This window comes from Rhinolophus sinicus, chromosome 18 (assembly GCF_057876585.1).
Source record: "Rhinolophus sinicus isolate RSI-liver-muscle chromosome 18, RSI-T2T, whole genome shotgun sequence".
In the NCBI taxonomy this organism is placed as follows: domain Eukaryota; kingdom Metazoa; phylum Chordata; class Mammalia; order Chiroptera; family Rhinolophidae; genus Rhinolophus; species Rhinolophus sinicus.
The window spans coordinates 26,149,934-26,726,649 of record NC_142518.1 but is presented as its reverse complement, the minus strand read 5'-3'; the positions used below and the strand labels follow the sequence as shown (position 1 = coordinate 26,726,649).

The following is a 576,716-nucleotide window of genomic DNA, read 5'->3' as shown; positions in this document are numbered from 1 at the left end:
TTTTTAAGCTGTACTTACTGAGTTGGTAATTATTTTAGATGAGTACTTCTAAGGTTTCTTTTCCTGCTAAAATTAGATTATAAATGTTTTTATACTGTGGATTCAATTTTGATTTTGACTTGGCAAATATACCATAAAAGGGAAAACTTTAGTGTCTATGGTTTCAATAACTTTGGATCTAGTTAAACACATTCTAGAACATTATATAAAGAAAAAACATGTTAAAATCTATGAGACAATTCTTCTATTGCCTCCCAAATTGTGAAAGTAGACTCAATTTTGCTGTTCATTAAACTGAGTCAACTTTTTGTTACTTATACTCACAGATACCTGCAGCGTTGCTTTGAGGTTGATTCTAGTTTAATAAGTGATACTATAAATTTATTCAAAATAAAAAGGAAAGAAAATCTTTTGAGACAACTCGTGTAAAATCTACATCACAAAGCCACCATTTATTCAAGAAGATACAAAGGGACTGGAAAGTTAGATTTCTAGAAGAACTGTTTACTAAAGAATTTGTTAGTAATATTTGATATCTACAAATAAGTTAACATAAGATATCCAAAAATCTCCTATTATGGTGTGATATGGTATGGTGTGGTACAATATGGTACAGTATGGTATTAAAGCTCAACTCATCAATTCATGTTTAATTGTTTACTAAAGCTAAATGAGAAAGCAAGGTTTTCAATGCCCTCGTTAAATATAACATATGCATTCAATCAAACAAATATAGTGAGACCAAATGGTATCTTCTTTAACAACTTTTCTCACAGAACAACCAATAGAGAAATCAAACAGCTTATATACAATCTTTGTAATTCCTTTAAAATGTTGGCTTGAGTACAGTTCCCTTTTGGAAATTAAAATGCACTTACTTTTATCTTAGCAACATTGGTCCAAGCATTGTAATGATTTCGGATGACTTCAATATTGGAAAATCCCGTGTTATCAAAATTGCCCCAATTTTTACCTGTTGAGCCTTTTTCACATCTAAAAGTATCACATAGACAGGGACAAACAAAGGTGTAAAATAAACTAACAGTATTAGCAGTAAAGGTCAATATATAAATCCATTTTATTAATAGAAATCTGTATTATTTTCTTTTACCCTAATATTCCTTAATTGTCATATCACTACCTTTTATGTCATATCACTATCTTTTATTCTGTTTCACCATCAACAGTTTTCTGTAGTTTAAAAGATATTAGAATCATAAAGCAATCTAAGTTTTAAAAACTCTGCTTCCATATTCAGAATTCAAAGATTCTTCCTAAACTATGAACACTGACTTCACAAATTAGATGGAGGATGTTTAAATATTAATGCTGTCAGGTGCATATTTATTCAATTACCATGCACATGAACCCAGTAACACATAAACAGATATTTGAGTAAAAGTGTGAATAATACAAATTAATCATTTTGAATAAATTAAAATCAACATGTAAATTTATAATAAATTTATTCGGTGTAAATCATACTGCATGCCCTCTGATAATTAAGAGTTTATAGAATACAAATATTTACCAGTGGTTCATGTGGTTAACTAATTGGCCTAGTTCAGTTAATTGTTATGGTGAAGACACAAATGTTGAGGATTGCACCAAAATGACACTGAAATAAAAGGAACAGGAGTTATTTGGAATTCTACGGCACTGAAATCTACATGACCACAAATAATTCTTCCCTCTTTTTTCTACCATCCCTGAAAAATAATTACAATCAGAACAAATTACAATTTAAGAAGTGTACATTCTCATTCTGCCCATCAAAATATATATGTTAGAAAAAGACAAAGCACAGATTCCCAGGTCCTCTTCTGGAGAGTCTGATTTAATTGGTGTGGAATGGGGCCCAGAAATTTATGTTTTAAAATAAATATCCCAAAATAGCCTTATCAGAGAAAGTGGAGAAAAAGTGAGCTAACCTAAGGAGGAGGTTTTGGGAAAGCTCATAATCTACCTGACACAGGGTTCCAGACAAGCTGCCTTTCTGTTTTGCCCTTCTGCCAAAGGCCGTTGTGCTCTGCCAATCATGCCTCACATTGTCTTGGCCACTCCTGCCAGAGGAACCACCTGAGGTATGTGGTCAAGGTTGCTTCCTGCAGCCAAGTTGTCAGGTCAGTGTCTGAGTGGATGGTATCCCGGGGGTAAGGTGTCTGAGTCTCAGGGAGCCAGAAGAAGATGCGTGGAGCCAAAGGCAAAGTAGACATATTTTATTCACAGGCCTCCTGGGATACAGCCAGGAGTTTTTATTGTTGTATACAGCTGGATGTTCTCGGGAGACAACCTGTAACTAACAGCAGCCTCATAACTCACAGCAGCCTGTTTCTCAGCAGCCCACAGAAGCCGCCTTTGGGCATGGGCCCCATAGGCCATTGTTGGCCACAGTCAGCAACACAGTACATACAGCACAGCCTAGGGTCTCTGCTGTGTCTCTGCTTCAGACTCTTTGTCTCTGCATCAGCCCTCTCTGTCTCTGCTTTAGCACTCTCTGTCTCTGCGCCAACCCTAAAATGGCTGGGCCCTTTATACCCCATAGAGACAAAGGTGGCTTACAGCCAAAGTGTTTCCATAACGATATATACAAACAACATCTTCAGGATGGACAGCGCTGGCGCGACCTTCTATCTTCTCAGACTGGTGGGCCCCGCCAGTCAAGGTCACCAGCTGGCCGGGGGGGAAGCCTAATGAACTCTATTCTCTCCACACAAGTTTTCCGTAATCATGTCATTATTCCTCAAACCAATTCTCAAAGAAAAAGAAACAAAAAGGAGGTGGAGGGAGAAGCAATAACATGTACAGGGGGTGCCAAAAAAATGTATACACATTTGAAGGAAGGAAAAAACTGTATTAGAATTGTAATACTCAATAAATATTGGTAGCAAAAGATGAATACAAGTCATGTGTATACATTTTTTGGCACCCCCTGTCGTATGGGGCGGCCTGCGGGGTCTCTGGTCCTGCTCCCCTCATAAGAACGCAGGATATGGTGAGGCCAAAAAAGAACACCCACGGAGTCATAGATGGGGGAGTCATACCACTATATTCTCGCTGGCCGCTGGGTTGGAGAAACAGGAAACAGGAGCCACACTGTTCACAATCCTCACTGCACCGTTTGCAGGCTCAGCCACCATCTTCTTGCTAGCCCCCATTTTCTGCTAGCGTAGCCACAGCAGTTATATTAGTGGCCAATGGCTCACTGGTTACAGCTGACGGCCAACTAGCCACAGCTGATGGCCATCCAATCACAGTTCATGGCCACTTACTAGTTGAGCCAACACCTTTCTATGTGAGGCCGAGAGCCTGGAAACTGCTTTCTGGGGCTCTGTCCCCACACCCCCATATACACATTCTGAAGTTACCCTATATTGCTTATTCTAAATGTTTGATGGTACAGCTATTAAAGAATAATACTCAATATAAACTGTTGATATGAATAATACAATATTTAAATATTTTGTCACAAAGGTGATAAAACAGGCCAAAGCCTTTAAATAAAAGTATAATCAAAGATTTTTTAACACTTGTTAGCACACAATGTGCCCCCATGCCCACACATACACAACTGCAATAGTTTTGTAAATCCTGACACTTGAAAACTAACATGTTCTCGCCTTTTCTTATAACCTGATGTTTCTAATGCTTTTCTGTTTGAGTTGTAAGATGTACCAAGATTGTATACTAAAAAAATGTTGAATATATAAATTAATCATAGTAAAAGGCACTGTATGAATTATACAAGACATGTGACAGACTTTCAGATGTACCTATATCACTGTAAAGTTACATTTAGGCACATATATAAGGAACTGTTCCTCTCCAGAGAGTAATTCAAATTTAAAACCAGGCAGTGAATTCTCATTTAAATTTTATAAAATTATGAGAGGGTTAAAAAAAGGCTCCAATGCTTCTTTATGTTCTGTGAATCTAAAGAGAATCATTGGGGCAATTAATTTTGGTGATAATGTATTGTGGCTGTATAATAGCCACAATTAGACATTTCAACACAAAGATCAAAATACTGAGCCAATATAATAAATATTTGATCTTTTTTACACTGAGCATATACTATCAAGAGATAGAATTGCTGCATTGCTGTTACTTCTGTTTGATAAGCCCCTGCTTAATTACAATAAACACATTTCCCTTAAAATAGATGAAAAATTCATTGTAAAAGTGAGATACAAACTGCCTGATTGAAAAAACGAAAATCCCTACTTGATGAGTACAATTTCTGAAGCAGTGGTTCTCACATTTCAGTGTACATAATAATTACCTGGGTTGCTTGTTTAAAATTCAGATTCCCAAGGTTTTACCCGCAGGATTTCTGATTAGGTAGATCTGACGTGAGTCCCAGTACCCAGCATTTAGAAAAAACTCTCCATGTGCTTTTGATGTAGGTTGTCCATGGATTCATCCCTGATAAATCCTGTCCTAGACTTGCCCTTAACTTTATTCTGCATAGGAATCCCCTAGGGATGTTGTTAAAATGCAAGTTCTGATTGATAGTTCTTGGGGGAGGGGGATCTGAGGATTCTAACTTCTTCCTTGGTGAGATCAATGCTTATGCTCCATGGATCTCTCTTTGAGAAGCAGGACTCTAAAACCTAAACATTTGTTAAACATAAGCCAAGACCCTCGGAGATAAAATAAAATAACCTATGACAAAGTTGTATTACTTACCAGTAAGTAAGTTAACTAAGAAGTTATGGGGGAAGGGGTGATTCAGGGTTTTTTAGTTAGAAAGGGGGTTACTTAGTGATTATGCTAATTAAGGATGGAAAATTACCCCTTTAGAGAGGACTCCAACAGTTCATAGGTCTGTACATATTGGGTAAAAAATAAGTCCCACTATTCGTTGGACAGAAAAGAGCCTTCAGTTAGGTCCAGTGACAATCATTCAAAGATAATGGTACTTTTTCAACTTCAGGTGGTTAGAATAGTTGTGATGAAGCCCAACATTCAATTTCATACCACACAGACAAATGCTGCTGCAGGTGGAATTTTTCCTGTTAACACTGAGCGGAGAATGTGCCCAGCAGAACAGAATGGGTGATTAGGAAGTCATATAATTTTGGTTAGCAGCTTTCTTTCCTAACTTTTCTCAAGTGCCTTCTACCGTTATTTCTGTTTTCATCTTATATTAAGAAATGGATTCAACAGTTGATAGAACTCAACGTCAATCCCTTGATTTAAAGAACAAACTTAATGCTGACTGTATTAGGTGTAAGGTGGAGAAGGAACTGTCAGCTTACTGTCTATTTCCTTGACTTGCACCAGGAGAAGTTAAGGCTCTCAAAAATGTTCATTTGGTTGAGAATATAAGATCCATGATTTCGTTCAGAAATCCATGAAATACAGATGCTATGTTTTGCTAAGTACCTAATCTTATGCAATACCAAAGACTTTAGCAAATGTTAGTATATGTAAGGTGTGGGGACAGAACCAGAAATGCGGTTTCCAGGCTCTCAGCTTCACGTGGCAAGGCGCTGGCTCAGGTAGTAAATGGCCATCAACTGTGATTCCATGGCCATCAGCTGTGGCTAGTTGGCCATCAGCTGTAACCAGTGAGCCATTGGCCACTAATATAACTGCCGTGGCTACGCTAGCAGGAAATGGGGGCTAGCAAGAAGATGGCGGCTGGCAAGTGTGGAGTGTAGCGGAGTGTGGATTGCGGATTGCGGATCGCGGATCGTGTGGCTCCTGCTTCCTGTGTCTCCAACCCAGCCGCCAGGGAGACTATAGTGGTATGACTCCCCTATCTATGGCTCCGTGGGTGTTCCTTTTTGGCCTCACCATATCCTGCATTCTTATGTGGGGAGTGGGACCAGAGGCCCTGCAGGCCGCCCCGCATGACATAAGGTTTGTCAGTAGTAATAGTTTGTAAGAAAAGTGTTCCTGCTAACTTCCTTAGACAATATCAGCCCTGAAAAAAACTATTAGGTTTGTGCAAAAGTAATTGCTGTTTAAAAAGTTAAAAATATTGCAAAAACCGCAATTACTTTTGCACCAGCCTAATATAAAGTGAGAGGAAACATGTATTTCAGGAACTTACACAACAACCGCAATGAACCTAGATGGAGGGAAGGTTGTTTAGGACTGCTTGGGGATAGAGGGTCAGGGAAGGGGCTGCAGGTGGCAAGGAGGAGGCCATGAGAGGAGAGGCTGGAAAATCATGAGAATACCTCTCCTGTGAGTTGTCTAGGCACAACCACCACCCTCCCTACATTACAGAAAAAAGCATCAACAGGCTAGAGCTCCAGATGCCTGAATCTACAAATTGTGTTAAGGAAGTGATGCAAAAAGGGACTGATAGACTCTTCAGACAATCACTCTCACCCACTCCTTCCAGGTCCCCAGAGCTGGTGAATTATAACTTTAGGGCCTTGAACTACCACTCATTTCTTTTTAAAATTTTTTATTAAAATGTAGCTAACATACAATATTATTTTAATTTCAGGTATATACCATAGTTATTCAACATTCTTATACCTAAAAAGTTATCACCATAAGTCTAGTAACCATCTGACCCTGTATAACATTATCACAATATTATTGACTATGTTCTGTATGCTGTACATTATATCCTATGACTTATTTATTTTACTGTATTTCCCCGAAAATAAGACGGGGTCTTACAGTAACTTTTACTCCAAAAGATGCATTAGGGCTTATTTTCAGGGGATGTCTTATTTTTTTTTTTATGTACAACAATCTACATTTATTCATGTACAAAAGTCTACGTTTATTCAAATACAGTCAGGTCATCTTCTTCTGGAACATCGTCATAACTCTCCAAACCCCGAATTCTGACTTGAATTTCTTGCGACTCCATTTCCTGTAGAACCATTGGCCCCAATCTCTCATGTCCAGCAATAGAGCTCTCCTTAAATGAGCACGTCTTGTCCATGTAGCCTGTTTGTAGTGCATTGCCAACACAGCTGTCAGTGATTTTATCCCATTCTTCACCCAAGTCATGACCTCTTGCAGGCTAGGCTTCACAAAGTTTCCACGCTGATTTCTTTCCATTCTATTTTCAGCGTAGTCATTGATTTCCATGCGCAAATGGTCCTTGAATGGCTTGTTTATTGCAATATCAAGAGTCTGGAGATAGGCAGTCATTCCTGCGGGAATCATTATTTCATCTATTCTTCTCTCTGCAAGGAAGTTCTTCATGTCTTTAGCGCAGTGAGTGCTAACTGCATCCCAGACTAGCAGACCTCTTTGGCCACCTCGCAAAACAAGTGGCAGCATTAAATCAACCCACTTATAACTGCTTGTGTGCACCAGGCTTTTTCAGTTTCAAGAACATAAATGCCTGAAACACATTCAACCTTATCTTTCTTGCCCTTGGTGATGATTAGAGGTGGGGCTTTCTTTCCATCCAGACGAATTGCGAAAATACAGGTAACATATGTACTTTCATAACTAGTGGAGGGAATGTAGATTGACGAGGTGCCCCTCTGATCAATTGTCGTTTGAGATCCTTGGCCCATAAACACTGCAGTTTCATCCATAGCAATCATGTAGGAGAGCTGGTATTTAGAAAAGTCCATGCCATCAACAAAAGACTTGAATGCACGTGCATGTTTAATAACTTCAGTATCTTCCAGCTTGAACAGTGTTGTTGGTCTTAGAGACAGTTCTTATCACTGAAGGAAGCCATCCAGCCAGCGTTGTGATGCTTTGAATTCTTCTGGGGATATTTCTAACTGTGGTGCCATTGCAAGGGCAAATGCTTGAATATCGGCCCTGCGCACAGGGCTTGTAGAGTTTCTGCTGAAAAATCTGATGGTAATCTAATGGGCTTTCCCTTATAGGTTATTGCTTTTTTTCCCCCTGGCTGCCTTAAGAATTCTTTTTTTGTCATTAATTTTTGACGGGTTCAATATAATGTGGTTGGAGAAGGCCTGTTGGTATTGAGGTAATTAGGTGTTCTGTTTGCTTCTTGGATTTGAGGTTCCAGTTTTGGGATGTTCTTGTTGACTATTTGTTTGAATAGGCACTCTGTTCCCTACTTCCTCTGTTCTCCTTCTGGTATAACCATTACTCTTATGTTGCTCTTTCTGATGGAGTGAGAAAGTTCTAGTAGAGTTCTTTCATTTCTTTTAACTCTCAAGTCTCCCTTCCATCTGTGTCATTTCCAGATTTCTATCTTCAATGTCACTAATTCTTTCCTCCTTCTGGCCAGCTCTATTACCTAAGCTGGCTATTTCATTCTTCGTGTCTTTTACTGAGTTCTTCATCTCCAGAATTGCAATTTGGTTCTTTTTTAAAATTTCAGCCTCTGGTTAAATACTCAATTTGTTCATTGATTTTGTTTCTGAATTCATTAAACTGCCTATCTGAGTTTTCTTGCATCTCATTGAATTTTTTTAGAACTGCCATCTTGAATTCTCTGTCAGTTAAGTCATATATTTCCATGTTTTTAAGTTCATTTTCTGGAGATTTTTCATTTTCTTTCTAAGCTGCCTTGTTACCTTGGTTATTCATGGCAATTAATGAATTATTATTTCTCTTCCTGGGCATCTACAGGAAGATTAGTGCATCTGCTGTGGAACTGTCTCTCCAGTGCTCAGGGCTGTAGATATTCTGCTCTGTATTCTGACACTGCTACCTTTTATTCTTTCCAATCCACTGGTAGCACTGGGAAGGTGCAAGGGAGGTAGCTCTGGGACTGTGGAAGGTGGGGAAAGGCGACCAGACTCTGTGGCCTTGTTTTTTGCTGGTGGTGAGGGCTGTTACACCGCAGTTTTCAGAGCCCTTCCATATTTGGGTTTTGCCCCTAGGTCTCTGCCCTGATCACTAGGTTCACCTGGGTTATGTGCTGATTGCCTCGGGCAGGATTGCTGGAGCCACAGAAACTACTGCTGCAATCTCAATCCTCCCCTTTCCTGGGACCATAGCGAGCTCCGGGCTGTGCCCTGCAGCTCACATCTGTGAACTTCTCCTTTCCCTCCTCCCTCGTTTGCCCTGTTTTGTCCACCTTCAGATGTTTTGATGTGCAAATCTCTCAGACGTGTTTGTGTGTTGCATCTGGAATCCTTTGTTGAATTATAGCTGTTCAATTTGTTGTAACTTCCAGGGGAGATTTCAAGGAGCACTCCTCACACCGCCATGTTTCTGACGTCACTCTCAACCGTTTTTCTATATATTCTTTTAGAAAAAAAAAATTGCTTTCGTCCTTAAATGTTCTTGCTCTCTGATTGTTTTCCTAAGCCTCAGTGACACTTCTCTACATTAGGCTATATTAAAGAAATTTGATTACACAAATTAAGGCCACTAGAATGCCATTTATCTTCCTAGAACATTACTTTCCTTAATAAATGATTCCTTAGAGTTCTGAAGAAAGATTGACACACTGAACACCTGGCTTGTAAGGGAGTGGTATTTACTCATTGGGATTTACTTAGAAAATACTACAAAGACTGACATCCCCAAGATGGAACAGAATTATTTAATGGTACAATGACACTCGTTTTATTGATTTGACTTGCTTTCATTTTCTAACCCTGTATTTTGTGATTGCCTTTTCTTACTGGAATTATAAAATCATAATGTTAGAAGCTGTGACAAAAATAATGAAGCCCAACTTCCTCATTTTACATCTAATGAAGCACAATCCCAGAGAGTTTAAATACTTGTTTTTACTACTTTCCAATCCAGTGCTCTGTCCAATAACCATCTTCTCTCATTGACCATGATATGTTGTTTCCCTTGGAACATAAGTACTTTGGTGAAAGGAAATGTGTGTTTAAAAAATATATGCATAAGTGAAATATTCATAAATGTTAATCATGATGCTTATAGAATAAATAGGAGTTATGTTTTATATTTATATAAGAAAACATGGCTGATGATTTTAGTTTAAATTCTGGATCTTCAGAAAATTTTTCGGAAGTGTCTGTTTTATTATTTGATATTGATTTTGTAAATACAATTATCTTTTGGGCAGCATTTATACTTTTATTATACTTCCCACTATAGAATTTATTTGAGTATATGTGTATTCAGAGCACAAGTGGAGGAGTTTTATATGCAACCACATATTCTGAGAGGTAGCCTAAAGTCAACATATAATAAAGCAAATTAGAGATAGAAAAAGTTCAAAAATAATAATAACAAATGTGTTCCTGGTGAAAACCAATGTAACAATAGATGCTCACATGCATAGAGAAAAACTGAGTCATTCAAAAGGCAGAGAACTGTGACAAGAGTCATATGATCATAGTGTACGTGTTGTTAAAAAAAAAATTCAACCAACTAAATTTGAAGATCTAATTGGCTTTGTTAAGCGATTTATGAATCAGAGGGCATCATCCCATCTAGCAACTAGTGCAGTTCTCTGAGGGGTTGTATAAAATAGAAGGTTTTTATAGGGAGAAGGGTGGGGCAAGAGAGCAATTAACAAAAGAAAAGAAAGAATTATTTTTAGAGCTGGACATCTTCTTTTGGGGAAAAGGAATGAATGGCAAGGGTTTTTAATCAAGCAGATTGCCTCTTCATTCTTAGGGTGGGGAGAGGGACCACCTGACAGATTAACTCATTGGTATTGACTAGAAAATTCCAGACTGGTTGATTAAGATTATATTTCTGGGAGGGGTTGAACCAGCAGTTAGGTTAGGTACTAAATCTAGGTTTGGTATCATGGGCTTTTAGCACTACTGATGTCATTTTGGGCCTGTGGTTTGCTCTTTAACAGTGTCCATTAAAACATGGGGAGATGGTTCCCCCTCCCCCAGCTAGTGGATACAGAATCCCAACTGACCTGGCTAAAGATGAGTATATTAATCTGTCAGAGCCTGATGTCATTAAATGTCTCTTATCAAGCCACCAGCTTTCCTTGTGGTTAATCCTATGTTGATCAAACAACGTTAATACAATTTGCTTTCCATCTAAAGAGAATGTGCTGATCAAATCATTCAGTGCAAATCTCCACTTCATTGGACAATCTTTTTTTCCTCCTAATATTATCAGTCTCTTATGACTTGACTTAGCAAATTTAGTCTTCATGATTCTGAATATTTCTGTGGTGATGGAAGGAGAACTGACTCTGGGTGGTGAAGATACAATGTGATATATAGATGATGTATTACAGAATTGTACACTTGAAAATTATGTAATTTTACTAACCATTGTCACCTAAATAAATTTAATTTAAAAAAGAAGAAATAGGAAAAAAATTTCTATAGTAATTCTAAACATTTATATGCTGTAAAACCAAGAGGCATAGATCATATTGTGGTTAATTTACCAAGTTAAAGACTTGCATGAGGCATTTTGTATACTGGTCATTTAGTTTTCTGCATGGGCAATAAAATCTTTCCAACTATTTTACTTTCAGGTTTCTAGGATAGATACTTGTTCTATTTTTTTTTAGTATGCATTTGTTTTTCATTTCCATATGAGTAATTCATAAGTAGACCAACAGTATATTTATCACTATTGTTTTATGCCTACAGTACTGTAAAATCATCCAAACTCAATGTATGACACCACGTTACTTTTATCTGAGAGCTGTGGACTGTTGTTAATCTTTTGTAAAACTTTTCCAACTTCCAGATTTGAGATTACTATTGTGTTTCCCCGAAAATAAGACCTAGCCGGACGATCAGGTCTAATGTGTCTTTTGGAGCAAAAATTAATATAAGACCTGGTCTTATATTATATTATGTTAGATAAGGCCTGGTCTTATAGTAAAATAAGACTGGGTCTTATATTAATTTTTGCTCCAAAAGACGCATTAGAGCTGATGGTCTAGCTAGGTCTCATTTTCGGGAACACACGGTAGTATTTTGAGGTTCCGGTTTATTTTTTCTTTTTTTTAAATTAAAGTTTATTGGGGTGACAATTGTTAGTAAAATTACATAAATTTCAGGTGTACAATTCTGTGATACATTATCTATATCTCACATTGTATGTTCACCACCCAGAGTCAGTTCTCTTTCCATCATCATATATTAGACCCCGTTTACCCTCTTCTAGAGCCCCTCTCCTGCCTTACCCTCTGGTAAACACTAAACTATTGTCTGTTTCTATGAGTTTTTGTTTTTTCATTTGTTTGTGTTGTTCTTTTGTCGTTTTCAGTTTTATACACCACATATCGGTGAAATCATATGGCTCGCTACTTCTTCTGAATGTCTTATCTCGCTTAGCATTATAATCTCAAGATCCATCCATGTTGTTACAAATGTTACTATTTCATCTTACCGCAGAGTAGTATTCATGGTGTATATATACCATAACTTCTTTATCCATTTATCTATTGAAGGACATTTTGGTTGTTTCCATGTCTTGGCCACCGTAAATAAAGCTGCAATGAACATAGGAGCACACGTGTCTTTATGGATAAACGTTTTCAGATATTTTGGGTAGATACCCAGGAGTGGGATTGCTGGGTCATATGGTAATTCTATTCGTAATTTTTTGAGGAATCTCCACACTTCCTTCCACAGCCGCTGCACCAGTCTGCATTCCCACCAACAGTGTATGAGGGTTCCTTTTTCTCCACGGCCTCTCCAACACTTGTTACTATTTGTCTTGTTGATGATAGCCATTCTGACTGGGGTGAGGTGATATCTCATTGTGGTTTTTATTTGCATTTCTCTGATGATTAGTGATGTTGAGCATTTTTTCATATGTCTATTTGCCATTTGTATGTCCTCCTTGGAGAAATGTCTCTTCAGATCCTCTGCCCAATTTTAAATTGAGTTGTTTGTTTCTTTGTTTGTTTTTTGTTGAGTTGTATGTGTTCCTTGTATATTTTAGATATTAGCCCCTTAGCGCTTTTTGCAAAAATCTTCTCCCATTCAGTTGGTTCCCTCTTTATTTTGTCGATGGTTTCTTTTGCTGTGCAGAAGCTTTTAAGTTTCATATAGTCCCATTCATTTATTTCAGCTTTTACTTCCCTTGCCTTTGGAGTCAAATTGATAAAATGCTCTTTGAACCCAAGGTCCGTAAGTTTAGTACCTATGTTTTCTTCTAAGCAATTTATTGTTTCAGGTCTTATGCTTAGATCTTTGATCCATTTTGAATTAATTTTGCTACATGGTGACAGATAGCAGTCCAGTTTCATTATTTTGCATGTGGCTTTCAATTCTCCCAGCACCATTTATTGAAGAGGCTGTCTTTTCTCCATTGTATGTTTTTTGCTTCTTTGTCAAAAATCATCTATCTATATTTATGTGGCTTTATTTCTGGGTTCTCAATTCTATTCCATTGGTCTGTGTGTCTGTTTTTCTCCCAATACCAGGCTGTTTTGATTATTGCTGCCCTGTAGCACAAGCTAAAGTCAGGGAGTGTGATACCTCCAGTATTGTTCTTTTTTTCTTAAGAGTGCTTTGGCTATTCGTGGTCGTTTTTGGTTCCATACAAATCTGATGATCTTTTGTTCTATTTCTTTAAAAATGCCATTGGGATTTTGATGGGGAGTGCATTAAATCTGTATATTGCTTTGGATAATATGGCCATTTTTACTATGTTGATTCTTCCAATCCAAGAGCATGGAATGTCTTTCATTTCTTTGTGTCTTCTTCAATTTCTTTTTAAAATGTCTTATAGTTTTCAGCATATAGGTCTTTCACATGCTTGGTTAAGTTTATTTCTAGGTATTTTATTATTTTTTTGTGGCAATTGCAAAAGGAATTGTATTTTTTTTATTTCTTTTTCTGAGATTTCATTGTTAGTATATAGGAATGCAGTGGACTTTTGTACGTTGATTTTGTAGACAGCAACTTTATTATATTCGTTGATTGTTTCTAATAGCTTTTTGGTGGAGTCTTTAAGGTTTTCTGTATATAGCATCATGTCATCTGCAAAGAGTGACAATTTAAATTCTTCATTCCCACTTCGGATGCCTTTTATTTCTTTCTCCTGCCTGAGCTCTCTGGCGAGGACTTCCAACACTATGTTGAAAAGCAGAGGTGATAGGGGACAGCCCTGTTGTGGTCCTGAACGTTGAGCAAAGGACTTCAGTTTTTCACCGTTATTTATGAGATTAGCTGAGGGTTTGTCATATATGGCCTTTATTATGTTAAGATATTTTCCATCTATACCTATTTTACTAAGTGTTTTAATCATAAATGGATGTTGTATCTTTTCAAACACGATTTCTGCATCAATTGATACAATCATATGATTTTTGGCCTTTATTTTGTTTATGTGATGTATCACATTGATGGATTTGCATATGTTGAACCATTCTTGAGCCCCTGGGATGAACCCCACTTATCGTGATGAATAATCTTTGTAATGCATTGTTGCATTCGATTTACTAGAATTTTGTTTAGGATTTTTGCATCTGTATTCATCAGAAATATTGGTATGTATTCTATTGTGTTATCCTTACCAGTTTTTAGTATCAGGGTAATGTTGGACTCATAAAATGAGTTAGGGAATATTGTTTCTTCTTCAATTTTTTGGAAAAGTTTGAGGAGGACAAGTATTAGATCCTCTTTGAAGGTTTGGTAGAATTCACTAGTGAAGCCGTCTGGTCCCGGACTTTTGCTTTTGGGAAGGTTTTGGATGACTGATTCAATTTTCTTACTGGTGATCTGTCTATTTAGATTTTCCAGTTCTTCATGATTCAGCCTAGGAAGGCTATATGTTTCTAAGAACTTGTCCATTTCTTCTAGGTTATTGAATTTGGTGACATAGTATTCTTGGATGATCCTTTGTATTTCTGTGGCATCTGTGATAACTTCCCCTTTTATTTCTGATTTTGTTTATTAGTGTCTTTTCTCTTTTTATCTCAGTGAGTCTAGCCAAGGGTTTGTCAATTTTATTAATCTTTTCAAAGAACCAGCTCTTTGTCACATTAATTTTTTCTATTGTCTTTTTGTTCTCTATTTCATTTAGTTCTGCTCTGATTTTTATTATTTCCTTTCTTCTGCTGACCTTGGGTTTCATTTGTTCTTCTTTTTCTACTTCTTTATGGTGTAACGTTAGGTTGTTTATCTGGGATTTTTCTTGTTTCTTGATATAGGCCTGTAATGATACAAATTTCCCTCCTAAAACTGCTTTTGCTGCATTCCAAAAATTTTGGTAGGATGTATTTTCATTCTCATTTGTTTCTATGTAACTTTTGATCCCTCCTCTTATTTCTTCTTTGATGCATCCATCCTTTAAAATTATGTTGTTTAGTTTCCACATATTTGTGGTTTTTCCTGCTTTCTTTTTGCAGTTGATATCCAATTTCAAACCCTTGTGATCAGAGAATATACTTGGTATGATTTCAATCTTCTTAAATTTTCTGAGGCTAGTTTATGTCCCAATATGTTGTTTATCCTTGAGAATGTTCCATGTACACTAGAAAAAAATGTATAGTCTGATATTCTAGGATGAAGTGCTCTATAAATGTCAATTATGTCCATTTCATCTAATGTGTCATTTAGCGCTGCTATTCGTTATTTATTTTCTGTTTGGATGAGCTATCCATAGCTGCCAATGATTAATTTAAGTCCCCTAGTATAATTGTGTTTTGGTCAATTTCTCCCTTTAGTCCTGTTAATCATTGCTTGGTATATTTTGGTGCTTCCTGATTGGGGGCATAAATATTGATGAGTGTTATGTCTTCTTGTTGTATAGTCCCCTTTACCATTATGAAATGTCCATCTTTGTCTCTTGTTATCTTTTTCACCCTGAAGTCTGTTTCATCTGATATCAGTATGGCTATACCTGTTTTTCTCTGGGTACCATTTGCTTGGAGTGTCAATTTCCACCCTTTCACTTTGAGTCTATGCTTGCCCTTGTAGCTGAGATGTGTCTCTTGGAGGCATCGTATGGTTGGGTTTAGTTTTTTGATCCAATCTGCTACTCTGTGCCTTTTTACTAGTGAGTTCAGTCCATTTACATTTAGGGTGATTATTGATATGTGAGGATTTCCTGTCATTCTATCTGTGGTTTTCTGGTAAGACTGTGTCTCCATTGTTTCTTTGCCTTTTTGTTGTTGTCTATTATGTCTGTGTGGTGGTATGCTGTGATTTTTTCCTCTGTTTCTTCTTTTATCATGTTATGTATTTCAGTTCTGGATGTTTTTTGAGTGGTTACCATTAAGTTTATGTAAAAGAAAGTTTGATATTTAGAGTATTCCATTTTCTTCAGCATGCTTACTTTCTCCATTCCCATATTCCAGTTCAGGCCTTTACTCTCCCCTCTTTTATGGTTTGGTTGTCACAAATTATCCTTATTTATGCTGGTCGAATAGCCTCCTTCAGTAGTCCTTGTAGTATAGGTAGTGTGTTAGAAAATTCCCTCAGCTTCTGTTTGTCTGGAAAGGTTTTTATTCCTCCTTCATATCTAAAGGATATCTTTGCTGGATATATTATTCTTGGCTCATAATTTCTCTCTTTCAATACTTTGAATATTTGGTTCCACTCCCTCCTGGCTTGTAGAGTTTCCGCTGAAAAATCTGATGATAATCTAATGGGGTTTCTTTTGTAGGTTACCATCGTCTTTTCCCTGGCTGCCTTGAGGATTCTTTCATTGTCGTTGATTTTTGACAGCTTCAATACAATGTGCCTTGGAGAAGGTCTGTTGGGGTGAGGTAAGTAAGTGTTGTTTGCTTCTTGAATTCGAGGATCCAGTTCTTTCCACATGTTTAGGAAGTTCTCGTCGACTATTTGTTTGAATATACTCTCTGTTCCCTTCTCTCTTTCTTCTCCTTCTGGTATGCCCATTATTCTTATATTGCTCTTTCTGATGGAGTCAGAAAGTTCTTGTAGAGTTCTTTCATTGCTTTTAAGTCTCAAGTCTCTTTCTTCTTCCATCTGTGTCATTTCCAGATTTCTATCTTTGATGTCACTGATTCTTTCCTCTGCCTGGTCAACTGTACTACCTAAGCTGGCTATTTCTTTCTTCATTTCTTTTATTGAGTTCTTAATCTCCAGAAATTCTATTTGGTTCTTTTTAAAAATTTCAATCTCTTTCGTAAAATGTTCATGTTGTTCTTTGATTGTGTTTCTGAGTTCATTAAACTGCCTGTCTGTGTTTTCTTGCATCTCGTTGAGTTTTTTAAGAACTGCAATCTTGAATTCTCTGTCATTTAAGTCACATGTTTCCATGTCTTTAAGTTCATTTTCTGGAGACTTTTCATTTTCTTCCTGTGCTGTCTTGTTACCTTGGTTATTCATAGCAATTAGTGATTTATTATTTCTCTTTCTAGACATCTACAGGAGTGGGTTCTGCAACAGGTTGATAGAATGAGGTCTTTCTTTTGTTTTCCAGTAGATGTTGGTAGAATGTTGTATTTTCTCTCCGACTGCAGCCTTTTATTCTCTCTCACACTATTGTGTTGTGTTTTCTCTGCAGTATTCTGGCTTCTCACACAATGGTGGGATTTACTGGAAGGTGGGTTTCTCCTCTGTGAACAGTTTGCCTGGGTCATAGGGTGCTGCGTCCGTGGGGGAAATGTGGAGAGCTTCTAAAGTTCCAAAGCTCTTCTTGCATCAGATTCAGAGCCCGTGTATTTCAGCAGCTCTGTTTACTCTTGCAGGGATTTGCCCAGATATGTGGGGATAGGGGCGGGGTGGTTTGTGAGAGGTGGCCCAGAGCAATGGCAGCGACCACCACCACAGCCGGTCCTGCTTCCATGGCTTCCTCCCTTTTGCCAGAACTAATTGGGCTGCGAGTCCCTGTCTGCACACCAACGTTCTCAGAACAGCAAATATTCTGTTCTTTTGATCTGACACCACTACTGTTCCGCTTCTAGCACCGGGCAGGTGGGGGTGGGGCGAGTTCTGGGAGGGTAGGGAGGGGGCGGCTAGTCTCAGTGCCTAAGGCTTCTGATCTCTGCTCGGCGGTGAGGGCTTAAACCACCATTTTCAGCCTTCTTCCCTCAGTCTTTTCTCCGAGGTCTCCGCTGTGAGCGTTGGGTTAAGCCATGTTATACGCTGCGCCCTCAGCCCAGTGGGCCATAAGCGGAGCCCTAGCAGTCCGAGTTCTTCCCTCTCCTGCAGCTGCAATAGGTTGCGAATGCAGCGAGCTCGGAGCACTGAGCTAGGTCTGCGTCCTGAGGCCGAGCGGCTCCATCTCACTTCTTCCCTCATCCCCCGCTCTCGCAATTTGCCCTCCTTTAAATGATTTCAGTAATGGGCCTCTTAGTCTTGCCTGTCTGCTGCGCAGGGAGTCCTTTGTGGAGTTATAGTTGTTCAATTTGTTTTAAATTCCAGGGGAGATTTCAAGAGGCTCACCTCACACCACCATTTTTATGATGTCATTCTCAGGTTCTGGTTTCTTAATGTTGTTGTCTTTGGTGTGAAGATACAGGTTCTAAAAATGTTAATAACTTTTTTTTGATAGATCACGACTAGTTTCCTAAACCTCCTATGAAAGTAAGACAGAATCAATATGCTTATAAGAATGAATATATTTCTTCAAGACTCCCAGATTATTTATAATAAAATTTGATGACTAGTGAAGAGCTTGTATAAAACTTTACTTGTAAAATTAAATTACACTTTCCAAGTAATGGGAATTTGTGTATTCTATACTTTGCAATTGCAATATTATGATTTACAAGACATACATATATTGGTCTTAGTCATGGTTCCTGGTTCATAGCTCCCCAAACCCTTGGAATTTCCTGAGTCATAAGAATAATGGGAGCATTTTTTGTTATAATTTTTGGTCTCTTGTCGTCAGTTCCTAGAATCACATCAGAACCACAAAGGTGAAAAGGATGTCTTGTTATTCGTAACAAACCCCTTTCCACCACAACTGGGTGTATGGTAAGGAAGTGACTTTTGGAAAGCACCTAAGGATGGCGGCTGGTTGCCCTGGAAATCAACCACGAATAGAGGAGTGGAAATTTCAGTCCCAGCCACTGATTTCTGGTTAAGGGAGAGGGGCTGGAGGTTGCACTAATAACCAGTGGTTAGTGCTTTAATCAGTTATGCCTCTGTAATGAAGCTTTAATAAAAACCCAGAAGGACAGTACAGAAAGCTTTCCGGTTGGTGAACACATGTTGATTTTAAAAGAATGGCGTACCTAGCGGCCCTGGAGACTGTGCCCTTTCCCCACACCTTGCCCTGCGCATCTCTTCCATCTGGTTTTTCCTGAGTTGTTTCCTTTTATAATAAAACAGTGATCTAGTAAATAAAATGTTTCTCTGAATTCTGTGAGCTGCTGTAGCAAATTAACCAAACCCAAGTAGGGGGTAGTGGGGACCTCTGATTTATAGCCAGTCAGTCAGTAACAACCTGGACTACTGACTGACATCTGTAGTCCAAGGAGAGGGTTGTAGGAACCTCCAATCTGTAGCCGGTTTGTCAGAAGCACTGGTAACAACTTAGGCTTGTGACTGACATCTGAAATAGGCATGTGGGGCAGTCTTATAGGACTGAACCCATAACCTGTGGCATCTGATGCTATCGCTGAGTACACAGTGTCAGAATTGAGTTGCTTGGTCGTGTATGTGTGCGGGAGGAACCTCACATTGGAATTGGGTACAGAACCCAAACAGCAATATATCAGATAAATCTTTTCTATAAGCAGGTATTAAAACATTGTCCATATTCCTCTGTTATCACTAAATCAACTATAGCATTGATGTTGGATATTCTCTTTGTGAGGGCCGGGATCCTGTCTCGTGAGACTGAAGAATGGAAACACGGACCAAGGAGAGGCGAAAAGTGTTTTTTTTGTTTGTTTGTTTTTAAAAGGATAGTTTATTGAAAGCAAAGGGTCAGAGCTCCCAAGCGGGAGGGTGTCCCGAAAGGGGGGTGGGGTGCCCAGTGACTGAGGCAAAAGTTCTTACTTTTATACCTTCCCTTGTCTGCTTGGGGAAGGGGGCTGGCTCCTTCTAATGGAATTCATCTATCAGGTTTTCTCCTGTTTGCCCACCCTAAAGGGATTAACGAACCCATTCCTATCTATCAGATCTGCTCCTTTGTCTGGACAAAACGGATTTATGAGATAATTTATAATTATCTTTATACATTAAAAGATATCTTTATAAAGATAGCATTCTCATATCTTTGTCCTGGAGTGAAGGAGACTATTCCAGAACCTGGAGTTTCAGTATTTGGCTGCCTTTTGCTTATTTCACCAGGGATCTTTCCTGTCTGCCTAACAACATTAACTAACCTGTCTCAGCATCACTTAAAAAAAAACACTTTTTTATAAAGTGTAGTTGACATACTATAATATTAGTTTCAGGTGTACAGCATAGTAATTTGACATTTATATACCTTAAGATGTGATCACCACAGTAAGTCTAGTTACCATCTGTCACCATACAAAGTTATTACATTATTGACTATGTGCCCTATGCTGTACATTACACCTCCGTGACTTATTTATTTTATAACCAGAAGTTTGTACCTCTTATTCCCCTTCACCTTTTTCACCCATCCCCCCCGGCAACAATCAGTTCAATATGGTTGCCCTAGCCACAGATGGCTGTTGAGCCCCTGAACTGTGGCTTGTGCAACAGAAGAACTGAATTTGAAATTTTATTTATTTTAATTAACTTAAATGGTCATATATAGCCAGCCACTACTGTATTAGACAGCACAGCTCTATAGTACATAATAAGACTAGAATTTTATCTTATACATGCACTGATTGAATCAATTTTAAGATAAAATTATGAGCAAATTAGAACTAACACGTATATGTAAACAATTGAGTGAAATCCTTACATGTTAAACTGATACGTCATAGTGATGTAGGTGGAGTAAGTGGCACTTTGGCCCTGCACATCACTTTGTTAACCAGTTTTCTTCAAGTGGCATTTTCTTTTCTTCCCAGGTAGCAAATTGGTAGCAGAGTGGCATCCAGAAATCATTTTAATTGCAGCAGCATTTCATGCAATTGTTGAAAAGTATTCTCTTTTGAAGGATTTTAAAAACACTTTTTTAATGGTAAATTACCTTCACAATATTCTCCTTTATGTAAACTGTAAAAAAACAACAAAAACTGAAGCATAGAAAGCAATAGTTTACCCAAGGTCTGCTGATTTTCTCAGTCAACATTTTTGTTGGATGTCTACTACGAGTTGACCCCTTTGCTGGAGGCAGTGAAGAGTTTCAAGGGAAATAAAAGATAAATTTCCTGGTCAGCTGTTTGATTTAGTAAGAGAAAAAAGAACCAAAGAAAATTACGCTATGTTGAAAACACGTATAGAGCCAATTGCAGATATTCCCATTAAGTGTTAAGTGTTTAGACTGGTAAAAGCTAAATGAAAAAGTTTCATTGAATAATTAGTATCATTAGCTTTGGGAAGTTTTTTAATGAATAAGGCAGAAGACTTGACACTGCAAAGTGAGGGCGACATTCTGGGCAGATTAAGTGGCATATTTAGTGATACAGAGGCCAAAAGGATACAATTTACAAGGGGATTGGCCTGCAGGATTGCCAAATACTGTCAAGAGCTGGATAGTCCCAAATCAAGTAGAATAAGAGACCCTTTGGTTAAAGGAAGTGTTACCAGGAAAATGACATTGAAACCTCGGCTTTTGTCTTGAAAGAAAGACTTCAATCAAGAGACAGAATTTTGTGCAGCATGAACAGCAGAAGTTCACTAGTAAAAGAGAGGACACTCCGAGACGTGGTGCGGGCTGACCCAAGAGAGGGAAGCAGCCTAGAACAGCAAGTTTATTAGAAAACGTGAGTACACTCCGAGACAGGGAGCAGGCTGACCCAAGTGAGGGAAGCAGCCTCGCCTTATATCGTGTGAAGGCTTTTATTTCTATGGGTAGAATAGCCTCCCCTTCTCTCTTATTTCTCTTTCTCTCCCTGTGGTGTCTGGTCCTCTGGCATTTAGCAATGCATTTCTTTGATTTAGGGGCATGTGTAAACATATCCCTTTGATTTAGGGGCATGTGTAAACATATCCCCTTGGTTTGGGGAGATGTGTAAACACATCCCAGTGGGATATGTGAAAACCTGCAATCCTGCTGGGCAACTGCAAGAGGTCTTGACCCAAGTAGAAGCTGCAGCAAGGGGTTTTCTAACCAGAGCTAAATTTCTCCTTCTCCTGCTCATTTCTATCTATCTACCCTATCAGAAGGATTTCTGGCAACAGGAACACCTGGAGTAATTTTAAGGGAAAAGATCAAAATGACACCAAGGTAAAGTCCTTACTGCAGGATGTGTCAAAACGTGGACAATAGAAGGGGAAGGAGAAATATAGAAGAGGAGACATCAGTAAGAATTCTTTGGTGACACTTTATGCACAGGGCAGCAGTGGAAATGGAGAAAGAAATCTTTAGAGAAGAGTCTTAGAATCACAGTCATAAAAGAAACTTTGGAGATTATTCAGTGCTCTCACTCTTCATCAAATTGTAACTATGGAAATGAAATACATATTTTTATGTACTCTTGTATTCATTAAGAGATATTTCTATGAAACAGATATAGAAACAGAAATATAAAATGTAATATATAGGTTGTGCTGATTATAGGTTGTGCTAATAGAACCATGTAGTGTCCAGAAATTTTACTGGGACATAATTCCCTTTGCCTCTGTTCAGTTCACTAAGCCCCTCTCTTTTGTCTCATCAGATACTCATAGATCATTTGACATTAAAAGCATTGGTCTGAAGTAAAAATCCTTAGATTTCCAACAAAACCAGGAATTCCCATAATAAAATATTTTAAAACTTATCATTACTATAGTATGATTTTATTTCTAAATTATTCATGCATTTATTAAGTCAAGTAATTCTCATAACATACCCTGTATTAATATTCCATTTGCACAAAAGTTAATTTATCAGTTATTATGATTTGACTTCTCCACAAAACTCAAAAGCATAATAAATACATATAAGAAAGTAATAAAATAGAAAACCTACTATAAGGAAAAGGAAAATCTAATTAAATTGTGGTAATGGTCTCTAAAGATGGCCCACAATAAATCATATGTCTTGGTATTCCTGTGCTTTTATAGTCCACTTTCCTTGAATCAGTGCTGAATCAGAGAATTGCTTTGGACCAATAAAATGCAGTAGAACTGCCTAAGCTGTGAGGCTGAGTCAGAAAAAACCTTGTGACTACTGTAGGGGAGAAACAAACTTTCCTCTACCCCGAAGGTTTTTCTGGCTGGTCTAATAATCAAATAGACATGAGACAAATGAGACAAGAGAAAATAACCAAACTTAATACATATATATGTATGGGAACCCCACATACATGAGCAAGTCAGAGATAGAAAGGAGACATGGGTATATATAAGACTTCCTGAGCTAGGGATGAGGTCAGGTGTCTTGGGGGCTTCAAAGGGTCATGGCGGGGTGATAGGAAGAGTAGAAACTTAGTTAATAGAAGTGTGTCCTGCCCTATAGATAGGTCAAAAAAGGTTACATCTGATAATCAAGGCCCCTAATTCAAGTTCTTCTTGGTAGTTAAGGTAAGGGCAGAAATTTCTCTTGAGGCTGTGGCTAAAGCTGCCTTTAGCTCAAAACAATCCCCATATCAGAGAGGCACATTTTAGGGTGACTTGTTCTGAATGCCCATCCACAATTTCTTTCCCACCCCATCCACAATTTCCTTCCTGAGATATTTGCTCTAGGTGAAGCCAGCAGTCATGTAAGTTCTGCTACCTTACAGCCACCAGGTAAGGAAGCCATGTTTCACAGTCAGAAGGTGCAGAGGGTGTGTGGGGGGGACAAGTGTATGGGAAGAGAGAGAGAGAGAGAGAGAGAGAGAGAGAGAGAGAAAGAGAGAGAGAGAGGGAGAGAAACATTTGTCCTGCCCAAAGTTCAGCTAGCCATTTCAGCTAAGTTGCAGATACGTCAGTAAAGAAGCCATCTTTGATATCTAGCCCAATTGAGCGTTTAGATGGCTCCAGCCCAGGAGTGACTGCAACTACATGAGATATCTTAAGTTAACCCACAGAATAGAAAAATAATTTTTAAGCCACTAAATTCTTGGGTGGTTTGTTTTGCAGCAATAGGTACCTGGAACATACACTAAACATAAGAGTAAACTTAGTTGTTTCAAATTTGTCTTGAGATTTCTAATATTTGAAGAAGAAAACAGAAGCGTAATCAATTATATAGTTATTAGAAATAATGGATCACCAAGTTCTTCATTATTAAAAGAAAATTTATCACTGCTAGAGAGAAAACAATATTCTAGTTCCCTTACTAATCTTTCCTACCATGGAACATTTCGGCATATTAGCAAAAATCTTGGGTAGTAGATGTGAGTAAAACAGAGCTACAGATTGTGAGTTTTGTTAAAAACTTATCTGGCAACAACACTATTTTATGTTTAAGAACTCTAGCAATAAATATTTATCAACAGTATTAATGCATGCTATTATCAATGAATGACAGCAATCCATCTTCTTTTCATGAAACGTGTAGTTGAGAACTAGGGCTTTAGATAAACTTCTCTAAGTTTCACTTTTCTATATCAAATTTTGATGGGAGCTGAATGGCAGAGAATTTGAGATTGTACTTCTTGATAGGTGCTTCTGTCTTTTGAAGGATTTTACAGCAGGTGTAGAGTTGGCATTCCATTATAAAAATTTAGATACCCAAATAACGTTATTACCTGGATGAAAAGCTCCCTGATTTCTGCATTGGAGTGGGCCACATATATTCAAAGGTAAAGCCAGTAACCAAGCTTAATATTTCAACATGTGTGAGATGGGTCAAATAAATTGATCAAGATCACATTATTAATATATGGCAGGATCATAGCACTGTAAAAGGTGTTCTAACTCCAGGATCAGACTCTCTTCTCAACCATTACAGCAGCATAGATATAGATATAAGATATATAACTAGAATATGTACACATGAATATAAACATGATTTGTATGCATATGATTTACATGCATATATGAGGTCCGACAGTTAAGTTCGCGAACTCATCCTAGAAAAAGTGCTACATACCTCACTGCTGAATATCTCTACAGTCACCTTCAAAGTACTCCCCTTGGGAGGCTATGTACTGATGCCAGTGCCTAGTCCACCCTTCAGAGCAATATGGAAACTCTTTTCCTGTAATGGCCATCAGAGCTGTCGTTGTATTACCCTCGATGTCCTGAATGTCATCAAAATGTCTTCCTTTCAATATTTCCTTTCTCTTTGGGTAAAGAAAGAAGTCATTGGGGGCCAGATCAGGTGAGTAGGGAGGGTGTTCCAATACACTTATTTGTTTACTGGCTAAAAACTCCCTCACAGACAGTGCCGTGTGAGCTGGTGCATTGTCGTGATGCAAGAGCCATGAATTGTTGGTGAAAAGTTCAGGTCGATTAACTTTATCACACAGGCTTTTCAGCCTTTCAAATAGTAAACCTGGTTAACTGTTTGTCTAGTTGATACAAATTCATATGAATAATCCCTCTGATATCAAAAAAGGGTAGCAACATCATTGCAATAATTTCACGAACCTAATTGTCAGAACTTATATGTATAGTACTAATCAGAATTTATTTGCCATTTCTCTTTTATTTAAAATTTTATTTTCTTCGAACAGAATTTTTCAAGATCTTAAAATTCCTTAGCCCCTTTAAACCAGTGATTTACTCTGTGGAATTTTTTGGAAGAAAATAATAAAAAAGATACACAAAGATTGTTATGTAAAGTGGTTCTTCACTATATAATCTATAACAGGTTTTTGTTGAAATTTAGAATTGAAACTTTAAATAAAAGAGAAATTACACACGCACGCACACACACACACACACACACACACACACACACACACATATCGTGTTTCCCGAAAATAAGACCTAACCAGAAAATAAGCCCGAGCATGATTTTTTCAGGATGACATCCCCTGAGCATAAGCCCTAATGCATCTTTTGGAGCAAAAATTAATATAAGACTTGGTCTTATTTTTGGGGAAACACAATATATATATATCAAAAAATGTATACATGTTTTAAGAAGGGAAAAAATCTGTATTAAAATTGTAATACTCAATATATACTGGTGACAAAAGACGAATCCAAGTCACATTTGACTTCTGCAGTTACAAGAGGTGCTCAAAGTGGTTACCATCAGCGTCCAGACACTTCTGATTACAGCGAACTACTGCTTGAGCTACATCGACCAAAGTGTCCCCTTGTATACATTTTTTTTGGCAGTTCTGCTACATATATGCTAAAGCTTGTATAGGAAGACAAAAGATGTGCTGTACTTTCTTTCCCTGCCTAAGGGCAATGGGCCTAGAAAACTGGCTGCAAGTGGCTGTGTGTGTGTGTGTGTGTGTGTGTGAGAGAGAGAGAGAGAGAGAGAGAGAGAGAGAGAGAGAGAGAGAGAGAGAGAGTTTGGGATAGGAGCTGAGGGCCCTAGGCAATAGGATGAGGGAAACCTTGGTTAATATGACAAATTATTTTCCTACCACACTTGTTGAGGGAATCCTAGACCTCACTATTTACACAGTGAATAAGGAAGGCTATTTATTTATTTATTTATTTATTTATTTATTTTTAGTTTTTAATTTTATCCTTTACTTAGGATATTTATCTGTTACATATTATAATGATTCTTCCAACTTAAAAAATGAAAAAGAAATTTTGGCTTTAAATGTAAACAATACACTGCTCTTATAGCAGTTTTTATTTCAGGGCATATCAATTTGTACTCCTCATAAGTGGCATGGCAATAAAAAAACAAAAAGGAAGAGATTTTTCCTCCTGCTTCCCAAATTCTTTTCAGTCACCCTAGATGACCACAAGAAGAGTTAAAGGTAAAAAGTTAACATGTACAATACATCATCACAATATTTCCCAGTTGAATTTTTTTTCAAAATAGCATTTTTGGAAAATAAAATTACAAATTAAATCCAGGATGAACAAGTAGCTGCTGGATGATGAGGAATTTAAACTTTAAAGCAAGTATGTAAGTAAATAGGCAACTTAAACCTGTAACTCAAACCCAGTAAAACAAACTAGAGGTGAAAAATCCTAATAACTTTAATTTATGATGTGGGAATACATATATATATATATATATATATATATATATATATATATATATATATATATACACACACACACCCATATATATATGTATGTGTATGTATATATATGTATAAAATATATGCCTACATTGTAAAGTGAGTGTGTGTGTGTGTGTGTGTGTGTGTGTGTTTCTTTTTGGCTACCGCATCCAAGATCAAGTAAGAAGAAAAACAGTAATTGAAACTTAGGAACTAAGCACACCTTTTAAAACAGTTCAACAAGGTTTCCTTTATATAGTGTTAGAATAAATGCTCTATAAAACTGCTAGCTGAAGCCTTAGATAAGAATAAGGTCTGCTTTTAGAACAGCACTTATCATTGGCCAAAATAGTTCAGAAAATGTTGCAGATTAAAAGATATTTAGCTTGGACTACAGTAGATAACTGAAAAATGTTTCTCAAATTTTAAAAAGGCAAAGTAAATTTTTCTCTACCTCCTAAATTTATTGGGCTTTTTGCACAAGAATGTTGTTCAAGTTTTCTGAAATGGGAACTTTGAGTTTACATTAAACATCTCTAAAATATGCACTTTTAAAAAAAAAACAATACTGTCATGAGATGCTTATGTAAAATTATCCAGATTTAGATGAAAGTAAATGAGAAACTTGAAAAGGGGAAGACTTGAACACAATTACTCCTTTCCCACATGAAAAGTACATTAGCAGAATATTTACTCAGTAAAATGAAAGCATTACCTGGTTTCTAAGGCACACCATTTATAATATCTAAAGTGGGATTTATTTGATGAACTGCATTAAGCCATTAGAACATTAGCTGTAACTCAGGTAGAAAGAGGCAAGTATTCACATAATATCTTAGTCTATAGTCAAGAAAGATATTTCAACTAAAAGGTGTCAATCCTTGCATTTGAAATCACTTAGACATTACTGATAACATATGAACGAGATTCTGTAGAGACTGACGTACAGTGCTCAGTGCTTTAGAGTTTTACTTAAACTCAGTTCTCTTTTGTTCAACAATGCCTCATTTCCACTACATAAAGCTTGGGCTCCAGTTCCACTACCCAATGCCTGCTTTACATTATGTCATACTTCGTTGGTACCACATAAATTGATTACGTAATAAACGGCCTCTCGATCACTTGGGTCAAATGTAATAGCTGGTTTCATTAACGTTCCAGGAGCAAGGGAATCCTCTCCAGTAATTCTCAAGTTGATAAATTTGATTTCCCAAGTATTCTCCATGAAAGGGCAATGGATGAGTTCAAAAATTTGTGCAAAAATGCCCAAACAAGGGTTCCCTTGGTAGATAGTCCTGGCAACTGTGACCATAACCAGACCACGGGGGAGAAGAAGCACATTTCAGTCCACAGGAATCTAGGTTGGGACTAAGAAAAAGATCGTCTTCTTTCACTAGTGACAGCAAAGTAAGGCTCGCAAGTTCTGCCCAAGTTCTGTCACATTTTGTTCCCATGTGTTGTAATAAAACCTAAGCTTGACATCATGCCAGAAGTGCTGTGGCCCCCATTCATCTTGAGGTGGTCCAAGAAAAGGATTCAGAGAATTAAGAAGTTCAAAGAACCAGTGACAGAATTCTTCTCCTCATTGACGAAACTCAACTTTTTCGGCTTTTTTAATCTTCTTTTCCCTGCTGTTGAAAGAGTCTAATGTCCTCAGAGGTCTTAACTGACTCTGGTGTTTCCTTCAATTTCAATTGTAATTGCTTTTCCCTGTAATCCTTTGCATACTAAATATGATTGTGTTTTTCAGTAGCTGGAGGTCTGATAACCTCCAGTGATGCCAAGTACTTAAGTAGGACATGACAGTGGACTTTTTTATGCCTCAGAAGTTCTTCTACACTTTGTGCGCTTATATTGCACTAATGGCAGTCATCAGACTGCACCAGGCAGTAAGTGGTGATAGTACAGCATAGGGCTGTGACCGCATCATTGTCCAGGAGGCCCAGCAGGTTACAACAACCCTCTCTCCCTGACATCTCTACCCCCAGGAAAGGAGGAGGGGCAATGCCAATAGTGTTTCTCGTTTAGGTCCACCAGACTGGCACCTTGGCCAAGGAAGGCTTTGTAAAACTCAAACTCCTCTTTGGGGATTTTGAAAGGGGGAAGTTATAACTATTTTGAGATACCTCTGTGTCTCAACAGCTATGTTTTAAACATTTAAGCAGGAGTGTATTTCCTAGGGATCAGTCCTTACAATTAGATATATTTCTATCTGTCACTGCCTTTTAGAGTTTCCCCACCCCCCACCACAGGGTTAGGGAAAATGTCGGAATACACATGAACAAACCTATAGATGCTACAGGAGTTCCTGGCTTTTTCACAATGCCTGGGGGCCTACGGTATCAATGCAGCCTCACCCCCACGTCACCCCCAGTCTGGTATTAGCACCCATCTCGATTGCACCTCTACATTCTGTATGGCTCAGGTTGGATGGCAGAGGATTGGAGATGGGGGTGGGAAGCATCATTTCTGTAGGTACAGTGACATTGATGTAGGTGATGTTAGATCTGCCGGCAGTTTCTGAATGCGGGCCGGGATCTTGTCTCATGAAGCGGGAGAATGGAAACACGGACCAGGCAGAGGCAAAAAGCTTTAAAAAGAGGATAGTTTATTAGAAGCAGGAGAAGAGGTTGCAGCTCCTGAGCGGGACGGGGTCCTGAATGGGGAGGGCCCCATGACTGAGGCAAAAGCTCTTTTATACTTTCCCTTGTCTGCTTGGGGAAGGGGAGCTGTTTGAAGAAGGGAACTTGTTTGAAGAAGGGAACTGGCGCCTTCTAATGAAATTCGCCTGCCAGGTTTGTTCTGCTCGCCCATCCTGAAGGAATTAGCAAAGTAACCCACTCTTATCTATCAGATCTGCTCCGTTTGTCAGGCCAACATGAATTTTATGATTAACCTCAAAGCCTTGTTACATTATGTCCTGGAGCAAAGGAGTGATTTCAAAATCTGAATTTTTAGGATATGACTGTCTTTGTTTATTCTACCAGGGACCTCTCTGTCTACCTAGGGACATGCTAATGCTCCTGTATCAACATGACATGCAGATGGCAGTAGCAGAGGCATGACAATGAAATTTCTAGTTTATAGCTGTCTACCTGGTTCCTCTGAGTTCTGAACTGCTGGCACTGACTTCAATTTAAGAAAATTATTAAGACAGATTAGTGTTATCACTTCCTTTGAATTACATGATACTTTAAAAAATACCCTTTGGTACAGTTTGTTTGTTGACTTGGTAATGTGTTTCAATAGATTAAAATTAAAATCGAAGATTTTCACAATTACACATCTTATTTAAATTAATATTATTGTGTGTCTTGAACCTCAGAAATAATCATATTATAGGGAACTCGTGATTATCTTCTGAGAGGTGATACTGTGAAAATTATATCTTACTAGTGTATTCAGAATTGCCGTCAACTAAATTAAACTCTTTATAAACAAAAACATAATCTTTATTTACTCCGACCCAGTGAGAGGAGGAAGTGATGAAGTTTTCAGCTCAAACATTTAATAAATTCAATTGTTCTTGCTTGAAGAAGGTGTGAACCAGCAGCTAAGTGATAAAGTTAACTTTTCTTCTATCTGAGGCAGCTCTCGTTACCTGATAAATTTCAAGCAGGAGGCAGCCTGGGTTAACTTGAGATTTTTCAACTCCTCCTGAGTGAGATTTCTCCATGGTTGTGCTTTATTATTTAGTTAAAAGTTATAATTATCCAGAATATCAGTCATGTCAACAGTTACATTTATACACACACAATAAAGCCTCTTAAAAATTGCACATTTTGTTCTTTAACAAATATTTATTGAGTGTCTCTGATATCCCCGGCAGTGTTCTAGATGCCGAGGAACAGTGATAAACAATACAAAAAAAGGCCCCTATGTGCATGGAGCTAACATTCCAGTAGAGTTAGAAGAGAAACAAGCAAAAATGATTGAAGTGAGATATTTCATGGGAAGTTGGTCTGTTCTGAATTTTTAAATGAAGTCATAAACCTGAGAATCAGATAATCTGTATGTTATGAAAGGTGTTGCTATGCCACTTATTTAGGACTTGCTAAATATATTATTTAGAGTATTTATAGCCGCTATAACAAACTCCAGATTATCTATGGCTTAATACAATAAAAGTTTGTAATAATTTTAGCAGTTTGGTTCATTTGTTTCTGGTTGATGGATAATGTCCTCTATTTTGTGATCCAGGGAGCCAGGCTCTTTCCATCTTGTGGTTTCATCACCCTTTAGGGAGTCATACATTCCTGCATATAGTTGGAGAAAAAGTAGAGAAAGAGAATTTCCACTAGTCTCTTAATCACCTTAGCATAGAGGCAGCATCCATCATTTCCCCTAACATACCATTGGAGAGAACTGGTCATAAGGTTATGCCTGCCTGGATGCAAGGGGGTCTGGGAAATGTAATTTCTGGTTGGATAGTCACTGCCCAGTGACATCTTCATATCATGAAGAGGGATCACAGATTTTTTGATGGACAGTTGATGTTTCTGCCACCTCAACGGAGGTGAGAAATCTTTAGCCTCTCATCCATTTCCAGCCTATGTATGTGATGGCTAGAGACTGGTCATTAAGAATTCTGGGTGGTGAACACACAATGTGGTATATAGATGATGTATTACAGAATTGTACACCTGAAACGTATGTAACTTTACTAATCATTGTTACCCTAATAAACTTTAATTAAGGAGAAGGAGAAGAAGAAGAAGAAGGGTTTCCTTGGAAGGAAAGTGTAGGCCTAACAATGAGAACTATATGTCCTCCTTTTTGTTTTAACCCATCACAGCACATGTGAATATGGCTGGCTTCAACATAGCCACATAAAGACAGTGGGGTTGTCTTCTTTAAGGAGAAGAAACTGACAGTTTAATGCCCATTGGCTTTTGCTGAGTTCCTGCCAATAGACTGGACCATAGAGGGAGGAAAAATGGCAAGAGCAGGAGCAAGCTGTGCTTCCACTGACATGAGACAAGGTCTTGTAGGTCAAGTGGAGTCTATCCCATGGAAAGGCTGGGCTTGGACTGTCTTGAAAGGACATGGCCCAAGATGCATTCTGCTAGAGTGAAAGATCCCAGGAGAAAGAGTCTATGTTGGGAAATGCAAGCAAGAGGAATAAAGAAGAAAACTAGAAAGTCAACTAAAGAAGATCAATCAGTACCAGTTGAGTAAACAGCCTTTGTTCTTTTACCTCTCATCCCATGTACATCTTATAACCTGAAGGAGCAGGTTAGCACAGTGATTTCAGGAGGACAGGAAGTTGGAGCAGAGTGAAAAGAGCAGGTTCTCTCTACCTTCTTTCTCACAAAACTTCTAAGAAATTAATCGATAGTCCTGGGGAGGGGGATGGGGTGCCAGGAAGTGAAGATCAGGAAAAACATTCATTGGATATGAGAGGAAAGTGTTGATTGATTTTGTACTTCTTTAAGTATCTGAAAATGGGACTTTTCTAGCATTGGTGACTATCCTGAGATCACAAAAGGGGTTAGAGAAAGGGAGATCCTGCCTGGTCTGGAGAGCAGTAGTGGGAGAGAAAAACTGTTTTCAGATTGCACTCCACCATGTTTAGTCCATCTAGTTTACCTGTTACCATGACAATAAATAACCGAGATAAATTCAGTGTAGTGGTACCAACAAAATTAATCCAGGGTTTCATTGAGAATGGCATGAAAACTGAAGCAGTGTTTTCAGGTAGAGCAACTAACAAATATACAAGCCCTCGGGACAAAATGAGCTTGGTGGGAAGGGACCTACTAGGAAGGAGCCTAGACATTCCAGGAACAGAACAAAGGCTTGTGAGGCTGGAGTTGGGACAGAATGGTAGAGGTGTGATTTGCAATCAGAGGTATTAGCAGTGCCACATCCTGTAGGACCTCAAGGGCAAGATGAGATTTTAGTCCATGTGTAATTAGGAGCCAGTAGAGGGTTTAAAGAGGGGAATAACTGGATCTAAGTTATGTTTCTATAACATGCTACTAGCTGTTATATGAAGAATAAATTGTAGGGTGCATGAGTAAGAAAATGGAGACCTGTGAGAGACTTTCACAGTCATCAGAATGAGAGTTGACAAGGTTTGGACTGGAGTTTTAGGGTGGCGATGGAGGGAAGAGGACAGTCTTGAGATCTAAATGGATAAAATGATCAAGCGTGACTTCTTCTGAGAGACATTTATTAATTCATGGGAAATAGGAGGAGCAATGATTTTATGGAGGAAATGCAGGTGAGAGGAATTACCCGTCCCTAATATCCTTCAGTTATACACACCACTCCTTTGGAGAACAGCTTGGTAGGACAAAAATACATGTAAATAGTCTATAAACACTGTGCTAGTCCCTAAGGATATTCCAGTTAACAAAACTAATATGCATCTTCATCTTTTTTAAAGTACAAATTTCTACTATAAAAGAAATACAAATAAGATTTCATACACGTTTCTACTATCACATTCTTTGTCAAAGTATTTACCCAACAGTCAAATAAAAGTACATGAAGTCCTCAGTATTGGGAAAGCAATGACAAGGGCTCATAATTAGAATATGTATACAAACAATTTATTAACTAAAATATGCATTTTCTCCTGTTTTTCATATTCTAAAATTCTTTCTTCATCCTGTGTTTTTTTTTTCTTCTGGTTACCTTGAATTGTTAATCGGTAAAACTTTCTTTGACATATAATTAGAAAGAAGGCTTGACATTTCTTCCCACCTCTAATCAAGGAGAGATATTTAAAGATAAATGGTGAACTCTTGGGATCATTATTATCAGAACTGAAATATATATATAAATATGAAAAGGCCATTTTCTTGAAAACTAGCTTTAGGTATTAACATAATTCATGTAGATACATTTATTATTCTTCATATATGAATGTGAACTCTAAGAGTATTACTGCAAACACCCAGTTGGGCATAATGCTGTATAAGGCACAGCTTGAAGAAAAATATGGGCCTCATTTTTTTTCTTTGGGCCCTCTAGAACAATATTATCCAATAAAAATAAAATGGCAGCCACATCTGTACTTTTAAATTTTCTAATAGCTGCATTTAAAAAGTAAAAAAATTAGCTAGCAAAATTAATTTCAAGAAAATAACCCAACACAAACAAAACATTATAATTTCAATGTGTAATCAATTTTTTAAAAATTATTCATGAGATGTTTTACATTCCTACTTCATATTGTCTTTGAAATTCAGTGTATATTTGGATTTACAGCACATCTCAATTTAGACTGCTCATATTTCAAGTGCTAAGAACTGATACAAAATAAACTGAGGCGTATTGAAAATTTTAAGAGTTTACTTGAGCAAAACTCAATTTGAATCAGGCAGCATCCAGTCTAGCAGATAGGAACTCTGAGAAGCTGTACAAAGTGAAAGACTTTTATAGGAGAAGGGAGTGGGACCAAGGAAGTTGTACTAGGCAAAAACCAGGTTGGTTATTACAAGAGTACTTTCTTTCCTTTAGGGAATGCAGGGGTGCATCAGGGAGATTACTTAACTAGTGCTGATCTGGTGATTCCTGATTGACTGGTGTCAATCCACTTCTGGGAGATTCCACTTCTGGGAGAACAGAAACTGTAATTAAGTCTCAGGTTGGTAATGTGGGGCTTAGCATAAGTGACTCCATTTGGGGCCTGTTGTCTTGTTTTAACAGAGCATACATCCTTAGTCCTGATGATCTCTATCTATCAGCAATTAAAAAAAAATATCCTGAATGTGTGTCTCTTTTTATTTTAAGGAGTCGCAACTTATTAACTTCTATTTTCTCTAATGGCCACATGCAAAGATCAAAGTAATTTTCCTCCTGTTGCTCCAACTTTATAACTACTTTTCTTGAGGGCGACAAAAGTTGCTGGGTAATAATTTGAAGTGGGAATAATGGTTCTCTGAGAGATTAGTTCTAATGCCAGTAAAGGTGAGTATAATTCCTATCAATCATCTGGAAGGAGAATAATAAAATTTAATATTTTATACATATCTGTACAGTTTAATATCCCTAAAAGATAGGCATTGTGTTCAAATCAGGAAACTGTAGTTCACACAGACTGTACCACGACTGTTATTCAGGCTTTCTGACTTATGAGTTCTATGGGGGTTTTTTGTTTTGTTTTATTAGAAGGAGAAAAAATAGTATAAAACCACATTTGATTCATTTATTTGTTTATCAAATATTTATAGGCTATTTCAGGAATAACATAAATTTATCTTAATATACACTAGAGATTCTAAGGAAAATAAATGTTTGCAAAGGGAAAGAAAAATCTTCATGGAACTACAAGTGATAATTAGGACATTTATTTTTAAAATAAAAGTATTTTGAAAGTTACTTTAACTTTTTTTGGGGTCCTATGCTATACTATTTTAACCTGTAATTTTTAATTAGAAATGTCTTTTCCAGTGACCTCTAAAGTCACTGTTAAATTATCAGTGATTAAAAGGGTTTCATATAGCTTTGTTTAATTTCATAACTATAATAGACATAATATTTTTAGTGCAAAAATGATTAGTTTCTTTTTTAGGGAAAAAAATCCCTTCTCTCAGTTTAATTAGTTGAAGTGAATATTAAGCAAGCAGACATTTTTAAAAGGAGATCCTCCTTTTAAAAACAAGACTATTATAGAATATAGTTTATTCAGCCTTACAATGTGTTCCTTGATTGGAATTTTTATAGCAGAATGAATAAATGGAAACCAGTTATATCTTTAATTTGTCTCTTTAACTTGCTTTTAAAATAGTCATTATTCTATAAGCCTTAAACTGTTTCCCCCAATTTTTTCCTACTACCCCTTATCCTCTGACATTCACCAGCCAAATCTTATATTCAGGTGCTCCACAAATTTCTTCTGAAAAGTTCTGAAACTTGCAAAATTCAATAGATCCATTTGTTCACATTTAAAAATAGTATCGTAATCTTTTCTGATTACTTGAATTTTTCAATTTTCTAAATTTCAGCATCTTTTGAATGTACTTCTTATTTTAAAATCTGTACTTACATTCCACAAGATGAAATATATATGGAATAGTCATTTTATGAAAGATTGTGAGAAATGGAAGCATTTGTTTTCAACAGGCAGAAATCCTTTTACATAGAATGTTAAGACAGTATGTTGGTTAAGCTATTCTTTAAGTATAAGCAAGAGAAAAATGTCGGACCCAGGAATGTTCTCTATCACTGAACCTAAAAGACACCATGTGAAGATGAAAGACATTTTCTGGAGCTACCACGTACAGTCATTATTTTACTTGTGTTTCCAAAAAAAAAAAATGGTCAAACATTTATAAACATAAATTAACAATAAAAACTCACTCATCAAAGTGAGAGGAATGTGCCATTGGTGAGCAAGCTACTAGTCAAATATTCAAACATGTTAAATATAAAGTATGGATTCTTAGAAATTCAAAAAAGTTTGTATTTGCTGTACTTCCTATGTAAGAGTTATTTATCATAAAATGGAATGGGGGCAGGATACCTTAGACAACAAGATAAACTGTTTTTGCATGTGGAATTTTCTTTTTAAATTTTATTTTCCATGTTGTTTGCTCAAGATACTTACGCATTTCTGGAGTGATATAGTTAACATAAGGGAGATGTTCCATGTATGAACTTACATATTTTTGGCTATCTCATAAAATGATGAATAATAAAATGTTCTCATTTACTTACTGAGTATAATAAATATTTTTAAAATATACTTTTTTTAGCCTTAAAATTTTTATTAGTTAGAAAAGTAGTATTTCCTAAATTAATTTAGAAGTGACAGTATTTTGGCAGATAGATACTTATTATAAACGTTAATTATTTAACAACATGGCTTAAAGGTGTGATTTAGTTACTTTTATCTATTTACACTTGGAAGAAAATAGTATTCGAACCATTACTAAATTTAGAAGTTATTTTTATAATATTATAGTTAAGTTTGACATTTTTTTAACCTTATAGAGATTTATTATGGTTAATAAGAAGTTCAAAGCTTTATTTTTATTGTGGTAAAAAATACATAATATTGTATTTACCACTGTTGAGAGTTTAGCTAACCTGCTCCATGTTATTGCTGCTGTGGCATCCATTTTGTTTGGCCAAGCAGCCTGCAGGGACCTTAAACTGACATTAGCCCCTCATGCAAGAGCATGACCTAGTCAGAAGCAGCAGTCACAAGTAAATGTAAATTTCTGATATGACTTCTCCAAAAACCTTTGTGGTCAACAGTCTCTCTTGCCTCCCAATGCCTTCCTCTTATGTGCCCCTTAGATCAGACCCCAGTGGAGCTTACCAAAAACCATTCTTTTGATTTGAATTGAGCAATTCAGCCTTAACTCAGAAACCTCAAAGCTCTCCACCCATGAACTCTATTAAAGGCATGTGCCCCAGCTCCTGTCTCTCTTTCTCTGTGTGCACTCTGCCTTGGTCTCACCATATGTCCTCTCAAGCATGTCCAGGACCTGTGAGTAATAAAGTTCTCTCTTTCATTTCCTCTTGTGATGTGTTGTTGAATCATGGCTCACCATCTGGCACCCTGAGCTCCATGTAATAAGTGTTAATTTGACAAATTCATAAACAACCATCTTCACCATTTTCAAGGGTACAGTTCAGTAGTGTTAAGTAATAATATTCACATTGTTGTGCAACAGATTTCTGGAAGTTTTCATCTTATAAAACTGAAACTCTGTCCCCACTAAACATTAATTCTCCTTCTGTTCCCCCAGCCCTTTGAATCACCATTCTATTTTCTGCTTCTATGGTTGTGACTATATTAGATACTTCATACGTAGGAGTATATGTTCTTTTGTGACTGGCTTATTTCACTTAACATAATGTCATCATGGTTCACTCATGTCATAGCATGTGACTGGATATTCATCTTTATTAAAAGCTGAATAATATTCCATTCTATGTACATGCCACATTTTCTTTATTCATCTTTTGATGTGCATTTGGGTTGCTTCTACCTCTTGGCCATTGTGAAAAATGCTGCAATGAACATGTTTGTGCAAATATCTCTTTGAGATCCTGCTTCAAATTCATCTGGATATATACTTAGAAGTGGGATTGCTGATTCATGTGGTAATTCTAGTTTTAATTTTTTGAGGAATCTCCTTAATTTTTTCCATAATGACTGCAACATTTTACATTCCCAAGAAGAGTACACAAGGGTTCCAATTTCTCTACACCTGTTCGTGTCTCCTCTGTTGATAGTGGCCATCCTAATGTATGTGAGATGATATCTCATTGTGGTTTTGATTCACATTTCTCATGTGATTAGTCATGTTGAACAACTTTTCATATGCTTTTTGACCATTTGTATATCATCTTTGGAGAACTGTTTATTAAAGTCATGTTTATTTTTTTAACTGTTTTTTAATTTTTTGTTGTTGAGTTGTAGGAATTACTTTTATACTCTGGTTATTAACCCCTTATCAGATACGAGGTGTGACAATTAAGTTCGTGAACTTGTTGCAACGATGTCGCTAACTTCTTTTGATATCAAAGGGATGATTCATTATGAATTTGTACCAACGGAACAATTCATGGCTCTTGCATCACGACGATGCACCAGCTCACACAACACTGTCTGTGAGGGAGTTTTGAGCCAGTAAACAAAGAACTGTATTGGAACACGCTCCCTACTCACCTGATCTGGCCCCCAATGACTTCTTTCTTTACCTGAAGATAAAGGAAATATTGAAAGGAAGACATTTTTATGAAATTCAGGACATCAGGAGTAATACTATGACAGCTCTGATGGCCATTCCAGAAAGAGTTCCAAAATTGTTTTGAAGAGTGGACTAGGCACTGGCATCAGTGCATAGCTTCCCAAGGGGAGTACTTCGAAGGTGACCGTAGTGATATTCAGCAATGAGGTATTCAGCACTTTTTCTAGGATGAGTCCGCAAACCTAATTGTCCGACCTCATATATAATTTGCAAATATTTTCTCCCATTCCATGGATACCTTTTCACTTTGTTGATTGTTTGCTTTGATACATATAAGTTTTTAAGTTTGATGTAGTCTCATTTGTCTATTTTTACTTTTGTTTCCTATGTTCTTGGTGTCATATCCAAGAAGTCTTTGCCAAATCCAGTATCGTGAAGATTTTTTCCTATGTTTTTGTCTACAACTGTAACAGTTTTGGGTCTTATGTTTAGGTCTTTCATTTACTTTGAGTTAATTTTCATATATGGTGTAAGATAAGAGTCTGTCTTCATTCTTTTGCATGTGGATATCCAGTTTTCCCAGCACCATTTGCCCTTCCCCATTGTGTGGTCTTAGCACCCTTGTTGAAGAATATTTGACCATATAACAAGGGTTTATTTCTGATCTGTCTATTCTGTTCCATATGTCTGCCTTTATGCCACAAGCACACCATCTTGATTACTGTTATTTTGTAATATGTTTTGAAAATAGAAGTGTGAGGCTTCCAGCCATCTCCTCTTTCAAGATTGTTTTGGCTACTGTCTGTGGTATTGCGGATTCTCTAGGGCTAATCTAAGCTATGGTGATGTTTATCAGAGGCACCCAACCTGTTTCCTGTTCCTGTCAGCATTCAGATTCAGGCAAAACTGAAACTAGTCTCTTACGCAGCCCCCTAAAAAGTCAAAATTTTGAACACTACATGTCTCACTCTTCTCTTTCCCTCCCCAGTGAGAAGGTAGGGATTGGGAATTTTATCCCAATCATGCAGTGCTGTTCTGTGGAGAGTGACTATGGAGACTAACTGCTACACGTTTTCCCGGTGGACTCAATATGGTTCTTCTTGTCTACATCTTACCTGAGGTGTAGGAATCTAACTGGTTTCTAGACTTCTCATAAAGGCAATTAGTATTGTTAAGTTGTTTCTGTGGGGAAAGGAAAGTCTGGGGCTTCCTGTTTCACCATCTTACTGACGTCACTCTGATTAGAAGCTTAAACTTTTAACTATAATGAAAAATTCCTTTCTAGTGAGTCTCTTGCTTATATAAAGATACCAGAGAATTATATTTCAGGGATTTCTACGAGATTGCAATGCTGGCAGCTCTAATCAATCAACATTGGCTGTGTGAAGGGCTGCTTTGTGAAGGCCTTTGAAGGGATGTCCAGACCCATTGATAAGAGTGAAGTGATCAGTTAGTGATATTTGCCATAGATGTGGCAAGAGTCTAAGAAGGAGCTGTGTCATAAGTGCCCCATAGCTGCTATCCTCTTTTCCTATTCTTAAGATTCAGCCAACCACAGAATGTTATAACACCTTTATAACATGAGGGCATGCTTCTGTTAGATTATAGTTCACAGAAAAAATAGTAGGTTTAAAGTGGTTTTGTTTTATTTGTGTTCAAGGCTTACAAATGATGATAATACCTAAATGAATTCTAAATTAATTCTATATTCCAGTATTTTGTTCCTTTTTAGACCAGGATTTTTAGATATGCAGGTGTCAATCCATGACTGGATCAAGCTAGCATTATGTTTTTTAAAATAGACTAGAACAAAAAAAGAATAAAAAAAATATTAGAGAACATAATGTAGGGGAAGAAGAAACTTTCCTCTACCCTCAAGTTTCTTTTGGCTGGTCGGATAATTAAATCTACATGAGACAGATTAACAAGAGAAAATAACCAAGTTTAATAACAGGTGTACATATGGGAACCCCACATACATGAGAAAGTCAGGACAAGTTCAGAGACAAACATGTTAAATGGGGTATATAAGACATCCTGAGCTAAAGATGTGGTAAGGCACCTTGGGGCTTCAGAAGGGAAGAAGGTCATTTGCAGGACTATAAGGAGAGCAGATGTTGAGTATTTAGACGTTTGACCTGCCCCATAGTTAGGTCATAAAAAGTTATTTCTGGTGATAACCCATTATGGGCAAAGCCCTTAATTTAAATTCTTTAAGGAAAAGGTAAAAGTTTCTCATCAGTGAGCCTGCAGGGTCTCGATTGCCTTCAACTCAAAAATTCACCTGCTGCAGTGGCACATCTTGGGGAGGCCTGTTCTGAACCCCTTCATTCACCTTTGGTAAGGGTAGGAATTGTTTTGTGATACCTTTTACAGTGGCGTGTGTGTATGGACTGTATCATGATGCAAAATAAATTACTCTGATTTGTGGTGAAAATATTTTGAAAATCACTGGCATTCTTACCTTTGTGAAACATCTGTAGCATTTTCTTGAACTGATAATAAATATATGAGTACTGAACCGGAACAAATTTCTAGGCCCAAGTGCATCATTTTACTTTTCTGTGTTAAACACTAGGCCAAGTTTCTAGGGCAATATATGGTTGATGATATTTGTTATTTTGGCATATTCCCTTGCTTTAGTTACAGATTTCTTTGACTATTACAAACTTCCTTGGAGGCTGAGTCCTACACCAGTTTTGTAAAGTATGCCAGGTTAGCTAGGAAACCAGTCATTGTCCAATGTTTTACATTTTACACTTTTATTTTCCTTCTTTATAATTATAAGTAATGAATATTTTAATATAGTCCTTTAAATGTCCACTTATTTTATGAATCTAGGCTTCTTACGTCTCCTGTAACTATTGTAGATAGCCATTTTTCATTGTTTTTACAATTTCAACTTATTTGTAATAAATTATATCTGCTCAAGTTGAATTGTAAACTTGTATATATCCTTGATTTCCATCTTTCCTCATCAGGTGTTATTCATTGTCCTAAATGTTGTCTCTATTCTCCTAAAATATACAACTTGCCTGCTTACTTACGTGTGGGGTAATGAAGCATATTTTCTGGTGGCTGAGCTCTCTGAAATAGCCACAGAACAAGCTGTAATGACCATTTTGAAGATATATTTTGTGAATATCTCTCCTTTCACCACCTTATTATCAACGTTGTTTTGTCACCTCTGCAATGTGATTTGATAAATGTCAAAATATCTCCTTGTTCTAAATTGCATTCCATTATCACTTCTGATTTATACGCAAAATGGCCACTCTTCTTCATTTCTTAGATGTTATGTACAACAAGTCCTTGATAAAAGTAAAATAATTCCAGCCTAATAATAGTCTCATGGAATATTGAATTAAATAAATTCTAAATTTCTTTTTCTGTCCTCCCCCTGACCCCCCATTTTGCCATTTCGCTTTCTGAGAACAAAAAGCAGAACCAGGGGTGGCTGATTAGCTCAGTTGGTTAGAGCGTGGTGCTAATAACACCAAGGTTGCCGCTTCGATCCCCACATGGGTCACTGTGAGCTGTGCCTTCCTTAAAAAAAAAAAAAAGGAAAGGAAAAAAAAGGAGAACCAAATTATATTAGGAGGATTGAACATTTCAATACCTTAAATGAAACTGAATTTCCACTTAAATTCTTCAGCAACCACATAGCACTCATTTGGAGAATAATAATTTAAATTAAAAATGTTGACAGGTGTTCATTTAGCATTTAATTTATTTGTGAAAATACACACATATATGTGTGTGTATGTGTGTATGTGTACATGGGTAATTCAATTACTTTAGTAAAATAATCAACTTTATGTGTTTCAAAATTACTTTACAAGTGATTTATTGTTATTTCAAAGTCCACAAGTGGCTTAGGTATGATTTGTACACTACATTTAATTTTATTCCATGAAAATGCCCTTTTCTAGTTTATAAGCTCTTTCAGGGTAATAATAATTCATATCTGTTCCCCTACCACTGATTTGTTATATAATCAGAACCAAGTAATTACCATCTAAATGCATGAATAAGTAACTTAATTTGTAAAATTTTAAAGGGTAAAACTATTTTGCAATATGAAGCAGGAAAATAAGGATATAACTTATTATGATAGACACTGTTTGATAAATTGCCACTAGAAATGTAGCCTTATCTCATCTCCTGTATTAGTTTCCTAGAGCTGCCATAATAAATTACCACAAAGTAGGTGGCTCAAAACAACTGCAATTTATTGTCTCACAATTCTGGAGGCTAGCTGTCTGAAATCAAGGTGTCAGTAGGGTCATGCTCCCTCCAAAGGCCTGTGGGAGAATTTGTTCCTTGCCATTTTCAGCTCTGTTGGCTGCAGGCATTTCTTGGCTTGCATCTGCATTATTGCAATCTCTGTCTCATGGTCATATTGCCTCTGCCTCTTCTCTCTGTGTTTTCCCTTCTATCTCAAATATCCCTCTGCTTTTCTCTTATAAGGACTCTTGTTGTAGTATTAAAGGCTGTTGACTAAATGGATCAGGAGGTTTTGGCTAGAAATAAATGATAAAGATTTATTCAAGTGCCTTTGGGTTTGCGAACCATAAACACAACTAGGTAATACTCAGTGTTCTGAAGAAGAAAGAAAAGCTGAGTTATTATAGTAAAACCTATATTCTTGACAAAAATCACTCCTGCATTCTTAGTTTCTGGATTGGTGTAAGATGGCAATCTTCCATATATCAGGTGGTCTAGATATAGGAACATTCTAAGTTCTTCAGAGAGTTATCTATCGTGTGTGTGTGTGTGTGTGTGTGTGTGTGTGTGTGTGTGTGTGTGTGTGTATGTGTGTGTATGTGTATACAGAGGGTGCCAAAAAAATGTATACACATTTTAAGAAAGGAAAAAACTATTAGAATTGTAGTACTCAATATGAGATCAGACAATTAAGTTCGCAAATTCATTCTAGAAAAAGTGCTACATACCTCATTGCTGAATATCACTACAGTCACCTTCAAAGTACTTCCCTTGGGAAGCTATGCACAGAGGCCAGAGCCTAGTTCACCCTTCAAAGCAACTTTGGAACTCTTTTTCTGGAATGGCCATCAGAGCTGTCGTCATATTACCCTTGATGTCCTGAATGTCATCACAATGTCTTCCTTTCAAGATTTCCTTTATCTTTAGTTAAACAAAGAAGTCACTGGGGGCCAGATCAGGTGAGTAGGGAGGGTGTTCCAATACAGTTCTTTGTTTACTGGCTAAAAACTCCCTCACAGACAGTGCCGTGTGAGCTGGTGCATTGTCGTGATGCAAGAGCCATTAATTGTTGGCGAAAAGTTCAGGTCATCTAACTTTTTCACACAGCCTTTTCAGCACTTCCAAATAGTAAACTTGGTTAACTGTTTGTCCACTTGGTACAAATTCATAATGAACAATCCCTCTGGTGTCAAAATAGGTTAGCAACATCATTGCAACAAGTTCTCCAACCTAATTGTCAGGCCTCGTATACACTGATAACAAAAGATGAATACAAGTCACGTTTGGCTTCTGCAATTACAAGAGGTGCTCAGAGTGGTTACCATCAGCATCCAGACACTTCTGATTATGGTGAACTACTGCTTGAGCAACGTTGAACAAAGTGTCCACTTGTATATGTTTTTTTGGCACCCCATTATATATATCATATATATGTATATATATATATATATATATATATATATATATATATATATATATACACATCTCAAGGCATAACTAGAAATTTCAAAAGTTTAAGTTCCTGTGCTTGTGAAAGCAAGAATAGAATTGTTTCCTCATGCCTCGGCCTACTTGATTTTAGTAATTTAGCACCTTTATTATAGTGACTCCATTTTATTTCTTCACTCTTTCCTCAAGGCCCACAGGGATAATTCAGGATGATCTCCTTATCTCAAGGCCTTAAATTAATTACATCTGCAAGTTCCCTTTTTCCAAATAATGTAAAATTCACAGGCTCCAGGAATTTGACATGGATATCATTTGGGCGGCTACCTTTCAAACCGCTGCATCTCCTCAGTGTGGTTGTATGAACTTTGTAAGCAGAGATCAAATCTTACATGTTTTTCATCAGCATACATTAAAATGAATAATCTTAACTAATATAATACTTACTGACAGTCTACTCTGTTATTTTTATTGTGGCAAGTATTTTACACATATACACACATAAAATTCCCACAGCACCGATGAAAGGTAGGACTGCATCTTCCCATTTTGTAGATGATGGAACTGAGACTTGCAGATCTTAATTTGCTCCTCCAAATTTAGACAAATAAATGGTGACAGAGCTGGGATACCAGCACAGTTCTGCTTTTGGAGTGCTTGTGCAAGCTTTGCCCTGGAGCTGAACACATGTTGATTATAAATGGAGCCCTCCAGACGTGCATGTCACTTAATAACATTCACATGAAAATATATATGCATTCAATTCAACAAACCAAATTTGATTTAATTACATTTCCTGTGTCAGTTCAGACAATGCACTTAAATTCCTTAAGTTTAATGCTAATCAGTTCACTAAATTTTCTTAAATAAGAATTAATGAAGTAATTTCACCATAAAATAAAAAAATGTTTAAAAACATATCACACTGAGCACTGAATGTGTCATAGTACAGTTATCAACAGTGTCAGTTCAGACAATGCATTTAAATTCCTTAAGTTTAATGCTAATCAGTTCACTAAATTTTCTTAAATAAGAATTAATGAAGTAATCTCACCAAAAAATAAAAAAATGTTTAAAAACATATCACACTGAGCACTGAATGTGTCATAGTACAGTTATCAACAGTGCAGTATAAACCATGTAATTCTTACAATTTTGCACATTTTATATCAAAATTATTATTGAAACTAAATGTAATGACAAGATTGTATATATGTATCTCCTCTAGATTTTCTGTTTTCTGCCTGATAATAGGTTTAAAGTTGAGGTATTTACTGAGATAGATTATTGAAATACCACAACCAACTACAATACCAGACGTAACTTGTGACCTTGGAAAACAGTTTCTTTTCATGCCAGAAAAAAAAAAAATAGTGCAATGGAGCAGTCAGCTAACAGGTGAGCCAGCAGTCCGAATCACATGAATCCAATCAGGAATTGAGATGCTTTGAAGTTTATACCCTTAATCTCAGAGTAGATTATCTCATGGTTCCAGTGGAAAGTCTAGGATCTTTTCCAGGATTCATCTCCATGATTGACCCTAAAATCCATTTCCATGTACCCCCACCCCCTAAGACTTATGAGTTCGTTGAAACTTCAGTCTTGCAGTTACTACTTCTGGGATCAATAAAAACTTGAAAATGAAAATGGCTTAAAATGTTGCTTTCATTTCTTTAATCACATTTCTTGAAGAAATATGATTCAAGGATGTTTTAAATCAATTAGACAATCAGGTATATTTTAACTTGCTTTTTTTTTAAACATCAAGGTGATTTTTTTTTCTTACTTTTTATTTATGTTTAAGTGTGTTTTCCCAGGACCCATCAGCTCTAAGTCAAGTAGTTTCAATCAAGTTGTGGAGGGCGCAGCTCACACTGGCCCGTTCGGGGATTGAACCGGCAACCCTGGTGTTACACATCGCGCTCTAACCAACTGAGCTAACTGGCTGCCCCTAACCTTTTTTTCATTGTAGTGAGAACCTAACATAAGATCTACCTTCTTAACAAAGTTCTAAGTACCTGATATATTATTAACTAGTAACCACGATGTTGTACAGCAGATTTCTAGAATTTACTCATCTTGTATAACTGCAACTTAACACTTCCCTTTCCCCTGGCAACCACTATTCTACTCTCTGCTTGTAAAAATTTGACTGTTTTAGATACCTCGTTATAAATAGAACCATGTTGTATTTATTGTGTGTTATCTTTTGTCACTGCCTTATTTCACGCAGTATTCCCACTTCTGGGTAAATCTCCACAAAAGCTGGGGCATCAGACGTGTGTAGAAGCCTGTGCAGGGTGATACCAGTGACTTGGAATGAGTTAGTGGGAGAGGGCAGGGGAGGTGTCCAGTCTTCCCTGGTGTCTGTGTAGTATCACCTTCAGCCTCTAGGTGTTCGCTGAATTAGAAGTCTGACTCACAGGTAGTACTAGCAGTTTTAAAGGTATGAAAATAGGCCTCTTTTACGGAAAGGCTGGGAGGTTGGTCTTTTTGTCCCCTCTTTCTAGTCCTGAGACCTGGAGGGATAGCCGATTGATTAACTGTTTCTTTGTTTGCTACGGTTCTGTGGGAGTCCTGAATGCAAGCCCCATTGTCTATCAGAGCCAGGTGATCTAGGGGTCTGTCCCTTGGGCCGCAGGCACAAAATGTCCTGGCTGTTTGCTTGCAGGCCATGAGAGAATTCACGAGTCAGATAGAAATACAGAAGATTTGTGAAAGTAAGAGGAGAGTCGGCTGGGCAGAGTCTGCTGGAAACTACTGCCCCGAGTGTTTGTTTCATCTTTAGTGTTATATTTTCTATTCAAGATGTAAATTTCTTAAGCCTGTAGTGGAGTTTTCTAGAGAGCTCAGCTTTGACAGTTGGGGTGGAGGAAGGTACAGTTAAGCCGGTTATCGCCACCTTTGTGTATGTTATGTAAATTTAAGTTGGAGTCAGGAGTGAATCCCACACAGATGCAAAGCCTTTCCCAAGTCACTGGGCCAGCACTGGGCTGAAGTAAATACGTAGAAACATTAAAACAAAAGATTTTTTCTTCGGAAAGTTTGGACCAAAAACGTGGGTGTACATTATACACAGCAAAATGCAGTACATATATTTTGTATAATAGTCAAGAAAACGGCCCTTTATTTGAATTATACAGTTTGAATAAAGAAACCGAATTCCGCTCAGCATATAGTACCAATTTCCCTCTGTTAGGGAGCACAGAGTATTGCAAAATTAACAATAAGCATGTGGTGATAATTTCCTTATTTTTTATTACAGTTTTGACACCTCAATATTTTAATCTTGATCACTGAGTTGTGAGCAAGAGACAGTAAAGAGAGAGATATGCAAAAGTGTACATAGATAAAATTATTTTGTTACTATATTAGTTCAAGTTTTGGAAAGATAATGCAGGGTGAATATTTGGTTATTGTACATAAAGGCATTAGAAATTATGACTGAGAATTATGAATCCTTTGGATTATTCTTTACGTTGAATATATAACTATGGCATTTTTTGGCATGTACTTGTCTTTAATTTGGATCTATTAATGTTATGGATGAAAAGTATGTATATTCATTAACCTTTGTTATTATTTCTAGACTATGTTAGCTTCTTTGGCTGCATTTAACAGTTACTACAATATGGGTAAACACTGTTTTTAAAACTGATATATTTTCTAATTCAATATGGAATAACATTTGGTCTCAAAATAGAGAATCAGGGATTACTGAATTGAACAAACTTTTTAGTTCATACATGATTATTTTTATTTTGAAACTCAAAATATTCTTGTAGCAGTATTTCTAGATTACAAAATAAAATAGATTTATTATTGTGGGTCACAGTCAGTCTGAAAGTTATAGCTTGCATGGTTAAATGCATAGTGAGAAAGCTAGATGAAATAAAATACACAAAAGGAAATTTTGCTGAGAGATAATGAGCCAGTAGTACATTTAGTTGAATGTCTACCACGTAGAGGGAGGCATGAATATGAAGTTCAAGAGGGATTTTGTAAGGTTGAAACTTGGGGAATCAATAAGGTACTTAGATTTAGCTAGTTTACAGTTTGATCCACCCTGATATTCTGTTTCCTCTTTTGTTTCTCCCCTCTCTGATTAGGAAGTCTGTTTTTTCCCCTTTCTTAAGGCTACCCATACCTCCTTAATCCATCTATTCAACAGCATCCTAACCTGAAAAGAACAATTTCTTAATCCTCAGGCGCTTGGACACTGGAATCCATTTTACAACTCCCTTGCAGTTTTTACTGGTGATGCATAAAGCCCCAGGCCGTGGTAGGTAACATTACCTTAAAACAGACCAGACCCCAGGAAGCCATATCAGACCTCTGACCTGCCTGACCGACTTCCCCTTTCCTTTGTTCTTCTTGGGTCCCTATAAAACCTTCTCACCGGTCTAAGAACAGGGAAATGGTCTTTGGACAGAAGTCGGCCATCTTTCCAGAATGCCAGCATTCTGAATAAACCTGCTTTTGTTTCCACCAACCTTGTCTCTCGATTTTGACTTTTTCAAGTGGCAAATTTTTTTTTGAGTTGAAGTCTATTTTATCTGATATATCTATAACCACCCTAATTCACTTTTGGTTACAATTTCCATGGAATGTTTTTTGTTTTTTTGTTTTTTTGTCCCTTCACTTTCAGCTATGTATGTCCTTAAATCTAAAGTGAATTTCTTATAGACAGCATATAGTTGAGTCTTGTATTTTATCCATTAAGCCCCTCTATGTCTTTTGACTTGTGAGTATAATCCATTTACATTTAAAGTAATTATTTATAGGAAAAGATTTAGTATTGCCATTTTGTTGATTGTTTTTTGTTAGTCTGTCTTTTCCTATCTTGCTGTCTTCCCTTCTGTTTAGTTCATTTTTGTAATGATATGCTTTGATATCATTCTGGTTTATTTTTTTGCAACTTCTGTAGATATTTGTGTGTGTGGTTACCTTGGGGCTTATATAAAAATATCTTACAATTATAATAGTGTACTTTAAGCTGAAAAAAATTTAAGTTCAAGTTCAATTGTAGAAAAATTCTGCATTTAACATCTCCCCTATTGACAGTCTATGTCATTGTTGTCATAATTTATAACTTCACATTGTTCATCTTGTAACATATTTTTAGTTATAGTAATGTTTAATACTTTTGTGTTTTAATTTTATGCTATTATAGAATTAAAATTGATTTACCCATTAAAATTACAGTAATATAGTATTCTGTATTTGTCTCTATTTTCTTTTATCAGTGAATTTCATACTCTTTTATGCTATCATGTTGCTGTTTAATGTTCATTCATTTCAACTTGAAGAACTCCCTTTAGCATTTCTTGTAAGGCAAGTCTAGTAGTTTTGAACACCCATCCACAGCTTTTATTTGTGTGGGAAAGTCTTTACCTCACCTTCATTTTTGAAGGACAATTTTGCCAGATATAATGTTCTTGTTTGGCAGTGCTTTTTTCTTCAAGCACGTATAATCCCACTCCCAGGTGGTCTGCAAGGTTTCTGTTGAAAGTTCAGCTCATAGTTTTATGGAGGTTCCCTTGTATGTGACAAGTTGCTTTTTTCTTGCTGCTTTCACAATTCTCATTTTGTCTTTGACTTTTGAAAATTTAATTATAATGTGTCATGGTGTGGATTTCTTTAAATTCATAACATTTGGTGTTTTTTGAGATTCTTGGATCTACATATGTATTTCCTTACCCAGATTATTTAGCTTTTCAGCCATTATTTTTTTGAGTAAGGTTTCTGGCCCTTTTTATCTCTCTTCTCCCTCTGAGGCTCCCGTATGTATATATTGATTCTGCTTGATTAGGTCCCATAAATCCCTTAAGCATTCTTCACTCTTTTTTATTCCATTTTATTTTTGCTGCTGTGGCAGACAGAATTATTTCCAATGACCTGTCTTTGATTTCCCTGATCTTTTCTTCTCCTTGATACAGCGTGCTAGTGAACCACTCTAGTTAATTTTTCAGTGCATTTATTGCATTCTTCAGCTCTATGATTCCTGTTTGGTACATTTTTATAATTTCTATATCTTTGTTGAAATTTTCACAATGTTTATGCATTGTTCTCAACCTCAGTGAGTATCTGTATGACGGTTATTTTGAATTCTTGGTCAGGTAAATCATATAACTGGTCGTTATTTTTTAAGGCTTGGTTTCTGTAGATTTAACTTATTTTTTTGTTTGGAACATCTTTCCTTGATTCTCCAGTTACCTTGATTTCCTGTGTTGGTGTCTGCACATAAGACAAAGCAGGCACTTGTTCCAGCAATCATAGACTGGCCTCATACAGGTGAAGATCTCCACCAATCAGCTCAGCCAAAGATTCTGGGGTTCTCTCCCAACTCTTTTCCTCCCCATTAAGAAGCAGGTAGCTGTGGTTTTTGTCTGTTCACTCTGTGCTGATCCAGGTGTTGGGAACCTCTGGGGTTTACTTGTCCAGACCACCATCCGTGTTCTTCCCAAGTGGCTAGACTGCACCATACCTATCAGAGCTCCCTCATGTTGCCTGTTCAGATGCCGTATCTAACATGCAAATCAAATGCCAGTTCTTCGTGCAGCCCTGGAGAAACTGGAGCACAGGACATATGGATCAACCTTTTTCCTTCCCCAGGGGGAAGCTCAGATTTTTCATCTGCTCACTCTGCTGATCTAAGGGGAGGATATGAAGATACCAGTCCCAGCCATCACCTACATTTTCCCCTGGGTGACTAGAATGTGCTGGACCCATCAGAGCTCCAAGCCTGGCAAGACAGAAGCCAGTCCTCTGGGGAGCCTGCTAGGAAATGTTGGGATCCTGTACATGTGAACCAAACCCTTTCCTCCCCTGGGTGATGCTGGGAGATAGGGAGTCCCTTCCTGATTGTATGGTAACATGCCAGGGAAAGCGACTCCAGTGAGTGGGAGTCCTAAATCTCCCTACTGGCTTTCTAGAATCTTGATTTGCATTCACCTGGGATGTAGGAGCCTTTCAATTAGTTTCTGGGTTTCTCACAAAGAGAATTTATTTGTGAATTGTTGTTTATTTGGTGTGTTTGTGAGAGGAATGAGTCTAGGGCTTCCTACTCTACCATCTTGTTGACATGACAGTTGTTTTCAATGAAATATTTTTAAAGGTTCAAAATTTTTTGCATTTGACATCTTAAATGTATTCTATTTCACGAATCCAGTAGTTTGCTGCAGTGAAATTCTTGCCTATGGTATTCATATTTCTTTCCTTGAAACCATGGAAGATACATTTACTGTGAATTCCAGTGAATTTTTTGGCAAAAATAAAGGATTTTTGATTGACTTACTGATTGGTTATATAGTACCTCAGTTAATCCTCACCATAGTCCTCTTACATATGGTAATAGAAGAAGAACTTGAGGCCAAAGAGGCTAAAATATTTAAACCACATGGTTGCTAAGTGGCAGAACTAGAAGAAAATGCAAGTTTATGTAATAATTTATTTTCTTTCCGATGAAATAGATGGGTCCCTATATGAAAAGATAGACAGAAAGACAGAGAGATAGACAGAAAGATAAAGACAAAGAGACAGAGGACACACACACACACACACACACACACACACACACAGAAAGATAAAGACAGAGAAGGACACACACACACACCACAGAACTTTTTTTTTTCATGTTTGCAAAGTTGCAAGACTATGTGAAATGCAATTTTTTTCTTACTTGCTTTTAACTTTTTTCTTTTTCTTTGCTAAGGCTGATAGTGAAGTTAATTTACACTCCTGAAGGGTATACTTACTTATGATCCTGTAACATTTGAGGTGTCAGTGGGAGAGCCAGTGGGAGATACAAATATGTACTATAGATAAACCATACACCTGCATGTGTATATGGGGGTAACCCTGACATAAAGTTTGATTTTTCTTTGTATTTTGTGATAATTACCAAAGTTTATTGAGTATGAAGTGCTATATTTTACAAAGATTGAATTACACTGCTAAATTGTAATTTTATTTTTTGGCAAGTTAATCTGGAAAACTGCATTAGGAAAAAATAATTGACTAACTTTTCAAACATGTATCACTCATTTTGTAAATGTTGATATTAAATATTATGTAGCATTTTGATTACAGCAGATACTCTAGCTCCCATTATGTTCTGATGGAGTTGCTGGCTTCTTTCACAATTTCTAAAATGGTAACTTAATCTAATACCACACAGGCTCAAGTTATTTCAGCTGATTACATTCCCACCCTGAATGTGTGTTTGAAAGGAGGCAAAGGAAAACTTCATTGCACAGTGAAAAAGCTTGTCTTACATCTATGCTTAGAATCAGTTCATTTATTTTGACATTAGCAAGCCTTCAATTTAGTTTCCCAGTGCTTTGATGTTACCATGGGATAGACCGCATACTATAGGCTTCGAACTAAGGCATATTTCTAATATTAGGGGTTCTAAATCAGCCGAAGAAATGAATCCTGACTTCCTTTTATACATCCAGCAATTCCATGTGGTCCGTGTGCTGTGAGTACCACTAAACACTATTTACCAAAGGCTGCTTTACCAACATGCAACGCGCAGGCAGGCTGAGAATGAAGAATGTGTGCAAGGCATGAATCCCATGAACATCAATCTGGCCTGGACCTAGTACACAAAGATGCTGATTCAAACAAAAGTATTGATTTTTGTTTCTCTCTTGCTTCTTTCCATGTTTGCACAGCTGATCATACCTCTTCCCTTCACCAGAGAGTTTCATCCTTCTACACTCAGAAAGGTCGTTAATCAAGCTTCATTCAACTCCCACTATACTAAGATATGATCATGTATTCTTAGACCAAGTCAAATTAATTAAATTTCAAAATCAGTAAATATTTGAATCACTACATGGCTTGAATTAAGCAGACTCTATCTAGATGTAAAAGATAGGTATAATGCCAAGTTGCTGGTATTTGTGTTAATTTTCTGGCCTGAACAGAAATACAAAAATGCAGAGGGTGTGATTTTTGCATCTAATGTTATTTTGTATTCCATTTCATCTGTACAGTATGCCTGAATAATCATTTTAAAGGACAACAATGGTTAATCATTTTTTGAACATCTCTAAATGTGCCACACACCAGCCTAAGAATTTTCTGTGTATTCTCACTACAATCCTATAAGTGGTAGGATTGTTTTCATCTTCATTTTATGGATCATGAAACTGAGACACAGAGAAGTGAAGACCAGGCAGGTAGTAAGAGGTTGAATCGAGACCTGAATGCAGGATATCTGACGTCAGCTTGTCTTCGTGGCTACTTCAAAGCTACCTGTAGTTAGCCAAGCAGCTGTAACTCTTACTGCCCATGAACATTTTAGATAGCATTTTAATGTTATTGTTATTCATTTTTACTTTAAGTCTTAATTGGGAAGAAAGTCAATGGAGGAATGCACTTTCTATTCTGGAGAACACCGAAGAGTTCCAAAAACTGCCATCGGAGAGGTAGTAGAATCAAGCATAATACAGGAGTCCTGAAAGCAGTGCAGGACCCATGGGTGACCGATGTGTCGTCTTTTCCAAAAATGTATAATTCACCTTAGGAGAATAGTTTTGAGACTAATAGATATCTGTCTTATACATGACCTGAGCCAAACATTTGAGAAATATTCTTGATTGTCCGAAAAGTAAAAAATAAATAAAATAAAATAAAGGGTAATCCTCATATAGAAGGAAAAATACAGAAGAGATTAGTTTCTTTTACACAAAGAGCTAGATCAGCAAGGTGAATCTTAATAGCTTTAGAAAATCCTACTCCAGAAGTTGAAAGTAAAATTCTTTACCAAACACAAAATAAATCAAACAAGTAAATAATCAACTCAAATCTTTTGTGGACCAGTTGAGTACTGGTGCTTGGTTTCATTCTGAGCATCTTCTTCTAAGTTGTAACAAATCTCCAAGGATTTATCTGAAGCTGGACTTGAATCAATAACTAATCCTTTCAGCTGCTGGTTCCAGACTCCTTCAACCTTTTCAATATATTGCTGTAACCTTTGCGATTTTTCCTGCCCTTTTCATCCTTGAATCATTCTGGTCTGCTTTTATTTAATTCATCTAGTTGGCATCCTTTTCAAACAAAACACAATTCATTGAAAAGTGTTAATTGAATGAAGTTTTGAAAATATATGATGTGTCAGGTAAGTGCAGACATCCAAGGGAGTTTTTAAAAGTAGAACTTCAGGGTTTATTTTTCTAGGTCTGAGTTTGAAATAACGTTTAACCATTAGGAAAAGAAAACTCAACAGATTTTATTTCTTCCCTTGATTTCACTGATTAAATGTATCTGAACTGACACGCACAACTGAGTCACTGACTAATCTAAAATCAACTAACGGCAGTGTTAGAGAAAAAGCTTTAACTGTTTCTGATGGTGCCTCTTTCCTGAACTGAGGGAAATGGCTATGGATTATTATCTGCTTCATTTGTTTCTAGTTTGGATTCATGGAAAGAGCGCTGCACTGCAAAAATCTTCAGACTAGAGTTGTTTGGTGCAGGTTTTGAATCTTGAAATTAATTTGGCTGAGACGTCACAAGTGCAGGTATCATGAGCTCAGTGTCTAAATGAGATTGCGTTACTGCATATCGGAATAAAAGGAATAGGAGTGGAGGGAGGGCACGTTAAGTGAAGGGGGTTAAATATATGGTAATGGATGGAAACTAGACTCAGGGTGGTGAGCATACAATAGAGTATGCAGATATCAAATTATAATGTTGTACACCTGAAGTTTAGATAATGTTATCAATCAATGTTACCTCAACAAATTAAAAAAAGAAAGAATAAGAGGAACAGCAGTTAACAGCTAGTATGAGACTTGCGTGTTCTCTTTGGTCTCAAACATTATATCCTGATATTTCCTTTCTTGGTTTTCAGTTGTTCAATTTTTAATTTTCAAAGAGTCGACATTATTTATTTGACACTTATTTGATTGTTTGACTCTTTACCTAAAGGTCAGAATAGCAAAATCGAGGGAAGAAGATCTAAAATCAGAAGTGCTTTAGTAACGCAGCATGAGTCTATGGTCCTAGCAGTCTGTGTCTATGGAGAGCACTGTTGATTTCCAGCAAGCTTTGACATCCTGGAGCTCTGCTCAATGTGCCAGCCAGCTTTGCTCTCTCTACTTTGGCTTGTTTTATCTTTTAGAAACATGGGAACTGGTGCCTTAACCATTTTACTGCCTCTCTTTTGGAAGACTCTGCAATTAAAATGGGCTAAAAATGTTACTTGTTTTTTTTAAAGATGCACATGCTCCTTGGGTTATTTTTTAATTTTTCTCTCTGCACCCAAGTGGATAATGTAAGCAACAGCCAGGGTATTGATGGATATTAGTGTTTTGCTGCTTATTATGTTCAATAATAGCAGAATGTGTCTTCGCAGAGAAGCACAGAAGAACACCATTATTTCAGGACATTTGGGGAAACAAGAAAATAGGACTTGCTTTTTTTTGGAGCTTGTCTCATCGCAGTGGTTTCAAGTGACCTGATTTCTGTCATCCATGATTTATTTTAAACTAGCCAAAAAGTAAACAACCATTTGTTAACTAGTTAAACCCAAGCCTTTACATATTACAAGTATGCAGATACTTAATGTGCTTCTAAAAATATCTTAAGTTATTTATGATTTAAAGTCCCTTAATAAATAGAGGCTTTAGAGACAAATTGTTGGTATTGCAATAAAGTAAAAATACGTCAAATATCTGCAACGATGGAGTCTTCATGCCAGGGCTCAACAAACTATCATTTTTGAGCATCTCTAAATGAGCCACATTGAAGGGGCAGATAGTAAATATTTTTGACTTTGCAGCCCGTATGGTCTCTGCTGCAACTACTCAACTCTATCATTATACTACAAAAGCAGCCATAGACTATATTTATACAGATAATCATGGCTACATTCCAATAAGACTATTTACAAAAACAAGCAGTGGGCCAGATTTGACCCATAGGGACTAATATGCCAGCTCCTTCCGTATCCTCTCTCCAGCAGACATTTCATTTATATGTTGTTTTATAAATGCGTGCTTAGCCATATATATATATATATATATATATATATATATATATATATATATATCCTGTGATATATGTATAGCCATATATATCCTGTAATATCATTTTTGTTTATAATCAAATGGTTCAAATTATATATATATACACATTTATGCAATTTATATAATTTTACATATATAATTTGAATATATATATAATTTGAATATATATATATAATTTGAGCCATCTGATAGTAAGCAAAAATGATGTACCATATTAAATGTCTTAGATGTTCTTGGGGGAAACCTTTAACAGAGATCAAATAATTCATAAAGCATTATATGGATACAAAAATATAGATGGATCAATATTTTACCATTAAAAATAAGTTGTGAAATAATTTATGTCTTAATTTCTCACAATTGGTTTGAAATGCTTTCTACTATATAGCTAGGAAAAAAAACAGTAGACTTACCAATCAAAAGTATGCCAACCTTTTTCTAGTTCAGAATAGTCCCTTTGAAGTAAACTCACTCTTTCAGGTAAATGTTCAGACTCAGAGTTTCTCCCCCTTTTTCCTTCATATAGTGGTGTGGATGGGAATGGATAGTAGACACTTGCGAGGGTTTATCCTGTCATGGAAGAGGTATCTTTAGATCAACAGCTGAATCCTGCTGTATCTTCTTGATCCTTGGTAGTCTTTTTTATTTAAATCGAAGGCTGGTGAAAGGCTTATGTTGTTCTCCTGTCATAGTCAAGTGCTAAGGGTTGGTCAAGCTTGATCTTAGTATGAAGATTCCCATGAGTTTGACTATAACTCCTCTTGGAATCAGGCATGACCTGGCCCAGTAGCTTTCACCAAATGGGCTCTTTGACCCATCTTGTTGATCCCTGTGCAAAATTTCCAGCCTACACCACAGCTATTGCCTATGATCTCAGTATGGCCATAGGGAACTCATGGATCTGTCCCGCACAGTTGCTACTGGAGACCCTGTAGTTCTGTTTCTAATTCCCTCTGCCTGAACTTCTACTTTTCACAGGCTACTTTTACTCTGATTTGAGTGCCATGTGTTCATAGGGTGCTCACTGTGAGGTGCTCTTCACCCAGATTCCCAAACTCCATGTGGCACAAAATTGCCTTTGAGAGCTGCTTTTTTGCAACAATTACCTTGTTTTGCTAATCTACTCATTCCCTGTCCCCTCTGAAATTCTATGTAAGGATTGGGACCAAAGAATGATACCACCCTCTGTTATCTTCTATTTCTCTATCTTGGTGTCCTATTTGAAAAGAATCATCCTTCTTTTGGTAATGAGATCTCCCTCTCTGTAATGACTTTCTCTTTTGTGTTTTTCTACGCACTATTTATGTATATTCTCATATTACGTATATTCTCATGTATATTCTCATATATTCATACTCATATTCCTTGGTGACAAAATCTGATGATGTGACCTGCATTGTTGAAGGACTGTAGGGAAACATGACTGACAAGAAGAATAAAAATGTTCAATATCTATGCCAAATGGACTCATTACAAAAAGTACTATATTAATAACTTCTCATTTAAATATTTGTAAATATCCTCCAATTTTTTCATGCTAGGACTAACCTCTCTCTTGCCGTCTTTCAACAGATAATGTGAATGTGCCTTTAAAATGCTACAGAATTCACAGAATCTCCATTAGTGGCAGATTGGTAGCAAGACTCATAATAAATTGTCGAGAGAAATTGGTGCATGCTAGCCATCTCATAGTATTTCAAAGCCTGTGTCTCACCCCACTACTCCCTGCCCCCACTACCACCACTCTCTCTATATATACCGGTATATATAACTATTTTTCCAGGGAGACAGAATTTTTTATCTCTAACATCTTTTTCCCTCCTGATACCTTGGCTATTTCCACTTTTATCAGTTATCCCAGAAATACTGTCCTTTGAAATTCAAGGAAACTTTTTCACTTTGTTTCTAATTTGTTGACTTTAAATTCTAGATATTTACAATATTTTATTCATGGTCCAGTCATCCAGCAGACAAGCATTGAAGGACTGCTTGTCCCATATGCTATGCAAGTACCTAATACACAAACCCTACCTTCAAAGATCTCACAATACAGTGGGAGAGACAAACATTAACTACAATAAATGTGACAAATATTGCAATAAAGGTATGCCTAAGCTGCCACACAATTCCAGTAAGGGAAGTAATCATTGCAGGCTTAGCAGATACAGAGAAGATCTGGAGACAGATGACATTTGAGATGGTACCTGAAGATAGGATGACTAAAGTTTGGCTCATGGAAAATGTGGGGAAAAGCCTTACAGGCACAAGAAGAGCAGGAGTAGCTATATGAGAATGATGCATCGGCCCTTTGGGGAAGAGAGAGAGAGAGAGAGAGAGAGAGAGAGAGAGAGAGAGAGAGAGAGAGAGATATTGAGAGAGAGAATTCACCATTCAGGGGGGAAGGAATAATCTTTTCAACAAATGGTGCTTGGAAAAAAAGGATATACACATGCAATAGAAGGAATTTAGAGCCTTAACTCACAGCATATATATAAAAAATAAATCAAAATGGACCAATAACTTAAATATTAGAGCTAAGACTATAATACTCTTAGAAGAAAACCTACTAACTAGATTTGGTAATGGATTCTTTGATATGACACAAAAATATAAGCAATAAAAGAAAAACAGATAAATTGGACTTTAACAAAATTTTTGAAAATTGTATATTGCAGGATATTATAAAGACAGTGAAAAGATAACCTGTAGAATGGGAGAAAATATTTGCAAATCATATATCTGATAAGATACACAAATGGCCAACAAGCACATAAAAAGATGATTGATGGCAGTTGTCATTAGGGAAATGCAGATCTAAACCACAATGAGATACTACTTCACATAATTGCAAAAATGGAAAATAAGTATTGGTGAGGATGTGGAAAGACTGGAACCCTTATAAATAGATGGTGGAAATGTGAAATGGAGCAGCCACTCTGGAAAACAGTTTAGCTGTTTTTTATAAAGATAAACAGAATACTATATGACCCAGCAATTCCATTTCTAGGTTTAAATAAAAGAGAATTGGAAAGGGATACAAACAAATTCTTGATACAAATGTTCATTGTAGCACTATTCGTAATGCGCTAGTCAAAAGGTGGAAACAGCCCAATGCCCATCAATGTATAAAAAGACAAACAAATGATGTTATTACTCTGCGGCCATAAAAGAAAAAGAAGTACTGATACATGCTACAATATAAACGAACCTTGAAAACATTAAGTGAAAGAAGCCAGACATAAAAGATCAGGTATTGTGTGATTCTGTTTTTACGAAATATCCATGGTAGGTAAATAGTACAGAAAGCATATTGGTGGTTGCCAGAGGCTGCAGGAGAGGGCCTTAGGGAGTAACCACTTAATGGGTACAAGATTTCCTTTGGCTGAAATGACAGTTTTGGAGCTAGATAGAGATGGTGGTTGCACAATATTGTGAATGTGCTAAATACCAATCAAATGTACACTTTAAAAATCATTTATTTCATTTTATGTTGATTTTACCACAATTTTTAAAAATCTTCCTGGCTGTGCTGTTTGGAGCAGACATTGGAGACCTTGGTCACACAAAGTTCTGTGCATTAAAGCAGACTCACAGTTATTTCCTAAGGAGAATTTTGGCCTCATTCACAAGAACTTCTCAAGAGGGTTGGGTTGCCTTCCACTCAGGCATAAATCCTTGTTATGCTCCTCAATTTCCACATGACGATGTGAACCCCACCTTTAACTCAAGTGTTAGTTATGGCATAGTGTCTACTTGTAACTGAACTGCTGTAATTTAGGTGATATATAATAGTTACTATTTAAGATCTGATTTATGACAGGCACTCTACAGAGCACATCATTTTCAACCCAGGACATTTTTTGGTTTCCTGTATGAAATTTATCTGGGCCATCTTCCAACTGCCAGGAACCACAACCCTTTTCCTAAGGGCTTTCTCTGGATGCCAGAGCCTGCGAAGTGTACCCAGGGCAGGAATCCTCTGAAACAGGCATTATCTTCATTTTTAAAGATGAGAAAACTGAGGAATAGGGAGGCTTAGCAACTTGCTCAAGATTATAGAGCTATTAGGTGATGTTGCTGGCATAAAAGCCCAAGACTGCAAAGCTGGGTTTCTGAATCGCTTTGCACATGGCCTCTCTAACAGGCAAAACTGTCTCATTAACTGCTCACCTAGGTACATACAAAACCTAAAATCTCTCCTGAGAAGTAATACTAGTAAATGATTAGAGGGAAGTCTTGTAATCTATATATTCCTTTAGGTGCTCTAAAATCTACTTAATGATTAAATGGAATGAGCCCAAAGCCCTGTGCCTGAATTCTACTACATCCTCCCTTAACCACACAAAGATTGCACTCAGTGAATTTCACCATGTGATGATATCACAACATCAGATGACACAGAAATATTCTAAGGGATCCATCATGATGTGTAGACAGGAATGCTAGCAAAGACCTTCTTGTCACATTGCAGTCTTTTAAATGAAAACTTCGGGAGAAATGACTTTCAGATGATAGTATCAGGAAGAGCAGTTAACCCTTTTAAGCAATTTGTTTTTATCCTGTGGAACATGATTGTGTCACTCTTCATTTTTCCCCCATGCACTGCCTGATAGAAAGACATTCCGGTTTATCCGGAGCAAGTGGCGTGACCATACTACGTCTCATTCCTGACTGTCCATGAAGTTCCTCATCTTGTTTCAACTTCCTAAAAAATGACTTGTAATTCATCTTTTCTGTGTTTTATGTCTGTGTGATACCTGTAATAGTTTTTGTACTAGATGAGGGCATAAATAAATGCACTATGAGCCAACTAGCACCATGGTTTGTTATTTCAAACCTTTTGATTGCCACAGAACCGTCCTTCCCATTGACGTGGCAAACCAGAAACAGTGGACGGTAGCTCTCAACTTCTTTTGGATTTTTCCTGTCTTACTCAGTTTAGGAACAGAAAACTCCAGGTGGGGACATGTACAGAGTATAACAATAGGGACACAGCAAGCCCTTGAAAGAACTTTCAGCTGAACATGAAGCGAGGTGATGTATAGAAAAGATTATGTTTCAGGGATCCATAGAAATCAGAGTGCCTGCCAAGTACAAAGGTGAACGGGATAGGGTGGCTGGATGAAGAGTCAAGGATGCAGCCACAAGTCATAACCATATACTTATTTCCTTGATTATCTGTTTGGGGAATTTCACTTGCATTCTGGTTATGGCATTGTAGTACGACAGAACACACTCAGTTTCTCATTCTTGGATGGCCACTAGGTGTAATCATCGATGTACATGAACCTCATTTTATATTAAATTATTCAAGTATGTCCTTAGTGGGGGAGGGAGGTGGATATGTCAAGTTATAAGTATGTGCTTATTTAAAGACCTCAGTAGACAGCATAGAACTTTGTTTATAATAACTGTATGATAATTTTTGACAATCTAGCTGGCTATAAGAATTCAGAATGCATTACTTATGTTATTTATGGCAATCACTGATGTGTTTATTAGCCTCAGCAATTAGCAAAATACCAGGAAGTTACACCATGAATCACCTGTGTAATAGGTAACCATTCAGCTATACTGTCAGACCAGTTTTCTGAAGTTCTAACTGCGAGTCTGATTTTAACAGATGTAATGTAAAGGTACCAATCAGAGTACAGAATATTACTTTTAAACTAGTGAATACTCCCATCATAACTTTATGTTTTTCTGTAATTGCCTTATCTAGGATTTTTATTATATCCCCATTTATGAGGTCAGCAGTATGCAGGAAAATAATCTCTTGTAAAGATGAATGGCGGTTATTTGTCATATTTTGTGCTTCCGGCATGCCAATCATGCTGATTCACAGTGACACAGGGCCTTAGTGCCCATAAAAATAATCTGGCATTGGAAAAGTCATCATTTGAACATCAATTACAAGCAGAACACAGCGTTATTAGTTCTGTGCAACTTCAGAATTCTAACAGCATTGGTAACTAAAGTTATGTAATTGTATCTACTGAATTATTTTTGAAGTTTGCATGAGGCACAAGAAAATAAGTGATAAGTGGACTTCATTTAAATTAAAAGCCTTTTCCCTCAAATGACACTATCCAGGAAGTGAAAAATGTCACCCACAAAATGAGACAAAATTTTGGTAAATCGTGTATTGGTTAAAGTTTGAATATTTAGAAATGAAGTTCTGATAAATGCTATAGCATGGATAATTATTAGAAATATTATGCTGAGTGAAATAAGCCAGATGCAAAAGGATAACTATTATATGATTACACTTATATGAAATATCTGGAAAGGAAAATAAATGTATAATCAGAATGTAGATTAGAGGTTACGAGGGGCTGGGTGAAGGGAGGAATCAGAATTATTGATTAATGGTTACATAATTTATATTTGAGGTAAAGAAAAATTTTGGAAATAGTGATGATAGATACACTATATTCCGATTGTAATTAATGCCAATGAATCGTACATTAAAAATGGGTTAAATGGCAAATTTTATGCTACATATACTTTATGACAGTAAAAATAAAAAACGTATAAAAAAATTCTGCACACTTTTGTGTAACAGTTCACAACCCCTTTCCTACCAAGACTACCTTCATCTTGATTTTTCCTTCCACTGGCCTGGTGTTCTTAAAGAGCTGGCTTTCTGACAAGTTGTGTTTATTAAGTAATCATAATTCACCCATTCTTATTAAGATTTGAAATTGCTCAATAAGAGTTTCTGTAGAGAGTATGGGAGCAGTTACATTCCTCACTGAGTTCCTGTGATTTCAGCTAACACACTTCACTTTTTCATGTACCTACATGGCCTTTTTAATAGGAAATGGGTGATTGATTTCTACTTGTGCTTTTAAAGTAATGACCTTCTTTCTTCCTTCAAGTATTCCCAGGGATCCAGGGTACTAAGGATCCAGGATTAGAAGCAACTGGTATATACAAGGAGCATTTGACTAGGAATAAAAAATGATATGTTCAAATTTAAGCTCTGTTACAAACAATATGGGTTTAACACATATTAAATATACCGTGTTTCCCTGAAAATAAGACCTAGCCAGACAATCAGCTCTAATGCGTCTTTTGGAGCAAAAATTAATATAAGACCCGGTCTTATATTATATTATGTAAGACCCAGTCTCCTATTATAGTAAAATAAGACCAGGTCTTATATTAATTTTTGCTTCTTTGATTTTATAGAATCAAAGGAGGAGGGTTACATGAAATCCACTGGTGGTAGATTAAGGGAGTGGGAGAAATCAAAGCTGGGAAATCTCTGGGGTTGGATAAAAGTAAATTGGAAAGACAGGTACTTCGTTTACATAGGTAGATGCAAGATAGTTAATAGTTCACTTTTTACAGCACATAGAGATGGTAATCAGGGGACAAGAATAATAATAAGGGATTCTGTAGTTTCCTGCTCTGGTCCGGAAAACGGGATTACTGACATTCCAAGGATGTCATCTGAGGTACAAAATAACAATAGACGGGCTCCCTTAAGGTGAAGATTGACTATGAAGGAAGCTTCAGGCTAAAGATGTGACTTCCCGCCATGGCCCACCTTAGTTATGAATTTTTTTATGTTCACGCCATCTTGTGTGGTTATTTTCAGTTTCCTGAGTTTGTCAGGTTTAACATGTGGTCCCTTTTCCATCCACATATGGATACGTAGCAAACTACACTCTAATAAAAAATACAACTACTTAAGTCACATGGAATCTTCACTTGTTATTAGTTTTGTAGCATTTGGAGATTTAAAAAAATATGCTGATGTCATTATATTAGTCATTTTTCATATGAAATTTAAAAATACAGGAGTTATACAAGGGCTCTAGCCGGTGTTACATAAATAAGCCAACGAAGGCCTATGCACCTTGGCTCTATGTTTACTTCTTCACTGTGGGCAAATATCATCAGCTCACAAGCCCATTAGCACCAAACTTAAATTTTTATACATCTGATTTTTAAAACTCTAGCACAAATAATCAGATTTTTAGCCATTTAGAGCTTTCCCGTTTTACATACCTCCATAAAACTGCACCCCACCTCTGCTATAGATTGATAAGGAAAAACTATGCAGCTATAAAACGCTCCAAGCCACTGCTACCCTTCAAAGTTCTCTGACCCAGAGACTTCTCCCCATGCTGTTCACACATACGCCTCCTCTCCATTCGCCTTTCCCATAGAAGTTGCCTGGCCCTTTTCCCTTCTGGGCATATCCCTGCACTGGCCTTTGGAAGGTCTCATGCGGTGAGGGACTTCCCCTTGAATGCAATCTATCAAATTGCTGCCCAAATAAATCACTATAACGTGGGAAAGGGGTTGTTACAAAATATGTATTGCCCTTGACCTCTTGTGATATAAAGTGTTCTAGTAAATCATGGCTTAGGCCAATGCTTCCCAAAGTATTGTTCCTATATTTTTCTAAGTTTTAGTGGAGGCTATTATGTACCACTCAGAAAACCCTTCAAAACTGAAGTCCAGCTAGTGCACGTACTGCTCGTTGAGAGCTCACAGATATCAGCCCTTTTGGAGAATTGTCCTTGATTGAAGAGAAGAGAACCATGGTCTGGACTTTTTTCCGTAGGCAGATTGCTTCCATTGACTGGTTAACGGAGGGATATAAAATCTTGATTCTAACTCCTCCATTTAGGACTCATTTGAAGAGCCTTTCTAGATTCAGAGCTTCACAGTGGGGTCAGCTAAGATCTTTTTGGTGATTGAATCACAGCCCACCCTCTGCTTAATCCTGCTTCTTTCTCTTTCACCACAGGTATTACTCCTAAACTTCCTGGAAACTAGTCTCCCTTTCAGTCACGCTCCCTGACATCGAACACTGTTAAAGATCATTCTAAGTGATATACAGGTAAGTATTTTTAATTTAATTGTATTATTTACCACTGCTTTTATAGTTGTAGTTTATTTATAACAGTATCTATCGTTCATTGGATAAGAGCCCAGATCCTGATGTCAGACTGTCTGCATTCGAACCCAGCTTCACTATTTAACATTCGATTACTTTAGACAAACTGTTTAAACTTTTGAGCCTGTTTCATTATCTTTAAAATTAAAATTATAATAATACCTATGGCAAACAATTCTTTGATGATGAAATCAGTGCTTTATGGTGCTTAGAAAAGTATCTAACAAGGTCAATATAAATGTTTATTAAATAAAACAAAATAATGCTAGCCAGTAATGTATGTATGAAATTATCAGATAAAAAGGGTAACATTTTCAGTGTCAGATATTTATGTAATGGATGTGGATAGTATTTAATTAAAGAACACTATAATCGGCATACAATTCAAGGGCATTATTTATATTAGAAGTTGAGTTTCTGGAATCATAATTGATGTTAGTTAAATGTGAAAGCTAACTTTTACTTTTTAATTGTTCATTCTGTTAGTCATTAGACCTCTAGAGAAGAGCACTATGTGTGGTATACTGTAGGTATCTCAATAGTAAGATCATGTCCAGAGTCTCCATCAGCTATTGCTACAAATACACTAAAAAACAAACCCACCATAAAACTGTGATTTAGAACAGCAAAACCTTTTACTAACCCATATGTGTGCGTTAGGTAGGGCTTAGATAATTGAGGTTGGGCTTTTTGTGTCGTATTTAAGACTCCACACAAATATAAAACTTGACCATCACCAATTCTGTGAGCTAGATGACAACATTTAACCTTACAGAAGAATGGGCTAGTTTCATATTTTTGTAGTACAGTGGTACCTCGGTTTTCAAACGTAATCCGTTCTGGAAGACTGTTCGAGTTCTGAAATGTTCAAAAACAGCCGACAGCTAGGCCTCAAGATCTTGCACTCCGCGGAAGCCGCGTGACATGTTCCACTTCCGAGGTGTGTTCAAAAACCAAAGCACTTACTTCCGGGTTTACGGCATTCATTAACCAAAATGTTCATCAACGGAGACGTTTGAAAACCAAGGTACTACTGTATAAGGAAAATGATGAATGCATTTTATAGAAAAAAATTCATTCCCAGATTTTCCTCTTTTGGCTAGGCGCAACAACTCATAACTGTTTGTTGCTATTTATTCTTCCTGAATTGTATTAGCTGAAATGGATGTGTTTCCTATAGCAACTGGGCAGGTACTGGGACCCCTGTCTACTCCTTGATAGAACTAGACAGCATCATTATTGAGTTACATTAATCTTCTTATCACATGTAAATGGTTTACCACAAATTCTATCACAAGAAAAACTGATAGGAGGAAAAAGGTAAATTCATCTTGTACCCAAATACTTAATTCCTGGTACATTAGCAAACTCTCCACATATGACATTGGTTCATGAGGACTGAGTTTTGAGAATGCTAAGCTCATATACAAGAAATTTTATATATGTATTGTGGGGACAGAGCCAGGAGTGCAGTTTCCAGGCTTTCACCCTCACGTGGAAAGGTGCTTACTCGGATAGTAAATGGCCATCAACTGTGATTGGATGGCTGTCAGCTGTAACCAGTGAGCCGTTGGCCGCTAATATAACTGCCATGGCTATGCTAGCAGAAAATGGGGGCTAGCAAGAAGATGGTGGCTGAGCTGGCAAGCACGGATTGCAGAGAGGCGTGGAATATGACTCCCCTACCTATGGCTCCGTGGGTGTTCCTTTTTGGCCTCACCATGTCCTGCGTTCTTATGTGGGGAGCGGGAGCAGAGACCCTGCATGAGTCCTTGCATGACTATATATATACATATACATATATATGTGTATATATATATATATATATATATATATACATATATATATATACACATATATATATATATGTATATATATACACACATATATATGTATATATATATAGTCATGATGCACACACACACACACACACACACACACACACACAAAGTCGAATAAATAAGTTCTCAAACTCATTCTAGAAAAAGTGCTGCATACCTCATTGCTGAATATCACTACGGTGACCTTTGAAATACGCCCCTTGGGAAGCTATGCACAGACGCCAGCACCTAGTCCACCCTTCAAAGCAATTCTGGAACTCTTTTTCTGGAATGGCCATCAGAGCTGTCATCGTACCACACTTGATGTCCTGAATGTCATCAAAATGTCTTCCTTTCAATATTTCCTTTCTCTTTGGGTAAAAAAAGAAATCACTGGGGGCCAAATCAGGTGAGTAGGGAGGGTGTTCCAATATAGTTACTTGTTTACTGGCTAAAAACTCCCTCACAGACAGTGCCCTGTGAGCTGGTGCGTTGTTGTGATGCAAGGGCCATGAATTGTTGGCGAAAAGTTCATGTCGTCTTACTTTCACACAGCCTTTTCAGCACTTCCAAATGGTAAACTTGGTCAACTGTTTGTCCAGTTGGTACAAATTCATAATGAATAATCCCTCTGATATCAGAAAAGGTTAGCAACATCGTTGCAACAAGTTCATGAACTTAATTGTCAGACCTCATATATAGCATGATTATTATAGTTATATATACATATGTATTCTCTCCGTATATAGAATATAGAATTTTGTATACATATATAATACAATATATAATGTAAGTATATATACACCCATATACATACATGTTTAGGTAGTTAATGATTGTTAAACAATGGGTGGATTACTTTTTAGCCATTGTCAGTTCCTTATATGTGATTTATATTTACAAAGCTCTCTATTCTTTCTCAACCCCAAAGACTCATCCCCCCAAAATAGTAGGGGTGTGAGATCTTACTAGTACCATCTATCTTTTTTCCCATTAGGAAATATCTCATTATTCATATATCCCTGTTATATCTGTCACCACACGAAAACCAGTTGTTCCATGTCGTCCTTCATTCTCTGAACTCTTATCACCAAGATCAGTGTACATCTACTTTTCTGACTACAATTCTCATCCATTTCCAAATTCTAAAACCATACCACACCATCTTCTGGAAATTTTAATCTATCATCAGAATAATCACATATAATGTTTTCTGTACCTTCTTGCTCTACCTGAAAGCTGGCTCTCCCCTGTGAGGACAGTGCTTCTCCTGCCCAGCCATTTCATGTGATGGCTCTTTTTCCTCCTATACCTTCCCTCTCTCCTAAAAACCTTAGCTTTGAATCTTAGACCATCAAACAAAATCACCTATCAAAATTAACTATCAACTTTACATCAGTGTCTCTGTCCTTGAAGGTTTTTTAGTTCCAGCTCCAGCACTACTCTTGTTATAATTCGTGGAGATGTCAATTTACCTGTCTATACTCATAAGTATCCCCAATTATCTTGCTCTTTACTCAACCACAGACACTTACTCTTGGTTTCATACCCTAGATTGAGTCATTCTGAACAATTGCAGTCCTGCCATGATCTCAACTTCAAGTATCTCAGTCTCTTACTACCACCCTCTAGTATCCCAGTTCTAGAAATTCTTCAAATCTCTTCCGTCCTGATGCCCTCATTTCACGTAATCAATTCCTCAGTCCATAATCACAATAACTCTCTTGCATATACGCTCATCTTCCTTGCTTGTCTCTCTGTCCCCAACTTACTTGATGTACTTGTAAATGGTGAGTTCATCCAAGCCTTCCTCTCTGTTCAGATGAATGTGGCTGGAGAAAAGCATGCAATCAATTAATCATAATAAAATTTACTGATTCTCAAATTAATTTTTTCAGCCTGTACCCATGTCCTAAATTTGGGATTAAAAATTTAGTCGCCTATACATTATATCTATTTGTATATCTAATAGGGACCTCAAAACGTAACATACCTCAAACCAAACTCCTGTTCTCTGTCTCTAAACCAACTCCTCCTATGGTCTTCCTTATGTCATCAGTGGCAACTCTGCTATTCTTTTTTCCCTTAGCTAATCTGTCAGCAAGTCCTGATAACTATTTTCAAAATACATCCAGAATCACCTTCTTCTTACCACCCCATCTAATTTTACCACCCTCATCTGAGCTACCATCTCGTGACTCACCTGCGTTATCCCAGTAGCCTCCTAAGTGCTCTGCTCTCTGTTTTCCTCCAAACTGTATTGTGTTAACAGCAACCAGAAGGAAATTTTAAAAACTCAAGTCAAATTAGATCTCTTCTCTGTTCTATGCCCTCCCGTGACTTCTCATTTTATTCTGAATACACTCCAAAATGACCTCCAAATTCCTACACCATTACCCAGTGGTTAGTAACATCTAATAATGTGTGTTGCTGCCTGATATAAAGCACATGAAGGTCTTTCAGATAATTGCCATGAAAGTTTATTACATACTGTTGGCATCTGAGCATGGATTTTACATATTTTATAAAATTTTCCTTTCTATTATATCTAATGACCAATTTTCTACCCAACTGAGCTCAGGTTTGAATCATACAGATTTTTAATTACAATTTATGGTATAAAGCAGGTGGGTTTCCTAGTTAATAAGTGAAGCTGCTGATTTTATTGTAAAATACAGAGCTACAGCTCTTGTTATGCAAAGATGCATGGATACCTTGCCCTTCAGAAAAATCTCTATAATGTAAAACTTAGACCCGTCTATACCTGTGGAGACTTTTTATGAATAGAACAGAAATTGAACCTATTTAAACAATTTTATGAATTGAATAGATATTGAACCTATTAAAACAATTTATAACAGTCAGGGTTTATGAAATACAACCTAAAGCACAATGCAGCTTCTCTTTTATGCTATTTTATGCAATTTGCTTAGCTTCAGAAATGCAGGTAAATATTGTAGCAGGTACTAATATCTTATTAGAGGTTATAGAATATCAGGGCTTTACAAGAGGTAGATTGGTAGATGTATGTATAAATAAGTAGAGAGAAAAAAGGGAAATATATAAATATATAAATTGTGGGTGGGTGATAATCGTTTTTTGGGAGATGGTTTTCCTTTAGTGAAATTGGATATAGTAAAATTGCCTACTGTAAATGGAAATCTAGATCTCTACTACCGTGTTTCACTGAAAATAAGACATAGCCGGACCACCAGCTCAATTGCATCTTTTTGAGTAAAAATTAATGTAAGACTGGTCTTATTTTAATATAAGACCCGGTATAATAATATAATATAATATAATACCAGGTCTTATATTAATTTTTGCTCCAAAAGACACATTAAAGCTGATTGTCCAGCTAGGTCTTATTTTCGGGGAAATACAGCAGTGACACCCAGCTCTCCCTGTCCTTCTCACTCTCAGCTAATCTTCGTTCTTCTTATTTCAGTACGAATATAGAGGTGAATCAGAGTCCAATTGTCTGGTCCTTCCATTACTTTGACCAGCCTAATATATGCATTCAGATGATTTGCCTTCTCTCCCATTATATCAAAAAACAAAAAAACGAAACAAAACTCTACGCTCTTATGGCCAGGCCTCCACTAATTCACTGAATCCCATATTCAACTATATGGAGATCTCCGGGAGCTTTCCCTTCTGTCTTCTCCATAATAACTTAGTTCCTCCTTGTTGGATTATTCCTATCCACACCCACATGCCATAATATATCTCTCTGTGTTAAGAAAGCATGCCTCCCTTTACCCTTTGTCCCTGCCAGCTACTGTCCCATTTCTCTGATCCCTCTTCATAGCAGAACAACCTGAAAGGTTGTCTACACTTACTGGCCTCACTTCTTATTCCAGTATCTCTTGAACCCTGGCTAATTCGATTTTATTCCTCTTCAGTCTACTGAGACTGTTCTGTTTAAGTTCACCAATAACTTAACACTGTCAAATCGAATCACCTATACTCAGTCCTCATCTTGCCCAACCCATGAGCTCTTTTGGACACAGCTGATCTCAAACTGCTTCTAAAACCCTTGCCTCTAGGACTCAATTCTCCCTTGATTCTTTTGTGTCTCTAGTAAGTCCTCATTTTCTTTTGCATGTTTCCCTGTCCCTGTCTTCCTGACTTCTAAGAAATCCAGTGCTCAGACTTCTGTCCTTACCTCTTTTTATCCACTCTCATTCCTGATGAGATCCCAGGAAGTCACACAGAGATACCAGTGAATTCTAAATTGATAGCCTCAGCCTCAACCTCTCTGAGAAATCCAGATTCACATATTTACCTGCTATCTCAGTATTACTCCCATGTATGTCTACAAGGCTTCTCAAACTTCCTTAGGCACTCTGCTCAAGTTTTATGTTATCAGAGAGGCCTCCTAGGCCACCTTATATTAAATAATATCCACATTACTCTCTAATTCTCTTATTTTACTTAATAGGACTATATGCATTATACATTTTGATATTTGTTTGATTTAAACCTGCCCCTCCAACACACTTTGGGGTGTGTGCTCCAGTAAAGCAGGGGATTTATATTCATCACAAAATGATAAAATCACTGTGGATTTTATCTCCAGTGCTTATTTACACTGAATAGCACCCAGTAGGTACTTACCATATTTCCCTGAAAATAAGACCGGGTCTTATATTAATTTTTTGTTCCAAAAGATGCATTAGGGCATATTTTCAGGGGATGTCTTATTTTTTCATGTACAACAATCTATAATTTATTCAAACATAGTCATGTCATCTTCTTATGGAACATTGTCATAACGTACTAAATGCATCCATCTGGCTGACGATCTTAACTGGGGCTTATTTTCAGTGTAGGTCTTATTTTCGGGGAAACACAGTAATAAATATTTGCTGCATGAATAAATAAAATCTACTTAATATATCAAATAATAATACAGTATAGAATAAAAGCATACAGGCTTTCAGTAGTGACATGAGCAAAACTGGCAGAAAAGGAAGAGAGTCTCATCCCTCTACAGAAACACTAAAAAAACAAGCAATAATGATCAAAATCAACATTATGAGAAATCTGGAAAACAAAAAATGTTTAAAGGAATCAAGGAAATGCTGAAAGAAAAGCCAACTCAAATGCAACAGAAGGACTCTGTGGTGTTTTAAAGTAGCCTTGCCATATGCCCTTTTGGGACATGTTGGCACTCTTAGAGATGGCAGCCCTTTCTCCTGGTATGATTATCTGGTTCTAGGGAAAACATAGTGGACCTTGTTACCAAGGACTGATGCATTGTGCTTGACTTTGCTTCACCTAACTTGGAATACTCTCAGAGCCAAAAGGCAACTAAGCAGAAGTTTTGAAACATTGAAAAAGAAAGAACACTCTGGTGCCTCCTAAGAGCAAAGATTAAAGTTGAGGAAAATAACCCACATGCTGAATGCCTTGTAGGAAAAGCTGGAGAGAGAATTACTTTGCATAATAAGGGCTTTGAGAAACTTCCCGTATATAATGGGCAATGTAGAAAGACGTGTTGATGACCAAGGCAAGTTTCATGCTCAAAAAAATTAAGAAGATCATAAGGTTTCACCTAAGGCTGATCTTAATGCTGAGGACAAGAAGGGAATGAAGACTAAGAGTTGTAAATGGCCTGTGAAGTGTTGAAGAGCTTCCCCAACATAATCAATCTGTGAAGACTGAGAGATTTATGTATGTATGTATGTATGTATGTATGTATGTATGTATGTATGCATTTTTGCTCCAGCATTTAATAAAATCTCTCTCAAACCACTGTCTGACCAAACAGTAAAGAACGGATAGTACATAGAACACACATGAAAAGAATACAGTCTTCAAAAAATACTTTTGGAAAGCCTTTTCAATAATTGGTACTGGGAAAATTGGAAAGCCATGAATGAAAGAATGAAACTAGACTGTTATCTGTCACCATACAGCAAAATTAACTAAAAATGGATCAAAGACCTAAACATAAGACCTGAAACAATAAACTGCATAGAAGAAAGCGTAGGTACAAAAGTTATGGACCTTGATTTCAGAGAAGAATTTGTGAATTTGACCTCAAAGTCAAGGTAAGTAAAAGCTGAAATAAATGAATTTCACTATATCAAACTAAAAAGCTTCTACATGGCAAAAGAAACCATCAACAAAACAAAGAGGCAACCAACCGAATGGGACAAAATATTTGCAAGCAACACCTCTGATAAGGGGTTAATATCCAAAATATATAAAGAACTCATACAAGTCGACAACAAAAAAATAATCCAATTTAAAAATGGGCAGAGGACGTGAACAGACACTTTTCCCAAGAAGACATACAAATGGCCAACAGATATATGAAAAAATGCTCAACTTCACTAGCTATTAGGGAAATACAAATCAAAACCACAATGAGATACAACTTCACACCTGTTAGAATGGCCATCATCAACAAGACTAGTAATAACAAGTGTTGTAGAGGCTGTGGAGAAAAAGGAACCCTCATACACTGCTGGTGGGAATGCAAATTGGTGCAACCACTATAGAAATCAGTATGGAGATTCCTCAAAAAATTAATAGAAATACCATACGACCCAGCAATCCCTCTTCTGGGATCTACCCAAAAATTCTGAAAACATTTATCCGTAAACATATTATGTACCCCAATGTTCATTGCAGCTTTATTCATGGTGGCCAAGACATGGAAACAACTAAAGTGTCCTTTGATAGATGATTGGATAAAGAAGATGTGGTACCTATACCTAATGGAATATTATTCAGCCTTAAGAAAAATGAAATACCGTCATTTGTGACAACATAGATGAGTCTTGAGATTATTATGCTAAGTGAAATAAGTCAGGCAGAAAAAAAATCAAGAACCATATGACTTCACTCATAGTGGGTTATAAAACTGAAAGCAGCAAAGGAACAAGACAAACAAACAAAGAAACAAAATCTCATAGACACAGACAACAGTTTAGCGATTACCAGAGGGTAAGGGGGGAGGTCCGATGGTAGAAGAGGGAAAAAGGGGTCAAAGGAGAACTGACTGCGTGGTGACCACACAGCGCAATATATAGTAGGTGTATTATAGAAATGTACACTTGAAACCTATGTAATTTTACTAACCAATGTCACCCAAATAAATAAAAAATACTTTAGAAGAGTCACTAAGTAAGCAAAGAACTACAACCCACATTAAGGAACAGCAGTAAACACTGAGGAGGGGAAGAATCTGGTTTTCAGTTACATCACTTTAATATTAAAAAAAACAGTTTTTAACAAAAATTACAAGTCATACAAGAAACAAGACACTGTTCAATTCATAGGAAAAAAATTAAATGAACAAAAATGGTTCCTGAAAAGCATAGACATTGGACTTAACTAGAAAAAGACTTCTAATCCTCTGTCTTAAATATGTTCAAAGAGATAAAATAAACCATGGAAAAGAAAGAAGAAGCTAGGAGAATGATATTTTGACAAATAGAGAATATCAATAAAGATACAGAAATTGTGAAAGGGAACCAAATAGAAATTCTGGAACTGAAAAATACGTTAGTAGAAATAAAAAAAAAAAATCACTAGTTTTTCCTATCCCAACAGATTTGAGGATGCTGAAGAAAGAACCAACGAACTTGTAGATTACATGTGATGATCCAGTTTGAGGAGCAGAAAGAGAGTAGAATGAAGATAAATGAACAGAGCCTAAGAGGCCTGTAGTATTCCTCAAGAGTACCAATATATGCATTACGGAAGAGGATGGAGAAAAAGTGTCACAAAGAGTCTTTCAACAAGTAATGGCTGAAAACATCCAAAATTTATTTAAAAATTATAAACCTATATATCCAAGAAGCCCACCAAATTCCAAGCTATATGAAAAATTAAAGAACATTGATAGAGAGTTGACCGCATAGGTAAATATCAAAGCCATTGGTATTGCGTTTTTGGTTTGTAAATCCTGTCTTTTTTTTCTATATACTTACTAAGAAAAATGCATAAAACAATAATTATGAAGCTATGATACACAATGTATAAAAAGTAATTTGTGGGGCCGGCCTGGTGGCTCAGGCGGTTGGAGCTCTGTGCTCCTAATGCCGAAGGCTGCCGGTTCGATTCCCACATGGGCCAGTGGGCTCTCAACCACAAGGTTGCCAATTCAACTCCTCGAGTCCCGTAAGGGATGGTGGGCAGCACCCCCTGCAACTAAGATTGAACACGGCACTTTGAGCTGTGCTGCCTCCTGGATGGCTCAGTTGGTTGGAGCGTGTCCTCTCAACCACAAGGTTGCTGGTTCAACTTCCGCAAGGGATGCTGGGCTGTGCCCCCTGCAACTAGCAACGGCAACTGGACCTGGAGCTGAGCTGCGCCCTCCACATCTAAGACTGAAAGGACATCAACTTGACTTGGAAGAAAGTCCTAGAAGTACACACTGTTCCCCAATGAAATTTAAAAAAAAATAATAATTTGTGGAAAACAAAAACAAATGATTGTTGACAGAGTTGTATAGGAGCAGAAGTTTTATATATTATTGAAGCTAGGTTGGTATTAAGTAGCACTAGAATGTTGTTTTACGTTAATTGTAATCCCCATGGTAACCACTAAGAAAATAATTTAAAATACATAGAAAAGGAAATGAGAGGGGAATCAAAGCGGTACACTATAAAAAAATCAGTTTAACCTAAAAGAAGGCAATAATGAAAGAATTGAGAAACAAAATAAAAGACGTAGAAATTAAATAGCGTAATGACAGAAGTCCTTCCTTATCAATAATTATTTTAAATATAAGTGGATTAAAGTTTCCAATTAAAAGCCAGAGACTGGCAAAATGGCTTAAAAAATACACAGTTCAACTATATGCTGTCTACAAGTGCCATACTTTAGATCCAGAGACACATATATTTAAAGTAGAACAGAGAAAAATATATTCCATGGCAATAGTAACCAAAAGAGAGCTGGTTGTTATCCTAACATCAGACAAAATAGACTTTAAGTCAAAAATTGTTACAAAAGACAAGAAGGATATTTTATGTTGATTAAGGGGTCAATTCATCAAGGAGATAAAAAAGTTATAAACATATACATACTTCACAACAGAACCCTAAAATATATGTAACAAAAATTGACAGAATTGAAGAAATAGTTCTACAATAATAGTTATTGATTTCAATACATTACTTTCAATATAGATAAAGTGACTAGACAGAAGGTTAATAAGAAAATAGAGGACTGGAATAACACTAAATCAATAAGAAAATAGAGAACTGGAATAACGTTGTAAATGAACAAGATCTACAAACATACACAGAACATTCTACCCAGCAAGAGCCAAATTACCATTCTTATCAAATGCATATGATACATTCTAGAGAATAAACCATACGTTAGGCCCAAAAACAAGTTTAAATAAATTTTAAAGATTGAAATCATGCAAAGTATCTTGTCCTACCACAATGGAAAGCTGGGAAATTCACAAATATGTGGAAATAAAACAATGCATTCTTAACATACAGGTCAAAGAAGGAGTCAGAAAGGTATAGAAAACACTTTCAGTGAATGAAAATGGAAGAAAAATATCCCAAATCTTCTGGGATTTATTAATAGCAAAAGGTCTCAGAGAGAAATTTATAGTAATACACATCTACAATAACCCAACTTTATACCTTGAGGAACTAGAAAAAGAAGAACAAACTAAATGCAAAGCTAACAGAAGTAAGGAAATAATAAAGACTAGAGTGGAGATGAACAAAATATAGAATGTTAAGCAATAGAGAGAATGAACAAAATCAGAAGTTGATTCTTTGAAAAGATCAACAGAATCAACAACTAAACTAAGAGCAAAAAAGAGAAGACTAAAATTACTAAAATCAGAAATGAAAGTGGGGCATTACTACTGACCTTGCAGAAATAAAAAGGATTTTAAGAGAGTACTATTAACAATTGTATTCCTCAAAATAGAAAAACCTAAATGAAATGGACAATTTCCTAGAAACACAAAACCTACCAAGACTAAGTCATGAAGTAATAGAAAATCTGGATAGATCTATAACTATATAGTAAGGGCACTAACTAAATCAGTAATGAAAACCTTCCCAAGAAAGAAAACCCAGGACCAGATGATTTTCCTGATGAATTCTACCAAATATTTAAAGAAGAATTAATGCCAATCCTTCTCAAACTCTTCGAAAAAATAGAAGAGGAAACACTTCCAAATTCATTTTAGAAAATCTGGATAGACCCTATAACAATAATAGAGATTGAATCAATAAATAAAAACCTCCTAACAAGGAAAAGCCCAGGACCAGATGTATTCACCAGAGGAGTCTACCACACATTCAAAGAATTGACATGAATCCTTGTCAAACTTTTCCAAAATTAGAAGTGTATGGAACATTTTATGATGCCAGTCTTCATATGGCCCTGATATCAAAGACAGAAAAAAAATGTACCAAAGAAATAAAATTATAGACCTCAAGGAATTTAAATATCCTCAAGTAATTTAAATACAAAAAAATCCTGGGAAAAAAACAAGCAAAAAACTCTACCAAACTGAATCCAGTATTCTATTAAAACGATTATGCACTATGGCCAATAGGAATTTATCCCAATAGTGTAAGCGTGGTTAAACAAATAAAAATCAATCAATGTAATATGTTACATTAGTGGAATGAAAGGAAAAAAAATAACCCATGATGTTCTAGATTGATGTGGAAAACCCACTTGACAAAATCCAACACCTTTCTTGATAATACGCATTCCACAAACTAGAAATGGAACTTCATCAACATGATATAGTGCATTTATGAAAAAAACTCACAGCTAGCATCATACTTAATGATGAGGGGCTGAAAGCTTCCCTAAGATCCAGAACAAGACAAGGAAGTTCACTTTACCATTTCTATTCAATATTATACTGGGAGTTCTAGCCAGAGCAATTATGAAAGAAAAAGAAATAAAGGCATCCAAATTGGAAAGGAAGAAGGAAAACTATTTCTATTCACAGATGAGAATATCTTTTATATAGAAAATCCTAAAGAATTCACACACAAAAACCCTGTTAGTGATAATAAATGAATTCAACAAAGTTGCAGGATTTAAGATTAGCATGTAAAAACTCAGTTGATTTCTATGTATTAAAAATTAACTATTTGAAATGGAAGGTAACAAAACAACTCCATTTACAATAGCATCCAAAAGTATAAAATACTTAGAAATAAATTTAGCCAAGGAGGTGCAAGACATATACTGTAAACTACAAAAAATTGCCAAATGAAATTAAAGAAGACCTAAATAAGTTGAAAGACATCCTGTGTTCATGGATTGAAAACTTAATATTGTTAAGGTAACAATACTCCCCAAGGTTATTTGCAGAGTCTTTGTAATTCCTAAATAATCCTAATAATCTTTTTTTCAGAAATGGAAAACCAGGTCCTACAATTCATATGGAATTAATAACGGATCTTGACCGTATGTATGCCAATATATCGTTTGCCTATATATTACTATTAGTGAAACATTAAAGAAATTTTATAACATCTCTGTTATTTTCAATATTAAGGTTTTATTATTTTTTTGGAATTTATGAACATTGAACTACAATTTCACAGGTTAGCAAGAACATATTTTTACTATTTAAAAGTATAATTAATACTAATGAAATCTTATGACCAATTCGGTGGGAAACTTTGGTTTTCCTTTTAGTTATGGCAAGCAGTTACATGCACAAACATACCACTAGATTTTTACTTAAATGAACTTACTTGTTTTAACATCATCATATCCTGCTTATAAATTGAAGTATTATAAGCAAGCATGATGTAAAAAGAATGGATAATCTTACCTATATCTTGTCTCCTTAGATTACATACAAAAATGTCAAAATATATTTTTAGTTGATAAAATAACTTTTATAAGGTTAAATATTTTCTCAACTTTATTGGTTTGAGATGCATGGTTTACTTGAATCACCTCTTGCTGTTTGGTGTTCCAAAAATATTTTAATAAACCAATCTGTTATTGTAGTATAATTAAAAAGAAGAGGTGAATTTTTATAAGCTATCTACTTAATCAGATTTGTACTTGTGACCTTTGAAATATGAAGTCAGCTACATTAATCTTTCATAAATAACTGCAAGGGAATTCATAGACTTTAAATTAATAACATAAAGTCTCTTATTTTGCTATGAATGATCAAGAATCAAATTGTTGACAAAAGTGGAAAAAGTAGTTTTAGAATCAAATGGGTCTTACAAATCTATACCAAGATTTCAGGGCTTGTATAATTTAATCACAGACACGATAGTTTATTGTGCTTTTTTTTAAATTAAAATTTATTGGAGTGACAATGGTTAGTAAATTACATAGGTTTCAAGTGTACGATTCTGTAATACATCATCTATATATCACATTGTGTGCTCACCACTCAAAGTCAGTTCTCTGGCCACACCACCCTGAACACACCCAATCTCATCTGATCTTGGAAGCTAAGCAGGGTCGAGCCTGGTTAGTACTTGGATGGCAGATGTAATATTTTATAATGTATTGTTTTTTAGAAAGTATGTTTCTTTAATTGTATGGTATCTCACAAAACAATGATGGATGAAAAATGCAGTTTATGAAGACAAATTGGAAGATAAAAGCCTTATATAGATTCTAATTAACCATATACTCTTTTATTGATAATTACTGAAAATTTGTCATTACTATAACTTACAAGATATGTTACCTTCTGCAAGTGTTTTAATCTTGCTATCTCAATTTCCCTAATTATAAAGTGGGAATAATTACAGCACTACACTCATAAGGTTTTTTTCTGATAATTAAATGAGATGGTACAAGTCAAATACCCAAAACAGAGACCAGCATATATTAAGTACTTAATACTTAGTTACTGTTACTATTAATTACTATCTGTGGTATATTTAGTAATATTGAGCTTGATAAATTTGCATTTAAGACGTAAAGATAACGTTTGGGGAAATTAAAAGAATCTTCAGTTGGGGCATATTGAACAAGAAGAAAATTTCCTTTTTTGACATTAACAGTTTAGTAACAAGTCTCACCTTTAGTGAAATGTCTTTGACACTGTATGTCTTATTACGAAGAATAAGCAAAGTATACAGCCAACAATATTTTAGTATATGAAGGAAGAGGTCGTTCTTTTTGAATTTGCTGCTGTTACACATATTTAAAAAACCTTATAACTTCTGCAACCTCTAAATATGTTGTTTTTCAAACTGTGGTCCCATGATCATTTGATTCTGAATCTCTCAGCTTCTAGTTAAAGCTGCTGGTTAAAACAGCAGCTTCCTGGACACCAGCCAGATTGAATGAATCAGAATTTGAGGAGGTAGGTCTCACCAGGAGACTCTTTTTAGCAAGCTTCATTGGTCATTTTTATACATAGTAAAGTTTGAAAAATTCTAATCTAGTATGACATAAGAAACTGTTATCAATCATTTGCGTCTGGCTTTCAAAAGAGTAAGAATTTTCTTCTTTTTTTTAACGAATAACTTTTGATTTCCATCTTGGATCAGTCAAGGAAATGAACAGTGATTACTGGCAGCAGTTTTGAGGCTTCAAATTGAGACCCAGACCTATTATCGAGTGGAAATAAATATACCAGAATTCAAAGGTTTAAAAAAGAAAAGAAATCAATGAAACTAACAAGTTTTGATGTAGTTTCTCTTCTGTAAAGTGTGATAGACCATGAGTTTTATGGTTTCTTATCTGAGAAACCCCAGTTGCCCTTTATGACACTTCCCAGAAAAATAAGGGTAGACTGTTTAATCAGGCTGATTGCTATCTTTTAAGGTGAAATGGTAATAGTGCACTTGCAATTTAGCATACCGTGATTTTTGTTTTAAAAAAATATTTTTTTGAGGTAAGAACACCTCTTTCTGTAGTTTCAATTACCCGCGGTCAACCAAACATGGAAAATTCCAGAAATAAACAATTCATAAGTTTTAAATTACATGCTATTCTCAGTAGCATGATGAAATCTGGAGTTGTCCTGCTCCATCCCTCCAGGAATGTGAATCACCCCTTTGTTCAGTGTATCCATGCTGTATAGACGCTCCCCACCCATTAATCACTTAGTAGCCATCTCGGTTATCAGATGACTATCATGGTATCACAGTACTTGTGTTCAAGTAACCCTTATTTTACTTAATGCTAAATTCACATAACTTATTACAATATGTTGTTATAATTGTTCTATTTTATTATTAGTGATTGTTAATCTCTTACTGTGCCTAATTTATAAATTAAACTTTACCAAAGGTATGTACATTGGGGGGAAAAACGGTGTATATAGGGTTCGGTACTATCCACGGTTTCAGGTACCCATGGGAGTCTTGGAATGTATCCCCTAGCAGATAAGGGGTGACCACTGTATAGAACTTTTGATGCTGGCATTCACCAAGTGATAGAATTCCTAATGAAACACTGCTATGTCTAGGGTACACTGAGTCACTTTTGAATGTGTCTCAGAGAAAGTTTTTGTACACTTTCTTTCCTTTCCTGTTCTATTCCAGCTGTAGTCTGCTATTACTTGTTATTGTCTTACCTTGGCAGTGGAGGTGATGGTGTTGCGACTAAGGGTCAGTCACAGGCATGTACCAGAGATGTGGCTTCTTGGTTATCTTGCCTTTCTAACATATAATCATCGGCTCAATGCATAATCATTCCTCTGCTCCAGGAGTCTGATTTTTACACCTATTTGATTATCTCCAATGCGATGAGATTCCCTAAGATCAACAATGTCAGTTACCCTTCTCCCCACAGGTTCGGGCTATTCCTCTGTATTGGAGCTAGATGAGAAGAATGTTGGTAGAGTTTCTTGCCCCTCCCATGTGACTGTTGCCTCTCAAAGGCCTGCACAACAGTGGCTATTTCTCAGGGCTGTTACTAGTCTTTTCTGTGAGTGCCTGTTGGGGTTTGTTAGGAAAGGACATGCAAGAGTATATGGACTCCTCTATTTTCCAGTTCTTTCAGGGGGTTCACATTGTCTCACCAGGACACAGTTGGTGTTCACCAATTGTCATTGAGTCTAGCTGAACTCTTATCGGTGTCTGAGTATGTCTATCCCAGGTGAGTACATGTACATCTCTCATCTATCTCCCTGCTGTCATGTCATGATCTTTCCTTAGATGTGGGAACGGTGACCTCAGCTCTCTGGTAGTTCAAGGAAAGCCATATAATTTGAAGTTGGTTGAGCTCTTTTTTATTGTAAGGGTGGCAGCAGAACTCCTTTCAACTGTCTAAAACCCCAGATGGAGGGAAGCCAAAACAATTATTCATATAGTTTTAGTTTTAACAGTTGGAGTGAAAATCCACTTGTCTAGCAGTGTCTTTGACAATAATGTCACATTTTTTTACTTGTAATATGCTTCCTCTTGGGTCAAAAAATATATAGCATTCACAAGTATTTTATAACTACTAATTTGTTTTCATCATGTTTCAGAAACATGTCAAAATGTTTCTTTTTAATTTTTAGAAGATAATTGATTACAGTTTCCATAGAGAGGAAGTTTAAAATTTATAATATCCAGTCACCTGATCAAAGTGCTGTAATAAAGCCTAGGTAGTGCTCCGTTGGAATTTTAATAGTAATGGTGCTTGTGTTTTCTGTAGACACTGTCTTGTCCCCAAGTGAAAAATGTAAAGTAGAAAATGTCAATCTAAAACAAAGCTCATGAGCACATAAAAATACAAATTTCTTTCACATCTTTTTTTCACAAAAATTTCTGCTCAAGGTCCAGAAAGTTATAAGTGATGTAGATGTGTTCCCTTTATTCACTTGGCTTAGTAATTATTTAACTATTAAATTAAATCTGAGGTCTTTATCTAGTCTGTGTTGGATTATAGTAGTAAAACCAAATAGTAATGTCAGTGTTCTGAAATAGATTGTGGACTAGGTATTGAAACATTTTAGCAAAGAATGCAAAGATATTCTAGTAAATTGTATCTACGATGTCCTGAAGCACATTGATGTAATGGTACAGATATGTATTATATAAATTATGTATAGCCTGTCTCCATTATTTACTTAGTAGATCATTGGATATTCACTATGTGCTTTTCCCTTTGAATTGGATCATCTTTTTATACTTTTTTATTTATATGTTTCTATTTTTCTGTATCTGTCGCCTAGGTTATAGTCAAACTCGGGGTCCTTTTTTGTTGTTGTTCTGTGAGCCATCTTTTCTCTCTGTGGGTTCTTGTCTGCTCATGTAGGTTGGGACAGATAATTGGAAAGGGACTCCAATACCTGTCACAGTGGAAATACCATGGAACAGGAATCCATTGTGATTGAGTGAGGCTTGCATTGTCAGGGCATTAATTTCTTAAGGAATTATAGGACAACATCAGTGACATAATAATTGTAACTTTCATCACATTAATTTCCAATTTAAGGCTTTAAGACAGTGGAGCTAATTATAACCAGAATAGTTTATACATTTTCCTTAACCATTCTAACCCTCTTAATTTATATCTAACTGTATCTTTAGTGTTTATTTCACATATTTATTCTAGGGCCAGAGTGTTCAATATTAACATGTAAATTTTAGAATAAAGAAACAAATATATTTCAGGTATTTGATTCTATTACAAATGTCTGACAATTAAGTTTGCGAACTCATCCTAGAAAAAGTGCTGCATACCTCATTGCTGAATATCACTACCGTCACCTTTGAAGTACACCCCTTGGGAAGCTATGTACCGACACCAGTGCCTAGTCCACCCTTCAAAGCAATTTTGGAACTCTTTTTCTGGAATGGCTATCAGAGCTGTCGTCGTATTACCCTTGATGTCCTGAATGTCATCAAAATGTCTTCCTTTCAATATTTCCTTTATCTTCGGGTAAAGAAAGAAGTCACTGGGGGCCAGATCAGGTGAGTAGGGAGGGTGCTCCAATACAGTTATTTGTTTACTGGCTAAAAACTCCCTCACAGACAGTGCCATGTGAGTTGTTGCATTGTCGTGATGCCAGAGCCATGAATTGTTGGTAAAAAGTTCAGGTTGTCTAACTTTTTCACGCAGCCTTTTCAGCACTTCCAAATAGTAAATTTGGTTAACTGTTTGTCCAGTTGGTAAAAATTCATAATGAATAATCCCTCTGATATCAGAAAAGTTTAGCAACATCGTTGGAACAAGTTCGCAAACGTAATCGTCAGACCTCGTATTGCAAATACACATAAATTTGAGAATGCTTACCAATTTTGCAGTTTAGGTGGATGTATGATTATTCATGCCGGAAGAACATAGCATAATAAATTTCAAAAGCTCTATCAGTCAATAGTATGATTACTTTTCCCATAAATTCAATTTATATTTTCTGTGTATCTGACTTAATAAAAGTATAATATTTGACATTTGTGAGGAACATGAATTATTCTGTGTATTTAGTCTCTAGTGCACATGACCCCGGAGTACTCTAGAGCAAAGCACAAAGAAAATATTATACATGTTATTGTGTGATTAATGTCTGTACAGGTAAATTATATTTTTGTTTCTCACAAGATAATTTCTCCTCCATTATATAGAAAAAATTACATAGCTACATTACATAAATATGTAATCTCATATTTAAGCTTATTTTTGAGACAATTCATTACAATTATATTTATTTTTCACAATTAAAAACATGAAAGTGTTCATTTTGTATATGGAAAAGCAATTAAAAGTAAATATTTAAAATATTTTATTAAATTCGTTTAAATATACATTAATAAGGTGCATTAGAATTAGTTTGAGTAAAAAATTACTTGAGTAGGAAAAAGTGTTTCAAGCATATAACATAAAACACATTTGTTAAAGTGTTATACTAATATTTGCAAAATTATTATAAAAATAAAGATTTTTATTGCCACAATGAGCAAATTCATGTGTCCACAGTGAAAAGTTGAATTAGTCACAATTATATTCTTGAAGCAGATTCCCTATGTACTAATCTAGTCTTCTTTAGCATAATCCATATCTTTCAGGTGCATATTTTGTGGTAGTATCTTTTTGTATATTATTTAGTAGTCATCTGTGTCATCTTGTATACTCTTTACCAGTTAGCAGTCACCCTTTTCTGAGGGGCAGAGTGTGTATGTGTGTGTGTGTGCACTCAGCGCACATATATATACTCATTTATATATTTATATGTATTCATATATTTATATACACTCCTATATTTATATATGCTTATATATATTCCTATTTTTATATTAGTTAGTTGTTTGTTTATATATAAATACCACAGGAAATGACAAGATAAAGTATACCAAGGAAGTTTTATATTTCATGACATAGTTTATTTTCGGATATCGCAAGTATGATCATAGAAACTAAGAGTCAAAGTAACTGGAAATATTTCTCTCTAGGTAACAGGTAGACAGTAATGTACAAGTCACACTGGTTATTTATTTTTTAACGTTCTGACCTCAGAACTGACAGATTGTGTGGTGTTTTAAAAAAGGAGTTCAGATAATTCTAATAAAAATGTCAATAGTAAGAGAATCACAATCATGAATATTTCCTTAAACTTTAAATTTTAAAAACAGTTTGCTGGATTTGCAGAGTGTTGATTGTCCATGTACTTTTCTTATGCAATACAACATGTGAGTAGTGTGCCATGAGCGCTCAGTTCTTACACTTGCTGTCTTCACTTAGTTGTCACACTCCCAAATGACAGTAATTAAAATTATCAATAGATTTATAAGACATAGATTGTGATTCTATCAACAGTGAAAAGAGAAAAATCTGCAATTGCAATATCCATGCCCAGTCTACTTTAATTTCATTCTTTCTCTGTATGATATCCTTTTGGTTTTAATGAATGCGATTGAGGTCATGTTTTACAGCCTTAATTTTAGAACCACAAGCTTGGATAAAACTCCCTTTAGTTAAAGAATAGAAAAGTTGACATAAACTAGATATAACGCCAAATATTTTTTTTATAATTGCACATAAGACATACATTACATGTAAATTACAGCTTTTTACTTGTAAATTTGGCATTTAATTTTGACTCCAAATAATTTAAAATATTTATTTAATTTTGCAAATAATGGAGTTTTTCACTTGAAAGAAGTAATATGCCACTAGGAAAATGGAAAACACAATATTTTGAAAAAGCCATGGGTTGTTCTTATAAATTTTGTACTTTTGTATATACCAAGATATTGATTTGGGGCATTTTCTCTCTTTAGGTGAGCATTTTGGTAATGAAATGTTTTGACCCTGGTTGTAGTAGAGTGATTTGTGTTTGTGTCAGTCATTATTTTTAGATGTATCTGATGCTGGCTGGGAAGTCAAGTTTAATACTATACTGTTTGTGTTTTGTGTAATATCAGTAAAAGGGTAAATAAAGGTTAAAGTGTTAATGGCAAGGAGATCTCTCTCTCTCCCCTTCTTATCTAAAGTGATGATTCTTCTGAGATCTGTGTAGTACTCAGCAAGCCGTATTTGCTTTTTAGCTATAGATAGATACTAATTTTAATTAGAGGAAGATCTGTTTTAAAGTTCAGCTTTCGGATTCAGGTTTTTCAGCCAAACTTCTCTGAAAGTAAATTTAGTGAGGACTGAAACCACCAATAAGCACAGAAGGACAAAATCATTTTGATTTAAATTTCAGATAGTGAACATGGGCCTCCATAATCCATTATTTCTGATATTTAGTCTTAAGATTTCTCAAAAATTAACATGATGATCTGGCAAAATCAGATCCCAATGATGCCAACTTTTTCAGTTGACTTCCAAATGAACTAAATGGGAACGAGCCTAATGTACCTTGCAAGTGAAAACCCTATAGCAGTATTTCATTAAATTCAAGGGTGGGGGAAGGCTATGTAAATATGATTTATAAAGCAAATTGACCACAAAATTGAACATGCAATTCTGTGTGGGAACAAAAATACTTCCCCTACTTTGCTTCATCCATATATATATTTTTTGTTTTACTTTGATTGCAGTTTTATCAACTCTGTTGTGATCTAATTATTTCAATGATGAAGATAAATGAAATATAATTGAAGGAGTTATGAGAGAGAAAGAGAGAGAGAGAGAGAGAGAGAGAGAGAGAGAGAGAAGTTTCAATATTTTGTAATGGTTATTTCTATTAACTAAAAATGTTCATTTTTAATAATTCAAGAAATTCCTGAACTAATATGAATTAGCTCCCCACCCCCCAATTCAATCCCACTCAGATGAGGTTACACCATAATCAATTAGGCATATGGTCTTCCATGTATCCTTGAAGGATTGAAACATTATTTTAAACAGAAAACCAGTTAGAATCATTGTACATGTTAGTTAGGAATGTACTGAAGCTGTTTTAACAGCAACCAAATAACAATGTCAAACTAAACAGTCTTATTTCTCTTTCACATGAAACCCATTGGTCACAACTCAGTCACATGGACACATCTAGCTGCAGATGAGACTGGGAGATGTCTCTTGACAGGCCCAGATAAAATTGGGGACCTTCTATTATTTATAAAGGAGAAAGAAGGAAATAAATATTGGGGAGAGAGTGAGCAGCCTCTGCCATACTTTATTTACTATGGACTTATAAAGCTTATCCCTCTATCTATATAGCTATGCAAAATGATTACCACTATAAGTTTAGTTAACATCTATCACCTCACAGTTACAAAAAAATTGTTGTTTTCCCTGTGATGAGCACTTTTAGGATCTACTCTCTTAGTAACTTTCAATTATTTTAGGCAGTAACTCTCAAATATTTTAGGTAGTAACTTTTAATAGATTCCTATTATCAGATTAATAATCTTTAGTTTACAACCTGATTAGTGTACAAGGCAGTAAAGTAGTGAGAACATATTACAGTGGTTCCTATATACCAGCATTTCATTCTACTGTTCTTTATACATACATGGAATCATTTTCCTTCATCACGATAGGTTTCCAATAGAAATCAAGGTTTGAACACTTAATCTCAGTTGTTTCACAATGAAACTTAATCAGCCATTAAACTTCATGTAATGTAGCAGGATGACCCAAACAATTTTTTCACATCTGACTGAGAGTGGCCATTCTCAGAGTACTATAAATACTATTTACCTGCTTATTTAAATCTTGTTCCATTTTTTTTCTTTTGTTTTAAATTAAAGTTAATTTTGTTCCATTTTAGTCATGAAATACTTAGGAAATTTACTTAGCCCTGGAAATTGGCAGTTAAGTATTACACATCTGAACTCTGAGGTTAATCCACTCTAATATCTGCTTTCCCTGATTTGCCTATTAATCAGTTTTTGCTATTAGTTGAAGAAAGGAGACTTACAGGATTTCATTTATTAAAATTTCGGTTTCTTTAATTATTTTACTAAAGAAAATTCTAGATTCAGGTTATAATAACATATGCAAGATAAGTGCGATTGATTTCCATCTGAATTTGAAGAAATAATTCCATAAATTAAAGAGTAATTGAGAAAGTTAGCAATAGAATATGGTACTCTTTCCATGTGGACATATTCCAATTTTGTTTGCAAATTTAAGCCCTATGTGATTAATTTGGCAATTATGTCCAATTACAAAATTAAAAGTTACTCAGACAGATTAAATGAAATAGCAAGTGTTAAAAATAACATCATTAAAATGTAAGTGTGTGACCAAATAATACTGTTTCCTTCTTTTATAAAATTTGTATTGCTAATATCTAGATGATAAATAAAAATAAAGTTATGTGATATAGCAAACTTTTTTCTGAGATATGGAATATAATTGGCTGCATATAATAGCAGATATTCTTTTCACCATTCTTTCTGCACTTTTAAGGAAAAAATAATAATAACTTTCATCTCCTCCAGTAAAGATGGGAGAATTATTCTGACAATGCTTTGTTTACTTATTTATTTACTTAAGAAGTATTTAATAGTTCCAGAATAATTAAATATTCTGACAATGTTTTGTTTATTTATTTATTTACTTAAGAACTATTTCATAGTTCCTGAACTCTACCATGTGTATCGTCAAGACTATTGTTTACAGGTAACAGCACCCACTAAAAGTCCTGTGTCCTGAGAAATGTCTCAGTCACCAGGAAGCTGGAATTAGTCACCTCATTCCTAATTCAGTACAGTGGAGTTTAGAGAAGATTACTAGTCTCAGTTTGGGATTTGACCTGCTGAGTAGACACTGATGGTCTCTATCCTAACGCACAGAGACACCAGTCTGATGGTAGGAGAGATGGGGGATGTGAGGGAAAGTGCTTTGTGTCACCAGGCACAGAAAAATATTTCGTGTAAAATAGGTTCTCAAACAGCTCTTGAAAATACAATTTTTAATGTGGTCCTAATTTTACTGCTTTATTACTTTTCATAATGAAAAATAATACTTAATGTTGAAAATAACTATATGCAAAGATTGCAGGCTTATCTTCAGCCATCATTCGCTCTGAAATATTTTTTCTCTGCACAGTGCTACCAAATTCACCAAGCTCGTTATTTTTTAGCTAAAGACACTTTAACTTGTAAATGTTCATTTTTGTTCCCTTGAAGCATGTCTTACAATACAGAAGTAGATTTGACCAGTTTCCTCTCAACTTTAATATTTTTCTCTGTCGTTATGGTACTTGAATATTTGATAAAATCAGCAGACCTCTCTCTTGTCTGATCTTCTTAGAGGCATCTGGTAATTACATGATTCCTTTCCCTTGCCTGAACTCCACGTAGGTCTCCCTGCTTGCCCTTCCCTTCCCACGTATTTCTTTCTGAAGGACAAGTCTGGCCACAACTCCAAATATAATTTTATTCTTTAGATAGGCAAAGGCAAAGCAACTATTTTCCCCCTTGAGTGTAGCTTAATTACAGTTTACTCAACACATTAAATAGTATTCGAAAGACCATGTTGTTCATGACATTTTGTACTTTCTATAGTCACTTAAATCCTTTATGGTGAAAATTAGAGCACTTCACTCTGTGGAATGGACTCTGATGGGGGTGCTAGGAATGATCATTAATCACCAATTAATTACACTCTTGGCTTACCTCATCTAAGTGTAAAACCAACTGAGAAGTAGATGTAGAAATAATGCAGATGGAAATATAAATGTTAGCTAATTATGTATAAAGATGAATTGGAAAGTGATTTGGAACTTTGGACACAATGGGCTTATTGATACCTTCCACCAAAATTGAATGTATTCACACCAAGCTAGCCAGTGGTGGACTGGACTTCCTGCAGGGAAAAACAACCTACACAAGAAGGAGGAGACAGGATGTGTTCCTGGATTCAAGTTATTGGGAAAGAAAGTCAGGGTTCTGATCACCTGCTCACGTTCCATTCCTTCACCCAAATTCACTGATCAGATTATGTTGCTTTTCCTCCCATGGAAAATCATGAAGGAGGCGGCAGGTTGAAGCTGGGTTCCCTCAACCCACCCCCCACTCCCATACTTTTCCCTTTTTTGAGTGAATAGGCTTTTCTATGGGAGTAGGAGATAAGAATCCCCACCACTCTCTTTCCATTTGCCTGCCTTCATTTTTATCATTTTCTTTCTCCCAGTTCAATAAAACCATCCAGCCTCATTAAATGAAAATGCCAGGACCCCTCTGCTCTCTCTCCACTCCAACTCCTCACACTCACCATTTGCCTACACTAACTAGAATTGATGATCATTTTAATAACCTTCATCATTCAACAATAATCAAGTGAGCATCTTTGCTGCCAGATACCATGCTCAGTCTCAGAGATGCCAAAATGAACAAAGTAGCCTGTGTTGCCAAGAGATTCAATGAACATCTATCCAGCATGTTTTATTTATGCATCCATCCTATTTAAATTAGTTGGTATTTGCCTACCAGGATATTATTCTCCTTAGATATTTAGGTTTTGTTTCTCCATGTCACTTCTATGAGATTACATATCATTCTCTGTGGGAGGAATTTCCCCTATAATTGTATTTCTTCTTCCTCAGTAACTCTTAGTCCAGGTATTCTTTGTGCTTCTCTGGGAAATACCACATTTTGCCGTATATAATGCACACCCACGTTTTTGGCCCAAACTTTCAGGGGAAAAAAATCTCATTTTAATTTTTTAATTCAAATTTTTATTTGTGTACATTTAGGTACTTGCTTTTTGTATTATAAAGAAATTTTAGCACTTATTTTTTAACATATTATGGTACAATAACTTTTATGTAACAAATAATTACAAAACACAAGAACAGATACAAGGTAGAAAAAATTTTATGTACCGGTAACAAATTTACGATAATTACACATCATAGAAGGCCAAGAACTCTTCATCGTTTCAAGTTCATCGTTAAGTTCAACAAAGCCAATTATCATATTCCAGGGTTTTATTTTGGATACGGATATTGTTATTGATTTCTAGAGTTACACTTTTAACTCATAAGCATAAATAAAAGAATTGAAAACATTTATATAGATAGAGAATTAGTACTACCCATGTATAATGTGCATCCTTATTTTTCCCTCACAAATTTCGGCAAAAAAGTACTCATTATTCACGGCAAAATATGGCAGTTCAGTGACTTTTCTCTGTGAAATGTTCTCTGTGGGAGTGGTTTTACTGTTTAACTGCATATCGGATTCATGGCTCTTCTCTCTATTTCCCAGGAGTTCTATAGATCGAGAACATTGTTCTTTGACTAACTTGTCTTTTTTCATGTGTCTGATTTGATTTATGGGTCATGCTGGTCTCAATTCACCCAAGGCCTGTCATCTTAATGTATTCTGTTTGAATGTCGTATCCAAACTCCCTTGTCATGTTTGGTCCATAATCACAAACAGGTCCTGAGAAGCCTGTCACTGGTTCTTATTGGCCTCCAGACCTTGACCCTTTGCTCTGTTCTTCCTCACTTTTTCTCTGATCAATTTACTTCATTAAGGTTTCTGTCCTTCTCAGTTTAATAGGATTGCCCTTGACAAGACTGCCAACTTTATGTGTTATGACTCTAATCTAATGGTCACATTTGTGTTCTGAGCTTACTCAATGCATAGCAGCATTTTCCCTTTGGCCAGTTGAAGTTCTTGGCTTTCGTGACTAGCTTTATTAATTTATTATCTCACTGGCTCTATTGCTGGCTCTTCTTCTCCTGATCTCTGACTCTGAGAGCCCCCACACTCCATTGCACAGGTTATAGGATATGTCCTACACATTTCCAGATGATAATACTGATGGCATCTTTTCAACAATTATGCCATGTAACAGTCCTGGTATCCTAGGTTGTGAAGTCGGAAGTCCGACATCTTAGGTTCTTCCATTTGGTCTCTGTTGGGCCTTGAGAAAATTACCTCACTATAAACTCAGTTTCTTCTACTTAATGTGGAGATAATAGTATCTGTGATGCAGGTTATTTTTGAGAATTCAGTGTGCAAATGCATGTGAAATCCTTAGAAAGTTCACGGTCCTCAGTGAATATTCCATGTTAGATATTTCCATTATTATTATTTAAAGTTCTAGTTGAGTATTCTGTGATAGTGATACACTAGAGTGCCCAACTTCCATCTTTGGTGAGTTTTCTCAGAATTATACAAAATTATATTCTATGAAAAGAAAGTACAAAAATATGATGCCTAAATCTTGGATAGAGTCTGAAATTAAATGCTAATTGCTAAAAGCTCAAGTAAAATATTGATGTTTCAGGATGTCCCTTTATTTTTCATTTTTGGTATCTTAAAAAAAAAGAAAAGAAAAGAAAACGTGTAAGAGCATCCAATGTGTGGCCACTTATCTACTTCAATTTTCATTTTGTTGCTTCCTGTGCTTGCAGCCACAGCAGAGGGAAATGTAGTTATAATGAGTTAATCAAATATCTGGTGTTTGTTTGTTTTTGTTTTTGTTTTGTTTTGTTTTGCGAACAAAGCCTGTTTATTTTTGTAACCTTGAACCCGGCTATCCACTTTACACATAATAGGCACAAATTTTTATCCATTTGTTTTTATTTATTTATTTAAATAATTTTATTTCATTTTTCAATTGCAGTTGACATACAATATTATATTATTTTCAGGTGTACAGCATAGTGATTAGACATTTATATAATTTATGAGGTGATTACCCAAATAAATCTAGTCCCCGTCTGACACCATACATACTTATTACAAAATGTCTTTTTTTTTTAAATGACTTTATGAAAGTGAAGTAAAAACGTGTAAGTGAAATACCGCTTCAAAAAGAAATGCAATTTTATAAAAATAATGAGTATGTAGATGGCATTTCTTAATTATATGTTCTAAGAAAATATCTTCTGGTAGTTTATCTATCATCCTCTATTTTCTTTGAATACCTTGTGATTTTTATCTGATTTCAAATTTGTCTTCAGTGATTCCATTCATTTCTTTTTATTTTTTTTCTTTTCTTTTTTTTTTTCTTTTTATCGGGGAACAGTGTGCTTCTCCAGGGCCCCATCAACTCCAAGTCATTGTCCTTCAGTCTAGTTGTGGAGGGCTCAGATGAGCTCCAAATCCAGTTGCTGTTTTCAATCTTTGGTTGCAGGGGATACAGCCCACCATCCCATGCGGGAATTGAACCGGCAACCCTGTTGTTGAGAGCTCACGCTCTAACCAACTGAGCCATCCAGTTGCCCCATTCATTTCTTTTATGCATATTATGTTCTGTTAAACAAATGTATATGCTTATTATTAAAGTACAGGAAACTACAGAAATTTAGGGAAATAACATGGATAACAATTTCCTTTATACTTTGATATTGATTTCTCCATCATTAAGATATTTTTGACTTTGCCATACAGTGTATTCTTACAGATTAAAATGTTTATCAATTTTATAAACAAATTGGTTATAATTCAATAGAGTTTTATTGATCACATTTAACCAAGTATTAAGTTACTGTTTTTAAAAATTACGGGCTCTACCATATTTATTAAAACTCAATCATTTTCCTGAGAAAATTCACCCAAGTAATAGGCACCCTTGGCCAACATAGCTCCTGCTGCATGATCTTTTGGCACTATGATACACACGTTAGGTGGAATAGTAATTATACAGGGACAATATCTGGATCGGGCACTTACCCCTTTTTTTCCAATGTAACGACTTTGTTGGCACATCCAAATGATTGTTACCATTATTCATATTAACATATGAATGAAATCTCATACTCTGCAGTGGTGCCTCGGCTGGTGAGGTCTTCAGATGGAGGGCATAAGAGGAGGTCATCTACATTGTAAGAGTGTACAACTATTATAAGAAAAGTTTGATAGGTCCTTAGAGACAGCCTGTCCAAATAGGTGGGGGCTATCCCTAAATCCTCGGAGGAGGACTGTCCATGTAAGCTGTGAAGCCTGGCTTTTAGGGTCCTCAAAGGCAAAGAGATATTGTGAGCTGGGATGTACATGTATCCAGAAAAAAGCATCCTTTAGATCTAAAACTGTGAATCATCTGGCATTGTCAGATATTTGGCCTGAGTGTGTAAGGATTTGGAACTATAGGATGTATAGGAATAACTGCCTCGTTGATGGCCTGGAGGTCCTGAACTAGCCTCCATTCCCCATTTGGTGTGGGAATTCCCAAGATGGGGGATTGCAAGGACTGTTGCATTCTCTAAAAAGGCCTTGTCATTTGAGACTGTTAATGATTGGTATTAGTCCTTTCCATGTTTCGGGTTTTAGAGGGTATTGTTTCCAGCAAGGAAATAGAGTGGGGTCCTTAAGATGAATGTGAACTGGGGTGGCTGTTAAGGCATGACCAATTATCCCCTGTGTGGCCCAAACATCAGGGTTGATGCTGACTTCTATCCCCGGCTGGCAGCTAGGAATATTTCCAGGGGCTAGGAGAATAATAGTTCCCATCTCATTCATAATGTCCTTTCCTAATAGTTGGGTGGGGCTTTCCATAGGCAGCCTAAGGGCTGGGAAAAATATTTAGTAATTGGCTTGCCCATTACTCCGCGTGCAGTAACCTGTCGATTAGAGAGGGTCCCTGGTTTGGAGAGGAGGACGGAGAAGAAGGTGGCTCCCGTGTCTAGAAGGAAATCGATAGATTTTCCTTCTACTTCTAGGGTTGCCTGGGGCTTGGGAGTCCCGATGATTAGATGGGGTGAAGGAGCCACGTTAGAAGCCCCGAGCCTCCTCAGTCCAGTGTGGGAGTCTGCCTGGGCGAGGCTGGCCTCGGGGGTGGAGGCCTCCAGGGACAATCTAACTTCCAGTGATGCCCTTTACAGATGGAACAGGGCTCCCATGGAGGTCTCCAGGTTGGCTCCAGTCACCATGGACATTCCTTTCTCCAGTGTCTGGACTGCCTGTAATGGTGGCAGCTGGATTTCCCCTGGGTACCCTGTTGGCTTGTAGTCTGTAGGGCAGTCACCAATACTTCCGCTTTTTTTTTTTTTTCCTCTCCTTATCCTGGGCTTCCTCCTGGTCCCGATTGTCAAAGACAGTGTTGGCTACCTTGAGTAATTGGTCCAAGGTGCCTTCAGGTCCAGTAGCCCATTTTTGTAATTTCCTGCAGATATCTGGGGCAGCCTAAGTTATAAATTTGCCTTTTAGAATAACTTCCCCTTCCAGGGTGTCTGGCCTGATCGGAGTGTATTTAATTAAGGACTCCTGAGTCTTTCTAAAAAGGCTGAGGGATTTTCTTCCAAATGTTGGCTAATAATAGACAGTTTTGAATAATTGATGGGTTTGGTACTAGTTCTCCTTAGTCCTTCCAACAGGCATGCCAGAAAGTGTTTTCTCTGTAAATTTACCATGGTTGTAGCAGGGTCCCATTGTGGATCGTCAGTGGGTACTGCTTGTTTTTCCATAGGGAATGGTTCCCGAATGGAGTCCCGTCCTGTCTATCATGATACGCTAGGAACTGATCATCTCCAAACTTTTCGGCAGCTTGTAGGGCTGTTTGTTTTTCAGAACTAGTGAGAGTCTGATTTAAGATTAACATGGCATCTTTCCAAGAGAGGTCAAAGACCTGGGTTAAGTTCTGGAAATCTTCTATATATTTATCAGGGTTGTCTGAAAACTTCTCTAGATCTCTCTTTGTTTATCTGAGTTCCTACAGGGAGAAAAGGAACTGCACCCTGACAGGCCCAAATTCCCTCGGCATTTCCTGTAAGGGAAGGAGATTTGTTCCAAACTGGGGCCCCTTTTGTACAGGAGGTCCTGGATATGGAGGGCAACTAGAGGGAGCCGGGGCAGGAGCCGGCTCACAAGGAAGGTTAGGGTATAGGGTCTGGGAACGGTCTTCTGACTGGGTACCTTTTGTAGGGGCCCCCTCTGAGGAGGAGGATCCCATTGGAGGCTCCTTTGAATGGGTCTCCTTTAGAGGAGGGAGACAAGTGACTACAGCTAAGAGAGCTGGATCAACTTTACATTTTTTGCAGAGTTCTGGGTTGTTCCTTAGAGCAAAAAAAGCCTGAACACATGGAACTTGTGACATTTGTCTTCTCATCTACAAAACAGATCTAGCTGCATAATAGTATTGTAGTTAATACTTCCCTCCAAAGGCCGAGTCTCCCCATCTTCTAATTTGTATTGAGGCCGAACCTCAGAACAAAAGAAGACTAGGTGCCACTTCTTCAGAGTCTAAGGGTCAAATTTGTCCCAGTGTATCAAGATGCAATTCAGGGGGGTGAAGGCGTGTGAGGGCTTATTGCCCACCTGGAAGGGAGGGAGAAAAGAAAGGCGTCCCTTTGCAATTCATCTCCCAACAACCTATCTAGGGCGTCCCCTAGAGCCTGACCCAAGGAGACCACACGACAGGTTGTGAGGCTGTGTGAGGAGATACGGGGTGCCAGGGTTAGTCGTGCTTACCTGGGCTTCCCAACCCATGTCCCTGGTGAGCACCGGTCCAAATCCATGTGTGTGTCCCTGTCTGAATGTCTGGCACCGGCCGCCCATGGACTGATCAAGGTAGTGGCTGGCGATTGGGTGTTTTAAAGTAGAGGGGTGTATAGCCTGACTCTGGGCGTCTTGAAAATAGATGGTGCGATTAATATAATGGTGACTTTCCAAAAAGAGGTGATTAAGGAGGGAGTATATGCTCAAGGTCTGTAAGGAAGGCACATAGAATAGGCGAAAGGGTGAGGAAGGAGGCCATGACGTCCAATGTATGAGAGGGGACAGGAAAACACATCAGAAGCCCCAAAAGACTTCAGACAAGGCTGCCTCCTTAAGGTAAAGTGAGTCCGGAATATGTCCGTTTTCCTTAAGGATTTCGCCTGACGGTGGGCAAAAACAAAGGTGTAAAAGGAAAGTGGCAAAATATTCGGGTCCCCAGGGGTGGAGTCCTAGATGAACGTGGGCTGCTCAACAGTCATTGGAAAATCGACAGTGGATGGGAAGGGCACAAAAACAACAGAGATGTTTCATAGGAATTCCAGAACACCTCTATTTGCTCTTTAAAACTAAGGAATTCCAGAACACCTCCATTTGCTCTTTAAAACCAATAGGATGTTAAGAGAAGGTAAGCTAGATGCCAGGAAATTTTATCCTGAGTGACAAGGTATGTTCTATAGAGACAGATGTCCATGTTCTTGCCTTAAGGTGTCTTGAGGCTGGCAGAGAATGTTGAGGAGGTCTCACAGGGAAGGGGCACTGGACCAACGTCTCAAGAGCTGAGGAGACATAGTGACAGGATGAAAAGAGCATTATGAATGGCGGAGATTTTCAACCGGCACCTTTACGGGTGGTCAGGCTGGGAAGGGGCCAGTGAGACCTTTGGGGTCCACCGCAGAGTAGCCACGGACAGAGCCCCTCAGTTGTCTGCAAAGGCCCGCAACCTCAGCCACGCGCTGGTATTCAGCTTCCTCGCAGAAAGGAAAAGGCAGCAGAGGAATAGGAGATTGTAGCAGAGAGGGGGTGGGAAGGCTTCCAAGCGGCACCCTACCAGGCAATCGGGTCAAGATAAGACCTAGGGAGCCTTCGGGGCTCACCGCAGAGTAGCTGCGGCCAGAGTCCCTCAATTGCTGCCAAAGATTATTCACCCTAACCTCACACCATCTTCAGGCCTCCCTCCTTTCAAGAGAGAAGGCAGTCGAACTTCTCTTAAGGCCAACATTCCCCCAACTTAGCGCAGGAGGGGATTGACCAGAGCCTTCCTTCAAAGCCTGTCCTCCGAGTCTTGTAGATTGGCAGCCACGCTATTTGCTTTCAAGTGGCTGATGGAGGCCCAATTTTGGTATTAAAGAAGATAGATTTAGAGCTTCTTATCTCTTGGGGTATCCCGGACAAGCCCCCAAGAAATGAGGTAGGATATTTCTTTATGTGTGCGCCGGGATCATGGTCTCACAGAACCGAAGAATGGAAGCACGGACCAGAGAGGTAAGGCTTTGTAGATGAGGATAGTTTATGAAAGCAAGGAGTTACAGCTCTTAAACGAGAGGATGTACCCAAAAGTGGGATGCCCACTAGCTAAGGCAAAAGGCTTTTGCTTTTATATATTTTTTGTATATCTGAGGAGAAGAGCTGGCCCCTAATGGTACACCTAATGGTACTGTTTATCAGATTCGCTCTGTTGCTCAGCTTGGAGGAGGCTTTTGAAATCACCTACTTGCCCCAGAGCATAATTGATGTTTCTGTTCTGGTAGCCCCAGAGCATAGTTTTTGTTTTTGCTCTGGTCAGAGTGAGTTATCTCAGCGCTAAGGCTTTCAAGATATGACTGTTCCTGTTCATTCTACCAGGGAATTCCTGACTGCCTGATGCCATGCCAACTAACCTGTCTCACTAGAACTGAGTAAGGGAAAAAGAGCCAATATATATACTGATTCAAAATGTGCCTTTTTAGGGGCCGGCCTGGTGGCTCAGGCGGTTAGAACTCCATGCTCCTAACTGCAAAGGCTGCCGGTTCGATTCTCACATGGGCCAGCGGGCTCTCAACCACAAGGTTGCTGGTTCAATTCCTCGAGTCCCTCAAGGGATGGTGGGCTCCGCCCCCTACAACTAAGATTGAACACGGCACCTTGAGCTGAACTGCCGCTGCGCTCCTGGATGGCTCAGTTGGTTGGAGCGCGTCCTCTCAACCACAAGGTTACCAGTTCGATTCCTCGAGTCCCGTAAGGGATGGTGAGCTGTGCCCCCTGCAACTAGCAATGGCAACTGGACCTGGAGCTGAGCTGCGCCCTCCACAACTAAGATTGAAAGGACAACAACTTGACTTGGAAAAAAGGCCTGGAAGTACACACTGTTCCCCAATAAAGTCCTGTTCCCCTTCCCCAGTAATAAAAAAAAAAAAAGAAAAAATATGCCTTTTTAGTCTTACATGTCCATGGAAGCATTTGGAAGAAAGATGCTTCCTAATAGCCACCGGGTCACCCATCAAATATCACCAGGAGATCAACTGACTGCTACAGGCGGTACATTCTCCTCAAGAAATAGCAGTCATATGTTGCAAGGGACACCAAAAAGGAAGTAATGAAGTTTCTGAAGGCAACTGATTAGGAGACCAAGCAGCTGAAAAATGCTGCCAAAATGTGTCTCAACCCTATACTAGCTCCTCTGGTTTAGGATGGATGCATAACTCAAATTAAGCCCCAACATACGCAAAAAGAACAAGATTGGGTCAAAACAAAGGGCTACACTGCCCAACCCATGGGTTGGTTACAAGGGGAGGATGGTTGTCTACACCTCCCAGCTGCCAATCAATGGAAAATTCTTAAAAGCCTCCACCAAACCTTCCACCTGGTAAGGGACAAAACTTTACAAATGGCCCAAAGATTATTCACAGGAAAAGATCTTCACAAGACTATACAACATATTCTTACATCTTGTGAAGTCTGTCATAAAAATAACACTCTGACACACCCTCACACACCCATAGGGGTACAAAGACAAGGCAAATGCCCAGGGGACGACTGGCGGTTAGACTTCACCCAAATGCCCAAAGCCAAGGGATATAAACATCTCCTAGTATGGGTAGACACCTTCACACACTGGGTCGAAGCCTTTCCTTGTAAGACAGAAAAGGCAATGGCAGTAGTTCAAGTCCTAATCATGGAAATTATACCTAGGTTTGGCTGCCCCAGGTCTTTTCAAAATGACAATGGACCTTCTTTCAGGTCTTCAGTCACCGAGGGCATATCCAAAATCCTGGGAATAAACTGTCACCTCCATTGTGCTTGGAGACCACAATCCTCAGGCAAGGCAGGAAAAAACAATGATGCTATCAAGAGACATCTTTGAAAGCTATCACAAGAAACCAGTCAAAATTGGATAGCTCTCCTCCCCATAGCTCTCCTTCGCATTTGAAATACTCCAATTAAGTGTGGCCTAAGCCCTTTCAAAATGTTGTGTGTAATGACCTCCTGATCAATTGTGAGACTATGGAATTAACATATAACCTCTTTAGCACAATTTCAACAAGCCATCCAGCAATTATCAGAAGCTCAACCCCGAGAAGATAAAAAATCCCTATTTAACCCAAGGGATGAAGTTCTTATTAAATCTCTCCCTTCTCTGTCTCCAATGCTAGATCCAGTGTGGAAGGGTCCCTACACCGTGATTCTCTCTACCCTCACGGCAATAAAAGTCTCAGAATTTGACTCTTGGATTCACTACTCTCAAGTCAAGCCCTGGACAAACACACCCCCAAAAACGGAAGAAGACGACAAAGATCCTAAATATTCCAGCCAACCCCTAGAGGACCTAAAATTCCTTCTACGTCGTACAGACAAGTACTCAGATGATAAAATTTAACTTCAAAAAAAGCATACTAAGGGGATTCATTTTTCTAGCTATAGCCTTTATTCTCTTCTTTACCGCTTCACTTCCGTGTGCTGTCCTACATTCGATACCCCCTTCATGCCATTACCTATCTTGGGGGTGGCTCTAAGATTAGGAGTAGCCTGCATTATATTCCTAAGCTACATTACAATGGGCCTCTGGAGATTCTCTGACATCTAACATACTTATACCACCTATAAGCTTAAGAGCTGTTCAACAGAGCCACTCAGTTATTACAGTAAACCTCTAAAAGATTTGAAAATGTATTTATATCAATTCCTGTTCTTTTTAGTGGTGTTCCTAAGGGGATTTTCAGATAGTCCTATACCCTTCCAAAAAAATGAAAATGTGTGGGTTTATTTAGTCAAACATATAATAAATGTATCAGATTTTTGTCTCACTGGAGGAACCTATGTAGAACAAACTTTCACCTCCTGCCTAGTAGGGGTTTGCACCCCCTTGAGTCATATAAAAAATTATACTATCGTTCAGTTTATTGATAAGCCCATATCTTATTCAGACATCTACAGTTGGGGTCCCATCAGTACCCAAAAGGACATAAGCATGTTTTCTCTACAGGTAAGAGCCGTAACTCCAGCTGATAAATGTGTTAATTTCACCCGCTGCTCCAACCAGTTTTTTAATCTTTCGGCCGGAAACAGCTTAAACTGTAGTTCTGTCACTTCTTTGAGTTATGCTAATGCACATGTCAAATTGCCGGCTGGATGGTTTCTCATTTGTGGGAAGATTGCCTAGTCTTCTGTCCCAGCTTACAGCACCGGGGGACCCTGCTCTCTCGGAAGATTAACTGTCTTTTTACCCCCAAAGCCTCATCAGATTAAACATCGCAGAGAACTCACTTTGGACTCCAGCTGGAACAACGATGTATATTTATTCAGCCCGGCTGAGTATGTATCCTTATCCCTTTTTGTAGTACCTGCTGTGACCACTGCCTTAAGTGTAGTGATTAGTCAAATAGCTTGCTGAATGGCAAAGGCCCTAAACGCTACCTCGCAAAGGCCCTAAACGCTACCTCGAACGCTATCCATGCCATGGGACAAGAGTTAGAGCAGGTCAGAGAAACAGTTCTCGAAAACAGAGCTGCCATAGATTATCTACTTCTCAGACACAATCAAGGACGTGAACAATTTAAAGGATTCTGTTGTTTCAACCTCTATGATAATTCACAGTTAATTGAAAATAAAGTTCAACAAATTCATGATATAGTTTCTAATATTAAACAAAAAACAAGATTCTTCAACCTAGTAGATTTTTCCTTCCTTACTTCTTGGCTTCCCAGTTTAGCGGGACTAGAAGAAACTTTTCTCATTTTTCTTTTATTCATTATTATAGGGATTACCTCATGCTGTTGCCTACAGTGCGTCTTGATTTGCAGACTACCCACGTTGGCTACAACGGCCTACACAACTACAACAACCTCACCTGGATTCGCTCATCTACCGGGACCCTTAGATAAACCTCTGGACAAGCCCTAGCTGCCGGTCTCTCTATGCCCCTTCTCAGCCTGAAGTAGCCAGAGCGGTCGTTGCCCCTACTCCCTAGTGGCAGTTAGGGTTTCGTCTTCAAAGGGGGGATTGAGACAGTTTAGTTAGCATGACATCAGGCAGTCAGAAATTCCCTGGTAGAATGAACAGAAACAGTCATATCTTGAAAGCCTTAGCCCTGAGATAACACACTCCGACCAGAGCATAAACATAAATTACTCTCTGGGGCTACCAGAACAGAAACGTCAACTATGCTCTGGGGCAAGTAGGTGATTTCAAAAGCCTTCTCCAAGCTGAGCAACAGAGCGAATCTGATAAACAGTACCATTAGGTGTACCATTAGGGGCCAGCTCTTTACCTCAGATATACAAAAAATATATAAAAGCAAAAGCCTTTTGCCTTAGCTAGTGGGCATCCCAATTTCGGGTACATCCTCTTGCTTAAGAGCTGTAACTCTTTGCTTTAATAAACTATCCTCGTCTACAAAGCCTTACCTCTCTGGTCCGTGCTTCCATTCTTCGATTCTGTGAGACTACGATCCTGGTGCACACATAAAGAAATATCCTACGTCATTATGTTCATCATAAAGAGATTGATTTCATTCAACAACCAGATAATTCTCTGACTTAGCTTTGATCAACCCAATCCACATAAAACCACAGTATAGATTCTGTCCAAATTAGGAACATAGCAAAAGTCACATTTCTTAATCGAGAATATGACTTTTCAAATAAAATACTGAGACTCTAACAGATCAGCTTTAAATCATAATGTAGAATGTCAGTTTATCATGATTTTTGTCAGTGGTGATTTTATCCCTCTCCCTTAGGGGCTTATATCCAACATATCTGAGTTATGGACAAGGGGGATGTATAGAGAATGAAAAATGTATTCATGTGATTCTTACTTGCTTCACCCTCTGCCCCCAGCTGATAATCACATCTCTGTGTTTACCAGTGGATATTCTTATGATCAGAATTATTATAGCCATAGAGACAGATCCCCACAGGAGGTTCAGTGCTTCTGAAACTAAAATTAGCTTCTCATTTCTTAGTTTCACATTGACACTGCCATACCCATAAAGACTTCAATAATTAAACAGAAATACATGCAGATATCAATTGCAGACAGTATTTGCACCTTAGGAAGTCAATGAGTAGCATATACAATGAAAAGGTTAGGCTGAAGAGAAATGGGGAGATCCAGAAGAGGGAGGAAGAAAATGAGGGAATGATTGATTTTATTTTTGTGGAAGTTTTCTCTCAGATTCAAAACATTTTTATATGAAGAGGGAGAAAGAAAGTTTACTCCCCAAAATACGCTTTTGTACAATCCATTTTTTTGAGGAACAGAAAGATAAAGGGTCTTAAATTTTTTCAAGTATAAATGTATACACATTTCTTTGAGAAGTAGATGTAAACTTTATGTGTTAGTTATCACAGCACAGTACTTTCATAAGGCAATATGCACTTCTGATGTTTTATGTGTTAGCTGTTTTTAATAAACATTTGAAAAGACTTTGGGCTCCATGTACAGTGACCACATGTGTGTCATAAAGCTCACAATTTTCAGAGAAGGTGCACAACCTCTGCCTCAAGCAGTTGTCACTGTTTAGGCAGCCTTCGTGTCAAAGAACCCTCTAGAAACAAATTTCAGAATATTCACAGAAAGAAACAATGACATAATAATAGTACCGTTTAGAGTCTGTGTATCTGATGAAAATCTAATTATATTTTGCTAGTTTCAAAGCTCTAAATTAGATTTTTCAGCACAGGGATACAAAAAGCTAAGTAAGGGACAGCAAATACATGCTTACAATTGCTTTTGTTTTTGCACTTAGTCTTTTTTTCCTTGAGATGCTATAATTATTAACAGTTTGATTTACTAGATATTTCTAATCGAAGTTCATCGTTATCACGTAGGAATCAAAGCAAAACAAACCTAAGCCATAAATGCCGACTAGAACTGCAAAAGATGTCCCTTAAATCTGAAAGCAAAACCTAAGATATGAATTATAGAAAGTAGCATAGTTTATCATTTAAATAAAAGAGTTGATCTATGTCAGGGTTTCTCAGCATTGGCACTATTGATATTTGGGACAGATAATTCTCGTTGGGAGCTGTCTTTTGCATTGTATGATGTTTAGCAACATCCCTGGCCTCTAACCACAAGATACCAGTAGCACCCATTCCCCCTTTTATGACAACCCAAAATGTCTTTTCTCTTTGCCAAATATCCCCTAGGGGAAGACAAAATCACTTCTCACTCCTTTAGAATCATTTATCTAGCTAAAACTTGTCAGTTTGTGCATATGCAAGTGTATCTGTAGGGTAGATTTCTAGAAGTAGAATTGCTGGATCAAATGGTAGTTTTGGTAAATATTGCCAGATTTCTTTCTAGAGGGTTGTATCATTTGGCACTGACATGGTGTCACAGAAGGGTGAATGGTCCAACTGTGGTTTGTTTTTTTTCATTTTGTTTCATATCTGATAGGTGAGGGAAAATGTCTTGGTGTTGCTTTGATTTCTATTTTCAAGCTTGCTTTGGCAGATGACTTTATTTTTCTGCTGTCAAGAAGGACACCTTAATAATATTTGTTACTTCTTTAAAGTTGTGCTTCTCAAACTTGGTCATTGTTTAGACAATTAAGGAATAAGGTTATTTTGGTCTCCCTCTATGGTCTTCAATTATTCTGTTAACTTAAAAATAAAAGGCCAAAGTGAGAGGCAACCAACATTTGAGAAAAAAAAAAAAAAAAGCAAAAGAATAGTAATTCTGGGAAGCAATGATTCAGCCAGAAACCCAAATAGTATTCTGATTAGGAGGTGAAGACAAAGATTATTTATGAGAAAGGGAAAGAAAATAATTTCATGAATAGAAGGAAGGAATTTCCATTGGTGTTAAGCCAAGGAAGGAATTTCTATAGGTGCAAATAAGCTAAGTTCATTCTTTAGCTGTACATGGTGGTGCTAATTCTAAAGAATGTCTTTAATTTTTAGTCCAATAGTCAGGATATCTGCTTTCCTGTTAGCTTTGTAAACAGTTGTTTGGAATACAACCCTTCCAAAGGTTATTTTGCCCTGTTCAAACATTCCAAAGGTTTGAGGAGTAAGGAAGTTCCCAAGGAACTTCCCAAGGAAGTTCTCTGGGATGGCCGCTCTGACTCCATTTTGAGGTGTCTCCGTTTATATAATTTTCACAACTTTTACTAGCCAATTACTTAAATCTGTTCAAATATATAAAAAAGCATATCTTTAGATTACAGCTTCTATGCAGCTGTAAAAAGGAAATAATCAGTTTATAAATTAAATAAAAACTAAGCAACCAAACCAAAACATTCACATTAAGAACACTAATTTAATGCAGACAGTGATATACTGTGAACATTTAGTCCCCACAGACAGCATGAATGTGGGACTGCCTGTTAAGGAGGATACTTGGGTGTATTCCTTTCCCTTTTCTACATAGTGCCACAGGATGTGGCAATCTGCCCTCTATTGCTGAGCCACTCTACCACTTTAGGTCTCATGAAAAGATCCATGGAAGCATCTGGCCTTCCTTGAGTGCAAAATTATCATTTACATCTAAATGCTTTCCTCCCAGAACACTCTTCCAACTGCAGAAGCATTTCTGGAAGTTTTGTACCCCAGGCCCAGGGACATGTGACCCTTCCTGCCCTGGTCAATGGAGGGGAACCCGTTTTCACCTGTGCTATTGTACTTTATCTTTCCTGAGAAGTAAGTGATAGAATTGGTGGCCAAGAACTTTCCTATTCCCTGAAACAATCAAAATTATTAATCGTGTTTTTCAATTATGACTACATTTTGACAATATAATATAAAGTATCTATTAATGTGGTTATGAATGTATTTAAAATGAACTTGGATTTCTGCCTAATTACTTAATTAATATCAGAATAATATTGAGGAAGCAGTAATAAAATCAAGCTTCAAGAAGAACATAAATTATAAACATCAATGTTACCCCATTTTATCTTTTCTTTGATCTCCATAGTTTTCTGTGTTTAAGTTTTAGTGTTTGTTCACTAAATACTAAACATTTTTATTGTGTTAATTTAGTGATATGAAATATACCAGCAACAACTAAAGGGGGAGGAGATAATATTGATAAATATGGGCAAAGCCAATGCCCATGTAATATTCAGTCAAATATGTGAGAATTTAGAGCTTCTTTTTTTAGCTTTATTTTTTTAATTCAAATTTATTGGGGTGACAATTCTTAGTAAAGTTACATAAATTTCAGGTGTACAATTCTGTATTACATCATCTATAAATCCCACTGTGTGTTCACCACCCAGAGTCAGTTCTCCTTCCATCACCATATATTTGAATTTATAGCTTCTTGGCAAGCACTTAAAAAACAATTTTGAACAATTTGCATACATGAGATTCATAATTTTCTATGAGTATTGTGTGATGTTCTGATGTATTTTAACAATTCTATTTTATGCATACATTTTCATATTAATGACTTCTGTCATTTCTTGTTCCAAATATATTTCACTTGCTTCACTGGAAGAGATACACATAAATAACACCAGTAAATATAAGAGCAATACTTCAAAATTGTGAAAAAATAAATAATTATATCAAAACCTTAGCTTAGAGTATTACATTTAGCTCTTTCTGAATGGCAAAGTAGAAAGGAAAATACTATGCATTATATTTTTTCATGGTTTGGTAAAGACAAATGCACCATTGCTTCAGAACAATGTATCCTTTTGATAAATTCTAGGTAATTTATTTATTTTAAATATTTTGAGATACATAGTACTACATAATAATGGTCAATGACCTAAAATTATGTTTTTTTATAAAAGCTGCATGAATATTATTTCCATGGCCTTTGGCCATTTTATATTGTTTTAAATCAAACTCAAAGACCGATATTGTAACTTAAATCAGTTAAGGCATCTTGATTTGGTGCAGAACTCATACAGCATTAAGTGATAATCATTCTAGAACAGGGATCAGCAAACGTTTTTTGTAAAGAGTCAGAAATAGTTTAGATTTTGTGGGTCATATGTTCTTTGTCACAACTACTCAACTCTGCCATGGCAGCAAGAAAGCAGGTATAAACAATTTATAAACAAATGGGCATAGCTGTGTTCCAATAAAACTTTATTTACAAAAACAGATAGTAGGCTGGATTTGGCCCATACATATAATTTACCTTGGAGTATATTCTGAAATACTAATTATCTTAACAATCCTTATAACTTTTTATCTGCTCAACAATACTTTACAAACTGAAACTAACAGAGAAATAAGTGCAAAAATGGAGGGGAATGGATAAACAAACTCTGATATATTTATACGGTTGAGTACCACTCTCCAATAAAAAGCAACAACCTAGTGATATGTGGATCAACATGGATGAATCTCAAACATTTCATGTTGTGTGAAAAAAACAGTACATACTGTATGATTCCATGTATACAAATTGTAGAACAGGCAAAACTAACACGGAATAATAGAAATCAGAAGAGAGTTTCCTGCGGAATGGGTATTTGACTGGGAAGGGGCATGAAGAAACTTATTTCAGTGGGTGTAAAATCTACCTCATTTTTTGAAAGTTAAAAAAAAAAGGAAAAGGTGGCTAAGAAAGGTACGTTCCTGCCAAAGCCATTCTAATCATAACAGTAATGTCAGTAACCTGGGACTGAGGTCAAATTCATAATTTAATTCACAGCTACACAGATGGTACTCATTTACATATTTCAGAAATTGTTTCACATGTACTTATAATTTGACTTATTTTGCTTTTTGTCACTGGGACAAATGCCAGAAAGGAAAGAAAGCTAATGTATCTAAAGAATTCACGGTGTGCCAGACATTGTGTTATGTGTGCTACATATGTAACTTAATTTCATAGCCAATCTGTGATATAAATATGAGTAAACTGAGACTTTAAGGAATGATGCAACTCGTCCAAGGGTACATACTGTATGTCCCATAACTCTGCAATCTATATACCGTATGTCTAACCTCAAATTCTAGTTCTTCCCAACCTTAATATAACTAGCAGTTTATCCATAGAAGACTCATAGAAATTACCATGATCATAGAATGTCATTGCAAAGGGGATCCCCTTTAAGTGTTGCTTAAAAGATGTGATGGGAAATCTTGCTAAACCTTCAATACCGGCTAGGCTGGGCCACCCCTTGAAGGGCTTACTTTAAACAAAACCCAACCTGTCACACTGGTGAGAATTCTTTTGGGGGTATTTTTTCCATGGCAGATCAGCAAGAAATCTCTCTCTGTTGTTTGCATATGAGCCCAAAGAAGTTGTTTGCAGCTTCCCCTCGTGGCCATGCAGCTTTGGCATTACAGATTACTGTCCATGTTTGGGGATCTGTGTCTCAGTGGAATGTGTGTGCAAGTCCACAGAGAAATGTGAACCTAAGAAAAGAATGTTGTACCTAAAAACCATTGCAGAAAACCATCAGCTCAATAGCTGTAACAGTCAGCAAAATTTTTTCTTTCATTTTCATAACCACCAAATTTACCATTTGACCTAAAAAGTTTGGCCGTATTCTACAGTGGGCTCTACTCTTAGCAACTCTAACAAATTGAAGTGATATAATAATACAGTGTTATGTTGTCATGTGTCTGGTGATTAGTAATTGTAACTTGATTTAAAAAAAAAAAATAGAAGTCTTTCTGAAGCAATGTCATGACACTTTGCAAGTATTCACAGAAAACATGCATTTTCCAAGTAAAGAAATTCGAGTTAAAATGACTTCACAATCTGCCGTTTCGAACAAAAAGCCTCTTGTATCATGCCTATTATCCTAATACTTGGGCTTATTTTTCGAACCTTTCCTTGTATTCTATATAAAATACTCTCAGCTGGTTAAATTCACAGGCTCCATTAGATACAAGTTACCAGTTTTTAGTAAACAAGTGAAGACTAGATAAGATGCCCTGCAAAAACATTACCCCAAACAGAAATAGTAATATAAACCGTAGCATGGAAGTTATTTCTGTAATCTCATTTCCTGCCACCTGCATTTTTAAAAAAAATTAAAACCCACCATGGCTTAGCCAAAACCTCAAGGTTTACATTTTCACCTGGCTATTGATTTAACATACTATGGTTCTCTTTCTTTGCTTTCCTATTGAGCGTTGTTTTTCTCATCTCTTAGTTTATTCAGTGTCTCAAGTCCCACTGATAATAAAGTTCATGATAGGATCTGGAAGTTTCCCATAATGTTGGTCATCACTGAGCCTGAAGTGGATAGTGTTGTTGACATGGAAAGGCTCAACTTCTTGGAGTAATTTATTACTGGCTTTAGGTTGACAAGTCAGAGAAGGTAATATATCAAGCAAAAAGTACATGGCTCGGTTTTGCGAAAGCAATTTATGCTCAACTGTGAAACAAAATTTAAGATGGAAAATCCTATTAGGTCCTTTTTTGCTGCTTAAGCCAGAGCAGCATTGCTTCTATGCTCAGACTTTATATTTTTAGCATAATCTTTAAAATATACAAAATATGGTGTCTGCAAAATGAAAACCAAAAACGTTGGAGGCAGAAGGAAGTAACTAGATATTGATTATGTAGTAAAATATTTCTATTGGTTTGGAATGGATATCCCAATCCATATTATTTTTTAACATACATGGATTTTTTCAGTAAGATTTAAATGGTCTATCTTACGAAATGCTTTAACTAAGCAGATGATTGGGTGACAAATTAATTCCATTTTCTATCTTATTTTCCTGTTCTACCATAACTGTCCTTATTGTACTTGTAATATCATTTGCTACATGACAATAACATTTCAGCCTCTCTCACGTGCATGTGGACAATATATTTTAAGTACACTTCGGTTGAATATAAATGCTCCCTGTTATTTTATATTTGAAATGCTGACTAGGAACTGATTTTATTTTAATTTTCTTCACCACATGCTAGAGGAATGATTTGTTTCTGTTTGAATAAGCCAGTTTCTTCCATGATGGGTTTTAATTGTGTCTACTCAACACAGACTGCTAAACGTTGGTGGAGAAATAAGAGGTTCCTGTCCCCAAGTCCCTCTGAATACTTCCTACAATGGTGTTGAACAAGATAGGAGAAAGTATTAATTTGGGAGGTCAGGACCTACCTTATTGATTTTCTTCATTTTACAACTGGTTTTGGCATGACTTGCCCATCTGCTTTGTGGAGCTCGGGATGGTTCTTCCATTTGCTATTAGAAATGAACTTGACAAAGGCACTAGGTCTCTGTGAATGCATTGTATGGACTGAGGTCAAAATTAACGAACAGTGAAATGTCTGACCACCTACCTCAAGGTTGATAGCACAGGCTCTCAACTTGTCATTTTGAATATATAATACTATGGTCATTAAGCCATTTTATGCCAATTAACTGCAAATATTGAAAGTTATTAGATTCTTTTTTAAATCTAAATATATTTAATGCCCTCAAAAGAGTTTTTTAGGCTTAGAGAAATATTTTTGACTGGTTTCATCAATAATCGATGTGAACCTCAGAACAAAAGTTAGAAAGTGAATACTTGCTCACTTTGAAATAGTAACAAAGAATAGTTGAAAATGGGTCACAATAAATTGTATTTATTTTTACTATAGCCAACATTGCAACCATTTGCCACTCTGTAATTTAAAAAGTATATTTCAACCACATTACTATCATTTTAGCTTGGATGCTTTTCTCTTTATATTTGAGCTAATACAATTAGTCTCATTCACTCTCAATCCACCCTACAGAGTGCCATAAAACTAATCATCCTTATACACAATTTTAAACATGTCACTTCCCTTATCAAAACATTCAAAGTTTCTCTGTTGCTTATGCAGGATAGCATCAAAATTATACATGCTGTCCACAGTACTGGCCTACTCAGATTTTCTAGGTTTCCTTTATTGTTTGAAACATATCCTCTGCTTTAGTCTATTCAGAGGATCACTATTTCCAGCGCCTGACACAGGCATCCGTCCCTTTCAGATATCTGCATTTTCTTTAGGCTCCTAAAATACCCTTCTTCCCTCCTCTCCATCTACTTAAATTCTATTTTTCAAGATTTGCATCCGATTGGATAATGCCAACATAGTGTAATCTGATCAGGAAAACCAAGAGGTTGTTTATTTTTAATCCACTTAGAGATACATTGACTTGTTTTATGTATGTGTGCATGCATTTACTTATTGAATGACTTTACTTATTTGAAGTATCTAGTTCTGAGTTTTAATGAAGGTATGGATTCCTGTAACTACCACCACAATATACAGAAAAATCTCATCATTGCTAAAACTCCTTTTTGCACATTTGTAGTTAAAAACTTCTCCCACTGTTAGTCCATGACAGTCACTAATCTGTCCTCGATCCGTAAACTTTGTTTTGTTTAGAATGTCATATCCACAGAATTATATAGCTCGTAATCTTTTGAGATCGCCTTCTTTCACTCATTATAACGCCTTTAAGATTCATCCAAGCTGTTGCATGAATGGTTTGTTCCTTTTCGTTTATGAGTAATATTCTATTACCTGGATTTACCATGGCTTATTTAACTATTCAGTTCTTAAAAGACTTTTCTATTTTCTCCAGGTCTTTGGCAATTACAAATAGAGTTGCTATAAACATTTATATACCGGTTTATGTGTGAACTTGTTTTCATTTTTTCCAGGATAAATTCCTGGGTGAGACTGCTGGACAAGGGTATGCTGAGACATATTGGAGCCCGAGAAATAAGGGCAAAACAGTAACACTGATCCTTTTTTCTCATTCAAATTTTAAAATTTTGTTCTTCGTGGATGTTTGCATTGATTTTGATATTTTAAGATATTATACTAAAATAATATTGATCTTGATTACTGAGTTTTTTGACATGTCCTTAAATTTTGGTCTTGAGGTGACTAAGTGTTCTTGAGGCATTTCACTTCAAGAACAAAAGCCTCACTTGGCTTTACGCTAGTTTTGACCCTATTGCGGGGTAGGTTTATATTTAATTTTATGGAAAACTGATATCCAGAGTGGTTGTATCGTTTTGCATTCTCTCCATTAATGTGTGAGAATTGCAGTTGCTCCACATCATTCCCAGGACTTGGTATTGTCAGTTTATTTAGATGATAATGATGATGGTTGTAATTGTTATTATTTTAGGCGGTCTAATAGGTATGAAAGGGATTCTTCTTGTGGTTTTAATTTGTATCTTCCCTAATTGCTAATGATGTTCAACTTCACTTGATGTGATTATTTTCCATCCATGTGTTTTTATTGGCAATATATTTTTAACGATTTTTTTTTTGTCAGTGTTCATGATATTGATATTTATTTTACTTTTTTTATACTGCCTATGTCTGGTTTTAGTATCAGGATAAGTATGGACTCAAAATGAGTTGGGAAGTGTTCCCTCCTCTTCTGTTTTCTGGAAGAGATTGTGTAGAATTGTTGTTATCTCTTCTTTGAAAAATTCATTAGTGAAACTATTTGGTATTCATTTTTGGGAGGATTATTTTTATTACTTCAAATTAAATGACTATAATAGATAAAGGATTATTAAGTTTTCAATTTTTTGCTTGGTAGAATTTGGTAGTTTTTGTCTTACAAGGTCAATTTCACAACAGTTGTTGCATTTAAGTGCATAGTGTATTATTCTCATTATTCTTTAAATGTCTGCTGAGCATGTAGTATCCCTTCTTTCTTTATGGATGTTGGTAGTTTGTGTCTTTTTTTTTGTTTCTTTACCAGTCTGGCTAGAGGTTCATCACATTTTTGAACTTTCTAAAAAACCAGAATTTCTTTGTTTAATTTTCTCTATCATTTTTTTCTATTTTGAATTTCATCGATCTCTGTTATCTATATTTCCTTTCTTCTTGTTTTGTGTTTATTTTGCGTTTTTTTCCTAATGTTTTTGGAAATAACATTCATCCGTGTTTTTGCTTCCATGTTGCCTTGACAAAATCCCTATAAACACATTGATACATAATATAAATTCTTACATATGTGTATATAGATAAACACACTATTTATATAAAATAACATTATACATACAGTTTCATAATCTGCTCATTTCATTTAATAATATGCCATGAACATCTGTCTGTGTCAGGTACATTTCTCCACTGTGGTTTAAATTACTTCATAGCATTTCACTGCATAATGTTTGATTCACTCTCCTTTTTGTATTGAGATAAAAATTATATATGATAAAATTCACTCTTGAGGTGAATTTTACAATCCAGTGGTTATTAGTATGTTCACAAAGTTATACAATCATAACCACTGTTTAATTCCAGAATGTCTTCATCACCCCAACAAAAAAAACATGTCATTAGCAGTCACTTCCCATCTCTCCCACTCCACCATACTCTGGAAACACTAATATACTTTCTGTCTTTAAGGATTTACCTTTTCTGGGTAAATTTCTTCCCAAATAAATGGAATCATACACTATATGGCCTTTTCCTCTGGCTTCTTTCACTTAGCATGATGTTTTCAAGGTTCATTCATGTATCACTACTGTGGGGAGCCATGGTTTCTTGCAACCCTGAACCTTGCAGACTGGCTCGGTTTCTGCCCCCATAACATTGTCTCTGCCTTATCTGAGAGGCGCCTAACGGCTGCTGAGGAATGTGGTGGAAACGGCCAGTTCCCGGACACAGAAGACTAAGGGCTTTCTGGACAATTGGTAGGTTCTGTCTCCTTGAGATATTTACTTTTGTGAGTTTCAGTGACCTTGTATCTTCTATGTCAAAGTAAGGTTGAGGCTGGAAAGATTTACTTTCGCTGAGATAATGCATATCTTCTTCGTTTAACTGCACGTACTCAAACTGTATATATTGGTTAGAGATAATAAACTCAGGGCTTCAGCATGACTGAAGACCGGCCGCATTAGCATTTGTGTGTGTCTTTTATTTCATTCCCACTCCCCCATTCAGGTACTGATCGACTCGTGGCGGCTGGCCCGTCACACACTACTTCATTCTTTTTATTGACTAATAATATTCCATTGTATGTATATCCATATCCATACAGTGGAATATTATCAGTCAGTATCAGTTGATGGACATTGGGCTGTTTCTAGTTTTGGGTTACAATGAATATAGTTGCTATGAACATTTGTGAACAATTTTATGTGAGCATATTTTCAATTCTTTTGGATAAATACCTGGGAGTGTAGTTTCTGGGTCATATGGCAACTCCACATGTAAATTTTAAGAAATTGCCCAATTTTTTTCCAAAGTAGCTACACCATTTTACATTTTATCAACAATGTGTAAGAATTCCAATAGTTTTACATGCTTGTCAACTCTTGTTATTATTTGTCTTTTCGAACATAGCCATTTGAGTATATGTGTGAAATGGTATCTCTTAGTAGTTGTGATTGCATTTCCCTAATGACTAATGAGGTTGTCATCTTTCCATGTGCTTATTGGCCAGTTGTATGTCCTTGTTAAACAAATGTCTATTCAAATCTTTTGCCCAGGCTTTCACATGGGTTATTTGTCTTTTTGTTGTTGGGTTGTAATAGCTTTTATTTTATTTTTATTTTTTAATTAATTTCAGGTATACAAAGCAATGTAATAGTTAGACATTTACACCCCTCACAAAGTGATAACCCCACCCCCGATCTACTACCCCTCTGACATCGTGTATAGCTGCTACAATACATTGACTATATTTCGTATGGTGTACTTTACATCCTGTGATTATATATATATATATATATATATATATATATATATATATATATATTAGACATTCAATATTAATCTACTTCAGCTTTAGGTGTAATAGCTTTTAATATATTCTGGATATGACATTCATTAGATATATGATTTGCAAACATTTTCTCCCATTCTGTGGGGTGTCTTTTCACTTCCATTATAGTTTCTTTAGAAGTGCAAAAGTTTTTAGTTTTGATGAAGTCCAATTTATCTATTTTTCTTGTGGGTTGTTTGAGCTTTTGGTGGCATACCTAAGACACCACTGTCTAATCTGAGATCTTAAAGTTTACACTTACTTTTCTTCTAAGAGTTTTAGAGGTTTAGATTTTATGTTTAGGTCTTAGATACATTTTAAGCTAATTTGAGTAAATGGTGTGAGGTGTTTAGTTTCCTTCTTTTGCATATAGCTATCCAGTTGTCCCAGCACCATTTGTTGAAAAGATAATACTTTCTCTATTGACTTGGCTTGACGTCCTTATCAAAATCAATTGACTATAAATATATGGATTTATTTATGATTCGCAATTGATCTAAGTGTCTGTCCTTGTGCCAGTACCACACTATCTTGATTATTATAGCTTTGTAGTAAGTGTTGAAATCAGATCTCTCGCATTTCCACATGAATTTTATGTTGTTTATGAATTTTGGCCAAAAAACAAAAAAAGCCCACTGGGATTTTGATAGAGGTTATGTTGAATCTGTAGGGGAATACTGGTGAATATTGCCACTGTAACAATACAAAATCTTCCAATTCATAAACATGATATACTTTTCAATTTGTTTAGGTATTATTTGTTTTCTTTCAATTATATTCTGTAATTTTCAGTATATACATCGCATACTATGTGATGGTTCATTGTATGTCATCTTGACTGAGTTAGGGAATGCCCAAATAGCTCATAAAATATTGTTTCTGGATATGTGTATGAGGGTATCTCCAAAAGAGATTAGCTTTTGCATTGGTAGACCGAGTACAGAAAAACACTCTCACCAGTGCAGGCGGTCATCACCCAGTCTATTGAGGGCCTAGATAAAACAAAAAGGTGGAGGAAGTGTGAATTCAATCTCTCTCTTAAGCTGAAACATCCATCTTCTCCTGCCTTTGGACATTGGCATTCCTGGTTCTTGAGCTTTCAAATTCAGGTCAGGACTTACATATATAAGACCCCAACTCTCAGGACTTTGGACTCAGACTGAATTATACCATCAGCTTTCTTGGTTCTCCAGTTTGCAGATGGCAAGTTGTGGGACTTCTTGGCCTTCATAATTTCATGAGTCAGTTTCCATAATAAATCTATCTATCTATCTATCTATCTATCTATCTATCTATCTATCTATCTATCTATCTAATCTCCTATTCATTGTTTTTCTGGAGAACCCTAATACATTCTTGTCATGTGGGGCGGCCTGCAGGGTCTCTAGTCCTGCTCCCCACATAAGAACGCAGGATATGGTGAGACCAAAAAGGAACACCCACGGAGCCATAGATAGGGGAGTCATACCATTATAGTCTCACTGGCAGCTGGGTTGGAGACACAGGAGGCAGGAGCCACACGATCCGCAACCCGCCATCTAGTTGTCTCTGCCAACCAACCTCACTTGCTAGCTGCAATCTGCCTCTCTGCAATCCGTAATCCACACTCCACCATGCCACGCTACTACACCACCACTTTGCTAGCTTAGCCGTGGCAGTTATATCAGTGGCTAATGGCTAACTGGTAACAGCAGATGGCCAACTAGTCACAGCTGATGGCCATCTACTACCTGAGCCAGCACCTTTCTGTGTGAGGCCGAGAGCCTGGAAACTGCTCTCTGGGGCTCTGTCCCCACAATAGTACTTCTGTTAAATTTTTTCCTAAGAATTTTATTCTTTTCAATGCTATCATAAATGTAATTGTTTCCTTAATTTCATTTTAGGATTGTTCATTATTAATATATAAAGATACAACTGATTTTGTATATAGATTTTATATCTTAAGTCTAGGTCAAATCATTTATTAGCTCTAATAGATTTTTTGGGTGCATTTATTAAGATTTTTTCATGTATAAGATTATGACATCTGCAAATAAATATAGTTTTTCTTCTTCCTTTCAAATCTGAAAACACTGTATTTCTTTTTCTTGCCTAATTGTCCTGGACAGACCTCTAATAAAATATTGAAAATATATAGTGAGAGCAGACAGCCTTGACTCGTTCCTGATCTTAAAGAGAAAGCTATCAGTCTTTCACCATTTAAGTATGATGGTAGCTGTGTTTGTTTATTTGTTTGTTTGTTTGTTTTCAAATAGATGCTCCTAAGTAGGGTAAGGATTTCACCATTCTACCTTTATATTATTGAGTGTTTTTATTATGAAAGAAAGGTATTGGATATTGTCAAATGTTTTTACTGCATCTAGTGTAACGATTTTCAGGATTTTTGTGGCTATATGTGTAAGTAATATTTGTAGTTTTCTTGTGATGCCTTTGATTTAGGTGACACAGTAAGATTGCCATATAGAATAAGATGGGGAGTGTTCCCAGTTCTTCTACTTTTTGGTAGAGTTTCTGAAATATTGATGTTAATTATTCTTTAAATGTTTAATCAAAATCATCTGTGAAGCTACCCGGTCCTGTGATTTTCTTTGTGGGAAGATTTTTCTAACAAATTCAAATCTTTTTACTTGTTATAGATCTATTCAGATTTTCTATTTCTTTTTGAGTCAGTTTTAGTACCTTGAGTCTGTTCTAGGAGTTTGTTTATTTCAGTTAGGTTATCTAATTTGTTGGTATACAATTGTTCATAGTATTATCCTCTTTATTTATTTAAGGTTGATGGTATTACCTTCTCTTTAAATCCTGATTTTAGCAAATAGGATCTTCTTTATTTTTTCCCTTGGTCAGTATAGCTAAATGTTTGTCAATTTCTGGATTTTTTTTTTTCCGAAGAACCAACTCTTTTTTTTTCTTTGCATGAACATTTGATTCTTTATTTTTTAATTTTATTTTTTAAATTTTTATTAAATTTATTGCAGTGACATGGTTAGTAAACTCATATGTTTTGAGGGCACAATTCTAGAATATGTCATCTACATATTATACTGTGTGCTCACAACCCAGAGTCAGTGAAGGGGTTAAATATATGGTGATAGAATCACCATATTTTTGTTTTTGTTGATTTTTTTTAAATTCCTTATCCATTCTCCATTTTATTCATTTTCATTTTAATATTTATTATTCCCTTCTTTCTGTTGTTTTGGGTTTGAGTTGCTATTCTTTTTCTAGTTCCTTAAGGTGGGAAGTTAGGTTACTGACTTGAGATCTTTCTATTAATCAGCATAGAGATTTACAATGATGAATTTCCATCTAAGCACTGCTTTTGTGGCATACCCTAAATTTAGCAAATTCTGTTTTCATTTTCATTCATCTCAAAGTGTTTTCTGATTTATTTTTTGATTTTTTTCTTTGACCTGGTAGTCATTTAACATTGTGTGTTTATATTCCACATAGTTGTATCACACATTTTCTTCTCTTAATTCTAATTTTATTCTATTGTGGTCGGAGAACATACTTTGTGTGATTTCTATGTTTTTATATTTATTATGGCTTATTTTACAGCCCAGAATATCATCTATTCTATAGAATGTTTCATATGCAGTTGAAATGAATATGTATTCTGCTGCTGTGATCAACAGAATGGAGTGATCTATAGGTGTTGGTTGGGTCTAGTTGGCTTACTGTATTGTTCTAGTTCCTTTTTGGTTTTCTAATTATTCTATCCATTATTTAAAGTGGGGCATGAAAGTCTGATTTTTGGCAATATTCTTCATTCATTTATTTAAGAAAATTACTGCACCAATTCTTTGTTCCAGCCCTCTGTTACAATTACAGCAAATATCTCATATTATCATATTTATTTCTCTCGCTGACAAGAATATGAGCTCCTAGAGAGAGCACAAGACACAATACTTAGAAGAGTAAATGGCACCTATTAGAATTTGGGAAGTATTAATTAGTGAATACATAAATTAAATGATGAAATTAGAATGAAGAAACCATTCTTGAGGATCAACCTAATTAGGATTTAAAAATCACAAAAGGAAGGAAACAAATATATATCTTTAATTTATATATATAGTTTATAACTTTTTTCATGTATTTCAACTATTTCTGCTTTAGAGCTTCATTGTCTATCTGGGTACTTATTGATTTTCATATTTAAAAAGCTATTTTATAAGTTGTAAATTAAAAATGGCCATTTGGAACTGTGAGAAGGCTATAAGTGAATAAGATTTCTCTGAACTTTGTAAATGTTCATAGCAAAATGCACATGTGATCAACTTTCAAAATGTGTGCTTTTAGAAGAACAATAAAAATGAAACAATTTTAGAAATGGGATGCAATTGGCTGGTAGGTATATGATAGCTGTGTGGAATCCTAATAGCCCCCAAAAGGTATAATCAAGTCTGAATTATTGTGGTTACCTAAGGAAAAAGAAAGACTATGATGGAATATTGTTATAGCTGTTAAGAAAATCATTTATCTATTTCAGAAGTATGCAAAGTTATTAGACTTTGTCTTTATTAAAGAACAGGATATAGATATTGCTTTAGATTATAGTAGTAATTATGTTAATTTTTTTTCCAAAAAATACTTTGGGTCAATTCATACCACATGTGGCAAACAAAACCTCAAACCATAAGATTTTTCTCAAAAATAATGAATAATATTTAGAACATGCAAAATACATTAACAGATAGGAGGCGTTTTATATATATATGCATATATATATTTATTATATTTATTTGTTATATATATGTATATATATTTATTATGTATATACATATATATATATATACATATTTATTTTAGATACATATTCATATTATTTATTTCTCCAAAAGTAAGACCTAGCTGGGTCATCAGCTCTAATGCGTCTTTTGGAGCAAAAACTAATATAAGACCCAGTCTTATTTTACTATAAGACCCGGTAATATAATATAATATAATACAAGACCTGGTCTTATATTAATTTTTGCTCCAAAAGATGCATTAGAGCTGATTGTCTGGGTAGGACTTATTTTTGGGGAGATATATATATATATATTTGTTTTTTTTTGGGGGGGAGTCATATATATATATATATATATATATATATATATATATATATATTTTTTAATTTGTTTATTGATTGATTGTGGTGACAGGACTCAATTTGTTTGGGTTAAGAAATAAGAAAATCAATTACATTATAGGTCATTTGGCAGGACACAGGCCCTTATGCTGATGATAAAAAATGGCACGAAACAAGACAGAGCAGTGACAACTACCTGGGGTGCCAAAAAAAATGTATACAATTGGACACTTTGGTCAACGTTACTTGGGCAGTAGTTCGCTGTAATCAGAAGTGTCTGGACGCTGATGGTAACCACTTTGAGCACCTCTTGTAATTGCAGAAGTCAAATGTGACTTGTATTCATCTTTTGTTATCGGTATATATTGAGTATTACAATTTTAATAGTTTTCTTACTTAAAAAGTGTATCCACTTTTTTGGCATTATCCATATTGGTCTGTATTATCCATATTGGTCTCCTTGCTTAAATTAAATGTCTCACTGATGGGTTTATGCTCAGAATGGTTACTACCCTCTGCAGTTAGTTCTAATCCATTAAGGAGAACATAATTATGTAGAAATCACGAAAAAATGGGAAAAAATGGCCATAACAATAAGGACGAAAAATCTGGATATTTTGAAGCATGTAGCTACAACACTGCTGCTCAGAGACATATCAATAATTGATCCATTCTAAATTTTGCATTGTAAGACAGTCACTATAAATTTCTAGGGCATCTAGAAACATGTGAAAAGCACAATAAGGAGGTAGAAAAATCACCTCACTCAGGTCGTGCGAAAGCGAAAAACAAAGAACAAAAATTGTCCTGCGTGTGCAGTACATCCAGCTTTATTTGTGAAACAAGGAAATAAAGGCTTATTTCTCTTTAAAAAAAATTGTCCTGTGTGAGCTGAACGTTCAAATCTAAGAAATAGTGTTACCACTACATCCAGTAATGGGTCAGGTTGCTTTTACTCATTATTTTATTTTATCATTTCTTAATTAATTAATCCAATCAATGTATTATACATCATACAAAAAATCTGAAATTTTAAGTGTGATAACTTGTTCAACCACAACCAGCACAGTGCCAAGCATGCAAAGAGATGCTTAATCAGTATACCTAGAAAGAATGAAAATCCTCAAGCACTTTGTTTCTGCAATAAGTGACAAGCAAGTAGGTGATGCCCTCAGTAATTGTTGAATATAAATTTGCCTTGGAGTACACTTAGGAAAAAAAAAGAGTTGGGTTTCTGGGGAATACTGGCATATATAATTAATTACTATTTCTAATCAGATTTTGTAAAACTCTTAAAGACACTTTTAAAAGAGAAACCATATGTTTGTTTGTTTTATGCTGTAGCAATCTTAGTCCTTATTTACTGGATAAAGCCATTAAATCTATATGTATGGAATTATTCAAAGTAAATTGTTTATTGTAAACAACAGGGTTTTTTAAATGGGTTAATCAGCTCCAAAGAAACACAGTTATGGGCATGAATGAGAGCTCTTCTCCTCCACTAATTGGTGAAATGTTCTGTATAACTTTCCCAGCTTGGTCAGATTGAAAACATTACCTTTGTAATCAGGATTGCGAAAATGAATTTCTACTTACTCAGTAGGCAGTAGATTGTACTATCCCACTTGTTTACTCTGAGAAATTTGCTTCTTGTATAGGAAATCGATTTTCTTTCATTTAGTTCTGTGTGTTCATCCGGACTACATAACACTTGGGGTTTTGCCCAGAGCCTTTGCTACTAGGAGTCTATTTTAGATGTTCTACATCACAAGTTTCTAGTGGAGGTGAAAATTAACTAAACATATTTCAGATATAGTCCACTTAAAATATAATAAATTAAGCTGATTTCATAATTTTTATGGGCCTTTAGACAAGTAAAAATTTCTGTATTCTTTCTTGGTTATAGAAAATCCATAGAGTTGAGAGTAATTGAGCTATTATATTTGTGTCCTTGTTAATTAATCATCCTATAATATCATTCTGCATGTAATTTGATGAAACAGAGCAAGCAAATAATTTCTATTAAAATAACACAGTTCCATCCTCTGTTGCCTCACTTGTGATTGCTTTTGACAGACACAATTAAGAAATTCAATCATCAGTTATAAGAGATTACAGTCAACAGAAGTCTTAAAATTCTGGATGACGCTCACAAAGGAAAACTCTCAATAAAGATCTAAAATGAAATATAGGAGTTTTCTGCAAGAATGCCATCACGATTATTTCTGGTAAGCTGAAAAAAATCATTAGTCTTATTTATCTTTAAATCTGATTGGAAACTCTGCTTGCAGTTAGTTAATTGGAGACTTAGAACACGGGCCCATATTTAGGGTCAAAAAGAGAGTAAGGAAAAACAAGCATCTCATCCTACTGAATATACAATTTAATTCAGGTGACATTAAGACTTTCTTTCAATTTTTGGGGTATCATCCTAATTTCAATAGATTTTACAGTGGTGGTAGTAGTAGTAGTAGTAGTAATAGTAGTAGTAGTAGTAATATTAGTAATATTAACATACTAATGTTAATATTTTAGAGATATGCTGAACATACTATTTTCTATGATAAGAGTGGCTATATTGACTCTTAGTCTTGCTCAGCTTCTCAGAGTAATGAACTAAGAGCTCAACCCTTGCTTTCTTTACTCCCCCACATTCATTTGTTTCTTCTCAATCCAATTCCAAGTTGACTTCCAGACTACCTTTCTACATACCCCAGGCCTTTCGAGAACACTGAGACAATTACAAATTAATTTCTTGAAATTAGGATCTGGTTTAATTTTGTATTTTCAATGAATGTCTTAATGTTTTTAGTGTCTTTGTGGTAATTTGGCTATGGCCACTGCTGGAAAATATATGACATAAGATTCAGTTTCTAATATAATAAGGTCTGCTTCCTTATGCCCTGGTATTTTTTTTGTTTCTTCGTTTTTAAAGAGAATGAAAAAGGCAAGTATGGCAAAATATTTGTATGGAAGAAACTAAAAAGAAGCAATAATTTTGTTTCATATGTACTTAATGGCTGAGCTCGTTCTTAATTAATATCCCTAATATACTATTAGGTGTTTGTTTAAAATTAGAAGCAGCTTTTATCTTTTATTTTGGTGTGTTTCTGCAAGTGTTAATTTTCAAAAGAGTCTCAAAAGAAATATGAAATAGACCCACTTCATTAATTTTCAATAAACATATTCCTAGGGGAATGAATGCAGTTATCAGGAATTCTATAATATCAGATCATATATGTCAAATGAATTCAAAATATGAAATAAAATTTGATTATTTTGCCCTGAACTCTGATAATCCTCTAATATTGAGTGAATCACTTAGAATTACCAAGTAATCCAAAAATGTCAACAGAATAATTAATAAAGATTTTAATTTTGTATAACTTTGGCTCTGAGAGTATAATAATGCAAACCTTATTTATATTGACACTGGTGGATTTAAAAAAATATACTTAATAGAAAATGGAATTTTCCTCATTAACTACATTTGGTGTGTAGGTTTCAGATGTATTTTTGGTGCATTTTAATGATTGAGTTTTTCTCATACAGTTACAATCACATGTTGCTCAGGTCCACAGTTATCTTAAGGTTTGACTAAGGTTGATGATCAAAATGGCTAACTCTCATCAGTGTCAGTTTATGCTGCTTGTTGGTTGGCAGCTCAGCTTGAGCTGTCAACAGAAGTGCCTACATGTAGTCTCTCTGTTATGCTTGTCCCAGGTGGTTGGATTTTCTACATGATGACTAGTTTCCCATAGAGTGTATATCCCAGGAGAACCAGGTGGAAGGTGCAGAGGCATTTTCTGACCTAGACTCACAAGTTAAGCAGCAGCACTTCAGCCACATTATATTGGTTACAATTAAGAAAGCGAATATAGAGCCCACCTTTCAATGAGAAAAGTATTAAAGAATGTGCAGGCATGCTCCAATGGAATATGTATGCTTATTTGAGTATCTTAAGTCTCTTCTAAGTCAATAAACTCTCTCCAGATTACTCCTGGATATTGTCACCGGTTGGAAGTCTTTCAGTGGCAAGGCTCAGATTATGGGAGGTAACATAACTGAGCTGCAAAAGGAAGAGGATTTACTTTCTCCTTACTGGTCAAATTTTTGGGGCAATCAGAAACTACTTGTTCCCCATGCTAAGTCTGTCTTTAAGTTTATTTTAGATGATCTAATGATATAAATACGCTACTGAATAGATCCAGCTTACTTTACAGCCCTGAGGAGGCTGTACCTAAGTAGGTATTAGAAAGCTCAAGTCACTCTGAAGACCTGAAAACTAGTGGGGAGTATATGAAATAGATACGGGATGGCGTGGGAAAATACGAGGCTAACCTAATCATATCCAGAATTTGATCAGCTTCCCCACGAACCAAATCAATATCTCCCTTTTCCTCAGGGATCAAGAATAATATAAGTTGTGATGAGGAAAAACCACCGTACTCTGGTGATTCCACATTTTCTTGTTTATTGGGCATGCAGGGAGGGGAAAGGAGGAGAAAAATTTGCATGCAAGCCTTGTGGTGGTGGCTAGTCTATCTCCTACATTAAATGATCTCTAAAACATCAGAGTTCCTGGGAGAGAAGGGTCCGAGGAAGGCTGTTTTAAAAAATACATTTCACTTTTATATGTTTTTATTATGAAAAAGGACCAAAGTTTGTCAAGGGATAATTTTAGGCATGATAATTCAGGGCTGCAAAGTATTCTGAAGACTTAAGTATAAACAGATAATGGAGTGCGAAGTATGAAAACAGCCCATTTACTATTTTTAATGATTTCCTTAAAAAGAAAAAGAACTGAAAATAATTTGTTTCCAGTAAAAGTCAGAGCATTGTCAAATTGAGGATATGAGCCTGCTTACGTGATTATTCATAATCACCACAGTTTTCTTGTTCCCTTGTCTTCCCTACTTATCGATCATGCAATAATAATAGTAAATCTTTGTCGCATGCCTACTAGATATTTAGCATACCAATTCAGACAATTAAGTTTGTGAACTTATCCTAGAAAAAGTGCTACATACCTCACTGCTAAATATCACTACAGTCACCTTCGAAGCACTCCCCTTGGGAAGCAACGCCAGTGCCTAGTCCACCCTTCAAAGCAATTTTGGAACTCTTTCTGGAATGGCCATCAGAGCTGTCGTCATATTACCCTTGATGTCCTGAATGTCATCAAAATGTCTTCCTTTCAATATTTCCTTTATCTTCGGGTAAAGAGAGAAGTCATTGGGGGCCAGATCAGGTGAGTAGGAAGGGTGTTCCAATACAGTTCTTTGTTTACTGGCTGAAAACTCCCTCACAGACAGTGCTGTGTGAGCTGGTGCATTGTCATGATGCAAGAGCCATGAATTGCTGGCGTAAAGTTCAGGTTGTCTAACTTTTTCATGCAGCCTTTTCAGCACTTCCAAATAGTAAACTTTGTTAACTGTTTGTGCAGTTGGTACAAATTCATAATGAATCATCCCTCTGGTATCAAAAAAAGTTAGCAACATCGCTGCAACAAGTTTGCGAACTTAATTGTCAGACCTCGTGTATATAATCATTTAATTTAATTTTATGATGATATTACAAAGTAGACATCATTCTCTCCAATTTACTTGAACAAAGATACACATACAAGCTCACATATTTATGCAATCATGGTGAAGAATGAAGTAAGTTACCAGACTTGGCAGGGTGTCCATTTAGGTACAATGCCTCAGCTCCACCCTCTCCTCTGTTAAAGAGAATCAGAGCCAGATGCTAGTTAAAGTGGTAAACACATTTTATTCAGAAACTATTACAATAGAGGAAAAGAGACTTCAACATAGAACTGAGCTCATTTGCAAACACAAGGACAAATGGGAATTTACAGACAAAGAGCAAGGCGCAGGGGTCAGTGGATGGAAAATTACTAGGAGACAACAAGGGGAGGGGAATTCTTGGTAAACTGACTTAACAGGATTCTTTCTGAAGGCATACCAAGGTGATCAGATATTAAGGGTGGGGGATCCTCCCTAAACTAACTTAGCAGGATTTTTGATTGGATTGGACTTGGCAAGGATGGATGTGGAAACCCAAGGTCAAGTCCTAGCTGAGAAGAGGGTACAGAGGAGACTATATGAAGTTTGGTCAAGGAAAGCTCCATTCTAACAGGGACACCTCTGTGTCTATCCCAACTCTAGCTTGGTGTTGTGTGAATTTCAGATTTAGGCCATTCTGATCTGTGGTAGACTAAAGAACAGATCTGCGGGGGCTGTATTTTCAAGACCAAAAGCACTGAGAAAGCTATTAAACATCCCTGTTTCATTAGCGTTATCTCCAGCATTAGCTTTGACAGATGCTGGCAGAATGGGTATCCTACTAGGCAGTATAATTTAAGGAATACTGCATGCAGGAAGAAATAATTTCTATAAATACCAGTCATCACACACCGAGGTCTGGAATTCTTCTGTCAGAGTGTCATCCTTTTGCATTAAAGTTTATTTTTAAAACCTGCTGCCCTACTCTCTTTCCCAATTGTCCCCTGCCACCCCCCCGCAAAAAAAAAAAGCACAAATCCTTAGTATTTAAACAGAAAAGCTCTATTTCCTCTGTTTCATTCATTGTGTTTCTATGTAACTTGTTGAAGCAAAGGAATCCAGACTAAAACCGTAAATCAATAAAATAGAAGAGTTACACATCACTAGGTAAAGACGGAGAATCTCCTGGAAGCCACGCCAACCCTAATTAAAATGAACTGTTGAGGCTATGTAAAAATAATCTTGGTGTGGATGTGTATAGAACTTTACAAGTTTGCAAAGGTTACCTAGTTGAGGCAGTGCTTAACAAAAGGGAAGAAAATGAGCTTTGGAACTAAGTCCAGTGGTTTTCAACCAGGGGCTATAACACCCCTCTTAGGGGCTATTTAAAAATCCATGGAGGAGTGTTTGGTTGGGTATTACAGACATTTAAAGACTCAGAGAAGGGGTACTGCCATCCCCAGGACCCCACAGATCTACTGTAGGGCAGGTACCTTCTCATTATTGCCACTCTACATGGTTCATTTTCCTCTTCACCCAACGCCAGCTTTGAAGCTCATGTCTCAGAATCTTCCACCTCTACTCTTCCTTGATATAGTCATTTTAAAGACACTGTAATAGCTCCCTCTTAGCAACTAGTTCAATGTCACTCTTTCCCACACCATCCCTGGTATGGTTCTCTATGACTTGAAATAAAGCATCCAGTACCATTGCTTCTTGGGTTGTTGTACTCTCTCCACATTTTCAACAGAAGATCAAGTCTAACTCCTCATCTCACAGAACTTGTGTCTATCACCTAGTGCAGTTCACCTCTCTTTTTCCCTTGAACAGCTGCCCTCACATCACCCTCAGAGCATCGCAGTTTCTTGGATTTCTTTGTTACTGGTCTCTCTTTCTCAGATTCCTTCAGTTAACATTTAAATACTGTAGTGCCCTGGGATATAATCTCAAACTTTTCTTCTACCCACACTCCCCCTTTCTATGTGATTTCAACAATCTAATGACTTTATCATCTATGCTCTGAAGAAACCAAAAATTGTATTTTCATTCGAAGCCTCTTTTCTAAATTCAGCCTCGTATAACCAATTATTTACTCAACATCACTATTTGTGTGCTAATATTCATCTTTATCCTAACATGCCCCCAAACAGATTTTTGAATTTCTCCCCAAAGTGGTTCTTTTTAAAGTCCTCACATCTCAGTAAATGGCAATTTTATTCTTACATTTTTTCAGTCCAACAAACTTCCAGAAAATTTTGATTCCTCTGTTTCTGTTGTACTCCTCATCTGATCCATTCGCAAATTTGTCAATGCAATCTACAACACATAAACAAAATCCAAGTGGTCTTCACCATTATTACTACTGCCATCTTGATCTAAGCCACCAACATATTCAGCCTGAATTACTGCAGTTTCTTTCCTGGTCTCTCTCTCTCTCTCTCTCTCTTTCTCTCTTCTACTTATAGTTTATTCTCAGAAAAGCCACTGATTCTTTTAAAGTATGAGTTTCCACCATTTATTTGACCAGTCCACCTCATGTATTCTTTTCTCCTGTGAGTTCCTAAAATCCTTATTTTCTGGAGCATTCATTTGGTTGTTGATATATGCTATCTTTTCAAATTATAATTGGTTTTGTTTTTATAGGTATTTGTCTCTATGGCTCATTTTCCCAAGTAGATTATAAGCTATTTCATACAGGAACCATTTGTTACACTTCTGTGCCCCATTAAGAATATGTCATAAACACAGGGACTCAGTATGTTTGCCAAATAAAAGAAATAACTGGAGGTAAAATATGCCCTTAATATTCTAGATGGAGATGCCTTAAGTTCTTGGATTTCTAATATTATGAGCATAACTCTAGCCTATCATTTTCTCCATAAAGGAGGGTAACATATAAGAAAAATTAAAATAAATCTCTTAAAACTCTCAATGATTCTGTAAGTATAGAATACATTTTCTGTAAATCTACTGAGATAAATTTTGCCTCTACCATACCCAATCTTATATTACAACTCTGCCAAGGTTAAAGATGAACTTAGCTGATTCTGACAAAGTGGAAGTAATAATGATGAAGAAATACCTGCTCAGGGGCTCAAATTGTATTTCTCTTGAAAGCTACACATTTCCTGAACCTCAATTAAAATGACTCTCCAATTTTCTCTAATGCCTTAAAAAAAAAATTGGATGAGTGTATTTTTCGTCGAGTATCCACTGAAGTCGTTTCAGAAAACCCTTTTCGTGTTTCCTCATCTAACCTATAGGAGGCCCATTCACATCATAAATCACACATTGAAACTATTGCTTCAACAGTGCATTCTCTAATGTAACCTGTCATTTTTTCCTTCTAAAAGTAATAAATTTTACCGATTGCTCCAATTTCTATCCTCTCTCACCAGCAGCAATGGCTGACATTTTTAATAACTTAATTTTTAATCTAATTTTCAGAGGAAAGCACTGATTTATAATTGCATATGGGATGACTAAGATAGAGCAATATTTTGCTAGGGATGCTCAAGGCCAGGCCAGGCTCAGTGACTTGTTACTTCTTCCCCAGTTTGTGTAATTCAGATCCGTGCCTCTGTGAAGTTACAAATCATTCTGCTAGTGCAATGTGCTTCTCATGAACGCTTGAGACTACACCAGCCATATCTGTCAGTGCCAGGGAACAAAGGTGTGTAATTGGGAAGTCAGTTTAAAAGCAGGCATGTAAAAAGATTTATCTCACAACGGAAATCTAGATCATTATATCAGCAAGTAATTGGGTCTGAACATTATAATGGCAAAACTATGATAATAGCTAATGGACTGGTAGCTGTCTGTGCGACAGGATTTTGTGCAAAGCCTAAATTTAAGATCACAACTTAGATATACATTTATAACACATCCATTTTTCTGAGTCTGGGCTCTTCCTGTTTCTTCTCTCTGGCTCTAAAAGGAGGGGATTCCTGAAGTGTGTCAGACTTGTCATCCTCTTCCCCTTCCCAGGCTGCTTGTGTCCGACTGGCATTCCTCTACCCACGGCCCTATGAGCTCTCTGAAGAGCCCTTTGTCTGCTCACGTTTCTGTCTTCCTCGTGGCCAACGGTACCCCTGCTTAGGCTTTCTCCTCACTTGACAGGGACTCAGGATTCCAGCGGAGCCTGAAGAAGCTTGCATATGTGCTTAATCACAGAGGAGACAGGAGCGGGACACTGTGCTATTGCTGTTAGGTAATGATTTCTCCCTAAGGAGTGATGACTCCTTTCACAAACAACAGGTGCTGTTGTGTGTCAAGGGCACGCAGCCACCATTCCTTAGGACGAAATCTCCCGATCCATCAGCCCCTCTCACTCACATCAAGAGAGCAGTACTTGCAGCTTCTTCCTGCATAGTGGACCCCCCTTCCCTATTTCCTAGGAAATACAGTTCTACGCTCCAGGCCCTGTCTGCTCTGCTCCCTCCTGGAAAAGTCTAAATCCTCCCTAATTCTGGTTGAAGTTTTCTCCCAAGTTCATTTAAAAGATTTGATTGCAATATGATGTGACAGAAGTTTAATAAATGATGGCTATTACTTTTATTATCCATGCATAGAGCCATCCATCAATGGTATCTTTTTTCTCAGTTCCAGGCGTAGCCTTAATGTTCTGCTTGGATTTTGTTTACAAAAACAGCAGAATGTACTAAAGAAGAACAAATTGCATCGCTTACTGACATCCATAAATATTTTTTCCGTGAAGATCCCAGATTTGGTTTCTGTGTCTCAACATTAAGAAATACAGAAGAGTGAGTCATAGTTTTGTAAAAACAGTTGCTCTTTAGAATTATACCAAATTTTAAACTTCAGCTGTAAATAACATAAAGCTTCCTTATTAACATGTTAATTTTTTAAACTTTTAATAAAGAAGCCTTATAATTCATGAACCTATTACAGCCCATGGGTATCTGAATGAAGTTCTCATATCTCTAAATCATTTGTCACTAATGCATCTGTTTTAGATATTTGGGACTTTTCAGTTCCTGTTTGGTTATTTTTCTTGGTTCTAGTTAAGATTTTTGTTTGTTTAAGTTTCTCGAATATTTTGCATATTTTTCTATTAGATTGTAAAAAGACTGGGAATTACAGATAATGAAGTCGGTTCAGAGACAGGAAACTTCCTACACTCTGATTATAAAAACATCTCAGCAAAATATTAGGAAGCATTAGGTTTCCCCAAGTCATAAACTCAATTCTTAATGACTAGATAATTAGAACCCAAAGAATACACATTACAACAGCACAATATATCCTGATTGATTGTCTATTACAACTTTAATAGAGCAATTCACTTATATTTTATATACCTTACATTTCAGAAATATATTTACGGTATTTTTTAAATGGTAAGCCGCCTTTAAATCGATAATTTAAAAACACTGCACTAGATTGAGCTTCATGAGAATGGAAACTGTCTTATTCATCTTAGTTATTTGATCATGCATCATTGCCTAGCACTGGTAATAACATGTTAAAACAATAGCAACATTGATCATGATGACCATGGTAATATTGGTTAATCCTTGACATTTTCCACATGTCAAGCACTGACCTGATGGCTATACAGGGGTTATTAAGTTCATTTAACAGATGAGAACACTGAGGTATAGAAAGGTTGAGTAAATGACCTAAAGTCATGCACCATATAGAATTAGGATGCCAGGCCAGGCCGTCCAGAGCCACAGTCCACTTTCAAACCTTCTGCCTCAATACTCAATACACATTTGCTGCCTGGATCACTGAGTCCCAACCTAAATGTGCCCTGTCTCCTTTTGTTTCACTGTTGGATTTGTTCTTGGGGTCTGCACTTTACCTTCTAACTGCATCTAACCTATCAGTTTGGATTTTAAATCCTCTCACATACAACCTCCTATGAACTCTGACTCTCCCCTGCTTTATTCTACCGAGGCGTTCCTCAACTTCTTTCACAGACTTCATCTCAAATGCAATCAACCTTGGCATGAAAATGGTCGCTGGTCACTTGAGTCTTAAATGTCACTCAATTCACTTCAGATCATTGCAACCCATCTTCAGGCCCAAGAATACTTGCCTGTAAAGTGATTTCATCTCAGCAAGTGAAAAGCTGAAGGGGAGTAAATATCACAATGGAATACTTGTAGAAACAAAAGACCTTTTTTTTGGTGTTGTCATTTTACATATAAATTTACAAATGACTGAATTTTCACTTGAATCATTTCAGTTCTTTTATAGGGGCTGCATTTTTTTCTTTATACACTATAAATATAAGATGTGGTTGAAATAATATTTAGGATTCCATTTTGTCACCTTGGGAAGAATGACACTCTTCAGTAGTTTAAAAATGCCTCCTGATTATTATTCTGTAAGCATTCCATAAAGTAACAGGTATCAGGCTCACAGCTACATGGCAGCATTTGTGTTTAACTGTTGTGCTATTGCAGCAGGATACAGCCTCTAGTCATCGAGGTGTCACAGAGAGAACAGGGTAATGATCAAATTTAATAGGGTAATATTTACACCTTTTTTCAGAAATGCTGAGCCCATTTCCCATAAACTTCCAGTTTTGGGTAAAACCTCAGGTTAGAGAACTTCCATTTGACACTGATGGAACTCTCCCCTTTGTGGGATTTAAAACCCAAATATAGAGGGTGCCCCAAAAATGTATACACATTTTAAGAAAGGAAAACCGTATTAAAATTGGAATACTCAATATATACCGATAACAAAAGATGAATGCAAGTCACGTTTGACTTCTGCGATTACAAGAGGTGCTCAAAGTGGTTACCATCAGCGTCCAGACACTTCTGATGACGGCAAACTACTGCTTGAACAACGTTGGCCAAAGTGTCCACTTGTATACATTTTTTTGGCATCCCCGGTATATGCAGAAACTACAAAGCAACATTAGTAGTACAGGTGAGTTTTATAGAAGCAGTAGTCAAGCATGATTGATGTCACTAAAGGCATTAAATGAACGAGGGAGAAAAGGTTTTGCCCAATGATCACAGATAAATAATAACAAGATTATCCTGCAAAAGTCAATTTATTTCAAATCCTGTCTTGTTTTATTTTTCTTTTGTTCAGCAAAGGAATTTTAATTACAGAATGTAACAAAAAGATTTTCAACAGCAGTGGATAGTAAGAAATTACTTCCCTTTACATTAAAGAAATGTGGAAAAAAACAAATAATGACCATAAAGTGACTTTGATATTAAAATAGTATTTTCCATAAGGTACATTTTCAAGGACTTTATTAAGTATATAGGTGGTTTGAGATAGAAATTTTGGAAACTTTTATTAAGGTATAGAGTATTGTAAACAAAAAATTGAGTCTGAAATGTTGAAGACAAATACAAGATGAAAAATGTTTTCGAATAATAAAATGCAAAATGAAGCATTCATATACAAGTCTGTTAAAACTATCATTTCATTAATAACAAAGGTGAATACAGTTTTACAAATTTCACAGGAAGGAAAAATTTCTCCATCAAATTTCACACATATATTCTACTAAGAACTTTCAGGTTAAAGACAATTTTCAAGTTATTTCTGAAAATATGCCTGTTGCCAGTGTCTATTTTCAGTAACACGGGCACAAAGAATATGTATCAAGACACAACTCTTGGTGCCAAAGTGATTACTAGACTTTTAAATCAGACACTGATTGGTCAGTACCATGGGCGGAAAAATGTAGTTACTTTTTAATGAACAAAGACAAATGTTGAATCTAGCCTGAGAAGATTATTTCTGTTTTTCATCTTGTAAGAGTTTTTACAACCCAGATAATAAAAATACAAAACTTCTGGAGCTTTGCTGCACATAGCCCTTTGCCTGCATGGATAATAGATTTAAAGTGATCGTGTTTTTGAATTTGCTTATGAAGAAATAAGGATGTATTTTCACTCTAAGGGGCTTAAATGACATGTTTAAAAAATAGATTTTCAAATTAAAGTCGTGTTCATTTTATCTAGCGTACACTGGACATTTCTAAAATTACATACTTAGGAGGTTTTATCAACAAAATCTGTGCTGGGTTTCCCAGTATTGATTTGACAATTAAATCACTGGCAGCAGAATTGAAGGTTTTATGTGAGAAAATAAGTTGGTATATAGTATAGACTGAGGACATGATTTTTGCAGTTAGTCTGAAGTGGTATAATTTGAAAAAACTTACATGGGGAATCACTATTTTGTTCATTCTATTTTTATTATGGAAAACTCCAAATATGCACAGAAATAGAATTGTTAATCTCCATGCACTCATCATCCAGTATGAACACTTATCCACTCATGGTCAGTCCTGCTTCATATATATGTCCACTCCCTTCCCCACCTTCCATATTATTTTGGAGAAAATACCAGATCACCTGAAAATATTTCCTATTAATCTCTAAAAGTCAAAAATAACCGTGATAGAACTACCACCTCTAAAAATTAATGATAATTCCTTAATATCAACACATACCAATATTCATTTCATGTTCAAATTTTCAATGGTTTTATAATTCTCATATTTTTAACCTTTATTTTAAAATAAGTATAGGCTCCAAGGAAATTTCAAAAATAGTAGAGTTCTGTAAACGCTTACCCTTATATTGTTCCCAGTGGTGACAAGTTATGTAATTGTAGTAGAATACCAAAACAAGGAAATTTACATTGGTAAAATACCATTAACTAGACTACAGGCTTAATTCCATTTTCACTATTTTCTGCATTCATGTGTGTATGTGTGTGCGTGTGTGTGTGTATTTTTAGCCAATTTGAACCCATATGTGGATTTGTTTAATAACAATTAAAATCAAGATGCAGAACTATTCCATCACCACAGAACTCCCTTGTGCTAAACTTTTAGAGTCCAATCCAACCTGATAACTTCTTGTTTATCTTTGGCAAACTTTTCACCTGTTCTCAATCTCAATATTCTTGTCACTTTGAGAAGGTCATATAAATAGAGTCACACAGTGTAACTTTTTGAGATTGGCTTTTTACACTAAGCATAATGTCCTTGAGATTCATCCAAGTTGTTGCATTATCAAAACCAAGAATCCCAAAGTCAGGGTTCAATCCTTGTCTGTCGCACTTAACAATACCATGCTGTCTCACAAGACAAATACCATCAGACGCATTAACAAGTTAAATCATTACCTAATGAATATTCTATATATAATAATCCTCATTTTAAATTGTTCATTTTTTAGTGTTAAATCAATTAAAATTTACAAACACTAGAGACCACAGATGATCATTGTGTTTTACTTGGGATAAAAAATGGTAATTTTTAAACTAGAGTTTAATTAAATATGACCATAAACAAATTTTAACAATTATATCAGTAAGCTCCATAATTTTCCTTTTAATTAAATCATATTAAGAAATTCTAACCTGCTCCCTACCCCTCTCCTTCTCCACTATTAATCAAGGAAAGGAGCATTAAATTTGAGGGACTAAAGTGAACTCATTCAGAAGGGACGTCAACATGGTGACATAAGATGCCCTGGCTTTTTGCCCTCCCCTTTAACAACAGAAGTTTGACATCCATTCACGAACAAAAGTTTCTCCATGGGACTTGTGGGATCCAGCACCATATGTCAAGGGATTCGGGAGGAGTCTCACCCATCTGTGCAATGGGTAATAGGCAGGCGGACCACCTACAGGCTGTGGAAACAGCAGAAGCCAATGAACTGGCCTGTGTCCCTCCTGCCAGTCGGAGGAAACTTGTCAAGTTCTGACTTGGACAAACACTGAGGGACTAAAGCCTTTGTAGAAGTAAGTCTAGTCTTCTCATCAGATCTTTATCCGTGACCATTTTACGTCTTTTGTCTTTAAGAAATAACTATTGTTTTACTCTAATGCTTTCCCGAGAGCTCTTGCAATCTGCTACAAGCCAGAATGCTTTGTCTTCATTCAACTGAAGGTACTGTCTGAGAGACCGACATGCGGGTCGGCCTGGGGGATCTCTGCTCCCGCTCCCCACATAAGAATGCAGGATGTGGCTAGGCCAAAAAGGAACACCCACGGAGCCATAAGTAGGGGAGTCATACCACTATAGTCTCACTGGAGGCTGGATTCACAGGACGTGCGACCTGCTGTTCGCTTTTCTGCCAACCAACCGACTCCACTCTCCAGCACAGCTGCGGCAGTTATATCAGTGGCCAATTGGCTAACCAGCCACAGCTGATGGTCAACTAGCCACAGCCGATGGCCATCTACTACCTGAGCCAGCACCTTTCCATATGAGGCCGACAGCTTTAAACTGCTCTCTGGGGGTCTGTCCCCACAGAGACCTATGCCAAGTACTATGCCAGGTGCTCTGGGGTACAGGCTTCTAACTGTATTAATAACTTTGAGATCATACCGTTGGACTGAGTAAGGATTTTTAGTGGTCTAGTTGAGAAAGCTGATGGGTTCATGAAACTGCTAAGCCAAGATCAAGTAGAACAAGAATTAGAGGGGACGGAATGACCTAAAGAAGAGTGATTACATAATTTTTATGGCTTTTTTTGTTAGGAACATTGTTGTTTCTTTAACACTGTATTTTCTGGGTTGAAGGAACTCCTTCTCTTTTCTTTATGTAAAATTCATAACAATTTAATAGATTGTACTTTTGTAAACAGAAATAAAACATTTATCTGTCTCCTGCCCAATCCCTCCAGAATTCAGAAATTATTATCGAATATTCTTACTTATGTCAATATAATCATTTACATAGATTCTATTACAGTCTATATTCCTTATAATTGGAAACATTGGTTACATAACCACAGCTTTGACTGGAGTGTCATATTTGAGAATAATGTGCATAGATTCAGATATAACCAGACAAGTTTTAAGAAATTGAGGTTGGCTTTATGGAGCCATTACAGAGTTCAGATGAATAGGAAAGGTGACTTCCTGGCAAGCCCAGGGAACTTAAGATATTTTGAGACCTGGAAAAGAGAGCAATTCACCCAACTCTATAGGTACTTGAGTTGAATTCTGATGGTGAGTTTTTGGCTTTGCTTTCTAGCCTTAAGAGACTTAAAAGTCAAATCAGATTCTTTAGAAAAAGTTCCAGCGAAGCAAACTTATAAAAGGGCTAAGAGGTCAATTATTTTGCTGCACTCATGTAAATGATCAGGCCAAATTTAATGAGACTAGATTTATTTTATAAATAAGAATTATCTTACTTTGATTATCTTTGATTAAAATGGGGGTGATTTTAGAGAGACATTTTATGTTTCAGTAGAAAACTATAACCCGCTTTTGTGCTTTTGTGGGTTTTCAGATTCTAGTCCTGCTCATTGTCTTTCACCTCTTTGTAAACTGGATCCTGCCATCTTATGCATTTTGTCAGTAATAAATGATTTTAATTTTTCGTCCTACCCTCCTGGCATCACTAAAAACTAAAACCTGACTGCCCAGATCCTTCCTGAAACTCTAGATGGTCGTGTTGCTGCCTTTTTCCTGAATCCTGCAAGCTGAAGCTAGATGACTTGATATAAACTTCAAATATAAACTTCAAATGTCTTACTGTTGCCGGTTGTGATGCTGTTCCTCGGCTCTTGTCTTCTCAACGGAAAGAATTCAGTCGAGAGACAGCGTTTTTGTGCAGGTATAAGGTAGTTGTGGGGACAGAGCCCCAAAAAGTAGTTTACAGGCTCTCGGCCTCACGTGGAGGGGTGCTGGCTCGGGTGGTGAATGGCCGTCGGCTGTGGCTGATTGGTCGTCAGCTGTGGCCGGTTAGCCGATTGGCCACTGGTATAACTGCTGCGGCTACGAAGGATTGCCAAGGATTGCCGAGGAGCCGAGTAGAGCAGAGCCGAAGAGAGCGGAAGAGGAGAGCAGAGAGAGAGGAACAGAGGAGAGAGTGGAGAAGTGTCATCGGTCGGTCGGTTGGCGGAAAAGCGGACGGCAGGTCGGCGTCCGGTGGGACCAGCCTCCAGCGAGACCGTGGTGGTATGGCTCCCCTACCTATGGCTCCGTGGGTGTTCCTTTTCGGCCTCACCATATCCTGCGTTCTTGTGTGGGGAGCGGGAGCAGAGACCCCGCAGGCCGCCCCGCCTGAAAGATGGCGCGGCGAGAAGGCCTCAGTGCACGACAGATGGCGCAGCGAGCAGGGTCTCCCGCACGACAAATGGCACAGCGAGCAGGGTCTCCCGCACGACAAATGGCGCAGTGAGCAGGGTCTCCCGCACGACAGTAGTAAATTTATTAGTAAAGGTGGATACACTCCACGATGTGGAGCAGACCAATCCCAAGAGAGGGAAAGGCCTCTCCTTACATTGTATGAAGGTTTTTATCTCTATAGGTAGAATTGCGTCCCCCTCTCCCTTCTCTCTATTTCTTCCTCTCCTGCTGAGATGCCCAGTCATCCCTTTGGGTTCTCAAGGTAGTTTCTGTCAATTTTCTTTTTAAACACTTGATCTTAGCCAAAAGGCCGAGAAGTGATTACTTTTTTTCTTTTTAGGATTTGTTGAGAAGCTCACTAAAATGGTCCAGATAAACAGGATGTATACTCTGATAAGTGGGATGTCTTTCTCACTTCTGTGGCTTTGTAGGGACGGAATCCCAGAGAGCACTTTCCAGGCTCTAGGGCTCATGTGGAAAGGTGCTGGCTGTTATTAGATAGCCATCAGCTGTAACTAGTTGGCCATCAGCTGTAACCGGTTAGCCATTAGCCACTGATATAACTGCCGTGGCTACGCTGGCAAGGGGTTGGCAGAAAAGTGGGTGGCAGGTTGCGGATCTTGCTTCTTGTATCTCCAACCCAGCCGCCAGTGAGAATATAGTAGTATGAACCCTCTATCCATGGCTCCATTGGTGTTCCTTTTCGGCCTCACCATATTGTGTCCACCCGCTGAGAGCTGGACCAGAGACCCTGCATTACAGGCTTCTAACACATCCCTTTGATTTAGGGGTATGTATCAGCATGGAATCCTGCTGGGCTAGTAAGGCATCAGTGTCCTAAGTGAGGGCAGCTGCAAGGGGTCTTGACATAAGTAGAAGTGACTTAGGATCCTGATGTATTTTCCCGGGGTGATCCTGCCGTTACTGAAGAATGGAAACGCGGATCCCGAGAGGCAATGTTTAGGCAGAAGCATTTTTGTTGCAAAAGCGTAAGACAAAAAGCGTAAGAGACAAGCTCTCCTTGCAGGTTCGCAGAGAGGGGAGATTGGAATGAAATGCCCCCGAGGACCATCAGGTTGGTGTGGGGACAGAGCCAGGAGTGCAGTTTCCAGGTTCTCGGCCTCACGTGGAAAGGTGCTAGCTCAGGTAGTAAATGGCCATCAACTGTGATTCGATGGCCATCAGCTGTAACCAGTGAGCCATTGGCCACTAATATAACTGCTGTGGCTACGCTAGCAGAAAATGGGGGCTAGCAAGAAGATGTTGGCTGAGCTAGCAAGCGCGGATTATAGTTAGCAGATTGCAGTTAGCAAGTGAGGTTGGTTGGCAGAGACAAGTAGACGGCAGGTTGCGGATCGTGTGGCTCCTGCTTCCTGTGTCTCCAACCCAGCCACCAGCGAGACTATAGTGGTATGACTCCCCTATCTATGGCTCCGTGGGTGTTCCTTTTTGGCCTCACCATGTCCTGTGTTCTTATGTGGGGAGTGGGACCAGAGACCCCCGCATGACACCCTGCATGACAGTTGGGCAAAAGAAAGATAAGGTAGAAGTGTAAGCTAGAAAAGTGGGTTTAGAGGTGGCTAGAGGAGTGTGGGCACCGCTTGTGGAGGCTTGGCAGTGGCTGCAGTAGCCGGGCGTAGGCTGGAGCTCAGGAGCTGCGCTCTTGAGAACCCTTCTCTTAGCTGCTGCTGCAGTGCTGAGTTGGGGGTGGGGGTGGGGGAGGCGGAGGGGGTGTGGTGGGGGGCGGAGCCAGGCAGCAGAGAAGTGGCGGCCTGCTCCTGGCTGGCTCACCAAAATATGCTACTGGAGAGTGGGTGCTTCTCAGTGCGATATCCAGGTTCTTGGCGTCTCAAGCAAAGAATTGAACGACATACCGAGGTAAAGTAGTGAAAAAGCAGTTTATTAGAAAAAAAAGTACACTTCAAAGAGCTAAAAGTGGGCCCAAGCAGAAAGCAGTGGCTCAAGGCCATTATTAGAAGAGAAAGTACACTCCAAAGGGTTTGGAGCCCGCAGAGCAAAGGCCAGGCTGAAAAAGGCGTGACTCGCACGGGCCTGAGGGTCTTATCTGGGATGGGCTGTTCCTTTCCAGGTGTGGGAACATCTTGGTTGATACCTGTGATTGACAAGGGGCTATTACCGTGTCTCTTCAGACTGTGCATGTTCTCTGCAGTTTGAAATTGTTAACTATGGGTGGCCCTTCCCCACCTACACCTGAGGTGATAATTTTGGCCGGCTCTGCAGCTTGAATCTCTTTGTTAGCTGTTAAAGTTACTTCCTCTGGCTTTGTTATGGTCTCCGCCTTAATCCCCTCCACTGTGGCCATGTCCCTGACTGCCTATTGTTTTTCTATCTCAGGAGCTGAAGAAAGTGGTTTCCTAACCAGGCTAGGTCTGTCTACCTACCCTGTCTTTACCACCACAACAATGTGGGCCTTTCATGAAGTTCACTAGCTCACTCACACCTTCCATGTTCTGCTCTGGGACATAACCAAGACACTAAGGTTTCACTCCACCATCTAAAGACATTTCAAACCCAACATCTAGAAATCTTGATTGGCTTCCCTCTGGGCTCAGAAACTTGGTTTATAGTCTATTCTAACCATTAATCTTTGTTTTCTTTTTGTTTCCTTGTTCCAATTTCTGCTTATCTTTTCCTTTGCAGATCTGTTACTTCCCAATTTCTAATCCAAGTCTTCTCTCCACCAAAATCAATTCAGCAACTTGTTTGTGAAACTTAAAGAAGTTTCAGATGGAGGATATGTAGGGATTAATCGTCCACCAAAGTGGTACAAAATTACTTTAAACTGAAAATATCTAAACACTCAGTAGCCGCAAAAAAAGCATCATCTATATTTAAGCAGTCTCCCCCACATACAGATGCTATTGACCACCCTCCACCCTCCAAGAGAGTTTCCTGATTGGGAAAGAACTGACTTAGCCCTGAGAAATGTGAATTAAGCTGTCCAGTTAGCATCAAAAAGCCCAGTAGAACCTTTCATGTTTTTCCAAGGAAGTCCAACCAGAGCCTTTTGTTAAATTAGCATATGTACCTTTATCTCTGGCTATTTATCAAATTACTCATTACTAGTAACATGTAAATGAGCCTTGTCTTTTCTCCTGTTAATCTGTCTATTGTCAGTTTATTCTCAGGCTCCCAACCATTTGAGCCAAAGATGGTGGAGGAAAATATTTCCTATTCCAAAATACATGTAGTAGTAATTGTTTTTATTTATGCAGTTGACCCTCGAACAGTAAGGGTTTGAACTGCGTAGGTCCACTTATACATGATTTTTTTTTTTTAATAAATACTGTAAATATATTTTCTCTTTATTATTTTCTCAATGTTGATGAAAAAACATCCAGCCTAAGAGAAAGCTTATAAGACTGTATTTGAACCAAACTGATGACAGTTGCTGGGAAGCAAAATCTCAATGGATTGAGTAAATGATCTGCAAAATGGCGGTTTGCAGCTTATTTTATGCGTAGACTCAAAGGAGGAGGTTACATGAAATCCATTGGTGGTAGAGTAAGGGGGTGGGAGAAAGCAAAGCAGGGGAAATCTCTGGGATTGGATAAAAGTAAATTGGAGAAACAGGTACTTCTTTTACATAGGATAGTTAATAGTTCACTTTTTACAGCACATAGAGGTGGTAATCAGGGGACAAGAATAATAATGACGGATTCTGTAATTTCCTGCTCTGGTTCAGAAAAAGGGACTACTGACATTCCAAGGGCATATTATCCTAGATGCAAAAAGACAGTAGGCTCACTTAACGTAAAAATTGAGCTTATGAAGGAAGCTTCAGGCTAAAGATGTGACTTCCCGCCATGGCCCACCTTAGTTAAGAATTTTTATGTTCACGCCAAACTATGTGGTTATTTTCAGTCTCCTGAGCTTGTCAGGTGTAACCTGTGGCCCCTGTTCCGTCCACATTAATAACATTTTCTTTTCTCTAGCTTTATTGTAAGAATACAACATGTAATACATATAACATAAAATATGTGTTAATCGACAGTTTATGTTCTTGTTAAGGCTACTGGTCGACAGGAGGCTAAGTTTTGGTGGGAGTCGAATGTTATATGTGGATTTTATTTATTTTCTTTTTTTTTAAAGATTTTATTGGGGAAGGGGAACAAGACTTTATTGGGGAACAGTGTGTATTTCCAGGCCTTTTTTCCAAGTCAAGTTGTTGTTCTTTCAGTCTTAGTTATGGAGGGCGCAGCTCAGCTCCAGGTCCAGTTGCCGTTGCTAGTTGCAGGGGGCACAGCCCACCATCCCTTGTGGGAGTTGAGGAATTGAACTGGCAATCTTTGTGGTTGAGAGGATGCGCTCCAACCAACTGAGCCATCTGGGAGCTCGGCGGCAGCTCAGCTCAAGGTGCCAGGTTCAATCTTAATTGCAGGGGGTGCAACCCACCATCCCTTATGTGACTCGAGGAATCCAACTGGCAACATTGTGGTTGAGAACCCACTGGCTCATGTGGGAATTGAACCGGCAGCCTTTGGAATTAGGAGCACGGAGCTCCTACTTCCTGAGCCACCTGGCTGGCCCTATATGTGGATTTTTGACTGCAGAGGAAGTGGTTTCAATGCCCTTAACCCCTGCGTTGTTCAAGGGTCAACTGTAGTTTGAATAAGGAATGTTGAATATCAGCATAAGAACTTTTAATTTTTTTTGGGGGGGTGGTAGATTTATAAAAGTAAGGAGTGGCTGGCAGTGTGAGTGTGTGAGTGAGAGAGTGAGACGTTCACAGTGTGTTGCCTGGGCCCCAGAACAGTGGACAGGCCAGAGGATCTGAAGCTCTGCTGAAGCTTTGCTTGTTGCCACAGGCATGTCTGAAAATCCCAAGTGACAAGTCTTTATCTTCTGTCTCACTGACCCCTCCTCCAAAAGCTGAGAAGAACAAAGGGCATAATAGAGGCAAAAGAGGTCAAGTCAGTGTATGTATTTGTTTACCACACTTCTATATGACACAATTTGTTTATATATTCCCTGCCCCTTTTCCTCTCCTGTAGTCATTTTGCTCCAGGGCCAGGGCTAAAGCAAATGGAAATTACGTGGTGATACCGTTCCAAGAACATAAAACAGGAACCCCCAGAATGGGAATATCATTCTGCCCTCAGTTCTCTGGCAACAGGCTGCCTGGCCATCACTGCCAGCAGTTGTATGGCCAACTGAAATCTCAGAGGGCTTGGAGAAGCATTTATGAGTAATAGGATTACATTTGAACCCCTACAGGTGAAGTGTTGGGGAAGGTGAGTTTCTTTGATAACAAGCTGAAAGGAGTATGGGCTGTTTACTTATTTTTTTTTAAATGTATTTATTTTAAATAAAGTAAGCCATGTATTTTTCATTAGCATACAGTGCATTGGATTATAGACATGATCGACTTTCTACTAACTTATTTTGTGACTCCCATTGTAAATCATTCCTTCGAATAATATAAGAAAATGAAATACTCTTTATCTATTTTGTTTTCCATTTTATGCCTGGCATCATCTGGCACATAGTAGATAGATAGATAGATGGATGGATGGATGGATGGATGGATGGATGGATGGATGGATGGATAGATAGATAGATAGATAGATAGATAGATAATAGATAGATATAGAGATATAGAGAAATAGATATATAGATATAAAATTATTATCTATAAAATATACATTCTTTTATTGCAAAATTAGTTGAAAATCGAAATGCACATAATTAGGGTTTTAAAACTAGTGTGTGTGTATATATATATATATATATATATATATATATATATATGTATATGTATGTATGTTATTATTTCTAATGAGCATTTGAAGATATTTATTTTCACATAATAATCCCAAGAAGTATATTATTCAAATTTATCAGGAAATATTCTATGTAGTAACATCATTTATGTTAAGCTATTTAAGCTAATCTATTAAAATTTTTAGGCATCCACAATTTCATACACATAATGTTCTCACTTTAAAATTATAGAAAATAGAAATTTGCATTTGAGAATTTGTTCTATAGACGCTAGTACCATTACATGTAATCCTTTTTAAAAATAATTGACATTTTTTGGTAATTGCTCATTGTGAAATAGTTCTTAATGATAGGACGTATTTGGAATGCTGAGAATCATGCCATTATAGGAACATATTAACCACTTTAATGGATAAACATTCAACTGGGCAGCAGTTTCTAATATATTAATAGTTACCTTCATCCTCAAATTTTGGACATTATAGCCATTCCTGCAGACTGAAAATGCCCGGGCCTGAGCAATAATATTTTTCACACCAAAGACAATCGTCAGTCTGCACCTGGTAACGTGGCTATTAAATTGGGAGAATAATGCTTGCCTTGTACTGCTTCCAGAAATGCTGTGCGTGTCCAATTTAGCAGCTCACTCATTTGCACTACATTTGAGGTGTGGATACAGGTCTTTCCTGTATCTCACTCATTTGTACCTATTAAATGCCAGGTAGAGCTGGTCCTTTAACTTAGTCCCTGCTTCATGAACCCTCAGCCCCTTCTTTGAACCCTCACAACAGCTCTAGGAGGAAGCTGGTATTACTTTTCGTTTTTAGATGGAGAAACAAGGTTTAAAGAAACAAATTCCTTTTCATTTTTACGTAGTAAGTGGTTGTGTAGAATTTAAAACTGGTTGTTATCTATGTGATAAAGAGCAGATGTTACTTCAGCTATAGGATAGAGAGAGATAGATAGATAGATAGATAGATAGATAGATAGATAGATAGATAGAATGTAAGACTAAATGAATATTATTTTTTGCTGTATTTAGTAAACCTAGAAGCATCAAGACCACTGTGGTAAATATCTAAACTCAGTCTTTTACTTTACTTTGAAGAGTTCACTGTTATTAAAGTCAAAATATATTGATAAAATGGTCTCTTCTTGCAAATTACTTTTTAGTTCATAAATGATTTCAAGTATAACCATTGTACTTTAGATAATGTACCTTAACTCTTTAAATTCATTGCTTTCTTTTAAAATAAAATACTACTTTTCACTAAAAGGAAAGTGACAATATACAAGACATGAAAACACTATTGTTTTTTATATTTACATAATACATATTAAATCAAAATTATTTAATTTTGCAAATATCAGGGTTGCTTAATATTTTTTATTTTTACTCAATTGTGCATCACTTTCTGTTAAATTCCTACAATTTCTACCAGACTTTTTAGTTAATGCTTTCTTCACAGTTCACATTTTCTCAATTATGAACAAATTATCAGCACTTACAAAAAACCCAACTTTCTCCTAAATATATTACTTCTTCCTCATATTCCCATCTCAAGTAAATAATGCCACATGTACCCTCACTGCACAAGAAAACATCTTTATCCTAAAACCCACCTATCACTGTGTTTTATTGAGCGGTCTGCTACATGTCTCTTAGACTCCCATCCTTCAACTCTCTCTTATCTGATTCTACGATATTTAAATTTGGGTTCATACCATATTACTGACTTAATGTAAAAGCCTGTAAACTGATGGACCAGATTGTGCTTTCTCCCCATTACCCACCCAATCTCTACGCCACCACCATATTTGACTTTCTAAAACATATGTATGATTACTTTACCCGTCATTTTAAAAACTTCCAATGGGATGTCTCTTGTCAATTGCATTTTTATACTTAACATGCTCTCTAAGTAGATTTAAAACTCCCCTAAATGAATTATATTTTGTTCATATTTTTATTTTCAAAAATATAAATTGAACTAGTATTATAAATAGTTATAGGTTAAATTAATAAAAGAATGAGTAGATAAATAAACCAAGGCTGCAAATTAACTTGAGCAGTGTTTCTGAATCTGTTAGTCACAATCTGTTAGTGGGTGGAAATATCAATCCAGATATTGCCAGTTAATACTTTTTAATTTTTTTCCAATATATTTTTTTTTAATTAAGCAAAATAGACTAGGAAAGTATTGGAGAGACTCACACTTAGTAAGGAAAAGTATTCTATAAAATCTGGTTTTGTGTGTGCGTGTAGAGGGAGTAGTGTGTGGTGTGTGTGTCTGTGTGCTGGGTCACAACATAAAGTACATTATTAAATTAGGTTATGAGAAAAAAGAACTGAGGTTCCACATCTGGCATGACAGTGTGCGGAGCTGCATAGACCCACTTACCATTGAAACTAGTAAAAATTACTTTAAAAGACAATTATTTAACATTTTTGAAAATGGCCCTAAAGGCATACTACAAATGAAGAACACTTATTCAAAGGCATCTAGTATACTATGGTAAAAATTATGAGACTCTTTGAACCAAGATCCATGTCCTTCCTTCCCTGGTCAAGCTCAGTGAGATGGACACTCCACCCTAGACCAATTCAGGCAAGAAAACAGAGCTCCCTACCCCCAGCCCCAGAGCCTAGTCATAGAGCTATGTTCCCAAGAGGGGCAGGATGTCAACATTTGTCATCCAGGTCCCAGCTACCTGTTGCTGAGGCTATGATCTGGGCATGTGTGGCCACGAGGTGAAGGCTCCCTTCTTCTGCCCGCCCCCTATTCATTGAACAAAGGCTTTACCTTGGTTATGGCACCCTTGAGAAGATGGGGACCCTGACTGCCCAGCTTGTGGGATAAAGGATCCATGCCAAGAGAAGCAAACCAAGGAGACTTGGTGCTGCTGCTACTGAGTATACTGAGTACTAAGCTCTTAAAGAAGGGTTTCACTCAAAAAGACATATGCCATTATTCCTTCTCTGCCCCAGAACCTGAGCTCTAAGATTTTCCCCGGCGATAGCGAAGCAAGCCATGGAATAGAGAGCTCCAAATTCATTCTCCAAAGAACTGACTTTAATTGAAACAGAGTTTGAAAAAGTTCATGCGTATGGGCACTCTCAAAAAAAGTGGAAGTCATGGTGAAAGATAGTTGGAAGGACATTGATAGATTCATTGGAAATATAAGCAAAATTATGGGCTGCCTGGTCTTCTGGAGAGAAACTTGGAAAGAGGCAGTTGGGGAGAGTCCTCCTTTGGTCAGAAAATACCTCAAACACAGGCCTCCATAACTATCCTTTCCAAGGGGTTAGAATTTGATTAGATTAGTTTGTGATACGATTTGGCCTCCCAGGCAATTGTTGAGAATAATAAAGCAATCAGGCAGCTGTTAGTGGTGTGAGATGCATTAGAGCTGATTGTCCGGCTAGGTCTTATTTTCGGGAAACAATGGTATTATCCAGAGTTGCTATACTATATTATCTGAACTATCGCGTTTCCAACAAAACATGAGTAATGCACAGAAACTGGAAAGTATAACTCACCCCCTGGGGGGAAAACGTATGCAACAGAAACTACCTCTGAGAGCAACCAGATGTTATATTTAACAAAGACTTTAAAGTAACCATTATATGGACAAAGAATTAAAGAAAATCAGGATTATAGAAGTAAAGAAAGATGTGATGACCATGCTTCATCAAATAGAGAAAATTAATAAAAATATAAATATTATAAGAAAGAACCAAACAAATTCTGAAGCTGAAAATACAATAACTAACATGAAAAATTCACTACAGGCATTCAATAGCACATTTGAAATTTCAGATGAAAGAATTAGCAAAGAGACACAGACCAATGGAACAGAATTGAGAGCCACAAAACTTACCCATGAATATTTGATCAACTAACATGTGCGACAAGGGAGCAAAGAATACATAATGGGGAAAGGATAGTCTCTTCAATAAATGGTGTTGGGAAAACTGGATAATTATGTGCAAAAGAATGACAGTGGACCCCTATCTTATACCATTCACAGAAATTAATTCTAAATGGATTAAACATAAGACCTGAAACCATTAAACTCCTAAAAGAAAATATAGGGAAAAAGCTCCCAGACATTGGTCTTGGTAATGATTTTTTGGATATGACACCCAAAGCACAAACAACAAAAGCAAAAATCAACAAGTGGAACTATATCAGACTAAAAAACTTCTGCATAAAGAAAGTCAACAAAATGAAGAGGCAACCTACGGAATGGGAGAAAATATATTTGTAAGCCATATATCTGATAAGAGCTTAATATCCATAACACATAACGAACTCATACAACTCAATAGCAAAATAAAAAATAACAGTCCAGTTAAAAAATTGGCAGAATAGGCATTTTTCTAAGGAAGACATACAAATGGCCAACAGATACATGAAAAGGTGCTCAGCATCACTAATACTCAGGGAAATGCAAATCAAAACCACAATGAGATACCACTTCACACCTAGTATTAGAATAGTTATCATCAAAAAGACAAGAGATAAGTGTTGGCAAAGATTTTGAGAAAAGGGAAACCTGTGTAGTGGAGGTGACAATGCAAATTAGTGCAGCCACTGTGAAAAACAGCATGGATGTTCCTCAAAAAATTGAAAATAGAACTATAATAGGATCCAAGAATCCCACTTTTGGGTATATTTCCAAAGGAATTGAAATCACTATCTTGAAGAGTTATCTGTGCTCCCATTTTCATTGCAGCATTATTCACAATAGCCATACATGGAAATAACTTAAGTATCTTGTATGGTATTTTCTCATTGAAGTGTCTCTAGTAAATGGCTGTATGTTACAACATTCAAAACCCTAACAATAAATCGAACCAGTGGAAATTCAGGGGAAAAGTTATAGAGGGCTTATTAGATTGATTTTCAAAAAAAAAAAAAAAAGATGGGAATAAGAGGGGTTGCAAGACGTCTGCTCCAAAAGAAATTAGGCTGACAGAGCACCATTTTCCTAGGCAATTTGAGGACAAGAAAAAGCAGCCTAATTGTACGTGTGCAGCACTGTGCCCTCCCAATGTGCAAAAAAGGGAAAAGGTGTTTGCAAATGAAAACAAGCCACGTATTATTGTGCTGTGTGTCCTGGAAATCCAGTAATGTGTGCTGTTCCTTGTTTTGAGAATTAACATTCAAAAGTAAAAATTTAAAAAATCCTGTCAGTGTTCCAGAAAGGAAGTTTAGGAAAGCAGATGTACATTTTAAAAATATTTTTGTGTTTTTCAAGAATGAATAACAATAGGACATTTTTATACATAGAGATAATGTCCTTTATATACAAAGCAGCTCAAATTGTTATTAAATGCATGGAATAGTCAAAATATCAACTTTTTTGTTTTTTGTGGGTTTCTGACACATTTTGAAAGAAAAACTTAAAATCAATTAACACAGTGAAAGAGTTAAAATGTGTATACGTTTTTTTGGTGCCCCCTATATATATATGGCTTTGGGACTACAGTCTCGTGCTTGTGTCCAAGGACGTCATCAATAATAACGTCAACACCACGTCAAAGTGTGAAAATGATAATGGAGAAAATGGGATTTTCTTCAGATTGCTTAACACATTTTGCTACTCTATGGCTCACTTCCTCCTTGACTCTTATTGATGGCAAGAAGTGAAAATAAGAACCATCAGTAAACTGTTTTCATATTCCACATGTTGGTGAAACTATTTAAAATAAAACACTGACTATACACATACTTAAAGGCAAATGCTATAAAAATCCATATAGATTCTAATGATCGGTATCATGAAGAATAATGTTTTGCTGCAAATTCACTGAAAAAATGTAACATACATTGGTATCTAATGGGATTAGACCCAAACAACAACAGTAATAACTTTCAAATTAGCCGTACCATTATAACAGCGTGAGTGGCAACAAGCCATTTGCTAATTTCACTTGGCTTTCTCCTATGAGAAAAAAATTATATATAGTTCAGGAAAAATATATGAATGCTACAGTTAATTACTCATGGGTTGGGTTGTCTTAACTTCTCAATGTGTGTGTACCGAGTCATGTTATACTTTCTCATAACCTTATTCTTAACAGAACTTTGAACAAACATCCCAATATGACTTGCTTTTAAAACCCAGATAAAATGAGTGTTTGTATGACTGTCTGAATAAAGCAAATCTTACAAACTGGATTGGCAACCAAATTTATGTCATTTAACTTAACCATTTGCTGTTGGCTTTTTTGGGGTAATAAACGAAGCTCTCTAATAAATAAAAAATTTATTAAGAAATAGTGTACAAATGCTATAGCTAATATGAGGCATAACTGATGTATACTTCTTTGAAAATATTGTCTTTTAACCTTCCAAATGTGTCATAAAACTGTTTCACTAAAATAATTTTATCGAGGAATACCATTTATTTGTTTGTTTGCTTGTTTGTTTTATTGGGTAACTGTGTTTAAGGAGCTATGTAATATAATAAAGGAATGTATAAAATTGCTGTTAGGTTTTTTCCAGGAACCATCAGCTCCAAGTCAAGTCATTGTCCTTCATTCTAGTTGTGGAGGGCGCAGCTCAGCTCCAAGTCCAGTTGCCTTTTTCAATCTAGTTGCAGGGGGTGCAACCCACCATCCCATGTGGGAATTGAACCTGCAACCTTGTTGAGAGTTCGCACTCTAACCAACTGAGCCATCTGGCCACCCTACCTTTTATTTATTTATTTATTTATTTATTTAGTAAGGTTTTATTGGGGAAGGGAAACAGGACTTTATTGGGGAACAGTGTGTACTTCCAGGACTTTTTTCCAAGTCAAGTTGTTGTCCTTTCAATCTTAGTTGTGGAGGGTGCTGTTCAGCTTCAAGTTGTTGTCCTTTCAGTCTTAGTTGTGGAAGGTGCAGCTCAGCTCCAGGTCCAGTTGCACTTGCTAATTGCAGAGGGCGCAGCCCACCATCCCTTGCGAGAGTCGAACCGGCAACTTTGTGGTTGAGAGGATGCGCTCCAACCAACTGAGCCATCTGGGAGCTCAGTGGTAACTCAGCTCAAGGTGCTCACTTTTAGTTGCAGTGGGCGGAGCCCACCATCCCTGTGGGAGTCCAGGAGTTGAACTGGCAACCTTGTGGTTGAGAGCCCACTGGCCCATGTGGGAATCGAACCGGCAGCCTTCGGAGTTAGGAGCATGGAGCGCCAACCGCCTGAGGCACCCAGCTGGCCCCCCTACCTTTTATTTTTATATAGAGAGATTATACATTTTAAGAAATTTGAATTTGGTCTCATAGGAAAATTTCTTCTACATTAGATTAATAACATTTTCAAACACATAGAAAATTGAAATAATTATGCAAGGAATATACATACCCCTATCACTTAGGTTCTATAAGTAACATTTACCATAGTTGCTTATCGTATTCATCTATCCACCCATCCATCTTCTTTTTAAATGCATTTCTAAATAAGTTGCAGAAAGCAAAGAAATTCCTCCCTGACGTATTAAATTTTAAGCCCTTGTACTCTTCCATAAAAGTCCCCTTTAACTGCACGAGGGTATGCAGTTGTATCCAATGGGAAATAAAGAAGTTTGTGCTCTAGATCAAGGCTAAATTTGGCCCATTATCTGTGTTATGAAACAAATTCCGTTTGGAATTTAGCCACGCCCATTTATTTACATATTGCTTATGGCTGCTCTTCTATTGTAATGGGAGAGTTGTATAGTTCTGGCAGAAACCATATAGCCCACAAAGCCTCAAATATTTACCATCTGGCCCTTTTACAGAGAAAGTTTGCTGACCCCTATTCTTGCTGAACTCTGTCCCCCAGTGCCTCTGTGACCTACAGCAAATATTTTTACCAAATTAGAATTTAGGTTTCCTCATGTACAAAACACAGAATTGGACTTACTGATCTGAGATTCTATGTCTCTCCCTCTTATTTTTTTTCAATTCATCATCTCTATATTCCTTCCTCTTGCTCTTCCCATTAATGAGTTTTGAACTTCCCTTGCCCTACTTCATGTTTATGCTTCTTATCTTCTAATTAATAATTTAACATAGATTCTGGCATGCAAACAGAATTTCAAGCTTAATTAAAATATTCTCCCAAACTTCAGGTCAGCTTATATCTGTCATGAACAAGGACTTTCGTCACAGCCGCCATCTGTAGTTTCTCTCAGTTTGATGCTAGAATTCTGACCTGTGTACAGTAAAATGTACTATAACTGTCCCCAGATTAACTCCTGTGCAATTATGGAGGCAAGTCAGAATTGTTATATAAGCATACACATAAATCATCTCTCCTAATTAGCATGTTTCCAGTAGAATGCCTGTTAGTGTTTAATATCAAATTTTGTGGAATAAACATAGTTCTCAACATAACATTTTTTCCTCCAATCTTTATATCCCTGACTCAATACAACATTTTCAAGTAAGAGAAAAAGTGTTAATGTTGTGAATTAAATGCAAAAGGCATTTTGAATTTCAATGAAGATAATTTGTCCTTTAGATATTCATGGTATTAAGGGTGGAATCACAGTCTCATACTCAGTGTGACCCATTCTCTGTCATCATCCGTTTGTTATGAGGGCATTTTCACAGAATTTAATCACATTTAGATGTTTTTGTTTAACTGAACAAGATTGTAGGGGAGGAAACAAAGGGAGAGACAGAGATTACAATGAAAGAGAATAAGCTACTACTTATATGTCAAGTATTCACCATATTAACCATATTATCTGATGGTTAGGAAAAAAATCAGGATTTGACATAGAAATATATCTATCTATTTATGGTTTCATTACATTTTATAAAATTGGGAGTTTGGGTTAGATGTGCAACATTTAAAATAATTGGAGGCCAGCCAAGTTGACCTGTATCTCCCACTGATTACACCTAAAATTTCTGGACAGAAAAGGCAACCCACCTGAGGAATGTGAAGTGTTAATAAGAGTAGGCAGATTGAAGAGAGAAATCCAAACCTGAATAATAACCCATAGTGGAAATTAATATTACTTTTTTTTTTTCCTTTTGTCTTTTGGCCTTCACCCAAATTCTGAAATACAGTACATTGTGTGTTGACAGCAAATAACACCTGTTTTTAGCCAGAGGGCAAAAACAAAAAACAAAACAAAACCCAGCTCCCTGCATATCAAAGAGTGGGAGGGAAATCTCTTTTTTTCCTCCCTTTTTTCTTCCCGCACTGTCCTGAGGACAGCCCCAGTCAGAAAAGTGCACAGATGTGGTGGCTACAACACGAGTACGAGTACTTAAAACCCCCAAGAAGAGGAAAGGGATAAAACAGGAAAAGGAGTTCCTGTTGTCCAAAGAAAACCATTTTATTTGTTTCTTTATATTTTCTCTCATCACTTTGTCCGGAAGATTTTAGTCACGTGGAATTGCACAACAGTGTGAACGTCTAGAACTCTAAGAGAACTTCACTTTCCAGTCAGAGGCATTGGAGAGTTGGACTGTGGGGGAGAAATCCCACAGAAGAGATCTGAAAAAAAGCATCTCTTAACCCTATATATGAAGCAACATAAAATTCCAGCCTGACTCTTAAGCTGCTAACGAGCAGCACAGACCCAAAGAAATGTGCCCAAAGGCTTCAAGAAATTTACCATATAAACAACTGTCTTAAAACCAGACTGGCCTCTGAGTATCGGTAGCAACTATGGTAGTCAGACCCAAACCACATAAAAGAGCTTAGAAAACTTAACTGACATTGGAACCACCATACACAGAAAGTGAGACAGAACTTGCATTCTGAAACTGACTGGGTTGATTTCCAACTAAAACAAACACACAAAAGCAACATTCTCCCCAAAATATTAACAGGCCCCAGAGCCTCACAGCACAGTATTAAAAATATCCAAGATACAATCCAGACTTACTCAGTATACAAAGAACTAGGAAAATCTGATTCAATTTAAGGGAAAAGACCATCAGCAGATGCCAGCCCTGAGATGACACAGATGGTAATGGGATTATCAGAAAAAGACTTAAAGCAGTCTATTATAGCCATGTTCAATGGAGTAATGGTGAACATATTTGAAATGAAAAGAAAAATATAAATTATCAGTAAAAAAACTTAAACTCTAAAACAGAATTAAATGGAAATTTTAGAACTGAAAAATACAATACATGAAATTTAAAATATCATTGAGTGAGCTCAATCGCAGATTGGCCATAAAGATGGCAGAGGAAAGAATCTGTGAATTTAAAGACAGAGCATTAGAAATTACACAATCTGAAGAATAGAAAAATACTGGGGAAAAGATCTGTGGAACAATAAAATAATTGTGAATGTATTTCTGTTAATAGTTTCCTGCAGAGCACATGGTTTTGGGGAAGGGATGACTGCCAATTAAGCCAATTGAACCAGACTTCTAACCTTTCAAATAATCTCTTCATAGAATTTGTACATGCCTGCCGTGTAATATTGTTCTTTAAAAATCTTCACCTCAAATAACAATTCTTTCATTTCATTAATTTAGTGATTGATTCAAGAATATTCATTTAGTACATTCTATAGGCTGCCAGAATGAATATGATCTTACATTATATATATGTAAGCGTGGTTTGAAAAGCATGCAATAATCCCTCATAGGAAGAACTTTCCATCAATTCAAAATTGAAAGGAAGCATAGGGAAATAGGGAGATCCCTACCACTGATAATGTTCAAACTTAAATTGACTCTGGCAGCAAGAATGTAAAAAAAATCCCAAGTATCAGGTAAATATTAATAGCTGGATCATATAACCATTTAAATAAATACTTACAGTTGGGATGACTTTCATACAAATATATGAGGTCAAAGATTAATTTATTAATGAGGGAACAAGTACAATGTTGAGACTAATTTAAAAGAGAAATTAAGGAGCTATGTAATATAATAAAGGAATGTATAAAATTGCTGTTAGGTTGGTGCAAAAGTAATTGCGGGTTTTGCAATTATTTTTAACCTTTTGAACCGCAGTTACTTTTGTACCAACCTAGTAGATTATATACACAAATGGTCATTGACTTACAGGGTTATAAACTGTAACTTCTGGGTTATCTTTTCTATGAATTATTTGTACCTAAAATTAAAATCTGTGATTTAACATGTAATATCATTACGTCTGGGAACTTTAATCAATAGACACTTAGTGAAACAAATTTCCCTCTCTTAAATAATCTAGGTGAACCTGTGACTTCTATGATAATGAAAGGACATTACACCACTCCCCTAGTTTCGTTTTTTCTTCTATTTTTGGATAATTCACATACACACACACACACACACACACACACACCAGATAAAATATATGTTAAGTACCTTGCAAAGCTCTAAAGCATGAGTTGAAACAAGTAGAAATATACAGTTATTTAATTTATCTGAAAATATGTTTATAAACACAAAACCAATATGTGATAGACAGAAGTCTTATATCGGACTCTGAAATTCCCCATCCCCCCCATGTACACATGCTTTCTATAATTCCTTCCCCTTGAGTGTGTGTGCAGGACTTGTAAATATGATGAAATTTCTCTCTCTGATTGGGTTACCTGGTGTCACACAGGTGAAGAGATTTTTTTTTTCCAAGTCAAGTTGTTGTCCTTTCAGTCTTAGTTGTGGAGGGCGCAGCTCAGCTCCAGGTCCAGTTGCCATTGTTAGTTGGAGGGGGCAGCAGCCCACCATCCCTTGCGGGAGTCAAACTGGCAACCTTATGGTTGAGAGGACGCGCTCCAACCAATTGAGCCATCTGGGAGCTCAGCGGCAGCTCAGCTCAAGGTGCCGTGTTCAATCTTAGTTGCAGGGGGCGCTGCCCACCATCCCTTATGGGACTCGAGGAATCCAACTGGCAACCTTGTGGTTGAGAGCCCACTGGCCCATGTGGGAATCAAACCGGCAGCCTTTGGAATTAGGAGCATGGAGCTCCAACTACCTGAGCCACCGGGCCGGCCCCCACAGGTGAAGAGATTTTGCTATTGTAATCAAGGTTCCTAAGAAACTGTCTTTGAGTTAATCAAAGTGAGGTTATTCTGACTGAGCTTGACTTAATTAGGGGAGCCTTTCAAAAGAGGATCCAAGTCTTTCATGAAGAGAGGAATTCAGAGCAAAAGAGATTCAAAATGAGAGAGAGTCTTCTGCTCTTAAAGAAGCAAATACCATGTTGTGAGCTGACTATGGAGATGGCCGCATGGCAAAGACCTAGGGCAATCTAGCAGCTGAGAGTGGTCCCCAGCTGACAGTCAGTAAGAAAATGGGGATTCTGTCTTCCAACCTATGGGGACAGAGCCAGGAGTGCAGTTTCCAGGCTCTCGGCCTCACGTGGAAAGATACTGGCTCGAGTAGTAAATGGCCATCAACTATGATTGGATGACCATCAGCTGTGGCTAGTTGGCCGTGAGCTGTAACCAGTGAGCCATTGGCCACTAATATAACTGCTGTGGCTACGCTGGCAGAAAAATGGGGGCTAGCAAGAGGATGGTTGCTGAGCTGGCAAGCGCAGATTGCAGTTAGGATGGCGGGTTGCGGACAGTGTGGATCCAGCCTCCAGTGAGACTATAGTGCCGCCCCAGGAATATAGTAGTATGACTCCCCCATCTATGGCTCCATGGGTGTTCCATTTGGCCTCACCATGTCCTGCGTTCTTTTATGTGGGGAGCAGGACTAGAGACCGTGCCGGATGCCTTGCATGACACAACCACAGGGAACTGAATTCTGCCAACAACCCGAATAAGTTCGGAAATGGATTCCTCCCTAGTCACATTTCCAGATGAGACTACATTCCAGACAACACTTTGATTTCAGTTCTGTGAAACCCTGATCAGAGAACCCAGGTAAGACATACTCATATTTGGACACTTAATCGACATAAACTGTGAGATAATATATGTAGGTTGGTTTAAGCTGGTAAATTGATAGTAATTTGTTACACAGCAATAGAAAACTAATATACAAGTTAAGAACTTTTAAGGGGCATGACTTTTTTATAAAGCCAATTACTTTAATAATTTTACTAAGGTAGTATATCTCAACACATAACAAAATAAATACATCCCAACAAGTGATTCCTCTGCTTTTTCAATATCTGCTAAAATTATGAATCATCCAGAGCATCAGATTATTTTTTCATCTCAATGCCTTCAATGAATCATACTCTCAATTTAACCTTGGGTTTAAACTTCTAACCAAATAATTGCATTTTGCACCTGTAGAAGAAAGAAAATTGTGTTTCAATTTCTGCTTGAGTTATCAAGGTAATTAGCTAACTTTTGAGGAAGATAAGATTTATTTTTTAATGACAACTGCTGTGAGTTGAGTTCCGTGGAAAGCAGACGCTGAGATGGAGTTTACCATGGAGGAGTTTAGTAAGGAGTATCTTTAGACTCAACATACATGGAAGGAAAGGGAAAGAAGCAGCATTGGACAGAGGGAGACGTTAGGCTGCAGTGTAGCCCCGAAGGCACCTTTGACCCATGAGTATCTCTGCTGCTAGAATATACCTTTAGAGTTATCTGGGGTAGGGCTGACATGGCCAGGAGTTTACACACCTATACCTACCTGATATTTAATGTAGATCAATCTGGAAATGAATGCAACCTTATAGAGTGGATTTCTGCAGTTGACGCATTTCCTTATGGGACTGACAGCCAAAGGCATTCTTTCCACAGCACTTTCAGCAGCTAGGGCATTAAGTCCTTCACTGAAGAGGTATCTGGGTGCACATCACAGCGTTCCCCACAACTATACTATTCAGACATAAGCTAGTACTAGTTTTGTCAGTAGCTGTTTCTGAATGTACTCATCTTCCTCACAAATGTAGTTCATAAAAAAAACCCCAAAAAACCTTTATAAGATACTAGGTTAGGAACTGTATCCTACAATTTATCCTTATATCCTTATATGCTGGTATTAATTTCTGAAATGTGGATCAGAGATTATGCCTCAAAATAACAAAATGTTATTAGCCCTTTAGAGATAGTGTTTATCTTGAGACAGTACAAATGCCATGTCAGAAATCAGTGATTCACCATTTTTAGGGTCTGACTTTTTAAATTGCCTATGTCTGGTATCTAGGATTTAAAAATGTGATCATGGAACTGATTATCTTAGCTTGCACTTCAGGACCCAGAAAAAAAAAAAGTACGTGAATTCATTCACAGATTGTTGTTATTGATGACTTTTAATATGTTGGTATCAAATGTTGAAACTTATCTTTCTTCATACTACTACATATCAGCATTGTTTCTACTCATTTCAGTGAAAAGAATCAACTAAGACAAGCTATGATAAATTGGATTCATTTTGAGTGAAATTGTACAATATGCTTTAAATGCATATTGGTGCATTTCACTTGGTGCATAGCAGCTGAAAAGTAGTTAATCCATAGAATTTCACATCAGTGTTAACACTTTAAAGAGCAGGATCTCAAAATTGCCGGCGGTTTTTCCAACTGTGATTCTTCTTCTGTCTACTAAAATGTATCAGAAGTGACCTTATTATGGCTGTCACTTTTGATAATATTCTCAGAAAGTTTTATTTACTGGTATTTTATGCAATTCCTGTCTGTTTAAATAAGAAATTAAAACTATTGATCTGAACACAAGCACACCATGCACCCCTGTTATTATGTTCTTTCTTTTTACAAATTGGCTTCTAATAGTAACTTCGAATTCCTGATTCTCTATAATCATTTGACTACTCATTGATTTTATTCTTGAAACATCTATTGTCATTTTTAGAAAATTAAATTAACAAGTAAAAACGCAACCAAAATTACCCAGCAAATAAACTGATTTTAGAGGCATTAAAATATCATCTTTTTATCTTGTTTAGTTTTTTTTATTTAACCCATTTTATAACTCTCTGACAGGGACTGTCAATATAGGACTGGCACTTCAGTCCCCTGATACGTTCTGTGTTTTGTCAGTGGTAGCAATGTTATTGCGGTGCAAAAGTTTACTCATTTATGATCCCCAGAGCACCCTGTCCCACTTCTCTTCTCGCTTCATATTCCATCTGCTCATTACCCACATTTGATTCAGTGTCTTGCAGAAGAATTCATTTGTCTTTTCCAAAATAGAGAAATGCATTTTACTCCAGCAAAAGTCTGATAAATCTTTTCTGGAATATCCCCCCCCCCCTTTTTAAATCAATGCTATATTGAATCCATACTGAAATCGGAGTTTATGTTTTTTCAGTAATGCCTTCCTCTCCCAGGTGCTAATATCTGCTTTCTTAACAGGGTAGGGTGTATCCTTTTGATGTTAATCACTATTCCAGAAAGGAAATGTAGTTACAGATTCTAAGTGTGATATGCAGAGGAATGTTGCTTTGTTATCACCATTAAAGTCACCATTACAAGCAACTATTTCTTGTTTTCAAATGATACTCCTCATAAAAATCTTATTCATGCAAACTCTAATGTCCTCGTGTTCACTCCCTTGCCCCATTAACCTCTGTTGTGTTTCAGACATAGAGAATGTCTTTGGCCTCTACATTGTAGACTGAGTATTTCCAACAGACTTATCACTAATACACACAGAATACTATTTCTAAAATGCTAGTGATTTCAGTCTTTTGCCTAAAAGTGCAGAAGATGACATGGTATAGATGCAAAAAGAACCTGACTAGTAAGTCAGGTGTCCTACATTTTTATTAGCTGTGTGATTTTCAGAAGATTCTTAACTGCTCTGGTTTTAGTTCCTCATCCATTGTACAGAGTGCCTGTCACAAATGGAAGTTTAAATGGAAAAAATATATATATTGTTCTTTGTAAATTATATCTTTTTACAAGCATAACCAATTATTATCACATCACATCCAAATCTCTCTAGCGTTTTTCAGAGCCTTCTAAAAGTTTTTCTCACATTATTCATCCAACATTATTTACCACTGGCTCCTCCTATATACTCAGTCTCTGTTGTCAGCAGACAAAGGTTCCTCCTATTCCTTTCCAAAATCACTATAATCATTTATTTTCATTCTTGCACTTTTGCTCATGCCTCTTGCTTTTCACCTGAGTTTTTATGTAATTTCTCCTCTGCCAATTAAAGCCTACTCATTTTTCAAGTCTCATCTTAGTAATGAAGCCTCTTTTGAATAATCTAATTTCGAAGTTTTGATACAAATCATTTTTATCTTCTTCGACACTGCATTTGCTATGCACTTAGTAATCATGTATGGTAATATTTCCATTGTTCAAAGCACTATATGTAACTTCACTTTTGGAATTGACATTCAGAATCTGCTTATGACACATTTACATATAAATGTGCGTGCGCGCACGAAACTTATTATGTTCTAACTTATTTTTGAAGTTGCCAAGAGCCTAGTTTACTTAAATATGCCTATAAAATATTATGAAAACAACTAGTTTAAATTCTAAAACATTAACTTGAAATTGGGAAGCAGATCTAAAGGCATAGCTCTTATAGTCTTTATCCAATAGATATTTATAGGTTGAGTGGTAAAATAGAAAATAACATTAGTTGCAAATTAGAATATGATAACCAACATTAAATTGCCATTGATAGTTGGGATAGAAATGGAATAGGCTTCCTAGAGGAGATAAAACATGAATTAAACGTTGAAGGATAAGAGATTGATAAAAAGGGACACATTTGAGACAGAAGGAACAGCATACACAATCGCAGGAAAATTATGGGGTGATTATGTCCAAACGTGAATATTTCTATTTGGGTATCTATATGGGAGAGTAGTAGGAGATAATTTAGTTCAATTGCAGTCATATCATGCAAAAGCTCAATTGGCAGACTATAATGTATACGTTTGATTTCTGATGGTGTTGGCTGTGGGGGGATATTAAAGATGTTTGAACAGGAGAGCAATTGAAGCAACTTGTGCATTAAGGAAGTTTAATATAGCTATGGCATGAGATTATTACCAGTGTATGGAAAGGGCACTAAATAAAGATAGAGCTTTCATCTTATAGGTCATTAGAGGCTATAGACAATGAGGCATCATCCAGAGGGGAGCTTGGGACTGAAGAAGCTGTACTGATACGAGACACCAAGTGAATATGCAGACTAATGTAGTATAGTCAAACCGGCCTCTATGTTTTTGAGTCAGGTGAGTTATCAAGTTTTCATACCATTAATAAAGAGAAGCAGTTAGTGATTTTGTTTTGTTCTTCTAGAGTTTATTCACATAATTTCTGGTGAGATATCCAGGAGAATGTAATCTGGCAGGCTTGGGCTCAAACAAGTGACAATTAAAGATTTACACTGTGTATACGGTGTATATATATATATATATATATATATATATATATATATATGTCATAACTTGAATCTTTATTGTACATCCTAGGTGAAATTGGTTTTTTTAAAATGGCAACATTTTCCAAGATGCATCCAAGGTTTTACTTCTAAGCCTCAGATGCTGCAGCCTCATTGAAATGGTTTTAGTCCCAAATAAAACAGTCAACATGTTAACCTACTGTATTACTACATTTTTAAAAAGAAATTACCAAATCCCAAAGCCAAAATATGAGTTTCTCATGGTTTCCACCTAACTTCTACTCAGTTAATTGAATAATTTAGGATCTATCACATTCAGCACTCCATATATTGGTACTAATTCTGGAATTCGGTAGATTTGTTTCTGTTACAATTGGCAACAGACCCAAACCAGACTTTATTAAGTAACAAAGTAGATTTTTGGCTCACGTTACTGTAAACTCAAGAAGCAGTTCCAGTCATGGTTAGATTTCAAATAAAAACAATGATCAAGACTGAGTTTCTTTTCATCTCTAGCTATGTGTAAGCCCCATTGCAACATTACACATGTTTGCCCAGCAGATCCAGTATCCTCCTTCACGGGGCATTTTACTACACCTGTTCCATCCCCTCAGTGTCAAGTAGATGGATACATTGTAAATGTAAATCTTGAATGTAAATCTTGAATGTGGCATGGTAAAGTGAGTGTAGTCCCAGGAGGAAACAGGAACAAGGCTTGAAAGGAAAAAACTTATTATACTCAAGGATCCCAGAAAGGGAGTCAATGCATGCCGTACAGGGCCGCAGAGGAAGCTCCAGGTTTTGGTCAGGTGGCAAAAGACAGGAGCAAGAGGAAAGTCTAGTCTAGATCCTTCATTAGAGTTTTTGTGGGTAAATCTAGGCAAAGCAGAAAAAATAGTTTAGGACTGGCTAGTTTGAATAATTACAGCAGGATTGGGGCTATTAGGGTGGTCTCTAGTTATTTGGTCCCAGGTGCTGGGATCATTTAGGGCAGAGGAAATATTGGCTTGTGTGTGAATCAGATGAGGTTGTTGGGGTTATAGACTCAGGATTGGTTGATTTGTATATGAAGAACAGCCTCTTGGCTAGACCACTTTGCTATCTCTAAGAAAGGGCTGGCGTTGGAGAGGGGGAGTCACTCTCCAGCCAGCAAGATTTTTATGATGTCAAAACATTATAAAATACAGAGACAAAAAAAGCATGAATAATTTATGAAAGCATTCCTTTTTCCCCCTAGCATTTCCTACAAAAATCCTGAGATTCACTCCATTTGCGTTTAATTTCGTCACATGCCTACTGCTTAAAATAAAAACTTTGTGCAAGGGAGTGTAAGTCTACTGTCAACGTAAATAAAGAGGTAAACTGAGGCAGGCTCAAATTATCTGAAATTAAGTTTATTTGGGAGTAGCAGAGGACTTGTGGTTTGGAAGCAGCAAGCTGTAGCAAGCTACAGTGAGTCTGTGGTGGGTTTGGGGCCAGCTGTATTTATAGGTAAAGAGCCCAAAGAGGGGGAAGTCTGGTCAGAGTCCAAGCAGGAAGTTCATTGGCTTGAGGATGGGGAGAGATTCTTAGCCTATGTTCATTGGTCAGATTGTTGGCAGACTTCCTAAGTCTGGGTCTTCTGCAAATGAGTTCTTTATGGAAATCAGTCCCTCACTTCCGTTTCTCTGAGGGCACATGCGTGAGATTCTGCATTTCCCGCCCTCCATTTCCATTTTAGATTGAAATTATTTTACAGTACTTATTTGAGTCTTCAAAGGAGGGTCAAGCCCCAACAAATTTAAAATAGGAACTGCGGACTGATGTCAGCTTCAGGCGGCATAAGATGTGCCTCTTTTTTGTACCCCGTTTTGACAATGAAAATTCGGTATCCATCCAGGAACAAAAGTGCCTCTGAGGGAATTGTGGGATCCAGAACCATACACCAAGGGACCCAAGGAGAGTCTGCCCATCTGTGTATCATGTAATAAGCAGACAGACCTTGATATGTGCTGTGGAACCAGCAGGAGTCTGTGAACCCCTCTTGGCCCCGTAGGGGAACAGCTGGAGAGCGCTAACTTGGGCAGACACCTACAGACAAGAGAGCCTTTGTAGAAGTGCAGGTTTCCCGAGGAGAGACTTCGTTTGAGCACAAAAAAATAATGAATTTGGATGCATTAGAGAGGGTAAGAGGAACTTTGCCAGCGCTGGTCGTGACCGTGACCTGGGGAGGTGCAGGGAGAGTGGTGAATGAATGCCAGGCTTCCCCAGCTTGTGTGCCATGCTGCTGAGCTACAATCACAGCATGAAATGAGCCCACAGCTCGACCTCAGTGGTTCAGGTAATTCTCTGAGAATGAGCCCTTTCATCCAACTGCCAGTTCTCTATGCCTTCTTTTTTTTTTCGTGTCAGACCTCTCCCATTCTTCCCTCTGAATGGTCTCTTGTGACTGACACCTCCATATTCTACCTGGCTCTTGATTTGATTTCTTCTTCTGACATCCTCCTCCAGTTTTCATTGTTACTTTACATCACAGTCATCTGCTCCCAGCACATCCATGTTCCTTTAGAAGGAGAGATGACACATGAAGGAGAGGGGCGCATCTTCTTATCATGCACAGGGATGATATGATTATTAGAGATCTAATTAAGAACGATTGATGTATCAGTAATGCTTATCAAACCCAAAAGCATCCGTTATACCTGTATTTAACCTCTGTACCCTAAAACATTTGTTGGGTTGCTTAAGCAGCCCTTTGATAGAGAAACTGCCTAGAGAAAAGGATGAACAGTGGGTATTTAATTTAATTTTCTATATGAACATGTGAGAGAAAGAGGAAGAAGCTTGAACATCTTTGACTAAAACAGAAACAAGGTGGAAATTGAAGCAAAGAGATAGAAACAGTGAAATTCTAGCCTTAATCCAGTGGACTAGAAGGTGTGTTCTCAGGGGACACTCTCTTGGTATTTGACATCATTTTCATGTAAAAGGCCTTTTTGTAGTGGATTTATATATGGGTCCAGAGAGAAAAGAGTTTGAAAATAAATTGAAGACAAAGAATCAGTTATAAACCATGTAAAGACCCATTGCAAAGTAGCAAATCTCCTGGAGATAAAGTGTTGACATGAAAAAGCACAGCACTATGCTGAACACGGAAATAATCATTCACAGAGGCAAACAGTTCTGAGGCTCATGCACAGTTACGGCTCCTTTGTTCTGTATAATCTATGTGCATTCATTTACTCAAAAATTATTCTTGGTAATCGTTATGTGCCCAGCATGACACAAGGGGTATGGTGCTGGTTTACAGAGCCAATTGAAACAAAGTCTTGGCCCATAAACTTGCCGTGGGCCGTGCAAGTGGAATATGATTATCTCTGCTAATGTAAATGTATGACCTCTGTGCCCATGCTTTTGTGATGTAAACCAGTGCAATGACCAATCCCAAAAGAGACTTTATAGTTCTCTTCCTATGCATTCAAATCATGACCTTCAGAATCTTAATTTGGGAAAATCTTTTTTCTTTCTGTGCTGTATCCTGTCTTGCTTTTAACTTGGTGAGACTTCGCAAACGTGTCTCTTGAGTGACATTCCTGGCTTTCGAGGCACAAGCCAGGAGAGTAATAAATTCTGATTGTTTTCATCAGCAATGATCGTCTTTGCATTTTGATCTGACACCAATGAATCCTTCTATGCATTTACCAGGCAGTAATTATTATATAGACAAGTGATGATGAATCCATTTTCAGTCACGTTGCTTTGAGGCGACCAGAGGATGTTAGGGTAGGTTAATTGGTTGTGATGTATGTCTTGTAAAAGTGATTTTATTACATGAATACTTTGAAAATTCAAACTATACATCAAGAAGATGAAGAAACAGTTACACACCATTGCTTCACATTCAATATACAATTTTTATTTTTATTTTTGTTTTACTTCTTTTGCTGTAACATGCAAGGGTCATTCTTGAATACCAGAATAGTCCATTGAGATGACTGACGTGGGGAAATTTAGCTAACTTCAATGAAAATAGTATCTGGCAGTAAGGGAGTGAGGTAAATTGATACCATAATTTCAAAAAAAAGGTGGAAACTTCTTTTGGACTTGGAGGATAATTCTGGATTCCTCTCTACACTGGTAGGCATTTGAAGTACAACCTATTCTAGTTAATAATTATTCTCAAATGCTCTCCCTAAGTTCTATCCATTATTAGAATCACATAGCAAATAACTCTCAATCTTTATTTGTTTTAGAATATTTGGGCTTTATATTTTCCCTAATTTAAAATTTTGGATTTATCTGTCTGAAATGTCCCCAGCATAGCCCAGATATCAACAAATATCTGACCCCACAGGGCTTGTGGACTTAAGTCACAAGGCACTAGAGGTGTGAAGAAGACATAAGGGGCAATGTCATTGTGTCAAATGCTCTCTGCTCCTCCATCACTTGTCTATTATTTTAATATTGGAAAATACTTAAAATTAGATCAGGACTTTGAAATGTTCCTTTGGCAGTTTTTCTTTTTTCAGTCTGATTGGCTGTCGAGTTAGGCCATGTCCACAGCTTAAGGGCTGTTGTGCAGGGGCTTTGCCCACTGAATGGGACTTGCCCCTGTGAGTTGTGGTGCCTGTTGAGACTGCCCTTTGTGTGTGCCACTTGGGGGGCTAATTGGGCTCTGCTGTGATCTGAATCCAACATCCAAGTAGTTGGTTCTGGGGCCTCTTGAAAAGGGCTCTGCTGCAGGCCCACGTCACCTACTGACTGGGACCGGCCAGGGATGTCTACCTGCTATGAGCTACAAAGTGATCATGATTGTTCGCTGCCTGTGCTAAAGTTGGAGGCACGTGGGAGAGGCCACACTGTGAACTAAGGATGGCTGCCACCAGTACCAGGCCTGGGGTAGCTCTGCAAAACTCCAGATACCCTGAAGCCTGCCGCCACCTGCTGGCTTCCTTAAGGTTCAGCTACTAATAAAACCTTGTACAGTATGCCAGTTGGGTGAGGCAGCATGTCAGGGAGTCACTGAAGTGGAAGAGTTGTGGTCACCAGGTTAATGTAGATTCAGTTTTGATGCCAGTCCTGAGCCTGGAGCTATTCACCAAAAGTCTCAGAGCACACTGAGGCCAGTCCCCGCCTACCTGGGGCTCACAGACTCCCATAGTTTTGTAAGAAAGAGTGCAATGTGGGTGGGGCTGCCTGCTTGCAAGAACGTGCCTCAGGTGTTGGGGGAGTTGGGTGGGGCAGGATCTCAGTGGAACTCAGTAGACCAATCAGATTCTGATTTGGTTGTGTTGAGGGGAAGGGGAAGGGGTCAACACAGGGAAGATGGCAACTGTCTTCCAGCCCTCGCCTCAAAGCCACACACTTCAGTCTGCCCTACCCCCATATGCCTCTGATGCTCCCCCCCCTCCCCCAGTCACCATCCCTCTGCTGGAACCCAGGTTGAATGCCTGGGAGTGAGAGTGTGTGCACAGCCTGTTTTAAGAGGATATCTGGGTTTCCCGTAGCCTTTGGTCCCACCCAGATGGTCGGAATCCCCTCTGTGTTTCACAGCCAGATGTTGTGGCGTTCATCTTCCCAGCACCAGTACTCTGGGCTGGGGAGCCTGGTGTGGAGCTGGGGTCCCTCTCTCCTCCAGGGAGAACCTCTGTGGCTGAGATATCCCTCCTGATTCTCAACCTCCACACAGAGGTTTGGGGCCAGCCTGTTTCATGTCTCCACCTCTCCTACCAGGCTTCTTCTTTATGTGCTTAGTTATAAAACTTCTGTTCAGCCAGACTTCAGACGGTTCTCCAGGTTGCTTGTTCTATAATTTAGTTGTAATTTTGGTGTGTTCACAGAAGGAAACAGACACAGTGTTTATCTACTCTGCCATCTTGGATCTCTGCATTTAGTCTTTTTCTTTTTAAAAAATGTCTTCATTTTGCCCTAACTTTTGGATTACACTTTGCTGGGTATAAAGTTCTGGGTTCATAATTATTTTTTTCCTCTCAGCCTGTTGAAACTTTTAGCTCATTTTCTGTCTTTTCTTGTTGATAATGAGAAATACACAGTTTGTCAAATTGCCATTAACACTTAGATAAACTGACTTTGCTTTATTCTAACTTTAAATTTTTTTCTTTTATTTTTGATTTCCTAAAAATGTCTCTAGATATGTCTACTATAGATATATTATGCTGTTATTATTTTATTGTTATTCTGCTTGCTATTCAAAGTGTACTGTTAATTTGAATATTTATGTCTCTCTTCAATGTCAAACAATTCTCAACAAATATCTTATCAGATATTCTTTCCTTACCATTGCCTGTATTCTCTGTATGCTGGAACATGTTTCCAAAGAGATTAATGAAATTTCAGTGTAAAGGCTCTTCAATAGATCTTGTGGGAATTTTAACTGCTCCTGCATGTATTTTCTCTTTTTATCTTTTTGCTGTGTGGTAGGTGAAGCATTCAGCGCTATTAATCAGTAATAATCTCTTCAGTGGTGTTTAGAGTTTATCTTACTCATATTATTCTTATTATATTTTTGCTTCCCATATTTCAATTTGATTCTTTTTCATATCTGCCTTATTTTATGTATGCAACTTCTCATTTAATATTTTCTTGCTTTTTTTATGAATGTTATGTCCTCATGCCTTTGAGTATCTCAACCTTGCTTATTTTAAAACATTCGTTTATTCTATAACATTTACATCATCAGAAAATAACTCCTATTCTGGTGTTTGTTACCTTGACTCTTCCTTAGCATTAGGTTTCTTCATGAATTTTAGAATCATAAATCACAGGCTTATCTAAGGGGAAAATATTTTTTGCCTTGCATTTTTTTTCTCTTTCTCTCTCTGGGCTCCTTCCTCCCTAAAAAGTTATGAGGCTACTTCCAAGAATGTCCTGGGGCCATCGATTGGGAAGCAGTTCTCATAATGAAGGCTTGGGCCTCTCCGTTGGTAGGGATATGAAGGATATGCAGAATTGGTAGTGAGCCTCAGGCTGCCCTGTCCTGAGGCTATGTCCTATCCTCAGGCTTACATTGCCTTGGCAGCCCCATGTAAGTTGTAGCCCCAGGCACTAGTTGTCAGTATTTTTCACCCTACTTTTATGACTCATAGTCCCTGGATTTAAGTATTGGGAGTCTATATCTATTTTTCCATTTCACATGGAAGCCTTCTAGTCCTTTTCCCAAAGGAGGTGAACTTATATCCCCCACTGCCTGCTTTGAAATATGGATCTTCAGCCCTATTTACAATTCCAGCTTTTTGTTTTGTCTGTGGTCTGTGAAGATGTTTATCTTATCTAAGTGTCTTTGATTCTTTGTTTTTACAATTTATTCATCATTGCCAAGTTTGTAGAGCAGAAGGGAATACATCAAAGAGGGAACATAGAATGCCATTTTTACTGGTGTCTCTAGGTTCATTTTAACTACACATCCCATTAGAGTTTTGCTAAATTAAATAATAAAGGAAACCCAACCACTTTTAAGTGCAAATGGTTATGGAGTTTCCAGAGATTGACATGTATAGATTATAATCAATTACTGAATATATTTTTGCTCTGTTCCAGAGATTTTTAACATTTAAAATATGTAAAACTTCTCAATTCAGTTAACTAGTTAAAGATATTGGAACTGGTTCCTCCTCATCAGCTGTCACTGAGAAGAGTCTTGGTCTCTACATTTTAAGATTAGTTAAGTAATTTCTTATGCCCTTTTCTGCCAGAATTAACATATTCTCACTGAATATTAAATTGTTGGATCTTTATATCTTTGCTTACAAATGAACATGTTCCTGAGTAAAACTGTTGTGGAGACTTAAAATATTGTGTTTTATGGAGATTTTAAACTGATGACCTTATTTGAAAATTATTTCTACAAGGAGACATTTCTTTTCTACTATAGGAAGCACTTTATTAATCTAAAGCAAAACAGCCAATAATCTAGTTTGTGGGTAAGGCATCCTTATGCTTATATAGATCAGCAATTGGTCAAATGAACTAAAACTACTGGGGGTGCCAAAAATAATGTGTACACATGACTTGTATTCATCTTTTGTTATCGGTATATATTGAGAATTACAATCTTAATACAGTTTTTCCCTTTCTTAAATGTGTATACATTTTTTTGGCACCCTGTATATATTAATGGATTCATTCACTCCCCTGGATCTCGGCTGAGAAGGTTCCCTAATACACCTCATTCAGGTCACTGACCACAGATGGGGAATCCCATGTCTCCAGGCAGTCAGCAGGGTCCTGCTCCCGTTGTGTTCCCATCTGCTAAGATTCCAAGGTGATGAGTCTTAACTGTTTGTCTGTTACTGATTTTGCTCTGTGCCTGAGTAAGGACTTTGAGCCCTCTTCTCTTCTCCAATGATTCTTTTTTATTCCCTGTGTAGATCAAATATTCCTTCTGTGTGTAAGCAGTTTTCACCCTCTGTGCCCTGACTCAGCTGGATCCATGTTAGACTTGAAGTTTTCTCATTGCTCCTGCCTTTCTCTCTTACCTTTGCCAGTTACTGGCCCCTCTCATTCTGCTCCATCATGCTAGCCCTGAAGATGGACCATTTGGCAATTGATGTCCTATGACCCTGTCTTATAATTGCATCCCAAAGAAGAAAACCCTTAGACGGGAATTTGAGAACATGTAGTTTGTTTGGTAGTTGATCGCTGGAAGCACCACTGGGAGAATGAGACATGAAATAGGAAGGGAAAGAAGCCAAAGAAAATATGTGTTATTGGATGACTGGTGCTGTGAGCCACTGTGGCTCACTTTTGCTGGGGATCTGTGGAAGCTGGGATAGAACATGCCTCAGTTATTCCCCTCCTTTTGCAGAGGCAAACTGCATCTGGTATTTATCCTCCAGTTCCTATCTGTCATTGCTAAGGACTGCTCCCTAGGAGCATTAACTTTCTAAAATCATTAACTTACACATGCATGAAAGACAGCCCTTAGGCAGAAATTTGTAGTGGGACATGATTGTCAGGTAATAGACAGTGAGTGTGAAGGGAGTATGAGGGAGATACTAACAGAAGCTGATGGATCACTGTCATCCCCTAATACTGACACAGAAACTTTTGACATCCACATAACGGATAGATGAGCCCATCCCCACTCCGTGTATAAACGAGGCAGTGGTATTTTTCAGACACCAAGAGAGAGTTCATCTAAAGTTATCTGCCTCATTGTTGCCTATGATTCTCTCCTTACCCATTTGTTTATCTTGTGCATCATAGCTTTTAAAAGGTAAATATCATTGGACTCTAGACCTGAGCCTCCAATATCCATGTTCATCTTCCTGCATGACCCCACAGTCAATTGGATAAAGAACAAGGAACTGACCTTGGAAAAACCATCAGATTCATTCTCTAGGAATTTGGCATTGGGACAGGAACATTTATTTTGGTATCAGCTATTCAGTTAGGTACGTTTTGGAGCTGTGAGATGGTATTGTATGCATCAGTGTATGACGAAAAACATCAATAAGGCTTAGCTTCAGGTAGAGAAACAAGGCAAATGTACAGAGTGAGACAAACTATAGATTCTATGATGTGTCTTGCTTACCAATACTATTCCAGTGGCTTGTTCACATCTCGGGGGTGGGCATGGGGGTGTCTGTCTGTTTTCTTCATCCTTGACTGTCATGTTATACCTGGATCTTTCTGACGGATTTCTCCTCTATACTCAAACTTCAGGCACTAATTTTTTACTCTGAATGAGCTTCCCAGATGGATTTTCTTCTGAATCTGTTTAAATAGGAAACACAAAAATACTGGTAGATGGGTAAGAGATATAGAAGGTTCCTTGCCTCTACATTTTACCAGGCCAAGGTCAAACCAAGTTAGGGTGAGATGATGAACTATATAACCAGATACAGAGAGAAAAAATACCAATTTAGTGCCCTATTTATATATCTTGAGAGAACTGCTTTTTAGTGGAGATTGTGGTATTTTTAGCCAAGGTAATGTCGGTATTACACATTCATAATATGTATGCCTACAATTTCTGTTATAAACACATTTTAAATATTTTTTTTTTATTCTTGTTTTAATGACTGTTTTGAAAATTTTTAAGGCAATTTTAGATTCACATGTAGTGGTAAAAATGAAGAAGTGAGATTCCGTATACCTTTTGCCTAGTTTCCCCAGTGGTAACATCTTACAAAATTATAGCACAATATCATAACCAGTATGTTGACATTGATACAGTCAGATTCAGAACAGTTCTATCATCACAATGATGCTGTCCTTTAAATGGCGAAGCATAGTTCATTCTCATTTTTACCCCCTCAAACTCTGACAACCATTCGTCTTTTCTCCATTTCTACAATTGTATCACTTTGAGAATGTTATATAAATTGAATCATACAGTATATGCCTTTTCTCACTGAGAACAACTTTCTGGAGATTCATCCAAACTGCTGTGTGTATCAACAGTTCATTCCTTTTTATTGTTGAGTGGTGTCCATAGTTTGTGTAACCATTGTCCTGTTGAGGGACATCCGGGTTGTTTCCAATTTGGACTATTATAAATAAAGCTACTATGAACTTTCTTGTACATGTTTTTATGTGAAAAAAAAATCTTTATTGATCTAAAATGAATGTCCAAGAGTACAAATGCTTCATTGTTCAGTAGTTGTATATTTAGCTTTATAAGAAGCTGACATATTGTTTCCAGAGAGGCTGTGTCATTTTGCATTTCCACCTAGTTTCTCCACATCTTCACCAGCATTTTTGTTGCCAGTTGTTAATTGTAACCATTCTGATAGGGGTATAGTGGTATTTCGTTGTAGTTTTAATTTGCAGTCTCATACCATCTAATGATGTTGAACATATTTTCGTGTGCTTGTTTTCCCTCTATCTTCTTCAGTGAAATGTATCTTAGTGTCTTTTAGTATTTTCTAATCAGATTGATATTTTAAAATTTTTTATTGGGGAATACTGGGGAACAGTGTGTTTCTCCAGGGCCCATCAGCTCCAAGTCGTAGTCCTTCAATCTAGTTGTGGAGGGCGCAGCTCAGCTCCAAGTCCAGTCGCCGTTTTCAATCTTTAGTTGTAGGGGGCACAGCCCACCATCCCATGTAGGAATTAAACCAGCAACACTGGTGTTGAGAGCTCGCTCTCTAAGCAACTGAGCCATCTGGCTGCCCCAGATTGATTCTTTTTTGATTGTTGTTTTTTTACTGCTGAGCTTGAGAGTTTTAATATATTTAATAGTTCTCTTCTGTGCAAATATATGGTTTGGTCACAGTTGTTTTCTTCCATTCTGTAGCTTGTGGTTTCATCCATTTAGTATAGTGTTTTACAAAACCAAAGTTTCTAAATTTGATGAAGCCTAAGTTATCAGTATTTCCTTTAATGGATTGTGCTTTTAATGGATTGTCAAATCTAACCATGTCAAGTTTAGGAACTTTTTGCCTAGCCCTGGCTCTCAAGCATTTTCTCCTTTGTTTTCTTCCAAAAGTTTTAGCTTTCATATTTAAATCTGTGATCCATTTTGAGTTCATTTTAGTATATGGTATGAGATTTAGGCTGAAGTTCATTTTATGTATTTGCCTCTCAATGTACAGTTGCTTTAGCATTATTTGTTGAAAAGGTAATTTTTTTTCTCCTTTTTATTGCTTGTGTTTCTGTGTCAAAAATCAGTTGAGCAACCAGCATCTTCTATATTCTTTGTACAGTAGTGCCAAGGGATTATATTTAAATCATTGCTACAAACTTGGCAAAAATGTTAGCTTTAGTGTTTAATTGTTTCACTTTTCCTGACCATAAACTTTCTCAAAAAGTATAATAGCCAAATGCTTTGATTAAATGAAGCTTAGAATCAAATGTAATATCCATAATTCTGTGAAAAGTCTTAGTTTTGCCTCAATATTTATTTCCCTCTTACATAGTCAGTAATTGCATTTCTTCTGCAGTGACTTCTTATGCTGAAATAAATGACTGAAGAATGTCTTACTGAGACAGATCAGAGTTAATTGCTAATGAAGTATTAACTCCTTGTTAAGTAACTCTGAATAAATCTGCTGACCCATAAATGTTCATCTTAAAGGAATCTAATTCATTTTCTGCCTCTACCACTTCTGCAGACATGAAACATCATCTGTATTCTACCTTGTTTCAGCCATTGCAATGCTGAGAATAACACCTGGCTTATAATAGTATGTTTTAATTTGGACAGGTGACACATTTAATAATATGTCAAGGGTACTATGTAAGGGACATATACTTGTTGAAAGAAAAATTATATTCAAGAAGATCCTCTTCTGTAAAAATTAACCCCAGGAAACAAGGGTTTGTTCCATTTCAGTGATCAGAAAGGCAGTGCTGAAAAAGCATCTTGAGGTTTCCAAAGACAAATAAAACCTGTGACTTCAGCTTCATCCCTGGGGAATTATTCCCCTGTGTGATTTTGTATCTGGGACAACTGCTCACAGAGAACCATGCCAAACTTTAGCAAGAGCAAAATGCTACACCTCAGCAGATGTCTTGGTGGCTGGAATCTTCTTGGGGTCAAGATCACCCTCCTATTTTGTGTGCCTTTGTGGGATAGTCCATTTCAGGTAGAAAATAGTTCCATCCAGTATATGGTTTGGAAATGGGGGCTGTACCTTTATTTCTGGGCTTGCATATAATTCTTGGAAACAATGATAGAGTACATGTGGCGGAAAAAATCTACCTGAAAAATATTTTGAGGGGCTGCCGGTTGACTCAGTTGGTTAGAGCGTGTGCTCTTAACAACAAGGTTGCCGGTTCAATTCCCACATGGGATGGTGGGCTGCGCCCCCTGCAACTAGATTGAAAATGGTGCCTGGACATGGAGCTGAGCTGCGCCCTCCACAACTAGATTGAAGGACAACAACTTGACTTGGAGCTGATGGGTCCTGGAAAAAACACACTCTTACCCAGTAAAATTAATTTAAAATATATATATTTTGACATAAGACATTTATTTTTCAGAATCTAAGGAAAAAATGCTGAATCTTTTATTAAGCGGAGTTCTTCCAGTAATGAATAAATCTAGCAGTTCCTTAAAAGATTGCTTTCTAAGAGTTGTATAAGTTATGATGGCAACAAGAGATATATATAGACTGTTAATTGTTTTTAAGTTGTCAACTTGTATGTTTAAGAATGGAAAGTTATTTGTTGGGATTGCATATTGGTGCAGCTACTATGGAAAACAGTATGGAGGTACTTAAAAAAATTGAAAATGAAACTACCTTATGACCCAGCAATTCTACTCCTAGGTATCTGTTCAAAGAAATCCAAAATGCTAATTCTCAACCCTAAAAAATACATGCACCTCTATGTTTATTGCAGCGCTATTCACAATAGCCCATCAAAATGCCCACCAATAAATGATTGGATAAAGAAGCTGTGGTACATTTATACAATGGAGTACTACTCGGCCATAAAAAGAATGAAATCTTACCATTTGCAACAACATGGATGAACCTTCAGAATGTTATGCTAAGTGAAATAAGTCAGATTGAGAAAGACAAATAGACAAAAAAGTAGAATAAGTATGTCAATATTGTTTGCCACACGATGTAAAGTACAACATAGGGAATATAGTCAATGGTATTATAACAGCTATATACGATGTCAGAGGGGTAGTAGATTGAGGGGGTATCACTTTGTGAGGGGTGTAAATGTCTAACTATTACGTTGCTTTGTACACCTGAAACTAACAAAAAACCTTTTTTTAAAGAAAGAATTAAAAAATAGAATGGAAAATTATGAATTATATGACTATTGAACTCAACATATGGGTCATGAATTATTACTACTTCCAAGTGTCATTTTATAATAAAAAGAGAAGTTACTAAATCTACATTTAAGCATCTCTTTCTCCTGGACACAGCATTGAAAATATATTGCCCATGTAGCACATCTAGTTGTATGACCTGGTGACTTAGGAAAGCTTTCGTTCTCTGGTAACAAATTTACACACTTTGAAATCAACCTGTCCAGAGTGTCAATTCAGCAGACCATTTTGACAATTTGGATGCATAGTCTTTTTATTTCTGATTTGAAAGATACGGTTTTAGTTAATTAAACAGATCTTAAGTATAAAGACTTGATAAATTTTTACACCCATGAAACCAGTACAGACATCAAGATACAGAACATAGCCAGCACTCCAGGAAACTTCCTTGTGCCCTCTCCTAGTTACCGTGTTTTCCCAAAAATAAAACCTAGCCAAACAATGAGTTCTAATGCGTCTTTTGGAGCAAAAAGTAATATAAGACCTAGTCTTATTTTACTATAAGACCCAGTCTTTAATAATATAATATAATATAATATAATATAATATAATATAATATAATACCGAGTCTTGTATTAATTTTTTGCGCCAAAAGATACATTAGAGCTGATTGTCCGACTAGGTCTTATTGTCGGGGAAAGAGGGTAGTAATAGTCTCCCAAATTTGGACGTGTTTTTTAACACGTTGCGTATGGATCACGAGAATCTTTGTTTTTTTCTGAGCCATGCATTAAGGACGGATAACGAGAATTCTCGTTTTTACTGTTGACTCTTTTTACTTTGTACATTTTATTGAATTATTTGTGTTTCGTTAATAACAAAGAAAGCTGCTTTCTGCAGTATCACACCAGGAGGGATTACTAACATCATAGGTGAGTAAATCCTAATAAATTCCATAGAAAAATAATAAATGACATAGAAGCATTTACGCTTTAAAGAGAAGAGTGCATTTTAAAGTAGTTTCTTTTAAAAACCTGCCGGAACAGAGGGGTACGAGGGATTTAAACCCTGCCGTACGCAACGTGTTAACTTGATATAAAAGGAATTATACAGTTTTCCCTCTTTTGTATTTGGCCTTCTTTTGCTCAGTATTACCTCTGTGAATTTCATCCATGTAGTTGCATACATCAGTACCTTATTCTTTTTATTACTGAGTTATATCCCATTGTATGAATATATCCTGTTGTATGACTATATCACATGTATTTATCTATTCACTTTTGGATGGAAATTTTTGTTCCCAGGTTTTGTCTGAGAACATCATTTTTGTGCATGCATTTTGGTACACGTGTGCACACATTTCTGTTGTGTATATAGCCAGGAATGGAGTTACTGGATCCTAGGATATTTGTTCTTTAGCTTTACCAGTTTCTATTAAACAGTTTTCCAATGTGATTTTACCAATTTACTTCCAACCAGCAATGTGCAAGAGTTCCAATTACTCTCTGAATCCCAGCTCTGACGCATATTTACTGTGTGACCTGGAGCAAGTTGCTGAATCTTTCTGTGGTGTAATTTCCCTGCCTATGAAATAGGGATAATAGCAATACCTTCCTTATAGGGCTGTTGTAAGGATTAAAATAGACGTTTTTGTTGTTGTTGTTGTTGTTGTTGTTTGTTTTTGTTTTTAAATTAAAGTTTATTGGGGTAACAATTGTTAGTAAAGTTATATAAATTTCGGGTGTACAATTCTGTATTACATCATCTATAAATCCCATTGTGTGTTCACCAAAAAAAAAAAAAAAAGAGTTCCAATTACTCTAAATCCTTGCCAGCACTTGGCATTACCAGTCATTTTAATCTGAACTATTCTGGTGAAGGTTTAGTGGTATCTCATTGAGGTTTGCACTTGCATTTCCTGATGACTAACGATGTTGAGCACCTTTTCGTATTTTAACAATCTGTGTTGAATGCAAATCTTTTAATACAGAAAGTGTTATAAAGTATATGTTTTAATTTTTCTTCATAGAGAAAAACAGCTGTCAATTTGCAAATTCCCTACAACCGTTCATTGTTTTCTCAAACTTGAAGGAAAAAAACAAACAAACCAGAATCTTGTTTTAAAAAGCCACAGGTCAGTATATAGAAAGTACTATAACTGCCAAGCTTTATCTCTGGTAATGCTTCTCTGACCTTTTGCTTTTTTTTTTTTCTTTTATCAGACAAAATAAACTTTATTATTTTTTTCTTTACAACTGCATAGTATTTCATTTTTTAAATTTGTTTTTATATTACTTTCAGGTGTACAAAACACCATTTACACCCCTCACAAAGTGATACCCCCAAGTCTACTACCCCTCTGACATCATATATAACTATTACAAGAACATTGACTATATTCCCTATGCTGTACTTTACATCCCATTAAAGTATATATGTATATATACACACACACATACATATATATCATATAACATATGTTATATATGACATTCAATATTATTATATGTTATATTTGACATTCAATATTATTCTACTTCAGCTTCAGGTGTAGAGCACAGTGGTCCAGCATCTACACAATCTATGAAGTGATCCCCTTGATAAGTCCAGTGCCCATTTTACATAATCTTTACAACATTATTGATTATATTCCCCATACTGTATTTCACATCCCCATGACTATTTTGTGATTACCAATTTGAACTTTCTAATCCCTTCACTTCTCCCATCCCCCAACACCTCTCCTGACTAGCAACAGTCAGCACTGCAATAAACATAGGGGTGCATATGTTTTTTTGAATTAGTGTTTTGGATTTGTTTGGTTAAATACCCAGGAGTGGAATTGCTGGATTATAAGGTAGTTCTATTTTTAATTTTTTGAGTAACCTCCGTACCGTTTTCCATAGTGACTGCACCAATTCACAATCCCACCAGCAGTGCATGAGGGTTCCCTTTTTTCAGCATCCTTACCAATGCTTGTTGTTTGTTGATTTATTGATGATGGCCATTCTGACAGGAGTGAGGTGTTATCTCATTGTGGTTGTTATTTGCATTTCTCTGATGATTAGTGATGTTGAGCATCTTTTCATATGTCTATTGGCCATCGGTACTCATATATCCTCTCTGGAGAGATATCTATTCATGTGCTCTGCCCATTTTTTAATTGGGTTGTTTGTTTTTTGGTGTTGAGTTTGACCTTTTGCTTTTTATATGTGCCAATCATAGCAAGTCCATTATCACACTAAGTAAATCAGTTATCTCAAAAGGTGATAATTGTTAGAAGTGTAAGGGTTGGGAGTTTAGGGTGTCATAAGATGTGTTGAGTGGCATTTTATTTGACACATATAGTAAATATTTTATACTTTTCTATTTCTGAGTCTTGGATCATAGCTGCATATGAATTACTCACAATGTATATGAATATGTGTGTAAAATATAGAGAACTGGACACATGCTACTATAAATGAACATCTATCTAAAAAGCTCTTGATAGTTCATTAAGCTTCACAATTCATTGGAGGCACATAAATAACAAAGACTATCCACATTTCTGAAAGCAAGTGACAGAGTCTCCAACTCAGGTGCTAAATGAAGACAGTGCTCCATACTCTGCCATGAACATTGAGTCAGGCGGTGGAGTTTAAATCCTTACAGCAATTAACCACACTGGGAGTTTGGCTAAAAATGCAGCCACCTCCACCCCACCAGGAGGTCTGAATCTTCCCAGGCCACCAACCACTTAACATTTGCCCACAAATGCTAAGATTGTGTCACAATTACTGGTTACATGTATAGAAATAAGTACAGCCTTAGTGCACTTGCTGTAGACTGCATGTTTGTGTCTCCCCACGTTTCATATGTTAAAATGTCAATCCCGGGGTGGCCGGTTAGCTCAGTTGGTTAGAGCATGGTGCTGATAATACCAAGGTTGCCGGTTCGATCCCTGCGTGGGCCACTGTGAGCTGCGCCCTCCTTAAAAAATAAAAAATAAAAATAAATAAATAAATAAATAGTGAGATATCATTTTTAAAAAAAAAGTCAATCCCCAATGTGATGATATTAGAAGGTGGGGGCCTTTGGGAGGTGATTAGGTTATGAAAGTAGAACCCTCATGAATGGGATTAGTGCCCATATAAAAGAAATTCCATAGGGATCCCTCATCTTTCTCCCATTTGAGAACACAGCGAGAAGATGGTTGTCTGTGACCCAAGAATTGGGCTCTCACCAGACACTAAATCTACTGAGTCTCCAGAACTGTGAGAAATCATGTTGTTTAATCCACCCAGTGTATGCTATTCTGGTATAGCAGCCTGAATGGACTAAGAGAGTGTTTTTGCCTGTTAACCTGAAAATGAAGGCCAAACTGAGAGACGACAAACATTTATTTTCTCTGTATCTCTGAATCTATTTTGTTTGCTCGTTTATTCTGTTCTTGAGATTCCACATATAAGTGAGATCATATGGTATTTGTCTTCCTCAGTCTGACTTATTTCACTTAGCATAATATTCTCTAGGTCCATCCATGTTGTTGCAAGTGGTAAGATTTCATTATTTTTAATGGCAGAGTAATAAATGTACCATGATTTCTTTATCCAATTGTGTATTGATGGGCATTTCAGTTTTTTTCCATGTCTTGGCTATTGTGAATAGCACTGAGACCCAATAGAATAGCTATTCTGGAAGTACCGATTCAGGCAGAATCACAAATAGCATTCCAATTAAGTGGCAAAAGAAAGAAGTATTAATGAGAAAGAGATGGGAGCAATTACATCAGTAGAAGGAAGGCATTTCTATAGGTGCAGATATGCTAACAGTGATGCTATTTCTAGAGAATGTTTTTGATTTTCAGTCAGGTAGTCATAATATCTGCTTTCTTGTTATCTTTGCAAACAGTTGTTCAGGATACAATGTTGCTTTAGGCCCTTCCAAAGGTTATTTTGCCCTGTTTTAACATTCCAAAGGTTTGAAGAGTAAGACATGCAAGGTACTTCCTCTGGGATGGTGGCTCTGACTCCATTTTAAAGTGGTTCCATTTATATTATTTTTTACATGCCTTAAATCAGATGAGTTTGGCTTTCATCAAAGCAATTAGTTGACGCTAATTGACAAGGCAAATTCTGGAATTAAACTTCAGTATGAGTCTGGTTGAGTCGCTTAATAACCATTTGAGCCTCCATTTCCCTCCTTGTAGCATGGAAGCTGGTAAAGCACCGTTTTCACCTTTCTTAGAGTTGTAAAGATACTTTACATTAAATAAAACTACAAAATGAAAAGTACTAGAATAATAATACGTGACCGTATTCTCATTAGACATTTTGAATTTCTAAGAATACCTGTCTCTCAGAGTAAAGTACATAAAAAATAAAATGGTATGTTAAAAATTTCTTTAGATTGGCCATTCTTGGATGGTTGTTAGCGCTAGATGGATTTACGAGGATTCCTTAGAGTCTTCTGTCCACTTTTCTGCATTTTCAAAATTCATTAAAATATAAAGTTAAAAACAAAGGTGTTCATTAAATCTGAAATAGTATACTAATATAAGAGTAGAACACTGCAATACTGTGGTTCTCAAAGAGTGGTCCTCGAGACCAGCAGTATCAGCAGCTGTCTGAGATCTGGTATGAAATGTAAATTCTTAGGTCCCACTCCAGAGCAACTAAATCAGGAACTCTGAGGGTGGGACCCAGCAGTTGGCATTTTAACATACCTTCTAGGTAATTCTGATGTATCACTAAAATGTGAGAACCACTGATGTAATGAAAATGGTGTTGGTCTGAGAGTTAAGAGATAAGAGTAGCACGTAGTAATGTTAACTATAATAAACTCAAACGAAGTAGTGCTGTAGCATCAAGTGTTACAATTCCTATCATACGTACCAATTAGGTTATCAGTAAATACACAGTAAAATAACTTTTTCTTATATTTTGATAGTAGTGAAGTCTATGGTATACCATTAAGTTGATAGAGCCATCAAAATAGTATTTTAGGGGTTAAAATACCATTTTTAAAATTTTATTATATTTATTGGAGTGACAGGTTAATCAAATTATACGTTTCAAATGTATAATTTGAAAATGTATAAACAAAAAAAAAAAAAAAAGAATTTGAGTTCAGAATTCATTGGTTTTGTGACCTTGAACAAGCCACTTACCTTCACTGAGCATTGGTTTCCTCATCTCCAAAGAAGTCTGGATCCTAGGACCTTTTGGACCCTTTCTATATCAGCCGTTAAGGATGACTCTGATACACATGACTTAGATGAAGAGATATGGTCTGTGAGAAACTGCTCCCCAGGGCTTGGAAAATTATATGGCTTGGTTGACTATCCAATTAAACCACTTGTATCTTTAATTAATGGGTTCTTTGTGTATAGCTGGAAGAGAGTTCATTTTCATCTCCAAATACAGTTCATATATATATACATTAATTTCATAAATAGAAATATATATATAAAGTTTTATAAATAGAAAATATTTCAAGTTTCTCTTTACAAAAGGCATTAGTGTTTGGATTTTACTATTAAGTACAGATGACTTAAGTTGATTTACTTGCATTTTTAAATAATTATGCATTATATTTTATACAGAGTGAGGACTTATACCTTCTAGAACTGAAATACATTTAAGAAATTTAAATCTAAGTTCTTGTTTATAACTGTTTATTGATTAAATTTTAGTATGAATCTGTAAAGTGTTTTTAAAGGAGTTTTAAGCACCACAGCTTGTCAGGAATTTGTGCAAGGCTGCCACATTCCTCTGTTCCACAAAAAAATGTTAAAAATTCCCAGTGCCATGAAACTTTGGCCACTCTGAGTTATCCTGAGTGATAACTCAGGAATAACTAGGGATATCCTTAGGGAGGGCAGAGAGTACGTGAATTGAGGTACAGAGGTTAAAAACAATTTCTGTGGTGTTCTCCCAGCAATTGCCAGGATCTTTCTGTAGCTGAGCATTTGAGAATAGTAGCTAAGTAATGAGGAACAGAAAGTATGTTGGACTTGGAAGGGTGTTAGCAAAGGCCTCATTTGGAAGCAGAAGAAGCCAGGAGCTCATTTCCTTCTCAGATGTGATCGAGCTACAAGGAGGCAGGCCAGAGCTTCCTGTGCTATCATCCTATGCAACCCCTCAGACGCTGATAGCACTTTTGAGCCTAGAAGCCAGCAGGGTGGCTCTCAGAATTGAAGCTTCCTCCTTTCAATCATTATTAAAGAGCAATTTACTGGGAAACGGAAAGTGTCATGCTGCTGGGCTCTCAGGGTTCCCAGAGTGCAATATCTAGGGCTGCAAATGCAATATCCCATGGTGGGCTATTACCTGCAGGTTTAAATTGCAGGGGGCTTGAGGAGCAACATGGCAGTGAGTTCCCTAGGTTTTCTTATCACCTCCATATATCCCAGACAGGATGCTCCAAAAGTCTCCAACCTAGTACTGCCAACAAGCACAGACGAAGAAAAAAGGAAGGAAGGAAGGAAGGGAGGGAGGGAGGGAGGGAGGAAGGAAGGAAGGAAGGAAGGAAGGAAGGAAGGAAGGAAGGAAGGAAGACTGTTTCCCCTAGCTAAAGGCCCAGAAAATGAGTAGCTTGACAATAGAAATCATTTTGGCAATAGCAAGTCTACTTCAGCCAAAAACAAGTGAAACAATGGAAAAAGCTGAAAGCTGTACCCCTCTGTCCCAGTTCCAGTGGGGCCGGGCACAAGCTGATCTCTTCTCTGGCACCCCCCACTTACCACAGAAGCAGGTGGCAGTCCTCTGATTTCCCTGCCCAGTGGTACTGGAGCTAGTCCTCTGTTCTCTGTCCATCATATGCAGATGGGGCACCGAGTCCCCTCCAGGAGTAGTTTTGGCAAAGCTAAATGGAGACCTGATATTCCATCCCCCACCAGCCAGAAGCAGGTGGTATTACCATTCTCCCTACCACCCAGGAGAGTGTCAGTGGCATCCCGCAGCAAACGGATTCTCCCTATCTTCCCAGAAGAAACAAGACTTAATGAGGTGGTAAGAAGCAGAGCTACTTAGGCTTCACAGTCCTCTCCCTGTGCCCGTGGAGCACACTGGGGAGCAAAGCCTGAACCCCCACTCACCAACAATCAGGTAGGATGAGGTGATGAGAGGTTGAGCGGACTGACCTTCTACTTCCCTCTCCTCCTATCCTGTCAGCAGGGAGCTCAGCTTCTATCCTCCCTATGGCAACAACATGTTCTATGCCCTACACTTCCCTCCACCCTAGTTGCCAAGGAGTCCAGTGAGGAGCTGAGCTCACATGTTCACTCAGAATCAACAAGGCAATAAATGTCAGTGTCACACATTTGCTGGGAAGATGTCAACAGAGGGAAGAGCTAACGGAACATCCACCTCAACTGTGTGCATTGAGGAGGTGTAAGAGCTCTGCTCCACTTTTGTAGGGGCACTGTCAGTGGGGTCCGGTGGGAAACTGAACGTGACACTGACCAGGACCTCGTGCTACACCTCCATAGGTGTACAAAACTGCAATGTAAAACTCACCCCTTATCAAAAAGTAGTTCAAAGTGGCCATGGGTTTTAATGGAAAACTTAAAACTATAAAACCTTTATGAGAAAAGAAAACACAGGAGAAAAATCTTTGGGATGAGGTCTAGGTAAACAGTTGTTCAACTTGATACCCAAAGCACAATTCATAAAAGGAAAAAAAATTGGACCTCACGAAAATTAAAAACTTACGCTCTGCAAAAGACCCTGTGAAGATGATAAAAGACAAGCTTAAGACACAGAGAAAATATTTCTAAAGAATGTATGTGACAAAGTGGTATCTAGAATACATGAAGAACTCTTAAAACTTAACAAAAACAATAAAGAAAAAAATCCACCCAATCAGAAATCGGGATAAAACATAAACAAATATTTAACCAAAGAGAATATCAGATGACAAAGAAGCACGAGAAAGATGTTTGATGTCATTAGTCATTAAGGAAATGCAAATTAAAACCACATTGAGATAGTGCTATACATATAGCTATTAGAATTCCTAAAATTAAAATAAAATAAAATAGTGGCAACACCAAAAACCAACAAGGATGAGAAGAAACTGGAATACTCCAACTTTGTTAATGGGAATGTAAAATGGTACAGCCACTCTGGGCAAAAATTCGGCAGTTTATTCTAAAACTACACATGAAACCACCATATTGCCCTACAGTTGCAATCTTGGTTATTCATCCCAAAGAAATGAAAACTTATGTTCACACAAAAATCTGTACACGAAAGTTTAGAGTAGCTTTCTTTGAAATAATTGAAAATGGAAACAACCTAGATGTCCTTCAACTGGTGAATGGCTAAGCTGTGGTATTTTTCATACCATTGAACACTTCTCTCCAATAAAAAGGAATGATCTATTGATACAGGCAAAACCTTGGATGACTCTCCAGAGAATCATGTGGAGTGAAAGTAGCAATCTCAAAAGGTTACATACTATATAATTCTATTTATATAGCATTCTTGAAATGACAAAATTATAGAGATGCATAATAGATCAGTGGTTGCCAGGCGTGAGCAATGTTGTGGGGGGGGGGGGGTTGGGAGTAATGGAACTGTTCTGTATCTTTACTGTAGTGGATATACAAACTTACAGATGTGGGAAAATTGCATAGAACCAAGTAACACTAGGGAAATCTTAGGGAGGAGGGAATACAGGGTAGTATTTCAAGAAAATAAAATGGTATAATCGTGGTCCTAACTATTCAAAAGGTGAACCTGGGACCAGCGTAATTAGCATCATCTTGTGAGAAATGCAGACTCTTTGGCTCCATCCCAGACCTACTGAATCTGCCAAATCCCTGGGTAATTCATACACACATTCAAGTTTGAGAAGCACTGGTCCTTGCTTTGTAACAAGAGTTAAAAGAACAGGTCCAAGTCTTTGGGTGCTTTTTGAGTATAGGCATTATGTCTGCCTCCTTTTTACTATGCCTTTTGCCTAACACAGTGCCTCGCACGTAGTAGATGCTCAATAAGTAGCTTTTGAATGAACACATGGATGAATCTATCCTTTCCCCAGTTCCCATGTGCCTTCTCACATTTTCCCAAGTTTGGAGAAAGGTCTCTCTTCTTAGTGACACGACCAAGTGTCCCTGAGAGAAAGAGTCTTGCATTCATGTTTGTTAAGCCTTTTTTAGTTCAACATTTCCAACAGTGACTACACAGATACTGTGCAAGTTATGAGGGACACAGATTTCACACATGCTCTTCTAGATGGTGAGCATCTAGTAGGGAAGGCAGATACGGAAGTAAGCATTCATATTTGCTGTAGTAGAGTTTATCATCTTCATCTTCTCTAGTAAGAATTTCCAGATACCTTTTCCCTCCAGAACTCTACCGTGTACTTGCAAATGAAGGCACTTGGGAGGGGAAGAAGTCATATTGGACCAAGAACAAGGCTGTGCTACTCACTGGTTATTAGGTCTTAGGCAAGTTATTCCACCTCGTGAACTTCGTCATCTTTGTCTGCAAAACAAGGATGAGATCATCTCCATGAGACTATTGAAAATATGTATTTGGAAATACTGTATCATATGAAAAGTAAAAGCCCTCTATAACTTAAATGATTTTTGTTATAAGAATATTCTGGGATTAAGTTCACAATACTCAGAGGTGGAGATGGCATTGCTATTTCTATGAATCTGATATAATATGATAGAACTCCCTTTTCAGTCTTTTTTTGTCTTTTTATTTCTTCATAGACAGATTGGCCATGAATGTTACTTTAAGGTTTAAAATTTGTAAATATTTGTAAATATCTGTTTGCTATAATAGAGTTAACAATCATCACCTTCTCTAGCAAGAGTTTCCAGCTACTTCTCCAGAACTCTATTCTGTATTCCCAAATTAAGAAGCCAGGATGTGTGATATATAATATCTCAAATAGTTAACTTCTTCCAAGGGACCTTTGAAATGTTTGGGATGCAAACATCTCTGGGCACAAACAGGCTTTAATGGTCTGGTGCAGACCACATGCAGCATAAGTGGCTTCACTCCCAGACTTGCCTGTTGTTGGTTGAGTTGATAACGAGTTAAATTGTTTCTGGTATTTCAGCTCAACCTCTAAATTCTCTTGGGATATTTTGGACAAAGATCAAGATTCTTGTATATGGATCATTTTCAGGTAGGTGTGAGCTTTCAACCCACAGAGAACTTGACTACATAAATCAATTACAGAAGGAGAAGAAGGAAATATGAGCTGTAAAATATTGACTCACAAGGTGTTTGCAAACGCCCTTGAATTTAATGTTATTGGGACCTACTTGTCTCTGATGGCTTCAACTATTGGGCAAAACTATTCAAATCGTGTTTGGTTGAGTCTTCCCTGACTTTGGTGATTATGACTAGAGATTTCTGGATCAAAGTCATAATCATATTCATGAAGACCAACCTGCATATTGATCATAAAGTTGGAAAAACAGCACTGCTTATGTATGGCAGGGTATGCCTGGGATAAAAAATATAGACACCATTGGAATAAATGAAAAGTTCAGAAAAATGCATCTGGTTTTGTATGTGGGAAAAGCCACATACAGACATGCCTTGTTTTATTGTGCTTCACTTTATTGCACGTTGCAGATATTGCAGATTTGTTTTTTGTTTTGTTTTTTACAAACTGAAGGGTAGTGGCAATCCTGCTTTGAGTAAGTCTCCCAGCACCATTTTTCCAACAGCATTTGCTCACTTCATGTCTCTGTGTCACATTTTTGGTAGTTCTCGCAATATTTCAAACTTTTTCAATTTTATTATACTGATATTCATTATGGAGATCTGTGATCAGTGATCTTTGATGTTACTGTTGTAATTGCTTTGGGGTGCCACAAACCATGTCCATATAAGATGACAAACTTAATAAATGTGTGTTTTCTGACTGTTCTACTGATCAGCCATTCCCCCATCTCTCTCCCTTTCCTCGGGCCTCCCTATTCCCTGACACCCAACAATATTGAAATTAGGCCAATTAACAATCCAACACTGGCCTCTAAGTGTGCAAGTGAAAGGAAGAGTCACAGGTCTCTCACTTTAAATCAAAAGCTAGAAATGATTAGGATTAGAGAGGAAGGCATGTCGAACGCTGAGGTAGGCTGAGAGCGAGGCCTCTTGCAACACACGGTTCGCCAACTTGTGAGTGCAAAGGAAAAGTTATTGAAGAAATTTAAAAGTGCTACTCCAGTGAACACATGGATGATAAGAAAGAGAAAAGCCTTCTTACTGATATGAAGAAAGTTGTAGTGATCTGGAGAGATCAAATGAGCTATAACAGTTCCTTAAGCCCAAGCCTAATCTAGAACAAGACCCTAACTCTGTTTAATTCTATGAAGCCTAAGGGAGGTGAGGAAGCTTCAGAAGAAAAGTTTGAAGCTAGCAGAGATTGATTCGTTGGGTTTAAGGAAAGAAGCTGTCTCCATAATGTCAAAGTGCAAGGTGAAGCAGTAAGTACTGATGTGGAAGCTGCAGGAAATCCTCCAGAAGATTTAGGTAAGGTCATTAATGAAGGTGGCTGCACTAAACAACAGATTTTCAGTGTAGACGAAAACAGGCTTATATTGGAAGAAGATGCCATCTGGGACTTTCATAGCTAGAGAGGAAAGTTAATGCCTGGCTTCAAAGCTTCAAAGCACATGTTGACTCTCTTGTTAGGGGCTAATGCAGCTGGTGGCTTGAAGTGGAAGCCAAGGCTCATTTACCATTATGAAAATCCTAGGGCCCTTAAGAGTGATGCTATATCTACTCTGCCTGTGCTCTATAAATGGGACAGTAAAGCCTGGATGACAGCACATCTGTTTACAACATGGTTCACTGAATATTTTAAGCCCACTGTTGAGAACTACTGCTCAGAAAAAAAGATTCCTTTCAAAATATTACTGCTTATTGATTATGTACCTGGTCACCCAAGAGCTCTGACGGAGATGTACAATGAAATTAATGTTGTTTTCATGCCTGTTAATGCAACATCCACTCTACAGCCCATGGATCAAGGAGCAATTTAGATTTTCAAATCTTATTTGAGAAATCTATTTTTTAAAGCAGTAGCTTCCATAGATAGTAATTCCTTGGTGGATCTGGGCAAAGTAAGTGGAAAATTTTCTGGAAAGGATTCACAATTCTAGATGCCATTAAGGACATTTTTGATTCATGATAAGGGGCCAAAATATCAACATTAATAGGAGTTTGAAAGAAGTTGATTCCAACCCTTATGGATGACTTTGAGGGGTTCGAGACTTCAGTGGAGGAAGTAACTGCAGATGTGGTGGAAATAGCAAGATAATTAGAAATGGAGCCTGAATATGAGACTGAATTGCTGCAATCTCATGATAAAACTTTAATGGATGAGGAGTTGCTTCTTATGCTTCAGCAAAGAAAGTGGTTTCTTGAGATGGAATCTACTCCTGGTGAAGATGCTGTGAAGATTGTTGAAATGACAACACGAGAATTAGAATATTACATAAATTTAGTTGATAAAGCAGCAGAAGGATTTGAGAGGATTCACTCCCAATTTTGAAAGAAGTTCTGTGGGTAAAATGCTATGAAAGCACATCGCGTGCTTCAGATAAATCGTTTGTGAAAGGAGGAGTCAATCGATGTGGCAAACTTCGTTGTTGTCTTATTTTAAGAAAGCGCCACAGCCACCCCAACCTTCAGCAACCACCACCGGATCAGTCAGCAGCCATTAACATGGAGGCAGGACCCTCCACCAGCCAAAAGCTGACAACTAACTGAATGCTGGGACAATGTTTAGCATTTTTTAGCAATACGTTCTTTTTTAATTAAGGTACACACTTTGGTTTTTAGATGTAATGCTATTGCATACTTAATAGACTACAGTATAGTGTAAACATAACTTTTATATACACTGGGAAACCAAAATATTCATGACTCGCTTTATTGCAATATTTGCTTTATTGCCGTGGCCTGGAACCGAACCCTCGATATTTCCAAGGTGTGTTTGTACTCTGCCCATAGCCCTTGATTGCTGTTAGAAAATCCCATGCATAAATCAAATTAAAGGAAAATGCCAGAGCCTTTTCATTTCTGGCCATTATTAGTGTCAGCCTGGCAATTACTGACAGCTAGTCAGAACGGTTTGTGTTCTTTGCTCTCTAAGCATTTCCTAATTATGAATAATAATCCATTAATCATGCACTTGAAACAAGTAAATTATCCAGCAGAACATCATAATCAGTTGCGTCAAAGAGCCTTCTAGGAAGATCTCCTGTGACTTTGTTTTAGCTTTCCCATTTGCACCCCTCCCCAGACACTTTCAGAAAAGTCAGTGGCTGTCTCCTAGCACTGAAAAGTGTCCATCAACAGATGCCTTTGCAAATGAAGCCACAACCTTGGAAAGCAATGGTTTGTAGTTACTTATTTATTTAAGTTTAATGTCAGCCCCATAACTTGCCAGACTTACCCTGTGGATGCTACAGACTGACAGTGATCATTTGCAAAGGACTGGTCCTTCCTTGGCAGCTACTAAAGAGCCTGACATTCAAGTTTCATCCCAGCTATTAGCTGGACCTCGTGTATCTATATGTCCTCATCATGGAAACACGCTCCCTCCAGTCATAACATCATCCTCAGTCCACTGATAAAATGAAAGTTGGTAATAATTTTACACAGAGGAGCTTTCCAATCTTCACATTTTGTAAACAATTTCTATAAACTTCCTCTTTTTCCCCCTTTCTTCCTGCCTACCTTCCTTCCTAAATTTGTGCTGACATAGGAATGCTTGGCTCCCTCAGTATGTAGCACTTCTTGCTCCCAGCCTTGCTGTCTGGGGTGCTGGAAAGAAGGTTACCTTACTGGAGGTGTCACTGGAGTGGCAGGCCCCAGAAAATCGTTCTTTAGTCAATTATTTTAATATAGCATTTCTTCTTCTCAGCATTGTTTTATTTGTATTGTCATTACCATTGGGGTTTTATTTTCTTTCATAAAGAAGAAAACAGGCAAAATATATTGATTTCAAAACCAGAGTCAGAACCACCGATAATAGCAATTGACACAAAGCCTGTTTATATGAATATGAAGTGAGGGGAAGAAGGTGAAATATTCTGTAATCAGTCGTTCTATGAAACACATTTACTGTGACCCTCCTGGGCAGCAGATGCCCTGCTAGGCTCTGTATTTTGTGTGTGTGTGGAGGGGGTGGGGGTGGGGGGGTGGAAAAATATAAATATGAATAAAAGATAGTTATCTTTATCAGAGAATTTGCACTTTATTTGATCACCAAAAAAAGCTGAAATGTGACACAGAATTGAGTCAAATCCCACATTTCAGTTCCATGTTTACTAAACTGATAATTTTTAACAGCTGAATATCCTGGGTATCCAAACGTTACTTGGCTGTATAGAAGTGATTGATGAGTCTCTAATGAGGCATCACAAAACACTTATTACATTTTTAAAATGAATAGAAAAGCTGGGGAAGCAGGAATTTAGTGTGCAATCAGGTGTAGGAGCCAGGGATGTGCCGGCTTAGATCGCCTTTGAAGAAAGAACTTGCTGTTCAGCAGCAAGGGGTACAGCTGACTGACAGCCTCCAGCTGCATTGCCTTCCGGATCCCCCTCAGCTTTCCAGAAGATGCTATGCTTTTGCTCGACAACCCCTAGTCAATGACTGTGGGATTACTGACGCCTGCTCGTTCCTGCCCAATGTAAGGGTCTAACAAACAGTCTTTGCTCCCTAGCTCCTAGTGGATTAGCTGAGACTCTGTCAGATCTGCATCATGGACTAAGGTGCTCTCTGCCCAGTCCTGCTCCCTTTCAACCCTTTTATCTTTCTCAGGCATTATCCCACAATGAGCTTCTTGTGCTTATAACTCCGTTTCCATGTCCGCTTCCCAAAGGACCCCAATGACCCACTGTATCTGCCTAAACCTGTAACTTATTTAAAGAAAAAGAGAAACAATTTTAAATCAAGGTCACAAATGGTAAAATGTCTGCAAAATTTTCTTTCCGTAGGAAAAGAAGCTTTGTTTCTTTGGGCTGGCAGGTCACTAAGCCATTGTAAATGTCTTTTGGAGGAGTTTCCACTGGCAGTCCTGTAACAAGGGAGCTTTGGTAGAGCCTGCCCCTGTCCGCTGCCTCTGGAGAAGTTAAAAATAATAATAAAATCAACTAAAAGTTTGTGTACTTTTTAGTATCAGCATGGGCCCAGTAATTTTAAACAATATCAGTAATAAAATAACTTTTCCCTTCAAGGTGAAATGCTTGCCGCGCCCCCACCCCTGGCCTTGATATGCCACTGTGCATTGTTTAAATTATAAATGTGAAATGGTCTTCATTTTAACTATTTTCAACCATGAAATCTCAAATTCTCCCTCTCATAAAATATTGGGCAAACCCTTTATCTTTGGATATTAAAATTTTGTATAGTCCTGTTTAAAACTCTAATATCACATTTATTCTTCAAAAACTCTTTCAGTTAATGCTGGGTTTGTGTGTAAAGAGAACTGGAGTGGCAGAGGTTGTGATTTGCTCCCCATCTCCCCTAAGTGTAGCTCTGTATGTGTGTATGCATGCAGTGGTGGGTTCTGGGTCTAGGATATTCTCCCTACCTTGCTCTTATGCATGTAGCTCCTCTAGGTTTGGAAACAGGGAGGAGAGTCAGGAATATAGAGATACTTGTATATAACTGCTGCCTTTTGGAGCCCTAGGTCTTGCTTTGAGTTGGTCTGATTCTGTCTGTTGTTACTAGTATGGCCAGTCAGTTCCTATAGCTCCAAGAGGTGCCCCAGGGTTTCTCAAGACACTGACTGGGAAAGCAAAATGAAACTAAAAAAGACAGAGTTGAGTCTTAATGCACAAGCTGGTGAAGATTTTCCAGAGAACAGATTAGTAAGAAATCAAAAAGCAAGTATACTTCCAGCCACTTGCTCTTACGACTACTGCAATAGGATGTGAAATAATTGGCCTTTCACTGGGGGTGAAAGAATACCCATTTAGAGTTGAGGACCCTTACATCACAAGCTTCAAGCAAAAATCAAATACAGATGCAATACAAGTATTGCAAGTTTAGTCTTAGAGCAACTGTACAAAATGATGCAATGTAACTTTTCCCAATCTTACTCCTCAAGGCCTACACTTGGGGACAAATATGTATTCAAGCATCCTTCTGATCAGATGGTGGAGTCCCCATGTAGCAAATCATGCTTCTTTGTCACCAAAGCCCTTTAATTGCATGGGTTCCTGGGAATGTTGTGAGTTTCTGGGAGTTGTAGAGTATTCTAGAAAGGGAGAGGAAACCAGGTTGAAATCAGGAAACGTCTAAGTAATCATTGCTGACAAACTCCCTAAAATTTCTCAGAGAAAGGTATCTGAATTTCTGAGATTACAGACATTTGTTGTCATTTCTTTTTCCGTTTAAAATAAATATTCAATATCTTGCTTTGCATTTTTCCTTAAATGAGCACCCTCAAGTTGTATAAACTTCAGATCCCACGAAATCTGGAGCTGCTGTTGCTACTGACCTCTTATCTTTTGCTCTAACTTCTAACTTCTGTTTTCAAACCCTTTCTCCAACCCACCCATCCTATTTAATTTCTGTTGATCTCCCAACTTCTAATTAGTAGAAGGAATGTTAAAATTCCCCAATTATTTTCTTTTTCATGAATTGGTGACAGTTCATGTAAACTGGGACTACAGATTTGACCTTCAGTAAAAATAAATATTAGTCTATGTTAAAACTGCATTATAGCCTGTTTTGCCACTTCTATTCAAAATAATATTTGAAGTTCTAGCCAGAGCAATTAGGGAAGAAAAAGAAATAAAACAAAATAAAACACATTTAAATTGAATAGGAGGAAGTAAAATTACCTCTGTTCATAGATGACGTGATCTTATATATACACAACCCTAATGATTACACAAACACATACACATCCACAAACTGTTAGAACTAATAAATTAATTCAGCAGTTTCAGGACAGAAAATCAACACACAAAAATTAGTTGTCTTTCTCTACACTAACAGTGAACAATCCAGAAAGGAAATTAAGAAAAAAAAATCTCATTTGCAATAGGATCAAAAAGAATAAAATGCCTAGGAATAAATTTAACTGGTAAGACTGAAGACTTATACACTGAAAATTAAAAAAAAATTGATGAAACACATTAAATAAGACACATACATGAAAATATATCTTGTATTCATCAATTGGAAGACTTAATATCGTTAAGATGTTAACATTACCAAAGCGATCTACAGATTCAATGTAATCCCTATGAAAATTGCAATGATGTTTTTTGAAAGAGTAGAAAAATCCATTCTAAAATTCATATGGAACTTCAAGGGACACAGAATAGCCAAAACATTTGCTTAAAAAGAACAAAGTTGGAGGACTCAAGCTTACTGTTTTCAAAACTTAACTACAAAGCTACGGTAATTAAAATAGTACTATCATAAAGACAGACATATAGATCAATGAAATAGAATAGAGAGCCCAGAAATAAACCCTTACACACAAGGTCAAATGATTTCCTCAAGGGTTCACGACCATTCAATAGGAAAAGGAGAGTGTTCAACAAATAGTTTGGGAAAAGTGGACACTCACATGCAAAAGGATGAAGGTGGACCCTTACCTTGTACCATATATACAGACATTAACAAAAAAAATGATCAAAGACCTAAACATAAGAGGTAAAACTATAACGATTTTATAAGAAAAAATAGGGGGAAAGCTTCGAGACAATGGATTTGACAATGATTTCTTTGATATGACACCAAAAGCACAGGCTACAAAAGAAAAAAATATAGATAAATTGGACTTCATAAAAATGTTTATATATATATATATATATATATATATATATATATATATATATATGGCAAAGGACATAATCAACAGAGTGAAAAGGTAACCCACAGAATGGGAGAAAATGTTTACAAACCATATATCTGATGATGGATTAAGGTCCAGAATACAGAACTCCTACAAGTCAGCAAAAACAACAAAAAGCAAACAACCCAATTAAAAATGGACAAAGGACTTGAATAGACATTTCTCCAAAGAGGATATACAGAGATATTCATGGTCAATAAGCACATGAAAAGATGCCCAACATCACTAATCATTAGGGAAATACAAATCAATTCCACACTGAGGTGTCACTTCCCATTCATTAGGATTACATTATAAAAAAAGGAAAAAAAGAAAAGAAAAAACAACTATTGGTGGGGATGTGCAGAAATTGGAATCCACAGGCATTGCTGGCGAGAATGTAAAATTGTGGAGCCACTGTGGGAAACAATATTTCAGTCCCTCAAAAACTTAAACATACAATTACTGTACAATCAAGTAGTTCCACTTCTGGGTATATACCCAAAAGAACTGAAAGCAGGAATTTGTATTTCAGTAAGAATCGAAACAGATACTTGTATACTTATGTTCATCTCAGCATTATTCACAGTAGCCCAAGGTGGAAACAGCCCAAATGTGCATAACTGGATGAATAAATAAACAAAATGTGGTATATACATACAATGGAATTTCGTTTAGCTTCAAAAAGGAATGAAATTTTGACACCTGGTATAACACAGATGAATGAACCTTCAAGACATTATGCTAAGTGTATAAGCTAGTCACAAAAAGGCAAATATTTTCTGATTCCACTTATATGAGATACTAGACTAATGAAACTCAGATAGAAGCAGAATGGTAGTTGCCAAAGTCTGTGGGGAGGAGTGAATGGGAAGTTATTGTTTAATGGAGACAGAGTTTCAGTTTGTAAAGATGAACAAGTTTTGGAGATGGATAGTGGTGACGGTTGTACAACAATGTGAATGTACTTAATGTCTTTAAACTGTACACAAAAATGGTTGAAATGCTAAATTTTGTTAGGTATATTTTACAATAAAATGAAATTAAATTATAAAAACTGTATTATATTCAAATTGATGCTTAATTTTTAAAAATGATCAGAAGTGATCTAGATCTCCAAGGTCATACCACATATGCATCAGTGATTGCCTTTCCTGCTAATTTCAGAATTATCCTATAAACAAGTTGTTGTCACGCAATTCTGATTGTTTTGTACTTGAAGAGTTAAGTTTCACTTTGCAACTTATACTTGTGATTATACAAAGCCATTGACAGTTACAAAGCTAACTTTTGTGTACACCAGAAGACACCATGGTTAAGGTAAACATGTTCATGCTAACTGCAAAGGTATATACCGGGGGTGCCAAGAAAATGTATGCAAGTAGACAGTTTGGTCAATGTTGCTTAAGCAGTAGTTTGTCATCATCAGAAGTGTCTGGACGCTGATGGTAACCACTTTGAGCACCTTTTGTAATAGCAGAAGTCAAACGTGACTTGGATTCATCTTTTATTATCGGTATATGTTGAGTATTACAAATTTAACACAGTTTTCCTTTCTTAAAATGTGTATACATTTTTTGACCACCCTCTGTATATGGCATTGTGCATCGTGTGGTCAGAGACCTGTAGAATAAATGCAGTTTGTCACTTATTTCCTAGATTTTTCCTAATCAGTCTTAGAACCATGGCTGTTTTTATACCAAGTTAAGAAAAGCAGCTTTGAAGTAGAGAAAGATAAACTTTTCAAATTTGGAGTCAGAGGGCTGGTATGAGAAAAAATGCGAGCCAGCCACCCCAAAGGGCATCCAGTGTGAATGGTGCAGTGCAATTAGGGTTTGGCTGACTTGGACTTGCAGGGAAAAGGCACTACCCAGCAATGCTGTGTAGGCAAAAATTGGGACATCAGATTTTCTTCTTTTCCTGAAAGTATTCCAGAAAAATATTTATTTTCAAACTAATGCTGAATCTTCAGTTTCTGAAAAGACTCAGCTGAAACCATTTAAGGGAGGAACCAGTAAACATTGTCAGCCATATTTCAGTAGTTTAGCTCAGAGACAACAATGATCCACATATGTATTCCCATACACATAGGAACACATACGTTCTATTCATTTTAAGCAAGCGTAGGAAATATACTTATTTTTTCATTCTTAGAACACTGATGGCCCAGGAATATCACAGACACCTTTGTTTTACCTTGTTTTTAATACATACATTCTAACACTACAACTGGCTAAAATAGTCTCAGCAAAGGAATACATGATTCTCACTGCTTACCTCCAGAGCGATGCTGGCCTGATCATAGTCACTTTGATCCTTTTCTTGATGAGTACTAGTACACAGCAACAGAGGATTCCTCTCTACTCCTTTTGATTAAGTAGCTGTTGACACTGACGTTTCTCAAGTTAGCTTAAAACGCCTCAAATTCTATGAACTGATAAAAGAATGTGGATAATTTAGCTGTTGAAATATGTCAGGATGTTTGCTTTTATTATCATTATCATCATGCATTATACATATAAACTCGCATGAACACATTTAAAGCAAAATGAAGTAAATAATACAATGGCCGGTCAATTGCATTCATGTGATTAGAAAAAGCTCTGCTTCGGGCTTTGTGTCAGATTCAAGGCTTCCCACATGTCTCATTTTTGGACACAGGTTGAAGGGACAATAGCTACCGAGTACAGATTCTTCTCATGGCAGAAATCTAAACTTTCCCAAAAGTCAGGGGGAAACACATAGGAATACCTCTTAAGACACAGGTTTGGAACTGGCAGCTTGTCACGTCCACTCATTTTCTGTTGGCCAGAGCAAGCCACATGACCAAGTCCAAGACTCAGGAAGGAACCAGTAAAAATTCTCAGTCATATTCCAGTAGCCTAGCTGAGAGACAACAAATGTCATCATATCCATTCACATATAGGAGTGGGAGATACATATTTGCTGAACAATAATATGTCAGTCATACCCATGATGCTCTGTTTCTTTAATCGTATCAAACATGTGTCTGGTAATTCCAATATGTGCAATCTTTGTGGATCTGATACTGTAGTTTAATGTTTTTATCAACATTCATTTATATGTGTGTGTGTGTTATTATGATCTTATATATCATGCAAAATAAACTGAAGTAAGTTTTAGACTTTATAGTACAATCTTCCAGAGAGAATTTCCTTTACTTCTGCTAAGTAACTGATGAGGTATTCAGCCACAGAGATTCTGAGAATTCCAGCTCCCATGATTTTTGAAGGAAGAGGCAGTTTGGCCAGAAAGACATAGCAGGCAAATTAGCAAAGGGGCCAAATATTGTCCAGAGAAAAGCTCTAGATGGGATCTGACTGCTTTCCATTTTGGGGATTCTTTAAAAACCTTTTATAAAATAACTCGGTCAGAAAGCAGAAGGAAGGAATTGCAGTGGTAATGAAGGTATAAATCAGACCATAAACTACCAGAAGAAAGTGCAAGAGATATTTTGTTGTATTGGATCTGGAAGTGGTGTTTATAATTTTCTTCCACATGGCCCATCTGCTGCAAGGGAGGTCGGAAAAGGTGCCTACATATGCAGGTTTGGTAAACAAGCAGGCAATATCTCTGATCCATGGGGTTCTAGGCAAAACAGGTTGAATCTAAAAAGTTCCTGTGAGTGAATAACTCAAACACCATGGAATAGCTTTGAGATTAATGGCTACATATCAATAATAAAGTAACAGGTTATAACGTAGTTTATAACATAGTTTATAATGACCTATGGTGGTATGTGGTAGTCACAGCTGATTGTGACAGTGGGAGGAGAGAGAGCATTTTATCCCCATACACTTATACCCTCCTCACCTGTCAACCCTCCAAATAACAACTGGAACCAAAAGAAAACCTGTGACAGCAGAGATATTACTGCAGCAGTAAACAGGAGTGACATGGGACTGTTGAAACCTCTTGGTTTTTAGCAGGGACAGTTTGGTAGGGTTAGTATGAAGTCAGATCTGGCTCTGTGGGTTCTACGTGCGGCAAGTCACCTTGGCCCGGGCAACAGAAGTTTGGGAATTGTCTCCCCAGATTTCTGTGCATGGGTGTTAGCCTCTGGCTGCCCTGTGAGCTGTCTGGCATCTGCTTCCAATGGTGGATGCAGAATTCCTCAATTGATGTTTGAGTTTCTACTCCAGACATGAGGTAGTTCCCACAGAATACAACATTCCACTAAGTGGCCTCTGACCCATATACCAGGAGTGGGATGATGCCGCTGATGAGCGTGTGGGAGGAGGGGTGGGTAGTCTTGCAGGGCTGATATGGGAACTCATAGAAATACTGATCATCAAAACCATCGTGACCTTATTTGCACACCTAGCATGCGAAGAGGGTTTTTTCTCTTACAGTTAAAATTAGAAGTTTTATTGCTGCCTGTTATGGGGAGAATGAAATTGATCATCGTAAAATATACCCCAGTTTTATCCCCCAGAATGATGTAGCTGTGTACTTCCAGTTTGCATGTCTGCTCTGGGGTTGTGATTCCCCCATAATTTCTGAGTCCTCTGAAGCCAAAGGTAGACATCTGCAGGGGCTGACTTTCTTTTACTCGGAGAGAAACTGACCTTGAACACTGTCATCAGCTAGCAAAGTAACGATCCCATTTCTTGTTGAAGCAAACTATCCATTTGCTTAAAAAAAAAATGCCCTATGAAGAAGATGGAGAAAAAAAAGATAAAGAAAAATGCCCTGAATCAAGAAGACTTGAGTTTACAAATAGCTGGTTTGTTTCTTGCACATTAGAAACATTGTTTCATGTCAGCCCTTCTTGTTTTGCTTGTCTCACAGGCTGCCAGCACCACGTGGTAGAAGAATGATGAGCCAATCATCTCTTGGAATTAATCCAGCCGAGGTCAGTTTTTATTTGTATATTCTGCTTTCCCTTTTCCCAGAATCTCCTACTTGTAGTTTTCCACAGTAATTATGGGATATTCCATCTGTGCTCAATGTGAGTTAAGAAGAGTCTGACTCACAGTGGGTTTCTTCAACTCTATGCTCATGTCCTTGGTCACATGTTCTGTAATCGTGACCAGGTTGTAAATCCTTGACTTTGTGGGACAAGGATCTCTATTTCTACAGAACCGAGCTTCTCAACTCACCCAACTACTCACAGTTCAACAGATGCTTAAGAGCCTGCACTGATTTATTACAATGAGTCATTCCTTGTCTCTGCCCTCTGAGACTTGTTGACATTATAGACATTGTAGATTGTGTAGAATTAGAAATTGGGTTCTAGAATTTGAGTTCTAGATGTCCTGCATTAAATTTTGGAAGTATTTCTAATACAGAGAGGAACAGACAGGTACTAGATGGGTTCTTAACCGAGCAATGGAAATCCAGATGTCAAATTTTCCGAATGAGATGTCACTGGTTGCTGCATTAAAATAACAAACAATTGCTCCCCATAGCCTGAGCTCTAGGCCTTCGTGGATAAAATAAGTTGCTTTCAACAAGGGCAGCAAGTTTTACCACAAATCTCAGGACTACAGGAAAAAAAGGACACTGGGACCCCTCCCTATGCAAAAAGCCGCCAGATTCACTATGTGAGCAATTCTAGTTTACTGTAAAACCAGGAAGCACTAATTGTATTCCAGGTTCTCTCTTCTCCATGCCATGGAGATGAGGCTCAGCAATTGAATCAGCCCCAAGTGAGGGCCAAGTGAAAGGGAGTCCTGTGCAGGATTCATAAGAGAAAAGTGAATGGGCCTGCATGTGTGTTTTCAGGGAGTGAGTCCCCAGAGAAGACCAGTGAAAGAGAGTTTTCCACTGCATTCCTAAGAGGAGCGTATACAGGAAGTGGCCAGCTTATGTGCACTCAAGGAATCACAGATGAGAAAAGTCATGGCGAAAGGGCATCCAGTGCAGGATTCCTAAGATGTAGGGATAGGAAGTCGCCTGCACGTTTACTCTTTGGGAAAAAGTTCAAGAAAAGGTCAACTGAATGGGATCCTAGTGACTTTTGCCACAACATAGATGGAACTTGAGATTATTATACTAAGTGAAATAAGTCAGAAAAAGTCGAGAACCATATGATTTCACTGATACGTGGGATATAAAACTGAAAACAACTAAGGAACAAGACAAACAAAGAAACAAAAACTCATAGACACAGACAATTTAGTGCTTACCAGAGGGTAAGGGGTGGTGGTGGTAGATGAGAATAAACAGAGTCAAATATATGGTGATGGAAGGAGAACTGACTCTGGGTGTTGAGCACACAATGGGATATATAGATGATGTATTACAGAATTGTACACTTGAAACCTATATAACTTTACTAACCATTGTCACCCCAATAAACTTTAATTATTAATTAAAAAAAAAAAAACCCAGAAGAAGGAAGGGTGGGACATATCCTGTATCCTTGGATGTCCTTTGTTCCCTGAATGTATGCATTCAAGGAATCAGCCACAAGATAAGGTTAACTGAAAGATCTAGGTTGGGTTCCTAAAAGGAAAGGGCAGGAAGAGGAGAGAATATGAGGGTAGGAGCACTCAAGCACATCTGTTATCAACTGACAAAGAGAATTTTTCCAGATGCCACATAGGGAAATGAGGTATAAATAAATTTCTCATTTCAAAAGCTAATTTGCAGGTCAGAAACCGTTGGGATTCTTGGAATTTTAGTTGGAACTACGCACATTACAAAAGAACTTTTTGGTACCACAGTCCCTGATCACAAGTCCTTTTTTTGTTCATCTTCCTTCCATCTTTGTGCGAGATTATTCTATATCAGAATATTCTGATTTATGCATATCTTTGTTTATAATTTTCAGGATTAAGTTTCTATGACACTCCTTAGTTCCTGTTGCTTTAACAATTGGCTAGATATATAAATATATAGTAAAGGTCATCCTTGTGTTTGAAATGCATTTCCAATAAGACCTCTAGATTTCAAAACTGACTAGCATAGGTATACATCCCAGCTCCATTACACACTGTCTGTGCAGTTTGGAGAAAGGTTTTTAATGTCACTAACACCCTATTGGTAAATAAGGATACTACTATATCTTACCTTATAGCATTATTGTGATGAATATGAATATTATGTGAAGGAGTCTGGTGCATAATAAATGCTAAATAACTATTACCAGTGATAATGATGATGATGATGATAAAGATAATTACTGTGATGGGGAGCTTGATGTCTCATGATGAAAGGCCTGGGAGTGCAGACTAAAAGGTTTTATCTAGATATAATGTGCAGTTAGATATTGGAGATGGAAACATAAAGTCACTCTGGTATTTCAGGACAAGGAGAGGATAGAGCCATGCACGCCATGAGGAACCAGAAGGATGAATCATGGCCTGGCCGATGGGTACCAGGGGTGTTGTCAGTACACTGGGGCCGTTACATAATATAGATAATACTCCAGCAACAGTGGGGCGTGGTGCTTCCAAAATCAACCAATTGTCACTGGATCTTACTCCTTGTAATTTCCACTGAAGTTCATCACAGAGACCTGCTTAAAAGGTATAATTAATAACAGCAAAGGACAGTAGGGATTTCACGATTCAGAAGAAGTACACAACTGTAGCTGTCTCATATTATCCAAATAATGCTTTTAAGAGAATATCCTGTCTTTCCAGGCTCTTTCACCTAAAGGGGCAGCACTCTGCCAGTAATCTAGGCCTTTAATGATAATGGTCCTACCTTGGTAATTACTTGGCAGTCCAATACAGAGGGGTTCTTCAGCCTTCATAGTCACTGGAAAGTAAAGGTATTTTTGGTGAGGGCTGCAACCATTTGATTTTGGCTTTTATTTAAAAGGATTCTGTCTATTAGACTCAACCTATACACCTCTTAACTGTCCTCTCCTCTGGCTTGGACATGTGAGTCTCCAATTGGCTCCCATCTCCATGCCCAGATATCCTTTTGAATACCCTCCTGACTAACCTCATCACTCCCTCTCTAGTCAAGTGGTTATAGATTCCATAAAAGCTCCATCTTGGCCCCTATTCCAATTCTCTGTCATCTCCTACTCTACGGCCCACCTCCAGCCTCCCATCCAGTCTTCCATCCAGAGATATCCAGCATCTCATTTGGGACATCACCCTGACTGCTGTCTCTCCTTCAATACTTTTAGTACAAATCCTCTCTGACATAAACATAAGATAGTAATGTAGGGTTAGCATGTATATCTCAGAATACATAAACCCATAATACATGCCACAGTGAAACAGAGAGCCTGGTACATGAGGAAGGGGAGATAGAGATTGCTACAGTTTATGTGGAATCCACCCATCAACCAGCGTGCCCAGTTACTGTTCCACCCAGCTGAGACTGGGCGTTAATCAAGAGTAACTTGAAGGAGATTGTGAAGTACATTTTATTGAAACATTACAAAAACACATATATGTAATGTACAGTAGAACAGCATATAGAGATTTGGGAGTCCAATATCAGTAGTGTTCTTGGAGGAAAATGACAATGATTGACCAGTGTTTTGGAATTTGATATATAGCATTCAGAATTAATTACTATCAGGTGTATTTTGTGTATGGATTTTTACTTCTAAAGATGGGACATAAGGGCTTTTAAGGAAATCACGGAGACTCTCAATATCACACATATTGTTCTCCTTTGATTTCTCTCAGTCTCTGTCCTGCGGCTGGATCAGTAAGTGAATAAACTCTGTTACCATTTATCTTTTGTCAGACAAGGCAACCACTGTAAAACATGATACTTGAAACCTTCCTTAAGAGGAAGGAAATGACAGAATGGTAGGCAAAGACACTTTTGAAGGGAGAGAGGAAAATGGGTTTGCACTAATAAATTATGTGTTTTTCTTAATTACGAGTATTCTGACTTCTGCCAAGCCACACTTGACATGTTTGTCTGGCTGGGAAAAGAATGAGGCAAGATTATTTGCAAAGACATTTGTGTAGTAACTGCCACTGAGCTCTTGGCTTTTGACATTTATTGTAAGGCTGAGATAAAAAGCCTTCACAATGGGATTAAATGAAGTCAAGTTACTTGAGGTCCACTTGGCCCTAGGACCAACATGCCCCCATTCTTGTGGTGTTTGAAGATTTCTGTGCCTTCACTATAAAAAAATTCACCTTGATTAGCAGTTGTCATGGTGACCATCTAAATTCACTCCAGGCATACTTTAACACACGACACGTGCTATGCTCAGTCTCTTCCTCCACGTATGTAACTCCTTGGAGGAGATCAGCCCTTCAGCCAAGCCAGGCACTGAAACCTAAGAAATGACCTCCCTTCCCACATTTGTCATGCTTGGGTCAATGAGACTGTAACAGCAAGTGAAAATGTAGTTTTTCTTATTTATTAAAAGGAACCGGTCTTGAAACCTGATTTCAGATTGCACCTCTGGTTATGTTGTGATACCTTTCTTTTCTGATTTAATTTCCTCTTCTCACAGAATATAAAGTATATAAAGTTCTCTTTTTAAAATTCTTTCCCCTACAAAACACCATTTATCCTTGTTTTGGAAGGAACATACGATGATTTCCTGTGCAGAGACAGAGCAGGGAGAGCAATTGCTTCCATGACACTGCTTTGTCCACCAGCAGTGCCCTCTTTTGTCTTTAAAAATAAGTATTTGACATGGCATTCCAATTTTTCAGTGTCTATTACAATGAAAGCTGAACAAAGTATGTGAGAGACTGAGTCATACCTCACTTCCTTGATAAAGTGAGTTGATCAAAAGTGGGAATTGTACTCCAGCTCAGAACTAACAAAAGAGAGCAAACAGGGTGAGAGTCAGGAGGTTTAGCGGGGGAGCTGTTTCTTTTCTTAATCTTCCCTAGTTAATGTTATTTCATGTATTCTTTTTGTTTCCATTCATCTCCTGATTGTCTCCATCAGTGACCATCAGCTACCCCTTACTTCTTGGTACACTTGCCTGTTGATATCCAAATCAGTGGGTGTGTTCTTTGACTCATTGCTTACGTCCTTCCTTGACATCACATATGCACCCACTGCCTGCCTAACTATCCACCAGACTTCTGGCCTCTTCCTTCAACCTCTCTTTGGTTCCCACGCGTATCTGGATCACAGAAGTCCCAGCTTTCCTTTCTAACTGCCCGGCACTGAGTCACATCCTCACTTCTCAGCCTAGGCCATTCTCAGTAAAGTTCAGGACAAAATTAACTGCTCTTAGTATCCTTTTTTCTAACCCTTTCTTCCCTCATTCTACCGTGGTTCTCCCAGTCACCAGCTGCATGTTTATAGAGGTGTGTTGTTTTTTTTTTAAAAAAAAAAGAGTCTAAGAAATCACAGAATAAAAACCTACATCCCTGCAATATTATGGATGTCTGTAACTGGAGAGAGGATTCCCTTCCCTGAGGTTAGAGCAAGAGGATTAAGAACTGATTAAATGTATAGAACTTAAATTAATTTTAGATGGAATTTACCAATAACAATATGCTAAATAAACACATTAGGAAGTCCATCAAAGACGAAGCAAACCCCTTTCATTAGGGATGTTATATGTGTATTCTAGAAGATCGATAAGGAATTGAGTTAAATTCAGATGCATAAATCATGGGATATTTTAGTGAAATATTACAGATACATTATCTAATTTTGTTTAATTGCTCTCCTTTGTAGTTTCTTTGGAGAATGTTGGCTTAAAAGGCAAAATGGAATTATTGCTTGGCACTTAATTTTTTTGAGAACAATTTGTAGAATGGACAATCGACATGATAGATTGTGAACATATGTAACAGTTATGCCCAAGTTATGCATATGAAAGATAAATACAGATGCTTCGTGACTTACGATGGCGTTATAAACTGATAAACCCTTCATAAGTTGAAAATATTGTAAGTTGAAAATGCATTTCATACACCTGACTTACTGAACATCATAGCTTAGCCTAGCCTACCTTAACCGTGCTCAGGACACACCAAAAAATACTGGCGACACAATACACTGTAGAGTATTGGTTGTTTACCTTTCGAATTGTGTGGCCTACAGGGAGCTAAAGCTCGTCGCTTCTGCTCAGCATCACGAGAGAATATCGTAATGCATATCGCTAGCACAGGAAAAGATCAAAATTCAAAATTCAAAGTACCGTTTCTACTGAATGTGTATTGCTGTGACATCATGGTAAAGTTGAAAAATCATAAGTCAAACCATTGTTAAGTAGGGGACCATCTGTACATTCTAGGATGATTTAGATAAGTTGCAAATCACAGATCCCATAATGGGGAAATTGAGGATGCTAACATATCATGTATTTGTGAGAATAATATTACAGACAGAGCTACCATGGCCCTAAAATGTGTCCCTTGCTGTGGAAAAACACTGGGCCCAGATGGACTACAGACAAATTTAATATAGCATTTTAATATCTGTTTTGGTTATCTGTAACCAACCACTCCAAACCTGGCTTAAAAAACAATTTTAACATTTCTTACAGTTCAGTGGTTGATTGGAACTTAGTGGGACAGTTCTTTTACTGGTCTCACTTAAAACTTCTTGTGCTGTTTCTGTAAGCTTGTGGCTTAGAACATTCCAAGATGTTTCACTCATATGTCTGGCTCCTAGAAGGCTGGGCTCAGGTGAGAAACCAAAATTACTGGGGTCTCTCTCTCTCTCTCCTCTACATGTTCTCTCCAGCATGACTCCTGCCCAGCGTGTCCACAAGCACAAAAGCGGAAGTTCCCATAAGCTTTTAAATCTTAGGCCCCAAACTGGAGTAATATCACTTCTTCATTCTATTGGTTGAAGCAAGAAACCAACCCAGCACTGATTCAAAGGGAGGAGACTACCAAGGGTGTGAATTCACTGGGACAGCCAATATCCAGGGCTACCTCAATGTCCTTGTTTAATTTCTGGGGACTGGCAATGCTGACTCATTTATATTCCCTTCTTTGGAGAGCTCGTCCACTTCCACAGCTTATGTATTACTTCATGGGGCTGAATCTCAGTTCTTTAACCAGACTTCTTCCCCAGTAATCTATTACATACTCCCTGTAATGAATAGTGAACTCCAAATGAATACCAAGTATGAGCTAAGTACTTCATATAAATTATTCTAATTTACTGACAGCACTGGATTTTAAAAAGAAGAAAACTGAGGCTCAGAGAAGCTCAACTTATAAAAGGCATATGGCTACTAAGAGCAGAACTGTGATTGAAACCCAGGCATATCTTTGTATAAAGCCTCTGCATGTTTTGCCAAGGTTCTGCACTATTTCGTCTCTCTCTCTCTCTCTCTCTCTCTCTCTCTCTCTCTCTCTCTCTCTCTCTCTCTTTCTCTCTCTCTCTCTCTCTCTTTTTCTCCCCCCCCCTTTTATCTCTCTCTCTCCTGGGACAAAATAAGAATCTACCTCTTTTACTTAATTTCCAAACAGAATAGTGGTAGGGTATTCTCCCTTACCTACCTATCTTTTTTTGACCAAGAAACAGGTTTGCTCTGAGGTCTGACTGATGTGTATTATATTATATAACTTGCTTTTTCTTGGGAACAAAAGAAATATTCCTGGTCCCGTGAGAAGGGCATTTTGTGTATCTGGTTAATAATGTTGGACAGGATTTTTTTCCCCCTACAGGGTAAAGTGAATCTTAGCTAAGCCCTTTTGTTACCACCTTTTTTTTTTTTTTTCATTCAGAAAGTAAGTTTCAGAGCTATCGGTCCTTTATTGACTTTATTTCTGAGAGTTCACACTATTTAAAATCACAAGACACTTTTTATTCTAGTTCTTTGATTAGACATAAAGACCTTGAGTCAAAGATATTCCAGGAGACAGTACATTGATAATTCATTTCCCAGGCAGCGGGGAATCAGTCAGTATGCAGAGATCAGCCTTAGCCTGCAAAGTCAGTCTGTGGGGTGACAATTTTCCCTAAAACTCTCATGTGTCTAGACGTCTTGTGAGCAAAGGCACTGTATATTTTCTGAACTATTTCTTCAAGGATGTTTGCATAGGCATGAGCCTTGGAAGATAGATAGAGTGTCTCTTGTTGTATCAAAGGGGAGGTTCTGGCACTTTCTTCTGTAGCAAAGACAATGTCTTCAACTGGATCGAACGGAGGGCATGCTTACTGTCCATTATAAAATGATTCAGGTTCATGAAGCTCAGGGTTGCTCTTCTGAAATGCAACCCAGTGAATATGCAGACATTTATCTGGGCTAATCTGTGTTGCCTTTGTGGAACTTGGGACAAGGGGAATGGGCACAAATCTGTTGATGATTATGCTACTAATTGTGCTGTGAGTAATAAAGTTATTTATCTGTGACACAGGAGTCTTATATTTTATGCCAGTATCTATGAAACAGTAATAAGCTAGCATATTAACTCATAAGCAAGGTAAATCTGAGACCCTTTACAGTTATTGACACAGCTGCAGTGGGAACTACAGAACAAAGGTCAAATATAAGCATATTTGTGAATCTAAGTCACTTTCCCTTTAGGGTACTCACCCTGTGGTTCAAAGAAAATTTTATGACTAATCAAGAGCTCAAAATCTGTCTTATATGTAATTTTATTAAAAATTATATATGATAGTGTTGAATTGTTATCTCATTCAAATTATTAAACTGACAATAAAGGGTAAGGTATAATTTCACCAACACATTTACCGAGAAAACTTAAATTAGTCATTGTCTAGGTTGTAATATGTTCATATTGATATCTAGGAATGAATGATTCAAGGGCATAAATAGAAGGTCAATTAACAAAAAGAAATTCAATGGACATATACATACAACTTAGCTAAATTCAATTTTATGTTTTTAGGAGAGAAAGAGAATGATAAGACAGTGAGGATGAGAGAAAGGGAGAGACAGAGAAAGAATGAGAAAAAGAGAGAGGAAAAGAATAAAAGTTCAAATAATGTGGGCAATTCAGTCCACCATTCCAATCAGTGAACACATGGCCTACAGAGAAAATAAGGTGAGATGCCTGAATTGGCTCTTTCTGTTACATTGGCTGGTCCCAGTTATGGCATGCCTCCCATAAAGTGAGCAGCTATGTGTTGAGCGTGATTCCAGTGTTTAAAGATGTGTTTTTCATAATATATCTTCTAAAAGCAAGTCATTCCCTTCATCTGGTACTGAAGTAAACAAGCAGAAACCAGCTCCCATGTGTAGGAAAAATTATTTGTTGGGCTTTTAGATAATATTTTGGCCCCTAACGTGTTACTTTACTAAGAATTTTTCAAGCATAATTTTGACTTAATACAATGACTCTCATTCTTGTTACATAAAATTTCCCTGGGCTGAGAGACTGAAAAGGGGCTGACAACTATATCAGTGCATTAAGAGTTTATCAAGGGAACTTACATATAAGGCCCATCTCGGTCAGTGGCAAGATGACATGGATATCCTTTGTGCCATGTGGCATGCGCTAACGGGTTATATCGGGTGGGCAAGATGGATAGGGGTACTGGGGCATAACCCACCCCAGATAAGAGAAAAAATGTTTGCCCTGGGGTGGGGCAATGGCCTGTTCTGGGAACCACAACAAACTAGCACACTGTGGGGCATACGGGAGGGGTCAACCAGACAGTCTGAGGGGATTTTGGGGAAGCAATCTGTTCTGACCAGGATCTAACTGACAGGTCCAGCCATGGTCACGTCATGGAATAGTCTCTCCTCCACACTTCTTAACTCTTCACACCCTTCCTCCTCAGCATATGATACAGATCTATGACTGTCTCCATCAGAGATCAATCAGCATGACAGATGCCACCCTGACCATCTCAAGTAGAAAGGGATTTAATCTAGGGAATTACAGTATTAATCATTGAAAGTGCGGGAGAAGTAAAATTCAGAGAAGTAACACTCTTGGCTTTAAGGAAATCTGGAAATACAGGAATCATGCAGGAACCACTGATGATGATATCAGTTGCCAGTAGGACTAAAGCAGGTGATGAACAGGACCTCACTCTAAGTCTAATGCAAACTCACGTTTGCAATTTCCCAAGAGTCTGTTTTTCATGCTGCTGGATCATAACAGCTTCTACTTCTCTTCTGCCTTCCAAATGACATGTGGATCTTTCTTTCAGCAAAATTTAACACTGAATTGTGTTGTCAGTGAAGTCTCAGATACAGTTTGGAAGCTTCCCCCTGGGATGCAGAAACAAATGTGAATCAGGGTGTGGATTACTTTGATTTGACACAGATGATCTGACACAGTCTACCCCTTTGACAATTCAATATTTATTTACACCCTTTTGTGTATGTTTAACTTTCAAATGACAAAAACAGCAACAGTTCCGGCTTTCATATAACGTGACCATCTGTGATATAAAGAAAATGCCTTTCTCTTCTATCCCCAGAATGAAACACTAACTCCCAATAGACTTTGCCCATTACTGGGTGATGATTTTTCCTTTTCTACCTCAGTCACAAGCTTCCTTTGTTATTTTTCTAATTTTTTCCCTTTGTTCTCACAACATGCTATTTTTATTTTTATTTTTTTAATTAAAGTTTATTGGAGTGACAATGGTTAGTAAGGTTACATAGGTTTCAAGTGTTCAATTTTGAGATAAAATTGTAAGTTTTTCTGCAATGAGTTATACAAAACAGTAGTGAAAGAGAAGATAAGGAACATAATTGATATATATATGTACATATGTATATATATATATATATATATGTGTGTGTATCTGTGTGTATATATAGTATATATATATTTCATATATGACATATGACATATATAAAATATATAATATATATAAAATATATAATACAATGCATATATAATGTATATATTGGGGGTGCCAAAAAAGTTCATATTTTAAGAGATGTTATTTATGTATTACTTTCCGAAGTTGAATTGAATTACAGTAGCAATGTGTAGTATGACTTTCGCTCAAAAGATGGTGCTAATCGAATGAATGCTAGCGTCATTCAATGTATAATATTACAATTTTAATAGTTTTTTCCTTTCTTAAAATGTGTATACATTTTTTGGCACCCTCTGTATATATGCAAACAGAATAAAACTTGCTTAGATTCTAAAGTCTTGATTTCTATAATTGGTTACAATGTTATAGTTGACATTTATAACTTTATTCTTCTTTACTTAGTCAATATCTCCTTTGCTCTCAGCTTGATCACAGTTGTTTAACTGGGGGTGTGACCCAGAACCTTTATTCCTAAAGGGTTGGAACCCTTAGAGTTCTGCCTACGTTGGGTTGCCTTCCATTAACTTTTACCACTAGACTCAGAATTGCAAAGAAGTCCTCCAGAGAATCACTTGAATTGCATACTTAATACATACTAACCTTGATCCAACTGTGTAGCAGCCACCCTGTTTCCTCTTAATAATCATAATCAATTAACACAACCAGGAGAGTAATTGTTTTTTGTCTTTCTATTAGCGGGAATGCTGAGTCCTAAAAAGGACAGCTGGCAATTTCATCTTTCACTTTATTGGAAGAATTCGTGTGACCCTAGTGGAAATATTCCTTTTTAGAGGGGAAACTAACATTCTACACCAGAAAAGCACAAAGTTACTGTGGTTGGAACCCACCTTGTCATTCATATATTATCACTGGTAAGAGTTAGAGGGGGTACATCTAACTATTAAATATAGGTACATCTTGGTGCATTACATTGTGTATTCTGGCTAGGAAATAAATGGCAGCATATATTGGTCATTGGTTCAGAGCACATACTGAGCCTTTACATGCAGACATCCAAACTCACAGTGTGTTGTCAATCAGTGGCACCACACTGAGCCTTCAATAGGCTCTTCCACAGTTTGGCCTATTTCTGTGTGTTGTGGAACACGGTAAAATCAGTGAATGAGCAGGACGAAATTCCTTTACTTTCTTTGCTGTGAAATAGATTTTACAATGTGTGTGTGGATACCATGTTGATAAATGAGGGATTCTGTAAGTCCATTGATGGTGGTAATGGTAGAAGAACAAATGACTGCTCCATAAATGATGTAAGGAATTACTTATAATCAACTCGCCACCTTGTAGGTCATTGCCCTCTCCCTCACAATGGTGCTATGTTGGCTTGTTGGCATTTGTCTCTGCTGTTGGCAGGTTGGACACTCAGAAGTGGGAGTAAATAATCAGTAGAAAAACTGAGAAATGGTGACTTATTGAAGGTAAATAGAGAGTCAGGCAGGGAAAGCCTTTTTCTCATACTTGGGGCTCTTCAAACATACGTTATTGCTCATATCCTTTATATAAAGCTCTTTCTCCATCAGATACAAAAAGCTGTGAAAAAAAAAGTTTGCATCTTCTTTCCCATTCACACCTCACTGGTTCCCAAGGAAATTGGCAGACAAAAATCCCCTTTACAATTTTACAGGCCCATCATTCTATCACAGTTCAAATAACTAGATCACATACTGTCTTCTGGCTTTCTCATATTCAAAGTCAGAAACTTGTCAAAACAGAAAATTTGAAACATGTCTCAAAATTAGGCAAATTTCAATATGTACCATGTTGGTGTTGCCAAAATAATTTCAAGAATAACAACATCAAGCAGTTCCATGTCACTTAAACTGCTGTGAATTCTTTACAAACAGTAACTAAATTAATCCTCATAATATCCTGAGGAGGTAGGTACTAAGTAACTCCCATTTTACAAATAGGGAAACGAAAGCACAGTGGTTAAGTGATTTGTCAAAGCTCACACAGCTACAGTCTGGTGGAGTTGGATTCAAACCCAGGTAGTTTGGTTTCAAAGTGCATGCTTCTGTCCTCTTAGCTAAATTTCTCACACTCAGCCCACACTGGCACTTTTTAAGTAACCTCCTTTTGAACTTTCATAATTAATCTGTCTCCTAGTTTGCTGGTGAATCTCTCTGAAAGAAAAATCAGTACTTAGTCTGAACACTGGAATTTTCAGAAGAGGTTGAAGTAAGCCATATTATATATTTTGTCCTAATTTAAATTTGAAAACTTTTTTTTTACTTTAGACATTGCTATCTTATTATTTTGCTAGTCACTATGGCTTCCAAGAAAACCTCTGATTTTATTTTGTCAGTATTCAAGTTTCTTATCAATCGATTCATCAGATATAGTCTCAAATAGAATTGTTAATTATATGCTCAAAGCCCCTGATTTATCTAGAGATTTGTTCCTCCATTTAGAAAAATTGAGCATTGTGCTGTTTTAATGGCATATTGAAGATTGTGTTACACATTCTTCACCACTCTCTGAGACTGGGTGTCTAAACAGATGTGTGATAATTAAACTGATGAAAGTGAAATAAAGACATTTCAACATCATTGATCGCATATGAGTAAATAAGCCCAGGTTTGTTTGAGTTTTAGTGTTGAGAGTTGGTTGAACTTGGAATATTAAATTAGTAGAGTAATTGATAGACTGGAAACCAAATGAATGTTTACCAGATATATAGGATAGCTTTTGTCTTCCTGATTGCTACTTTGGAGTCATTTAATCTTTCAACTGAATTCTTGGGAAGTTGAGAGAAGCAAGAAAGTCCCAAGAAATATATTGCCACATTTAGTGGTACATTCCATCCCTGCCTAAGGTCATTTGCAAACAATGTAAAGACTATGCCAGAAATATTAGTTGAGAATGTTAGTCTCAAATTGCCTATAGCATCCTGCATCAGTGGATGGTCAGAAGGAAAACTGTACTGCCAATGTAGTTGTATCTATATTTGAAGAGCAAAATCTAAATGATGCCTCCACAATGCATGGCATTGAATTACCCTCAGGTGTTTTGGCAAACCTATAATCAGAGATCAAGACTCCCTTTTTTCCCTAAAACGAGCAACAAGCTGTACCCCTTTTTTGGATTAAAAGCTATACTAGCTTTTTGAATACTAATAAAATAGTCACAGTCAACAGCCATCTGTAAACATGTTATTTTCAAAAAAATAATACTGACATTGAATCTTGGAGACAATCACACTTGACAATGGCATAAAAAATTCTTATCATTGTTGTAAAAGAGGGAATTAGGACTGATGTGTAAAAAGAACAAAGCATACCATCCCCACAGTCAAAAAGAATCCTTAAAAGACAAATAACATTAGTGTGAAAGCCTGATGAAGAGCCCAATGTTAAATATTCACTGAGTTATTTATTTGACCTAGGTTGCATCTTTGATCTACATAAATGAAGCACAATTTTCTATTTTTTCATTTTGCTGATTTCCTTTCTCATCTCTCCTTTCTGCCTCTTAGTCTATCCAAGTTATTCCCATTTTTTACTATAAAATTATTCTCTCTTCACTTTTTTCCCCTAAATCTTCTGGTGTATGACCACAAAAACCATCGTGGACACTGATTTCATTCATTTCAATGTGGTCATCACCCAAGAATTCTTCACCCTCTAGAATTTCTGCTGGTAAATTTCTAATTCTAGCTCACCTCCATAATATATTTCATTTACTATTGCTTCCAAGCCACCATTTATTGATGAAGTCACAAAAGGGAATTCGTTTCAAACCAAAGACGTTCTCTTTAACTTCAACCAGGCCATCATTGCTACTCAATTAAAAAAAATGTACTGACTGTTGTGTGATATCATATTTCTTCCATTGGTCATGCAAGACTTCTAACTTCACTAGTATCCTTATAACTAAGGATACTAGATACACAAGTACTTTTTCCTACATCCCAGCAGACACCACATCTAGACTATTCTACCATGTAATTGCTCTTAAACTTGAAACACAATGTGTTTCTTTCATTTTTCTTTTCTGTTTTCTCTGTTATTATCTTAGTACTGGCTCTCATAATTTCTATCTGAAATCCCACACATGCTGACACTAATTCCCCACCCCTTCATCATCTATTCCCTTCACTGTTCAAGAGTGAGCTCTCTAAACTGCAAATCTTGTGATGTGACTTCTTGCTTAAAAATCCTTCCATGGCACCCCATGATCTTTGGAATAAATTCATCGCTTGAGAAGAACTTACATGACCTTTCATGAGTTGACCTCTGCTAGACTCAGACTCATTGTTTTATGCCCCTTATTCCCTCTGGTCCAGCCCAACCCAGCACATTATAGTTCCTTGAACACTCCAGGTTCTCTAAACATCCAATGTTTGCACTTGCTGCTGCCCCTGCACAGATGTCTAAAACCACAGAGAAACTCAGAGAATGGACTCATTTATCACCTGAGCAAAATGAATGATCCTTAGCCTAGTCCCCTAAGGGGATTGGAAATACAGGAATACACAAGGAATGAATAGTCTAACTGGGAAGACAGGTAAATGAATGTCTATTTACTTTCTGACCTAGGAACTTTGAACAAGTATTTTGTTCTCAACTTAGATATAGCTTCTTAGAAGTCTTCACTGATTTTCTCCACACTCAGTGATGACTTGCCCCCCCTCGAAGGCTTTGCCTCACTCTGCCATTATCCTGACAAGTGGGTGCTATAGTGATCTATTCATTTACCTGTATCTCCAACTAGATTATTCATTCCTTATGTATCTGTGATTCCAGTCCCCATAGAGGTACAGACTAAGTATTACTCATTTGCTCAAGTAATAAATGAGTCCATCCTTTTAGTTTCTCTGTAGTTTTAGCATAACTCTTGTGTTTGGAGAACACCATTTTTTTTTTTTTTCCAAGAAGCAATACCAGACACCACCTGGTCCATTTCTTCATGTTTTGCAGTGGAAACATACAGAGGGGCTAAATGACTTACTAATGCCCAAAACTGCAGGGACATAAATTCTGGTATCTTCATCTGGTGCTGGCTCCACTAGACCAGGAGAACTGATATTCTTAAACAGCTCACTCGGCAACAGCAACAGGCCCAACTCTCCTTTTCCAGTATTTCTCCCAGAACCTTTGCCTAAGACTTGACCTGTGGTGATATGGATGATTGGAATTTGCCAAATATCATGAATAATTATTGTTCATACTGATGATGATTGATTGATAAAGGTAAATGTTTTCAATATGTACGCAAAGTATTGTGATTCGTCCCTACTTCTCTTACCTCAATTCCCCCACATGCCCTCTCACATCTTTTGCTCTACAAGCACCTCTTTACTTTTCGTTCTTTCAGATCTCCGTGTCTTCATACAATGCCGTGATTTTGGAAATGCTATTCCCTCTCCCAGAAATATCTTTTATCCTCGACTTCCTAATCATCTGGGACTTCTACACTCAGTTCAAACCTCACTTCCTCTGTGAAAAGTTATCTAAATGTCCCTGCCCCAAGGAGTTAGCCTCCCTATTCTGTGCTATTTACCCCAGGTATTCCCGTCTTTCCCAGTACGTTCTAAGATCGTTGGGCTGAGATATAACATCTCACTGATCCATCCTTATCTCCTATACCTATAATGATTCTAAATGCTCAATCGATCTCTTTGTAAAGAATTTCCATTGATTCAATTAATCTCTGTCATTGACTGTCAAATATATTTGATTGGAAGACTGAAAAAAATCATGATACAAATACTTAGAATATAGAAATTGTGTACTGTATGAAGAATACATGAAATTCACTAGTAATTCAAAGACCAAGAAAAGTAAAAGAATTTGAGTCATTCTGTATCATTGCAGTTCAATGAAGGGGAATGATGAATATATCAATCAGAGTTGAAGTAATACCAGTTGATAGCCGCCATGTAACCCTCAGAAGAAGCTTATGAGGGAGGTGCTATTTTTATCCCCATATACAGATAAAGGAACTGAAACCCAAAGTCACACTGTTAGTAAATGATAGAAGCAAAATTTAAGCAGAGATATTTTTTACTCTAGGACAATATGTTAAAATATTATGCTAGCTCCTGAAGGAGCTGTCTCTAAAAATAGCAAAGCAGCATTACATGAAATGAACAGAGAAGCCAATTTCAGCTTAAATTTTTTTCGTTAAGTTGAAAAGAGTTATTCTGATAGATCAGCTCACTTAGGGAAGCACCCCATTCTCCTTAAGGATACAAGTTTCAAAATAACATTATGACTCTCTCATAATTTGCTCACTTGTATTGTCACGAGTGCCTGAAAGGGCAGTCACTACATTTCAGTCTCTTCCTGAAAGTCAAGGGGACATTAACCCCTCTGTAGGGCCCTATGTTCCTGCGTGATACTCGTGACACGAGTAGGGAACAAAGTCCCGGCACACAGGTTCAGAGAGAGTGAGTAACACAGCCTTATTTGGGAGCCAATGTCCCTCCAGAGGCCAATGCTCTTGTAAGCACAGAAGGTTATACAGTATAGAATAGAATTTAATAACGAACCAAATCCCAGAGTCAGTCGGGATGGAGAAGGTTCCTGGTCCAGGAGAGACGACTGGGCCCACGATGGGTCTGAGGCGAGCTGGTCTTCCAAGGAAGAATTTCGGAGAGTCCCGGAGTATCGTGGCTTGCCACTCGCAGAGGACTCTGTCAGATAGTGTCTGGCTCAGAGCCTTGCGGAGGGTCTTAGCCAGAGCGCCCAATCAGACTACTCACAGCGTTGTTCTGGAGTTCTGCTTTTATCCTCTTTTCCTTGGACTTGTTTACTTCTTAGGTGATAACCAGAAGTGGTTTTCCAGGAGATTATTTACCTCTTAAGTGATAACCAGAAGTTGTTTTGGTGAATGTGTTTATCACTCAATTTTGTTATGCTCAGTTTCACACATAAACATGTTTACTTTCATGTATATGCTCTAAACATAAACACGTTTACTTCCACTTTACTCTTATCAGCCTCACACATGTATGGCTGTAGTCCTGTCCCTACTAGTAAACAACTTGTTTTGCAAACCTCAACCCACATATATAATATATTTTACATGATCTATACATGTATCATTCAGAATTTTGCGGAAACCAATGTCAGCAATATTCTGTCTACAATGTTCTGTCCACACTGTTTAGTTCTAAGTGTTTGTTCTCCTATGATGGGCTTTTGTGTCAGGACCTGGACTAGACTGTTCGCCACGGGTTGTTGACCCTCTCTCTGGGCAGTGCTCCTTTCATGCCTACAGATGCTGTGCCACATGAAATGAGATCACATACACTGAAGGTGCCTTGTTCTTGTCAGCAGTGATGAATGTAATAACCTATTACCTAAACTTGTACATCTGAAAATAGAACCTTGCTTGAACATCATATTGAAATCTCAATTCATAGTTAAAGATGTTGCCAGGAACTCGCTAAAGTCATTTGATGTTTGTTTTCTCTAGTCTCTATATAGCTTTACACCATTCACCTAATGTGTTCAGTGATATAGCTAAAACCAGGAAATGTAATAACCAACATATGAGCCCAGCACTACTCCCATCTGTTTGAAGTCATACTCTCCAAAGTGTCAGCTTTGACAGAATGTTCTCCACAGGGTTCTTGTGAACCTCAGCAGCTAGTGCATTGATGAAGGATGTTGAGTAAATCCCACTTACTGAATGGAAAATCCCAACAGGTTCCTAATGTCCATTAACCATATGGTTTTGATATCATTTTTTTGTCTTCTGTGCTTTTAGTCAGACAGCCCAAACTAGCCATGGAATATCACTTCTTTCTATTCTAGAAATGCATGACATAAAGTTATACAGCTTTCCAGATTTGGATGGGCATCAGTGGAGGAAATGAAATCAAAGAGTGACCATGGCAGGGCCCCAGGCTTTCCAGTCTTGCTCTCACCATTAGCAATAATAATGGGTCACTGTTGTTTGAACATGTTATGTAGATGGTTTCCCATGAAATCTGTTCCCTAAACCAACATCAAAGAGAATGAATAGTAGTCTAGAAAACCCTTGGGACAATCAAATAACCAACTAAGTGAGTAGATCATGCTACAATTCCTGGGAAAGACATATCAAGAAGTAATATGGAACCCATCATACATTAAGGAGACTTAGCTGGAAGACCGAAGAGGCCAAAACAACTGGAGTTCATAGGATTAATTACTAGAGAGGCAAATGCTGTACACAGAGAAAATTCTGAAGATCTGCAGAGTCCCCCTTCAGTAATCAGGTGAATAATGATCAGCAAACACATGTGCTGAAATTCCTTAAGACTAGAGAAAGAATCGCCTAAAGTTATTAGAGGAAACAGTCCCTGGGACTCACACAGGACTAGGAAGAATTCCCATTCCCACCAGCCAGTGTGGAAAATTGCATAATTCATGGGGCATGGAGTATTCAAAAATGCCTTGCACCAGTTGTGATTAAAAGTAGGCATAGAGTAAACACTCATCTGGTACATCTCAAAACACCTTAAAATCAAGGCCTAAAAAGATTTTTTTCAAGTAACTGTATCCAGGATACAAGATAAAAAAATACTTCAGCAATACGAACATACAAACACATCTAATACCCAACCAGGTAAAATTTGCAGTTTTGGTATGTAATAAAAAATTACCAGGCATGCAAAGAAGGTAGGAAATACAACTCACAATGAGAAGAAAAATTGCTCAGTTGCTCAACTGATACCGTGTTTCCCCAAAAATAAGACCAGGTCTTATATTAATTTTTGCTCCAAAAGACACATTAGGGCTTATGTTCAGGGGATGTCATCCTGAAAAATCATGCTAGGACTTATTTTCCAGTTAGGTCTTATTTTCGGGGAAACACAGTACAGATCCAGGAATGAAACAGATAGTAGAATTAGTAGACAGGGCATTAGAACAATTATTAAAATTGGATTCCATACATCCAAGAAGCCAGAAAAAAGATTAAAAATCTTAAGTAGAGACATGGAAGATTTTCAGAGACTCAAACTGAACTTCTAGATATAAAGATTACAATGTAGAAGATGAAAAACAAAGTGGATGGAAATATTAACATGTTAGACATTGCAGAAGAAACTGTTAGTAAACTTGGTGACATAACAATGGAAAGTATCCAAAATTAAACATAGCAGAAAAAGAAAAGACTGAAAAAACTTTAACAAAACATCAATGGGCAGTGGAACAGCTTTAAGATGCTTAATAGTTGTAAATATAATGAAAATTATAAACCCACCCATCCAAGAAGCTAAAGAAGTACGTAGAAGAAAGTTAACATGAAATGCCTAACTTTTGAAAGAATAGAGGTCTCAAATCATTGACTCATTTTCCAACTTAAAAAATAGAAAATAAAGAGCGAATAAACTCAAAAGAAAGAAAGTCACTACGATCAGAGTGAAAATAAATGAAACATAACAGAAAATACAGAGAAAAAAATCAATGAAAATAAAAGCTGATTCTTCAAGAAGATCAATAAAATTAATGTCTTCAGCCAGAGTGATCAAACAAAAGTGAAGCCATAAATTACTAATGTCAAGAATTAGATTGTTAACATCACCACACATTCAATTATTTAAAACGGCAACAAATAAATATTAAGGACAACTTTATGAGAATAAATTTGACAACTTAGTTGACAATGGGAAATTCCCTGAAAGACACAAACTATCAAAGACAACTCAAGAAATATATGACCTGACTAGCATTCTATTAAATAAATAGAAAATCTTTCCTACCAATTGGATTGCAGGAGCAGATGGCTTCAATGGTGAATTTCAGCAAATATTTTATAAAGAAACTATACCAATTCTACATGAATTTCCCCAGAAAATAGAAGATAACTGAACATACAGCAAGTCATTCTAAGAGGCAAGCATTACTCATACCAAAACTAGACAAAACACATTGCACATAAAGAAAAGCACAAGCCAATATCCCTCAAATTTAAACAATAAAGCAAATCCACTAATAACTAAAAATGATAATACGTCACAACAATTTAATGATCATCCCAGGACTTTAAGGCAGATTCAAAATTCAAGAATTAGTCAATGTAGTTGATCATATTAATTGACTGAAAATAAAAATAAACAAATTATTGCAGTAGAGAAGAAAAACATTTGAAAAAAATCCAACACCTATTCCTGCTGAAAATTTACAGAAAACTAGGAAAGGAAGGTGCAACGGACTAAGTGTTTTTGTTCCTCCAAAATTTATATGTTGAATCCTAATCCCCAATGTGAAGGCATTAGGAGGTAGGTACTTTGGGAAGTAATTAGGTCATGAGTGTGAAACCCTCATGAATGGGATTAATGGCCTTAAAACTGGAACCCAGAGAGTTCTCTGGCCTTCTTTGTGCTCTGTGAGGATACAACAAGAAGTTAGCAGGCTGCAACCTTGAAGAGGGCTCTCACCAGAACCTCGTGCTGTCATTGTGATCTCAGACTTCCAGCCAACAGAACTGTGAGAAATAAATGTCTGTTGTTTCTAAGCCACGCAGTCTATGATATTCTGTTATAGCGGCCTGAACTGAGGAAGACAGAAGGGAACATCCTCAAACTAATAAGGATCATCTATAAAAAGGCTACAGCGAACCTCATGCTTGGACAAGGCCAGGATGTCTTCCTTCACCACTTCTAATCAGTGTTGTACCGTAGGTTCTAGCCAATGCAGGGAAGCAAGAAAAAGAAATGAAAAGGCATTCTAACAGAAAAAGTAGAACTGTCTTTATTTGCAGACGACATAATCATATATGTAGAAAATTATAAGTAATCTATGAAAAAGCTACTGAATGAATAAGTCAGTTGAACAAGGAGACAAGGTACAAAGCAACATATAAACATCAATTGCATTTCTTGAAAATAATGATGAACAATCCTACATTAAAATAAAAATGCCATTTGTAATTACAATGAAATATGAGATAAGTTAATTGGGCTGTTTGTTTCCTTTTTGAGTTTTAAGTGTTATTGGCATATTTTGAATGCAGGTCCTTTATCAGATATATGGTTGGCAAATATATTTTTTCAGTCCATGATTTGTCTCTTTATTCCCTTAAAAGTGTCTTCTGCAGAGCAACTTTTTAATTTTAAGTAAGTCCAACTAATTGTTTGTTTCTTTCATGGATCATGCTTTTGATAGTGTATCTGAAAACTTATTGCTGAACCCAAGGTCACATAGATTTTCTTCTATGTTATCCTCTAGAAGTATTATAGTTTTTCATCTTATATTAAGTTTACGGTCCATTTTGAGTTTGTTTTTGTGAAAAGCATAAGGTCATTACATAGATTCATTATTTTGCATGTAGATATCTGGTGGTGCCAGCGCCATTTGTTAAAAAGACTATCCTTTTCCTTTAGGTTATTACCTTTGCTCCTTCGTTGAAGACCAATTAGCTGTATTTGTGTGTCTCTTTGTGGGCTTTATACTCTGGTTATTCACTTTGTTTGGAAAAACAAATGGCCAAATGTGAAATTACATACAGTAAGTCCTCACTTAACGTCGTTGATAGGTTCTTGGAAACTTTGACTTTAAGCAAAATGACATGTAATGAAACCAATTTTACCATAAGGTAATTGATATAAACAAGAGTTATGTTCCTATGGCATATTTCTGGTCACAGAAACATCAACACACTTCTAAAGAAAGATTTGAACCAGTTCTAGTATTAAACATTGAAATAAATGTGAGCTACACATGCATTTAAGAAAGATTGATAAAAACAAGTAAGATCATTATTTTCCAACCTGCTTAATCCAGTTCAGGGTCACAGATGGCTAGAACCTATCTCGGCAGCTCAGGGTGCTGGGCGAGCACCCACCCTGGACAAGACACAGGGTACACACACACACACACACACACACACACGCACACTCACTCACTCACTCACTGAGACTGGACACTGAGACACACCATTCGCCTCACATGCACATCTTTGGGATGTGAGAGGAAACCAGAGTACCACGCAGACATGGAGATAATGTGCAAAGTCCACACAATCCAAGAATCTGGCCAAGAACCTTTGTTTTCCTCATCAATGTTATAACAAAATGACATTGAACGAAATGTTATTTGAGGACCTGCTCTACTGGTTAATGGATTCTGGCCAATGTCTTGGCTGGGTGGTCAGAGACTTGGAAGAAACATGATTGAAAAATTGGTGACAAAGAAATTTGGAGAAGTATATGGACCTCACAGAATGGGTAAAATATGTGAAGATATTGGTGTCCCATGTGAATGCTCACCAAAGGATGACCTCAGCAAAGGATTTCAATAATCAAGTTGATAGGATTAAGTGTTCTATGGATACTAGTCAGTCTCTTTCCTCAGCTACCTCTGTCATCTCCAAGTGGGCTGATGAACAAAGTGGTCATGGTGGCAGGATGGAGGTTATGTACGAGCTCAGCAACATGGACTACCACTCACCAAGTCTATCCTGGCTGCAGCTATTGGTGAGTTCCTAATCTGCCAGCAGCGGAGACCAACACTGGGTCCCAGATGTGGCACCGTTCCGCAGGGTGATCGGCCAGCTACCTGGTGGCAGGTTGATTATATTGGACTACTTCCATCATAGAAGGGACAGGATTTTGTTCTTACTAGAAAAGACACTTACTCTGGATAAAAGTGTATCTTCCCTGTGTGCAATGCTTCTGCCAAAATTATCTGTGGACTCACAGAATGCCTTGTCCACTCATGGTATTCCACATACCATTGCTTCTGATCAATGAATTCACTTCACAGCAAAAGTGTGGCGATGGGTTCATGCTCATGGAATTCACTGGTATTATCATGTTCTCCACTATGCTGATGCATCTGCCTTCATAGAACAGCAGAATGACCTTTCAAAGACTGTTCCAATGCCAGGTAGGTGGAAATACTCTGCAGCACTGGGGCAAAGTTCTCTAGAAGGCTCTGTATGCTCAAAATCAGTGTCCAATATATGGTGCTGTGTCTCCAATAGCCGGGATTCATGGTTCCAGGAATCAAGGAGGTGGAAATGGAAGTGGCTCTACTCTCTATTATCCCTAATGACCCACTAGCAACATCGTTGCTTACTGTTCCCATGACTACACTCTACTGGCCTAGAGCTCTTAGTTCCAGAGGGAGGAATGCTTCCACCAGCAGACACAACAATGATTCCATTGAACTGGAAATTAAGACTGCCACCTGGCTACTTGGGGCTCCTCAGGCCTCTGAACCAAAAGGCAAAGAAGGGAGTCATGGTGCTAGCTGGGGTGACTGATTCTGACTATTGAGGGGAAATTGGACTCCTACTCCACAATGGAGGGAAGGAAGAATATGTCTGGAATGCAAGAGATCCCTTAGGGTTTCTCTTAGTATTACCATGCTGTATGATTATGACCAATGGCATATTACAACAACCCACATGCAGGCAGGGCTACTAATGGCCAAAACTCTTCAGAAATGAAGGTTATGTTACCCCACCAAGTAAAGAACCACGGTCAGCTGAGGTGTTTGCTGAGGGAAAAGGGAATACATAGGGATAGTGGAAGATGGTAGTTATAAATACCAGCTACAACAATGTGATCAGTTACAGAAATGATGACAGTAATTATAATGAGTCTTATCCTTATTTTGCTATGAATACGTGTGTGTACACACACATACACACACACACACACACACACACAGAGGGTGCCAAAAAAATGTATATACATTTTAAGAAAGGAAAAAGCTGTTTTAAAATTATAATACTCAATATATAATAACAAAAGATGAATACAAATCATGTGTATAAATTCTTTTGGCACCCCTTGTGAATGTGTGTGTGTATGTGTATGTACATATATCGTAGTCTTCTTTCCTCTCTCATTTCTTTATCCTGTAAGATAAGATATATTGAGTTTATATATCATTTAAATATTGCTAATTTTACATCATCATATTTAAGTTACAGGATATCAAAGAGAAGTGTAAACATTACTCAAGGACTTTACCTTCTCATCTTGGGAAGGAGTTAGTGTGTTTCAGTTATATGCAAAATAGTTATATCATATTAAGTGGAATTATGATCTTATTACTGTCTTTATTTGGAGATTAAATATATTTTAATGAGCTCTATATGGGTGCCAAATTGAGAAAGGTTGGATTTGTGATGATTAATCTTACGTGTCAACTTGACTGTACCACAAAGGGTGTCCAGATTAAACATTGTGTCCTCATGTGTCCTTGAGAGTGTTTCTGGATGAGATTAGCCTTTGAAACAGTGGACTCAGTAAATTGCTATCCCCAATGGGGGTGGGCATCATTCAATCCATTGAGCACTTAAATGGAACAAAAGACAGAGGGAAGGAGGAATTCACCCCTTTTACTTCCTGTGGGCCAGCTTGAGCTGGAACATCCATCTTCTCCTGCTCTTGGACTGGGATTTACTCCACTGACTACCGTGGTTCTCAGGCTTTCAGACTTGGATTGAAATTACACCACCAATGGTGGCAGATTTTAAAGTTATGATAGCACATTTGGCCTCACTCTATTCCTGATGGTTCAGTTAATACATACTGTTTACCATGTAGCTAGATTCTTTGAACAATAATTGAAATATATTTTTTTTTTCTAACAAGCTGTAATAGAATATAAATTTTACTCAGAAATGATTGTAGGAAACTCTAGGGATAATAAAGAGGCAATTGTGGCTCAATCTTTTCTAAGTGGAAGATTCCTCATTCTTACAGTCATTACTTGCCTACTTAATTGTATCCAAAATATCTTTAATGAGATATAAAGCTTTCCATTCCAGAATTAGAAAACAGTCTTGAGAGAGCTAACGCATCTAATTTTTAAGTAATTGAAGTCAGGGTATTTTCTGAGTGTGGGTCTAAATATGGGTAAACTAGGGGGAAAATTCCCTACTTGAATGAGAAGATCATGAACTGTCAAAGACATGGATGGAAAGGGAGGTGATGGACTACCACACAAATGTATTCTCTTTCACAATTTTGCCTGCAACTGCCTGCCAACCAGGGGGTGCTGGAGACATATCTCTTAGGATGATAAAATGCATAACCATGGAAAAACTACCTACAGAATTTTGCTCTCAAAGCACCAACCCAAACCTGAAAGACATGAGTGGCAATGGTGATGAGCGAAGAGGAAGGGGTAAGCTAGCAAAACCTGATGAATTTAAGTATAGAGAATGTTGCCCTCCCGGATTCTCTAATACCGTACAAAACTGCATGGCTTTCTTTTTTCCTTGGCTCATCTCATTTCCCTGAATATGTTGCTCCCAACATCTCAAAATAAGTCATTCATGGCTTACCTCCTAAGCTTAAGAAATGTTGGTTGGTTAAGGTCCTGCTTTTTTTTAAGTATTAATACATATTGATGAATAAGGTAGAGTAGTGATTCAGGGAGTAAAGAGGCAAGGGCCAAGAAAATTGTTCCTATAAGTGGTTCTTTGAAATACTTGGGTTCACCTACATAATAAATATATAAAACATTTAACAAGATGTGAGCTTCGTATTAGCATCAGGCCAAAGCAGGCAGAACTTCCTCCCTTCAAATGTCTCTTAAACTACATGCTCATTTTGTGAAATTTTTTCTCCTCCAAAGCCATAATTCATGTTCTATAAAAAATATTTTAATATATAAATAGGGTGTATATAATTTACTCTGGACCTGATAGCCTAGACATATGTTTCTTTTCATTTAAAAATTCCGCAGTGGCGCTCCCAAGGAGCGGAACTTGAGACAAGTATTTTATTTGGAAGCTGATCCAGGGAAACATTTTAGAGGAAAGGAGGTGACACAAGGAAGGGAGGAAGCCACTAATGGTTTGTTAATAAGGTGTTATTGTAACTACTACTAGCAATTAGAGCTCAGTCCCACTAGGGACCTCTGGCCTGCCCATGGTTCGTTTAGAGCTTCTTCAGGGGGTAATAACTTATCTTGGACACTACAGGGACTGAGCTAGCTCCAAACAAAGCCCTCAGGCAGAGAGTAGCAAGTGTTTTCAACAAGCAGCCTTTAGCATATAGATATAAGTGCCAAGGGTAGAGGGCTAGGGCATTAGCAGTATCAGTTAAGAGGCCCAAACCCAAGATGAGTCAAGAGCACAAAGACTCCCATTTCCCATCCAGAACAATCCGATGCCATGACAGAAATCTTTGAAAGCTTGTTTTCTGCAAGGGCATTCAAGAAGGTTTCTCTGTGGGAAGTATCACACAGAATGGAGATAAAGGCTGGTTACAATCTTGTACCAAATGTATTGGCATTTCTATACTGTTCAGCAGACACATACCCATTTAGGAAATTTGCTGCTCGTTAACTTTTTCCCTGACATCTTGTAGACTCACTGGAAATTTCCAGTACATGACAATTCCTGAGCCACAGGCTTGGTGCACAATAGAAGGTTATTATTCTGTATCATGGTCCACTGCTTAACCCAATCTGCCAACAGCCAGAAGGGTGGTTTTCTCCCCCACTGGTTCTCCCAGATGAAAAACTTTCCCAACATTATTGTTATTGTCTTTGTGAGTTGATTTTCCATCATGGTTGGAACTTTGTGGAAAAACAGTTTTCAGCTTTTCCCCCAACGAATGAATCTCAGTAGTGATATTAGAAAGTTCAGCTTAGATTAAACACTACGTTCTTATTGATGGAAATTAAGCATCTAACAAATGTGTAAGTGTAATTTCTCTGCAATTTGAAGACTTTTTCAAAAAATTCACACACAATTTTACAACAGGTTCACTAATATTTTGGGTACTAAAACATGAATTTTATTATAGCATTGCTTTATAAACAGAGAACAGTTAAGTGTGTTATGACAGTAGCAATGGCTGTCTTATCATTTGTAAATCTCATGGAAGTTGATCCTGGGAAACACTTTTAAGAGATTGGGAAGTAATACTAGAGATAATTTTGCTCATCAGTATTAATTTTTTGAATTTTTATGAGTTTCAGTCAAATAGAGGATACACCTAGAAGCAAGATCTCAACAGACCAAGAAAAATGCTTCCCTCATATATATTATTTTTAAAAGTTTTGAATTGTGTTACTCAGGATAGCCCATGAAAATGAATCAGATTTGAATTGTGTTAGGATAGCCCAAGAGTCTCTTTCTCATAAAAATTCTATATTTTGTAGAATGACAGTTCTGAGGTATGCATTCTCAACCTGTTTATGAACTGTCCTGATTATCTCGTGTTAAGTGAAACCAATCAGCATGTTAGCTGTAATTTATTTTGCAGATGCTCTTTATCAAGCTGAGGAAGTTTCCCTCTTTTCCTAGTTTTCTAAGGCTTTGTAATCTGAATGGGTGTTGAATTTTATCACATTTCATCTGCATCACAAAAATCATGTGATTTTCTTCTTTTCCCTATTAATATGGTGGTTTATATTGATTGGGTTGTTTTTTCTTTAATATTACCTTTTTGGTATTTGCAGTGTCTATAGTGATTCCTCCTGTTTCATTCTCGATATTAGTAACATGTATCTTTTCTCTATTTTTCATTAATTTTTATTTTATTGTCGTAAGAGCACTTAACATGAGATCTATCCTTCTAACAAATTTTAAGTGCACAATAAATACATTACTGTTGACTATAGCTAGTGTTGTACAGCAGATCTCTAGAGCCAATTTATTGTACTTAAACTATTTGCCTGTTGATTAGTAACTCTCCATTTCCCCTCCCCCAACCCCTAGTAACCACCATTCTTATCAAAAAATTAAAGAATTTTTTGAATTTGACTATTTTAGATAACTTATATAAGTAGAGTCATACAATATTGCCTGTCTGTGTCAGGCTTATTTCACTGAGCATAATATCCTCAAGGTCCATCATGTTGCCACATAATACAGAATTTCCTTTTTTTAAAGTCTGGACAGTGTTCCATTATATGTATAGCAGTAAGACCCGTATGGTTTGAGCACATGGGCAAGTGAAAGGGTGGTAAAAAAATAAGGGAGATTGATAGGGAATGGATATGTATTAAGCATACCAGGCAATTTAAATTTTATTCTTAGTTATGTCATGTTTTAATAAACCTTTAATAAGGCTCAATTTGTCTACTATTTGGTAACCATACTTGAGGGGAGCAAAACCAGAAAATAGGAGTTATAAACAATTGATGACCTTTAGATAAGAAATGATGGTGGCTTGGATTAGGGTGGTAATAGTGGATTTGGCAGAAAAATGTGGTTGGATTTGGCATATATTTTATAAGTTTGATTTTTATGGAATGGTTTTGAGAAAAAAGAGTAGTCAAAGATTTTTCCATATCTTTTCGGCCTGAATAACTTGAAGAATAGAAATCCATGTATGGAGATGGTGAATATGGTATGAGGAGTAGGTTTGGAGTATAGGCAGAGAGTAGGATTTTCAATTCAGGTTTTGTGAGCCAATAGAAAAATATTCAGATGTGGTATAGGTGTCCGCAGTTTAATGGCAGTCAAATGATATTGATTCTCCCCACACATCCTTCACACAAAACAAAACCAAGAAAACCTAAAAATATATGTATAACATCATCAAAGAGAACAAATAAAACTACACGTAATACATACTTTCAGCATTATTAGAAAACAGCAAATATGTTGCATTACAAATTACCTCCAGGTATGACAATAAAACAAATTCCAACAGAGCTTCCATTGCTAGTCCCTGCAAGTCTGCGGTGTAGAGTTCGGGAGGGGATATTTAAGGAACTCCGTGGAAAAATTGTAGAAGGACACACAGGACTTAGACAAAGCATAGATAAAAATCATCACCCTCCCCCCCAAAAAATGTAGAAAAAAGAAAAGAAAACAAAAAGAATGCAGATTGGTGCAGCCGCTATGGAAGGCAGTGTGGAGGTTCCTCAAAAAACAACGAATAGAATTACCATATGACCCAGCAATCCCTTTCCTGGGTATCTATCCAAAAAATCTGAAAACATTTATCCATAAAGACACATGTGCTCTGATGTTCATTGCAGCTTTATTTACAGTGGCCAAGACATGGAAACAACCAAAATGTCCTTTGATAGATGAATGGATAAAGAAGTTGTGATACATATACACAATGGAATACTATTTGGCGGTAAGAAAAGATGAAATAGGACCATTTGTGACAACATGGATGGATCTTGAGAGTATAATGCTAAGCGGAATAAGTCAGACAGAAAAAGCAGAGAACCATGATTTCACTGATATGTGGTATATAAACCAAAAACAACAAAAGAACATGACAAACAAATGAGAAACAAAAACTCATAGACACAGACAATAGTTTAGTGGTTACCAGAGGGTAAAGGGGGTGGGAGGTGGGAGATGAGGGTCAGGGGGATCAAATATATGGTGATGGAAGGAGAACTGACTCTGGGTGGTGAACACACAATGGGATTTATAGATGATGTAATACAGAATTGTACACCTGAAATCTATGTAACTACTAACAATTGTCACCCCAATAAACGTTAATTTAAAAAAAGAAAGAAAAAAAGAAAAGAGGAAAAAACCCCAAAAAGCAATAAAAAAAGGAAAAAAAAACAAAAACAACACAACAAAAACCCATCATCCCCAAAAGAGAAAATTTAATACCAAATGATAAAATACTAAACAAAGATGGGGATTTGGTGCTTTACAGAACTGGCTACAAGGAAGGGGTTTGAAATCAAGTGGGGTCAGAAGTAGAAGCTTCAGGAGGAGAACTAGATATACAGAGAAAGAGTGCTATACCTTGCAGATATGGTAGTGAAGAGGAAGTAGGTAATAAGAGCAGAAAATTAAAAATCCTGCAGGAAAAGAAAAAAAGGAAATAAGACATGTCAACTGACATTATCCATCACAACCAAAAACTTAAAAAAAAAAAGTATAGTCTAAAATTATTAATCCTGTGCATGAAATGAATAGAAATAGAAAGATAAAGTCACACAACAAAAATACAGTAAGAAAACAGAAAATTCAAAACAAGCCATTTCTATTGATAAGTACCCCAGTTGCCCAAAATAGAAACTCATGAAGTTGACGAAAATTGTAGCCTAGCCCTGTAAACTAAAGATTTTTATGCATGCATTAGGAGATCTTTAATCAGAAATACAAAATCTAATTACAGAAAAAGAAAACAAAACAAGGATAAAACAAGAATTGTTTGAACTAAGGACAGATATAGAAATAGAAGATAAAATTACATTAGATAGGAAGATTAAATTCCACAGTACTCAATGAATAACATTTAAATGAAAATTTAATAAAGTTATTAAAATAAACCAAGAAAAACCCAATAAAATAAATTAGCAGGAAGAAAGAAATAAAAAAGTATCAGAGAGAAAGTGATAGAAATGGAAGAAGAGATCCAAAACATTATAATTGCATCCTGGAAAAAAATGTAATACAATGGAATAGAACTAATATTTAAGATAACAATCCCATTCCCCCATCTCCCTGCCCTTGCCCCCCACCCCCAAGATCACACTGAGTACGGTGCAGTGGGTAAAATTGAACTAGAATGATCAAATCTGAGAAATACTCTAATGCAACCATTCAAGTTTAAAGATAAAGAAAAAAATCCCGTGGACCTCCAGGCAAGAAAAAGAAGTAAGTTTCAAAGAAAAGACAATTAGCCTGGTATGAAAAGTCTCACCAGCAACATACAAATGAAGGCAATAGGGAAATGGCATTTTTAAAAACTTAAGAAAGTGCAAACAAAGAATTTTGCATAGTCAAGCTTTCTGTTTAGTGAAGAGCCTGCAAAAAATAACTTTGAATGTACAGGAACACTGGGAATTTGGACCCATAAGTGCTTTTTTGCAGAATCTACTAAAGGAGAAAATTCATTCAACCAAGAGATGACAGATGAAACTTTTGCAAAAAGACATGCGGTGAGAATTCCATACATTTAATTATAGATTTGAGACAAAACCAAAGGTTAATACCTGGGTAGAAAGATAGTATTTAAATATTATGCATTCTTAAATATAGAAGAAAATTCAACTGAAACATGGGAGTAGATGGGATAAAGAAAAAACAGAATAAGATCATTTACTGTTCTACAGGTTAAAGAAAGGAGTCAAAAGGTTTAAAACTGAAATATTGGTTAGTAAATATTTAACAAGAAAAAAGGGATTAAGGGTATTTTAAAATGTAATAATACAATGGTATTTACTCTTTATTAATAAAAGTTCTTTTTTTATACCAAAAGAAATACACACCTTTTCAAGTACCAATAGCAATTGTTTGAAATGAGTCCATGAGGAGCACCAAATAGACAAAGAAACAGTATATAACATAAACACAGTAATTAAAATAAAAGATAGGGCCGGCCAGGTGGCTCAGGCAGTAGGAGCTCCGAGCTCCTAACTCCTAAGGCTGCCGGTTCAATTCCCACATGGGCCAGTAGGCTCTCAACCACAAGGTTGCCAGTTCGATTCCTCGAGTCCCGCAAGGGATGGTGGGCAGCGCTCCCTGCAACTAAGATTGAACACAGCACCTTGAGCTGAGCTGCCACTTAGCTCCTGGACGGCTCAGCTGGTTGGAGTGTGGGCTCTCAACCACAAGGTTGCCGGTTTGACTCCCACAAGGGATGGTGGGCTGCGCCCCCTGCAACTAGTAACTGTAACTGGACCTAGAGCTGAGCTGCGCACCCGCAACTAAGACTGAAAGGACAACTTGAAGCTGAATGGCACCCTCTACAACTAAGATTGAAAGGACAACTTGACTTGGAAAAAAAAAAAAGTACTTACGTGCTGTTCCCCAATAAAGTCCTGTTCCCCTAAAAAAACAAAACAAAACAAAAAAAACCCCAAAAAACCGCAAACCAAAACAAAAGATATACAGAATTGAGACCACCCATATCCATCATAGCAATAAATGCCAATGAGCTTAAATTGCTGAAAAACAAAAATATTTTCAAATTACTTCCTAAAGAAAAATCCAGGTGATAAAATAAGAGCAACACCTAAAATGCAGTGATCCAAAAAGGTTAAAAATAAAGAGATGGACCAAGATTTACTAGGAGACAATATAAAAGCAGAAGTTATCTTTGTAAAGGACACTGCAGAATCCAAGTTTAAAAAAATATATATATATATGTATATATATGTATATATATGTATATATATGTATATATGTGTATATATATATGTAAAACATGAAATAAGGAAGGGTACTTTATAATGCTAAAAGTTTTATTTCACAATAAAGATATGAATTATGAATATTCATTAAATAACAGAATAAACACATATAAAACAGATATACAGGAGATGCAAGGAGACATGGCTAGAAATACAATTTTAACAAAGATTTTAATAAATCACTCTTCGTACAAGAAATATCAAGTAGAGGAAAAAGTGAACATGTAAAGACACAAACATCATAATTAATAAGGTAGATATATTGGTTGTATATTGATTTTCCCACCCTAATAATAGAGAGACTCAACCTTTTTCTCAAGTGCTCATAGTGTATTCACAAAAATGGAATACCTAATACAGTACAAGAAAGCATCAGTCAATTCTATAAAGTAAAACTATTAAGAAATATTTTTTTGATTACAACGTCAATAAACAAATCAAAATAGAAACCATAGAGTAAAACTAAATGAAATAAAACAGAAAAGTTTTACCTCACTTGGAAAAACACTACTATTAACTCAGATTAAAGGGAAAATACAAACAGAAACTGAAGAATTTCTAAAAACAAATTATAGATAAAATCATCCGTAATGATATTTACATATCAAAAAATATGAAGTACTACTTATTAATTTTTGCTTTTTGTTGCTTGTGCTTTTAGTGTCATATCCAAAAAAAAAAATCACACTAAAACTCTTCTGCCCAGCAAAAGAAACATTCAACAACATGAAAAGATAACACGGAATTGGAGAAAAATATTTGCAAATCATATATCTGTAAGGGGTTAATATTCGAAACTATATAAAGAACTCATATAATTCAATAGCAAAAAACAAACAAAAAACCACCACCAACAACAAAAACCCCTATCTGATTGAAAAATGGGCAGAGGAACTGAGTAGATATTTTTTCAAAGAAGATATTCAAATGGCTAACAGGTACATGAAAAGATGCTTAGCATCATTAATCATCAGGGAATTGCAAATCAAAACCACGATGAAATACCACCTCATACTGTTACCAGAGAGTGAGTCCTTCTCTGCATGATGTCCAGGTTCTTGGAATCTGGAGCAAAGAATTGAATGAGAGATAGAAATAAACTGGTGAAAGAGTAGTTTATTAGAAGAGATAGTACACTTAGTACACTTCAAAGAAATAGAAGTGGACCCGAGCAGTAGAAAATGGCTCAAGGGCCCAAGGTGGCATTATTAGAAGAAAAAGTACTCTCCAAAGAGTTTGGAGCAGGCTGAGCAAAAGAAGAGGCTCGAAAGGCGCTGACTGGTGAGGACTTGGAGTTTTTATCCTTTTTTCTCAAATGGGCTGTTCCTTCCCGGGGGTGGGACCACCTGATTTGACATTTGTGATTGACAAGAGGCTATTAAACCTCATCTTTTTTAAACTGCGCAGGTGTGAGTGGTCGGTTTGGTCTAGTTGGGATCTTGTACCCATTTGTTTACAATGAAAAGGGGAAGTTTTGTACAGAGAGGGGAGGTCGTTTGGGCGGTAATGCAGAGACCTGATGTCTAACTGCCTGCGTTGTTTTCCCCTTGAGAGACATGATCCCCATAAAATCTCTATGGGAAGTTGAGGGACAGAAGTTCTGTTCTTCTGTATCTGCTTCCTGCTGGGCAGGGGCGTAGAGCTGTCCCTACCTATTGGGGAATTCACAGAACTCTCGCCCTATCTGATCTCAGATGAGAGAAAGGGGTCTCAGGATCCACCTGGAAGACCGTATTGGCTTCTTTGGTTGGGACTGGCAATCTTGCTGGGGTATCCTCTGTATCCCCAAGGCCCCTGAATGAGGAAAAATATATTTTAATTAATAAATCCCTTAGCTCTATAGAGCCTGTGGCCATTCAACCAGTCGTTTAGGTGGCCTCAGTTGTCCAGGAGCTGGGCCCAGATTGGGTTGGAAAGAACATTAGGCTTTAGTGTTTACAGTCAACAAGTATGCTGGTCTGGGGGGTCCAGAATGGCTTGGGGGATGTTGGGAAGTCACAGGCTTTTAAGTAGTTATCTGAAGCAGGGGTGAGAGACATTCTGTGATTCGGGCTAGGAGCAATCTTTAGTCTAGGATTCAGAAACTGATTAGAAGTGTAATCAAAGCCAGGGGCTAAGGAGCTAAGAAACTAGGGAAAAGGAGACATAAAATTTCTATAGTGAGGGAGGTTTAAAACTTTTGTAGTGAGGGAGCTCTCCCATATCAATACCTGTTAAAATGGCTACCATCAAAAATATAAGACATAACAAGTGCAGGTGAAAATTTGAATAAAAGGGAACCCCTGTGTACTGTTGGTAGCAATGAAAATTGGTACAGCCGCTATGGAAAACAGTATGGAAGATCGTCAAAAAATTAAAAATAAAATTATCACGATTCAGCAATCCCACTTTTGGGTATATATATCTGAAGAAATTGAAATCATTATCTTGAAGAGATATTTGCACCCCTATTTTCATTGAAGCATTAATCACAATAGCCAAGACTTGAATAACTTACATTTCCATCTACATATGAATGGATAAAGAAAATGTGATGCATATATATGGAGATGTGTATATATAATATACACAATGGAACATTGTTCAGCCATGAGAAAGAAGGAAATCCTGCTGTTTGTAGCAACATGGATGGATTTTGAGGACATTATACTAAGTGAAATAAGTCAGAGAAAGATAAATACTGTATAATATCACTTATATGTGGAATCTAAAACAGCTGTTTGAGGAAACAGTAGTGTGGTGGCTGGGGAGTGAGCAAAATGGGGAGAGGTTGGTGAAAGGATACAAACTTTCAGTTATAAGATGAATAAATTCTGGGGATCAGCATGGTGATGATAGTTAACAAGTACTGTATGATGAGTATATACTTGAAAGTTGCTAAGAAAGTAGATCTTAAATTTTCTCAACACAAAAAAGAAATGGTAATTATATGAGGTGATGGAAGTGTTAGCTAACTCTGTGGTGGTAATCATTTTGCAACATATGTGCATCCAGTCAGCCAGTTGTATATCTGAAACTTATACAATATTATGTCTCAACTGCATTTGAGCCTAAAAATGGGGTAAATTTAAAGCAGTGATCAGAGGAAGTTTCAAAGCCCTAAACACATTAATAAAAATAAAAGAATAAAAATAAGTTGCCAAATCAGCAAGCTAGATAAGGGATCACAAAGTAAATCACAAGAAAGCCCAAGTAAGAAACTAATATAAAAGCAAAAATTAATGAGAGCAGGGAAACAGGAAATGAAATTAATAAATCAAAACTTTGGTTCTTCATAAAAAATTAGTGATATAGGGGGAAAAATCATTAGTCAATCTAATTAAGAAAAAGAGAAAAGGCAAATTATATGTGAATTGAAAATAACTAATGATACAAAGAAGTAAAAACACTTATGAGACTACTTTGCACAGTTTTGAAAATAAATTTGAAAACATAGTATTGATATAAACTGTGTGCTTTGTTACCTCATTAGAAACTTCATTTGTAATAGCCTTGGAGGGATTCGACAGTATGTTAAATTGAATTGTGAATACTGTCCTTCTCCCAGTAGCCAGTTTTGTGAAGTGGAGCTTTCTAGGTTCTGATCCACATTCTATTCCTTTAAATGCACTCAGACGCTTTAATATAAAGAGTAGGGGATGACTTTCATTTAGTTCCATTCAAATATGAACTGACTGGGGACAGCTTGAATTTTCTCTCCCTCTAAATTTCTGTAGACCTTAATGAGCTCTACAAGTTACCGTCAAAATGGACTGATGATTTCTCAAAGATCCTTTCTGTTATTGCTAATGTTCTACATTTTTGTATCTGTAAGCTTTTTGTCTCTTACATTTTTGTGGACCTATTTTATAAGCTTCCCATTGTTTTTTCCCCAGCCCCAATTTATAGTTCAGTGGATTTGTTAACAGCCAGTTCATGATGAGCAGCTCTTATCGCATGGCAACTTGATGTCTGTCCCTTGGTTAGTTATTCAGTCTTTATTAGGATCCAGTAGCACCTTTCTTAAAGGAGAATAGTTTTTTGTTGTACAGAGCAGGGTTGTTCAATAGAACTTTCTGTAATGATTATATCTGAAATATTATATCTGCACCATTCAATATGACAGCCACTAATCACATGTGGCCATTGAATATTTAAAATGTGGGTAATGAGGAGTTGATTTTTTTATTTACTTTTAATGTATTTAAATTTAAGTAGCCATGGGTGACTTGTTGGCACCGTATCACAGGTATAGAGCATGGCTTTTCTCAAGAATTATGGGTCTGCTCTGTGATTGTCTTATCAAGGTCTGCCAGAGACTCTACAAAGTATCTTTAACATGCTGGGACCTCCACCCCAAATGAATATGCTAAGTCTTATATCCAAAATGGCAGGATAGCTTGTATCTCACTTTGCACCTAGTCAGAGCCTTCCTTTGTACTACATGCCACTCAAAACTGGCAGGCTTCTGAATCACCAGACAGATGGACAGCAGTACTATGAAGAGCAGAATATGTCCTGAACATACATGTCATTATAAAGTATTGTATCCCTGATAGCTAGAATGCATTGGTGCGGAAATAGAAGTGGGATATAAAATAGGCCCATCTCATCATCCTTCTAACCAATCCAGTTGTGCAATTTGTGATTCCTGCCCTACAATTTGAGGCTCTGATTGGTTAGAGACCATGGTTTCCAGGGAAGAAACACTCTATGAGGTTAATTATGAAGAGCTGGAATGCTACTGCACAATGGGAACAGAGAGGAGTATATCTCACACCAATAGCGTAAATGGGCAATTTACCAACACCAGCTCAGCAAGGGCAAGTCCACTAAGGGTTTAGCCCGTAGGGATGTATTTCTGGTTTACCAACCAGTCAAGCAACCGAAATGAGACTAAGTAGTTGCAGAAATGATAGAAATCTAGAATGCTGGCAAAGAATATGAATATCTATTGTAGCCTCAGAAGCAAGTACAGCAATGGTTGTAAAAGTCTTTGTAACTTTTTAGGAGATAACAACTGACAAAGACTAGATTTTCACCTTCACTCTCAGGATACGTACTGGAGCGGTTCAATTGATTGACTCACGCACCTCCTCAGGTTCTCTTGGCACTATATGCCACCCCTCACCCCCATCACCTGAAGACTTGACCACCTACTGATGGAAAGCCTCATCCAGCATTGTCATGGACACATCTCACACTGCTGCTATATGTTTCAGCTTCCTAGGGTGATCAAACTCTTCCACATGTCTTATAGCAGGAGCCACCACAGCTTGGACACCCCAATCCTTCAGCCCACAAAAGCTATTGCTACTTCCACCCCTTCTGGGTTTAGATGATGCCTTGCAATTATGAATGGAGGACTTTTACTTTCCTAGTAGTTTCCTGGAGAAGCTCAGTAATGCAACCTGGAGGTTTAGGGAGTTAATGTTCTCTGTGGCAAGCTTGAACCAATGTGATGCAGCAAAGAAGTAGATTTTGTTAGATAAATCCCAGTCCTTTTCTTTTTCCCCCACATATTTTCTGAGGTGGAATGGCTCCATACAGCCTCTTAGGGAGTGTTCCATTTGATTAAATGCCTACGTTTTCTTATTAAGCTGTGGCCAGTTTGATAATGTTCTATATTGTATTTGCTTTCTTTCTTGCCTCACTTCTCTTAAAAATTACTCCTTCCCTTGAATTTTACGTGCTCTCCCAACCACCAACAGTAAAATGTTAGTATTAATCTTTGTTACATGCTCTGTTTTCTAAGGAAATTAGGCTGAGATAGGGACATTTAATGATTTTGCACATGCATTCAGTGGACTGTCTATAAGACGGAATCCTGGGAAGATGAGAGAAACTTCTTGTCATAAAAAGGAACAGAAGGTCAACTGTAAGGAAAATCACAAAGAGAAATGAGGTGATGTGAGATGCATTAAACAGAAGAAAAAAAAAAGTAATGTGAGTAGCATGAAGATGGGAAATCACTCACCAGATTTAAGCATTAAGCTTCCCTTGAAATTTCTTACAGGAATAAGGAAGGATAATAAATTTGGAATATAAAATTAAGAGTGTTGTTGTTGACAGAAAGAGAACAAATGAACTACCAGAAGAGATCAGGCTGTCAGGAATCTGTCTTTTTTCTTACCTTTGTAGATTTCTTTAAAAATTCCATGCCAATATTTATATCAAGGCCAACATTATTATAAGGTGAAATAAAGAAAGTGCATGGTGTGTGACCTTGACTATTTACTTGTAAAATGAACAAGCAGCAAAGAAAATAATGGAAGTCAAAGAAAATGAAAAACATCACGCAATGGTCTTGTAGTCCTGGCTCCTTTAAAGGTTTTTACAAGTCTGTTTGAATCCTGTTTTAGGGACAGCAGTAGATAGACTAATTTCCAACATTTTATTTATAGCATAATCAAGGCAAAAAGCTCTCTGGGGCAAGAGTGTAAATATATAAGTCAAAGTCTGTGTTCTACGTGATTTTTTTCTGAAGCTTTTACATGCATTAGAATCACTCATAAAAAAATAGAAAGAAAAAGTAAAATAAAATAAAAAATCACCTGGAGGCTTTGTTATAATACATTATGGCCTCCCCCTCCTCAGTTTCTGATTTAGTAGGTTTAGGATAGAGCTGCAGAATTTGCATTTCTAACAAGTTATTAGGTGATGCTCATCCCAGGAATAGACTTTGAGAATCACTGTTCTATGTTATTTGGAGAAGTGATATTATAGCCTAATCAAAGACATAATTTTAGGAACTATGATGGTCACGGTGAAGTAAGACATTCTGTTACTGAATCTCTGTGGGAACTGTTGAAGGAACACATTTGAAATTTAAGATCAATCATGTCCTATAGAGTTTTACAATTTAATGCAAAAAATATGTTTCCACTTAATTTACTTGAATGCTAGAAAACAAATTTTTAAAAGGTGTTTCATAAGCAGCTAGCATTGATGTTGCCATTCTGTGTGTAAAAGAATCCTATGAAAAATTTTCTACCATATAAGCATGAAAAAAATTCTTATGGAAAGCCACCTGGGTGAGTTAGCTAAGATCTCTTTTGACATTTTTTCTTTCTCTCAATACTGGAAAAGAATTGCTGACACATGTATGTACCTATTACATTTTTTCTTAAAAAAACTCTAATGCCCTGAAATATCACTCTATCTATCAGAAATTGAAGAAACATTGAAAAGTTACTGTTCAAGATGTGTCATGCAGGGCGGCATGCAGGAGACCCTGCTTGCTGCGCCATGTGTCGTGCGGGGCGGCCTGCGGGGTCTCTGGTCCCGCTCCCCACATAAGAACGCAGGACATGGTGAGGCCAAAAAGGAACACCCACGGAGCCATAGGTAGGGGAGTCATACCACTATAGTCTCACTGGAGGCTGGGTTCACACGACGTGCGACCTGCTGTTCGCTTTTCTGCCAACCGACCGACTCCCTCTCCCCAGCGCAGCTGCGACAGTTATATCAGTGGCCAATTGGCTAACCGGCTACAGCTGACGGTCAACTAGCCACAGTCAACGGCCATCTACTACCTGAGCCAGCACCTTTCCACGTGAGGCCAAGAGCCTGGAAACTGCTCTCTGGGGCTTTGTCCCCACAGGATGATTAACCACAGTGATAGCAGTTGTACCATCAGATAGAGGTCTTTAAAAATTCAAATTATGTAGGAGATGATGTGAGAAAACAACTCTTCTCCATGATTCAAAAGAAAGTATGAAAAATAATGTCTAGGCCAGTTGTGGGGACAGAGCCAGGGGACCAGTTTCCAGGATCTCGGCCTCACATGAAAAGGTGCTGGCTCAGGTAGTAACTGGCCATTAACTGTGATTGGATGGCCATCAGCTGTGGCTAGTTGGCCATCAGCTGTAACCAGTGAGCCATTGGCCACTAATATAACTGCCATGGCTATGCTACCAGAAAATGGGGGGCTAGCAAGAAGATGGTGGCTCAGCTAGCAAGAGGGGATTGCAGTTAGCATGGTGGATTGCAGCTAGCGAGTGGGGTTGGTTGGCAGAGAGAAGTGGATGGCAGGTTGCAGATCGTGTGGTTCCTTCTTCCTGTGTCTCCAACCCAGATGCCAGTGAGACTATAGTGGTATGACTCCCCTATCTATGGCTCCGTGGGTGTTCCTTTTTGGGCTCACCATGTCCTGCGTTCTTATGTGGGGAGCGGGACCAGAGACCCTGCATGACACCCTGCATGACAGCAATGATCTTTACCTTGGCTGCACACTAGGCTAACATGGAAACTTTTAATAAACACAATTCCCATGCTACATTCCATACTAATTAAATCAGTCTGGGAGTGTGCATTGGTTTTATATTGCTGCATAACTGTTTATCACAAACATCGAGTCTGGAAACAACATAAGTTTGTTGTATCACAGTTTCCCATGGGGCAGGTTAATTGGGTTCTCTGATAATGGTCTTGTCAGGCTGAAATCAATGTACTACTTAGAGCTATAATATCTGAGAATCACAGTCCTCTTCCAAGCTAACTGGTTGTTGGCAGAGTTCAGTTCTGTGTGGTTATTGAACCGAGATCCTTAATTCCTAGAGGCCAGCAACTATTCCCTGCTATATGCCCCTTTCCACAACATGGCAGTTTCCATCTTCAAGGCCAAGAGGACAGCATGTGTGCTGATTTTAATCTAACTTCTGCTGTATCTGACCTATAGACCCTACTTAAAAGGGCTCACCTGATTAAGTCAAGGTAACCCACGTAATCTCCTTATTTATTAATTTAAAATCAACTTATGAGGGACATGATTACATCTGCAAAATACCTTCACTCTTTCCATGTGATGTAACCTAATAACAGAACTCATTTCATCATATTCACAGGTCTCACCCACACCAAGGGGATTAAATTATATATGCACCAAACATTGGAGTACCTAAATATGTTAAACAAATAGTAACAGATCTGAAGGGAGAAATAGACAATAATACAGTAATAGTAGAGGACTTTCATACTTCTTTTAGCAATCGATAGATCATCCAGATAGAAAACAACAACCTAATGTTGAACTTGAACCATATATTAGACTAAATGGACCTAACAGGAATTTCTAGAATACTTCATCTAACAGCAACAGAATACACATTCTTCTCAAGTACACACAGAACATTCTCCAGGACATGTCATATGATAGGCCACAAAACAAGTTTTAGCAAATTTAAAAAGATAGAATCATACCAAGTACCTTTTCTGACCACAGTAGTAGGAAACTAGAAATCAATAACAAGAGGAAAGCTTGGTAAAAAAGAAAATAGAAAGAACTCAAACAGCCTAACCTTACATTTCAAAAAACTAGAAAAAGAACAAACTAAGCCCAAAATTAGCAGCAGAAGAAAATAATATCAGAGTGGAAATAAATAAAATAGAGACCAGAAATATAATAGAAAAGATCAATGAAACTAAGAGGTGGTTTCCAAAAAAAAAAAAAAAAAAAAAGATGAACAACATAAACAAAACTTTAACTAGACTAAAAAGAAAAAGAGAGAATACTCAAGTAATAAAATCAGAAATAAAAGAGGATGTATTATAACAAATACTACACAAATACATAGAATCATAAGAGACTATTATGAACAATTATATACCAAAAAGGAGGATAACCTAGAAGAAATGGATAAGTTCCTGGAAGCATACAACCTACCAAAACTGAATCAGGTAAAAACAGAAAAGTTGAACAGACCAATAATTAGTGAAGAGATTCAATCAGTAATCAAAAACCTACCAACATGGAAAAAACCAGGACCAGATGGCTTCACTGGTGAATTCTACCAAACATTTAAAGACAAAATAATGCCAATTCTTCTCAAAATATTTCAAAAATTAAAGAAGTAACACTCCTAAACTCATTCGATAAGGCCAGTATTAACCTGATACCAAAGCCAGAAAAGAAACATTACAGGAAAAGAAAATTGTAGACCAATATTCATGATGAATATACGCACAAAAATTCTCAGCAAAATATTAGCAAACTAAATTCAATAACACAGTGAAATGATTATACGTAATGACCAAGTGGAATTCATCCCTGGAATGCAGACTAATTCAACATAAAAAATCAATAACTGTAATACATCATATTAATAGAATGACAGATAAAAATAATATGATCATTTTAATAGATGCAGAAACAGCATTTGACAAAATGCAATATTTTATGATTAAAAACTCTCGACAGATTGGGTATAGAAGGAATATACCTTGACTTAATAAAGGCCATATACAACAAACCCACACCTAACATTATACTCAATGGAGAAAAAAATTGTAAACGTTTCCTTTAAGATCAGGAAAAAGACAAGGATGCTCACTCTGTCCACTTTTATTCAATATAGTACCGAAGACCTAGCTGGAGCAGTTAGTCAAGACAAAGAAATAAAAGACATCCAAAGTGGAAAGGGAAAGGTAAAATTGTCTTTATTTGCAGATAATATGATTCTGTATATAGAAAAATACCAAAGACTCAACCAAAAAACTGCTGGAAATAAACAAGGATTTCAGTAAAATTACAAGATATAAAATCAACGTACAGAGATCAGTTACACTTCTATGCACTAATAATGAAAAAGAAATAAAACTATCTCATTCATAATAGCACCAAATAAAATAAAATAAAATAAAATAAAGTATTTAGGAATGAATTTAACCAAGGAAGTGAAAGATCTGTACGATGAAAACTACAAGACTTTGCTGAAAGAAATCAAAGAAGACACACACAAGTGGAAAGACATCCCAAATCTATGAATCAGCAGAATTAGTATTGTTAAAATCCCCATCAAAATAGCAATGGCATTATTCACAGAAATAGAAAAAAAAATCCTAAAATTCGTGTGAAACCATAAAAGACCCTGAAGAGCCAAAGTTATCGTGAGGAAGAAGAACAAAGCTGGAGGTATCGCACTTCTTGATTTCAAATTATACTATCAAGCTATAGTAATAAAAGTAAATATGGCATTGACATTAAAATAGATACATAGATCATTGGAACAAAATAGAGAGCAAGCACATGCAGAACTATGACATTGGACCTCTGTCTTATACCACTTACAAGAAATACCTCAAAATGGATCAAAGACTTAAACATAAGACCTGATACCATAAAACTCCTAGAAGAAAACAGGAAGGAAGCTCCTGGACATAGTCTTGGCAATGATTTTCTGGATATGACACCAGAAGTACAAACAACAAAAGCAAAATCAATATATGGGACTATATCAAACTTAAAAGCTTCTGCAGCAAAAGAAACAGTTAACTAAATGAAAAAGCAACTTAGAGAATGAGAGAAAATTTTTGCCTACTAAATATTGGGTAAGTTGTTAATATCCAAAATATATAAAGAGCTAATACAACTCAATAATAAAACAATCTGATTTTTAAAAAAAAAAAGGGCAGAACTGAATACGCATTTTCCCAAAGAAGATAACCAAATGGCGAACAGGTACAAGAAAAGGTGCTTCACATCACTGGTCATCAGGGAAGTGCAAATTAAAACCACTATGTGATATCATCTCACACCTTTTAGAATAGCTATCATAAAAAACACAAGAGATAACAATTGTTGGAGAGGATGTGGAGAAAAAGGAACCCTTGTACACTTTGGGAATGTAAATTGGTTCAACCACTATGGAAAACAATGTAGAGATTCCTCAAAAAACAAAAAAATAGATCTACCATATGATCCAGCAATTCCACTTCTGGGTGTATACCCAAAGGAAATCAGGGTATCAAAGAGATATATGCACTCCCATGTTTATTGCAGCATTAGTCACAATAGCCAAGATATGGAAACAACCTAAGTGCCAATCAATGGTTGAATGGATAAGGGAGGTGTACACACACACACACAGTAATATTATTCAGCCATGACAAGGGCATATGCCATTTGCAACAACATGGATGGACCTTGAGCATATTATGCTAAGTGAGATAAGTCAGACAGAATAACTAATGAAATGAGGAATACATAATATATCTGGATTTCTTGAAATTATTAGAAAGTCTTATTATCCTCCTAGCAAAACAACAACAACAACAACAAAAACTATTGGCTAAGTTTAAGTTATTTTTTAACAGGTTGATTTATCGATGAGGTGGCATTGCTGTGATAGAAATCCACCATGGGGACATTTCCATAGGCCTCTTTCCTCAGCGCTTCCCTTTTCATTTGTATCAGTGCTTTAGATGAAGCCTGAAAGATTTCCTCTACGTGTAGATCACAGTAATTGGTGTGGTATAGACTATGTTCAATATCAGAATAGAAACACACACAAAAAAAAACAAAAACAAAAACAACTTGGTAGTTGGAAAGGTGAAATAGACCTACTTTTACTCATATTTTTATTTATTTGTTTTTTTAATGCTACCGAGAAATAGTTTACACTCGAGGTAAGAAATGATTAAAGATGGAATGAATGGCCCTGAGAAGCAGTGAGTTCTCCGGCATTTGTTGGAGCCTGGTTTGATTGAAGCCAGATAGTGATTACAAAGAAAAATCAAGGACTGACAGCATGGCTTAACTAGCAGGCTTTAAGGTATCTTCCAAGTCTGAGAATGTTAAATATTTCTGAGTAGGTCATTATTTGCAACCTTGTGGTGGATACAGACCATCACAGAGCCTTGGTCTTGAAATAACTCTCCATTGTGCTGCTCCCTCACACACTCTGTCAGCTCGACCTGCAGGAGATACCGGAGTACTCCCGGGGGAGTCCTCCTATGACCCGTGCTGTGGCCGCCCCCTTCACCAGCCCAGTCTCAGCTCACTCTGGTCTGAATTCCTGACTTCCTGTTCCTCACTGAGCGCTGCACTTCTTCCCTGCCCCCTCCTGTCTCATCTCAACAACGCAGCTTCCCTGTTCTCCTTAAACGTGCCGGCAAGCTCCCGAGTCAGGACCTTTGCTTTTGCTGTTTGCTTTACCTGAAATGCTCTTCTGCCAATTCCCTGCCTGGCTCCTTGGTCAGTTCCTTCATGTTTTTGCTCAAAAGTTCCATCCCTCGCCACGCGAACTAAAATCCAACTCTCCATACCGACACTCCGTATCTCCCTCTTTTGTTTCCTTCTCTTTAGCACTTATGACTACCTAATATTCTACATAAATTGTTTTAAAATCTCATTTGTGTGTTCCCTACCAGCATGTAAGCCCCATAATTTTTATCTCTTTTGTTTTCTGCTGTACTCCTAGTGTTTAGAACAGCCTGGCACAGAGTTGGCGATCAGTTTGTCAAAGGAATGGAAAAAATGATAAAAGTCCATAATAGGACCAGCCATATTTATTAATCTTTCACTGGGGGCCTGGAACAGTGCTAAACATTTTGCATGCTAATGTGTCCCTGAGTCCTTGTTACAACTGACCTGCAGGGAACAGGTGAGGAAACTGAGGTTCAGAGAAGTCAGGTACATTGTCCAAGGTCTCACAGCTGGACAGCACTGGGCCAAGATAACATTCAAGGGTCCACAGCTCCACCATTGCCTTACTCACTAAATCAAAATCACATTCCACCTCACTCTTCTCATTGTCCTCAGCTTATTCAGAGGGTGGAGGCCCTGGAGAATTGGCCAGTTGACTGTAATTTGAGGAATTGAAGACATTTTTCCAGCATGGTTTTGGTAGATTTTATTTGGTGCTGCATCTTCAAAAAAAAATAAAAAATAAAAAAATCTCTGGGTTGCCATGGTAACGGAGAGCAGCTGCTCACAAACTGATTTCCTGCGGAGTGATAATCCTAGCTTTAGCAGGGAACAAATCTGGTAACTTGTTATGATGTGGTTGCCGGGCCAGTGCTGAAGGTTCTATTTAGACCTACATCTGATATTTTCTTTTCTCCTTTCACATTAAAAGTTAAGTAACCATTATAGAAAATTTAGAAAATTCAAAATTGCTCAGTCCAACACAACTCATTGTTATTTATTCTGATATTTATTTCTCAGGAGGCAATTCTGATTCTGCCATCAACATGACCTTGGGAAGATGTCTTAAACTTTATAAGACAAAATAAATCTCAACTCTCAATGTTGCTAATAATCATGATTTTATAAGTTTTTAGTTTTATCTTTTCAGTTTTTATCTTTGAGGATTAAAGTATTCAAATAGTCTGGTGCTTAGGGGCTTCCTAAGAATGTTTGATAGATTTCCTTCTTTTTCCTCATGTTGTCCCCTAACCTGCCATCCCACAGATGCTCCCACCCCCAGTGAGCACTTTTAGAGGTACATTTAAAATGTTTAATTATCAAAAATAATGTATAACCAATAGGAAGACAGTACTGATCTACGGAAAGCTAAAACTCTTCCCATGACCTTGGATTCCACAAATGGTAATCTTTTCAAACAAAGCCTTTTGCCTCTCTGCATTGTTAGTGCTAAGTAAATAGGGTGTCTCTATGCCTCAAGAGTCAAATCATCACCTGAAACCCAAGGGTATATGCTCTGTACTGCACTGGAATCAGAATCACCATCCCCAAAACTTATTTAGATACACAAATACCTGTCATCCTTTGCTCTGTGTTCAATATCCTCAAACCTCGGAAAGCTAGCATCCCAGTTCTGTCCCTTATTAGCTATGTGAACTTCAGTGCCTTGGTTTCCTTATCTCTAAAATGTAGATGATAATAGAAATAATTTCGTAATTGTTAAGATTACATTAACAATTTAATGAATAAAACTATAATGAACTCCACACTATAGCTGACAAATACTGTCCACACATAGGATAAACACCTGGGCCCTCAGGAGAGGGTAAGAGGAAAATCTTAGCTGCTCTCTCTCACTATTCACTATATTTTTCTTTTGCGCTTACAGACTATTTGGTCCATTTCTGCAATTTCCTAGATTTTATTTACAGAAACCCTCATTTTCTCTTGAGTCTTTGGCCCGTTTCCATTTCTTAGTGCCTACAATCGTTACTTGTATGTACCCTTAATACCACCATATATACGTGTGCAAAACATTGATGTGAATAAATTTTACCTTTTGTTATGTCAAAAAGATTTACAAAACACCTTGGAGGTTGCCACACACTGTTCCTGGCACTGGATATCTTTAAGGAGAAGGTCAGCCAAGGTTCCTCCATTTCTGAAGCTTAATTCTAGTAGGTGCTCATAGTCCTCAGTGCTCACATACTTCCTGTTCTGTATCCTGCCCCATTTACTGGTAGTCCTCTGCGTTGGGTCCCATTCTCGTAGGTTTTCGCTTTATGATCTTAAACTCAGGATTTATGCCAAATTAACATGTTTAAGAGTGATGCCATTGAACAAACATTTCATTCAGCAAACATTTATTAGGCCCCTGCTATGTGCCAAGCTCTCTGTTATCTCCTCTAGGTAACATATATTCATTCTCACAAATCCTTCGAGAAAAGAGTACTTTAACCCAAACGATATCAGTTGAAAAATTAAAGCAAGCTGGTAAAAGAAATATTTAAGTTGGGTAGGTAGGACAGGAGATAAACCTTTAAAAATCATTTTTAAGCTTCACTGGTAGACATTACTCTGTAACACACTAGATTTGTCAGCCCTTGATGCCATGTTTTGAGCTGACATGTTATGACTGATCAAAGGCATTTGGAGAAAGAAAAGAAAATGATCTTTTCTAAAGTCAAAGAACGTCATGCCATCCGAAAGCAAACAGATCAGAGACATTCAAATGGCATTTGCTTAAACTAAAATTTGTGCCAAATGTACAACAAAGAGGAGTTGTTGCCGGTGCAGTTATTAATTCTCCTTGAGGTATTGATTTAAGATATTAACTTGTTGCTAGTCAAGTATTCATTTTAGAAATGTCTCCCCTGCATGGAAATGGTGGCACATAGCACTGCAGGCTAAACTGAGCCCACTGTCATTCGGGGTTCTGAAATCCACCATACATTAAAGATTCTATCCGAGCTTCCATCCTCATAGAAAAGCTCATGAACCAGGAGCTTTTCTAATCACAATGAACACCACTTAAATGGAGTATTCACTCCATAAGTTCCACGGTTGATAGGATGAAATCACCTGGGAAAATCTAACTAATAACACTTTCTCCTAATTGATGTTCAAGTGCTACCCACTTCTTCTGTGTGATAAGACAACAATAAATTAGTGTTGTTTTATGTTTGTGTGTGATGCTCTGCTGAGACTTAGAGATTTGTTCAGACTTTCAGAATTTGTCCTTGCCAGTTAACCTCTATTAACTTTCTATCTACTATGTTCCTCAGGATCATTAACCCAGGGATCCGCAGGGATTTCTGAATATGCAAATGTCAGACTCTGTTTCCCTTAAAGCGAATGGAGGATGCCTAACTAGCCATGCAAAGGTACTCACCTTCACTGTGGTGAACCACAATATAGACATTTTCAAGTAGCACCGTGGCATTTCCTTCCCAAAGTGAGCAGTGACAGTGAATTCAGTTCATGTGCCCTCAAATAAGAACCCCCAACACTTGCCCGTGGACAAGTTAGCCTGTAAAGTGATGAGTTTAGGATCGATATTTCACGGTCGAAGTTTCCTCAGAGATGGCCGAAGCCAGCGGCATTCTTGTCAAAGTTGGTCCATCAATAAATTGCATCAGACACCCCCCTCATCTGTAAATTAGAGATGATAATCAAAGTGTTTTCTAGAGATACTGTGAAGAGGCTCCAAAGCAGAGCATACAGCGTACTCAGCCAGAGACTGGTCCACAGTAAGACCTCACAATGACTGTTTGCATTAGGGTAATTCTATATTTCAAACAATTACTAAACTTTCTCACTTCTGTTTGTTTCAATGCCTCCAACAGGCTGCCCCTGGTTCTAGTTCACTGGTGGTTAATCATGGAGATACTGGTCAAAATCGCAACACTAGGCTGACCCAGGCGTACATCACACTCATGCTGGAACAACCAAACAGGATCATTTATGTAGTGCTATTTTGAAAAATACATACAGCCACATGTAAAGCATTATTGGAATTTTAGGGTTTAGCTTTTGTTAAATGAAAAATCAATAATCTGCTGAAATATCTCTCAGAGGATTGAAAACCCATCAATATTATTTTCATCCATAAAACCGGGTAGGAGTCTTAAAATGTTTAGCTTCTGAATTTCAAAAACATCAAGTCAGAGCAAAACTGCCCAAGGCTCAGCACAGAGGGCTGACACATGTTCATGGCTTTGCCTTATCTTCTGTCTGTAACTCATCCACATTGCTTTCTGCCTTTCTAGTCAGCGAGTGTATACATGCGTTTCTCACCACTAATGTCTTTCACTTTCTCGTACGTGACAACTATAAAGGATGCCAAGTGCCTTGATCCTGCCTTAAAGAAAAGTAAAGAGTGTTTCACTTTTTAATTGACCAATGCAGAATTTAACTCGGAAATGCTCATTTAGTTTTAAATATCCAAAAGTGAGAGCTACAAAAAATGGCATGTAGTTTATTTTTTTAATATATGACTTCATTATATTTCCCAGTGTCCCACAATAATCGAAAACATGGTCATAACCATCCTCTTACGGCAACAAACGCTTATTAAATGAAAAAGGCATTTAAGAGCTTTAAGGAAAATTATTTTTCAAATTATCTTCTTTAAACCAGTTTACTGTACTTTTCTGATTTAAATAGTAGGAAGCACTGGTAACACAGTCAACTGATTTTGAGACTATTTTGGTATACTATTTTTAACACTGATTTTAAATGCATACTCAGCACTTGTTGTGGTAGTTGGTGATGTTAAAAATACTATCAAATCAGAGGTCATTTACTTGTGTGAGTTCCCTGAGCCTGAGACTTCTTTCAGAAGTGAAATAAGATGGTAGAAGGAGGAAGTGTGTTTCACTTTGTGGTTGTCACAACTCTTCGTTTTATACCTCAGGGCTTTTCCTCCTCATCTTGACCTACAGGAAGGGCAATGGGGAATGTGCTTGCAATATCATGGCCTGGAGTATTGTTGGGCCATGACGAACTGTGGTCTGCCATGGACAGATTCCCTTTTCTCCCTTAGTTCTTGACTCAGTTCCTGGCCTCTGGTTGGCTTCTACTCCTTTCTTTCTTTTTCTTATTTCAATATGAAATTGCCCAGTGCTTTCTTCGTTGGAATGCCTCTGGTCCATCTATGCACGTTCTTCTGCAATATGAAAATAATATCTCTTGTCTTGCAGAAGCATTGGCAAAATTAAACAAGGTGATGCTTAGCTCAACACTTGGTATATAAGCTCAATAAGTTACAGGTATCATGACACAGATTATCTACTCACATTACTACCAAGTCCAGTAAACCAATAATGAAAATGCAAATATCTTCTGTCTGTCTGCAACTTATCTAGATTGCACTCTGCCTTATAAGTCAGTGAGTATAGACCCGTTTCTCACCATTAATATCTTTCACTTTCCCACGCATGACAACTATAAAGGATGCCAAAGGCCTTGAATTTTATATTGAAAGAGGTTATCTGCTTTTAAATTTTTTTTAATTTTCCTTCTAATGAGTCTCCCTGAATTTGGGTCTTCCTGCTTTGTATCTTCAAGGTCTTTTACTGTCACAAAATATTAATTTAGGTTATTCTGATATCTGATTCTCAATTTCCTATTTGCTGCATCATGTGATCCTTTATTCAGTCAGAGTTTGAACACACATAACCAATTTTGTGTCACGATCTGATATGAAATTTTATTTGTAAAATGAATTTGCCATTAAACAAATTTGTGCAGCATGTCAATTTACAAGTTTTTAAGATACATCATCACGAATTGCCAAGTCTGGCACCTCAGTTGACAAAAATGAAAATCTCCTCTTTTATCTCTTTGACTTTTTTACAAATTTGGCTGTTTAAAATTTGAAACTTTTTATTGAACTATGGAATACATACAAAAATGCTCACACATTATAAATGCATAGTGCAAAGATTTTCACACTCTGAACACGTCCATGTGGCCTCCCCGCCTGTCTAACTCCTGAATGCAAGAGCGTAAGTCCTTAAGTGAGCAGTCCTCCTATTTCCCCTCCTCCTCCATAACCACATTCAGAATCTATTTCCTATGAAAACTTAGAATATCTACAGGGTCGTGCATTAATAAAGTCATGAGATAAAGGGCTGTTCTGTATTTCCACCAAGCGTCAGTAGAAAATCTCCCTTTCTTTTTTTAAAATTTATTTATTTTTTAATATTTTATGTTTAGTTATAATTGACATACAGTATTATATCATTTTCAGGTGTACAACATAGTGATTCAACATTTATCTACTTTACAAAGTGATCACCACAGTAAGTCTAGTAATTATCTGTCACTGTACATAGTTATTATGATATAGAATCTCACTTTCTAAACACGAATAATAACAATATATTGCAGGCTTTATTATTTGGATAAGAGTAAAATGCATGCAAGCAATAGCATAACGGCCATAAGGGAAGAATTGGAAGTACACTAGTATTAGGTTTTCATGCCATATGTGAAATGGTGGTAATAGAGGTAGAATAATGACTTTAAGCAATGAAATAAGTGGAAAAAAGTGGGCCCTGTTCAGGGTGTTTCTATTTTAAATCTTGAAGTTGTGTCCATCTGAAATTATTGCTTTGGGCAATCATGTGTTCTTGCAAATTTGGATGGAAAGACACTAGCTAAGAATCTGATAAATGTTTACGCAAAGAACTCAAGATAATACTTAGCTCTGCATACTTTTCCTCTTTTGGATCCTATTACTCATCTCTCCTGAGTATTTCACTAGTTAGACCAACTCTTTAACATAAAATACAAGGAATGATATGGGAAACTTTAAGAAAATTCTACATATGAAAAAAAAATTTTCTTTCACTGTAACTATTATTTTTAATCTACTCTGAGCTTGGACTAAATTTCAGGCACTTGAAATGATAGAAAATGACTAGCTGGCTGTTCAAATATTTTCTCATCTACTTGATAAAGAATGAGAAAAATGCCTCCCTTTGGGTACGTTAAGAGTACATGATTACAGTAAGTCCTTTCAGAAATAGTCTTTATAAAAAGCCAAATTCTGAATCCCTTAGGCATTTTCTAATGCTGTTAATTTTCTTATGTGATACTGTAAGTAAAAATGCATTCAAAGAAGAAAAATGGTCATATTTAAAATTTAACGCAGAGAGGAAGACTAGTTTTCATTATATAAAATATCAAGTCCTGATTTGCGTTGTGATACACTATTTTCCCTTTCCCTAAGCTATTTAAATATCTTGTGTGTTGGACATATATTATGCATGCTCAGCCATCCACCATCACCATCACAAACTTCCCCGGGACTTTTGGACTTCTAATGAGTAATACTATAAAATGTACTTCTTGGATATATTTGTGACTCAGGTTTCTGTATGTGGAAAATGTTCATCTTTAGCGAGAGGAAAGAATGAGGCCAACTCATTAAAGAAAATTAAATCAAAGACAAAAGCTGAAGAGGGATTTTGAAGTTATTCAAGAACTGGTATGCTAGTTGTTTCTGAGGACTTATATGCCTTAGGGGCCAGAAAAGCAAAGAAAAAAAAGAAGACTGTTCATTTAGGATATATCTTGGGAAAGATATAATGTTCCATAAAATTATAAAAATGTTTGGTGATCTTAAAGAAAAAATGTTAGCAGAACTGAAATTAACCTAAGTTTTTTCTCTTGAAAAAAAAGTTATTCAATACAAAAATGCACATTTCTTTTCAAGTTAAATATATATACTGGATTGTGTATTACTTACTGACTACCTATATTTGCAAAAATATTTCTCTAGTAAATATATTTTTTGTTCAGATTCATTTGTCAGTGATAAACATGAAAATATATAATGTGCATGTAGCGAAGTCTGTGTGTGTGTTTGTGTGTCTACGTGTGTGTGTGTATATATATATATATATATATATATATATATATATATATATATATGATAATTATGCAGAAATCACTGTTTTAGACTGATGACAAGCTCTTCCAAGGAGCTAAGGTTTCTATAGGATGAAGGATAAATAGTTTTTGAAAGCGGGAATTATTTCGAAGCAGGTATCTGTAATATCCGCAGGCTTTGAGTTACAGCAGGAGAAAGAGAACCATCTTCACATATGGGCGATGCACTTTACAGCTTAGGAAGTTTTCCCAGATGTAAACTCATTTGGCTCCCTTAACATTACATAAAGGCTGTCCCAGTTACAGTTGTACCCAGTTACAAATATATACAACAAATTTTACAAGTTTAGTGTTGTAAAAGAACCATTTTATTATGCCCATAGTTTCTGTGGGTCAGAAATTTGGAAAAGGCACAATAGGGAATACTTGTTTCTTTTCCATAATGTCTGGGGACTCAGCTGTGAAACCTGAAGGCTGAGGGTGAATTGATGGCAGGGGCTGGTATTATGTGAGGCTCATTCAGGGCTGGCAGAAATTGAAGACTAAGGCTGCCAACAGAAAAAAACATCTATACATGGCCTCACTTGTGACTTGGCATCCTTACAGCATGGCAGCCTTAGAGTAATTGGACTTCTTACATGGTGGCCCAAGAATCCCAGAGCTAGTGTTCTAATGAAAAAGGCAGAAAGAGCATTGCCGTTTATGACTGAACCTTAAAAACCAAGCAGCATCATTTCCATCCCATTCTATTCATTACAAGTGAGTCACAAACCCATGCAGATTAAATAGGAGGCGGACTAGAGTCCACATACAGAAAGGGTGTGGCAGTGTTCTAGAAGGGTTGGTGGGATAGGGGATATTGTTGTAGCCAGCTTTTGAAAATACAATGTGCCACAAAAGCTAAGGTTCAAAGAGAATGAATGACTTGCTGAAGTGGAGCAATAATTGGTAAAACCAACACAAGGTATTTGACTGGAAGACAACATATGTGATCTACAAATCATTGTTCAAAGTCTACAGCCAAACAAGTTAGATGAAATTGTATCGCAGCCAGAAAAAAGTATGCGCCTCAATATAGTAACAATACTTTAAACTTCAAAATTCAAAACTTTATCTCTGGTACCTATTTTTCTCATGAGGACCCTCCTTTGTCCCCTGTCTACATTAAATTCCTATATCCTGGTTGTTCTGAGCAGGAAATAACAACATTCAGGAAATATCTTAATCTAATGCAATGTTAGAGCAGATTTCCCATTACCAAGCTCATAAAATGAGATTTGCGCTGTACAATTTAATGATATCTGGTGGGACTGCTTCACAGCGGACATACATTTTTCCCTGAGGGTTTTCATCAGTACCTAGTCAATTTTTGTCTGGGGGACTGCTTATTTCTTAGCATGCTGGATCTTGGAGGTTTTTCCCAGCAGCAGGCTGAGTGTCACCAATGAGGATATATGTCTTAAACAGCTCTCTCCCATGATGGTATTCAAGATCCTGGGGGGAAAATGAGCCCTCACTAGAGGTGCAATTGAAGAAGGACAAGAAGGATTTTCCAGCTCAGTAGCTGAAGCAGATGGCTTCCTGTTCCCAGAACAGCAGCTGGCATTGCTGGGGGTAACCATGGCATGATGTTTCTCAGGTGCATCACTGATGGGGTTAGCAGTGCCCTGGCATCTGAGAAAGGGAAGGACTGAATGATAAAAGGCCATATCATGGGCCTCTGACTTACAGAAGCAGATGTGTTTTGTGCCTTGTTTATAAATTGGAGCCCACCAAATTATATGTCATTAAACCCATATTTAGGTTACTTCTGCCTTCATAAAGAGAGGAACTATATATAGTCTTTCTACCATCAATGGATGCTTAACTCACAAAGTATTAAAATGAAGAAAAGATTGTCCAAATGACTCTCTTTGTGCTCTTTTGGATGATTTCTTGCTATGGTCCTTTTGTCCCATACTTAGAATTACCAACCACATCTGTTTTGCCCAGGACACAGCTGTTCTTTTCAGGCAGCCAATATTTTTCTCAGCCTTAATAAATCCAGCAAAGCTACTGCTATTTGACCTAGACTGATGTGCAATAGCTTCCAGAAGGATAAAAACTAATAGGCATACAAAGGGCTTAACCTTTTACAAAATCCAGACGCATTGAAACATAGTAGATAAATTACATATTTGGGAATCAGTCTGTACTTTGTAATTGTCTAACTTTGCTGAATTCCTCAGTCTTGCTGAATTTTATTTCTCGTCTTCAAAATCAGTTTTAAGCATACCACAGAGAATTGCTATAAACTTTAAATAAGGAAAATATTTCAACAATTATAACATGTTCTCAAAAATTATGCATGTAGTATTTACAAATACTCAGTAACTTTGTTAAAATTGGCAATTTCTTGTTCCCACACCCAGTATGTCTGGGACTGGGTCCAGGAATCTGCATTTAACAAGAACCATGGACAACATGGATAAGTAGGACACATCACTCCATGGAGATAAAAATGAAGAACAACAATAATATCTTTAAAAAGTATAGAGAAAAACAAACACGTGCAGATATTCTTTCAGGAGTTTTAAACAGTAATGCAGGACACAACTATGAATGAACATAATTGCCACTGGACATGCTCACATGCTTTTTCTTTATAATCATAAGACATGCTTCACCAAAAAGCCAAATTTATAAACCCTGGACTCAACTTAGGTAAGCACAGCTTCCTCCTGGGAACTAAGTTGCCCCTCTGTGATCTTGTTCTATCAGACAGTGATTTCCTCGCTGACAGAATTTTGTGAATCCCCATCCCCTGGTGTAAGCTGTTGATGAAAGGTCAGACTCCCTTCAGGCAGTGACATCAGTGCCCTTGATGTGCCCCCTCCCTTCCACACACATGCACAGACATTTGCTCAGCTCTCAGCCAGCACGAGAGCTCGTGTCTGTAGTTACCATCCATTGCATGGATGCTTCCAAAGGCCCAGCTTTCTCTTCACCCCCAACTAGCTCAGCAAACTTACGTTCAATTCAGGTCACAACATTCTATTTCTCGCTTATAATGGTGAGAGAAGATTTGACTCATTGGGGGAAAAGGAAAAGAAACGTTAAATAGTAGATAGAGTCAGAACTTGATCAGGGATTGAGATTCACCACATGCAAAGTGTGTGTAATCATCTAATACAGATTTATCTCTTGCTACATAGTGCGCTCTTTACCTATATTTTGTAAATTTTTCCTATAACAGTATGAGATTGCTGTGTTCATACTGTTTTATGATGAAGAATCTGGGGCTTGGAATGCTAAGTACCAAACAGGGCCCAAGGAATCATTTTTGAGGTTATTGATGTGTTGATTGTCTGGACTGTGATAATGGCTTTACAGGTATACACATGTGCCAAAATTTTTCAGACTCTGTGTTTTAAAAACAGGCGTTTTACTTTATGTCAATTATGCCTCATAAAACCTGGAAAAAAACAAATGGAATGCATAATGTTGGAAACACAATGTTTCCAAGACTGCACTAACAGAAAACAGTACTTTATTCTTCTTACCTCTGAAATGTATGTTCTTAGTGGCCAAGCCAGGCCGTGGAGGATGGGGGAAGAAGTCACTGCCTTGCTGGAATGAAAGGAGATGGAGTGAAAAGGAAGGTGCACAGGCAGTTTGGTTTTCCTAGATTATTAGCATTTCCTCCTGATGTGCAAACCAACTTAAGGAGAAAATGAAGTCCTAACTCTGTTATTTTGATTCCAAGATGCCGTTTCATCTGCTCTGTCATTTGTTTCTGGGGATAGACATGCTGGCACTGTTGGCAGTTTCACCCCCAATGAGATCTCTTTTTTTTTCTTAATTAAACTTACAGGGGTGACATTGATTAGTAAAATTGTATAGGTTTCAAGTGTACAATTCTGTAATACATCATCTATATATCTCATTGTGTGTTCACCACCCAGAGTCAGTTCTCCTTCCATCACCATATATTTGATCCTTTTTCCCTCTTCTACCACTCTCCTCCCTTCTTACCCTCTGGTAACCACTAAGCAAACTGTTGTCCATGTCTATGAGTTTTTGTTTATTTGTTTGTCTTGTTCCTTTCAGTTTTATATCCCACATATCAGTGAACTCATATGTCTCTTGACTTTTTCTGTGTGACTTATTTCGCTTAGCATAATAATCTCAAGATCGATCCATGTTGTTGCAAATGCACTATTTCATATTTTCTTATGGCAAAGTAGTATTCCACTGTGTATATATACCACATCTTCTTTATCCAATCCTCTATCGAAGGAGATCTCTTCTCAAAGAGAAAACTCTGTGCTACAGCCACAGATCACAGCTCTACTATGGAGGCAGCTGTTAGCCAAAGAAGGTTGGCATGACTATCAGCTTTGGAAGAATCCAGAAGTAGTGCAAACTCAAAACCGCTAAGCTGTAACCTGTTAGGGCTCAGGTCTTATCACAGTTGTAACCCCAAAGCACATGTGGCGTGCAGTAGATGCTCAATAATTATGTTTGGAACAAATGATTGAATGACTCACCAATTCTAAAAATTTAAGTCCAATTGGCTCTTTTAACATTAAATTTACACTCCAAAGATATAGCACTATAGATATGGTACAATATTTGTTTTGAGAAAAGGTAGAGGTAAATATCTAAAATAAAGTGTGGAAATGATCTAAAGATTTCAATCACCTATGGTTCCCCTATGAGCTAAAATGACGTCATTTACCTCATAATCAACTTTTCTCTGCAACTGAATTTTGCAGTGACCCCTGGCTTTTATTAGGAGCTTTAGCAGACAAAAATAACATCACATTAGCTTTTAGCTTGCTCTGCTTGCTTTCCCACAAAACTCAGCTCATCATAACCTCTTTAGAGATAACGCTCCCATTTTGTAAATATTCACAATTAGTTATATATCCTTAGTTTACCAAGGAATAATAGAAGTTTTGTACACTCTAATACATTATACATTATAGGACATAAATCCAGTAAATCATGAGGTGTGCCAATATAATTTCAAAAATTAAGAAAACTTTTTTTTCTACTATCTCATTTTAAAACTGCTAGCTCAAATAAAAAGAGGAATTATTTTATTCCTTAATGATGGATACTTAGAGAAATTGAAATGCTATTTCTTCTCAGCAATTGGCCCAAGTTTCCCTTGTCACTTCTGTAGGTCACCATGTTTGTTTGTTAGATAATATTAATTCACTGAGTTTGGAGATCTGAGGCTTTTAAAACCTCTCTCTTAGCAGACAAGTTCAATCAGTATAAAAAGCACAATGAGGCATGGAATTATGTTACATTCTGCAGTAATATAATTTATTCCTTGAAACACCTAAAAATGAACAAATACATTTCTGAGGCACAAGAACGTGTATTTTACATTGTAGGCTAAGATTAATTTAGCATGACCAATAAGTTTCAAAATCATATTGGGAAAGTGCCTGTGTAAGGTGTCTTGGGTGTAAATCTTATAACATTATGAGGGAATAGAGGATACTATGGAGGAGGTAGCAAAATGGGACAGAAATCAAGGATTTCATCGTAAAGAACCCATTTCTATGAAATTAATGAGCTCCCTTTCTTTTTGGTCTATGCTGGGGAGATTTTGCCATTCTATGGGTTCTTTTGTTTTAAAAAATGTACGTATGGTACAGTTTGAACTTTTGATTGTTAAAAAAAGATAATTGAATTGTAAAAGTCTATAAAATTGCCTCTGTAATTTCTCTGAAGAAGGCTTAAAGTCTGTTTTTCTTTATTTGTTGTCTCAGTTGAATAATAACAATATTAGGCTTCTTTGCTTTTTTCCTTTGCCAATTTCCTGCAGTGAGATTCTTTCCAACTTAATTCTCTCATCTGTAATTAGCAGTAGATAACAACATCTTGATATTCTCTATGTCTCTCTGTTTTGCATAAGCAAAATGATGTGATTGACAATATGCATTTAATAATTCATTTAGGGAAATGTGAAATAATTTGCTTTATTTCCTGCCTGCCTTCCCTATGCTAACCCTCCTACCCCTTACCCAAGGGGAAAATTAAGGCAAAGATCATTCACTTTTGATGCTGAGGGGCTGCAATGTGTCCTGTGGAATGCAATTTTAGCTCTTAAGTAGACCATATTAGCATAGATGAAGCCATGGGAATGAGAAGGGAGGAAGGAAGGGGAAGGCAACTAAGAGAACCCACTTTGAAAGCACTGCAAATGAACTGCGGTGCTCTGAGTGTGTTTAATATAGCATCCTTGGTGCTGGAGTCACCAAGAGGTCGCTGAGGATGTGCAATAGGAAGTAGATTTACACCGCATGTGATGCTGATTAGAGAATAAGTTAGAAAAGAGGTAATTACAGGCTGAGGATGACAAGTTGACAACCACAACTGGGAATGCGCAAATGCACAGACAGTGTGCTAAGGCAGTGTCCCCACAGGCCAAGGCAGTGTCCCCACAGGCCAAGGCAGCTTTCCCACAGGCCAAGGCACAGAAACTCAAGGAACTCATCCCAACTCAAGCCTTTTGGGGCATGTCTTGAAGCCTAATCTTAGATCCAAACAAGTTGCCACAGTTCTATGTTTTCCTCTGGAATTACTTCTGCTGCATTAAACACAATCACACTTGACAAAGACCACGATTAAGCCAGCATTTCTAGCCTCTTGCTGAACAGCTGATTTTATTTCTCACCACTTATTTCAGTTGGCAGGTCCAACAAACAACTGAGTTAAAGAGGCCTGCCTGTGAAATTCATGAGGGAGCCTTGGGGGGTTTGCCCCTTCACCTTTCAACATCTGAGCAAATCATGCCTGTCTAGACTGAAGAGCGCCACATCAAGCTGCTTAAGAGGCTGTGTCTGCCACACTGAAAGAATCATGAGGAATTCTGGAGTTATGGTGAAATGAGCCCCATTTATAGCATCAGAATATGGAAAGGGAGGGCTTTGTTTTCTGCCTCAGGGAAAATGCTCACAATGACGTCAGGTCACCTCCTGCTCTAGTGTCCTTACTTCCCTCTAGTGTCCCAAGAGTGAGTCTCTGGTTTCTCTTCTATGAACTAGATTCCTCTCCTTTGTTCCCACCCAGTATTTTTTGCAACATTTTAATATTCACACTTTTACTAATATGTTTGGTTAGCACACGGCTTAGGAATTCATAGCATTGTTAACCTTTAAAAGTCTAATGTGGGTCTCTTTAAGACTAAATCTTTTTATTTGACTTTCACTTCCTAGAAGAAAAAAGTCTGTTAACATAGGAATCACACCAAGTATGAAAATATTAATTGTAACATATTTGTGAGATATAATATATGCATATATATCTTATAAGCTATACAAGATATGCATATAAATTATATAGTATAAGATATATAAATGTGATATATTTAGTATGTATACATAATATAGAGTAAATACAGAGGTTGCCAAAAAATGTATACACATTTTAAGAAAGGAAAAAAACTATTAAAATTATGCTGATGGTAACCACGTTGAGCACCTCTTGTAACTGCAGAAGTCAAACGTGACTTGTGTTCATCTTTTGTTATCGGTATATATTGAGTATTACAATTTCAATACAGTTTTTTCCTTTTTTAAAATGTGTATACATTTTTTGGTACCCTCTGTATGTAGTAGATGTATAATACATATATGTGATATATTTAGTATATATATATGTAAATATACACAAGAATCACATCATGTATGAAAATATTAATGATAAGATGTGTGTGAGGTATATGCATATGTATCTTATAAGCTATACAAGGTATGCATACATGTAAGGTCTATATTATAAAGTACATAAGATATATATGTATAAGATGTATATATATATGTGATATATTTAGTGTATATACATGTATGTAAATATGCACACACTTTGCTAAGTGTCTTGGATAAAAATAAAACACAGAATAAAGATTACCTCTTTGTTAAAGGAGTCTAAAAATTTATCTGGAAACGTGCATAAACACTACAATTGGGAATTGTATGACAGGGCATTATGAATGAAAACTAATTATTAGTAGAATAGTACACATTTTTCTGATGGTAACCACTTTGCCTTTGCGTATTCATATACTCATGGAAATATTGCTAACAGACTATCGTTTTTTAGAGGAGTGCGATAACCATGAATATTTTGCAAGTCATTTCTCAGTTTACTTAAGAACAAACAAGCACATCAAAGTAAAGGCATCTTTTGTCCCTCCCTACTTGGTGTAGCCATCAAACTTTTAAAACTAAGGTCTTCAAGACTTTTTCCAGAAGAAAACCTACTTTTCACTTCCCTGAAGGAGAAAAACTTACCAGGGAGTGGGGAAGGGAGCATAATTGCTGTGCGTAACCTGGAAGGGCATTGAGGTGACAGTGTCCTGAATTGGCTGGCTGTGGGAAAGGCCAAAAACAAGAATGTGGGATGCAAGGGTGCTGTGGTCATGTCTCCTGGAGTCACCCCATCTGTCTTAAAGAGTGAGCAAGTGGTCATAAGTAACCATCGGAAGGACATATTGTAGTGGGAGTTTATATTTCAGAAAAAAGGATGTCCTAGTCCTGTATTCTTCAGGTGATCCATTTATTATCTGATACTTAATGAAGTTTAGCAGGGAATATTGATCATGTTGACCCCCCAAAATCATACTATGGTTAATGTTAAACATAATATGTATTTTGCCAGCTTGGAGAAGATATATAAAATCTTTATTTTTTTTATTGTCTTAAAATATATGCAACATAAAATTTATCCCTTTATTGTTTTAGTAGTGGACAGGTCAGTAGTATTGTTGGAGGAAGTCATTGAGAGTACATGACTGCCATTTAACCCACAGGCTGGACCCAGGCTATTACCTGGGGGCTCCTCATTGCCTCCCCTGGCCTTGGAATGTACGTTCCACCCACCATTCCCACACTAGGAGCTGTTTCAGGAACTTGGCCTTGAGAGGAGAGTAAGGTGTTATTGAAACCATCTGGACTGAACTCCATTAAGGCCTTCTATATACACTTTAAGATGCTGACAGATGAGTGCAGAGATCTACTTGTCTTGCAGTCACCCAAGACAAACCTTGTTAAGTTCCCTTGCTTTTTAAACCTGCCACCTTACCAGTCCAGAGCGGTCTTCCTCTTCCTTTGGTCTCCCCTTGTCCTCTGTGTTATGGGGTGCCAGGTTGAGAACCAACAAGCATTAAGTACATTCACAGTGTTGTATAACCTTGAAACCAACAGTTAACACTAAAAGTGTTTCAGTATTAGATCGTAGAATTGAAAAATATAGCTATAGGCTTTACCTAAATGTTTCAGTTGCTTTAGTTGTCACGTAGCTTATAGTCAAAGATTAAGAAAGTATGTTAGTCATGTTCTGAAGGCCTGCCTGTAAAGCAAGCTCCAGGAAAAATGTTTAAAAGCACATTTCACTTGAAATAATAGAAAAAATATAGCTAGTTAAGCACAAAACAATGATAGATTAAACTATGGCAATGGTCACAGATGTCTAGTTTCTGCTTTTCGCTTTAAAGATAACTTCACTGACACACAGTTTTGAGATATTTTGCAGAATCTTGGTTCTTCCTGCCCAGCAACCCCTTGTGCTCACAATAGAATTTGAAGTTGCTGATGTACTGTTTCTTTGTCAAGTAGAAGGAGATAACTCCAGGGTCACCAGGAGAATTTATGAGGAATACATGCCTTTAAGATAATTGCGACCAGCTGCTGATGCCCAGAAGTCTGGTTGCACACAAAATGTTATCTGTGACTGAAGAAACGCAGACTTTCCCCTCTGTTCCCTAAAACTCCCCCTCTCTTACTCCCTAGCCACATAAAAACTCCTTACTCTGGCTTTTGGGGGAAGACAGATTTGAGAGATCCTACTTTCCGGTCCTCAGGCTTTGGCCAAATCCTATAATTCTTAATCTCCCAGCACTGGTATCTCAGTGTTTGCCTTACTAGCATATCAGGCACAAGAACCTGAATTTTGGGAAGTGGTTCATTAACAACCATAACCTCCTTCAATCTCCAGAGCTTTTTCAGCTTCCCAAACAAACTCTGTACCCGTTAAACAATAACCCCCTGTTTCTCCCTCCTGCCAGCCCTTGACAACTGGCACTCTAATTTCTATTTCTATAAATTTGACTACTCTAAGTACCTTCTATAAGTGGAATTATACAATATTTGTCCTTTTGTGTCTGAGTTATTTCTCTTAGTATAATGTATTATAGGCTCATCCATACTGTAGCACATGTAAGAATTTACTTCCTTTTAAAAAATGAATAATATTCATTATATGTATTTGGTTGGTGCAAAAGTAATTGCAGTTTTTGCAATTGTTTTTATCCTTTTGCACCAACCTAATATACACTGTTTATCCATTAATAACATTTGGGTTATTTTCACCTTTGGGCTATTGTGAATAATGCTGCAATGAACATTCTTTCACTCTATTAAATTTTAAATACAAATGAAAATTCCAATTTGTCATATAAAATAACAGGATTGATGTAAATTAAGTTCTTTTTCTTTGCTTGATTAATCATTGTTCAATTTGAATCTATTCTTTCAATGTTCACCCCATGAAGACATTAGGAACCATCTCTAAGAACGTAGACATATGTAGCTAAGTACTGTGTGTTAGACTTCCTGTATAATGGGTTTTCCAAATTAACTTGTTTCTGTAAGGATAAATAGTAAAAAAAAAAATGTGCTTATTTCAAGATTCCATCTGTAGTATTAAAACTCATCAATGACCACAGAAATTATTTAGGACTTACATTAACCAACAGAAGATTTCTCAGGATAGGAGTGAAAGGTATGAGAGCAGGTCAGAAAAATCTAGTTACTCTTCTGGCAGAACCAAGACAGAGCTAAAAAACTGCAGAAGGGAGAGGTGATCACCAAAGACCCTTAAAGAGAAATGGTCAGATCAATGTTACTGTTGATGAGATGGGCAAAAGATGATAATCAAAAATGGCAATAGATTTCCACCTCTATCCAAGATCTGTTAATGAGCTGGATTCATCCTCCTACATGGATGAACTAGAAAACACTGGCCAAAATATATGAAACAAATTTCTTAAGGTATTGAACATCAAGCAGTAAGGGATAGTGATCCCTGGACTTGGGAAACAAACTGGTTAATTTGACTGTTGATAAAATGGGCAGGGCAAAGGATGATATTGTCAAAAAAGTGGCATGAGATTTCAGAGGTTGGAATATGGGATAGGTCATGTGCTATCAAAAAAGATGGAGGCACTTATACAAGCAAGACTGGGAAGACAGATAAAGGGTAATGCTTTTTTAGTTTGGGTTTGTTTTCTTTTTTCCTGGGTTTTGTTTTTGTAAACTCCTGGGCACATTCTTCAAGTTTAGGAGTCAGATGGAGAGACCATCAAATCAATGCAATTTGAGGTCAAAGACCAGTAAATCCAGGCCCAGAAAAGACAAATTTAAAACTGATACAGAGACTGTTGACAACTGTACTTTTAAAAGGATATGAGTTCGGCAAGGAAGCTCAAACCAAAGCAACTGATTGTTAAAATGGGCTCATTTTCACTAGAGAGTCGTCAAAATGCATTTCATTCTATCTCATGCTAGGTCTTTATAACTCAAACTGTAGTGAAAGAGTGGCAATTGTCCACTGAGTTGAGGCAGTGAATAACACAGCTTGAATCCCAGCATGCCTTCAATGTCCCAAATAATAGAAGTGAAAAGCCGATGTTAAGAAAGAGTCCTCATTTGTTCTTGTTTGCAAGGTATTTTCTTCTTACCATTACCAGTGACCTAAGTAAGAAGAAATTTAACAAGCTATTAAAATTACTCAAATATTCCTACAAGAAAATTTCTTTAGTTTCAGCATGAACATATAGGCACCCCTTGCCACTAAATGTGCTCATGTCTTTATGGCTTTCATTTGTTCATTTATAGCTGGGATTTCTGCCAAGCTTTTAGTAAAATAAGACATGTTTATGACTAAGGCCGAATTTCACAGCTTCAAAAATACTTCAACTAGATACTTAAGAAACTTGATATCTGAAGCTAGATACCCGAGAAATATGCCTCTATGGAACTTGACAAGTGAAGATTTACTTTCTAACCTTTTAGTGTGTCCAGTGTGGGTATAGAAAGAGAGTCTGAGCTCAGGCTTGACAGCCGTGAACACTCCATGTCACAAAGGCCAGCATCAAGCTCTGCTATAACTACACTGGCTGGCTGGCCAGGACTGTCACAATAAAATCCCAGTGGCTTTCATGCTGCAGAATTTAGAATTTAAAGGCCATTTAAGAGAACGAACATCTGGAGAGAGTGGCACAGAGTATGCCAAGAATTCTAAGAACTTTTTTCTCTTTTAACTTTTCCACAGCCTTCATGAGACAGCAGTATGAAAAGAGCACTTCTAAGTTGGCCACAGGCTTTGGCCTGCGTGCTTTGGCAGGGAAGCAGTGCTGTTCTCTGAAGAGGACTTCGGTAAGTCATCCAACTAGGAATATATCTGATTGTCCTTTTTTTTTTTCTTCTTCTTTTGACCCAACAAAGAACAAATGGAGGTTCTTTGAAAAGGAAGTAAGAAGATGTGACTTCACTCTAAATGATGGAAGCATGTGAGTGTTTTGTTTTAAGCGGTAGTCTTCCTTAGCAAGTGAACCATAGATGACCTCTTAGAGAGTATAAAAATCAAGAGGCACCGGTGTTAAATTATCAAGAAAAATCAGTACCCCTGGTAGGGTTTATAAATGAGGTAAATGTTGCTTGGGAAGATGCGGCTATGAGAAAAGGAAAATTTAAGTAGAGACATGGGAATAGTAGTAGTTTTGTTAAGTGTCCATAGAGGTAGCTCGGATTTGTGGTGTTTCTTGGGCACCATCAGTACACTATGAAGGTTTAAAGAAAAGAACTGAGTATAAGCTTTGGAAGCCAAACAAACAAACAAACCAACAAGCAAACAAATGATTTAAAAAAGAGTACAGACATCTGTTTTTGCCGTGGTACCATTGAGCTTGCTGACTTAATGCAAATGACAGAACGTTGCTAGGCAATGCATGTCCCCATGCCAGTCAGGTAACTCTATAATTCTTTGTAGAGTACCTTTCTCTGCTTTCTGAGACTATGTCTTGTATTTTATTGTTCAAGGATGCATCATAATTCATTGCTGCATTTTTCTTTTCTTCTTTTTTTTTTAACCATTTAAGACTATAGTATCTGAAATTTATGGACTTTTCTTTTGAATTAACTGTGCATACTGTTGTCATAATTGGACTGTGAAGTCTCTTGGAAAGAAGATGGAGAGATGTAGATATCAGAGATGATTTTCAGAAGCTGATTAGGGAAATGGGGGTTAACACTGATGCTAATGCAATTTATGTGCAGATCTCCTCCGAACACATGTTTCTGGCATCCTCCAAGGTCACATGGTCTCCATATTGAAGAATTGGTCAATTTCATCTAAATAGTCACAATTATATGTGTAGAATTGTTCATCTATCCCCTAATTACCTTTTAGGTGCCTGCAGAGTCTTTAGTGATAGCCCTGTTTTATTCCTGATACTGGTATTAGATTGGTGCAAAAGTAATTGCGGTTTTTGCAATTCTTTTTAACCTTGAAAACTGCAATTAACTTTTGCACCAACCTAATAATTTGTCTCTTCTCTTTTTTCTTTATCATTTTTACTAGACATTTATCAATTGTATTGGTATTTTCAAAGAACCAGCACTTTATTTCATTGATGATCTGTATATTTTTTCTGTTTCAATTGTATTGATTGTTTTCTCTTATTTCATTGCTTCTGCTTGCTTTGGGTTTATTTTGTTCTTCCTTTTCTACTTTCTTTATGTGGGAGCTTAGATTATTGATCTGAAACTTTTCCTTTTTCCTAACATATGCATGCTGTGCTATCAGTTTCTATCTTGTCCCTGCTTTACCTGTGTCCCACAAATTTTGATATGTGGTATTTTCATTTTTATTTATTATTTTTTAAAATTTCACTTGGGATTTCTTCTTTGACTCATTGATTGTTTAAAAGTATGTTGTTTAGTTTCCGGGTATTTGGAGATTTTTCTGTTATATTTAGTTATTTTTCCTTTGATTCCATTCAGGCCAGAGAACACTCTCTGTATGACTTCAGTTCTTTTAAAATTATTGATCTTTGTTTTATGTCCCAAGATGTACTTTAGCTTGGTATATGTTTTATGGACACTTGCAATAAATCTGTATTCTGCTCTTGTTAGATGATCTATTCTATATGTATATTGAGTACTTCCTACTGTTTGATGGCATTGTTGAGTTGTATAGATTTGATAATGTTCTGTCTAGTTATTCAGTCAATGATTATGAAAGGGATATTGAAGTTTCAAACTATAATTGTGTATTTTTTATTTCTCCTTTCCATTTTATCAGTGTTTGCTACACATTTTTTGAAGTTCTGTTGTTTGGTACATGCACATTTAAGATGCCATTTCTTCTTAATAGATTGATCCTTTTATCATTATTTAATGTACCTCTTAATCTCTGGTTATTTTCTTTTCTCTGAAATGTCCTTTATCTGATGTTACTAAAATCATTCCTTCTTACCTTTAGTCAATATTTTCATGACATATCTTTTCCCATCTTTTTAGTTTCAATTTGTATCAAATTATCTTTGAAGTGAGTTTTTTTTTAAATATATATTTCAGATATTTTTTATTTATTCAAATTTATTGTTTATTAGGAATGATGGAAATAAAAAACATAATTGAATCCCATCATTATCATGATCATCATGGAAATGGCTTTAGGAGAAAACTGGTCAGATGAATCTTATTGCTTCCCATTTTCAACCAGTAAAATAGTTGCCATTGATAAATAGACAGCCAACAGTCTGTCAAGAATTCTCAAGGTATGTTCCATAATACAACATGCCTGTTCAAAGGGGAGGAAAAGACTAGGAAATAACTTATGTGAACTTCTTGATTTCATCATACAAGACAAGCACAAAAGCACCACCCATGCCTCTGAGAACATTGGACCATGCACCCTAAAAAAAGCTTTGCCTCTTTCCTCACGAGCAATCCTCCTCCAGCAGTTTAGTGTGCTTGTGTTCGTGATACCAGTTCCTTTGCTTCCTGACTGCGTCACCATGTGGCGGTGCACAGTGTCAAATGAATAAGAAGTCAACCCAGCCATCGCCATGATGGACTGTGCAATCATCCAGCTGATGCAGATGTGAGTATTCTTGGGATCTGGAAGCATTCCCTTTGCAGTGTCATAGCTACTGAAGTAGGCAGCTCGGTAGATAATTGTACCCTGCACAGATACATTAAAGCCTTGGTACAGGCCCTTAATTCCATCAGATTTGTAGAGTTTAACCAGGCAGTCACCTTTGAATTCCCTTTCAGCTCCAGCTTTGCCCACATCAGCTGCTAGACGGGTTCCGGCAAAATCAAGAGGATACACAAAACACAAGGAGGTGGCCCCAGCAGCACCACCTGATGCCAAATGCCCAGCAAAGTAGCGCCAGAACTGGGTTCTCTTGTCCACACCACCCAGTAAGATCTGCTTGTATTTATCTTTGAAGGCAAAGTTGAGAGCCTGGGTAGGGAAGTATCTGATGCCACTGGTCAGGTTATCACGCCAGAAGGACAGGACTCCCTGCTCCTTGGGGATATGAACCATGAAGTCTATAATGCCCTTGCATTGCTTATCTGTGGTGATTTGCTTACTGGCATGCTGCAATTGCAGCAGCAGTTTGACCTGCTCAATGGACACTACTGCCATCTTGGAGATGGCCACGGCCACTCCACCTACCAGGAAGTCCTTGGTGAAGGACACAGCGGCATCTGTCATATCGAAAGGAAAGAAGACACAGGCAACTGAAAGACTGGGCTAGGAACTAGCTGGGACTCCAGGCTCTGGGCTGAAGTGAGTTTCTTGTATTCAGCATTCAGCTGGGTCGTGTTTTTTAATCCACTGTAGCAATTTGTTTTCTTTAATTGGTTTATTTAGATCATTTATATTTAATGTAATGATTTTTATGGGAGGGCTTAAATGTAGCATTTTATTTTTTTAATTCCTCAGTTCATTCCATTTTCTATTTCTGTTTTCTTTTACCGCCTATCTGTAGGTTACTTGATCATTTATTGGATTTTAATTTTAATTTATTGATAGTGGTTTTGAGTGTTTATCTTTATACAGTTTCTTTAGTCATTGCTCTAGGAATCACGTTACATTTGTATAACTTATCACAGTCTACTGGTGTTATTGTTTTACCAGTTTGAGTATAGACATCTTACCTCCCTTTACCCTCCCCCACATATAACATGATTGTCAAAATTTCCTCTACATGCATTTAGAACCACATCAAAGTTTTATAACTTTCGATTCCACTGTCAAACATAATTTAGAAAAATCAAGAGGAAAAGGAAGATTTATTACATTTACTCATATTTTTTGCTTATCATTCACTTTCAACTTTTGTGATGTTCCAATGTTTCTTCTTTTATCATTTTTTTCTTTTAAAAACCTTATTTTAGGCACTCTTAGAGTAGGTATGCTGGTGGAAATTTTCTGATTTTATCATATTGTGGATTGAGAATGCTGCTTGTGTGCTGTTTGTAATAATATGAATGGGATGTCCGTGTGGTGTGTGCGTTTATGGCCTAAGGAAAAGATGATTAAGTTTCGTGAATTTTCTGTGTGCAGTTGGAAATAAGATGAGTTCTTAATTCTCAGAATGCAATATTTATGTCCTTAAGGTCTACCTGATTTATTATGTTGTTGGGGTCTTCTGTGGACATATAATTTTTTTGGTTTACTTGATCTTTCTTTTTGAAAGGTATGCTAAAATCTCCTGTTGATACTTGGTTTCCTTTACTTCTGATATTTTCAGTTTTTATGTTTCTTATGAGTTTGGTTCTCCTGAGTTATTAGGTGCATAAACCTTAGTACTTGTTTTGTATTCATTGAGAATGTCACCTTTAACATTATAAAGTATTCTTACCTGTCTATTTTAATGTTTTGTTTGAGGTCTACCTTCTTAGGTATTAGGTTTAGGACCTTTGCTGTGTTTTTATTTGCATTTACATGTTTTATCCGTGCTGGCATTAAAATATATATATATATATATATATATATATATATATATATATATATATATATATATATATATTAGTTGTCTTTTCTTTATACATGATAGTGTTATATTTTATTTTGTAAGTGAATCTTATTTTTTCTTCTTTAATTAGGAATGTTAAGCCTATTTTTTACATTGTTTAGTTATATACATGCATACATATGGTTTTGCACTGTGCCATTTATTTTATTCTCTGTTCCTCTCTCTCTCTCAAATATTTTGGATTTTTTTTTTTTTTTGGTATATAGGAAAGTTTACACTTTTGCTCTAATTGATATCATCAAACTACTTTTTAAATAACTTCTTTATTCCTTCAAATTTTTAGTTATTGTCTTTTAGTTCTGCATTATGAGCAATATTGAAATTAGCTAAAGTTATCTACTGCTCATCATCTAATATAAAGTAATATATTTTTATTCACAGTTAATAGCTATAAGCCAGTCTGTGAACTTATTCTATTTCATTTACACTCTCCTCATTTCTCTACCATTTTTTATATTTATACTCTGCCTACAATATCAGGAAGTATATTCATTCCATACTGTTCTCTCTTCCTTATAACCATAATTTTAATTTATATTTATAGGTAAAAATGTATTTAGTGCTTATGTTGACACTGCTGCAGTCATTTTGATTGTCTGAACTTACTTCTTTATTTGATTCTTCAGGAAGGGCTTGTGAAAATAATGTTCTCCGAGCCTTTATTTTTTAAAGGTGGTTTAGGTGGTATATTAGTTTCCTAGGGCTTTGATAATAAATTACCAGAAATTGGATGGCTTAAAACAACAGAAATTTATTTTCTCAGAGTTCTGAAAGCCCGAGTCTGAAATGAAGGTGTCAGCAGGGCTACATTTCTTTCAAAGGCTCTATGGGAGAATCGTTTCATGCCTCTCCTGGCTTCTGGAGGCTCCTGGTGTTTCTTGGTTTGTGGCAGCATAATGACAATCTCTGCCTCTGTCTTCATATGGCTTTCTTTCCTGTGTGTTTCTGTGTCCTCTTGTTTCTCTCTCTCTTTTTTTTAAAAAAAAAAAAAAGAAAGGCAGACTGCCACATGCAGAACCTAATTCGGATGTATCTGGAGTCTTGGAAGCTTAACTACCCTACAGAAAAACAAATCGACCTTGCGAGCTTGTTTGAAGGTTGTAGTCAGGGAGTCAGCTATTCATATACCCTTGGCCAAAGAATAGTCCTCTGTTGGGGAAGGTCATCCTCTTTGACTGAGCACACATCTTCAGGAGGGATGCACATGGGACAGTAAGGGAGGAAAGGAACACCTGCCTAGCCAGCCAGATCAGCCGACTGAACCCTTGCAGTTAATGGGGTGACAGATATCACTGCCAGATTGCCCTCACATCCAGTTTGTCTCTTATGTAGACAGTTATCATTGGATTTGGGGCCCATCCTAAATTAAGTTAGAGATTTTGAGATCTTTAACTTAATGTATCTGCAAAGACGCTCTTTCTAAATAGGGTCACATTCCTACGTACCAGAGGTTAGGACTTAGACATATTTTTTGGGGGGGCCACTATTCAATCACTACCGTACACCTTCTGGCCCCAAAACTTCATTTCTTTCCCATGCGCAAAATACTATCACACCATCGCAACATCCCCCAAAATCTCAAAAAATTACAGTATCAAGTCTAAGTCCAAAATCTCATCTAAATATCATCAGCTTTACAAGTCCCAAATCTCATCATCTAAATCAGGTATGAGTGAGATTCTGGGTATGATCCATCTGGGCAAAATTCCCCTCCATTTGTGGACCTGTGAAACTAGAAAACAAGTGATCAGCTTCCAAAATACAATGGTGGGGCAGTCATTGGTTAGACCTTCCCATTTTGATACAGAGAAATTGGAGGCAATAAGGGACGTCACTGGTCACAGACAAGTTAGAAACTCAGCAGGGAAAATTCCATTATGTTTTAAGACCAGGAAATAATCCTCTATGGCTTGATGTTCTACCCTTTGGGCCCATGGAAGCTCTGCCTTCTGGATCCACCTCTCTGGCTTCTATCTCTGCATCCACAGTTCTACACTTAGAGACATGGTTCCTTTTTCTTGAAGGATATCATGTTTGTAGCTGATTAGCTCCATCAGCCTATTTCCTGCCTGTGGAATTTTTGAAATCTGATCTCCCTCTTTCAGTTTGTCTTGTCTTTGTACCCCCCCCCCCCCTTCAGTCTGAGTTGGCAATGCTTTTGCTGATACTACTCATACATTCTCAGAAAACATTGTCATTCTCCTATGTATTCCATGGGAATCTATGCCATTACACAAGAGGATCCTCCACAACTCTTTCCTGGGTAACTCCATACCTTTCCCTGACTTCTGTTGAGATGATTGTGTGGATGCATTAATCACATGTTTTGTCTCTTCATCAGAAGGTTTTCCAGGCAATCCCTTGAGCTTCTCTCCAGAGTATGCTTTTCCAACATTTGATTTCTTAATTTTAGCTTCATTTGCAATCTGGATAGGACAAAAACCTCCCAAATCTCCCAAATCAGCAAGTACTGGTTTCTTTTTGCATAATGGTTTCTTCTTCAATGTAATCCTTTTCTCTTACATTTTGCCATAACCATCAAGGAGAAACCAGGCTATACAATATCTCACAATTACATTCGCGAACTTGCCACCATGCCCTTATGTTGGCAGCACTGTACAAACAACTCGGTAAGGTTTCATAACCTTGGTATATCGGTGTCTCACAGCTGTGTTTGTGTCAACATGTCGCGGTGTCTTGCTGAGTGGTGTTCATTATTGTTGCGTGTTTTTGTATGCTGTCGTGAGAATGTCTAAGCTTGAATTAGAGCAATGGACAAACATTAAATTTCTTGTTAAATTTGGAAAGAGTGGAAGTGAAATCAGGGACATATTTGTCCAAGTTTATGTGGATAATGCCATGAAGAAAATGGCAGTGTACAAATGGCTTAAACGTTTTTCTGAGGGAAGAGAACGTGTCACTGAGGAAAAGAGGTCAGGGCAGCCAGTAACAAGCAGAATTGATGAAAACATTGCAAAAATTTGTCGAATATTGTGTCCAAATCATCAGCTGATTGTGAGAAGCATAGTAGACCAAGTAAACATTGATAGAGAAACAGGAAAATCTTAACTGAAAATCTTGGCATGAGAAAGGTGTGTGCAAAAATCGTCCCGAAAGAGCTCACTGATGAACAAAACAAAGGATTGTCGAAGTTTGCCAAGACCTTTTAGAGAAGCAAGACGATGTTTTAGGCCATGTTATTACTGGTGATGAAACATGGGTGAAACAATACGACCCTGAGCATCAAAGTGCACAATGGAAGTCAGCCAGTTCTTCAAGACCAAAAAAATGTTCTGTCAGTCCAAATCAAGATTCAAAACGATGTTGCTGAGCTTTTTTGATATCAGAGGGGTTATTCATTATGAATTTGTACCAACTAGACAAACAGTTAATCCAGTTTATTATTTGGAAGTGCTGAAAAGGCTGCATGAAAAAGTTAGACGACCTGAACTTTCCGCCAACAATTCATGGCTCCTGCATCATGACAATGCACCAGCTCGCATGACACTGTCTGTGAGGGAGTTTTTAGCCTGTAAACAAATACTTCCCAAAGGGAGTACTTCGAAGGTAACTGTAGTGATATTCAGTAATTAGGTATGTAGCACTTTTTCTAGGATGAGTTCATGAACTTAATTGGCATACGTTGTACCTTCAACACTTTTTGTAAATTTTCTCATCTAAATATTGTATCTACTTTGCAAACAACAGACCACAACTCAACCAAGTTTTATGACACTTTATAACAAGGATTACCTTTCCTCAGTTTCCAATAATGTTACCACAGACTCAAAGGGTCTACTTTTCTGCGCATGTGGAAGCCAAAAAAAAAAAAAAAAAAAAAAAAAAGAAAGAAAGAAAACACGAAAAGGAGTTTGCAGCAAAGAAAGTAAAGGTTTATTTAAGGAGTTGGCACCAAGTCTGGAGACACAGGTGGGCCTGTGCTCTCAAAAGTATGGCTCCTGGATTACCCCTAGTCGCTAGGTTATATAAGGGAAAAATTATGAATCATGGTTACTATCATAGCTGGGGCTGTGGGCCCTACTGATTGGCCAAGGCTACAGGCAAGAAGCAGTTGATCATGGCTTCAGGTCCGATGTCAGTCATGGCATTGTTCTGTCAGGTTTCCAGGGGATATGGTCTGTGGGCCCATTCTGCTTTCATGATTCTGGAGCTGAAACATAACTGAGGCCAACGTGTTAGCTTTGTTTGATTAAAACCTTATTCTAGTTTGAGGTTTGGTTATTGTATCTTGGTCATGGTTGAGAGATTCTTAAATGAGTTTGATATATACCAGAACCTAATATTCTAAGGGCTTAATGATTAAAGAGTAAATACTATGCATACAGTATACACATAGGTAGAGGATTTGGGGAAAGAATGGAAATGAGTTATAGTTCTATCCATCTAAACAAAGCTAGCTTGGGTTAAAGTAGAAGGCATGCTAAAGACATGAAGTTCACGTGTGGTTACAATAACGTGTTTCTTATTTCCTTCTGAAACCTTATAAGAAGCACTTTTAATGTCTATATTTCCACCAAGAATCTCTTTAGGGCAATGTAGGCCTTTTCTATCACGTACCTCAAAAATCTTCAAATTTCCACCCATTATCCAATTCCAAAGCCAGTTCTACATTTTTAGGTATTTGTTACAGCAGCACCCTGCTTCCAGTTACCAAAATCTGTATTAGTTTCCTAGGACTGCCATAACCAAATTACCACAAACTTGGGTAGATTAAAACAACAGAAATGTATTCTTTCATAGTCATGGAGGCCAGAAGTCCAAAATCTAGATATAGGAAGGGACACACTCCCTCCAGAGCTCTAAAGGGAAATCCTTCTTTGCCTCTTCCAACTTCTGGTGGCTCTTAGAGTTGCTTGACTTGTATCATAAGGAAAATATCTGCCTTCACTTTCATAGAACTTTCTTTATGTGTCTCTGTATTTCTTTATGTCTCTTATAAGGACACTCATTGGATTTAGTGTCCAATCTAAATCTAGGATCATCCCATCTTGAGATCCTTTGTTTAATTACATTAGCAAAGACCCCATTTCCAAACAAGGTTACATTCACTGGTACAAGGGCTTAGAACTTGGAGCTATATTTTGGGGGCCACTATTCAACACACTACAGATTGATACATTAAAATTCCTTTGCTAACTTTTTATTTTCTTTTGAGTTTCTTAACTTTCTCATTTTCAGACATAAAGTGGAACTGTTTAGAAGTTTGATGAAAATCTCAATGTCTTTTTGTTTTATTAGTTGATCTTTTTGCCTAGATGCCCAAATAATTCTTTTTTTAAAATAAAATTATTTTAATAGAATATATCTCAGTGTTGAATATTTTATATAAATTTTCCTGGATACATAGTGTGCCCTTTCAATATATAGTTTCAAAAGTTTTCTTCTTCTTTTTTTTAATTCAAGTTTATTGGGGTGATAATTGTTAGTAAAGTTACATAGATTTCAGGTGTACAATTCTGTAATACATCATCTATATATCACATCGTGTGTTCTCAAAAGTTTTCTTGAGTTAAAAATTGCATTAAGTTTCTTATTTTTCTGTTCTATTCCTTTAATTTTCTTTTTCCCCTATATATGTATTTTGGATTTCTTTCTTATTTCCCATATCTATTACTTTCTCCAGACTCATTATATCTTTCTTAATTTATTTTTTATTTTAAGAAATTTCCTCCTTTCAATCTTTTCCTTATTTTAAGGCACTTTCCATGATGCTTATTTGCTAGTGTTTCTTGTAGTTTAATCTTCACTTCATTTAAAAAAAATCTATTTCCGTTCTGTCAGTTCACTTTCCCACATCATCTGGTTGAGTTTTCTAATTCTGATTTATGCTTTTGTTTTATTTCTTCTATATAATTTTAATGTAAAATAAGATTAAAAAATAAAATTAATTAAAATTAAATTTTTAAATTTTTATTGTATTTTTTGAAATGTTAGTTTATAGTTTTCATCTATTTTGTTGCTAAAAATATCTGGAATTTCTTCATTTAAGTCAAGAATGTAATTTTGTTTACAAAAAATTTTCTCTCAAAATTTGAGGAATTGAACAATAGATTTTGAAAAACATGTTGAGGCAATGAGGTCGATGACTATTCCAGTATTTAATGACTAAAAAATGAATAGTCACATCATGTCACAATGTTTACATATTTGTTTGTATACATAGAGAATGATTGAAAATCCAAATATCTTTTACCTAGTAAAGCATTAGAATGACATGTTGGCTACCACTATGGGCTTTCTATTCTGCAGGAGGCTTTTTAAATATACCAAAACATGATTCTCAGGAAATCAACAAAGTTATTATTTTATCCATTTTATAGGAGACACCTTTAGATTTGCAAATATTAATAACTTAGCCAAGATAACACAGCAAGCAAGTGATAAAGCTCAGATTTGGTACCAAAATCCAATCCTTTGAGCCACTCTTAGAAAGTCAGTTTCCTAGGTAATCCGCAATTCTATTACAAAGATGCAAGGTGCTATTTTCGGACTAGTATCTCTTTCTCTGGAATAGTCTCTCCAGTATCTTTGGGTGTTTTCAATTATTCTATACAAGCAGTGTCCTAGCCTCACTTAACAATATCTGGCAATGTAAGATTACAAAAGAGGTTTCAGAAGTACACATACACACACATTCACACTAAAACATAGTAATTATGTAGGTGCCTAACATTAAGAAATTTAACAGACAAATTTCAATCTTAACTGTTCAACAGCGTGTTAGTTTTACGTTCAAATACATCTTCAATCTGACCACTTCCTCAGCACTTCCACAGCTATCACGTTTAGTCCAAGATATTTTCATCTTCCGTTAGTTTTATACACTAGCCCTCTAAATGACTTCACTATTTCCACATTTTGCTGCTGTATATTTAATTATTTACACTACAGCCAAGATGATCTTTAAGAATATAGAAGAGGTTATGTCTAAAAAAATCTCTAATGGCTGCTCTAATGGATAATAAAAGGAAAGCCCTTGCACTAATCTAATTAGATTATTTGTCTTTTGTTGAATTGTAAGTTTTTTTTATGTATTCTCGATATAAGAACCATATCAGAGTTATGAATTGCAAATATTTTTCCCCATTCTTGAGTTGTCTTTTCACTTTCTTTATGGTGTCCTTTAGTACAAAAGGTTTTAATTTTCATGAAGTCCAATTTATCTATTTTTTTTCTGTTGCTGCTTGTCCTTTTAGTGTCATATCTAAAAAGGCTTCGCTTAACCCAAGGTCATAAAGATTTACTCTTATGTTTTCTTAAAAGATTACTATAATTTTAGCTCTTCACTTAGGTCCGTGATTCATTTTGAGTCAGTTTTTGCGTTTAGTGTAAGAAAGGTTGTGCAACTTCACTGTTTTGCATGCAGATACCCAGTAGTCCCAGCAACATTCATTGAAAAGACTATTCTTTTCCTGTTGAATTGTCTTGCCATAGTTGTCAAACATCAATTCACCATAAATGTAAAAGTTTATTTCTGGATTATCATTTTTGATCCATTGATCTATATGTCTAACCTTTATGTCAGGACCTGACTGTCTAGATTACTGATGCTTTAAGTTTTACAGTTGAGAAGTATGAATCCTCCAACTTTGGTTTTGTTTTTTTCCTTTTTTAGGATCATTTTGGCCATTCTGCATCCCTTGAAATCCCATATGAATATTATTATTATCAGAAATTGACAAAATTTCTGTGAGGAAAAAAAACCAAATGGGATTTTATCAGTGATTGGATTGATTCTATAGACCAATCATGAAAAATTGCCATCTTAACAATATTAAGTCTTCTGGTCCATGAACATGAGATATCTTTTCGTTCATTTAGGTCTTTAATTTCTTTTAAAAACAATATTTAGCAGTTTTCAAATATCAGTTTTATACTTCTTTTAAGTTTATTTTAAATGTTATATTTTTTAACATGCTCTTATAAATGGAATTGTTTTCTTAATTTAGTATTCACATTTTGTATTGCTAACATATAGTAACAAAATAGATTTTATATATTGATCTTGTAACCTACAACCTGGATGAAATCAATAATTTCTTAATCCTAGTAGTAGTTTTTTGTTGTTGTTTATTTGTTTCTTTTAGTGGATTCCTTACGAGTTTCTCTATACAAGATCATGTTATCTGCAAAGAACTATAGTTTTACTTTGTCCTTTCCAGTCTGAACATCTTGCCTATATGTCTAACCTTATGCCTCCAGCAGAATGTCTTCCATCACACTGAGCTGGGAGGGAGATGTAGGGAGGGAGTATATTTCAAATACCACAGACTTTCATTGTACCTATTGAAATTTGGTGGTTTTTCTTGAATATATATATATATATATATATATATATATATATATATATATAAAATTATTATTATTTTTTTTAAGTTTTTAAACTTTTATTGGGGAACAGTGTGTTTTTCCAGGACCCATCAGCTCCATGTCAAGTCATTGCTCTCAATCCAGTTGTGGAGGGCACAGTTCAGCTCCGGGTCAAGTCGCTGTTGTCAATCTAGTTGTGGAAGGCACAGCTCACTGGCCCATGTGGGAATCGAACTGGTGACCCTGGTGTTATGGACACTGCGCTCTAACCACTGAGCCAACTGGCGGCCTGAATATGTATTTTTTAATTTGATGCATGTCTTTGGAACAATTTGCAGATATTTTAAATGAATATATATATATATATATATATATATATATATATATATATATATACTCATACATACATTTTAACAGTTATGGTTGTTTCTCAAAGTTCTTCATCTCCTCAAGCCATCATACCGAAAGTCATATTGAAATACTTAATAAATTTATCTTTGAATTTATGTTTTGTGTGACCCTCCATGGGTCAATGGAGGATGTGACAGAGCTTGAAGCCTTTACTCAGATTGCCCTGCGTCTTGTTACATCCTGGCCTCTCTGGGAGAGCCTGATCCCCAGCCCTGGTGCTCTGTACCCCACACAGCCTCTCCTTCCCCATACCATTCAGCAACTGCTGTTGCCTTCCACCCCATGGGGTGTAGACCTGGAGAGGGGCACAGAGAGGGTTAGGGACAGGAGCATGCCCCACATTATTCGGGGAAAAGACACGATGATGGCTGTCTATGATCCAGGCTGTAAGTGCTACAGCCTTTTTTTTTTTAATTAAAGTGTATTGGGGTGACAATTGTTAGTAATGTTACATAGATTTCAGGTGTACAATTCTGTATTACATCATCTATATATCACACTGTGTGTTCACCACACAGAGTCAGTTCTCCTTCCATCACCATATATTTGATCCCCCTTACCCTCATCTCCCACCCCCCACACCCTTACCCTCTGGTAACCACTAAACTATTGTCTGTGTCTATGAGTTTTTGTTTCATTTGTTTGTCTTGTTCTTTTGTTATTTTTGGTTTATATACCACATATCAGTGAAATCATATGGTTCTCTGCTTTTTCTGTCTGACTTATTTCGCTTAGCATTATAATCTCAAGATCCATCCATGTTGTCACAAATAGTCCTATTTCATCTTTTCTTACCGCCGAATAGTATTCCATTGTGTATATATACCACAACTTCTTTATCCATTCATCTATCGAAGGACATTTTGGTTGTTTCCATGTCTTGGCCACCGTAAATAAAGCTGCAGTGAACATTGGAGGACACGTGTCTTTATGGATAAATGTTTTCAGATTCTTTGGGTAGATACCCAGGAGAGGGATTGCTTGGTCATATGGTAATTCTGTTCTTAATTTTCTGAGGAACCATTTCTGCCTTCCATAGCGGGTGCACCAGTCTGCATTCACACCAACAGTATATGAGGGTTCCTTTTTCTCCACAGCCTTTCCAACACTTGTTACTGTTGCTACAGCCTATTTAAAATCAACTTGGAGGGGGCAAGCCTTTTACTCACCCCTAATCAAGCAAGAACCGAGTGTGTCCCAGTGTGGATGTTCAAATCCCTTTGGAGTTGCTCATTTGTGACCCATGAGAAGTGAGATGCCTAGCTCACTTCCCTACTCTTAAAAGTCTCATTGGTTTGGCTGCTGGTGGGAGGTATAACAGGCAGCCCGTGGGTCACATGTTCACAACCTCAGGCCAGGTCTCCAGGCACCTATGGGGGTTTACACTTGACCTGCCAGTATTCCCTTAAAGGAAGAAATGTGGCATTAGTTAGCAGAAAAGAAAAAAATAACACCACCATGGTAAGTTGAGAGAGAGACCATGGAAGGAAACACTTTCATATTTTAATACCATTAAGAGCCTGTTTTTTTTACTTACAGGCCCCACATTTTCATTTTTCACTGTACCCTGTAAATTACATTTTTCACTGTACATTTTTCACTGTACCCTGTGTCTGTCTTTTGACCTTGACATGGGCTGTTCCTACCACTTTCCCTCTTTCTCTCTTCCCCATTCACCTCGTGCTCACTCCTAGTCATTCTTCAGGTCTTGGCTTAGAAATCACTTCTTCTGAGACTCTTTCTCTCCAGTTTGGATTAAGTACTGCCAAGTGCTCCAATACAGTCTCTCCTTCCTCGCTTTAATTACCTGTATTCAAGAGTCTATTTGCTTAGTTATATCCCATTAAAACTCTTGAGGGCAGAGACTGTGTTCTCGTTTATCATTGTATCTCCAGGTTCTCATAAAGTGCCAGGCATCACCTGTTTAATACATCACCATTTAATAATGATTAGATAGACAAAGAAGACTTTCAGGTTTGATGTCTGGGCTGGTTTCTGAAAGAAGACAAGGAGATGATGGGAGATATGGTGAGAGCAGTGTGCAAAGGAATAGAAGAGGTGTGGCACAGCCAGTGCATTCAGGGGGCAGCCAATCGTTCTGTGGGGCTGCAAAGTAGGGCACAAGTTCATGTGCACAAAGATGCCTTGTGCATTGTATTGATAAGATTGGACCCCATCTGGAAAGTAATATAGCACGTAAGAGGTGAAATTAGCGCATCGTACTGAGGTCAGACTGATTCTAATGTGCGAAAGCTTGGCTGTTGCAGTCACTCAGTGGAGAAAGATGAGGGCCTAGGTTAGGTCAGTGGGGGTATTCAGGAAGGAATGGAAGAGAGTGGCCCTTGGGTAGAATTTTGTGGACTTAGTGACTGACGGAACATGGAAAATGAAGGAGGAATGAGTGCAAGTGTTCTAACTTAGGTGTCTGGATGGTGGAGATGCAGTGAGTCAGGGTAGAGGCAGAGACAGAAGAGCAGGTGTGAGGTCAGAAGCATAACACAGGAGGACTTTGTTTTATGCACATTGCCTGAAGTGCCTTTGGGTGATGCCAGAGGTGAGATGGCTTAGTTTCAGCCAGAAGTACGTGGCTGTGAGGACCCAGAAGCACTGTTCGTCAAGTAGACAATGGACAAATGGGCTTGGGACATGGGTCCGGAATGCTTCCTGCCTTTTGTAACACTGCTTCTATGGGCAAACACATTGTGAGTTAAAATAACTAACTTACAAGTGGGATTTGGGGACATAATGTATTTATAAATTGGAGTCGGTCTATATTGAGATATTTAGTTGAGTATTGGGATTGACATTGAGAACAGTATAAACACACAGCACTTCAAAAATATAATCACAATAATAATGATAATAATAATAATAAAGAAGCCACACTGCAAAGACGCAGCAAAAGAAGGGCTTAGAAACTGCCTTTCTACCTCAATGTTCAACTTCATCCATCTGTCTCTGGATTTATGGTGATGTAAAGTCAATCACATACTTGTCCACACCCATGCACACATCACCCCCCCACACACACACACACACACGTCACTTGCTTCAGACCCACTGTTTATAGTCAGTTCATTCAATGTGCTAAGGTTTCTTAAACCAAGTCTTTGCCCATGCTGTTCCACCTGCTAGAATTCTTTTTCCTCCTCTGCCTGTATGCTCATCTTTCTGTCTAATCCTTACCCATCCCTCAGCTCACGTGATGCCACCACTTTCTCATAAGCATCTTCCCAGTCCTCAAGCTGACTCAGAAGATGCTCTGTTGTAGTCTCATCACATAGCACTGCAAGCACTGATATTCTTCCGCATGTCTTCCTCTCTTATCTGAGCATCTTGAAAGTCAGGATGCTTCAATGCCTGGCTTTCAATACGTATTAAATGAGTGTGTGATCCGAGTGATGCTGAAGAATGAGAGGCAATGGCTGAAGGTTAAGGAAAACCTTTAAAGAGCTCTTGGAATGAAGGAACAGAAAGTCCACAAGAAGAAAAACAGAGAAATAACAAATGTTATTCCTTGGGATAGTCCACTAGATTTCTACACTCTTTTCAGAAAAAAAAAAAAAAAAAAAAAAAAGAAGAAGAAGTATTGATTACACAAGTAGAAGCATTAGTTGCTAGAATTTTTGGGCCCAGATCCAGTTTTATTCCCCAGGAATAGAGTGTTAAATCTTCTTGTAAGGAAAGGAAGGGGCAGCTTTATCTGCTGGTCATATTTATAGGTGTTTGCACGGATGTTCTTATGACTTATTATTCATCCGTTGCTTCTTATGAAGACGCAATTCCCACCCTAACCAGGCACCAATATCCTGGGAGCTAGCAGCTGAAGGTGGAGTCACATCTACATGACTACGAAGGAAATGGGCTTTCTCTGTTTCTCCATAACAGCTCATGAACATCTGCCCACATCAGGGGTTGCTGTACCTGGTACATAGTGATCAGTAGACCAGGCACCAAAGTCTTGAGTTTTAGATCCTCGTTACCCTCACAAATGAGTCATCGTTTCATAACCACCTGTGGCAAATCAGTGGCGAAGGGGACAGCCACAGGTGATACCAGCTAGAAAAAGGGACTAAAGTGGTGGCAGGAGAATTTACTTATGGGAGTAAGTCATAGTGTTAGAGCATTTTCAGATTCAGCCTGTATGGCGTTATTTTCTCCAGCACAAGCTCCTTGAGGATGTTTCTGTCGTGCAGAAATCAGTCTATCACATCAAAATCGGCCCTTTGTGACCTGGTTCAAACACCTGTCATGCAGACGTCCCCATTTTGCTGCATAGTATTGTCAGACAAATAACTCAGCACGTTGTGCTGCTCACCACTGCAGACTATCCCCATTTGGTCAAAAAAACGAAAATGCTATTTCTGGGATTTTTTAATTCCCTCACCATCAAGATTTCTTCCTCATTCTGCTGCATTCTCCAGTGAAATTTTTATTGCTTTTGAGTTCACATATAATATTTGTTTTGGAAAGAGACCTGTAAATCTTCACATTTCACTTTAGCACCAAACTGATACTACATAAGAGGCAAATCTGCAATCAATCATATGAAAGGAAATTAAAATGAATGCTGCGTACAACATTCTATAAAATGGTTTTATCCTTCTTGTGGGGAACAAGTTAACCACATAGACCTGAATAGATGCCTAAATGGAAAACATCACAAGCAATATTCAGCCATGTATTGGATGGAAGATTGGAAGAAGAGAAAACTGCAGGATCCAAGTAGTAATTTTAAACCAAGGACTTACAGGTGAATGATCTCTCAAAGAAAAAATGATTACACCCAGATAGAAAACTGGTTATTTAACTCCAAACAAGGCTGTTTTACACTTTCTCCTTGAAGTGCAATAATATCTGGGTGAAAAATGATTTTGAGAAATGCTCCCGTGGGATAATATTAGAGTCTGTCCAAACCTTTCTGCCTCAACTAAACATAGGCTCAGTGGGTTTGGGGGACTTGCCTCCACATCTATTTTATCTCACAAAATATCAGGTTTCCCTGAAAATAAGACCTAACTAGAAAATAAGCCCTTGCATGACTTCTCAGGATGATATCCCACGAACATAAGCCCTAATCTATCTTTTGGAGCAAAACTTAATATAAGACCCAGTCTTATTTTTGGGGAAACACGGTACTTGTTATTAACATTCAGAACATAAGTGTGGGGACAGAGCCAGGAGTGCAGTTTCCAGGCTCTCGCCCTCACGTGGAAAGGTGCTCACTTGGGTAGTAAATGGCCATCAACTGTGATTGGATGGCCATCAGCTGTGGCTAGTTGGCCATGAGCTGTAACCAGTGAGCTATTGGCCACTAATATAACTGCCATGGCTACGCTAGCAGAAAAATGGGGGCTAGCAAGAAGATGGTGTCTAAGCTAGCAAGAGAGGATAGCAGTTAGCACGGTGGATTGCAGCTAGCAAGTGAGGTTGGTTGGCAGAGAGAAGTGGACAGCAGGTTGCGGATAGTGTGGCTCCTGCTTCCTGTGTCTCCAACCTAGCTGCCAGCGAGAATATAGTGGTATGACTCCCCTATCTATGGCTCCATGGGTGTTCATTTTTGGCCTCACCATGTCCTGCATTCTTATGTGGGGAGCGGGACCAGAGACCCCGCATGACACCCTGAATGATAATAAGCCACAGTTCAGTGTTTTGCACTTAAATTAAGGAACATGCCCTTTCCCTTCTGATGTTGCAAGTAGTGAAGGCACGTTGACCTTCTCAATAGAGTGAGTGCTGGCACGCTTCATTCTACTATGCTTCGCTTTATTGCACTTCACAGATATTGCATTGTTTTCACAAATTGAAGGTTACAAATTGTGGCAATCCTGCCTCGATCAAGTCTATCGATGCTATTTTCCAGCAGTATTGCTCACTTCATGTCTCTCTGTCACATTTTAGTAATTCTCATAATATTTCAAACTTTTCATTATTATTACATTTGTTATGGTGATCTGTCATCAGTGATCTTTGAAGTTACTATTGTGAATGTTTCAGGGCACCAAAAATCACACTCACATAAGACGGTGAACTTAATATTAGGTTGGTGCAAAAGTAGTTGTGGTTTTTGCAATTATTTTTAACCTTTTAAACCAAAATTACTTTTGCACCAACGTAATAAATGTGTGTGTTCTGACTGCTTCACTGACCAGCCATTCCCCCATCTCTCTCCATCTCCTAGGGCATCTATAGTCCCTGAGACACAACAATATTGAAATTAGGTCAATTAATAACCCTACAATGGCCTCTAAGTGTTCAAGTGAAAGGAAGAGTCACAGGTCTCTCATTTTAAATCAAAAGCTAGAAGCAATTAAGCTTAGAGAGGAAGGCGTGTCGAAAGCTGAGATGCTGAAAGCTAGGCCTCTAGTGCCTAACAGTTAGCCAAGTTGTGAGTGCAAAGGAAAAGTTCTTGAAGGACATTAAAAGTGCTACTGCAGTGACTACACAAATGATAAGAAAGCGAATCAGCCTTCTTGCTGGTATGGAGAAAGTTTTAGTGGTCTGGATAGAAGATCAAACCAGTCACAACATTCCCTAAGCCAAAGCCTAATTCACAGCAAGGCCCTAACTCTCGATTCAGTTCAATGAAGGCTGAGAGAGGCGGGAAAGCTGCAGAACAAAAGTTTGAAGCTAACAGAGGTTGTTAGTTCATGAGGTTTAAGTAAAGAAGCTGTCTCCATAACATAAAACGGCGAGCTGAACAAGTGGTAATGGAGAAGCTGCAGCAAGTCCTCCAGAAGATCTAGCTAAGATAATTCATGAGGGTGGCTGCACTAAACAACAGATTTTCAGGGTAGATGAAACAACCTTATATTAGAAGAAGATGCCATCTAGGCCTTTCATAGCTAGAGAGAAGTCAGGGCCTGGCTTCAAAGCTTCAGAGCACATGCTGACTCTCTTGTTAGGGGCTAATGCAGCTGGTGGCTTGAAGTGGAAGCCAGGGCTCATTTACCATTATGAAAATCCTAGGGCCCTTAAGAGTGATGCTATATCTACTCTGCCTGTGCTCTATAAATGGGACAGTAAAGCCTGGATGACAGCACATCTGTTTACAACATGGTTCACTGAATATTTTAAGCCCACTGTTGAGAACTACTGATTAGAAAAAAAGATCCCTTTCAAAATATTACTGCTCATTGATAATACGTCTGGTCACCCAAGAGCTCTATAGGAGATGTACAAAGAGATTAATGTTGTTTTCATGCCTGTTAATGCAACATCCACTCTACAGCCCATGGATCAGGAGTAAATTCAACTTTCAAGCTCTATTTGAGAAATACATTTTTTTAAAGGCAGTAGCTTCCATAGATAGTGATTCCTTTCATGGTTCTGGGCGAAGTAAATGGAAAACCTCTGGAAAGGAGTCACCATTGTAGATTCCATTAAGAACATTCATGATTCATAAAAAGAGGTCAAAATATCAACATTACCATGTTTCCCCGAAAATGAGACCTAGCTGGACAATCAACTCTAATGTGTCTTTTGGAGCAAAAATTAATCTAAGATCTGGTATTATACTATATATTATATTATATTATATTATATTATATTATATTATATTATATTATATTATATTATATTATATTATATTATATTCGGTCTTATAGTAAAATAAGACTGGAAGTTATATTAATTTTTGCTCCAAAAGACGCAATAGAGCTGATTGTCCGGCTAGGTCTTATTTTCGGGGAAACACGGAGGGTATGTAGTTATTGCCATTTTATTATTCATATTTTTTATTTTTTTTCATCTTCAAGAAGTCCCTCTAAGATTCCATGTAATACTAGTTTGGTGGTGATGAACTCCTTTAGCTTTTCCTTGTCTGGGAAGCTCTTTATCTGTCCTTTGATTCTAAATAATAGCTTTGCTGGGTAGAATAATCTTGGTTGTAGGTCCTTGCTTTTCATCACTTTGAATATTTTCAGCCAATCCGCTCTGGCCTGCAAAGTTTCTGTCAGCTCATAATCTTATGGGGGCTCCCTTGTAAGTAACTAACTGCTTTTCTCTTGCTGCTTTTAAGATCCCCTCTTTGTCTTTAACCTTTGGCATTTTAAATATGATGTGTGTTGGTGTGAGTCTTTTTAGGTTCATCCTGTTTGGGACTCTCTGTGCTTCCTGGGCTTGTACATGTATTTCATTCACTGGGTTAGGGAAGTATTTTGTCATTATTTCTTCAAATAGGTTTTCAATTCCTTGTGCTCTCTTTTACTTCTGGTACCCCTAGAATAAAATGTTGGTGCACTTGATGTTGTCCTAGAAGCCCCTTAAATTGTCCTCATATTTTTGGATTCTTTTTTCTTTATGCTGTTCTGACTGGATATTTTCTGCTACCCTATCTTCTAAATTGCTTATTCGATCCTCTGCTTCATTTAATCTACTGTTGATTCCCTGTAATGTATTCTTCATTTCCATTATTATATTCTTTATTTCTAACTGGTTCTTTTTCATGTTTTCTATCTCTTTGTAGAAGTTCTCCCTGAGATCACTGAAGGTTCTTATAACCAGTGTTTTGAACTCTGCATCTGGTAGATTGCTTGTCTCCATTTTGTTTAGTTATTTTTCTGGAGCTTTGTTCTGTTCTTTTATTTGAGACATGTTTCTTTGTCTCCCCATTTTGGCTGCCTCCCTGGGTTTGTTCCTATGTATTAGATAGGGCTGCTACATTTTCTGGTCTTAGTAGAGTGGCCTTATGTAATAGGTGTGCTGTGAGGCTCAGTCATGCAGTCTTTCTGGTCATCTAAGCTGCACACTCCAGGTGTATCCCTTGTGTGGGTTGTATGTGCCCTCAAGTGGTAGTTGAGCTTTGGTCGCTGTTTGCACATTAACACGAGGGATTGACTCTCGGGCTCATTGGTTGTGAGGACTGGCTGTGACTACAGTGGAGGAGTTGTGATACAAGGGCTGACCCTATAGAGCAGGATTTGCCTCAGCAGGGCTCTGGTACCTGACCAATCGTCCCTTGGTTATGTCATCCTTGGAAGTGGCTGGATGATACTCTAGCTTGTACTGATGCTGGTCATTCGGCACAGCCACCTGGGAGGGGACCCTCTGCAGGTAAAGTTTAGCCACAGTCCATGTCCCACCCGGGGCCACCCAGCAGAAACCACAAAGCAATCTGCAGATGGCCACCATCTGCACCATGCTTGAAAGTGCCTCAGAGGCCAAGCCATGAACCAAGACCTGCTGATGCTAGTGCTGGACTTAGGGCTACCCAGCCAGAGGTACAGGACACACTCTAGCCAGATGCTGCTTCTCTGGGTTCCATGAAACTTTGAGAGACTCTAGGAAAGTCTGCAGCATGAACCAAGGCCGGCTCTTTGTGCAAAAAAGCCACTGGAAACTGCTTGGATGTGCCCAAACGTTGGGTGTGGCAGGGTCTCAGAATCACCAGGGTATGGCGAATGAATTGTATCAGCCAGCTTGATAGAGACTCAGATATGGTGGCTGCCTGCATCTGTACGCCATGAAGGGGGAGGGGGTCAACAAACAACCAGTTGCTTCCACCAGCTCCTTTGTCCTGGAGAAAGCGGCTCCTCCAGACCTCTTGCTGAAGCCAGACAACGCAGTTCCCCCTGTATGTCCTCGTTGCTCCTCTAGCCACAGTCCCAGTGCTAGAGCTCAGAGCCAGTGACTCCATCAGTGAGTGAGTTAGTGTGTTGTCCCTTTAAGAGGAGCACCTGGGGCTCCAGCTGCCCTCCATCTCAGCCACAAGTTTTGCAACCAAAAATTATGGAGACTTCTCTCCCGGGCATTGGAGCTCTGGGCTGGGGAGCCTGGTATGGTGCTGGGACCCCTTGCTCTTTTGGGGGTACCTCTGCAGCCATGATTTCCCTCCTGATTTTTAATGGTCACATGTAGGTGTGGGACCAGCCTGTTCTGTGTTTCTGCCCCTCCTGCCAATCTCAAGGTGGCTTCTTTTGTACGTCCTCAATTGTAGGGCTTCAGTTCAGCAAGATTTCAGGTGATTCTCAATGGTGGTTGTTTTGTAATTTAGTTGTAGTTTTGATATGGTCATGAGAGAAGGTAAGCACAGCGTTTACCTACCCCTCTGTCTTGACCAGAGCTCCTGCCAAAGTTCTTATTTATCTTTTTATTTTTTGGTGTTAACCATTTTATGTATATCCAGGTTTCATCATAGTCTATGTCATAAACATACAAAGTTCCAGGTTCTTGGGTTCCAGCAGAGGGACATCAACCTGCGGGTCATGGGAGGCACATGGGGGGCAGACTGAGGTTTGTGGCCTCAGAACGAGAGCTGGAGGACAGTTGCCATCTTCCCTGCACTGGGTCCTCCTCTGGTGCAGATACATTCTTTTTTCTTTCAGCAAGTTTTTATACAAGATAAGGGAAGTCTTCAAGATAGCTTTTAAGGAGGCAGAGGAGTTAAATAATAAAAAGATCAAACTATGTAAGGACATGGATACTCTCCGTTTTATGATAAGTATCCAGTCACTGGGAGAAGAGAAATAAGTTTTATGTATTGAATATTATAATAGCTAATCTTTTTTGAATGCTTACTATAAATCCAACTCAAGGTTTATAATGAAATTCTCACAACCCTGTCAATAAGGATTTCAAGTAGCAATTCCCTTCCCCAACTTAGCAAATTGGTCTTATCTAAAGCAGAGTAGTAATCATATTGTGATATATAAATATATCAACATGATGTACACCTTAAACTTACACAGTGTTGTATGTCATCTATATCTCAATTTTTTAAAATAAATGTTTTTGAAAAAAAGTTGAAAGAGGGCCTTTAACAAAGTGGCCTAAGGATGGCCTTCTAGTCAATGAAGGGAATGGGTTGCAACAAGGCAGTCAAAGTCCATGGCCCATGGGTTTAACAGATTGCTTCAAAATCTTTAGTATTAGAAACTGTAGGATTAGGTAAAAGAAAAGAGTAACAGAAGGTGATTTAGTTAAGTGAGGTAATGAGTTTTCTCGATTAATATCAGGAAATCAAAAGGTCACAAATAACAAAACATTAAATAACACAATATGACAATACATATACAACATCATTTTCAGAAGTTCCTAGGCTATTGGGGAAGGAGAGGTGTTTAATTAAAGTTTATTTAAATCTGGTAGGTATACCATAAATAAAATTGGATATCCACTTATTTCTGTATGGGATCATAGTTCTCTCTCCTGTAGTAATCCTGGATGCCCATTAGGAAAGCCTTGATTAAACTATTGTTAACAAGCCCTAGATCTGTTTGGCCAATGGAAGCCTCCATACATGCCCAAGGGTAATTTTCCAAACCCAGTCAGATGCAGAGGGTTATGGCACATTAGCTCCTCCCAGGATAACTTCATGTTGAACGCTACAAAACCCAGCAAAACACTGTACATGGTCCTGGTCACATCCTCACTCACATCTCATTCAACTTTTGAGTGGTTCACAATGACCTGAGGAGTTTTATCTCTTCCAAGACTCAAGATTCAACTTTGCTGTATTTTCTAATTATTGCAAGTCATAGGAACAATTACTAGGGCAGATTGTGTTGGCAAATTCTCTTCAACTACCTACTTTTCCTTTATCATTTATTTTGCTGTCTCTTTTTGTTGAGGTGGTGGTGGTGGTGGTTGCAGTTTTAGAACTTCCTGTAAGATGAGGGAAAGAGTTGATGTGCATTGGCCAGATATTTTCATTTGATAAAACTTTGGTTCTAAACACCCCATATGAAGTTCCCAGATATAGGAAATATTCAACTCATTTCTCATGTGTTAGACAGATCATTAAATGAGTAGTAGATAATTCTGGGTCATAATTTTAAAAACCACTGCTATGTCTTGTTTATAATTTACCACTTTCTTGATTATAACTCCAAAAGAACTTAAACACAAGCTAGTAGCCCCCAAATTACCCTCCTTGCCTGCAGGCTATCCCCTTTCAATCTTTTAAATTAAGTTGTGTCAAGTGAAAATCATTGCTAAATGCAAAAAATAAAAGTTAAACATGTTTCCTTAAAGCACAATTTCTATATGTATGTCCACCATATATAAGGAGGAAAGTTTACATGGAAAATATAATATAAAAGAGAAAAATTAACCTTTGAGTGCTGTGAGGATATAGCTGAAGTGTGACAAAGACTAAGTAATTGAAATTCAGAGCAGCCAGTTTTGAAAAACACTTATCAACATACTCCACCCATATTGTACTTTTTGACACACACTTCTTTACAAAACCTGTTTCCTGTCCCATGTCTGTCCTTTTAATGACCATCACGGTCAAACATTACTATGCTTGAGATACAGCAGAGTGTGAAGTGCCACTAATTTCTTTAGATGTAATAATTTCAGAACAATGCATAGAGAGTAATGAAGAGCTCATTCGGTGTTATGGTGACATCTTGGCTCTCTTAGATTTTATGTAAACCTAAACTAGAGAAAGTATATTTAATGTAGTCAAAAAGAGACCTGGCCGGGGACATCTACTTGTCACAGCTCTGTCATTACCTTAATGAAGGAACTTGGGAAAAATCATTTTAGCCCCTTTCAGCCTTTTCTGCCTTGCCAGTTTCAGAAGAAAGGAAAAAGTAGAAGAGAAAGGAGTTGGGAAGGAAGCTCAACAAGAAAGCAAGGGAGAGAAGGGAGAGAAGAAGGAAAAAGTATGAAGGGAAGGGAAGTAAATAATAAGATAATAGAGGTGAGAAGAAAGAAAAGAAGAAATAAAACAGGTGTAATTGGCTGAATAATGGCCCCCAAAGATATCAAGATCAAATCCCTGGAACGTGTACATGTTACATTATATGGCAAAATCGACATTGCAGATGTGATTAATTTAGAATACATTTTTTATGAGACAGAATTTTTATTAATGACTTGACATTAAGTGGATTTGGCTGCGTTATCTCTGCTTTTTCATTTTTTTAATTAAAATTTATTGGGGTGACAACTGTTAGTGAAGGTACATAGATTTCAGGTGTACAATTCTGCAATACATCATCTATATATATCACATCATCTATATATATATTTGGGTGTGTTCACCACTCAGAGTCAGTTCTCTTGCCATCACCATATATTTGATCCCCTTTACCCTCATCTACCACCCCTCTCCCCCCTTACCCTCTGGTAACCACTAAACTATTGTCTGTGTCTATGAGTTTTTCTTTCTTCATTTGTTTGTCTTGTTCCTTGGTTGTTTTCAGTTTTATATCCCACATATCAGTGAAGTCATATGGTTCTCAACTTTTTCTGTCTGACTTATTTCGCTTAGCATGATAATCTCAAGATCCATCCATGTTGTTGTAAATAGTACTATTTCATCTTTTCTTATGGCAGAGTAGTATTCCATTGTGTATATATACCACAACTTCTTTATTCATCTGTCAAGGGGCACTTTGGTTGTTTCCATGTCTTGGCTACCGTAAATAAAGCTGCAATGAACATTGGAGTACATGTTTCTTTATGGATAAACGTTTTCACATTTTTTGGGGTAGAGACCCAGGAGACGGATTGCTGGGTCATGTGGTAATTCTGTTCTTAATTTTTTGAGGAATTTCCACACTGCCTTCCATAGCAGCTGCACCAATCTGCATTCCCACCAACAGTGTATGAGGGTTCCTTTTTCTCCACAGCCTCTCCAACACTTGTTACTATTTGTCTTGTTGATGATAGCCATTCTGACTGGGGTGAGATGATACCTCATTGTGGTTTTTATTTGCTTTTCTCTGATGATTAGTGATATAGAGCATTTTTTCATATGTCTATTTGCCATTTGTATGTCCTCTTTGGAGAAATCGGCCCATTTTTTAATTGGATTGTTTATTTTTTTTGTTGTTGAGGTGTATGAGTTCCTTATATATTTTGGTATTAGCCCCTTAACGGAGGCACTGTTTGCAAAAATCTTCTCCCATTCAGTTGGTTTCCTTTTTATTTTTTCGATGGTTTCTTTTGCTGTGCAGAAGCTTTTTAGTTTTATATAGTCCCATTCATTTAGTTTAGCTTTTACTTCCCTTGCTTTTGGAGTCAAATTCATAAAATGCTCTTTGAACTCAAGGTCCATAAGTTTAGTACCTATATTTTCTTCTACAGAGTTTATTGTTTCAGGTCTTATGTACAGGTCTTCAATCCATTTTAAGTTAATTTTGGCACACAGTGACAGATAGCAGTCTAGTTTCATTCTTTTGCACGTTGCTTTCCAATTCTCCCAGCACCATGTATTGAAGAGGCTGTCTTTTCTCCATTGTATGCTTCTGGCTCCTTTGTCAAAAGTATCAGTCCGTATTAATGGGAATTTATTTCTGGGTACTCAGTTCTATTCCATTGGTCTGTGTATCTGTTTTTCTGCCAGTACCATACTGTTTTAATTGTTGTTGCTCTGTAGTACAAGCTGAAGTCAGGGAATGTGATACCTCCACCATTGTTCTTTTCTCTTAAGATTGCTTTGGCTATTCGGGGTCTTTAGTGGTTCCATATAAATCTGATGATTTTTTGTTCTATTCCTTTAAAAGAATGTCATTGGGATTTTGATGGGGATTGCATTAAATCTGTATATTGCTTTGGGTAATGTGGCCATTTTAACTATGTTGATTCTTCCAATCCATGAACACGGAATGTCTTTCCATTTTTTTTATCTTCTTAAATTTCTTTTTAAAATGTCTTATAGTTTTCACCATATAGGTCTTTCACATCCTTGGTTAAGTTTATTCCTAGGTATTTTGTTCTTTTTGTTGCAATTGCAAAGGAGGAATTGGTTTTTTTGTTTTTTATTTTTCTGAGATTTCATTGTTACTATATAGGAATGCAATGGACTTTTCTACATTGATTTTGTAGTCAGAAACTTTACTGTATTTGTTTGTTTTTAATAGCTTTTTGATGGAGTCTTTAGGGTTTTCTATATATAGGAACATGTCATCTGCAAAAAGGGACAATTTAACTTCTTCATTCCCAATTTGGATGCCCTTTGTTTCTTTCTCTTGCCTGATTGCTCTGGCTAGGACTTCCAATACTATGTTGAACTGCAGAGGTGATAGGGGACAACTCTGTCATGTTCCTGAACACGACAAAGGGCTTCAGTTTTTCACCATTAATTATGATATTAGCTGAGGGTATGTCATATATGGCCTTTATTATGTTAAGGTATTTTCCTGCTATACCTATTTTATTAAGTGTTTTAATCATAAATGGATGTTTTATCTTGTCAAACGCGTTTTCTGCATCTATTGATATCATGATTATCATAGGATTTTTGTCCTTTATTTTATGTGGTGTATCACATTGATGGATTTGTGTATGTTGAACCATCCTTGTGCCCCTGGGATGAACCCCACTTGGGCTTGATGTATAATCTTTTTAATGCATTCTTGCATTCGATTTGCTAGAATTTTGTTTAGGATTTTTGCATCTGTGTTTATCAGAGATACTGGTCTGCAGTTTCCTTTTTTGGGTTATCCTTACAAGGTGTTGGTATGAGGGCAATGTTGGCCTCATAAAATGAGTTAGGGAGTATTGTCTCTTCTTCAATTTTTTGGAAGAGTTTGAGTAGGACAGGTATTAGATCTTCTTTGAAGGTTTGGTAGAATTCACTAGTGAAGCCATCTGGTCCCGGACTTTTGCTTTTGGGAAGGTTTCCGATGACTGACTCAATTTACTTACTGCTGATTGGTCTATTTATATTTTCCAATTATTTGTGATTCAGCCTAGGAAGGCTATATGTTTCTAACAACTTGTCCATTTCTTCTAGGTTATTGAATTTGGTGGCATACAGTCCTTCATAGTATTCTTGGATGATACTTTGTATTTCTGTGGCATCCTGTGATAACTTCCCCTCTTTCATTTCTGATTTTGTTTATTTATGTCTTGTCTCTTTTTATCTTAGTGAGTCTAGCCACGGGTTTGTCAATTTTATTAATCTTTTCAAAGAACCAGCTCTTTGTCACATTAATTTTTTCTATTGTCTTTGTGTTCTCTATTTCATTTAGTTCTGCTCTGATTTTTATTATTTCCTTCCTTCTGCTGACTTTGGGTTTCATTTGTTCTTCTTTTTCTAGTTCTTTAAGGTGTAACGTGAGGTTATTTATCTGGGACTTTTCTTGTTTCTTGAGATAGGCCAGTAATGATATACATTTCCCTCTTAAAACTGCTTTCACTGCATCCCACAAATTTTGGTAGGATATATTTTCATTGTCATTTGTTTCTATGTGTCTTTTGATCTCTCCTCTTATTTCTTCTTTGACCCAGTTGTTCTTTAAAAGTATGTTGTTTAATCTGCACATCTTTGTGTTTTTTCCTACTTCCTTTTTGCAGTTGATATCCAATTTCAAAGCCTTGTGATTGGAGAATATGTTTGGTATGATTTCAATCTTCTTCAATTTGCTGAAGCTAGTTTTATGTCTCAATATATGGTCTATCCTTGAGAATGTTCCATGTACACTAGAAAAGAAGGTATAGTCTGATTTTCTAGGATGAAGTGCTCTATAAATGTCAATTATGTCCATTTCATCTAATGTGTCATTTAGGGCTGATATTTCTTTATTTTCTGTTTGGATGATCTATCCATAACTGTCAATGATGTTTAGGTCCCCTAGTATAATTCTGTTTTGCTCAATTTCTCCCTTTTCTTCTTCTGTTAATAGTTGCTGGGTATATTTCAGTGCTCCCTGTTTGGGGGCATAAATATTGATGACTATTATGTCTTCTTGTTGTATACTCCACTTTAACATTATGAAATGTCCATCTTTGTCTCTTGTTACCTGTTTTATCCTGGAGTCTGTTTCATCTGATATCAATATAGGTACACATGCTTTTCTCTGGATAGTATTTGCTTGGAGTGTCCGTTTACACACTTTCACTTTGAGTCTATATTTGTCCTTGTAGCTGAGATGTGTCTCTTGTAGGCAGCATATGGTTGGGTTTAGTTTTTTGATCCAATCTGATACTCTGTGCCTTTTTATTGGTGAGTTCAGTCCATTGACATTTAGGGTGATTATTGATATGTGAGGATTTCCTATCATTCTATCTGTGGTTTTCTGGTAGGACTGTGTCTCCATTGTTTTTTTGCATTTGTGTTGCTGTCTATTTTCTCAGTGTGGTGGTATTATATGATTTTTCCTTCTGTTTGTTATTATGTTATATATTTCAGTTCTGGATTTTTTTTTAGTGGTTCCCATTAAGCTTATGTAAAAGAAAGTTTCATAGTTAGAGTATTCCGTTTTCTTCAGCATGCCTACTTTCTCCATTTCCTTATACTGGTTCAGACCTTTATTCTCCCCCCTTTTATGTTTTTGTTGTTACAAATTATCCCTATTTATGCTGGTCAAATAGCATCCTTCAGTATTTCTTGTAGTGTAGTTCGTGTGTTAGAAAAATCCTTCAGCTTCTGTATGTCTGGAGAGGTCTTTATTCCTCCTTCATATCTAAAGGGCATCTTTGCTGGATATATGGTTCTTGGCTCATAATTTCTCTCTTTCAATAGTTTGACTATTTAGTTCCACTCCCTCCTGGCTTGTAGAGTTTCTACTGAAAAATCTGATGATAAACTAATGGGCTTTCCTTTGTAGGTTACCGTCTTCTTTTCCCTGGCTGCCTTGAGGATTCTTTCTTTGTCATTAATTTTTGACAGCTTCAATACAATGTGCCTTGGAAAAGGCCTGTTGGGATTGAGGTAATTAGGTGTTCTATCTGCTTCTTGGATTCAAGGATCCAGTTCTTTCCACAAGTTTGGGAAGTGCTCATCAACTATTTGTTTGAATATTCTCTCTGTTCCCTTCTCCCTTTCTCCTTCTGGTATGCCCATTATTCTTATATTGTTCTTTCTGATGGAATCAGGAAGTTCTTGCAGAGTTCTTTCATTTCTTTTAAGTCTGAAGTCTCTTTCTTCTTCCATCCGTGTCATTTCCAGATTTATCTTTGATGTCACTGATTCTTTCTCCATCTTGTCAACTCTATTACCTAAGCTGGCTATTTCATTCTTCATTTCTTTTATTGAGTTCTTAACCTCCAGAAATTCTATTTGGTTCTTTTTTAAAATTTCAATCTCTTTGGTAAAATGTTCATGTTGCTCTTTGATTGTGTTTCTGAGTTCATTAAACTGCCTGTGTGTGTTTTCTTGCATCTCATTGAGTTTTTTCAGAACTGCAATCTTGAATTCTCTGTCATTGAATTCACATATTTCCATGTCTTTAAGTTCACTTTATGGAGACTTTTCATTTTCTTTCTGAGCTTCCTTGTTACCTTGGTTATTCATGGTAATTAATTCTTCCTAGGCATCTACAGGAGTGGATTCTGTAACAGGTTGATAGTAAGAGGTCTTTATTTTGTTTTCTAGTAGGTATTGGTAGAATATTTTATTTTGTCTCTGACTGAAGCCTTTTATTCTCTCTCACACTGTAGTGTTATATTTTCTCTGCACTGTTCTGGCTTCTCACACAATGTGGGGATTCCCTGGAAAGTGGGCTTCTCCTTTGTGAACAGTTCGCCTGGGTCATAGAGTGCTGCCCCCATGGGGGGATGTGGAGAGCTTGTGAAGTTTCAAAGCTCTTCCTGCACTGGTTTCAGAGCCTGTGTGTTTCAGTGGCTCTGTTTACTCCTGCAGGGATCTGCCCAGATAGGTCGGGACAGGGGCGGGTGGGTTGCAAGAGGTGGCTCAGAGCAATGCTGGCGACCACATCAGCTAGTCCTGCACCCAAGGCTTCCTTCCCTTCACGGGAATTAGTTGGACTGTGAGTCCATGGCTGTAGGCCGCAGTTCTCAGAACTGCACATATTCTGTTCTTTTGATCTGTCACTGCTACTGTTCAACTTCTAGTACTTGGCAGGTAGGGGTGGGGTGAGCTCTGGGAGGGTGGGAAGGGGGCGGCTAGTCTCAGTGCCTAAAGCTTCCATTCTCTGCTCAGCAGTGAGGGCTTAAACTGCCATTTTTACCCTTCTTCCCTCAGTCTTTGCTTCAAGGTCTCTGCAGTGAGCGTTGGGTTCAGCCATGTTATGTGCTGATCCCTCAGGTGGGACTGTGGGCCATAAGCAGAGCCCTAGCAGTCCAAGTTCTTCTCTCTCTCATGTCTGCAGAAGCTCCGGAATGCAGGGAGCTCGGAGCTCTGAGCTAGGTCTGCCTCCTGCATCCATGTGGCCCGTGTCTCCGCACTTCACCCATCCCCCCTCGCCCACTCAAGCAATTTGCCCACCTTGAGATGATTTCAGTTGCGCATCTCTTAGTCTTGCCTGTCTGCTGTGCACGGAGTCCTTTGTGGAATTGTAGTTGTTCAATTTGTTGTAAATTCCAGGGGAGATTTCAAGAGGCTCACCTGACGCCTCCATTTGTATGATGGCATTCTAAATTTAGAATCTTCAGATGGTCAGATCATCCTGGATTATCCAGGCAGGCCTAAATTTAATCACAAGTGTTTTTTATAGAGAGAGGTAGAAGGAGATTTTTACATACAGAAGAGGTATGTGGCCATGTGACCATGGAGGCAGAGATTGGGAGAATAGCCAAGGAATTCCAAAAGCTACCTAAAGAAAGAAGAAAAAGAAACAGTTTTTTTTTTTGTTTTTTTTTTTTCTAGAGCCTTCGGTGAGATCATGACTCTGTGGACACCTTGATTTTGGCTCAGAGAAACTGATTTTGGACTTCTGGCCTCCATAACTATGAGGAAATAAATTTCTATTTGTTTAGCCCACAGACTTTGTGGTAATTTGTTGCAGAAGCTATAGGAAGCTAATACAACAAGCAAGGGGCAAAAATGTATAAATATTTATATTATTATGTATTACTAGTTTGCCTGGGCTGCCATAACAAAATACCACAGACTGGGTGGCTTACACAACAAAAATTTATGTTCTCACAGTTCTGGAGGGTAGCAGTCAAAAATCAAGGTGTCAGCAAATTTGGTTTCTTCTAAGGCCTCTATCCTTGGCTGCTTTCTTGCTGTGTCGTCACATGGTCATTCCTCTGTGTGCACACATCCCTGGTGCCTCTCTGTGAGTCCAAATTTCCTCCTCTTATGAGAATACTGGTCAGATTCAATTAGGGTCTACCCTAAAAACCTCATATCAACTTAGTCACCTCTTTAAAGAGCCTATCACCAAATACTGTCACATTCTGATGTACTGGGCATTAAAGCTTCAACATATGAATTTTGACAAGACACTATTTAGTCCATAACAACACGCAAGAGTAATATATCATTTTCTCTTTCACTCATTATCTCCACTGAAATAGAAACAACATATGTTCATTCTCTTCATTCAGCAAGCATTTATTAAGCACCTACTGTGTTCCCCCAAAAATAAGACCTAACCAGAAAATAAGGCCTAGTAGGATTTATCAGGATGACATCCCCTGAACATAAGCCCTAATGCGTTTTTTGGAGCAAAACTTAATATAAAACCTGGTCTTATTTTCAGGGAAAGATGGTATTATATGCCAAGTGGCATGCTTTGTGCTGGGAATAATATGTTAAATGTGACATCATACTTCCACTCAAGGTTTTCCGAGTGTAGTTAGAATAGCACATAAAATGATCATTTCAATAGAGCAATGTATTCTAAGTACAATTCACTTAGAAGGAAGAAGAAACAGCTGTGTCTGAGGTTTGAAGGCAGTAGGGAATAAATACTGTAGAGAAGAGAATTATTAAGATGGGTCAGGAAGAGTTTTAAGATTTCACATGTGGAAGAGCTGAGGACTGCTGATCCTCTGAGATCATGTGCAAGAACGTGGAAAATAAGAAAGAGAGGAACATATAGAACTTTAAGTAGTTCAATAGAAGCTAGACTCTTGGATTCAAAAGGAGGTACGTAGTAAGAGATGAAATGGAAGTTTCCTCATCAATGCCCTATTATGCCATCCAGATATTTGCGTTTTCTTGCAGGCAATGATAGACAATTGAAAATATGAAGCAGGGAAGTGATATGATTAGATTTTCCCTGGGCAAGATAGTATGGAAAATGAACTGGTACAGAAAAAACTTGAAGTGAAGTAAGGTGGATGCAGTAAGAAAGTAAAGAGGCTAAGGGAGAAATAACAAGGGCTTCCATTAGTGGAAGGTCAGCATAATTTAGGGAAAAGTATGGATGTGAGAGATGGGAAAAAAGACAATTGACTGAATTTAGAACCTGATATAAATTAGGGAGAAGGAGGTGAACAGAATGAATTCAGTCTTACTTGCATGATAGTATCCTCACTTAGAATAAGAAATATTGTTTTAAATTGGATTTTTGATGGAACCAAACAACTCAGATTTGGACATGTTAAGTTTAAGGCACTTATAGACTATCTAGGGGACATGTCAGCCAGAGCCATATCTGTGATAGAGATTTAGATTTAAGAGTCATCAAACTATAAGTGGCTATTAATAACATTATTGTAGAAGAAGTCACTGAATTAGAAGTTGTAGAAGAAGAATGAATGCAGTGTAATCCAAGGAATTCTGGGGAAATCAACTCTTCAGATATAAACAGTGAAAAATCAAAAGTGATTGGAAGAGCTGGAATAGAACTGGAATAAAATGGTACTATGAAAAATCAAATTAAATAACATTCAAGAAGGGGATGGATTCTGGTGTCAAATGCAGAGTAAGGTCAGGAAATATAACAACAGTGTTCAGTGCATTGACAAGAGCAGCATCAATGGAGGGATGAGGGTAAAAATAATTACAGTGGGAATGAAGAAAATGGGAAAAGGAAAGATGCATTTTTACATCTAGCTTTTATAGGTTTTTGTTATACAACCAATCCATAGATACAGTATTTTATGAAATGTCTGCATCACATCACAATTATACACAAAACAAACTTAAAAGTCCCTCTTTATGATTATAATGCTAAGCGAAATAAGTCAGACAGAAAAAGCAGAGAACCATATGATTTCACTGATATGTGGTATATAAACCAAAAACAACGAAAGAACAAGACAAACAAATGAGAAACAGAAACTCATAGACACAGACAATAGTTTAGTGGTTACCAGAGGGTAAGGGGGGTGGGGAGTGGGAGATGAGGGTAAGGGGGATCAAATATATGGTGATGGAAGGAGAACTGACTCTGGGTGGTGAACACACAATGGGATTTATAGATGATGTAATACAGAATTGTACACCTGAAATCTATGTAACTTTACTAATAATTGTCACCCCAATAAACTTTAATTAAAAAAAAAAAAAGATATTTACAAAGAGGTAAAAAAAAAACAAAAGGAAAAAAAGTCCCTCTTTATGCTTCTGTCTGTATTTTCCTGCTTAGATGTAACTGTTGTAAGCAAAATGATGTGTAACCTTCTGTTTTATTTATTGTACCTTCGTGTGAATATATATATATATATATATATATATATATATATATATATATATAAAGCACATATTTGTTTTTAGAACAAAACACATTTAAAATCCATAGAAAAAGACTGACAGATTTTGCTTTATGAAATAGACATTCATATAACAAAATAATTCATAAATTTTGAAGATAAAAGACTGGGAGACAATATTTTTATCATATTCAATACATAGGGATGGATATCCATAATACACAATAAATATCTACAAGTTAAATGGAAAAGCCAAAAAATTCAATAGAAAAATCACACACACACAAAAATGTCACACAAAATTTTAAATATCAAGTATAAATGATAGATTGCCATATGAAATATATTCACCCTCATTTATTGTCAGGGAAATTCAAAATCAAAGAGTGAAATAGTTTTCACCTGTAAGATTTACAATAATGTTATAAAACTTGTTATCATCAATTCTTAGTGAAGTTATAAGGAAAAGGGCACTCTCACATAATGTTGTGATAGTATAATTGGGAAATGTTTAAAAGACAATTTTTACAATATCTATCAAAATGTTAAATACACATACATTTTGGCCCAGCAATTATCCTCCTAAAAACACACATATACAAATATATATGAACTAGAATGCTCACTACTGCATTATTTGTAGTGACAGAAAAGAAAAAGAAAAGTTATCTAGATGTATATCAAAAGTGAGTGGGTACACAAACACACACACACACACACACACACACTACTGATTCTACTAGCATTAAAGTGATAATGACGGAATGCTGTTAACAACTCTATGCCCATAAACTCAATAACTTAGATGAATTAGACCAATTCCCTGAAAGTTACGAACTACCAAGGAGAAATAGGTAACCTGAATTGTGTAAAATCTATTAAAGAAATTAAATATGTAGTTAAAACTCTTCCACAAAATAAAACTGTGTCTGAGTGGTTTCACTGTAGAATCATTACCAAAGTTTAAGGAAGAAATAAGAACATTTCTATACAACCTTTTCAAAAAAACAAGAGAACACTTCCAAACTCATTTTATAAGGCTGTCAGTACCTTAATACCCAAACCAAGCAAAGGCATTAAAATAAAATGCAACTGCATACCAGTATCTCTAACATAAAGGCAAAATCCGTAAGAAAATATCAAATTGAATCCAGCAGCATATGAAGATGAAAATACATCACAACCAAGTGGGGTTCATCACAGGAATTAAGGCCGACTCAACATACAAAAATCAATGTAATTCATCATATTAACAGACTAAATTTAAAAAATATGATTATATTAATAGATCCAAAAAATCATTAGACAAAATTCCACATCCATCCGTAATAAAAATGCTCAAAAACTAATAACAGAAAGGAGTTTCCCTTAGCTTAACTGAAGGTATTTACAAAAAAACAACCAACCAAAAACAACCTACAGCTAACATTATACAAAAGTTATGTGATTGAATGCCTTCACTTTAATACGAGGAATAGGTCAAGATTGCTTCTCTGACCACTGCTATTCAATATTTATTACAAGTACCACCTAGAATATTAAAGCAAGAAGAAGAAATACAAGGTATACAGATTGAGAAGGAAGAAATAATACTTTCTTTAGTCTCAAATATCTTGATTGTCTATGTTGAAAAATCCCAACGACTCTGCTACAAAATTCCTAAAACTAATAAGTGAGTTTAGCAAGATCACATAATATAAGGTCAATAGACAAGAGTAAATTGTGTTTCTATATACCAGCAAAGAATAAGTGGAATTTGAAATTAAAAATGATAATGTAATTTACAATTGCACTCCCAAAATGAAGTATTTGGGTACAAATATAACAAAATATGTGCAGAATCTACGAGTATATGTGAAAAACTACAAAACACTGATGAATGAAATCCAAAATTTAACTCAAAAAGAAATTTATATATATATATATATATATATCCCTGACTCTACACTGATATAAGTAAATGATTGAGTGAATGGATGGATGTGTAAGTATTATAAATAAATGGGAGGAAGACAAATCATCCTTACAGAATAACTCCAAATAATTTATGTAGATACTTCCCAGGAAGTGCTTCTAAATTCTCCTGACTCTCCTTGAGTGTGGGCTGGTCTTAGTGACTTGATGCCAAAGAAAGCGATATGGATGGAAGGTAGAGTAACTTTACAGAGGAGAAACCTGACAAATCTTTGTTTGGTCCAGGATCAAGTTTAAAATTACCAGTGATAAGTCATATTGATAGCATGTACACATTTATATGTCATTCTAATGACATTTCACTTCTTTGGTATTCTTTACAAAAACCCATAGTCCAGTCTAATCATGAGAAATCATCAGACAAATTGAGGGACATTCTGCAAGATATTTGACCAGTACTCCTCAAAACTGTCAAGGTTATGGAAAACGAGAAAAGTCTGAGAAACTGTCACAGTCCAGAGGAGATCAAGGAGATATGACAATGTAATGTGGTATCCTGGATGAGAGCCTAAAACAGAAAAAAATTTCATTAGTGGGAAAGCTAATTAAATGCAAATGAAGTATGTAATTTAGTTATTAGTAATGTGCCAGCGTTGGTTTCTTAGTTTTGACAAACGTATCATGGTTCTTAAGCTGATAACAATAGGAGAAACTAAGTGGTATATATACAGAAACTCTCTGTGGTAAATCTAAAATTATTCCAAAGTAAATTTTCTTTTTAAAATTCTAACTTCCAAACTTAAAAGTAGTCCCTAAGATTTCTGAACACATGCACATACGCTGTATACGTGTAATATACATACAGAGATACACAGATTGCTGGACCTTAGGAGGCTGCGGTAATAATTATCCTGACAGCGGCATTCCTCCTAATGGTTCTCACCTGCCTCATCTGGCAGTTCAGGCCATGGAGCTCACCACACAGATTTTTGGCCTCCTGTCTCTGTATTCAGGGGATTCATCCAAGGAGCCAAGAAGTGATGGTTTGGGCTGATAGTGGGGTTCAGCCTACTGCTGGACCCGTTGTTCTACATCTGTTCCCTGTTTTACCTGCAAAATAATTAAATTCTATACACACTCCTGGGATGCCAGAGCTTTTGAGGCCCAAACTTTCTTGCCATCTGTGTTGTCTGAGAATTATTGAGAGAGAGATTGTGCTTGGCAGGCATTCTCCGTTCTCCAAATGGGTATTTATCAATCAGCAAATTTAGTGCTTTTGAACTCTTCACTGAGCAAACATCACAACTCATTTTCCGGGCTTGGAAGACGGTTCATGTTTCCAGGAGCAGGTTCAGAAATACTTTGGGAAATGTTCTTACATGCCATCCTGCCAAATTCCCTAACAGGCAAGTATACTCACTTCCTACTCACTGTGAGGCTCTGTCCCAAAACCCAGGACCAGGAGACAGAGTGTTTGCAGCCTACAAAGAAAGGAAATCCACTACTGGAGGCACACACTTGGGTAAATAAGCCCTATGACCTAAATCAATTTGGTTGTGCACATCTATTAAGTTCTTTTTGGTACATACACAACAAGAGCAGCCAGAGGTTTGATGTGGGTTAAGAGTTGAATAGGCCCCAAAGCCTCACTTTCAGGTGATAATAAAAGCAGGCTTCGGATCAAATTCTAGCATGTATCCATTTATTAATTACACATTATCAAGAGTCCATAAAGCAGTTCATGCAGGTTGGAAGTGGCAGCTGATAACTGCACTTTTAACAAGAGTCCTACGTGATACCGAAGCACACAAAGGTGTGAAAACGCTGGCCCAAGTTGTGCGTGTGTCAGAGCGGACACCTGCCTTAGCTGCCTCCTGTATGGTCTTTGGGAGCTGGAAGAAGCCAGGGAAAAGCTGCTGGAAGGACTCCCAGGGAAGGTAACTTTTGAGGCTGATGCATCACACATGCTCTTCAGCTTTGTTCATTTTATAAAGCATAGCAATTATCTGAGGAGGTTATTTTTAAATACAGGGGTGTGGAACCCAACCAGGCCTGGTGAATCTGCATGCTTACTGTGGGAGAGTTATATATATTTTTCAAAAGCTTTATTGTTGATTCTATTGCATAGTCATTGCGAATCATTAATATTCAGCTAGCTGGAAGCCCCTTTCTATTTATCCTGCTCTAATTTTAGAGCTTCCAGCAATAGAGAAATGTTGTGCTTTTTTCCTACCCAGAGTTGCTATTAATTATCTCTGGGTTCTCAGGCAAGTCATTTAACATATGAGAACTTCAGTTTTCTCACAAGAAAACACTTCGAGCATGTGCTAATATAGATATACTAACAAAATGTTATCCCAAGTCCAGTCATTCAATTAGCCACAAGTCTTTGTTACAATATTTTCATAATAACCAAGGCTTTTCTTTATCCCAGTGTTTTTATAATCTGGACTCCTTCACCCATTGGGTCATTGGTATTAGTTGAGTCAGAGGAAGGCTAATCCAGCTGAGAATAAAGAAGTTGAATGAGTTTCTGAGTAGATTTTTTTAAACGGATAGAACTCACAAGAATTATGAAAACCTGGCATTCCAATAAACTCAGCCTTGAAGGAAGCAGGCCTAGAGATTATGCTATATGTTTTCTATTTAAAAAATTGTATAAAGATATGAGAACAGTTTCCTGTCCTGTCCTGATAAAGAGCCCCTGCTTTTGCTTTAGGGAAAGAAAAATATTTGGCAGAAGTGATCAAGTAGGTGTAATTGCGGATTAAATGTCACCGGGCTGTTTCCTAGGGCTTGTTGTATGATAGCAATCCACACAGGTTTAGTGGGACTCCAAACATAAAGAGTGGTCAGTGTAAGGCTCTTAGAGAAGTCCCCAAACTACTTTGGCATCTCAATTTAGAGTAGCAAGTTATAAGTGTACCTCAATGTGGTAGGTGAAGGAACATCCAACAGTGTCTTATACCTTTCAGAGGGATATAAAAATGGCTAAAAGTGTGCTGGAGACTTTGAGGGACCTCAGAATGAAGAAAAATGAACACACATATTGATCTGTAATAAACTAGGCACCACAGAGCAGAGGGGCATGGATGTTTGAGCCACAGAGGCCATGGATAGATGTCAACCAATAATACCACTTAAGATTACTTATTACACCCAAAGACAGTTTTTAGTTGGTTCTAAATGTTGAGTTATATATAATAACTTACATATATCCCCAAGTGCCAGCTTATTTATAAATCCCCCTGGAACCCAGATCACCTCCAGGGCAAATAAAAGGAAAGGGGAAACAGGAAATTCTTGGACTAGGAGAACCCACCCTATAAAACATTGTTTCAAACTAGAATTTACCTTCAATTTCAATAATTAAATTTTTCACTACTGAGCTGAAATGAAAGTTCAAGATCTAATTTTAGTTCAGTTACAGATGCAAACAGATAGGGACATATTTACCCTTTTGTGGTTGGTGGCTATACTCGATAAATGTTTCTCTACGTAGGAAAATTTTGCTTTCCATGTTAAAAAAAATATTTACTTATTATCAGCTATCTCTACCTTTTGATGAATACATTAGGTTTCTCTCCAGAATTTAGTACCCCCAAACAGTGAATATTTTATGCAAAACAGCTCATATAATATAATTGAATGTCTCTTTTTATTTCTTACCTGGTTTAAAATGCAAATATATAAACAATAATTATGCATCTATGTTAATGTGCACACAATGTATAAAGATGTAATTTGTGACAACAATAACATAAAAGTGGGAGGATCTGTGTAGGAGCACAGTTTGTGTATGCTATTGATGCTAAGTTGGTATTAATTCAGACTATATGGCTATAAATTCAGTATGTTAGTTGCAATTCCCATGGTAACCCCTAAGAAAATACTTCATAAATATGTATAGAAGGAAATGAGAGAAAAACCAATGTGGTACACTTCAAAAACTAAATTAAACACACACACACAAAAGCAGAAATGAGGGAGGGAAAGGAATAAGAAATCCAGAAAAACATAGCAAAATGGCACAAGTAAATCCATCAGTAATTTTACATGTAAGTGGGTTAAACTCAGCAATGAACAGATTTGAACAAAGGCTGCATATATATATGTATATATATGTGTGTGTATATATATATATGTCTATATTCCAACTATATGCTCTCTGCAAGAGACAAACTTTAGATCCAAAGACACAAATATGTTGAAATTGAAAGAATTGAAAAAGGCGTTATATAAAAATAACAAGTGAAAGGGAGTTGGAGTGGCTATAATAAAATCAAAAAAATCGACTTAAATTTTTTGTAAAAATTGTTATAGGAGACAAAGAAAGATTTTATATTGTGACAAATGGGTCAATTCATCAAGAAGAGCTGAAGAAATTAATGAAGACCTAAAGAAATGGAAAGGTATCCTATGTTCATGGTTTACAAGACTTAATATTGTTAAAATGGCAATACTATTCAAAGCAGTCTATGTAGTCAATGTCCTCACCATAAAAATTCCAGTGGCCTCTTTTGAGGAAATAGAAAAGCTAATCTTCAAACTCATATGGAATTGGATGGGGCTCCAAATAGTCAAAGCAATATTGCAAAAAAGAACAAAGTTGGAAGACTCACACTTCTGACTTCAAAATATGTTAAAAAGCTACAGTAATTCAATCAGTTTGCTGGTGGCATATTTCCAATGAATAGAATTAAGAGTTCCAAAATAAACCTATACATCTAAGTTCAGTAGATTTTTGACAGTGATGTGAAGATTATCGGCCTGTTAGGGATGCCGTAACAAAATATCATAGACTAGGTAGATTGAAAAACAGAAATTTGTTACTCACATTTCTGGAGGACGGATGTCCAAGATCAAGGTGTTGGCAGGATTGGTTTCTCCTGAAGCCATTCTCCTTGGCTTGTAGATGGCTGTCGTCTTGCTGTGTTCTCACACGAACTTTTCTCTGTGCACATCCCTGGTGTTTCTTCCTCCTCTTATAAAGATGCCAGACATTGGATTAGGGCCTCACAATTATGACTTTATTTAACTTTACTTACCTCTTTTTAAAGGCCTCTCTCCAGATACAACCCCCTAGTCGGGGTTAGGGCTTCAATATATGAATTGTGAGGGAATAATAGGTTAGTCCATAGTACCATGAAAAGTAGAAAGATTATTCTCTTCAACAAATGCTGCTGAGATAACTGGATATCAACATGCGAAAGCAAAATTAAACCCTTACCTCATCCCATATACAAAAATTAACTCAAAATAGACAAAAGATGTAAATGCAAAAGCTAAAACTATAAAATAATTACAAGGAAATATATTAGTAAATTCATGACCTTCAATTTGCTGATGGATTCTTACATAAGACACCAAAAATATGACCAACATAATAAAAAAAAAAAGATAAATTTTATCAAAATTAAAAACTTAAATTATCAAGAAAGTGAAAAGACAGCCTACGTATAGTATGGAAGAGAATATTTTCAAGCTGCATATTTGATAAGAGTCTAGTATTCAGAATATATAAAGAATTCTTATAACTCAACAACAAAAAGGTAAACAATCTAATTAAAAAATGGTGAGGGGTGGCAGGATAGCTCAGTTGGTTAGAGCGCGAGCTCTGAACAACAAGGTTGCCGGTTCAATTCCCACATGGAATGGTGGGCTGCGCCCCCTGCAACTTAAGATTGAAAATGGCGACTGGCCTTGGAGCTGAGCTGTGCCCTCCACAAATGGATTGAAGGACGACTCCCTGGAGAAACACACTGTCCCCCAATATTCCCCAATAAAATAAAATAAAAATGGTGAAAGTCTTTAATAGAAATTTCTCCAAAAATATATGAATGGACAATAAGCACATCAAAAGATGATGAACATTATTAGTCATGAGAGAAATGCAAATCAAACAATAGTGAGGTACCACTTCACACCCACTAGAGTGGCTATAATCAACAAAACAGAAAATAACAAGTGTTGACATGTATGTGGAGAGATTAAAACATTGCTGATGGGAAAGGTAAAATGGTTCATCTGCTGTGGAAAACAGTTCTTCAGAAAGTTATATATAGAATTGCCATGCACCCAACAATTTCACTTCTAGATGTATGTATACCCAAGAATATTGAAAGCAAGTAGTCAAATAAATACATGTATTTACATGTCCATAGCAGTACTATTCACAATAACCAAATGTGGCAACAGCCCAAATGTACATCAACAGATGAATGAATTAACATATGTATATACAATAGAATATTATTCATCCATAAGAAGGAATGAAGTTCTGATACATGCTACAATGCAGATGAGCCTGTAAAACATGATAAGTGATAAAAGTCAGATATGAAAGGTCACATATATGATTCTATTTATATGAAAAATTCAGAATAGGTGTATCTATGGAGACAGACAACAGATTGGTGGTTGCTAGGGGCTAGCAAGAGAGGGGAGGGTAAGCAACTGCTGAATGGCTACAGAGTTTCCTTTTAAAATAATTAAACTGTTTTGGAAATAAATGGAGATGATGGTTGTACAACATTGTGAATATATTAAATAACACTTAATTGTTCACTTTGAAATTATTATTTCTACGTAATGTAAATCTCACCTTAACAAAAATTTTAAAATCTTTGGAATCTCAGACCAACCCCTACTATAATTAGCATAATCATAACATTTGGTGGGCAGAGATGTAGCTTGTGCTACCAGTTAAAGTATCAAACTTTACTCGCTATTTTCCAATTTGCAGAGCACAGGACACATAAATGTGAATATTTATGGTAAACTCAACAATATCTAGATTTTTCTCAGTATTATTTAGGAAGGAAATTCTGGATTTTCATCTTCACCAGCTGTCTTCCTCTAGGCTACATATACTGTGGTTGGTGGGGTATTTCATATTGTCACATTAGGGTTGGTGTTTGGCCCACAGCCACTTTCTGCTCACTATGGCCTCTGCTGAGATGCCTCTGACTTTGTGATCAATCCCATCTGTTGTCTGCTCTCTATTTGATCTCTGATGCCAGATCTACAAGAGATATACGAGGTTGGACAATTAAGTTCAGGAAATTTGTTGCAATGATGTTGCTAACCTTTTTGTGATATCAGAGGGATTATTCGTTATGAATTTGTACTAACTGAACAGTTAACCAAGTTTACTATTTGGAAGTGCTGAAAAGGCTGCGTGAAAAAGTTAGATGATCTGAACTTTTCGCTAATAATTCATGACTCTTGCATCACGACACTGCACCAGCTCACATGGCACTGTGTGTGAGGGAGATTTTTGGTTTTGGGGATTAAAAAAAAAACAAAAACTTTTATTTATTAACTGTGATTTTCCAGGACCCATCAGCTCCAAGTCAAGTAGTTGTTTCAATCTAGTTGTGGAGGGAGCAGTTCACAGTGGCCCATGTGGGGATCAAACTGGCAACCTTGTTGTTAAGAGCACTGTGCTCTAACCAACTGAGCTAACTAGCCGCCCCTGTGAGGGAGTTTTTAGCCAGTAAACAAGTAATCTGTATTGGAACACCCTCCCTACTCACCTGATCTGGCCCCCAATTACTTCTTTCTTTACCCAAAGATAAAGGAAATATTGAAAGGTAGACATTTTGATGACATTCAGAACATCAAGGGTAATACGATGACAGCTCTGATGGCCATTCCAGGAAAAGAGTTCCAAAATTGCTCTGAAGGGTGGACTAGGCACTGGCATTGGTACATAGCTTCCCAAGGGAAGTACTTTGAAGGTGACTGTAGTGATATTCAGCAATGAGGTATGTAGCACTTTTTCTAGGATGAGTTTGTGAACTTAATTGTTCGACTGCCTATGTCATCCTCCTTATCTAAAACACTGAATCCCTTCAAATCCACCGAGCCTTCTTCAAATTATCTCCTTTTAGGACATTAAGAATCTCTGGATGTTCAAAATCTGCCTCATTCTCGACAGCCACCTATATTACAAGAAATTTGGGGATAAAAGCAACTCAAGACAGGCAGAATTTCCATTTTTTAATGTTTTTATTAAAGTATAGCTAACGTACAGTATTATATTAGTTTCTGGTGTACATCACAGTTATTCAACAGTACCCTCCTGGCACTATACGTAGTTATTACCATATTATTGACTATATTCCCTATGCTTTACTTTATATCCTGATGACTATTTTGTAACTACCAATTTCTATTCTTAATTCCTTCACCTTTTTCACCCTGCCCCAACCCCTCCCATCTATCACCCCGATAAATCTAGTACCCATCTGACACCATACATAGTTATTACAATATTATTGACTATATTCCTTATGCTATACCCTACATATCCATAACTACTTTGTAACAACCAATTTGTTCTTCTTAATCCTGTCCCTTTTTTCCACCCACACCCCCACACCCTCTCCCATCTGGCAACCATCAAAATATTCTCTGTATCTATGAGTTTGTTTCTGTTTTGCTTGTTTATTTTGTTCTTTAGATTCCACATATAAGTGAAATCACATTGTGTCTGTCTTTCTCTGTCTGACACTCCACTCAATACAGTACCTTCAGGGTCCATCCATGCCACTGCAGATGGCAAGAACCCGTTCCCTTCCATGGCCGAACAATATTCCATTGTATATATGTTCCACTTCCTCTTTATCCATTCTTCCATTGACAGACACCCAGGCTGCCTCCACATCCTGACCATTGTAAACAATGCTGCAATGAACATATGGATGCACACATCTCCTTGAAGTAATGTTTTGGGTTTCTTTAGATAAATACCCAGAAGTGGGATTACTGGGTCCTTCTTTGTCTCTTGTTTTAGCCTTTGTTTTAAAGTCTATTTTGTCTAGTATAAGTATTGGTACCCTAGCTTTTTTTGTTTATTTCCATTTTCATGAAATATCCTTTTTCATCCCTCTACTTTCATTCTGTGTGTGTCTTTTAATCTGGAGTGAGTCTCTTGTAGGCAGCATATGTAAGGTTCTTCTTTTCTTTTCCATTCAGCCCCCTATCTTTTAATTGGAGCATTTAATCCTTACATTGAAAGTAATTTTGATAGGTATGTAGTTATTGCCATTTTATTGTTCATATTTTTTATATTTATTTTTTCATCTTCAAGAAGTCCTTCTAAAATTCCTTGTAATACTGGTTTGGTGGTGATGAACTCCTTTAGCTTTTTCTTGTCTGGGAAACTATTGATCAGGACAGGCAGAATTTCTTTACAATTACTCCTTCCCTGGGAGCATTTCTACTGTGAGGCTGAAGATCTTGGCATTGTGGAGGAGGAAGAAACATTCCTTTACCCTTTAAGATTCTTTTGTCTCGTCTAATAATTAAATTGATCTGAGACAGATTGAGAAGAGAAAATGACCAAATTTAATTATACACATACATAAGGGAACCCTGCATACAAGAGAGGTTCAGAGACAGAGAGGGAAAATGAAATATGTATAACATTCTGAGCTAAGGATGAAGGTAAGTCACCTTGGGACTTCAGAGGGTAGGAAGGTCATTCAAAGGATGATTAGAAGAGCAGATGTTCAGTAATTAGAAGTTTACTCTGCCCTGTAGATAGGCCATAAAACGTTATTTCTGGTAATAACTCTTATAATGGGCAAGGCCCCCATTTAAATTCTTCAAGGGAGAAGTAAAAGTTTCTCATGGGCCCCCAGGGTCTTGATTGCCTTCTGGTAAAACGATTCGTATGTCAAAGTGGCATATGCTGGGGAGGCCTGTTCTGAACCCCTTCACCATATTGCACTCTTAGAGTTCCAGATGGGAATTGGGGAGTAAATCATGGCTGTGATTCTGTCTCATCATAAATTGGGAACTCTTTGGCTCTACCTAAACGTATCCCTTTCTCCAGGACATACATCAAGTAACTATTTTCTCTCCCATTTCTCTTCTTTTTCACTGAGCTACATTCCTGGCAGTAGGAAAGACCAATTCTTTCATCATTATGGGTTCTTTCAAACCTGTTGTTCAGTGCTTTTGGTTTCACCTTTCAGTATTCAAGCCAGAGCATCTGGAACTCAATAAACATTTTCCGTTCTCAAGCAGCTCAACTCTTACAGTCAAAAGCTTTGGATATCAATAATATTATGTTAGAGTTGTAAAATTCTTTGGAAATGAATTTAACTTTTTCGTTAATTGCTAATGCTAGGGAGGAAGAAGCTTTCCCTACCCTCAAGGTTCTTTCAGTTGGTCTAATTTTCAAATAGAAATGAGAGAGATTAGCAAGAGAAAATGACCAAATTTAATTACATATGTACATATAGAAATCCTGCATACGTGAGAGAGAGAGACCCCACATGCACAAGAGGTTCAGAGACAGAAAGGGAAAATGAGGTATATACCATATTCTGAGCTTAGGATCACTTTGGGGCTTTTGAGAGGAGGAAAGTCATGCAGAACAATAAAAAGAGCAGATGTTCAGTAATTAGAAAGTTTCCCTGCCTTATAGGTAGATTAAAAAGAAAAAAGAAAAAAAAGTTATCTGATCATCTCTTATGGGCAAGGTTACTAATTCAAATTTTTCTAGGTATTTAAGGGGGAGAAGTTTCTCCTGAAGCTGTGCAGTCTTGGTTCCTTTTAGCTCAAAACAATTTGCATAACACAGAGGCACATCTTCGGTTGACTTACTTTGAACCCGTACACTAAAATGCTGTATTTGTTTAATTTTGATTTCTGGTTAAGGTGGGATAAATTATTTAGATGAACTCTCCCAGTAAAAGTAATCCAAAACATTGGATAAAATTTATAAAACATCACTTTAAAAACATCCATGAGCTAGTAAAATGATGGAAAAATTTTAGGCCAAGTTTGTACTATAAGGTAAGAATCCAGGGAGCTTAGCAAAAAAACAGAGAAATTAGTCTCACCTCATTGCCACCTTAACCCTGAGCAACATTGAGCTTCCTTTATTTTGCGAGTTAGATTCTCTGATTTGCATAGGGATGATGGAAAGAGGGAAGGAGTACAGAAGTCAAGATGCAATGCCTGCCCAAGGAGGGAAGTGTGTGATCCAAAAGGGCTACATCCTACTATCAGAGAAAACCAGAATTCAACTTGTCCCCAGAGGATGCAGGAAAGTCATCTTGATGCTGAGTAGAGTGAGAGAAAAAAAGAGAAAGAAAAAAAAATCAATTGTATATAGCCATAAACAACTAAGGCAAAAAGCATTATAAGAAATATAGTTAGTTCATAAAGATAAATGATTCATTTCATCAGAAAGATAAAATAGTAGCATAGTCTCAATGCATGTGTGTGCACTCATGTGCATGGGCGCACGCCCCCCCCCCACACACAGAAACACACACACACACACAAACTGTCAAAAACATACAAAATGACAATGAGCAGTGTATAAACCCCATAATCATTGTGGTAGATTTTTACATACTCTTCTTTTGGTAACAATCACAGACAAAAATATCAAGATATAGAAGATGTGAACACCATTAATACATATGGCCTAATGATTGTGTGTGTGTGTGTGTGTGTGTGTGTGTGTGTAAATCACTTCACCCAACAAGAGTGCAATACACATTTTTCCTTAATTAAATTTTATTGGGGTGACAATTGTTAGTAAAGTTACATAGATTTCAGGTGTACAATTCTGTATTATATCATCTATAAATCCCATTGTGTGTTCACCACCCAGAGTCAGTTCTCCTTCCATCACCATGTATTTGATCCCCCTTACCCTCATCTAACACTCCCCTCCCCCCTTACCCTCTGGTTACCACTAAACTATTGTCTGTATCTACGAGTTTTTGTTTCTCATTTGTTTGTCTTGTTCTTTTGTTGTTTTTGGTAAATATACCACATATCAGTGAAATCATATGGTTCTCTGCTTTTTCTGTCTAACTTATTTCGCTTAGTATTATACTCTCAAGATCCATCCATGTTGTCACAAATGATCCTATATCACCTTTTCTTACCACCGAACAGTATTCCATTGTGTATATATACCACAGCTTCTTTATCCATTCATCTATCGAAGGACATTTTGGTTGTTTCCATGTCTTGGCCACCGTAAATAAACCTGCAATGAACACTGGAGCACACGTGTCTTTATGGATAAATGTTTTCAGATTTTTTGGCTAGATACCCAGGAGAGGGATTGCTGGGTCATATGGTAATTCTGTTCGTAATTTTTTGAGAAACCTCCACACTGACTTCCATAACGGCTGCACCAGTCTGCATTCCCACCAACAGTGTATGAGGGTTCCTTTTTCTCCACAGCCTCTCCAACACTTGTTACTATTTGTCTTGTTGATGATAGCCATTCTGACTGGGGTGAGGTGATAATCTCATTGTGGTTTTGATTTGCATTTCTCTGATGATTAGTGATGTTGAGCATTTTTTCATATGTCTATTTACCATTTGTATGTCCTCTTTGGAGAAATGTCTCTTCAGGTTCTCTGTCCATTTTTCAAGTGAGTTGTTTGTTTTTTGTTATTGAGTTGTATGAGTTCCTTGTATATTTTGGATATTAGCCCCTTATCGGAGGCACTGTTTGCAAAAATCTTCTCCCATTCAGTTGGTTGCCTCTTTATTTTGTCGATGGTTTCTTTTGCTGTGCAAAAGCTTTTAAATTTTCCATTGTATGTTTTTTGCTTCTTTGTCAAAAATTATCTGTCCATATTTATGTGGTTTTATTTCTGGGTTCTCAATTCTATTCCATTGGTCTACATGTCTGTATTTCTGACAATACCATGCTGTTTTGATTATTGTTGCCCTGTAGTACAAGCTAAAGTCAGGGAGTGTGATACCTCCAGCACTGTTCTTTTTTCTTAAGATTGCTATGGTTATTTGGGGTGTTTTGTTGTTCCAAACTAATCTGAAGATTTTATTTTTGTATTTCTTTAAAAAATTCCATTCGGATTTTGATGGGGATTGCATTAAATCTGTATATTGCTTTGGGTAATATGGCCATTTTAACTATGTTGATTCTTCCAATCCATGAGCACAAAAAGTCTTTCCATTTCTTTGTGTCTTCTTCAATTTCTTTAAAAAATGTCTTATAGTTTTCAGCGTATAGGTCTTTCACATCCTTGGTTAAGTTTATTCCTAGGTATTTTATTCTTTTTGCTACAATTGCAAAAGGAATTGTTTTTTCTATTTCTTTTTCTGAGATTTCATTGTTAGTATATAGGGATGCAATGGACTTTTGTACGTTGATTTGGTAGCCAGCAACTCTACTGTATTCGTTGATTGTTTTTAAAAGCTTTTTGGTGGAGTCTTTAGGGTTGTCTACATATAGCATCATGTCATCTGCAAAGAATGACAATTTAACTTCTTCATTCCCAATTTGGATGCCTTTTATTTCTTTCTCTTGCCTGATTGCTCTGGCAAGGACTTCCAACACTATGTTGAAAAGCAGAGGTGACGGGGGACAGTCCTGTCATGTTCCTGAACGTACAACAAAGGGCTTCAGTTTTTCACCATTAATTATGAGATTAGCTGAGGGCTTGTCATATATGGCCTTTATTATGTTAAAGTATTTTCCTTCTATACCTATTATATTAAGTGTTTTAATCATAAATGGATGTTGTATCATGTCAAATGCTTTTTCTGCATCAATTGATATAATCATATGTTTCTGTCCTTTATTTTGTTTATGTGGTGTATCACATTGATGGATTTGCGTATGTTGAACCATCCTTGTGCCCCTGGGATGAACCCTACTTGGTCTTGATGAATAGTCTTTTTTAATGCATTGTTGCATTCGATTTGCTAGAATTTTGTTCAGGATTTTTCCATCTGTATTCATCAGAGATATTGGTCTGTAGTTTTCTTTTTTTGTGTTGTCCTTGGCAGGTTTTGGTATCAGGGTAATGTTGGCCTCATAAAATGAGTTAGGGAGTACTGTGTCTTCTTCAATTTTTTGGAAGAGTTTGAGCAGATCCTCTTTGAAGGTTTGGTAGAATTCACTAGTGAAGCCATCTACTCCCGGACTTTTGCTTTTGGGAAGGTTTTGGATGACTGATTCAATTTTGTTACTGGTGATCGGTCTGTTTAGATTTTTTAGTTCCTCATAGTTCAGCCTTGGAAGGCTATATGTTTCTAAGAACTTGTCCATTTCTTGTAGGTTATTGAATTTGGTGGCATATAGTCCTTCATAGTATTCTTGGACGATCCTTTGTATTTCTGTGGCATCCGTGATAACTTCCCCTTTTTCATTTCTGATTTTGTTAATTAGTGTCTTCTCTCTTTTTATCTTAGTGAGCCTAGCCAAGGGTTTGTCAATTTTGTTAATCTTTTCAAAGAACCAGCTCTTTGTCACATTAATTTTTTCTATTTTCTTGTTATTCTCTATTTCATTTAGTTCTGCTCTGATTTTTGTTATTTCCTTTCTTCTGCTGACCTTGGGTTTCACTTTTTCTTCTTTTTCTAGTTCTTTAAGGTGTAATGTGAGGTTATCTATTTGGGATTTTTGTTGTTTCTTGAGATAGGCCTGTAATGATATAAATTTCCCTCTTAAAACTGCTTTCACTATATCCCAAAAATTTTGGTAGGATATATTTTCATTGTCATTTGTTTCTATGTATCTTTTGATCTCTAATATCTGTTTTGACCTGATCGTTCTTTAGGAGTATATTGTTTAGTCTCCAAGTATTTGTGGTTTTTCCTGCTTTCTTTCTGCAGTTGATATCCAATTTCAAAGCCTTGTGATCAGAGATTATGCTTGTTATGATTTCAATCTTCTTCAATTTGCTGAGGTTAGTTTTGTGTCACAATATATGGTCTATCCTTCAGAATGTTCCATGTACACTAGAAAAGAATGTATAGTCTGATGTGTTAGGATGAAGTGCTCTATATATGTCAATTATGTCCATTTCATCTAATGTGTCATTTAGGGCTGCTATTTCGTTATTTATTTTCTGTTTGGATGATCTATCCATAGCTGTCAATGATGTATTTAAGTCCCCTAGTATAATTGTGTTTTTGTTAATTTCTGCCTTTAATTCTGTTAGTAGTTGCTTGGTATATTTTGGTGCTCCCTGATTGGGGGCATAAATATTGATGACTGTTATGTCTTCTTGTTGTATAGTCCCCTTTACCATTAAGAAATGTCCATCTTTGTCTCTTGTTCTCTTTTTCACCCTGAACTCTGTTTCATCTGATATCATTTTGGCTGCACCTGATTTTCTCTGGGTACCATTTGCTTGGAGTGTCAATTTCCACCCTTTGAGTCTATGCTTGTCCTTGTAGCTGAGATATGTCTCTTGGAGACAGCATATGGTTGGGTTTAGTTTTTTGATCCAATCTGCTACTCTGTGCCTTTTTATTGGTGAGTTCAGTCCATTGACATTTAGGGTGATTATTGATATGTGAGGATTTCCTGTCATTCTATCTTTAGTTTTCTGGTAAGGCTGTGTCTCCATTGTTTCTTTGCCTTTTTGTTGTTGTCTATTATTTCTGTGTGGTGGTATTCTATGATGTTTCCCTCTGTTTCTTCTTTTATTACAGTATGTATTTCAGTTCTGGATTTTTTTTTGAGTGATTATCCTTAAGTTTATGTAAAAGAAAGTTTGATAATTAGAGTATTCCATTTTCTTCAGCACGCTTACTTTCTCCATTCCCATATTCCGGTTCAGGCCTTTACTCTCACCCTTTTTATGTTTTGGTTGCCACAAATTGTCCCTGTTGATGGTGGTCGAATAGCCTCCTTTAGTATTTCTTGTAGTGCAGGTTGTGTATGAGAAAATACCCTCAGCTTCCATATGTCTTGAAAGGTCTTTATTCCTCCTTCATATCTAAAGGATATCTTTGCTGGATATATTATTCTTGGCTCATAATTTCTCTCTTTCAATAGTTTGACTATTTGGTTCCACTCCCTCCTGGCTTGTAGAGTTTCTGCTGAAAAATCTGATGATAATCTAATGGGCTTTCCTTTGTAGGTTATCGTCTTCGTTTACTTCGCTGCCTTGAGGATTCTTTCTTTGTCATTGATTTTAGACAGCTTCAATACAATGTGCCTTGGAGAAGGCCTGTTGGGATTGAGGTGATTAGGTGTTCTATTTGCTTCTTGGATTCGAGGATCCAGTTCTTTCCACAAGTTTGGGAAGTTCTCATTGACTATTTGTTTGAATGCACTCTCTGTTCCCTTCTCTCTTTCTTCTCCTTCTGGTATGCCCATTGTTCTTATATTGCTCTTTCTGATGGAGTCAGAAAGTTCTTGTAGAGTTTTTTCATTTCTTTTAGGTCTCAAGTCTCTTTCTTCTTCCATCTGTGTAATTTCCAGGTTTCTATCCTCGATGTCACTGATTCTTTCCTCCATCTGGTCAACTCTACTACCTAAACTGGCTATTTCATTCTTAATTTCTTCTGTTGCGGTCTTAATCTCCAGAAATTCTATTTGGTTCTTTTTTAAAATTTCAATTTCTTTGGTAAAATGTTCATGTTGTTCTTTGATTGTGTTTCTGAGTTCATTAAACTGCCTTTCTGTGTTTTCTTGCATCTCGTTGAGTTTCTTCAGAACTGCAATCTTGAATTCTCTGTCATTTAAGTCACATATTTCCATATCTTTAAGTTCCTTTTCTGAAGACTTTTCACTTTCTTTCTGAGCTGTCTTGTTGCCTTGGTTATTCATGGCAATTAATGATTTATAATTTCTCTTCCTAGACATCTACAGGAGTGGCTTTTTCAACAGGTTGATAGGAAGAGGTCTTTCTTTTGTTTTCCCGTATGTGTTGGTAGAATGTTTTATTTTCTCTCCGACTGCAGCCTTTTATTGTCTTTTACACTGTAGTTTTATGTTTTCTCTGCACTATTCCAGCTTTTCACACAATGGGAGGATTCCCTGGGAGACAGGCTTCTCCTCTGTTAATAGTTCGCCTGGGTCACAGGGTGCAGTGTCCGTGTGGGTATGCGGAGAGCTTTTGAAGTTTCAAAGCTCTTCCTGCACCAGATTCAGAGCCCATGTGTTTCAGTGGCTCTGTTTACTCCTGCAGGGATCCGCCCAGATAGGTGAGGCCAGGGGCGGGGTGAGTTGTGAGAGGTGGCCCAGAGCAATGGAATCGACCCCCACCACAGCCGGTCCTGCTTCCACAGCTCCCTCCTCTTTGCCGGAACTAGTTGGGCTGCAAATATGCATCTGCGGACCACAGTTCTCAGAACAGCAAATATTCTGTTCTTTTGATCTGACACTGCTACTGTTCCGCTTCTAGCACCAGGCAGGTGGGGGCAGGGTGAGCTCTGGGAGGGTAGGGAGGGGGCGGCTAGTCTCAGTGCCTAAGGCTTCCATTCTCTGCTCGGCAGTGAGGGCTTTAACCACTGTTTTCAGCCTTCTTCCCTCAGTCTTTGTTCCAAGGTCCCTGCCGTGAGCGTTGGGTTCAGCCGTGGTATATGCTGCCCCCTCAGCCCTGTGGTCCATAAGCGGAGCCCTAGCAGTCCGAGTTCTTCCCTCTCCTGTAGCTGCGGCAGTTCCGGGATGCAGCGAGCTTGGAGCACTGAGCTAGGTCTACATCCTGCGCCCATGCAGCCCCATCTCCGCGCTTCTCCCTTCCCTCCTTCTCTGCTCACGCAGTTTGCCCACCTTTAGGTGCATTCAGTAATCAGCCTCTTCGTTTTTCCTGTCTGCTTTGCAGGGAGTCCTTTGTGGAGTTATAGTTGTTCAATTTGTTGTAAATTCAAGGGGAGATTTCCAGAGGCTCACCTCACACCGCCATTTTGATCAACCCTTCTACACATTGTCATTAACATATAAAATATTTACAAATATTGACCATAAAATTGATGTACTTAATTGTTGTAGTAATGAAGGGGAGCAGAGTTTGTGATCCCAAAATATGCCTCTTTGGGATGTAAGAGAAGCATCTGTAAGTATTATCTAAGTTTTATGGGGAAATATGTTCTTTGTATTAAGCCATTCTCAGAACAGAAATTTGGGAAGGGGTGCATTTCTTTAACCATTGTTGTTTTCCAGGAGCACAGGGTTCAGACAAAATTTAACATTGTCAAAAACAAAAACAAAACAAACTGAAAGAATGCAGGAATTTCTTTTTCCTTCTTCTCCCCACTGAGCTACCCAAAGGCTGATTATCAGGGAAGTAGACTGACCTATGAGTGAGACCAAGAGGAGATGTGAGCCTCAATAGCTCAAACTAAAATCACATCCAGCTTTCTGAAACTGTAGCTTCCCCTGTAATATGAGAGAAGATTCCATGATGCAAATTTTGGTTCATTGAGAAGTGTCCAGTAAAAAACGGAACATGATGGGTGATGACACCTGTTGCTGCTCACAGTGGAGGATGGAAGAGAGCAAATTTGGAATCTTGGAGCTTAAGGGTCAGAGAATACATAGGTGTGATGATATACAGAGACCAGGTTTGTGTGACAGCTTTGTTGTCAGTAAAGGTGACTTCATGCACTGAGTGATTACTGTGTGCTTAGCACTTGCAGGGCACTTCACACGTATTTTTGCTTTTCAGTCCCTCAAGAATTCTATTTTTAAAGTATCATTTTACAAATGGGTTGACTGAGGGCCAAAGAGGTTCTATCACTTATGGGAGTTTAGGCAGTTGTTGTTCAAACCATTATGATATAGACTATGGTTGCGATAGTGAAGAAAGGAGTAAATTCATAAATTAGTTTTCAGCTTAACCTTCAAAAAGTAAGGTGATTTTTGATGTGTTCTGATTATTATATTTTGCTTAATAATGAATATTATGTTTTTCCATAAATATGTTAGAACTTACGTTTCTTCATAAACCAGCATTTAGGTAACAATAAAACAGAAATCAACCTCTATAACTAGTGGTCCAAGCTTAGTGTTTTCAGTACTTTAGCTTGAATTTGCTGAAGTGTGACACTGAAATTATGTTATATGTTTGTCTCTGTTGTGTTTTCTCTTTAATTATAGTTTACAAATGTGATAATTGTTAAGGAGGAAAAAAATTTTCTTCTACCCTTCTAAGTTATTTTGGCTGGTCTAATAATTAAATTGACACAAGACAGATTAATAGGAGGACTAAAGCCTTTAATTCATATATGCAGAGGTCTCAGAGATATGGGACCTAAGAAGTGGCCAAAGAAGGCAGCTTTTATATTTTTTCGACAAAGAAACAATACATTTCTGAGGAATTGACAGGACAAAGAAATTTAGACTTGGGTACTTACCTAAATAGTGAAGAATCTAAGCAGTGTTTGTTTAGACAGTCTTCTTGGCCCTGAATCCCCTGTCTCTGGCAATAAGGATGTCTCTACCTCCTGGTACAGGGAGGGTACCTTTTACATGGGAAATTTAGTTCTTGCTTTCCAGGTAAACAGAAGAGGGTCAGACTGTCCGTTTTGTACCAGCTGTTCTGCAAGTAACTTTGATTCAAAATAATATGCCAAAGTGGCATATTTTGGGGCGGCCTGCCCTGCACCCCATCACAATTAAACCCTGACTATTTTCAGTAGTGAGGATGAGAGGAAATGGCAATTTCGCCAACTGAGTTTATCTTTCTGTTCCCAAGGCTAACCTGATGCCCTCTGTCTTGATGCCATTAGCTAGAATGATCCTTACACTCAAAGAGAAAAGCAATACCAGGTCCATGATTTAAACTGCAGGGTTTTATATTTACTTTTATTCACTGTGGGATGTAATCAGGCACAGTATCACAAAGCCAGTGTTTGGTTGTGTCATTTCTTTGCCAGGCAAGTGCCCGGGGAATCTTGGGGGAAGATCTTGTTCAGAGATGCAGACAGACCAGCAGCCACTGGGACTTGGGGAGAACTCTCAGCAGGTGCTGGGCACCAGCCATAAGCTTGGGTTTCTGGTCAGGACACTGGTATTTCATAAGGGAAAGAGCGAGAGTAGACATGCTCTCCTCACCAACTGATTACTTGTAGGCAATTATTATGAAAAGGTAGGGACAATGATTAAGACAAAAGACAAAAGCCCAGGTACCAGGAGGACAGTTAACTCAAGTCAGAGCCCTGATATGTCAAAATTTGTTTTCCCCTAACAAAAGCCAAAATTAATCTACTTTCATCATTATTCTATCACTCTTAGGGCAGTTATCAAATGGTAGAAGAGAGAATAAGTAATGAAAGTACTAATCTTACTAGCCAGAGTCAACATTAGTTTTATATTTACCATTCATTGTAGAAGAAAGAATCTGTGTTTTGTTTAGAGATGAATGTGTTAAGAGTGACAAATTTATTCTTGCAAAGAGTTTTGAAAGGAAAATTTAAAACAAAAAAGCTTTCTGACAAGTAAACGAATTCTACATTATAGTCGATGTTTACCACTTTTAGGAAGGACAAACATAGATATTGAACTAAACATCAGACGGCTAGTGTGTGCTTTACTATTTTGGTGAGTAAATTCAATTTCCTGTAATAAATACTTTAACAGATAACATTTTATATAAAAAAGCATGTACAACAAGACGATAGTAATTATAGTCTTGAGATTAAGGATTAGATTACACTAAAGATAAAAATAAACCCTGAGAATGCAAACAGAATGTTACAGAAGAATTTCTTTCATTTGCAACAAACTTGCCCCAAAATCAATTTTACAATGACAAGATAAAGGATAGGTATAGGTTTAGTTAAATCAGTACATATCTAATGCTGTTTATATCTTGTCTCCACAAATATTTTCCAACCTTCTCTATTATCTTTTCAGTAAGGATTAATGAAGTGCTCTGTATCCTAGATACTCAAAAGCACTTGTATCAAAAACAATTATTTCCCCTAAAGTTTTCTCATTAAATACTATTAAAACATTTGGGTTATGGTTTTATTTAAACCAAAATGTATCACAATGTTTGGTATTTAAGTATTTCCGATTCCACATTGTAATCTAGGTACTATGCTTAGGTATTTTGCAAGTATTATCTTATTTTACATTCTCTAAAATTTATGAGATAGGCATTCTTACCTCAATTTTATAGATAAGTACCTTGAGGATTAGAAAAGAATTACTCAGCTAGCATGTGCCAAAGCAAGGATTGAAACTTGAAGCTTCCTCCAATGTCCTCCCTCTGAGATGTAGGGGGAGGTGGTCCAAGACAACACGAAGCGCAACAGAAACTAAAGCCCAGTTTGTGAAAGAGTATTCATGGCACAGTTCTCCCCATGGAATATGGTCTCAGTAGATACTTGTTGAATAATGTAATAATGCCAGCTATGTACATTTGACCAAATTCATTTCTAGCAGAATGTCTGATTTTATGGGTGAAATTATTCCTGGTGCTTTTGTGAGTTGACTTACAAACTGTAGGGAACTGATAACAGCACATCTTTGAGGTGTCAGCTTCATTTTTTGCAGGGCTATATCTAGGCTAATTTTTCACAGCAAAAATCCTAGAAAAAAACTCCTGCCACAAAATGACTCATTTGGATTAGATGAATTCTTGGCAATTGAAACAATTTATAAGCATCCTTTAATGATACTGCTCTTTCCGGGATAGTAATGAGATTCTTTTACTTTAAAATGATTATGTTGCTGACAAACTTTCCTGTATAATTTCTGTGCATTATACCCTATTCTTATTGAATTTTAATATAATATCAGAGTAGTGTTTGTGTCAAAATATAATTGTATTTCATTTAAGAGCAAAACTTTCATTTTTTTCAGGGGAAAGATGGCACTTTGGGTATTTTATTTACAATATAGCTATGTCTTTAGAAATTAATAGCTTGAAGTCTATGCAGAAAACAAGTCCTACCCACTGGAAGAACAGGAGTACTAAGTGATTTTTGAGGGCCCTTCCGAACGTCTATTTTATGATTATATTTAAAGAAAAGGGAGTTATATGGGATACTGACAATAGATCTGGGTAAGAACTGTGAGGCTGGGAGTTGGGAAATTGACATTCTACTCCCAGGAATTTTACAATAACTGAGGAATCTGGAGGACGTTGTAGCATCATTTAATCTCACTTCCCTATATTCAATATCAGGATACTGAAGTAAAGCATTTCTAAGATGACATTCAGCTATAAAAATTCTACAACTTCAAAACATTTGAATCTCATAGCATTCAGATGGTTTTGGATCACTTTACTCCTGAGTTTATGATTTTCAATTTTTATGTCAATAATAAAAAGGAAATATAGCAATAAATGACACTTTTCCCCCCCAGAATTTTATGTACCTACACACCTGGTCTGTGAATAGAGTTCCAGTCTTTATATATAGATACATAAAAAGTAGCAACCAATAGTACATAAAAATGCATTTATACAAAAACAATTAACTCATAATGCATGCAATCTGGGAGGTATGTAAAATATTGAGGTGTAGCTACCAATAGTCTGGGAAAGAAAGTGTCTGATATAAACATGAAAAATACCTCTTCCTTCTTCCTAAAAGAAAATACCACATATGGTTGAGGGTTGTCATCAGCATCATTGGAGATGTAACAAAATATCTGATTCTCTCAAATAATACCCAATACAAGCCATTTGATATTACGAGAAGTAAAGCAGTTTTAGATTGCTGAGAAATCTCACAAATCCCAGTACACACATCTGTGAATGCCAATTTTCAGAACACTTCCCCAACATCCTGTCATCATGACCCACTGGCATTTCCAGAATCTCCTTTGTTCACCTTGAGGGCTATCAGGGTCACCCTGACATCGACAGCGCCATGTTGAACAGTATTATGAGATGTTCAACAGTACTGTCTTGTCCTTCAGACTAAGTATAGCATCCTTTGAATGTGGTCTCAATATGAACTTTTATACGTATCAGTTAACCCCATCAGAGATTCAGTAGGATTGTACTCTGGCTATAGAAATACATAATAAAAATACAATTTCACAAAAATAATCAACTAATTTGTTTTGATTATATTAACCACATTTCTCCCTACCTGCTTCTGAGTGGATTACCCTGCCTCCCCACCTTGTCTGTTTGGCAAATTTTTCTTCACTATTCCATGCATGATCAAATGTTACCTTTTATAGGAAGTCTTCCAAATTCTCTCAGTTGGGATCCATTGCCTTCTTTCCTATCAGCTCATAGCATGTTTCACATAGCTCCTTTAGAGGACTCACATGTTAGTCTTTTCTTAGGTACTTCTCACTGCTCAGAATTTCAACAAGGAGTGGGCCATTCAAGCACATTAGTGGAGTGTTTCAAGGTATGAGGGCGTAATAAAACATCACTATAATAAATTGGAATTGGATTGCTAGTTAATTCAGCCTTTCCTAAGAAACTTGCACAAGTGTAATGATAAAAGGAAAAAATGAAAGAAGGAAGGAGAGAGGTGGGTAGAATGGAGGAAGGGAGAAAGGGGAGGAGGGAGAGAGGAACCCTTTGTTAGTTTATAATTCTTATATTTAGTGTCATTCGCATGTGATTTCATGGTGTAGCTACTTGACATCTTACCATCCGTGATACTGATCAACTAGGAGGTGAGTGCAGTCAACAGCTGCAACCACTGAAATTCTGAAATCAAGCAATGCAAAAATGAAGTCCTTTTTTTTTCTTGAAATGAGTGATTTATTTTCTTTCCTCATTTAAAATCCTTTAATGTGTTTTTAAGGTATCCAGAAAACTGAAAAAATAAAACTGCAAGGTAGAAATAAAAACGGAGAATTAGAGATCAGAAAGCCTGTGTCAAACTCAGAACTGTATTGTCATTTGAAAATCAGGGGAAAAAAATGTTTTAAGCATACTTTGTTCAAGACTTTGCACCTATATCCATGTAAGATAATTTTATCCTTAGTGAAAATAATTAATACTATCCAGTTGTGTCAGGAATAAAAGAGAATTCAAAATAAAAAAAATATGCGTGCAATCTTAGATCTCTCATTTTTAACGTAAAGATATGAGAATAAAAACTAGTAGCCAAAAAAAAATCGGCCTTACCCATTTCTAATGAAATGATGCTAATATTTCAAGTCCACAGACAGAGTGCCAATTTTTTTTTTCTTTTTCTTTTTTTTTTTAAATTAAATTTATTGGGGTGACAATTGTTAGTAAAATCACATAGATTTCAGGTGTACAATTCTGTATTACATCATCTATAAATCCCATTGTGTGTTCATCACCCAGAGTCAGTTCTCCTTCCATCACCATATATTCGATCCCCCTTACCCTCATCTCCCACCCCCCACCCCCCGCCCCCCTTACCCTCTGGCAACCACTAAACTATTGTCTGTGTCTATGAGTTTCTGTTTCTCATTTGTTTGTCTTGTTCTTTTGTTGTTTTTGGTTTATATATCAGAGTGCCAATTTTTCTCAGTCCTTTTCTGCTCTTACCAGAGTGGGATCTACCTTTTTTCTTTTTGTCTTTATGACCTAGAAAAGGAAAATGTTCAATAAATGCTTTTCTGAGTGAATGATTTGCCATTGTCTTAAATTTTCTCATTTCAAAGACTACGCCAAGACTCATTAGTTCATTGCCATTGCTATTATCGTCAACTTCAAATTAATTAGATTCAGTCTTCTGTAGATAAATGATTATGGTTACGGATATGGTGAAATTTGAAGAGCATTGTGAAAGCCCTTTCCACCAAAAATAATTTATTGATTCTATATTGGCCAATTCAAAGGGTAATATTTCCTTTAAAATTGCTTTGTATGGGTCTCAAAATACTTTCAGTCCTAGAAGGCTGGTGACTTGTTCTTTTGATGGGCACTCCTTTGCAGAAAAGTTCAATATCCCATAGATTCAGTGGAGCATGGGATTGGTATGGGATAAATGTGATTATGATAACAGATCAGAAAAACTAAAAGAAGAGTATAATTTTGCAATTTATATATTCAGGACAAATGAAACACTTTATGAAGCTGCAAGCATTGATTTGTATAAAAGTAATCCTGTCATCAATCTTCCCCCATGAAGTTAGTCCTTTCTGTTTCATTGTCACATGGATCATTTTGCCATTCCACTTAGTAATCTGAATGGGATCTTTTCCCTGCAATGACTTTTGGGTTAATTTTCACATTTTCTGGTCATGACATATCCTAGACATAGTGAGACAGGGTCATACAGCATTTTTATCAGTGTTTCTTCCATGATATGTGTATTTTTCTGGCAAAGCTGACAGTGAGGGTTTGGGGAGGCAATCTGATAACGCCTCTGACTAATGATGTCCCCCCAGGTTTCATTCATTTCTTGTTATGTTACATCGGTCTCTGATGCGAATATTGACACGCACACCCAACTACTCCGCCTTACTTTCCTGAGTTGGGCTGCTCCCATTCTGCAAACAAACTCCCAGATGTTGGCTTTGTTGCCAACTGTTGCTGATATTAATGCCGACATTCACATCCACCATAATCATTGGTGATATCTGCAAGATTTAATTTCAACAATGGGTGGCAATGCCAACATCCAGTGGGGAAAAAGTGGTACCTATTAGAGGATGAAGGGGGCTGTTCTCACCCAGAAGGCAAACATTAATGTTAACACCTCCCAAAAGAACAAACGGTGTTGTGCATTACCAGTTTCTATAGAGGTAGTAATCCATTTCATCATATCAGATTTCAGTACTGGAATTTGGGTTACAATTATAGCTTGTTGGCTTTCTAGCAGCATTTCAGAACAGAGATGTGGCCATGAGGAGTCTTTCAAAGTTAAAATGTCCAAACTAATTGTTCTGGCCTCTCAGGTGGCTGGGTGTGATGTCAGGAATCTTAACAGCAAAGAGCATTCTAGACAAAGCCTTCGCTGTTTTGCATCTAAACTGAGAGCTGAAGAGGAAGCCAAAGCGCTGACACAGATCCAGGAGTCAGGGGACCCCTCCTGCCCCCACTGCTGCCTCTGATGGACGTCATTACTGCCCTTCTGCTGTCATTGAGCTGGCAATGGCATGATGATGGGCCCTGGGTAGCATTTCAGTTGTGTCACTCCTGTGACACTAATATGTCATTACACCTCTTAGGACCTCAAATTCACCATTTGCAAAATATGACCTAAAAGCCTGCCTTTTTCATGAGTATTATGAAGAATAAATAATTATGCAAACATATTTTGGAAGCAATAAAGTAGTATAACAATATAGTTTATTATTGCCCACTCACACACTCCTCACCCGTCCAATATTTATTGAGCATCCGCCATGTGCCTTTGGACCTTCTCTTTTGTCTCTCAGGTCTCTGACTATCCTCCTCCTGCCTTAGCCCTACCCAGCCCCGCCACCCCCACCCTCTGTCCTGAGTATCTCTGACTCATCCTTCAAGACTCGCCTTAAATAGCACATCTGCTTTTCCTGTCCACTCACACTCCTCTCGCCAGACAGTTGATAATCCCCTCTTTGCTGCTGATGTTCTACCAAGTGAATACCCAGGATTTTATGTTTTATCACAATTGGTTTTGGTCCCCTCTTGTATTTGTAAGGTCTTTGTTCTCAAAGATTGCACCGTGTTTACTTTTGTATTTTCAGCGCTGAGCAGAGGGTGCTGGGAGACTGGGGATGTCTGATGGAGAAATAGAGGGAAAAGAGGCCTGTAGGTATGGTCCAGATGATTTCATTATTTCAGGGTCAATGCATGGTTTGTGGGGGCAGCAGGGGAGGCTTAAGCCTGTGCTTTGTGTGTTACAGGGTTCATGCCTGTCCAGGCAGTATAACAAACTAGCCATGTGAGCCACCAGGGTTTTGATTACAAGAAAGACTTAGGAAATTTCTTGGAGATAAATCTTTTTTAAAGGAAGCCTCAATCAGGCAGGCAAGCTTAAGCCTTAATCTGTTAGCAGAGGAATAATTTTAATTCCAGTGTAGGATGATAGATGTGTCTAAAGATCAGCCCTTTATGAACTCATGTCTGAATTGGAAGGGAAAATATATATGAGTACACTCTCAAAGAGCTAATTTCACTAAAACCTCTTGAGCAAATAAAAGCAGACTGCAGTGGGGGCTTTGCATTCCCCAATGTGCACCCCTCTCACCCTGCCTAACAATGTATAACACAGAAGGGAAGAGAAATGATCCTTAAATTCTTCACAGAATAGAGATTTGGCATGTCAGGGGCAAAAGCAGAGTGGGCTCTGATTATACCCACAGTGCCCAGAAGGAGGGGTAAAAGTACCACACAGTGGAGGCAGGAATCTTACAGTAGCAGCCTCTGTAGGGGCCTCACCTGAGGACAGGTGAAGACAAGATGACAGTTAAGTAGATCCTGTTGGGTCCTAAGCATCTACCTGTTGGCTTTCAAACTTCCCCTTCTTCTTCCATTTCCCCCAGGCAACACTGCTCCCCATCCCAGGTATCACTTTCATCCCACAATTTTAGTGACTTCCTTTATCATCCGTCAAGATTGTTGTTTAAGTTCCTTTTAGCATGATTCTTCCTTCTGCCAGAAAGACATGCTTCAGCCACCTGAATGGCCCTCGAATCCCTTTCCAAATCTCTCCTCTTTCTTCCAGACCCAACTGGAATGACTCACCGGTGGAGTTCTGGGGGACACTAGGATGGCAGGTTGCTCATGCCCTTCCTCTGGGCCAGGGACTAGAAACTGGGGTTCTGGAACCAGTGCCCAGGTTGCAATGGGAGCTCCAGTTGATCTGCTCTTTGAACAAATTCCTTTCTTTAAATCTCAGTTACTTAATCCGTAAAACGAGGCCAGGGGTCATACCTACCACACAGTCTATTGTCTGGATTGGCTGAATTAATGCAGAAAGCAGTGAACCGAGCAAGTAGCACATTTGAGGTGCTCAATAGAAGTCAGCCTTACTTGTTATTTACTTACCCCATTTTGTGACTCCCCAGTTATCATTCCTGATAGGCTGTGAACTCTCAGAGGGACGGGATGGGGTTCTGTATTTCCTTCACCTTTGTGTCTCCATTACCTAATGTGATGCCAGGGTCTAGCTTGTACTAGACATGTAATAATAACTGTTAAGATGTGTGCATGATTGAATAATTAACTGAATAAAGAATGTGGTAATAGCAGAGGGGCCTTTTATATTTGTACAGCAGGTGCTGCCTCCAAAGATGATAAACAGGCAGAGGAAATTATGCCACTCAGGGACAATTGAAGGAAAGCAACTCTGAAGAGTGAATTTTGAGGTTATATTCTTGGTTCCTTTGGGGACCATTTGCAGCATGACTTCCTGTGATCAATGGAATCTGAGCAGCCAAGAATTTGGTGTCTTGCAGTTGTTCTTTTTTGATTTCCATTGGTTGGTTACCCTTTAGCCTTTTCTTAAACGATACGATTTTTAAAAAACTAAATAGAGGCTCATTTTCTAGAAGGGAAATACGTAAAGAACTGAGAAGTATGTATATGTCTCAGAGAAAGCAGATTTTTAAAATATACAAGCAATATGCCTTTTTAAAGGATGTATAGAAGGGCTCTTTTATTTGGATAAAACAATAAATATCGGTGTGAACAGTTGCTTAGAGCACTCCCTGAACCTCACATCTCTTTGTTTTGTTCTGTTCCTCTGGTGCTTTGTGGTCTTTCTTTACATGAAGAGGGAATATTGATATTTCAGTTTGGACAGGGATAGGGCTTATAAGTACTATGGGGAACACATCTTAAATAGTTTAAGAGCCTCTCACCTGGAAAAAGGGAAAAAGAATACCACTTTTATCTCTTATTTATGGAAATTTTGTACACCTTCCTCTTTCAGTTCTGTCTTCGGTATCAATTATAGATTATATACTGCAAAGATTCATATAAAATTCCTGGCAAAGTTATAGATAAATTCTTACTTATGCCAAATTCATTTGGGGGGGATCAATTTGTGGTCAGTTCAGTTAATTGGAAAATTACACTGTCATCATACTTAAGAGACAATTATATTAATTCCTCCGTATGGTAGAATGTCTATGTTGATTGAGAAGTATCTGAATATGTAAAGAAAGGATATTTAGTATAAGCTTTTTCATACCAATAACCTAGAAATATCCTAGGTACACTTAGAAACTCCTATGAAGCAATTTGAAACTTTAACTAGCTTTTTTCTATTGGCTTAATATATCTTTAAGACATGACATAATCGGTTATGCATAAAAACCTTTCCGATTGACTATTTTTAGGTTATGTAAATTTTTAGTTTGATACAAGTATGTTTATCTTTGTTAATAACTCAAACAAACACCAAAATATCATTTCTTCTGGTAACTCTGGTATTAAAAAAATCTAAAATTCTAGCTGATGCATAGATTTTTCTTTTCTTTCTCCTCTTTTCTTCCAATTCATTACCCTTAAGCAAAAGCCTATTTTTTCTCATTTCACATTCTTCTTTCCAGAGAATTTCCATTTAGGAAAAATTATTTTGTGAATGAATATGACAATTTTAATATGCAGTGTCTCTTTTTTCTGCATGATCTCATCTTCTTAGATTCCATCATTATTCCAAATATAAGCATTAGTTTGCTCCTGCTAATATCCATGTTTTCATTAAATGAATATCTTACAAGCCGCAAGTTTTAAATCATAGGAGTGTCTTTGTAGTTCACTTCTCAGATGAGATTAATTGGCAAGGAGGAGCCCATATGTCTAATTGCCCGATAAGGCTAATTGGGCTAATTACCATTTCTATTTCCTGGGGGCGGAAAATTAGAGTCAGCTCCTAGATTTGCAGTTTTTGTTGAGTCACTTGCATTTTCAGAAGTCTCAGCTTTGCCAATTTTTGCTAGCTAGGCTCCTCCAAATTGTGATATTGGTGGGGTTTTTTTTAATGTTATTTTTTAAGCAGTTTCATAAAGCGTAATTGACATAACACAATCTGCATATATTTAAACTGCAAAATATGATAAGTTTTGACATATATCTGTGAAAATATCCCTACAGCCAAGATAAAGAAGGTATCCATCAACCCTAAAAATTTTCTTATTTCCCTTTGTCATCCCTCCCTGGCTCCTGTTCCCTTTTGTAATCTCCCTATTCTACTCCTGTTGCCAGGTAACCACTGACCTGTCAGTATATATTTGTTTGCAGTTCCAACCATATTATATAAATGGAATCATACAGTATGCAGTCTTTTTTATCTGGCTTCCTTCACTCATCATTATTATTTTGAGATTCACCCATGTTGTGGCATGTATAAATAGCCCATTCATTTTATTGTCAAGTAGTATTCCACTGTATTGATATATGACAATTTGTTTATTCCTTCACCTATTGAGGGAGGTGATGGATATGTTCTGTATCTTGATCGTGGTGATGGTTTCACAAGTGTATGAATATTGCCACATTCATCTAATTGTATACATTAAGTATGTCCAGTTTTTTTTTATGTCAATAATACCTAAATAAAGCTGTTAAAAAGGAGTAGAGGAGACAAGGTGTAGGATATATTGGAACTATCTTTGCAATTTTTAAAAATAAATCTAAAACTTTTTAAAAAACCATTTTATTGTTGAATAATATTTCATTGTATCAATGTATGACAAGTTGTTTATCTCTTCATCTGTTGATGGACCCTGCAATTGTTTCAATTTGGGGACTAGTATAAATAAAGCTACTATAACCACTCATGTACAAGTATTTATATGGATATATACTTTTATTCCTTTTGGATTGATATCTTGGAGTGGAACTGATATGATAGATACCTGTTTAACTTACCTGCCAATCTATTTTTCCAAAGTACAATTGTGTCATTTTACACCTCCACCAGTAGTACACAAGAGTTATAGTTCTTGCATATACTCACCAACATTTGGCATTATCATTTTTTAAATAAATGTTTTAGCTATTCTGATAGATATGCAGTGTTACACTGTTGTCGCTTTATTTTGCATTTCTGATAACTACTGAAGATGAACATCTTTTCCTGTGATTGTTTCCCCTCTGTATAACTTCTTCATTCAGGTGTCTGTGCAAATCTGTGCCCATTTTTTATTGTATTTTTAAATTTATTATCATTTTTTGAGAGTTATTTATATATTTTAGACATAAACCCTTTGTCATATGTGCAATTTGCAAATAGTTTCTCCCCATCTGTAGCTTGCCTTTTCACCTCTAATGGAAAATTTCATAGAGCACACATTTTTCATTTTGATGAAATCCAATTTGTCGATTTGTTCTATTACAGATCATACCTTTGGTGTGGTATCTAAGAAATCTTTGCCTAACCCAAGATCACAATGGTTTTCATGTAGAAGTTTTGTAGTTTTGGATTTTGCATTTAGGTCTGTGATATATTTTGAGTTCGTGTGTGTGTGTGTGTGTGTGTGTGTGTGTGTGTGTATATGGCACAAAGTATGGATTAAATTCCATTTTTTGACATATGGATATGCATTTGTGCCAACACCATGTACTGGATAGATTTTTTTCTCCACAACATTGCTTTTGTACCTTTATCAGAAATCATTTTTCAAAATATGTGTGAGTATATTTCTCAAGTCTCCATTCACTTTCATTGATCTACTTGTCAACCTTTTGCCAATCCCACTTTATGGTGATTGCTATAGCTATACATAAGTCTTGAATTCAGGTAGTGTGGTCAGAACATACTTTCTATTACCTGAATACTTGCAAATATATCAAGATTTGGTTTATGGACCAGAATGTTTTCTGTCTGGATAAATGTTCACTATGTACTTGAATAGCGTATTCCATAAATATTAGTGAAGTCAAATTTATTGATAGCGATGGTTTTTCTATATCTCTACTGACTTTCTGTCAAACTTGCTCTATCAATTATTGAAAAAGGAGAATTGAATCACTGACTATCATTTTGGATTATCTCATTCTCTGTGTAATTCTATCAGTTCTTGAAGTATGTATTTTGAGCCTCTGTTATTAGATGCATGAACATTTAAGATTGTTATGTCATCTTGATTAATTGACTCCTTAATTATTGTGAAAGCACCTTCTTTATCCCTGGTAATATTCTTTGCTCTGAAATCCTATCTGATATTAATATCACCACTCAAATTTCCTTTTAACTAGTGTTACCATCATATAACTTTTCTCATCTTTCGCTTTTAATTCACTTACATGTTTAGAGGTGAAGTACATTTCTGGTAGGCAGAATTATGTGCATCTTGCTTTTTTATTCAAACAGACAATTTTTTGTTTTTAATTGAAGTATTTAGACCATTTATACTTTTCCCACATTTTAACATTTTAAACATTATTATATACACTTCATTCAGTTGTTCCAAATTATTATATATTGCAAAATTAGAGTACAATATCAAAAAAAGGAAATTGACATTGATAAAGTATTGGTGTGTAATTCCGTGTCACAGTATGACGTGTAGAATTGTGTAACCCCCACCACAATCAAGATACAAAAGTATTTCATCATGCAGAGATCTTCCTCATGCCACCTTTTTATAATTGCACCTACCACATCAACATCCCTAGCCACTGACAACCTGTTCTCCATCTCTATAGTTTTGCCATTTTGAGAATGTTATAAGAAATGGAATCATTTGTAATGAAACCTTTGAGACTGACTTCTTTTTTCATTCAGACTAAAACCCTTGAGATCCACCCAAGCTGTTGTGTGTATCAAAAGTCCATTTCTTTTCATCAATGAGTAGTATTTCATGTTGTGGATGGGCTACAGTTTGCTTAACCACTTACCTATTGAGGGATATTATGGCTGGTCTGAGGTTTTGATGATTACAAAAAAATCTATGAACAATATATATACAGGTTTTGAGTAGATAGAAGTTTTCATTTATCTGCGATAAATGCCTAAGAGTTTAATTGCTGCACTGTGTGAATTGTATGTTTAGATTTTAGAGGCTGGACCAGTGAGTAATTTGCCTTTGCAACTTCTTTAGTAGAGAAAGGCAAGGGAGAAGGGGTCATAACCTTTGCGGAGCCAATGCACGGTACCTGCAGCGGCATGTTAGAGCAAGTTCAGAACACTGAATAAATTGAGACAACTAACCAAACTTGATCATTTTCATAATTGATAGTAGGTTTACCTGAAAGAACCAGATCAATTAGTTGTTTTGAGAAAGACTAGCTAGTGCCTTTGGGAATATTACACAACAGCAAAATCTTTAGAATGTGCTGTGTGATCATGGCCAGGAAAAGATTCTTGTACTATTTTGCTGCCCTTGTGGAGCAGAAATGTGAGAAAATTTTCTGGCTCAATGCCCACTTTCTGTCAGGCTTTACATCAAGGCAATTTGTACCATAAGAAAGTGTATGTTTTCGTTTCTTAACTAACAAAGGTGCAGACCTGGTCCCATAATGTCACTCTTTTCAATGAAGCAAAGACAGTTCATTTGAAACGTGGGGGTCATTTAAGACTTTCTGTCCTAGACAGCGTGAGATTTTAAAAAATGAATTCATACTTTCAGAATATGGGTACTTTTAGAAGAAAGGTCTAGATCAAATGTCATTTATTACTTCAGAGATGGAATACAAATAATGAATTTAAAGAGCAGTTTTCTGAGGCTCCACAGCTAAGATGACCTCTAAGCTCCTACACCTTATAGGTCTATCTAGTCTCAAAACCATTTCTCCAGGAAATTTCTAGGTGCATCCTTTATTCAGAGGCTAAGTTAGTGTAATGGAGGATATACACAGAATAAGACACACTGTGGAGCCTCCACGAGTTCAGAGCCAAGGATGTATAAATATGCACATAAATCTATGACAAATGTAACTACCTTCTATGATGGAGGTAGAAGCAGTATCGTCAGCCCTGGTGAGCAGAGCACTGGCTAGCATATTTGGAATCTTGCATCTCATCTTCTCAGGGAGGACAAGTATCTTCAGATAAGAGCCATTAAAGCACAAGACAACATGTGTAAAAGGAAGAAAGGCAGAAGTTTCTGCCCATTCACATCCGGCACAATTCTCACTCTGATATTACATCAAATGTTTCTCCCCTGTTTATTTCCCTTCATCACTTTCTCCTCCAAATTGCCCTTCTATGATCTCTCTCCCCTTCTCAAAATCATCACTTTTTTTTTTTTTTCCTTTCAATATGTTCACAAAAACAGCATGTGGATGCTGATAATGCGGGGAGTCTATGCATGGGGGGGGGGCAGGGTTATTTTGGAAATCTCTGTACCTTTTATTCAATTTTCCTGTGAACCTAAAACTGCTCTATTAAATAAATAAAGTCTATTAAACAAAAAATAAAATCTATGAAAATTAACATAGTTCCTAAGATATAGTGATACACATGGCCTCATAATTTTCATATCATTTAGGCATGAACATTATAATTTTTATATCTTTGGAATTGTTAATTACTGAAAAGTTTGTGTGTGTGTGTGTGTGTGTGTGTGTGTGTGTGTGTGTGTGTGATCTGTTTTCCTCTGGGTCTGTTAAAAAGAAGTAACAGGCCCAAAATGGAGTCACTTATGCTAAGCCCCATGTCAGCAAACCAAGTCTTGTTACTAACTTCAGAGTAGTCTCAACCTTCCCCAGAAATGTAATCTTCACCTATCAATCTGGAATTTCCTTGTCAGTTCTAATAAGGTAGTCCTCCTAATAGTCCCCCAAAATCCTACTGTCCCCCAGAGGAAGGTGACCTTGCCCCCCAAAATCCTTTTTTTATTTATGACTTCCTGTTTTCACCCCCTCTTTGCCTTTAAAATCCTTTCCTTTTCTGTAGCCCTTTGGAGCTCCTTTCTACTTGCTAGATAGGATGCTGTCTGATTCATGAATTGTTCAATAAAACCAATTAAATCTTTAAAATTTACTTGCTTGAATTGTTGTTATTTAACAAATCCATAAAAATTAAGTTACCATCTGTGTTTGAGACTGCTTTAAATATTTTCTCGACTGAAGGCCAAAGTACAGCAGAGAGAATACGTGAAGTACCTCTAACCTTGCATCTTCTTCCCTTTCAAGGCATTTTGGCAAAGCATCACCTTGTCCCTACACAATGGGAGTGAATATTGGTATCACTTATCATCGATTAGTAGACTGTTTCTTGAGATCCTGCATATCAATTACATTTTACTGATAGTATTAGAAAACCAAGGATGAAAAAAGTCATTCAGATGTCTAGACAGTGAGTTACAGAGGTTACGATCCCGGAGAGAATGTGAATTAAAGATTAGCAAAGAGAATGAGTATAGTATGCAAAGAAAGTCATCAGATTGCCCTTGAAGAGAGCAGATGATACAAAAATTACGAGACAAGCGCCATAACTGTCTCAATGTAATTTTCTCATTTTCTTCTAGGAGGATTAGTTCGATGTCCTGGTTGAATATTTGCCCTGCTTTATAGCAAATTTTAAAATAAATTCTAACGAGTATTTGTGTGGTGCTTTACCTTGTACAAATGGCTTTCTCTCACACTATCTCATGTGTTTCTCACAATAGTTTTGTGACGTAGATATGGGAAATACTCTCACTTTACAGACAAGAAAGCTGATTCTCAGCAAGGGCTGGTCGTTTGTACAAGTTAACTGGGTCTAGTGCATAGGGAACCAAGTTCTCATACCACATCTGTTCCAAGGACTATGCTCTTCCCACAACACCACTCCATTCCTCAAAAACTAGCTGGGGACACAAGCTGTCAATAATTATTGTTTGACAGGTTTTAGATCTAACTTCTCTTTAAATTGCTTGACTCCCAAGTAACCCAAAGGTGAATGATAGGGGGTTTCTAGTATAACCTAAGAACATACAGTATTGAAGGTGGTCCCTTGTAATAATGTTAAGAATCAAATGCGGGGGATGTCTGCCAGGCCGAAGGCCTCCTGCCTGTCATGAGGGTTTCAGGGAGAGTGAGAGCGGCCACCTCTTTCTTTCTCCGCCCACCCCCTCATCTTTCTGCTCAGCACGGATTCTGGTCACCAATGCCATTCCAGGGAATCAAGGAGGCTGACAGATGTGCTATTCTTCCCCCTAGCTGCTTGTTACTTTATCAAACTTAATTTATATAGTGAGTATGGTTTGCGGAATGGTTCTTAGATTTATTCCTTTCCTGATATTCTCCAGGAAAGACAAGATGTGATTCAAACAGTTCAATAGATTGTTTTCATGAAGCTACCACATGTTCGAAGGATGACTAAAATGTGCTGCATCCTGAGAGATAGGAGGGAACAATACAAACAGTGACAAAGGAACCACACAAATGTCCTTGCGGAGACTTTCTCTCATCAGTCAGTACCCACCTGCAGATATAATTCAATTCATGGCATTAAAATGGGGCATTCATTATCCTGTATGGCATATTGTTGGTGAGAACATTTCTCAAAGCTGTTTGGCATTTTTCACTTTTTAGTATAGTATTCCCATACCTTGTTCCTTTGAGGAAAGTGTCAATGTCAGGTTGTTTCTTCTAAACCAGCTCCCTGATATCATGTGGAGGCTTATTCACACACAGACTTTCCCAGAACGGCTCCCAACCCCTCCTTCTCCCTGACTCACACTGAGACTCCTGCAGTTTGCCTGAACCAATCATGGAACTTTCAACAAAGTACTTAGAAACTATGCCCATGAGGAGCCACCAGATCAAACAGAAGGATTAAGTGTGGAAAGTATCTGAAAGATGTGTGACCACAATAGCAAACATGATGAGAGGGAGGAGAAGACAAAGGATGACATTCTGTCACCCCATGTTCTGATGCTTCAGTGACACACCCTCTCTGGCTTGTGTTTTCTATATGCTTAAGGACCCATTTCATTTCACGCATATACACCGGGGGTGCCAAAAAAATGTATACCCACAACTTGCATTCATCTTTTGTTATCTGTATATATTGAGTATTACAATTTTACTACAGTTTTTTCCTTTTGTAATATGTGTATACATTTTTTTGGGCACCCTCTGTATATGCATTTCATTTTGGAATTAGAGGTCCTCATTCCTCCTCTTTCAGTCCCATCCTTCTCACTGCCATTCCCAGGGGCCACACATAAACTGAGACTAAGTTATGTTAGTTGCTATTTCCAAAGCGATCACAAATTCATGTGGAATTTCCCTCTCTTAGGCCTTGGTTAGTAAAGAAATTCTGAATTCATCTGTTGAATCTCATTGTAATGTGGAGACAGTTCATCACATTTGAGTGGAAAATTTCTTATAGCAGCTAGAGTGTCAGTTTATAAAAGTGCAAGGATTTTACTTGTTTGTTTTTATTTTTGACTGATTCACTTAAAAGAAGCCAATACCCTAGGACAGAATGGTTTACATAATAAATAGATTGGCACTGGTTTTTCTAGGACAGGGTCTTTTCTTACCAGGGGCTCTGAGAGCACTACTTTGGTTGATTTTTAAAAGGGAACGAATATTCCATTAGCTGCAATCCACAGCCATAGCAGCTGTCGTTTATTTGTTTGTTTGTTTGTTTGTTTAGCAATCTCCCATCACACTAAATGTAACATTATAAGAAATACACATCAGATAATTGTTTATCGATTTTAAGTCTTTGTTTTATGAGGAAGCACCTCTGTCTTCAAAATTACTTTTTAAAGTATTTTTCTGTTACTTTAATTACTTTTAGTTTTCATTTTTAAAATACAGAAGATAACATCTTACCAGAAAAGATATACAGATGGCAAATAAGCATATGAAAAGATGCTCAACATTGTACTTCATCAGGGAATTGCAAATTAAAACTATGTGATACCACCACATACCTATTAAGAATGGCTAAACTCCAAAATACTGACAACACCAAATGTTGGCAAGGATGTAAAGCAACAGGAACTTTCATTCATTGCCAGTGGGAATGCAAACTGGCACAGCCACTTTGGAAGACAGTTTGGCAGGTTCTTACAAAACTAAACATACTCTTACCATACGATCCAGCAATCACACTCCTTGGTATTTACCCAAATGAGTTGAAAACATATGTCCATACAAAAATCTGCACATAAATGTTTATAGCAGCTTCATTTATAATTGCCAAAATTTGGAAGCAAGCAACCTGTCCATAGATGAATGGTTAAATAAACTGTGGTACATCCAGAGAATGGACTACTTTTCAATGCTAAAACGAAATAAGCTATCATGTCATGAAAAGACATGGAAGAACCTTAAATGCATGTTACTAAGTGAAAGAAGCCAATATGAAAAGGTTGCATACTGTATTATTGCAAAGATATGACATTCTGGAAAGGGCTATGGAGACAGTAAGAAGGTCAGTGGTTTCCAGAGATTGGTGGGAGGGAGGGATGAACAGGTGAAACACAGAAGATTTTTAAGGCAGAGAAACTGTTTTGTATGATACTATAATGATGAATTCATGTCATTATACGTTTGTCCAAACACATAGAATTTACAACATGAAGAGTGAATCCTAATGTAAAGGATGGACTTTGGGTGACAATGGTGACTCTATGTTGGTTCATAGATTTAACAAATATTACTCTGGCATAGCGTGATGATAGTAGAGGAGGCTGTGCTTAGGGGCTGGGGAGGGAATATATGGCAATTCTCTGTACTTTCCCCTCATTTTTTCTGTGAATCTGAATCTACTCTAAAAAATTATATGTATTATATATATATGTATACATATGTGTGTGTGTAAATACGTAAGATAAACATTATATTTGGTATGATTTTATAAAGCACACACTGAAATTATTTTATTATGGCTTGCATTCATACATCCTTTGGGTCTAATATCATCTGCTAAAATATTAAAATGCTGCTTAGCAAATGCTCATAGTGATATTTTATTCCAAAGATGGCTGTTTTTTGACTTTCAGTTCAGATGCACAGGTTAGAAATCATGAACCTAATACACACGCGCACACACAGACACACACAGGCTTTATGGAAGATGTTTTCTATTTGGGGAAGTCTTAGGTCATTTAAGTATTCTCATTTGCTTCATGACTCCCCAAGGACAGATGTGGCATGCAGTGTTTCTAAACAGACTTGAGTGATCAACCCCTTTATCAAGGAGCTTCTTATATGCCAAACGGTCAAAAAATAAACTTGAGAAAACCAAGTAAGGATAGGGAAGCCAACTGTCCCAGAATCAGATGGTTGCACAATTCTTTCACTTCCACCACTCACAGAAACTGTATTTGTAAGGTTATAGATTATGCCCGCATTGTCAAATCCAGTGACCGTGACTCAGTTTCTGTCTTTCCTCTTGTAACATTTGACACTATCGATCACCTCCTTCTTGAAACTTTATTTGGCCACAAGGTCATAACACAGTTTTATTTTATTCTCATTTTTTCTGCTTCTGTCACCTTATTTGGAGTTCCTTAACCTCTAAATGTCGAAAAGCCTTAGAGCTCAGTTCTCAGATATGTTCTTTTCTCTATCTTTGTTTATCTCCTGGCAATGTCATTTAATCTAATTTTAAATACCCATTTATAACTGAGGATTCTCAAATGTGCACATGATTTCATCTTCATTATGCCACAGGTCAAGAACAGCATAAGAATTAAGAACTGTCAAGCTTTACGTTACAAAATTCTGTGTTGTATATTCCTTTAAAATAAATGTTGCAAATTGTACTTCCTACTACATACTATCTGTAATGGTTAAATTTATGTGTCAATTTGGAGGGTGGTTTGGATGAGATTAATATTTAAATAAGTGAACTTTGAGTAAGCTGATTGCTCTCCAAAATGTGAATGAGTCATTGCCATTTAACTGAAGACCTGAATAGTAGAAGACAACTGGCTTCCCCGAGCAGAGAGATTTCTCCAGCAGACTGCCTTCAGATTTCACCTGTACTATAGGTTCTCCTGAGTCTCAAGCCTGCCGGCCCACACTGCAGATTTGGGCTTGTCATTCTCCATATTCACATGAGCCATTTCCTTATAATAAATTTCCTTCTATGTATAAACACATCCTATTGGTTCTGTTTCTCTGGAGAACCTGAATATACCATCCGAAGATTCAAAACAGAGCAACCAAACGAAGAAGAGGGAAGCTTAAATTTATTTCATGTTTTCTACTTAATTTTCAAAGCTCTGGTGATGTGCTTTGAAGTAAGCTATCTTCTATGCAGCTGTGAGACCTGAGGCATACACATCAAGGACAAAACATGAGTTCTTTTCTTTCACGAAAACAGGCCCCACTTGGGGGTTAAAATACGTGCTCTAACATGAGAGGGGGAAAAAAAAGATGCAAAATGTCAACAGTGAATGTGCTTATTCTGAAGAACAAAGCCCTTTGCGTGCTATGATATATAACTGAGAAGAGAGTAATTTTAACCTATTTTGATAATTTTGAACTTGATAAGGAAGTGTATTACTGCTTTGGAATCTCCGACTTTTGGCCTTGACCAACAATAAGTATAGAAACAAGAAGATGCAGATGTATCTATCTTGAAAAAAAAACTTAGTTACTAAGCTTTTTCTTAGGAGAATTTTCTGGTTTTAGTATTGAGGGGGGACAGAGTTTTGCCGCCCAAAATATGCCTTTTTTGAATCTTGATTATTTTAAGCTGGTTATTTTTAAGAAACAGATGACTCAAGAAGAGCGTTTTACCTCCCCCTTATCTGCCTAAATGAATTCAGATAGAAAAACCTACTCCAGAAAGGGAGATCACCTTAGCATAGTATAAACTAAGTCTGACAGACAGGGAGGAACCTAGCAAAGTCTGTGTGTTAGACTCCCCTCTGTGTCCCATTATTTCTGGGTGGCCCTGCAAGAATTTGTTTACCACATGTTTGCTCCTTCCCATCTACTTGTGAGTTGTCTACTTTCCCTTGGAAGTTCCAGACCCCTGCTCCCCTTCTCCTTAGTCCAGAATGGCATATAAGCCTCAACTACCCAATGTGTCCTCAGGTCCCCTATTCTTGTGGAACCTCCATATGTACATATGTAATAAATGTGGTTATTTTCTCCTGTTAATCTGTCTCACGTCAATCTGATTTTTAGACCAGCCAGAAGAACTTAGACGGGTAGAAAGAAAATTATTTTTTCTCACCTATAGTATGTAATATTCACTCTTGGGTATATTTGAGGTATCAAATATTGTTTGCAGAAGTACAATATGGATAACAGACAACAAGAAAACATAACAATTATTAGACACTTACTATGTGATAGGCTCTTTGTTAAACACTCGTATGCATTATTTCACTTAGAACTCACACCACCTTTAGACAGTACTATTATTTGTCCCATTCACAAATGGTCACAGTTACTAAATTTATTAATGGTCATTTGTATTGTTAATTCCATTGGTATTTCAGGAAATAGGTTAAAAGTGGTATAATGATACATGGCTGGTTAATAGTAAAGTTAAGATTGAAATGCTGCCTAGTAATTTTAATACTGCTACTGTTTGGGTAATTCATGGTAAATCATTACTGTGCCATTTATTTTGCATTATAGCAGCTTTTTCTCAATCAGGATTTCTTGACAGAATTAAGCCTTATTGCCCTAAGACAGCCATTGTATGTAATGGGTAAAATTGTTTTCTGTATGTCTAGAATGATACTGGCTATATATCATCGGGGGAAGAATTGATAAAATAGTAACTGAAATAATTTTCTCTATGATTTAATTAATTAAACAATCCTGGTTGAGAAAGGCTATTGGATGATAGTTTCAAGACTTTGATAAAGAAAAGCAACACCTGAGAATTTTGCTAAAATAGTACTCCTAGGCCCCACTTCAGAGATTCTGACGTATTAGGTTTGACATGAGTCCTAGAATCTGTATTTTAAAAATTGTCCCAGATCATTATAATATAGGTGAACCTCTGTGGTTTTGTTTTTGTTTTTGTTTTTTTGGCTTGAACAACACAAATTTATTTTTGCACAAGTCCATGATCAAGGTGTCGGCAGGGTTGGTTTCTTCTGAGGCCTCTCTCTTGGCTTGCAGATGGCTGCCTTCTTACTGTGTCCTCACATGGTCTTCCCTCTGTGTTCACATCCCTGAGGTCTCTCTATGGGTCTAAATGTCCTCTTTTCATAAAGACACCAGTCAGATCAGTTTAGGGCCCACCCTAAGTACCTCTTCACCTCTTTAAAGACCCTATCTCCAAATTACATTGTAAGGTACTGGGGGTGAGGACTTCAACATATGAATTTGGGGTGGGGGTAGACACAATTCAGCCCATAACACTTATCTAACTTCAGTTTGTTTTTATATCTCAGTTTAAATGTCACTTCCTCAGGGAAGCCCTCCTATCCCCCAGACTATGCTAGATCCCTCTGTTATTCCCTCTCATAGCTCTCGCTTTTTAATTCATAGCCCTTATCACAATTGCAATTAGAGCTATTGTGATCTGTGCCAGTCTCTCCCTCCACCCCCATCCACAAACTACACTGAAAGCTCCGTGATGGCAGTGGCCAAGTCTGTTCACCGCTGAGTTCCAGCACCTATCCCGTTGCTTGGACACAAGTATATGGAGTATTGGAGTGTGGACAGAAAAGGGGCCACATATTAAACCTGACAAGCTCAGGAGACTGAAAATAACCACATAAGATGGCGTGAGCATAAAAAGTTTCATAACTAAATGGGCCATGGCGGGAAGTCACATCTTTAGCCTCCTTCATAAAGTTAATCTGTGCCTTTAAGTGGGCCCGTCTGTCATCTTTTTACACCTAGGATAATATCTTTGGAATGCCAGTAATCCTTTTTCTAGACCACAGTTGGAAACTGAAAAATCCCTCATTTTTATGCTTGTCTCCTGATAACCATCTCTATGCGCTGTAAAAATCGAACTGTTAACTATCTTGCACCCACCTACGTAAAAGCAGTACCTGTTTCTCCAATTTGCTTTTATCCAATCCCAGAGATTTCCCAGCTTGCTTTCTCCCACCCGCTTAATCTATCACCAATGGATTTCATGTAACTTTCCTCCTTTGGTTTTATGTATAAAATAAGCTGCAAGCCACCATCTTGCGGAGTATTATCTCAATCCATTTAGATTTTGCTTCCTGGCAATTGTCAGTTTGGCTCAAATAAACTCTTATAAGCTTTCTTTTAGGCAGGATGTTTTTCGTTGACGGGATTAATGAATGACCTCCAGGGAGGGAAGAGGGGCTGGAGGTAGAATCAATGCTAATGGCTAATGATTTAATCAATCATGACTATGTAATGAAGCCTCCATAAAAACCCAAAAGGACAGGATTAGGAGAGCTTCCAGGCTGGTGAACAGGTAGAAGTTTGAGGAAAGTGTTGCATCTGGAGGGGGCAATGGAAACTCAGCACCCCTCTCCACATGCCTTGCCCTATGTATCCCTACCATCTTAATATTCAGCTGTATCCTTTATCATACATAGTCTTTTATAATGAACTGGTAAACAGTAAGTAAAAAGTTTTCCTGTGTTCTGTGAGCCTCTCCAGGAAATTAATCAAGCCTGAGGAGAAGGTCATGGGAAACTCAAATTTACAGCCAATGGGTCAAAAGCAGAGGTGATATCCTAGACTTGCCATTGACATCTGAAAAGATGGGGTTCGGTCAGTCTTGTGGGACTGAGCCCTGAACCTGTGGGACCTGACTATCTCCAGGTAGATAGTGTCAACATTGAGTTAAGTTGTAAGACACCCATCTGGTGTCACAGAGAACTGCTTGTTGTGAGAAAAAAACAAAAACGAAAACCACATTTGGTGCCCAAGTGTGAGACATATTCTGAGTGTGATAGTAATGTGATAGTAAAGGAGAAAGACACATGGGAGGGAAGAACTGGAGTTTTTCTTAATATTCAGTTGGTGGCAGGGGTGAGTTTTTCTAACTAATTAAACCCATCCATCACCTCAGTTACTATTTTTTGTATGTGTGGTAAGAACACTTAAGATCTACTCTCTTAGAAAATTTCAAGTATACAATCCAGGATTATTAACTGTAATCACCATGCTTTACATTAGGTCCCCAAAATTTGTTTATACTGTTTGACCAATACCTCTCCATTTTTTCCACCTCCCAAGCCCTGGCAACCACAATTCTACTCTTTTTCTGTGTTCAGCTTTTTTAGATTCCACATATAAGTGAGATCATACAGTATTTGTCCTTCTGTGTCTGTCTTATTTTGCCAGCTACTCTTCTAAGTGTTTTGTATGTCTTAACTTATTTAATTCTCAGAACACTCATCTGTGCAAATTAACATTAATGCTGAAAATAAATTGATATTCATGAGGAAATGTCAACTACTGGGTAGAAGGCAAGAAGAATATTTTGCTTAGTGAGTTATGTTGTTGGTTAGTGCTGGATTTTGTTTATACCAAAGAATGAGAGAGAATGAAGGTATTTAAGAAATGTCTTCTTTATCTCCTAATTTACAGGTGAATGAACTGATGCCCAGAGGTGACAGGTAAATCACAATGGTCACATAAAATTTCTGAAACACAGCTCAATTTTGGTACATTGTTGTAACTTTTACATAATTTATAGTTTTCCTCATCTCACTGATACAACCAAAGGTCAGGAAATAAATAGACCAATGGAATAGAAAGAAACGGTTAGAACCAGCCTGTGTGTCAAAATGTGGGCTGTGACAAGTGGAAATAGAATGTATTGCTTAGTTTAGCAATTCTTAAGGTTGGTCCATGGAAACATGTGGGTTTCTGATAGTTCTTCAGGAGGTCTGTAAGGTCAGAAACATTTCTAAATTAATTTATAAATAAATAGTTAAATGATTTTCAGTTTTAAATTATTATGCTGTAAATATTGATAGCTAACACCCACATGGATAAATGATTTTTCATTTCCTTGATTAAAAAGTATTATGGCTTGCTGAAACCAAAAGTTTTGAGAAACACTGACTTAGTGATGGATTGCTTAGTTTGAGGAGAACTGGTTCAGTCTTTAAGGAGAAATAAAGCTAGAGTCTACATGACATTTACAAAAGAAAATACATATAAGCACTAATTACCACTAAGTGTTTTATAAGCAGATTCAAGAAAAAGTAGAGTAATTATTTGTTTATGGGGGGAAAATGGGAATGAAGTTTGGGGTTCAGGTAGGAAAATAAGAGGAAAATGCTGCTTAAGTGGACAAATGATAGTGTAGTATGTCATAAGTTAAGTGCATTAGTAATTCCACTTTCTGCAACTGAAGTTCTAATAAACCAAACAACAATAAAAAAAATCAAAGAAGTCATGTTTTTGCTGTACTGAATAATGTGGTTTAAACTTCCCTTGTAGCAAATGTAAGAGAGTATTAGAAGACAAGACTCTGGTGTAAAATTATGAATCTGGCTATGAAAATGTCTTACAAATTAAGATATTTAAACATTTATAACTACATATTTATGACTTGATGATTAGTTAGATAGTGGTTCATCTACATATAAAAAACCCCACCCCGCCCTGTCAATTTTACAATGATCTGATGGTATTTGAGGACTTCTACTGTATATGATATTATTGTCAAAACCCTGTCCTTATTTTTCAGTAAAAACCTCTCTCTTTACTAAGATCAAACAAATGTTATTTTATTTTCCTACTAAGAATTTTAAATATTAATTAAAAGTAATATAAAGCAGTTAAAATGGAAATGCTGAAACAAAACAGGACTAGGCCATAGTAATTATTGGTAGCAGGAAGTTAAGTTTGTCCTATATTTATGATCTCTTTGGAATATTGATAAAATAATTTCCTTAAAATTTTTAAATTTACTTTTGTCTGCAAAGGAAGGATTTAGCCATTGTTAGCTCGTTCCATCTGAGCCTAACCATTGTGACCTCAGAAAAAGACTAATTTAGAGCAATGATATCCATTGCAAAAGAAGATCTATTGCATTTTTATTTTTACTCATTCTTTTATATTTCTATATGAATGTTTGTGCTTTATATACTTTATTACATGTGTGTATAAATGCATATGTAAATAAAAATATCTTAAGGAGAATGTTCAAACATTTTAAACTGATGAGATAAATAATTTTTAAAGTTTTCAGGGCACTTAGAAGGTTTCTTAGATTCTTATTATGGTAGAATTTCATTTAGGGGATGGCTGGGTACATCTGGGTCAGCAATTCCAATTCCCCTGCCTACTGACCTTAGCTCTGCTCTAGCTCATGAGAACACAGAGCAACAGTGATCCCAGGTAGAAACATTTGTCCTAATCCCTGTAGCAAATGGAATAGCAAATAGTATAGTTTCAAAGCCTGATAGTACTCAGCTTCTCTCAGAAATTTGTTTCCATCATCTCATTCGTGTTACACCTCTGTTTCTACTCCACTCTAGATTCATTTTTTCTAATATTTCCAGTGGCATCACTGCCTTAATGTATCATTTTCATGTCTTGTATTTTGCTTGTTTGTTTTTAACAGCTTTCTTTATTGAGGTTGAATGGATATACAAAGAACTGCACATATTTAATGTGTAAAATTTGACGGTTTGGATATATGCAAACACCTGTGATACCATCACCACAATCGAGGTACTAAAAGGTCTTCTGTTTTTAATTTCCAAGCAGTTCCATATTTGTGGGAAATGCAAATTAGATAGAAGGGAGGGAAAAATGAATAAATAATAAAATTAGAAAGCACTGATTGAGAGAAGTACAGGTATCCATTTGTGAGGTAAAATAACTATTTCTAAATGATCTGGACATTTGACTCATATCTAGAATATAACTTCAGTAACGATCTAAGGCTACTTTCTTTTTTAATAGCATATGACACAATGTTCAATTCAAATTAATTGGGAAGAATCTGCATCTACCCATGAAAATCTTCAGATACCACTAATTTACTTCCTAAAATCACAGGTACAGACACCAAGTTTTCTTTTTGTTATATATGAGACATTTCCTTCTTTGTCACAAATTATCATAAACTTAGTTTAAAAACAAGAGAATGTCAATCAAACTATATTTCTGAAGATAATAAGAGACAGAGAAACTTAAAGTATAGTTTTCCTGACAATATTTGATAGGCGTGTGGATTTGTTATATGTGATGGAGTGCTTCAGTATCTGTAGTGACTTAAGATACTCTTCCTGTTGTAAGACAAGATTTTCAACATTATAGCCTGGTACATCTCTGTTCATTCCTAAGAACTTTACATCGTGAGCACCTGAAGGACAGAAAAGAAGGTTTGTTAGATTTTATTTCCCTGGTGCCTACCACAGTGACTGGCGTAGTAACAACAGCAAAATGCTCAGTAAATACTGGTTTAAAGAACAAAAGAAAGGGAGGTAGGGAGAGAATGCTACCATGTTTCCCTGAAAATAAGACCTAACCAGAAAATAAGCCCCAGTGTGATTTTTCAGGAGGACATCCCCTGAACATAAGCCCTAATGCGTCTTTTGGAGCAAACCTTAAATTAAGACCCGGTCTTATTTTCGGGGAAACACGGTATTACAAATGGAAAAGATAGTCAGATAACATCCAAGAAATGTTTCACTGCGTGTCTCTCTCTTACTATCTCATGGGTGTTGGTGTTATCTGACATAATTACTCCCTCAGCAATCAGTAGTGTTGGTGTTATTTTATTCTGCTTTCTATGATATGTCATTTCAAAAGATCTTATTCATCTTCATGTTCTCGCTTCAAATGCTGGCTGATTTTTTCTAATCATCTGTTTCAGGACAAGAATTTCCTGGGCTCCATCCTGTGGCGGAGTCACACGTTGGCACTACAAAGCAGCGAACTGAAGGGTAATAAATACGCACCAAGAAAGAAACGACATTTTCATCAGGCCTTGAAAACCTTAAGTAAATCCTCCATTTGCTTCTGATGCCTGGGAAGAGGCATCCTGTCAAGTCCATCAGAGAATCATGCCAAAGCCTGCAGTTTGAGAATCTGAAGATCAAAAGCATGGAATTCTCCCTCACACATCATAATTTGTCTTTTACCATACAAAGATTACTTTGATTTCACTTTGCTAAATGGAGGTCTGCAGCTTCATGTAAAGCTCTTGATCTGATGTATTGGTGGGTTGCCAGATTAAAATGTTCTTCGATTATAAACAAAAGTATCCATGGACTGAATTTGAAATATAGGAAAAATAATTGTAATCCTCACAGATTGAAACTTCAATTCCAAAGTGAATTTTTGACCAACAAATAGTAGATGGTATAATTTTATACCTTTATACAGAAATGTCTTTTTTCTTTTGCAGAGTTGCCTTTTTCCTTATAAGTATTATTTGTTTAAAATTATAATTGAATAATCACAATTATGTAAAGACATTTGCTGGATATAAGGATTTTTATCAGAATATCTTACAGATAGGTTTTCAACCCCATCAGAACTAATGCTTCAACTTTAAAATGCATATTTTATCGCCCTAAAATAACATTCTTAGGTAATACAATCTAATTTCAGCATAATTATGTATGTGTGTTAATATCCTAAGTATAATATAAAATGAAAAATAAATTTGTAATAAAAATATTATCTTTCTTTCCTCAGTGCAGCCAGGCTGGAAGACCTAAAGACTGTAGCCAGATACTTAGTCTTAGACTAAGAACCACTGTGTATACAAATGTTGGCTGAAACAGTTGTGCTGTTTGGGTGAGTTAATTATGATTGCCATATTCTTGGATGATGTCATTCTTTGAAAATGGTGCACCACTGTGCACAATACTCCTTTGATGAAGGTGATGTTAAGTTCTAGGCTCAGAGAGTCAGAGATTGGATTTTACCTGCAAGAATATCCAGAGAGAGAATTGAAATTCACGTAGAGAATGTGGGAAGCTTTTGTTGTGTCGGGCTTCCTGGTGTACATTGATGATTCCTCCTATGAAATGCCAACCATGCCTTCTGATCGTTCTAGCAACAAAAATATCATTCAACATTTCCCAAAGTGAAATCACCTCCTCAAGGTGGCTACCACCACCATTGGAAATCATTGATATAGCCTTTGCCTTCTTCTTTGTTTCAAATGAACAGACTCCAGTCAACTCAAGGACAAATTAGATTTAAAATTTGAATCAGAAGATATCTCATATGAACTATGGTCCATTTAAACATAGCAAACTCTTCAACATGTGGGTTCCTCTTGTTCTCATGTTGTCTTTACTTAAGTTCCTACCATACCTTCCTGAATTCAATGATATTTGTAACCTCTGCTCCTTCTTGTCCATTACACTTCCACTTCACTCGTGAGTCGTATTCCTTTCTTGGTCTCTGTTCAAGTTCAGTGTTTCCCCCCACCCCACCCCCTTTTTTAAGCTGTGCAGCTTGGGTATATTACTTAACTTCTTTATTCTCAGTTTCTTCACATACAGAGATAATAGCAGTACTAATCTCATAGGATTGTTATGAAGCCAAACATGACATAAAGGCTCCTTTGAGTACAACTCCAAAGAACAGTGAGAACAAACTTTCATTTTCCCAGTCTTGGCAGAGGAAGCTAACATATGAAAGATGGGTCCCCAGAACATGCACATGCACAACAAGATACATAAAACATTACCAGGACAAAAAAATTATCAGAACACAAAAATGCAGTTGTATACTATGAATAGTTAATGACATGTATCAGTTTGAGATAGTCTACAAAAGTAATAGACTTGCCAGTAGGACTTCAATGGTGCATGACCCCAGCCAAAATGATGCCTTCCCTGGATAGAACTTGGATAATCATTGACAAAGTTTGTCTCTCTTTGCTTTATACATCTATCATTGAACTGCTCCACTTCTAATTAACACATGTTTCTTGGTAACATGTCTTTGAATAATATTCAGAGAACCATTATTATTCCCCTTATGTTTGAGGAGCATTCTCTCTGCTTTGCCCCATATACTGACTACAGGTATCAATTGCCCAGTTATTTATGGGAATAAACAGGAGTTTAACATGCTAATACCAAATTTCATTCCTTTATTCTTTCAACTAAATTGTGTTAATCGTCTAACAATAACTCTCATTTCTTCAGATGTTACTGTTGCTGTTGGTCTGGGGACCACATTTCGAAAACCACTATACTATGTTCTGGGGGTAGGATAGTAAACGATGAGTGTTTCATCATTCAAGAACCCTTCAGGTGAAATCATAGTACCTGTGATTATAACACTGTGTTATAAGAGTCAGTGTGGATATTACAGTATGAAACAGAAGCACATAGCAAAGTACCTATACCAGGCAAGAAAGAGTTAACAAAAGCTTCTCTGAAGAGTTGGCATTGTGTAGAGATCTGAATATTGAGCAAGATGATCAGGTAAGAGAAAAAGATTGGCAGGGAGGGCACTACAGAGACCTAAGTAGTGAGAGTAAAAAGCTTAGGAATGACATAATCTTATACATAATGCAATGTATATGATAAAAGCACACCTGTAGGCAGGACTGATTGACGTAAGACATGAAATCAAATCCAGCAGAAATTAGGTCTAAGCAGATGGAAAGCAAAATTAGAGTTTGAGGACAATATAAAATGAGGGTTGCCAGAAATTTAAAAGGAAGAAAGGCAACCACGTAACAAGTCAATAAAGTGGGTTCAGACAAAATTATGTGAATGATATTTGCTAAGGCACATTTAGGTATTTGCTCGACACATTTAGGTCTCCATCACTCAAAAACTGATATTTTTAAACTTTGAACATCTGATTACAGTTGTACCTCGGTTTTCAAATGTCTCCGTTGACAAACATTTTGGTTTAAGAATGCCGTAAATTTTATGGATCTATGGTATCATTAGATAGTAAAATTAATGCTAAACTTGCAGTTTTAGGGGTTGATTTTAAAGGTCTGGAACGGATTAATCCTTTTTGCATTACTTTCCATGGGGAAACTGTGCCTCGGTTTTCTTTTCTTTTTTTTTTTTTAATTAAAATTTATTGGGGTGACAATTGTTAGTAAAGTTACATAGATTTCAGGTGTACAATTCTGTATTATATCATCTATAAATCCCATTGTGTGCTCACCACCCAGAGTCAGTTCTCCTTCCATCACCATATATTTGATCCCCCTTACCCTCATCTCCCACCCCCCTTCCCCCTTACCCTCTGGTAACCACTAAACTATTGTCTGTATCTATGAGTTTTAGTTTCTCATTTGTTTGTCTTGTTGTTTTGTTGTTTTTGGTTTATATACCACATATCAGTGAAATCATGTGGTTCTCTGCTTTTTCTGTCTGACTTATTTTGCTTAGCGCTATATTCTCAAGATCTGTCCATGTTGTCACAAATGTTCCTATTTTATCTTTTCTTACAGCCAAATAGTATTCCATTGTGTATATATACCACAACTTCTTATCCATTCATCTATCGAAGGACATTTTGGTTGTTTCCATGTCTTGGCCACCGTAAATAAAGCTGCAATGAACATTGGAGCACACGTGCCTTTATGGGTAAGTGTTTTCAGATTTTTTGGGTAGATATCCAGGAGAGGGATTGCTGGGTCATACGGCAATTCTATTTTTAATTTTTTGAGGAACCTCCACACTGCCTTCCATAGCGGCTGCACCAGTCTGGTTTTCCAATGTTTCAGAACTCGAACGGACTTCCGGAACGTATTACGTTAGAAAACTGAGGTACCACTGTACTTCAATTGGGAATATTTGCCTCATGGAATCTCTGGGGAGAAAGAAACACAACCAGAATGAAAATCCAAACATTATGCCAACCTTTAGCATTTTGTTACTTGACCTCTTGAACCCCCGACAAATGTAAAATTCTACCTTGTTGTGGCAAACACAAGGAACTTTGGTTTTTTTTAGATTAACCAGGAGGTCGAGGAGAAGGAAAAACATGGTGTCATATGTTATGGATTAGAATGTATGCCAAACCAAGGTAACAAAAATAAACCATTCTCTACAATATAGCACCACCCTTGGGTATTAAACGGGGGCTGTAATTGTACTGAAACATGAGTCAAAACTGGAATGGACCACAATAATTTGCTGAACTCTGGAAACTTTTTGGAACTGTGGACCAAACCTGCAAATTAAAAAACCAAAAGCCAATCATTTAGTTGACCCTATTTAAACTAGATTTGAACCCATAATTTGTCTATACTTATATAAATGGATAAACAAAATATTTTTCAAACTAAATCTAAAAAGAGCTGACCTCTATTGTGCTTGAGTCCCCAGTTGTTACATCAATTTTTTGTTGTAAGGATGTGAATCTGTAGTAGATGTAAATTCATTCAGAAAGTGACTACTGATGTTTTAGGATCCTTGCTGGAAAAATACTTCTGACCTCTGAGTGGCCTACTGCAAGGCACAGTCTCCAAAATGTTCCATGCCAGGGAAGGTTCATTGTTCATAGTAATAAATAGACCCTCTTTGATCAACTGATGAGCTTTGAATAAATGACCACACAGAAACAGACAATCAAACACATACTTTACAGTCTTTCTTCATAGGGACTTCTTTTCCTTTCATACATAGCTGGTATAGTTTTCATTCTGCTGTACCTTTCTCATGCTTCCTAGTCCTTTATTTCCTGAGGCAGTTTCCCATCTTCTTTTTCATGGGTCCAGCTTTTTATTATATCCCAGGATTAGCCCAGAGTGATGGCAACAGGATAATATCTGGTAATGGTAAAGGGATAATATCTGGTAATGGTAATATCTGGTAATGGAAGAGGTGAGAGAAATGGGCTATTTTTCTAACCTGTTTCCCCGAAAATAAGACCTAGCTGGACAATCAGCTGTAATGTGTCTTTTGGAGCAAAAATTAATATAAGACCTGGTCCTACATTATAGTATATAAGACCTGCTCTTATATTATAATAAAATAAGACCTGGTATTATTATATTATATTATATTATATTATATTATATTATATTATATTATATTATATTATATTATATTATACTATATTATGTTATATTAATTATACCTGGTCTTATAGTAAAATAATACCGGGTCTTATATTAAAAGATGCATTAGAGCTGATTGTCTGGCTAGGTCTTCTTTTCAGGGAAACACGGTATTTTGATGGTATAGAGACTACCAACAGACTCAGTAGTATCTCCTTTCTTCCCACTCCCATTTCTTACCCCAAATGCTCTCCTCAAAGTGTTTTCTGTGTCTTCATTTTTATAATTAAATACAGGGGCTAATTAATCCAGCTTTTTGTAAATGTAGGTGAATTGTAGTTCAGTGTGTTTTCATTCCCCCAATACACCAATAACATACAAGTTTTTACATTGTCCTCTTCAAATTTAAGTTTTGGAGGAAGGAAGGAGGGAAGGAAAGAAGGAAGGAAGGAAGGAAGGAAGGAAGGAAGGAAGGAAGGAAGGAAGGAAGGAAGGAAGGAAGGAAGGGGGGGGTTGAAGACCTAGGAAGTGGCTTTTTTATTTTATTTTTCCATCATAGCTAAAAATATAAACATTCAGAAAAAATTTCAAGCGCTATATGATTTCTTTAGGGATAAGAAGAAGGGAGAAAATGTATAAGAATATTTTATTTAGAGGCCCAAGCATAAAAAAACAACCTTTGGTTTCTGCAACTACTGGTTGCTACGGGAAATGAAAAAGCAGATCATTCACTGGAATTGGTTGACAAAATAAAAGAAACCAGATATATAGAAGGGAAGGGAAATAGGTTTAAGTGGATTAGCCCTGACTTCTATGCTAGCTCTTCTCAAACATTAACTTGTATAGAATTCACCTGAAAATCTTCCTAAAATGCAGATTCAGATTCAGTAAATCTGGGGTTTAGATTAAGGTTCTTCATTTCTAACAATCTCCCAGATGGTACTCATTCCGCTGGTGTGCAGACCTCCCTTTGACTAGCAAGGTTCTATACTTTCTCATCCCTAACCACTTATAAACTCCTGCCTGTTGTAGAGGAGGTAGATATATGCCTGGGTTTCCAAGTTGGAATTCCAAAGACATTTTTCCAACATGTAATATTTCACAGAGTGTTAAGAGTTTTGGTACTGTACTTCTAGTATAATATGTTGGTAAGTAAGCTTTTGTAAAATGACCTGGGTACTGAGCAAGATTATGAAGCACATTAGAAAGGAATCCATTTATAATTGGGTCATCATTTTTTCAGAATCGCAGGATATTAAAAGTAGTGAAGAATTTTGAGGCCATTAAATGCAATCTCATTATATAATTTTAATTTTTTCAATGAACCTATTCTGGGAGCCTACTGTCTATGTGGACATTTATTATGCCAACAATGATAGGATAAGGGAGAGCCAGGTTGGGATTGATGTAGTTTATGGGTGTCATGTAGGTTGGAAATTTTAAAAAATTTTTGAATTCAACATTTGTTTCAAGTCTTAAATGTGTCAATACAACATCCACAGGTCTTTGACCCAGAATCTTTGCAATGCATTATTTTTTAAAGAGAAGAAGACGAGAAGGAATCATTCTTGGTAATCTTCAGTAGTGTAACTGATGACAGTGTGTTTATTACAATTGTTATCTATTTCTGGAAGTGTCTGGTGATCAAGAGAGAAAACAGACTCACAAAATAACAGAAGTCAGATAGCATTATTCCAGGGAGTTTGCTTTTTCTTCTTAACTTCTATAAAAATAACTGTCTGATACGTTTATGTTAAAATGTGTCAAAATATTTGTACCGTGTTTCCCCGAAAATAAGACCTAGCTGGACAATCAGCTCTAATGCGTCTTTTGGAGCAAAAATTAATATAAGACCCAGTATTGTATTGTATTATATTATATTATATTATATTATATTATATTATATTATATTATATTTGTTAGACCCAGTATTCTGTTCTATTCTATTCTAATATATTATATTATACCTGGTATTATATTATACCTGGTATTATATTATATTATATTATATTATATTACATTACATAAAACCAGACTTGTATTAAAATAAGACTGGGTCTTATATTGATGTTTGCTCCAAAAGATGCATTAGAACTAATGGTCCGGCTAGGTCTTATTTTCAGGGAAACAGGGTAAGAAGTTTTAAGTCAAGGTGTTTAAGTCAGAGATAGGCTTTTGGGCGGGGAGGGACAAAGGAAGTGAAAATGTGCCAACTGCTGCCCTTTTGCCAAAATCCACATATTGTTAGCTGATGTGTTCATTTCTTGGATTCTTTGATTTCTTTTTAAATTTAAACATGAACATTTCTACATGAAGTGGTAAAACAGTCTTCTCTTCTATTTTCCAGGGCCAATAATTTTGTTTTGACTTATTTTTAAAGCCCCAACCAGAAATGGGTTTATGTTTTAAAACAAACTACTATTATTGTTAAATTTATTTAATGTCCCACATATTAGCTTAATGAAACAAACAAACAAAAAATGTAGGGGAATAGTTTTAATAGGAAAGTTTTTGGGACCACAGTTATCCTTGGTACTTGCCACTTCAGTGTTAACTAGCTTTGAAATACCTGAGTAATAAAGCCTAGAGTTTTTTTTTTCGATAATTTCAGTCTTAATACACAAACATAAATTATTAAACTGTACCCATGTTTTGTGCCATAATTTTCATAAAACAGGTATAAAAGGAAGGAGATTGTGAGAGGAAATCTATTGGGCTTTATGAAATGAAGAATGATTGGAGAGATAAAGTGTTCACTTGACAGTATTTAGAGCATGAATTGCTTTCTATGGTTAAAGTGACCATAATTCCTATTTCCCTGGGCCATCTTGGCCTATGCCCATTATCATGACATTCTTTTCAGTTTAACATTTGTTCTGGATTTTTCAACTTTTATCAAAGTATTGCCATTGATTGATATATTAAATTAAGCTGACTTGAATTGGAAACACCTCTACTATGTACTTTCAGCTTTTGTCATGTTCTCCTTCCCGGTGTGTGGGATGTATGTAAACAGAGATGCAGATGAAAAGATGTCATTTAAGCATTCAGTTAAATATAAAACACAGCCATCCACTATTTCTAAGGCCTCTCTTTTGTTGGCCTTTTCAGAAAAGATATAATTAACACCTACCACCCTTTCAAGGACAGAATGCAGTACACTCACTGATCAAAGTGCACTCAAATAGGAGTTTGTATGGGAATGAATGCCTTCATCAGGTCTCAGGAGTAGGTATGAGTAATATTCAAAGCTTCTACCCAGTGGTATATCCACTTGTGTTATGGTTGAGTTGTAACCTAAGAAAGGACTAACTCCCTACCAGGAGATTGGGGAAATGGTAAACAAAGGAATTATAAGTTAGATAGACATGAAGTGTGTGTAGAATATAAAGGCTGAGAAGTCCTGGTATGAAGGATACAGATAATTGTCTGAATTCCCTTGTTACAGTGGTATTATCTGTTATAAAGTCTACAACTGTTTATTTACTTTGTTTGATAATGTGTTTTTATTTTTGATAAATTCATTTAGCAAAAGTGGGCTAATGAAGAAAATTCATGCATAATGAAAAACTAAGTGCTGAATTTCTGTTTCTTAGGAAAATTGGATGAAATTGTTATTTGCATCATATCCTTGTTGAAATTGACAATCAACCATTGGTTGTTGTAGTGTTATACTCATTCATGTGTGTGTATTGTCTCATGCGAAGATTCATGTATCCAACATCACAGTCAAGATACAGCACAGTTCCATTGCCCTGAGGATTTTTCATGTTGCCCTTTGCTTTTTTTAAAAAAAAGATTTTTATTTAAAAAATAGCTAACATACAACATTATATCAGTTTCAGGGGTGAATCATAGTTGTGATCACCATAAGTTCAGCGACCATCTGACAGCATACCACACTATCACTATATTAGTGACTATATTCCCCATGCTGTACATTACATCCCCGTGACTTATTTTATATCCGGAAATTTGAACCTTTTATCCCCCTTTACTTTTCCCCCACCTCTTTAAAATTTTAAATTACAGTTAACATTCAGTATTGTTTTGTGTTAATTTCAGGTGTACAGCATAGTGGTTAGACATTTCTGTAATTTAAGAAATGATCCCACTGACTAGTCTAGTACCCACTTTGTACTATACATAGTTGTTACCATATCATTGATTATATTCCTTATGCTATACCCTACATCCTCATGACTACTTTGTAACAACCAATTTATACTTTTTAATCTCTTCCCGTTTTTCAGCCACCTCCTCAACCCCCCTCCCATCTGGCAACCATCAAAATGTTCTTTGTATCTATGAGTGTGTTTCTGTTTTGTTTATTTATTTTGTTCTTTAGATTCCACGTATAAGTGAAATCACATTGCACCTGTCTTTCTCTGTCTGACATACTCCACTCAGCACAATACCCTCCAGGTCGATCCATGCCACCATGGATAACAAAAACCCATTCCCTTGCATGGCCGAGCAATATTCCACTGTATATATGTACCACCTCTTCTTTATCCATTCATCCATCGATGGATACTCAGGCTGCCTCCACATTTTGGCTATTATAAATAATGCTGCAATGAACATATGAATGCAGACATCACCTTGAAGTAGCATTTTGGGTTTCTTCGGATAAATACCCTGAAGTGGGATTACTGGGTCCTTCATTGTCCCTCCTTTAGCCTTTGTTGAAAAGTCTATTTTGTCTGGTATAAGTATTTCTACCCCAGCTTTTTCTTTTTTTCCATTTTCATGAAATAACTTTTTCCATCCCTTTACTTTCAGTCTGTGTGTGTCTTTCAATCTGAAGTGAGTTTCTTGTAGGTAGCACATGTCAGAGTTTTGTTTTCTTATCCATTCAACCACCCTATTTTTTTAATTACTTTTTTAAATTGGGGAATATTGGGGAACAGTGTGTTTCTCCAGGATCCATCAGCTCCAAGTTGTTGTCCTTCAATCTAGTTGTGGAGGGTGCAGCTCAGCTCCAAGTCCAGTTACTGTTTTCAACCTTTAGTTGCAGGGGGCACAGCCCACCATCCCATGTGGGAATTGAACCAGCAACCTTGTTGTGGAGAGCTTGCACTCTAACCAACTGAGCCATCTGGCCGCCCCAGACACCCTATATTTTTTTTATTGGAATATTTAGTCCATTTACTTTGAAAGTAATTGTTGAAAAACAAAAAAGTAATTGTTGATAAATATGTAGTTATTACCATTTTAATAGTCATATTTTTTTACCTTTTTTTTCCTCTTAAAGAAGTCCCTCTAACATCCTTGTAATACTGGTTTGGTGGTAATGAACTCGTTTAGCTTTTTCTTGTCTAGGAAGTTTTTTATCTGTCCTTAGATTTTAGATAGCGTTGCTGGGTAGAGTAGTCTTGGTTGTAGAGCCTTGCTTTTCATCACTTTAATTATTTTCCTGCCAGTCCTTTCTGGCCTGCAAAGTTTCTGTTGCGAAATCAGTTGATAATCTTATGGGGGCTCTATTATACATTACTAGTTGTCTTTCTCTTGCTGCTTTTGGGATTCTCTTTTTGTCTTTAACCTTTGCCATTTTAATTATAATGTGTCTTGGTGTGGGCCTGTTTGGGTTCATCTTGTTTGTGACTCTGCGCTTCCTGGGTTTGTATGTCTGTTTCCTTCACCAGGTTAGGAAAGTTTTCAGTCATTATTTCTTCAAATAGGTTCTCAATCTCTTACTTTCTCTCTTCTCCTTCTGGTACCCCTATGATGTGAATGTTGTTGTGCTTGATATTTCCCAGAGGCCTCTTAAACTCTCCTCATTTTTTTTTTTTTTTTTGGTTCTTTTTTCTTTTTGCTGTTTCAATTGGGTATTTTATGCTACCTTGTCTTCCAAATTTCTGATTCAGTCCTCTGCTTTATCTAGTCTGCTGGTGATTCCTTCTAGTGCATTCTGCATTTCAGTTACTGTAGTCTTCACTTCTGACTGGGTCTTTTCTATGGTTTCTATGTCATTTTTTATGCTTGCTATCTCTTGGTTGAAGTTCTCACTAAGTTCCTTGAGCATTCTTATAACCAGTGTTTTGAACGCTGTCTCCAGTAGGTTGCTTGCCTCCATTTTGTTTAGTTTTTTTCTGGAGTTTCCTCCTGTTCTTTCATTTGGGACCTATTTCTTTCTTTCCTCATTTTGACTACCTCTCTGTTTGTTTCTATGTATTAGGTAGGGCTTCTGTGTCTCTCAGTCTTGCCAGGTGGCCTTATGCAGAGGGGGTCATGTGAGGCCCAGTAGCAGCCTCCCTGGTCACCTGAGCCGGGTGCTCTAGGAGTGTCCCTATAGTGGGTTGTGTGTACCCTCCTCTTATAGTTGAGCCTTGATTGCTGGTGGCATTTCACTGGGTGTATTGACCCTCAGGCTGATTGGCTGTTTAGTTTGGCTGCATCCACAGCTTATGGGCTGCTGTGCAGGGGCTTACCCCATGGCGCAGGATTCACCCCAGTGGGCTCTGGTGCCTGTTGAGACCACCCTTTGTGTGTGCCATTTATGGGGCTAATTGGGCAGTGCTCTGCTTTGGTCTGAAGCCAGTCTCCAAGTATGTTGGTTCTGAGGCCTCTCGGGAGGGGCTCCGGTGCAGGCTCATGTCAGCCACTGCCTGTGACCATCTGGGCACTACCTGGTAGTATCTACAAAGTGATGCACAGTTGTTCACTGCTTGTGCTAAACCCAGAGGCACGTGGAAGAGGCCAGGCTGCGAACCAAGGATGGCTGCCACCAGTACTGGGTCTGGGGTAGCTCCACAAAAAGCCAGGATACTTTGAGACCTGCTGCCACCTGCCAGCTCCTGTAAGGTTCAGCTGCTGATAAAGCCTCTTGCAGTAGGCAAGTTGGGTGAGGTAGGGTCTCAGTGAGTCAGCAGGTGGAGCAGCAGAGCTCACCAGGCCAATCAGATTCAGATTTGGCCTGTGGGGGTGGGCTCAACACAGGAAAGATGGCAACCGCCTGCTTCTGCACAGGAGGAAGGCCACATACAGGGAAAATGGTGACTGTCCCTCCAGTCCTTGCCCCAATGTTACAAAACTAAATCTCTGCCCATATGTTTCCAACACCCCCAGAGTCACTGTCCCTCCACTGGAGCCCAGGGTGAGTGCCTGCGTGGGTTGTTTAAGAGAACATCTGGGTTTCCCTCAGCCTTCTGTCCCACTCACACAGTTGGAATCCTCAGTCTTTCACAGCCAGATGTTGTGGGGGCTCCTCTTCCCGGCACCAGTACTTTGGGCTGGGGAGCCTGGTGTGAGGGGCTGGAGTCCCTCATTCTTTTGTGGTGAACCTCTGTGGCTGAGATATCTCTCTCAGTTTTCAACCACCACTCATGAGCATGGGACCAGCCTGTTGCGAATCTCTGCCCCTCCTACCCGTCTTTATGTGGCTTCTTCTTTATATCCGTGGTTATAAAACTTCTGTTCAGCTAGATTTCAGATGATTCTCCAGGTTGATTGTTCTATAATTTAGTTGTAATTATGATGTGTTCATGGGATGAGGCAAGTGCAATGTTTATCTGTTCCACCATCTTGGATTGTTCTTCACCATTTTACTTTTATAACCAAACTCACCACCACACCCCCACATCCCTCATCCTTCCCAACCAGTAATTTCTTCTCCGTTGCTAATATTTAGCCTTTTAAAAACAGTATATATAAATGGAATACTGTTGTATTCCTTTGTATTCCATGTATTCTTTTAGGATTGGCTTTTTTTCACTTGACATAATTCCCTGGAAATTCATCCAAGTTATTGTATTTATCAATAGTTTATTCTGTTTTATTGCTGAGTATTATTCCATGGTGTGGATTTACCATAGTTTGTTTAACCATGCACCCGTTGATTTTTCTGTGAGTATAAATTTTCATTTCTCTGGGATAAATATCCAAATGTGCAGTTGCTGGGTGATATGGTAGCTGTATGCTTTGTCTTTTGTTGTTGTTGTTTTTAAGAAACTGCTAAACTGTTTCCTAGAATAAACTTGCTTATGTCTACAAAAAAAAAAAACCAAAAAACAAAAAAACCCAAACAAACAAACAAAAGGAAACCTTGCTTGGAGTTTGATAGGAATTGCATTAAACCTACAGATAAATTTGGGGAGAAGTAACATCTTTACTATATGAGTCTTTCAATTCATGGACATGGTATCTCTCCATTTATTTAGGTTTTCTTTGATTTCTGTCATCAGCATTTTGTAATTTTCAGCATGTAGATCCTATGCATATTTTATTAGCTTTATGCCTAATATTTAATTTTCTTTGGAGTGATTGTAAATAGTGTTGATTTTTTTAGTTTTGGTTTATGCAAGCTCGTTGTTAGTATATAGAAATGCAATTGATTTCTGTGTGTTGATCTAGTACCCTGTGACCTTGCTGAACATACTTATTAGTTCTAGCAGTTATTTTGTATCTTCTTTGGGTGTTCTTCATATGAAAATCATGCTACTTACAAATAGGGATGAATTTCTTTCTTTCTTTCCAATATGTAAATCTTTTGTATCTTTTGCTTCCCTTATCAAAGTGGCTAGAACTTCCAGTATTGTTTAGTAACAAGTGATGAAAGAAGACATCCTTACCTCATTCCCAATCTTGGGAGTGGAAAGCATTCAGTGTTTCACCCTTAGGTGTAAAGTTAACTATGTTTCTGTAAATGTTCTTTTTTAAGTTGATATAATTTCTCTCTACAGTGGTACCTTGGTTTTTTAATGTAGTCCATTCTGAAAGACAATTTGAATTCTCAAACATTCTAAAACAGCTGACAGCCAGACCTCAGGATCTTGCACTCAACAGAAGCCACATGACATGCTCTACTTCTGAGGCATGTTCGAAAACTGAATGTGGGGACAGAGCCCCAAAAAGCAGTTTCCAGGCTCTCTGCCTCACATAGAAAGCTGCTGGCTCAGGTAGTAAATGGCCATCACCTGTGATGGGATGGCCATCAGCTGTGGCTAATTGGCCGTCAGCTGTAACCAGTGAGCCATTGGCCACTAATATAACTGCTGCGGCTACGAAGGAGAGCCGAGGAGAGTGGAGGAGAGTGGAGGAGAGTGGAGGAGAGTGGAGGAGAGTCGTCGGTCAGTTGCAGAGAAAACGGACAGCAGGTCGCACATCCAGTGAACCCAGCCTCCAGTGAGACCGTAGTGGTATGACTCCCCTACCTATGGCTCCGTGGGTGTTCCTTTTTGGCCTCACCATATCCTGCATTCTTGTATGGGGAGCGGGAGCAGAGACCCCGCAGGCCGCCCCGCACGACACTGAAGCATTTACTTCCGAGTTTATGGAGTTCGTAAACCAAAATGTTCATCAACGGAGTCGTTTGAAAACCAAGGTACTACTGTATTTCTAATTTCCTGAGAGTCTTTAAAATTACAATTAAAGTTTTCTTTCTTTCTTTCTTTTTTTCTTTCTTTCTTTCTTTCTTTCTTTCTTTCTTTCTTTCTTTCTTTCTTTCTTTCTTTCTTTCTTTCTCTCTTTCCTGTCAAATGCTTTTTATGCATCAATTGATAAGATCATGTAATTAGGTTTTTTGGCCTTTTGATGTTCAAATGTAAGCAAGCTTGCATATCTGAAATAAGCCCCACTGGGCCATGACATGTAATTCTTTTAATACATTTTTCGATTCAGTTTAGTGCTATTTTGTTGAGGTTTTTGGCATCCAAAATCATGAGAGATATTAGTCTGTAGTTTTCTTTTTAGTACTGTCTTTTTCAGGTTTTGATATCAGGGTAATACTGTTCTGCGTTAAGAAGTATCCCTACTTTTCTATTATCTGGAAGTGATAATATAAAGTTTGTGTTAATTATTCTTTAAATTTTAGGAAAAATTCTTCAGTGAAGCCATCTGGACCTGGAAATTAATTTTTTCAGGAGCCTGTAAATCACAAATTCAAATTCTTTAGTGGTTATCAGATTTGCTGGTTTTCTGTCTAGTTCTATCAGTTGCTGTGAGGGAGGTCTTGAATTCTTAACTATAAATAAGGATTTATTTATTTCTTCTTTTAGGTTTATCATTTTTGCTTCATGTATTTTGAGGCTTTCTGGCACATACACATTTAGGATTGTTATGTTTTGCTTTCTGATGGGTTACTTGCATGCTTTTTGGATTTTATCTTGATTTATTATAGTGTTTCTGAGTGTATTTTTCTTAGTTGTTTTGTTTATTGTAATATCTATGTAACTTACAACAGTCTGTTTGTATCAACATTTTACCATTTTGCATGAAGTGTGCAAACCTAACTTCCATTTGGATCTCTTTACCTTCCTTAGTTTTAAAGATCATTGTTTTGAGTATCAGATGTTATAATTTAGTTTCAGTCATCAAGTATGATTTATAAATGCCACGAGGAGGATAATCTACTGAAGAGACTCATATTTCTTCTCTTTTCATTGTTTTGTTTTTTTCATTCTGCTCCATGCTCCAAGTTTCCTTGTTTTATTATTTACTTTGTGTTAAAATTTTTCTTTTAGACATTCTTTAAGAATAGGGCTGATAACAACACATTCTTTTAGTTTTACTTAGTCTGAGAAAGTCTTTCATTCCCCTTCATTTCTAAAAAGAGTTTCACCTGCTCTAGAATTCAGGATTGACAGTTATTTGCTTGAAGGATGACATACTGTCAGAGGAGATCCTGGAGAGGATGTCACCACTGATTGACCCAAGAGCTGGACCCGGGCAATAGGAGACCCCTCACCCCTTCCCCTGTCTTTGGAATGTGTATTCCACTTGCCTTTCCTGCACTAGAAGCTGTCCCAAGGACACCACCTAAAGAGAGTACGGTGCTGTTGAGACCATCTCTACTGAACACATAACTGAACCCCATTAAGGCCTCTATATAACCTTTAAGATTACAATAGTCACTCAAGACAAGCCTCATAAGTAAGTTCCCTTGTTTATTATTAAACCTGCCATCCAGCAGTCTGGAATAGCCTGACTCTTCCTTCAGTCTCTCCTTGTCCTCTGTATATGGGGGCCGGTTTGCAAACTAACAATTGGAGATCCAGCCAGGAGACCAAAGAAATTGGCCTTAGAAAGATCCATCTATGGAGGAGGTGGGGAAGGGTGGCCATATGTTAGGTGCTTGTGGACCATCACATGCATATGGGGACGCTCTGGAAATGCCAGCTTGTCTAATGTACTTGTTTGAGGAACTGCACATGGCTCACTGTGGCAAAGGGGAAAGGGATGGCTGTTCAGTGGGCTGGCCTCTATTGTGAGCAGCTCAGCTGAACACTGATGTCCACCTAGAGACTAAAGCTCGAGTTAGAAAGTTGGAAGAAAAGCTGAGGTTAGAGAAAGACATGCGATTATCCACTGTGCTAGCTTTGGAGCTGGCAGACCAGGTGGTAGAGCAGGAAGGGAAGTTGGAAACTTTACTATGCAGTTTTGTCAAGCTATGAAGGTGCAATTTGCCTTGGATTAAGGTCCAAGCACTTGTGACAAAGCCTGATTGGGATGCTAAGAGGTGGGATCCTGGGAAAGTGAGGAGAGTGAAGAGGAGAATGTGGTGATCGAAAGCAAAACAGATAAAACATCCCGTGCCATCAAACCCCTAATTAATACAAAGGAAAGTAAAAGCAAATAACAAAAAAAGCAGACCCCAACTCAGGAAATGTTCATGGTGAGAGAATATACTCCCACTGAGTTTACTGATATAGCTGCCAAGTTCCAGCAAAAGGCCAGGGAAAGTATCCAGGTATGGTTAGTATAGCTGTGGGAAGGGGGGCAGGGGCAGCGATTACATTTTTCTATCCAGGCAGGAGACAGAGAAACATCACCACATATCCTGCCTCCTTGCAGCACCTGCTTGGTGCTGAAGACCCTCACTCTTTTATAGATTGCATTATTCTAGCCTGCAGGGAGGCTTGGCCCATTAAAGGGGAATATCGCTGGGCATATGGGTCCCTGGAAAGCTATAGAAGATGTGCAACAAATTCTTAGGGAGTTGGGAATGAGACAGACCATCTACACCCTTATCTTTCAAGGCCCTAATCAGGCCACATCATTGAACAAATAAAAGCCAAGATACTCCAGCCTGTCCTCAGCACCTGGTGTGGGACGCTGATCTCCATGCCAAGCCCAGTCATGGGACAAGACGTTTATGTTGGGCAATCCATTCCTGATCTGGGGAAGACTGAAAAATCCTAAGGACAGGTACAGGCTATGGGAAAGACTGGAGACATAAAGGGAGTGAGGGAAATTCCTGCTGATATCCGTTATACAGATGGCAATCCATCCATGTGGACTGCAGTTGCTATTCGGCCCAACACTGATACCATCTGGATGGAAACAGGAACGAACCGCACTAGCCGGTAGACTGAACTCAGAGCTGTTTGGCTGGTGATCACTCCTCAGCCCAGGTCCTTAGTCCTTTGCACTGACAGTTGGGTTGTTCTAAAGGGACTAACACTTGTTAATGGGCCCCACCTCTAAAAACCCCCTTGCCAGTGCTGTCATTTTTACATGATGTTTTTGGTAGGACTTTTCTCATTGACGGCTGTGTGGGAATGTGCTAACCCGGGACACCTTCAATTGCTAGCGTAGGATAGGGAGTCAGGAAATGCTGGGCCTCACTAAGTTCTTTATGTTGGGTCGTAAAACACTCCGAAGTTATGTTTTTCCTCCATTTCTGAAGTCCCAAACCAGTTTGCCTTTCTCTTTCCACCTTTCAGGGTTCTGTTTTGGTGTTCTCTTACATTAATACCAGAGGTTATAGTTGTACTTAGTGGAGAGAAACAGGAAGACATGAATTTAAGCTATCTTATTTGGACCACGAATCTGGTTAATCAACATAGTCATAGTTGTTTTGTAAGGTCACTTAGTTTGGGGGTAATTTGTCATGAAGGAATTAATAGCTTCAATACTCTCTCAACTTGAAACATTATCAATCCTTTGTCTTGTGCTCATAATATCCTTCCTTTCCTGTTTTATAACTCTGTTATAACCAAATACAGTACATATACACTCCTCCAATATTTATGCCATCAGCTTTAGTTTTAACATAAAAAAAATATATAAATTTACGTAATCGCATGGATTGCTTCTTATGTTCCAAATTGCATTGCTAAGATCCATTGATATTCTTGACATTCTTGCATGTAGCTTCTGCCCACATTGTTAACCACCATGTAATATTTCATTGTATAAATACGAGTACAAGGTCTGACAATTAAGTTCGTGAACTGTTTTCAACAAGTTTCCTAACTTTTTTTGATATCAGAGAGGTTATTCATTATGAATTTGTACCAACTGGACAAGCAGTTAACCAAGTTTACTGTTTGGAAGTACTGAAAAGGCTGCACGAAAAAGTTAGACGACCTGAACTTTTCTCCAACAATTCATGGCTCTTGCATCATGACAATGCACTGGCTCACACAGCGCAGTCTGTGAGGGAGTTTTTAACCAGTAGACAAATCACTGTATTGGAACACCTTCTCTACTCATCTGATCTGGCCCCTAGTGACTTCTTTCTTTACCCGAAGATAAAGGAAATATTGAAAGGAAGACATTTTGATGACATTCAGGACATCAAGGGTAATACAACAGCTCTGATGGCCATTCCAGAAAAAGAGTTCCAAAATTGCTTTGAAGGGTGGGCTAGGCACTTGTGTCAGTGCATAGCTTCTCAACAAATCTACTATCCATCTGACACTGTACAAAGCTATTACAATACCATTGACTATATTTCCTATGCTGTATATTCCATGACTATATTTTTTTCATAGTTGACATTCAATATTATTTTATATTAGTTTCCAGTGTACAGCATAGTGGTTAGGCATTTATATAATCTATGAAGTGATTCCCCCCCATAAGTCCAGTACCCATCCGACACCCTACATAGTCTTTACATTATTGATTATATTCCCCATACTGTATTTCACATCCCCTTGACTATTTTGTGACTAGCAATTTGTACTTTATAATCCCTTCACCTTCCTTACCATCCCCCGACCTCTTCCCATCTAGCAGCTATCAGTTTGTTCTCTGTATCTATGAGTCCATTTCTGTTTTGTTTGCTCATTTATTCTGTTCTTTGAATTCCACATATAAGTGAGATCATATGGTATTTGTCTTTCTCAGTCTGACTTCACTTAGCATAATATCCTCTAGGTCCATCCATGTTGTTGCAAATGGTAAGATTTCATTCATTTTTTATGGCAGAGTAATACTCCATTGTATAAATGTACCACAATTTCTTTATCCAATCATCTATTGATGGGCATTTCGGTTGTTTCCATATCTTGGCTATTGTGAATAGCGCTGCAGTAAACAAAGGGGTGCATATATTTTTTTGAATTAGTGTTTTGGATTTCTTTGGATAAATACCAAGGAGTACAATTACTGGGTCATAAGGTAGTTCTATTTTTAAGTTTTTGAGGTACCTCCATAATGACTGCACCAATTGCAGCCCAACCAACAGTGCACAAGCGTTCCCTTTTCTCCACATTCTCTCCAACACTTGTATGTTGATTTGTTGATGATAGCCATTCTGACAGGAGTGAGGTGATATCTCATTGTGGTTTCTATTTACATTTCTCTGATAGTGATGCTGAGCATCTTTTCATATGTCTATTGGCCATCTGTATGGAGAAATGTCTATTCATATCTCACCTCCATTTCTGAAGAGCGATCTATTGGGTAAAGTACTCTTGGTTGGCACTTTCTTTATTTCAGCATTTTGAATATATCATCCCATTTTCTTCTAGCCTGCAAAGCCTCTGCTGAGGAATCTGCTGATAGCCTGATGGGGATTTGTCTTGTATGAAGGAATTCTGTTTTTCTCTCTTTGTCTTTGATTTTAGACAGTTTTATTATAATGTACCTTGGAGAAGATTTTGCCTTGATTTTGGATTGAAATTTTTAGGTGATCTATCTGCTTCATGAACTTGGATAGCTAAATCTCTCCCCATGTTTGGGAAATTCTCAGCCATTATTTCTTTAAATAAGCTTCTTATCCTTTTCTCCCTCTTTTCTCCTGAGACTTCAATGATACATGTGTTGTTTTCTTTAATGGTGTCTCATAATGCTCATAGACTTTCTTCATTCCTTTCTATTCCATTTTCTTTTTGCTCCTCTGATTGGATAATATCAATAGTTCATTATTCTAGCTTACTATAATTATATGTATTATGTAACATTTGCTGTGGCTCTTACTGTACATTATGTGTTTTTTTGTCCCTTTAGTTTTTAAATTTCTTCTGGTATTTAAATGTTTTGTAGTTATCTTTCCATTAATACATTTTTAATGCCTTTATTCACCTATTCTTTATTCAGCCCTTTACTATCTCATTTGTTACTTTTAAATCATATCTTTTAACCTTCCAGCTAGTGCTATTAAATAAGCAATGAACTATTCTGTTCTTTCATTCCCTCTCTGAAATGTCCCACTTTGTTTGCATTATTTTCACTTTGTCAGATCACGCAACATGTAATGTATATGTTATACAAAATATTCTTATTCTACCATTGTCCTCATCTTTGCTTTATTTTTATATCGTCAAGTAAATAATGAAAGGCTCTGCATTAAGCATTAGGCCTTAATGATCTCTTGTTTGGATAAAGTTCATTTGTAGTAGATTTCATGAAAAGATCATGACTACAGAATTCCCTGAGCTCTTAAATGTTTAAAAATATTTTCCTGTAGCCTTAATACTAAGAGGAAACCTTGGCTGGATAGAAAAATCCCTGTTTCATGTTTTTAAATTCTTGAGTGTTTTATAAGGGCTGCTTTATTATTACTTTGCTGTGTATGAGAATTGTGATGGCATTCCAATACTCTTACTTTGAAAAGTTACTTGATCTTTTTACCTGGATAGCTTGAGGATCTTTTTCTTTGTCTTAAGAATCTGATAGCTTAAATATTATATTGAAGTTCATCATTGAGGTCATTTTTTTTCTGGTACCTGGTGAGCCTTTTTAACACAAAAAATTCAGGTCTTGATCTTTTCCTGTAAGCTTTTCTTGGATTAAATTGTAAGTATTAAATTCACTCTGTTTATTTATAATCTTCAGGGACTCCAATTATAAGTCCTTCAAACACCTTTGCCTATTTTCCATTTCAGCCACTTTCTATCGGACTATTTTTCTCTCTGACCATTTTCTTTATCTCATTATCATTATTTGATTTCATTTTGGTTCTTTCCAGTTGTCCTGTTATGTTTTATTAAAATCTGTTCTTCCTTGTGCAGCTTATAATTTAGTTTCCATTGCTGATATGGTTTTGTCATCTCTTCTAAGTATTAGTAGCATCACTAGGCTCATTTACTGTCTTTTTTCTTTTTGTATATTTCTCCTTTTAGTTTTCAAATTTCTGCTTCAAACTTTGTGTATATATATTTGTATATATTGTATATTAAACACCCTCAAATAAGCCTCAATACATAAAAATATTTCACAGAGGCTTATTTGAAGGTGTTTAATTCATTTTGCAATGCAGCATTATGAGTTCTTCTTTTTCATCAGATATTTGGGGAAATTTTCCTCAGCTGAATTGTTTGTGTCCTGTTTTATGTCTATAGTAGTTTTGATTAGATGAAGAATGTGAATCCATATCTCCATGGACCATGTTGGTGATTAAATGTGCTTCATAAAATTCCTAATTCAAGGACACACTTTTCTGTAGTGCAGCAAGGCATAGTTTCCTTAGTGAGAAATGATTTCTTTCTCTTTTAAGGGTAAGAGAGGTGAGCATAGGACTTGAGTGTCATTTATTTATGTGTTTGTTTATTTATTTATTTATGTCTTTAAAGATCATTGATTTTTTTTTAAATTAAATTTATTGGGGTGACAATTGTTAGTAAAAATACATAGATTTCAGGTGTACAATTCTGTATTACATCATCTATAAATCCCATTGTGTGTTCATCACCCAGAGTCAGTTCTCCTTCCATCACCATATATTCGATCCCCCTTACCCTCATCTCCCACCCCCCACCCCCCACCCCCCTTACCCTCTGGCAACCACTAAACTATTATCTGTGTCTATGAGTTTCTGTTTCTCATTTGTTTGTCTTGTTCTTTTGTTGTTTTTGGTTTATATACCACATATCAGTGAAATCACATGGTTCTCTGCTTTTTCTGTCTGACTTATTTCGCTCAGCATTACTCTCTCAAAAAATCTGAAAACATTTAGAGATAAAGACACATGTGCTCCAATGTTCATTGCAGCTTTGTTTACAGTGGCCAAGACATGGAAACAACCAAAATGTCCTTCGATAGATGAATGGATAAAGAAGTTGTGGTATATATACACAACGGAATACTATTCGGCGGTAAGAAAAGATGATATAGGAACATTTGTGACAACATGGATAGATCATTGATTTTTCATTTTACTTTACACTTTTATTCTACAATTCTCATAGGACAACTCTGTCTTTCTTTTAATCCTCTTCTCTTCTTCCCCTATTAAAATATTACCTTTCCAGGATTTCCTGTTTGTATCATACATTTAAAAATCTCTGCCCTTTAGTTAGTGTTCTAACCTAGCATATGCTTCCACCACACCCCCAACAGAGTTTTTTTGTTTGTTTGCTTTTCTCTCATTAGAATGAACTTATTATTTTTAGAGGTGGTTTCACTTCCCTCCTTACTTTTTCACAGTTTTCCAAAATCGCCCCTGTTCTCTGAGAAGGCTTGTACATAGCGCTGGGATTTGGTGTTTAGTTTTCTTTTTGCAGATAATTTAAAGTTTGAGCATTCCTTTTTTTCCTTTCTTTGTTTTAAATTAAACTTTATTGGGGTGACAATGGTTAGTAAAATTACATGGGTTTCAAGTGTACAATTCTGTAATATATCATCTGTATATCACATCAAGCACAAAAGATACATGTAATTTTACTTGTTCCTCTAGTTTTTTTTTTTTTACTATTTTATAAAAAGGGTATGTTTAGAGTTTTGTAGTTATGCTGATGCTACCCAGAATTACCCATTTTACTTTTTAAATTACTTTTTATTGAAATAAAAAAATTGCCGAAAAAAGTGAATACAACTTAATTTAAGTGCTCAATAGTTTTTTTTATGTTTTTTTTTTTTTTTTTAAAGAAATCACCACAAAAAACAAGGCATAGAGTGCTGGCAGAACTCTAGAATCCTCACTGTGCCCCTCTTCCAATTTCTAATCTCTTCAACACAAAAGTAAACATTATCGTATATATATGTGTGTGTGTGTGTGTATATATGCATACATTAATTGTGTTTGTTTTTAACCTTTATATTACTTCAGTAATACTATAGGCATCATTATGTGCCTGATTTATTTCTCTCAAAATTGTGTGTGAGATTGATCTTTGCAGCTGGTACATAGCAGTATTTCAATTCTTCATTGCTATATATATATATCTCAGTTTGGGTCCTTGACCCTCTGCAGGTCCTTGCTAATATTGGTTTTATTCAATATTTTGTATGTGAAAGTATAAATTAAAATGCAAAGTTTAATAATCTCATCAAGGCAATATTGTAGGTCAGTGATTAAAGGACTAGAATCCAATTTTCTAAGTCCTTCTTAAGATAACATTTTTCCACTGCATAATGATTTATGAAATAAAAAAGCAATTAGTCATTTTATTTTTGTTCCCTAATGTTATCACATAGAGGCTGTTCTTCACCAGCCCATATCCTTTTTTCCTTTTTATACATTGCGATTTTCCCCCCATAGACTTGGCTTTTTTTTACAATGAACTTTTACTCTATTTACCCCTTCATTTATTTATAATTATTTAATATCACATTTTATTTATCCATTCATCTGTGGAAGAACATTTAGGTTGTTTCCATATCTTGGCTATCGTGAATAATGCTGCAGTGAACAGGGAGTGCAGATATCATTTCCTTTGGGTATATATCCAGAATTGGGATCACTGGATCATATGGTAGCTCTAATTTTAATTTTTTGAGGAACAAACATACTGCTTTCCATAATGGCTGTATCAATTTACATTTCTACCAACAGTGTATAAAGTTTCCCTTTTTTCCACATCCTCACCAACATTTATTACCTCTTGTGCTGATAATAGCTGATAATTGTTGATAATTATATTTTTGATTTGTATTTTCTTCATGATTAGTAAAGGTGACCATCTTTTCATGTAACCTTAGCCATTTGTATGTCTTCTTCGGAAAAAAATGTCTATTCAAGGCCTCTCCCCATCTTTTAATCGGATTGTTTATTTTTTTGCTATTGAGTTATATGAGTTCTTTATATATTTTGGATAGCCCTTATCAGATTATATGATGTGCAAATATTTTCTCCCATTCCATAGGTTGACTTTTCATTTTTTGACTGCCTTCTCAAAATAGCCCTCTTGGACTTGGATTCCACTGGGGTTTTGTAACCTCTTATCTGGATCCCAAAGCTCTCACAATGACAGTTACGTCTGTGAATGGCTGCCAAATTATTGTTGCTATCTGGGGATACAAGTGGGGACCCTCCTATTTCTGCATCTTGGTGACATCACTGTCTCATAACTCTCAATATAAGATGATAACATTTTGTCAGTACTAAAATTTCAGAGTGAGCTATTTTTTTGTGTCTGGTCATATAAGAGAATGGCTTTGTCTTTAGGAAATAGATGTTAAAATGCTTATGCATGAGGTTTCAGGATTCCTCTCAAATGTTTCAGCCAAAAAACAAAGATATATAAGATATACATAAAAATGACAATGTCTCACATATTTTCATTTTTCTGAAACCTATTTATGGGTTGAAACCTATTTATATACTGTGTGTGTATGCGTACATATACAGATAAACACAGAAAATCGCAGAAATTAGGCGAGATATTAACAATTTATGTACAAGATACATGGCTGTTTATTATTTTTGCAACTTTTCCATGCGTTTGACATTTTTCAAAATATAAAGCTGGCGGGAAATTTTATTCTGTTATTTCGTATGTATGGATTCTGTAGTCTAGGCAAAAACTTTCCAGTTTTTAAAATTATTTTTGTTATTTTCTTCAAGAAGGCTGAGAATACCCAGGACTCTTTGGGCCACATAGCAGTGAAATCTCTAATCACTCTGTGCTTCCTCTTTTATTCATTACCATTTTGACTATATCCATCTCTTACATTTCTACTCCTTTCACTCCTCCTTGTTCTGCCTCAGATCTTCTCCTCTCAGGTCAAAAAGCAATAGTTGATAAGTCCTACTTTATACAAATTGTTATATTCATTTGTCATTGGCTTTGAGCTTTTTATAGCCTTGCCTTAATTTGAGCTTTTTATAGCCTTGCCCATCACAATGTACTAAATTTGAATCCCATATCTCAATCCATTCATTAAACAAATAGTTATGTGCCCGCTATGCATCAGTACCGTTCTAGGGGTTCATGCCTTACTCCTTATTCTTTCCCATAAGTCAGGTCTTATACAGATACCCCAAATATAATCAGCTACATATTGTAAACTTGCCTTCTTCTCTTACCCAAAATATAAAATCTAGTATTTGAGATTTCTACCATGCAAGTTACTCCTTTGAGTTGTCTTGTTGTCTCTAGGAGACTGCCAGGCATGTAATAGAAGTTGAATGAAAATGAATGAGTGAATGAATGAAAATGCAAATAAATTACCTGGGAGTGCTGGTCAATTCAAGTGTTACGGATTCAACCAAAACAATATAACACTGGATAGCTTTAGTGCAAAAGATATTTATTGGGAGAACATAGTATAGGTAAAAATATTGAAATAATTGTACCAAACGTGGACTGAGAGGGACAAAACTAGGCAGCTGTGGGGAACTAGGGAACAGAAACAATATCTTTAAGGGTAAATACAGCCTTGCTACTCTCTATCTTCCTGTTCCTCTTGTCAAGTTTCAAATTTTAGGGAGAATTTTGATTGACCTGTCTTTGGTCACATGTTCTCCTTTGGCCAGAGAAAGTCAAGACATCATGATTATATGCAGTGGGGGCAGGAGGGGAAAATAGAAAAGTTTTAACCAGAGGAAATGAGAATGGCTGCTGTTATAATTTTCTATTGCTACTGTAATGAATTATTACAAACTTTGTAGTTCAAAACAGCCATATTTATTATTTTACAGTTCTGTAGGTTTAAAGTCCAAAAAGAATCTCACTAGACTGAAATAAAGGTGTTGACATGGGTGTAGTCCCTTCTGGAGATTCTAGAGGAGAATCTATTTACTTGCCTTTTCCAGTTTCTGGAGGCTGTCCACATTCCTTGGCTCCTGGTCTCCTTCCTCCAGCTTCAGAGGCAGCAAAGGCCAGCCAAGTATTTCTCACAGCGCATAAATCTGACCTTCTTTCTCTTCTGCCTCTTTCTTCCACATGTAAGGACCCTTGTGATTACACTGGGCTCATCAGGATAATCTCCCTATTTTACAGTCAACTGATTGGCAATCTTAATTCCATCTTCAACTTTACTTACCTCATAAAAGTCACTTTGGTCATCAGTGAATCCTGAACAATAAGAAATCTTGGAAAAGATAATATATTTTGATCACTAGGGAAAAAGACAGGTGATCTTTTGACACAGTGCTGAGGTCACAGTACAGCCCAAATGGGAGGGTATTTGGTGGCATCACAGAAGCTTAGTACCAGAAGAAGGCATTAGAGCAAAACTTGCACAGATCTACTTAGGCTTCCCCTGCATAGAATATTTTTTAAAATGTATCATATGAGTAAAAGAAGCTGGATGCAACCTCTCTACACAAATACCATAGCTCTTGATGCAACCTTTACATTAACAATTATTTTACTGGCGTGGATGCGGAGAAAAGGGAACGCTGGTGCACTGTTGGTGGGAATGCAGATTGGTGCAGCCACTATGGAAAACAGTTTGGAGGTATCTCAAAAATCTGAAAATGGAACTACCTTATGATCCAGCAATCCCACTCCTAGGTATCTATCCGGAGAAATCCAAATCTCCAATTCAAAAATCTTTATGAACTCCTATGTTTATTGCAGCACTATACACAATAGCCAAGACCTGGAAACAACCGAAATGCCCATCAGTAGATGACTGGATTAAGAAACTGTGGTATATTTATACAATGGAGTATTACGCAGCCATAAAGAAGAAAGAAATCTTACCATTTGCAACAACATGGATGGACCTAGAGAACATTATGTTAAGTGAAATAAGTCAGAAAGAGAAAGACAAATACCATATGATCTCACTTATATGCGGAATCTAAAGAAAATAATAAGTGAATGAACTAATCAGAGACAGTTTTGGAAACATGGAGGAAAAACAGAGGGTTGCTAGAGGGGCGGGGGGGTGGGGATAAGGGGAAGGTGAGAGGTTTTGGGAACGTACGGGGGGGGTGGTGGATGGGGGAGGGGGGTTCACACAGTGTGAGGGATGTAAATGATAAACGTCTAAGTTTTGCTTTGTCTTGTGCACCTGAAACTAATAAAAAAAAAAAAAAAAGAAAAAAAAACAATTATTTTAATCAGTGATACAGAAGAATATAGTGTTTCACTCTAAGAAAATACCTCATCACCAAAAAAACATCTTGCATCACCGATTAGAGGTAATCAGATAATACAGAAAAGTACTTAAAGCTCAGAATCTAATGTCCATTAGGAAGCTAGAGAAATCCTGTGTAATATATGAGTCTATGGCTACTTCTCAGAATTTTTTGCTGTGGGTTATCTTCATTGTCTATTCATTGCCCATGGGAAGATTTTGACTACCAGATGTTGATCTAGAATTCTGCTTCTGAAGAATTCTGAGTATGTTACTAATTATATTTAGCAACAAAGGTAAATATTATAGTTTTATACACTTTTAGAATTGCTTTCAAAATAACTTAATCCAACCCGTTCACATGAGCATATGGAAGCCATCAGATTAAATGACTGGACCAAGGTCATCCAAATGTCAAGGTTAGTAGGGGAATCCACCTCTCTTGTCTGATACTTTAATGTATATGGTGCATTAGTGTCTTATCTAAGATATTTTAAGTTCCTTTATACACATGCATGTGTTTCTCTCTCTCTCTCTCTCTCTCTCTCTCTCTCTCTCTCTCTCTCTCTCTCTCTCTCTCTCACACACACACACACTCACAAATCAGAAACAAAGGAGCTGGGAACACAGAGACGTGTATATGAAAGGTCTGACAATTAAATTCACGAACTTTCACTGTGTATTTGTTTACATGGTGGAAAGTTTGCGAACTTAATTGTCTGACCAACACATAATTGGAACCATCTATTTAAAATAATGCAATTATAATTATCCCTCTCTCTGTGTATATGAGTACACTGAGTTCATGTATACATATAGCTATGAAAGAAGACAGAGCTGATAGGAGATGAATTAGATTATAAAATGCAATCATTCCCCAAACTGTATGGCTAGTGTTAAGGACTGTCAGATCAGGGGGAATTTATAGACATAGTGTACCTGAATTTCATCGGAAATCCTGATAAAATCTCATGATCCCATTATGGAGAATGTGGAAAAGATGCTTGCAGGAAGAACAACACATCCAGTTAACCTAAAGACTGATTTAGCAGCAAAATATTAGTGAACCCATCTCAATCTGGAGGATTGAGAAACATTCACCCTGGTACATTCACCAGTGCCAGATATCCTTGAAATAGGTTTAAAAAGACAGATTGCAGAATAGTTTTAAGAGCAACCCACAGGGAAGCTATTCGTAGCACAATGGGGTCGATAATTGTGAAGGGCGTAAGATTTTACCCTACTTGCAAGCTGACAAGTTAGTCTGCCACATTTTCACAAATGCTTACAGAAGATAAACTATTACACTTCTGGGTCAGAAACAAAGGATTTTATTACCTACAGCACAGTAGGCAGCGGGAACCTCATGATTGCATTGATTCCCCTTGTTCTCCAAGTCTCATTGGATTGATATGGAGTAATACAGTCGATGCTGCACAAACAGTAGATCTGTCACAGCTGAGGAACCAGAATCCTTTGCAGAGGACTGCCAACGAACCTACCTTAACCTTTGTCCCAAGGAAGATATTATCTTTCTAGTGCTGGAGAGCTACCAAATCTGGCTAGTGACCAAGAGGTGAGACACTATGTCTGTCATCCCAGGCTGTTTGCTTATACAAACATCCTTGAAACGAAGGTCCAGGGGAAAAGCTCTATTGAAATGCCATGCTGAAATGTGAGAGCTCCACGGAACATTGTTTCCCAACAGGTGGCTGTGCCATCAGTCATTCATGAATGGACACAGGTTGCTCCAAATGAACTTCCCCTAATTGGATACTTTCTAAACTTTGCTGGGCCACAGAGTGGGATGTGACAGCTGGCACTTGCTTTCAGGGGCACCTGTCTGAAAATGATAAGCCTTAAACCCTACATGTTACCTCACAAGACCTCACAAAATTCCTCACAAAACTTTAAATGCTCATGACCCTCATTTCTACAAATTCCTCACTTTGCACTGATAAGAATGAAAACAAGAAGGAAAAGAGAAAGAATTTTACAATACAATCATGTTATTGTCCAGTGGTTTTATGGACTTCCTTCCAGAACTTTTTGTGACTTCAAAGATGAAGCTGGGGTGTGTCACATGGAGTCACATATCGGGTGACATTCTGGAGGAAGGAAGGAAATTCACCCACTCCAAAGCATGAGGAGCCTGGGGTGACAGAGTCAGACCACGAGATCAAATAACCATCATATCAGACACTGTCACTTTTTACTGGATTGCACCTTGGGTTTACCCAGTTAAAGCTGTTTCCTGGGTCATTATCTATACAAGGAGGTAGTAGATACAGCAGCATAATGAGCACAGAGTCTCCCCAAAATAGCCAGGGAATGAGCCCCCACTACCTTCAACAACAGCCAGATCTGCCTCGTAAGACATAGAACAAATTTAGAGTTGGAGGAAATTCAGAGTTGGAAATAAATATATCATCCTTAACATAGTTTATTAAAAGTCTTGTACCTGTTTTCTGATTTCTGGTTCAAGGGTTAGAATTCTTAATGAGTTGCCTCTCCTAAGGGGCAATTAGCATGTTTAAGACTCTCACTTTCTTTCCTACTTAATTATGGAGGATTCATATACAAAAAAGTGGCAAGAAAAGCCACTTGGTCCCCGATAGTATTTTTAATTTCTTAAAACTCTGTGCTTATCATTATAAAGTATTAACAAACAAGAAAATTTTATTTTTACTTTTTAGCAGAGTATAACATTAAGTGAGGATTAACTTGAAAGTTCCCTGCTTCTTTTCTTTTGTCACTATCCTCAGTGAGAGCATCCTTAAAATTTTCCTTGTAGTATAAAGGGCAGATGGGGGTACTGCTTCATTATCAAATAAGAAATCACATTCTGAATAAACAGATACTTTCGCATCTGTTGGTGTCAGTCTTTCATTTAAATTATTAGGTTGGTGCAAATGTAATTGCGGTTTTGCAATTATTTTTAATCTTTTAAACTGCAATTACTTTTGCATCGACCTAATAGCTCTTATGTTTTACATACAAGCTAGGTAATTTCTAATGTGGCCTAATTTCTGGAAGATTACACATTTGTTTATGTATTTATTTATGTATTTACTTATGTATTTATAAGCTTCCTGTCTTGTCCTACGTTTCAGCCTCTGTCTTTAATCCATCTTCTTTTTCAAGTCTTTTTTTTGTAGTTTTTCTTTAAATTTCAGATATACAAAACAACATTGTGAGTAGACATTTACATACCTCATAAAGTGATAACCTCAATAAGTCTATTATCCATCTCACTCCATGCATAATTATTACATTATTGACTATATTCCCTATGCTGTAGTGTATATCCCCATAACTATTTTTTAAATTATAATTAACATTAAATATTATTTTATATTAGTTTTATGTGTTGGAAGACTTTACTTTTAAATGGCAAGTAAGGGGCCTTAAGATTTTTTTTTCAATTTATTGGGGTGACAGTTGTTAGTAAAATTACATAGATTTCAGGTGTACAATTCTGTATTACATCATCTATAAATCCCATTGTGTGTTCACCACCCAGCGTCAGTTCTCCTTCCATCACCATATATTTGATCCCCCTTACCCTCTTCTCCCACCCCCCCACCCCCCTTACCCTTGGTAACCACTAAACTATTGTCTGTGTCTATGAGTTTCTGTTTCTCATTTGTTTGTCTTGTTCTTTTGTTGTTTTTGGTTTATATACCGCATATCAGTAAAATCACATGGTTCTCTGCTTTTTCTGTCTGACTTATTTCACTCAGCATTACACTCTCAAGATCCATCCATGTCGTCACAAATGTTCCTATATCATCTTTTCTTACCGCCGAAAAGTATTCCATTGTGTATATATACCAAACTTCTTTATCCATTCATCTATCGAAGGACATTTTGGTTGTTTCCATGTCTTGGCCACCGTAAACAAAGCTGCAATGAACATTGGAGCACACGTGTCTTTATGGATAAATGTTTTCAGATTTTTTGGGTAGATACTTAGGAGTGGGATTGCTGGGTCATATGGCAATTCTATTCGTAATTTTTTGAGGCACCTCCACACTGCCTTCCATAGTGGCTGACCAATCTGCATTCCCACCAACAGTGTGTGAGGGTTCCTTTTTCTCCACAGCCTCTCCAACACTTGTTACTATTTGTCTTGTTGATGATAGCCATTCTGACTGGGGTGAGGTGATATCTCGTTGTGGTTTTTATTTGCATTTCTCTGATGATTAGTGATGTTGAGCATTTTTTCATATGTCTATTTGTCATTTGTATGTCCTCTTTGGAGAAATGTCTCTTCAGGTCCTCTGCCCATTTTTCAATTGGGTTGTTTGTTTTTCTGTTGTTGAGTTGCATGCGTTCCTTGTATATTTTGGATATTAGCCCCTTATCGGAGGCACTGTTTTCAAAAATCTTCTTCCATTCAGTTGGTTGCCTCTTTATTTTGTCGATGGTTTCTTTTGCTGTGCAGAAGCTTTTAAGTTTCATATAGTCCCATTCGTTTATTTTAGCTTTTACTTCCATTTGCATTTGGAGTCAAATTCATAAAATGCTCTTTGAACCCAAGGTCCATAAGTTTAGTACCTATGTTTTCTTCTATGCAGTTTATTGTGTCAGGTCTTATGCTTAAGTCTTTAATCCATTTTGAATTAATTTTGGTACGTGGTGACAGACAGCAGTCCAGTTTCATTCTTTTGCACGTGGCTATCCAATTCTCCCAGCACCATTTATTGAAGAGGCTGTCTTTGCTCCATTGTATGTTTTTGGCTTTTTTGTCAAAAATTATCTATCCATATTTATGTGGTTTTATTTCTGGATTCTCAATTCTATTCCATTGGTCTATGTGTCTGTTTTTCTGCCAATACCATGCTGTTTTGATTATTGTAGGCCTGTAGTACAAGCTAAAGTCAGGGAGTGTGATACCTCCAGTATTGTTCTTTTTTCTTAAGATTGCTTTGGCTATTCAGGGTCTTTTGTGGTTCCAAACAAATCTGATGATTTTTTGTTCTATCTCTTTAAAAAATGCCATTAGGATTTTGATGGGGATTGCATTAAATCTGTATATTGCTTTGGGTAATATGGCCATTTTAACTATGTTGATTCTTCCAATCCATGAGCACGGACTGTCTTTCCATTTCTTTGTGTCTTCTTCAATTTCTTTTAAAAATGTCTTATAGTTTTCAGCATATAGGTCCTTCACATCCTTGGTTAAGTTTATTCCTAGGTATTTTATTCTTTTTGCTGCAATTGCAAAAGGAATTGTTTTTTGTATTTTCTTTTTCGGAGATTTCATTGTTAGTATATAGGAATGCAATGGACTTTTGTGCATTGATTTTGTAGCCGGCAACTTTACGGTATTTGTTGATTGTTTCTAATAGCTTTTTGATGGAGTCTTTAGGGTTTTCTATATATAGCATCATGTCATCTGCAAAGAGTGATAATTTAACTTCTTCATTCCCAATTTGGATGCCTTTTATTTCTTTCTCTTGCCTGATTGCTTTGGCAAGGACTTCCAACACTATGTTGAAAAGCAGAGGTGATAGGGGACAACCCTGTCATGTTCCTGAACGTAGAGCAAAGGGCTTCAGTTTTTCTCCATTAATTATGAGATTAGCAGAGGGCTTGTCATATATGGCCTTTATTATGTTAAGGTATTTTCCTTCTATACATATTTTATTAAGTGTTTTAATCATAAATGGATGTTGTATCTTGTCAAATTCTTTTTCTGCATCAATTGATATAATCATATGATGTTTGTCCTTTATTTTGTTTATGTGATGTATCACATTGATGGATTTGCGGATCTTGAACCATCCTTGTGCCCCGGGGATGAACCCCTCTTGGTCGTGATGAATAATCTTTTTAATGCATTGTTGCATTCGATTTGCTAGAATTTTGTTTACGATTTTTGCATCTGTATTCATCATAGATATTGGTCTGTAGTTTTCTTTTTTTGTGTTGTCCTTACCAGGTTTTGGTATCAGGGTAATGTTGGCCTCATAAAATGAGTTAGGGAGTATTGTGTCTTCTTCAATTTTTTGGAAGAGTTTGAGCAGGATTGGTATTAGATCTTCTTTGAAGTTTTGGTAGAATTCACTAGTGAAGCCACCTGGTCGCAGACTTTTGCTTTTGGGAAGGTTTTGGATGACTGATTCAATTTCGTTACTGGTGATCGGTCTGTTTAGATTTTCCAGTTCTTCATGGTTCACCCTAGGAAGGCTATATGTTTCTAAGAACTTGTTCATTTCTTCTAGGTTATTGAATTTGGTGGCATATAGTCCTTCATAGTATTCTTGGATGATCCTTTGTATTTCTGTGGTGTCCGTGTTAACTTACCCTTTTTCATTTCTGATTTTCTTAATTAGTGTCTTCTCTCTTTTTATCTCAGTGAGCCTAGCCAAGGGTTTGTCAATTTTGTTAATCTTTTCAAAGAACCAGCTCTTTGTCACATTATTTTTTTCTATTGTCTTTTTGTTCTCTATTTCATTTAGTTCTGCTCTGATTTTTGTTATTTCCTTCTGCGGACCTTGGGTTTCACTTGTCCTTCTTTTTCTAGTTTTTAAGGTGTAATATGAGGTTATTTATTTGGGATTTTTCTTGTTTCTTGAGATAGGCCTGTAATGATATAAATTTCCCTCTTAAAACTGCTTTCGCTGCATTCCCAAAATTTTGGTAGGATGTATTTTCATTCTCATTTGTTTCTATGTATGTTTTGATCTCTAATTTCTGTTTTGACCTGATCGTTCTTTAAGAGTATATTGTTTAGTCTCCAAGTATTTGTGGTTTTTCCTGCTTTCTTTTTGCAGTTGATATCCAATTTCAAAGCCTTGTGCTCAGAGAATATACTTGGTATGATTTCAATCTTCTTAAATTTACTGAGGCTGAATTTATGTCCCAATATATGGTTGTGGGGACAGAGCCCCAGAAATTAGATTACAGGCTCTTGGCCTCACGTGGAAGGGTGCTGGCTCGGGTGGTGGATGGCCGTCGGCTGTGGCTGATTGGCCGTCGGCTGTGGCCGGTTAGCAGATTGGCCACCAGTATAACTGCTGTGGCTACGAAGGATTGCCGAGGACTGCAAGGAGCCGAGCAGAGCCGAGCAGAGCTGAGGAGAGTGAAGAGAGCGGAAGAGGAGAGCCGAGGAGAGCGGAAGAGGAGAGCGGAGAGAGAGGAACAGAGTCGAGGAGAGTGGAGGAGAGTCATCGGTCGGTCGGTTGGCGGAAAGGCGGATGGCAGGTCGGCATCCAATAGGCCCAGCCTCCAGTGAGACCATAGTGGTATGACTCCCCTACCTATGGCTCCGTGGGTGTACCTTTTTGACCTCACCATATCCTGCGTTCTTATGTGGGGAGCGGGACCAGAGACCCCACAGGCCGCCCCGCACCACAAATGGCAGAGCGAGCAGGGTCTCCCCCATGACAATGGTTTATCCTTGAGAATGTTCCTTGTACACTAGAAAAGAATGTATAGTCTGATGTTTTAGGATGAAGTGCTCTATATATGTCAATTATGTCCATTTCATCTAATGTGTCACTTAGGGCTGCTATTTCGTTATTTATTTTCTGTTTGGATGATCTATCCATAGCTGTCAATGATGTACTTAAGTCCCTAGTATAATTGTGTATAACACTAGTATAATTGTGTTTTGGTCAATTTCTCCCTTTAGTTGTGTTAGTAGTAGCTTGGTATATTTCAGTGCTCCCTGATTGGGGGCATAAATATTGATGACTGTTATGTCTTTTTGTTGTATAGTCCCCTTTACCATTATGAAATGTCCATCTTTGTCTCTTGTTCTCTTTTTCATCCTGAAGTCTGTTTCATCTGATATCATTATGGCTACACCTGATTTTCTCTGGGTACCATTTGCTTGGAGTGTCAATTTCACCCTTTCACTTTGAGTCTATGGTTGTCCTTGTAGCTGAGATGTGTCTCTTGGAGACAGTATATGGTTGGGTTTAGTTTTTTGATCCAGTCTGCTACTCTGTGCCTTTTTATTGTTGAGTTCAGTCCACTTACATTTAGGGTGATTATTGATATGTGAGGATTTCCTGTCATTCTATCTTTAGTTTTCTGATAAGGCTGTGTCTCCATTGTTTCTTTGCCTTTTTGTTGTTGTCTATTATTTCTGTGTGGTGGTATTCTATGATGTTTCCCTCTGTTTCTTCTTTTATTACAGTATATATTTCAGTTCTGGATTTTTTTTTTTTGAGTGATTACCCTTAAGTTTATGTAAAAGAAAGTTTGATATTTAGAGTATTCCATTTTCTTCAGCACGCTTACTTTCTCCATTCCCATATTCCGGTTCAGACCTTTACTCTCCCCCTTTTTATGTTTTGGTTGCCACAAATTGTCCCTGTTGTTGGTGGTATAATAGCCTCCTTTAGTATTTCTTGTAGTGTAGGTCGTGTATTAGAAAATTCCCTCAGTTTTTGTATGTCTGGAAAGGTCTTTATTCCTCCTTCATATCTAAAGGATATCTTTGCTGGATATATTATTCTTGGCTCATAATTTCTCTCTTTCAATAGTTTGAATATTTGGTTCCACTCCCTCCTGGCTTGTAGAGTTTCTGCAGAAAAATCTGATGATAATCTAATGGGCTTTCCTTTGTAGGTTACCGTCTTCTTTTCCCTGGCTGCCTTGAGGATTCTTTCTTTGTCGTTGATTTTAGACAGCTTCAATACAACGTGCCTTGGAGAAGGCCTGTTGGGATTGAGGTAATTAGGTGTTCTGTTTTGTTTTTGGATCCTTGGATCCAGTTCTGTCCACAAGTTTGGGAAGTTCTCATCAACAATTTGTTTGAATATATTCTCTGTTCCCTTCTCTCTTTGTGGTATGCCCATTATTCTTATATTGCTCTTTCTGATGGCATCAGAAAGTTCTTGCAGTGTTCTTTCATTTGTTTTAAGTCTCAAGTCTCTTTCTTCTTCCATCTGTGTAATTTCCAGGTTTCTATCTTCGATGTCACCGATTCTTTCCTCCATCTGGTAAACTCTACTAACTAAGATGGTTATTTCATTCTTAATTTCTTCTATTGAGTTCTTAATCTCCAGAAATTCTATTTGGTTCTTTTTAAAATCTCAATCTCTTTCGTAAAATGCTCATGTTGTTGTTTGATTGTGTTTCTAAGTTCATTAAACTGCCTTTCTGTGTTTTCTTGCATCTCGTTGAGTTTCTTCAGAACTGCAATCTTGAATTCTCTGTCATTTAAGTCACATATTTCCATATCTTTAAGTTCCTTTTCTGGAAACTTTTCACTTTCTTTCTGAGCTGTCTTGTTGCCTTGGTTATTCATGGCAATTACTGATTTATTTTTTCTCTTCCTCGACATCTATAGGAGTGGCTTCTGCAACAGGTTGATAGGAAGAGGTCTTTCTTTTGTTTTCTAGTACTTGTTGGTAGAATGTTTTATTTTCTCTCTGGCTGCGGCCTTTTCTTTCTCTCTCACACGGTAGTGCTATGTTTTCTCTGCACTATTCTAGCTTCTCACACAATGGGGGGATTCCCTGGGAGATGGGCTTCTCCTCTGTTAATAGTTCATGTGGGTCACAGGGCGCAGTGTCCCTGTGGGTATGTGGAGAGCTTTTGATGTTCCAAAGCTCTTCCAGCTCCTGATTCAGAGCCCATATGTTTTTGCAGTTCTGTTTACTCCTGCAGGGATCCGCCCAGATAGGTGGGGCCAGGGGCAGGGTGAGTTGTGAGAGGTGGCCCAGAGCAATGGCAGCGACCACCACCATAGCCAGTCCTGCTTCCACAGTTCCCTCCTCTTTGCCAGAACTAGTTGGGCTGTGGATCTGTGTCTGCGGTCCACAGTTCTCAGAATAGCAAATATTCTGTTCTTTTGATCTGACACTGCTACTATTCCACTTCTAGCACCGGGCAGGTGGGGTCGGGGTGAGCTCTGGGAGGGTAGGGAGGGGGCGGCTAGTTTCAGTGCCTAAGGCTTCCATTCTCTGCTTGGCAGTGAGGGCTTAAACCACCATTTTCAGCCTTCTTCCCTCAGTCTTTTCTCCGAGGTCTCTGCCATGAGCGTTGGGTTCAGCCGTGTTATATGCTGCCCCCTCAGCCCTGTGGGACATAAGCGGAGCCCTAGCAGTCCTAGTTCTTCCCTCTACCGCAGCTGTGGTAGTTCCGGGATGCAGCAAGCTCAGAGCACTGAGCTAGTTCTGCATCCTGCGCCCGCATGTCTCCATCTCTGCACGTCTCCCTCTCCTTCCCCCCTCCCCCCCCACACGATTAGCCCACCTTTAGGTGAATTCATTAGTGGGCCTCTTCATCTTGCCTGTCTGCTGTGCAGGGAGTCCTTTGTGGAGTTATTGTTGTTTGATTAGTTGTAAAGTCCAGGGGAGCTTTACAGAGGCTCACCTCACGCTGCCATTTTGATCAAGATTTTTTTTTAACTGATGTATACCTGTATACCTTGACTTTATATTTGTACATACTGCTTTCAGAAGGATGAGATCTCTTTTCAGAAGATGAATGCTCTTCATAATTAATCAGTTAATCTTGTTTAAAATCTGTTTTACACATGAAGATGGACTGTGTATCTCATTTACAAAAAAAAAAAAAAAGACTAGAGCTGAACTTTCGTTGAGCTTTCAGTGATGAGCCCCCTGGATTTATGTGATTTCTTAGGAGTCTGCATCCCATAGTACCTGAAAGTATTCATCTTTGCAAATAAGTACTTACCCCTGTTCATGCTTCATGTTATCACTGTGTGAGAACATGGAAATCGAGAAAACTGGGTAGAAATATGTTCTCAATTTTTTGCCAAATAAATTCAGGAATAGATTATTAGACTGAAACAGATTTCCGGTGCGGTTCTGAGCAACTCCTCGATTGTTTATTGCGCCCATCTACCAGCATAAACCAAGCTATCAAATTGGATTTGGGGCATACGACTGGGATTTAGAAATATTGTGTTGCCAACCCTAGATCTAAATACACTGGGTAGTGGGGAATATTGATGATTTCTTGTGTGAAAAAAGGAAGGGAAGGCTCTACTTCAAAGGCACAGAGTAGCGATTAATGGACTCCTCAAAGTCTGTGTAGGAAAGCCTACTTTATGGCTACTCAAAATTTATTGAAATGTCAACCTACTTTCCAAATGACATAATAGTGAGATAAATGCAAATGAAGCTTCAAAATGAAATGGCAAAGAACGTATTTAAAAATCTCTTGTGTGATAAACAACTTTTGTTGGTTATTTCTTCTGTTCTTCTGTTTTTGAACATATAACTTTAATAGATGAGCTAGTTTTAACTGAAATAGAGTTTGTTTATTTTGCTTAGCTGAAATCAGGGCTAATGGCCCATATTAGCTATATTTTCTGTTCCAATTGACAAATTTACAACTCATGATGTTGTCTAATATTCCTTTTCTAAAAATTTATCTGACATCATTTCAGTTACAGGGTGGAAACTTGGGGTACCACGACTTGTGAATATTTATGCCAATGAATCTTTTCAAAAAATCCCTTTAGGGACATTTTGCTATTGTTCAAGAGGTTACTGACTTGTCCAAGATTACGTGGTCATTCTCTGTAAGAGTCTGGATTCCCTTGTGGGTTTAGTGGCCTCTAAAGCCTGTTCTCTTTCCACTTTCTCCATCCTCCAAACTGTCTTTGCACCTATTTTATTATCTGAGCTGCCTCTTGCCTCACTATGCTCAGCCACGGTTTCTGCTCAGAAAAGAAATAGAGATTTTCAAAAAGGAGATCTTCAAACCACATTTCTTTGTTTCCTTTTTTAAAAACATAATATATTTTAATCATATATCTTCTCCACAAATTATGTATTTTTTGAAATTTTGACCTCAATGTGCCATACTGATAAAAATGTAATAGACGGTTATCAGATTTTATTCAAATGTCAAAAAATTCAAAGTAAATACATTTGCTTTAAGTAGTGCACTTTTATTTAATACTAAAATGCTGCAGCAATGGTGAAGTTACCAGGCTTGATCTTAGCAACTAAAAAATAAATAAAGCAATCAAACAGTGTAATCCCTTCCAAGCGCAGCTCTGATTCCCTTTCATCAGCCCCCATCCCTCTATTCTGTTATTGCCCTTAGGGGCAGGGGGAGCAGAGGAGACATTCAGGAAGAATCAGTAGGTATTACAGGGTGCTCTGCAAAGGAACTGCCACTTGGTGCCTCATTTACTGAAGGGTGAAAAATTGACTACAGGGATAGAAGAAGATTGAAGATGTGGTCTAAATTAGATCTAAACACATTCTAACCCCTCAGAATACTATTAACCAAGCTAGTATTGAGTAAATATTTATTGAGCTCTTGCTGGGGGGGAGACCCTAGATGGGTACTGCATTGACAAGATTAGTCCCAACCTTGAAGATCTAATGATGAATCTTGTGATGAAAGCTTGTTCCTTCAGACCCAGAGCTCAACATAGCTGAGCATGAAACACTTACCCAGCAGAAAAATAAAATGGAGAGGCAAAAGGGGCAAACCTATGTTAGAAAAAAAGTCACTAAATTGGGGGAAAAAGAAGAATGACTGATACGTCACTCTTGTATAGTTTTCCCTGAGCATGGAATATTTCTAATGTCCCTGTCATGCAGGGACTGAGCTCCCGCTCCATGCGTAAGAATGTAGGATATAGTGAGGCCAAAAAGGAACACTCATGGAGCCCTAGATAGGGGAGTCATACCACTATATTCTCGCTGGTGGCTGGGTTGGAGACACAGGAAGCAGGAGCCACACGCTGCGCAATCCGCCATCCGCTTCTTTGCCAACCAACCAACGCCTTGCTAGCCACAATCCGCTTGCTAACTTAGCCACGGCAGTTGTGTCAGTGGCCAATGGCTAACTGGTTGCAGCTGATGGCCAACTAGTTACAGCTGATGGCCATCTACTACCCGGGCCAGCACCTTTCCACATGAGGCCGAGATCCTGGAAACTGCTCTCCTGGCTCTGTCCCCACAGTCCCATATTTGCACTTTTATCCTAAAGCTTTGTATTTCCTAAACTTTCCTGCTAACACAAGAATCACCCGTGACCCCACCCCAGAGCCACTGGATCAGAATAGTGTGAAATGGACGTAGGAAGCTCCAGTATTAGGTACCCAACGTTTAAGAAACGTTGCTATAGCAGGTGCCCAAAACTCCACCACTTGAGTTTCACTCTTCGGTTGAGCAGCGGATTTCAGACTTTAGTTTGCACAAAAGAACCTGAATCTCCACTATTTGAGCTTAATTCCTTCATGTTCTCAAAGGTTGGGACATATTTATGCTAAGAATGTTAAGGTTCCTGCTCCCACCCTCAGAGTTTAATTGACCGGGCCTTCTGTGGAGCCCATTACTCTTTGCTTTGACTGGCATGTTAAGAGATTCTAGTGAAAGTGATCCTTGGAAGTCACTTGGAGAAATACTCGTTTAATTAGGATTTATTCCCCTTGAAAATAAACACAGTTCACTCTTCTACTTTGGTGTAAAAGGAAGATTTGAAAGTTGGATTTAATTCTACATTATAAATTCATTAGAATATAAACTCCGGGAGGACGGGATTTTGTTTTGTTTCATTTTTTTCCCATTCTGTTCAGTGATGCATGCCCAGCACCTAGAAGAATGGCTTTCACATAGTAGATGCGCACAGTTTATTTGTTGACTTTTGACTTTGTTCACCAAAAAAATAGGTTTAGGATGTAATAACGAATAAAAAAGGGTTTATTTGAGCAAAAGAGAGATTGCAATTTGGGGAATAGATTCAGGTAGCAACCAAAATTGTGCTCCAGAGGGAAAAAGCAAGGCGGGACTTATAAAGGGCGAAACCAGGAGAGCTGTTCTCATTTCAGTCCTACTTGTAAGTGAAGGATATTGGCACGGTCAGTTGGGGTCGGTTATGCCCATCATAGAAATGCAGGATGCTGGTGTCAACATGGTTTGGTTCCTTTGAAGGTGAAGAATGCAGGTGGTCTGGCCGCCATAGCGAGGGGATGTAAAGCCCATGCCTGTCCTGTAGCACTCTTGGTCCAGGATGCCTGTTGTTCAGCCTGAGGTCAGCAACAGGTCAGCAACTTAACCGTAGTTGCAAGAGCTGAGACATGAGACGTGCATAGGCCCCACTTCCTCAATGGCCTCTTGACTCCGTTTTAAGGGACCCTCTTAGCAATACTTTTTCCGTTTTATTTTTTCTATTATCAACTGAATGAACGAACTCAAAATATTAGGTTGGTGCAAAAGTAATTGCAGTTTAAAAGGTTAAAAACAATTGCAAAAACCGCAATTACGTATAAAGACGTCCTGTCTCTTACTCTTGCATTCCTCCCCTATCTTCTAACAGCTTGTCATAACCAGAAGGAATTCACAAATGAGTTTGCAAACGGAGAACAGGGTGGTGGTGACAGGAGTGGAGAGGAAAACTCTAAAACACATGAACTTCAGGAGGGAGAAGAAAGAGTCAATAAAGAAAAGCCAGAAGGGATGGAGCCCCAACGCCCGCAACTGTGCTGACGTCACAGAGCTCCCTGGGGTGACTGTAGTATCAGGCACCCACGTTTGGCTCTAGAGGTTTGGGCTGCCCCTCTGGTGAGAGATGACACTGTCAGAGCTGCAGCACGGGAACCCCAGAGGACGAGGTGAGGCGCTGCAGGAAGGGCGCATGAAGTGGAAACGGAGCTCTCACCTCTCCATCCTCCCTTAGTTTCTGAGCTTCCCCAAAGCAGGTTGAGATATACAATCTCACTCGGGGTCAACAGGTGGGCGGGTCATGGCATCAAATAACTTGGGTTCACGACCCCACCTCAGTTCTTTTCAGCCTTGTATGGAATTCCAAGTCCCTTTATTCAGCGCCTGAGTGTCCACTTGCTCTTATGTTAGGGAACGAGAAACTCACCCCACCAAGTGAGAAAGAAGGAAAGGGCAGCCTGTGGGGTACAGCTCTTAGGCCTTCTGCAAGGGCTGCTGCCAGCAAGGAATGACTCCAAGGGGTTAGAAGTGTCCCCTGCAGTGGCACCATCTGTTCCTGCCTTAGCTCTGGGCGTGAGACTTGTTACTGGGACACTGTAATGGCTCCTCCCAGCTGTTCCTGGATCTGGGCTGCATATTTTCTGGGACTGGAGGTATTGAGGTTTTAACAATGAGACTTGGGTCTGACAAATGGAATGCATAGCGGTGTGTGTTATAATTACAGGAGATACATTTTTCCCTAATTATTAAGTGCCATGTGAAGGGTGAGTGGTAAAAAATGGAATGGGATATAGTCAGTGAGTCATGTTCACGCAGCTGTCTTCTGATGCTTTCTGAATGTACTGACACTGAGAAAAACTGCTCGGATGTTGTTTTTACGGATTCTCCATGGCAGGTACTAGGGTTGCTCTTGGAATACGTAGGATGCCAGAAAGTTTCCCTTTGGTCTGTTATACACAGGTCTATAATGTGTGTGAGGCTCTCCAGGGCGTAAGGAGCCTTATGTGAAAGCTTAGTGCAGCATTTCTTTGTTACCGATGACAAGAATTTTGAGGAAATTCGCTTTGTGACCCAGGGAACACAGGTAACTCTAGCTTTCAGATAATAGGATTTGGTCCTCCATCGTCTCATTTTTAATAGCTACCTTGGAGAAACCACTTACTAGGGAGCAATTATACCATTTATAGAGCACTCGATACTTTACCAGGCGTCTTCACACGTTTTGTGTTTTGAGTCCCACAATGAACTTGAAAGACTGGATTTGTTGTTCTGCTTTTTATAATACAAAAGTGAGGCTCAGAGATTTTGAAGAAATTTCCAGCGTGAAGCAAAGCAGACAACAAATACAAATCTTAATTGAAATTGTATAAGTTTCTCCCAATAACAGCTTATGACTCTCACAGTGAATGAGGAATAAAATCCCAAATTTGGAGCAAAGGTTTGGGTAGAATGTGCCGGGGTCTTGCTCCTGCTGGTGTTTGGATGCCTGGACAAATCAGGCAGTCACTCAGATTGTTTGATTGAAAACAGTGGTTCTCAAGGTTTGGCCTCTGGACCAGCAGCAGCAGCAACAGCATCACCTGGGAACTTGTTGGAAACGGAGACTCTCAGGCCCCAACCCAGACCTCCGGTGTCAGAAACTCTGGGGAGGAGCCCAGAAATCTGTGTTGTAAACCAGGGGTGCAGGGGATTCTGATGCCTGCTACTGTGGGAAAACTCTGATTTAAAGATACAGTTCACAAAGTCCCTCTCTCACCCCCTTTACCTTTAGTTCGAAAGCCGTCTCATGCATAATAAGCGCTTTCTGTCACGTACTGCACCAGGAAGGTTTTCTCTAACAGTCGTGAGACACAGGCACAAATGCAGTGAGAGTTTGGATGAGTGAGGAGGGTGAAGGGAAAAATTATTGGTTGAGAGCATGGAATTATTATGGAAGGCTGTTGGGAGCGTCAAATCTTGGAACTTTAGAGTTGAGAAGAGAGCGAGAAAGGAAATGAAGAAAGGACTGACTGAATTTACACTTTCTAAATTTACACTTTCTAAATTTACACTTTCCTATTGTGTAAGACTAGTTCTATCAGAATCAGTTACTTTTTCTGAAATGCTGTTGTTTTTTTCAATTGATAATTTCAGCCCATTGGTTCAATTAATCAGCTGATATGATCTACCACGTTTAAAAACCAAAGCAAACATAGTGAGTGACTCTCAGTAGCAATCATCTTTATCAAAGCATGGGACATCCCTACGTTAGGTCTGGAAAGGACCTGGGTGATGCAGAAGTAAGAGGTGTTTGTCTGACGGAATGTGTCCGGGCCCGCTCCTAAGACGCCTACAAATATAACCCTCAGAGGGACTCTGAGGGTTTGGGGGAACTAATAACAGAGTACAAAGTAATGGCAAGAGTTCATTGCTCCTCAGAAAGCCCTACTTGCCCCGAGTGAACCCTCTTCATGAATGTTTTCTAGTCCTCAGCTTGTTTCATGAGCATTTGTCGCACAATTTAATAGTAACAACCAAAAGGGTACAATCACAAGGATGCTCTTTTTTGTCTATTTCAAAAAAAAATGAAAGGAGACATGCCGTGTTCCTACATAGGAGTGAAAGCCCCTTTCCTCTTCACTTGGGTCCACATTTGGGCCAAGGTAGGAGACTAAATTCCACGGAAGTTTCACGATGCCAGGAAGCAGCCCTGCTCCTGAGTGTTAGACAGAAGGTGTGTCCTTTGCTAGACCTTTTGAGTCTCTGATACTGAATGGGGTCACTTATATAGTAAGTTTTATCTGATGATATAGATGTTTTATTTTCATGTGTCCAAGAGAAAACTGAGCCCTTGCTATAAATAAAGTTATTGATTTCTTGCAGCTGTGTGCACAAAGATTTGGAGAATAATCTCTCAGGGCAAATGCCCTTGGTTTCAGCAGCAGGCTTCCCTCCTTTCCAGAGCGGAAATCCTAACTCATGACATTGCCATTAGGGAAACAGTGTCCCCCTGTTTTTGGTCTTGGCCACGTGTATGTATTTGTGATCTTACACATCATTGAGCACGTCACAGAAAGCTCCCCAGTCTCCAGCCCACCTTTTCAGATTCATTGTTTGATGTTCTCTTTGAAAGTCATTTTCCTACCAACCTATTGATTTTTTAACTGTTTAATTGAGATATCATTGACATGTAAAAGTTGTATATATTTAAGATGTACACTTGATGTTTTGGTATGCATATACATTATGGTATGTACACATACATATACAATCAAGCTAGTTAACATATCCATTACCTCTACATGGTGGCAATCTGTGTGTTAAGAAGATTTCATTTAAGACCTGTCCTCTTAGCAAATTACAAGTACACAAAATGGTACTGTTATCTATCACCACTGTTGCTATATATTCAATCTCCACAACAAGTCAAGCTGTCAAAGTATTTCTCCATAACAAATTTTAAAAAATGATTTGGATAGCTATCCTTGGAGAAAAAAAAAATATTGGATTTAAAGAACAACAACAAAAACTCTGCTCCTTTGAACCTCATACAGTCATCTCTGACGTTATCTAGGACTCCCATAGTGCACACTCCTCATCCTGCCCAATCACCGAGACTTTTCCACCTGGCTCTTCTGCTTATTTTCCATCCCAATGCCTCCATCAGCCTTGATTATGCAAACTTCCCTGTAAGTAATGTCTCCATCCTCCAGTGCTCCAGCCTCCTACTTTCTTTACAGGGTGGGACAGGCAGTGAGTAACACTGCTCCCCAAGGGGTTCACTAGGGAGCAAACTCCGGTGTAGAGAGGGAGTAATGCTTATGTAAACTCAGCCTACAATTACATGAGGTGTTTCCTTATTTGTTCTGGTTCAGTTTGGAGCTGTCATGTCTCCTACTTGGTTGATATTGAGAATGTGTTTCCTGAGTCAGGGAGAGTCTAGCATATCAATGGCTTGTCAGAAAATCAACTCTTACACCCATCCATGGGCCACATAGTTCTGTGGGCTTACAAACAACTGGACTATGCTGTGAACCCCACAGCGCGGGGTCAGGTTGGTGACATAAGTGTTCTATCCAGGTTTTCTAATTCTGTCCCATCCTGGATTTGCCTCATCATTTCTATGGGGAAAGTGATTGAAAGTTGTTTATAATCGGTTTCATGAGAACAGAGCCCTGAAAACGATTTAACATCCTATGGTTTGGGTTTTGCAGCCTGTTACTGCGAAGGTTGTACTAAAGCCAGCTGTGGGACAGAAATTAGCACAGGAGTGTTGAGACAACAGAATGGAGGGGGACATGTGTTCAGAGCTCCCTGGTGGGGAGATGGTATCCAATCTGGTCAAAGTAACCTGACGCCTTGTGCTAGTTATTAATTGGACATTTACAGGTGACAAGCCTGAATTACGTATTTTTAATTGTTGATTTATGAGGCAGGCATTCTTGTCTTCTTTATTTGTCAATGATTAAAACTAAGGTAGAGAGAAAATCAATAGCTTGCCTTAAGCGGTGGGGCTGAGACTAGAATCTAGGAATACTTAAGCCCCAAACTGATGGTTTTAACCACCGTACTCTGTTCCTGTACCTGAGGCAACTCCCGCCCCAAGCTTCCACCCCGAACCCCTGAGATCATTGAGAAAGAATCTATATCTGAACCCCCGAGATCATTGAGAAAGAATCTATATCTCACCCATCTTTGTATTTCTCACATCGCTTCACTTGATCTGTATATATAGTAGGTGCTCAATATATGGCTGTCAAATGAATAAGTAAGTACATTTTTATAAAACAGAATCTGAATCAGGTCCTGATATTTGCCAGAGACTTGTACATAAAGTAGAGAAAAATAAAAACAGAGTCTCTTTCCTTCTTTATTAATAATGTTTCAAATTATAAATGTAAAAAGAAATAGTTAATTCGGGGAAGGGAAAGAGTATGTGTTGGTTTGTGGGGAGACTGTGACAGCTGAATGACAGGCCCAGTGCTGCGGCCCTCCATCCATCTACCACCTTACAGTGGCCTCCGCATGGACAGAGGGCACCTCCCTGCCCCTTGACTTTCTGCTTGGTCTACCGACTTGCTTTGGCCTATGGTATGTGGGTAGAAGTGACTGAGATCCAGTTCCAAATCTAGACCCTAAGAGGTCTCGTGTTTCTCTTGCCCTCTTGAACCTCAAGCATCAGCATGAGTGGAGCTTTGATCAGGTGCTGTATCTTCAGCCTGGGTCCTGAATAAGACCCGTAGAGTAGAGTTGAGTCAGCCCAGCCTAGATCATCTGACTTTCAGTCATTTGAGCCATCCCATCCAACTGCAGATCCAATGAAATAAACATTTCTGTCAAAGCCACTGAGTGCTGTGGCATAGCTAATGAATACAGGAGATGTTCCCATTGTTTTCAGAGTTAACTGCCAGGGGTTTCAATTCAACAATATGCTGTAATAACAGATAACGATTTGTCCACTAGATCTCACCCTTTAATTTTTTAAAGAGAGTCAAACCTCAGAGGTAGCCCAAGATGGAGAAGCTAGGATATAGTCAGCCAATTGAACAGCCAGAGATATTCCTCAGTCTGTCAAGGAGAGCAGCCTCCCTGGGCTGACTCCTTAAAGCAGAGATAGATCTGTTTTAGCAAGTTAGACTTGGGTGTTCATAAGAAAATTTTTAATATTGTCTGCAATTTACTATAAAATATTTAAAATATGATATGTGTTGCGTGTGTGTGTGTGTGTGTCTTTCACTCTCTACCCTCGAGCTCATTAGTGAACATTTGAAGTCCCTAATGAAGAGTATACACTACTGGGCCTCACTGCTTAGCTTTGCAGAGTCTATATTCCGAAATTCAGTCGCTGCTGGTGCCCTTCCAATATCTTTATCTCTGACTGCAGCAGATGTTTTGTTAATTAGTATAATGTAAGGAATGATTTTTATTGTTGACTTGAGTGCTTCAACATAAGCAATTGGCTAGAAATATTGCTTGTACTTCCGCCTTTGCATGAGTTGATGTAAGAGGTCTAGAAAAGCCAGGATCCTGCACCAATCAGACCAGTGCCCCAGTTCTACGATTATGCATGGCTCTTATAGGTGACCACTTTTGGTGGCTTTCTGAATAGTGTTATGTTGGTCTAACATAGAAATTGGAAGCAAAATGTTTACTGAAATGAAAGGACAGTGTTATAACTACTTTCTCATAAATGTGGTATGTGTAGAAGAATACCCTTATAGGACATTCGGTTCTGTCCAAAACATCCAATGAGACATTTGGTCCACACCAAAAAGGTCTTTGATATTTGGTCCTGTCACACATTTGTCATGAATTACAATAAAAATAATGTAAATAAAATTTTAACAAAGTTAAATGTTTGTATTATTTAAAGGATCATGGACCAAATGTCTCCATGGATGTTTTGGGCATGACCAAATTTCAAGATCTTTTTGGCATGGACCAAATGTTTCCCTGGATGTCTTGTACAGGAGTAAATATGACCAAATATCGAGGACCTTTTGGTCAGGACCAAATGTCTACATGGACATTTTGGACAGGACCAAATGTCCGCAAAAGCAGAATACTATCCATTATTTATAACATACCATTGGTGGTGAAGTCCTGACAGCAGAGCCCTGGAGACTTTTTTCTATCTCTGAATGTTAGAGATTACCAGCATCTACCAAGATAACGTAATATTTGGGCATAACCAAATTGTCATAGCTCAGTTACAATTACTTCTTAAGAAGACTGAGTTAAAAGCTAATCATAAGTGGAATGACAAATAAAGAGTGGCATATTTCTTTAATTAAATTATTTTCAGCAGTATAAAAATATTGCTGTATGCAACAATAAGGGTGAATCTCAAAAACATTATGCTGAGCTGTACATTTCACATTGGGGCATTTTGCTGCACATATATTCTACCCTAGCTAAAAAATACCTAACCATAAGAAAAATATCAAGAAAATCAGCACATCTATGGCAGGCTGAGAATTGTCCTACCTATTCAGAACTGTGATCCTTATCTGGGAATTATCCTTTTCAGTCCAATTCTAGAATTCAGGCTGCCTCCTTCTCTTTTTTTCATTTATTTTTAGGCTCCCAGGAACTTGATTTATTCATCTAATGGGACAAACAATTGCACTATAGGAAAGGCCACTCTTTTCTACAAATCCAAGGGTGCTATTCAATAGACTATGAAGTGAATATGTGAAGAGCCCCTGCTGGAATTTTGCAGTGACAAATGGCGTGTCCCTACGTGACCATCCTTGAGCTGTCTCAGAGAAGTGAATTGACTGAGCTAAAGTCATGTATATAGCTAGTCACAGCACCAACCAGAAACTAGAAATTTTTCTATTTACAATACATTCTAGTATGAAATTTTCTGGAAGTTTCAAAATTTGAGTTGTTTAAGGTCAAATGATTCCTTCAGTATCAATTTTGTAAATTCACTTTATTTAGTATGAGTAGTATCTGTATTGATGTATTTTTGAAGTAGTTGAAGATTAAATGTAAAATTGTAGATGTTATAGAAAGTTTCTTTTATATGTTAAATTCTAAAATATGCTTTTAAATAGTGGAAAAATAAATTGATATAAATACATACATAATTTATAAACTAAGATTTTAATTATACTTCATATTTTTCACAGTTTGGTCTACTTTTTCCAGGTTTAACTTTTTTTTCTTATAACCTTTCTAATGTAGTCTACATTTATATGAACTTTAGTACTCTGAGGTGTCTTCCTTCAACATCCCTCTCATTAGTATTTCGAGAGAGGCTTCCAGAGCTGCAGACTGGGTCAGAGTAAAGTGAATATTGATGCCAATATTGCATACTTTTGGCCTGTGTCAGTCAGAATACTGTCTTCCAAAGGCTGAAGAGAGATAAAGAGTATCTGGAGAGGATACAGACCAGAAAAACAAAGAGTAATAATATATCTAAAGTGAAGAAAGTTTAAAGAAATTAAAATGATTTTCCTGAAGACAAGAGGCTGAAATTTTCTGGAAGTTTCAAATTTTCATCAGTTTGCTGTTGTTTCTTTATTGTTTTTGTTGTTTTTGTGGGGGAAGACAAGCATTGGGGCATCCTAGGCCTCCATCTTGCTGACATCACCTTAATTGATTTTTTTTTTCCTATTGTAACATTTTGATTAAATCCAGAGAAGGTTACAGATGAAAGAAGGAGGGAGAGGAAAGGGCTATGATTGGTTCAGGATTAGGTTTCCCTGTTGTAGGGAAACAGAGACAAATTATTCTGATCACTATATCCTGGAATTCTTGAATTAGGTTAATACCGGTTTAGAGTCATCTTTCTTGTTCTTTTTTTTTTTTTTAAAGATGTGTTTCTCAAGTCACTCCCCCTTTAAAGATGCAGTTAATGATATTGCACTTCGATTTTATTTCAATGTCTTCTCTGATCTTTGCCTTAAATTGTTGTTGTCAGTTTGGGGCTCTAGATATATTTCATGAGTATTTAATGGGCAGAGGTGTGTCAACCATCACCAGAATGGGGCTCTGAAGTTTATCTTCCCCAAGCTACCTTCAGCCCTCATATGGTTGGGACATTTTATTGAGGGCCAGTTGGCCTTATATGTGGTTCATGAAATCAGTACGAAGTGATCCCTCAAGCAGAGGCAGGGACTTCACTCTAAAGTTAATATAGGTGCGACGTGAACATTGTAGCTGATACCTATGGGTAGATAGGCAATAAGAGCTCTGATGTGGTCAAATCAGCCAGGGAGACCAACAAACACTGACCAAAGCAAGAGAGACCAACTCATGAGCCACAATAGCTACAGCAGGTAAGCTGTAACCAGATGGATAGAGGGCATTGCTCCAGATATCAGAGGAGAGCAGGCATCAGTCATAAGGACCTTATTCTTTCTGCTTTGCCAGGATTCAATCTTAAGATAAAGAGGCCAGGGGCAGGAGGGCAGGAGGAGATGAGACTGAAAGAGTTTTACCAAATGAGAGTACATAAAAAGGCTTTATAATTTATTTAAATCAGGTCAGTTTAAACCATATTAAACACACACACACACACACACACACACGTATATATAACGGCTTTCAAGTGCCATTAGTTACGTCTTCTCCTGGACTGAAATATTACTGAAACTTTTAGTTTCTAGGAAAATCAAATGTACACAATGGGTACTCAGTAAGTAATTTCTTTTCTAATTAAGGTTAATTCTCTATTTTTTGAAGATGAGACAGCTGAGTTTGAATTGCAATTTCACTGTCACATAGTTAAACATGGTAGAAATACATCTATGTTCTCCCTTTTATATGATGAATAATGGAAGGCTTTGGAGGGAAGGAAAGTCTCTACCCTTCTGTATGACTCCACTATTAAAGGCACATTGTCCCAAGGTAACGGATATTTCCTCAGAGCACAGGAAAAGTGAAAACAACTCAAAGAGGATAAAACACACAAACTCAGTTTTCAGAGAGCCTGATTTCAGTTTCAGGCAGCCTCCGGGAGTCCTGAGGGTTAGCAACCATGTGGAGTTTTCATCTTCAATGAAGAAACCTGCAATGGCATCCAGCCGTACACAGAGCTCTTATATTGGCTGCAGGCCCATGAATGAACTAGGCTCCCGAGCTTGGATATCTTTGCATAAAACAACTCTCAAGGAAATACTGACAAGAAGTGTAATCACACTTCTCTCCCCTCACACAATTACCAGAGGGGAAATAGAGTTTTAGCCAGAACATGACAGCTGTAATGTATGTTGTTTATTAAACATGAAATCAATCATCAGGAGTTTTCATAGAGAGAATCCAAGAATATGTCAGAAATTTTCATTAATTGAGATTAATCTTGATGTATCTTTCCAAGAGATTTGAAAGTAGGGGGTGTGTTTTATTATGGCAGGAAAATGTATGATTTATATGTATAAATTTAAGTTGGCTGAACTCTTGAAGCAGCTACCTTTTTTTCTGTAAGAAGTGAAAGATCCTTTGATAGAATTTTCAAATAGATGAGATCTTCTACCGCAATTCTATAGAGTAACTGATCACTATATAACACTTGAGTGTTCAGGCATTTCACTATTAGATTCTAATTTGTTGCACTATAAATCACTTTAAGTCAGACATATTTAATAGAAAAAACTAATAATTCTGTCAAATATCTGTCAGGACTCTACTACTTGATATCTATAGCCTCCAGCTTGTTGAGCATCACTACATTATCAAGGTCAGTATCATTAAATGAAGGGGGAGATGAGGTATCTAGGGCAAAAATGCGGAATTTGATGGCCTAAAGAGTATGCATGAAGGGAAACTTGTAAGTTTAATAATTTGCACTGCGTTAAACAAATTGAGAAGCTTTTATCAACCTAAAAAGACAATTTTACATGATTTACCAGAAATGAAAGCAAAGCTGTACAAAATCATGTGCTGCTGGCAAACTGTCAAAACAATAGATTTTGATCAAATTAATATAGTTTTTTTTAGTCTATCTCCATGACAAAATCTGGTTTCTTTAAGGTGAAAGTGTGCAAACTGTCTTAAGACTTTTGCCAAGTAAAAATTAAATAAGTTTGTCTATTAGACAAAGAGACATATTTTCAGGGTTCCAATGCTTCTTTTAGAAACCTTCCCTGAATCAATATCGCAAAGAATCTCTTATAAGAGAGGGTGAAAAATCTTTCCGTGTCTTTATAGACATTAGGGTGTCAAAAAGCTTGAAAGGACACAAGGCTTCATGTCATTACATCATGTTTAAAGTTGAAAAACTTTCAGTGGAATTTCAATGATGTGAACAATGTCACAATTAGTGGGGTGGCAAAGTCAGGGGCAACGACAGAGAAAAGTAAGCATTCCCTGAGTTCTTACTTTGTACTGGACACTCTTCTATGTACTTTTTGTAGTTAGATGACAACAACCTTATGAGGCAGTTTTATCATCCCCGTTATCAAAAAGAAGGCTAAAGCACAGGGAGGGTCTGTAATTTCTCCAACGTCACACAGATAATGACTGGCACAGCCAGAATTGAAACCCACAGAGTTTGGTCCAAATCATTTGTTTGTTTTGTTTTGTTTTAAATCTTGTTTTTTTGGGGGAAGGGGTTATGATTTCTTTCATTATTAAACCTAATTATTACATACAATACAATTTCACTCATTTTAAGTGCACAAATAAGTAAGTCTTGACAAATGTAATAGTTACGTAACCACCAGCACAATGAGGATATAGAACATTTCCATCATCCCAGAAAGTTCCTTTGTGCCCTATTGTAGTCAATCTCCTAGCCCCACTCTTGGTCCTTGGCAGCCACTTATTTCCTATCTTTCACTATACTGACGTTTGAATTGTTACAATGTTTTGACCACTGTGAATAAAGCTACTATAAATATTCACATATAAGGTTTTTTTTGTTTTTTTGTTTTTTATATAGACATGTGTTTTCAGTTCTCGTGGGTAAATACCTAGGAGTGATTGCTAAGTAATAGTGGCAGTGGTATCTCATTATGGTTTTAATTTGCATTTTTCAGAATGCCTAACAATGTTGAGCATCTTTTCATGTGCTTATTGGAATTTCATACAGGTTCTTTGTTGCAATATTTGTCCAAATCTTTTGCCCATTTTTAATTGGGTTGTCTTCTTATTAATGAGACATAAAAGTTCTTTTAAATATTCTAGAGAAGAATATTTTATGAGATATAGCCTTTCAAATAGTTTCCCTCAGTCTGGGGATTGCCTTTTTGTCTTACCACTGCTAACAATGGTTTTTGAAGAGCAAAACTTTTAGTTTTTTCCTTTAACAGTTAATTTGTTTGTGTCTTCTTAAGAAATTTCTGCCTAACCCAGCTGGCAAATGTTTTATCCTAGAAGTTTATAGTTTTCACTCTTACATTTAGATGTATGATCAATTTCAAGTTTGTGTATGGGAAGAGATACAAGTTGCAGTGCATAATTTGTTGAATGGACTACACTTTTTCCACTGATAATGGGCGTCTGTCAGAAATAAATTCATCATATATGTGAGGTCAATTTCTTGACCTCCATTCTGTTCAGTTCTTCTAAATGCCAATAACACAGTCTTGATTATTATAGCTTTATAATAAACCTTGAAAACAGGTAGTCCGCCAACTTTGTTATTCTCTTTAAAAGAATTTGAATTGCTCAGGTCCACTGCATTTCTTTATAATGTCCCTTCTCTTAGTTTTATAATTTGCTTGTCAATTCCTACCAAAAAGTTCTGGTAGGATCTTGATTGGGATCACATTGAATATGTAGATTGATGTGTCAAGTCGACTTCATAACAATATTAAATCTTCTAATACATTAACATGGTATTATCTCTATTTTTAGGTCATTTAAAATTTCCTTTTGCAATGTTTTACAGTTTTCAGTGTTCAGGTCTTGTATATGTTTGGTTAAATTTATCCATAAGTATATCATATTTTGTATGCCAGTATAAATGGCTTTTTAAACATTTTTCAGTTTCCAGTTGTTGTGTCCTAGTACAGAGAAATGCTACTTATTATTGTATACTGACCTTGACCTGTGACCTTGACAAAATCATTATTGCTTCTAGCAGTATTTTCTAGATTCTTGGAATTTTCTGCATGTTGACTATGATTGAACACAGTTTTATTTCTTCCCTTTCAATCTGTATGCCTTTAATATTTTTCTTTTTGCCCTAGAACTTCCAGAACAATGTTGAGTAGATATAGTAAGAACAGACATTTCTGCCTTGATCATGATCCTTGGAAGAAAGCACTCAGTCATTCATCATTAAGCATAATGAGCTAAAGCTCTCATAAAGATTTCCTTTATCAGTTTGAGAAAATGTCCTTTCTTTTAGTTTTATGAGAATTTTTATGATGAATGGGTGTTTAATTTTGGCAAGCACTTTTGCTGCATCAACTGATGATGTTTATTTTAATATTAATTATTTTAGTTTTGAGTGTCAAACCAACTTTTCATTATTTTTATAAACCCCATTTAGTCAGCAAAACATTATCATTTCAATATGTTGCTGTATTCGCTTTCTAATACTTAAACATTTCTCCATTTATATTCTAGAGGGAAATCAGTTGTAGCTTTTTTTATCTTTTAACGTCTTTGTCTGGTTTTGGTATCAGGATAATGATATCTTCATATAATGAGTTGAAAGTGTTAGCTCGCTCTCTATTTTCTGAAAGAATTTGTATAGAATAAGTATTAATTTTTATTAAATATGTGGTACAATTCATCCGTGAAGCTATTTGGTCCTATAGTAGCTGAATGGGCCCCCAAAGATATCCAAATTCAAATCTCAGGGACCTGTGAATGTTATACCTTATATGACAAAAGGTACTTTGCAGAGGTGACTAAGGATCTTGAGATGCAGAGATTATTCTGGATTATACAAGTAGACACTCAATGTTATCACAAGCGTCCTTATAAGAAGGAGGCAGAGGTTAGATTTAAATGTACAGAAGGCAACAATGTGATGGCAGAGCAGAGAGAAGGAAAGAGAGTGAAAGCAATGGGGCAGGGGGAGCGAGATATGACGATGTGTAAAGATGTCACCCTGCTGGCTTCGATGATGGAGGAGAAAGGGACCGTGAACAAAGGAATACACCTCTGGAAGCTGTAAAACACAAGGAAACAGATTCTCCCCTAGAACCTCTGCAAAGAACACAGGCCTGCCAACACTTTGGTTTCAGCCCAGTGCAACCCATCTCAGACTTCTCATCTCCAGAACTGCAAGATAATAAATATGTGTTATTTTCAGCTATTGAGTTTATTGTAAATTTTTTCAGCAGCAAAAAGGAACTAATACAGGTCTGTAGTTTTCTTTGGCTGAAAAATTTTTAGTATCAATGTTATTCTGTAATAGATATAGAGCTATAAAGGCTATTTTTTTTCTTGAGAGAGATGTGGTAAATTGTATCGTTTACCACTTGTTCATTTTATTACAGTTGTCCATTTTATCTAAGTTCTCAAATTCAATGGCCTAAAGGTGTACTATTTCTTTAGAACCTTTTCTAATATCTGTAGGATCTACAGTGATGTAAACTCTCTCATTCCTGATGTTGGCAATTTTCATTTTCTAGCATTTTATTAGTTATTTTGACTTATGGTTTGTCAATTTTATTAATCTTTTCAATGAACCAACTATTGGTTTCATTATTTTTTGTCAATTTTCTAATTTATTGATTTATTCTCTTTACTATTTCCTTCATTGTACTTACCTTGAGTTTAAATTGCTCTTCTTTTTCTAAGTTCTTAAGGTGGAAATTTAGATCATTGTTATTAGTTTTTTCATCTTTTATAACATAATCATTTAAAGCTATACATTTCCCTCTAGGATATTTTAGCTACATTCCACAAACTTCAACATATTGTGCTTTCATTTTCATTTACAAAACATTTTCTGATTTAACTTGTAATTTATTTTTCATCCATGTATAATTTAAAATTTGTTATTTAATTTCTAAATAGTTGGAGATTGTGCAGACATTTTTCTGTCACAAATTTCTAGTTTACTCTCATTGTGGTTAGACCATATATTTTGTATAATCTTTTAAAGTTTGTTAAGAAAGATTTCATAGCCTATCACATGTTCTATCTTGATAAATGTTCCAATTGCACTTGAAAATAATCTGTAGTGTACTGTGTTTGGGTGGATTGTTCTATTAATTTCAATCATATCAAGCAGATTCATAGTGTTGTTCAAATCTATATTCTTACTGATTTTCTGTCCATATGTTGTATCAATTACTCATCTCACTCAAGATGAGTATTGACGTCTCAAACTACAACTGTGGAATTACCTGTTTCATTTTTTAGTTTTATCTTGTTTTGCTTCATATTTTTTAAATCTGTAGTTAGGTGCATCCACATTTAAAAATTATATTTTTTGATAATTTAACCTCTTTTCATTATGAAATATTCCTTATCTGTTATAGTATTCCTTGTTCGGAGGACAAATTTGTGTAATATTGACATAGCCACTCCTCCTTTGTTTTGGTTAGCATCTGCATAGTATTTCCATCTAGTTACTTATACTCCATCTCTGTCTTTATATTTAATGTGGATTTTTAATAAACAGACTATAAGCAGCTTTTTTAAAAGGGATTCTATTTTGTCTCTACTATTGGTATATATCTACATACTTAGATATTATATTTTAATCTCTATAGGTTCCATTTCTGTATTTTTTATAACATGTCACTAATATCTGGACTTGTTTATCTTACTGATTTATGGATCATATTTTTCTGCTTCTTTACATGCTTGGCAATTTTTGATTGAAAGCCTGGAATTGTGAATTTTACTTTGTTGCGTAATGGATTCTGTTACATTTAAGAGCATTTGACTTTCTTCTTTCATAGAGTTAAATACAATGAGTATAGTCATTTCAGGGATTGATTTAAAACTTTGTTAAGGAGGATCATGAATAGTCTTTATTCTAAGGTTAACTAAATCTCAATCAAATGGTGATACCCTTCTGAGGTCTGTACCTCATGTGTTTTGTTGTTTTTGTCAATTTTGTTTGTTTTGTTTGTTTGTTTGTTTTGTTTTGAAGTCTCTCTCTTTTGGTGTATGAAAACACAAACTATTTTCATCCTTGTAGGAGCTCTAGGTACTTCTTTTTACAGTAATTCTTTCCTCAGCCCTATGTGGCCCTACCTTTCTATATAGTTCCCTCACCTTCAGTATTCTGCCCTTCAAATTCTAGTTGCCACAACCTCCATAAATATTGATATCTGTCTAATCAAGTCAATGAGATCAGTGGGCTCTATTTGTTTTCACCCTCCCCACACTGTGGTCTGGAAACTGACTCCAGGCAATAAGTTGGAGTAACCAGAAAGTCTCATTTGTTTCCTTTATCTCATGGTCCACAATCCCGTACTGCCTGTTGAGCAATGTCTGAAAATAATTGTTTAATGTATTTCTTCAGTTTATAGTCAGTTTATGATGGGAGAGCAATTCTTCTGGCTGTTAATCTTTTTCCAAGGTCATTTTTAGTTGTAATATTTCATGTTATATCAAATCTAAGTTTATTTCTGTGACTACCAGCTGTGTTATTTGAGAAAATTGCTGAACTTTTTAAGAATTTATTTTGGATAGCTATTTGAATTGTATGGAAATGTGTCCTAAATTGGTGTAAAATGTTGGTTAAGTAGTGAAAGTCCTGATGAGTGCTTGAGTGTAAATACTCGTTCCTCAGTAAATTAATGAATACCAGGGGAGCCAATAAAATGTATACACATTTTAAGAGATGTTATCTATGCTCAAGCAGTAGTTCACGACAATCAGAAGTGTCTGGATGCTGCTGGTAACCACTTTGAGCACCTCTTGTAACTGCAGAAGTCAAACTTGACTTGTATTCATCTTTTCTTATCGGTATATATTAAGTATTACAATTAATACAGTTTTTTCCTTTCTTAAAATGTGTATGCATTATTTTGACATCCTCTGTATATCGTGCCCTCAATTCCATATATTTTTAACTTGTTATCAAAATAGTGCCTATATTATAGTAAATAAGATATTTTTATGGAAAAATATGCTACAGAATGGCTTGATATACTTTCAGATTACTACAAGAGGGACAATAGAGATCAATGTACTGACCCACATTTTATTTATTAGTTTCAGGTGCACAAAACAATATAATAGTTAGACATTTATCATTTATATCCCTCACACTGTGTCAACCCCCCTCCCCCATCCACTATCCCTCTGACATTGAGCACTGCCATTACATTTCCACTGTCTACATTCCTAATGCTATACTCCGCTTCTTGTAACTATATACATAATATATAAACTTGTAGTTGACATTCATTATTGTTCAGCTTCAGCTTCAGGTGTACAGTGCAGTGATCAGGCATCTACATCTTCCCTGAGGTGGTCTCCCTAATGAGACAAGTGTCCATCGGATACCCTACAAACTCTTTACAACATTATTGATTACGTTCCCCAAATTGATTTTTGTATACCCGTGGCCATCTTGTGGTTACCGACTGCTTTATAATCCCCTCACCTTCTCCCTTATCCCCAACTCCCCATCTAGCAACCCTCAGTTTTTCCTCTATGTCTCCAAAAGTGTTTCTGATTAGTTCATTCACTTATTCTCTTCTTTAGATTCCACATATAAGTGAGATCATATGGTATTTGTCTTTCTCTGTCTCACTTATTTCACTTAACATAATGTTCTCTAGGTTCAACCATGTTGTTACAAATGGTAAGATTTCATTCTTCTTTATGGCTGTGTAATACTCCATTGTATAAATGTACCACAGTTTCTTAATCCAGTCGTCTACCGATGGGCATTTCAGTTGTTTCCATGTCTTGGCTATTGTGTATAGTGCTGCAATAAACATAGGGGTTCATAAATTTTTTGAATTAGAGTTTTGGATTTATCCAGATAGATACCTAGGAATGGAATTGCTGGGTCATAAGGTACTTCCATTTTCAGATTTTTGAGACACCTCCATACTGTTTTCCATAGTGGCTGCACTAATCTGCAATCCCACCAACAGTGCACAAGGATTCCCTTTTCTCCACATCTGAGACAGCACTTGTTGTTTGTTGATTTATTGATGATAGCCATTTGACTAGGATGAGGTGGTATCTCATTGTGGTTTTTATTTGCATTTCTCTGATGGTTAGTGAGGTTGAGCATTTTTTCATATGTCTATTTGCCATCTGTATGTCCTTTTTAGGAAAATGTATTTTCATGTCCTCTGCCTATTTTTTAGTTGGGTTGTTTGTTTTTTTGGAGTTGAGTTGAGTGAGTTTTTTTATAAATTTGGGATATTAACCCCTTATCAGATATATCATTGGCAAATAACTTTTCCCATTCAGTAGGATCCCTTTTTGTTTTATTGATGATTTCCTTTGCTGTGAAAAAGCTTTTTAGTTTGATGTAATCAAACTACTGCTATGCCAGTACCATGCTGTTTTGATTACTGCAGCCTTGTAGTATAATTTGATGTCAGGTATTGTTATACCTCCCACTTTGTTCTTATTTCTCAAGATTGCTGAGGCTATCCGGGGTCTTTTATGGTCCCATGTAAATTTTAGGATTATGTGTTCTATTTCTGTGAAAAAGGTCATTGGTAGTTTGCTAGGAATGGCGTTGAATATGTATATTGCCTTAGGCAGTATGAACATTTTAACTATATTAATTCTTCCTATCCATGAACATGGATTCGATCCTCTGCCTCATCTAATCTGGTGGTAATTCCTTCAAGTGTGTTCTTTATTTCAGTTACTGTATTCTTTAGTTCTAACTGGTTGTTCATTATGAGTTCTCTGTCCTTCTTTATGTCGTCACTAAGCTCCTTGAACATTCTTATCATCAGTGTTCTGAACTCTGTCTCTGATAGGTTGGTTACCTCTGTTTCATTTGGTTCCAATTCTGGAGGTTTCTTCTGTTCTTTTATTTGGGACATGTTTCTTTGTTTCCCCATTCTGGCTGACTGTGTTTGCTTCGATGTATTAGGTAGATCCTCTAGGGTTCTTAGTGTTTGCTGGGTTATCTAATGTAGTATGTGTGCTTTATATTTCGCTTGCACCACTTCATTCTTCTCCTCTGCGTGTGCTCCAAAGGTGACTCTTGTGTTGTGTATATTGTCCTGTTAATGTTGATCTTTAATTGCTTTTAGCTTGTGAGTAGGTGGGATTGACTGCTAGGCTGACTAATTGTGAGACTTGGCTCTGTCCACAGCAGGATGTTCTGCTGTGTGAGGGTTGACCGCTTAAATGTGGTTTGGCCTTTATGGGCTCTTGTGCCTGTAGAGAATTCCCTGTGGGAGTGTCACTTGTAGGTCAAACCCGGTAGTACTTTGGTTTGGTCTGGAGTTGGCCTCTGGGTTTGTTGAATCTTGTGCCTCTTAAGATGGGCCCTGGTGTGGGGCAATTTCAGAACAAAGCAAATCACCAAGCACAACAACAACAAAGAAAAAACTAAATACATTCACATGTGAAAACAACCGATAACCCACACTCAACACAGGCAAAAATATCAAAGATATAAAAACAAAACAAAAAAAGCAGTGGCAGTCTTGGCTTAAGCCTACCAAGTAATCTCCAGTTTGTCCTCTGCTGTACCAAAGAGTCCTCTGCGTATTGTGCAGGCAGAGCCGGTCACCTGGTGCCCAGAGTGACCTTGGGACTGCAGTTTTAGATGAGTGGGGCTAAGGGGTCTAGATGGTAGTTTCTACAAAGTCAGTGCAGTTTCTGCCCTTGCCTGCACATATGCACACTGAAAGTAGCACCACCAGCCCTGTGCCCAGTTGTCCTGAGTCATAGGGCACTTCTACTGTGTGTGTGTGTGTGTGTGTGTGTCGGACTGGAGATTTCTGAGCTGCTGAAAGCCCAGAGCTGCATCTGTCGCCTACTGCTGATCCCTGGGAGTGCCTCTGCAGTTGTAATTGCCCCGCCCTAGGCAGGCCAGAAAGGCTGGGGGTTGGGGATGGAGGGGTCTTCTCTCTCCCAGCCCAGCAGTGTCACACTCTTCCTGCAGGCCCAAAAATGTGGGGGCTGGAGATGGAAGAATCTTCTCTCTCCCAGCCTAGTAATATCATGCTCTTCCCTGCCTCTTCCCTGGGTCAGAGCTGCCCGCCAGTCTTCCCAGAGCCTGAGCACTAAGGCTCCTCTGTAATCTGACACTACTCCTCAGTTCAGGGGCCAGTTGAAGTCTCTGGAAGCGCGGGGGTAGGGGGGTGGAGGGGTAGGATTGGGAGAGTGGGGGGAGGGGCCCAGGTATGGAGCTTGTGTCCTTTGTCTGACCTAGGGCCCAGCTGGAGGTCTCAGCTGAGGTCACTGCCTCAAATGCTGGGCATGCTGCCCCCTCGGCGGGCGAGCTCAGCTGTGGGACGCAGGGAAAGAGCCCACCTCCTGGCTTTTGTGGTCTCTATTCCATCCTGAGATCCCCTATGTCTCCGCAGCTGTGGATGCAGGCTGCATCTCCACTCCGCTCCCTTCCCTCTTCCCCTGCTCACCCAATTTGCCCACCTTCAAGTAATCCTTGTCTGAGTCTCTTAGCTGTTCTGCTGTGATGAGCAGAGTCCTTTGATGAGTTAATGATGTTCAGTTTGTGATAAGCTCCGGAGGAGAACTCAAGAAGTCCGCCTCCCTGCCGCCATTCCTATGACCCAGATCCTGAGTCACATTTTTTTAGCGTAAGTTATGTCTTGTAGTACTTTACCAAGTATAAATTGAAAGTTTCTTTTAGGGCTGCAAGTTTATTGTTTTATTTTCATGTGAATGCCATTTCAACAAAAACATAGTGAGCGCTTATATAAAAGACACTGTACTGGGCACATGGGATAAGCAAATATTGATGAGTCACTGTCCATGCCATTAAATACCTTATAATCTAAGAATCAGTTCTTTGAAAGAGCTCCTCTGTCCACACAAGCATATAACTGCCTTAAACTAGTCTGGAATATCATTCTTTAAAATATCTCAAATTTTTATGCTGTTTAATTTTTACCTAAAATACCCCTGCCCATCTTCTGTTATCTGTGCATTCAATATTTTCGTAACTATTGAGGCCTCCGGGAGAGAAGGATCTATCCTTCCTGCCCTATGCATCTTTGTCTTGACCCAAGCTGTCCCTGGCCTTATAGCACTACATTTGGTCTCTCCCCAGCACAGAGTCAAGATATTTTATTATCATTTTAAACTGTCTTTGGTCTTTTTATTCTAGTTTACCCAAGTTTATCATCAATTTTTCCTAAATTTTATTAAAGAAAGCTATATAAGGGACACTGAAGCACTCTAAATAACATAGGGCAGAGTGACCAAGCTTTTGGTAATAGTTCATTCTTCTGTGTTAGTACTTCAAAGTCATGATGGAAGGAAAAGAGCTAAATAGGCATCATGTTTCTATAAAGTGGGAGGTGGAGTCACTCAACCCAAAAGTTGAAAACAAAACAAACTCATTTGGGAACAAACATGATGAATGTATTATGCTCTAAGCTAACCCCAAAGAAGCAATTCCCCAGAAAAAGATCTTACAAAAGTTTGAGCATACTTTTTCCATATGCTGATTTTCTCTGTCATGCTTTAAAGTCTCATCCATACCCACTCCCAATTTCTCGAGCTCTTCTAGTTATTACAGGGGAATTCCTGTAACTCTAATGTTAGGGGAGAACTTAACAGCATAAATGCTTTGTGTGAAGTGTTCTATGTGTTTTTCATATACACACACACACACACACACACACACACACACACACACACATACGTGGAAGAATGGGTTAACCGCAACGTAAAAAAATATGAAATAATGTGGTCCTTTTATTGTTTAACTGAACTTTGGTTGCGATTACGTATTTGCTGCTATTATTTTACTAAACTTGGTCTCATTTCTTATTTGTCATGCTCTCCTGCGCATGGAGCCCGCTCATGAGTCATGCTTTGCTTCTACAGTAGTACCTTGGTTATTGAACATCTCCGTTGATGAACATTTCGGTTAACGAACGCCGTAAACCCAGAAGTAAATGCTTCAGTTTTCGAACACGCCTTGGAAGTCGAATGTGTCACGCGGCTTTTGCTGAGTGCAAGATCCTGAGGCCTAGCTGTCAGCTGTTTTTGAACGTTTCAGAATTTGAATGGTCTTTCGGAATGGATTATATTCGAAAACCGAGGTACCACTGTATTTCCCTCTTATGACATATTATTAGTCACATGATACGGACACCTCCACCCTCTGTAACTCCTCACCCCATACTCTGCCTTCTTTCTACACAGATGCCCTTGATACTGCTGCTGCCTTGCATTTATCTGCACCTTTTGTTTTTAAGAATTTGAAATTGTATCGATGCTGTCCTGATATGAGTATGTCTCAAAATCCATACACTCAGGGCAATATACAGCATGATGTCTTTCTAGCTTTAGGTTCTTGTCTCCAACTGTCACTATAGTGATAGCACTATGTCACTTATATTACAGTGTGCTCCAAAGTGGATGACTATGTCAATTTCATTTATTTTTAGTTTCTGCAGTCTCAATATTCTTATCCAGAGCACAGTACAATTTTTTAAATCATAAAAGTTTATATTTTTCAGGAAAATAAGGGACAAATACTGAAAAAGGGATATGTCAGTGTTCTTTATTCCTTTCTTAGTTTCAACACCTAAAAACACCCAGATATTTCCCACATTATGCACCAGCTTTTAGCTATCGTAGGAGAAACTTTATTCAAAAATTGTCAATTTCTTGCCTGAGGCAGAAATTATGGGTTAATGGTGAATCCAACTGTAATTATTGTCTTACATGTGAAACAACAGGACAGAAAAGGTCTCTGTGATTTTCCTATTTTGCTAAGGATAAAGAACATGTTCCCAAGGGAAGGAAAAAGGGCATTGGTCAGTCCACCTATACTAATAGAACTGACCCACAATCTTTGCATCAACCTGTGGGGGAACCCAAACCATAACCTCTGTGGCAGTCAGTCCAAATGGTCAGAACTTTGGTCAATCACTGGAAGCTTGCTTATATTTTCCACCTACTTCCAACTCAGAGCCAACCAAAGAAAGTTAAATATGCTCCCCACACAAGAACATAAGATGCTTTACTTCCAGTTGCCCTGCCTCCAGCTTCCCCATGCCAGCAAGTTCTAATCAGGATACACTTGACGTCTTTCTTTTTGTAAACTACAGAGCTTTTCAACTCTCCTACCTGCCTTTGAGCCACTGCCAAATGCAAATGATGGTGCTGCACTCCCTTGCTATATAGCAAGCTCTGAATAATAGCCTCTGTTTATTCTCATTGGGCTGGTCTTCACTTATTTCCACAACATAGAATTGCCAAGAGGTTTTCGGATTCATTTGGGGTTTTCTGAAGTATTCCTTATGACACCTGTCATTCAGATCAGGTCTAAATACCATGTTTTTTTCTGAAGTAGTTCCTGTTATTTCACAGGGAAGTGACTGCATCCTCATTTGGATCTGTATTAAGCGGGATCTTGTAACAGCTGCCACTTTGTAATGTAAACTCCCTGAGGGCAAGATAGGTTACTCCTGTCTTTAGAACGTCAATGTCATTAACAATGTTTTAAACATATTAAATGGTCAAATCTGGGACTGGACCTTGGGAGCATAAGATTCAGACCATGAAACCAGACTGTATCCCCAGGCTACCTAATATTCCTAAACTCCCCAAATCAGGTGTTAGTGCACAACGCATTGTCACATTGGGAGAAGGGTAATCCACTGTCTCCATTTGCCTGGGACTTTTCTGGTTTTAGCACCGAGGGCCCCATATCCTGGGAAATCCCTCAGTCCCAAGCAAATGGGGACGGTTGGTTACCGTAATTTGGAGGAGTAAATGAAGCAGTGTGAGTAGCATATTGTCAGGATATTACACATGTCAAGGAAAGGTTATGCCCTTCCTCTCGTCTTCAGAAAATATTTACTGAAAGGTGAGATCAGCTGACAAGTTTAACATTAAGCTAGCATCTCTATAATTAGGTAGTGTTGAAGCCAAAATTGCACCAAACTTAAACAGATAAAGAAGTCTTTACTCAGGCTATTGACATAAGGGAGAGAGACTGAACTCAAACCTGCCAAAACAAAAGGTGGGAGAGTTTATTAACACGGGGGTGAGCTACTTCAAAAGTACTGGAGGATGTTAGGAAGGAGTTTAAATCAATGGGGTGTGTGGAAGCGTACCCTGAGTTATTCCTGAGCTTGCAAATGTTCTTCCCTCTGTGTTTGCTAAATGACACCCATCCGAGTTAGGCTCCTACCTTCCCATGGAAACTGGGAGCTGGGGTACTGTCAGCTTATCATCTTTGACATTTACATTTCAAAGAGATGCTTCTAAGGTCCCTGAGCAAGATATTTTTGGGGTTACACAATGTGATATATAGATGATGTATTACAGACTTGTACACGTGCAACTTATGTAACTTTACTAATCATTGTCACCCCAATAAACTTGAAAAAAAACCTCACGTGAGGCTGGGAGATTAACCTACATTTCAAAGGAACAGGGAAAGAATTTATAATTACTAGCTTCCTAAAGCAAATAGTCTACGAAGGGAGGTCAGGGGTCTATAGTCAGGAAGAAACCTGTCTAAAGGTTAGTCAAGCTGAAGGGAATATTAAAGCAGTCTTGGTCAGGAGGTAGTATCACTTTTTTTCCCCTCAGAATCATTGGCCTTGTTTTCTATTTCTTTCTTGAAAAAAGCCCAAATACCATCGCCTCTGTCTTGCTAAAATTGGAACATACTTTTAGCAGCAGCCAACATTTACAGAAAGGCATTTGATATTTTATCCTTAAAAAGGAACTCTTCCAAGAGTTTAGTAAGTATCACATAATGAAGACAAAATATTTAAGAACTGCTGTTCATGTACATAGCACACTTAAGATTTAACAGCATTTAAAATGGTTGACAGGCTTAGGAAATACTCCAAAATTTCTAGCTTGAACCACTGTCTTCTTAGAGGAACTTTTAAAGCACTCCAATAAAAACACTGAGCACTTTTTTCTCTATGTCTCTGAGACTGTGTCTGATTAGCCTGTTCATTTATTCTATTCTTTAGATTCCACATGTAAGTGAGATCATATGGTATTTGTCTTTCTCTGTCTGACTTATTTCACTTAGCATAATGTTCTCTAGGTCCATTCATATCGTTGCAAATGGTAAGATTTCATTCTTTATGGTCGAGTAATATACCTGAAGCTGAAGCTGAATAATACTGAATGTCAACTATAATTTTATACATATATTCATATATTCACAAGACGTGGAGTACAGCATAAGGAATAGAGACAGTGGAAATGTAATGGCTGTATGCGATGTCAGAGGGGTAGTAGATTGGGGGAGGGGGGTTATCACTTTGTGAGGGGTGTAAATGTCTAACTATTACATTGTTTTGTACACCTGAAACTAATTAAAAAACAAACAAACAAAAAAAAAAAACCACTGAGCACTTAAGCCTTCCATCAGCCACACGGTAATGGATGTTCAGACAGTCCAGGTGCCTGTGCAGGCAAGAGGAGAGATCATAAAGAATGTGGCAAAAAGTGGCAAAAAGATGCTAAACATCTGTCACCAACCAGATGTGTAGCATCTTGAAGCAGGGTTGTTGGGCTTTTTCCAGAAGGGCTCTTTTTTGCTCTGGTGTCAAGGAACTTCCAGGTTCAGATAATTACCAGTGGCTAAATGTTACATTGCTGCAACTGCTTCTATTTAATAAGTCTGGTTGCAGATTTGAGAGCTTGACTGGTTTTGCTCCATTTAAGATCTTGTCCTTTGTAGTATATCATCTTCTTTGTCAAGAACAGATCGACAGACTCATGGAAGAATGGATGAAATGTTAGTTTAAAAAAGAACAGATTTACTTACCTTTAATCAACCAAACAGAAGCCGATATGCAAGAAGTTCCACCCTGCAAGCCTGTGTCCTGAAGGCACCTGGCACAAGGAAAGATGACACCTGAGGCACAAGAGCCCAACTGCAGGCCTGCCCTTTGGCAAGTGCATGTGCTTGGGCTGCCTTTGAAGAGCCAGATGGGCCCAATCTGACTTCAGAGCTTTGAGAGTAGCTCAAATTAGAGGTAATGGCATTTGCATTTAAATAGCCCCAAAAAGGAAAAATTCAGAAGAGCGTACCTTTTAGAACCTAATTATGAGTGTGTATATTTGAGAAGTTTGACAAGAAAACTCTAAGCAGCACAGAAATCAGTAACTCTCGTTCTCTCTGTGATGGGTATTTGTTCATTTTCTACTTATAATACGTCATAATGCCTTGATATTTGCAATGCAATGAGATCTCTTTCAAAATGTGCCTTTAATATGATGGTGATGTTGGTAAGAATAACAATAGTAATAATAATAAATGTTTGGGGACTATACATCTATGATAACCACCTTAGTAGACATTAATCTGCAACGTCTTCTTTAATTCTATAAACAACAATAGAATGGGTAAAACTAAAAAGAGAGAAAATACCAAGTATTGTTGAGGATATAGAACAGCCAGGACTTGATTTGACTGCAGATGTGAGTGTAAATTTGTGCAACCTCTTTGGACAATTTCTTGATGGTATCTACTAAAATGGAACATAAGCGTACCCTATGACCCAGCTATTCCATTTCTGGGTCTACACTTAGCAGCAACATATACCCATGTTTAAAAGAGAACCATATGACTTCACTCATATGTGGGATATAAAACTGAAAGGAACAAATGAACAAGACAAAAAACTTATAGACACAGACAAGAGTCTAATGGTTAACAGAGGGTGAGGTGGGACAGGGGAGGTAGAAGAAGGTAAAATAGGTCAAATATCTGGTGATGGAAGGAAAACTGACTCTGGGTGGTGACCACACAATGTGAGATATAGATGATGTGTTACAGAATTGTACACTTGAGACCTCTGTAATTTTATTAATCATTGTCACCCCAATAAATTTTAATTTAAAAATATTCATAACAGTATTGTTAAAAGCACAACACTAGAAGCAACTCAAATGCTTACCAACAGTAGACGGGTAAAACAGGGAGTCCGACCCCATTTTTTTATGTTTGACTACTGACAGCTTTTTTGACTCACGTCTCCTCATTGTGCCCTGCATCTGGGAAAGCTGATAAGACAACCTGGGTGCTCCCTCCTTTGGCACAGGCAGGACATTCAAACCATGCAAAGCCCTCCTCCATGGGAACTCTCACATCCTGGCCCCTCTCCCTAGCCAAGATAAACACCCAGGTCACCCTTCTTTCTTTGATCTCAAGTCATTTCAGAACTGCTTGAGAGGCTTGCCTGCTCTCCCTGGAAACATCAGTTATGGAAGTAATAAACCTTTTAAACCCTCTTGGCGTGTGTGTGTATGTGGTGTCCTCATTCTCAGACAACTAAATTAAACTTTCTGTGAGGGTTTATCTGCCTCTGCAGGTTATCATAAAATGGGAAAACCAGCATATGACTTTACTCCTGTTTCTTAAGATGCGTGTCTTGAATTATATATGTTTGGTACTGAAATAAAATTTCATAATTAATTATAAACTTTTGAATTCAAGGTTTACATTTGATTTATAAATGAAAGCATATCAATGGCACATTCGTTTTATTGAATATTTAACTTAAAATTCTCTAAAAATACCAAGAGTTCTGAGAAAATAGAGTGAGTTTAGTCACTGTTATTAATTAGATGAAAAATATTAAAAGACCAGAGCAATAAGGCAGGAAGGGAGGGAGGGAGGGAGGGAAGAAAGGAAAGAAGGAAGGAAAGGAGAAAAATGCATTCAAATTGGAAGGAAATAAGTAAAATCAGCTGTTTGCTTATAACATAATCTTACATGTAGAAGACCCTAAATATTCCATAAAAACATTGTTAGAACTAATAAATGAATTCAGCCAAGTTGCAGGATACAAAATCAGAACATAAGAGTATCAAAAGAATAAAAATTTATGAATAAACTTAACAAAGAAGCAAAAGACTTGTACACTGGAAACTATAAAAAGTTGCAGAAATAAATTGAAGAAGATGCAAATGGGAAGACATCCTGTGTTCACAGATTGCAAGACTTAATATTGTTAAGATATCAATTGTACCCAAAGCAAGCTATGGATTCAATGCAATCTCTATCAAAATTCCAACAAGTATTTTTCAAAAATAGAAAAATCCATCATAAAATTCATATGGGATCTCAAGGGACCCTGAATAACCAAAACAATCTTGAAAAACGAACAAAATTGGTGGTCTTATATTTCCTGACTTTCTAACTTACTACAAAGCTACAGTAATCAAAACAGTGTGTTCCTAACATAAAGACAGGCATATAGGTCAATGGAATATAATAAAGAATCCAGAAATAAACCCTCACATCTATGGTTAAATATTTTTGACAAGGGTACCAAGCAAAACCATTGAATGGGGAAATGACATTCTTTAGAACAAATGATGTTAGGAAAACAGGATATCCGCTTGCAAAAGAATGAAGTTGGACCCTTACTTAACATCATGTAGAAAAATTAACTAAAAATGGGACAAATATCTAGCCTATAAGAGCTAAAAAATATATATGAAACTCTTTGAAGAAAACATAGGGAAAAGGCTAAGCAGTGGATTTGGCAATGATTGCTTGGATATGATATCTGAAACAAAGACAACAAAAGAAGAAATAGATAACATGGACTTCATCAAAATTAAAACATTTTTGTGTGTCAAAGGGCACTATAACAGAATGGGAAGACAATTCAGTGAGAGAAAATATTTGCACATCATATATCTGATAATGGATTAATACCGTGTTTCCCTGAAAATAAGACCTAGATGGACAATCAGCTCTAATGCGTCTTTTGGAGAAAACATTAATATAAGATCCGGTCTTATTTTAATAAGGCCAGGTATAATATAATATAATTAATATAATATAATATAATATAATATAATATAATATAATATAATATAATATAATATAATGCCAGGTATAATATAATGTAATACCAGGTCTTATATTAATTTTTGCTCCAAAAGACACATTAAAGCTGATGATCCAGCTAGATCTTATTTTGGGGGAAACACGGTATCCAGAACATATGAAGAATTTCTAAAATTCAAGAAAAAAAACAACCTAATTCAGAAATGAATAGACATTTCTCAAAAGAAGATATACAAATGACCAATAAACACATATGAAAATGTTCAACATCATTAATCATTAAGGAAATGCACATCAAAACCACAGAGACTTCACACCCATAAAGATGGCTATTATTTTTAAAAATGGAAAGTGCTGGCAAGCATATGAAGAAATGAGAACCCTTGTGGTGCAGCCATTGTGGAAAACAGTATGTCAGTTCCTCATGAAACATGGAATTATCATATGATCTAAAAATTCCAATTCTGGATATATACCCAAAAAGAGTTTAAAGCAGATACTCAAACATATATTTGCACACCCATGTTCATAGCATCATTATTCACAATAGCCAAAAGGTGGAAGCAACCCAACTGTCTATTAATGGATAAACAAAATTTGGTATACATACATATACAGTAGAAGATTCTGTCTTAAAAGGGAAGAACATTCTGGCACATGCTACAACACGGATAAGCCTTTAAGACATTATGCTAAGTTAAATAAGCCAACAAAAAGGACAAATGTGTGATTCCACCTATATAAGACTCCTGGACTAGTCAAATTCATAGAGAGAGAAAGCAGAATGGTGTTTGCCAGGGTCTGGAGGGGAGGGATAGTTGGAAGTTACTGCTTAATGGATGCAGAGTTTCAGTTTGAGAAGATGAAAAAATTCTGGAGATGGGTGTAGGTGATGGTTATACAACAATGTAAATGTACTTAGTGCTGGATCTGTACACTTTAAAATGATTAAACTGTTAAATTTTATGTTATGTATATTTTACCACAGTAAAAGAAGTAAATATTAATATAATCTTGTGATTTGGAAGACAAAATAACCAGAACCTCAGAGAATTGTTCTTACTACTTTTATGGTGGACTGCAACCACTCAATTAGCACTACATCAATTCCCTTAATAAATATGTACTGTAAAGGCTAAAACATTTGAAAGAAAATTAACACTAAGAAATGTACTCCTGCTTTGCTATATTTATGGTGATGTTTTTAGATTTATTTTCTGAAAGAAGAATGTGATATCATTGGTGATCCAAAGCAAAAGAAAATGTAGAAGGACATCAATTATTAAAATCAATTTTAAGGCTTGAATTATCTAATCTGTCACCTTCAGTCATTAAAGTGATTTGATAACTGCCAGATATGTTTCCTTTGGTGCTCTATAAACCAAGATCAATCTTGACAGTATGATTAATTAACGCAGGAGTGCTTTGTCTTTGTATATACTTCAAGGGATTTTTCTTTTTATGTGGTTGATTATTAGATAACTGAGGAAAAACGAGGATCTATACAGACATGGCATAATCGGGTTGGTACCTTGAAGTACAACTATGTTCTTTCACAAAATGTCCTTTGAAATAGATGTCAGAGATTGAATTCTTTGACGGATAAATCCTGGTGCAAGCAAGTATATATATATTCATGAGCTCAAATAATGGGCACAGAGTTTTTAGAGACCTGCAGCAAACCCATGCAGGACTAGCCACGAAGAGTTGCATGAACAACGTATACTTGAGCCAATGGTGTATACTTACTCTAGAATGACTTAGGACTGACCTCTCCTCCACTTACTGTGTTTCCCCAAAAATAAGACCTACCCTGAAAATAAGCCCCAGTTAAGATCATCAGCCAGACGGACACATTTAGTACACAATGACGATGTTCCAGAAGATGATATGACTGTATTTGAATAAATGTAGATTGTTGTACAGGAAAAAATAAGACATTCCCTGAATACACCCTACTGCATCTTTTGGAGCAAAAATTAACGTAAGACCCAGTCTTATTTTCAGGGAAATATGGTGTAAGACCCAGTCTTATTTTCAGGGAAACACGGTAATTTATATGTTTAAAATTAGAAAAGCTGTGAATGGGTAAATGCACTGTGGTGTGTCCAGACAATGGAATGTTATTCAGCACTAAAAAGAAATGAGCTATGAAACCATGAACAGGCATGGAAAAGTGGTAAATGCATGTTACTAAGTGAAAGAAGCCAATACAAACAAGCTACGTACTGTATGATTCCAACTATATGACATTCTGGAAAAGGCAAAATTACAGCAACAGCGAAAAGATCAGCAGTTAAGAGGAGTTAGGGAGAGGGAAGGATGAATAGACGAGCACAGAGGATTTTTAGGACAGTGTAACTACTCTGTATGGTACTATAATGATGGATGCATGTCTTTATACATGTGTTCAAACCCATAGGATGTACAATACCAAGAGCGAACCCTAATATAAAGTGTGGACTTCGGGTGATAATGACATGTCAGTGTAAATTCATCGATTGTAACAAATGTACCCGTGTGATGCAGGATGTGCATAGCTGGGAAGGCCGTACATGTGTGGAGACAGGGGATGTATAGAAACTCTGTACCTTCCTCTCAATTTTGCTGTAAATCAAAAACTTCTCTAAAAATTAAAGTCTGTTTTAAAAATTAGAAACTCTATTTAATGAGAAGCAAAAAGTTAACCATTTCATTGAGTCAACTGACTCATTCATTTGTTTTAGAGTCACTTGAAACCAATCTTGGTATTTTAGGGCATTGAGGATCTTCATTTAGACAATTACTGTATTACTTGCTACTGTGTCATCTTGGGCAAGTCACTTAACTTTGCTGAAAAGCGAGATAAGAATTTTACACTTAGTTTCATGGTATAATTAAATAGAATGGCTAAAATATGCATACTCTCTGGAGTAAGTCTTTAAAAATGTTAGCTTTTATTTGTTGTAGTAAGGTCTAAAAGGGAATCTATATGGACTTCAAATCTTTAAAACCATTCACAGAATGATCTTTCATGAAATAGACCTTTTAATATATGAAACAAAAATAATTGATGTAGACAATTTCATGAAAATAGAGGTCAAAAGAGTTCTTGTACTGATATTTAATTCTGTATCTAGTTGATTTGGGTTCTGGCCATCTCTGTGTCCATAAATCAGATTAAAATTAGATCACCCCAAGTAGATGGTTATATGTATTCTAGTTCACAGAATACTGTAATAGAGGAGACTTCACATTGATTTATGCTAACACATTCAAACCAGAAATCTTATGCTTTTAAATAAGAATTTGACATTCAAATATTCGACTGGCTATAATTACTGTAATGTAATAAACCATCTGAACCCTACTGACCACAACTGAATGCATCTCATAGTTACTGGCAGCAGAATAATAGCACATGATTATAAAAAAATCACATAATGAATGAAAGCAGCTACGATGTCTGCTTCCCGATTCTCTGGGAATTTAATAAAATACTTATGATAGTTATACAAAAAAAAACAAAAAAACAACATTAATCGTTAAGCTATTATTATAACATAATATAGTTGGTAGTTTCATGATGATGAATACTATGATTACCAGTAGTATTTTTGGTCTCAACATATAGTGATGGTGTGTATTTCTTCTAAGCTCTTGTAAATTAAAATAGAAAAAAGGGAGCTTTAGGTTTTATAAGAAACATGGGCAAAATAACACATAACTGGGGCCTTACGTTGTATAAATTACAGCATGAGATTATATTGGTTCTAGTAAATTGAGCGATATATTGACTTCTGAAAAAAAATTGCAGAGCCAAGGCTTTTCATCTATTTCTTTATATTTTCAGTAAACGTTCATGGTCTGACTGATCTCATATATCAAATAAAGAAAATAGGAATAAAACTATATAGAGTGCTTCATTCTGTTCTACTGACTGATTTTTTTCTTTTTTCTTTCTTTTTCTTTTTTCTTTTTCTTTCTTTCTTTTTTTCTTCTTCAGTAATTCCCTTTCCATACAAAGGGGATTATTTTATTTATTTTGAGAAAGGGCATTGCATTCTCTATTACCTTGATTTTTGTAACAATGCCAGGGTGGGTGAACCCTGGGAGTTCTTGCTTCTTGTGTGTGTTTGTGTTCAGGGGTGACGGGATGCAGTGAAGAAGGAGTACCTCTCTGGGCATAAAACAAAGAAAGAGATTCTGCTGTTTGCTGATGCACTTAGAATCTCCAAGGGTCAGGTTGTAATTTCACCCTGTGAATCATAGCCTTGGATGGCTGCTGCATGTAGGGAAGGCAGCCTTGATTTCATTTTCAGAAAAATAAACAATGTTTCACTTCTCTCCAAATAGTCTCCAAACTTTTCCATTCTTTATACCCTAGAAACCAGTAAATTTGTATCAGCAAATTTAACATCACACATTTTCTGAGGAAATGCACACACATCCACACATATGTACATATACACAAAATAAAATTCCAATGTGTAAGTTAATAACTATGTACAAGTATGTGAATAAAGTTTGCATCTACTCTGACCCAGTCCAATTCTATTTAGTTCTCTTTAAAAAAAGGCACCACTGGGCTACCTGACGGCCCTTTTAGAGGCCCATTGCCTCATTTTAGATGGAATTTTTTGGTTTTTGGCTGATGCTGTGATATCGAAGGAACTTGAAATTTTTTTTGAGAGAGAGCTTCTTAACAAGTGCAGTGCTCGTGGAGATGTGATGAGGGACTGAAGACTTTTAAAGGGACAAAATAGAGATGATTTCTCTCTCTGTGCTATATAAAAGTTAACAAATTCCAGAAGAAATGATAATGGACTTGCGGTTTTTAGAAATGCATTTTTCTTTGCCATAAACCCAATCCCTAATCTCTGATGTCATTTTATAATGATGACAGGTAATGTGACTGCGTGTATCTACTCTAATCACACAGAGACAGACATTTAATAACCCGCAGCCTCCTGGCTGTGTCTGGCCCTGCCAAATCCCTACGGATGCTGTTCTTATACTCTGGATTTGAAGCTTCATTATTCCTTAATTACTTATTAGAACTGCACATACCACCCCAATGGAGATTTTTTAAATGCAAGTATGAGTGTATGTGAAAGGGAGGATATAATCATTTCTTGTATCCTACCTCATTCTGTTGAAAAGCATCATGTCCTTGTGTTGTAGTAGCCATATAACCTGTTCATTAACACATCATTTTTGAGATTTGCAAGGTAGTTTGCCCCAAACATGTCATCACCATCAACAGTGAACTAAAACTGCCTTAGATCTAATTTCTTACCACTCTCCAGCCTGGAATAAGTGACATTAATGATTTATTATAATATCTGTCTGTGAGGGGTGTTTATTTTGTTTGCATTAAAATTAACTTCAGCTTTTATAACCTAACCAAAGAGTTGCCTAGTTTCCTCTTTTTACTGTTAATTTTAATCGAAAAATATTTTTTGGAAGATCCATTTTAGCACACAATTGATTTCATGTGTGTCTCCTAGTGATTAGAGCAACACTGTACGCTACCTGTGCAATCTGTCACGGGCTACCGTGGGGGAAATTTCAAGTGACACTAATGAATCTTGCAAATGCAGGGGGGCTGTACAGGCGTACAGCCATGTGGTGAAGCATCTTGGAAATGGATAACACAGGAGCCATTATGTCTGAGAGAAAAAGACACAAAAGCTTCTACTAGCATTAAACATAGGGCTTTTGTTTCTCTTTGTTTTTTTGTTTTATACTTTGATTTTTTTTGTCTATTTCTTGGCAGTGCTTTCATTACACTGCATTTAAATATCTAATTTAATGAGTATTAATTTTAAGGAGAATAAAGCACACATTTAACAGTGCTAATTTTAGGACCACACAATTGAGACAGAATGACTGCTCTAAGCTTTTAGTGGTTATTTGTGATAAGAAATACCCCGAGATGTGCAAGTATTTCCCAGGAGATGTTTGGGGATCTTCCAATAGTAATTATCCACCTTCAGCATCTCCCTAAAAATGACAACCAGGTGGATTTAGTCACTTGCATTTATAAGCAAAATCTGTGTGTTACTCAGAGAGACAAAGTGACCCAGGGAGGACTTTTCCTGGGCACTATAATGCTGTTTTTCGTGACTCGCTGTGGGACTAGAGAGGACCTCGACTCCTATCTCCCCTCTTTGTGGAGAGATGGGAAATGAATTTCAACATTGCTGCTGTTGAACCAAAACCTTCACAGCATGACTCTTGGTTTTCCTACTGTATAAATTACTGTAACCTCAACCGCCAGAGTCTGAATTGTTTCTGTCAGTTTAATGTCTGAGTTTTGGTATAAATGTAAAAGAAACTTCAAAATAGAATTGCAAATTTTTACTTCCAGAAGTCTTTTTCTGGAATACTATTGAGATACTTACCTTGGATTGACTGACGTGATCTACACTGGGAGTTGTGAAAAGAGTGCTCTGTCCTTAAAGTTATACCAGCTCTTCACTGCTGGAAAATGCATGAGGCTGGAGGGATTTTCCTCTCCTGTACTGTTTCATCTTCTTATCTGGTCCAGTCCCTTTTGTGACCAGTGATGCTGACTATAGAATGGCTGATTGGGGTGAATGGTACCGTCTGTGGCAATGCAGACAGAACCGTTAACTAGTCCCTTTGGGGGATAGAATCTGTGGCATTTTACTTACTGGTGGACAGAGTGAGCCAGTCACACACAGTGACACAGAAATGAGTGTGAAGTCCACTTTGTTTATGTCCTAGCATGGGAGAAAATCAGATAAAGGGTGGAGGAGGGAGGACAATTCCAGAACTGAGGAATTAACTATATTTATTTTACTTATAAGTAAAGATATCATTTGACATAATTTCATCTTCTAGGAAACCCATTGGATACTGCATTTATTTCAGACTTCCAGAGCTACTGCTATTTCTTTGATGCATAATCTAAGAACTTACATTTCTGGGGGGAAAATAGTCATTTTTTTTCAATTATATAAGAATTCTTATTATTCAAGCTGATAATACACAAAATAAACATACTGCATTCAAATAAAAACATCCATAGAAATAATATGGGTTAAAGATACTAAGTTATTAATTTATGCCTTCATCTCTTCTTTTTATATTTTACTCCCTCTCTATTGTTAAAAAAAAAAGTCAGTCTTTGGTGTTTCCTTAACTCATGGTAGGTTTGTATAGACAAGAAACACAACAATCTTCTCAACTTTTGTTTTTCTGAAGACTATGCTCCTTGGAAAGAGGGAATAAAGATGATAATTTTGAAAGGTAGAGAAAGGGCATGCAGGAAGGAAATTGAGTTGATAAGGTGTTTGAGTAGTGGGACTTATTAACTGCATTTTTGCTTCTCTTGCAGGAAAATGACCACCTGATGCAAATGGGGAGCCTGATTCCTGTGCCCGGACGATAGCTTTTATCAAGCTTAACACTTTGTAAGTGCCAGATACAGTGAAGCTATACTTGGACTATGGGCACCTCAGCATGTGGACCAATAAACAGAGAGACTTTCCTAAATGTCCCTCTGGAGACTTCATACAATGCTGTGTTGGGAGTAGCCATGGAAGCGGTAAGGTTTTAGGGATTCCCAGTGTTGACTGAGGTTGAATTTACAGGCAGCACCGTAGGATGGGGAATGGGGAATGGAAGTTGGATTTCATTTGAGTTCTAAGAAAATACATTGTCTACCAAAGTTTGTGGAATAAGAATTATATGTGCTATATAAGTTTACCTTAATCTTTCTGTGGTTAGAGTATGTACATACAGTTAGTGAACTGTGTGGTAATTATTTTAAGCTTTTTTCCAAATGCAAGATATTTCGCATCTGCAGAAAAATAACTGCTTGGAGTAAATTACATTGGCCTATTCATATAAAGTATCAATGACTTGATCTAATAACCCGTAAATTAGTTAGAATTAATCAGTCTAACCATTTATATTGATATTAAAAAGAGATTGAAGAAAATTCTCCACCCTCTTATATTTTGATATTGGCTTCTAGAAAAGCTGTCAGACTGTTGGAAAACTAACCAATGTTTTTTGCACTTCCTTAAATTATACCTAAATTCACTCTAGAAACCCCATTAGAACTAGTTAAGTCTTTTTTTTTTCATAATTCAAGGACCACCTGTCAGAATTTTTATAATTAGCAGTTACAATATTTTGAATAGTTGGTAACCCATACACTAAAAATGCAATCTGGGTGAAAGTTGCCCCAATGTCCTGTTGTCTCATTTGTTCTGCAATGTAAGATTTTCAGAAAACTGAATTTTTGCACAGATTCTGCTTTGTGACTCTGAAGAGTGTCCACTGAGACCATTTCTAATTTTTCACTATTATAAATAGTGCTCTGTTCACTTCTATATTTTTCTTTTTGAGCAGATTCTTGAAATTTGAATAACTGAATCACAGGTTAGGATATATTTAAGACACTAGATATATATTAGCAAATTGCTTTTATCAGTCTCTTATATTCCCACTAAGTGCATAAAAATGTCTTTTTCTCATCAGTATTAACATCATTTTATAAATTATTTGTTAATTTAGTGGAAGAAGACTGGAATATCATTGATCTTTAATATACATATCTTTGATTAATAGCAAGACTGAATAGTTTTTTTTTATTTATGAGCCATTGCATATTCTTGTAGGTTACTTTCCTATTTTTAATCATTTTTAAATTAAGGGACTTAGTGCTTCTTACAGTTTTATATAACTCAATTTATATAAATATTTATATAATAAATATGTTAAAACTTTACTACACTTGCTGTAGATGTATCCTTGTTTGTTCATTACCTTTTAGTATTCTTCATGATATTTTTATTTTGGTCTTTTTTCATATTAAGAATTAATAATACAGGTTCTGAGTAACTCACTGTGACTTGAAGGAAGCAGAAGAATTTTTCAGAAAAAAAAAAGAGAAAGAAAATTTCAGACAGAGGGAAAGGCGAACGAACCAAGATCTCTTTGAGGAAATGATAGAGGTGAGTGTTGCTGAAACAAAGTGAGCTGAGTGGGTGAGTAGGCCAATTGGCCAAACATCAATTTCCTATAAGCCATTTAACAAAATGTCCAGTTTTCCAAATTTACTATTCTGAAAATGGGTTTTCTTCATTAAAATTTGATGCAACTTTTTTCCCACTGAGGTATTTTTATCTTCTTTTTAAGATTTCTGAAAATTTTTAATTTACTGGTGTCTTTTCATATCAACATTTCAAGTAGTGTTCATGCGGTCAAAATCGAAGGGCCATAATTATTTACTGCACTTATGAATGTAATTAATAGTCAGAAATATATATTTCATAATAAATATAAAATTAAAATTTCATCTGGAAACTTTTCAGCTTTTGCACTACTGTCTCATTTTTTTCCAATTTTAGAATTGTGTTAAAATAACACATAACAAAATTAACAATCTTAATATCTTGTAAAACTAAAACTCTGTACCCATTAAACAATAAATTCCCATAATCCTTCCCCAGCCACTGGCAACCACCATTTACTTGCTCTTTTTCGTTTTAATCTCCCCTTTTGCCCCACACCCCAGTCTCATCCCTGGTAACCACCATTCTACTCTATTACTGAGTTCAGTTTTTTTTAGATTCCACATATAAGTGGTAACATACAGTATTTGTCTTTCTCTGTCTGGTTATTTCAGTTAGCATATGTCCTTCAAGTTTATCCATGTTGTCACAAATGGCAGGATTTCCTTCTTTTTTGTGGCTGAATAATATTCTGTTGGATATATACAACACATGTTCTTTATCCATTCATTTGACATTTAGGTTGTTTCCATATCTTGGCTATTGTAAATAATGCTTCAATAAATATTGGAATGCATATATCTCTTCAAGATAGTAATTTAATTTGCTTTGAATATATACCCACAGTGGGATTGTTGGATCATATGGTAGTTCTATTTTCAGTTTTTTGAGAAACCTCCGTACTGTTTTCCATAGAGGCTGTATCAATTTACATTCCCACCAGCTGTGTATAAGGGTTCCCTTTTCCTCACATCCTCGCCAATGCTTGTTATTGCTTGTCTTTTTGGTGATACCCATTCTAACAGGTATGTGAAATGATTTCATTATAGTTTTGATTTGCATTTCCCTGATGATTAATGATGTTAAGCACCTTTTCACATACTTATTGGCTATTTGTATGTCTTTGGAAAAATGTCTATTCAGGCCCTTTGCCCATTTTTTTATCAGATTATTTTGGGTTTTTCTTGTTTTGTTGTGGTTTTTTTTGTTGTTGTTATTGAGTTGTAAGAATTCCTTTTACTATTGAGTTGTAAGAATTCCTTATGTATTTTGGATATTAACCCCTTGTAAGATATGTGGTTTACAAATATTTTCTCCCATTCTGTAGGTTGCCTTTTCATTTTGCTTATTGTTTTCTTTGCTGTGCAGAAATTTTTAGTTGTAACACAATTCCATTTGTTTATTTTTGCTTTTGTTGCCTATGCTTTTGGTGTCAGATCCCAAAAACCATTCCATACTAATATTGAGGCTTTTTCCTCCTATATTTTCTCCCGGTAGTTTTACAGTTTCAGGTACTTCAGGAGTATGTATATGCTTGGATCGGCCATATCTGAGCTTCTTTATGACCCTTTAAAGTTAAGTTCATCTAATTCACAAAGAATGTTATGAATCCTTCTATAGCTGACACCAATTCAGCCTTATCAGTAATAAAACTGTGCTTTGGTGAATCTCCTTTTGATTTGCTTTTTAAATAGGTTTCAGATGTACAATTCTGTAGTACTTCATCTATATATCACATTGTGTGTTCACCACCCAGAGTCAGTTCTCCTTCCATCACCATATATTTGATCCCCCTTACCCTCATCTACCAGCCCCCTCACCCCTTATCCGCTGGTAACCACTAAACTATTGTCTGTGTCTATGAGTTTTTGGTTCTTCATTTGTTTGTCTTGTTCCTTTGTTTTCAGTTTTATATACCACATATCAGTAAAATCATGTGGTTCTCGACTTTTTCTGTCTGACTTATTTCGCTTAGCATAATGATTTCAAGATCCATCCATGTTGTTGCAAATAGCATTACAGTGGAATACTATTCTGCCATAAGAGAAGATGAATAATACCATTTGCATTTTTTTTTCTTCTTTTTGGCCTGTCTCTCAACTAGTTTCTAACTTTGGTGCAGAGAATAGAGATGCTATTTATTGGCTACCTAATATCCCGACATCTTGGATCTTTGGCTGGAAATCTTGCCCTGATATTTGGGGAAGAAAAAAATTACACTTCTGCTATAGCCTGGGCAGGAGGCATCAGATTTCAATGCTTTTATATGCCATGTGGTATTTTGACCTTAGTGGGTTGCAGCAGTTTATATTGCAGTAGGTCTTTAACTGGATCAGGCAGGATAGGCCTTAGGAAGCATAACAAATGGGGGACTCTGGCTGCCCTTGTCCTGACCCACACTGGCCTAGCTTATAACCAAGCAGGATCTGCTGACACAAGGATTAAATGATCAAAGGAGAAAGCCATTTAGTCCTAGTTAAGGCCTATATCAAAACAAACTGAGCTTTCCAAGTATTTGAGCTTTCTAAGCATTTGTGCACTGGGTAAAAGGGGAAACAACAGAAAGTGCTTGCTGTTTTCTCAGGCAGATATACATGTTGAGTTTTTAAAAATTTGAGATATAATTGGCATGTTAACATGGTATAAATTTGAGATGTGCAGCATGTTGATTAGATATACCTATATTTTGCAATATGGTTACCACCATAGTATTAGCTAACATCTCCATCATGTGACATGATTATCATTTTTTTTTTTTTTTTGGTGCTGAGAACATTTAAAATCTAGTCTCTTAGTAATTTCAAGCATATAATACAGTATTGTTAACTATTGTCACCATGCTGTGCAGTAGATCCCCAGAACTTACTCATCTTCTGACTACAAGTTTGTACCCTTTTATCAACCTCTCCCAATTTTTCCTACCCCTTAGCCCCTGGTAACTCCCATTTTACTTTCTCTGACTGCAACTTCAGCTTTTTTAGATTCCACGTGTAAGTGGTATCTTAATCCCACTTCCGGGTATATACCCAAACAATATCATAACAGGATATTGAAAAACTATCTGCCCTCCCATGTTCATTGCAACATTATTCACAGTAGCCAAGATACCAGAGGGTAAGGGAGGAGGAAGGTGGGAGATGAGGGTAAAGGGATCAAATATATGGTGATGGAAGCAGAACAGACTCTTGGTGGTGAACACACAATATGATATACACATGATGTATTATAGAATTGTACACCTGAAACCTATGTAATTTTACTAACCATTGTCACCCCAATCAAACTTTAATTTAAAAAAAGGTATGGAAGCAACCCAAGTGTTCATCAACTAATGAATGGATAAATATGTGAAATTATATAAAATTCTGCCATGAGAAAGAAGGAATGATGAATTTTTAAAGTTACAATAGCAGAAAGAAGGGGATGCTAAAAGGGGATAGAGGCCAACACTACACGTATTTCATGTCAGGCATAAGAAAGTAATGCCAATTCAGAAGCCCTAAGTTCAATTCCTTTTAATGTCATTTTGAACTATTTAGAGGGCTAAGGGGAAAATACTGGATAGTCCAATCTTTTGGAATTAAGTGGTTTTTGCATATGCTCAAGTCTAACACCTCACCGCATCATCACAACTGGGATCTGGATTTATTAGTGACATAAATTTGGGCCAAGGCTTAAGTGCTCCTAAATCCAGACTATGTTTTCACCTAGAAAAAGATGGTAAATTTTGTTAGTGAACAATTAGAAAGAAAAAGAGACTACAAATAAGAACAATGTGCTATTTGGGGTTGTTAAAGTGAAGAAAGATCTGAATGAAATTAAAATACCAAAAGTTTAGAGGACAAAAATACCTGTTCCTAAAACACTCTGTCTTAGAGAATCAAATGTATTCAAGTGGTCAAGGGAGATCCAGAATAGTTGACATCTATACTTCAGCTTTACTATCTGCACAGGAGCAATAGGAAAATGAAAAGAAAAATAAAGGAATAAGAACCAATTAAGCTGACAAAGATAGATTTACTTTAAGAACTTAGAAGCAGGCAAAGCCGGTATAAAAGATAAAAGAGCATGCTGTTGTTTTTAACTTACCTTTAAGGGGAGAGCACAGGGAATGGGCCTTAATAATAAAAGATTTTTGCTAAATGCTAAGTGAGCAAAAGTTAAAAACAAGATTTTGCCAGGGGCATAAAATGAACCTCTGGGATGCAAGACTAAATCTGAAGTATTGGTTTAAAATTACTTACTACTATAACATTATAGTTAATATTTCGTAGTCATTTTTAAGCATGGTGAATTTGAATGCTCTAGCAAGCGCTCTAATGCTCACAGGTGATGCTACATGCATACTTTCAACCAGCATTTCTGGAGGAGCATCTCACACTTTCTTCTTCCCCCTCCCCTTTTTTATCCTGTATTATGTGTGGTACAAAATTTTGGAGTTTTTCTTAGGAAAACTTGGGGCGGCAGTTTAACTTTCTGCTTTTACTTCCTCCTCACAAAATAAGAAGAATTTTGATATGGGACTTATACTTGCAAGACCCATGGCCTAATTGATATTAAATAAACTAAAGATGTTCATAAAGCTTATCACTTTATGACTGGAAGTATGCCAAACAACATATGATTTTTGCCTGGAATTGATATTTAAATTTACACACATATTTGTTGACTCAGACAAGATGTGGTTTTCCCATAACGTTTTCCAGCTAATGCTACCTTAATATTCACATTGGCAATCTATTTTCTTTTTTAACCATTTGAAAATTCTTAACAATTGTTTTTGTATGTCATTCATTATCATCATTAAATTTACTCTTGCAAAAGTATATGTGAACTGACACATGAACTGAATGACAGAATTTCAATACATAAAACACAAGTTTTTTGCTTCAGGTTATTCTAATTATGGGAACCTATCTTTGAAAGCAATTATTCAAATGTTAAAGTTAAATCTGGATGGTATGTCTTGTGCTTATTACTGATTGTTACACTGATGAGAATGAAGTAAATAGGTAATTTCATGAACAAGTACCATTCAAGAATGCCAAAGACAACAATGAAAGTGGACATTTAGCACTTGAGCTTGCTAAATTCTGAGACCGAAGCCAAAACCAAATAGCAGTTTTTAGCCAAATCCTGAGGGTTATGTGAACCTAACTGAGAAATATCATCTTAAAACTACAGATACATTGTACATAGTATGGCAATTATGGAATAACCACTGAAAGCTTGCATTCTTCTATAACATACATTTTTGTTCAATATTATGTTTCTAAATTTCCTCTGCCCTTACTATATTCTTCTAAACATGCAACTATTTATCCACCCTTCAATGAATAGACACTTAGGGATATTTTTTTCTTTTTCTTTTCCTGAAAATGCTGCTCTGAACATGCTTGTTCATGTCTCTTTGTAAACATGTGTGTCTCTGGGGTATACACCTAGGAGTGTAATTTTTGGTTTGTAAGGTTTATTTATGCTTCTTCCATTTGTCAGATAATATAAGATTGTTTTCTAAAATGACAGTAAAATTTTCCTGTCTGAAATTTTCCTGTCTGAGACTAGTATGGATATCCAATCCTTATTTTCCAGTCTGCCTTTCAGATCAGTGGCTGAGTGCTGAAAGAGGAAAGTATACCCTTCTCATTCTCATTCTTTTCCTCTGGTTAGAATGAAGATAAGATGGCTGGAGAGGGAGGGATCTTAGACCATGAGGGAATAACCATGCCTTGAGGATGATGGGTAAAAACAGACCAAAAAAAAAAAAAGGAAAGAAAAGAAAAGAAAGAGGCTGGGTCTTAGACGATAATAAAACTCCATATTAGTGATCAACTTCTAGTATTAATGTGAGAGAGAAAAAAAGCCTCTATTTAGGTTAAGTCACTGAGAGTTTAGTTTTTCTGACACTCTGAGCAGAACCTAATGACAACTAACATGCATTTTCAACAGCAGCTTACAAGCATTCCCACTAGACTTCATTCTTGTCAACTCTTCTTATTATCATGTTTTCTCCATATTTGAGTATTTGATGAGTCAAAAATGGTCCTGAATTGTGGCTTTAATTTCGATTTCATTATTATTAATAAAATTAAGTATCTCTTCATAGGTAATTGTATGTTTCCATCTATGAAATATGTTCTTGACTTGTAATTATTTTTTCTCATTAATAGCTTCAGTTCTCATTGATTCTTAAGATTTTAAAAATGTATAATCTAGATATTAATTTTTGTTGGTTATATACCTTGCAACTATCCAAACCCAGTCTGTGAATTATATTTTCATTTCTTGATAATGGACTGACCTTCTTGAGATGAAATAGTTGTATTTACTAATCTTTCCATTATGATTTATGTTTTTTATGTCTTATATACCATGATGTCCTAAATAACATTTTCAAATTTATCTTTTAAATATTTTAAACTTTGTTTTTCTCATTTCAATCTTTCATACACCTGGAATTGACTTTTTGTGTGTATAGTATGAGATGAGGATTACATTTATTTTTATCTTATATGAGTCCCTTATTATCTCACCACCATTTCTTTTTTTTCTGTTTTGTTTGTTCATTTATTTTGTTCTTTAGCATCAACATGTAAGTGAGATCTTACGGTATTTGTCTTTCTCTGTTTGACTTATTTCACTTAACATAATACCCTCTAGGTCCATCCATGTTGTTGCAAATGGTAACATTTCATTTCTTTTTATGGTTGAGTACTATTCCATTGCGTATAGTACCACCTCTTCTTTATGCAATCATCTGTCGACAATGCAGTTGCTTCCATGTCTTGGCTATGGTAAATAACACTGCACTGAACATAGGAGTGCAAATATCTTTTCAAATTAGTTCAACACCATTTCTTGAATAGTCATTTTTTGTCCCCATTGATAGAGTGCAATCTTTGTCATAAATCAACTGACTCATCCAGGTCAGTTTTTTGACCCCTGTTCTTTAGGTCTGTATACATTGTTGTGGTTAGCTGCCGTTGAATCAGCTCCGACTCCTGGCGACCCTATGAATGAGTGATGTCCTCAATGTCCTGTCCTTAACAGCCCTGCTCAGCTCCTGTAGACTCATGCCGATGGCTTCTTTTTATGGAGTCAATCCATTTGATATTTGGAACTCCTCTTTTCCTGCTGTCTTCTATTTTTCCCAGCATTATTATCTTTTCCAAAGAACCCTGCTTTCTCATGATGTGCCTGAAGAGGACAGTTTCAGTTTTGTCATTTTTGCTTCTAGCGAGTGGTATTTCAGGCTTAATTTGCTCTAGGACCCAGTTGTTTGTCTTTCTGGTGGCCCAGGGTAGCCATAGAGCTCTCCAAAACCATATTTCAAACACATCAAAATTTTTCCTACCAAGATTCTTCACTGTCAAGCTTTCACATCCATACATAGTAATTGGGAATACGATGGTGTGGATGATCTTAGCCTTGTCTCTAATGATGTTTCTTTGCTCTTCATGATCATTCCTAATTCTTCCATTGCTGCCCTTCTAAGTCTCGGCCTTGATTTCTTGACCACGTTACATAATACTTGTACCAGCATTGCATACTTTTAATTAATAAGGCTTTAGAGCAAATCTTGATTTAAGGTAGGATAAGTCTCCTAATTTCTTCATAAACATTTTTCCCTTCAATCTAATCACATTTTTAGTAATCTAAGATTACATGTTCACAAATATAAAATAATACATAAAAAAAACATAATTTTGTTAGAGGTTGCCCATTTGCCTCCACATCACTTATTTCGTTTTTAACTTTCAGCTACAGTGTGTGAGAGAGACTATTGACCCCCTGCTTTTCCTTTGAAAATACTAAAAGCTTCTTAGTCACAGAATAAAACAAAAGAAAAATTGCAATATGACTGTGGAAGCATAATAACTGGGCAATTGTATTCTTAGAGAACCAAGGGAAATAAAAAAACATATAGCAACAAGAATACATGTGACAGGATGTTCATAACAGCTTTAATCATTTTAGTGGAACTTGGGAACAAGTCAAATGTTTATCAGTATTGTACTATATTTATTCAATGCACTGCTGTAAAGGTATAAAAAGATTTGAACTTCTAATGCTCACAACGATGTAGAATAGTCTCAAAAACACAGTGTTGATCAAAAAAATCAGACACAAAAGAGTACATACTGTATGCTTTCTGTCACATGAATTTCTAGAACAGGAAAACATAAGTGATGATGACAAATAAGGACAGAGTTTGCCTCTATCTAGACTGGAAGATTTTAGAATGGTGAAGGAGGGAAATTTCTGGAATGATTGAACTATTCATGAACTTAATTAGGATAGTGGTTTCAATGGGTGTATATATTTGTCAAATCTCATTGAACTATATAGTTTTAAAAGGTTAAATGTTTTGCATGCAAATGACACTACAATTTAAACGTTAATATTACATATATAAAATTATTTATTTGTAGTAAAATAAAGTAAATTTTAGAAACTGTCTTGGGGCAAGATCATGAAGTTGGCCTTTGCTGAGAGATGGTTTTCTACAGATCTCTCTGAGTTCTGCATGTCTTGTGACTGAAGTACTAACTGTCTTTTGGTTCAGATTATCTTTTTAGTATGATTTCTAATAAATTCCCTTTTGACCTCATTTAGCTCAACTAAGTTTTTTCTTGGGCTGCCTTATGAATTTAAACAGAAAGATGCTTATGGGGATGGAAAAAATTTGTCATGTTGATAATATTTTTTATAAATCTAAATGCTTAATAGGGATATCAGCTTAATTTACAGTTGTTTATATGCAACTTTTGGAAGAAACAGTGATAGAGTGTGGTTCTCTGGTTCAAGGTTTGGAATGCAAGAAGTGAAAGAAATATATATTTGCTAATCCACAACTACTTACAATAATTATCAAAATTATAATAAATACAAAATCCTTTTGGAAAAATACTCTGAACGTAGAAGATTACCGTGAAAAGCCTTTAGATAGTATGCTTATTATTCTTAGAGCCTTAAATATAGATCTTTGTACACATTTAATCTCTAATTCCTATTTAAGTGCCAATTGTATCCATTATATTATGTACCTATCCTGTTATATATGTAATATAAACATATGTTTAATAATAATAATGACTATGATTTATCCAGTATTATTTATATTAGGTTGGTGCTAAAGTAATTTCAATTTTTGCAACTATTTTTAACCTTTTAAACAGCAGTTACTTTTGCACCAACCTAATATATACACACAAATACGATAATGAATCCTTACAACAACCTGGGCATTCTCCTCTCCATATTTGATGCAACAGAGCCTGGGAGTTGTTAGAATCTCACAGCTAGTGTCAGACTCAAGGTATTCACTGAGGTCAATTTAATTTCAAAGCCTGCAGGTTTGTTTGTTTTGTTGTCACTTCATACTGCTTCTAGCAGTATGAATAGGAGTGTTAAAGATTAATTACTTATAAATAAATAAGTTAGTATATCTCTCAACTCACTTTTGACAACTGCTTCCAATATTCTTTTTTGCATTTATATATTACTTTTCACCATAAGAAATGCAAAACTGGTTTCCTGTATATCAACTCTCTTTATCCATGCCTCTCTTTCTTCAGCTCCTTCTCTTTCAAAGTGAAAATTGCATTGCTAAAAAATTGTCTGCCTAGCTCAGTATCTCACCTAGTTTCAATTTTGTCCATAGACAGGTGTACATTAACAAGAATTTTATCTCTGAGAGTCTTTACGAAGTCCACAGCTGCTTCTTTACACAACTGGCTGCCTCATAATTGGTGAAAATAGGGCTCTAAACAACAATAACCAACACCCTGTTATATTTTGTTCTCCAGTAAATATATACGTAACGAGAGGTCAATGGAAAGGAAGCATGGATCTGGGATGGATTAATAATAATGGGAAGATTTATAACACCGTGAACTCAAACTTCAGGGCCCTTCAGTTGCACAGCTTTCTTCCAAAGCACTACCTGGTTATGATAAATATATATAATATTTCTTAAAAAGTCTCCTCAGATTTGTTTGGAACCACAAAAGACCCTGAATAGCCAAAGTAATCTTAAGAAAAAAGAACAATGCTGGAGGTATCACACTCCCTGACTTTAGCTTGTACTACAGGGCAACAATAATAAAAACTGGCAGAAAAACAGACACGTAGACCAATGGAATAGAATTGAGAACTCAGAAATAAACCCACATAAACATGGACAGATAATTTTTGACAAAGAAGCAAAACACATACAATGGAGAAAAGACAGCCTCTTCAATAAATGGTGTTGGGAGAATTGGAAAGCCACGTGCAAAAGAATGAAACTGGACTGCTATCTGTCACCATGTACCAAAATTAATTCAAAATGGATTAAAGATTTAAGCATAAGACCTGACACAATAAACTGCATAGAAGAAAACATAGGTACTAAACTTATGGACCTTGGGTTCAAAGAGCATTTTATGAACTTGACTCCAAAGGCAAGGGAAGTAAAAGCTAAAATAAATGAATGGGACTATATCAAACTTAGAAGCTTCTGCACAACAAAAGAAACCATCGACAAAATAAAGAGGCAACCAAGTGGAATGGGAGAAGATTTTTGCAAACAGTGCCTCTGATAAGGGGCTAATATCCAAAATATACAAGGAACTCATGCAACTCAACAACAACAAACAAAAAAAACAACCCAATTGAAAACTGGGTAGAGGACCTGAAGAGACATTTCTCCAAAGAGGACATACAAGTGGCAAATAGACATATGAAAAAATGCTCAATATCACTAATCATCAGAGAAATGCAAATCAAAACCACAATGAGATATCACCTCACCCCATTTAGAATGGCTATCATCAACAAGACAAATAGTAACAAGTGTTGGAGAGGCTGTGGAGAAACAGGAACCCTCATACACCGTTGGTGGGAATGCACCACTATGGTTGGGGGTGCAGCCACTATGGAAGGCAGTGTGGAGGTTCCTCAAAAAATTACGAATAGAATTGCCATATGACCCAGCAATCCCTCTCCTGGGTATCTACCCAAAAAACCTGAAAACATTTAGAGATAAAGACACATGTGCTCCAATGTTCATTGCAGCTTTGTTTACGGTGGCCAAGACATGGAAACAACCAAAATGTCCTTCGATAGATGAATGGATAAAGAAGTTGTGGTATATATACACAATGGAATACTATTTGGCTGTAAGAAAAGATAAAATAGGAACATTTGTGACAACATGGACGGATCTTGAGAATATAACGCTAAGCGAAACAAGTCAGACAGAAAAAGCAGAGAACCATGTGATTTCACTGATATGTGGTAGTGTATAAACCAAAAACAACAAAAGAACAAGACAAACAAATGAGAAACAGAAACTCATAGACACAGACAATAGTTTAGTGGTTACCAAGGGTAAGGGGGAAGGGGGGTGGGAGATGAGGGTAAGGGGGATCAAATATATGGTGATGGAAGGAGAACTGACTCTGGGTGGTGAACACACAATGGGATTTATAGATGATGTAATACAGAATTGTACACCTGAAATCTATGTAATTTTACTAACAATTGTCACCCCAATAAATTTAAAAAAGTTAGTTTCAGGTGTACAAAACAATGTAATAGACATTTACGCCCTCACAAAGTGATAACCACCCCCCCAATCTACTACCCCTCTGACATCGTATATAGCTGTTACAATTCCATTGACTCTATTCCCTATGCTGTATTCCACATCCTATGACCATATATATATATATATATATATATATATATATATATATATATATATATATATGAAATATATGTATATATATGTATATATATATATATATATATATATATATAAAACTATAGTTGACATTCAGTATTATTCAGCTTGATTTTTTAAAAATGGAAAGTTTGGAGGAATTAAGAAATCATTGAGAACAGCAATTTTTGTATTGAGCAAAAATACAATGAACATGGAATTAGGGACTAAATAAATATTTGTTTCCTCTTTCATGTGGAAGCATTCCTCAGCAATAAAATTTCCACATCAATCCCCCATACAACTGACCTCAAATATATTTAAATTTCATTTCGTTATGGAGAATGTTGTATAAATCTTTAATTGGAAGTTGTTTACCTTTCTATAATTCCTAGAAATATGCACAGAAGCCAAAATTCAGTTGCACATCATAGGCAAATAACAAAACAGAACAGGCCAAGTAATGATAGAAAAATAGCTTTCATCAGAGAGATCCAGAGCCTTCTGATCTCCCCTGATCTACGAACAAAGTCTTGACTCATGTCAACTCTGAAATGCATTATTTGTTTCCCTGATGTATGCATTCAAAGAAATTCTTTTCTTCTTTTTCATTTTTACAGAAATTGGAATAACTGAAAATTAAAGAACAACAGAATGACTCTGTTTTGCCTGAACATAGTCTTGTTTTGTTGTGATTTATAGTAATGTTTTGTCTCTATGTTACTTTTCTATGATCTCTGCTTATTCCATGTACATTTTATCTCTGCTGTTGCTGTCTTTTTCTAGTTTTGCCAACTCATGAAGGCCTTTGGAAAAGCCACAAATAGAAATGCCTGCAATTATAATTAATGAAATTTAACTCAGTTATAAAGGCCTTTAGTAGCCAAACAATGGGATGATGGGATGTTCCATTTTTTCTCAAATGAAAATTTGCGTAGGACCCAAAACTCTTGAGTAAACATTTATGTTTCAAAGCAGAAGAGAGAAAGATTGGATTGGAGATAGGTTCATCAGTTAGGAAAGGACTTAACAGAAAAGTAAGAGTCACAAAGTACCTTTATCTCCTGACGAGATATAAAGGGTTTGGATGAATAGGGAGAATTTATGACCACACCAGAGGGAAGCTGAATTTCACTCAGAAAATTACAGAAGGTGAATTGAACAAATTAATAAGAAGAAATTTCTTCTCGATAATTTTATATCATCCTATGGAATAGTTTGTTACAACTTTTTTGTTATTTTCAAGGACACATAATCAGCATATTTTTATGTATTCAGGCCTTCTATCTAGTATCTGTGGCAGTTTCGTGTGTGTGGAAACAGAATTCTATTCTATGAGTTCAACGTTTTTAGATTTCACATGTAAGTGGTATTATACAGTATTTTCTTTCTCTGTCTGACGTATTTCACCCTGCATAATGCACTCAAGTTCTATTCAGATTGTTGCAAATGGCAGGATACTTTTTTTCTCATGACTAAATAACATTCACATCTTTATCCATTCATTCAGTGACAGACACATTGTTTCAATACCTTGGTTATTATAAATAATGCTTCAGTGAACATGGGCGTGGATATATCTTTTCATGGTAATGATTTCATTTCCTTTGGAAATATCCCCAGAAGTAGGATTGCTGGATCAAATAGTAGTTCTATTTTTAATTTTTTGAGGAACCGCCCTAATGTTTTCCATAGTGGCTGAACCAATTTACATTCCCACCAACAGTGCCCGGGGTTCCCTTTTTCCCACATCCTCTCCAACACTTGTTTTTTGATTTATTCATGATAGCCATCTTGACAGGTGTGAAGTGATATTATTGTGGTTTTGATTTGTATTCCCCTGATGATTGGTGAAGGAAAGCATCTTTTCATGTATCTGTTTGTCATTTGTATGTCTTCTTTGGGAAAAAACATGTCTGTTCAGAAATAAAGAAAAATTATTTTCATAGTACCATAAAAAATAAGAATAAATTTAACTAAAGTGGTGAAAGATCTGTACATTGAAAACTGTAAGACACTGATGAAAGAAATCAAAGAAGACACAAATAAACGGGAAGACATTCCATTTCTGTTCATGGACCAAAAAAATTAATAATGTTAAAATATCCATACTACCCAAAGCTATCTACAGATTCAGTGCAATCCCTATCAAAATTTCAATGGTATTTTTAACAGAAATAGAAAGTACTATCCTAAAATTTGTATGGAGCCACAAAAGACCTTGCATAGTCAAAGCAATCCTGAGAAAGAAGAACAAAGATAGAGACAACACATTTCCTGATTTCAAACTATACTACAAAGCTATAGTAACCCAAACACTAAAGGTTCTGGCTGTTGGTCTAAGTCCCAATCTGAGTTTGAAAGCCCAAGAATGAGGAGCAACAATGTCCAAGGGCAGGAGTAGAAGGATGTTTCAGCTCAAGCAGAGAGAGAAAGTTCATTCTAGCTCCACCTTTTTGTTGCATTCAGGCCTTCAAAGGATGATATCCAAGCACATTGGGGAGGGCCATCTGCTTTACTCAGTTCACCAAGTGAAATACTAATCTCGTCTAGCAACACCCTCACAGACACACCCAGAAATAATATTTTACCAAGTATCCCTTATCGAGTCAAGTTAACACATAAAATTAACCATCACAATACATACTTCACTTTTCATCAATTTCAGAAGTATTTCAACCTCTACCATTTTCTAAACTTCAAGTACTATTTTGCTCCCCCAAGTTTGTACTAATCTTTACAACCCAAACTTAAAAGGCAGAAACCTAAACCAGAACGAACTGGCTACTGAAGTTGAGCAGAGTTTTCCACCCCAAAATGCCTCTTTGTGAGATTGATTATTTTAGGCTGGTCAGTTTTAAGAAATAGCAGACTTGTGAGAAGCTCTAAAAAACCACCTAGAAGTTTCCCTTTATAAAAGGATATTTACATCTGTAAGGAAAATCTCCATTTGTAAGGGTGTTTTCCTTACTGTAGGGGGGGGGGAAAGGAGGATCAGCTGCAAATCTCTAGTAACTGTTAACAATAGAAAAGGCAGGGACTTAAATCTACTATATTTCCCCAAAAATAAGACCGGGTCTCATATTAATTTTTGCTCCAAAAGACGCATTAAGGCTTATTTTCAGGGGATGTCTTATTTTTTTCACGTACAACAATCTACATTTATTTATGTACAACAATCTACATTTATTCATTTATTTGTGTACAAAAATCTACATTTATTCAAATACAGTCATGTCATCTTCTTCTGGAACATCATCATAACTCTCCAAACCCCAAATTCCACCTTGAATTTCTTGCGACTCCATTTCCTATAGAACCATTGGCCCCAATCTCTCATGTCCAGCAATAGAGCTCTCCTTAAATGAGCACGTCTTGTCCATGGAGCCTGTTCATAGTGCATTGGCAACACAGCTGTCAGTGATTTTATCCCATTCTTCACCCAACTCACGACCTCTTGCAGGCTAGGCTTCACAAGTCTCCACGCTGATTTCTCTCCATTCTATTTTCAATGTAGTCATTGATTTCTGTGTGCAAATAGTCCTTGAATGGCTTGTTTATTGCAATATCAAGAGTCTGGAGATAGGCAGTCATTCCTGCGGGAATCATTATTTGATCTATTCTTCTCTCTGCAGGGAAGTTCTTCATGTCTTTAGAGCGGTGAGTGCTGGCTGAATCCCAGACTAGCAGACCTCTTTGGCCACCTCGCAAAACAAGTGCCAGCATTAAATCGACCCACTTCCTTATAACCGCGTGTGTGCACCAGGCTTTTTCGGTTTCAAGAACATAAATGCCTGAAACATGTTCAACCTTATCTTTCTTGCCCTTAGTGATGATTAGAGGTGGGGCTTTCTTTCCATCCAGACGAATTGCCAAAATACAGGTAACACATGCACTTTTGTAACCAGTGGAGGGAAGGTAGAGTGACGAGGTATTCCTCTGATCAATTGTCGTTTGAAATCCTTGGCCCATAAACACTGCAGTTTCATCCATAGCAATCATGTAGGAGAGCTGGTATTTAGAAAAGTCGATGCCATCGACAAAGGACTTGAATGCAAGTGCACATTTAATAACTTCAGTATCTTCCAGCTTGAACAGTGTTGTCGGTCTTAGAGACAGTTCTTATCACTGAAGGAAGCCATCCAGCCAGTGTTGTGATGCTTTGAATTCTTCTGGGGATATTTCTAACTGTGGTGCCATTGCAAGGGCAAATGCTTGAATATCAGCCCTGTGCACAACCAAAGCCTTTGCTCTCCTGTCAGCAATCCATTCACAGATAATGTCTTTCAGCTCAGGAAATAATGGTTGCTGACCTGATCCACACTTATACTTCTTGGCATTTCACCTGTTGACTGAGGTTATCATACTCTGCTCACCATTTTTGGACCATTCGGAGATCCAACTTCTTCTCTTTGCAGAAAGCCGTAAGATTCTTGCCCTGGGAGTCCTCCACGATTCCTTTCTTGTACTTGACGGAATAGCTCTTTCTTTTTGCACTCTTCCTGTCTGGGGGTCAAAATATTATTCCCTTTAAATCTACCATTAAATCAGGTGTTAATTGAGGACTTATGAGACAGGAGTGGCAACAAAAATGATGAGTTAAGAATGATGGTCCACACGAAAGTGACGAAAAATTGCAGGCACCGAAAGTCAGAAAATGTTTCTTTATTTCACATGAGTGCATTAAGTATGTCCGTTACAACACACAACATATTGAATTATGAAGATTCATATTAGACACAACCATGTCCATTCATTATCAAGTGCGCATGTTATTACTGCGTTGTGTCTGTACTCCTATTGGTCATTCAGCAATAAGTCTCGAGTTCATCTGTTTACATAGGTGTTTACCTCTCGTCCAAAGGCGCCCGCTTGGGTATTTACAAATACTTAATTATAATTCATATTATCATTTATTTTAAGTATTAATGTCAATAATATTATTTATTTGTATTTAATTATGTATTAATATTATTATTTTATAAGTCAATATGTCCATTGTGTGTTGCAACAGATGTACTAAATGCATCCATCTGGCTGACGATCTGAACTAGGGCTTATATTTGGGGTAGGGCTTATATTATGAGCATCCTGAAAAACCATGCTAGGGCTTATTTTCCAGTTAGGTCTTATTTTCGGGGAAATACGGTAGCTGCACAAGAACAATGGACAGGGCTTGCTTAAGGCAAAGATAAACCTTTTACTAAAAAGTTGTATGTCCGAGCATAACTACCCACCATGACTTGCCCAGTTATGAATTTATAATCAGATCATCCTGTGAGGTTACTTTCTGTCATAGGAATTGTTGGTTTTATTACAGAACCCCCTTTTCATCCACATATTTTAAAGATCACTGTGTTCCTGCCCTTTATTTTTCCATCTGGGGAAACTGAGACCCAAATATATTAAAGGGATTGCTGAAGGCCACAATTTCTAGATTTAGTACCATTTTATTACTCTTAGTTGCCTGTATAAGTGGGTTAAAGTACTAATCCCAGGGCAGTTTCCTCATGGCTGACAATTGTACCACTGAGGAAAAATTTCTCTCTTAAGACAATTATGTGTCTGTGCTCACTCAAGTAGTCTTACTTTCTCCCTCCAGCTCTCAGTGATCAATTTTGAGTAATTCTGCTTAACAGAGTTATCATTTTAAAGGCCTACTATTGCTTATGGCACCAGAAGTTTACAAAAATACCTCACTCTTACCTCTATGTTACCTTCCTGGACATGAGAAGAGGCCATTTGAAAGAAATAATGTAGTTTTAGAAATTTTTGTTGTTTTCCCTGGCTCTCTAGACAACACCCATGTTGATCCACTTCAAGATGTAAGCATCTTACTGCTGAAAAAACAGAGTTGTGTGAATCAGTGCAAATCAGTGTCAGGGGCCCACCCCTGGCATCTGCATTACCACAATCATTTCCTATACCAAGGGGCACTAAACTGGATAGGGGTGAAAACTGGGACTACCCCGGCAAACCCCATTGCACATGGCTTCCCAATCTATATCTGGATTGTTTGATGGGAGAAAGTGAACTTGATATTTCCTTTTCCCTTACACCTTGTTCCAATCTTTCCAGTAACTGCTATATGAACACATTTATCCTTCCTGACCATGACAATCCAGGAATTGTTCCATGACCACTAGCTATGGTTCTAAATAGTAAAACTCCCAGATACTGTGCTGAATTTGGTTCTAACAAAGGTCTTTTTTTTTTTTTAATCTTGTTTGATTTGTCATTCTGATGCTGGCATTCCTTGCTCTTGATATTTGCCCTTGTTGTCATTTACATATCTTGGGTGATAAAATTCTGTAAAAATATTAATAAGCTTTCATTTGCCAAGATTCATTAGCACTAACAAATAAAACTCTTTAAACTATGCTAATTATAATATCCTTTTTTCACTTCAAAATTTGCTCCCACTATTCTCTATCTAATTAGAAAATAGTAAGTTCACGTAGCTGAAATACATTTCTAGATATCAAGTTCTTGACAAAATTGCTAAATCATTGTGTTTAATTGAAATAATTGGGTTCCAGGACTTACAATCATGAATTATTCAAAGTTCTAAGGCACACATTCACTAACTGTATAAAGCAAACACATACATGATATAATTGCAATGATTATGAAGTGAAACAGAGCACCAAGAATTATTCTTTTTACACTTAGTTTTTTTGAGTATTACAAGAGACAATATCATTTGAACACTTTTTATATTTATCACTCACATCTGATTTTGATGAATAATTACTTGGGTGTTTTGGAGGTTTAAACTTTTAGATCACCCTCAGACATGAATATATTTTTAATTCTATATCATAACTTTCAGTATCTCAGTCTCTCAGGAGAAAATCACAGTGTCCATGTATGATTCTATTTCATAAAATATTTATGAAACTATGATGACAACATGGAGAATGTCACTTTTATTCTCTAAAACAGAATCTTGCTTTTTTTAAAAAAAAATAGCTAAATTTTCTAAAATAAAATTATACAAAAGTTCACTTTTTAAAAATCATTAAACAAAATATGACGGGTTATTGAAAGTATTGGGCCCAGGAGAGATAGACCCATAAGGAAATCACTCTAGCATTCATACTGTAGTGAAAAACCTAAGATATAAACTTAGATTATTCATTTTAGATTTTTCTTATTTTCTAATATATGCATTCAATGCTATAAATTTCCCTCTAAGCACTGTTTTTGCTGCATCCTACACATTTTGAAGGTTGTGTTTTCACTTTCATTTAATTTGAAATATTTTAAAATTTCTCTTTCAGATTTTTTCTTTGATCCATGTGTTATTTACAAGTATGTTTTTAATTTCCACATATTTGGGGATTTTCCAATTATCTTTCTGTTATTGATTTCTAGTTTAATTTAATTGCAGTCTGAGGGCAGACATTTTATGATTTTTAATCTTTTAAAAATTTTAAGGTGTGTTTCATGGCCCAGCATGTGTTCTATCTTGGTGAATAGTTCATGTGAGCTTGAGAACGTAAATTCTTCTGTTCTTGGATGAAGTAGTCTGTAGATGTCATTATACCCAGGTGATTAATGGTCTTTTTGAGTTCAGCTATGTCCTTACTGATTTTCTGCCTGGTAAATCTGTCCATTTCTGAGAGAGGTGTTGAAGTCTCCAATTACAATAGTGGATTTATCTATTTCTCTGGGCAATTGTATTCATTTTTGTCTCACATAGTTTGACACATTGTTGTTAGGCACATACACCTTCAGGATTCTTATGTCTTCCTAGAAAATTGACTCCTTTGTCATTATGTAATGCTCTCCTTTTTCTCTGATAACTTTTCTTGCCTTGAAATCTTTTCTGTATTAAATTAATATAGCTACTTCAGCTTTCTTTTGATTAGAGTTAACATGACATGTATTTCTCCATTTATTTTTAATTTATATGTAACTTTATATTTAAAGTGGGTTTCTTATAGACAACGTATAATTGAGTCTTATTTTTTGATCCATTCTGACATCTCTGTCTTTTAATTGGTGCATTTAGACCATTGATGTTCAAAGCGATTGTTGATATAATTGGATTAATATCTACCATATTCATTACTGTTTTCTGTTTGTTGCCCTTATTCTTTGTTCTTATTTTTATCTTACACTCTGTTTTTGCCCTTTGTGATTTTAATTGAGTATTTTATATGATTCCCTTTTCGCTCTTTCCTTAGCATGTTACTTTTTTTTTTTCAGTGGTTCAGACATTCATTCTGATTGGTCAGAGTTGAAGACATACCAGTTGTTAAATATTTTGAATAGTACTATTGTGTGGACTTAACTATCCAAAGATATTTACCCAAATGATTCAATTTTATTTGTTGATGTTGTTTTTTTCTAAAGAGTGCTTCTACTGCTATTACTGTAACTATTACTATTACTTACTCAAATTTATTGAATCTTGGTACACTTCTTACCACAGTCCTATGATATATATATATATATATATATATATAATTATCATTTGTTTTGTATATGAGGAATCCGAGGCTTAGAGGGGATAAATAATTTGCCTAAGGTCATGCGGATTCTTGGTGGCAAAATAAAGACACCAATTCAAGTTTATTTGATTCTCAAATATGTGTTAATACTACTGAATTATTCAGTTTTTCCAGTGATTGAATTAGAAAGAGAAAGAGAGACAGAGACAAAAAGAGAAATACAACAACTTTCATAAGTCAAAATAAAAAATATTATAATTAGGACAAAGCCTATATATGATTGTAACATAAATGGCATCTTTATAAATAAAGAGTAGCACGTGTTTTACTTGATCTAGTAGTTTTAACAGAATGAAGATGGCAATGCAATGTAGTGTAATCCATTTGGAAAGCAATTTGACAACATATACCAAGTGTCTTAAAAATATTCTTATACTTCATTTAGTAAGTGTATTTCTAAGACTGTTTCTGTATAAAATGTAATTAAATATTAAAAAATGTACATGCATGAAGTTAGTTGAAATCTGATTTGTAATAGTAAAAAAATAGAAAAACATAAAACGTTAAAAATGAAGAGTATTAGTAAGTAAAATATTGTATACCATGATTGATTAAATATTATCAAGTCGAAGAGTATTAGTAAGTAAAATATTGTATACCATGATTGATTAAATATTATCAAGTCATTTAAATGATATTCCTAAAGACTGAAGTATGGAAAAGACTTCTGTTATAATGCTAAGCAAAAAATAAACTCAGGATACAAAATTGTGTACATGCTGCATAACTATATTTATGTAAAACAGAAAACTCTACAGAGATAGGAAAGAAATACCTTCAATGTTATCACTTTACTTTGGTGATACACTAGAGTTCAGTGTCTCAATTTATTATCCTTTATACAGTTCTGCTTTGAAAAAATTATTTTGGTTAATCCTTGTCATGTTCAACAGATTTATGTACTATGTACTATGCCTGGCTCTGCTATATCTACGTATGAGATACTCATCATTTTCTTTTAATTGAACTTTCAACACTTAGAGGATTTGAGGGTAATGTTGCTCCCTCTGATATCATTTATCCAAATAGAGAATATGCTCAAGTAGTCTTGTTTGCATAAAACCCTGGTTCATATTTGATAATGACTTTCCCAAAGCTTATACCATGTGAATGTAATAAAATAATACTACTTAGTAATAGATATCTGTCTTAATGAGGAATATTTTTATATTCAGTTATATAATTTTGTAAAATATTTTAATTGGTATTAACTATTCATTTAACCTGGAGCTTATATTCAGATAGTGATAAAACTAAGAATTTATAACTGAATTCTATTAAATGTAAAATATTCTATGTAATTATGATCTAAGGTTGAAAGTATGGGTCCTGGATACACAGTACCATGTGAAGTCATTGGAAAAGACATTTAAGTTCTCATTGCCTCGGATAGCTTATTTAGAAAATGGAATTTTATCTATCTTGTAGGATTGTTGTAGGAATTGACTGCACTAATACATATATGACGTATGACACACTTAGAACAGTTCGTGGTAATAGTAAAAATGTTCAGTGTTTGCTGTTACTATTATTGCCCCCAGGTTTCAGATTCATTTTGTGCTCGAACATCTCTGAAATGTTTCTCTGAGCTGCTGTCAGTACCTCTGTAATTCTTCCAGTCAGACTATTTCTCTTTTTTATTCTGTTAGAGGTGATTGGAGTAGGGATTTTTGATTGTTTCCTTTTCCCTCAGCATCCACTAGTGACATAGACTCTTGGTCATTAGTGAGAAGTTACAAGGCCTGACTTGAACAGTGGTTCTCAACCTGAGAGACACAGGCATACTGATAAACACTGAATGAAATCAGCAGATTCAGTTCACGTTTCTGGAACCCCAGCTTGGCTAGAGTTTTCCCCGCTGCTATCTTACCTTTTTCTGCTTTAAGAATTCTAGTTTTCTCTCCTATATGACATAAAAATGAAGAAAATGAATCTGTTAAAAAGACTGCCCCCAAGAGTAAATAAAATTACCCATAGCTGGCCTCTGTCTTGTCAGAAGAAACAATTTTCCTCATCATCTTTAGAGACAGTGAAAAAGGCTTTTCCCCATTCTCTTTCTCTCTCCAGCCTTCTATGCTTTTACCATTAGGAATCCCAAGCTAGAAGTACTTGGAATCCCATTTCATCTTTAGAGCACTTAGAGCAATCTTAGCTCTAGAACATTTCTTTTCCTCTAGGTGGCAGGCTCCTTCTTCTTCTGCCACTTTGCCCCTGCGGCTCCTGTAAAAGCCCACTCAGACCAGATTACTCCTTTCCATAAGCCACCGCACTACTCTTTGCATATCATGTCCTGCTGAGGATGGCCCTCACAGAGAAATGTGGTGAGAACAATAAAGTTTGTTTTCCATAAACAATGTAGTGGTTAGAGAATGGTATAAACATCCCTTAATACCTCCTTGAAAATCAGACTCCACAAAGTTGTCCTGATATAAGAGGTTCAGGCCTTCTCGGGTCTTGCTGGCAATGTGCACAGCCCTGAACATACATGTGTTTCTCTACATCCCCATGAGTCTGTCAGCTTTTCAAAGTCCACGATGGATATCTCATTCCCCAGATTTTCCTTTCAAGGTTTTTCTCAGTCTCTTGTTTCCCCTAAATGCTATCACCCTCTTAGACAGCAGCAGTTTTAATCAACAGCCGCTGATTCTTTTTCTTTTCTTTCTTTCTTTTTTTTTTTTTATTTTGGATACATGCTCTTAGATAAGGCTTTTTCCACTGAGTGAGTTCTGAGATGAGTCAAATTGCAAGAAGCCTTGTAAATGGGCCTTTCCCAGAGAGCGGCCAGAGAGACAAAATAGTGGCAATTCTCTGGGGAGGGGGACTTCTGAGGAGCTGCAAACTTTTTCTACTTCAAGGGTCTGCTATGCTGCTAGTTTTCACAGCTATTAAGGTTGTTGAAGCCGCTGGTTGTCAATGTTACCTTGGAGGTGTGGAGAGGGAGATGGGGAGAGGGAAAGTTTCATTGCCATCAAGCTGACTGTTCTTTCCCAGATTCAACTGCTTCTCTTGACCAGATGCTCCTCTGATTATTGGAGGACTTTGTTTAATTTTCAAGATTCGGGACAAATTGATTTTGACAATTTTGGCCAGTGTTCTCTTGGTTACAATGGCTTTTTGGTCATCTTTGCTCCATCATTCCAGAATCCCCACCCCTCCTCTTGCTATCTGATCTCCCGTTGGTACTACACATTGGTCAAATATGCAAGCAAAAGACAAATAGCAAGGGTTCCAGTTAATGCAGTCCACAAAATCAGTCATCTGGAACAAAGAGAAAGGCGGAAAAATAAATGGAGTATGTCTAGAGCAGCAATTAAGGAATACCCACTGCACCATTTTTTATAGAAACTGGCATATAAACCAGAATGCCAATTTCTGACTTCACAATCAGAAATCATTTTCACATGCACTAGAACACTTGCAACTGAAATGACTAGGGTATCCTCTCTCTGTACACAGGAAGCAAAATTATAAGCAGCAGTCTGCTTGCTCGGCATGAAATCAGAAAATACAGTAAATAATCATGTCAACTTTTGTTTGCTAACAACTTCCATGCCTGAAGTAGGAACATGCTTAGCATTAAAGTCAACTTCTCCCTGCAAAATAATTGGATGCGTAGTACAAATGGCATTAAAAAAAAAATCATCCTTCTTTTTCTATACTTTCTCAGCTGAGTAAACTCCATTCTTATCAACACCATTTTTCAGACGCACATGTATTCAGCTAGATTAAAGTCTTACCAAGGTGGACATATTCCTGTCTCCTTAAGTTTGTTTTCTATCTCTTCAAATAATTTTTCATTCACTGATTTTATGCTTCAGTTCTCCATATTTTAAAGTTATTGGAGTAAGGTAATTCACATTTGCTTTCGGTACTGTCTACATTGGACTGGTTAGTTGAGCCCCTGTGTACTCAAGAAGGTCTGGAAATGTACTATGAAGATGAGAATCATAAATGTGTCCATTAGACCAGGCTGAAGAAAGATGTCTGGAGCAAAAGAATCCTTATTAGGATTTTCCCATAGCACAACTGAGTAAGGTTGTCTAGAAAACGTAACACGAACAAAAATTTACAAATGATTCCTTTATCTATATTGTAGTGTTCTGTGGACATATCACCGTAAAAACCTATAGACTGTTAACATATGAAAACTAATTTCTTGATTATAAAAGCTAAGTTTTTAAAAAAATAGTTTTTATAAGTCAGCTTAGGCTAAATTTTATTATAATAACTTTCAACAGAAAAATCTCAGTGACTTACTACAACAAAGATTTATTTTTCGTCCAGTTTATATATCTATTGTAGGCCAGATGTGACTTTATTCCAGGAGCCTCGCCTAAGATATTCCTAGTCTCGTGGCAGATAAAGAGATATGCATTGCAAGGCACTTTCTGGCAATGAACTCTTCTCAGAAGTGACCCAGTTGACTTCTACTTACAAATCATATGGCCCTAACAAATCATATGGCCAACTTAAACCCACGGTACAAAGAAGTGTATTTTTCCACTGGGAGAGGGTGACAAAGTGCAGGGAAACATGGTGAATATATTTGACAATAATGCAATATACCCTGCTCTCCTAGTCACCTACCTTGAAAACCAAACTTAATGTGTATTTCCAAAGCATCTATGGTACCTAGTACATTCTTCTTATCAGGACTTATCAGCATTGATTATTAATATAGAGTATTAGTTGAACGTCCCATATCATTTTTGAGACAATTAAGGTCCCTGTGGAATAACTTAGTGAATAAGAGAGTCGACATAGATCTGAAGTGAATTGATGGAGTACAGCTATCCATGCTAAGTGAAAGCATGTCATTCTTCTGTCCTCTCCCTTTTAAGAAAGAGGGGGAAATGCTTGCTAGATTACAAGCTGCACACAAGAATTAGACAAAAGGAACTTTTATAGAGAGGAGCAAACAAATTGGGTATGGGAGAAAGGGATGAAAACGTGGCAGTCAGATAATAGATCAGGGAATGTTGTATTCTGAGTCCATCCCACTCTCAGGAGAGGCTGTGAAGGAGGGGCTGTTTCTTGCTCACACTGAGAATGGGTCAAAGTTCGGGGACCTGGGGGAAGGAGAGAATCTTAACAAATGTTTGGTTAGCAAACATTTTGTGCTGATTGATTAGGGGTGACAAACAATTCTGCTGATCATTTATAAGGTAAAGAATGGGAATTTGGAGGGTCCATGTCTGGTTTTGTTAGAGGTAAACAAAGGGAACATTTGTGAGTTTTACCTAAGTTATATGGAAAAGAGTGGTTTTTTTTGCAGTAAGCCCTTGTCCTGAACACAAAATGTAGGGGCAATTCCTTTAACCTGCACTGTTTTTCAGGAGCATAGAGCTCAGTTGTAACTCAACACTGTCAAATCCTTTGCCCTAGCTAACAGAGCACAGAGACTATTCCACCTCTGCCCTCTAGGCCTAGAGATTTACTCTCTAGAAAAGTTAAGCCAGAGGATAGGAATTTGGGGGCACCAGGAATTTCTGAGGGCAGGAGTGAAAATGAGAATTAAGTGAGACCTGTTAATAGAATGGTGAGAACCCACCCTTCCCCACAAGCTCCCTTCTTCATCTAATCTGAGAAACTGTAAAATAGGTCCTAACTGGCCCAGGAGCAAGGGCCTATAAATACTGCCATCCATGGAGGGCTTGGGAGGGAGGTAAGAAAGGAGGGATAGGGAGAGAGAGATATAAGAAACGTGTTAAAAACAATTCAGGGAGAAGAAAATAATATTTTTAGAAAAATAAGGAAATATTAAATCCATTAAAGAAGTAATGAATGCCATTAATTAAAACACACACACACACACACACACACACACACACACACACACACACACACTTAGAGACCAAGAAAAATATATTGGAAATGGAATCAAAATGTCAATTAAAAGTTTAGCAAATAATACCAAGGAAATATTTCATAAAATAGAAGAAAAAGATAAAGAGTTGCAAAATAGAGTGAAGAAAATTTAGAAAATAAGGGGATAAATTTTGGATGACTAAAATCTGAATAGTGTTTCAGAAAGAAAGAAATGGAGAATAAAAAGATGGCAGGAAATTATTTTTTTAAAAAATTCTCTAAGAAAACCTTCCAGAAGTAAAGGACATGAACTCCTTGAATTGGAAGGGCCCACTCAGTGTCAGGAAAATTAAAAGCAAACAGAGAAACAAACCACAATTTTAAAACACCTGTGATGAAGAGAAAATCTTAAAATATAACAGGGAAGTGGGATTCTAAGAATCAAGGGTCAGAATAGCATTCAATTCCTCATTGGTAACATTGGGACCAAGAATATAGTGAAGAAATACGTGTAATACTTTTAAGGACACATTAATACCAATCTAAAATATTGTACCCTACCAAATTATCAAATATGAGAATAGTTCAAGGCATTTTAGGATGTGAATTGTCATTCTCTAATGGATAAAGAAAGATACTGGAGTAAGTATTCTACCAAAAGTTAGAAAGTAAGAGACTAAAAGGTAAAACATTGAAGGGATTCAGAACAGGCCTCCCCAAGACATGCCACTTTGGCATGTGGATCATTTTAAGCGGAAGGCAATTGAGACCCTGTGGGCTCAAGAAAAAATGTTTACCTCCCCCTTAAAGAATTTAAATTAGGGGATTTACCCATAATAAGAATTATCACCAGAGATAACCTTTTATGACCTGTTTATAGGGCAGGACAAATGTCTAATTACTGAATATCTGCTCTTCTTATCCTCCTGTGAATGGCCTTCCTCTCCTCTGAAGCTCCAAGGTACCTTACTTCATCCTTAGCTCAGAATGTCATATATACTTCATTCTAACTTTCTGTCTCTGAACCTCTCATGTACGTGGGGTCTCTGACTGTCTCATGTATGTGGGGTTCCCATATATATGTATATAATTAAATTTGGTTATATTCTTTGTTAATTTGTCTCATGTAGATTTAATTGTTAAACCAGCTGAGAGGAACTTGAAGTGTAGAGGAAAATTTCTTCCTCCCCCACAAAATGAAATGTAGAAAATAGGGATATGACACAGGTGTGTGCTTAAAGAAATTTTGCAGCTGAAGCTGAAGGGAAGTTCTAGAAAACAGCTATAAGGAAGCCAACAGAATAAATAATTAGTCCAGAGTGGAGAAAGAGTGTGGAATGTTCAAAGAGAGACAAATCCAAGAAAATGGTGAAACTGATAGGATATCTGATACATTTGACTACTTGTTGGAGGTTTAGAGTTCTACTGAAAAGATTGGAGATGAGTTATTGGGGAGATAGTTAAGTAAACATGATTGTGTTATCATGAGACAGATCTTTTAATCAAGTTCTACACTAAATGCTTTGGAATCAACAGAGGGAAACAGTTCTGCCTGTGGAACTCTTTGCAAAAACGATATGATCCTTCATTCAATGACTTATTCAACAAATGCTAGTTTGGGCTTAATATGCATCAGGCATATTAAAATAAAAGCAAAGACTATACATTTAAGGTAAATTTCTAGGTTCTGGGGATCCAGCAGGGAACAACACAGTCAAAAATCCATTATTCTTTATGGAGCTGACAGTTCCATGGGGGAGAAGAGAGAGAATTAACAAAATGAATAAACAAAGTCATGACGGATGGTGTCAAATACTAAGCAGGGAAATAAAACATCATTTGGGATCACAGAGTGCCAAAAGGGTGAAGCAGGGGAGAAGAGAGTGGGACTTAATGGAACAGCCATTGGTGGATGAGGGAGCCTACCAGGTTGGAAAGAGAACTCATTGTTTCAGAAGAGGAGGCTGCCAATTGCAGAACTATGAATTATGCAAGTGGATGATTCAAGCCACTTGTTCTGAGATCTGAGGAAGCCTAGTCAGTCCTATAACTGATTGCATGGCACTCTTTTCATCATCCCAGATGATCGATAAGCATCAACTGCAGACATTCGATTGTTCCTTAGAAACAGTCCTTTATGGGTAGTTCTCAGACCCTGGAATTAGCTTGAATAATTTTGATCAAAGCATTACCTTGAATTGGTCATAGTTTGGTGTAAAGATTTTCCAAATGGACTTTGTAGTCAACAGATATGAATTTAACATTCTGCCTCTGCTGTTTACTCTCTCAGTGATTTTGCACAAGGGTCAGGGACTGGGTTCCCCAGGTTGCAGAATCTGACGTGGAGTTTGGCAGGCAAGATGTTTAGTGAAGAGTACCCTGGTGATCAACACTTGGGGAAGGAGGGGGAAAGAAGTATTGGCCAGGGATAAAAGTTAAGCTTCAATGCAGTCTCAGGGAAGTCCCCAACCATTCCTACGGGGAGTTTGGCACTGAGAAAACCCTTCAGAAATGTCTGAAGTTGGGCCAAGATAGGTATTTTTGTACTCAATTTCATTTATTTCAAAGGAAATTTATCAAGTACAGAAAATCCATTTGATTGTTTGATAGAACAAGGATTATGTTACTGGTGTGGATAGAATTATTCTGAGGCATTCTGAATAACACAAAGGTAGCAAAAATAGGGAAATAACCTTTTATAGAAAGGGATATTTTCCACCTGGGAATTTTATACCAGGATGAGAAACTTAGTCACTGCTCACTTTTCAAAGCTACCCTGAGTGCAGTCAGAGGCTTGAAACTATTTTTAGTCCTCATTGTCTCCCTGACAATGCTTTTATATTTTGAGGTCACAGGAAAATTGGAACCATCCTGTATAGCGGTTACATTTTAACTTGCAGCTTATAAATACCCATTTCTAGATAAAGACAAGGCTTTGTAATCAGCATTCAGTTGAAAATGTAGCTTTGTTTCTCGAGGAGGATGTGCCATAACTACCATTAGTCATTCGGTCCATCAAATTATAAAAATAAAATAATGGTTTTCATTCTTTATTCCATGAATCTGAAGATCAAATAAGACCAATATTTGGTAAAGGCTATGGCAAATAAAAGTATTTCTGAGGACTGAAAAAAAAAAAAAAAAAAAAAAGAAAGGAAATATATTCTGCAATTATTGCTCTTGCAGATACAGAAATAGAAACTCCTCAATCCGTATATCAAGAATTGCTGAAATTAATTGATAAACCTGTATACTGACAAATATTACTTGATAAACTCCTACATACTTGATGCTGTTCTGAGCATTATGATGAATTTTATCTTAAATGTATAGTCTTTGCTTTTATATTATTACCCTAGTGATTCAAGACCCAAAGAACTGAAAAGAGTATAGTTAAAAACCGATAGCTATCTGTCAGGGTTTTCTATTGCAAACTAAAACTGACTTTGGCTTACTTGACCAGAAAATGAATGTATAGCAAGAATATCTGTCAGCTCACCGCACTGACAGGATGTCTGGAGAACCAGGCTCAGAAAATGAAAACACAGGGATGCTTATATAAGAACAAAATGATACAAACATTTTCCTGCTGAACCTAGCCCCTTCTGCCAGATGCTTCCAGAGCTGTACCTCTAATTGTTTCTTTCCTTCACCTTTGTAACACTGTGTCAAAATTCAGATTCCCTAACCACAGAGTTAAATTGTGTTGGGTTGGTTGCCATGGTCAGAGAAAGGGAGTTCTATTTGGCACTTTAGTGGGAGGTTAGGCCCTGTCTTTCACAAAGACTCCCATTAGGGAGGATTCCTCCAAAGTAAAGAGGAGAATTTGACACTGGGAAGTCAAAAAATGAGAAATGTCCGCTACGATGTGCATTTTGAAGTTTCATTGATGGAGTCCAATGGACTAGATGAATAAAGATGGAGTAGCTGGGGAGGGGCCTCGTGGAGAAGGAAGGAACTAAGATGTGTTGGCCCAGTGTTAAGCCTGGGGAATCAATGGATGGGGCAAGGCTGAGGACAGGTGAACCTTGGCAGTCGGGCATGTGTCAGAAGCCCTGCTTGCAGCAAATCAAGGAGGATAGTGATCCTCTACAACCCCCGACGTGCTTTAACCCCCTCTACTTCTACTGCTGTGAGTGGGTACCTGTCCCCAAATCATGATGGGTCATTGTTCTACAGCCTGCTCCTAGGAACCCTGGTGTTGGTGAGCTTCGTGGGGCCATAGAGATCACCTGAAAGGTTCCTTATCTACCAGAGGACACATCTGAGGCCCAGAGAAGGAGAATTATTTACTCAAAACTGGTCAGTCAGCAGCAGTCAGAATCAGAACCTGGCAATTTGGCTTAAAGGCTGGTGAGGTTCAGTCTGCTAAGTTTGTTAGGTCTGTCACATTCTAGCTACGCCGAAGCCCACTGCTTCAGGTTCTCACTTAGACTGTGGCTTCCTAAACTGTCTGTCCTCCTTGGATCACTCCAGCTCTCTACTGATGTCAGATTTGTCTTACAAAGTAGAACTGACCAGGTGTTAACCTGCAGTGATTTCATAAATGGATGAGGTTCAAACTCCTAAGCCTAATTTCTCAGGCCCTGGCCACCCCTTGGGCCTCCTCACCTGCAAGTCCCTGAGTTTCACTCTCTCTAGATTCAAGTCCTTGGCAAGCTCCTTCCATTGTTTGCAGTTAGTTGCATATGCTCTACCCTCTCCCTGTAAGTCCCTCATCCCTTTTTTCCTGTGAACTCCTTTACATTTCAAAAATCAAATTAACTGTAACTTTCCCAAGGAAGATACTGCTGAGTATCTCAGGTAAGTATTAGTGTGGCCTTTGCTGTGGTCCCATAACATCCTCATTCACACAGCCATTGCCGTCCCCATTGAGTGTATTTGTTTAAATGTGTCTCTTCCTCCCTCTATTGGAAATGCCCAGAACATATATTGTATCTGCATAGCCAGGTCAATTTTGGGGAAATGCCAGGCATTTAATGAGTAACTGAATAAGTAATTGAATCAATCCACCTTGTATAACTTCTAAGAACTTCTCCTATGGGCCCAGGAACATGGACGTGGGGAAAACATTGTATGTTTTAATCTAAATTTCTCCTGCACTGATTATAGATCATTATCACCTTAGCTTTCTAACCCAATTATAACATCTTTAGCTTTTTACAAATCATAGAGTAAATATTTCCACAAATATATCTTTGTCATCATTTTCATTTTGAGAATGGTTTAAGTCTGATTCATGTCATGAGAAGTGGGTTTAAAACAAAACCTGAAACCCTTAAAACTAACTAGTGTAAGAATTTTTTTTAAATATAAATTCTAGAGGACAGGGGCACTGTTTAAATTCTAACCTCTCAGTGTTTTTTGTGCTAAGCCAAGTATTATATGGTAACTGTTCAACAGATCGGTCAATAAAAACTATGCTATTTTATCTTCATTCTTTCTTTCTTTACTTCCTAATACTAACTTAAAGAAATAAGTAAGGGATAAAGAAAAAAGGAAGAGGAAGAGCAAACAGCAGTGGGAAATTACCCTGGTAATATGAGCATCTGAGATAATTCAGCATCTCAGTCAATCGTTCAGATTTCAGAAGTGTATAGATCTGGGAAATAAAGATTTTACAGAAGAAGTACTTATATTCTTGAAGAGTAGACCTGAATTCTTATTTATTTAATATTTCAGTAATAAGTGGCATACGTCAGCCTATCAGAATTTGGGAATATAAGACTAAGGCTAGTTACAATACTAAATACCATAATAGCATGAAAACCACATTGATGGGTTGGTAAGAGCTCTTAAGGGACAGCTGTGCCTCCCTGCTGCCTTCCATGGAATGCAAATCAATAGAAAACGGCATTTCAGCACTGCACTCTAGCGAATATTAAATATCAAAAGCTTCCCAATGCTGGCAGTAAGTGGGCCGCATTGATTTTTTCTCCGGACTCTAGTGGCATCCTGCTAATGAAGCCTGTCTCTGTGGACTTTTACTGTATAAGTTAATATGCACCATGGGAAGAATGCATCATATCAGAGCCCCTAACCTTGGGAGAGCAGTTTGTGGATACAGAACATTTGCTATTAGAACCACGGTCCATATCAAAACATCTGACTGAGAAAAGTATGATTCCTGCCATACATTTATGTCTTACCAAAGTGAGTTTGCATCTTTGGAGGTCTGCATGATGTCAGATCCATGTCCATAATAGAAACACAAACTTCTGTGATAGGAGATTGTGAAGGGATAATCCTCCACCGGGTTGCAAAGTATAGTGTAAGGCACTGATTCTCAGAGTTGGCTAAACATTGGAATCTCCTGGATAGTTTATAAAACGATGGCTGACTGGACCCAACCCCTAGGGATTCTGATTTAATGGTGTGGACTGTGGCCTTAGCATCCAGATTTTAAACTGCCTTCCAAGTGATTCTAATGGGCAGGCAAGGTTGAGAACTACTGAACTAAAGAATATGTGCTGTAGTTTCAGTTTAGAGAAGGCATTCATCCATTGAGTTAGTCACTGATTATGGTTATATTTGCTTATGCCATGGCTCACTCACACTGATATTCATATGCTTCTAGTAGTGTGTGTGTGTGTGTTTATGTGTGTGTGTGTATATGTGTGTGTCTGTCTGTGTTGGGTGGGGATATACATTACCAGAATCTGGGAGGGAGCTAGTCACTTAGAGCATTTTGTTTTCTTCATAATTAATTAGCTGATGTTTTTCTGGAAACCTAAAACTAGCATAGAATTTTTCAGAAAATGTTGCCAACAGATGGTCATCTCTTTAGATTCTTTATTGATATAAAACTAAAATTGATTGTCAAGTTGAACAGTAAGTAGGCTCTTTATTTAAAATAAATGGTTTGGGGTAGCATGAAGGGCTTGGTCTCCTTCCTGAAAATCACAATCTGAGAGCTCAGCAGTCCACAGAGGAAGAAGGCCTAGAAGAGTGAAGAGATGCTTCTACCTATTTCATAGACTCTCTGGCCTGCTTTTCCCAGAATCAAAATACATATGCTGACACAAAAGAAGCTGTAAGAGAGTCACAAGTGAATCAGATGATTGTTCTCAAACCAAATAGATTGGGGTGGGGTAGGGTGCAGTGGCGGAAGGAACACAGCAGTGTAGCAACACTCCGTACTGCAGAGACGTGCCATGCTGCCTAGGTCATTGTGAGCCATGGGTGAAGGATGGGGATGGAGGGAGAGGGTCCTCCAGGGATACTTCTTAGGCCTCCTCGAGCACATGCATGATTCTTCAGGGTGCTCCTAACTTGCTCATTTTAACTCGTTTCCCCAGCCTTCTCTTTTTCAGTAATTGGCTTTCTGTGCTTTCACTTGCCCCAGTCTTCCAGGCTATCACCTCTGTTTAAGGAAATCAACTTGGCCCCATAAGACTTACAAATATGGCACTTTGGTTTTAATGAATGTAAATGGAATTTGATCTGCCCAGTTACTGCTGGTTCTGCCCAGAGGGGTAGTAGTGAGGGGTTTCTTTTGATCCCAAGAATGGGGTTTGGAACAGTGAAAGGCTTCCAGCCTGTTTCTTTTTTTCCTTAAAATATGTCTGAAATTATTCATATCTCAACTTGTGGGAGACAGTTTCTTTTCAAATATTCCCAACGGTACCACAAAAGAAATTCCTCTTCCTTATGTACTTTGACCTAGATTTCTAACTGGATAGTATCTTCTTATATTAAGAGAGTTTTTCCCCCTTTCCCGACCTGGTGATGTGATAAACTTTCTTATATTAATTATTAATGAAGGGCATCATGCCCCGATGACCTCACTCTGATCCCTATATCCAATGTGTCTAAGAGAGACAGAGGAAACTTGGTTCACCTCACTACACTACATTATCGACATAGCCCACTATTTCTTACCACTGATGTTTACTTAAAGGTGTAGGGTTCAGGCAGAAAATGACAGAGGATAATGTAGTACAACTGCCTACTACTCAAAAGAAATATTGTCTACCCAATGAATCAAGGTGCAGAAGGACATTGACTCACTTGAAATTTTAACAGGAATAATAGGTTCCACAACTACTTCTCTACCTATGCTTTTGTAGTTAATAATGATGACAAACCTCTCTTGGTACTCTTTTGCAGGAAATAAAAAGCAATAATGGGATTATCACTTAGCGTAGGGTCCCGTGTAGCATAGGCATTCAAGAAATACTTATTGAATATATAAAAATCAGAATATTTTGCTAGAGTAATCATGAATTTAGTTGCCTTCACAGTCCTGAAAGTACTACATCCAATAAGTAGAGTCAGCTACTGAGCATGTTGACAAATTGAAGACATCTGCGACCCACCTTCATTTGATTAAATCACAAAATGAGTTGCTTGGAATCTTGTATGTGCATAGAATGAGAAAAGTGGAGAAAATGCTGCATAGATTCAAAATGTTCAAAGCTGTACAACATGCAGTATATACTAAAGCCTTCTGTGTGAAAAAAAAAAAAAAAAAGATGTAAAACTGTTACTGGTCTTCTGGGATTAGTAGATAATGAAACAATTAGAAAAGAGTGAAGGATATACCAGGTCATGCATATATACTCGTATGTGACCAAGAAGCCTGAATTTGCAATTCAATCTTAAGGAAAAGATGGGCTTACCTGAGGTTGCCCCTTCTCACAATGACTCAAGGAACAGGTAGTTCTATATCAAACATCTCTTGCTACATCCCCTATTTTTTGTTATTTGCAACACATAGATAAGTGCAATCATTTTTGAAAAAGTGTTTGAATTTACCTCTGTTAAGATTAAGGAAATTGCCAAAAGGAAATTGATATGATTTGTGATTGCTATAACACCCCCAACTCATACATAATGTAGGCTGAAATATTGGTAAAAATTATCAAGGATGCTGCCTTAGTCCTTTCTGGCTGCTATAACAAAAGTATCATTGATTGGGTGGCTTACAAACAACAGAAATCTGTATCTCATACTTCTGGAACCCAGAAAATCCCAAGATCAAGGCACTGGCAGATTTGGTGTCTAGTAAGGACCTACTTCCTGGTTCATAGCTGTCTTTTCATGGTACCCTCACATGTTGAAAGAGGCAAAGGAGCTCTGTGGGGTCTCTTTTATAAAGACACTAATCCCATTCATGAGGGCTCCACCCTCATGATCTAATCACCTCCCAAAGGCCCCACCTCCAAATACCATCATATCAGGCTTTAGGATTTAACACATGAATTTTAGATAGACATAAACATTTTGTCTATAGCAGATGCCCTGACTTAGATTGTTGGCCATTAAGAATTGCTGGTTTCTCATTTTATGTTTTGCTCTAGAAGTCAGTTCCAATAAATGGCATTGGATCTCAAGCTGGCCTCAATCATGTTTGTCCAGCCTCAGTTGAAGAGTTATGTCATAAAAAAGATAATTTTCAGAAAGTAAGCCTTCATTTATCTTCTTCACTCAGTTACATCACAAGAATTAAATCTTCTTTAGGAATCATGAATCTAGATAAGGTGGTTCCCAACACATTAATTTTGGGGTGTTAGTGAGAAGTAAGATGCAGGGAACTTATGAAGAAAGGAGTAGGTTTGGCACCTGGTCATGCCCAGGGTGATGTTCCCTAGGGGTGTTACAAACATGTCAAACAAAAATGAAAAGATGAATCATATGTGGAGAAAAGTCGCTGTCAGACTCAGGAAATTTGATAGCATATATATCAGGATAAACAGTAAGACAAAGAAATGGTGATAAACTGGAAAAAACGGTGAGTGAAAACAAGAGAAGTTGCTAAACAAGAGAAGTGAAAAAAATAGAGCTGGGAGAAAGGTAGGATCAGATAAGAAAATAGTTTATACATTTTTCCTTTGAATTATTCCTCTATGTCAAGCTCTGTATTAGATATTCAACAAAGTTAATGGAAAGAAAGTTGAAGTCTTTGTCCACAAATCCTTGGGTGAGTCTTTTATTTGGGATACTACTTAGAGCATCTCTTAAATTCCAGGTTTGGTGATGTGTTAGAGTCACAACACCTGTTTCTTTCAAGACACAAAGCAGCTAAAGGTCACTGTACAAGCATTTTCCTAAGGGTGACTTTACAACAGTAATGCTGTTAGTGACATCGTTTCTGGAGTCATTAGACTTCTTTTTTATTGTACTCACAGATATTTATTTTTTATACCCCTCGAGGACTCATCAGGTAAGAACGTAGAAGAAAAGTATTTCTCTAATACAGTACAGCATCGACTGGAAATTCTGCTGACACAATCCTAAGACAGCCTTGCAAAAAGAATCTCCTTAGTTGAAAAAAATATACCAAATAAGAACAAGATATACCATATACATTCAAGGCTATAGCATTCAGATCTTTCTAGAAGGTATGATCTTCTTGAGCTCCCACTGTTGCTTACTTTAATAATTCTAGGAAGCTGTACACCACATCCTGTGACTATATATATATGTAAAATTATAGTTGACGTTCAGTATTATTCAGCTTCAGCTTCAAGTGTACAGCTCAGATGTCAGGCACCTACACCATCCATGAAATGGTCTCCCTAATAAGACAAGTGTCCCTCGGATACCCTACAAAATCTTTTTTTTCAATTTGATAAAATGTACAGTCCAAATGGGGGAGAACTGAAATCTTTGTTTTTTAATTAAAGTTTATTGGGGTCACAATTGTTAGCAAAGTTATATAGATTTCAGGTGTACAATTCGGTAATACATCATCGGTATATCACATTGTGTGTTCACCACCCAGAGTCGGTTCTCTTTCCAAAATCTTTACAACATTATTGATTATATTCCCCAAACTAATAAAAAAATAATAGTAATTCTAGGAAGCTAGAAGGCTATTCAGAGACATGCAGTAAAACACATACTGCATTTTAAACTCTTGCTCCATTCTTTTAAATTTTTTTCTTGTTCTGACAAAATCAGAATGGTGCACTGCTTGAAAACAAATTGCCATGTGGAAGAGTAGTTCTTGGAAAAAAATCAGTAAATCCAGAGAATGGGTGGTATTATCTGGCCAGTGGCCAGTCACCCTCATGGTATCCAGACTTACACTGCATGTGGTGATAACACCAGATGGTCCATTTTCCCATCTGTCCAGAGCCACTCAAATTCTTTCCAAAGAGAAACATTTGGGGATTCCCAAGTTTGATATGCCAAAAGGCAAAAGATGTGAAATCAAGCGGAAAAATAGGAAGAATGAAAACTTCCCGTAAGGGTGCAATTTTTTAAGTCACCAAAAAATTAATGAGGTTTGCATTGTAATTAAATTATCTATTTGGGTTACCAATGAATAAATATTGACCTATCATCATTCTATTCACTGTGTGCTCCTCAGTGTAATAGTGAGTGTCCATCTCAGTCTTATCAGAGCTTCACTCAGCTGCACGCACTGAGATTGCTCAAATGGTAGCCTCAGTCACAGCTAGCTTCTGATCTGGATTAGACCTTGACCAAGGCTGATGACATACTAGCCTCATACCCAGATCTGTCAAATATATTACCTCTTCAATCCTTGTATCTGATGTGCTAAGGGTGCCCCAAACTGCAGGCTCTCTACATTTGAGCTTCCAGATACAAGGTGGCTTTTGCTCTGGTTTCCTATTTTGCATATATATATATATATATATATATATATATATATATATATATATATATATATATATATGGCTAGTTTGCCTTTTTTTCAGTTAAGCTTTAATGGACCTTAACTCTAATCTTTCACAGATAGTTGTTCAGCTCTCTGCTCCTCTTCACAACCTGCCTACCTCTGCAATTAGGGAAGGGATGCTGAGGCACAGGAAGGGATGCTCAGGCCATTCTGGACCCCTGAGGTCTTCTGCAACATCACATGTAGTGACAGTCCATAGACCTCCAGCAGTCTTTCAATGGGCAGATCTGAAGGACTGATGCAGAAGCACCTCACAGGATAGCCAAACGAAGGGACAGCCCCTTATAGTCCGACCCTCTGTCTATGAAGTACACTAGCGCAGTATACAGGATAGAGGCGTTTCTCCATTGCACACACTATACTTCTTTCCCATGTTACCTAATTGTTCAAGACCTCTGCTTCCCCACTTGTAAAATGGAGATAGTACACCTATACATGGGATTGCGTGCAGAGTAAATTACTTAATACATTTAATACTCAAAACTGATCGGGCACAATGAAAGCACTTAACCATTATGACTATTATTATCATCATTAATTCCATAATCAGAAGATTGAAATACAAAAAGATATGAACATTGATTAACTATAGGTCAGGGAGTGGTGGTGTTATAGGTACATCCTTTACATTTGTTCTTATTGTTCTACCTTATCTAAGTTCCCTAATAACATTGTTTATATAATCATGAAATATCAGTAAGTATTGTTTTTTAAGGTACTAACAATTCCGGGGAGTAACTCAGTTGAGCTCTTCTTGGACCCAAAGAGAGTTGGAGGTATGATAACACCTAAAAGAGTCTGAATGATTATTTTAAAAATATTTAACCTTTGAATGATTTCCACACTGTGGAATCTGGAGAACAGCACCAAAAAATGGCAAAAATCACAAACTCCAAAGACAGATACCCTTCTATCTTTGTTATGACATAATTCCAGGAGGCTCCTGTGAACCGTGTGCACCTGGGTTAGGTGTGGTGGTGGCTTGATGGAGGCAGTACTGTCACCTCAGGCTTTTCCAGCCCCATCTCCCCAGAATCCTCTCATGCAACACTTTACCAGAAACCCCTGTGGTAGAGTCTTCGGGTAAAGAGGGACATTCTTTCATACTGCCCCTTTCTCAGTCAACTTTTCCTAATTCTTCTCTCTCTTTTTCTCTCTCTTGCTTACTTTCTTCTCTTTCCCTTCCAATCAAGGCTAAAGGAATGAGAACCAATTAGTAAGTAACTGAAACTTCCGTTCTGGGAATTATTTAAATTTGAAAAATGTTAATACGACACAGCATATAGAGATGTGTGTTAATTCATCTCAGGGAATTTTAGAGAAGCTACTGTTTTTTTGGTTGGAAAGAATGGGGAAAATGTTCAGAAGATTGATGCTGCTGGAGTACCATTTTCCCAATTCAGATACTTTAAAAAAATCATCCACTATCGTACTGAATTAAAATCCTACCCTGAAGTATTAGACTTTAAAATATTTTTTTTATAAAATACTGGAAAAAGAGCTTAAGTTGTTGCAGATAAGGTCAGAGGATCTACTACAAATGTTTCACTATATATTTTACATATTTAATAATATATAATTAGTATATATTAGATATATACTAATATGCCATACTTCTATTGAACCTCTGGAAGAATGTTCTGCTCTCTCTGAAGCCAATCTCTCTACCAATAATAAAATATGTGTAATAGGAATTCACATTTATAAAGAGGAAGAAGGGAAAATGCATTAGTGCTGTGCTGTTTTAAAAGGCAGAAAAGGCATTTGATCAGATGATTGATTCTCATCTGTCATGAAAACCTTTCTTATAAAGAAAAAAAGAATCTCACCATGTTTCTAATAGCAAAATGGCCAATTCTCATTTCTTGCCTAATGAATTATTTACATACTCCACCGAAGGCCATTTATTCTCAATCTACACTCCAGATGATGGTGCACTCATTTATAAGAGAATTTCCTCTGGATTCAATATATTCTCTTCATTTACTCTGTGAAAATGTTGGTGTGCTCCACCTCAGAGATGAATGAAGACCCATGTTATGATATATCTGCTCTATGATCATAGAGCAACAGGTGAAGTGAATTTTTGCAAGGATGTTATTATTCGATCGGTGAAAATAGACAGAATGGATAATTCAGGACCAGACAAGAAAGAGTCACTGTGGCCCTCAGGCATGGCCCAAGCCTTTATTCTGGATGCTTTGAGTCCTGTGGCCGTTTCCCGACTCTCCCCCACATTCCTGTTCTCTGACCAGTTTTTCCAGGTGCTAGCACTCCAAGGCCTAGCACACGATCAGGAGAATTTGGAGGAGATGGCAACCTTTAAACAGAGGATGGTGCTTTAACTACCCTAGGAAACCTTCCAAGTGACAAACTGGCTATTATGTTCAGGCTTCCTTCTTTCTGAAGGCATGACTGACACGACCTAGTGCATGTGTTTATAGAGTAGCAGGTTTTCCCCTCACAGAAAAGCCCTGTTCTTGCTCCATATGGTGTGCAGCAACAAAGATGTATCTTGAAAGTTCTGCAGGCTCTTCCAGTTCTCTGCCCCTAATTACAAAGAGAGACTGGGAGCCTTATGGTAACAGTGGGAGTGGCTGGTCCCCAGCCAGAGGTCCCAGTGCAACAAGGGCAAATACAAGTGAAATGGAGGCCAGTTGCTTCTCAAAATGTTCAAAACGCATGATGCTTCTTATGTCATGTTGCTGGTAGGGTTAATTTTCCCATTAAGACATCAGCTGGAGTAACTATTTGTGGTAACTTTCCTAACTTTACAGTAACATGTCACTTCCAGTTATCAATTTGATGTTAGCTTTGAGATAAAAATTCATCTCTGTGTAAAGATGTGAGGGTGAAACGAACAGAGAAATGAGCAACAGCGTGAATGCTTTGATGGATTAACACATTACAACAAGGAGTTCTAGGTGTGACTCATTAAATTTTACTACAAGTCAAGACCTTTTTCTTGAGTAGTAAAGTTGGTGACTTTTAACGTGGCTTGGAATAGCTGCAATCTTCTAAGGAATTCATCTGAGCATTTAGCATTTTGTTGTTTAAAAAAAGACCTTTAAATTGTTAATCCAGTGACTTTATATTGTTAAATATTTTCTGAATTTTTAATAATCCAAGTGTCAAGACTGTAGCTATAAAGTTTTGCTTTTTATTATTAATACATTTAAAAAGTTGCAAAGTTCCTATTTTGGAACTTCATGAAATTTATAAAATAACTTTAGAGGTAAATTATTTTTCGTATTTTATTTAGAAATTATGCATTAAAATTGACTTTTTGTTGTACAGTTCTATAAATTTTAACATGTGCATACTTGTATAACTACCATTCACAATCGGGATGAAAAACAGTCCTATCACCTCAGAAAACTCCTTCATGCAGCCAATTGGAGTCAAATATTCCCCCATCCAAACTCCTAGCAATCATTGAGCTGGTCTCCATTTCTATAACTTTGTCTTTTTCTGAATGTTATGTGTCATCTATACAGTTATATATAGTTACATAGTTAAGTATATGTAGTTATATATTGTATGACTGTACATAATATATATTGTACAATATATTATATAAATGTTATATATTGTTATATATAATGTATGTATAAAATCACATAATATATAACCTTTTGAGACTGTCTTCTTTCACTCAGCACTTATCCAAATTGTTGCGTGTATCAATAATTCTTCCATTTTATTGCTGACTAGTAACTTGTATTGATGTACTATGCTTTGTTTATTCATTCTCCTGTTGATGGACATTTGAGTTGCTTTCAGTTTTTTTGCTACAGCAAATGAAGCTGCTGTAGTAAACAAACTAATACAGTGACCCCTAATGATTCGCATCCTTGTATAATCCACAGGTCTTGAGTGTGGGAGAGACTTGTGAATATGATGAAATATCAGTTCTGTGATTAGATTATCTTACATGGCACAGTTTACTCTAAGAAAAGGAGATTATTCTTAGTGGATATATCAGGCTGCTCAACAGAGTTACACTGACTGGGTGGCTTCAACAACAGAAATTCATTTTCTCACAGTTCTGGAGGCTGGAAGTCCAAGGTCAAGGTGTCACCAGGGTTGCTTTCTATTGAGCCCTCTCTTCCTGACTTGCAGATGATTGCCTTCTTACTGTGTCCTCACATAGCCTTTTCCTCTGAGCACATACTCTTCTGGCGCCTCTCCGTCTTCTTATAAGGACACCAGTCCTATTGGATTAAGACTCTACCCTTATGAATCATTTCACCTTAATTACCTCCTTAAAGACCCTATCTCCAAATACAGTCACATTGTGGGTTAAGGCTTCAACATATGAATTCGGGGGCAGGGAGGCACAGTTCATAACAGTGGGTCTTACCGAATATGTAGGTTGCACCCTTAAAAGGGATGGAGCTCTTCCTGATAAAAGAGATTCGAAAGTGTGAGGGATTTGATACAAGGGAGGGTCTTTATTCATTGCTGGCTCTGAAGATGGAGGGACACACAGCAAAGCATGTATGCAACCTGGAGGAGCTGAGAATGGCCACCAGCTGACAGCCAGCAAGGAAACAGGGACCCAGTCCAAAACTGCAAGAAACTGAATCCCACCACAACCTCATAAACTTAGAAGAGGATTCTGAGTTCCAGATAAAAACACAGCCTGACTGACACTTTGATTTTAACCTTGTGTGACCCTGAGCAGAGAACCCGACCATGCTGTGCCTGGACTTCTGATCTATAGATGGTGAGCTAATAAATGGAAGTTGTTTTAAGCTGCCAAATTTGCGGCAACTTGTTCTGCAGAAATGAAAAACTAATATATATTTTGGTACCTGGAAATGGTCTTTGTGTTTATGCTTTGCCAATAACACACTGCCTTGATTACTGTAGCTTTATATAGTAGATCTTAAAATTGGGTAATGTGAGTCCTCCAGCTTGGTTCTGCATTTTCAGAATTGTTTTGTATTCTAGTAATTGTGCCTTCTCATATAAATTTCAGAATCACTTTGTGGATATCTTTTTATAAAAGAAGCTTGGTGAGATTTTTATTAGGATTACATTAAATCTTTAGATCACGTTGGTAAGAATTGTCATTTTTACTATATTGAGTCTTCCAATCCATGCACACAGATTGTCTCTCTAATTATTTGTATCTTCTTTGGTTTCTTTCATCAGTGTTTTGCAGTTTTCACACAGAGATCTTGCATGTATTCTTTTTAGGTTTATAGCCAGGCACTTTATTTTTTGGAGCTGTTATAAAAAGCACAGATTTCATAATTTAAAATTCAAATCGTTTATTGTTGGCATATAGGAAACTAATTGACTATTGTACATTGAACTTGCTTCTGAGACGTTGCTAAATTTGCTTATAGTTCCAGTTGTTTTAAAAACGTACATGTTTTCTATATAGACAATCATGCCATCTGCAAATAGACATATTTTTACTTCTTTCTTTCCAAACTATATACTTCTATTTTTCTTGCCTTATTGAACTAGCTAGGATTTACAAAACAGTGTTGAATTGGAGTAGTGAGAAAGGATGTCCCTGTCTGGTTTCTAATTTTTATTTTCCAAATTATGCATTCCAAACTATACACTCTAAGTTATGCCAGCAACGTTCTCAAGGAGTCCATTCTTCTTTGCTGATCAACAAATACTCCTTGCTCCCTCTTTTCATATATTGAGTGTCTATATATGAGTTGGTCTGTTTTTGCATTCTCTATTCTATTCTATTTGGTCTATTTTCTATCAAAGCACCAATCTTACATATTCTTGATTATCATTGCTTTATAATAAGCTTCAATATTTAGTCAGGCGACTTCTGCATCTTAATCTTCTCTAGGAGAGTCTTTACCACTTTTCTCCTCCATATAAATTTCAGAATCAACTTTTCCTATTTCACAAAAATAGTTTTGGGATTTCGACAGGGATTCCATCAATTCTATAAAACAATTTGGGGAGAGTTGATATATTCACGATATTGAGTTTTCAATTCATGAAAATGTGTATCTCTCCATTTATTCATTTTCTTCAATTTCTTCACTTAAGGCTCTACTGTAGAGGTGAGGGCCAGCAATGCAATGTTAATAGCTATGTAAGAGCATCCTCATCTCAAATGGAAATCTTTCAAAGTGTCACTCTTTAGCAGATTAAAGAATTTCTTTTCTACTCCTAGGTTGCTAACAGGATTCTTTTCCTTCTTTAATTTTACTATGGAAAGAACACTTAACATGAGACCTACCCCTTAACAAGATTTTAAGTGTACAGTATTTTTTCCTTTTTTTTATCCTGCATGTATGTTAAATTTTATCAAAGGCTTTCTTTCATTAAAACAATTAGATATGAATTTTCCATCTTACAATAATGCATTAATTTACATTAGCTGACTTACATTGCTCCAAGTATACTACTCTTTTTATATATTGAAGGTTCCATTTATTATTATCATATCTAGGATTTTTACATCTACGAGGTCTGACAAATAAGTCTGCGAACGCATCCTAGAAAAAGTGCTACATACCTCATTGCTGAATATCACTATGGTCACCTGTGAGGTACTCCCCTTGGGAAGCTATGCACCGACGCCAGCACCTAGTTCACCCTTCAAAGCAATTTTGGAACTCTTTTTCTGGAATGGCCATCAGAGCTGTTGTCATATTACCCTTGATGTCCTGAATGTCATCAAAATGTCTTCCTTTCAGTATTTCCTTTATCTTCGGGTAAAGAAAGAAGTCATTGGGGGCCAGGTCAGGGGAGTAGGGAGGGTGTTCCAATACAGTGATTTGTTTACTGGCTAAAAACTCCCTCACAGACAGTGCCGTGTGGGCTGGTGCATTGTCGTGATGCAAGAGCCATGAATTGCTGGTGTAAAGTTCAGGTCATCTAAGTTTTTCATGCAACCTTTTCAGCACTTCCAAATAGTAAACTTGGTTAACTGTTTGTCCAGTTGGTACAAACTCATCATGAATAATGCCTCTAATATCAAAAAAGGTTAGCAACATCGTTGCAACAAGTTCGCAGACTTAATTGGCAGACAAATTATGTTCATGTGTGAGATTGACCTATATGTTGGCCTTCTTGTACTTTTCTCCTCAGCTTTCTGTATCGGGGGCTGGTAGCATGAAACTGAGCTGGGAAGTGTTCCTTTTTCCTGTCCTCTGGAAGAGTGTGTGTGAGATTTGAATCTTTTGTTCTTGAACACTGGCGAGCACTTCATCTGAAGCCATGTTTTGCTCATCATCCAGGCAGCAGCATTTCTTGCAGTTCCTAAGGCTGGGCACAGGGTGAACACAGGGTGGGCAGCTTTAACCCTAGTTTTCACTCACCCTGATAGGGCAGCCTTTGTGGTACCAGACTTATGAGGGGAAGATTCCTGTGAGTATCCAGCCTCTGGCAGGCCTACACTTTACCCTTTGTATCCTAAACCAAGATTTTGAAAACTTAAAGTCAAATTCAATAAATTCCCTCAGGGCAAAATTGGCTTGCATGCTCAGATGAATTATCTTGTTCCAGCCTTCACTTACATTTGGCCTGATCGTTCTTTCCTGTTTTGTAAGCTTGGCAATGTTTTTAAGAAGGTTACTTTTTATATTTCATTTGGCGTTTCGGTTGTTTTTGGCAAAAGGCTCAGTCTAAACACCTGGCCAGCTCTGGTATCAAAATAGAAGTTCGATTTGCCCTTAGATTTCCATAAACCTTGGTCAGTTTTTCCTTTTGAGAGAAGGAATTCATTTTGGATCAAGAAGAATTGCAATTCACTTCAGTTCCTCTATCTGCCAGCACGGTGTGGATGGTACATTTATGAATAAAACCTTCAGAAATTTCCATTTTCAACAGATGTAGCAAACATTAAGGACTAGCAAGAAGTTTGATTCTTTCACATTACTTTTTTGAAAACTTTAGTTTTTTAGAGCAGTTTTAGGTTCACAGTAAAATTGAGAGGATGTTATATTGTGCAGAACATCTCGCCAGAATTTGCTATTGTCAGTATTCTGGATTTTGGCCATTCTAATAGGTATCTGTAGTGGTATCTCACTCTTCATTTGCATTTCCCTGATGGCATATCATGTGGGGCATCTTTTCATATGCTTATTTTCCATCTATAAATCTTATTTGGTGAGGGCTCTGTTAAGCTCTTTGGCCCATTTTTTAATTGGGCTGTTCGTTTTCTTATTGTTGAATTCTCAGAGTTCTTTTTAATTTTGTATAACAGTCTTTAATCAGATGTATGTTTTACAAATACCTTCTCCCAGTCTGTGGTTCTTCTTCTAATTCTCTTTCATGGAGCAGAAGTTTTGAATTTCAACGAAGTCCCGCTTATCAATTTCTATTACCTTATTACTTCGACCTCATTTGTATTTCCAGTCCTTCATTCCATTCTTCCTAACTGATCTGCTATCGATAATTCCAGTGTTACCCCTGCTCTTGGGTGTAAGATCTCCATTTTGGATTCAGACTGATTAGCCTGAGTCACAGAAAGAAGCAGAGGGCCGCATTGTCACCACAGAGAATGCAGGAGGATCTGAGATTATTCACAGCAGCATTGTGCAGAACTGTCAGGAGTATGAGTGCTCCGGCTAGTTTGAATCTCAGGTAATGAAGATTTAGGAGGTGTGAATGTTTCAGGGTGAACTCCCTGGTGAAATGTATTCTGAAGACTGGTTTGTAGGAAGAAAGACAGGTAAGCCGACTGTAATGTATCTTTCAAGCTCCAAAACTGCACAAGTCCATAGCGGTGGGACTTGGGAGAAAGCCAAAAAAGCACTTCTTATAAAAAGGGTCTTTCTAAACTGAATAAGCAGAGAATTTAAAATATAAGCCTGTGTGGAACTGAGCTGAGTCCCCATAGGTTGGTGAATTCCTACTGACAACTGGGAGAGGGCAAATACTTTTCAAGTTTCTCAAATTTTGTATCTTCAAACAAGCCAGATTTTATAGTTTCCTACTGCTAAAATAAACTAGTCTCTATTCACTTGCAATAATCAGTCTTTTATAAGGTTTGTGGGCAGTGGGATGTTTATCTTTCCATTTCCTCACAGTTCATGATTGAGCACATGCAAGTAATATAAATATTAGTCTATAAAGATCTATCAACATATCATTTATGTTTGGCAGCTGTTTATACAAAAGAATTTCAAAAACTGATTAAGAATTAGTTACATATTCTTATGGGGTGTTTTCTGGCTTTGAGCAAATAAAAGCTTATATCTGTAAAGTTTAAAAGGATTTCTGTGTCTATCAACCTTATATCCAGCAAGGATTCGAAGCACAAACATACATATATCCATTTTATCAAGCTAGCTAAAGTGAATACCTTCAGATTTTTAATTGGGAACTCATTTGGGAAGCCTTATTTGAGAAAACAAAAATCTAAAATTTGTAGTCTACTAACCAGAAACATAAGTGAGGCTAGCCTACTTGACATCTGGAAACTTCTCACAAAGAAAATGATTTCTTGGTACTAAAGAAAGGAGGCTTGTTTCCCAAAGCTACTTCAGGGTTCAGCACTTACTGGGTGTAGGTAAATTACAGAAAAGGTGAAGGTCCAAGTATTACAGACCTAAGAATTGATTAGCTAGGAAGGGTGGGGAAACATGTCTCTTTCTAGCTCTCCCAAAATAGCACTTTTTTTTTTCACAAGCAAATAAATAAATGTGAACTAAGACTGATTAAAACTCACTTCCTGAGCTTTTACTCTGTATTAGGCAAATTATAAGTTCTAACCTTTACCACAACCAGGAAATAAAAAAAGCACTAGTATTGCTCCCATTTTACAGACAAACAAAATGAGTCACAGACAGGTTGTCCAAGGTTATATTACTAGTAGTGGTAAAATTAGAACATGAAATCATTTATTTCTGACTCCAAATCTTGAATTATTTCCACTACACTGGCAGCTTAATGTTTAATGTTGTGATCAAAGAAATAGTGCACAGTTTCATTTGTCACATATTTAAAATTGCATATGAGAGTCACCCAAGTAACCCTGCTTAGTATAGTTTTACATAAACTACATTTCCAGTGTTCTTCTTTCTCTGATATTTATACCTTTCAGTGTTGAAAGCACTATCTGAAATTAAGTGCAGTTAAATATTCTTGTTCGTGTTAAATATTTAAAGTCTTAGGTCCTACTTAATGTACCTTTCTCTGAATCTTTTCCTTCTTGCTCTCTTCTCAATAGCCACAGAAATAAATGTCTCAAAATGCTGAAGTTGAAAAGAAATAAAAAATTTGAAACTTCTCACTGTAGTCATTTTAGCAAAGGTATAAATAACATATGTTTGATCTTTCTCTGTTCCACAGGAGGAAAATAAATGAGATAGAAAAGTATTCCAGAGGAAAAGTGAAGCAAAAGATATTGGGACAAAATATAATGACTTCCCCTTTGGACCTCACTGCTCACATATGCGTAAGAGAATTTTGGCATTCCTGGTGACATGAGTTTACTGCTTATTTGAAAAGTCTTTTGAATATAATTTTTACCAATCGGAAGAGCTTTCTGGACTAGCAATTGTAAACAGACTTGATTAAACAAGAGAATGGACTTAATTAAGTGAGAACATATGTAAGCATTCGTGTTATCCAACAGGGGCCCAATTAATGAATATTCCAATTTCTTTCTCTCCTTCTTCATTTTTAAAAATTATTTTATTTTCTGTGAAACTTCTGATCTTACACAGAAGGCACTGTTTGGAGTGTTAGATAAATTTATTTTCATATCCTGATTCTCCTTTCCCATAGCTACATGATACAGGGCAAGACATTTAAATTCTCCAAGCCTCAGTATCTTCATTGGAAAAATAGATTCACAGTATAAAGTACAGCATAGAGAATATAGTCAATGGTATTGTAACAGCTACATATGGTGTCATATAGGTAATAGATTGGGGGGGTTATCACTTTATGGGGGGTGTAAATGTCTAATCATTATGTTGTTTTATATACTCGAAACTCATAAAAATATGGATTCAAAGAGTTATTATGAGGCCTTCATATGACACTGTATTTAGGGAACACACATACTAAAATACTTGTGATTAGATTACGATGCCTCAGTGACACACTTGTAAATAGGGAAATACATTTCTAAGAAATTAATTTACATTGAACCATTTACTTAGGTCTCCATGAGGTTGCAGGAAAGATTCAAGGTCTCATAAGAGAACTGAACCAGTGAACACTACCCAGCTAAGCCACTCTCAAATTCCTGACCCACAGACACTGTGAGATAATAAATGTTTCTTGTTTTAAGTCAGTTTTGGGCTAATTTGTTACACAGCAATATATAACTAACACAAATCTCTTAAAGTATATACTTAACATTTCCTAATGTAATTGACTACAATTTGTGGATATGTTACAGCTACCTGTGAAAGAAAGGCCCAGATAATTAATAAAGTGATATAGGTCTAAGGGATGACAGGACGATGATCTGAGAGTATAAACAAGACTATCTCCAAGAATATGGATTAACCTCTATTGCTATTGTTTGTGTGTTTTATCTCAGTAGCATTTCAAAGTAAGGATGTTCTCATGACTAAAGGAAGTACCTTTTGACAGAAGATGTAGTTTATGTTAGAGGAAAGATATTTTTGATGGTCAAAAGGAAATGTCAATGCTCCGTAAAGACAGCCAGGAACACACGTATAATCAAACAAAGTCAGGTTTATTTAGTAGACTGCAGCAAACAAGAACATACCCCACAGGGAACACTGGGACATTTCAGTAATGATGATTTCAGAGGGGCTTTTTATAGATCTGAGCTTGTGCTTGATATTCCCAAAGGAGATTATGGAATCCTCTCCTGGATTAGATCTTTTCAAGAAGAAGGAATTGTTTAGCAATTAGATTCTCAGTAATCTTTGTTCACAAGGTAGGGTAATAATGCTGGCCTGGGGACATCTTTGATAAGAATGCAAAAATGACTGCCAAAGAGGGATCATTAGTCCTATTTTCAGCTGTGGTGTGGCCTGGTGTATAAACACTGATTACATACATGCATGACCTTGTACTTGTCCCATTGGAAACATTCTTTCACCAGTAGTGCTGATTTTCATTTTCTCAAAAGGATATTGTGATACAACCATTATGAGTTTTAAGAGCCAGCATAGGACCACTGAATTGGTCCCTGCTTTTACATGACTTCTGATCAGTCAACAAATAATTAAAATAGGAAAGCAGGACAAGACCTTACAATTGTCATTTTTTGGAGAGCCTGGAGCTTAGGGAAATGGTGATTAGCTCAGGATTACCCAGGTGGTTTGGCCAGAGGGAAAATTAGAACCTAGATCTCTGACAATGAACCAGGACTCTTCACGGGAAACCAGTCCACACTTGTACTGGCAGTGACTGGAGCAGCAGGGTTATGTGTGAAGTGTTTGCCAAGTGATTTGTTACTGATTAGAGTTAAAATACTGCTCTAGTGCTCTATAACCATTTTCACATTGTAAAAATTTCAAACATGCAGTCATAATAAAATTAATCGCTTGACTTCTCTTCAATTCCTTCTCTCATCCTTACCACCATATAACTTTATTATGCATTCATTCTATGTGGATACAAATGTGCATTTGATTGTTATGTAAATATAATAATTTAGTAGTACATATTGTTTTGCAATTTGCTTTTCCCCCAACTACTAATACATCTTGGAGATTATTTCATATCAGTGTCCATAAATTCTGGAAACACAGATAACATTATTTTATTATTTTACAGAGTGAAGATGTCTTTCATTGTATTCTATGTACTTTTCCACATCTCCAGACTTTATGTGCACTCTGTAAGTAGACCTACCTTTTTCTGTTTTCTTTTTTTTTTTACCTACCTTTTTCTTACATTACAAAAAGATAACTAACCACTTAATTAAAACATAAGTATTTTCATTCAAAAGTTATCTTGAGTAGCAAAAAGTATTGTGAGATACGTAACCAATGTGCTAAGTATTATTCATGAGAATTCGTAGGCTATTTCTGCCATGGATCATGAGAAATATGAAAAAAAGTACATAGTTTGAATACTGTTTGTCTTAGTCTGTTCACGCTGCTATAACAAAATACCACAGACTGGGTAGCTTATAAACAACAGATATTTATTTTTCACAGTTCTGGAGGCTGGTAAGTCCAAGATCAGGGTGCCAGCATGGCCAGCTGAGGGCCCTCTTCTGGGTTACAGACTTTTGATTGGATCCTAATATGGTGGAATGAGCCAGAGCCGTCTGTGAGGTCTCTTTTGTAAGACAATAATTATCCCATTCATGAAGTCTCCACCTTCATGGCCTAATTACCTCTCAAATGCCCCACCTGCTAATACCATCACACTGGGCATTAGAATTTCAACATAAGAATTGGGGGGAACACAAGCATTCAGACCATAGCGTTGCTATATTATATCTTTCTGTCTTGCATCAATTTATCTCTGCATTTCCAATTCTTGATCTTTAAGGTATAAAATCCCACCGATCATAAAGAAATACAATGATCAAATATCAAGTAGCAGATAGAGGAAGACACGCAAAACATGATATCCTAGTTTTGATTTCCAAAGGCTTACATGCTCCAATAGTAAACACAGGACCTGTGAGGGATTTTCTATTTGTCCCTTAAGAGCTTGTTATATCATCGCTGTGCTGTATTTGGGCAAAGCAGTTTCTTAACCTTATCCATCTTATCATGGAATCATTTTATAGCCCTCTAGGCTTATTGTATTTTATTTACATTCCTTTTCTGAACCTGGAAACAAGAGTAAAGCCAGCCTACAGAACCAAGCTTCTAGCTTTGCAATCCAGCTTTTATTTCTTTATTTCACTTTTCTTTGTCCAGACTCATGTACATTTTCATTAATCCAAAATAGATTGTCCTTCCATATGTTTCTCTATTTTTTACAAGATGAGGGTTTCATAGAGTTTCTTTACACAGTATGTGGAATTAATTCCATCATGGGATTTTAATACTTTCTTCTTCATTTGCTCCCATATTTGGCTCTACATTATGCTTCATTATAAAGCAATTAAGCTTTAAAATGGATAAAATACAGAAGTAGATAATGTAGCATTACTTCATTTAATTCAGGGTGTTTTAATGGCACATTACGCACATTTAATTTGCAATAAACATGATATATGTTAAGTAAAGCATTGAAATAAGAATTTTTTTGGTAAATATAACAAATGAACTTTCAACCACAGCTACTTTTAATGTATTAACTGTTCTATTTAAACTATAACATGGCACTGTCACTGGAAATGTGCTCTATTAACAATAGTAAATTAAGAGTATTAAATTAGTTTCTCTTGGTTACTGGGATTAAGATAAAAAGTCAAAAGTCTACCTTGCTCATATAGCTTTTTAATTAAACTACCTATGATTATTGTGTGTCATAAAATGGCATGTTCCATGCTTTGTTTAATTTGCGCAATGCCACTTCACATAAAAGAACTTACCACTGAATTTTCCTTCATGAGGTAATCTGTATCCTCTATTCCACATTTTTTAAATAGTATTTTCCAGAGCAGAAAACAGGTCTTTGAATGTTAGGTTACAAAGGCTGTGTCCATGCTGAAAAAGTCTGCCTTAACTAACCATCAGTTGCTTATAAACAGTTCCATAACTAACTGGTTAGTACCAAGCTATCTGCCTGAGTTGGCTGTTTCTCACAAAATTAAAATGCATTGATTACATGAAAATGATAACCTGACATACTGTAGACTAAGATAGAATGAATAGTTCACTGAATTTTAGAGACAGAGAAGACCTTAGATCAAGGTTTCTTAATCCCAGTGCTATTGACATTTTGGGTCAAATAATTTTTTGTTGCAGGGGGCTGTCCAGGGCATTGTAGATCGTTTGGCAACATCCCTGGCTTCTACCCACTAGAATCACCAGCAGCACTCCACCTCAGTTGTGATAACCTGAAATGTCTCCAGATTTTACCAAATGTCTTCTGGGGGAGAAAATAGCCTCATTTTGAGATCCACTGTCTTAGAGAATATCTGATCCAATGCACTCATTCATCAAAGGAGAAAGCTTAAAGCCAGGTAGGCAAAATTATTTGGCAAAGATCACTTAAAAAAAATGACATAAACATCATTCTAATTGAATAATCATGTAACATTATTACTTTCAATTCCACATTCATAATATATTTTCTAAAGCTCATTTAATAAGCACATTCACCTGATTTGGGGGTTGCTATCTAGATTGTGAAGTTGAACTAAATATAGCTCACAATGTAGATTTAGTAGGTGATATTCTCCCAGATAAACCAGTTTCAGATGGAAGTGTTTTATTAAGGATTTGTTCCCAGGAGAAACTATCAAGGGAGTAAAGGAGACAGGATATAGAAAAGGGAAAAAGTCAAGTAAGAGTATAATTTCAGGTCTCAGACTCTGCCTAATCCTACAGGGATCTCTGGAGCATCAAATACACCTCAAAAGGGTATTGGCCTTGAGGCAAAAGAGCTGTTCTGTCATCGGCTCTGGACTATTCTGGGATTGGATGTGGGAATATAAAATTCCTAGGTACTTCCGATTCTCTGTACTGGAAAAGAGGCCATGGCTTGTCTGGGGACTTGAAAGGGATGGGAGGGATGTAAAATTGCTAGAGATTTCTGACTCTGTGATCAAGGAGATGGCAATGCCCAATGCTAATCTGAGTGTTAAATGTATGACACCTCAGCAGCAAAGCATGCAGAAGCCTGCAAAGGGATGCTGGTAAGAGGTATCTGAGGGTATCTGGGCAGAGTACTAACAGTATCTACTCCAGTGGTATTGTGGAAAAACCAGGGACTTTAAAGACAGAGAAATATATAGAGACGTTATGGCCTTTCTCTTTACTGCATGACCTTGAGCAAATTGCTTTAATTTATAGACTCATACTTTATCTTTAAACTTGAGGCAATACAACATAACCTATCTCAGATGATGCTATGAGAATTAAAATATATAATAAATGCAAGATGGAGATCATATAACAAGATCGTTGTTGTGCTTTTCAATTCACGCCAAAGTATATCATCTCTTGGGTGAACGGGTGGCTCAGTTGGTTAGAGCGCGGGCTGTCAAACACAAGGTTGCCGGTTTGGTGGGCTGTGCCCCCTGCAACTAACAAGGGCGACTGGACCTGGAGCTGAGCTGCGCCCTCCACAACTAAGATTGAAAGGACAACAACTTGACTTGGATGAAGCTAATGAATCCTGGGAAAAACACACCACTGTTAAAAAACAAACAAACAAACAAACAAAAACACACACACACACACAAAGTATATCATACCATTTGTTTAGTCTTTTACTATTTCCCTCATTAACGCTACAAAATTTCCTTGTAAAGGTCATATACGTGTTGTGTTAGATATATTCCAAGGTATGTGACATTTTTAATCCTATTGCTGATGGTATTTTTTAATTTTATATTTCAGCTGTTTTTCCTGATATGTGGAAATGCAATTGATTTTGTTACAAGGAATTAATATTCAGAAAACTCTTATTACTTCTCATAATTTTTTTCTTAAATTATGTTAGATTACTCACATACACGATCATATTATTTGTGAATAACACAATTTTGTTTCATCCTGTACAATTTCAATGTATTTTGTTTATACTGTCTGCCTCATTGTCGAGGTGAGGATCTGTGATACAATGCTGAATAGCTACATAGAACAGCATTGTCTCCCATAAAAACCTTTTACAATTTCACCAACAACTGATGATATTTATCAGATTAAAGAACTTCCTTCTGTCTAACTATTGCATTGTTTTGTGCACCTGAAACTAATTTAAAAAGTTAAAAAACAAACAAACAAACAAAAAACTTCCTTCTATTACTAGGCTGCTAAGAGGATTTTTTAAAAAAAATCCTGAATGTATATTGGAATTTATCAAAAACCATTTTTCATTAAAACGATTATATGAATTTTCTCTCTTACAATAATGCAATAATTTACATTAACTGACCTTCTAATGATAAAGTAGCTTGCTCCAAGTGTAGTATTCTTTTTATATATTGCAGATTAAGTGCACTCTTATCAATCTAGGATTTTTACAAGTAACCACCATTAATGAGACGTACAATCAATACAATCAGCCCATCAATGACTGTCTCCAGAAACTAAGCTTCTGAAAGTTAGCAAATCAATGACAGCTCCAGGCTTCTGAAAAGCGGCCCATCTGTGATACACGCCCCCCAACACATCTGTCCTGAAAGTGAGCCAATCAGCAACAACTTCACACTTTCTGACAGATCAAGGTGTCAGCAGGGTTGGTTTCTTCTTAGGTCTCTCTTTGGCTTGTAGCTGGCCATCTTCTCCCTGTGTTTTTACACCATCTTCCCTCTGTGTATAGATATCCTAATCTCTTCTTCTTATAAGGACATCAGCCCACTCAAATGACCTTATTTTAACCTACTGCCTCTCTAAAGAGCCTATCTTTAAATACAGTCATGTTCTGAAGTACCAGGGGTTAGGACTTCAACACACGAATTTTGAGAAAACACAATTCAGCCCATAACATTTTCTGTGCATATACACATTGAAGTAAAAAGAAAAAAAAAAAAAAACATTTCATAGGCTATACTTATACTAAAACATTATTTGTTGCTTATCTGGATTAAATTATAAACACTTAAATTATATATCTCTTTCTTTAGTTGTATTTCCGTGATGATTTAACTCTCTTTAACAGTTTCTTGTTTTACAGAATTTGCTTATAAAATTCCTTGCAGTTTCAGTCTGTCTTCCATTTACACTATAGCAAAGATTTTACATTGGTCACTTTCAACTTGTTTCATTATTTTGTCCTTTGACAATTCATTAATGAGTGTATATGTTTATCATTAGCATTCTGAGAACTGCTCTTCATATTTGCTTTATCGAATCACATACCATCTTTCATGGCAAAGCACACTTTTCCATTGTTTGGGATTGGGTTGTATCTCTTAACTGTTTTGTTTTTTTTTAAATGTTGCTCAGTGACAATAAAAGAACATTGTCATCAATTGTTATCCTCTTCTTGCTCCCCGGCTGGAAGAATATTCAGCAACATTCATGTTTCTAAATCAAATCCTTCAAGTAATGAAATACATTTCAAATGATAGTCTTTACAAATTCCATACTAATTACCCACTACAAGTCAGAATTTCTTTTCCTGTTCATAAGTAATGTTATTCATTTTAAGAACAGCCTTGACACATAAAGGGAAACATTTTTCATCAATTCTTTCTCTAAGACATTCAACAAGTTCCTTTAATCAATGAAATACTTTAACAACACTGCTCTCCTTTCAAAGCACATAATCTTATTGCTGGAGAAATATTAAAAACTATGAACAAGACATAAGTAGACTTTATTCAGTGGCTTATTTAAACAGTCAACAATAATTTTGGAGCCCTTTTTCTTTCGGAATTAAAATGTGATATCAGAGCATCAAATAAACTGAAAATGTTTTCAACTGTATTTGTTAAAGGGAGCCAATGGATTTTTGAATGACAATTGAAGAATTTTCAATGCTAACAAAAACAGGCTTTTACTTTCTTGAGTATTTCCTTTCTTTAATTCTAAATCCCACCTTTTGATCTTCCCTTAGCCAAACCTCTAGACAGACCAGATCTTTATTTGTGTAGGTATGATTTTCCACATAAACGTAGGTATGATTTTCCAATAGAGTTCCGTGGGTGTCAGGGCCCACTGTCCCCAGGGGGTAAAAGAGGCTGAGTGGACAGGACTCTAGGCTTGCAGTCCCCACTTTACCCAGACTGTTCAGCCTTTCTTATGCTAACGGATAGAATTTCTGGAAAGAGCTTCAGCTGGAATAAGCAGTCTCAAGTCTAAAATTTTGATGATCACTGTCCCCCATTTAGTCCCCCAGTTAGAGAGAGATGTCATGAAGTTGTGGCCTCCAGGGACCTGGGCCCAAGATTTCCTCCAGCCCCTTGCTCTGTATGTCATGAGAAACTTGAGTTACTGCAGAGGTGCCAGCTGCCTAGAACAGACGGATCAGTTACAGTAGTTAACTATCTATATATTGTAGGTGTAAGCTCAACCTTGAACAAAGACTATCAAGAGAGTGGAGTCCTAGGGGCGAACGGGTGGCTCAGTTGGTTAGAGCACAAGCTCTGGGCAATGGGGCTGCCGGTTCAATTCCCACATTGGACAGCGAACTGCGCCCTCCGCAACTAGAATGAAGTCAATGAGCTGCCGCTCAGCTCCTGGGTGGCCAGATGGCTCAGTTGGTTGGAGCGTGGGCTCTCAACTGTAAGGTTGCTGGTTGGACTCCTCCACTCCCGCAGGGGATGGTGGGCTCCGCCCCCACGGGCTGCGCCCCCTGCAACTAAGATTGAACACAGCACCTTGAGCTGAGCTGCAGCTGAGCTCAGTTGGTTGGAGTGCATCCTCTCAACCACAAGGTTGCCAGGTTCAACTCCCGCAAGGGATGGTGGGCTGTACCCCCTGCAACTAACAATGGCATCTGGACCTGGAGCTGAGCTGCACCCTCCACAACTAAGATTCAAAGGATGACAACTTGACTTGGAAAAGTCCCGGAAGTACACCCTGTTCCCCAATAAAGTCCTGTTCCCCTTCCCCAATAAAATCTTAAAAAAAAAAAAAAAAAAAAAGAGTGAAGTCCTAAAAGAGACCCAAGAGAGGAGATCTGAGATTCAAAATCATGGTGTGTGTGTATACATATATCTCCACAAATACATAGGAGATACATAGGCATTGGCAGAAGTATGTGCTTAACAGAGAGAGCGTAAGGAAACACAGGAAAACTCTCTGATTGGTGGATTTCTGGGTGAGTACATTTTCCCTTTGAACCCTTCCCTGGATTTATTCAGCTGTGTGTAATTCTGGTTTCCAGTAGTGTTTGCAGGGGAGGAGAGAGAATATAGGCCACTGTATGTACAGCACTTGATTTTACCTCCACCTAAGCTTCAAATGACATCTGCTGATGCAGCCAATCCTAATCAGCAGCCTAGGCCCCTCCTGATAGACAGACCTTTGTTTCGTACTGTGTGCTGGACATCTCCACCTGGACAACCAGCACAAACTTACCATCTACATGTCCCACAGTGAGCTCATCCACCACACCCTTCCTCATCTCTACCTCTAAGTCAGATCACCACCAATTCTCCCTCCTCTTTATCCTCAATCTCAGCTAAGAGGAACAGCTTCTACCTAGCCAATCTTCAAAACTCATTATAGTCTCCTTTACCCTTTCACAGACTCCCTAACTTTCTAATATTAAAATCTGTCTCCTCATCATCCTCATATCCACAGCCTGAATAAAGTGCCTTGCCATTCCCTTTTGTTTTGTTTACTTAGTGTTTGCCCTCAGCATATGTTCAATAAGTACTTGCTGGATGAATGAATGAATGAATCAATCAATCAATCAAAATTCCAGAGGTAACATTGAGATTCAAAATAATCCCTGGTAGGGTCTTCTGCCTCTATGAATTCCCATGGGAAACTACCACTGAAAACGTGATCATCAAAGTCTCCTTCCCAGATCCTATGACCCTCATTTTGGAGGTGGAGATGCTGGCAACAATATGGTATATCATGCTTTCCTCATTGGACCCCACACATCTCCATCTTCCCCTGTCAGCTTAACAAGGAATTGTGCCATCGCCATCAGCTCACCATACATTCTGAAAATGTCTGCTCCTTGGCCCAATTCCCCATCCCAGACAGTATCTGGTGACAATACAGGCCAGCAAACACAGCCCCGGAACACCTACCTCGGAAGTGCCAACAATTCAGGAATTGTGAGAAGGCAGCCTGAGTTTAGGGACACCATCTGGATTGCTTTTCCAAACAAGTCCACACCCAGCACTTTACCCACAGGTAAATTAACCCCTAAGGGATTCCCCTCCAATTTCCTCCTCCTTGTGACTACAGATCCCCTTCCACTACTGATGATACTTCTTGCCTGTCTCAACTGTCTGTCATCATTCACTAACCTCACCCATTCACATAGTTCCAACGAAAGTGAAGGAGTTCCACTGTATATAAACTGAAAAATAGCTGTCTCCAGGTGACATAAAGATAGTTCCCAGCTCAGGTACATTGGCAAAGATACACTGGAGACCCAGGGTCATCAAGAAATGTGGCTCTTCCAGAATCCATCGATAACATCACCTGGTAATACAGAGGCACCAGTTATATACTCTGCTTGACAAAATGTAGAGAGGATTCTAGGAAGGGTGAGATGTCTGATATTCATCCCGTAGACCTGCCCATTTAGATCACTCGACAATTTTCAGCTGCTAGAGGTGAGTCCGAAATTTTCCATGCTTATGCTTGTAACTGTTCCTGGATACCCCACCCTGATCCTTATTGTCACTTCTCTACATGATGCTGAGCTCTAGATTCAGATCCCCACTTGCCAGCCTGCCCTAAGCTCTCTAGACTTGGTTTTGTGGGGTGTCTGTCTCATGGATTCTGGAAATTTCTCTCCCCTGCCATCTTCCTCATGCCCCTCATTAGCTGAGAGTGTCCTTTCTGGCCCCAGTCTCTGGCACCTGGTCATTCTAACCAAACCTTTGTCTTTCAATGTAAAAGGAAAATATCTAATTTGACAGTAGAATTTTAAAGCATGTTCATGCGACTAAGAACATCATTGCAGAAATCCAGCTTTCAAGGAATCATGCGACTGAGAACATCATTGCAGAAATCCAGCTTTGTACTTGCAAGAGGTTAATTTTCTGCTAACCCTAATTAGAAAGCAGGAAAATACAAATTAATACAACTGTGACACATTTTTTAATATATGAGTTTAACTAAAAGTTAAACTATCGAAAAAACAAAATGTGAAGAGTGTAGGGTATTTGTATACATTAATTTGTGAGAATACGAATTAATAGATTTGTGGGATGATATTTGGGCAATATTTATAAAAATTTACAATTTTCATACCCTTTCCACTTTATCCCAATTTCTGTTTGCCATGTGTTTCCTATGCACACTTCATAACAACTGATGTCCAAAGATGTTGATTTCAGTTCTATTAACCATAGTAACTAATAGGAGCTACTTACGTGTCTGTAAGGAAGAGAATAGTTAAATTATTCTGGAGCATTCATGCTTTAGAATCCTAGAGAGTAGTTAAAATAATGAGGTGGATTTATATGTGTTGTCATGGAATGATGCTGCATTCATTTTATTAAGTGACAAAAGCAAATGGGAGAACAATATGTACATCACTACCCATTATGTTAAAAACAATCACAATATATTTTTATAGCACATCTATGCATTACAAAGCTTAAAATTATCTTTAAAATAATACACATCATATAATTTTTATTGTAGTTACCTCTGAGGAGAACGCTTAATTCTGGAGGAACATTGTAATGGGAGGGGATAGATTTACGTACTTTAGAAATATTTGCAATGAGAATATATGCACTATTATTAGCTTTGTCATTAAAATGCTAAAATAAGCTCAAATTTTAGAACAGTACTTGCTCATTAGTTAGGTAAAATAACTACTAGCTGATGCAAAACATAAAACCTAAAATCTCAATGGCTTAACACAACAAAAGCTTATTTCTTGTGCACATAAAATTTGATGTGATTTGGCAGGGGATCTTCGTTACCGGGTGACTCAGAGACCCAGACTGCTTCCCTATTACAGAATATATTATTTAAGTTGGACTTAGGGAGCTACTTACCAATTGAATGAAGCTCAAATCTCTTAGAATTTGTGTCAAGGACCAACTCCTTCCCTCGCAGTTGCCCTTCCAACATTCCCTCCAAAAATCTAGGCCTTGCTTAGTTCTCCAAATTATATTGAACATAACCTATTTAAAATGTCCCTTGAATGGTGCAGGCTCTGAATCTCCTAGCCCACGGCAAAGAGTGCCCACACAGTGTCTTCCGGGTATCTTACCTCATGTCACCCTTATTTCTCACAAAGTCCACGAGAATAATGTTCATAAAACACCAAATTTGTGCAGTGTTCAATTGCACTTGGACAAAAATGCAGGTTGTTTCCATCCTTGTCCCAGGTGGGATCTAGCTTGCTTATGATCCCAAAGTAACTGCTAAAAACAGTTTTCCATTCCAGCCTTAAGACTCAACTCGGAGACCCACCATCTGAGCGTCTCCCTGCTCACCACTCACCATTGCCCCTGCTCACCACTCCCACAGCCTCATCTGGTATACCATACAGTTTAATTTAAAATTATCTCCCACTGGAGGACTTGCAGTTGCCCAAGGCCTTAGCCTGCCTTGTCTCAGGACCTTTACACTTGACTGTCCTCATATGGACACCTCGCCCCACCCATGACTTCTTTTGACTTTTTCTTTCATGTGATTCCTGCTCCTAGACTCTCCAATTCTGTGGGTGATTACTGAGTCTTGTTTATCCTAGTACTTTGGAAAGTACTAGCACAATACTTTCCAAAGAGCAGATGCTGAATTAACGTCTTGGGAATGAATGAGTCAGTGTACATGAAGTCTTATTAAGATTTATTTCTCATATTTTCTTAAATAGGCTAAGCAAATGCATGTACAAAGTGTGATCAAACAATATAGTGAATATTTAAATAAAAAATTATTACAGTAAAAGACACATTGCCATTAGTTCCCCTCAAAACACTCCCCCTTGCTTCGAAGACACTTATCCCATCGTTCTTGTCACTTTCTGAAGCAGTTCTGGAAGTCCTCTTTCGTGAGTGTCTTTAGTTGCGCTGTAATGGCTGCTTCGATGTCCTGAATCATTTTGACTTTGGGAAAGAGCCAGAAGTCTCATGGTGCCAGATCCAGTGAATAAGGTGGATGAGGACACACTGTAATGTTTTTATTTGACAGAAATTGCCGTACCAGAAGTGTTGTGTGACACGGAGCTTTTCCATTTTGATTAACAAATATGGTGAATGCTGCAGCCAAGTGCCATCCAACGGAAAAGCAGGGATCTTCAATAGGGGAAGCAGCGCATTGAACCTTAATAACAGTGTGTGTGATAAGTTTCAACTTGTTCAGTGCGGTCAATTGGGTGTGACCTACAGTTGAGAGGTGTGTTTTAAAATGTGCCCTAAATCATCCTCCATCATGACAACACTCCATGTCACATATTGCTTCTGGTATATGGCAATTTCTGTCAAATAAAAACATTACAGTGTGTCCTCATCCACCTTATTCACTGAATGTGGCACTGTGTGACTTCTGGCTCTTCCCCAAAGTCAAAATCGTTCAGGACATCGAGACAGCCATGACAGCACAACTAAAGACATTCACGAAAGAGGACTTCCAGAACTGCTTCAGAAAGTTGCAAGAACAATGGGATAAGTGTGTTCGAAGCAAGGAGGTGTGTTTTGAGGGGGACTGATGACAATGTGTCTTTTAGTGTAATAATTTTTTTGTATTTAAACATTCACTTTTTTTTTTATCATACCTCATATATGTCATTTAATTTTACAGAATGGCCGATTGAAAAGGATATGGGAAGCCAAGAACTGACCATCTTTTAGGGTTTTTTTTATTGATCCCAACTATTTTACTGTTGAGTTCTTTGACAATTCCAAGGTAATGCCTATCTGAATGTCATGTTACCTTTTCCAGAAGACAAAATAAGTTTGTCAGTGTCACTTATTTTCAGAGCACAAAGTAAGTTTGTCAGTGTCAGTGTAGTGTGAAACACAATGCAAGCAAAACTTGTGTTCTTAAGTTTCATAAACAGCAATTAATGTATGATCAATGTCATTCATAAACTTACATTCTGAAGCATAATAAAATGTTATATTTAAAGGAAGAGCATTTAAAAACTAACTCCCCCCCCAAAAAGAAAAATCCAAGTCACCCATATAGAATAGGCCCACACAGATGTTATACAGTGTTTTCCCTTTATCCCCCTCCAGCCTTCCACTATTTGAAACGTTGACTTCCTTCATGAAAAACAAAGTGAGGAATCTGCCTCAGACTTCACTAAGGGTGGGAGGAGCTACTGGATGTGGCACTGGACCTTGCACTGGCCAGGGCAGCAGTGCCAGCCAGCCCTGGCTGCAGCTCTAGCCTTCTCTGCTTCATTTCTCAAAGCCTTCTCAAACAGGGGTGGGAAGCAAGTGGGCTGAGACTGACTGATCTTGGTCAAAAACTCCAGCACTTTCATCTTGGTGGTCTCAGCGTGGGCTCTTGGGCCCCACAGGTATTCATGACGTGGAGGATCACTGTTGGGTACCTGCTGGTACTCCAGGTATTTCCAAATTTTTGATGGTGTGCTTACTTCTAAACATGAAGTTCTCCCTCCAAGACTATAAGTCTATCATATTCAGCACTTCCCAGATCTCCTCCTCAGTGGCGTGATTGCCCTTCACGAAGATCACTCCCAGAATAAATACCAGGAGGCTGGTCTTGGGTGCGCCCTCTTCACCACTCAGCCTTGGATCATAGGTGAGGCCTAGTTTGTTGACGAGGGCATAGCAGTGGCTGCTGCAGTCCACGTCCTCCACCTCAACGCCAAAGACCAGCTCCATGTGCTCAGAGGCTTTCCTGAGGATCTCAGGGAAGGCATCCCTGTCCTCTTTGATAACAATATCCATCATGTCTGCCTTTTTGGTTTTGAGCGCATTCATTTTATATTCGTACAGTAGGAACTCCACCAGCAAAGTCGCCTTCTCATCTAAAGCGTTTAAGGACAAGTTCTCAGTGTCTGGCAGGTACTTTGAAGAAGCTGAACTATTCTTTCCTTGTCTACCAGAAAGCTTATTTGATTTCTTTGATGAGGTGACTCTGACGACAGTATTAGATGAGTAGGCACTCTGAGGACTCTGTGGAATACTGGCTGTCCCAGCAGCTACAGTCTCCTTTGAATCGCCAGACACTAGAGGATGACAGGAGAGATGGGCCTCCTCCAGAGCCTTGGAGACCTGTGCAACCTCTAGGCCCTGGGTCTCATTGTGGTCATGGTGCTGTTTCTGTGTGCAATGTGGAATCTTCTGATGCTGAGACATTCTCATTCTTGGTGGTGGTAGCAGGAGGGTAGATGATAGAGGACCTAGGGAGAAAGGGAGGATGTGAGTAGCCTCATCTGGTAAACTGTGATGAGCAGTGCCCCTACCCATCTTTTCCTGAGGGCAATGCTCTACAGCCTCACAGGTCTCCTGTCTTGACCTGTAAGAAGGTGAAAGAGGAAGTGAGAAGGGACTTCAGGGTGCAGTCAGCCAACCCAAGCCAAGGTTACCCAGAACTGATAACAGCAGGTGGAGTCAGGCTCTGTGTGATTGCTTCTGTTTGGGGGTGGGTGTCTTTGATCAGCATCCTCACTGTGACCCCAGGAAGTATCTGGGGCTCTTCTCTCAGAGGCCTTAATCTCCTTGAGACACTTGAGTTAAAAAGAAGCCAGGGAGTACCTCAGACTGACAGCTCTTCTCAGCCTCTCAGCCAGGAAAGTCACAGGAGTGACAGATACTGAGGAAAAGGAAGTGAGGGGGCCCCTCATTTAGCCATACCTGCCTGGGCTGCCCAGAGATGATGGAGGATGACAGATGTCTGTTGGGGTTCTTTTGTTCTGATGTGTGTGGTCCCCTCAATCCTCACTCAGGGTCATGACTTTGACCTGGATAGAGACTGAGACACCTCTCTCTGCTAACTTAAGACAACAGCCCTCAGGTTCCTAAAGCCAGTCAGAAAGCACCAAAGTCTGGCAACTATTTCAGGGCCTATTGGTCTGACAACAGGGAAAGGGCTCTGTGAGGCCCTTACTGTTCTAGAGTATGTGATACCCCCAGTCCCCACTTAGCATCTTCCTTTGATTCTTGTCAGGGCCTGGGATTCCTCTCTCTGCTTACCTGAGGCTGCACCTCTCAAACTAATGTTCTCACCATCCTCATACTTCCCAGGCAGAAGTCAGGGGAAGTCACTTCTGTCCACCCCTTCTCCTCTGGGGGTTGACAACAGAGTGCTAAGCGGCCTTCTCAATTCTGGGAGACAGAGCTCCTCAGTCCTCAGTCAGCATCTTACCTTGACTCTTGGCTGGGTCTGGGACTCCTCCCTCTGCTCACCTGAGGCAGCAATCCTCTGAATGTGCCTCACCTCCCTGAAAACCAGAGGGTAGAAGTCAGAGGCAACTCAATCTGACAGCTGTTCCAGGACCTCCAAGAGCTGCCAACAGGGACCGGACCTTATCTAGGGTTTCCCTCTATTGTGAGGTGGGTGGTCCTGTTAGTCTCCACTCAGAGTCTTATGCTGAGAGTTGGCAGGGCCTGCCATTCCTCCCTCTGCTGAACTGAGGCCTGCTCCCTGAGAACAAAGTACTCACCACCCTGAGATTCTCCAGGAAGACTCAGTGGATGTCAATCCCAGCTACTCTGCCCAGCACCTCCTACGGGTGACAAGAAGGGTGGGAGTCTGCAGCGCTCCTCCCAGTGTGGAGTGGATGTTCCCTAAATATTCACTCAGCACCTTACCTTGACTCTGGTAGAGGCTGAGACTCCTCCTTCTGCCGACTGGAAGCTGCGCCCCTCAGGCCAAGGCCTTTACCTCTCTGAGATTCTTAAGCAAAAGTCGAGGGAAGTGACTTCCAACTATGCCCCCACCCTGTTCACCCAGGGCTGACAGCAGAGGTCTGAGGAGCCCCTCCATTCTGGAGAAGTGGTCTGTCCGTCCTCACCGGCATCTTACCTTGTGTCCTGGAAGGGTCTGGGGTTCCTCATTCTGCCCACCTGAGGCGGTAATCCTCGGAACGGAGTAAAGTCCCATCCCTTTTATTGTCTCCTTGCAAACTCAATGTGGAAGTCAGGGAACAACTCAGTCAGGGGGTTCCTAAGGCTGGAGCAGAGGCTGGGCTTTTCACTGTGGAATCCCCTCTATTCTGTGGTGGTGATATAATTTCCCTATTCAGTATCTTACCTTGAAACTCTGCTTACTGTGGCCACGCCCCTCAGACCGAGGCCCTCAACCACCCTCAGATTCCTCAGGTCCAAGTCGGTGGTAACACTTAAGTCTGATAGTTATTCCAGGGGCTCCCCGAGACAACAAAAGGGACGGGACTTTACTCCGTGGGGCTCCCTCTATTCTGGGATTATTGATTCCCTCATTCAGTGACCTCACCTTGGTACTTGAACAGTGTGAGGTCGCCTCCTTCTGCCGAACGAGGCCGCGTCTTTCAGTACAGGCCTTCACCAACGATACTCCGAAAGCAGGAGTTAGGGGAGGTCCCTTCCTCTCCTACTCCCCGTCCCCTCCTCCCCCAACTTTCTATGGTGACCAGGTCTTACCAGGCCAACAGCAGGAGGAAGGTTCTGTGGGGCTCCATACATTATAGGGTATTTAACCCCATTCAGGGTCTTCACCTGGAATCCTGGCATGGCCGAGGATTCCTCCCTCCACAGAACTGAGTTTGTGACCGGTATACCAAGGCCCTCTCTACTGTCAGACTCCCACGAGGCGGGAGTCAGGGATCCTCCATCTGAGAGTTATCCTGGAGCTTCTCACTGCCAACAATGATGGTGGAACTCTAGGAACTCCCTCCATTCTAGAATCCAGGGTGTCATCAGTCCCCACTCAGTGTCTTACCTGGGCCTTACAAGACCTCTGCTAACCTGAAACAGGCGCACCTTCTTGACTCAAAGTCCTCACCACCCACCTTTAGACTTCTGGGGCCAAAGTCAGGGCATGCCACTTCTAGCAACCTCTGCCAGGAGTTTCCAGGGGTTGACAGCAGGGGCGAGGCTCTGCGGGAGTCCCTCTCTCCTAAGTGAAGCGATTGTCGCAGTCCTCACTTAGGGTCTATACCTGGGCTTGTCTTTTTTATTAATTACTTCCTAGGCAATGCCACCTCATTGCCAATCTATATGCATTTGCCCCACTGTGACTCTCATAGAGATCGAGTCCAAGTTCTAGGTTACATGCTAGGTGGTGAAGCTGCAGCACAATGCATAAACACACACACACCTTCCCATTGGGTCCTTTGGCCAGCCAGTTGGGCACCTTCTGTTCTAAAACTTTATACAGGGAAGAGCTTTGTACACACACATTGTTAAGAGTCTTGCCACTCCTATTGGAAACACTGCATCACTTCATATAATCATGAAGTGGAGGAATTCTAACAGCCAGCATCCACCCACTAGGTTAATGTGTGCCACCTAACTTCTAATCATTGGAGAAATAATTGAAATAATAAAGCAGAACAGACCTCAGAAATTGTCATTTTATGGATGAGGAGCCTGGAGCGTAGGGAGGTGTTGAAGTGTTTTGCAAGTGATTTGTTACCGATCAGAGTTAAAATACTAAAGTTGTGCTCTATAATTATGTTCTCACTGAAAACATTTCAAATAATAGAGTCAAAACAAAATCCTCTCTCACCTTTTCAATCCGCTCTGTCACCTGCATCACCATATAACCTTATTATGAGGTAATTTTGTATTGATATAATTTTGCCTCTGATTTATATAAATCAAATTTATGTAAATTACATAAATATAATACTAAGGTACATATTTTTTCCTATTTGCTTTTCCCTCCAATTAATAATCTATCTTGAAAAGTGTTTCATATCAATCTTCAGAGTGGCCCGTAAGTTCGAAAAACAGGTAATGTTATTTTATTATTATTTGCAAATTGAAGATGTCCTTAATGTCATTTTGTATATTGTCTATATTTCTAGACTGTACAAGCAGTCTATATAGATCTGCCATTCTTTTATTTAAAAAGTAAAATATTTGGCTACTTCTATAATTGAAACTCACACATATTTGTCTTTAAATATTTTCATGAATGGAAAGAGTGTTGAGATATATAATTAGTGTGCTAGGTATTGCTCTCTCCCTGGGTTATGAGAAATGTGAGAAACAAATAAATTAAAAGATAGCGTACTCTTATACTATAACTTTCTGTCTTTTATAGACTTACCTCTTCATTTCCATTTCTTGATCTGCAAGGTCAATCCAAAGCTTTATTGATCACAGTGATGAAATAGTAGTGTATTGTGAAGCATATGCAAAACATGATGACCTAATCCTGGCATCCAATGGCCCAAAGGCTCTAACACATGGTCCAGTAAGGAGTTTTTCATTTGCTTTTTGAGAGCTTATGATTTTATTTCTATGCTGTCTTTGGGTAACACGGAGTCATCACCTAATACATCTTGTTATGGAATAATTTTAAAACCCTTTAGATTTATTTTGTTTATTTACATTCCTTTTCTGAGACATGGAGATGAGAGTAAGACAAAATCCACCTTCTGTGCTTTTATTTCATTCCTTTTATCCACTCTCATGTACTATATTATTAGCATAAAATAGATTTAATTCCTTTCCTTCTTACATGTTTCAGGGTTTGAAGACAGAGATTATTCATGGACTACATGGAATTAATGCCATCTAGAATTTTAATGCTTCCTTCTTCATTTTTTTCCCAGTATTTGAGTCAATGTTATGACTCCTTTAAAGCAAAAGTATTTTAAAATGGGTAAAATTCTGAATTATACTGTTTAATATGATGTGTTTTAATAGCATATTAAATACTTAAGATTGACAATGACCATGTTGTACATTAAGTCAAAAACCGGAAATAGAAATATTTTTTCTTTAAATGTAACAAGTGGATTTCTGATCACAGCTGTTTTAATGTGTTCATTGTTCCATAAGACTTGACAATTGTTATTGGAAAACTGCTCTATTGAGAAAAGTAAATTAAAGCATTAAATTATTTTCTCTTGGTTGCTGAGATTAAGATAAAATATCAAAGTGTAGATACTTTCATATAGTCTATTGTTTAAACAGTCCATGATTGTTTTGTGTCATAAAATGGCCTGGTACATACTATATTTAATATGTACATGCCACCTGGATAAATAACACTCATCTTTCAAAGGAAAAAGCTGATATCCAAATAGATTAAATGACTTGGTCAAGGTCACTAAATAAATTATACACACAGATTTGACTGATCAAATAATCATTTCAAATGATTAATTTTAATTCTATATTCATAATGCAATCTGAAAGTTTCATTAAAAAATATTCCCATGATCTTGTGGTTAAAATCTAGATGAACTCACAGTGAGATATATGATATATGATATGATATATATAATTTATATCATAATAAGATGTCTTAAATCAGGGTCTCCAAGGAGATCCAGAAAGAAAATTTACATGGTAGTGATTTATTAAAGAACTATGCCCAGGATGAAACCAGTAAGAAAGTGAAAGCAGCATGATAGAAAAGAAAAAGCAGCCTAGGCAAGATGCAATTTTAGCTAAGGTCATAGCCTGATCCTATGGGGGGCTCTGGAGCATAAGTTAACCCCAGAGTTTGCCTTACCTTGGGACAAAAGAACTGGGATTTTAGAGTCCTACACCAGTCAGTCATTGGCTATGTGTCAGTCTGGGATTGTGGGGTGGTGGGGGAGTGAGGCATGGGGGCTCCAAGACATTTATGACTGTTCAGGCAAGGAGACTCCAGTGTTCAAGAGCAATCCTTTCAAGGTCAAAGGTACAAGCATTTAGTAGCATAATATGCAGAAACTAGGAGATGAGCACAAAGAGTTAGGAAAAGGAATCTGAGAGGATCATGACTAGATACAACAGTACCTGCAACTTGGTATTGTGGGGAAAACACTGGACTTTAGAGACAGAGAACTACATGTTCAAGTTATGGCCTTGCTAATCAAGCATAACCTTGGGCAAGTTACTTGGAAAATCTCTTATGCAGATATTTGTGAATAAACTCTTTTCAGTTTTATTCCCAAACTCTAGCAAAATGCCTGGCACATTGTTGGCATTAAGGAAACGAGTGTTGAATAAGTGAAATCACTAAACCTATTTTCATGTAGCTCTAGTGGGATTCATCTTGTTAGGTTTTACCATTATTGTTGTTTGTTGCTTTTTTATTTTTCTCCCTTTTCATTGCACACAACTGCATAGTTTTAATTTACGTCTTACTGAAACATTGACTATCTCTACCCCATGATTGACTAGGATTAATTTCCACATCTTAAAATGGTGATATATGTATGCATGTATATATATATATCACATTTATTTATTTATATTGAGGGGACTTACCATCAAGTTTGCCACTCGTCAAGGAGCCTAAGGTTTTTACCTGCTCTAATCAGCCAGATCCTAGGAAGCAGATTTGAACCCTTCCCCATAAAGGTATTAAGAACAAAAAATTAAAAGTATGTTTGATTAGCTAATTATTCTTAAGATAATCGGTATGGATCTACCAGGTCAGACTTAAGTGGAGAAGCCATGAAAAATGAAGTAGAGATTATGAACTTATTGTTCACTGCCTGAAAAGATGAGGGAAATTTTAACTTACATTCGCTCAGGGAGGCCACAGAAAAGTTTATTATAAAATACACTGTTATTAGGTTGCTCAAAAGTCTACTTTTATTTCATTGTTTTTTATACCTCACAAGTCATTAGTTTCTCATTAGATATTGATGGCTCCAAGATAGTGCTTCTCAAACCTATTCAGTGACCCTAGTAGGGAAATCCACAACCTCCTATGTCCAGAAATGCACAAAAAGAAGAAACATTTATGGAGACTGTGCTTGTGTCTGGTGTAGTGATGAAGACTGTCTTATTTTACTTCTCATTGAATCCTCAATGCAACCCTATGAGTTAGGGGCTACAATCATCCTGCTTTCACAAATAGAGAGATTCAAGTTAAGAGAGGTTAAGTAACTTAACCATGGGCATGTAGCTAGGAAAAGGCAAAATCAGGATTCACACCCAGGTGATCTGAAGCTGGAGACTCAACTCCAGCTTCCAAAAGGGAGAAAAAAGTTTGAAAGTCTATATTAGAACTCAAGGTTCTCTTTGGGGGAGCCCAGCCTACTTTAAAACCTGGAAAGATGAAAATACAGAGGGAAGGCTCTGCTCCTCAAATTAACACAACCTGCATTCCCAAGCAGACAAATCAGAAAATTCTTTATTCTCCATAATTTTCTCAAGATAGCCTACTAATCTATTCTTTAGTCCTAACTCCAGGGAACACAACCGCTTACTTCTGAAATACCATCACAAGTGTTTGCACAATGAAAACACTGGACAGCTCCAGTGGGACCCTTTAGACACAAAAGAAGAGTGAACTTAATCTGAATGAATCATTATCATTAGAGGACTGAGGTTCTTAGAGTAAAGCTAAAGATTTTAAGAAAGCTTTGCACTTACTTTTAAAAACACAGATTTTAACAATTCCATTTTAGCAGATAAGTTCCTTTTCAACAAAAATAAAACACTAGACAAGTCCTAATTTTGTCCTTTTCACTAACAAAGAAAATTTAAAACAATGCCACTGCCTATAGTACGGGTGCATAATGATTGAAAGAGGAACTCCATGAAATCATGAAGGAAACATCACCAAGTGCAGGGAGGGCAAAGAAGTGAGCAGAGCAACAGCCAACAGTGAGAGGTTGTTGGGTTCACAAAAGAGGCACACATGTAAATTCTCAAATCCAACCTAGGTCTCTGTGGACCAAATTAGAGGTAAAACTGGCTCAGAACTAGCATTAGGAAAGGCTTACTCTTCATTGGGGAACTCTTTACTGCATCCAAAATGCCAGGAATATACTAGGAAGGAGCATAAATCTTGCACAAAGCAGACCTTCACATTGCAAGTGCTAATCAGAGCCAAGTAGGAAGATTTTTTTTCTATCTAAGTACTAATTATGGTGATCCTGGGGGGAAATGGGTTTGGGGTAAACACCACCTGCACTGGCAGCTTAGAGAATGAGACAGGAATCTGGCATCTGAACCCCATGATGTATGTTGCATTATGAGTAGAATCTGTGGATTACGTCTGTCCCAAGACTGTGGTTCTTTATTGCTAAGAACTGTTATGGACAGACCAATGATAGATGGAAAAAATTCACTCATTTATCTAAGCTGGGCCCCAAACCACCCTGTGCTGTATATATATCATGCCACAATTAAGTTAGTTGAGGCAATATAATTCCTAATGCTCCGAGTATAATGCCTGACATTCGCATTCCCAGTTTTTCTCTACCATCCTTGCTCTGGACACGAAAACGGCATAAAAGCAGGTGGGGTAGGAGTCAAGGTGGAAATTGATAGCATCAGGTACCTTGCTTTCTGTTCTCATACATACAAAACTGAGAAGAGGAAACATTCTTTTCACGGACCTGCTGGGGTGACTGTGCAGGAGAATTCTGCTAGTCCCGGCAACAAGTTACATGAGTAGTGAAAGGAATAGAACAGAAAGCCATATTTCCTACTGAAATTTATGTTGGAAAATTGTTGCTGCCAGGACCGTGGGTTATACTGAGACATTTTCTGAGCTTCCTCTGAGTGTTTGAACAAGACCAGCTTTGCAAAGTCAGAGAGCCGTAGAATTGCTCTTCTATTTCCTTGGTTGGGAGCAATTAATCATGGTTGGATGCCGCCTACGAATATTTTTCTTTGAGACAGGTAGGAAAGTTGGAAAGGAAGTCAGGAAGAGTGATCCATTCCAAATACATCTTTATTTATTTTACATTCAGTGCAGGATGTTTTTGTTTTACTAGTACACGTCCAAAAGAGGGCTGAAATGTCTGAGGCAAAACAGGTTTATTACACTACAGTCCTGTGGTCCCAATCACACCCTCTTGCTAATTCAGGGGTGTCATTAGTACATTCTTCTCCCAATAGTAATAGGACAGGCATTTTACTTTCACTAGAAAGACATAAGCGTTCCCAGATCTCTGCAATCCATAGATCTGTGCCGAGGTATCTGGTTACATTTGCCTTTCTCAACTAATATTTTACACAGTCTAGCTGCAGTTCTGCTTAGAAATTTCAACAAGAGAAGATTTCACGGAAACTTGTCCCAGTGCGCTTGAAATACCTTCCAATAAAAGTAGTATGTTACTTTGTTGTTGTTATTATTAATGGGTGGATCACTGCTGAAAGGAGAAAGCATAGGGCCTGAACACAGGTATAAAGTCCACTTCTTCAGCTTGAGCTTCTATTATACATTACGTTCTACATTATTACCTTATACTTTAATTAATCTATGTCTGCTGGCTCAGGCAGCCTGATTCCCCACTGGGCCCTGACAATTCATCAAAGATAGAACAAATAAAAATAAATACATAAAAAGTCAGGAGAGCAGAGATCTTGTATCAAAACCTTGTAATAGGAATTTAACAAAAAAATTACAGAGGGCTTGGAGATGCTTAAAATAAAAGGTATTGCAAATAATACTGATAAAAATCCAGAATTATCAGTCAATCAAGCTATGTAACTGGCCCTGCATAATTTTGGAGGGCCTCCAAAAATCCCAGAATTATGACCTTTCAGAATAAAAGGCAATTCAGTCTAATTGCTTTATTTTACAGATGAAGAAACTGAGACCCGCAGAAGTTAAATGACCTGCAGATTAGCGTGTAACCCAGTAGGTAACAGCAAGGATCTGTCCTGCCATTTCCTACCAGTGTGACTTTGGCAAGTACATAGCCTTTCTAAGATCCAAGGTACTTACATGTGAAATGGGGCTAGAATAGTAAGTATTCCATAATAATTCGCAGAATGCCTCTAAAATGTTTAGCAAAGTGCCTGACATATTAAGTACTATAAGTATCATTATTAGAGTGGGGACTAATATCTGGCATTACAATGATTTAGAATTTGGAATAATGAATAGGAGGACTGTACTTCATATATTGCTTAAGTCGAAGAAAATTTTAGATCATGTTTATGATCAGCCTTTAAACTTGCACGTAGTCGAGACAGCCAAGCAGAATATTTTCCCTAATATTTGGCTCAAAGACTAATGTCTTTTTGCTAAAAGCCTTCTACTATAGCGACACTGAGGAAAATTCCCCCAACGGATATAATACATATTTAGAAGAAATGAAACATGTTTCCCTGTAAATTCATAAAAAAAATTCACTTTGGAAAATTCAGATATACTTAGGGATTTCAATCCCCTACCTAAAAAGCAAATAAGCCCAATAAAACAAATGAAAGAATAATAATAAAGGCTTCAAATATTAGTGTTTTATGGTGTTGAAGAGTCCTTTGTTGTGATATTACATGGCCCTCAAAAACCTAGGCACATGCTGAGATTTATACACAGTGAAGTCCTTACCAAATAAGAAGAGATATTATGTAGCTTTGTCTTACTTAAGTTTTTCTGCTTCCTGTAAGTCTTCTCCCAGTTGTTATTCTATTTTGAAACCCAAATGATGGCTCATAGGGTAAAGGGGTAATATTTTAAATCAACCAACCAAATTGCATTCACACCCATTCTAATTCTGAATTGCATTGTTTCTGTAGTCTTTTCAGAAAAGACATAAGAAAACCCACTGTGTCATTCCACTTCTCTCATGCAAATGGAGAAGAGCCTGGGCTCTCTTGGATGGAGGCAAACTTGTACCTTAGTTGGGTGGTTACCAGAAGCCAGGTCAGTGGTGAGTGGCCCCAAGGCTATGGGGTGTCATAATGGAGCCATGGATGTCAGTATGCTGAAATTAGAGCACAACCCAGGGCACTCAAATGCTGCAAGAACCTTAATCCACTTTGAAACTGTAAAGAGGGTTCTGGACCATGTGTTGGAATAGCAGGCAATATTATCTGATCCAGCCTTGCATTTGGAAAGGAGGTAGATGTTATTAGACTAATTATCTCATAATGTAATTTGAGGTGTTTTTTTCCTGGTTAGAACCCCCCAAAATAAAAGATTTGTTTATGCCCACTCTCACATGCATCTACTCACCTTATTTGGTTTTTTCCTAACTTGAAGTTAGACTTGCCCCACTGAGGAGTATACTTCATACCCTGCAACACATAAGTAACCAGCGGGAGCTGCTTTATGGAGGATGCTACCTTAGTGCTCATGGTTTCTCTATAAAAAGATTGAGAATTCAAACCCTTCCCATTATGATCACTGTTCATTTTACTAATAATCTATTTCATGGTCTATGTCACGGTCCATAATATCATGAAAATTATTTAGATATTTCTATTCTCTCATATAAAATGACACATTTTGTTTTCTATATAATTAATCCTGAGTGAATTATTTCCAATAGCCAGTTATAAAAATTACAAATACCGCAGTCAACCCTCACGCAGTGAATAGTATACTCTGTCTGAAAATGTAATTAGATGCATCAGATAAACTAAGTCCCAAGGAAGGCACATTTGCTTTTCATTTAATTTCCCAAATGTGAGACCACAGAATGGATCATAAAGTTGTTATGCCCATTATTATCAATGGCATTATTCAGGATGAAATAAATACTTGAAGCATTTTTATGCTATTGCTTTTTATTTTTCCTGACACAATGATTTTAGAGTAACTATGTAAACTGAAACCCATAAATCATATATGTTTGAGAAAAAATAAATTGGGAAAAGACCGGATATCATTGAATTTCAAAGGCTGATTCTTTATGAAGGAAGGTTTTTGTTAAGGGGAACTGTATTACATTATGGAACCCATCAAACTGGCATTTATTCGGTGGTCCCTAGAGACTTTCTGCTTGCATCAAATGGGAGATCGACTTGGTCCTTCGCCTCAGGGCCAAGTTGTGCTACAGGTTGAACTCCAAGTTGTCTCATTACATGATTAATGATATCTGCAATAAGAGTGATGCACGGTTAAGTTTGTGGTGCCTCTACATAAATAGGTTCGTTGTTAAAAGTTATAAATTATAAGGGACAGAATGCTCTTTTAGGCAACCAGGAAATCACTTTTCCTGGTGGGCTTTTAATAATACTGAATTTATCAAAAGTTGACACTTCTAGTATTATTTCCTCTGGGCTACAAAAGAAGAAAAAAGCCTTTAACTGTTTATCCACAATATCCAGGATATCTTTTTAAGAAGAAGAGAAGGATGAAGGGGTGATATGAACACCACCAAATTGATGATTCCCAGAATATATCACATTCCTTCACCGAATTGCTTTACGTGAAGCATCAAGGATGAACGTAAGGACTTCAAATGCCAAGGTGACTCCTGTGATGAAACCGTGCGCTTGAAGATGGAAGATAAACTGAAAGGTCATGGGCAGTACCCGGATAAGCTTTAGGAAACTGATTCCCATTTCCAGTCCATGCTTGGGAGATTCCTTCATCCTGGTGGGAAGGTGATTTTGAGGGGTATTTTGCTAAGTGGGAGTTTTTGCATAGGTAACTTGATTGATTCTTAAAATTGATCACCTATTAGAATGTGTTTTAAGCCACTTAAAAAAAAAAAAAAAAACTACTAATGCATTGCCAGACTTCAATAGCTAATTTTAAGTGTACAATTCAGTGGCATTAAGTACAGTAACCATGTTGTGCATCTACCACCATTATCTATTTCCAAAACTATTTCATCACCCTAAACAAAAACTCTGTACCCATTAAGCAATAACTCCCAACTCCCCACTCCCCCTCTCCCCAGCCCCTCGTGATCTCTAATCTACTTTCTGTCTCTTTGCATTTGTCTATTCTGGATATTTCCTATAAGTGCTATCATACAATATTTGTCATTTTGTGTCTGGATTATTTCACTTAGCCTCATGTTTTCAAGGTTCATCCATGCTGTAGCATGTGTCAGAACTTCACGTCTTTTGTTGATTGAATAATTTTTCATTGCAAGGATATATCACATTTTGTTTATCCACATCTGTTGATGGACTTGGGTTGCTTATAACTTTAGATATGATAAAGGCAAAATAAAATAGGAAATATATATATATATATATATATATATATATATATATATATATATATATAAAATAAAATACTCTTAAGTGGCTCGTCTGTCAGTCTTCTAGTAATATAATGCTTAGCTTTCCATGGCTGAGTTTATTTTAATGTATTATATTTAACACACAAGATATAAAATTCAGACCACTTATGGGAGTACTTTCAAAATATATCCAGAATCTGATGAATTTTTTTATTACTTTATTGAGGTATAATCGACATGTAAAAGCTGTACCTATTTAATGTATACAAGTTAATAAATTTGGGCAAATATACACTTATGAAATCATCAACACAATTTATGCCACAAACACACTTCTAACACAACCAGCAAATTCTCAGTCACTCTCCCAGATTACTAAGGTAGCCTCCCCCAATCTTCTCTCTGATCCTCTCTTGCTGCCCTACGGTCTGGCCTTAACAAAGCAGCTGGAATGATCCTCTTGAAGTATAGTGGATTATTTCACTTCACATACAATAATGCCAATGGTTCCACGTTTCTCTGAGAGTAAAAGCTCAAACTTTTAAAATATTTAACGAGAACCTATACAGTCGGGTCTCTTTCTAACCTCATTTCCTAATTTCCTGCTACTCTCCTGTCTGCTCACTTTGGTCAAGCTGTACTGTCCTCTTCCAACACTCCCGGTGAGTTCCTGCATCAGAGATTTGGCACTGGCTGTTCCTTTTGCCTGAAACACTTTTCCTTGAGGTATCTGTGTGACTCATTTTACCCTCTTCTTGGCAGGGATGCTGCCAATCAGTGTGAAGGTTGTGCTCTCTACCAGGGAACCTGGATGCAAGGTTAAGTAGATGCAGAACCCTTGCCCTCGGGTATGCCTTTGCACTTGTGGGCCAGTGCAGACCTTGCTTGTCAGTAAGATGCATTCTGACGAGCTTCAGAAGTCCTGGTTTTCCTTACTGTGTTAAACACACACACACACACACACACACACACACGAGATCTGACAATTAAGTTCGCGAACTCATCCTAGAAAAAGTGCTACATGCCTCATTGCTGAATATCACTACGGTCACCTTTGAAGTACTCCGCTTGGGAAGCTATGTACTGATGCCAGTGCCTGGTCCACCCTTCAGAGCAATTTTGGAGCTCTTTTTCTAGAATGGCCATCAGAGCTGTCATCGTATTACCCTTGATGTCCTGAATGTCATCAAGATGTCTTCCTTTCAATATTTCCTTTATCTTCGGGTAAAGAAAGAAGTCATTGGAGGCCAGATCAGCTGAGTAGGGAGGGTGTTCTAATGCAGTTCTTTGTTTACTGGCTAAAAACTCCCTCACAGACAGTGCGTGTGAGCTGGTGCATTGTTGTGATGCAAAAGCCATGAATTGTTGGTGAAAAGTTCAGGTCATCTAACTTTTTCACACAGCCTTTTCAGCACTTCCAAATGGTAAACTTGGTCAACTGTTTGTCCACTTGGTACAAATTCATAATGAATAATCCCTCTAATATTAAAAAATGCCAGCAACATAGTTGCAACAAGTTTGCGAACTTAATTGTCAGACCTTGTATACATATTCTCTTATTTGTTTATTATCCATCTTCCCCACTTGATCAATGAAAGCAGAAATATTTATTTGTTTTCCTCATTGATGTATTTCTCAGCTTCTATAATGGTGTGTAGTACATGGCAGGTGTCTATTAACAATTTGTAAATGAATAAATAAATAAATAAGCAGTAGCAGTTAAGTATCCATTTACATATATTTCAAAGGCATACACAGTGCTTTTCAGTATTTTTTTTAATTTATTTTTTAAATTTATTGGCGTGACAATTGTTAGTAAAATTACGTAGATTTCAGGTGTACAATTCTGTATTACATCATCCATAAACAGTATTTTTTTTTAATGAACTCGAAAGTCATTAAAAAATCAAGGCACCCAAATGAGCAAAATTAAATTTAAAAAAATCGAAATGCATGTAAGTATGGGTATTTTAGTAAGAAAATAATGTTTATGTGATCCACTTTCATTGAGAGACAACTGTTGAGCTGGTTCATAGTAAATGTTCACTAAATATTATATTACCTACACCTTTTATACATATAGTTTATAGTTTATCCTTCTCCTTGTTACCTGTTAAAGGAAACTCAAGTTATTCAGGTACCACTATAGCAGTCAGAGATCTCTTGATTTTAGAGAAGTTTGACTTCTCCATCACCACTGGGATCGGCATTGATGGCAGTAGGCAGAGGATTTGATGAAAATAGCCTCTGGATAAAATGCCACAGATTTTCACTGTTCTTACCAAGATATAGTAGATTTTCTTTAATAAGTTCTTCTTAACTTGTTAGGCCTTTGTCAATTTCCAGAGTCTTTATATGGTTGAGTTTGGTAAATTTGTCCAATTTTATATATGTTTCTGAAGAGAAGTTTTGGGGAGCTCTTTACCCAGCCAATCCAGAAAATCTACTACCCTGACATTGGACTTTCAGATATCTGTGGTATTTAGTGTGGGTGAGCTAACTCCATGTAAAGCACAAGGGTTGGTTTAAAATATAGTCTAGATCAGGGGTGTCCAAACTGCAGCCCGCGGGCCAACTGTGGCCCGCAATCCATTGTTAATTGGCCTGCAGCAAATTCCAAAAATATATTTAGTTTACTTAAATAAACCAGGTGAGGCAATATGTACTTAACCTCGAGTGAGTGGCCCGGCTGTTTGTGTATTTTACCACATATGGCCCTTGGTAAAAAAAACATTGAAAAAAGTTTGGACACCCCTGCTCTAGATAATGCTAAACTAGAATAGAAGCAGTAGTGACAGTATGATATACCCTGTAGAAATACCTTGGCTAGTAGAAATGGCAGGACATTTTTGGCTACTAATTGGATTTGGTGGATGAAAAAGAAGGAAGGTCTCATCCTTTTCTCTGAGACTAAGAAATAGAAACAGGCATAGGATTGGGTTTGGATTCGAGAATTCAAAGGTTCCATGACATAGGGACGTGGATATACCGAAGCGGGTTTTTGAAAATGTGTTTATAAGGGGAAAAAATAAAATACATTACAACTTCAACATTTCTAAGGAATGTAGTCTGAGATCTGAAACTTCTGTAAATCTCTAAACATTTATGTATCTTAGTAATATGGAGTAATTGTGAATGACTAGATAAACAATGGTGAGTACAGAACAAAAGAAACACTGCCTTAAGAGACATCTAACTGGCAGTACTCTGGGCTCTTTCACTGGCTAGTTGTCTAGGTGCTTGCTTAGCTGTACTTAGTATTCATATGCATACTTTAGCAAAATCACAATTATTTCCCATCATGGACATTTGTGTCCATCTCAAATAGTTTAATCATGAGTCTCAGGAGCGATGACATTTAGTCAATAGGATGCCAAAGGGCTCCCTACAGACTTCCTCTGGTCAAGAGACCATTCAGTCTCCCCTAGATCCTCAGTCTCCCTGACCTTTGTATACCATCTCCTGACCCTTTTCCCTCCCTACTATCTCTTTAATACCTACTTTTTCTATCAATGCTAAAAATAATAATTAGATATAAGTATAACTTCAAAATGACATGAAATAAAAAAGCTTTTGAACTTCATCTGTATATGAAGAAACCAATTATTGTCATTTCTACTTGCTTTTGTGCCTTGTTCTTGGTTTTTATTATTTCTTCGCGAACAGGGCCCCTTAGTTATCATTATTATATTTTGCAACATAGAAAACTCAAGGGCATATATTTAATGAAGATGTTACTATGGTGATGAATGGTGTTATCATGATGTCTTGGAAAATGAGTTGATAATAGCTGCAATATAAATGAACTTCGTTGAAAATATTTTGTTCTTCTTCCTTCAAAAGATGTTTGTATAGGATAACAACTAGCAATATCCATAGCAAGACTCTCCTTTTCCAGAACTTTTACTAGTATTACTATACTTACCTTGGATGCCATGAGTTATTTATAGATCAGGGCAACTCCATTTCAATTCATACCATTACCACAGTAATTTTAATGATATGTGTATGCAGACACATATATACATACATGTGTCTGTGTGTTTCTGAAATTTTATATTATATGTTATATGCTATTATATATAGCTTTCGATAGACCCAGTTTCAAGCCCAAATTCTGCATTTAATTATTTAAGAACAAGATGATATACTCTGGCCTTGGCCATGAAGGTATACATGAGTGTTTCCTATCCGTTATAAAACAATGCTTGATTTACTATCAAGATGGTTGCAGTGAGTTCACACTTTGACTTATGTCTCTGCTCCAAGGAGATAGTAAATGATAATGCTTAAAAATATTTTAAAAAATGGTATAGTCAGGCCAAAAGTAACAAGATAAAAATTGTCAAGAACCATAAAGAAAAGAGCAAAACAATTTAGTTTGCAGTGGTAAATCACACAAGTACTCCTTGTATTTTGAGAAATGGGAGTATTTTTCAAATTCTGTGCTTGAATTCAAAGGCTGAGGGGTGTTCCCTCCACTTGCAAAACGAGACTGAAAACATTGTTGTGGAGTCATTGATGTCCAGCAAAACCTCATGCAGATGAACTGCATGCAGTTTGCAGCTGGCTGAGAGGTGGGATTTGCAATCTCCCCAAGATCACAATGAGGCTGGAAACCAGAGATGACCCTGTCCAACTTTGTTCTGGGGGGGTGGGGGTGGGGAGGGCATTTCACTGTGGACCAGGTGGAAGCAACTGCAAAATCTCTAAATAAGAATGGCAGACCACACATAGAGAGGGTATATTTACTTTCTATTGCTGGCATGACAAATTACCAGAAATTTAGCAGCTTAAAACAACACCTATGTATTAGTTCACAGTTCTGTAGATCAGAAGTTGAAGCACGCTCAACTGGGTTGCCCTTTTAGGGTCTCATGAGTCCAAAATTAAGGTGTCAGCTGGACTTGGATCCTATCTGGAGCATCTGTGGTAGAATCTGCTTCCAAGTGCATTCAGGTTGTCGGGAAAATTAGGTTCTGTGTGGTTGTAGCACTTACGTCCCTTTGTCCTTGTGGATGTCAGCTGGAAGTCATTTTCAGACTCGAGAAGCCACTTGTATTATTTGATGCATGCCCCCCTCCGTTATCAAAGCTAGGAATGGTGTTTCAAATCCTTCCCATGCTTCAAATCACTCTAAATTCTTCTCTTGCCTTCCTCTTCTGCCACCAGCTGGAGAAAGTACATGTGATTAGTTAGGCTCCCCTGGATAATATCCCTTTTAAAAGTGAAGTGTGCCAAATAACAACACAATCACAGGAGTGCTATCTCATAACATTCACACATCCCAGGATATATGGCCTGAAATTCTGGAGCTGTATTAGTTCCCTGTAGCTGCAATAACAAATTTCCACAAGCTGGATGGCTTAAAATATTCATAATACACATTTACTCTCTCACAGTTCTGGATTCCAGAAGTCTGAAATCAAGATGTCATCAGGGCAATCTCTGTGGAGGTTTCAAGAGAAAAATCTATTCCTTGCCTCTTCTAGCTTCTGGAAGCTACTGGGATTCCTTGTCATTCTGGTAGTTACATCTCTCTCTGCTCCATCTTTACTTTGTCTCCTCCTTTTGTATGTCTGCCCAAAATCCGTCTGTTTTTTTCTTATAAGGATATATGTGAATGTATTTAGGACTCACTCTGATAATCCAGGGTAAGTGCTTCCTTTCAGTATCCTTATTTTAATCATATATTTTGCCATATACGGTAATATTCACAGGTTCAAGGAATCAGGATGTGGACATATATTTTTTTGAGTCACCATAAAGCCCACTACAGGGGTCATTCATAGAAATTCTGCCTACCACAGGGCAGGAGGAAGGAAACAATAAGACAGAAAACAACAAGACAAGCTAATAAAAAAAGTCCCATTCAAAAATTAGTCTGATGATCAAATTCAAAGTTACGTGATAATATCCAATGCCAAGTGTGAACAAAAAGCTCAGAATAAGATGCAACTCGCAATGAAAATAATTGAAGGAAGAGCCTGACAGGGATTTGGGATATGTGTGTGTGAGGTGCCCAAAGAAAGAGAGATGAAGGAATAATTCCTATGAAAAAAAGCACAACAATTTGGAATAAAATTAGCCAGAAATAATAAAAAGGTAGTAAAATATGAACAAAACAAAGTATTGTGAAAATAGAAATGATTTCAATTGAAGTAAACCTATGATCTTTATCAAGAAGAATAAAAATCTCCTGCTGCCCCCAATGTGAGATTCTATAACATTTCCACCCTTGTATAAAGAAACACTGCTAGTAGACAAATGGTGGACTATGTCACTAATGTATATCTCTACCAGGGAAGAATTTTTTTCCGGATTGTATTATAATTACACAAATAGTAGAGTGTGTTTTTTTTGTGTGTGTGTTATAACAAATATAAAATTATAAGTCTTTTTAAACTGCAACTATTCCAGCTCTACCTTCCCACCGTGCACAGGGCAAAGTGAGAAGCTCCACATCAATGAAATTAATGTGGAGTGAAGTGGTGAAATTACACAGGCCATGTAAACGATGTGAAAAGGCCGAGCCCTGTATCATCATGCAGTGGTGTGACTGGACAAAGGATGTAAATGAAGCAAAGAAGAGCAAAATTCGGGCAAAACTCCTATTCAGCAGTGCACTGGTGCAACTGGGTACGTGAGGTGAGGAAGGAAGAGGAGCCCCACCCCATTGTGGCAGTGGTATCTGGGCATGGGCTATGAACAGGCAAAGACAGGAGCCCCAACCTGCAGTGCAGTTGGGTAACTGGGCAGAGGAAGGGAACAGTACAAAGAGAAGGAACTCTAAGGTAGCAGTGAGCCAGTGTAACTGGGCTGGGAATGTGAACAGGGAAGAAAGGAGGACCCTGCAGTATCAGTTCAGGATGTAAATGGCCAGCGCACACGAACAGGGTGAGGAAGGGCAGCGCCCCTCATCAGTGGGGCAGAGTAACTGGATAGACGAAGTCTAAGTGTCATCACGGTGCCAACCTGCACCTTCAGTGCAGTGAGTGTTCTCAGTTGGTTATGAGAATGGGAGAGAGAGTAGGATGCTGCAGCAGTCAGTCCAGGGAGATCAGCAGTTATGGGATGCTGACGTGGCAAAAAGGAGGTGCTCTGCCCATCCGTGGGCAGAGGGAGAAAAGAGGGTGATGAAGCAGTGCCCTGGGTTGGTTGGTGGACAGTACAAGGAGGGGTCCAGAACAGCAGTCCCGGCGGGGTGGGGAGGGAAGGGGAGGAGATAAGAATGTGGCAAAGAGGAAAACCTCTGCCATCAATGCAGTGGTGTAACTGGACAGGAGATGGGAACAGGGCAGACAGGAGGAGCCATACACGTCACTGCAGTGGCATAAATGGACAGAGGAGGTGAAAATGCAAAGGGGAGTAGGCTCTGACCATTGGTGCAGTTGGTGTTAGCAGACAAAATCTGCAAATGGGCACAGAGAAGGCACCTCACATCATTAGCTACATGGTTTAAGCGGCTGGCAGATGAGAAGAGGAGAAAGAGGAGGATTCCCACACCGTCTGCAACGTGATGTGGCTGGAGATGGGATGTGAACAGGGCGAAGAGGACAGCTGCATCTCAGAGGTGAAGTTCTGTGACAGCGTGAGTGATGTGACCATGGTAAACAGAAGGACCATTGCACCCTGAGGTCAGCCTCGGTGTAGTGATGTCGTTGAGCAGAGTACTCAAATGGCGCAAAGTGTGCTGGTGTGACCGGTGTAACTGGCCAGGGATGTCATCTGTGCAAATAGGAGCCTGCACCATAATTTTTATATAAGTGGATGGAGGATGTGAACAGGACAGAGAAGATGAGGTACCATTCATGAGGACAGTTGTGTGCCAGGGCAGGAATGTGTGCAGCAGATCAAGGAACCCCACACCCTCGGGGCAGTGGGAAAACCGGACTAGACCTGTCAACAGGGGAAAAAGGGGGGTCCCCGATCTGTCCATATGCAGGTGGCCCTGGAAGTGAGTGGTGAGAGGGGTAAAAACAGAAGCACTACCTCCAGAGTTCAGTGGGGAGGGGAACAGACAGAACAGGAGAATCTTTACATCATTAGGACACAGGTGCCATTGGACAGGATCCGTGAAGGGGGCAGAGGAGAAGCCCCAAACCATGAGTTCAGTGACGTCACACTGTGGGGTTATGTGAATGGGGAAAGAGGAGGAATGCTGCACCAGCAGTGCCTGGTTACATGGTGAGGGATGTGAGGGGACCAAAGTAGCATGTGCAAAGTTCCGGTGTAGTGTTGTTCCTGGGTTGGCGACGTGAACAGGGTAGAGGAAGGCATGGTCAGGGCAGTGGTGGCAGTGCACAGTGGATCCGAATGAGCGAAGGGAGATCCGATCCTCACAGCATCATTCCTGTGGTGTGTGTGGACAAGGCGCAAAGAGGAGGGTCGCCACACTTCGGTGCAGTTGTGTAACTGAGTCCAGGACGTGAACAGGGTCAGAGGCGCAACCTGACGCCATCAGGGTGCTCACTGAGTGGAAAGTAAAAAGAAAGTTGCAAAAAGAGGCAGCCCCCCAGCATCCTGCAGTGAACAGGGAGTGTGAGCAGACCAAAGACAAAGATCTCATGCCATCACTGTGCTTGGCCAGATGATGAAAGCAGGGCACAGATGAGCATAACCATACTATCGCTGCTGTGGTGTAACTAGAACTGCTGTGTCCAGGGCAAAGAAGAAGAGGCCTCACTCATCAATACGGTGGTGGACCCGTACAGGGAACTAAAAGGCCGGACCAGGTAGAACCTGCAGGGCCACTGTGGCCGAGTAACTGCTACAAGGGTGTGAACACGGGGAAGCACGGACCATCAGTGCCACGTGTAACTTGGGAAACGATGTGAACATGCAAAGAGGAGGAGCCTGAAACATCATTGCAGGGGTCTCATGTGACAGGGAACAATTACAGGGCACTAGGAGGATCCCCACCACATTCGTGCAGTGAATAACCGGGCTGGGTATGAAAACAGGCAGCTAGGAGGAGCCCCACCCCGCAGCACAGGGGAGTAACTGCGCAGCGGCTGTGAACGGGGCACTTACTACGAGCTCCACCACATTGGCGCAGTCGAGTACCTGGGAAGACACCTACCTATGCGCTGCTCTCACTGGCTCAGCATCGCTGCCTCTATACAGTTCGGGAGAAGGCAGGGAAGACTTTGATGCAGGCACCACAAGCCCCTCCCAAGTCAGGAAGAATGATAGTGCTGCTCTAAGACGCCCCAGGAGAATCACAAGTTTGCCTCCAAGATAGCGTGATTTACAGTCACAGTGTCCTAAAAGATTCCATTTGCAATAGACTGATAGGCTTTCCAGGTGTGAGGTGACCTGACAGACCTACTGAGCTAGTTAGTGGAAAACCAATTCTCGTGCCATCCTGCTCAGAGCCTGTCATGTATCTCATAATATATATCACTGCACACTCTGAAAGCAGAGCTCCTAAATCTTCAGACACTGTAATCGTCCAGGATATGTACCTTGATATAAATATGCATAATGGTTACACTTTGGAATATTCTATAACTCACGTAGAAGCCAAGTCCATGACCCAAATCCAGCCCAGGTCAGAGTGACTAAAAGTCGTCATGGACTATCCGGGGCAGCCTTGACAAGTTGAGTTTCAGCAGAAAAGAGAATGGATCGCAGAGCAAGCCCTGCCACAGTTGGCACCTTATTGACGTCCCTGCAGCCATGGCCGGGAAACCAATGGGCTGTGAACACTGACTTGTCCTCTTGCCCTGGAAGTGGTCCCTGCGGGCCGAGCTGCAGTATGTTAGCAGAATGACTTGCAGGAACATACACCAGTCCTGGCTGCTTCTCCTCCTGTTCTGGGAACGCAGAGGCTGCCTTGAGTTCAAGGTTGTGGACCTGACATTGGGAAGAAGCACTGTGTTCACCATGGAGCCACCTAGTTCGCCAGCTGTTTTTCTCACTACATGGCTGTGGGATGTTAAATGGGCCAAAGTTAAAATAAGTTAAAAAGAGAAGCGAAATCAATTTCAACGAGTAGAAACTCTAAACTTTTTGACAATATTTAACAGGTAGTGGCATGGTATTCAAGGAGAGGAAAGAAGTTTGGGAGATGGAGTGAGAGAATAAGTTTGAGGAGTGTGAGCAGGGTTCCGCAGGGCCACCTTGAACAGTCGTGCAGTCTGTGCACTGCACAAAGTGCCCAATCGTTGGGGTGCGGTGAGGACGCTGAAATCGAGCCTCATTCTCTCCAACGTGCAACCACCTCTCGCCCCAGGCTGCAGAGAGGGCACTATTTTCTGACTCCTTTTCTCACAAGGGAGAAACATATTTCATGGGGTGGAGTTGGAGCTTTATCAGTTCATTTTCCTAGACAGAATACCTTTTCACTCTGAGAAGCTGCCTTTTTTCTAATTCATAACCCCAGTGGGGAACCTTTCGTTTCTTAAACAGTCTGCCTGCTGGGAGCCTTTTCTCCTCCCAGTGAAGCCGGCAGTCCACTCACCCAGCCTGACAGCCCAGAAGGCTTTCCCCTAATACACACAAAGATGCTCTAAGTTGCTGGTGACCTGGAGTTTGTGGGACCAAGGACACATTTCTGATACGGAACAGCTAAGTCACATTGTCATGAAGCACACTAGGTAATCAACTGAGGTTGTTCTGAGTCACCTCAGTGTCTGATGCCCTGCAGTGTCCCAGCCACCCTCGCCTCTTCGCCAGGATGCAGTGACTCTAGTCAGTGCCTCACACAGCTGGGGCCCCAAAGCACCTTCTCCAACTCTACTGACTTGTCAGTATTTGCACCATGTTTGTTGTTGAATACTTCTATCAACATCCTTGATGGAAGGCTCAGGAACCCCCTTCAAATTCTACAACCCGTGAACCCCCATCTTTCTCTCTTAGGATATTTTCTTAGCTGGTTGTTGATGTTAATTTAGTCCAGTCTTGGGATCCGTGCCTATTTGAATGTCCGTGATCCCGGTCTCTCAGAATTCCTAATGGGAATTTTAAAAATGTGCTACCAGCACCCTTTTTCCTGCTGATGTGTCACTGCCCTGCTGAGTTGCAGTGAGGGGTTCCCTCAGCTCCCCAGGACCCGATTCCTGCACTTCACTGCTGACCACAAGGCTATTCTTGGGTGGGCTCTTTGGTTTTACAGTAATTTACTATATTGGGGTACATTAAGAATTGGGTGTGTTGTAGTCACCCAGGCACTGGCTTCTGAGCAACCCCCCCCCCCCATTACAACACAGTTCTTTGTAAATCATGCCTAATTTTACATCCTGAGCATGTAGTCTTATTTCCCACAACAAGATTAGCTCCAAGAGCTGAAAACATACTCCCACAATGCCTTTGATAGCCAAGGACTACCTGCGGTAGAAATACAAGGCACAGGAATTTCCAGCTCTGCCCCGAGAAACATAGCCACAGAGAAAAAGGCTGTCTTGGCACTGCTCTGCCCACTGTGGGCTGTCCTCCCCCAGGTCCCCCAACCCTTGGCCACCTCTCAGTACCGTTTTAGTGAGGACTTCCATGATGCATGCACTCCCAGACACTCGGAAATGCCAGCCACTGACCAATGGACGGCTGCTGAAATCTGCCCTTGCTGTGGTAGCCGACTCTGCGGCCCCCTCTCCCTCCTTCACTGCCCGTTGCCTTACCAGTGCAGGGCAAGCTGTGCCACTTTCACCTGCCTGAGGACTTTCCTCAGCACCCAGAACCCACTCTGCCCACTGAGGCCAGCTGTGCGAGCCCGAGGATCCATGTCCTGGGAAACCAATGAGTGATGGGAGTTGGAGTGTGGACAGTCCACCTCAGGGGGCACTGAGAGGGTGTCACTCTGAGGTGCCTGCACTACATTGACTCCCAGCATTCCCCAGTGGGATTGCACTCCAGTGACGTATCCGCAGGGGTCATTCTCTTGATGCTGCACCTTTCCTTGGCAGCTTTCCCTTCCCTTCCCTCTCCCTCCTGTCAGGTTGATTGCCTGAGATCACCTCTACCCCAGATGTGACTACGTGAACGTCAGTCCAGCCTCAGGTCTGCCTCTGGGGAACCCGCACCCCGGCGCTGCTTCAGCTTCTGCATTAGGTGTCAGATGATGGGTCCCACTAGTCATTAGCACCAGCATCCCACACTTTTGACAAGCTTCCCGGGACACGACTGGAATCCCACAGCTCTAGGTCTTTCTCGCATTGGATGAAGTATTGAGATGACGCTTTTCTAGAACTATGTCTGCTCTGTGGAGCCTAGCATTGGTATGTTTTCTGGGTCTGCCATAGCGAAACCACAGTAGCACATGTTTGCTTCCATTGCTGACAACACAATGCAGGGACAAGTTCATTCAAAACTGGCAGGTTGCAGGAGGTACGTTCCTTGTTCTGTGTGTGCAACCGTCCTGATAGCCACAGCTCCCTGAAGGGGATACGCCCAGTCACTCCACCAAAACCTGGGAGTGTTGGCTCATGAGTATTAATATTTCCCATTGCGGGAGGTCAGTCATGCTCTCTGAGACTCCTTCGAATGGCTGTTCTTTCCAGCCCACTGATGTCCATGTACAAACCTGTCACGATAGACAAACACTTCTGTCTCATCAGCGCTTTTCAGTAACACTCTTCAGGCTTGAAAAACTTGAAGAACTTAAAATCCAGACCATGAAACTCTGCTTGAGTAGAAAGAACTTTATCTTTACAATTGTCTACATTTCATACTGGCTCATCTTTTGCCTTTTCAGTGATTTATGTTGCTTCTTCCCTCACATTCTCACCTAGAATTCAGATCCATTATGTGTCTAATTACAGATACAATCAGGTCAAACTACAGAACCATTGCCAGAGGACTCTGGATTTTATCAGAGGAGCTATCGAAGATCGGGACCTGTTGGGAAACCTGTAATTTTCCAGGTAAGTTTCATTTAAATACACATTCATTCCACAAAAAGTTTGTTAGTAGGCAAGACAGTGATATTTGAACCAAGCCTTCCTCTTTCCTCCCAGCTCAGAAGGGTGGAGACTTCACTCCAGATTGCCTCAAGGCTCCCAGTAGCTCCCAGACTGAGGATTTTCTCCCATAAGGAGCTACACTTGAGCTTTTCTCATCCTGCACCCTGCTACCTATTATAGAGGCCATGTACCAGTGTAGTGAGGTTGAGAGGCGGGGGCTCCCTTCTGCAGAAGGTAGATTAATTAGTAGTTGCTGAGTGCTGGGGGTAAGCGGGCAGTAGCAGGGGATGAAAATTTAAAAAAAATTAAAGATAGTACTGCCATATGATCCAGCAATCCCATTACGGGTATATATCCAAAAGAAATAAAATCACAGTCTCCAGGAGATATCTGCACCGTATTCATTGAAACATTATTCACAATAGCCAAGACATAGCAACATAGAAACTACTGAAGTGTCCATTGACAGAAGAATGGGTATATATATAGTGCCTCACTTATATGTGGACTCTATAAAAGGCAAACATAGAAACAGGATGTAGATTGGCAGTTGTCGGGGGCTAGTGGATATGGGAAATATGTTGGTCAACCGGTACGCACTTCTAGTTATAAAAAGAACAAGTTCTGGGGATGTAATGTGCAGCATGGTGACTATAGTTAACAATACTACATTGTATATGTGAAAGTTGCTAAGATAATAGATCTTAATTGTTCCCACAAGAACAGCAAAAATAGAAATTACATGAGGTGATAGATGTGTTAACTAATCTTGTGGTAATCATTTCGCAATATATACATGTATCAAATCACCACATTGTACACCTTAAATTTAAACAATGTTATAATCAATTAAACCTCAATAAAGCTGGGGGAAAAGTAACAAATGTCAAATACATGTAGTAAACATTCTGTTTACCTTTACCTTTTTTTTCTTTCTATCAAAGGGTGAAAAAAGAATTTAAGGTAACCTAGGTCAATGATAAAATGCGGAGCTTAGTTTTAAATAAGTAACTGAAAAATGTGTTTGAGAATCACTGAAAGCCCTCAGTGACTCGTTTAGAATCCTATTCTGTGTGTGTGTGTGTGTGTGTGTGTGTGTGTGTGTGTGTGTGTGTATGTGTGTGTGTGTGTGTACAACCTTTCCCTGAGGAAAGAGCAGCTAAAATGCAGGTGCTTAGAGCTCGGACTCTGGAATCAATTAGACCATGTTTCAATTTTGAGTTCGACTTACAAACTGGGCAATCTAGAACACATTATTCTAGCACTCTTAGGCCCAGATTCCTAACCATTAATATGGAGATAATAAGAGCATCCATTTCAGAGAATTTCTGTAAAAACTAAATGAATTAATTCATGTGAAGGCCATAGGACAATGTTTGGCATACAGTAAGCAGCAGTTATTGCTGTAATTTAATGACTACTCTTTGTTAATTATTGGAAGGCAGATGCCGAGAATCAACTGTAAAACTGCTTTCTCCTCTGGGCCTCTCTGTTGTCTAAAAATCATAGCACTTTGTGGTAATTCTCTAATAAGTAAAAATGGCACAGCAAAGTTACAACAGAGCAAAGAACAAGAGAGAGAGAAGCTTCCCCCTAAATTCTGATTTATAAATCCCAGGGGAAGAGAAGAGGAAGCTGGAACGCACAATCACGGGACCTGCACCAATCCCAGTGTCTGCAGCTCTGCCTCTCGCTGTGACATTCTGGCCTCTGCACATTTACGTTCCTCCTGCTTCATGCTCTGATTTGCTCTGTGAGGCAGAGCCACTGTGTCACATCAATTAAAATAGGTTCCCAAATCCGCAGCTGTGAGTTTCTCAAGACTCCTGGTTTCAATGTGATGCATTTAAATTTTATGGTAAATGTCAGTTTTCATCAGCTCAAATGTCCACATGACATAATATGACTTGAAGATATGCAAATATGTCCTTACCAGATACTTCTAATTAGGTAGAGGTCTTGGGTGCAGAGGTACCCCCTAATTACTTCTGAGGTAATCAGGAGAAATCAAACTTGATTATATGCTGTTCATTGGCTTCAGCAAGCTCAGGGCCAGCATTTACAGCCACAGGGCTTCTGGGAGGCAGCCTCCCAGCTTTTCTTTTCCTGAAAAACTTCATCTCTCCTCACTCAGCTTCTTCAAGTCACCTACCTCCTCCCCCTTTATTTTAGGGTGTGCAGACAGCCAGGGACCTTGCTTTGCATTACAAGCGGTTCACAAACCAGGCTTTATATTTGACTATTGAGTATAGTCAAATGCTGCACAGTTCTAAAGATGTTCAATAGTCAAATCTAAGAGAAAACATACAGGTGCCAGGCAGCTTTAATCGGAAATCATTGGCAAATGTCACAAGTAGAGGCATATGGTTAAGGGAACTTGTCAACTAGTGGGAAAGTGACAATGATGGCATCTGGCTTGCTGTACGTAAAAGAGGGTGTTAGTTCTATGAACTTAAGAGAAGTCCCAAAACAGCTGTGACTATGAGATCTTGAGGCTATAAATTCATTTTTATATACTTTTTCCTGTCAACCTCTTGGGGCCATTTTATGTCAATGACTCTTAGTTTGATTCATAATTGTTAAAACTTCATGTTTTTAGATATTGATAGGGTTTGAGTTAAGCCACCCCTCTGGACAGACAGTAAACAGTGAAACTATGAAATCCAGGGAACATTCTGAATGAGTGTGTGGGGTTTGCTAGAATCACTTCCACTGTTCTGACTTGGGGGATGGGGACATGTCAAATATCTCTTAGGTGCCCACTAAAGTAGAATAGAATTTGACTCACACTTCAAATATTAATGCCTGAGTGCTTCAAAAGGTGGGTGAAGGTGATACTGTTAGGTTGTGCTTTAAAATGGGGGCTGTCTAATTAGCTGGATCAACAAGGCCACAGAATGTGCTTTAATGTCAAGCAGTTTGGGCTTCCTAACTCTGCATATACCAGTAATAGCACTGGACTTGTGAATTTCTGTGTGCAGAGACAATTTAGTCTTTTGTCATTGCCTTGCAGCACTCCATAGGGGGCAGAGACTAGAGCCATTAGATTTCAATACAAAATGCTAATCATGTAAAAGTATTCACGCTTGAAATGTAACAGTGGGTCACTTAAGGTCAAAGGGATGAGAAATGGTTCAAGTGTCATCTAGGATTAGGCAAGAGACACTAATAGGGAAATGCAATGCCTGATTTAATCCATACGAACAACCAGAAGAATCATTTCAAAACAATATCAGAGCTCTGTATTATCTCCCAACAAAGCTGACTGTACAAACTATTCAATTTAATCACCCAAAAGCAATTTAAATTACCTATATTTGATTGCCATTCATTATGCAGATCAATGAATGGCAGAGTAAGCAGACAACCTTCAATTCCAATGCCATTGTTTCAAGAGAAAACTTTAGAAAACAATGAGCCACACACCAGTTTACTGCATTGCTTATTCATGTTCTTGGAATCCATGTACACACCTCTTCTCCCGGGTCACTTTACTGGTCAACAATACCTATCTCATGACCCAACTTTGTTGCGTGATGACTTAGAGGATCATGGTGGGAAGAGGTCTTCAACTTAAATGAAATATAGAATTTACCTGCCCGTGGAGCTGCTATGGCAGCAGGGAGAGGGGGCTCGGGGAGTTGTGTTAGTGGACGGGGTAAACGAGTTGTGCTGGTGGTAAAGGACTCTAACCATGGCCGAGCAGGACATGAGCACCGTCACAGGTAGAATGAACTACTCGCAGTTGTACTGGTTTGCATTGTGCTGCTAATCTTCAGGGTACACAGTACAAATGGGGATCAGTTGCTAATATGTAAAACACACCCTGAGATTTGTAAAATAATTAAGCGGAAACTGTAGCCAGTCACCACATGAAGGCAAGAAGAAATTGGGGGGAGGGGGGAATTCAACCTCTGTGCAAAATTATGACTTAAATATCCCTCCCCCATTTCTTAGTTATCAGTAGGCTACACTTATAAAAGGAGGGAATAAAGGGTTTGCTGTTATAATACAGTATGGGGAATATAGTCAATAATATTCTAATAACTATGTACAGTGTCAGATGGGTAACAGATTTACTAGAGTTATTACTTTATGAGGTATACAAATGTCTAATCACCATGTTGTTTTTTACACACGAAACTAATTTTTAAAATGGGGTTTTCTGTGCTCTTTGATGGCTGCATAACAACAGGATTGACTCTTTCAGAATCATAAAACAATGCCCAATCACATGATTACTGGCACAAAACACCCCAAGTTGCATCATGAGCACCACTGTTTAATTTTCTTTTGGTTTAGTTTAGTTTGTTTCTGGAACTGGCCTTTAACATTTTTTCTGAACAAAGAAAACAATATTTCAAACATGTTTTTGCCTGGGGTTATGCCTCCAGTTCCAGGCCACAATGCCTCAGTAATACATTTTTTCCCAGCAATTGATCAGAATAAGCTTACGGAAATTTGCAATAGACACCCAAGATGACAGGACAATAAAGTGCATCACTTCAGTTGTTTCAAATAAGATAAGGATTCACTACGGCTGTGAGTAAAACACATTTTTTTTTTTTTTTGACTAATGAGTTCTGAACAACCAGTGTTGGCCCTATAGGCATACTCTTTTTATTAGGAAAAGAATTTTAAGAAATGAGAGCATAGTAAATTTGGAAGCTTGCCCTAGCTTTATGGAAAATTCCTATACCCCTATTGCTCACATACTATGTTTAATTATTATAAGATTTTTTAAACTACACATATTCCTAATCTGTTATTTTCTATCAATTTTGATGGGCCCCAGAAAATAGGAAGTGATGGTATGTGAAAAATGGAAATTATATTAGGGCAAGCAGGGGAGATGTAAACACATAACACAGACTTTATAAACATTGTGCCTGATCCAATATTTATTTGTTGAAATTTTGGCAAAGATGTACTTTGCTTTTTAAGTCCAATGTTTATTGCTTTTCTGTCTGGATTATCTTTCCTTTGTTAAGAGTGTTGTAGGCAACATATAGCTGGGTCTTGTGGTGTTTTTTTTGTGTGTGTGTGTGTTTTTTTTAATCCTTTCAGCCACTCTATGTCTTTTGGTTGGAGAATTTAACCTATTTATATTTAAAGGAATCATCGATGGGTGAGGATGTACTACTGCCATCTTGTTAACTGTTTCCAGTTTTGTATATCCTTTGTTCCTTTCTTCCTGTCTTCCTTTGTAATTTATGAATTTCCTTAACAGTAAGCTTTGATTATTTTCTCTTTTTCTTTTGTGTATCTTCTATAGGTTTTTATTTCGTGGTTATCATGAACCTTATGTAAAGCCTCTTATAAAATTATAAGTGATTTACCCACAACCATTACAATATTAGAGTATTTTGAGTTTGAATATATATTCACCTGTACTGGTGAGTTTTATACTTTCATATGTTTTCATGTTACTCATTAGAGTTCTTTTATTCCAGCTTGAAAAGCTCCTTTCAGTATTTCTTGTAACGCAGGTCTAGTGGTGATAAAATCCCTTAGCTTTTGTTTGTCAGGGGAAAATCTTTATCTTGCCTTCATTTCTGAACAACTTTTCATGGCAAAGTACTCTTGGATAGTAGTCTTTTTCTTTCAGGATGTTGAATAAGTATATCATCACACTTTTTACCAGCTTTCAAGGTTTTTGTTTAGAAATTTGCTTATACCTTATGGAGTGTTCCTTGTATATGGTGAGCCTCTTTATTTTGCTGCTTTCAAAATTATGTTTGTCTTTGATTTTTGACAGTTTGATTATAATTGCCTCATTGGAAAGTATTTGGATTGAACCTGAGGGGGATGTTTGAGTCATGTACCTGGATGTGCATATCTCTCCTCAGATTTGGGAAATTTACAGCCATTGTGTTTTTTAAATAAGCTTTATGCTTCTTTTTCTTTATTTCTTCTCTTTCAAGACCTCTCATAATGGAAATGTTAGCTCTCTTAATGATGTCTCATAAATCCAGTAGGATTTTTTTTCATTCCTATTTATTCTTTTTTTCTTTTTTCTCTTCTGACTGGATAATTTCAAATCACTTATTTTCAAGTTCACTGATGATTTCTTCTGCCTGATCAAGTCTGATGTTGAAGCCCTCTACTGCATTTTTTTTTAATTGCAGTTATTGTATTCTTCCAAAATTTTTCATGGTTATTTTTTATGTTGTCTATCTCTTTGTTGAACTTATTTTGTGCTTGTGTTATTTTCCTGATTTTGTTAATTTTTTTTATCTGCTTTATTTTATGGTTCATTGAGTTTCTTTAGAATAATTATTTTGAATTCTTTGTCAGGAGTTTATAGACCTTCATTTCTTAGGGGTTGGTTAATGGAGTTTATTGTGTTCTTTCGATCATAGCATGTGATGTTTCCCTGATTCATCATTTTTGTAGCCTTGTGCAGGTATATTTGCATTTGAAGAAGCAGTCAGCTCTTCTAGGCGTTATGGACTGGCTTTAGTAAGGAAAGACCTTCACCTGGTATAGTGGGGGTACCCTGGATCATGTTGTAGTACCAGGTCCAGTGGCTGAGATGCCATGTGTGGTGGTATGTGGTATCTCCAGGTGCAGGGGGATGTGGTGTCTCGTGAGCTCAGTTTGCTGGAGTACATGATGTTGGTTAACTCTGTGGTCCTTGGAGGCAAGAACTTCAGGAGGTCCATGGTGGCAGCCAGAGCTGTTAGAGTCCTCAGCAGCACTTCCAGGTCCAGCAGTAAGAGACTGGAGCAGGTGGTGTTGGGGACCAGGGCCAATGGTATGTATGCATCCAGCTTTAGAGGCCAGCTGCAAGTACATGTGCATTGGCAAGGGTCAAGGCCAGCAACAGAGGCTGGGGCTGACTGTGGGTAAACAAGCAGCTTTGGATGATGAAGCTGGCAGTGTTTATGCTCATGGCTGGGGCTGTCTGTGAACGCATGTGTGGCAGTCGGGGCAGCTGTGTATGTGTGCAAAATTACAGGCACCAGGCTGGTGGCATGCATATGCATGGTGTCAAGAGCTGCAACTAACTGTAGGTGCATGTGTGGTTGCTGCACTGAGTCCTAGGGCCCAGGCACCTGCAGTGGTGCTGGCTGGGGTGGCTCTAGTGGCAAGAAGGAATGAATTCATGCAGTTGAAGTTGCAAAGGCAAAAAACTGTAAAGTCCTCATGAACAAATCATTTTTTATTTAGGGTTATACTACAGACTAAATTCACAAAAGAGAAGATGGAGTTCAATATTAATTTCGTGAGCTATCTCCAGTGATTTTAGAAACTATTTACTATTTGATATAGTAATTAGAGAAAAGAATAAATTAAACTTTTGGAGGTTAGATATGGCTATTAAGCAAGATATATCCATGACTAACTAATTACTGAAGTAAAAAGATGGTTCCTCCTCCACGGTGCGCATTTTTTCATAATTACAGCTCTAGATAGCATTTATCTTAATTAGAAATGTTCAGTGTATTGAGGGACACTGCACATCATCCCTCATCTTATATTCCTAACTAGTATGGATGTTATTTTGTTTTAGAAGTTTTGTATTAGGTAGGTAACTAAACAATGAACATAAAAACCTGGGAAATGTGTTTCCATTGTATACTTTTTTTCTATAGTAAAAAACAGCTTTCTTGAGAAAAAAATGTATACACTTATTGGCTGATATATAGGCCTCTTTCAAGACATGTTAAAGTAAACTATAATAGAGTGCACATAATGCCAATGAAGATATTAGGAAAAAATCATAATCATTTGTCAAGCTATTTCAATGGGATTATAACTAAGAAATGCTTGCTACTTGTTTTAATTTCCTATTGCTGCTGTAACAAATTGCCAAAAAATTTAGTGCCTTAAAGCAACACAGATTTATTATCTCAGTGTTATGGAGATCAGAAGTCAACAAAACGCTACTATAATTAAATAACCTCTCCACTACATGCGTGGTATAGGACTATAAAATATGTGAATGACTAACTAGTTTCTATAGGCATATGTAACATTTCACATGGAAATTCGTGTTTTCCATCCAAGGGATCATCACATTTTTCCAGTATTTAAAACATGTAAGAAATGTTATTTTTAACTTGCATTTGTGTTTATGTTCCCTCAGTAGAGTTTCCTGAATGGTGAAATGTTGTTAACATTTTTGGGGAGAGCGAGTTTTATTTTTGGAAATATAAACATAATATTTTGAATTCCATCCAGTGAAAAGTGGCTGAGTTCCCAAAATTTTACTGCTTGCTATTGTTTTTATTATTGTTAGTTTTGTCCAAAAAGGCATGGCCACAAACTAATGACTGACTCTGAAGGGAACTCCAAAAGAGGAGATACAGAAAATAAAATTAAGTGGAATGTTAGTAAGTCTTTATTGAAATAGTTCTGTAAGGTCTTACTGTGAATATATGAATTGACAACTCATTAGTATTCATGAAACTGGCCATATAGTGCTATTGCTATTATATAATTGAGCCATATGTTAAAAACTTAACTAATTAGAGATCATCTATTGCTTAAAATTTCAAATTATTATCATTACCAATGAACATATATGTATATACATATGTATGTATATAATTTGTTAGAAAGTTTTTCTTGAGATCAAATCAGTCTCCTTATAGCTTCTCACCATTGGACTTTATTTGCCAGTATGGATCAATTCCTTCTTCCATCTGGAAGCCTCATTGGTTCTTAATTGAGAATGCACATCAAAATCACCAAGAGAACGACAAGAAAGAATAAAGGGTAGAAGGGAGTGAGGAAGGGAGAGAGAGAAAGAGGGAGGGATGGAGAGAGAGCAAGAGTGAGAGTGAGAGAGAGAGAGAGAGGCCCAGACCATTCTTAAGACCAAAATAAATCAGATTTAGGGGTAGAATCCACTGTGTATATTCAGACACTGCACAAGCTCACTTATTTATTTATTCTTGCGTATATGTAATGAATGATTACCATGTACCAGTTATTGCTCAAAATGCTTGGACAAAACATGCAAAAATTGGTGACTTCATAGAATGTGCATAATCAACACTTTGGACAAAGAATAAAATAGCAGTAGAGAGTGTTGTACTTGTTTATTCAAGTGATATTTATTACTGCAATAAGATAATCAGGCCCTTGGGGGTGGAATGCCACAATATACTATGCATTAAACTATATCTACTTCCAATTAGTATTGTGGTCAAGTTAGAGTCATATTTGTCTCAAGGAAAGGTGAAATCTTTAAGCAATAGTTTTAGTTCTTTTTAAAACTGTATTAAAGGAAATTAATGTAAAGTAGGTCAAAACCGAGCTGGTCCAAGAAAAAAAGGTGCAACTCACACTGTTGTTCAAACTACCTAATTTCCGATAGCTTGCATCCAGGTCCTTCAGCTCACCTATGATTTATGTGTCTTTGCCCAAATTAAACGCACCCCTACCCTAAAAAACCCCTATAAATCAAAAGCTGTCACATAGCTATTCCAGTAACAATGACAGTGGATCTTGATCTTTTCTATCTTAAATGTGTGCACTTTAAGATATGTGGCCTATGGTATTTTAAACTAGAGCAGTTTAAAACACAATCCATTAGAGCTGAATTACACAGGCCTTCAGTCATTTGACAACTGAGTTCTGTATGAGGAAATAGCCCATATCAAAAGAAAAGTGACAGAGATAGGTTTCATAACATGTTTTAGGAGAAGTGTGGTTAATATGAATCTGCAGGAAGACTTCCTCTAACAAAGAGCAAATGGCATCAAATTGGGGTATATGCCCTACATATACAATGACAAAGGAAAGCAAATGGAAAATTATAGCCTTGGTGCTTAACTGTATCCCAAAGAAACCACCAGTCTTTTCAGAAAGAGCCATTTAGTCTGGAACTTCCTAAAGCTGTAATTTTCCTCTTGTTTTATTTGCTTTCTTATTCTAAGATCCTCTGAAAAACAAACTAAAGAGAATTTTTGAGAGACCTTCCTTCCCTGTGTTCTCTGTAAACATAATGGGATAAAGCATGCATCTCTTCATCTTCTCTGAGTGATATTTGATTTGGATCTTCTGTACCTTTATTAACACTCTGTGTGACATTTTCCATCACTGTCTATGTCTGGGATTGTGAGGTTACCCTTTCAAAACTGGTTTATTTGCTCCCAGACACTGTCTGTACTTCAAGAAGCTGAGCAGAAATTATTTCTCAGGTTATAGATGAATAGATCAAGAAATTAAGATTTTCCTAGATGTGTATGACAAAAAGCATTGACAGGAACATAATTCAATCAATTATGTTTTTTTCTCTGACATTAAACTATTTATTAAATTATTATTAATCTCCCCTTGGCACTTTTCTTCCATTCTGCCCCTCTTCCAGTAATTTTTCCAGGTTGAAAATTTTGAAGTTCATATTGAGATACGTTATTCCACCAACTCAATCCATTCAGTAGTTTTTTATTTATATTACAATGAAGGCTCAAATCTTACACATGGACCAACAGACAAGGAATAGTTTGACAATCCCCACTTCTTCAACTTCACCATACATCATGTTTTCCTTCACGGTTTTTGCTCTAGCATCTCTGTCTTTATTCCAGTTTTTCCTAAGGCCGTTCATCTCACATAGCTATAATTTTAAAACGAACTTTTTAAAGGCTGAAAAGATGAAGTTAAACTATAGAACAACCCAAATAAATTCATATGAAAATAATATTTCAGTAATTTTTCAAAAATATAATCTATATTATTTGCTGAAATTAAATGATTTGCTTAGAGTGTATAAATATACTTTTAGAAAGAAACCATGTACAGACACATATATACATAAAGAGAGTTATTATAAGGAATTGGCTTATGTGGTTACACAGGCTGACAAGTCCCAAGGTCTTCAGTTATTAAGCTGGAGACCTCGGAGAGCCGATGGTATAGTTCTACTCCAAATTCAAAGGCTTGAGAGCCAGGAGACTTAACAGCATAGGTTCAGTTAGAAAGCTAGCAAGCTTGAGACTCAGGAAGAGCTGATGTTTCAGTTCAAATTCAAAGGCAGGAAAAAAAAAAAACTGATGTCTCAGCTCAAAGGCAGCCAGGCAGGAGAAATTACCTCTTATTCAGGAGAAGGTCAGCTTTTGTTCTATTCAGGCCTTCAACTGATTGGATGAGGCCCACCCACATTAGGGAAGAGAATCTGTTTTACTCAATCTATTGATTTAAGTGTTAAAACCAAGGTAGTGATCTCAGCAAAATGTTAACTAAAGTTATTGTGGTGATCATTTCACAATATATATGTATATCAAATCATTATGTTTACACTTTAAACTAATATAATGTTATATATCAATTATATCTCAGCAACACTGAAAACAAAGCAAAAACAAAAAGAAGTATGGTACTGGCATAAAAACAGACATATAGCCCAATAGAACAGAATAGAGAGCAGAGAAATAAACCCATGCATATACAACCAATTGATTTTCAACAAGTGTGCTAAGAATACACAATGGGAAAAGGATAGTCTCTTTTGGTGTTGGGTGTTAGGAAAACTGGATATTCACATACAAAACAATTAAGCTGGAGAATTATACACAAAAATCAACTCAAAATGGATGAAAGACTTAAAACATATGACTGAAACCATAAAATTCCTCAAAGAAAACAGGGGGAATATCTTTTTGACATTGGGCTTAGCAATGATTTCTTGGCGTTGACACCAAAAGCACAGGCAACAAAACCAAAAACAGAAAAGTGGGACTATATCAACAAAGCTTCTGCATAGCAAAGCAAACAATCAACAAAGTGAAAAAGCAACCTATGGAATGAGAGAAAATATTTGCAAAATGTCTATATCATAATGGACTAATATCCAAAATGTACAAGAATCTTCTAAAGCTTAATAACAAAAAAACAAGCAACTCAATTTTTAAAATTGGCAAAGGTCTTGAATAGACATTTCTCCAAAGAAGACATACAAATGACCACCAGTATATGAAAAGGTGCTCAACATGACTAATTGTCCAGGAAATGCAAGTCCAAAAGCACAATGAGATATCACCTCACTCCTGTGAGAATGGCTATTATTTTAAAAAAAAAGATAAGAAGTATAGGCCAATATGTGGAGAAACTGGAACCTTTATACCCTATTAGTGAGAATGTAGAATAATGTAGACACTATAGAAAACACTGTGGTGGTCCTCAAAATATTAAAATTCGAACTGCCACATCATTTAGCACTCCCAGTTCTGGTTATATGTCCAAAAAGAATTGAAATCAAGATCTTGAAGAAATATTTACACCCTTATGTTTATTGCAGCATTATTCACAATGGTCAATATGTGGAAGCAACCCAAATGTCCATTGACAGATGAATGGATAAAGATTATGTAGTATATACATACAATGGAATACTATTAAGCTTTATAAAAAGAAGGAAATCCTGCCATTTGTGACAACATGGATGAACCTAGAGGACATTATGTTAAGTGAAGTAAGCCAGTCACAGAAAGACAAATATTACATTATTCCACTAATGAGGTATCTTAAATAGTCAAACTTATAGAAGCAGAAAGTAGAATAGTAGTTGTGTTTCTACTATAAAAGTAGTACAAAAATCATTTATTTGATAAAAGAATAAATATTAAAGTCATTCAAAACCAACTTCATGGAAACATCCAGATTAATATTTGACCAAATATCTGGGAACTCTGTGACCCAGTCAAATTGACACATAAAATTAACCATCACATGGGTAAATAAAATGTATTATTTTTTCCTTTTCAATTTTGTAAATTATGATTGATAGTTGATACAAAAATTTTAACTGTTGATACAAAAATTTTAACCCTGGCTTATGTGCTCCTCAATGTATGTAGAAATAATATTTATAACAATTATACTATAAATGGGGGAGAGTAAAAGCACATAAAGGAGGACAAGGTTTCTACTTCACTTGAATTGGTAAAATGTCTACCATAGTAGACTAATTTCAATACCTATTGTTACCACTAAAAACGTTACACAGGGATCCACTCAAAAACATTATGATAAATCAAAATGGGATTCTCAGAAATGTTTATTTACTCACTGGAAGGCAGGATGAATGAAAACAGAGAAATTGAAAATTGAAAATTGCATATGTAGGCCTTAATGTTAAAAATATCAATAACTGTATTACATGCAAATGATTTAAATAAATCACTTAAAAGACAGAAGTTAGTGGAGAGTATGAAAACACATAATGCATCTAAATCTTGCCTATAGGAGATTAACTTCAAATATAGCAATATAAGTGGACTGAAAGTTAAAGGATGGGAAAAGATATACCATGGAAATATTAATCAAAAGAAAGCAAGAGTGGATATAGTAATATCAGATATAGTAAATTTCAAAGCAAAGAAAACTACCAACAATAGAGAGAGTCATCACATAATAATAGATGGGTCACTCCACCAAGAAGATACAACAATCCTAAATATCTACACTTAAAAAAATATAGCATAAAATACATGAAGCAAAAATTTATAGAACTTTAAAAATAAATGAACAGGTCAACAATTATACCTAAAGATTTCAGCACCTCTCTCTCAATAATTAATAGAGCTGGACAGAAAATCAAGAATGTAAAATAACATTATTAACTAATAGGATCAAACTGACATTGATAGAACATTCCATCCAACAGTAGCAGACTGTACATTTTTTCCAAGCACTCACAGAACATATATCAAGATAGGTTTTATCTTGGGCCACAAAACAAACATCAATGAGCTTAAAACAATTGAAATCATACTGAGTATGTCTCTAGATCATAATAGAATCAGACTAAAAATCAATAACAGAGGATAACAGAAAAATATTCTAACAATTGAAAAAAATACAATTCAAAATAATCTGTGGGTAGAAGAACTCTAAAGGAAATTTTAAAGCTTTGGCGAGCTAAATGAAAATGAAAATGTAACATATCAAAATTTGTGGTAGCAGCTAAAGCAGTGCTGAGAAGGAAATTCGTAGCATTTTTTTAAGTCCATACCTTTAAAAAAAAAGAGAAAAAAAACCCTTCAAATCAATAATCTAAGCTTTCACCTCAAACACGTAGAAAAAGAAGAGCAAACTAAACCCAATCCAAGTAGAAAGAAGATAGTGATAAAATAAAAGCAGAAATCAATTAAATTGAAAACAGAAAAATAATAGAGAATATCAGTGAAACAAACAGCTGATCTTCGAAATGATGAATAAATCGCCAAACTTTAAATAAGACTGTTTAAAAGACAGAGAGAGAAAGAGAAAATACAAACTACTAATATCAGGAATGAAACAGGGGCTATCACTACAGACCTTGCTGACATTAAAGGATATAAGGTAATATTACAAACACCTCTACACTGATAAATTTACAGTTTAGATGATATGGACCAATTCCTCACAAAGTACAAAATAACAAAACTCACCATAAGTAATAAATAATTTGAATAGCTCTATAACTATTAAGGAATATAATTTATAATTAACAAATGAGAAACAGAAACTCATAGACACAGACAATAGTTTAGTGGTTGCCAGAGGGTAAGGGGGGCGGGGGGGTGGGGGGTGGGAGATGAGGGTAAGGGGGATCGAATATATGGTGATGGAAGGAGAACTGACTCTGGGTGATGAACACACAATGGGATTTATAGATGATGTAATACAGAATTGTACACCTGAAATCTATGTAATTTTACTAACAATTGTCACCCCAATAAATTTAATTTAAAAAAAAATCTGAAAAAGAAATCTCTATGCTTAAACAACATCACTGGAAAATTTTACAAAATGTTTAAGAAGAAATAACATTAATTCTACACGATCACTTCTAAAAAACAGAAGAGGACATTTCCAATCTATTTCATGAAGCCAGTCTTAACCTTGATACCCAAACAAGACAAAGACAGTAGAAAAAAGTAAACCACAGATGAATATCTCTCATGATCTTAGATGCAAAAATTCTTAACAAAGTATTAGCAAATAAAATTCAATGATAAATAAAAATAATTGTATAACATGATCAAGTGGGGTTTATTTCAGGGATGCAAAGTTGGTTTGATGTTTCCAAATCAATCATTATGACATACCATGTTGAAAGGCCTAAGAAGAAAAAATCATATGATCATATCAATTGATGCAGAAAAAGCATTTCACAAAACTCAATACCCGTTCATGATAAAAACATTCAGAGAACTAGGAATAGAGAGAAAATTCCTTAAGTTTATAAAGAGCATATACAAGAAAACTACAGGTAAAATCACACTTAATTGTAAAAGCTGAATGCTTACCCCCCAGACTGGAAACAAGGCAAGGATTTCACCCACACTACTGCTATTCAACATAATACTGGAAGTTTTAGCAAGTAAAGTAAGCAAGGAAAAGAAATAAAAGGCATATAGATCAGAAAGGAAGGAATTAAACTGTCCTTAATTGAAGACGACATGATGGTCTACATAGAAAACCTAAGGAATCTACGAAAAAAATCTCCTAGAACTAATAAGTGGGTTTGGAAAGATAGCAGGATAAAAGGTTAACATACAAAATTAATTGTATTTCTATACACTAGCAATAAACATGTGAGAAAAAATACTTAAATACAATACCATTCACAATCGTCCAAAAAATTAAATACTTAGATGTAAATATAATGAAACATGTATAAGACATACGCTAAAAACTACACAATCTGATGAAATAAATCAAGGCAGATCTAAATAAATGTAGAGACATACTATGTTCCTTGGAAGATTCTTCATAGTAACAATGACAATTCTCTCCAAATTGATATACAGGTTTAATACAATTTCTTTTAAAATCCCAGCAAGATATTCTATAGGTATAGATGAGCTAATTCTAGAATTTACATGGAAAGGCAGAGAAACTAGGACAGCTAAAATAATTTTGAAAAAAAAATAAAAGTGGAAGAAGCCATCTACTAAGTTTCAAGATTTATTATACAGCTACCGTAATTAAGACTGTGGTACTGATGTTAAGATACATAAATAGATCAATGGAACAGACAACTGGTTTTTTTACAAAGGTGCAAGAGCAACTGAATGAAGGAAACATAGTCTTTTCAACAAATACTCTTCGTTGAAAATAGTCTTTTCAACAACAACCAAAAAAAGGTGCTGGAGCAATAGAATATCCATAGCCAAAAAAAGAAGAAGGAGAAGGAGAAGGAAAGGGAGAAGGGGGGGGTGAGGAGGAGGAGAAGGAGGAGGAGGAGGAGGAGGAGGAGGAGGAGGAGAAGGAGAAGAAGAAGAAGAAGAAGAAGAAGAAGAAGAAGAAGAAGAAGAAGAAGAAGAAGAAGAAGGAGAAGGAGAAGGAGAAGGAGAAGGAGAAGGAGAAGGAGAAGGAGAAGGAGAAGGAGAAGGAGAAGGAGAAGGAGAAGAAGAAGAAGAAGAAGAAGAAGAAGAAGAAGAAGAAGAAGAAGAAGAAGAAGAAGAAGAAGAAGAAGAAGAAGAACTTGCACCTTCATCAAACCCTATACAAAAATTAACTCAAAATTTATCACAGACTAAATGTAAAATGTGAAACTATAAAACGTTTAGAAGATAATAGAAGAAAATCTTCAGTACGTTGGGCTTGGTGAAGAATTTTTAGACATGACACCGAAAGCACAATCCCTAATAGAAAAAAATCAATAAATTTGACTTTATCAAAGTTAACAATTTTTGCTTTGTGAAGAAGCCCAGAAAGAGCATTAAAAGGCGAGCTAGAGACTTGTTGAAAATATTTTCAAACCATATATTGGACAAAAGGACTCATACCTAGGATAGATAAGGAACTCTGAAAAAGTCAACATTTTTAAAAAATCAATTAGGAATTGGAGAAAAGACATTTTAATGAAGAGGTTTTATGGATAACAAATATGTAAAATGGTGCTCAACATCATTAGCCATTAGAGAAATGAAAATTAAGACAATGATGCGGTATCACGACACAGCTATGAGAACACCTGAAATAGAAAGCATTGACTACCACATGGTGGGGGAGGATGTAGAGAAATTAGATCTCTCATATATTGCTCTTAGAAATGGAAAGTGGTACAACAACTGAAAAACAGTTTGACAGCTTCTTAATAAAACTGAACATAAACTTACCACATGATACAACCATTGCACTCCTGGGTGTTCATCCCAGAGAAATTAAAATACATTCACACAAAAGTTTCTACATAATTGTTCAAAGTGGCTTGATTTGTATCACCCCCAAACTGGAAACAACCAAGATGTAGCTTAATCAGTTAATGGTTAAGCAAACTGTGGTAACCCATATCATGGAATACTACTCAGTAATAAAACGAGACAAATTATTGATGCACATAGCAACTTGGATGGATCTCAAGGACATTATACTGAGTAAAAAAAAAAAAGCCAATCTCAAAAAGTCACATACTGGGTGATTTCATTTATATATAGCATTCTCGAAATGACAAAATTATAGTGATGGCGAACAGTTTAGTGATTGTCAAAGATTAGGGATTATGGCAGGGAGGGAGAAATTGTGACTGTAAAGAGAAGCATGAAGAATATCTTTGTGGTAATGGAATAGTTCTGTGTCTTGAATGCAGTGGTGGTACACAAATCTACCACTGTGACAAAATGATCTAAAACTATACACACACATTATGCCAATGCCAATTTCCTGGTTTTGATATTGTATTATAATTACATTAGATGTTACCATTGTGGGAAATTTAGGGAAGCGTACATGAGACTTCTCTCTATTCACTTTGCAACTTCCTGTGAATCTCTAATTATTTCAAAATCATAGTTAAATATTCAGTAAAGTTTCTTAAAGATGAATTTTAATGAGGTTATTATTTGGTAAGTGGTTGACATTTTTAATAGTATTTTTAAAATATCTCTTTATAGTCTTTACATATTACACATTGATGTGCTATTGATTTTTAAATTTAATTCATATTTTCACCAAATGCCAAATGGCCAACTATTAAAAATCAATACTTGAAGCTGATGCTTAAGCCAAATATATCATTAGGGGATGAAATAATGGGCTGCAACAGCAAAACTGATATACTATCACAAAATATATTGTAATTATATTATTAAAATTAGTATTTAAAATAGAAAAAGTTATTATAGGGCAGGAACAACAATTTCTTAGGACTATCCCCTGCTACATTGCTCCTGCTTTATATTTGTGATGCTAAGTAGACCTTCACTTTCCACTAAGGCCAATGGAAAGACAAGATTTGTTTTCTGGTAACTCTGCTAGTATAGGGGGCTATTTGTGGAGCTGTTATCAAGAAGTCACTGCTACTTCATTAAAGCCATCCTATAAGCTGAGCAGTAAGATTTTTTAAGAAAGAATTTTATATCTTGAATTTATTATTATAGCTTGGGTAAATTTTGAAAATCCTTCATCTGTAATTACTGAGAAAGACTGTGAGTCTATAGCAATCCTTTTAATAAAATTTTGTTTAAAATGTCAGCTTCCATAAACAGATTGCTATAAGAAATTAACTGCTTAAAGCTTCTAAACTTTGTTTTGAAATGTGTTTAGTGGGAATAAAAAGCATGTGAGAAACCTCATTTTTCTCTAACACTATCCCTTTAAGTCACACTATGTTCATTTTTATTTCTGGATTCAATATTTATCGTGAATACTATTGCATATGACTTTAGATTTATTCATCCTAATGTAACTTTGTGGTGGTAAAGTTAACAAGCTGTATTTAAATCATTCTCTTAAGATTTGAAGATTTCACAAAAGAACTTTTTCTCGAACAACTTATAGCCTAATGAAATGAAATGATTAAATGCTAAATACAGTTCTTAATCTTATTTAAAGTTATGAGTGCTAGTATTATATATTATTTTATAATCTAGTATCCATTATTGTCCTATAATTATTATGCAAACTGTTGTAAATATTTGATGTTTTCAAAGGGTTATGTTCTTCATAAATTGTCTACTTAATATACATTCACAATGTTTGCATTAACTTTCAAATAATTTGCTTTGCTTTTGAACTATTATATAACTATTTGTACAAATTATTGCATCATTTTATTCTTACAGTATATTGTATACTTCAACTAACTGATAAAAATCAACATATAAAAGTAATAATTCCACTTCAATTAAATTTTTAAAGCTCACTTATTTGTGAAAGTAAATGTTTAGGTATTCACATATTATTTTAAAAGAGCTTTTCTCTCTCTTTCAAGGTTGTTCATTCTGACAACATCTTAGAAAAGATAGTTCTGGACAAATGTCTCTGCTTCCAAGATGTGTAGAGAAACATCAAAGACTCACGGAGATTGTCTCCCAACAGAAATATCCATATATTCCATTTCTTATAGATAATAATGATAATCATTACCTACTCGTATGCAGTGCTTACTGTGTACTAGCATTATTCTTCAGCACTTTTATCTATATTAACTCATTGGATCTTCCCCACAATTGTGTGAATTAGGCACTAGTATTTCATAGATTAGCATACAGAGACAGAGAGGTTAAGTACCTCTCCCAAAGTCACACAGCTTGTAAGTGGCAGAGCTGGGGACATGTACCCAGGTAATATAATTACAATCCTGTTTCCTTATCCACTATGGCATACCTCCTCTATAAGCTATTATGTAGATATTATGTTATATGATATGTTGCATCTCAAATTATAATTTTATTTCATATGCAAGATGGCAGGCCTTTGTCTTGTGAGGAAATCTGCCTCAAAGTTGTTCCCCTTTCAAGCTAATGAAGCGATGAACAATTCATCTACTGTATTAGCAGTAGGGAGCCCTTAAGAATGGTACATGTAGAGAATACAATTATCCTCAGTCAGCTGCCACACCACAATAGATAAGTTTTGGTCTGGGTCTCATATTATTCACACTCTCTTTGTTCAAACTTTGACATGCCCTATTCTGTTTTCCTTTTCCAGTTTTTCAAACCTGGCTGAATATTCAGCACAGTATTTATGTTCAGTATTGGTCTCTCCAACATTTTGTTTTTATTTCAGGAATACAGAGATCATTTAATATTAGAAAATCTCTTGATATAATATATCAAATTTACATACATAGGGAGAAAATGAACTGATAACCTCCATAGATGCTGAAAAGGCATTTAACAAAATTCAAAGCCCATTCATTTTAAAGACTTAAAAAAAAAAAAAAGAAAGGAAATTGAAGGATATTTCCCTTACATATCTTGATCCCAAGTTTAGCATCTTTTTTTTTTTTTTTGGTAGTTTTTTTATTAGCTTCAGGTGTACAAAACAACATAACGATTAGACATTTACACCCCTCAGAAAGTGATAACCCCACTAAGTCTACTACCCATCTGACACCGCACATAGCTATGACAATAGGGAATATAGTCAAACATTTTTGTTTTAATTGGCCTTGCCTCTTTGAATTTAAACAATTTTACTAACATATAACCTGATTCTCTATCAGTACCATATTGTGAAAGGTTTAATAAAATCTCTTAATGAGATTCATACACAGTCTTTCTGTGCTCTTCCCCTCATCTGCTATTCAAGTGAAGAATGAACCCTGTCAAAATTATGAAACGAGGTGAGTTTGATTTGACTTGTCATTAATTAATCCATAATGGTGCTCGGTAAGTACCACTCCATACCTAAGTTCTCATTAAAGCTCTTGACAGGAATTAGTTTATCTTAAGAAACACATTAGCTTCCTCCTTTGTCTGCTGAAAAGCATGACTGTGAGAGAAAATTGCATGGCAAGGGCACTCTGCAGTAAAGATGCGGGTGTTGGTGTATTTGTGGGCCTGTGAGGTGAACTCAGAAGGTTCATGGTATCATGCAAAGAACACCAAAATTCAGACACCCCTATGTTTGAATCACATAGAGAAAATGAGGGAATCAGTGTCCAATTTGTAGTGCCTTTGTATGGATTAAAGCCACAGAAACCACATTAGAAGGCTTTGTTTTCCACAGGAAATGGGGAGGAAAGATGAAGGGGAAATATATGGATTAAATGAGTATGTAGTGAATATCAATCATTATAATATACAAGGGTTATTTGGATCTTTATGAAACAAAATATTTAAAATTATGTTGTACAAAATCGGTTGCAAATTTGAACACTACCTGGATATTTGATGACATAAACTATTTTTAAGAGCAAAAGCATTATTGTGCTTATGGCTTTTTTTTTAAAGTTTATCTTTTAGCTATGTAAACTGAAGAATTTACAGATGGAAGTGGGAAGTCGATAGGGTATAGAGGGGACAGGATTGGCCACGGGTGATGGTTTTTACGGCTCAGGGATGGGTACCTGAGTGCACATTATGTGAGTCCTTCTACATTTTTTTATGTTCAAAATTGTGCATTTAAAACAATTAAAATAATGAAGTAGTTCTCTCAGAATAGGGGAGAGGAGGAAGACAGAATACTACAGATTATAGACTAAAACATTAAGCTATCTTGAGAAGCCAGGACTCCATACAAGGGCACAGAGGATTTGAAGAGTGGCACAAACACCACACAGTTTGTGAAAGAGAAGCAGTGGAGGTCAAAGAAGGCCTTTACTTGTGCCACAGATTTCCCTGGGTCCAGGCTCTTACACAGTAATCCTCATAAATGTCACACAAGATAAAAGTCTAGTTCTACTTAGTGTCAGCTTCACAGATCTCACTTGGAATTCTGATTCTTCATTAGCCCCTTCAAATCCTTGTCCCAGTTCATCTCCATAATCGACTCTTAGGTTTGTTTGTGGCTTTGCTTAATCTTGATTGTTGACTGTCCAATAGTATATATCCCCCAGCCTTTGAGTGACCTCTGCTTCATGTGATGATTTATTTATGCTCCTAGAATATGCTTGCTGATATAAAATGTCTCTTTTATTCACTTAGGACACACATACTGCAGAGTACAGTACAAATCTTTCCTTACCTTTTGTGTTGTTATTTCAATCATGTACGCTTTAACTCTCTTCAGATGAAAAAAATAATCGTTAAAATGCTGTTGGAGATTACACAGGATTGACCAAAAACATAGCTGAGGCAGTTATTTTAGTTACAGAAAGTCTCAGTTGTCAAACAATCAAATACATGACGACATAATTGATCCTAATTGCTTGTTAAGATGAAAGTAACAACTAGCAAGATGAGACCCTGATTCGGATCAGTCATTTTAATGACTGAATCAGAGCTCTGCAGTGATTCAAATTTGAGAAATTAACTGCTACTGAGCTGAAAAGAAGTAAATCAAGTAGTAGGGGATACACTCTTTATATAGGAATATGTCAGAAATTGCAGCGAGAGAGAGGGAAGACAAATACTATTAATATTAGTATGGAACAACTGTACAGTGCAATGCCATTTGCAAAGCACTTTCACATATGGTTCAATTTGATCTTCACAACAATCTTAGTAGATACCATTGACCCTATTTTATGTTAAGAAATTGTTTGTCAGTATAATGCCATTTGAAAGTCACACACATCTGACAGCTGCGGTTCCAATTGAAGCTAAGTTCCAAATGCACTGGTTTTTCCATTGTTGCCAGTTGCCATCACAGACATCCAATCCTAACTTTTCCAAAGCTACATTATTCCTAAAAATTAATGCTCATTAAATTTATTTGTATTTTTAAACCTAGATCATAGATAGTTTCATAGTTAATATTGAGAAAGATGGCCAGTTTTCATAATTTAGTCAATGCTTACGTCAAACTCACAGCTCTATTGGCAATTTTAGTGAAAATATCCCAGATTCCATTTTATGGTTATTTATTAAACCAAATGAAAGAAGTTTGAGCAAGCCTTTCTGAGAGTCAAAGGATTTTACCTTATCAGGTGGATACCTCCTGTTCTCTAAAGCGTCTGGAAACTAGATGTTCTAAACAGACTGATTGATCAGCCATCCTGGTGATGAGTTTTCTGCAGCTAGATTTTTTTTGTTTCAATTTTTCACAGATATTCTCATTGTTTCTCAACAGTGTTTCCAGGGTCTTTTGTTTCATTATATCCTAGTTGATTCATAAAAATAAAATCATTTTTACACATGGTTACAGTCACTATTGTGATTGTTTGACTCTTGAGCTACTCACAAAATATTCTGATATGTATTTTAAGTATCCGAGGTCCTTTCCATATGTTCACATGTGTATATGTACTTCATTAACTACAGCTTTCTCAGAGGAGGAAACATTAATTTCCCTGAAAATGTATTACGAAGCTACTAACTATGCATGATGGTGACTATAGCTTCACAGGAGTGGGAGCGTGTGTTGAGGGGCGATGCTTAGGAAGCAGATACCTCCTTAAGGCCCCGGCAGTACAGGCCTCTCTGACTAGGCTCCCGGTGGGCAACTGGGGACCACTTCTGGTCCACACTCTGGGTCCTCATGCCCCAGGGATTCCCTTCTCAAATGGACCTGAGTCCACTTCGGGGCTGTGTGGGCTTCTTCCTGGGCCCACCATGCTGACTGCAGACCTGCCTCAGGTGTGTACACCTCAGGCACAAGGGGTAACCAACGGCAGGTATTAGTGGAGAGGTGTGAATAAAGTTTTAACTGGTATATGGGGGTATCCACATGAGAGCAAACCCCTTCCTAGTGTGGGAAGATGCAAGGGGTAGAGAAAAGAAGAGGAGACAATCAGTAGCTTCTGCTTAGGCATGGATTTTTTTCTGTGCTGCTACCTTCAATTCTAGAAATCCAGTCTGAAATTTCAGAATTTGAACCTGCCCTGCCAGGTGACCAGGCAGGCACCCTGTCATGGTAGGAGCACAGAACACATTTTGCTTAACAGTTTCTTAGTGTTATTTATAACTTTTAAATACAGAGATTTATGGTATGTAGGTCTTTATCTGTTCTTGTTATAAGCTTCACAAATGTTATAGGTCTGAGCAATGGTGGCATTACCAGATAAGAAATTTGCACTTGCTTTGTGGGTGGCATACACCAATAACCTTTTAATATAATATCATAATTCCGAAGAATATGCAATGATGGTTAACAGAGCCTTAATGATTTTTCCTTAAATTTAAATAGCTTACCTCGTGTAGGTACAATAAAAGTAAGATAGCACAAGAGGAAGCCTTTATTCAAAGTAATAAACCAAACACTAAGAGTCCAAATGCTTAGTATTCCTGAAGTGAAAATTCAGGACCATTCAATCTAAAATTATTCATATACTGTACACACATGAATCAACCATGTACTGTGTAAATGGAAGGCATTTTTCAGAACATGTTAGAGACCAAAAAATGAATCAGGTATAGTTCTGATTTTCGTGACTAATGAAGATCAGATAAGCATGTTAATAACTATAACAAAGGGCAACAAGTAGTAAGTCTGTAAGAGACGTGATGCTGTGGGAGTTCCTACCGTGTTTCCCCGAAAATAAGACCTAGCCGGGCAATCAGCTCTAATGGGTCTTTTGGAGCAAAAATTAATATAAGACCCGGTCTTATTTTACTATAATATTAGAACGGGTATTTGATATAAGACCTGCTCTTATATAATATAAGACCCGCTCTTATTTTACTATGATGTAAGACCTGGTATAATATAATATAATATAATATAATATAATATAATATAATATAATGTAATGTAATGTAATGTAATGTAATGTAATGTAATGTAATATAATATAATATAATACTGGGTCTTATATTAATTTTTGCTCCAAAAGATGCATTAGAGCTGATTGTCAGGCTAGGTCTTATTTTGGGGGAAACAGGGTAGGCAGGCACATAGTGGGAATGCCGTGCGCTGCTTCAATGGTGCCGCCCACGCGAAAATACCCAGCTCTCACTGTTCCTGCCCTGTCTGCATACAGTGTTCTTACTTTATTCGTTTTTGTAGCTGACTTCTACCTGACTTTTGAAACTCAACCCAGATATTAGAGCATCTGCAAGGTGCATTTCTCGACACTTTCTTCCCTCACTTGGGGGAGCTGCATCTCCCCTGAGCTCCCAGAGTACCACCTGCACACACATGACTGTATTCTGAGAATTCGCACAGGTGTCTGTCCACTAGAATCGGGTTCCTTTAGGGCCCAATGGCATCTTCTATTTCTGTATGTCCTCTGCTATGCACAATGTCTGTGACGTGTCAGGAATGACCTGAAGTCCTGCTGACAGACTGAGGATGGAAGGAGTACAATAACTATGTTGTAAAAGACATCAAGATGGGCCTTGAAGATGAAGAAAAAGGGGAAACTATTTGAGGTGAAGGAAATATCATAAGCAAAGTGCAGGTGAGGCACTGATATAGGAGAAAAGCAAGTAATACAGTTGAACTTGTGGGTTTTCTGGAGCAGTGATTTGGGAAATGTTTGGGAAGTCATGCAGATTAAGAAGGCTTTTGAATATCAGGCTAAGGAGTCGGTACCTGTTTTTTAAGCAATAGAATAATGTTGATGACTGTTTTTAACCAGTAGAGTTTCACGAATGAGCTCAACTTTAAGAATTTTAACATAATGGTATGACTGAAGATGTACAGGAGGAGAGACTAGAGGCAGCAGATGAACTGAGAAGCTTTTAATTCCACAGCCATTTATTGAGAACTTATTAGTCCACAGGCCCTCTCCTAGGATCTGGAGACACAGACATACATACGTGATGGTTCTGTCTTTGAAATCCCACAGTCTAGCAGGGGACGCTGACTTTTAAAGTAACAGCTATAGTACAATGTGGCCAATATTCTTGGGAAAGCTGTTACAAAGACAATATAAGCATAGAAAAGAGATCCATTATATCCCAGAAATGAAGACTTGAACTTGAGGGAAGAGATCCCGGGAATGAAGAAGGAACAATGATCCTGAAATAGATTGTAGAGTTTCAATGAAGGGGACATTGGGTTGTATATGCAAGGGAGCAAAAGGATTCAAAGTTGGCTATGGTTAGAGTCTAGCATTCACCTGTCGTGAATAAAGTTCCACTAACCAAGTCAGGGAATGTAAAAGATGGATCATTTTAGGAGGAAATATAATAATTTAATCATATTAAGACAATTGTTTCTTTGGGACCCCAGGCAGAAATAAGAGCACAGTATTGAACAGATTATGTGTCACGAATCTTCCAACATATTTTCTGCAATTATCCCATTATACAGTATAAGGAATCACTGAAATTGAACTACTAGGCAGGCAGCTGCTCCATTTTGGGACACCAGGAGTATAAAGTTAGAAAAAAAGTGATAATGTATCCACTGAGAAGATAATGTACAAAACTAATACTAATCACACAGGACCAGAAACCAATTTAGACCAGACATTGACAAAGAAAAATCAATGACTACTGAGAGTGAATCCACTTTAGGACTTTGGGTTAAGATGGTCCTCCCTATAAACCCATGCACCTGGCTGTGCTGGGTTTCCAGAAAGCTACTGGAACAAAAGCTCTGATATTTCCTTTCTACTCCTCGTGAGAATATTTTCAGTTTGAGGAAGAATTTCATATGGGAAAAGCAGTAGGGCAGGAATCCCTTTTAAAGCATGTGAGTACATCTGTCACCTGTTTCTAATCACAAAGGCAAGAGTAAACTGAAAATCACTGAGTTCATTTGCTTTGAGTTTAAGCCCCTATTTTCAGCAGCAAACAAGTCTGCAAATCGGTGTTAGTTTTGTCAGGAAATTTAGTGACACGTATGCCTGGAATGAGTCCTGTCATAGACTATTGAGAAACCTGCTGGAGAAATGACACTACAGGAGTCATCACAGAGACGTGTAATATGTTTGATATCCAAGGCAGTGACCTAGAGAGGAATGATTAGAAGTGTTCCATATCCTGTTAGAGATTGGTGGAATCAATGTGTGTGATTATTGAACTCACTATACTTTAAGACAGAGAAAGGAACACGCAATAAAATTTTAAATAATCAACTCAAGAAATCCATAGTCTCAATTAGATTTCCAATACAACCACCCTTATCTTGAATGCTAGTTTCATTAATACATTGCCTGGGCATAGAAGCTGATTGAATTAGTCAAGATAACCTAGTTTGTGCTCCAGAAAGAAAGAAAAAACTCCCCTAATCTCAGTGGCTTAAAACAGTAATGGTTCATTTGTACCATGGATTCTGCTGAGGAACAATAGATGCTCCAATCTGGAAAAAAACTAAAAAGAGACACTGATTTTTGGAGGAATTTGCATTGAAAGAGGTTCCCATTGAGATGCACATAAGAACGTGGGCCTGGAAGAGGGGAGTGATTTCTCCGTGCTCACTCCAGCGCCTCGCCCATGCCTTTCCCAGAGTCCAGCTCATCAGTGCTGGTGCTGGACATTCCAAAATACCTGAAGGTTAGGGCCTGAGGGATTCCTGACATCACTGCACTCTGCTTTAGTTTTATGTCTTCGTTTTTTTTTACTAATGGTTTCAGCATAAGGAAAGAAAGGTCTGCAGTTTAAATTACAGCATGGCCTACGTCATTAAACAAAGATATATTTATATTCATTAAATAGTATTTAAAAGTAAAATTACAGTGGTTAGTTAAGAGACCAGGCATAAATAGTGGTCTAAATATGTATTTATTTAGGGACCTTGGTCAAGTTTTATATATTTTCTAACCATATGAAATTTTAGAAAAGTCTTAAAAATTCCTTTGCCCATAAGATGGTCTGGAAAACATTATATGTCTTTAAACAGTAAATCGGTGGCACTTGAAATCACTTCCAATATAAATTTAAAGGAGGGCAGGGAATATAATAAGCTAAAAGGTTATCAAGAGCTAACACGATGTCCTTGAGAACCCTTGTAGTCTAACATTTCCCAGGCCCATCTGGTTACTTCTATTAGAACTGCATCACATGTCGGAGGGGTAAACTGAATGCAGATGTAACATCAGCAATTACATAAAGTACCGGGTGAAGCCACGACTGGCTTCTGATTTGCTGTTGTGGGTTTTAAACCCTTATATCTGAGCCTCATGCTATTATCATTTTAGGTTCAGTGCTTTGATAGAAATGCAAGATTTCCTGAAAGTAAGGAATGTTTTTGGTAAATTTCCCTGAGTTTTATTAATAACAGATATTTTATCTTTCTGGGCATCATGTTCCAAGGGGTCTGAGAAACAGCAGCTGTGATTCTCTGAGTGCAGGCCTTTTATTTTCCTGTTCATTTAGTTCTGCGTAGAATAACTTGGCATTTTTTCTTTGGTTGGTTTGGAGGGGCGGGGTGGTTGGTGAGGAGTCAGAATGAAATGCAGAGATTGCTGGGTCCGCTGGTAGGGTCCTTTCTGTGGTGCTGCAATAGAATCTCCTTTCCAGACCTGCCCAGCCCCCACCCCCACCGCCCACCGCCCAGTCCCAAGTAATGTGTTGCTCCCTCCTCGTCACTTCATAGCACTCTGTAATATTTGCTCTGAGACGCCCTCAGCCCAGAGTAAACGGGCCGTCTCATCCAGACAGGATGCTCCTTTAGGAGGAGGACGATGGCTGCTCATCTGCGCTCAGCCAGCTCAGCTCATTACACAAAGTGAGGAATGAATGAATGGACTGAAAGAACAACCGACTGGCCTCAAGCTGTCGGGATTCTAGTCCTGCCCTTACTCCAATTTCTCGTTTACAAGAAGGCCAGGAAAAGTGTTCTATTTCCTGCCTACCCCTGACACCTGCTCTGAGGAGAACGTGGAGCAAACCTGTCTTTCTCTGGCTGGGCATGTGTCGTCCTACCAGCCTCCTTGACAGCTTAGTTCTGACATCTTGTGCCCACACCACGATTGCCCAGCATGCAATTTGTCAAGTGTCTGACTACCATCTTTTTTATTTGATGAGAACAGATAACAGTACAATAATGCCCTTCAAAACATCTAAAATGGAAAATGGAAATAAATAACGGAAAAATTATGGAAGAGCATGTTACATGCTCAGTAAAGAGAAGAGAAATAACAATCAATGAATAACTGTTCCAGAGACATGCAGAATGAGATCCTAGACAATAAAGCCTCTACTTGCAAATGGCAAAACCAAAAATGCCAAAGCAGGGAATGAATGCTTGTTGTTAGTCTTGTCACTGAAGAATTAAAACTAGAGCCTTTCCAGTCAATACAAAGTATTTGGACACCTCTGTTAATCCAGCATTTGTTTATACGTTGAACTGCCTTGAAATTCTGTTTCTGATCAAGACTGGCTGTAAAACAACTCAAAAACAGATGGTCCGTTATTAACTATCAGACTTTGTTTATATTACTCACAAGAACAAATTGCTATCTTTTCTTTAAAAATTAGAAAGTAACGTACATAATTTTTTAAATCCATAATAATCCGTCGTTGGACAATTTTTGAGGAGCCCCCTGAGGCTGGATAGGAAGGCCCTGTACTCACTTTGTGGGTTGGGGTGGGGGGCTGTCCATATGAATAAGACCCAGTTCTTCTCATAGTGACGATGAAAATGAATGACTAAAGCACTGATTCTTGCAGCCTAAATTGGCAGTATTCAAATCATCCTTTGATCCATGAAAAAAAATTCATTAATGTGCCAGCGAATACACGAGGTGAACTGGGGGATTTATATAATTTTTCTTCCCATCCACGAGAATATAATCTTCAAGGGTGAAGAGTCTTTGTCATGTTTGTAGCTTTATCTGCTGTGCCCAGAGCAGTGCCTGGCACAGAGTAACCATAACACATGTCTGTAGAAAGAAAGAAAGAATTCACTCCCTAAATACTTCACTTCACCCTGTATTAGAAATCTGTGACAGGTTATGCGAGTTTGTAAGATGAACATCCATTCATGGTCATTGTACTGAAACCATATGCAGGAGGTTAGGAGCACAGTCTCTGGAGTCATATCCTTGGGTTCAAATTCTAGCCCCAAACTCTCCAGCTGTGTGACCTTGGGTAAGTTTCATAACGTCCTTGACCTTCAGTTTCTACACTTGTCATTTGAGATTGGTAGTCATAAATCTCTTCCTCCCAGTACCGTGTGAAGGTGAAATTATCTCATGTATATACAGTGCTTAGTATAATGCCTGGGCATGATAAACAACTGTCCTTGTTTGTGATACTCTTCTTTTCACTTAATAACATTCAACCCATCTCAATTAACTCACATCTTAAAACCATGTGAAATTATCCTGGAAGATGAAAATTTCCAATGACGTGATACCTAGGACAGAGCACAGTGCCTCAGGCCCAGTAAATTACAATCTAATTCACTGTAGCAGCAAAGAAGCTCAGGAAATTTGATTTCCACTGTTTGTAGCCCTGCAGCGGTTTCATCTTCCACATATCGCTTTCCTAGCACCTATCTTGCAATCAGACAGGCAGCATTAATAGATGAAAACAAAGGTTCAGGAATCTGTGTGGGGTTGGAAATAAAGGAGGTAAAGGTGTTCAGGGGCCTTGCCTAGAGAGTAACAGAAAGAAACAAGGTCTCTGCAGGGAGACCCACAGGACAGGGCTGCAGGTGTTTGCATCTTATCAACATTCCTGGGGGATTTTTCTCTCTCTCTGACCTAAGTTGTCAATGATAATTAAGAGGAAAACATGTGCCTGTGAAGCAGGAAAAGACGGTTTCTTCATGTTGCCCATAAGAAGAGATTAAATTAACCTTGTTGGCGGGGGCAGCCAGTTAGCTCAGGTGGTTAGAGCGTGATGTTCATAACACCAGGGTTGCCGGTTCGATCCCCACATGGGCCACTGTGAGCTGTGCCCTCCACAACTAGATTGAAACAACTACTTTACTTGGAGCTGATGGGTCCTGGAAAAACCCACTTAAAATAAATTTTAAAAAGTTAAAAAAAAATCTCGTTAGTCGAGGTGTGTCCCCACTTGTTTAGAAACAAAAAATGTTAAAACAAGTTTTAAAATCAATGCACATTTTAAATATATGAGGTGCAATCAAACAATACAGTGAATGTTTAAATTTAAAAATTTTATTACAGTAAAAGACACATTGCCATTAATCTCTCTCAAAATTTTCTCCCTTGCTTCAAACACACTTATCTCATCATTCTTGCCACTTTCTGAAGCCGTTCTGGAAGTCCTCTTTCTTGAGTGTCTTTATCTTCCATCATGACAATGCTCTGTGTCACACATCGCTTCTGGTTTGGCAATTTCTGTCAAATAAAAACATTACGGTGTGTCCTGATCTACCTTATTCACTGGATTTGGCACCGTGTGACTTCTGGCTCTTCCCCAAAGTCAAAATGACCATGAACGGTAAATGTTTTGAATTGATTCAGGACATCGAGGCAGCCATGACAGCACAACTAACGACCCTCACAAAAGAGGACTTCCACAACTGCTTCAGAAAGAAGCGAGGACGATGGGATACATGTGTTCAAAGTGAGGGGAGTGTTTTGAGGGGGATTAATGGCAATGTTTCTTTTACTGCAATAAATTTTAATTTAAACATTCGCCATATTTTTTATCACACCTGATATTATAGTTTAAATAAACACATTTTTGCAATATCATTAAGTACTTATGCAGCATGAACCTACAGCAGGAATGAAAGGATTGAAATGACAGGATGTCACAGGATGCCAGCTTATAGACGCACCGGTCACACTGCCTGCCGATGGAACATTGCCGTTATCAAATTGAGGGACTGCTGACCAGGCTTGAGGTTCCTCTCTCTCCCAATCACTGATTCTGGTTCAGGGAATTGAAGTCCAGCAAGTTTCACTGTGAGCCTAACATTAGGGGGATAAATTTCAGTCACTTGTTGAAAGGACAAAATAACTGCTTTATTTCCTCATGCTCACCTAAGTCAGAAATGGATTTTGTGCCAACATCAGAAATCAGTTCTGATGATATGTGGAGATGAATATTCCCAGCACATGTTTTCAACAGTAGAAGTGTTAAGGCCAGTGTCGCATTCAAACTCACGTTGTGCCTTTGGTATTCTACCTACTTAATTGCCCCGTTTGTAATTTTAGATACTAAGTAAACTGCATGTAAGCTTTGAATACATGCAGAAAGGTATATTTCTACAATTCTGGGTGAAAAGAGTGTACTGGGAACCTGTCTTCCACCTTTTTTCCTCCCAAGCTTGCAACTGACTTCCTCCACGTCCCTCCCCTCACTGTGCTTGCCAAAGCCAGGGATGCATAGACATCAGCTGGCTGCCCAAACCTTCAGCTACTGTAGCTCTAGGATGCGGTTAATACAGACATGAAAAGGGGCTAAGCTGGCTTTTGTCACTATTCCTCTTTCCTTTCCAAATCACTCTCTGCACATTAGCTATGCACCCACCCCTCACCAGGACTGTGAACCCTGTGTCATGCTGTCCCTCCTAATTGTGCATCCCCTTCTCCCCATCCCACATTTACCCCACCCAAGACAGTCTTCTAAGCAGAAACTTCATAATCCCTCTTCTTCCTCCCCAAATAAGACTTCCCCCATTTTGTCTCTTTTCTTCATTTGTCTCATATCTTGAGATTGTTGTTTACAATGATTTTGAAAAAGCATCAGAGATTAATTACTCTGGATGTATATTTGCTGTATAAAAAGGAGAGTCTGACTGAAAAGGAGGAGATGTAGAATTTCACATACTAGATCTGTTTAAATGGCAGGATTCTAGGATATGGTCCAGAAAGACATGAGTCAGTCATATGCACATCTTTAGAACTTTCAAGTTGCCTATGTGACATCAGACTTCACTGAGGCCAACTGTTTTTGGAGTGGGCAGTACGGAGCACAATTGGAACATAGTTGTCCATGATTCAAACTTACATCCACAAACAGTAGCACAGTATGTTTTATAGAATGTTATACTGTGACAAAAATACTATGTGATTGAAGGACTGTGGGTTCTATATTTTTGGAAGTCTAGTTTTAAGACAAACAAATTGTCTCTGTGCTCCACCTTTCCCTAAATTCTAAAGGAAAAACAAGGCTACATCAAATAGAAGTATTTAGCAAGATAAGAAAACAAATAAGCAAGGACAAAAAAGCAAGATTTTCAAGTGACAATTCTCCTCCAAATTAAGCTATAAATTCCCAACAGGTTATTTTTGTGGAACAATAAAATTGATTTAGAAGTTAAGATGGAAAGTAGGGACTCCAAAAGAGACAAAACAAATCTAAAGAAGAAGGAGGCAGATATTACCATACTAATTATCCAATATTAACCCAAATAGGTTTTATTGGCAAAGAGAAACAAATAAATCAATGAAACGCAATAAGATGTTCAGAAAGAGTACCGAACCTGTCTGGGAACTTGGTATGTATTGGAAAATACATCAAGAAGAAGAATGGACTATTGAATCACTCACACTAGGACACCTGGCTTTCCATAAAATTCAGAGATTAATGAACTAAATGTGAAAAAAAAACTATTATAAAAAAGTAAAATAATTTCATGACTTTTGGGTTTGTGAAGGATTTCTTTGTTAAATACAAAATAATCACAACTCATAATGATTGAGAAATGTAATTACATCAACATCAAAAGCTTTCAGAAGAATGAAAAAGCAAAAGCCATTAAGGCAACTTTTGTAAATTCAAGGGCATCAAAATATACATCTATATGACCCAAAACCTACAATGTTAAAGACTTATGAGAGATGTAAGAGACATGTGTAAAACACATAAAGCACAAAATATAATCCTGAATATAGAAAAAGTTACAGAAAAATGAGAAACAGAAAAGAAAAGTGGTCAACGGACATCAACAGGAGAGATAAATTAAATTATGCCTCCCCCCAAATGACTTACTCTCCCGAATAAGCAACGAAACAAAAACAAAGAGATTATTTTATGCTAATTAGTAGGGGTCTCTTCCAAAACGTTTTTGATGATTTGAGGAGGCAAAAAATATCATAAACTCTTGGTGGTCACTATTTAAAAGAATAAATTAGACCTAGAAATTTTGGGTAGAGCTGTTATTTATTTTCTTATTAAGCAAAGAAAAGAATCTGTAGACTACCAAGTAGGTTAAAATTTTAATAAAGAAACAAAAAAGTTTTTACATTTATATGCTTAATATGTTACAAAATTATACTAAGAAATAGAGTAAATTATGAATATTGACTATCTGATACATAAATGACAAAAGAATCAAGGAGAAAGACAATTTGTAATATATATACCTTTATTGTTTGAATTATCATAACTACATTATAATTATACTGTAATATAAACAAAGGAAATATGCTAAAACTAATATCAGAAAAAGTTAAATTTAAGTAAAAATATGAAATGGGATTATTTTTCAAGAGACCGAAATTACAAAATAGCAATTATAGAAAGCAAAGTCTGTTATAAATAAAAGGACAATTTAAAGTAGTATGGTAGATCAAAGATTTTTTTCATGGTGGTATATATTTAGTGAAAAAAACCGACATAATTTTGTGGTAGAGATGGTTAGTTGTCTGTCACAGATTTGATCTCTCTCGTCCACGGTGAAACGGGTTTAGCTATAAAAAGAAGCAGTGATGATGCTATATCTAGGTCTGATCAGTAAAAATCTCCCAGGGGAGATCTCTCCTGCTCTTTTCCCAAGCTCCAGCTGAATGCCTTGCACTGAAGGACCCTAAAAGAGAGCAGAGTGACAAGATAGTAGGGGGCCTGAGTCACCAAGTAAAAAGCCTTCCATTAACCAGAAACACAAGCAACAAATAAAGTCTTACTGAGTAATAATATCACTGAAATTTGGAGGTTTGGTTTTGATAGCAGATTTATAAGCAAATTGATTAAATAAATTATGCTATATTCAGCCATTTCAAAAGATGACATAGAAAGAATCCCATGATCTATTATTGTATATAAAATGTAGGTATTAAACAGAATGCATATGATATTATGCAACTTTAAATAGAATCTATATTGGTGTACATCCCCATCTATGTGTGTACACACATATGTATTTATATCCATGCAGACATGTCTATCTATTGTTATATAAACACATAGACTACAGTCTGGAAGAACAAACTCTAAAACATTAACTGTGGTTATTTCTGGATGGTTACATTATGAATTATCGCACCACTTTTTTCAAACTTTTCTGTATCTTCTCATTTTTAAGACTGTATATGTATATATACATATATATGTAAATATGTATATGAATAACTTTTAAAATAAAAGGCAAAGGATTTTTTTTATAGCTATGCCAATTTTCCTGCACATCTGCCCAGATGGCAACCTCAGCTTAGCTCACCAAAGAAGTACAAGGTGATTATACATGGGCATGTGTCAAGCATGCCTAGACTCCTAAACACTGACTTCCACGATTCTGACTCAAGAATGAAATGAAAAAAAAAAAATGTGAACTTCTAACATGATGGGGCACCGTTTCACCATCTTAGGCACTAATTAACTAAGTGAGAGGTACATACATAAATGGCCCTAATAAAATGCAGATTAACATTTTAAAAGATGCACAAAAGAAATGTAGTGGGAAGTCGGGATTTATTAAGGTCAACAGAAAGAGCACAGGTTTCTTAAAGGGGAGTTATGATCTATATACATGGTGAGTAGGAAAAAACATGACAGATTTTAGAACTCAGAGTCATTCAGAAGTAGCCCATACTCAGCAGTCTTTATTCTGGAATTTTGACAGGCATTCCCACTAACAATGAACATGCCTGCACAGCCATTTGGAAAATCAGCACTACAATGGGTCCAATGCACTGAAAAAAACTCTTTTTTTGATGATAACCTTATTGTCTAAGTGAGAATCTGTTTTAAAGTACTTTGAAAACTGTAAGAGATAGCCCAAATTATAGAGAAAAAAAACTCTCAATATATCAGGGATGCCAAAAAAAATGTATACACATGACTTGTATTCACCTTTTGTTATCAGTATATATTGAGTCTTACAATTTTAATACAGTTTTTTCCTTTCTTAAAATGTGTATACATTTTTTTGGCATCCTCTATATATGTACATAGTGAATACAGTATATATAAATGAATACACGTGTATATATTCACTAAATTAAAAGACATTAAAATCTCAAATCTGTGGTGTTTTTTTATTATTTTTAGAAATATAGTATTATTGTTATAATTATGACTATCAGCACTGCCATTTTTCTCCCTTTGGAGGGCAAAGAACCTGATAATGTTTTCAATTTTTGAGGTAGAGTACAAATATTGAAAGGCTACTTAGTTCCCACCTATAAATATTCAAAATTCACCCTTGAACATCTATCTAGCATAGACATGATAGTTGTAGCTTACATGAAATGATAGTTTCTTGGTAGTGGAAGGAGACAGGAATTTTAGTTAATTTCTAAATATTTAATTTAGTAGTTGATGACTTTCTATAGGGATAATACCAACTCTTAGGTTATTAGAATTAGAATTAACACGTAAATTTCCTAATTAGATGCCTAGTCATGATGATACCCAACACTCATAGCACTTGATATGTGTTACATCTGTTCTAAGTGCTTCTCATGTATTAACTCAGCTGATGCTCATTACTACTTCATGAGGTTGGTGCTGCATTTTGACCCTTTTTACTTATAAAGAAATTAAGGCACACAAAGGCTGAGTAACTTGCCCATGTATGTAAAAGCCTTGGGATTAAAACACTGACAGTTTAGCTCCAGGGCCTATGTTCTTGTGATGTCTTTTTAGTACTATATAGCAATTGGAGCAGAAATCACTGAATATATAGTTATATATGTATAACTATATATATATAACTATATGCATAACTATATATATGTATATACATATGTATAACTATATATATGATTTTGCTTAGTGAATGAATGACCGTATCAGAATGAGAATATATATATTAGATGATCTCTAAAGCTACATTAATTAAATAAAAAATTCTGATATGGCCATTCATTCACTAAGCAAAATCAAAACAAATTGATCACCTACTGAAATAATTTGGCAGTGCATGGAAAATGCAGTGGTGAATAAAACATAGACTGTATACACAATTAGCAGTATCTTGAAGGAGAAGTTAAGTAACTTCAATATCCTATGAGTGATAGATTGGATTATTATTCAGCAAATATTCTTTCTTCTCTCTCTTTCACTTCAGGTGGTATTTACTTCCCTGCCATACCGACTTTGGGCCTAGCAGTGTGACTTACTTTACCCAGTGGAATGTTAGCAGATGTGCTCATGTCATTTAATGTGAGAAGAACCTGGGTAGGCATTGGTCCAAAGAAGATATCTGGAAACAGTTTTCCATGACTCTCCTGCATTTCTGCATATCTTCTGAGCAAAAGGCATTGACAACTTTGTTCCGGAATACCTTTGCCTTGATGTTTATAGAGCAAAAAGCTCTGGAAGTTAGAGATTGTATCTCCTTCTGAGGCAGAGGAAGAGGGAAGACTACTGACCAAAACAATAAAGATAATGTCTCCTTCTGGGAAATGGTTGGACAGGTTTGCTAGGAGCCTCCTTTTAAAATATTGCTTTCCTAAACTCAGTGTTCCTCAACTGTGACACTGACCCACTAGGTGCATAGCATCCAGCTGGACCTGCCTCCAGATTCACCCCCCTGGAGTCTAGGGGGCAAGAGAAACCAAGGAAAACATGAATCTCATGTTGTCTGTTGTGGTATGAGCAATAAAAACAATAAAATAATAACAGCAGTAATAATAAATAATAAAGTCCTGTCATTGGCCAAGGAATCTTGTCTTCTGCCAGCATGTATGGAACTATGGTAAGTAACTTGTTAGCTTACAAGTAAGATAAACTCTCAGACACTTCATAGTTAATGACAGAGGTTAAAAGTCAAGTGGAGCAGACTTCAATCTAACCCATTACTTACAGGTAAGTTCACCCCACCTGTACCCCACCTGTAGATTGAGGCGGAGTCCAGCAAGTCCCGTTGAGATCAGTCAAACCACAATTGGTATAAAAGGACAGTGAGAGACATCAACATACTTACTGTTTTAAGCCACTGAATTTGGAGTGATTTGTTATACAAAATTATTCTAGCAATAGCTGAATACTATTTCAAAATACTATGCCATGTGCTATGGCAAGATTAAGCATAGGGTATAGTAATGGAAGAAAATAACAGGAACACCTAAGATAGAATTGAATAGTCTCTGACCATTGTATACTGTCTGACAATTTCCAAGTACCATGGAAATTAAAACAATTCAAAGATTTTAATCATCTACCTAACATCCACAAAAAGAAATTCTGCTCACTGCTTGCTCACAAGGACTTATAAATTATTCTTTTTCTGCATTCTTTGTTATTTTTACCATGTAATGAAAGCATCATGCATGCTAAATTGAGATAAGTATCCTAGGATATATTGAGTTGAAAATTCCCAATCTATTTCTCAAGTTGAATGTATAAATCCTAAAATTTGGAGTTGATTACGGAAAAATATCTAACACTAAATTTAATATAGTAAATCTGGGAAGGAAAGTATCATTAAACTTTATAAAACTACAAACGATGTCAGAAGGTCTCCAGAAAAGAGTATCTATTTCATCAAGATATTTCCTTCATGCCATTCTGTCAAAATAGGCATGGGTACAATTGAAAACAGTTGTTTTCCTAAAGCACCCATAATCATGAGACAGAAACTTGTTACCTTTCAATATTTCAAGCATAATGTTCAAAGAATTAGACAAGGAAAATGACCTTCTTGGGGTAGCTTATTTGGAATATCTATTGTTTGGTGCAAATACTTTTGGCTAATTGGGCAATTTTGTCACCTCCAGTGAGTTTGTCAATTGATGATAAGAATGTTATGTGAGCATCATCCTGGCAAAATGAGAAATGGGAGCAATTACTCTTCTTAACTGCATCTTTTATGTGAAGCTCCCTTTTAATACTAGTGCATCATATGCAATTCTATGTGAGCCCTTTTCTCTTAGAATTTCTGAACTCAATTTTACATCTGCCGTGGCTGAATATGCACACTATGAAAGCAAGATTGGCTTACTCTCCTTGTCTCTGTCAACTAAAGAATTTAAATAGCAGTTGTTATTTCAGGAAGTGAGAAAATGTATCCCATTCGGCTCCTGGATGACACTCTGCTCATGGGTGACATTGTAAATATGGTGTCAATCAAGGATAATTTCTAGACAACGGTTTTGTTTACCCAGAGAAATTTGAAGACCAAAGTAATAATGTATCCATCAAAAAGTGCTCATTGAATACCTGCAGAACCCAAATTATAGGAGATTTTTAAAACAAAAGGATATGGGTACTGCCTAGTAGCTCGATCTCCTTTCTAGTTGAGGGAATGAAGCACAGAGCCTACAACTAACTTGCTCTAAGTTATAGAATTTGGTGAAGGGCTTGGGGACTCAGGTTCTTTCCTTCTGGTTATTGGCCTTTTTGTTTACATCAATTTTCTCAAACAAGTTGGCATCTGGTCTGTGCCATCATATTAAGTCCTGAGGACTCAGAGATAAACAGAATATAACTCTAAGCCTTGAGAAACTCATGGTCTAATGAAAGGGACAGATATGTAAACATTTAAATATAGCATAGTCAGTGGATGACTCGCCACAAGTAAACATCATAGCCCCCTTGGTGGTATGCTCTCAATGGGACATATAATACTAGGACATAGAAATCAACATTAGAAAATTGAAGTGGGGAAGTTGAGGACAACTTTTTGAGGTAGGTCTTAGCCTGGAAGATTTTGTCGTTATTTAAAAGTGAAAAAAGAGAAAAGAAAAACTTCTAATCTATTAACAGGAAACTACAGCAGGTAATTTTCAGAATGCTAACATGTCAGGGGAAACAGAACTTTTTTAGGTTCTGTATTTTAAGACTCCATGTGGTAACAAATGGGATATACAACAAGACCTGCATGAGTCCAGTTTTTAATATTGCGTATATTAAAATTAGAAATTTGAGCCTATGCAAGAGATTGAGAATTTTTGTCAATTATATTTTATTCCTGATACAAGGAGTTAATCAATTTGAATAACATAACCATGTTTTTATTACTTGTTTGTTTGTTTGTTTAAGTATGGGACCCAAAAGAGGACCACAAAAGATGAATATACCATGGTAATAATAATGGTAGATTAAGACCAGGATAGAAACTACACACTCCTGACTAGTATTTTATGAATTACCTCTTTAGATGGAGTATAGAGCATCAGAAACAGTGTAGACACATGTTGTGTGAATGTGTATGCTTTATTTTATTATGCAGTAAGTAATCTATATAGATATGGGTTGTTTCTTTTTCTTTTTTTTTAATTAAAGTTTATTGGGGTGACAATTTTTAGTAAAATTACATAGATTTCAGGTGTACAATTCTGTATTACATCATCTATAAATCCCACTGTGTGTTCATCACCCAGAGTCAGTTCTCCTTCCATCACCATATATTTGATCCCCTTTACCCTCATCTACCACCCTCTCCCCCTTGTTTCATAGAATGAAATTATTTTCATTCAAGTAATCTAGTGATAGATAAATACACAGAAACATAAATATGGATATACAGATATTTATAGGTATTGTATAGATAGATAGATAGATCCAGATATGTATATGGTCACAGGCAGAGAGAGCAGTTTGTCACAAGCTGATGAGGTGTTCAAGCCCCCTAAATGAACCATGAATACCCTTATAAAAAAGAAACGTCAGTATTTAGGAATAGACTTAACCATGGATTTTTTTTTAATTATAAGTAGTTTTGACATAAATTAATTTGAGTGATACTAACTAAGTAACAAACATTTAGTGATGTATAAGTGAAAAATTTAACCAATGGCAGAATTAAGTGACATCACTAAATGTCTTGCATAGACTTATGGTGTACAGAAACATTACATTTGTGCTAACAAATTCTTTTGAAGGAAGAGTATATTTCTGGAACATTAAAAAAATCTAGAAAAGAGAGCTTTGCATATCTTCAAAAGTTAAATGGGGATAGCATTGCTTCCTTTACTGGAACACGATGAAGATTAAATAAGACCATGTAAATCCCCTGGCACAGGATGGTTGTTTAAGGTTAGCTGACTTCCTTAGTTCAGCAGAAAGCCTTATTTTTAAGGATGCAACTATGCCAATGATTAAGTGACTGTAGGAGGAGTAAGAGCAATTACAGGGAGGTATTGATTTGTAGAAGAAGGATGAATTAAGCAGAGCCATAGCTCAGTATAAAAATAATTTATTCTTTAGAAAGAAGAAATTTGTTTGTGAAAATAGCACACCTGTTCATTCATAGTAGTTCATTCCTAAATTGGATTATAATACTACTTTAGGTTTTTAAATATTCCAGTCAATTAAAAAAATGCATATATATAATTTTTTAAAGCATCTATATACTTATTTAGACCTGCACAATTTATATTTTTGCAAATACTGTAAATAGTATCATTTGTTTCATTAAATGAACTAATATGTTGTTGTTGCTATATATGAATAGAACTGGTTAATGTAGGTTTATTTTCTATCCTGTGACTATAATAATCATATTTTTATTATTGTTCATTCCAGTTATTTTCCAGGCAGTTCCCTAAATGTGTTACATAATTTATTCTCCTACTTTTAAAAAGTTAAAACTATTATTACACGTTTTTGCCTTAAGGTATTGGCTATAATTTCCAGAACAATGTTGAAAACAGCAGTGATAAGAGGCATTCTTAAATTGTTCTTTAACATTAAAACTGCAAAAATTCACAACTGAAATAATTTTTTTCACATTAATGATGTATGTTTCAATCTAGGTTTACCAACCATTTCTATTTTGAAAGCTTTTGATTTAATCAAATGGATTCTCATGGTCAATTTACATGTTCATAGTTTTTTTTTAATTGTATCTATTGCTATATCAATAATTTTCATACTTAACTGTTAAATTCTGGAGCAGAACCTACGTAGTCATTTTTATTATAGTTTAGTAAAATCATGGATTTATGAAATAAATATTTTACATTTAATTTAATTTATTGAATTAAACAAATGTTTTATTAAAACTATTTTTATTTTTTAGAGGATCTTCACATCCATCTTTTTATTAGTCAGCTTTTGCTAGATAAAGCTGAGGTAACAAAACACTCCAATATGTCCTTGGCATATACAACAAAGAATATTTTTTTCCTCACTCCCCCACAAACTACATGTTGACTGCATTTCTGTGGGTCCACTCCAATGTCTTCATCATCCTGGGATCTAAGCTGAGAGAGCAGCCCTTATATTGTATATTACTAGAGAGAAAAGGGCAAAAGAGTTGGTGAAATTCAGCAATAGCTCTAAACCTTTTGCTGGGAACTGTTAAACAGGATCATAGTCACTCATATTTTATTGATCAAACCATTTATGTGACCAAGCTTGATATTAAAGAGTTGAGGAATCATATTTTTCTCATAGGGAGGTACTGTACATCACATGCCAATTAACAGGGATAAAATGATCTTCTTACAAGGAAGGGAGATGTAAATAACTGGGAATAATTATCCAATCCAATCTACCAAAATAATCATAAATAAGACTGTTTGGTAAGACTCATTTAGTTTTATCTTTGTCAGGTTTCATGTTCCTTTTTTCCAGGTATGCTAGCCTTATAAAATAAATTGAATAAATGTGTTCAGTTTTTTCGGGGAGAAAAGATGAAATACTGCCATTTGCGACAACATGGATGGATCTTGAGATTATAATGCTAAGCGAAATAAGTCAGACAGAAAAAGTCGAGAACGATATGATTTCACTGATATGTGGGATATAAAACTGAAAACAACAAAAGAACAAGACAAACAAATGAAGAAACAAAAAGTCATAGACACAGACAATAGTTTAGTGGTTACCAGAGGGTAAGGGGGGAGGGAGGTGGTAGATGAGGGTAAAGTGGAACAAATATACGGTGATGGAAGGAGAACTGACTCTGGGTGGTGAACACACAAGGTGATATAGAGATGATGTATTACAGAATTGTACACCTGAAACCTATGTAACTTTACTAACAATTGTCACCCCAATGAACTTGAATTAAAAATAAATAAATAAAATTGGAAAGTTTTTCAGATTCTTTTCTAGAATTACACACACACACACACACACACACACACACACACAGAGTCAATTATTATTGTTCTTGGTAGTTATTTTCTATAACGTCACCACAAATACTGAATTAGTGAATACTGAACCACTGCTCCTATGGAAAATACAGTGAGGTTTCTGTGAGCCTCTGGTAACATTTTTGTTAACCGATGAATACATAAACTTGTTTTCTGTCTGTTTCTGTTTAAAGACACCTTATTTAATATATAGATGATTCAGTAACATTGAATTCATAGTCAACAACACTATAACTCATGCCTGAACAAAGCTTATCTAACACACAAAGCTTATCTCTGTAGACACATCGTGGCCGTTTTGTACTTAGGAACACTAGACAGGACTTCAGTGCTACACTTGGGGGTCATTTTAAACAACAAAATCATCAAAAAGCACAAAAATCTGAAAAATGTGGCACTAAATATACTGCAAAAAGGACACTTGATTTCATTATGAAAGCTGAACTTCTCATTCCGCCCCGCCCTCTACCCCAGGTCCTGGCAACCACCATTTTACTCTGTTTCTATGAATTTGGCTGTGTTTGCATTCCATAAATAGGTAAGATCATAGAGTACATTAGTCCCCCCTTATCCATAGTTTCACCTTCTGAGGTTTCAGTTACCCACAGTCAACTGTGGTCTGAAAATATTAAATGGAAAATTCCAGAAATAAACAGTTCATATGTTTTAAATCTCAGGCTGTTCTGAGTAGAATGATGAAATCTCCTGCCAAACCCACTCCATCCCACCTGGGACATGAATCATTCCTTTGTCAAGTGTCTCCACGCCTGCCCATCAGTCACCTAATAGCCATTTCGGTTATCAGATTGACTTTCATGGTGGCACAGTGCTTGTGTTCAAATGACCCTTAGTTTACTTAATAATGGCCCCAAAGCTCAAGAGCAATGATGCTGGCGATTCAGATATGCCAAAGAGAAGTGGTAAAGTGTTTCCTTTAAGTGAAAAGGTGAACACAGTACAATAAGATATTTTGAGAGAGACCACATTCACATAACTTTTATTACAGTCTATTGTTAGACTTGTACTATTTTATTATTATCATTGTTAACCTCTTACTGTGCCTAATTTATAAATTAAACTTTATCGTAGGTATGTATGTGTAGGATAAAACATAGTATATATAGCGTTCAGTACTTTCCGCAGTTTCAGGCATTCACTGGGGGTCTTGGAAAGTATCCCCTTCAGACAAGGGAGAACTACTGTATTTATCTTTCTTTGCCTGACTTTTTTCGTTTAGCACAAGCCCTCAAGATCTATCCAAGTTGCTGCAAATGGCAGAATTTCCTTCTTTTTTTAAGGATGAATAATACTTCATTGTATATACATCTGACAGTTTATTTGTCAATGGATACTTAAGTTATAAGACTTCAATTTTAATTTTACAAGTGTTTATGCTTTAAAATGTTCCCACATATTTATATGTTTAAATTACTTTAAAAGTTTTAAAAGGAGGGCATACTAGGGTCAGAAATACTGACTGCACAAGAGTCAATTCTGGTACCTCAGAAGATGCAACTCAGTTCTTAAACATAAGTGGGAAGACTTTGCTAATTTTGAAGCAGCAAAATAATGCAGATCTTTTATGAGCAGCTGTAAAGGTTGGAGGTGCCCAAGGAATGAGTATTCTCTTCAGCTAGTGATAGATTAATCCCGACACTCCCCCTGAGTCAGGATGAACAATTGGGTAAAATCTATAATACAGAGGGTGCCAGAAAAATGTATGCACATTTTAAGAAAGGAAAAACTTGTATTAAAATTGTAATACTCAATATATACCAATAACAAAAGATGAATACAAGTCACGTTTGACTTCTGCAATTACAAGAACTGCTCAAAGTGGTTACCATTAGCATAATTTTAATACAGTTTTTTTTCCTTTCTTAAAATGTGTATATATATTTTTTGGCACCCTGTGTAGTTTTTTATCTCTACTGAAGAAATACAGATGTATTATTGATGTTGATGTTAGTGTCCTCAATATTATACATTTCTTAAACATTGTTTACAATGTTCAAAGAATTACCCATATGTGCTTAGATTATTTTTTGTTGAAAAAATATATAATACAACTAACTATAAGACATGCTAATATTTTTTTAGGACTTTCATCTTTGTCCACAAATTGAAACTCACAATACTGAGAGACTTAATATGATTTTAGGAAATATGTCAATTAAAAATGCATGACATAATCTAATTTCAACCTAATATTATACAACCACAAAGACCTTTATATTTTTTCCTTCATTCAGTTTTCCTGGTAAGGGTCAACTCTGACCTAGTGAAATGACTCACCATTATCAGCCAGAGAACCAGCCGTCAACAAGTTGGTTACATTCATCTTTGCACTCTATATAAAAAGATACAGAGGACTAGTCCTAATAATGCTAGCTTTGATAGCATAGGCTTTCTATTTTAAGAGCTAGATCAACACTGTCAATTAGTTACACGCGGATTCTTCAGGAATATTGTAGTGACAACAGTGTTCAATCAATAAACACACTGAGTTGAATTAAAATAATCAGCCCATGATATCAGCACTCTGCTGAAAAATTCATCTCAGTGAAATCTCATAAGCACAGTAAGATAACTAAAATGTTTAAAGGATCATTTTGTAGATGTTTCCCTTTCTTCAATACACTGAAACTGGCAACAGATCAGGAATATATTTATTTAAGTAATTAAACTACATTCATTTAATAAACCATGAAAGGGAGTGATATCCAGGTGATGAGTCTAGATTTCTATTTCCTTATTACTGATAAGCTATAGTTTATTTTACTTTTAAAGGAAGAAGGAAAATGGTAGGAGGAGGCTGCCTACCAAAATTTATGATTCCGAAATATTTCCTTTATTCTATGGCTCAGATTAAGGTTTTGCACAAGCTCTGCAGAGGTGTCTGCGAGTCTACCACAGAGGAATAAGATTAAGTGTTGGAGGGAAAGAAGAGGAGAAAGGAGGGCAGCAAACAAGAATGATAAGGTCCACCACCTTTTTCAAAAACCAGAAGCTCCATACGTTATATGTACTGGTGTTAGAAGATTTTATGTAGAAAAATGATTACTTAGATTTTGAAAATCATGAAAACTATTTAAAAAAAAAACTTTTTTATTTTAGTTTTATAGAATAGTTTTAATAAATATTTTTATTCCTATTCGAGGAAAAGTTGGCATAGTATACTAAATACAAGTGTTTTGTTGTAGATAAAAATAGGGGTGAAGAATGTGGCAAACTTTTAAATATTATAGTCACGGCTGGCTTTCTGTGTTGAAGACATTCTTACTCCATAACAGTAGTTCTGAATAGTAATTCACATTTTGTTTTGTTTTGATCTCCAAAAAAGTGGAATCTTATAAGCAATAAAGTGAATATTCAGGAATTTAGAATTTTCGGAATGTAAGTATATTAACTCACTGACAACCATAAGGAGCACTTCATTAAGTACTTATTGATGATTATTGATGATCTTTGACTGCACTTCAATCTAACTTTCTGTCTCTAAAATGAGACACATAAGTGATTGCCTACTCAATAGGCATTTTCCCACTTCCTCTTTGCTGAGAGAATTTTAATTTTCTGTACTGAATTTGAAATGTCCATGATGTTTGAGGAAGACTGGATTTCTATTCAGACCTAAAGGGATGTTTCCTGATTGGTTTTAAAGTCTATTATGACAGTTTTCTTTTGCTTGTTAATTAATTGTCCAGCAAGTGATACAATTCTGGGCAATGAGACATGAAGAATATATGCATAGGAATTTATGGGAAAATTTTAATCTACCTTAAAAAGGGAATCAAGACAGTGAAATTCCCTCTTAAAGACATTTTAACCCGAAGGTGATACCTGAAACAGATGTTGTCGTAATATAGCAATATGCTCATAAGTGGTAGAGAAGAAAGATGGATCCTTGATAATGAGTCACTGACTTAACCCTGAAACCACCTACTATCTAGAGTTTTGTTATGATTCAATATAGATCTATTTACTATTGCTGAAACCAAAATAATCTCATGTGGCACAAAATATTTCTTATTATTATGAACATTAGTTCCAAGTAATGATTTATTAAGCTAAAAAAAATTGGCCATAGGAATAGCATGATGTTAATCTATAATGTTGATGTGGAAAAGTAGATGAGTAAGAATGTCCAGGAAGATGTGAAAAAGAAATAATGAAAGTGGACTAGCCCAACAATATATTAAAATAAAGAGCTATACATAATATAGTCCAATAACAGAGGTATGTATATATAGGAACTTTCTATGTCATAAAAGTTTCATATCAAATTAGTGGAGAAAAGACACAATAAATATATGGGTTGGAACAACAGGCCAAAGTCCTTTCTTTCTCCGTGCACTAAACAAATTCCAGAAGAGTCAAACATTTATACAAAGAAGCAAGAGGAGGAGGAGGAAGTGAAGGAGGAGAAAAAGAAGAAATTAAGTGCTAAAAAATATAGATGGCTTCCTAAAACTGTCATCTTGGAGTTGGGGTGTTCGTTCTGAGCACCATTAAAGAAAATGCAAGATTGGTTTTAATATTGGTTTAATAGGAAGCGCATCAAAAAATTTCTACATTAACAGAAAAAAAGGAGAAAAAGTATATTATCATCTCAACAATTACAGAAAAAGCATATGATAAATTTCAATATTCAATTATGATTTTTATGAAACTTTATCAGCTAAAAATAGAAAGAAACCTTGTTTAGCAGAAAAATAGCAACTACCAAAAATCTATACAAACATCATACTTAATGGTGAAATGTTGAAAGCTTTTCCACTGAGGTCAGAAAAAGACAAGGATATTCACTCTCACCACTTTCACTCAACATTGTACCTGAGGTTGTAACAGTAAGACAAGAAAAGTAAATAAACGTTGTAAAGATTTCAAAGGAAGAAATAAAATCACTATTTATCAACAACAAAATTATTTATGTAGGCATTCCAAAATAGCCTATAAATTATTAAAATTTAGTGAATTTACCAAGATTGCTTTATAAGAATTAAATACTCATATACGTACTATCATATATTTTACTTGTTTTGTTCTTTAGATTCCACATATAAGTGAAATCACATGGCATCTGTCCTTCTGTCTGACATACTCCACTCAGCACAATACCCTATATCCATCCATGATACTATCATATTAATACTTATAGAATTAGTATTAATACTATGTAAGAATTAATTCTATTTCTATTAATAAACAACACAACTAGGAAATAAAATTTAAATTATCATTTGTAATTGCATGAAAAATATAAAATACTTAGGAATAAATTTAATAAAAGATTTTCAAGAGCTCTATAGAGGAACCTATAAAATATTATAGAGATAATTTAAGATCTAAATAAGAGGAGGGATATACCCTGTTCATGGACTGGAAGCCTTGATATTCTAAAGATATTAATTTTCCCCAAAATGATCTACTGATATAATGTGGTCCCAATCAAAACATAACACTTTTTTAATGGAAATTGACAAGATGTTCTACAATTTATATGGAAATGCAAAGGAGCAAAAAAGTGAAGATATTGCACATGTACAATGGACACATATATGAATGTTCATGGCACTAACAATTTAATAACAAATCAATGGAAACAACCCAATGGGTAAACCAAATATGGTATTGTTACACAATTGAACAGTATATAACAATAAACGTGAATGAACTCCATTAATCAACATGGATGACTCATAGTTAAGCAAAATGTGTCAGACACAAAATACTGCCTGATTCAATCAAATAAAAATGTTTTAAAAACAGGCATAATTAATGTTGGCAATGCCTGTTTAAGTAGAAAATCATAAATAAAAAATAGGAACCATTACTACCAACATCAGGATGGGGTTTTTCTTTGCAAGGGAGGAAGGGAGAGAGAAGTGATTGGGTTGGGGCATGACAGCATTTCTTGGTGCTGTCAGCAGACATTGGTGATTAGTTTGTGATAAATTATTTAGTTGTTCATTTGTATTCCCTGCACTTTTCTGCATGTATGTGATGTGTTTCATGATAAAAATAGGTGAATTTGCTATATGTAAATTTAAAATTTCTGAAGAGTAAAAAATAAATAAATACAAAGAGAAAGGATAAATAAAATGAAAAATATTTCCCACATGTGATGGGCAAAGGGCTTATAAAGCACCAAGATAAGGATCTGTTCTTTTTTATTTGGGTTTCTGTTTTTCTGGCTCTCTAAAAACCTTAGAGCTTCAAGCTACCTTTCTGCCAATGTTGGAACCAGCACAATAGAGTTCTGAGGTTTTTCACTATTAGCACCATAATAAATGCAGCACAGTGAAATGTGCAGAAAATCTAGACTCAGTGTCCTTTTGACTTTGATAAGAAAGACATATCCTCCTATATTTTCCCCTAAGATTTTTTTTCAAAGAGACTATTCAAATAGGGAACACATGTAAACTAAATAGATGCCTGGATATAGAAAACACTAAGTACAGATCTAGCCACAATTTAGAGAAATGGGCTGGGCAAAAAAGGTTGTGCTTGACATAGAGGAAATGGGACTTAGCAAAATGAAAGTGGTGGAATGGATAAAGAAGGTGTGATATATATATATTGATATATATATATAGATAGATAGATAGATAGATTGATTGATATATATATATAATATACATATACATATATATATATATATATATATATATATATATATATATACATACATACATACATACATATATGCAGGGGATGCCAAAAACATGTATACAAGTGGACACTTTGGTCAACGTTGCTCAAGCAGTAGTTTGCCGTAATCAGAAGTATCTGGACGCTGATGGTAACCATTTTGAGGACTTCTTGTAATTGCAGAAGTCAAACGTGACTTGTATTCACCTTTTGTTATCGGTATATATTGAATATTACAATTTTGATACAGTTTTCCTTTCTTAAAATGTACATACATTTTTTGGCATCCTCTGTATATAAGATGGAATATTATTCAGCCATGAGAAAGAAGGACATTCTGCCATTTGCAACAACATGGATGGACCTTGAGCACATTATGCTAAGTAAGGTAAGTCAGACAGAGAAAGACAGGTACTGCATGATATCACTTATATGTGGAATCTGAAAAAACCAAACTTGTAAAAACAGAGAGTGGGATGATGTTTACTAGGGAATGGGGGGTGGGGAAACAGGTTGAATGTTGTTTAAGGATACAAACTTGCAATGAGTAATGAGTAAGCCCCAGAGAGCTAATGCACACTATAGTGAATATAGACAACAATACTGTATTATAAACATTAAACTTGCTAAGAGACTAGAATTTGATTTCTCCAGCCACTAAAAGGAAATAATAATCATATAGTGTGATTGATAGAGGTGTTAATTATTACTACAATGGCAATCATATTACAATATACAGAAAATATCAAATTAACATATTGCATGCCTTAAATTTACACAATGTTATATATCAAATATATTTCAACTAGAAAATAAGATAAAAATCAAATGTTTTAAAAAGTTGTGGAGATCAGAGGAAAGGCTTTCTCTATAGGACGACTCTCATTTTTTTCCCACCTTGTCACCCTGTTTTCACTGGTCCAGACAATGAAGATCCTTCCGCAAACTAGTATCGTTGTATGGAAAGGAGAAGAGATCAGGGAAAGAGCAGGAATATTTTCAGGAGAGAGTTAGGGAAGGAAAGGTACCGCCACGTAGGAGGTTGAACATCATGGGTAAGAAATATTAAAAGAGCCAGGCATGGACACAAGTATGAGTCAGGGCCAGTGTTCAAATGACTCCAATGGCAATATATTTCTAGAGTAGAAAGTCACTGAGGTAGATTGGGGCACCATGGAGACAAATAGAAGGTCAACACTATTCAATAGCTGTTAAATTATGCAAAAAAACAAAACTGATTGTAGAATCTTAGTCCCAAAAAACCCACGGAAAATATCAAGCCTTTTCCATTAAATTAAGGAAAGGGCAGGGACAAAAAGCCACAATATTTTGGTATTGTAATCAAATATTTTTATTCAATTAAATTCAATATGTAAATAAGGTGATTATAATTCTCACTGAACACAAAAGTCCCATTTTAAATTATTTAAATGTGTTTCTTTTAGATTTTATTGTCTACTGATTGAGACTCCTGGAATTGTAGCTTAGATCGTTACTAGAAATAGTGCTCTCGTGCCAAAAAAAAAAAAGTGCACTAAGGTAATTCTTTCATATGTGAATTAGGGGTTAATGATTTCACATTCAATATCTTAACCAATAATCTGGAACAAAAATATTCATATTTTAGGCCAACTCCAGCAAAACATATGCCTGTATTCAGCATACAGTATATAAGAAACACTGAAAATAAAGTTCTCCTGACTTTGAAAATAATTCTGTGACTAATGTTTAAAGTATTTTCATCAGCAACTCTGTGAAGACACAGCTTGAGATCTGGTACGTTTGTGAACTTGACTTATGTGAAGGTTATAATTAAGGATATAATTGGGAAGCGTTAGCAAGATGTTAAAATATCTTGTAGACAGTTTGACAAAGCCACGGTCAGAAAGAATGTTAAATATGGGAGGTGGAAGTCATAAAACCCATGGAAGAAATACTAAAACAATAATTTTTTAAACGATTAATTCTAGCTTAGCCAGTATTTTTACCTCAAGTAACTTAATCTGTAGATATGCTCTCTCACACACACAAAAAAAAACATATATGAGAATGTTCATTATAGCATTGTTTTTAATAGTGGAAAAATTGCAGGAAACTAAACTATACATCCTCAGAAAAACTTACATAATTTTCAAATCCACAAATTGGGATAACATAAAAACATTAAAATGAATAAAGTTGATCTGCATGTGCTGATAGAAAAATAACACAGATATGTTGTATGAAACAAACTGCAGACCATTATGATGTGACTCCTATATGTGTAACACCTCTGTTTATCAATACACATATATAGAAAAAGTTTGGGGGCTTTTTCACCAAACCAATCATAGTGACCTGAGAGACAAGGGCACCAGGGAATTTCACTATCTATGTTATATATTTTAATAGTGTTTAGATCTTATACAAATTCATATTATATTTAGGAGGAAAAGATTTTTTAAAAAAGGTTATTAGCTGTGACATCCAAGTTGCATTTGCAATAGGCTAGTGGTAAGGTCGGTATATTGGGTAAGATCTAGTATATCAGATTGCGTCCAAGGCACAAATAGGCTTATATCTTTCTTGGAGTTCACTGACTTTCATGGCAATGATTTGGTTGGGGGGGTGGGGATGGGGGCAGCCATCATAGTCTTGGGGCCCTAGACCTGACCTTTCTACAATAGAGAGAAGTAAAATAATTTTCTAGGAAGTGATTAGGTAGTAGTAATGAAGAATTAGTGCCCTCGTAAAAGAGACTGCAGAAAACTCCCTTGTCTCTTTTGCCATATGAGGACAAGGCGAGATGATGACAATCTATGAACTAGGAAGCGGGCTCTCACTAGACACTGAATCTGCAGGTACATTGACTTCCGGGTCCCCAAAACTGTGAGAAATAAATGTCTGTTGTTTACAAGCCACCAGTCCCTATAGCAGCCCTAACAGACTACGAAATCCTCCCCCGACCCCACCAATCCTTGCTGGGATTTTGGTTCAATTTGCTTAATCTTGTGTCTTTCAAACTATGAGTATATTTTAAGACTCTTCATTTGAGTCTGTTTAAATTTCTTTAGAAATATTGTGTAGTTTTTAAAGTAGACATTGTATACATCTTTTTAAAGGATATTATTAGGTAGTTGATGTATTTTAAAACTTTTATGAATACTTTTAAAGTTTAATTTACTGTTAGTCGCTACTAAATAGAAATCAATTAATTACTGTATATTGAATTGTATGCAGTTATTTTTTAATTAATTGCCATAGTTTATTAATACATTTCTTGGATTTTCTGTGTAGGCACTCTTGCTCTGTCTGTAAATAATCCTAATTCCATTTGTTTCTTCCCAATCCGTGTATTTTTACCATATTTTTCTCACCTTATTGCACTGTCTACGACCTCCAAATAGCCTTATTGTCTGATGATAAAAGAAAAGCTTTAAAAGTATCACTAAATATGATGTTTGCATGTGTTATTTTGCATTTATCGATGCCCTTTATTAGATTGAGGGTATTCCCATCTATTTCCTTCTATACCTTGTTTTCTAAGAGCTTTTCTTTCTTTTTTTTAACCATATTTAACTGGCATTTAAATATATCAAATGATACTTTTCCATCTCTTGGTTTGATCATATGCTTCTTTAATCTGCAAAGTTGGTGAATTACATTCATTGAGTTTTAAATATTAATCCACACTTGCATTCCTGGTACAATTGATTCTGACCTTTCACATATATTTGAATTTTAATCACTAATATATTGTGGATTTTTTATGCATCTATATTCATGAATGAGTTTGTGCAGTAATTATCCTTTTATTGTGCCCTTGTCAGATTTTGACATTAGGTTATGCTAGCTTCGTAAAAGAACTCTGAAAATCTTCATTATTTTATGGAAAAGTTTACATTAGTGTCATTTCATTTGTTCTTTAAGTATTTGGAAGCATTCACTGGACTTAGAGTTTGCTGTAAGAGTCTTGAATTACAGACTCAAATTCTGTATTACATAGAGAATAATTCTCATTTTCCATTTACTCTTACACCGTTTTATTAAATGATGTTTTCAAAGTATGTTTATTTCATTTAAATTTTAAAATTGACATAACATTGTTTATAATATCTTATAATTTTTAAACATGTATAGAATCTTTGGAATTTATAGAAATCCCTTTTTTGATTTCTGATATTATTTTTGCCTTCTTTTTTCCTTGATCTAGAGGATTAACAATTTTGTTACATTTTTAAGGAATCAACTTTTGGTTTTGTTGATTTTATTATATGTTTACTTTCTATTTACTGGACTTCTGTGTGTGTCATTTTGTTCCCCCTTTACTTTCTTTGGATTTAATTTGCTGTTCTTATAACTGCTTGAGATAGACATAACTTGATTTTCAGCCTTTTCAAATATATGGACGTGAGTCTAAGTTTTTATCTATGCGTGACTTTAGCTTCATCCTGCCTGTTTTGATATTCTAAATCTGTTATCATTCCTTTCCAAGCATTTTCTAATTTTCACTGTGATTACTTGTTCGATCAATGGTTTATTTATAACTATATACATTAATAACAAACATTAAGGGAGTTCTTTATCTGTTTATCTTTTTGTTACTGATTTCCAGTTGAATCCCACTTTCTGCAGAGAATATAATCTTTCAAATTTCCTGAAATTTGTTTCATGGACCATAATGTGGTTAATACCAGTAACTTTCCAAGTACACTTGAGAAGAGCATGTCTTGTAGTTTTGGGGTCCAGTATTCTATATACGTCAGTTAGGTCAGGTTTATTAATGTGTCATTAATCCCAATCAGAATCCCAGCAAGGTTTGTTTACGTATTCATAAAATTCTGATCTTAGGGGGGAGAAACAGAAAAGATCAGGTCCATTTCAGTGCACTTTATTATTCTCAGAACCTTGGCCTCACAAGTCCTGACTTCTCTTATTGCCTCCCTGTGCCTTCATACAGCTCTTTGTATTTTATCCAGCTTTTAGAGCTGTTCTCAGTAGAGGGGTTGTTCTGATGTGAGTTACTCTGCCAAAACTGAAATTTGAACTCCCCAAACTCCATATTTTCAGTGATGGCATTACTATTTCCAATGGATCGAGCTCTTTTCCTAAAAATATCACAAATCTATTTCTAGGCTGAAAATGTGTTTTTCATGTTGCTTGAATTTATTATGTAATAATTTAACCAGCATGTTTCTGGAAAACAGAATGGATTATAAAAGACTATAAATCAAAGCTTTTTCAAGGGTATAGGGATTATTTACATGTAGGGAATGGCAGCATTTACCTCAAATTACCCTGTTTCACAAGGGCTCACCCAACTGTAGGTAGAGCCAATTGTTTTTCTTCGGGAGACATGTTGCTCATGGCTGAGCCAAAGCTAAGCAAAGCTGACAGACGTAGGAACCCCACGCACACCAGCACCAACAGATTTTTCTGCCAAAGCCAAAATGATCATCGTACGTTGTAGGTGGGTGTGGTAACTATAAATGTGTATGCATTTGAATGTGCCTGTGTGACACGACTGTAGGTACACATACTCGTGTACATGCGATTTGTATAATGGCCTATATATGGCCAGCTGGTTTATATGTAGGCATCTGGGGAGCGCTATGTCTATTTGTGGACAGTTGTGTGTGGAGCTAGGCCCATCAAAACACATATGGAAAATATGTATCAGTAGGCTACTGTGTCCAAGAGGATGGGTTCGGAGATCTGGGCAGGAGGCGTCTGAAGACAGGGATATAGGAGGAGGAGAGGGGTCAAGTGATACTATAAATAGTAACACACTGTGACCTATCACCTAATCCTGTATGTTTATGCCCCTTCTCCTAAAAGGTCTTCTGCCTTAATATAAAGAGAACATTCCCATTTCTGCAATATAAGAAACCCTCGCTTGGGCCTTGATTCCTGTGACGCTCCCAAACTCCTGCCATCTTCACCCCGGAATCAGGACTTCCATCTTTGTGTCCTCAGCTGCTCTTCCTAGTTCAAACAACAAGGCTTCCTTGGACCACATGCACCTATCTGACCACAAATGTGGCCTCTTTCTATAGACTCTTTTTACATCTATGAATTATATCAGGCTATACACTACTGGGGCGTGCTATGATCCTTCGGGCATTATTTTCTACAAGCACACCACACATTTCCTCCTCATTCACCTCTACCTACTATTACAGTCCCAGAGTGCCCTTCTACTATTACAGACTCAGAGGAACTTGTGGCTGAGTCTACATGAAGTACAATAGTAATGACCATTCACAAAGTGCACTGTGCATTTTCACAATGCTCTGCTCATTCACAATTTCTAGGGCCAGCAAAACACTTCAATATCTTAACCCTACATTTAATAATGGAATATTTTCATTTCACTATATGTGAGTAGAAAAGATAGGGAATGATTTAATCTATTTATTATGGTAATTCCTTGCACATTTCCTACCCTACTTAATATTACAGAACAAAATTCAAAAGATGTTGCAAAGATACTCATAATAAAAATTATAATTTCTAGAATTTTAATTTAAAAATCTATTATTATTATTATTTTTAATAGATGGGAAAAATCCCTGAAAACAATTTAAAATAAGAGATTTTGAAATTGGCAAAATTTTGTATGGAATGAATGTAGTGACCACAAGGAGACATTGTGGGTTCACTGAAAACAAGTAAGACTGAAATAATTTCATATCCTTCTTAGAAAGTACTACTGTTAATATTCTAAGCAAATGTTGTTGGCGGTAGTTCTTGATTTCAATAAGATTCATGAAATGTGACTTCCAGAATCACTATGGAGAAAATGGAAATATGGACTAAAAATAATTAGGTGGAGTTATAGCTGATTGAACTTCCAGATCCAAAAAGTGTTAGTTAACGAATCAGAGTTAACCTGGGTCATATATCCTGGCAAGTAGCTATAGATCCCAGGGATTTGGCAGCCTTTAGGGGAGTGATGTTGCTCCTAACTTTCCCTCTGGTTCCACCTAGTGGCTGATAATGCACTAATCAGTTGTCATGGCATTTATCTTGCTTTGTGTTTACATAGAACATTAGTTATTTCACAGAGCTCTGATTATATAACTTTGTGTGGGACTGCTTAGCCACTTCCTGCTCCATCTTAATTACCAATGATTACAACAAGTCTGTCGTCAGAACCCGGGTTATGCTCCAAGTCTGTAGGTAATGAGCTGACTGAGGGCACTCAGGAGAATCAGAGTAGGGAATCACTTTACATTAAATACCATGCAACTTCTGTGAAATAGACTTTTTTGCTTTTTTCTCTGAGGACTTCCCTGTATCATCCATTTATTCTGATTCCCCTCATATCATTGGATGCTTTTCTTCTTTTAGGTATTGTCTCCTGCTTTACCTCCTTAATTGCAGTAACACTAGCACAAATGTTAGCCCCTGTTGTTTAGAGTTTTCTGGATTATAAGCACATATTTATATGTCATTTTATCTAAATAGACAGGGAGGCTGGGAATATCTCCTGGCAGAGGAAGACAATAAGTCTCAGGGATGTTAAGAATATTGATCAAGCTGTCACAGCTGGTTTATCGTGAAGCCCAACCTCCAGACCAGCCCTTTTTTTTCTTCAGCATTTCTAACACTCCCTCTACACACACACACACACACAGGAGGTCTGACTATTGAGTTCATGAATTCATCCTAGAAAAGGTGCTACATACCTCACTGCTGAACATCACTATGGCCACCTCTGAAGTACTCCCCTTGGGAAGCTATGCACCGACGCCAGTGCCTAGTCCACCCTTCAAAGCAATTCTGGACTCTTTTTCTGGAATGGCCATCAGAGCTGTCATCGTATTACCCTTGATGTCCTGAATGTCACCAAAATGTCGTCCTTTCAATATTTCCTTTACCTTTGGGTAAAGAAAGAAGTCATTGGGGCCAGGTCAGATAAATAGGGAGGGTGTTCCAATACAGTTATTTGTTTACTGGCTAAAAATTCCCTCAGACAGTGCTGTGTGAGCTGGTGCATTGTCGTGATGCAAGAGCCATGAATTGTTGGTGAAAAGTTCATGTCGTCTAACTTTTTCACGCAGCCTTTTCAGCACTTCCAAATAGTAAACTTGGTAAACTGGTTGTCCAGTTGGTACAAATTTATAATGAACAATCCCGCTGATATCAAAGAAGGTTAGCAACACCGTTGCAACAAGTTCCCAAACCTAATTGTCAGAACTTTCTGTGTGTGTGTCTGTGTGTGTGTGTGTTTGTGTTCATTGAGCTTTACTGAGGTATAATTGACAAATAAAGTTGCAAAATATTTAAAGTGTACATTGTGATGATTTGATTCCAGCCCAATCTTTTGAAGACTCATCTCGGTCCTGTTCTCTTTCATCACACTGCTGAATAGAAAACCCCCACTGTCTCCAATGAGCTAATGGCAGGGAATTTCTTGAGTGCTTTCACTTTCACCTCTAGCTGTGATTTTGATTCCAACACATCAATTTTGATCAGCCTAGTCACAGAGATAAACATGCCCCACGCCCCATGGGTCACTGGGACAAATTCCTCAGAGCATGGACTCACTGGGTCTCAATTTGAACTAGAATACAGTGTCATTCCCCTCCCCCACCAGAAACTTCTCTAGTAATCACAGCAAAAACTATCTGAACCCCAACAATTTGTACTGGATAAAGGCAGCTTGTACTCGACGTTACCCTTTTCTTATCTGCTAACACCAACCTGCCACAGTATATCGGGAATGAAGAAAGTCTGCAGAGCTCCCTCAATACACACCACCAGTCTTCAGCACCACCATCATCAAACTCATCATCACAAGTAATACTTATTGAACAATAACCATGGCCAATAACTGTGCTAAGTGCTGTACACTCATTATCTCAGATAATCTTTCACAACCCTCAAAGGCAGGAATTACTACATTTTAGATTGTGGGTAAACTGAAACTTAGAAAAGCTAATAAATCAACAAAAATCATAGAGATAGTAAATTGTTGAGATAGAATTTGAAACTGGGTGTGTCTCATGCACCCAGCACCCAGTACAATACCTTACAGGTACCCAATTCATGCAGCAACAATAGCAAGATACATCTTCCCCTGTCCCCTGCTTTTATTGTATAATAGATTCCTGCTTGAGATGAAATATTGAAACAAATGATCTCTTGGTCTTTCCAACTCTTAGATCCTGTGAACCAAGTTATGAATCTTGCCCTACAGAAGCCTCAGAAATAGCATAGTTTTGGTAAATGTATAAAGAGTAAGCCACACACCACACTTCCATGATGAGAAACATTAATTCCAGAGCTGCGGTCTAGAGTCTTGATTTTAGTTTGAAAGAAACTGTGTTATACAACAAACCAGATGGAAACATTAATGATAATATTTGCCAACATGGCTCAGCACACTTTAGCAGAGAACTACCAATCCTCTGTCTTGATGAAAAGGAGGTTGGAAAGAGGTCAGGTGTTATCATCCCCCTGTACACAGATCCAATGCTTCAGGTTTTGGATGATTTGCTGGAAATTCATTTTTCCACATCATCATTTCTAGAGGTTTGGATTGTTTGCTAGCTATGTGGCTTGTAATTTAAGGGACAGAAAAGAAAGTTCTTTTGAAAAAGGAACCTATTAAGGAAACAAAAATAGAGCTAGTCGGGTTGTTAAATACTTGGGGTTGAATAATGTCTTTAAATATTTGGGATTGAATAATGTCTTTAAAATGATCCCATTATGCTAGATAATGCCCAATACAAGCTTGTAGGATAGCAGTTTTCTCTAATGGTGCATGAACATTTACATGTAGTAAGTACAATTAAGAAAATCCTGAAAATATGACCAAAAAATGGAATTCACAATCTTGATTATCGTACCATCAATCTTTGTTGATACAATACAAAACAATTGTTGATATAAGCTTTAATGAGATTGTAGTGAAGGTATCATTTGATGAATGCTTAAGTT

General features: G+C 37.2%; 3 pseudogenes; all 3 read right to left on the bottom strand.

Annotated features, from left to right (window-relative positions):
* Positions 1–27,860: 27,860 nt before the first annotated feature.
* Positions 27,861–28,884, bottom strand: LOC141569569 (uncharacterized protein C3orf38 pseudogene; annotated as a pseudogene).
* A 237,529-nt stretch (positions 28,885–266,413) lies between these two features.
* LOC109435276 (ADP/ATP translocase 2 pseudogene) lies at positions 266,414–267,322 on the bottom strand (annotated as a pseudogene).
* A 223,344-nt stretch (positions 267,323–490,666) lies between these two features.
* On the bottom strand, positions 490,667–491,691 carry LOC109435275 (melanoma-associated antigen B16 pseudogene; annotated as a pseudogene).
* Between the last annotated feature and the right edge of the window lie 85,025 nt (positions 491,692–576,716).